The following is a 522,834-nucleotide window of genomic DNA, read 5'->3' on the forward strand; positions in this document are numbered from 1 at the left end:
ACAATTACCTTAACGCATCGACAATTATACGAATGGTTGGCTGCTGCTGCCACTTGGGCCCAGGTCTTTGGCTTTAGCTTGGAGCAGAGCAGAGCAATCCGGCCAAGAAAGAAAAACGATGAGGAGAGTGTGGAGCTGTTTAAGCCAACTGTTTTTGTACCAGCCCATCAGGTGCGATATGCGATACGCAAGTGACGCGTCGACGGTCGAGGCGATTGCGCCACAAAACGGTTTCGACTGGATGCCCCAGAAGATTGCCTGCCCCAATCTTGAACTACAACAAGAAGACTATGAAGAACCAACACCCTCCAAAAAAAAAAAATGAATATTAGAACGTCCCCAAAACCGCAATATATGATACATGTATACGCAAATTTGACTTCAGGTAAAATCATAGTAATCAAATAAAAATTTAAAGGTTTAAACAGTAAATAAACAATATGATATGATATGCTTAACTATGAGATATACAAAAATATACACCAAGCACATAAATATTTTATAATTTCAAATTAATGTATTGTCTCATTTCGAATTAAGTTACATATAAGAATTGCCTTTATTATGTCTTCGAAAAAAAGGAGAAAACTTTATTGCCGTTTGTCCATTTTATTTCTGCGGGTACAGTGGAAAAAAAAATACCGCGGTTGCCATGGGCAATTCTCAACCACTGTGCGGCTTCCTCAAAACAACACTGATTAAATTGAGCCAGTCACTTGGGGCAATCCAAAAATGATTTCAGACAAGGAGTCGGAGTATACATATACATTTGTACCTTTATATATGTGTGCAGGATTAGAATAAATTGTATTGAAAACTTTTGCGCGTCCTCAACCGAAAAATATGCTTCATCTGATTACTTGGCAGTTACAGTTTTTAGAGAGAAGGGATGCAGGCAGGCTGTATTTACTTTTTAATTGGCAAAATTAATGCAATGCAATGAAACGAAGCATGCCGCGATGATATATGTACCATATATAGAATAAGTCTGTGGAAAAAAGGGATATGGTGATATAAGGTATATATGTCTGTGCATATGTATATTGAGACCTAAGGCAGTCAGATCGGAAATAAGATGATGGTGAGATGGTATCGTAACGTTTCGTATGAAACATATTCGACGGGGGATTTCGATTCGGATTGGGGTTGATTCGGTTTGGTTTGGGCGGGAAGCGAGATGCCAACGGCACTTTGTTGCTCTGTTGCTGTTTTGTAATTCTAAGAAATTCAATTTTCAACTTAAAAACCCCAACACACTTGCCGTCTCGCTCTCAACAAGTGATTAAATGAAAACCAACAACAAGAACAATAACCAAAACCAAAAGCAAAAGAACAAGACCAAACCGAGCGCATGCAAAAACAAAAACACCAACAGATATGCTATAAAAAAAAAAAGAAAGGAAAACAAAAGTAAATATTCCCGCAGAAGTTCGAAATTGCAAATACTCTTGTACATAAATATATCATTAATTAAAAAAAAAAACTTAACATGTTTTTAAATGAAAACACTAAATAGCTAATTTTTAAAAAGATTTAACAAAACGTTAATCTTGTTTTTTGGATTTGCACCCGAAAAGTTCTGGAAGTTTAATTATTTGGTTTTAAAAAAACCTTTAAACTCCTATTTTGGGAAATATAAAAATGTATATGCAAGATTTGATATTATTAATTGAAATATTCCTTACACATTATAAATAATAAATGGGCATTTTTAATTTTTTTCCAGAAAAATCCAAGCTTTTGATAAAATTCAAATTACCCTTTGTGAGATTCAGAAATAGCAAACAAAAAAAAAAAAGCAAAGACTCTGAAATGTTGTTGGCGGCGTCGCGGTTTTGATCCACTCACATAATAATAATGAAGATCATGACGATCTGGGACGACGTTTTGGCATTGGCATTGCCCTGCGATCTCCATCAGTCTGTCCCTCAGTCAGTTTGTCTGTCTGGCAGTCAGTCATTCAAGCAAGTCAGTCACACATATTGAAATAATTATTATCTGCATTTTGAGATCGGCACAGCGCGACTCCGGAGCATCGGCATCGACTTATATACTTCGACTCGGAAAGTTCGGAATTTGGCCCCACAGCCACGGCAAATTGGAGGCCATAAAAAATCAACGCATATTGCATACTGTCAATCCAACATCTCTGGCATATATACTGAGAAAAAAAAAGGAATGGGTTGGAAAAATAGCTATTATGGCGTAATTGAATTATTTTTTACAGGACCTTTTGCAGAATTAATCATTATCCTTTTAAATCCTAACTGTTTTTTCCTGACCAAACAATTGTATAAAAAAGTTGGAATATAAGTTGGATTTATTAATTTTAAATATTGAGCCTTTTTGTAAATATTTTTTGAAGTGTTTGTGGTAAAGAAAGTTGACTACGGACACAGGCCATTAGCCCCCTAGTAAGGAAACCACTCTCTACTTTTTTCGCTCCTTTCAAATATACCCCAAAAGGAAGTGATAATCCTTTGACAAAAGCAGTCGCTCTCCATCCCCATCGCTGTTCCCTTTCTTCTTCTTAAACCTGAGAGATTTCGCGCATTTCGAACGGCGCGTGAAGTGAACAAGAAAATGCGTGCAAAAATAAGGCGAGGCAACCCCTTGGCCCGTTCGGATATTCCCCAAAGAACCAAAAGAACTAAAGAACCAAAACCAAATGACAATACTCCCCCTTGTAATTCGACGTGTTTGCCTCAATTCGAGCATATGAAAATGGTTTATTTTGCTCGATTAAGTTGCTTTTTGGAATACCATTGAAGGTGAGTTATCCCAGGAAGTTGGAACAGCACGTCAGGAAGCAATAAAAAATTGAGCTATAGGAAATGGCAAGCCCAAGATATTGGCACAAAAGCTATCGAAAATGCTAATAAATGTTAAAGTGGGCATGACAGGATGCTAAAATAAACTTTTGCTGCGTAGGCATATCTCTTCGTATCTCTTATAAATCCTGAGATCTCAGACAAAGACGGACGGGCAGATGTAGGGACATATGGACATGACTTAATCGACTTGGCTATTGATCCTGGTCAAAAATATAAACCTTATAGGGCGGGAAATGCTCCTTTCTACCTGTTACATACTTTTTAACGAATACAATATACCCTTTTTCTCTACGAGTAACGGGTAATACAGCAATCAAATTTTTAATTTTTTTATTTTGTGAGTTTGGTGAGTGTAGCGAAACCTTTAAAGAGATTAGATAACATCTTGGGGCAATAAAGCCCAATCGCTACCGTAGGGGCTTCCTAGTAGTACCGATTGGGTGTATTTATGTATTTATGTTGCTAGGATAGTTACGAGCGTAACAAGCCATAAAACTTTCACCGATAGACCGATTAACATCAATGGCTTGTCCATTTCCCTCAATGGACAACAGGGTCAACAGGTAGCCAGCCCATCGCTTTACGATCGCCATAAACCGATCCCAAAAAGGCAGTTAGAAAGAAAGGTTTTAATTACGCAAGTGCAAATAATACTTTCGATCTTCGAGCGGGGCTAGCCCTATACCCAAAAATACAACCGATCTTCAAACAGTAACAGCGGTTCCATAAAAATATTTTCTTTTGGAAACTAGGATCATAAATTAAAAGAACATTTTCGAGAGCGTGTAATATTTTACGACTGCCTTAGATGTCATGGGAAGTATGGTGATGGGAAAGGATAAAACGACAAGAAAAAAATTGAGAAGTTGGCGAAAAATATGGGATAGTGCTTCTGCGGATATGGAAATGGAAAAACTTAGTACTATATGAAATGATATCAAACATAAACCAATCTTTTGTCATAGATAAAAAAATATATTAACAGGAACTGGTTTTATAACATGACATTATCATGATAACATCTAAAACCAACTTATTGATTGAATATCGAATGCATTTTAATGAATACTTTGATTTAAAAATTGGACTCAGTTGCGACAATAATACATAATACCCTTCAGGCAATTATCCTTTCCCCTTTGACAACTCCTACCCCTCATCGATTTCACTTTTTGTTGTAAAGAAATATATATATTTTTTTTTACTACGCCCACACGAGGACCCCCGTATATTTTTGAATTTTGCAAAAACTTCGGACCGAAATCGCAAAAGAGGCAACAATAAGGCGGCGATGACGCCCCTCTAGGGACAATATTTATAACTTTTCTGGCGCGTCTCAATTCATTTGGGTCCCTCTGAGACCACCTCGGTCCCCCTCACTCACTTCATGATAATCTGCTTCTTTCTCCGATTTTTGCCAGAGTGTCTGCCACCTACGTAAGCGTATAATTCGTTTAGCGTCAAAAGGCAGCCCTGGCTGCTCAAAAAAAAAAAGAAGAAAACAAAAAGCCACCAAACACAAACTTAATCAGTCACTTTAACACCCAGCAGCCGCCACTTATACACCGTCAGAAGAGTTGGCATTATAGGGATTATATGGAGAGACATAAAAGTGTGTGAGCGTCGCAGAACGAGACGGAGCATTTTTATACGAGTATGTGTGCATCCAGAAGACTAGAGGATCGAAAGACAAAAAAGACGCGGAGAGTCTGCGACTACGACTGTCATGGTCTATATTGCGTTGACACCAAATTTGCATTAAAATGCAATTGTGAACGCAGATCTTGCGACGAGTCTCTCGTCTCGTCACCCATTTGGATCGGATCGGTTTGGTTTATTTTTTTTTTTTGCTACACTGCAACAAATTGTGTTAGCCATCGATAAATTATTAATTTAAGAAATATTATTTACCGCTAAAATACTTTTTAGGTGTATACATGTGGAGCTGGACATAAGAAATTTTCTTAATTTTTCTTGTTTGATCAATTATTTGCACTATATCTATTTAGCACTTCGAATTTCTCATACTGTACTACCTTGGGTAGTGGGTAATGCATCTTTAGTGTCTATTGAGCAGGACATTAGTCACGAGGCTGATCGTGGGCTGAGAGGTGTGGTGTGGGGCCTTTGGCAAAATGCGACAGTCACAAAGCCGCGAAATATCAATTAAATTTCAGAAAATAGAAAGTGAATTCTTTTCAGTCAGACAACAGCCCCGCTTTGATCTTGTCTAGTTTATTATCTTCAGCGATCGGTTCGGAATCCGGATATGAGCCGGAAAGGTGTCGTTTCCATCTCCACTTTGACTGACTTGCAACACCAATTAAAAATAGTTTTGACACATCGCAAAGTCGCGCCATCGGGGCAATAAATTAATTACAAAATTGCCAGAAGAGAGGAGATGGACAAGAAAGCCCTGGAAAAGAACTGAATTGCATTTGGAGATTTGCAGATTTAATGGCTCTACGCGAGATGCAAAAAAGGTGGGCGAGTGTATTACACATACACACATACTCAATCCAAAAACTCTGAAAAATTAAAAAAAACCTGCCAACTCGTGTGTGTGGGCGTATCACAGTCTTTCCCCACAAACTTCCCAATCTCCAAAAATCTTCTCTTCCCTTTACTTAGGTCCTTAACACAGCTCAAGAATTCAATTCTTGCACAAAAAACAAATGTAAAAAAATAAGATACTTATTTTTCTATTTGAAATGCTATTACTTTTTCTTCAAAATATATTCTTTATATATAAGACTATTTTTATAATCCTCATATGCTTGTTTGCTTGCTAAAAATTTATATAAAAAAACATAATTTTTCCATTGTATTACCTAGCCATTATTTTTTTCCTGCCCAGACATTGGTCTAATATTAAAAAAAAAAAACAGGGTGCAGTTTAGGCTTTCTTCCCCCTCATTTCCCCTGTTAAATCATCTTTTCGCTGATGATCTTGCAGCCTCTTGAGGGTTTTTATGGAGTGTTTGCTAGCTTGTTGTTGGCAGACAACTCAGCCACTAGGCTTAAAACTTAAGGCAGCAGCTCAAGTCGGAAAAGCTCGTGCTTCCTCTTCGCCGGAGTTACCTTACCCCCTTTTACCGCATAAAGCCCACGGACCATTCAACATGCTGCCGCTTTCAATTATTCACACATCATCAATGAGCCAGGCAAATATATACATATATGTAACGTATATATATATATATGAACACGAAGAGCTGACTTGGAAGAAACGCTTCTTGGCCACATTTCATTGTCTGCCATCTGCCAAGCGACCTTAACCCTCTTCAGTCTCCCTTCTATTTAACCCATACGAACCATGAAACCAACCGAACGTGTCTGCATATTGTTTCGTTCATGTCAAATTATTGACCCGCGCCAGGGATTTTGAAATGTTTATGCGTTTTCATGACTGAGATGTGCAATTGATAAATCCCCAACTGGAAATTATGAATATGCAACGTGCCGGAGTGAATCTTTCGCAGTGTCAAGCTCCCAGCTTCTAACTTTTTTTTGGATCCCTGTTTCCAAGTCTCAGAGGATCTTGTGGAACCACCCGCTGACTTTTATAGCTGGTCCGGTAGCCCATCACTAGACATGAATTACGTTTATGCCGTGGGGTGAATTTGGAAAATTGGAGTTTAAGTTATGACTTTTTAAGACCTATTTAATATTACAAATTTTGAAATCGATCAAAATGAACTGAAAAAGAATTCAGACTATCAAATGACAATAGTATTTGATTATAATAATAATTTAACATATTGATAAATATTTCATAAATTCCAGCCGAACTGCAAATAAATAGTGCATAAACCTATTCGTTAACCACCATCAGCTCATCATCATAAAGCAAACAGTGAGCACAACAAACTAAATGTCGCGTGGTGTGTCAAACCTTTGCATCTGCAACTTTGGATCTCTCTAAGCCCCCCTGGTCATTTGTTTGTTATCAGGAATAAGCAATCAATACAGCAGCAATCAATATGGTCAATAAAGTTCAGCAGGCGCGACTTAGGCGAGGGGGTTACTGATAAATGTAGTGTTTCGGTTGTTTTAGCTTGCGGAGCCCCAGAGAGAAGTTTTTGTCCTCCTGGAGCTTCCAATGGCAAACAAGGCGACGTGATGTACAGCGCTGAAACCCAAGAAGCCTGGCTCGCAGATCACACTGTGTGTTGCATATGGAAATGGTTAAGATTCCGGATACTCCAGGGGATAGGGAGAGCTAGGGATGTGTTAAGCGTTGGGTAAGGGAAGACAGCGGGGCACTGCAACATTGGGCGTCCCGTCACCGGCTCTTGTTGTCACTGTTGTTGTCGCTTGATCGCAAATTTGCCTTGGCAAGCTTGACAACTTGCAACGAGCCAGCCAAAATACACTGAGAAAATCATTTTTACACTCTACACATTCAGCCAAACATTATATTGGAGAATATTATTTCAACTTCATTTACGAAATAGCTTAATTTACTTACTACTTGATTACTACATTATATATTTTTTTCAAAATTCTTATAATTTTTATTGCAAAGATATTTCTTTGGTATTCATCGCAATGCCCCTCAGTTAAATGAAAATATCAGCTATGAAAATATCACCATATTTCTGTGTGAATATTTGAGTGCAGTTTTCTAGTTTTCGGGGAACGAAATTTATAAACTAGAAATGAGTTTTTCTCAGTGCCACTAGCCGGCAATCTAGCTTTCTGCTTGCCAGCAGCGAATCAAAAAAGCAAGGTAGCAAATGCAGTCGCTAAGCCGGCACCTTAAAATAATGTTACAAAACTTTTTTGGCATGTAGCTAAGTACGGCCCTGTAACCAATTCGAAGCCACGCCATGCCAGACCCAAAAGCGCGATCCCGATCTGCGATCCTGGATCCCCCTATCCCCTCGATCGTCAGATCCCCCGATCCACCCTACCTGCAACAACAAATTGAAGATCACGGTTTTCTTGTACTACATGCAAATTCATTGCTACTGTTGCTCCCTGCGATCGCAGTTGCCCGAAACTTCTGGTACTTCGAGACTCTGGAGCTCTGGGGCTACTGTATCCATAACCATAAAACCATTCCAGTAGAGGCCGGAAAAGCAGCGAGTTAAATAAACAATTCCGAAACAACCAACTTGCTGGAGGACTTGCAAAAGTCATTCACAAAGGAAGCTGGCTTGCATGGGTAATAATTCGCAACGCACTCGGTTTTCGGGTATGCTTTGCTCACCTTTAATATGTATAAGTGTTACATAATTTATTAAAATTTTAAGATTTTTAAGTTTAAATTAACGCAATAGCTTGATTTGTAATCTTCTTTAAACGAACCAAAAATATAAATACTTTAATATACACTTAATATGAAGTCTTAAAGGCAAGGAAATATAAAAAACATTTAACTATTCAAAAATTTTTAGTAAATTCTTTGTTGGTATGGATCGATATACCCTTCAAAATCATGCGAAGTTCATTTTACATTATGCAAAATAGTAAATCTGTTTGATCGGCCTGTTCAACTAACTATCGGGTATTTGTCGCCTTTTTTTTTGGGAAAAACAATTGCCAGGGACAGGATATCGAAGCCGCCTTCTGCAACCTATTATCGTTACCCTTTTCTCTCTCCAAAAGAAGTTGAAAAAAAAACAAGTAAAAAAGCACGTGGCGTCTGACAATGGACAGATCAGGAGAACTATGGGGGATCTTGTTGCAGGACCAGAAACCAGAACCAAAACCAGAAACCAGGAGTAGGAGCCTTTAAAACCCTAGACAGAAACGAGTGTGTGTCATTTGTGGCGCCATCGTATAGATGGCATTTCTAACACTCCAACTTTCTAGAATCGTGGAACAGAGACCAAATTGAACACTTGGTACTGGATTGCCCTGGCGACAGACTTCGCTGGAATTTTTTTTTGCACTAGGAGTCTAAGATCGTATCGGATTTCGCAGACACGTCTATCAGGCACCCACCGGGATTTGCTTTTGGAGCACTTTTAATGTAAACACTTGTGCACTCTGGTTACTTATTCAATATTTAAAAATGGGACACTTGTTGTTCTAGTTGAATCCAATCAGCGACTGATGAAAGCTTACAGCTGTTAGATATTTAAATGAGTTTAATGGCCTTAAAAACAAATCGACTTACGATCGACCACTATCGATATTGTTATCATTCAAACGCCAGGGCTGGGAGAATAAAAAGCGGGAAAAGAGCTTTGAACTTGTTGCAAAAATAATTTAATATTTGATTTCAAAACGTTGATTGAGGATTAGAAAAGTGTCCATTACGACCCACTTCCAGCACTTCATAGCATGCCAAAAATAAAAGTCCAATTTTTTTTTTAATTCAACTTACCGACTGATACGTGGTCAAAGTGTAATTTGAACGACATATTATTATAATAATGACAATAATAGCATTATTGTGAGTTTTGAAAATTTTTCTGATGATATCAGGTGTTTCAAACTTAATATTTAATAATATTTAATAATTTAAGCACGTATGTCCTAAATTGTGAATTATATTAATGCCAGGCGATCAATTACCCTTTACTTAACGAATAATTTCTTAGCGAAATTCTCGGAATTATGCCAATTTGTCGGGGCGCTTACTCTTTAGATCACATTAAAAAGCATTAATCAAACCCTTTCCCAGTTATTTGCCACGTTGCCAACACTCTCCGGAAACGCAAACCAAGAAATTTGTAACATCAAAAATCAACAGAAAACAATCCAAACATTTCCTGTGGTCTTGTCGTCTCAGGTAGCTCTCATGAGATCGGCCTTAAAAATTATTTGTATATACATTTTTTTTTTTTTAGAAAATCAAACAATTAACCTCGAACTTGCTCTGTTGCCGTCGCTCTGCCACTCTGCGCTTACATGTTTGAGACATAAAAATTTCCAATTAATTTTTTCACCGGCTTGTTTCGGTTTTTTTCATTTGGTTTTTGTTTTAGTGGCCAAGCAACTTCCACGGAATGGGATGAACGGAAAAAAATTGTCACAGCCGCCGTTTACAAATAATTTTTGTGGCTGCTCGTTTTTTCGGCTCTTTGGGGTTTTCAATGGAAACGAAACACATAAAACATGGCCAAACAAGACCGGACAAACGGAGGAGCGGACAGACGAAAAAAACTGACGGAATGACAATCGGGGCGACCGGAATGTCGTAAAAAATAAAATATAATAAAAAGTCAAACACTCCAACGGAGAGCAATTAAAAATTTGCTAGGATTGACCCATTTTTACCCCCCAATAAAATGGATAATCATATTATAATTACTAAAAAGCATATTTCGAAAAATCGAAGAAAGGTTGTATATAAGTTAACAAAACAAAAAATTTTATGACCACAGCAAAACTTCCAAATTACTGCTTTCTACATTTTTCTATTAAGTTTAATCATTAAGTCTGATTAAAGCCACCCGCAAAAATATTTCTAATTCATTTTTATTAATCCACTATTAAAACTCCCCTCATAACGAATTAATCCACATGTTGCAATGTGTGTTGGCGATGACAAAAGTTCATTAGCGTCGCCTCAGTGGGTTAAGCAGTGGACACTGTACTCCAGCGGAAGGCCCACATCCGGTGCGGGGGTTGTTCATGATTTTCTGGACGCCTGCTGGGCTTTATTGCGAATAAATATTGGACCACAAATTCATAATTAATATTATGCTTTGGTAATACACATGTGTGTCTCGGCAAGCCAAGAAAAATGCAGTCATGTAAACCCCTTTTCGACAGAGAGACAAGGCCAAAATGTGAAAATGTAATTTAAGCAAATATTTTAATGGTTTTCGGTCCTCAAGCATTTTCATTGTTATTGCCGTAGAGATGGTACCTGAATCTAAGCACATGTGACGGCGACTTTTCAGGTGTCTTGGCAATGAGCATGTTAAAATTTTATCGCTTGAAAATTTTTCAATTTCCAAATGAAACGACGATATGCAAATAAGGAATTTTAATGCAGACTTCTTCTGGTAGAACAAAAAAAAAAAACAGGAACAAAATAATTTGAGGGAGTGACGCAGTGGAATCAAAAGTCCACCCACCCACAGATGATGCCTCTTATTATGGCTAACAACCCGCAACAAAACGGGTATGTCGAAGTCCTCACTCTTGAAAGGTCCTCTCTTTTCTCCTGGGTTGTAAAAAAAAGGACATGTTCCACTTGAAAATAACAATTTCATTCAATTTTTGATCATTTGCTACCAGAAATGGCAAATCAAAAAGCCATAAAACCCGACAAACGACCAAAACCAAAAAAAAAAAAAAGAAACCCAAAAACCAAAAACGGACCAGGCAAGTTTCCCGTTTGGTTGTCCTGCCGTGTGTCGAAGTCCTTGCTCCTTAAGTGATTTCAAAGGACGGATTTTCGTTACGGTTTTCTGCATACCCTTACGAAAAAGGTTAGTCCTTTGAAGAAAAGGTTGCGGTAAATATTATATTTAATAATATTAAAATTTTTATTTTGGATTTTTGTGATTTTTTAAAATAATTTAATAAGCATTTCATTTTTTTTAAATTTTTTTTCACTAAATTAATTAATAGCGCATATATATTAAATTAGTTATTTTCTTTGAATTTGTAGGAAGTTATTTATGCGTTTGAGTTTTTTTAGTATATTTGCAAGGGCAACTTTCTTTTAGTAATTTTTTTTTCTTATGCTTCTTATGCTTTCTTTTCCTTGGCTATTTTGTGGATTCAATGGGTGGATATGGGCGGGGGTCAGGGTCGCTGGGTCGTCGCCCGTTTGGTTTTAAAATTGAAATGATACACACATATCACACACCCGCAGCAGCCGGTCCACTTGCACTTCTGATTGAGTTTTCCGCCCCGCACATTTCCAACTCCATCCCTTGATTTTTTCGGGCGATGGCCAGGCAAATCCTGCACGCAAAATTTATGTTGCATAACATTTTTCAATGAATTTTATACCAGGAATTTGACTTGGCTTCTTTCCGTTGGCTGTCTTCTTAAATTTTAAAACGACTTTTGTACGCTGCACGTGGCATATGGAGCGTAAAGCATTCGGATTGGGTTTTTTTTTTCTATTTCTGTGTTCCACCCCCCAAAGGATTGGTCCATATCCTGGGAAAAGAAACAAATTCCACCACCAGAAAATGCCAAGCACATTTTTATGGTATAAAAACGGGGGGAACTATGGACGAGGTCAGTTGGCGATGAATGTAAAAGGTCTGAGGTCTGTCACCTATTAAATGATTTTTCTTCCTCGATTTCTTGTGGCTATCATGTAACAAAATTAATGCTTACAAAATGCAAAAACATAGTCAGGTGGAAAAGAACAGTCGCAAAATAAGTAAAGACACTGAGAAAAATAAGGACATTGTTAATCGTTGTTGATTGTTGTAAATCAAATTATTTTACTCTCTGATAACGATTCGTTTTATTAAAAGATATGAAGGTAAGAATGGAACATACTCTAGTTACATCAGAAATCTTATCATCATAATGAATTTAATTTTAAATTTTTTAGTGCACCCGTGGGTGCAGCCAAAACGTTGCTATGTCGCTCCTACAATTATTGCATTTTGCTGTTAAACAATGTCGATACAAGTGGCCATCCTTGAAAACTTATCCAAGCCTTCCTTCAGATAGATCCTCGCCCTTCCTCTCTTGTCTATTTGCTAGTCATTTGGCTGTTTTGGTCGTTAACCAAAAGGTGTGAACACTAAGAACAACAACAAAAATAAAAAAACCAGCGTTCTAAATTTAAAGCCTTCAATGTAGGCAAAGAAAAGTTGTGGATGCACCTCTATAAATACAAATTTGTTGCTGCCAAAAACCACAACAAAAAAAAGGGACCACCAGCGTTAGATAAAGAAGTGTGACCACAAATCGGGGTCGGTGCTTAGGTAGCCCAAAACCCAGATCGATTTCTGTACTCGTTACTCATTTGTTGATCTAAAAACAAGGCAATTTGAAGGGCGAACAAATCTTAAAGAGCTGTACATCGATACCGAATCAATTTGCCTGAAATTTCCCAATAAATTATATGGTTGTACACTTGAAAAAAGTCCCTGTATCATAGCGATCGTCTTTTCCAAACCATTAACAGATTTAGTTATTTGATTTTCTAATACCTAACATTTTCTTTAAGTATACCTTTTCTTTTCTAGTGCACCGATGCACAGGTAAAGGATGTTCATTAGAAAGGAGAAATGGGAAAAGTGAATCTGTCGCTCATAAGAGAAGGCTTGGGCCATCAATAACAGTGAACAGAGTTTCTCCTTCTAAGATCGGCTATGAAGGGGAAAATAAGGAGAAGAACAACCCAAAGTTGCAACACATTTTGACTTATTACGGGTGATTTTTCAGTTTGTCAGCATCGGGCATGGACTATCTTCAACCATCTTTGGTGCATCTATACGAAATTCTATGAAACCAAACAGTATTCTCCTAATAAGTATCAGTTGCAGACGTGATTCCTTTGGAACATGACCATAATAGCCCCTCCCCCCATTAATACCCACCACGAATATAGAAACAAATAAATATCTGGGACTGATCTTTTAGTATTGGTTTCTACTACACATGTGCATTTGAAATAAATCGTTTATCTTCCGTAATACGATTTCAGCCAGAGAACTGGATTCGGTTCGTGATCACCGCAATAAAGTGATCGTGAACAAGCAATTAGCTTGGTAATCTCCATAAATCAATCAGAAATCTGCAATCTACACATATCGTCGATTGGTTGTTTGGCAAACTTTTCTCTGTGGTGTAAGGTCATCAGTGGGGATTGATGATTTTGCCAATATGATTTTGAAGGTTATGATCTTACATTATAAGTTGTGTAATTTAATTGGGAAATGGATTTTCCGTAAATAAGATCTGACTAATCAAGTAATTCGATTTTGTAACTATTATTTAATATTATTTACTGATTTTTATTTATTTAAGTTGCTTATTATAAAGTTCGTTTCTGCAGTCTTTTAATTTATGCAATTTTTTATGCAAGCATTTCAGCCAATATCTGATCTTATGTTTTTACTGAAATGATAACGACCACAATGATTATCCGCATATGTCCCAATTTTTAACGATCCCCCACCCCCTTTCACCGTATCTCCCTTTGACTGTTGCTTTCTCCTGCCGCTTACTCATTTTATTGCCCTGGCCAAATAAACAAATTACTTGTTTGATTTCTTTTGAACGAGCCCCGAATATTTACCACAGCCTCAATAAATTCTGCAGCAAAGCGCCCAAAAAAAGACACAAAAAAGACAAGAAAAAATGAAAGACGGACGAAGGCTGGCATCGTTTATTGAATCGTTGCGACCGCTCGCGACTTGTTTAGACAACAATTTCCATTGTTGACTTTACTTGTTATGTTAATAAGAGTCGAAACGTCGGTCGGATCGTTTGTTGGAAAAATGAGCGGCGGAGGCGCGCAACAAGGAAAGAGGGGTCAGGGGGCGGCCGTCGTTTAAGGGGGCGGGGTCGCTGAAGACTGCGATGTCTGATATGAACTGCAACTGACGCGTGGCCATAGGCCTGTTGACATTCCGTTTGACATTATTGACACACGAGTCAAGCCAAGTGGCTGTAAGTGTGGGCAGCCAGAAAAATATGAATTACAACAAATGATATGGTTAATGTCTGATTAAAGAATGAAAAATAAATCCACATATAATCAATATATGGGTATTTTATGATCCGAAAGTCTGTTAAGTTTAAGCCTAGACCCTAATTTTTCACCAGTAATAGACTTCAAAGGAAATCAGTGTAGCTAAGTTTCAAAAACAAATCGGTCAGCTCTTGTTTCACTACCAATTAGAGGTATCAGCTAATTCATAATCATACGAAAGCGAATGCGAAGAGCGATCAGCATATCAAGTTATTCAATAAGTTTATGACGCCGAACAAAGTGAAACATCAAAATATAATTATAAAAAAGGCCTGGCCGCAAGCCTGATAAATAACTGGTCTTTTGTTGGGGCCATTGGACTTATCTGCAATTTGGTGATCGTAACAGTTTTGACAAATCACAAGATACCTATGCGGCCACTGTCAAAAGATGACTGCCTCAAATAAAAATGAAAGGGTAGTCCTCGGAATCAGTGATTCCAAAAGATGCCATGGTGGAGAGAACTCTATATCACTTGTCGGCTGGCTCTTTGAGCTTTGCTTGATTTCAATCTAAAACACACAAATCGTTCATTCTGCTTGTCGCTTCTTCGGCAATCTTCAGCTCTTTGGCACAGTGGATCGAATCGCAGATTTCTCCGCTTTAACTGAGCTTCGTTTAGGCCACAATCGGGTACAGGCCCCTCTTAGGAATGACATTTTTATGATGCTGACGCGCGTTTCTCAACACGAGACGACGACTCCTGGCTGAGTCCGTGATTTGCATGCTTAAACAGCCGACTGAACCAAGATGGTTATGCTCCTTAAGGGGTGGGGTTTTTTAGGTTTCACTTAGGAGGGGGAGTCTCAATATGTGAAGATAAGGGGATCAAGGAGTGGCCCAAGAAGGTTCTTAACCGAACCAATTTGGTTGAAAGAATTTTTAAAGGTCTACTTTGTAACTATTTAGCAACAAATCGGTAAAGGCCCTTTACCAGTCAAAAATAAAATTATTTTACAATAAATATTTATAAAAAGTCATAAAATGTTGAAAATATTATTAATGATTATCTTAAAAAGTCATTGAACAGCATAACATAATTATTTAGTGAATATACAAAATTTAGATTGAAAACATACAATTCAAAATTGAATTAATTTATTAATTTAGAAAATAATTTTATTTAAACGGACTTTCGATTATTCCCAAAGCAAGCTGTCACCATCTTATAAATTTGGACCGTCCACCCGCGAAGTACGTGATTGAATGTCTCAGGAAAGACTCCAAAGGAGAAAAAAAAAAAAGATAAAAGAAGACGAGACGAGACTGCCCACAACGAATTTGATTTGGTGATGGAAAACTCTTGGACGACAAGTTGCTCTGGCTGTGTGAAAAAAAGAACTCAAATACGATTTGAAGGATGCCGGGGCTACGAGGTTTTGGGGCACCCACAATAAACAATTTGTAGCGCCTGAATGCACAAATCTGGCGTCGTTAAAAATTAAGTGCAGAGAACTCCTCCATGCCCCGTTCACCCGAATTGCTGTCCACCTCATTTGGCGGCATTGCATAATTTGCATTTCGATTCGATTGGAACGCTCGCTGGGCTTTTAGAGGCGCGTGTCCGCCGACACTCTTTCTTGATTTACCAGGCCGAAGACTTTGACTGTCGTTCGGTTCTAGGAAATCACAATAAAAAAATTAACGAAATTCGTTCTAGTAAACGGCTTCGACGGCATCTTGCCCAAAGTCTTATGAAGACCTAAACTGAAAGTTGGACTTGGAGATGTAGATGGAAAACTGGTAAAAGAACTCAGAACCAAAAAAAAAACAAAAACGCAAAACCGATGCCAACCCAATTCTACGTACGTGACTTGATCTCTGGGTACTGTCTGTTATATTTGCTTTGCCCGAACGATTTGATTTGCCCTAACCCCGAGCCAAATCACCAGATTTCATAATGGTTGGAACCTTTGATTGATTCGACTATGGAAAATGTTTCGCCAAGATCGCTGGGCCACGTCCAATTGTGATGACATATCAACCTGCCTGAGGCCGCCTGCGGTCGCAACGTGGGATCGGAACATTTTAAATCGCTTTGGACGGTTATCCAATCCTCAGCATTTCAATAAGTCATTAATATGAATAGATAGTTCGATTTGGGTCTGGACTTTGGGCATTATAAAAATCTCATACGACGATACGATAAAAATATGACTTAAATAAATAAAATCAAGTGAATTTAGTAGAACTTCAGACGTATGAAAATCAATAACCTTTGACTCTGTAACCCTTCTCAAATGATGCTTTTAATTTATTATGTTAACCGGAACGGAAGTAAAAGTGTCAAGGCGAAAACCTTTCGACCTGTTTTCCCCATCGGTCAATTAGTCGAAATGAATTGAGTTATCGGCTAATAGGGCAACAAGCCCATCAGACACATTGCCATCATTAATATCGCCCAAAGTGCTGGCAAGTAATTTCAATTCCAATTTCGATGTCGATGTCCCCCCACGATTTTCATCCATCCGGGGAATCTGACTGGGGAGTCCCACTCCGGCGTGGCCGATCACCGTGGACTGAACCGATCAATTACTCGCCGACTGCTTGGCTGCTTGCCCGATGCTTTTCTGCTCTTATGCGGCAATGCCAATGTTATTCCTTACTTCGGTGATGCACAGAGAGAAAAAAAGTGAAAGGTTGTAAGAAAACTCAAATTTTTAAGAAAAGTGAATAAATAACTCTATAAGCAAGGGTCTAATTATTTTAAATTTCAATGATGCATTTTAATGGCCGAATTTTTTTTTTAAAGTGTGGCGCATTACCAGGAATTAAAATTCGTTTTTCTTTTTTCGGATAAATCACGCAAGGCCCAAAGGCTGAAGCAGAAACATCGGTAGCACGCCAGCAATAATCTATCACCTGTCAGCACCTGTCATTCAAGCGTCGCAGCTGCGATTGGCAGACCCAATATGCACCTACTGAAAATCGGAAGGGGAATCGCCATGGATTGGAATATAAACTGGGGACCCGGGCACTGGGAACCCAGGACGTGGAAGGAAAAAGCAGAGAACCGAACTGCCTTAAGTGTCAGGTTGACATCATTAATCATGCGATTAGTTAAGTGGGTGTTCGCGCATACGATTTTGGCCGTGGACCATCGTTTTTGGTGCGATCTGCTGCCTGAAATCAGTTCCGAGCTGTTTAATTTGACGTTTGGACGCATGATTGCATTTTCAATTTGACAACGACAGCGACAACTTGGACGGAAGTTGATGGCTTCCTCTGACGCTACTGTCAAAATAATCACATGTACAATTAGCATAACGACATGCTCATCAATTTGTTTGGCTTATGGCCAGGTATTGGATTGATTGGTTTACCAAAGAAATTGGGCATAAATAATGAAACAAAAATCAGATAATGAAATAAAAAAAATATAAATATGGACTTATACATCATTAATATGTTTTGACATATTAGGTAAAGGAAAAAACAAACGTAAATTTGTTATTAACCTAAAGAAATCTGTATCTTATTTTTTCTATTTGTTGCACTTTTAGACCAAGGTTAAGAACAACTTTAAAAAAGCTTGTGAAATATTTCCTCCTTTTAGATAATTAACCCTCAGTTTGACCCCCATCAATCAGCACCTCAATTCCATTGCGAAAGGTAAATGAAAGCTACACTCTGGTGACCACAACTCCTTGTCCAAAAATCAGCCAAAGAAACCACCACAAACTGACAGCATTCAGTGGCCGAGTGCCCATCAATTTTGCGCATCATCATCGGCATCAGCAAGCGCGTCTAACGTGTGGACCACCAGCCAAGCCCGTGTAACACCTACAACGACACCTCATAGACCATCAAAGCATTGCGGCATCGCAGCATCGAAGCAACGCTGCAGCAAGCACCAAAGCAGAAAAGCATTGAAGCACAGCGGCACACTGGGAATTAAAAATTCATTTAAATGTACTGAAATTTATAGAACATATTTTCACTTTTAAAAAAAAAAAAAACTTGAGTATTATTAAACATGTAGCTCACTCTTTTTTGCATCTACATATTTATTTTGTATATTTTTTACTACCTATAACTATAATTATTTTACTTCCAGTGCAAGGCAAAATCGAAGCCAGCGACCTGAGCGAGTATCAAGTGTGTAATTAATGTTTTATTAATACAAGCGACAAGAGATCGCTGCCAGCTTCGACTTGGACATCATTGGCCCTCCGCTAGGAGACAGCAAGGGGCATGAGTCTTGTCCACATCCTCCTCCATCTCCGCTATAATCCACCCGATCTCACCAAACCAAATAATCCTCCCCAAACCACTCTCCGCACTTGTTGCTCATCCGGCAAAGATGAACAGCAGTCGAATTGCAATCGATGCGGTAAGGCAGCCGCAACCGGCCAAGAGATTCATATGCACAAAGCCATAAAATATGTTCACCGTACGGCTCCGACTGCGATTCCGATTCCTCTGACTACTCCTCCTCGTTTGCATGCCAAACCGACACTGGACTTGGTCTCAACTGAACAGAACTGAACTGAACTGACTAGCTTGGATAGCGGCTCAGTTTCCTGCGCTTAAATGAATTACCAGATTAATGGACGGCATAAATCACATTATCGCTTCGCTTGTGGACCAACTGGTTGCGGTCGCATTTGGAAGCTGCTCATCATGCGGCCGGGCGGCCTTTGTGGGCGGCCCACTGTCCCTGTCCGTTTTTCCATTTGTCCGTGTCCGTTTGTGTCCGTGCTTGTGTCCGCGGACGGTTAATGATGCTGCCAAGTGCGTTGGGAGCGAGGAGAATTTATTGAACCTTTGCCTAAAAAGTCCATTCAGCCGACACCAGCAAAAAGGCAGAACCAAAGTTACACAGAAAAAAAATATAAATCCATTTTACCAGATGTGATTCTCAAAAATGTATGTTTTAAATTTAATTTAAATAAATAAATATTTGTTAGTGAACCAAATCAATAAAAAATGCAAACTAAAAAACGTCTAAAATTAAAGATAAGATAAATCGAAAATAAGAATTAAATGCAATTCAGATATTTTTATTATCAAAAGTGATATATTTAAAATGTTCTTAAAATTATTTCGTTACTATCAACCTCAATTATTCCATTAAAGAGTAATTATTATCGAAATTGTATAGGAAGTCAACTAATTTTCTTTGTACATTAAACTGCCTCTTGATGCATGATTCACTCAATAAAAAATAAATGCCAACATCGAGAGGAAACGAAACGGCAGAAAAAGAGCGAGCAAGGCTGCGATCGGTACAAAGACAAATCACACCTTCTGCATTTGTTGAACAAAATAAATCTCGTAATGAGTTACGATAAGACGACGATTTCGACAGCTAAACAAATCACCTGCAATTGATCTTGTGTATGTAAATCGCAGTGCGAGGAACCCTGGCGAGAGGAATGCCTGCGATTTCGAATACTGGAGCACCAACTCTTTCAAAGGGAAGACCTGGTCTTGGTGACTTTTGGCTGGCATAGTGTGGTGTGGACAATCAACAACACAAACATGACATTTATTGACTGCTTGGTTGGAAGGTATAAATTACATATGAGTGGCCCAGGAAGAGACCCAACCATGCAGCAGGTCACAAAGTTGCCTAAGGGCAGACGAAGTATAGAATCCGTTTGGTTCGATACGAATCGAATCGAACCCAATTTAAAACCGTAGCGACAGTATCACACAGCAGGATATTGGCCCAGTAGACGCGCCGAGGGCATAACTCACTTTCGCCTCAACAATTCATCCATAGAGAGAGAGAGGAATTCTGATTCCGATTCTTGGGACCAACCACAGCGATCTGGGCGAGATGAGCTGGGATTACAACAGCAGCAGTAACAACTCTCAACTTGGACTGTGCGTGCCGTTTCTTGGTAGGGGAATTATATATTGCGATAATGATCATGACAGCCTATACAGTCGCTCGAATGCTGCCAAATGATATTTGTCTCGTCTCGCGCCCACACACACACACTCACTCCTATTTTCGCAGACCTCTCGCTGTGTTTTTATGCCTGGCAAAATCAAAACCAGTGGCTAAATTGCAATAATAAGCAACCTTTATAAATCGACCACCACGCTCCTCTCGACCAAGCTCTATTTGTTTATTGCCCAATCCACGGGAAGAGCGGTGGGAGTGTTAGCTGTGCTGTGCTGGTGGTGAGATGCATCTGTGGGTGGGGATCCATCGGATTGGGGCTCGTATTCGGATTCCAAAACGGACTCGCATTCGGTTATGCTATGCTAGGAACGCCCTCAGTAGGTGGGCGACTACTGATGGCCACTCTCTGATCGGGACGGACAAATATGGAAAGGAGCGGTAGAAGAAATACCTGGCATACCCAAAGTGAACCTTAAATATTCTTAACAAAGCTTCAAAGGTTTTTAATAACAATAATCTGATTTATCTAGATGTCTATCATTCATGATATCACATATTATTTTTTGTAATATTAAATAATAAAAATCCATATTGAATATCTACCAGCTTTATTGCTCTTAAAATAAATAAATTCCTAAAATATATTTTTTATAGTTTCTGCTGTTTAGCAAATGTATATACATATAGTATATAATATTTGTACTATCTTTTACTTAAACCTTCAGCTACTAAAACCGCTCCTGTTTCCTGACTTCAGCTTTGGTTGGCAGACAGTCAGCTCGAACTATAAATTTTTGACAGTTTGAAAAAATTGCCATTCATTGTGACCCCTATTGTGTAGTCGCGATCCAGCGATCGCTGATCATAGACCTGGAACTTGGAACCTTGGAGCCAGCAGTTGTAACACGAGCCAGAAGATTCTTAGCCTGTAGGATGAATCGCGCTTAACAAAAACTCTTGGTGGGCCAACGACAACGACGGCGACTATGGGGCATCGTTTCTGTTGTTGTTCAATAGAATTGTTTGCCAGGAATTATGCTTTATTGATGATGATAATGATGTCCTTGGTGGCTCCTTGGCGGCTCACACCAAGCGATGCTATACCAGTATAAGCTTGAAAAATTCCAGGAATGCCCATGCCAGCTTAATAACAAAAATACAAAGAGGGCTACTGGTAATAATATCATAAGTCAATATCATACAGAGGAAAACAGATGAGCAAAAAGAGCTGGCCACGGGTCTTTTGCTTAATGAGTGCCAAGATGCCCATTGTCTTTGGGGTCAAGTTGTACCATTGCAGCTGCTAAACAGTGAAAGAAAATACTTTAGGTGAAAAAACTACTACTATACAAAATGCCCTTTTTATTGAAGTTTTCTAACAAAAAGAGACTTTCCTATTTAAATGTTAAGTTAATAATTTATTTAATACTTTTTCTGAGATCGATTGATTTTCTCAGTGTAATCAAAATGATTATATACCGACACTTCATTAATCATTAATTAATGCAAAGATCTGCTGCGCAAGGGGCGAGGTTGAAAAGGCGCAGTGATCGACGCATAAATTATGTTTGCTTAGCAGTTAGTTTTAATTGAATGTGACATTTCAATAAATTGGTAAGCCGCCAAGTGCAGTCTGTAAGTGGGAATATTAATATGAGTATCTCATCTTCTCGCCGATCATTAATGCCAATGATGATCATTCCACTCCGCCTAGTGTTAATTTGATCAACGGCAGCACATCAACATATCAGTTTTTTTTTTTGTTTCTCCACGAGATGATATTTTTCAGTTTTTTATCTTTTTCTTTTTTTTTTTTGCCCTCTTGTTAATGCGATCGTTGGATCGCCTATCTTGTGGCAAAAGGGCGTGTGAATGCTTCAATTCAATAGTATAGAGAAATGTAACTTAATTGAAAATGTTTCTTGTTTCATTTATTGTTTTTTGTTATAATCCTCTTCAGAGGCATATATAACATTTTAAGTGAGCACTTGATGACTTTAAATATATGTATATGGATGCGGATGCTGTACATTTGATTATGCCATGAGGATCAATTAGTGTGGCGGAAAGACAACCGCAATGATCTTTGGTTAATTGGATTTACAAGTTTTGATAGTGGCTTAGCTATAAATTTTATAATATATTTTCTACTTTAAGAAATTATTAATTAAAATGAAGATCCCTAAAATATTTCTGAACATTAGAATATAAAAATGTCAGAATTCAATTTTATTACCTAGACAATTTATGAATAAAAAGTTCAGATCAGGTAAGGTCGTACCATAATAAATAAATATTATTAATTAACACATAAAACTAAGTTGGATGACTTTTTAAAAGATTAGCAATAATTTGATAAGTTTATTAATATGCTCAAATATTACAGATCTATTTAGGAGCGACAAGAGTTCAACGACTAATCATAAAATAGAATCAACAACACTCCCAAACGGAAGTTGATCAACCAGCAAGATCCATTTGTTTCATGACCAAAATAATTTATCCCCAGTAAGTTCAAACCAAGTGAGGTCAGGCAAAATATAATATCATTAGATTGTGATAGGTTTATTGGTTCGCTAATAAAGACCTTTGGCATGGCGTTTAACAAAACCAAACGCCCCAAACTCCTCAGTAATCCAAAAGTTTCGATGGTTTTTATGGATGCTATGGGTTATGCTGGGTTGAGAATGGGACGGCCACCAAGGTGGTCCAAGAGGCTGCCACCAGCGCCACCGGGTGGTGCAACGCGGTCGTGTCGGCTGCAATTTTTTATGATTGTTGTTGGTTTTCTTTTTCGTTTTTATGTTTATTTGTTGCCATGCTTAGTTTTAGTTCAGATTGAGAAGGGATATGGGATATGGTTATCGCACCTTCTCTTTCGCACTCTCTACCGGGTGTGCTCATCATTAACCCATTAAACTTCCGATTTGCCGACAGCGATAAAAGCCGCCCGACATTACTTCTATGTATGTGTAAGTGTGTATAGATAGAATATATATATATATCAATATATATATATTTCTCTAGTGTGTGTGTGTGTGTGTTTTTTTAATGACATATCGTAAAGATTTGTTAAAAGCCGACAAATAGATCTTCGAAATACGTTGCGCTTCCTGCATTTCATGGGTTCAATTTTAGTTCATCCGTGAAAACGTATTGAGAGTTGGAGATCTCTGAAGAAAGGCAAAAATGCCACCCGTGAGTTAAGCGCCATCAAAATTGATCAAATTTTCGCTATAAATTATGGCCAACAAATCCATAAAGAAAAACCTCAAAATATTGAAACGTGATCGAAACGGTTTAGCCTCCCCTAGCCATTTACAGTGCGCGCCATACCATTTATAGATATTTTAAATTCTAGATGGTAATATACTAAATTTTGAATTAATTAATTCAAGATATATAATCCATATTGAATATTTTTTTCTCCTCATATTTAATAATATTATACTTGACAGTGATATATTATTATTGTTAGTCTTTATATGTACGGGATAATCAAAGATGAGAAACAACCTTACAACACCGATCCAAACTGTATCTTAAGACAGGGTTGCTGTAACCGCAATGCTACAAAGTCATTAATTTCGGTTTTGTTTTGTTTTTTTTCCAACATTTTTTGTTTGTTCTGGCCACGACTTGATTGAAAATTGCAAATAAATTGTATAAGCGGTGCCAAGCGAAATGCAAATATTTGTGCTCGCATTTGCGGTGGTCCAGTGGTGGTTTGGTTGAAGCTTAATGTTTCTTCAGTTGGCCGTTTTCAGTGGTCAAGCCAGGCAATTGTGCAATTTGCAAACGCACACACATAATTGTGGCACGTTCGCCTTTAATGGGTAAAGGTGGAGTCGTGGATTTGTGGAACTGAAGATCTGTAGATCCGTGTATATCCACACAAAAGGGATCATGAGACCACAGCCGACTCATTTCGGAAGCCGCATTCGAGAAACAGCTGATCACAACGTGAGTGCCCAACATTCCACCATATCGGTACAATATTATCCAAATGCTCATGTTTATATTATTTACTAAATTGTCTACGTTTACCAGCGATTTGCAGTTCTGTTCTTATTCATTTTCTCTGTTGGTCACGTGTTGGATCGCTTAGCATAGCTTTGTAATGACTGCCACCGGTCTTGGCAGGTTTCTTGAGGTTTGGTAAGTTCTAAGATCAGTATTATTTCTAAAGTTCAACCAATGGTCTCGAAAATCGAAAATGTACTTTTTAATTAGAAGTCTTACTTTATATATGGTCATATAAGCGAAAACTTGTCGGAATAAACCTCTCTTGAAGACCAATCCCAGGAACCAATCTTCTATTCTATATTCTTTCAAGTCTAAAAATCTTCCCAACTACTTTGCCTATCATTAAACAATCTATACTGCCCCTATAAACTCTGCAGACCCTAAAAGGCGCCATAGAGTGCAGGTTTTATGTGATTTTTTACACATCCGAGTTGATAGTGATCGAAAATTGCGAATTGCGAACTGTGGCCCGCAACCCAAAAACAAATGAAATGCAAACGAAAATTAAATTAACAAGCTTCTGCAAAATGGTGGTGGTAGTGGAAATGGAAATTGGTTGCCGCGGAAAAAGGTATGCGAAAACAAAAGAGGACAATGCTAACGACGATGATGACGACGTTGAACGATCATCAGTGTCAAATAGCCTGCGCAATACAAAAACCCATACATATATACTGATATAGGCACTGAAAAATATTTAATATATTTGAGATTTTATATATTTTTAATTTTCATACACTATAAGATTACAAATATTGGGAATATTATTAACTTTCATACACCTCAATATTATTTTTTTTAAATTTTATTTATTTTTCTAAAAAATATTTTTAGTGTAATCCTTAAACTGGAGCACAAGTGTAACAAAGTCTTTTTGCAGAGCTACAGTAGGTTCCCGCTGATCGCGCTTACCCCAACTCCCCCTTCTACATCAACCTTTTTATCCCCTGCCAGCCATGTCCCCCCATCTACAATGGCTTAACCCACGGCACAGACACCCTCCCTCTTTTGGATGATAACTCGTATGTAACAGGAGACATGCTCTACTGAACATGAGGTTCGATTAAATGTTAATGTTGGTTAACTTTGGGGTTTTTCTTTGACTTGTTTTTATTGTTGTACGTTCATTCGTCTAACTGACGGAATAGTATTGTTGTTGTTATTGTTAGTGCCTTTTGTGTGACTCGACGACTGTGCATTTGTGCATCTATTTAACTACCGAACTTGTCTACGTTCACACATAAAAATCGCATACATATCGGCCTCAGTTGCTTCTTTATTGTTGTCTATTTCTCTTTACAGTGTGTATTTCTTTTTCTTTTTCTGTTTTTTTTTTTTTTAATTATTTTCTTTTTGGGCTTACTGCTCGGTTGGCTGGCGCACTGAAACGTAATGGGCGACTTGATTTCTTGCGACGCCGTGGACTCAGAGGCGTAGCTCTCAATAGTCAGAAAGCCAAAAACGCATGAGAAACAAACTCGGTACACTAGGAAAAAAATGTACAAAAAGTTAAAATTACTGACAAAAAACAAAAAGCTGTAACTAGCATTTTCTTAGATTTAAAGGCACCTACTATCCAAGGGATCTCCGAAGAGAAATATAACTAAATGAAAATGAAAACAAAATAAATAAAATATAAAGATCATATTTAAAAAGTCATCTTAGGATAACGTTAAGCAATACTTTTATTACATTTTTCTTTCCATTATCTTTGAATTTTAATAATTAAAAATTTATTCATAATTTTTCTTTTGATAATTGTTGGCATTTCTCTTAGTGCACTTAACACCCTCCTCTTTAGAGTTACCACCCTTTTTTACCGCCCACACATGCGCAACCGCCTTCGACTGCGCTTTTGGCTTCGCGCCGTCGCAGGTGTTTCGATGTAGCTGTTGTGTCGGGAAATGTTGCTGGTGCTCTTTGGTTTTTATTCCTTCGCTTCTGTTTCTTCTGTTTATTTTTTTTTCTCTTTATTTTGAGTCTTATTTTGAACTAGGCAGCTATTGTTGTTTGTCTTTTGCACTTCACTTCAATTTTGCACCGCTTGGATGCTCCGCTCAGTTCAGTTCAACTTGGCTCAAAGTTCGGTTCAAGTTCTTCTTTTCGTTTGTATTTCTTTTTTGGTTTTAGCTTTTTGTTTTTATAAGTCTGCAGGTCGTAAATTTCCGTAGGCCTCATCTTGCTGTTGCCTATTAAAGTGCGATTTGTTTAATGATTTTCTACAACTCGCTGTATAAATTTCCCATTTGAAGTTACATACGGAGATGTTTTGGGGTTTTCTATTACTTTAGTTTGGCTGCTTTTTTTTCGTGGAAATGGCTCATGGAAATAAATTGTTTTGTTATGCAAAAATCAGTCGGCCAATGCGCTGATTACGCTGCTTATAGACCCCTTTGGCCCCGCATTATCACCATTTTTATTTGTACCCACTGGTTAACTAAGTCACGGCTTTGGCTTTTGTGTTTTTCTGAACTTTTTCTAAAGTCTGTCTTTTAACTTCCATTTTGGGCTTCAGTTCAGTTTGCTTTGGTTTGGTTTAGTTTGTAATATTTAGTGGTTTTAATTAATAGAGTAGTTGCTGACTGCTCTTCATTTCCGTCTCACAGTTGGGCAATAAGGAGATTTGCATTGAGTTCGCCAAGAGAAACTGGCATTGCGTAGTAACAGGGCTTACAATTGTATAACTCACTGCTACCACGCCGAATTGAAAATAGCTGCGTCTCGAAATTGTAAAGCGAATGTGCAAATAAACTTCAACAGGAAGAACATTATGCCCATTTTATAGTTAAATAAATATTACTCCGACTTTAGCTCCTACTGAAATATGTTGATATATATATATATTTCACATGTTTTTGTATAGATATTACATTTTTTTCATAATTCTTGCAATCTCATGAAAATAAGTTTATTCAGTCAATGCCCTAGAAATCACTGCACCTAATATACCACCACTTTTCTCCTAGTTTTATCTAATATTTCCACTCAGGTGAGGAGTTGTGCCCATACTTGCTATTTTACCACACATATATATCTGCTTAGCTGGAAGAAGTTGCCGATCAAGAAACGGAAGCAAACAAGAATAAACGCCATTGTCCAATGCTAATAATTCAAAATGCTGCACATGCGACGCCAAAATGAAAGGGGGGTTTTGGGTAGTAGGGGGTGTTGTATAAGAAAGTATGGTAGCAACTTCTGATTTTTGCTTAAAGGGCCCATACCGACTGAAAGCAATAGAGTATGCATTACATGAGCCACAAAGAACTGAACAGAAAACAGAAAAGTACAGAAAAAAGTTCGAACCCCATGTTTCTTATAGGCCATACATCAAGTTGGGACCTCCATATCATACCATAACATAACATCCCATACACATACACAAATATACCATCCATCCTACCATACAGGTCCAATCCCAACCAAGAACCGATTCGCGTGATAGAACAATGTAAAAATTATGAACGTGTAAAATATGAGTAAAAGTTGCCGTAGCCCATAAATATGCATGGGATTTATAGGAAGCTTTTTTGTTGAGAGTGAAGTGGATCGGAATGGAGTCGAATCTTTTACGGCGATGAGACTTCAACGAAAATAATTGATAAGCCCGCAAAGGAGAACGAAAAAAGAAAGATATATTACACTGGAATATATTTGCACATTATAGTAGTATATTGAAAAATTGTGATATATTGTTAATCTACTCATTAAATAAAACATGTTTTTCGATAATTCTGAAATATGGTTAATATAGGCTTTTCCAAGTTTGAAGGCAGACCGCCAGGCAATTGAATTATGAAGTAAGCCCATAAAATTTTCAAATGTATGTGAAAAATTTTGAAATATATGTTTTTTCCAGGTAAGAATGCAAATTGATTTGATTTCGCATTGTTTTGATATAAAAATAAATATTTAAATCTACCCAAAATGATTCAAGCTAAAAAAGACTCTTTCTTCAAAACCTAGACCCATTTTGACAGTGTATTAATAGCTCCAGCTGCAGCTATAGCTATATAGATTCCCTTATGATTCAACTTAATAAGCTGCACGCCCGGGTGTTGATGTGGTTGAGTGGTTTGATTTAATGGTCCCCGCATAGGGCGCAAAAATAGTCCAACGAGTCCAGAGACTCAAGCCACATATAACTTAGTTACTGAAAGCTGAAAAACACTGAAAACTAAAGCCACGGCATCGTCTCGCAGCTCCGGAAAGCGGACGAGTCATGCTGATGGATTGAAAATCAAGACTGCAGCCCGCGGATTCGTATTCAGTGGTAAAACTGTGGGAAGAACGCTGGGAAAGAGGTTTTTCCACACACACACACACAACACATCGGTGGCCATTGCCACTACCATAATATAATGTTGGCAGGCAATTGTAGAAACGCTGCCGGAACCTTGAGAGTTACGACTTAAGGAAAGCTTAGGCTCCAACTGAATTTAGTTGATATGAAATCCGATGGCGGGGATTATGTACATGGTCGTATCTTCAATGGAAACTAGCAGGCGATCTCTTTGGAATTGCATTCCTAAATGAACCTATTAGTTACTTTTAATTATGAAATGAAATTTTCTTAATAGTGCAAGCGAGAAGCATTTTTTTCTTTATAGGAATCCAAATTTACACTAGTACAAAAAATGCTATATACTATTTTTTCAAGTCAAAAGAGAATTTAAAAATGGTTACCAAATTAAACATTGCCTACAACTCGTCGTAAAATCTTAAAACTCCAACTGATTGTACTTATTTATATTTTCATACTGGCAATGTATTTTTTTCATTTTAATATTATAAGAATCACATCCATAAACATAAATTTCATGTGTTACCATCTTAAAGCCATTTCCTGTCGTATTACAAATTCCCGCATTTCTTTTTAGCTCTAGAAATCGGACTAAGCCGACTTTCGAACCTCTGAATTTCTAGAACAATGGCCCATAGATCATATTTTAATGGCTACTCGACTTTAACTCTATGTCGCTATTCTTTCGTACAATGAACTTTCGATACACAAATTTGCATTAACAAAACAAAAGCTCGAGCATTTTCTCACCCATTTTGTAATGCGTTACCCATTTTTATATACGTCTTGAAATTCTATTTCTAACCATCCATATATATATTATAACCTTATATATATATATATATATATATATATATATATGTGATAGCGATCTGTAACCTACCCGTCCTTATCGCACTATTTTTTTTTTTTTAATAATAATTTTGCTTTTGTCCCTGTTACTGATGTTCTTTATTTGTTTTTTATGGCCCACAACGATGGCGGCATCGTCGTCGACGGCGCGTCTTTTGATTGGTTCAAGTTGAGCGTTTTTAACGAGCTCCGATTTCTGCTGCCACCGAAAGATAGAGATAGAGGCTGGAAACAGAGGCTAAAAACCCGAATCCGGAGGCCTGAGACTTGGAACTGGGCGGTTAATCGCCAGCTAGCGATCAGCGGCAGTTGGAACCGAAGTTCTCTAAGTATATATAAAATATATAAGAAGTCATACTTCTACGTAATATTTCACCTATATTAGGTTTATACCTGGGACGCACACTTGGATTTAAAAATTGTTTAATACAAAAAAACATAACCAAAACACTTAAAAAAAAAACTAAGTGTTTATTTTTTATAAATTTACAAGTTTTTAAATATTTTCGGTTCGATATCTTTTGGTTGGTTACTTTTATTTAATTTCCTGTTCCTCTTTTTATTTTCCGTGTATATTCATAGAAGAAAGAGAGAAAGACTGCGTGGATGGGTTTTAGTCACGTGACTTCGATTCGTTAACCAAGATTAGCGGAAACTAGCAGGGATTGGCCAAGAAATACATCTAAATGCGGCCAGATGAATGTGGATAGATCTTGGCCGAAGGACAAGAGTTGCTGGATGCATCTGAACAGCTGATTGACAAAGCTAGATAACCAGGCAGTCGGCCATAATTAAGATCTCCGCCTGGCTGGACCTTATAGGCGGCCTGGGAAAGTTTCTATCTTTTTTGCAGATCATGAGTCCACTTAGCCGGGTCATGACTGGCCCACAAAATATAGAAATAAAAACCCAACCTAAAATATGAAATACAGAAGCAGCTGCCGAATGACTTTATTGCGCCGATCCGATACGATCCGACCCACATTTGAATGGCATCGTTCGATCGATCAAGTGATCCCCCGATCGATAGGTAATGCCAAGGAAGTTCCTAATTACATGACACGACCGCAGGTCCGGTTACCCGGTGTCCGTTCGCACCTGTAGCTCAGCAACTCATGGGAAGGAGTGGAAGAAAAACAGTCAGCACACGACCCCAAGTGGCATTTTAATTGAAATGGTTTTACTGTCTCTAGTTTTTTTTTATTTTCCTCTGTCTACACGTTCAAGGGTATATTGTTTTTGTGGTGATCTTACAAAACCGTTTTTAGAATTAAATATTATTTAATATTCTAGCTCTAGGAACTAGTCTATATATTTATGAAATTTTAAAATGTATTATATTTTAGAAAGTTTATAAAGCCTTAAAAACCGAACTATAAAGAAACTCCAAAACATAAAAATGATAAAAGAAATTACAGACCCGTTGCTACTTAAAAGTCTGAATTCTAGTTTTCTACCAAAATATAGAGTTTTAAGATACTCTTAAATTTTCGATCATTCACAATTTGCTAAATATTTTTGAAGGGTGTTTTTTAGTCGAATCAGTTTGAAGTTTCCTTTTTTGTTGGTTGTTTTTATTTTTTTGGTCGCGCTTGATTGATTTAGAGATCGGCACTGACCCGCAGCAACAGGACATTCATCCCGCTAAAAAGGAAGAAAACCACCACCACTGACACACCTTACTAGATCTATCACCACCATCTAGTTTGATCGGGGTTCCTGCGTTTTGCTGTCTTAGTAATTCTGTAGTTTTATGTATTATTGTATATATGATGCACCTGCTTGCCCTCTGGCCAAGAAGTCTTTGGTACTTTGGTACGGGCCATCAACTTGGCAAGTCACATAATGGAATTCCGAGCGGCATGCGATCGACACTCACCTCACCCTCTCGCTTGATTCCCCCTAGTGGAAACCCATGGAGAACTCCACCTCCCTGTATATACATATTATTTACCCTCAACCGGCTGCACAGTACGATCTTGTCCGTTGATCTTTTTGGTGCATTGGCTAAGTTAATTGGTTGTAAAACAATTTTTCGAATTAACATAAAAATGTTTCATTGGAAAAAAATTTTTAGATGTATATAGAGTTGGTCTCCTTCCACGAGTACAATTAACATTGGGTCTGTGGCTGGAATAGCTTCTTTTCGCCGTTCCGATCGAGCCCGCATATTAGAAGAACACAAACGGAACTTTATACAGAGGGTCTCTTACGGATAGTGGGAGTTTTACTTTTTTCAGTTCGTTCTGGGTTAGTCAGAAATGTTGATTAATGCGTAATGTAATTTGTGAGATGAGTGCAAGAGACAGCACTTATAATGTACGTTTAACTAAAAACTTATTTCAAATTTCCAACTGTATTTATTATTATAAAATAATAAATAATACTAGGTTTGCATCAGTAATTATTTACATGAAAAAATAGCAATTGTGTCTTCTGATCTAAATTTGAATGCAGATCTATTCATTATTCAGGGCAGAATTAGTACAACAGGAGTCGCTCATTCATTCATTTTACAAAAGTTCGTCATCGTCATCGAAACTGCAATCGTCATTCATTGTCATTGGCAGCGCTAATGTGGGATGTGTGATATGCAATGTACCGCAACTGACGAACTGGCGAATGGAACAAGAAAGCCAACACCGTATGCCCAACCAGCCAGACAATTGAATTGTTTCGGCGGCTCTTCGGTTCACTCTTTTTCTCGTACACCCCTTCTAAAAGTCGCTTTCTGAAATTACCCCTCCATGTAACGCTTCTCTTATTCCCCTCACCCACCAGCAGCACCCGCAAGACCATTGAACCATGAGCTGGCCACAAATGCAAATTGAATGAAATGGGAAATGAAAATACAAGTGTGAGTTTGCGCAGCGGTGCACTCAGAAAAATGTGTTTTTAATTGAAAAAATGTAAAAATTAATACAACTTTTTATTAAAATATGTAGTTTTTTTATAGGCATTGGGAACTTAAATACTTTGGCACAATTATTAAAATATATATTTAAGACTTCTATAATTTAATATAACTTTTTCGATTTCTTTAAAATCTTTTCCAGTGCGCACGAGTGCAGGCCGCCCAGAGACCCGCGCAAATAAAGACAATGGTAAAACGACTTTTATTGGTTCCATTCGATGATTACAGCGCGGCTTCAAAGGCCGTCAGTTGTGGCGTACTTAGTGACACCATTAACGCCGGCTATACTACACTGATCTCCTGCCTTCCCCCTCGCATTTTTTGTAGCGGTAGCTGCTGGGCTACCAACACATCCACATCCGGAGTGCGCGCATGCGCAGGCCGTCTGTTTGATTGATTTGGTTCCAATGCAAGGGTTGCCGCTTTTCTGGCCTTTCTCTCCGCTCGACTTGGAGTTTTATTCGTTTTATTGTTGGACCGCCAGAAATGTTGAATGTTTATTACAATTGGTGTGAAATTTCACACCGCAATGCTTAAATGATTCCCGGACGCAAGTCGCTTCCTCTTCTTTTTTCTTTTCTCTTTGGTCCGCTATCGGTATCACAAACAAGGCGCAAAGAGGCTCAAGCTACGAAAGGTGGGCTCAAGAGAAAGGGGAGGAGAATTTGCAAGGGAATATACAAAAATTAAGACCACAAATCCTTTGTAGGTAAAATTTAAGGACAGACAAAACTGTTATATTTTCAATGTTTGAAAACTTTATAATACAGTTCCTTCCTATGCAATTTAAATATGGATTTTTGTTATTGGTTTAATTCTTTAAAAATCTGTATTTCAATGTTTTGTGTTTTTTAATCTTACAAGACTTACACAAAACTGTAATTGATCAACATCAATTTTGTATAATCCGATTTTAAATAAATGTTTATAAATTCTCTAAAAATTTGAATCAAAAAATTATTTGGAATTTTTGATTTTTAGAAGTCTTAGTACTCAAAGAGCTAATATGGTTAAGGTAAAAGCTGAAGATAAAATTTTTGATTCCCTGAGTCAGAATTATCCACATAAATACATTTTTTTCAACTTTCTCAAGAACTCTAACTATAAAACAGTCCAGCAACAAGTGTGTGTGTGTCTGTCTGCCTCTGCTCTTCCGCTCGTCTAAGTTGTCCATTCGATAATTTCCTGGGTTCACTGTAATTGCCGGCCCTTGAAGTGCTGGATCCCCCCATTTTTTCCACTACTCCCGGCGCCCATGGAAATGCAACTGAAACTGCAACAATTGGCGTCACGCTTCGCTGTCCGTTTGCATACGACCAGAATGCAGAGAAAATACAGGACAGAGCACTGAGAACCAAGAACTGGGAACTCTGGATATATATATAAATATATACGATGTTATAGGGCTGATTGAAAGATTATTTTGCACTGATAACGCTAAAAACGCATGGATGGCTGACCCAACCGCAAAGTTCCAACATCAACCACCAGGCATCGAGCACCACCAAACAAGCAAGCAAACAAACAAACAAAACAACAAAAGTCAAATAGAGCGAGGCAAAGAGCGGCACCAAAATTGCTTTTCGAAAATTGTTGAGCTTTGGGTTTGCGTGTTTACAATTTTTGTATTCATTGTCCGCTACTTTGCTGACTGCGGTGGTCGTTGTCGTCATCAATTCGCAATGCATTTCCCACATTTTTCTGGCCCAGGCCCAGACCAGCGCGCATCATCATTAATAATATTGAAAAGCCCTAATTACGGTTAAGTGGCCCAAACGAGAGAAAAAAAATAACATCCAGAGACGGAAACCCAAAAGAGGGGACTTCCATATCGAACTTTGCAAAGGGTTCGGCGGTTCAGTTTTGGGTTTTCTTCTCCCCTCGACGTTACTGAAGCAGATCATCATCATCATCAGAACTGTGTGGCTCGCTCATTGCGTAAATCATTTTTCCCACCCCTAAACTAAAATAAAAGCAATGAGGGCTAGTCACCTGCCCAAGGTGCACTAAAAATTGCAGGTGCATCAACCTTCATTCCTGACCTACGACGACCCTCGTGTTCTTTAGGTTCTCAGCTCGTCTTAATGAAATCATTTATAATTTTCCTTTCTCCCCTGTGTCGTCTTGCGGTTGGGTTCGATGGTTTTCTTCCTTCTACACAGCTACATCTCTTCCCCATTGAGTTTTATGTTTTCCCTTTGGACGCTTGATTGCCCATTTCGAAACTATTGATAGGGGATAGTTTTAGTTTTAGCACGTGGCTACTGGTAGGTCACCTGCTCAGCGGCCTCAGCTGCCAAGGGTCAATTCTAATGATTATTACAAAAAAAAAAAAAAATATACATACTAAAAGAAACACTCAGCAGGCATAGAATTATCAAGCACATACACTAGGTAATATCATGTGATATATTTATTTTTCAAATACCTTTAGTAAACCTTGCTATACATCCAGTAAACGCAAAGATTTTCATTTTCAAAACAAACTTCAAAACCTAAAGACAGCGGATAGACAGAAAAATAAAAAATAAAATTCGAAAACAAAATTATAAAAAAGCACACACATACAACCAACATATTCATTTATAAAGCCATAGTGAACAAAAAACCAAAACTCTTTCGGCCCAAGTTTAAATTAATTGTTATCGTTATTATCACTCGAAGACCATATTCATCACCATATCTTAACATTGCCCGAAGGAATGCAGCAGAATATCTGGAGCTCACCACAGGTGGGTGGTTCTGGTGGTGCATTGAAGGCCTTGGCCAGGAATGTAGCCAATCATCTCAAGCTTAACCGGAGCAGTATGAAGCGAGTTGTGGCTCAGGTAGTCGCTGAGCACCACACCCTCGGAGAGGTAGCCGACTACAAGGGTCACATGTACTTTGCAAAGCCGGATCGCTTAAATTTCCACGAACTCATTGCCCAGTCCAAAGAGGCTTTCGATGATCTCCTCCTCCACGAACCGCAAACTGCGAAAAAACGTTTAGCAAGCAAACAACGTTTTAAGATTAAAACTAATTCGAAAGTAAATCTGCAAATGAAAGTGTCACCACCTCAATTACCAATCTCAGCGAAGAAGTTTTTAAACGTTAAAAAATCAAATAAACCTGCGGTACGTTCAATGCCTAAAACTCCTCGGCCGAAAAAGACCTCCAAAACCATTTTCCAGCTGGCGGATGCAGGTCGTCGTAGTTTAAATGGTGTCATTATCGATGAATCGCATTTGCCGCCCGTTGGTGAACAACAAGAGATCCTGTTGCATGTTCCTTCGGCGTTAGTTAAACGCTCACGAAAGCATATACGGCAATCCCAGACTAAGATTACATCGGAGAAAATTCAAACGCCGAAACCATCAAAAGATCAACTTCAGAAGAAAACGGAATCTAGGACTAAGCAGCAAAGGAATCTGAAGTCAAAGAACAAGCAGAAGTTTCAAAAGGTGGTGAAAAATCAACAAAGAATAGAGAGTTCTAAGGGAATTAAATTCCTAAAAGAACCAAAGAAAATGCCTCCCGAAGATGAAAAGGTAAATCAACAAGTCCAGAAAAATTGTCCGAAAATTCCGACACAAAGTCCATCTCAGTTCTCTTCTCGTGCCATGTCGGGGTCACCTTCAGCCCCTCCGATAAGGCGATCCATTTCACCAGCTCGATTAATTCAAAAAAAGTCATCTATTGGGAAAATAAACAAACCCCTTCGCACCAGAAAATCTCAAAGGAGAATCAATGCCAGGGGTCGCGCTTATTATCATCGCATTAAAGCTGGAGATACTGAAAATTTAACTCCCAAGCCACCAGTTCAAAAAATCAATACGAGTTCGAAGATAGGATCATTCAAAAAGAAGATGCCTTTGCCACGTAGGAGCTACGAAAAACCCTGGCTAGTAAAACGCTCTAAACGACAGCGTCTATCTGGCGGATCTCAAGTGGCCAAGCTTAGGAATAAGGAGATTACAAAAAAAATAAAAAGGCTGGATAAAACTAAAACGGATCCGAAGAAGTTGGAAAATGACGAAAAGAACGAGCACATCGCGAAGACCACCAAGATGTTGCAAAAGAAAAGCTCTACACAGCTAAAGACCAATTTATCGTCCCACATTGGCCGCCAAATGCGAAACGTGAATTTTCCGTGGTATACCCCATATCAATTTCAAGGGGCTGCCGGAGCAACTCAAATACCAAATGCTGTTGCCGGGGTACCACCTTACAAACTGCTGAAAGAAAAGTATCGCAAACTTAATCAAAGATTGTCGATGATCCAACCAATACCGCAAATAAAACGTGGTCCCAATTTAACCAGTCGCCAAATGCACCATCGTCGAATGCAGGAACGTCTGATGAGGGATTTGCAACGAGAAGAGGCTATCGATGAACCATTGAGCAATGGATCCGGAGTTTTTCGTCGATCCCGCGGCGGATGGCAACCACCTCGAAAGACTAAGGAGCAAACTGAGCAACCGATGAACAAAGCGGAGGAGGATAATCGTTCTGTGGAGCGCACGAGCTCGCGGGTCAAGCGTTTGGAAAATAATGGACGCTGTCGCCAAACCATCGCCACTAATGAACGGATCATAATCCCGCCACCAAAGACTAGAAATAATCGTAACAAAGGTATGGCCCCAAATCGTCCAGTTTCCAGTCCACGAATACGTCGAAAATTCCGTTCCGTTCCGGTGGGCAGTAGCCTGGGCAGCATCGCCTTAATGAGTCAGCCAGAGCAATCGAAGCAAGTTCTAACTCCAGCCAAACGTCATCTTACTATTGCATTTATGAACAAGAGATCAGAGCGAACCAATCAAACCATTCAGCCCTGGAAATAGAGATTCTTGATTTTGATCAGTTTGGCACTTACTTTTCTAAGGATGCTGAGGATTAGCTAACAATTCTGTTCTTCTTTTTTTGGAGATAAATAAATTTTCAAGTTAGAATGTCAATTAAGTGACATTATTACTATATTGAATATGCTTTATAGAATTCTTCCAATTTTGATTCAAGAATCTAAATCTATCGCCTATATAATATGCACGGGAATTTTATTAAAATACCATGTATAAAAGCATTTTTTTCATTTAATTCAAACAAATTGAATAAATTTCTTAAAGATACAAAAAGTAATTTGTGAAGACAACCAACACATGTTGCCATACAGGTGGCTTCTTGCCGATTAAATCGTTCCGAAAAGGGATTCAAATTTTCGCGACAAGGTCAGCAATGAAAAACTTTTAAACTCAGCGCTTAACCCCGTGTCAAATGTCTTTCACTCGAGGTCTTGCCAATAGAATCCTTCAAACCATATTTCCCCAAAAAAAAACAAACCCCACCCTTATTTAAATTTTGATAAAACGTTTTTTTTTTCATGCATGCAACGAGACAACAGGGTCAAATTCCATGGGGAGTAAAAAGTTAGCCCGTCAATGAGCTCAAAACAAAACTGACAACGAAACTGAATAATAATATGTATATATATTTATATATATGTGTTGGGGAAAAAGGAAATAATACAAGTGAAGACTGAGGAGAAACAACAAGGCCATAATTTAAGTCGCTAAAGTTTTGCGCCTTTTGTGCGCCCAGCACAAAAGTTATTGAAAATCGCGCAAGGGTTCAGTTTTCGTCGAAAAAAGGGTTCGAAATTGAAAAAGAAAGCGAATATCAGGTGGTTGGTTGAAGGCTTTTGGTTTGTGTGGGTAACATTGGTGTAGGTGATTTAGTGTTAAATAAAAACTTTTAAATTGCCATTTGATCGTTTGTTTAGCGACAATAATGCCGTCGTTGCCAGTCTTTTACGCTATTCACTTCAATTGAATGTGCCTAGGGTCCTGTGTCACGTTTAAAGGTCGCTTCTTAGCGACTGTGGATTTCGTATTCGTATTCCAATACATATTCCTTTACAACAACAACAACAACAACAAGAAAATGAAAGGGTGAGGAATCCTGGAAGAGGTGGAGGCCAAAAGGCAAAGGACCTCGGCGAGGGCGTCGTGACAATGACATTGTTTCGCTGACAGTCGTAGCAAATTTATTGAAAAGGTGTTCCCTAGCATTTGTTTCGTTTCGTTACGTTACTTTACATTTTTTTTTTCTCCTTTTTTGTATATTTTCCGTTTGCTGTGTCTTCGGGAATTGTCAAAAATTTATTGATATGTTGAAATTGCTTCTTGGCCTGCCATAAAAACCTTGACAGCTCCATTTTTTCGTGCACCATCGGTACGCTCATTGTAGTAAATTTGACAACAATTGTTTTGTTTGACAGTTTGTCGTCTCTGGCAAAATGATGATGTCAATATGCAAAGCAGTTTTGCGAGGGTGATGCCGGCAAAAAATAAAAAAGGAAAAGAAAAAACCCAATCGAGGGTTCTCAATTTGAATGGATGAAAGAATGGGTTATTGGTAAGTTGACAGCAGCCGTTGACAGCGTTCAGAATGTATGAACGTTAAAACAGATTTCATTCATCTTTAAATATAACTTTCAATAGCTTTTGGTGATTTTATAAGGTAAACTTAAAAAGAAATACACACATAATCACCGAAGAGGGAGAGATACATAATATTTTTTAGGGGACTGTTTCGTTTTTCGCTTAATCGCACTAGGATTTCTAAAAATTGTAGAATAAAGATGGTTGCAAAATATAAACAAAAAACGTGGAGAGCGTTCAACCTGAAAATATGCTTAAAGACAATTGGTTGTCGGCTGGTTTGGTTGTTCTGTTGTTTGGCTAAAGGCACAGCCCAGTCACCAACCTTTAGCTTGCCAGTATTCAGTTTTCCAGTCTTCTTCAATCCCCGCTGATTCGTTGGCCTGTAGACTCTTCTTTCAGCTCTTATTTTAAGTTTTCTTCGATGTTAAGCGAAGCGCGAATATTTTTAGAGAGTCATAAGGGGAAGGGCCCCAGAAGGGCAAAGGGTAGGCAGGAATTTATTAATAATTACCACACCGACTGAGAAGGAACGAGATAGATTGAAATAGTACATCATAGTTGAAAATTTATTTGTTATTTATCTTTTTGGCATTATGCATGAATGGCAATAAAAAAAAAATACACTCACACACATTGTTTTATTCTTGCTAGTGGGATAAATAGTTAACCAGAAAATACGGCAGCAGCATAAGAAAAAGAAGAAAAAAAATGGTATCATAAAAAATTATAACAATCCATTCGGTTGTTACCTCTCTGGTTCTCAGGTGCTTGTGTGTGTTTATTTGTGTTCATTCCTCTCTGGGAGTTCAGTCAATAGATTTGGATCACTTTGCAATGCCACGGGGAAAAAAACACAGCCCCGGTACAAAGAGTCATAAAAATAATGAGCTGGGCACGACGACGATGGCGACAATCAAGATGAAGATGATGAACAGCAAGAAGTTCTTACTGGCTTACTGCGTATGCGGCATTTCAATTTTTGGAATTCAGAAAGCTTACTCACCACGCCACTATCGAAATTTTTTATAATCATTAAACTATTAAAATAAAAACCCCTTTCTTAATCAACAACAAATATTTTAAATTTTCCTTCCCCAACCGCGCCTTACATGCAATCACAATTTGAGAACTTTTTAAGATATCTCTTTCCTCTAGTTTTGATTATGATGATGATGCTGTGACGGATGTTAATCTTATTGACTTATGTAACTGTACTAAAAACATGTCAGAATGTATAAAACAACATAACATCATTTTTTCGGATAAGCTTCCATTTATTTTTTAGCTAAGGAATTCCTTATCGCTGGACAAACAATGAAATAATTTCTATGATTATGAATGTAAAGTGCTATTATTATTAAAGCATTTGCTTTATTTTCTTGGGCAAAGCGGGATAACAACTTCCCTACAAGAAAAAGAAAACCGAAATCACAAATTATTCTTGGAAAATTGGACTCATGGCTTTAGCATGCTCTAGTTAGCTGATGAAACCTGAGCTGAAGCTGAAAATCTACAAATAAAAAAATACTACAAAAATAAAAAAAAAGTGTCCAGGAAACCATAAGAATGTTTTCGGTTTATTCTATATCTTATCACATGAACATGGAGACCAAATAAACCGAATACTGAACACCCCCGTATATGGTAAGTCCCAACACAAATGAATTTTAAGGTTTAACAGTATCAGAGACCCAAAAGTGTTTACCTACTACGATCCTCTACACACCTCCATCCCCAATTATTTTGTTTTCTTTTTTTTAAACTGGGTGTGTACTTTGTCAGTATTGTGTTCTGTGTGGAACTATTTGATATTTGCATAAGTTGATCAACAGGTGCCAGCGAAGCGGCAGCGTCAGTATCCCAATAAAAATTACGACGGTTGAGCAATGAGCATGAGGTAACACACTTTAAATTTTTAGAGTAATGTCATAAAATGAATATATATATATATAAATATATATAAAATTCTTAAAACTATAATCTCTTTTGAAACCTCAACTTTCTTAAATAAGATGTTATCTACTCTCTTATTGGGTATATCAGCATTAATTTACAATCCGCAACTTATCGCATCTAAAAAAAAACGAAATTCCCAATAGGCTAAATGAATTCCAATACTCAAACATTCACCAACCAACTTATGAACCCCTTGACAAATGCTATTTTCCCAAAAAAAATAAAAAACAAAATCTCTGACCGATTCCAGCAACATCGAAAAATCTCATCAAATACCAAAACAAAAAAAAAACTTCTCTCTCCTGAGACATCACACCATCTCCCCATGGGCCGTTGCATTCGAGAAATTTCAATAATTGCGGCTCATTAAAAGTGCCCGGATAATGGGAGCCCAAAGAAAATTTTCACAAAAAAAAAAAACACTACCAAACACTTCCGATTATGAAATTTTATTCGTTTAACAAAATGCCATAAGAGTGTAGGCACTCATCCAGTTGACGCTGGTAGTTGGAAGTTGAAAATTGTTCGAGAGACGACGGTAATCACAACATGAAAATATCTATAATGTAATTACGGCCAGATCGAGGTGACTGTCATTTGTTGTTAAAGAGAATCAACTAAAACTACAAAGCGATCACACAGAGAAAAAGGCAAAACCAGCGACAAGCAAGCGAAGACGACAACGGCAACGACTAAGACTCATTAAAACAATTTTAAAAAATAATACAAAATAATTACAATAAATTATGATTACGCTTGACAGTGACAGTGGTGGACCTGGACTCCATCGATGGTGGGTTTTTGGTGTCTCAGACACTACATATAAAGATATATGTATATATATATATATATATCACAGAATAGTGAGTTATGAGTACTTGATTACCTAGTACCGATTACCGCTACAGGTGCATTTGAAAGACGGCGTCACCGACTGGTGGCAACCGGCAACCAACGAAGATGAAGACCAGAAGACCAAAGACGATGACGACGACACCCAAGAATCACTCAACTGTGGTCAAAAAGTTCGTTGTTCATTTGCGCTCGATTCCCGTCTACATTGTGCTGGGTAAGCGGAATAGTTATGACTTCCTATATTCGACTGAACTTGGTTTTAGAAAATGAAATCTATTAAATAAAAACTTAAAATTAAAAAAAAATAACAAATTATATAAAACCACTTTTTAAATGTTTGATATTTTTGATAATATTATATTCCATTTAGTTTAATTTTAAAATAAATGTTTAAAAAAATAAACTAATTAATTTGAAAAAAAGTTTGAAAAGGACTAATTACTCATAAATTGAATAAATTAGGTTTCTTCATAAAAGAAAGAAAGGAGCAACTTTAAGTCGACTTCCCCTATCTTGAGACCCATTGGCTGCCCTGATGGTTTCTGCCATTGCTCTCCGTGTGCACTTCACCTCTTCGTTTTAATTCAATTCAATTTGGCCACAGAGATAATTACAATCTGTCCAGGTTAACGCGCATCGTGTGAGCGCTGCAAAGTGGTGCCGCCCATCGTTGATGACATGTACTACTCAGTCCAAGGGCAAGTACGCATATATCCAGGTTTTTCACATCTTTAAGGAGTTTTAGGTAAGGTGGGGAGGGTTTTATCAAAAGGCCATTAAAATCAAATTGAGGCGCAGACAAGCGACAAACAAGTCCAAAGAAATGAAGAGATGGAGATGTCGAATGTGATGGACCGATGGAATGATGGACATGGGTATTGGAGCAATACATCAGACGACTCGATTCTCTGTCAAATGCTCTTTTGGGGACATAAAAATCTCCTCGAATCGTTAAAAATGCATCATCATCAATTTTTGATGCATATATAATGTAACGCGAGGCTCGCGTATCTCTTTGTATCTTTCTTCGATGACATCCATGCACCGTGGAAAAATGCGATCACTTTGGTAATATATAAGTCAAGTTGATAAAATTTAAAATTTAAAAAAAAAAAACATCCACAAAGATGTTAATTTAATTTTACTTAAAGTTTTTATCCTTTTGTATTATTTTTAAAAAGAGAATTAAATTTTTTGGATATTAACATTTTTTTTTTTGTGTAGGTGTGTGTCTTCGCTTTAACTGCAGAGTGCGACATAAAAATTGATTTGCTCTCAACGCTGCGTCGGCAAACAAAAAGCAAGCAAAAGGCCAAATGACTACTATTTTGGGAACCATATCAAAGACATTATGGCTCAATTACAGGCGTAAAATCGCTGACCGATACGATTTTGTCCCCTCCATTCCCGGATATCCTGGGGAATCTAACAATCCTGCAATTCCACTTTGTCGGTACTTTAGTTTTTTGAATTTTATGTAAATAAGAACCTGTTTGTTTGGCAGGTCGGCGGCTAACCTCAAATTTGGTAATCTCTATTACAGAGCCTATTGAGTACACATTGCCCCTAAATGAACGCGAAATTTCACAGGTAAACACAAATATCCTCTTCCCGGAATCCTTAGATCCTTCAATATTTTATTATGCTGTCGGTGAAACTTGTAAGGAAACCTGTATCATATCAGAATAAAAATAGTAAGCATAATTCAATGGAAATCTATGATCTGCAGCATAAAACATTTGCCTGCGAAACACCTTGGTTCCTTTCTGGTGGTCTGTTCTATTAAAACACAAAAAAAGATCACCAGCAGTCTCAAAAACTCTGAAACTATCGTCAAGTCAGGCCAAGTTTCATAAATTAGTCATTGAACCCAACAAATGGGCAGCCACAATGGTGGCGTGAAAAACAAAAACAAAATTATATTCGTAATAAGCTTAAATGCGAGCATAACAACGAAGAGCAAAACTAATTTTTTTATAGTGGGAATCTAGCGCCAAAAGCCCTCTAAAACAATATATACATATATACTATATTATACACGTACCAAGAGCGGTGTCTACGCTTTACTAACTTTCGAATCTCTTGCGTCCACTACATGTTTTAAGTAGTTCATGCCGCTTAGATTAACTAAGCTTTAATATAAAGTCCTTATAATATTTTTTTTTATTGCTATTTATAATTTTTTGTGCGTTTCATAATTATTGTAATTTTTTCATAATTTATCAAATTTTGATTGTATAAATTCATAAAAAATCTGCTTCTTAAAAAATGTTTTTTTTTTATTTAATTTGTTGAGAAGTTTATCATTGTAATTCTGTAATATTTTATGTTTTTTGGCCTCTCATATTCCCAAATTTAACATCTCCTACATCTCCCATTAATGGCACCAGAATAATTATTACTCCACCATTACATATCTTTAGAATTAAGTCCAGAACTCTGCCAAAGATTTCACCCATAAACTAAGAGAACCCACACCCTCTATCTACATATATATTTCTAGACTTGCTTACATTATGTGCTACCATGCTCATTTCCTTACAAACTCTTGGGATTCCCGAAATGGTCTCGGCTTACCTTCCGAAATGCCCAGTCAACTGGGCCACAAAAGCCACCCACCGGGAAATGACCCAACCGAAAAATATTTAATTTATGCAAAAAAAAAAAAAAAAAAAAAAAATAAAAACGACTATAACCTAGATATGTATGTGAGTGTGGGTTAATGTGTGGTAAAGACGATACGTGTATTCAAGGGAAACTCACATTTCCATTTCCATTTCCCAGGCGCTACGCTAATTAGCCAAAAACAAAACCCCCAAAATAAAAAATACATAACTAACAATATGCATAAATTTAAAAAAAAATTTCATTTTTTTCATTTTCTATGATCTTTTTTTTGGTTCATATTATTATTTTGTATTTTTTGTTAACTCATATTAAAGGCATTCGTCCAGAAACAAAAATTCAAAAATGGCGCAGTCGAAAAAAAGAGCAGGTGGAATTTGAACAACCACCAATAAGACAAGTTGAATTAGGGAGACGCTTGGCTGACTGAATGACTAAATGACTAAGTTACTTAAAGCCAAACTGAATATCTGTCTGATTTCAGCTCATCCGCGACTGTACTCTGTATTATTTTACTTTTTCTTCTTGGCCTTTTCGGGCTTTTTTGGCTACCTCTATCGCCATTTTTCATGATTTGCAAAAATAAACAGAAACTTTCTTTCCACCTAGAGTCGGGTCAACGAGCCAAGAGATCGCTGGCAAATTAAAACAATGATCAAAGTTCATCTAAATAAACTGCTGGGCAGTGGAAAGCTTTAAGATACTGAATGAACAGCTTATGAGCCCTTTTGACCAATTAAAAAAAAATATTAAAGAATATGGAATGAATGAAAAATATTATAATAGTATAAAACATCTGAGAAAAAGTGTTATCACAATTAGATATGTAGTTGTTTTATAGTTATATCACGTTTCAAGCTTGAACGAGTTCCAAGTCCTAACCTCTCTGATAATTTTAAATTTTACCCAAATTTTGATAAAATATTTTATTTAATTTCCAAGAAGCTATCGTTAAGTTTGCCCCATTTGAAGAGAAATTCCATACAAATGACGTCAAACAATAAAACACTATTGTTTAATTTTATTTGATTGCTTGTCGTGCTGTTTAATTTTTGCTAAAATTTTTTTTTTTTTTTTTTTTTGGGCGCCACAAATGGAAAAGAGCGGATGCAAGTCACAGGATGTCTTCAATAAGCAAACGATTTGCATCAGCATATGTATAAATGTATCTGCATTTGTATATTAGACAGCACGAGAGCATTAGCCTATGGCACAGGCAGTGCAATGCATTTTTAGTGTAAGCAATAAAATTTACTTTTATTAAAGAGAAACGAACCAAATTCAAAAGAATTTTTCGCGACTTGTTTCGGTGTCGACGACAACAACGACAACGACGACCACATAAATTTAAAACCACCTACACATAAAATTTTGCTAGATACAAAAAATAAACTGCAATGATTACTATTGCAACAGCAACATCAACAGCAAAAGCAAAGCAAGTGCAACCGTCAACTATTAAATGACATTTAGCATGCCCACGAAAAGTCGCAGGGTAAAGATCTTGTGGGGCAAATGAGGGGGATGGTTTGAGGGTGGATGAGACAGGCCATCGCTTACCCACACCACCAACAAAAAAAAAAAAAAAAAAAAAAGGCGACATTAGTTTCTTAAAATATCATTTTAAATTTCAAAACAAGTCAACAACAGCACCGTTCCGTTTATTCAGCTTTCCCCTCCTTCTCCACTTGTCATATATATTATATATATCGTATGTGTGATTTAGATTCAGATTCAGTTTCAGATTTCTGAATTGTGGCAGCGCTTTTTTCATCAACCAGCCACTGTATGGATAATTTCAATTATAATTTATATGCGTTCATAAACCTATTTTTAGGCAAGTGACATCTCTGCTATTTCCTCAACGTTGCCGAACATCACATGGGAGGAAAAGCCGGGCTTCAATGATGGGTTGCGAAATTATCTGTCTACTAATCTAATTCGCTTTTCATTGAATATCAGAATATATAATCTTAAAAAAAAATATTTATGGACTTGTATTTTTTTTTAATATTTAATAGATTTAGCCCTAAGAAAAGTGCGGCTTTCCATTTCCTGAATGATTACAGTTAAGACAAAAGGAATTCCTCAAATTATAAAATATGTATGTTAATAGAAAGAAGGAAAAAAAGTTTGTAAAACTAATCAATTGGCTTCTCGGAAAGTAATTACTTTTACCGATCTTTGGACAAATAACTGAACCTTTTTAAAACTTTTTTTTTACCAAAACAAGCTTTTGATATGAAAGGCAAGGATTGACTAAGTGCAAAAGTTTTCATTTTGACTATGACACCAGGAATTATATTTTAAGGCCTTATTGCCCACAAAAGTAGTTGCTTGCTTGCCATATGGTAGGTATAGAACACGCCATAGGAGCATTACCACCCCATTTTGTCGCGAAACCAGGCACATTAATCATTATTTCGAACAACTTCATCAGCAACGAATGAAATTATGGGGGTAATTCTTTCATGAACTATTTTGCCACATATTTACATTTGATAAAAAATTAGAATTGCGTTTTCATAAAACTTGGAGTTTAGAAGTCGCCATTTGATTGATTTGAATGTTACGATGCCTGTGTGCACCTTTGCTCGGACTTGGATGTGTGACTGATGATTGATGGACTTGCCAGTACCGTGCACTAGTCTACCATCCAATATTCGATTACAAAACCCCATACGATCCGCCCAACAAAATTCGGAAAAAGCAAAAATAGATGAAATATTCTGTTACTTGCAGGCGTATGCCATTTTGACGACGCAAGAACGAACGTGTATTTTTAAAGGCATTTTATTTTTTCCATATCTATAACTAACACTTTCTATAACTAACTTTTTCTATAACTATAAAAGCTTTCTACCAATACCCGATGGCCTACAGAATGGTACACCGATAGTATGTCCTCAGGCCCTCTCTTCGCCATGCTAAAATTCTAAAAATGTATGGTTTGTATCCATTAAAAACATAATTTGGTCAGCCAATAGAACTGAACAATCCAATTTTGCAAATAATTTTCCATTTTAAATTCACACAATTCCCACATTTGACGACGACTCCTTTCGAAAGAGCCAAGTGAATGATAGTAAGCAATATTCTGAATAATGTCTTCAAGTGATAACTGGTCCACCTCCTTCTAGACGATTTCGGCCTGACCCAGTAAACTTTCTCAGGTTTTTTAGTAGCTCCAGCAAGCTTTCGTGTGTGTGGGAGCGAAAAACTCCAACTACAAGAGTCAAGCTGAAGACTTGGACTCTAAAGCCATCTCACCACTTCCCTCAGAAAAGTCTAGGGCCGGATGTGGTTGCGTAGAAATAGTGGTAGTGTTGTTGATACTGGTGACCCCCACCAAGCAACAAGTCAGCCTCTTGAGAGACACCGAAAAAAAAAAAAAGAAAAGAGAACCAGTCACTGAAAATGTCAGCGGCATGCAATGCGGACTTTCTGTTTGTTTAAAGCCGCTCCGGGTAACTAAAATAATAACAATAATAGTACATAATACTAAGTCAAAATGCCAACTTCCCAAAGACGAACTCCGTCATTACTCCATTTTTACCACAATTAAAAAGGTGGATGTTGTGTCTTGATGGTCTCGGTGAATGTCTTGCCTATCTCTCCCCACTCTATTTCATTTCATTTCGTTTTATTTATTTTTTAATTTCCATGTGTAGACCTTTCATCTTGCCACTCTCTGTTTGCCTTCTTGGTTGCTCTTTGTTTTATTTGGTTTCTTTTTTTTTTTTTCTCTGGCCATCATCACCCTGACTAATGTCAACTTCCGTGGAGTGAACCCAAAACAAAACAAAAAAAAAAAGTCGGTATCGTAAAGCTTATCAGAGTTAGGGGTAGATATCTGTATAGTTAGATAGTAAACAGATCTTTCCATTTAGCATTTTTAAAATTTTTAGATTTTAGATAGAAATTTAGACAATTCTGAAGACAAGAAAAAAAGAAAACCTTTAGAAGTAGAATTTTTAAATATCGAATAGATATTTATTGATAGACCCAAGAATTCCATAATTGTTGGGAAATAATAAAAATAGGGAAATACTCGCATCCATGGGATAGAGATACACCTTCTCTGTGGCTTTCCCATGGTAAATTATAAGCCACGATGGGAACCCCAGTCAATATATCCCAATCCCAGCCAATTCAATCCCAGTAACCAAGTATCATTCCAAGCCCTCAGTTCGTGCGTGTAAAGTTTTGCTTTTGTCGCGGCATTGTGTTTCGAAAGTCGCTTAACTGACAATTTAAGCTAAAGATAGATGGAAATGATATAAAACGCGATCCGTCGCACGCAACACAAAAATTAAAATTTAGCGGGATGGGCGAAGTCTGTGGAAAGTCTATTTAAAAAAAAAACAAAAAAAAAAAGGATTCAATAAAGAAAATTATGTTAGACCGCCTTACAAGGAATCGTTTGACAAAATGGTTTGAGTAACAAGAATGCCAAATGAATTACGATAAGCAGCAGGCGGCCACCCACCGAAAAAGAAACAACAACAAGGTTCAACAAGAAAAAGGCCTGTGGGCGGGGGCGTGGTGAAAGGATTTCCAGGGGGTCGCCAGCGAAAGGGGCGAAAAATTGCACCAAAATTAATAAAGGGTCGGGACAAAAAAATAAAAGAAATTTCGACTTAGGTAACAAAATCTTCATTGGAAAGTTGAGTAAGAGATTTCAGCTTTTTGAATAAACAATAATGAGCTTAAAAAATCGGTATAATAAAAAATATATTAATATATATATAAAACCAATATTATATATACATGAGATAATCAAATTTAGTTGCTATATTTATAATTGTCATAACAGAAAAATACGAAATAAAATGATATCAAAACCAAACATAAATATTAAATTATTTATTAAACTCTATTTATCCTTTTCAGGTTAATATACCCCACTCTTTCGATTACAGCGCACTCCAGCCAATGGGCATAGTAAAAAATTATTGAAAGTTTATGAAAATAACAAGAGAAGCCAAAAAAAAAATGAAGAATGGAAAAACCAAGCCGAAAAAAAGAGTAGAAATAACCCAAACACAGCACAACAATTTCTTGCCGGTGTTGTGGCTTTCTTTGTTTTTTTTTTTTTTTTTTTAACTACAGCAACAGACGGTGTCAATGGGGTTTGGGGTTTGCCGATAGAGGGTTAAGACGGCGTCAACATTGCTGGGCGGCATATTGCAGCCCTTGATTCCTTTTCATTTACTTTTCCACGATTTTTTTCCCACTGGTCTTAGTAAAAGGATACAACGTGAAAAAATCTGGGGGAAAGAAACTTTATTGTTACACCAGAAAAATAACAACAAACCATGAGAGGGGGTTAAGCGACTGCAGGCCGTCGCATTTTGACTACGTTTCCGTTTCCGTCAAAGACGAAGTCAAAAGTCCAAAAACCCGAAGTCGAAGTTAAGAAATATCGAAGGCGATTTACTACGAGAACCAAAAAAAAATGTTAACAGTAAAAACCTGGGGCTATAATATATATATATATATATATATACATAAAACAAGGAAATTATAATAACTTTTTTCTGTTTTTCGTTTAACTTTTTCTTTCTTGCTGGTCAACTGGCAGTGAAGAGGAGGGTAAGCAAAGCTCGGTGGGTGAAAGGCGGCAGATTGTTAGTCTTTCCTAAGAGACGCTGTTTACATTTTTAATAATGCAAAAGTACAGACTGAAAGCAAAAATCGAAATGCACAAAAAAAATTCCAATTATAAACTGAGCAACGTCAAGAAAAATTTCTATAAAAAACACAAGTTCGACCTTTTAAGAGTATTAATATAACGATTTGTTTCATAACTAAATAATGAGTTAAAAAGTAATATATTCAATATAATTAAAAGCAAGATTTATTTTTAATAGGCAATTACCTTAAAAGAAAAACTATAAAATAATCTAGAAGTTGCAGCGATCGCAACACAGATAAATTTCATTTTAAGTTATAAATTTAAAAAAAAAATAAAAATCGAATGAGTTCAGCTACGTAACCCTGCAGAACAAATGCCAACCCTCTCCCAATCCTTCGAGTAATGATTGAAGCCTAGTGGTCTTCTGACCACCCATCTTTTTGCTACAATTTACAATTTTTGACTACCCAATTTCTGCGAGCCAAATTAAAAATTAATTATGTACAACCAAAAGGGAAGCTAACATAAAAAAAAAATATAAAGGAAAAAAATATAAAAGGGAAAAGGAACATAAATTCAGAAAAATCAAGTTCAGAAATCTTTTTGATTTCTTGACGTCGTTCTGTGCTTTTTTTTTTTCTTTTTCTTCGGTATTTTTGTTGTTGCTCAAAATAATTCAATTAAATGACGCTACACGATGATTGCCCGAAAAAGGGGCGGGGCAAAGTCGATGGGTAAATAACGACGGGGGATTGATGGTTATGGTGAGCTGCCAGTTAAGACGCCCGACGCAATTAAAAACTTCCTGATTAAAGTCCCGAACGAAGGCAACAAAATAATGAGACATTATCGCCAGAAAAACAAGAGTAATAATAAAAAGTGAACAGAAAACGAATCTGAATCTAATTGAAATCTTTATATGAATAACCAGAATACGAATCTGAATCTGAATCGACTACTAAAAACCAAATAAGATCGCCAGGCATACACAAAAAGATATTAATTAAGTGGCCATCACACGGTGAGTAAGTGAATGTGAATTTCGAGTTCGTTTGATCTGAAATTTATGATGAAACAGAACTGACAAACCCAAATCCCGCATATCGAGCTTCAGTAGCAGCTACTTAAATAATCCAGAAACTGAATTTAATTAAAGGAAGTTAAGCGACGACTGAAATAATAAATATGTCATTTATTTTTGTATAGAGAGAGAGATAGACATGTCCATACGCTCTAACCATACATTAAACTACAAAAAAATATTTCCTTTTATTTTTAATAATTATAAATGATGAAATTAAATCTTAAATTCATTTTTTTTTAATATTTTAGGACAAAAAACAAAAAACATTTTGTGTAAAAAGAATATACATGGTAGTGATCATGTTGAACTATATTTATAAACTTTAATAGTAAATTCTTATTTAAAAATATTGTCACAAAATATAAAAATGTAATATCCCAAGATGATTTTCCTAAATTTCCCCATGAAAATAATTTCCAAAAAAACATCACATATACGTTTGTTTGTTAAAAACTGAAGCAACAATTTCGAATTAATCATTTAGCAGGTAAATGCAATTATAAAATATTATTATTAACAACCAGTTTGCCCGGCGGCTATTATTATTATTACAATTGGAATTGCTGGTTTTTTTTTTTATTACTTTTTATTTCTGACTGTCAGGCAAAACGTACAGTCTAACCCAAAAGTAGCCTTGATTTCGATGGGCAAAGGCTTTGGGTCTTTTGGTCAGTTATCTTTTGCCATTCAGTGTACGGGGCTGAGTCATGACAATAATGCATAGAGTGGAAAAAAGTCACCAGTTTATGACAGCAATTAAGTAATTTTTTTTAACACTCTCCGCACTTGGCCAACATCAGTAACTGCCACAAAAAAAAAAGCCACAAAAAAAATACACAAACCTCCCAAGTAAAACATATATAAATCTCGAATCTGGTTATAAAATTTTGTCTTTTGTGTGAGTGTCTTACTTAAGCAACATAAGCAACAACAATTGTCATAAAACTGCCAAAAATATACGTTAATTACCTTTTAAAGGTTTTTCAAATTAAACTCGTTAAAATATGATGATTCTCCCGTCTTTACTTCCATCTCTTTCTATGTGCGAAAGGGACGGCAAGGAAGCACTGTTCAAAATATAAAAGATCGGAAAGGGGAATTCGGCAGAGACATTGCATATATAACGTGTGAAGTTAGTTAAACCAGTGTACAAGTTTATTACAAAATATGATTTTAGTTCACACACATCAAGAAAAAAAAAACCTTTAAGAGTGTGTGAGAGCGATAGATGGAGTGGTAGAAAGAGATAAACAGCTTTAGTCAAAGTTTTTTTAATATAGCGCACAATATGGCGGTTTTATTTTTTCGGATTTCTTGTTTTTTTGTACAATTTGATTATTACCGGAATTATGGAGAATGTTACCCTCCAGAAATTGTGTGGGAAAATTTCTTTGGTGAAAGAAAAGAAAGCCTATTATCAAGTTTGAGAGGTAAAGGAGGTCAAAAAATGGGTCATTTCATGGAAACTATTGGAAAAAATATTATATAGAAATAGAAAATCATTTGTAAAGTATAAAAAATTATGTGGATTCAGCAGGCAACACATTTACTGATATATAATATATCAGTTATATAAATAAATGAATTGCTTGTTAACAATAAATGTTAAGAACGGTGGCCAAAATAGAGCAATATGGGAATTAAAAGCAGATGAAATCCCGTGAAAATGAAAAAGTATACATATATATATATATACATGGATATATATATACACGGAATCCAAATATTCCGTTCAGTTTACAGTTTCGGGTATCAGGTTAAAGCCACCGGCAAAACAACAACCGCGAATAGTTGGTAATAATAATGAATGAGGCAAAATGAAACGAATGAAACACTTGCCTTTTCGCTCTTTACTCTCTGACGCTCTATCCCCTTTTTCGTCAACGGGGAAACACACGAAAAAAAAATGTAGATTAATATCTCCCTCGAGTCCCTTTAATCAAGTTTATACCTATATATTTGGGTCTATATAAATAGGAGTATGCATATAATGTGTGCTTAGGTTGCTTTGCATATGAATTGTATTTGCTTCACATGTTCGAAAGTGGGCGAAAAGCGAAGTCTCGTAGCTCTACAAAGCTCTACTATAGTTTATTTACCATAAGACTATAAGTTAAGTAAGTTAGTTTTATACAATCAATATGTTATACATCGATATTAGGAATTTAGTTGTTAATATTAACTTTAATCAGTTCTAGTTACTTAGTAAACTAAAAAAAATAATTTATGTTTATCTTTTCTAGTACCATTTGATTTTCTTAATAATCTATATAAAATATGAATCACCCCAGTGTGCTCTGTCGCAGCCAAATTTCGGACTTCTTAAACAAAAGCTATCGTATGAGTTCTCACATGCAACGTGTATGAGTTGGCCACATCGACTTTCGTCATATATTGGCTTTATATGCAAATACAAAATACCCAATGCAAATATACACACAGAATGTATATATATATATATATATGCGATATATCCATATATATATAGAAACACAACTATTATCGCGAACAGAGGTGGCGAAAACATGTCACCAGAAGGGTCAGAAACCTTTGGTACTTAATTCTATTTAACTTAAGCCCTTCCAAAAACTACGCCACTGTTCCAAAAACAAATTAAAGTCCCTCAATTCCGTCGTTAACTTCGTATTCGCTTTAAATGAAAATTAATTTATACAAATCGATAAGCCGTTGGCTGGCCGTTAGTTAAAGAAAAATAACGAGGAGCTTGAAGGGAGTTGCGAAAAAACCGCTTTCAAAACCCCTCTTAGATGACCGAAAGGAATCCCCATGATCATTTGGTTCGAACTACATTTCATTTCATTACATTTCAGTACCTTTCAACCCTTCAACCTCTTGTACGAGGTGCGTGTCCTGCCAAGGGGAATGTTTTATATTTTTTTTGTTATTGTTGTACCACCTCCCTTAAACTAACCATTTTTTGGTTAGTCACTGGTCAGTCGTATGGTTAATTGAAGTCATTTTTCTAGCCCTCGTTTTGGACTTACTAAGTTGACTTCTCGACTGTTAGCCACCAATTGGTCATGTGCATTTTATTACTGAAAGGTGATAACAAACCTTTTTTGTAGGGCACGAAACAGAGGACATTCGGGGGTGTTAAATGGGGTTAAGTTCCCGGCAGTTTGAAACGCATGTCTAGGCATACCAGGCGATATTAATTTGTGGTATCTCACCTTTTGAGCTTAGAGTGGCCTAGCCCTTCTTTTCAACTTAAATGTAGCCAAAGTAATCAATCTTGTCAATTAAAACGTTACTGATAGATTTTTGTTGGAGAATTTCGTATTATAAATATTAATATTTATTTTATTGTGTTGAAAAAAAAACTTTTTTAAACCAATTTATTCTTTTCGAAAGAAAAGAAAAAAATAAGTCCAACCTAAGTATGTATTTCTTCTAATTTCGTAGCTGATTTCCCCAAAGACCTTATCGCGATTTAACACGTTGATCGTAAAAATCGTTAACCCTAAAAAATCAATAGTTTTAATCCAAAAAAAAGAAAGTAAAAAGGGAGCCTAAAGAATACCGACACGTGCTCCTCTCGAACTTAAAAGCTCCAAACTTGAAGAATTCTTTGTAAAGATCCCCATCATATATACATGATCACGATGATGATGAACCGTACCAATGCATCGTACGCATAAGTCATAAGAGATGTGAAATAAAGTTGGGGATGGGGTCGTGATAAAAATTATTACACCTTTATGGGTGATCACGTACACAGAGCTAACAAAAAAAAAAATTTCCAGCTGGAAGAAGGAAATTAAGTTGACGATGAAGTCAGATGGCAGATAAGAAGAATCTCTAGTGAAGTGAAGAAGAACAAGCATCTAGAGTCTTAACTATTGGCCTTAATTTCACAGAAGAAAACTGCTGCCTCTCCAAAAAGCTTGTAATATATAAAACTAATATATTTAGTATACCATTTTTCTTTAAATACTAAAGTTTAGTTTATTGGGGCCACGAAAATTGAAAGGTATTGGGTTACGTAATGAAATTCCTCCCCGACGACATATGTTAAACCAGAAATAACGTAATAAATATTCAAATTACAGTATTCCACTAAAGCAGCCATTTTCCTTTTCTTTCTTAAACCATTTCTCGCCTATTTTGCCCATTTCGAATTTCAATTTTTCCACCTGGCCACCGGGCAAATAGCCAAACGTGCCCTTAAGCAACCATATATATATATATAAGTACATACATACCTTCATATATACAAACACATATATATAAAAATATATACATATATATATATACTAAAAGGTCGCGGTAAAAAAGTTAGCTATGCCACATTTATAGTTGCATTATGCTAATTAAATGACACCCAATGGTGGCATATCGAGTCCCCGAGCTGGTCTTTTATACTGACCCCTGGGTTTTCGATACACTCCGGTCTGTATTTTTCTATATAAATATATATACATATATATGTAATGGGGGTTGGTTGGTCGCATTTATTTTGACATTTAAGTTAATAGATCGGTTTTAGCCATAAATTAGCATTTTATATAGGCAAAGGTGTGTAAAGTTCGTTATGTACGAATACATTATAATATATATATACGAATATATATACCACCTTTATAGGTTCGTGTGAGTGGTCAAGTGTAGCGGGCCAAATGGGTTTGTACCCTGGTGGCGGTTTTTTTTTTTAATTCTATCGAAAAAAAAAAAATACTTATTAAACAAAATTATCGTGACTTGGGGAGTTATTAGCTTTGCTGTGGATATACGATAATTACACAAAAATCAAAAGGCAACAGGACTAAATCCATACTATGGGACTAAATATCAAGTAAGTGAAGATGCTACTAGATTTGATATCATTTTAAATATAATATATCTATAAATCATATACCATCAAAAACTATAGAAAAATATTTCTTTACATTTTTGACCAAGGTATGAACTCTTCTAGTAATGTATTTTGGGTTACCTTACAGAGAATTTGCAGAAAATTATTTTAATCCTCCAAATCGGTCACACCATTAAGACAAAGTCTAAAATCAATTTTTTTGATTATGCACTGGAAGGAACCTGAAAATTCACACAAGTTTTATCTCGTTGTGTGACCATTAGGTGACATTGAGACTACCTTTTCACTATTATGCTTATAAAAAAACCAGCTGCCATCTGGAATTTACATATGAAACAAGCTGACGAAATGCCAATGAAATTCCGAGGGGAAAAGGACGGAAGGAAGGAAGGAAGCCATGGATTAATCAATAAGAGTTTCGTTTATGTAAATGATCAGGAAGAACCAAGAATACCACCAAAGGCATATATATTCATTTTAATTTCCATCTGAAGATCCAAAAGTCTGAAATATAAACATATATCGACACCGACTCAGAAAATGGTCCTGCATTTATAATTATGAGAAAATCAGGCTGGCCGAAAGGCAACGATCGGGCAGACATCTGCACCCATTAGAAAAAATTAAGAGTGCCTGGCGAAATTCAAAATAAGAAACACACCAAATAATGGAAATAAATAATATCCGCCGGCATTGATATGCAAATGATTTGCATCGGAAGTGTATTGAAATCGGAATCAGTGGAAAAAAGATCGTCAAGATTCAGATCAACCCTTACCTTCAAACTCGCCTCAAGATTATGATTATGCAAATCTGTCGTAACAACTGCCGCATTATTTAGGGGGTTGAAATTCTTAAGATCTATAATATATATACCTCTCTGCTTTAAAAATAAACCCGATTTGGCAAATTTGCCAAAATCAAATTGATTGTTTGCATTGTATACGATTTGCGACAATTTCGAGTGGCATTTTGTGGTAATTGATATGAGTCCGAAAATCATTATGTTACCCGAACCCAAACCCTTTCTGTGCGAAAAATTTGCCACCTCATTGAATGGAAAGTTGGCAAAATAGTGCAAAACATATGGCGAAAGGGGTGAAAGTGATTGAGACCCTTTTCACCATAATAATAATAGCCAATGTATCATGTAATGAGATCAACTTGACATCATTTACAGGCTTTTTCGGGTGCTGTTTGGAAAATTATACGTGAGTTCTCAAAATGCCAAACAATAGATCCCGCTGGGATTGGTGTCGTTTTTGCGAGTTAATCTGCATTTATGCCAAATGACTTCTGAGTTGACAGATTAAATCAAGAAGTATATGTAGAGTATTAAACTATTAACATTTTGTAGTTTCATATATAGACAAAGAGCACATGTTATCTACCAAAAATATTTATTAATGGTGAATAATTATATATAGTAACTCCATTAAATCTCACCCTATTTTAAAGATAATGTCTCAGATATTTCGGACCTTATCTGCTGAGCTTTCATCTTTATATGCCCGGTAAAAATTTTTTTATGACCGTTCTAGATGCATCTATAACATATCTCTGGTTTGAAGATCATCTGTCGATAGAGAACTCTCAAGAAGAAATTGTGTGTGAACTTCTTTTTTGCAGCAGCTCAGTTTTTATTGAGTGATTCAACTAGTGTGTGAATGTGTGTGTGTGTGTGTGTGTGTGTAGGGGTCATAATACCCCTCTTCCTCCCAACGACCCTTTTAAAATCAGAAGCTCACGTTAGCTTCTGTGGTCGCAACTGTTTGTCTATTGTTCTAGACAACTCCGACTGTTGCACGAAAATAATTTTCCAACGGAAAGTGGATTGGTTCTGGGGTTTTGTTGCGAGGGGTAGCCAAAGAGGGGGGCTTTTAAGAGGTTTACAGGGGGTGGTATTGCCGGAGGAGGCACTATTGCAGATTTACCAAGCACTGATAAAAACCAGACGCTAAGGCTTGAAAAGGTCGTCGCTTGCGGCTGTTATTGCTGCTGTGTGTGTTGCATGTTGCTATAAGGCATGTAGAGTTGTTGTAACTACTACTTCTACTACTATTGTTGCTTTTGTTGCAAAGTTTTTCGCGGGCCGCATAGCAAAGTGCACCGTTATACGAACGGCGAACGGCGAACGGCGAACAGCGAACGGCGAATTGCGAACCATGTGCCCTACGTATCTATGAGATACAAATGGGCAAAAAAGGTAAGTTTACATATGCCGCACCTCAACTGCCACAGCTGCTACTGCTCTCTACTGCCACGCCCACCATTTTCGCCAATGTTATTTAGTAGTTAATAATGAGCATGTTGCCGCTGTCGTTGTTTGTTTTTCGTCCATGCTTTCCTATTTCTTTTTGATATTAGGCAGGGTATCATTGGGTTAGCCCAATTTTAAAAGGCTTTCCATAGGGTTTTCCTATTTTTAAAATATATTTTATATATATATTTACGTGTATGTTTTGTACTTATATTTTTTTTCCTACTCTTTTAAATTTAATATTGTTGCTTTCACATTCTTTAAATTTTCTGTTATAGAGGATATTTTGTGGTTGCAACCCCGCATGGAAAACCGTCAGCACGCACTTGTTGCCATGCTAAGCATATCGATGCGTGCATCTAGTGCACTTCCTCCAACCATAAAATCCTGCTCTAAATTCGCAGGGTGAATCCTACCAGCCGGCTATCCTGCCTGTCCTGGCATAATGTGTTATAGGTTGTTGTTTTCCGTGTGTTTGAGTGTGTTTTGCGAAGAACTCAAGGACATGCCGTTTCTCACGGACTTAAAAAATGCTCACTCCTGGAAAAGGTTATGCAAATTTGGAGCATCAGATATATTCGGAAATACATTTGTATAGAAACATATAATGCATTGTACGATAGAATTCTCACAGAACAAAAATAATGTAAATTGGGTTTTATGTGGGTTACAGAAAAAGGAAGCCCCATTGATTGACTCACGCACTTGTGTTTCGAAACCATTAATCAATAGTCAAAAACGAGATGATGTCGGTTTCTTGAATTACCGAAAAATAGGGCAGAGTAAGGAAGGAAAAGAGACTTTTTGCTAAATACCAGAGTATGCCAATAAATCACATATGAGAGAGAGGCAGTTGCGGTTTTTCTCCACTTCGCTTCACTTGTCAGAAGCATCATTAATAATCCTTTACTTGCTTTATAGCCTACTTAACTGGCGGGAAAAGTGGAGAAATCTTTGTAACGAAAAACGGTGGGGAGTGGTGGATGGGTGAGGGGGGACATTTCAACAGAGAAAGGTAAATGATGCAAATAAACAAATGTCATATGCGCGTTGCGCATCTGCAGTGAAAAACCCTTTTTGTGAATTCTCCTCCTGTCAACCTCAAAAATGTCATTAGGCACAGGACGGACGTGCTCTCTCTATCCACGCTTAACTTTCTCCAAGAATCCTTTGCCGACTGTCACACATATGCTCAATTCGTGTAATTCGATTCAAGAAGGACTCGCATTTCTTGATTCGGAATTAATGCAAATTAATGATGCCCAAAAACTGTTTGCTTTTTTGCATGAGACTGTTGCAAATAGTTTTTTAATGACTGTTTCTTTTTAAATTCCCCTTTTTCCCATCACATACATTTTTCCTCAAATATTTTTTTTAAAGCCTAATTTAGTTGTAAAAAATGGTAAAGAAAACTTTGCTTAATCTACTATTCCCATAAAAACTACTCAATCCAATCTATGTTGAAACAGCTAATTAAAAAAACTCCACACATGCCTCGATATGTTTTTACTTAAAAATTAATAATCCACATGGAAACAAGAAATAAATATCTCGAGACAAGTACAATCGAAGCCAATGGCCACTTCACAAACCGAACAATGAAATCTGAGTTATTATGCAAGCCTTAAATAGGAATTAACAGAAGCCTAACATTTTTAAGTTAATACTAGAAATAAAAATTAACAAAAAAAAAAAACTGAAATGTGCGAATGTATCAAAGTCTGAGTGGTTTGAGTTATAGTTTTGAAGCTGACAATCAAGTTGGGCAAAGGGAAAAATGTCTGGGTTTTTTTTTTTGTAAGCTGAAACAATTTTAAGAAGCCCCATTAACCTCAATTAGTGACTTCGGCCACGAAAGAGATGCAAAACAATAGCAAACGCAAAACAAACCCAAAATTAACAATAAACAAAAAACTCCAACTAAAACTGCTAATTAAAATAATGTCAATAAAATTGTTGGTCATTATATGCCAGCCGAAAATTGCATCCGAATGCCGGTGACTTGGATTGCCAAACGCTGAGAGGGCCAAAAGTCGAACGAGAAAATAAAAAAAAAACACATAAACAGATATATAGTAGCAAAAAAAAAAAATAATTCAACACAATACACACAATACAGAAAAATAATCACAAGTTGGCCATAAAAGTCAAACTCAAAGTACAAAGCAAGCCATAAGCGAAAAATGAAAGATGAAAACAATAAGTCAAGGAGTCAACTTATTTATTCACACGCCAGGCCCAGCACAGTGAGTGCCATAAATGTAAGGTTTAGCACGGAAAGAACAACCATTTAAGTTCAAATAAGAAAAAATCAATCAAAGATGTTACAAAAACACCAATTTAAAACCAAGTTTAATTAATGAAAATCCAAAAATATAATATTCCTAACCACCTGAAACGCACTGTAAAAGTTCACCACATAAACTGAACAATCGAACGGGAAAATATTCCCACAAATTTCCTAAGTCTCGCTGTCTGCAAATGTGGCTGCTGCTACTGGCAAAGCTAATTATTAGTTAACTTGTATCTTTAAAGTACTAAGACTTTACTCGCAGTATTGCTTAATAGACCAGAACTCCCCTGCGTATTTTTTTGTTTCTTTAGTTTTGGTTTTTTCTTACATGCCCAGTAGTTAATAGTAATCTAAAGAAGTCCGTATACCTCTGAGATTCCCGCCAAAAGTCTGATGGCTCCATTGTCATAGCACATTTCCGTGAAGTTCGTCGCTTATAGTTATTTTGTATTGTCTCATGGATGCACAACCAAGACCATCGAATAATACAATTCATTGGCTTTCCCAGCCCTGTCAAATGCATGATTTTTCTCATGTATCTATTAGATACGTTTGGATTTCTGAATTTGTTCCCTTTTTTTTTGCGCACTGAGCGTGTCAATGCGTAGCAAACGACACAGTTTACTCTTCCATCGGCCACGCCCAACAAGTACTAAATTATATAGTGCATGTACTATATAGATATAACTATACATGCAGATAGTAAGTAATTTTCCAAGAAAGATTCTCCAACTGTGGGAAAGGAAATATAAAAGAGATACAGGTAGCTCTAAAGTTATGAAGGTGGGCTCTATAAAAATCTAACAGCTTGCAGAAAATTAAACACGAAATAAATTGGTGGGCGATCATCGCTTGAAATTCGAAAATTTGCATATTTTAAATTGATAGCAAGGACGTAGATACTTTTCTTTGCACAGTGGTGCAGGGGTTTTATAAAATGGGGTACAAAAACGATTAAGGAAATTTTAAGTCAAAATTATAATATATTGGCTTCATCTTCCTTATACCACGAGAAAAAAATATTTTTATATTATTTAACGGTGTAAAAACTCGTTCCTTATTTCAATGTCGGTTCTGAAAACAACAACAGCCTTTAAAACGCCTATTTTAGCCCACTGTTTAAAAGAAAAATCTTCGGGGGTTGCGACTGTTGTGCACACTCATAAAAAGGTCAGAAGTGGGTTGTAAAAATTAAACATTTGTGCAGTTGATGTTCCTGCAAAAACCGCCAATATCCATAATACGTTAGTCTATCAGCGATTGGTTTATATATATATATATATATAATTTAATGTTTCCAGTTTGTGTGGCATATGGAAGTCATAAATCTGCTTCGAAATGCTGATGATGAGCTATGCGTTTTCCATGCAAATCGCGAAACGAGGGGGGAAATGAGCAAGGCAACTCAGTTTAATTGAAATGCAAATGCTGGAGATTGCCAACTGGCGACTGGCCACCATTGTGCCCAGAAGATCACGCTTTCAAAAACAATTTGAAAAACCGAAACAAATCCAAAACACGATCAAATGCAAACGAAATCCGAGATCGCTGACGTCGGTTCTATGCACTATGTATCTATGTATATCTGCATCTTTTGTCCGCTAGCCAAGTTATCCAATAACTCAGCAATCCCAGCAACTATACAATTCACAAGTCCAAGTATCGGTGTCCATTGGACGTAATTAGAACGAAAAACTAAAAAAAAAAAGAAAAAAAAAATCCAACGGAAATTTGGTGTGCGACTGTGAAATGAATCTGACGGATTCTAATTCCAATTAAAGAAGCGCTCACCCAGGCGTTGAAGGATGTTAACCAACGCGTAATACGATCTCATCTATCAAAGACACTTGCGAAAAATAAATGTGCTGCATTTTATAACGATTATCAGTATAAATAATAAAAACATATAGATTTATATATACATTTTTATCATTTTTGGCTTAGTTATGACTAAATTACTGTCCTATTGCGGTAAAATGTTGGCAAAGAATGGTTTCACATTTCAATGCAGATCGATAGGCAATTGCACTGCAAGCTGAAAAACCATATAATTACAGATTTTTAACATTTACAATTTTATGCAGTGCAGCAGCCGCGTGATCATTTCAATCGAGAGCAACGTTGCCAATTTTCACGGCAATCGAAACTTGAGGCAGCTGGCAAACTCCTCATGGGCACTCTGACACCCTAGACTCTAAACGCGCCACCCTCCCCCCGTTTGATTATAATAATTTAAACCGAATAAGAAGAAACCAAACCGTACCGTAGAAAGCGTCTTTAACAAAGGACAAGAAAAAGAAAAATTGCTGCCTAGGAAGTGGAAATGGGATGGTTTTGAGAGCTCCGAACTGCGCCTGCAATATGCAAATTAGCACGAGTTGAATCGAAATCCTACAATACATGTGTATTGTAAAAATACACCCGGCTCTCCGGTGGGCACCCTTTCGAATTTTATATAATTTTTTTTTTAAGCGGACAAACCCTCGGATCGAAGGTGAGTCCAAAGTTCCGAGATTCAAGTGAGGCGAGTAATGAGTAAAGGTGTTTAATTGTCGACTGTCAGGATGAGGGCATTTTTTCTATATATTTTTCACAAAACAGTTCGAGAGAGAAAAACAGTTGCTTTATCAGAATTGAAGAAATAGTCCGGTAATGGCAGGATTTTGCATCAAAGGGGTCAATTGGTAAGGTAACAATTGGCAGCTTAACTGTTGTTGATAAATTACAAAAATAAATTAAATTACAAATAATACAAAAATCCCAACTTTCCTACGCACTTCAAGAGCATTTAAAAAATATAACTTTCTCTATTACACATAATCAACTTCTACATTAACTCATGCATTTCAATTTCACTCCACTGCTTGTTTTTTGGCCTGCGGCCGTGTAAACAACAATTGGCGAATTATTTATCTATTACGCAATTACGACGGCGCAACAATTACCGCCTGTTGCTCCTTTTTACCCCCTTTGGTGAAATTACCCAACCCTTTGGCATCCTTTTATGCTGGAAATTCGCACTGCTAAATTTGGTGTAATTTTTTTTTTGTTGCAGCTTTTCTGCTTTTGAAAACCACCAACAACAATGCAGGAGCAACAATGGTACTCACTGCTATTACCCCCTCGTCTTCAAGTCTAACCCCTCATCCAAGCCCTTTATTTTCAGGTTCACCCTTCTATTAACCACTTCTTTAACCCCCTTGCAATTGCAACACCTTTTCGTGTTCGCCACCCCCTCAAATTCATTGCCATTTCATTTTCACCATTCTCTCCTTTCAACTTATGTGTGCAATTATAGCTCATTTATCGCGAAACAATGCAAAATACAAAGACAGGTTATATAAACTTTTACTCACTAGTTAGTTAGTTAGTTTTCTAAAATAAAATATATAAAATATTTGCCTAGGTTTAGTTTTCACTTTAATATAACTATATCCTTAGTATTTAATTTTCAAAATATAAAGTACTTAATGAAATAAATTTACTAGTGACTTAAAAACTTACATCCCAAAACTTAAAATAAATATGTAATATACTTAACAGTTTATAAAGTATATTCTATAAAGAATGTGCTATATTTAATAAATATCTTAAGAATTGATGATATATTCGTATTTCTTTTAAAAATGTCTTTTAAGATAATTTTATTTTTCTCCTTCTGTATTTGTGTGTTATGCAATTTGCCATTCTATTATATTTTTTCGGTCAACAGGCAGCCGACGTCCTGCGGCGCTGCTAACGCCAGTAAAGGTTCTCTTGTAATTGCTGTCAATCTGCAGCATGGTTGTCGTTGCTGTTGCTTTGTTTTTTTTTTTTGGCAGCGAAAGGGAAAGCCACATTTTTTGGTTTTTTGTGAGATTTTTTATGTTTACGTCTAATTTACAGTAATTAACGCATTAAATCGGCGTGTGTGTGGGATTTTTTTTGGAGTATGTAGGTGTGTGTGCGAGTGACAGTATTTTGCATGCCCTTAAATCATTATAGACATGTTACGAATGAATATCACAAGTTAAAGTACATTAATCGAATAAAATATTTGTTGATCAAAAAGCTTACTTGATTATGTTATTAATCAAAAACATCTTAAATATTATTTTATAGTTTGATTTTTAAAATATTTTCAAAATTAATAATTTAAAATGGCCTAAGGGTAATAAAAAGTAAGAACGTATAAATGAATTTCATTTTTCTTAGGTAAGAAACACGCAAAAACTTGAAACAAATCAAATTTGCGACGCACAAACACATGCAACACATGTCGAATCAACCAACCAAAAACAACGCTAATATGACACTTTAACAGTTAGGCCAACACACACACACACACGCACACACAAAAACAGTCACACACAAGCACAACTAATAATAAAAAATCATAATTTCAATCAACGACAACAACAAAAATAACAATGAATGTGTTCCAAACGTATGTGAGAGATAGAGAGCCAAAGCATCATCGGCACCTGCATATCGCTCACTCCCTTGCACTCGTGCAATCGCATCGACGAAGTTGGCAGCGCAGTCGACGCAAAAGTAAGATTAAAACAAAATAATAAAAGTAAAGCAACAAAAACAACAAACAACAAAAAAATATCACTCAAAATTGTTTAAACCCAGAGAGAGCGCATGCGCGCATCGAAAAAGAGTGAGTGAGTGCCAAACTGAGTGCAAGAGCGAGGAGAATGAGTTTCTAGAGCGAGCGCGAATGTAAGGGTGTGAGTGCGTGCGAGCGAGAGCTAAAAAAGTAAACTTGAAGAAAAATCAAAGCCAAAAGCTGTTCGAAAAAAAGTAGGAAAAAAAAATTTAGAGACATTCAATGGCGTTTGGTGTAAGCGAGATAGAGCGATACTGTTGTTGATTCTCTCTTCCTTTCCAACTTTTGTCTTTCTTTGATATTTAACTATCGGAATTAACATTATTTTTACCTTAAAATAAAGTTATTACTAACTTAAAAATGATCAGAAATATTTATTTAATATATACCATTTTTCGTTTATTTTTTGTATTTATTTATTTTAACTATATATTTTAAAACAATTGGATTACTTCTAAGCTTTGGTTTAGTATAGTTCAACTATCCGCATTTTGTTTAATTGATTTGCTAAACCTATCTTAATACTCATATTATTTAAGATTTAGTCTACATATCTGATTTTGTTCCTTAGTTTTACTCCTTACAGGCATAAAATAGTTTACGGTTTTTTTAACTTAAAGTACAACATGCTTACTTATATCGTTTGACGTGTTGTTTCTATTTTGAAATAAAATTTTATAACTTAAACATTCATACATAATCTTAGTAAATTTTATTATCGACTTTTAATCCACAAATATTGAATTAAATCTCTTAAGATTGAACCTCCAATAATTGGCTTTATATTTAATTTATAGATGTTTTTTTTTCTGATTTTTAAAATCTTAAATTCAATAATACATATTTTATAGCAACTTCAATGTATACAAATTTCTAAAAATATTGTTATAAAAAAATGTAATAGAAGAAAGTGATCATAAATTTGATGAGTTACATGTATTAGTTTACTTTCCGCCATGAAGTGACATTTTCCTTGAAGATTTTGTCATTGATGTTCACTGTTTTCACTTTAACTGCACTTTTTAAATTTTAAACTTCACAAAAAAATATTAAATTTTAACTGATCACTGAATCATATTTAACTTTAAACTTTTATAAAACAATGATACTAAAATATCTTTATTTAAATGCACTTGGTTTCTTTTAAATTCCAAAACTCTTGTTGTTGTTTTTTATTTTTAAGACTTTTGTGAGAGTAACAGATTTCGGATGCTTTTCTGACGCTTTGCAGGTAGCAGCGACGTCAGCAGAGGCCAAACACATATAAAGACCCGACATGTGTGTGAGTTGTGTGTTGTCCATTGACGTTGTCGTCGTCTGCCTTTCTTTTTGCTCGCCAATCAAATGGGGCGGGGCTTAAAGCGTTTGCTTCGCTTTTTTCCTTCTTCGTTTTTTTGTATGTCTTTTGCCCTCTACCGGCCCCGTCGCGGTCTCGGTCGGCGTCTCTGTCGCTGAGACTGCTTCTCCGACTTTTTATGTGACACTTGTCTGGCTGTGTGTGGGTACATGTAAGTGTGTGCGATTTGGTTTTTATTATGCGAATTATCGAAAATTGAGAGCGACTGTCATTTGAGTGTTTTTTATTTTGGATCTGTTTGAATGAGTTTCCTGCGTTTGCAAGTTCGGCAGCGATAACGAGTTGGTTACCTTAAAAAATTATTTACAATTAAAAAATATATATATATATATATAAATATTTTTAGATTTTGTAGGACACAACGATAATATTTTAATTCAAATTTATGATTTTGTTTAATTAATTCGCTTTAAATATGTAAATAGTCATATTATTTTAGAATTACTTCAGATTTAAGGTTTTACTACTAAGTTTTACTTTTTACATGTACTATTATTTAAAGTTCACGATTTTTTAATTTGTATCTTTTTTTTTTAATTTTAAAGTTCATCACGCTTATATCGTTTGACAGGATTTTTTGATTTTGAAATACAATTTTAAAATTTAAATTACTCTTTGTAAGCGTTTATAGTTTTTTTTAGATTTATTGAATTTAATTATTTATGTTTTTGCTTAATTTAATAATTGCTAGATTTTTCAGAAGATAGTGATTTTTAGAAAATTCTACGACAATCTCAATTGATAATATATAATAAGCGTACTGATCACATTTGATTATAGAATGCTGTATTTGAACGATTGAAATAAATCGATTTTGAATTAAATTCTATCAAATTTTAATTTCTACAAAGTAAATAAACAAAAAAAGGTGTTAAATACTGAAATGCACTTACAAGAAACAATCGGAAGATTAGGAACATTATTTTTAGTCAATTGAAAATCCTTCATACGAACAAAATTTACTCAACCAGTTCGAAACTTTTCGAAAACGAGTTCGAACCCCTTGCATTCAGTGAGTGAACTTTTTGAGTTTTTTCTTCGCCTAGATTGTTAGTTGGAATTTCTTTGATTTTAATCTACTTGGAATTTTGCGAGTTGACGAAGACACTTGTTTTTGTAGGGATTTCATAAAGTTTATGGTTTACAATGTTTTTTTTTATTATATTTTTATAAATTTATTTATTTTAAATATTTTAAAAGAAATTTACTATCTTAATTCCTTTTTGTAACCATACATTATTAAGTTATTTATATAAAGTTTATAAATATAGTTTATAAAATTTATATATATTTTCTAAAATAAAAACGATTTGCTTTTGTAAGCAAATATTAAATTTTTTACAATCATATTTTTTGAACATATTGTTATTTATATAAATATAAGAATATTGTCACATTTTTTAAGATTTTTAACTAAAAATGTTTTTTTTTAAGTTTAAATTAATAATAATAATAAATTAATTTTTACCTATAATATATATACCTTTACTTATATAATATCTACTGCTATTTTAAAATACAAATACAAACTTTAATATACATTTTTAAAAAATATAAATATTTTAAAAATATCTGAAAAAAAAATTACCTCTGAAAAAAAAGAAAAAAAAAAAAAATATAAGCAAGATGAGATGAGTTCATTTTCGACGCCGACGGGGGAACCGAGCCTCGTCTCCGTGTAGGTGGCGATGCCCTTTCTCTCGGATCTCCCGGTTTACTCGGTATTTGCCAGCCGACGACTACGTCCCCGAGCATATTCAAACCCAACCAGATCCCCCCCACCCCACAACACAATTTAAACCATTTCCCCAACTATTTTCCTCTCAGACTGCTGCAACGCATCTGCGACTGCGACTTGAGTTCAGAGTCTCAGTTTAGGTGTAAGCCATAACCCCTTCGAAAATCCCAAGGCCCCTTTCAGCCACCCCGCTGCCATTTGGAAATCATGAGATAAAGGAGGAAAAATTAGGGGCGAAGAAAAGCAAAGGGGTGTGGCAAGGAGGTAGGCGCTTGCTATTGCATTTGGCGCTTCGATACAATTTAGAATTTTCTTTATGCGAAAATCCCGAAACGGGAAACTTAAATTCCAGGGGTGTAGGAAAAAATATAAATGTACAAAATATTTAAGGACTTAAGAGACCCACACATTTTTTATATTTACTGGAGCTTTTTGAAAAGCTAAAGAAAGGATATTTTCGGACTTAGAATAGCAACTTAAAGGACTTTATAATGGTAGACATGTATAAAGATACTCTTATCAAGGATAAATAGATTTAGCTTACTTATCCTGCTCAATAATAACTATTGGAATACAATTTTATGCACCTGTATATTATTAAAAATAAATAATTACAGGATTTGTCAAAGATTAAAGGCTTTTTCTTTGCCATTTGCTACTTGAAAAAATAAAATTATATATTTTTAATTTTTTTTTTAATTTTAGAAGTCCATATAACCGAACTAAATATTAAGTTTAGGTAAAAACCACCTTAAAAATTTAAAAAATCCCAACAGAAATCCCTCTGCTAGCGTCGCCGTTGCACTCAATTCCGCGCTCAATAAACAGCAACAACAAATACAATAAGGAACTAAAAGAGAGAGCCCTAGCTCTTTCCTTTTCCAATAAGAACGTCAATGTGTAAGTGAGAAGGCGCTACACCGAAAGTGCCTGTGAATGAATGAATTTCAATACATGCAACTGACATGCGGCGGCGCAGAAAAATGCTCAAAATAAAACAAATAAAAGTAAAAAAAAAAAAATTAAAGAAAAAAATGTAGTCTAGTGGAGGGGAGGAAAAAAGTGAGAAAATCAAAAAGCTATTGAAAGAAATCAAAAGCAAAGCAGGAAAATTGAGTGAGATATTCGTGGACAGAGAGTAAGCGAAAAAGAGAGAGGGCGCCAAAGAGAGATAGACAGAGTGATATGAGAGAAAGCGTTGAGTTAGTTCGTGAGTTTTTGTTTCGGGTTTTTTTTTTTGTCATTCTTGTTGCCTCTGCTGCGGCCGACGTCGCCGCCGGCGCTCGCCGCGGCAGAGGGTTGTCGGCGCTTCGTTAATGTTCGATTTGTTCAGTCATCAACAGCATTCGTGACTGGCAACGTCGTTTCGTTCGTCCGTCGCCGAAAGAAATATCGAGATTTTGGGATTTGAAAATTTGGATTCTGAAACTAACTACTGTCTCGTCCAAAAACAAAACAAACACAAATTTAAAAAAAAAAAAAACAAAACAAAGCAACGGCAGTTCTGTTAATGCATTCTTCTACTGCATTCTTCTTATTCTTCTTAATTGCCGCCGCGGCGCGTTTGTGTGTGCGTGTGTGTGCCCCCTCTCTTTCTATATTACTGTGTGTGTGTGTGTTTGCCAGCGTGTGTGTGTGCTGAAGAATCTAAACCCCCACCCCACCCACTCAATAATAATAAATACAAATTACAAGTAACAAAAATGTAACCAGAGCTCTTCCCTATAAACAAAACACACAGCAATCAAAGGACTAAGCGGACGCTTAAATACAACAGTTTATTATTTTTTTCAAGTGCATTTTTGTTTGCTAAAATATGTGCGCGTGTATAAGTGTCAAGTGTAAACAACAACAAAATCAAGAGCAACAACGACGACAGCAAACATGTGCAAAATAAGCCAAAGCCAAAAAGCTACAACAGCAACAGCAACAACATAATAATAATGGCTTGAAGAAGAAAAAAAAATCACACACACAACAGCAACAACAACAAACGAAAGGCAACAACAACTAATACGACAACTACAACAACATCAATTCTCCTTCTCAATAACAATACAACGCCTGACACAACAAAACAAAAAAAAATTAAAATTATTTTCGGAACTAAAAAATAAAAACGTAACCCAAATAATAATAATAATATTAGTATTGGCTTATTTATGAATTTTTTTGAGCACGTAACATAAAAAATATAACTTAAGGTGTTCTTGTGATGACTAAAAGAAATTAAACAAAATAATTAACTACAAAAAGGAACAGAGAACGATATTAAAAAATAATAATAATAATGCCAGGCCTTAAAAGCCACAAATTGGTACAATCCAAAAACTGAGAAATAACAATAACAAAATACTTTAAAGAACTACTGAGAATTAATTAAATTAACCCAAGAAAGCCCACGAATGCAGCCAACATTGCCACAAGCCGCTGGGACAGCCGATATGGATCTGACGGCTGTTCAATCAATCAACGATTGGTTTTTCAAAAAGGAGCAAATTTATTTATTGGCACAGTTTTGGCAACAGGTAAGAACAACTCTAGCAACACAGTGCTTCTAAAATCATTGTTTTGGTTTGTAACACATTTGTATCAACAGAATCAAGTTCTTTAAAGGCTGAAATTACACCTGCTTATTGTGGTTTCAAATTGTATTCTCTTGCCTTTTAAAATGTATTTGAATGAAGTAAATTTGATTCATAAAAATGTGTTTAAAATTAATAAAGCAAAATTGTTCGAATATTATTTTTGAAAAATAATAAATTTATATAATTATAAAGTTCAAAGTGGAATAAAGTTCATTCTCCAGGCAAGTTTCATGCAAATAGCATTTAAATGTACTGTCACAGTTCAGTGATATTTTGTTGCATTTTCTGGAAACTGACAACGATATAACCCTTGAGCGCCTATCAGCCCACTTTAACCCCCTACAGACCCCAAATATTATTTTTCCCTGCCAAACTGCTTAACTTAACTTAAGTTAACTAATTGAGTTTGCGTGTCTATGGCAAATGTGTGTCTATTGTGGCTGCCCCTTTATTGTTGCCTAATTTCTTGTTGTAAATTGATTTATTTATTTCTGATATTATTGATTTCTGAAAAAAAAAAAAATTTACACAAAACAAAGGGAAAAATGCAAAGTGCAACAAGCAGATAATGAGTTAGCAATTTATTGCTTGAATTACTTTTGTTATCTTAGTTATTTTCCTTTTCGTCGATTTGCCTCAGTGAACTAAAAATTTAAAGCCAGACAAGATCGGCCAGACAGGAGTTAGTGCAAGAAGGGGGCGTGGAAAATCGATGGGCGGAGACCAGACGGTACTGGGAATTTTCTTCTATTTTTTTCCTGGCCAAATGCCAGACTCCACAGAAAAAGGCGGCAAAATAACATTAGAAGGGGGGAAAAGACCTACAACTAGACCAGACATGGAAATTTAAACTCATATATTTTTTTTTTGAATATTTCTATATATAAAAATACTCTTTATATGGTTTGGCAAGTTAATTAGGTTGCGTCGACAGCCGGGTACATTTTTTAATTGGAGTTTCTTCTTCTATTGATCCTGAAAAGCAAAACGGAAAACTAACTAAACAGAAAAGAAGGAACAGCTCCCGGAAAATCAAGACATTTGCCGTCGGTGAATGGCGTTTTTTCCTCACCACACTTTACAAATATTTTTTCTCTATACGATATGGCGATGCAAACTGCGATCCCCAAAGCTATCCTATCAACTTTTTCTCAAGAACCAGAAGAAGTTAGGAAAAAAAAAACAGAAGACGCAAAACTCGTTGGGTTTATTATTAAAAGTGGTTTGTCAGGGGTTTGCAACGGATTTTATCAATGGAAAAAGGTTTCTTTATCATATTAAAATATTTTTTTACGTATTTTCGAGAATGAACAGATTTAAGTACTTACCTGCTGTTGGAATAGTTTTCTAACGATCTTCTGATGGCTTTTGAAAGCTTGGAGAACTCCCATTTCATGATCGATTGTAATCAATGAATCAATATTTGAAAGGTTTCATTAGATGTGTGAGCTCAAAACAAAATTAGAACTCAATCCAGCAATACCATTTACCTACGACGAAACAAAAGAAAACAAAAAAAGGTTATTCAACATATTTTAATTTGCTAACCAAAAATAGAAGTTTATTAAGTAAATTAAACAAACCCCAGACAGGCGTTTACAGCTGTCCAAATGAGTTGATGAAATACTTTTTCTTTCTTTTTTTTTTATAGTATTCCTCTTATTTATTTATTTACATTTCAAGAACAGAGAGCGCGCGAAAAAATTGACACAAATCGAAATTGAAAAGGCAACAATAAAAATGTGCTTGATTAACACAAAGTTTTGTCATTAAATATATAGAACGGTGCCACCGAAAGAAACGATTAATAAAAAATACACAAAAAAATAAGAAATAAGAAGAAAAAGCTGAACCCAAGAAGAACCAAAAGTTAAAAAAAAAAAAAAAAGCAAAATGAATTTCCGTAATGCAATCTATAAACTTGACCCATTAACATCGAACAGATTACTTTTTGTATATCTTCTACAATGTCCGTAAAACCCAACAAAAAAAAACTAGACGAAAGATGAGGTTCTTTGTCATTGATTTGTGCTGATCTAAACTATAACAAAAAATAAAAACAACAACGACAATACCAAACTAATTGCCAAATGCATTTGCTGACTTAAAAAAAAAAAGCAGAAATTAAAATGAAAAGATGAGAGAAAAGCGAGTTTGGGTTCCGTTTTAATCGAATTGAAAACCGGTTTATAGGGTAGTCACCACCACCACCATTGCCACCAAAACAGCACCATCACAGATGCAGATATGGATAATAATATAAAATATAAAAAAAAAACAAGCCCAGGGACAAGCATTGATAGTTTATAAAGTTTAATTTTCAATGATGGCGTTCTCTATCTATTCCCATTCGTAAAAGTCATTTGCATATGCCAAAAATGAGCAGCCAAGGGTTGTCCTTTAAGCCCTTTCAGAACAGAAATATATTCTGTTTCTTTTCCGAAAAGAGAACCATATTACCAGATAGAGTATACAAATAGATAGAGATCTGAGCGGCGTGTGTCGTATAATTTTTAGCTTTTTAAGTGCAATTTACTCGCTCTCCAGAAAAGAAGCTAGCTAATGAGACAAACAAAAAGTATATGTACATACATACATATATATATATATATATAAAAAAGGGGTTATATCAAGAATCACAGAATCAACCACCCACACACAAAAGAGATATATATACACATTCGGAAATATTTTTGTCGTTCAATCGTTCGATCGCTGGAAAGATATGTTAATATAATTAAATTAATTTGTCAGCACGGAAATTAAAACAGAAGCAGACCGAAATATACATTCGACATTCATACATCGTATCTATAAAAAAAAAAAAAAAAAAACCAACGAACGAATCGAAACGAATCGAAACGAAAACCGAACAATTAAAAGCTTGTGGGAGATGTTTGATCTAAACCCGAGGAACTCGAACTCGATCTCGATCGAAACTACCACGCAACTAATAATGAGAAATAAAAAATCATTTGGAAATTAATATTAAAAATTGAGTTCATGAACTATGTGTGTCTGTCTGCCTGTATTAATGTGTGTGCTTGATCAATTTTTATTATGAATATTTGCTGTTTCCCTCTCTTTCCGGTTTATGTCATTAATTATGAATAGCCATTAAAGCTAATTGAAGCCGATCGCATGGAGTGTCCTCAAGTAACTTGGGAACTAACCATCAAACGTACTATAATTAGCTGATTTTCAATCATTAAGGCATCCATCTAAAGCATTGACCTCAACTAACTACGCTCGAAGCCGTCTGAAATCAACAGAATTTTCTTTAGAAACTATGTGGGCAATATGAGTTGTTGTAGAATTTATTCATTTCACTAATTTTACAAGTCTTTAGTGCAGACGAAAAATTATTGCTTTTATTGTCCCTCGTATTGGTCTTTCAACCAGAAGAAGATGTAAACTCAGTTTGCTGCAATCAAATAAAGATGAAACTTAACACTAGCTATAAAGGTCGAAGGAAGTATCTACAGGTAAATAGCCATGCAGGCAAACAGCGACACTAATTGAACATAAATATCATAATTGCTAAATGCGCTTTGCGTGGTGTGCATCAATTGTCATTGCATCATTAATTCCGCATCTAGACAAACTGAACCAAACCAAAACGAACCAACCGAAGTCTTACAAAAGCTGCTGATGCCAAAAATGAAGAAGCGACTGGAATTGAAAAGATTCGACGTCTTTTGTGTACAACTTAATAACAACTAATTGTCTTTTTATATGCATGTATATTATATACATATAAACATCACAACAGAGGGATATAGGAGAGAAAAGCAAAACCAAAAACGATTGTGGCGCGGAAAAAACGGGGAAAGGATGGTAAACCTGTGTTGAAAATTTTTGTCTTTGTTTTCTTTGATTTTTTTTTCTTTCGTTTTTTTTAGAGATCTTGCTCTGATGCTTCTTTCATCTTTCAGTTGTCAGTAATTTGTGCAGCTCAATATATCAGTCGATATCTTATGAGTTTTTAATTTCAGGTTTCTCATGTGTGTGTCTCTCCATCAATTTGATTTCCTCCGACGGCGAGTTTTTCTTTTTCTCGCTTGAAAAGGATAAATCGTTAAAAACGAAAGAGGCAAAAAAAAAAATTACAAAAAAAAAATCCTCTGATGTTGAGGATATTGAATAAAATATCATTTTGTGCACGCCCCCCATTTTTTTTTTTTGGAAAAGAAAACGAAGAGGATGAGAATATATATGCAACAGAACCAAACCTAACAAACTGATGATGATGAGTTTTGTTTTTGAGCTTCGCCTCTCGAGATTTCCTTGGTATTGGCAACATTTTTTGTGATCGATACGATGAATGCAAAAAAAAAAAACCATATGTGAAAGAAAAAATAAAATAAAGTCCCGTCAAGTCGCACAGAATCGTCTTCTGAAATGTTGGTTTCTTGAGTAATGACCAACGCCCGAGGAGTGCACATTAAAAAGGAATCATCATTATTGGCAGGGAGATCAAGGATTTTATTGGCGAAACTCACTCCATTAAAGAAAAAAAAAATTCCTTAATCTTTAGTCTTACATTTTTTTTGTTCTTATTTTTGAACAGAATTTTTGCTAACATTATTACAGAGTTGTCCTCGTGGCGCTTTTCATATGTTTATACAATTTTTTTATTGATGCTTTAATTAAGTTGTTGGTTTTTCCGCGCCTAACACGCCCACGCCAGACATAGATCCCTTGCTTCCCGGCGCCCCATATGTATATATAAGTGTATGCATTTTGCCGTCTGCCTCGCTCTCTATTGGTTTTTTTTTTTTTTTTTGTATTATTTTTGGCACGACATGAAAATTAGTTTAGATTTTAATTCGCTTTGACTTTTGAGTGCTTGTTACGATTTGCAATCCATTGCTCCCCTGCTGACACACCCCCTTTTTGTTGCCAACGCCACTGTTTTCTATATGCACAAGGCAGTTTTTATGTTTAATTTGATGTTATTGAAATATTTGATGTGGCATAACTCTTTGGCTGGTTAGTTTAGGGCCCCCATCTTTTAAAATTTGGAATGTAGAATCAAGTATATTTATTTTTCATCGGAATCGCCAAACGCTCGATAGAGCTTTATAGTTGCACAAATAACGGCAGCTTGGCGAATTGTTTATATAATTAATTATGTGAAATTTTCCCCACAAGATCCATATCGTTTTGCGGTTTTTGCACTGCGGTGTGTGCTTGTATATGTGTTTGTATGATTTGCTGATTGTTTTCATAGGGAATAAGCCTTGAAATATAGTTATGTAGAGTCAGAACTCATTGGAATTTTCGGGTAATTTTTATTTGCGATAAGATTCAGGGTTATTTCTAAGTAAAAACTTACTTAAAACACAAGGTTTTCACATTTAAAATAATCATGTGCTCGTTGAGCAATCTTCTTGCGAAGTTAGGAATAAAAATTAAATGACGTAAAACTGTACCATGTACACCCAACTTACAAAGACTTTTTGTAATTTAAATAGATCTTTTGCTAAGATTTTATATGAAAATTTCATAATTTTATGGTATTTCAAGGTAATAAGGAAACGGAAGTAATCAGGAAAGTAATCAAATGATCTTTTAAAGATTGTACTTTTTCAATGGTTAACCTAATTAAATTAATTTTCTTTGACTGTACTTGATCATTCAGCCGGCTTTGTGTTTTTTTTTTTTTTCATAGATATTTCGTGTGATTTGCGTGATACAATCCCTTAGCTTGCCAGGACATAATCCCACGAGAAGAACTCGTTTGTAGTTTGGATCTTGTCATCGTTCGATTAATTCTCTTTCCGTTGAGAACTGTCTTTGGAGGGTTTCCTCATCTGCTGTTTGACCCTTTCACATGGGTGGTTGCTCTTTTACTCCGTAAGAAGGGTTGATGATGGTCCTGGGGTTGGATTGGCTTCGGTTTTGTCGACCTGGGCCTGGGCCAGTTTGTCAATTGTCGGGCCTGTTTTGCTATAATTTATCAGTTGGTATGCAAATGAGTTTGATTTATTCAATGAGCCGAGCAGAATTCCAATTTTTAAACTCGAGAGAAAAAATATCAAACGAAATTATATATTCCATTCTCTGTTTTTTTTATGGACAGCTGTGTTTAAATTATCTTTTTTTTTAGATATTTTTCCAATTTTTTTATATTTGCAATTTTACTAGCTATGCCTGCAGCATTTCACAGAGTTGTGCCTTATTGCAGGGCAACAGACGTAAAAAAAAAGAGGGATAGAGGGGAGAATATATATATATATATATATATCAGTGGCACATACAGCATATGAATATTGAGGGTTTGTAAAGAGGGGGGGTCCTGAGGGGATCAGATCCAAATTCCGATCCCGATCCCCGAGTAAAATAAAAACACATTTATGAATTTTATCCGGGAGCCTGTGCCCCACTCAATCATAAACCATTGGCAGGCGTAAATCAAATCAAGTAGCAACGGTTGCAGTTGCACATGGAAATGGAAGTGGAGTTCCTGCTGCTGCATGTTGCACGCACACCAGCAACAGAAAGACAATGATTAAGTAGGCAAAATACTCTTTATTTCCCTCTTCTTCGTTTTTTTTTTTTCGTCAGATCTTCAGTCCTCCAGTCTTTAGTTTTTTTCGAGCTACCCTTTGCCGGTTTTCCTTTTTTTTATGTTTTTAATTATTGCTGTACGGTGGCCGACAAAAGTCTGCGGCCAAACAGTGACAAACAATGCGCACATGTTGGCTTTCCTTTTCTAAATTTAGATTCCCCTACTTTGTTTGGTTCCATATTAAATGGATTTCCCTATTGATCTATGGTTTTTTTCTTACTGTGTGATACAGCTAACCATATCGTTTTCATCTTTCGCTTGAAAGGCAACTTCAACGATTAACAGAACTCAAGAACTTTGGTGGCCATAACTCGAATAACTCAAGAGTTCGATTTACAGATCTCTGGATTTCGATATGCTGGTGGTTACACATCGTATATGTACATACGCCTACATGCAAGTCGAAGAAAATTCTCATCTAGCTAACGATTTTTCACACACAACTATGTTAAGTAATGTGTGTATTTCAAAGCTTCTACTGCATTCAATTTGAAAAAAAAAACGACCCCTCATCATCCACAGATAGATTCCTACTTCTGCTGACGCGGCTTTTTCAAGTTCTAGCTCTTTGTATGGATCATCTTCTGTTGTTGTGCCCAAATAATGCTTAAATATATAAATTATTATATAGATCAGCTGCAAATGTACAGCAGCAAAGATTCGAGAAGACACTGGGAGAAAAATGTTGTATTTAATATTTTTTAGTAAACTATGAAAAATCTTGTATTAAAATTTAACTATAATGTAAATTATGTCCTAAGATTTGATACAAGTTTTCTAAATCATTTTCCAAAGTTTTGTCTTTTTCATTTCAAAATAATAAGCCAACTGAGTGATATTTTTTCTCAGAGACAGCTACTTGAGATATTTATTGGTGCTTGTATTTTACTAAATACTTTGGCTGTTTAGATATACAGACACACACAACTGGCAGTCAGCGATCAATGAGATCAATCGTGCTTCAATTTTTTTTCTTTTGAAAGAGATTTGGTTTTGCTGCTGCTTTTTTTTTTGTCAGCGGAAATCTTTTGTGGTACTCTATACTCCTATATACTGAGATGTAGCCTCAAGTGCCTGCTTGTTGTTGTATTATTAGCTATTTCTGTTTTTTTTTTTTTTTTTTTTTTTTTTTTTGCTTGGTGGAAATGGGGGTGTCAGTCTCCAACAAGTGGCAGTTGAACGGTCGCTAAGTAGCTCAGATAATGGCATATCGTAATGCCCTACACAAACAAGAAGAAGCAAAAAACATATAGACAACACCCTCGCCCTCGTATAATTGAGTGTCAATTATAAACACACACACACACACACATGAGCCATGGGGCTCTTCAGTTTTTGGTGTTACTCGATGTCAGCTGTTGAAAATATTAGAAAAAATTATGGACGTAAACATTATGCATTTCATTGATGGTTTCCTTTCTTTTTTTTCTTTTTTTTTTGAGAAAATATGTGAGGGCGTGGAAATACAGTTTTTTAATGTGCGGGAACAAAAATAAAAGAAAAACATCATCATTTATTAATTTATGGGTCTGCGCTAGCCTAGGAAAGTATATGTGGTGTTGTGCTTGTGAAAATTCTATGGCAAAATGTATCAAGTCTACAAAAGGACTGCTTCTACTTTTTAGCAAATTGATGATCTCAGTCAAGTTTTCATCTGCATCTGCAGCAACTCAACTCCTATGGATCTCAAAAATAGGGGGGAAAAAGAAAGAAATTCTCGAAAGAACAAGGAAACACAATTTCTATACATTTATAGACATGCATAAAATCAAATTGCACTTTTTGGCAGGCATCGTCACTGGGGAAGAGGCTAATAAAAAATTTTCGCTGCTGCCATATCGAACGACATAAAAACTGATCGACAACGACAAATATAACTCGGTGCGTTTTCGTTTTTGTTTTGAAGTACCCGTTAATACGCGGGGTGTATTGTTTTGGTAGAGTTATTTGTAACGCTACTGTGATCTTAAGATTTTTAAAAGGTAAGTTTAAGAAATTGGTATCTTTTAAGTTAATGTATTATTATTATAAGCCCGTATACCAAAATTCATAAACATCGATCGATTTATAAGCAAGTTGAATTTATTTATTTAGTTAGATGACACCTTAGTGGTATGCAACATATCACCCAAGTACAAGGTATTTCTTGGTCACTATATTCTACTATACTGCGCTTTTTTTTTTGGGTGGCATGAAAAAATAATGCCCAGAGAACCAATGCCGTTGGTTGTCTTTTCTGGGATCGAAATCAGAATCGGGACTGGGAACTGTGACTACTGGGGCCTGGTCTCTGCTGTTGTTGTAAATTTTAATGATCTGTCATTTCGATTTATTTTATTTTCAACCGAAAACCCCGAAAGAGAGAGAAACAGATACAGATACGTCGAATGGCTAACAGAGAGACAAAAGCGAACTGTCTGACTGATCGGACGGCGTTCGCAGAGCGCACGTCAGCTGCATATTAAATTAAAAGGTAATATATTGTACTAAATTTATATATATATATATACATATATATATATATATCTCGTGCGCGCTCTTCCTCTTTGTTGTTCATGTGACATGACGAAGTGATCTGCTCCGGTCTCGACTCGACTTCGATAAAAATATCCACACATCGATAGAATTTGAATTTGACTTTTCTATGTTCAGTTCAGTTGAGTTTGGGTTTCAGTTCTTGTTTTTTTTTTTCAGGGCCCCCTTCATCACCCTTCCCACAATTTGGCATAGTTTTCGTGGCCCATTGTTGGGGATCTAATTCTTGCCGCCGTATATTTGATTCGATGGGAACTAGAGCGCATTGCATGCTTTGTTCTGGTGTCTCTTCTAGTTCACATGTCGCTACATTATGATTTTTTTTTTTTGGTTTTTTTTTTGTATATTTTCCTTTAATTTATTTGTTTTCTTGTTTCACAATATTTCGATCGGGCCAGGCAAATAAATTTTCAACTAGAATATACGAATAATTTTACTAGACTTTAGAAAAAAGACAACCCGACAATTTATTGAAAATCCAAGAGCCAGACAAAAAAACAAAATAAAACAAAGTTTGCCATTAAATTTTATAACTTTTCCTGCCGCTACTCATATATATATATATATAGATATATATGTATATATAGGTAATTATATAGATATAGAGAAATATATATAGATATATATATAGATACTACCTATATGCTATAGTCTAGAATATCAGTTGTGACAATTTATGGTGATTGCCAATACTTTGCATGTGTGGGCGGTGGCCCATTGTTATGTTTTGGGGATTAGTTTGCCACTGTTAATTTGTTAAAATTTATTTCAAATGGTTTCTATTTCTTGTTTCGTTTTCTTACCCCACCACTTACCACCACCGCTGATTTGTATGGTGCTGGGCTTTATGGTGTGTGCCCATGATAGTTTTGCTCATTTGGCTGGGCTTATTTGGTATCAGGGCATCATAAATATTTAAGAGGTCATAAAAGCGAGGGCAGGACCGTGTCCCCGTCCTTATAATTGGCAAGAACTGATAAGCACACATATTTATATTCCCTTTAATTATGATATTATATTATGGGCCAAAAGTTTTCCCATCGCTTAATTGCCAAACATTTTTGGCATCCGTCGGCTGGAGGGATTTCTGTTAAATTTCTATTGAATACTCTAGTGTTGAGTGTGTTGTTTTTCTTTTATTTATTTTTTTTTTTCGGTAGTTCAAGTAAACCGTTTATGAAGTCATAATTTCTGGCGTATCATGCTCTTGGCCCAGATCGGTGGCTTATGATAAGCCCTGCTTCCATAAAATCAACGAAAACAACGAGGGTCAAACTGATGAATCTTAAGTGGCCTGTGTCGAAGGGTCTCGAGTGTTTAATTTGATTTCGTTTGAATCTATGTCGGCAGCAATGTTTGCTTTGGTTTAGTTTTTTTTAAGTATGGCCAAAGTTGCAACCAATGCTAACTTTAATGACAGTGTGGCCAGGCGTCAGTATCATTAATCTACAATTGTATTCACAAGCACACACACACACAACTATAGGGTGTTAGAGAGTATTAACTGCTTTGGCTTGTGCTTCGGTGACAGCCAAAACTATGCCAAAAACTTTCAAGGACACATGCAATGCACGCAGCAGCAACAACAAAACATTGTGTGGTGGGTGTGTGACCGGAGGCGGAGGAATCATGCGTTTGCGGCATTTTCCTAGACGCGCACATGCAGTCATACCACCCATCTTACTCCCACTCACAAACTCTCCGTCTGTCTGTGTCTCTCTCTGTCGCCACCGCAAAACGTGCGTAATTAAAAGTGTTAGAGTGTGCGTTAGTGAGATGTGTGTGTGTGTGCTTTCAGCAAAAATTTTGAATTAACAAGTCTTTTAGCAAACAGTCGCAATACTATAAGTTGCATTAACTTAACCAAATTCTAAATAATTCGTTTTTTTTTATATTTTAGTCTGAGGCTTTTCAAAATTACGCGTGACCAGCTTTTTGGGATAATCAAAGTTTTCAGTCCCCTAAAGTTAAAGTTTGAAAAAATCTATAAATTTTTAAATATAAAGTAGTATGAAGTGCAAAATCTTATGTTAAATGTCTAAATGCTATCTATCTCTGTGTATCCATTTCTTCAGTCTTAAGCTGTTGCTTGCTTTAAAGTCGTCTCGCCTGTTTAGGCATAGGCTCAACAACTCTCTAACACACACATAGCTCTATATATATACATATACATATACTATGTATAAATGAATATATGAAGCTCAAGGACGTGGTCTAAGTTTAAGACAGCACAAAAAAATATATTTACAAACAAACAACAGCACTAATACTAAGCCAAAAGTGCCTTGTCTTTCTCTGGCTTTGAAACCCCCTTAAATACACACACACACACTACTTCACTTCTTCCTGTTTTCTACCCCCTTTTTTGACGTCTTCATCTTTTTGCTCGGATCTTTTGCTACTAATTTTGCTACTTTGCCTGCCAGCAGAATAAAAGGAAGGGGCTAGTCGGAGTGAAAGAGAGAGGACTTGGCGTTTAATTTACTTCAGAGCGCCTTACACTAGGCAAGGTTTCCTATTTTTTTTTCAGAATGAGGGTGTTTCTAGTAGTAGTAGTAGTCTTGGTAGTAGTAGGGACTATACCGGGGTTTTCCTTTAAATTTAATTTATTTTGCTAGTTTTTCGCCGAGCCAGCTGACGACGTCGTTGTCGGCTTGCTTAGAATTTTCGGTATTGTTTTGTTGTCTGAGGTTAGTTTTCACTGCCGACGTAGTCGTCGCAGTCGTCGTCGTCGTCATCGTCATCATCGTCATCATCATCATCATCATCGCCATCGTCCTCATCATCATCGTTGCCTCTTGGCACATTTTCCGTCTTTTCCCGTCTGCTATATCTATGTATATATGTGTGTTTGTGCTAGCGAGTGTTTGTGCCATTTACTGTTGGATTTAATTAGAACTTTTCACTCTTTTTTGGGGTGGCAACAGTTGGGCGGCTTTAAGCCAATAACTCCAGCTCAAGGCCCAATTAAATCGCATTGAAATTAAAACCAAAGTCGCGACAGACATGACACAAAAAAAAAACAATATAAGACACAAAAATACTCTTCCCTTCAAATTAGTAATATTAGGTCCCCGACATTCTAACCCAATTTATTCGTTTAAGATTACACATTTTTATAAACAGCCCCTTTTATTTTATTTTATTTTTTTTTCAGGTATGTGTACATTGACGAATCATTTGACTTTATACTAAAAAAATTTTTAAGTAAGTACAAATATTTCATGAAATTAACAGCAGGAAATGAATCAGAGATAAAGAAATTACTGATTAAATGTTAGTTATCCAAAGAATGTCGTTTTATAAATAAAATACATTTTTAATGAGAAATATCAAGAAACGGAAACTGACTATGAGTTGTAGGTATTTTTTTTGTTGGCAAAGATAAACTTACTAGAAAAACATTGCTAAAATAATTTCCCCAAAAAGCCGACATTGTTTATGACACTCCAGGAATATCCTTAAGTTATTGGTTGCACTTATCGCACATCTGTTTGACATAACACTTCTTAGCTCCTTTGGTTCCCATCTATCCCATCATATATATTCTTCCCCTCCGTGATCCCGAGCGCATCTCATTGAATTCGTCGCACATCCCGAACACATATACTTTATATGGACAGGTCGAAGAAACACACCTTTTTACGGCTAGCGGGAAGACCCCGAAAAATGGGAGCTGTAATTCCTTGTGGAAGCCAAAAATAGAAACAGCCAAGCGCAGCCTTTAATTGGGAGGAAGTCATTGAATCACATATTTCATTGTTGAAGAAACATAAGTCTGCATTTTGATTTATATGCACGCCCACGCATTTAATGCTCATCTTATTCTTATTATTATTTTTTTTTTTTTACTCTTATGAGTTCATGTTCGATTGCCTCGAGTTCATCTGAATGAAGGTTCAGTTCTGTGCTTATGCAAATCCCAACTAAAACCGAAACCGAACTGTTGAGAAATCAAATTAAAGGCGGGCGAAACGCATCATTGTCAGATGCATACACTCCACTCCTCCTCCTCCTTCATTCAATTTTAATTTGAATTTCCGTTGAGCATAAAAACTTGGGATCTCACTGTGTTGGAAAACGGAGAGGGTCTGGGCCTTTGCCGACTAATAAATCTATAAAGTGGCAAACGCAAGTACTACACGCATTATTACTTTGATTTTTTATGATGAACACAGGAAGCAGCCTACACACACATTCACACACACACACACACACACACACTCCATGATATGAGATGTGTTGTGGATATGGAGTAGAACAATAAAATGTTTGCCCCGCTTCTGTTTCGACTTTTGTTTCACTGCTGATTGCCTTTGATTTTCGGGCTATTTATGCTTGCTGCTCTCAGAGCTCAGCTTGGATTTGCTTTTGCTTTGCTTTGCTTTGCTTTCAATTTATTTTGGAGCGACTTCCGTTTGTTCTACATTGACATGCCAAAGTCGGACCCGCTTAGTGGTAGTCCAGTCCATATCCATCCCATTCCATCCAGTCGTCAAATCGAATTCAATTAAGTGTCTTTCCGCCGCCAACGTCCGGCGGTGGATCTCATATCTCAGATACGGACTCTCAGTCCGGTAGTCGAACTGATTTACCAGTTAAACGCAACACTTTTTCTACTCGCTGCCCGGGCAATTGATCATACTAATGATTATTATCTGGCTGCCGGACGAGACAATGCCAATCCCATTCCATCATTTAAAAAAGAAAAAAAAAAGAAACCAAACCGAAACCAAACCGAAACCGAACCAAAACTGAGTCTGATAATTGAAGTCAACATAGCCGAACTTAGGCTCATTGTAAGATTGTTTAACTACCGGATGTTTTAAGCTGCGCGATCGCCATAAATGTAGCTTCGCTTCTGTTGTTTACTTTTTTGTTGGTTTTTGTTTTTTGGCATGTCTGGATTTCTTTGATTTTTATACATGTTCAGTTTTCCAATCAAAGTTTGATAATTATTGCCCAAACAGAAGTCAAATTATTTGATTGAGGGGGGAATTATTATCATTATTTGATTTCCGAGTCGAAATATGTTGATGGCTATTGTTTTTGCTTTTAAATAAATAAGGTCGAATTAATGAGCTGATTATTAACATTTTGCATGCTGGCATATGTTTAATTCGATTAAATAATTATAAATTTTATTTTGGCAATATTGATTTGTAGAAACTTTACAAAAGCTAAATTGTACCAAACTTCTTATTTTTCGAACGAATAGCAATAAAATCATTAGCAGCTATAAAATAGTAAGATCCAAATAGTAAGTTTCAACTGCCTCAATTCTTAAGCTGTCTGAACTTGAAATACTAAGTTATTATTGATGGACCAAGCTGGGGCTTAAGCCTAAGTCAAGTCCAGCTTCATAGCCACTGAAGTAACCGAATTACGTGAGGTTACTCCACACGGGAGAGAAAAAATAGAGGGCCAGGAAGGAAGTGATGAAGAGGTGAAGATATGGAGCAAAAAAAAACATCAAATAACGCTGGTAGAGGGCAATTTATTGCCATGTACACGACCAAAGCTATTCAGAAAAGTGCTCCAGCTATTCTAGATTGTATATAGCCATGCACACAAATATCTATAGCCATATATATATACATATATATATATATATATACATAGCTATGTATGGGTTGCTGGCCATGTATATATATATATATATATAGAAAATGGCAAAAATCCTGCGCGCGCTCGAAAAGAAATAAATTCCCTTATTTTCTTGTTCCTATTTTTTTCTCTCATATGCCGCGATTGCTTTTTCTTCTTCGCCAACTTCGTTTTTCTTTCATTTTTCCACTTTTTTTTGTATTTTTTTTATATATCTTTCTCCCGATTTTCATTTCTGCTAACGCGCGCAATCAAGAACAGGAGCCACACACACAGAAACACACGCTCACTCTAAGAGTGAGAAAGAGAGCGAGTCGAACTCCTAGGACCTCCTAAAGACCCATAGCCCCAACCCAATTTTCTCCCATTTTTCCTGTCTTTTCTTTGCTTCGAGTTTCTCTTTATTTTATTTCATTTCATTTTTTTTCTGCTGCCCTGCTTCCCCAAGCTCTCGTTGCTCTTCTTTTTCCACATATCGGGAAATATCCTTGAATCAGAATGTACGGCTCCTCCTCCAGTCAACCCCCTATATAACCACCCCCATCACCCCCCAAAAAAAAAGCTGGCAATCATCCCTACCGAACAAAAATCTATACACGTCAGAAAGAAAGAAAGAAAACGAAACCCGAAAGTGAAGATGAAATGAAATAAAGCAGCAGCAGCCGAAAGAGGGGGTGGTATGTGGGGTGGTTTAGCTGCTAGGGGTTTGGTGGTTCAGTTTGGAGGTGGTTATAAAAACGACACAAAAAAAAGATGTAGGGAGCGCATAAAAATTGGCAGCAGTTTGGGGCAGACAGCATCGCAGACAAGTAAACTTTTTTATGCCACCACCACCCCATCACACACACACACAGGCACAGTTAGTCAGTCCCTCCGCACACAGAAGGCAGCATACTAATACACAGGGAAAGAGACAGCAGCGAACTGTGGGATAAGGCTGAAGCCATCGTCTCGGCCAAAACGACAAATGTGAAAGGACATTGTCGTCGTCGTCGTCATCATCATCATCGTTTGTGTAGTCCTCGGCGGTACCCAGTGCTTCCTCTTCTTTCCATCGCCTCCTGCTGCTCTTGCTCCAGTTCGTCCACCTTCTACTTCTTCCTTTTTCCAACTCGTTATTACGACGAGTACGAAGGACGACGCTGCACTGCTGGGTATCCCCTTCTCTCTTTTCCGACTGTCCATGTCTGTTCTGTTCAGTTCTGAGTGCGTCGACACTGACTCCCCAAAAGACCCTACTCCAAAATTGAAACTCCCATTCCTTCTGCTCTTTATCCTCCTTCCTCCTAAAGGACCTTGCGGGTATCCCTCTGCAGTCTGGGGATGAGTCTCTCAGTACAACGTCTTCTTTTTATATTGGCAGACTTCGTTTATGACCATGGGGATAAAAAGAGGGAATTGTCTCTCGTGTGTGTTTGGGTAAAGGGAACTCTTGGGCAATCGGAAACCAATCGGAATCGGTAATCGGAAAGCTTGGAGGGGAACAAAAATCTTTTGGAAACTGCACCTAAACAAGTGAAAGAAAATACATAAAATGAGACAAAGTTGAAGCATTTATATATAGAAGATACACTACTTAAAAGACATTTGGAAGGTAATTATTCACTGCAGGATCCTAGCTTCAATACAGGTAATATTGAGACAAAAGAAGAACCCAGACGATTGAAATTTCTGAAAGCTTTACTTATGGTAATATAACTTCTCTCTTAGTTCAAATGGATTCCTATACAAGTCAGTTTAATACCCACTACTAGGGAACTTTCAGCTGATACAAAAAACACTTTAATGGGTCCTTCAACTGAAGAAGTTGAGTATATTTTCTATAACAACAACAGCAATTAATCGACACCCAACTAACATCAACAAGAAGAGGTTACTATACATATAAGAACCTATATGTGTTCATATGTTTATATAGTCAACTATGAACCACAAACGAAGCGAGTCCTTTCTCATTTTTTACTTGTCGTCCAAAGTGCTTGTGCTGGGAGGGATTTATTTTAGTGGCCAGCCCCTTTATTACCCCTATACAGACCCCACTACTGACTTGCCATTTTCATATGTAACGTTGCGATTCGTTTTACTCGGTATTTATCGACCAATTATATTGGAAATATGTCAGATATGCGCACAAGAAGCCGGTATTTGCTGCGCTTGGACCTCATGATTTTTGTGAACTAAAGTGGGTTTTTAGTTAGAAACAATGATTAAATAGTACTGAGTAGTAACAAAAGGGATGTATAGTTTAAATGGGTTATATTTATGAATGCATAAAGTTTCATAAAAACTAGATGCTTTAGTGTGACTGCATTTAAATAAAGTGTGGCTGCACTATGGTTTTTTCGTTACTTATTCATCTGCCTATATAAGCATCCCTCTAACAGCAGCTGTCCTATACGCTTTTTATTTTCTTTGTGTGCCGTTTTGATTGGAAAATCGTTCACAATTCGAAATTTTTGCCATTGGCCAAGAGTTCAATACTCACACGAACATACACCTATAGGTTCATGGGAGCGCAGGCAGCACAGCCTCTGTCAACGTCGCAGCCAGGGGTTGGATATTATGGAAAATCAATCAGTAAAAAAAAGAAATATACAAAAAAGTCTCGAGAGCGAGTAAGAGATGGCAAATGAAATAGAGAGGACGAAGAGAGCTCTCTCTGATTCTCTGAATTGCAGCCAAGAAACTGCAGGCAGCAAATATTTATTTTGTTTTATTTTTGTGCTTGATTTTTTTCAAGAGACTGTGAGTGAGAGAGAACACTCAAAATAAGGCTCAATAAGCAGTGAATCATTGAGTGAAAATGCTAGTAAGAGAGACGGGGAGAGAGCGCCTGCTCGCACGAGAAAGGGAGAAGGTGATACCAGGAGAGAGTGAGGGGTAGTCAGAGAGAGAGAGAGAGCGAGAGCAGTTGCAGCTGATAAGACACACACAAACGCACTGGCACTCAGTTCAATGTGTGTTCGATAACCCAGAGCAAATGAACGAAAGAGCAGAAGCAGTGGCGGTCGGCAGTGAATGACAAGGGGTAGGGGACTGACGCCTGCAGTTGAGTCCGTTTCTCGCTCTCTCTCTCTCTTTTTATACACTCTCTTTCTTTCTCATACACGTGTGTGAGTGTGCGGACATCGACTGCGTCGCCGTCATCATGAACATCATATATAGATAGATTTTTAACAAACCTGATTGGACGTTATTGACTGGCGCACACACACACAAGCGCAAGGCCGATGATTCGTTCGCTTTGCCTGACTGGTTTCAAAATTCACACACACACACACATTTGTGTTGTGTCAGCGCTATCGACAGTCGAACCGAATAACCGAGAAAAGGTGGAGGGGCCAATAGACGAGCAGAGTTCGATTCACATACGATATAATATCTCATTCCCTTACCCATATGGTTTTTAAACCGATTGTACATTCGATTGCGATTGCGATTGCGATTGCGATTGCGATTACGATTCACTTCCATGGCTATCTTCTGATTCACGATCTATAACTGGTTTATTCCCAATTTAAGAACTTATAAAATGAATCATAAATTTTGGTAATTTTAAAAATTATTCATTTATATTACTTCACACGAACCGAAGTTCTTTGGGGCTTAAAATACGTAGCTCTTTTGGTTTTCGGATAACAGGCGATCTCAATTCCTCAACTTTAACAATGGTTATTCCCTTGCTTTTTTTTTTTTAAATAAATTATAGTATAATATTCTTTTGAGAATTTAGAAACATTGGTTGCCAAATGATAAAATAATAATAAATAAAATATAAACCTGCCACATGTTAAATTATTTCGGTCATATTTCGTCTGACTAAGGCTATAAGATTATGAAATCATTTTTTATTTGAATATTTGAGCTATTAGTATGTTTCGCAGATAAATAATTTATGAATTTATTTTTTATTTTGGACTTGTTTTACTAAATTCGAGTTCAAATCATACAGATCCTAGGATCAAACCAAAACAGAGATACGTGATTACTTTTTAATCTTGATAATATTTAATTGACAAATTAAGTTTCCAACTTAATTAGAAATTCACTTCGTTGGCTTATAATGTGAACTAAACCCGTTGATTTCGCCAATCAATTGGAGCAATTCTGTGCTCTATTCTTATCAAATCGAAGTGGGTCAAGTAAGGCAATGCCAAAGCTTTATCTGGTTAGCTCAAGTAGAAATCGAGTTACTTGGGGTCAACTAATGTGGGATATATATATCAGCTACCCGGCCACCCTATATACTTGGTACCACATCGTATACGTGTGTGTATGCTCTTGTGCCTGTGCGGTGAAAACCAATCACAAGTGGGGACCGAAAGGCGTTGCCGATATGTATTGAAAGCAATCCATATACAGACTGTGGGTATCTCTCTCATATATGTTCGTGTGTCTGTGTTTATGTGCGAAAGGTTAACAGCTTTTCGTTGTCGCTGACTGCGCTGCCAACTGCGCTGCCCTTTTTCCATTCTTTCTTTCGCTCCCTACACACACACACACACACAAGTCCAGCCGTGCGTTTCTGGATTCGTCCAATCGAATTCAATTGACGCACAAATTTTTATGTGCGGAAAAAAGGAAAAGCGAAGGAGACAACAAAAAAAAAGAAGAAAAAAGGAGAGGAAAATATTGTGCTCCTTCTCAGTCACCCAAGTACACCCAGTACACCCTCCCCTAGATGCCAATACACGACATCCATCCAATCACCCAAAAACCAACCCCCCTGAAAAAATTCCACACCCACTTTCCCCCTTAAACCGAACCGAACCGAAACTGAAACCAATCCAATTTGGTATTGCCCGTATGGGTTTCTTTTTTTTTTCGTTTCGTTCGCCCCACACCTTCTTCTGGCTTTTGGTAAAGGTCCTCTCTGGCTTAACACTCGCTATCCCTTTCTATCTTGGCACCCGAACACGAAAAACGAAGCATTAGCGTCAAAAAAGAAAATAATATAACAAGAACAGAAAAATGAGTGGAAAAAAGCAACACACAAAAAAAAAAAAACAATGAAAATGGTGCGGGGGAGAGAAGGGACTCACTACCAGACAGCCATAAAGTAGAAGGAAAAAGCAGCAATAGAGGAATAAAAAAATTTACAAGGCGCCACTTTCACTCGACTCAATGCCGAACATCGGTGAAGCCTTAAAGCTGCCCAAGGAATATTGTCAACCAAGACCCCCCCAAAAAAAAATAAAATACGAGAGTACTAGAGCCATGAAGAGAGAGCGAACGAGTGAAATTTCTATTTTAGGGTGGTTTGGAAAAAAAAAAAAAAAAAAAAAAGGAATCCGAAACGTAACCGAGAAAAAGGAGCGAAATACATACGAACATCGATTTCGATTGGGAAGCCATCAACAGCTAAGACCCTGAAAATGGGAGGCTGCCACCCAGCATTTTCCTACCCAGCACCGTCTACCCCCTACGGAAGCACGGCTTTCGAAAGAAGCTTCGTACACTTCGGTTTTTGGGTTCGTGTTCGTTTTCCTGTCGATGGCGATGTCGCTCTCTCTCAGCGCCCTTAAATCGCCTTTTTCATCTTCTTTTTTTAAATTTGTTTTCTCATCCAACCCCCTACGAACACCCTACTATCGGAGGGGTTTCTTTTTTTTCGTGCGTTTTGGGGCATTGAATTGGGGTGGAGATTGGGAACTGGGTGGTTTGGGTTGACAAGTTACCAAGTTCCAAAAGCACCCAACCAGCGTTGAGGGGGATTTAACGTCAATATATATTATATACATGTGTAGGGAGCCAAAGGAAGAAAAAACAAGGACCAAAGGGGGATAAAGACGAGAAAAATGAGGAGAGAAGGAGCAGAAATGTAATCAAGTGCACACACAGATACAGCATAGAACTTGTGTATGTGTGTGTGTGTGACGGTGTTGGTGGAACCTTTGTTGTTGTCGAGTGGCGAGTGAAAAAAATAGTAGCATGCTTTTAGGTGCTAAGCAGCGCACTCAACGAGCGGTTAAGGAAGAAAAGCAGGTGTAAAGATGTTGGCAGTTGTATGTGTGTGTGTGTGTGTGTTATATTTATGTCATTATTGAATATGCGTTCGAGGCGCAACCAACACAAATCCCGCCCGGTTAGAAACGTGTAGGGAGCATATCTTATGGATACAGCATCGGCTTATGTACACACAGACTAACACACATACATCCATATCCTTACGGCATGCGTTTTTATGCTTATTCGATTTTATTCGAGTGCTGGCAACTACAGATACATCTACAGATAGAGATACATATACACACATGTATACAGAGACAGAGACAGATACAAATACAGATACATTTTTAGAGCATCAGGATTTGCTGGATACTGAGGCTTTCCCTTCCACCTCCATTTTTCCAAACCCCTCCCCACCCCGACTTCCATTTCCATTCGCATTTCCACTGCCATTCGAGCTTCAGCTGGCTCCGATTTCACTTGGCAGATTTTTCTTCTTTCGCTTTCCCATTTTCGTTTCCTTCATTTCTTTTCGTTTCGATATTTTTTTCCTTATTTTTTTTTTTTTATTTATTACTTTTTGCAACACTTGTGCTCCGCCCCGTTTTATTGTAGGGATTTTGTCTGATACATATAAATATATAGATAGGCAAACACAAACGTTCATACATATACATATTAGTATGTTCGTTTATATATTTTCCCTGATTGTGTGTACATGTAGATGCGGTATGATTTTTTTTTTTTTTTTTATGTTATTCCTTGACTGAATTTCATTGCATGTCATTCTGGTTTTGCTATTTCATTTTGGTTTTCTATCGATTCGATAGTATACGCGTATTCTTAATAACAAGAATGGCTTAAAAAATACTCAAAATCAGATGATATGATACACAAATTAATATCGTTTAAATTGTAGCTGTTTCGTTTTACTTTAAAAAACAAAAACCAACGGACGTCAAGAGCAAATACTCCAAGTAGCTCAAGGTTTCCAGTTTTCACACTTAACTAACCAACTGACGCCATTGCCTATTTAGAGTGCCACATAGTCACCTTGCATAATACATATATGCATATATCTGTGCGTATATCTGGCCGATTTCTTACAAATCACTTTATGATGGCCGTATAGCCCTACTATAAATCTTTCAACATGTTTAGCCTACAACTAAACAATTTATGACGATTGTCTCCGCCATGCGGTTGAAACTTTTTGTAAGATTTCTATGTGTATGTGTGCTAAACTATATAGCCCACCGATTAACTGATATCACGGCTATATCTATGGCTGTATCTCGTGCTTGTCAGCCAGATATGACTGCCACTTTTTGAATTGCCTTTAGGGGGCTTATCTGGCTGGCACCCTCGTCTTATTCTCTCATTTTTGTTGTAATTTGTTTTTATTTATACACCTATTTGTTTGTCCACTAAGCAGACAATATATACGCTTAATATATATGTATGTAGACGTGCGTGTTTTATACAGGCATATATATCAGGGGCAGATAGGACGTAGGCCTTATCTGTAAAATGGGGCGGTACAGTATCGTACCTTTTAACCAATAGACGACTCTCCACTTGACTGACTTGATTACGTCTCTATATAAATATGGCAGCTATATGTCAAGATATCTTAAGCAAACATTCGACTCTAACTTTATCTGAGCTATATATATATGTATATATATGTATATACATATGTCTGAATCTTGGTATCTTTAGCAATACTTAAACATTGCTACACAAAATGTATGGCCTTTATAACACTTGATCCCCTACTCCGTTGCTTGGGCGCAAATAAAATTGATAAAAAAAAGGCAACAGGAATTTAATTTTATAATTATGATGATGATGATGTATTTGTTTAGATGTTGTTGCTCTTCTTAAGCTTTATCCAACTAATGCCACATACACACAAATAAAAGCAGCTACTGAAGCTGCCTTGTGATTATTTTATATCATTTGGTTTTTTTTCCCATTTTTTTTTTTTGGAGCTTTAGATTTGATTTTATTTCGTCGTTTATCACAAAACGCTGCGGCCATTGCGTGTGTGGAAAAAATACACACAGTCACAATATACATGTATATATATATAGTCTTGAGCTATATATATATTTAAATATATATATATATACACATATATGGGTGGGTATTTGTTTGTATGTGTCGGTGGGCTCAAGTTTTTTCGTGATCAGAATTATCTACATCAGTTGTTAATTGCTATTTGACGCGTTATATCGGCTACCGACGTATTCTTACCGATTTCGCTCCAGTTCCGAAATATTTTCCACTGATTTTGTGGTTTTAACAATTAAATTATAAATTTAGCTATATATATTTCAAGCTCTTGAGTTCGATTTCCGTATTAATGATTACTGATTGATTAGTGAGTTCGGATTTTTAAGATATTAAAATTTTTTTCTGTTCGGTTTCTGTGACGATTTAAACATATATTTTTTAATCAAAACAAAAAAAAATTTGCTTAATTCGAGCAAATATGTATGAATCGAGTGCTTTATCTTAAAGCGGAAATTCCAAATGATTCATTTGTTATAAATCTTTGCTAAAAAGTAGCAGATATCTTTGTAGATTTTATAAAATACTATTATCTAACCTTGATCAATGGTTGATTCAAGGCATATATATCGTATGATGTATGTTAGTGAAGTGAGTGTTAAAGTGATTCACCATTAGCAAAGCAAATGATCTAACCTAAGACTTTATTACCTAAAGGAAAGTAATTAACTTTGAATTGAATAAATTACGTGCTAGCTTTGGTAATAATTTTGGTAATGTACTAATAATATATTTATTTCTTTTGATTGCAGGTAATATTCCTACTTCATTGCTCTCATAAGAACTTGTAAGTTTGTGACTGTATTTTTTTGGCCAGACTCCCTGAATTACTTAAGTTGGTAAGCTAACTAATGATGTGTGTCGCGACTTATATCATAATTATACACTCATACATGCTATTGGGGGTTCTGTTTTCAGATTTCTCTTTCTCTCTCTCTCCTTGATTTCCACTTTTTTTCCTGCGTATTTTGTTTTTTCACTTTTTATGTTGTTGCACCTTTTTCTGCCCTTTTTCTTTGAATGTGTGTGATTGTTGCCTTCGAGCCGCATTTCATTCATTTGCATTTCATTCATGTCGTTGTTGTTGCTTTCCTCCTGCAACAAAATATGTCAAAACTTGTCTCGTCTGTCTGCCATTAGCAGCAGCAGCAACAGCAACAGCAACAACAACAGCATCAGCACAGCAACAACATCAGCAGACACAACCAGCAACATCTCACCCACACAAAATGAGCGCAACGGCAGCATCATCATGCTCATTACGGGATGATCATCAATTTGAGGACCAGTTTTTGGGCTTTAAGGTTTATATTTCTTTTCTTATTTTCAAGGTAAAATTGAGGGCGGGGCAATGGGAGGGGGTTACTTCGCCTTAAATGTAATTTATGTTGCCAGTTTATAATAGCCTGATCCTGGGACCAAAAGAGTTGATTGCAGCTACTGTGCATAAAATGCTTCATTCATAAAGAACAGTATAAAAAAAAAAAAAAAAAATCATGAAAAACCTCCAGGTCCCCGAAGATACCCCTTTTATTGAACGCCCCCAGTGTGTCTCCTTCATTATATGCAAATTTCAATTATTTGCACAAATCAGACGCTCAAGATCTGCCAGCCAAGAGACCAGGCATTATTATCAAACCCCCGCAAAAATGCTAAATGCTAAAAATATTGTTCAATTTTGTTCTTCGGTTTTTTTTTTCATATTTTTTTTTTTATCGGTGGAAACAGGAAGAGCTATAATATAATTTATTGTATTAATGCTGTCCCGCATAACGTCAACATCATCATCAGCATCAACATCATTATCGCCATCAGAGCTGGTTTCAATAGGCAGCATTTCATTGATACCCTTCCTATATGTATATGTAGATATATATGCCCTGGTCTCTTGTATTGTTATTTATTTAAACATAAACATGGATTTCCTGTTTGCCCTTGTCGATATGCAAAAAAAAAAAAAAAAAAAATTACTTCAACTCTTGAGCGATTCTTTCTTGGGCTTTTTTTTTTTTTTTTTTTTTTTTTCGAATACAAAATGCTTTCGATCGAATTTCACAATTTGTCTGCAGGAAATTAAATTAAGCATTTGCCTCATTTCGTTTCAGTTTTTGTCGTATTCTTTTTTTCACTTTTATTTTTTGCTTTGTTAGGAAGATCATCATTAAGCATTCATCCATTGAATGCGTGGGAGCATTCGATTTTAGTTTTGATTTCGCATTGAAGGCCATGCCACTCGTTGCCAGCTCAAGACGTTGAGGAATTGATAAAAAAAAAATTGTATAATGAAAAAACTGGGGTGATGTTTTTTACTTTAAAAAGCTAAAAGCATTGTGATTAAAAGAGGAGTAAAATTATCTTTTAGGATATTTTAGAACTCTCAAACAGATAATAAACTTAAAATGATTAACCTTATTAACTTTGGTTTGTCATTGAAAAGTCGTAGGCTTTTTGGGGGCTCCCCAAAAAAGCAACGAACACGGAAATTGTACGTCTCTTAACCCCACCTCACCAACCACCCCCCCCTTCCCAACCTAATTGTGAAATTCGCGCAACCTGCGCATGTTGTTGACATTGTGCTTTGTATGGGTATGGGCTATATGTGTGTGGAAAGCGGGTGGCTGGGCTGACATCTCCCAGTGGCCACTGCAATTGACACAATTTTGCAGGGAGACAAGGCCGGCAAGTCAGTTGGCAGTCGGCTGGCATTGACCAAAAGGCACTCGCAATCGCAGTCCAGCACAGCACGTGGCCAGTTTGTCACTGTATGGGTTTATATTCCTGTGTGTGTTGTGCAAATGATACACTCACACACATACGCACAGTCACCGCAGCAGCATACACATGCAATTGATTTGTACTTTGGGGTCAGAAGCATACCAAACATGCCAACGCAGAATGCCGAGCAACAGTTTGTCTCTCTGCCTACCCCTGAATTTTACTCGCTTTAAAATCCCCAACCCAAACAAAACCCCCGCCCACCAATGTTGTGCGTTAAAACCGCAACATTTGCAGACTTTGAAACCACCAACCTATAAATCCATTTTCCCGATTTTGTCTGGCCGGTGCTATATGTTTTTTTTTCTTTGTTTGTTCGCGAATTTTTTCAAGGGCTTTTTTTCTTTTTGTCAAGACTTAACTCATTTTAACAGTCTGCAAATCAGGTCAAATCTAAGCTACGGATTAGAAAGATTAAAAATGATATTGAGAATAAGTATTATTTATAATATTATTAGCATATTATTTAAAAACAAGCCATAAGCGAGTGTTCATCAACTTGATCGAAGCGATGGTTTTGGTTTACCATTCTCCCATCAAAGATATTATCATACCATACAAAATCCAATTTTCCTCGCTTTATTCAGTTCTGTCTGGTCTTGCTCTTCTTGTCAATTAGTGAAAATCGAATTAATATTGTAATACTTTAATGAAATAATGCATGCATCATGCCAGACAGAGCTGGCGAAAAGATAGAGGGAAGGCGACAGTTATTTATGCGGAACGACAAGATGAATCTGAATATGCGAAATATCTCTCCATCTTTTTCTCATCACATCTCCCCATCTCTCTTGTTCTGTCTGTTTGCAAAAAAGCCCAAAAACTAAAGTTGATAAAAATAAACGAGTGCCACACATCACAGACGTGAAAATGCAGACGATGAAACAGCAGTTGAGAAGTTGAAGTAGAAAGAAGGATAGGGACATTAGGGAGGGGAGTTCGAGTTCTTTATCTCTTTCGCACCTCATCTGTCCGTCTCTTTCGACAAAGCCTTTGTGTGCAACTTTGTCAATTGTGAGGGCGGTGACACTTGAGTTTTGCGGGGGTTTGAAGAGTGAGGGTAACTGAATAAATTGCAAGGTGTGGAATGTGTATATGACAAGAATTGATATAAAATATTCTAGTTGCCTTTTCGAGATAGAATAACTATGGAATTATATATGAAATCAAAGGATATCTGGTTGTTTATAAAACGGTAGAATGGTTTTAGCAAGCTTTATTCTTTATCATAATATTACACCTAAATAATAATATAGCTATGATAATTACGAACTCTAAACTCAATTGCACTTTATTATGCATTATCCATTAGGCTAATTAAATAAAAAAAAATGTTAAATGCATAATTAACATTCCATTGACTTCATTAATTGGTTAACCCTCTAAATCATTATCTTAGTTGAGAATACCTAAACCCATTGAACTGCACATTGTCTGGCATTAACTCATCATATAAACTGAATGGCATATCTCTACAAATACTTGACTTCAATCCTATTTATCCAATTAAAATTGCCCATTAAAATAGCAATGTTAAACTCTCTTTCTCTATCCCTTACTTGTTTTTTATTTTGCAACAATGTTGCACTGTGTGTTTTTGTTTTGTTTCTTGTTGTTGTTTTTTTTTTTTAATTGTTGTCTACACAAAAACATAGAAAACAATTGCAATGTCTTTTAGGAGACACAAGTTATGTGAATTATTGGCAAAAATGCATAACGGCAAACAATTGAAAATGCAATCAAGTGTTGGCCAAAATGCCTCATCAGTCTGCTAATGCAGCTATCTCTTTTCTTGTCTCTCGGTCTTTCTGACTCTTTTACTCACATTTTGCCAACGATGGCGGCAACATTTGCATACCACAACGGCAACAACTACAACACCAACTGCAGCAACATCAACAACAACAACGTTGCCAATTAATCAAGAAATTCTTAAATAATTATTTGCCTATTTTTATAGAAGAGCCGAGGGATATGAAGACACAAATGCACATATGTATATATATATCTCAACCGATATGAGGAATATGTGACGATGACGGAGGGGGCGGGGCTGCATTATAGACAGCCGCTTTGGCTGACTGAGTGGCTGGCACGACGACATCGTCTGTTGGAGTACAAATTTGTTTTGTTGCCCCCTCGGCTCTCGGCTACAAAGTATATAGTATTTTGATATACATTTACAGATGCAGATATAGGATGCACATGAAAAAATGTAGATAGTTCATGAAATATCATGAACTAACTACTGATGATAATTATATCGTTGAAAAGCTTTATAAAAGATTTGGAACAATATACTACTTATTATGTTAATCTTCATAATAATAAATCTGTTACCTAGTTATTTCTGTATCTGTACGATATTATACATACATATATGTCTGTTCATTTGCCTTATATTATATGGATGAAGCATGCACTTTTCGTTTTTTTTTTATTTCTGCGATTTGTGCTTGCTCTCCCTCTCGCTCACTCGTTCTCTGGTTCATTGTTGTTGTAAAAATAAGTTTCCCGGCAGCCAGACCCCCCGTTAACCCCCTATTGCCGCCCTCAGTACCACCCCTAACCCCATAATGCTCCCTTTTCCGATACGTTCCTCCGGCCATACAAAATAAATTTCTATGAAGCATTGCAGTTAGATGAGCCGTTTAGTGACAGTCAAGTCGTTGAAGGGGGTAAAAAAAAACAAGAAATAAAAAATAAAATACTGGGGCTGTGTGGTGTTAAGGAGGAGGGGGTTCAGCCAGTGCGAATCAGTGGCATTCATTCGCATGCAGATATATAAACATATCTGTATATGTATATATATACATATATGCAAACATATATCGAATGTTGGCTGGCCGAGTGCATTGCCATCGTCATTTGCGGGTCGACTAATAATAATAAATATTTTTACAGAAATTAATTAACAGCACCAACAGCAACAACAGTAGCCAACAAAGTTGTAATAGAAGTTCAAGTTTTATGTTATCGGTTTTATTATTGTCAATGTATACAGAATTGATATTATTTCAAAAATAATCGATTCAAACATATTTAAAGCAGATACTTCATTGTCTTTCTTCTGCGAACCTAAGAAAATCAAAACTTTAAATGTAACCCAAATAAACCCACCCGAAAATCGAGGAAAACAAAGGTTTTGCTCTTCGAATTTCTCTAGCTTGGGCAATTACTCAAATTCAAATTAAGTGGCAGGACCCCCACAAATACACATACATACATATATGTGTATTATTTTGCAGCCCTCAAAATGGGCACCCTACCCAAAACAAATATTCCCTACTTCCTTCCCCCTTTCTTGAAAATTCCGAAATGCCGCAACTTGTCTCGTTTTGTAAATAGCAAATCAGGCATTTATAAATGATGTGAGCATAAAATTTTGGCGCCACTACCACCAAATGTTCACCCTTAACACCCAAAAATTTCTCAACCTCCCTCCTACACCAACAACCACCCATCGAAATTTAACCCACTAAGCTACGCTGGCAGCACTTGAAACAAAAGCAACTCTTTGGCAGCTGACACGCGCTGTTGTTTCATTTTGCCAGCAACAAAACTGTCGCCCTATCCAACAATTTTCCCTTCTTGATTTTCCCCCCTCTGATTTTCCAAAGGACAACGTCTTGGTTCGTCGTCCTTGTCGGCATTTTCGTCGTCGTCTCCTTCATACGTCTCTAATAAGACATGATTGTAATTAATTAAATTAATTCGTTTCGGTTTTAATACACGAAATGTTTTTCGATTTTGCCAGGACAGCAGAAGAAACCCCATCCCATTCTACTCCACTCGTTTTCCTCAGTCACAAAAGGATTGCCAAATTAAAGCGAAAGATTTCTGATTTACGTTCTCAAATATTTGTTTGTAACACACTCTTCAGCCTAAGCCGGCGAAAAAGGTGAGTTTGAGATCTAACTCTACTCTATAGAGAAAGGACCCCCCCCATTCACCCACAAACAAACTATAAAATGTTGTCGATTTTGATTAGGCAAAACTTGACAGGCAACTTTTGGGTTTCGCTCCAACGTCGTCGTCGTGGCTTTTCATTAAAAATGCCAAACTGAGTTTTGTCTTCGGGGTTGCTTTAGTAGCAGAATTTTAACCAACCAACCCCACAACCTTCATCCTTGGTTGCCTTGGTGTTTCGAGATGGAACAACTTGGCATAATGAATTGACATTGATTGGAAATTTTGATTGAAAAAGGGTCTCGTCCTTTTTAGGCGGTAAAACAGAAGCAAAAAAAAAAAAGTTGTTGTCTATAAAGAGCATATAATAAATTGCTTCATTTTCGGTTTAATTAAGAGATTTCTCAGTAGAGCCAGTATCAGCACCCATAAGAATTATTGATCTGTAGGAAAGGTATTAAGCATTCATTTATATTAATGCTATGGCCTGATTAAAGCTGAAAAAGGATTCACATAATATTTAAATGGGCATTCACATTCACATGCTTTGTTCGCAACTGTACCACACACACAAAATAAACTGAAATCATTAATTTCGTTTATATTTTAAAATGTCAAATTTTAGGTAATGGACAACCCTTTAGCTTTCCTTTTTTTTCTTGTTGTTGTTGTTGTTATCCCCACTGAAAGCATTTTGAGGCCCGCATAAAAATGTCAAAAATTACAAAGGTTTGGAGAGCGGGGTTTTCTAATCATTATTTGTATGGCCTGACCGAACATCCACACACACACACACATGAGCCCCCGCCCCCAACCACCTTCCCAGCTTAACCCACACAATGCCCACATATGAGTTATATTTATTTGTATTTGTCTGGGCCCGTTTTCTGCCTTGACTTGACCATCCCCAAACCCCTAACTTTGTGCTATTTGGTCAGTGTAATGCTTAATTATTTACTTAGCAAAAGAACAGAAAAAATAAAATACATACAACAAAATTGTTGGGCAAAAAAGGCCTACCGAAAAATTGAGTGGCATGAGTTTATAAGGAACAATGGGTTCACCCACCCACCCACCGAATCACAAAAAAAGGGTCATCTAATACACACACATACACATACACATCATGTGTTGAGTCCAGCGTTCATTTTTGATGTACGATTGGTCCTTTTTTATGGAATGGGGAGTTTTGGGCCACACAAAAAAAAAAAAAAAAAAAAGGCATGCATACGTTATGTAATAATAAGGATAAGCCAAAAAATTATTATTACTTTTGGTCACTCAATGCTGGGGTTTAGGCTAGGTGGTAATTCAAAAGGGTTGCTTAGAGAAAACAGAGGGAATTTGTAAAGCCTCTCGTTAATCACTAAAATGCCAGTAGAGTTTTGCCCGTTTGTATAATTTTAGGCAAAAGAATTAACATTTTACGCCTTATCAAGGTTGCTCCAATAAGCTAATTTTTGTTTAATTCAAATCATCTTTAATCCACTAAATTATGGAATTCCATATTATTATTATAAGGCATTTCTTAAATCTCAAAGACTAAAGATAATTGGATTATAAATATATTTTAAGCCTATTGATCACACAAAAAGACTATTTGTATTCTCCCTCTTCCTTCTAACTCTATTTATAACCCCTTCCTGTACTTCTATGGCAATTAGAAATCCTCTAATTTGATGCCCACTCACACACACTCTCAGATATTTTGGGGTATTATAAATACTGTAACTGTATCTTTTCAAGGGGGGGGTACTCACACACACATACTGACACTTTTCACTCGCAGGAACTTGAGTTCCTCCAAACTCTTTTTACTCTGACATGTGACGCATTAAAAATTGGAAAAAACCCCAAACCCATCGAAAATTGTTCGCCAAGACTCGTCTTCTTCTTGTTTCGACGCACGCATTAATCCTTTTTCCGAACATCTTTTCACTCACAAAAAACAGACACATATGCAGGGCACGCGTGTATATAATCCTTTTTTACAGGGTCCCCAACCCCATATATCATGAAAACACCACCTCCACCTCCCTGTCTTTTCTCATCTTCGTCAGCAGCTTTGCATATCAAAGCTAATTTATATTTTGTATAGCATACATTTGGGCGTATACGCAGTTTTCAGTTACGAACTGGAAAAACATCCAGTCCCAAGCTCCCAGCCCCTTCTTAACAAAAAAAAAAAAATTAACTAAATAAAAACAGCAACCCCTTCTTCTTCTCAATGCCTTTTGCCTGATTTTTGATAAGTAAATAGAAAATTTTATAAATTTACATATGTGTGGGGGAGGTTTGTCTCTGTTTATGTGTGTCTGTGAATGTGTATAAAGGCAATAAAAAAGAAACAGAATTTTAAATTAGAAAATATTAGTTAGCCAAAATGAAGAGGATGAGCAAAAAAATCTCCAACGGTATCTCAACGAGTGTACAGTTATGTATTTGCATGCTCTCTCTCTCTTTTCGTTTTCTTCTATTCCTCCTTGCTTTTGTGCATTAGTGTGTGTGTGTGTGTTCTATATGTGTGGAGACAGGATCCCCATATCATTGCCCATCTCTTTCAACATCAATACATCATTTTTGTCTTTTCTCTGCCTTTATGTGTGTGTGTGTGTGTGTGTGGTTATTTCTATGTCTGCCTGTGTATGTGATTTTATGCCACTCTTCTCACTTTGTTTTTCCTTTTTTGGTTTTTGTTGCAGTTTAATTTTTTTTTCTCCCCCTGTGGTGGGGTTTGAACTCGTTCCTTCTTTGTATGTGTCTGTGTTTTGGGTATTTTTTGTTTAATATTTAAATAAATAATTAGTAAAAGGGATATGCACATGTGTGTATATTTCGCACACCCTCCAAAAAGAACCAGCTCTGTGTGCGTTGCTAATGATGTTTGAAATTGTAAAGCAAATGCAAAGGCATGCCCCGAATCTGAAGAATATATATTTTTTTGGGGGGCCAAAAAAGAAGAGGTGAGGGCTTTTAAGCTTGGAGTTCCTGGGGTATTTAGTAGAAAAGCAGACCGAGCAATTAATGGATAACAGTTGAGCTGCTTAACTGTATATATATATATATATAAATATATATATAATTATTTAATAATACAGTTAGAGTATTTAAAATGTACCAAGCCCAGCGTGGTCACACGGGGAAAAATATTTAAATTTTCGGTTAATATATAATCTATTAAATATTAGGGTTACTATGGCTAGTTTTATTATTTTTTAAATTTTTTATATCCGATATTTGTATGTTTTTATTGTATGCTTGTGGGTATGTTGTACTTTATTTTTATGGAATATATATCTCTAATTAAGCATTCGCCGTCCATTTGTTCTCTTTCCTTGCGCCTAATGTCAGTCTACAATAATTTTTCTTTCTCATTACACTGAAACATACACGCCCCCATATATATATGTATATACCTAAACCCTTGAAGCCATCTTTTACTTTTCCTAAAGCTTTATCTTTGGCTTGTGCTGTTTAATGTGTATATAATTGTGAAAAACGCTTTGGGTTCGTCGTCATCTCTTTTTAATGGGGATTGGGGGCAAAGGATTTCTCCATGACAGCCTGTCATGCCGTGTAGGCGGTTACGTGGGAATCATGGGTTAAGGGAGGGACTTTTGAAGAGTCCTTCGAATGTTTCACCGCTAACTAGAAAGTTGAAAATATGCTGGGCTTCATAGAAGTAAAGGCGTGTGCCACCTTAACCAACTAAAAGTCCCCTTTCAATTCCACGTGTTTTTCGCTTGTTGCATTGATTTTCTTTGATTTATTGTCTAAAAACCGCACACAATGCAGCCTCGCGTGTTAACCCTTTCCAATCGAATGATGTAGCTACCCTTTTTCGGGCAACACGGGGTTGAATATGATCCCCTGACCCCCTGCCGCAGCAGCAAAAACCAGAAGAAGATGAAGGCACTCGAGCTTAAGTTGAAGCACACAATTCATAACATTGCCTTCGTACTAATTACAAAAAGTGCTCTCTCGCCTAACCAACCTCCCCCTGGACAACAAAAAATAAAAAAAAAAAGTGCGGAAATCGTGAAAAGCAGAAATCCAGAAGCTCAGAAATCCCGAGGTCCCGAAGTCCTGACAGCAGCTGCTTCTTGCTCCTTACTCCTTGCCCAAATGAGTAAGAGAAGAATTCCCCCGGTCTTGAGGCAAACTCACTTCAGACAAACAGCTTGAGACAATGCTGCATGCTGCAACTTTCAGAGGGTGTGGCAAACAGGGGGTTTTTTGGCGAATGAGTTGACATGTGCCAAGCACACGACAATTGCCAGCAAACAACTCAAACACACACTCACACACACACACGACTACGGGCAGCAGGAAAAAAAATGGGAATAAAATAAAAATAAAAATCAGAATCCGTATCAGAAACAGGCGCTCAAAATTGTATAAGGACTTTCAAGTTAGGCTTGCCAATAGTTGATACAATTGCAGCCAAAGAACAAAACAAATGAGCGCTATAGAAAAGGGAGTTGAGTGTGAGGAAGAAGTATATTTCTAATGACCACCACATATTTATAGGAACATAATAAATAATATGTATGACTTAAATGTAATTCATTTAACCTACTATATATATTTCAACAAACCAGTCATAACCATTTCAATCTCCATTCAACTTTAGTATGACTGGAATTTTAACAGGCCCTTAGACAAGGGTCTAACATTTCACTTAACATTTTTGATTCGCGCGCAAGAGTTTTAACGTTACCCGTTTTAAATATATTTATATATATATATAAAAAAAAAAAATTTTTTTGGAAAAAGTTCCTTTGAAGTGGCAACCGGCAAAATATTAAATGAAACCCAAAAAATAAAAAGTGGAGCCGGGGCAAGCTAAAAGGGTGCTCAATACGTAAAGCCTTGCCTTGCCATAAGCTGACCACACACACAAGCCAAAAAGGACGAGAACGAGAGTACCATTGAAGTGGGCAGAACCCCAAAATAAAAAGAGCCCATCTTGCTGAACAAGAAAAAATAATTTTTTTTTTTTTTAAATAAAAAAAAAACCAGCACAGCCACCCGCATTTTAGTTAATTAACTTATTCGGTTTGGCAACTGGCTGCTAAACCAAATGCTCGAAGTGGCCAAAGAATCGTTGGACTTTGGCTGGGATTAATTGATTTGCCCAGCCTTTACGAAAGACTATAAGAAACTATTTTTTTGAGGTGGAAAAAGTAGACACCAACAAGCGTTGCCATTCCCACGGGGATTGCCTTTCAGTTTGATCGATTTCGGTGGTCGTTTTTGGTCCAGCACAAAGTCAGCGAAAGAAATGGAAATGGAAACCGGGTATCAAAGTGCAAATGAAAATACGGAAAAGTATCCAACTCTAGCCTCTCCCTCTCTCTCTCTCTCAATGTCTCTTGGCCATTATGAAAACAATTTTCAAGCTTAAGCAGCTCACGGGAAACGGGCCAAAAACCGGCAACAGCAACAAGAAGACAGAAGTGGCATCAGCAGCCGCCAACCGAGGTCTTAAAACAGAGCAACCACTGAATCACCAAGAGCGAGAGCCACCCAAAGCCGCCCAACTCAGACCCACGAGCAACCAACACCACCCGCTTTCCAGCTGTCTGCCTGTATGTCTGGCATTTGAAAGGACGTCGGCCGAAGGACAAAACTGCACCCAACCACTTGTCTGTTGTTTGTACTTAAGAGCTTTTAAATATCATAAATATATATATATATATATCTATATATATATATGTTCAGTTCCCTTTCCTTTCGATTACATCGTAATGAGGATGATGATGTTGACAAATATGCCTGGCAGGGCAAGAAAAATGATTTGCTTTTCCATTCGGTTTTCCCAGGGATATTTGTCATTAAGCGAACTCAAAATCATCGATTGCTGAACGATTTTTGGGGTTTGAGTTTAAGCCATTAGGGAAAGTTCTACAAGGGAAGTTTTCAAGTTTTAAAAGATATATTATTTCTAAAACCAAGCAATATATTTTCAGTAATCGATTTGGGACTACAATTAATTTCTATAAATAATCCTAGAATAATTATATAAATATGAAATCCACAGTCTCGAAACACAACAATCTAGCTCCTTCCCATTTTTACACACTTTATAACGATTTCCTCCTTAAATTTATTGGGAAAATCTAAAGGAAGATATGAAGTAGAAACTTGGCCAAGAACCAAAGGCAAAAAGCTTAAAACTCATACCAAAATAGTGGTTTTTTTTGCAGCACTAGCCTATCGACTAATTTCCAAAGTTCTTCATTGCCTGCAACGCCCACTGAGGTCCGGGTTTTTTGGAAGCTTCCGGTATTTATACAAATAAAATTGCACAAAAACCTAACAAACCGAACAAATCAACGGTAAATCGAAGCAAAAGGCATTGCCATTTGCTTGGGCTTAGGCAAAATGAATATGGAAGCCTTAAAACTTGGGGGGATATCCTGATTCAGGTCTGAGCTTCCAGACTAATTTGCCAAAAAAGTTTGCACCGCATATTTTTGTAACGTTCTTTGGGAGTTCTCTCTCTCTCTCTATATATATTTTTTTTTTGTATTTTATTTTGTCCTGCCCAATGGTTCCTGTTGTGTTGTTTTAATTTCTCATTTGGCATTTGAATCCCAGAGAAAAACAAAACTTGTAAGGCAAAAACCATCGAAGGTCAGGTCACTAATAGCAAGGAACTTTTCAAGTTGGGCTTATCGATACCGACGATAAACTATAAATTTGTTGGCCCTGTTTCTACATCCTTGTTGTTGTTTTTGGTTGCTAATGCAGACGAAAATACCCCGGCATGTTTTTTAAGCCTTCCGTCTGACTCCTTTTTGGCCTATTTGGTATTTTCTAGTGTGAATGTTTGTTTGTATGCTTTTTTGGGAGTTTTTGGTTCTGCTATTTTCAATAGAAAGGGAAGGAACGACCAAAAGTTTTTGCAACGTATTAATTTGGCTAAATTTAACCCGTAATGACTTTAAAAGTAAAATTAATGAGGGTCGATAGTTGGCGAAGGCTGTATAAGTTGGGGTTTTTCAAACTTTTTGTTTTTTGTTCGTCGTGCCGAAAATAACATATGTGCCTGGCATTAGGTTTAGCAAGAAGTAATGGTTCTTCACGTCTCATACAAAAAAAATATAATGAAATTACTTATATACATATTGAAATATATAAAAGATACATTTTTAAAATATTCTAATAATTGTTGTTTAATTTTCTATCTTACAGCGGGCTACCCTGGCCGAGAAGGAAGTGAACACACTCAAAGAGCAGCTATCCACCGGCAATCCCGACAGCAATCTCAACAGCGACAACAGCGATACAGCAGCAGTTGAAGCAGTTGTTGCAGCAGCAACAGCAACCAACGGTATCGAAGAGGAGCAAAAGCAACAACAGCAACAGGAAAACGACAGCGAAAAGCTGCTGACCAGCTCCATTGTTGCGGCCATAACGCTGCAGCAGCAGAACGGCAGCAATCTGCTGGCAAATACAAATACACCGTCGCCATCGCCGCCGTTGCTCAGTGCCGAGCAGCAGCAACAGTTGCAGAGCAGTTTGCAACAGAGCGGCGGCGGTGTTGACGGTGCCTGCCTCAATCCGAAGCTCTTCTTCAATCACGCCCAGCAGATGATGATGATGGAAGCGGCAGCTGCGGCAGCAGCGGCGGCTTTGCAACAGCAGCAGCAACAGCAATCGCCATTGCATTCTCCGGCGACTGAAGTCGCACTTCCCACAGAACAGCCAGCAGCAACGGTAAGTGGTGCAGCAACAGCAGCAGCATCAGCGTCTGCGACAGCAGCAACTTCCATTGCTAGTGGCATCATCAGGAGCGGTAGTAACATCAATCACACCAATAATAGCCACCAGGACGAAGAGGAGGTGGATGAAGAAGAAGAGGACGACGAAGAGGATGAGGACGATGATGATGAGGAGGAGAATGTCTCGATGCAATCGAATGCTGATGATATGGAACTGGATGCACAGCAAGAAACCAGAACTGAGCCGAGTGCAACACAACAACAGCAGCACGATGAGGATCTTAAGGAGAACAAGGATGCGGCGGAGGCTAGTTTAAATGTTAGCAATAATCATACAACCGATAGCAATAATAGCTGTAGTCGAAATAATAACAATGGCGGCAATGAAAGTGAGCAACATGTGGCCAATTCTGCGGAGGACGATGATTGCGCCAACAACAATACAAATACCAGCAATAACAACAATACTACCAACACCGCTACCAGCAACACCAACAACAACAACAACAACAGTAACAACAGCAGCAGCGGCAATAGCGAAAAACGCAAGAAGAAGAACAACAACGGCCAGCCTGCTGTTCTATTAGCTGCCAAAGATAAAGAGGTAAGTTTCATTTAACCGAAGGTTAAGTCTGAAGTTAAACAGTTGACAGGAGGTTAGAGAAGTCAATGTTACTCCTGCCAAAGCTGTTGGGAATAAAATATCTGTTAAAATCGGTTTTAAGAAAAGGGTATAAAATTTAAAGTTAAAGTATAATATTCAGTTCCCCAGCAGTTTGCTCAAGTACTAGAAATTAAACACAACCTCAACGAACATCAAACTTCTGTTCTCTGCCCAACTTTAAGTGACTTTTTAATTTAATAAACTGTAGCGGACCTGGTCGAATATCCTTAAAAAGTCAACAGCCAAAACCCCCCAACCACAGTCAGACAATTACCCAACGCAATGAAATGTAAAACCGTTAAGATTAGACAAACGCCGCCGCCGCCCACACCGGAATTTCAGAATGTGCTAGTGTGTTTTTCGTAAGGGGAAAAAAAGGATGCCATGGGCTTCCAAAAAGAGTGAAGGAAGCGTAAAGAAAAAACAAGTTAACCAGAGAACCCAAGGAGAGGAATTTCAACCGCAGACGACGACGCACGACTGACCGACCGCCGTTGCCTCAAACCAGTACGCACAATTGAGAAAACACTTGCACAAATAAACAAAACCCTCTCGCTTTTCCACCCACTCGGCCACTTTTCTTGTAATTTTCTAGCCAAAATGAAAAAAATGTTGCCCGAGTAGAACGAAACCGAAACCGGGAAAAATAGAAATCAGCCACACAAAAAAAATATATACACAAGGCAAACAAATGAGCGGCGGGACTTTTGACTTCTTTACACGCCCAAGAAAATGAAGAAGCAGCAGGAAAAAAGGGACAAGCTGGTTATAAAAAAAATAAAAACCTACACCCAGTGATTTGAACCTTTTTCCCTGGGACAGCACAAAATCAACCCAACATGAAGCCAAGGGAAAAAGTTAGAAGGAAACTTTTGCGGCAGGCAAATAAGACTGGGTCTTCCAAGGACGAGGACTAAAAACAGAGGGGTGTAAAGTGATATCATTAAAATATTGACAAGACAATTTTTACGCCTACAAATTTGTTGAATGCCTTTATTTGCACAGTAAGAGAGAAGAATATAGCATCGAGGAAAGAGAGCAAGTTGGGTTAAAGGATTTTATATGTGATATATCTTAAGCTTAGGACTTGGAACCCACTTCTGATTTGAATATATACTTAAATACGATACTCTCTTAAATTTCCGAGAAATCTATCCGTTTCCCTAATGCAAAAATAAGAAAGAATGAACCCACTTTCCAATGTAATTCTTTCTTTTTTGAACGAACGCCGCATTGAATGATTGCTTATCCAAAGTACAACCACCCGTGAAAAGCTTTGGCTTGAAGTGTTTCGTGTGGCTTTTTGTGCTGATTTGAAGACGTGCACACGGGAGTGGTGCATTGCATTTTAGCATCAATCATTATCATTTCCCATTAAGTGCAACAGCAGCAACAGCTTCTTTTCCATTAGCAACCCCTAGGTGTTTGCTCAAAAGAAAAGGGAGCTGGAAACATAAAGAAGAAGCGAATTTCTTTAATGTTTTATCACTTCACTTGGCCAGACACCTAACCACCCACACAGTGGCTTTGGTATATTCCTAACAAGGGGTTTTCTGAACTCTCAATTGGTGTTCGTAGTAAAATACAATAATCGGATAAGCAAGAATTTGTATTAAATTCTTAAAACATATTTATAAATAGTTGGTGTCTATAACACCCCCCTTGTCTTAGCATATTTGGATTTAGCCTACGTTGTCGTGGCGTTTTGTGCGCTGTTTTTTTTTTTTTATTTGAAATCCATTAAAAGCTATTTTTGCCGGCTGCTGGTGGGCCCAAGCTCATTAGTTTGATTACTGGCGAACAGGCGACACCTCTTTGAACCCCCCTCTGAAAAGAGAAAACCTCTTTCGATGCACCACAACCACCCCCAAGTAGACACCCCACTTACCCCCTGCAACCACCGGCCATGCACAGCTGTGATAAATGCACTCGTCTGACAACTAAATCACTTATAAATGCTGCTTCTGTGTGCGTAGATTCAGATTTATCTGTTACACATGTTCATAAATATGCGACAATATTTTTTTTGTCCTCGAAGGCGGCAGCCAAAGATGATCGACAGGAATATGAACGCGAAAAGGGGCCCTGGGATAGATCTACAGTTGTGGCAAAAATAATAGTAGTACTACAAAATATTCCGAACTAAAATATCAAATTTACTTTAATCACTCATTTCTAGAACTAAATGGCATTGACCTTTTGTTTGAAATTATTAAAAACATATATCCACTACTATTATCTTAACACAGCTGTGTTGGGTCGCTAAATTTTTGCCCAGAAATCGTGTTAAATGGAATTGCAACAGTTGTTTGTTGTTAGAGTCGGAGTGCAGCGGCGGCTCCTCACTTGCTGTGCGTTTGTTTGGCTAAGAGGCATGTGTTTATTTTTTCGCAGAAGTGCATTTTTATAGACAAAGTGCTTTGGTCCGCGTCTGGCTTCCAAAAATAAAAAGCAAAGGAAAAAAATACAAATAGAAAATAAAAAAACGTATGAAAACCCCAAAATAAGAAAACTAAAAGAAAAATTAAACGCCTCTTGACAGCGCAAACAAATGAACAACAAATTAGCAGCCAGCACAGCTTCCGTTTCGATTTTGTTGTTTATTGCCAATACTAACTAAGCGTATATTAATTTCAAACAAAAAACGACACGTACAGTGATACTTGTTATACTTTCTTTTTATCACACACGCTCAAACCAAAAACGATTGACATATGCGGAAAAAACCAGTGGAAAAAAAATGTATTTATTAAATAACATTCTCAATTTCATTTTTTTTGTTTTTGTTTTTATCTGGTTGCCCCTACAAAAATGTGTATAGTGTGTATACATATTTTTAGAATTTCTTTATCGACATATTTCAACATATTTATTTTAAGCACAACAAAAACAACAACGCGACAAAAAAAAAGGCAAAACCCAAACCCGAAATCAATTTTTTTTTATTAATTTTGTTTTGCGGCTAGATTTAGTTGTTTATCCTAACACCAGGCCACTGAAAAATACAAAATAAAAAAAAAATGGAACAATAACATATCTGATTAGCAGTAGGGAAAACCACAAATATTTATGGAGTTAACCCAATTTTAATGGTTACTTATGGATAAGTGTTTTTTTTCGGTTTTAATGCTTTCAGCAAGTGATTAGGTATAAATTAATTTTTATAAAAATTAATTCCAATGAAAAATATTTTTAGAACCTTTACCAAAAAAAAAAAAAAAAAAAAAACACAAAAAATGTGTGCCTGATAAGGAAACCGATTATTGAGCACTGGGCATTTTTCTGTCCCGCATCTCGTCAACACATCCATTCATTGACCAGCATTAACCGAAACTCGGAGGCATGATAGATAATCGGTTTAGAAATAGAAATAATCATAATTTTTCATGCACAAAATTCGATTTGTGCTTATCATCGCGTGACTGCGATACCCACACAGTTAATTCGATCCCACGACGGGCGTTCAAAAATAAATATAATTCTAATTCTCGCATTGACGGATGGGTTTCTCGGCTAATTGGAATTGAAGTATGTTTTGGAGTCAAATATTAAATATATATATTATATATATTTATATGTATATATTTGTTTGCTCAGCTCGTCTACGTCAGAGGCAAAACCCCAAAGGGTTGGCTCGATCATATAGTATATGTCACAAATTTGGTTGACAGACCCAAATATTTAGATACACGCTCCAGCCAAAAAAAAAACAATGCCGGTGTGTTATTTTTAAATGCAAATCGAGGGGAAAATCCATCAAATGTCTAACGCAAATAATCTAAAATTAAACTTAGCCGACAAGACGGCAGAAAACCAGATCAACTGTTTAAACAACTCATCGATCCGCCTGAGAAATTTTTTGTTAAACTCTCGTTTCAACAATTTTTTCTCTCTTTTTCTAATCAAAAGAAGAAAAAAAAACAAATGAACAAATAAATTCAAAATCGTAATCTTTGATTTCAAGGCAAGAGCTCAATTACTTTAGATTCTTTATTAATTTCATTCTCATTAGGTGTATTTGTTGCTGGTTTTTTGCACTTGTCAAATGTCCAAAAATTGGAACGTAGCAAACCAAATATTATTGGCGATTATTCGAATTTAGTATGAGTTATTATGCCAATCGAAGCAAATGTTTGACAATTACAAAATATATTCGGCGGTGTGATCCTCATAAAAAAAAAACAAAAAATAATAACAAAAAGAAAACATGAAACGGGTGAGGGTTACATATAATATAGAATTCACGTATTGGATTAGTGGTTTAGTTATTGAAATTGGTCTCTCTATACCCCCAACATGATATTAGTCTCAATTCGAACACAAAAAACGAACTGAAATGTACAAAAAGAAAACAAGTCAGTCATACGAATAATATCAATAACAATAATAATAATAATAATAATGCAAATACAGATACAAATTCAAGTCGCACAATTGCAATTATTCAATTCAAATCAATCAGCACACGAATACCATAGCACATGGATTTACTGGAGACATTGAGCTTAGTTTAGGACAACTACTACTGCCTGCAATGATTGCTGCTGTATATTGCTGTTGCTGTTGTGCTTATCGTGGCTGTTGTTGCTATTTGTATTTGCTGATTAAAGTGAAAAACAGTCATTATCGTGTTCAGTGGCGTAGCCCAAAGGGGTTGTTCAATGGGATCTCTCTAGGTAGTCGATTGGCTGGCTTTAATTTAATTATATAAATAATTTAAAGATTTCACTTCAATTTCTTGAAAAACTTTAAAAACAAAATAATAATATTTTAAAAAATTATAAGTTCCAGAGGATCCCCTTTTTTTTATGACGCTCCTGATCAAACCACATCCAAACACACATATCTGAAGCCTAGGCACAGCACAGTAACCCTCTGGCTTTTTCGACCAATTGTGGATAAATTCAATTTATTTATCGCATATGGATTCTGATCGGCGAGTGTCTGAGCAGTCCGGTCATATATAGAATGTCTCTCTATCTGACCGGCCAGCCTCCTCTCTTTCGCACTGATTGACTGATTGCCAGTTGTAGTTGTAGTTGTTGTTGTGTACTTTAGTACTTAGTATAGTTTTGTGGCGGGTAAATGTGTGATTTTGATTTTTTTAAATTGATTATTTCCTTATTTTCGTTCGTGGGGCTTTTGTTGTTGCGTGAGCTAGTTCAGTTCAATTTGGAATTTAAAAAAATTATTGTTGATGCGACCGGAGGCGGCGACTGATGTTGCATCAGCGCTTTATTTGTTGGATTTTCAACTTTCCCGCGCTCCCTCATTAAAGGGAAAATCTCTCTAATATGACGATTTTTTTTTTTTTTTTTTTGCCACTTCATAAATATAGAAACATGCACACGGCTTTTTCTAATTGGAGGCCATTAAAATGGTGACAAGTCGAAAATGCAATTAGCCAAAAAGAAAAACCGAATTGCTCGTGATTTATGGCCAACAAATAATCAAATGAAAAAAGTTGGTGTTTTTGGGGTGGGTGCACAAATGAAAAATCTGCCAAGTCTTGGCCCAAAGTCTTGTAGCCATTAATTTGTCCCCTTTAAAATTCATACACACACACACACACACACATACACACTCTTAGAAAATATCTGTAGCAATCTCTTTGGCAATTTCTCTGGCAATCTGCAAAATTGTCAATTTCGATTCCACATCGCACCTCTGGGCCTCCAAGTCAATTACAGGCATGAACGGAAATTTAGCATTTCAATTAGCACAAGATGACGACGAGGATACTCCACCTTCTTCATTTCATGTTGCCTGTCGATAAATCAAATTCCATTTCTTTTTATTAATTTACCATTAAATTGAATTTGCAAGCAGAGGAAAGTCAGCAGCAACGTGTTGCTTTTTTTTTTAGCTTGGTTCTTTTTTTTTTTTGCTGATCACACGGCAAATGGCAAACTTGGCAATTAATTAAGTTTGCATTTGAATTTATTATCTTGATGATAGTGACAAAGAAAAAAGCGTATACGAGTAGTATACAGATATTCTCGGAGTCATGGTTAAAGTTGCTGCTACTGCTGCTGCTGCTGCTGTTGATGTGTTTGATTAGCCTCCATTGGCGTTTTTGTTTGCCAACCTTCGGTGACTGTGTGTACGTGTGACAGTCCAAAACGTTTATTATTATGATAGATAGCCAGGTAGAGAACAAAAAAAAAGACAAAGAATTTCTGCAATTGCCATGATGCGGTAGTAAGGTAGCAAGCGATTAAAAATATAGCACACTGACAAAAAATATATAAATAAATGTATATTTTACGAGCAACTAAGAACTTAGACGAAGCTGGGCAATTAACTAGGAAATTGATTTTAAATTAAGTGGAAAAAAGAAGTCACCCTGGTGAAAATACCATAAAACGTGAAATATATCATTATACCCGCCTAACATTCTGCGTTTAAGTTTATTTTCTTCTTTTTTTTCTGGAGGGTCTGGCTGAGGCCATCAATCGCAGGTCTAAAAAAAAAAAAAACCAATGAAATTCGAACAATTAAAAAAGGCTAAGCATAAAAATCATTCAATTTGGGGCGGTAAATGCCTGGCCTTTAATTAGTTTGCTATGCTGTCGCTTCAATTTTGATGCAAGTTAACCGCGACATCGCCGCCATCCCCATCTTCAATCCCAAATCTTCATCGCCATAGCTATAGCCTCATCTCATCTGAACTCATCTCATCACATCACATCTCTCCGCATCCGAGAAATCTCCAACTCAACGCAAATTAAGCGTCGTCAAAATAATTGCCGTGGCTCGGTCAAAATGCGACCGCAGACCCAGACGCACAGTGGGCGTTGTGGGGGTTAATTTAAAATTAGTAACACTTGGTTTATTTCTTCTGTATTTTGAATTCCATGAAAAAAAAAAATGAAGATTTGTCGGTATTTAAGAAAAGGAAAGTATAATTTTAGTTAGCAAGTTTGTCAAATTAAATATCATAAAATTACGATTCATTCAATTTCTTAAAGAAATTTTATATTTTCTATTTTTTGTAAGTTAACCCACCGTTTACTTAACCAAAAACTCCACCAATTTCTTTACCATTTCCTTAACTCCAAACCTCCGGCCACCAAAAACAAGACGGGCAATTAAAATAAGCTGGCCATATCTATTTTTCCCGACTTCTTTTTATGCATTTCCAGTGGCATTTAACCACCCACTGCCCCGCTGCCATCTTTCGACCCATGGTCCGACCGACTAATAGGAATGAAATTGTCATCAAACGAAGATTGAGTTTAGAAGGAGACGCAGGCGAGTTAATCGATGCACAGACAGCGATGAGGGGCTGAAATTCAATTAGAACTTGACGCTGATGTTCAAATCAAATTAGTGTCGCGTCATAGAGCCGCCCGCGCTGCCACTCCTCCAAAAGTCTAACGAAAAAAAAGAGAGCCTCTTTCTTTGAATCGAAATAAAATTCGTATTTGCTTAGCGGTTTTTTTTTTAGATGTCATCGATATTTGCATTTGTCCGATCGCCTTTATTTGCCAAACTTGCAGCTGTCGGCTGAATGACTTTAACCCTTAGATAAACTTCAGCCTCATTCCCTTTAACACCTTAAGTAGCTTTGTATGTTGCAGTTGCAGACACCTGCTTAACCCTCTATTTTTCACAACAACAAAAAAACTCTAACTGGAAACACACAGAAAAGCTGGCAAAAAGGACAACTGCAAGCGGAAGGAAGTTGAAACCATTAGAAACTGACAAACCCCCACATTTCGAATTTCATACCCATCCGTTTTCATATTTTCATATACATCCATTGAGGACTAACACAAAAAAAATAACCGAAAAAAAAAGTGAAAAAGGCACACACACACACACACACACATACAGAAAACAATGACAATGACGGGGACCAGGAACAGCAGGATCATCAGACAGGATGGAGAGGACTTTCGGTTCGAGCCTTACGACTGTTTGCTCGAGAGATGTTGATTGGCATTCGAGGGTTAAGCGTAAGTGGGGGGCACTTTCCTCCTCAATGCGGGCAAAGGACCAAAAACAGAACCAAAAAAGCGACAACCCAGAGATGAGCAATGTGCCGTGCTCATAAATTATTGTCTAGACTATGATTTTAACGTTTTTTGATTATGAAAGACCACTCAAGCCCCACACCTAAAATAACACAAGCCAAAACAAAAAAAAATGTTATATAAAATAAAATTTTGCTGGCAACAACCTTTTTTCCAATTTTTTTTTTCTGCTTTCCGTTTGCAGATATTATATCAATAAGCAAAAGGATTAGACATGTGACTGGGCTCCGAATAACCCATGTGCCTCCCATCTCACTTCGAGTGCTTATCGACAAAAAATATATAAAAAACTGATTCTTCTTCCCCATATTTTTGGCAATATGAATAAAAGTCAAGGGCTTCTGTGTTCTGTGCCAGCCAGACAATTATTAAGTAAAAGTTTAACGAATTAGAAACAAAAGTGAGCGATGAGTGTGGGTCTATAAAAGGTGGGCAACTTTGATTAAAAATATACATATGAATGGGGGGGTTAAAGCAAGCAGCACGACCCACTGAAGGGTTAAATATAGGCTGGCTGGAGTAATGAAGGGAAACCTTGTTTTCCCCCTTCTCGCACGCACAAAAATGGCAGACAATAAAATCGAAACATAAATCGAAAATTGTAAAATTCTAATAAGAAAATGCGCGGCAAAGAAGATTTGTGTGCCTCCACCGCCACTCACTCTCCTTTGTATTTTCTGAATGTAATTGGGGAGGCGGGGGTCCTGGGAATTGTAAAGCTGTCAAATTTTAATTACAAAACTTTATAATCCAAAAAATACAACAACAGCAACAACAAAATCAAACGGAGTGGAGGGGGGGTGGTTAGAGAGGAATAAGAAAGGCGAAAGACGAACGAGTTGCGAATTGCGTGCCCCCAAGGGGGTACCACAAACCCCCACCATATCGTCGTCAGAAACCCCCTTCAAATCAATTCAATAACTCCTGCCACTGTGTGCGTGTGTGCGTAAATAAGCGAATGAACGAATGACTGACTGACTGACTGAATGACTATTTGACTGACTAACTGACAAAACCCCCAACCGAAAACCCACGTTTTCGTGCCAACTTCAACTTGCAAAATGTTTGATTTATGCCTTTGAATTGTTGTAAATTGCCAGGGCCCTTTTTAAGCCCCCCCTCGAACACCCCTTGTATTTTCCTAAAATCCAGCACACCCCAGGCAATTGACAAATAATGCAAAAATTCTGGGGAAATTACCTGCGATTTGAGGTCTTTAAGTTGATGAATTGTCTGTCAGTGGGAATGAATGAATAAGTGAATGAATTATTCGATCGAATGACTGAATAAGGGCATCAAAATATTCAATTGAACTGCTAATTTGGCTTTATTATTATAAAGTTAAATATTTTTGGTAAAATATTTACAGTCCTTGTAGAAGTCTTTAGATATTCCCAAAAATGTCTTTGTAATATTTCTTTCTGACGAAAATAACTTATGAAAGTAACCTCATAAATATCTTAAATTTGGATATTATCAGATAAATCATTATCGATAGAGTAAAAGTTTTTGACGAAGTCTTGGTTTTTTTTGGGGGGACTTTCGATGTAACTACAGCAGGAACTACTCCTCCATATGTGACCTCTTTCGAGGTCTTTGTTTCAGCTTTGTATTTCTGTTTGCTTTTCTCCGCTTTTATTTTGTTTTGTTTTCACTCTTTTCTTTTATTATTTTTTTTTTCCTTCATTTCTGTTTGCGCTCTCGCTAGTCATATTCTTTGTTATCTTTTGTTGCAAATTGCCAACTTGGGCATTGCCAGTTGCAAAAATGCAACATCCACAGCGATACAAACAAACAAAAGCCTTGGCGTCAAAGCTCTGGGGTGCACTTGGCAGACTTTAAAGCTGCCTCCCTCTCTGCAAATGCCCCTTTTCTTTTTTTTTTTTTTTTATCACTCGAATGCCTCCCCACAAAACCCCCTCGAATATATCGCGAGCCAACAATACTCCTATGCCAACACTTGAAACAATCAAAAATCAATGACAAGCTGTACGGCAAGAGCGAACACTGAAAAAAATCAAGTTTAGAGCAATTTCAATTTTAATTTGAATTTAATTAGATCATAGCTAAGAATTTAATCTAGTGCAGATGATAAAATCCAAGTAGAACAATATAACTGTAAATAAATATATATTTTTTATTGCAACAAATATTTCTCTCTGTATGGCACATTAAATTCAGCAAGGAGCTGTAGAAAAAAAAACCAGCTGACGACATTGAGACGTAGCTTCTTCCCCGGCTGTTGCCTTTTACTCATTTGTCTTTTGGCTTTTTGGAAATTAACAACAGAGTCATCCCCCAGCCAGCCTCCCAAAGCGAGCAAACCCCCCTCGTACCACCCACCTGATGTTGATGTTGCTTCTGGCAAAAGTTACCCCTTTTTTATATGCGCTATCTCTATCCATCACTACAGCCAGTCAAACGTGTAGATATATATATATATATATATACATATATATTTTAAAATTTTTATGCCCGAATGAATTTTAATTCCTTTGACGGTTTTTGCCTCTACCATTGGCAGCTGACGGCCTAAAAGTCTAAACAGAAAAAGTAAAACACAGAAGAGAATTATTTTATAAGCAAGCCCTGAAGAGCTTCGTCCTGTTTGTGTGTGTCTTTGATTGCTTATTGTTAATTTGTATTTGTAGATTGGTGTATGTGTGTGTGGGTGTGTGTGTGAGATGCTGCTGCTCGCTGATTAAACCCTTTTTTTACACCCCCACCACCACCCACTCGCAATGTTGAAAGCCCTTGCCTCATGTGGAATATATATATGTGTATAGAGACAGACTGAAGCATAACCTTAATTCCTTTTGGCATTTTATGCTTCCTTCTTTTGCACAGAAAGAAATTATGCTTAAATTGCATTTTCAAAAAGTAAAATGTGTTCATGAAATAATCATGCTAGACTATTCCACGGTTTTTATAAAAATTGAGATTTTTTTTATTTATAAAATCTTTACCAACACAATAAATTTTTCTTTGTGCAAACGAAACTCCTGCTGCCAATTGCGCGACGTTTCTCGTCTTTTGCCTTCGAGTGTTTGTTATTGTTGGTTCAGATACCAACCTCCTTCTCCAAAAACACGCCAGTTCCCGGTCCCCCATCTACAAAAAAAACCACCATACATGCATATTGACTGTTTCGTCAATTGTTATGCAAAGGGTAAAACGAAATGCAGAGCATGGGGGGGTATGAGTACTTTTTGGCTGCTTGGCAATTTTGTTAATTACAAATCGTTTGCTTTTCGCTCGCTGCTAATGTTCCGCATTCCCATTCTATCAATATTCAAGGCAAAAATTATTACCCAGACTAAGGAAAATCCAACTGGATACAACTCTCCTGTCCAGTCTTTTGTCCAGCTTTTCTGTTGGTTTTCATTTGTGTAAGTGTGAGTTGGGAAAAATGTAAATTTTCATAATTTTCACAGTCAATACAGGAGGCGAAAACCAACACAAAAGTCCTCAAAAATAAACCCCCCCTAACCTCCCATCAAAGTATTTGTTATAGTTTGTTTGATTGCTGTTAGATGTTATATATACATACATATATATATATAAATATATATATATATATATAATAACCCCACCAGTTTTGAAGCCTCATCAACCACAGAAGAGTTGCAGAAAGTTTGTGCTCAAGGGTTGAAAATGATTTCTGCTGTCTGTGTGCTGTGAAATCCAAAAAGTTGATTTATCGTTTTAATATTTCTTTCGTTAGGGCGTTTTTTGAAAATTTTTGTGGAAATACAAGAATTGAAATGACAATTTCGACCCCTTCAAAATGTTTCGTCCTTTCAATTTGCATACATACTCGGCATTGTTGCCAAACTTCATTTTTCATTTATGTTTACTAATTAAGGTTCTCGGATAAATTACCTTAAAGATTGACACATTGAATTGAGATTCTGTGGTACAGTTGCCACATGTGATACTACTTATCCGTGTGTGTGTGCCCATTTAAAAGTAAGGTGAAGCAAAAATCCATTTCCCGCTACTTTCGCTAATTAGGTTTATTTAAGAAAGCTGAAAAATTTTCGAAAATAAAAAGGGAAAGAGAAGATGTGGAAGTTGAGTTGTCTACCAAGCAGTTGGCAATTAGAAGAGCCACCCCTTTTGAGGACCTCAAAACCTCCTGGCTTACCGCACCCATACGATTTTTATGCAATTAATTTGAGTCGTTTGTCGTCTTGTCATGTCTCTCGAAAAAGGGTGGTTCGTTTAGTAAGTCTGTGTGTATTCCATAGTCTCTGTGTGTCCCGTATGCTAATGAAAAATCGAACACGCATGCCAACATTTTTCTACTACCCCCTGCCATTTGGAAAAGCAAGGAAACTCCCATTCCAAATCCCCAACCCAAACCCTTTCCCATGTCCTGGATCCTTTGATTGATAATAGAATTAACCGGCTGGCGGCTGTTTTGCATTTTTTGGCATGCCACATGGCAATACACGCATGTTGTTGATGCTTTTTTAATGCCAATTATGTGCTATTGGTTTCTGGGCCCATTGTTTATGGCCAATAATCATCAGTGTTCGTTTTGGCCCATCCACAAATATTGATAAAATAGACACGTGAAGTTGAGCCTATATATATATGGTGTTCCCATGTTGATGAAATTTTTGTTTATGCCCATGTTTAACACAAATCACGCAATGACACGCAAATTCGTAGTTAGAATTATGTTGATTCCACCAACTTATTTATTTGCATATGGGTTAAAGTTTTACTCATACTCCTTCATAGTTTTTCGTCTTACTTTTGGTTGACATTATAAAGAAAATTATATGATTGATCGGCAAACCAATTTTGGTTGTTAATCAACAATTAAACTGTTTCTTTTTTTTATTATTATTATTGGTAGGTTATGTTGGGCTTTTGGTTCCCTGACAGGTGCGTCAATTAAAAACCGCGCCATAAAATTAATTTTAATCACATAACAACAAATACACAAAGGCACACACATATGAAGGATTGTGGGACACTGGGAGGAACACGCCCACCTGTCATTAAATTTTCGCTGCATACCACACGGCGCTGCCGAAAAACTTTATCTTGTCAACTTTTGCCAAGAACGAAAATCGTGAAAAAGGGGCCGGGGGTTCTCTTAAATGTGAGGGGTTGCAAGAAAATTAAGAAGAGATGTATGCATATATGTGTGTGTGTGTGTGTGTGTCGTCGACGCACTTAAGAAAAATTCCCTTGTCAAATTTGCCAATTATCATATTTTCATCAAACAAACAAAGTTCCCAAACAAAGCCCACATCAGCAACGCTGGAGCTGGAGGCTGGGGGCTGGGGCTTCACTGTACCTGGCGGCATTTGGCGGTTGGGTGGTTTGTGCCATCACCACCACCACCACCACCAGCGTCAGCATCAGCATCAGTCCCTGACAATCACCGCCGAGCGACATTGACGTCGTTATTAATTTTATTAAAAATTATTTTATAACTCTCCAGGACTTTTTACACACACGCACGTCTACACACACATGTAAGAAAATGTGAATTTTCCCAGAAGGCAAATGGGGAAAACTTGAGAGAAGAGCAATCGATAGGATATGGCAATAACATTTAGATAAGGTTGCCTATGATTTCGAGAGCTGCAGAAACTATAATTGATTAGCCATTTCTGAAGGATATATTATTTTTAATATTATTATTAATATTAATATTGAAATTTAAGACATAGTTATATAAAATTCTATTAACTCAATTATAACATGCTCTTCATTCTAGATTAAAGCACTTCTGGACGAACTGCAACGCTTAAGGGCCCTGGAGCAAACGCACCTTGTTCAGATTCAGCGACTAGAGGAGCATCTGGAAGTTAAGCGTCAGCACATTATGCGATTGGAGGTCCGTCTCGATAAACAGCAAATCAACGAAGCACTAGCCGAGGCAACTGCTTTGGCTGCTGCTGCTGCTAGCAACAACAATAACAATAGCCAAAGCAGTGACAACAATAAGAAGTTAAATACCACTGGAGTTACACCATTGGATGCATCATCGTCTATTGGCGATCTACCCGAAATGGCAAAAGGTCCAGTACCCACGGAAGATGAGGATGATGGCGAGGATCAGGCTATGCTGGTAGACTCTGAGGAAGCAGAGGACAAACCAGAGGTACCTCATCACCACGACGAGGTCGATGACGAGGAGGAGGACGAGACCGAGGATCGGGAGGCGGTCAATGCCACCACAACCGATAGCAACGAGCTCAAAATCAAAAAGGAACAGCAGTAAGAATATTTAAAATTATAGGAAATTGGAAATAATACAATTTTCTTATTTATTAATATTTATATCGATAACTTCTATAAAATAGATATTTGTTGTCCCTTTTCAGCAGTCCATTGCTCAGTCCACAATCGGCAATCGCCGCTGCGGCTGCGGCCGCCGCTGCCGCCGCCTGCGCCAATGACCCCAACAAATTCCAGGCGCTTCTCATCGAGCGGACCAAAGCCTTGGCCGCCGAGGCGCTAAAGAACGGCGCCAGCGATACCATTAGCGAAGGTGAGTCCCAAGTTCGCGTTGCACTTATCACCTGGGATATGATTTTTTTAGTAGGGTCTATCGATTTATAAGGTTTTCAAAATCATAATCAATATCGAATCTAACCAATGGTTTCGCATTTCGGATATTTTAAAAAATATTTTATAAAATATTCTAAACAATTTTTGATATATTCTAAAACTTGTAATAAATCGATTCACCCTAATGTACGATACTGTACTTCCGGTTTGTCTTGCTGCTGTTTGCCTCTTCTTCCTTCCTCCATCCTGCTTCCTCCGCCTGTCCGATATTTCTTGGTTTTATAAATTGCTTTGATTTGAAACCGACGACGACTACGCTGTATTTCTTGTTGTTATTTTTTTTTTTGTTTTATGGTTTATTTGACCGCTTATCGCCGGCGGAGGATAAACCATCCGATGAAGAAGAACAATTATATATGAGGTTAAGAGGGGGAGGGGGTGGACGATGGTAAGGGGGGTTTCAATAAAGGCAGACGGCGCCAGATTTTATGGGCCAAAAAGGCAAACAGCTCCTCTTCTTTTTTCCCATTTTTCATTTTTTTTTTTCTTACTTGGTTTTTATTTCCACCTCTGACAAAATATTTGCATCAAGCTAATGTGAGCGTTCGATGGTTATTGTTACTCTTGTTGTTTTGTTGATATCAATGTTATCGTTGTTGTTGCTGTTAATCATGATGTTCATGTTGTTGCTGTGTTCTGCATGTTTATCGATAGCAGAAAGACACACTCCAACTCTCTTTATCGCTATTTTCAATCATAAATCGTTTTTATAAGCCATCGTTATACATATCTATCTTTATACATATATTTATATATACATATATACTCCAACACAGCAGAGATTCTTTGTTATTTTGTTGCACTAAATTGGCGTACAAAAAAAAAAAAAAAAAAATTGAAAAATCAAATTGATAATTTAAAAATTTCATTAAGAAAAAACAAAGAACCGGCTAAAGACAAATTTTGATTAATTTTTGGCGTTTTGTTCCATGGATGTATGTTGTTGACCAAAAATAAAACAAAACAAAATATACAATCAAATTATGATCTTGCTTTAAAAAGCAGCAACAACAAATAGCCCAATTTGTTTGTTGTTATCCCCAGAAATCAACCGAAATGATGAAGAAGATAAAGAAGAAGAAGTGTCGCCAGCAGCAACTGCAGAACTTTCAACACTTGCCCCATCTGCAACATTAGCAGCAACATCAAGTGAAATGGAAGCTAAAGCTAGCAATGAAATGGCGCCCAAACAGGAAGTCGAAGATGTGGACGATGATGACAACGATCCGATGATCCTGCCAGAGCAACTGGTCAACGACTATTGGCGACGGGGGTTTGAATCGGGCCAAAATACAAACACAACCAGCATAGCAGCAATTCCAAGGAGCAAAACGCCAACAAATTATCAAAATCTTAGGGCCGAGCAACAGGCACAATTGCTGCCGCCACCACCGCCCCCGCAACAGCAACAGCAACATCTACACTTTCCACAGCAACAACATCAACAACAACAGCAACATGGACCATCGTCCACAGCCTTGCTTAGTCAACTGGTTAACTCAACATTTTCCAACTCTTCTTCTCGCATAGATGCCCACCATCAACAGCAGCAACACCACCAACAACAGCAACACCACCAGCAAAATCACCACCAGCAGCAACAACACCTCCATCAGCAACATCACCATCACCTGCAACAGCAGCAAAATAGCGGTAGTAACAGCAATCCAGCGACCAATGATAGTTTGAACCATCATCATGGACACCATTTGCATAGCCATGCCTTATTGCATCCATCGGCGGCGCATCATTTGCATCATCAACAGAATGAATCCAGTTCGAATTCGAGTACACCGACAGCTGTTGGAATTATGAGTAATAATAACGTTGGCAACAATAGCACTGGCAACACGAATGCCACCAGTAACGCCACCGTTCAATTGGCCGCCAGTTTGGCCAGTTCACTGAATGGCAACAAATCGTTGTTAAAAGAGGATAGCAATGGTTTGGCCGCTGCCGCAATGGCTGCTCATGCCCAACATGCGGCCGCATTGGGTCCTGGATTTCTGCCCGGCCTGCCAGCTTTTCAATTTGCCGCCGCCCAAGTGGCCGCCAGTGGTGATGGCCGGGGTCATTATCGTTTCGCAGACTCGGAATTACAATTACCACCGGGTGCATCGATGGCTGGTCGTCTTGGTGAATCCCTTATACCCAAAGGTGATCCCATGGAGGCCAAGTTGCAAGAGATGCTACGTTACAATATGGACAAATATGCCAATCAGGCATTGGACACCCTGCATATATCGCGACGTGTCCGGGAACTTCTATCGGTTCACAATATTGGCCAGCGACTGTTTGCCAAATACATTTTGGGTTTGTCGCAGGGCACCGTTTCCGAGCTGTTGAGCAAACCAAAACCGTGGGACAAGTTGACGGAGAAAGGACGTGATAGTTACCGCAAAATGCACGCCTGGGCCTGTGACGATAATGCCGTCATGCTGCTCAAATCGCTGATACCCAAGAAAGGTGAGTGGATTAGTCAGTAAACGTGATATATATGTATATAATAGGCGGGGGGCTTAATAAGTTGGACATGTGAGCCGTACGAAAAAGTTGCCAAGTTGTCTAACAAATGAGTGAAAAGGATGTGAAGGATTTTTTCAGAAAAACAAATTATTTAACATATTTAAAAGATTTTTATGAAAGTCAGGAAGGTAAATCGTGAAACTTAGTTAATTAAACCTTGAAAAGTATACAACTAATTAATTATATCTATTTATAAAAATATTTTTAAAGAACTTGAAATGGGTTTTTTAAACTTCCCCAATCCTTTATAGTTCATTGTACTAGTTTTTGAAAGCCGATTCAAACCTTTAGGCTATAACCGATTGAAGAAAATCCTTCAACTCGAACTTCAAACGATGTCCTCTCTTTCTCTCTTTCATACATTCTTTTTCTCTCCTATTTTATTATTTTGTGTTGTTTTTTTTGCGGCTTTTGGCGTTTTTCATTTCATTTGGCCGGCGGCCAAAACATTAAATTGTGAAATTTTAATTATTTTTGATTTTTGCGTATAATCAACGTGCCAACAGCAGCCACACAGCAGCAGCGACAAACTTGACGACGCCATTTTCTGAGGAAGAGGGGGTTGAGTGGGGTATACAAGGGAGGTGGGGTGGTGGAAAGTGGACCAAAGAGAGACATTTGCGGTGCAGTTGGAGCGGCCATTTGCCTGTCGCCATAAATTTCGGCAAACTCGCACATTAGGCGTGAAAATGAACAGGAATTCGTTTCATTTTGTCTCGCTTTTAGATTTTTTTTTTTCTGTGCTTAGGTTAGTTTTTGTTTTTCAGTTACTGTAGATCTTGAAAACTGCATTCTAAAGCTTCCATATCTACATTTAGACGAACATCTACCCATTTATTTATATGGTGAATTCAACCGCAATTCGATTCCTTTAGTTTAACTTATTTAATTAGTTTTACTATTTAAAGTGACTTTTAAAGTACGCCCATGTCTGCTCTTGTTATCTAGTTGTCTTGGTTTCCCGCTCCCTTATTGATTAGTCATCAATTTTATGGCCGGCAAACTTTCTGGCACCGGGAAAAGCGAAAATATGTCAATGCAAAAGTATGTTTAAAGTGCCAGCACGCATTCTAGACCGAGCCCCTTTTAGGCCCCTCTGAATCCTGTTTTTTTTTTTTTTGCCTAGGCACCTAACTCACCTGCCACAAAAGTTAATCAAATGTGTGTGACTGTGCGTGTATGTGTGTTGGTCTAAGTGCATGCAAATGTTGACAATTAATTTATGGCGATTACTCATGGCAGCTAAACTAACTGTGACTGTTTATAGAGAGAAGTCGCTGGATGTCAGAGATGGGGTTAAAGTTACCCAGCAGAGGGTTATGAGCGTAGGATAGGGGTGTAGACCAAAGGCTAAAGTGCAACAGAGGTTATCCTTTACTTTTTTATTAGCTACTATTGCTAATTATGGGTAAATATAAATATAATTTGAATTTTAAAATTGAAAAGAAATCTGTAGAAAGTCAGAAGAAGAAAAAATGTTCAATAAAATCATCTTGATCTATGATCGTACACTTTTTTTCAAGTGAACTTTCCCTATCCTATTCTAAATTCCCTCGACGCCACCATTCAGCAGCTATTCGCCCCTGTCAACTCTGTTGGTTAACAATACTTTGAAGTCATTGTGGCAAAAGTTAACCCAGGATGCGCGTCAATGAATTTTGAATTGTAATTGTTTAAAGCGCGTTATGAGCGAAACGGTTAAAATGGGTGGTCATAAAGTGGGTTGCTGGGTGGGTGGTTCGGTGAAAAGTAGAGAAAGGTGGCGAAAATTAAAAGAGGGCGGGGTGAGTGGTAGGGGATTCGACGCGACGACTGCCGTGACAATTCGTCTGTGAAAGGCTTGAAACAAAATACAACAGAAAAAAATCATAAAAAAACAAAAAAAAATTATAAAAACAAAAACAAAATAAGCATACATACATATAGCGAAACAACGTGAAGTTGAATTAAATGTAAACAACAACCAGCGATGACGACAACGGCAACAAGAATCATAACAGCAACTGCAACAGCAAGAACAACAACAGCAGCAGGAACAGGAAAAATAACAGCAACAACAAATACGAACTGCAACTGACTTCAACGAGGCATGCAAAACGTTGACATGCCGAGCGTTTGAAGTCGTCTTTGTGGCTGGCCAAGTGTATGTAGGTGGTTCAGGGTGGTCGGCCTGGTATGGTAGTATGGTAGTGGGTGGGTGGTTAGTAGTATACCCACTGTGGGGTAAGGACAGCACCACTAGCTTGACGCAAAAGTTTTTGCGTTTTCGGTTTGTTTTCCCTATTTCTTTGCCTGCCTTCTATTTGTTTTTTCTTTCTCTTTTTTTTTGTTGCAACATTTGACGACAATTGTTGCATATTAAACTGCACCCGAAGGGTTAAGGTTTTAAAAGGGTGAGACACGGGGGTACGAGGTCAAAGCAGGGCATTTATCGATAAAAAGAATAGGGGAATATAGAATATCAGTTTACATTTTCCATTTAAAGGCTTTCGCCTGTAGAATATTACCTATAAACTGTCATTACTAGGTGGTAATATTTTCTGAATACATATTTTGATTTTATATATGACTATCAGGGACCTTTGACTTTCCTTTTATATGCTCTCCCACCCCTTCCTCTTGGTTAAAGTTTACCCAAACCACAAACGCACAAAAAACTGTTGACAGGACTTTTACAAAATGCTAGAAAAATAGGAAAGACTGGGGGGCGAGTTAAGTGCTCAATTGAAACTCGTTTAGCATGGCGCTCAAAGCCAAGGCAAATACAGCAAAAGAAACAAAAAATTACGCAGCGTATACGTAATGACAAAAGCGTAGAATGAAGAATGGAGTTATTTTTTCCCCTGGGGTAAGAGTCTGAAGAAGAGGAGTTGGAAAGAATATAAAGAGGGAGGCAAACGGAGCCATTATAGCAGCTAATAATACTAGCATATTAACACATAATTTTCAGCAGACACTGTCGTTCTCATTTATTTGCTTTTAGCCAGGCCAACTCGGGCCAGGCCAAAAAAAAAAAAAAAAAAAAAAAAAAGAGTGCGAGTGCGAGTGCCCAAGAATAGAACCAAAAACACAACGCATACGGGATTCGACAAAACAAAAGCATTCCAAACGCCAGAAGATGCGGCTGAATAAAAAGCCAAAAAAAATAAGAAAAAACGAAAAAGCAAGGCAGACTGCCACACATTTATTTGCGGCCGCTTCACAAATTATTTGTCACAAGCCATAAAGCGGACTAAAAGTATGTGTGTTGGTTGATGCCACACGAAGAAAATAAAAGAAATACTGGGAAATATTGCTCTGACTAAGTGACCAACGGGGCGTATCAATTCCTTCGCTTTTACGCGATACTTGGCTTCTCTTGATTGTATTTCATTTTATTTGATTTTATTTATAAACACATTAAAGACACGGTACCGTCTTAGGGATGTGCATATATCGGTTGTGAGGTCAATAATTATATCGAAAAGAATATACAAAATTTTATGAAATCATTCATATTCTATAAAAAAAAAAAAAAAAATAACATAATATAGCATAGCATAGCATAGCATAATAGCATAGCAGAGCATAATACTTCAAATATCCTTAATTGCAGGCTATCGTAATGTCATATTATCCAAAAAAAAAAAAAATCTATCGATCTTTTAGAATCATCCCTAAAATCCAACTCTTGTCATGCAGCCATTAAAATATTCTTCATTGAGTGGCATCGCATAAGTGTGGCGACTCATTGCGGTAACAAAACAGACAGATGAGGTGATTTTTTTGGGGGAGAAAGAAGGTGGAGGTTTGGCTGCGTGGGCTGCCCAAACAATACGCATAAATTAACATAAAGCTCGCTCAACAATTTTCATAAATCTGACGATCGCTAGCAACAAGAACAAAAAGATCAACCCAGCCGAGTAGCGTAGCTAAAATTTATTTTATTTTGAATTTCTTTGATATCTTCTGTGATGAACGAAATGAGGCAATCAGGAATGAAAGAGCCCCGGCCTAAGAGTAATGGCCTCCGATCAGGGAGTGCTAATAATTTGATGAGGACTAACCGAAAAATAATATAATAAAAAAAATTAATAAAATAAAACAAACAACCCAGAGCAAACGAAAAAAATAAATAACCAGACAAAATGGGAAACTTTTGAGCTCCATCGGCACCGCCACACAGACACACACACACACACACACATACAATAAATTTAATGTTGCACATGTCGTGTTCGTGCTTGATTTTTGTGCTTTTTATTTTGCATATAAGGCAGCTAATTACTTTGTAATGAACTTTGACAACAGTAGCAGTAGCCGAGGAAGGAAATAAAAAGAAGAGTGGCTTGAAAGGTGAAAGAACAAAGCGAAATCATGACGAAAACAAATTAAAATGCAAGACAAAGTTGCTGCACGTTTCCCATTCCATGCAACAAATTCCTGGCTGCTGGCTCTGTCTCCCTCTCACTGTCTCATCTCTTTCACACCCTTGTTGGTCGTCTCTTACTCCTATATTTTCTGCTTAATTGCAAGACAAACAATGAGTGCGAAGAAGCAATTGGAATGGGCTTAAATGGCAATGAACGTTTGTATTTCTTTTTTTTTTTTTTTTTTTTTTGATAACAGGTGACGACTCTGTACACTGCAGTGCAGAAGAAACCCACATTCGTTGAAACCTTAACCTCCCCCTTTATGTTTTCGTCTTGTCGAAACTCTTCAATTCGCTATGCTACGTTTGCTTTCTGCTCAACTAGAACAAGAAGCCTCCGATTTCATTCCCAATTCCATTTGAAGGCACTTCTATATAGCCACCCTACCAACTCACAAGGTTGTCTTCATGTTTTTTTTTTTTTTGTTTTTAATTGACACTTTTGCTAATACACAGGAACAACAACGAATGGATAGCTGACAAAATGGGAGATGGCAAAAAAAAGGGGGTCCAAAGGAGTCACTGAGTCGGGGGAAAAAAGGAAAAACAAATGACTGGCATTTTAATTAGAAAATTTTTCTTGCAATTAATGCAAATTGCGTGCGTGTGCCAATTTCAATGTGCCGCTCAATTCCGTCCTCCCATTATTTTTATTTTTTTTTTTTGTTGTCGCATATTTTTATACATATATATATATATGTATATAAAAATATATAACCCTTTCAGATCGACGCGACATGTTGAAGTATGATTACATATTTGTGTGCTGGCAAATATTTATTGTATTAGAATAAAAAACAAACGAATCAACCCCAAGGCCCCAAGACCTTCTAGAGCCAAAGCAGCCCACTTCACTCCACTGTCTGGGCGGAATACCCTACTCCTTGGTTCTTCGTCCTCTGATTTGTTATAAAAGGCAAATATTCATCAAGCAAATTGCCAAAAAGAGAAGCAGGGGGGGTTGAGCTTACAAAGATGAGATAGATTGTCATATAAAAATATACGATATATACATATGTATATATTTTGGTATGTGCTAGACAAATATGATATCTCATATCTGGTGCGCATATTTCCTCTGTCCGATTGCCGGGTCCGAAATCCCTTTGAATGACAATTTGGTCAACATGTTCCTCTCTAATAAATTACAAAACAAAAAATTCAAAGCAGCATCTGAATGGTGTGGGTTACACAACACACAACGGAAAAAATAATGTAAATCGCAGACAAAAAAGTGGCCAACGGTAACGACAAATATATATATATATATATCCATATCTGCTGCCTCAACCAAATAACCTCGCCATATATATATATAAATATATATAGTAAAAAGTTGAATGATGGCCATAAAGGATGGCAGCGAAAGTTGGGCCAAAAAACTGCGGGCACTTTGAGGGGAGTCCTTCGGAAAATAGGAGGGATTTGGAGGGTCGAGAGCTTTGTCTGCTCAACAAATGAAATGCGCCACGTGAGACTCTTAAATTTGTTGCCCAAAATATTTGAAATAATGTCTACAAATAAATTAGAAACTTGTAACAACAAATAGGACTTTAAATTGTACATTATTAGTTCGATCAGCTCTTAAACTCGAAACATAAGTTCAGGTATATCTATAACCAATGACTCAGTTTTAAAGCTCTCTACTCTTGGCCATTCAACAATCCAGGCCCCTAACCAACTCAATCCAATCCAAACCCATCCCTCCCATCCACAATCATCCACTAAGACCGCTTAAGCTGTCTGTGTCTGACCAACACCATACCATCGCTTTGTTCGATCCCATCTCTGGTCTGGGTCATTCCAGGTGTCATCAATGTCATCTTCGACTTTATAACACAAAAACACTTTGTAATCCCCAAATGAAGCGACGACAAGGAGCCCACATAAGGACGACAAAAAAAAAAAAAAAAAAAATTGCTCACACAAAATGATTTTTCCAATTTTTATGCTATGGCAACCAAAGCTAAACCAAAATGGGAAATGGAAAAGGAGGAGGATCTATTGTAGTTGGCCATTTTATCGCCTTTATCCATCTACTCGTATCTGGGTGGAGTCCACAGTCTCAGCTCTCCACTTGTTGTGGCCCCCATAGATTCCACCTATTTTTCAAATCTCTCGCTTCAATGGCTGTCAGCTAGGATGTTGAATGGAGGAAAGAGGAAACGTTACCCGGTGCCTGGACATTTGTCATTCATGTGTTGATTTCCGTTTCCGCTAGCGTCCAATTCTTGCAGTTTTATTTGCGGGCAAGTGTTTGCTCCTTTGGGCATCGATTATGCTTGGCAATTGTAAAGCGATTTTCGGTTATTTCATTTCGCTAACCATTCCTACGCTCCCGCCTCCCACCTCCACAAAAACACTCCGCATTGCGTTCCATTCCGCTGAACGTGTGTGGCTGATTGATGTTTTTGCTGTGGCAGCCACAAAAACATGCCGCAGGACATCACACAGGAAATTCAATGGTGCGCTGCCCGCCGCCATGCCATGCCATGCCATCGTATGGGCATATTCATACTCCTAGTTTGTATGTGGGTGGCTCGAACCACTTGTGTGATTATTTTGCAATTTACCACTCGATTCTCTGTCACGAGAGAAGCAAAAAGCCAAAAAGCAAAACGCTTCTCCATTTTCAATTGAATTTCAGCAAAACAATTTTCAGTTTTCATTTTTTTTTTTTTTACCCCTACCACTCAATTTTATTTCTTTATTTTTTGCATTTCCTCTGACCGCTCTTTCAATTGCAATTGAATTCATTCATTTATTCATTTCGTTTCGTTTCGTTTCGTTTATTCAACTCCTGGACGCTCGCTTCGATGGGCATTTCCTTGGGTTTGAGGCTTGGCGCGTGCCAAATTAGCGCAAAGCTTTTGCATCGAACAACTATTTGAGGTCCAGCGCAACAATAAATAAAAAATAATATTTTTTGTATACCATTCATGTCCACCGTTTATGCTGGCTGGCTATTAATTGAGCAGCCCCTTCCTGCCCATTTTCGGGGGCATTCGCAAATTTTCTGTCAGTGCATTGGATGGGCGATTAAAGGGAAGAAGAGGCGTGGCATTTGGTGGACACTTGGCGGAACCCTTTCAACTGCATCACCGCTTTATGGCCGCAAATTCGCTTTGGCTTTTTTGAACGCTTTATGGCTTAATTGGTTTCGGTCTGGTTTGAGTTTCATGTCCACGTTTTTAGGTCCCCAAGGTTCATGTCCATTTCCATTTCCATGTCCTGCCAATCGAGCAAGCATACCTCATATAAATGAGCGCTGGGCTTGGCATAAATTTTTACAGCATTTAATGGGCTTTACGATCATCAACCTCCTACTAATATCTGGAATATATATATTTTTTTTTTGTAGATTCTGGCCTGCCGCAGTATGCAGGTCGTGGGGCCGGCGGCGATGATTCCATATCCGAGGATCGGATTGCTCATATCCTCAGCGAGGCCTCCTCTCTGATGAAACAGAGCAATGTGGCCCAGCATCGGGAGCAGGAGCGTCGCAGTCACGGCGGCGAGGATTCGCATAGCAACGAGGATAGTAAATCGCCACCGCAAAGCTGCACATCTCCGTTCTTTAAGGTGGAACAGCAACTGAAGCAGCACCAGCATCTCACTCCCGATCAGGCTGCTGCCGCTCAGCATCGGGAAAGGGAACGCGAACAGCGGGAAAGGGAGCAACAGCAGCGACTGCGGCATGAGGATTTGGCCCAGGACAAGATGGCTCGTCTCTACCAAGAGCTGATTGCACGCACTCCCAGGGAAACTGCTTTTCCAAGGTGGGTTTCATTTTGAAAAGTATAGATGACTTCTCATCTCCAAACCTATTTCAATCATTATTTAATTTATTTTTGTTATCGTTTATCCCACAGCTTCCTTTTCTCTCCATCTCTTTTCGGAGGAGCTGCTGGCATGCCAGGAGCAGCTAGTAATGCCTTTCCCGCCATGGCCGATGAGAATATGCGCCATATGCTCGAACGCGAATTTGCCAAGCTTCAGCAGCACCAGCAGCAACAACAGGCTGCACAAGCGCAGGCTCAGTTCCCCAATTTCTCAAGCCTGATGGCTCTGCAACAGCAGGTCCTCAATGGAGCACAAGATCTTTCGTTGGCCGCCGCTGCTGCCAAAGATATCAAGCTAAATGGTCAGCGATCTTCTTTGGAGCACAGTGCCGGCAGTAGCAGTTGCTCAAAGGATGGCGAGCGGGATGATGCATACCCAAGCTCGCTACATTGCCGCAAATCTGAGGGTAGCGGTACACCAGCACCACCTGTCCCGCCATCTGGCCAAGCTGGAGCCGGAGCACCACCTACAGTAGTACCACAAACTGGAGGCGCAAGCAGCAATTCGGCAGCGCCCAGTCCGCTAAGCAATTCAATCCTTCCACCAGCATTGAGTAGCCAAGGTGAGGAGTTTGCCGCAACAGCAAGTCCTCTACAGCGAATGGCATCGATTACCAACTCATTGATCACCCAACCACCGGTTACGCCTCACCATAGTACACCACAGCGACCCACGAAAGCTGTGTTGCCACCGATAACTCAGCAACAGTTCGATATGTTCAACAACCTAAACACTGAAGATATTGTGAGAAGGGTGAAAGAGGCTCTCTCCCAGTATTCCATCTCACAGCGATTGTTTGGCGAATCCGTATTGGGTTTGTCGCAGGGTTCCGTTTCTGATTTACTGGCCAGACCTAAACCTTGGCACATGCTTACCCAAAAGGGTCGTGAGCCCTTTATCCGCATGAAGATGTTCCTGGAGGATGAGAATGCGGTACACAAACTGGTGGCCAGCCAATATAAGATTGCTCCTGAAAAGCTAATGCGAACGGGCAGTTACAGTGGAAGTCCACAAATGCCACAGGGATTGGCCAGCAAAATGCAAGCAGCCTCACTACCAATGCAGAAAATGATGAGCGAACTGAAGTTGCAGGAGCCGGCACAGGCTCAGCACTTAATGCAGCAAATGCAGGCGGCCGCCATGTCGGCAGCAATGCAACAGCAGCAACAAGTAGCACAGGCGCAACAGCAGGCACAGCAAGCGCAGCAGGCCCAACAGCATTTGCAGCAGCAGGCGCAGCAGCATCTGCAACAGCAGCAACATCTAGCCCAGCAACAACATCCACATCAGCAGCATCATCAAGCGGCCGCAGCAGCTGCCGCATTGCATCATCAGAGCATGCTTTTGACCTCGCCTGGACTTCCGCCACAGCATGCTATTAGCTTGCCACCTTCGGCCGGTGGAGCTCAACCAGGTGGTCCTGGCAATCAAGGAAGCTCCACTCCTTCGAACAGCGAAAAGAAACCCATGCTGATGCCAGTTCATGGCACCAATGCAATGAGAAGTCTACATCAGCACATGTCACCCACCGTTTATGAAATGGCCGCTCTAACCCAAGATCTGGACACCCACGACATCACCACCAAAATCAAGGAGGCTTTGCTAGCCAATAATATTGGCCAGAAGATATTTGGTGAAGCCGTTTTGGGTCTATCTCAGGGATCAGTGTCTGAACTTCTGAGCAAACCGAAACCCTGGCATATGCTTTCCATCAAGGGCAGGGAACCCTTCATACGGATGCAATTGTGGCTCAGCGATGCCAACAATGTTGAGCGATTGCAGTTGCTGAAGAACGAGCGAAGGGAGGCCAGCAAGCGAAGGAGAAGCACGGGTCCAAATCAACAGGATAACAGTAGCGATACCTCCAGCAATGATACCAATGACTTCTATACCAGCAGTCCGGGTCCAGGATCTGTCGGCTCGGGAGTCGGTGGTGCACCGCCAAGCAAAAAGCAACGTGTTCTCTTTTCCGAAGAACAAAAGGAGGCTCTCCGCTTGGCTTTCGCTTTAGATCCGTATCCAAATGTCGGCACCATCGAGTTTCTGGCTAATGAATTGGGTCTGGCAACACGAACGATCACCAATTGGTTCCACAATCATCGCATGCGTTTGAAGCAACAGGTTCCCCATGGACCTGCCGGTCAGGATAATCCGATACCAAGTCGCGAGAGTACCAGTGCCACGCCCTTCGATCCCGTCCAGTTTCGCATCCTGCTGCAGCAGCGTCTGCTTGAGCTGCACAAGGAGCGAATGGGTATGAGTGGTGCACCCATTCCATATCCACCCTACTTTGCTGCCGCTGCTATTTTGGGCCGCAGTCTAGCGGGGATTCCCGGTGCGGCAGCGGCCGCTGGGGCAGCTGCAGCTGCTGCAGCAGTCGGAGCCTCTGGCGGTGATGAGTTACAGGCCCTGAATCAAGCCTTCAAGGAGCAGATGAGCGGATTAGATCTGTCGATGCCCACTTTGAAGCGGGAACGCAGCGATGACTATCAGGATGATTTGGAACTCGAGGGCGGTGGCCAGAATCTAAGTGACAATGAATCTCTGGAGGGTCAGGAGCCCGAGGACAAGACCACCGATTATGAGAAAGTGCTGCACAAATCAGCTTTAGCCGCCGCCGCAGCTTACATGTCTAACGCGGTACGAAGCTCTCGACGAAAACCCGCTGCACCGCAGTGGGTCAATCCCGCCGGAGCAGTAACCAATCCAAGTGCCGTTGTTGCAGCGGTTGCAGCAGCAGCTGCTGCAGCGGCAGACAATGAGCGTATAATCAATGGCGTATGCGTGATGCAATCCTCCGAATACGGACGTGATGATGCTGATAGCAACAAGCCAACGGATGGTGGTAACGATTCCGATCATGAGCATGCCCAGCTGGAAATTGATCAGCGTTTCATGGAACCTGAGGTGCATATTAAACAGGAGGAGGACGACGATGAAGAGCAATCGGGATCGGGTAATCATCTAGATAACGAGGACAATACCAGCGATCAAAAACTGAAGGTGGTCAACGAAGAAAAGCTCCGAATGGTGCGAGTTCGACGATTGAGCAGCACTGGCGCTGCTTCCTCCGAGGAGATGCCCGCCCCATTGGCACCGCCACCCCCAGCAACAGCAACAGCATCAACTTCTTCCAGTGGTGACAGCACTTCGAGCATTAACAGCAGCAGTGGCACCACCACCACCAGCACCACACCGGCAGTAACCACCGGTGGAGCAACCAATGCAACCGGTTGGAATTACTAGAGAGTAACTAAATATAAACTCAGTGCAATGTTGAGAGAAGCGCGTTTACTTGTGATTAAGTTTGAATGTTTAAACGATGTTAGGACCCAGGAGACATACATAAATACATACATAAAAGCATACATACATATATATATAGCTCTTAGGCCGAATCAATAGAAAACTCTTTTTTTTTTTTGTTTTTTTTTTATTATTATACATTAACTACTAAATATAGGCGTTAGTTGTAGACTATAAGATAGCCTTAGGTTGAGGCGTTGTAATAGTTGTAGCTAAAAGTTTAGAGACGCTATGCGATGATGATGATGAGATAAAGCAGCGCAAAAGTATTAATGAGAAAAAGGAAATATAAAAACCTATATATGAACCCCGACTTGCCGAAGAACTTTAACCAAAACGTCAAGATCCAATTGATAGTAAGATTTGATCTTACAAATGATTTTCGATTTGTTTCTACTTGAAGACTGTAAGTAAAGGCGGTAGGATTGATAACTACACACGTAATTCTATTCTATATATATATATATATATCCCTATTCATTTTTTTTTTTTTTTTTTTGAGAATCTATTATATGATTATTAGCAGTTTAGCTGGTAAATTGTAAATAAATAAATAAATAAATAAATAATTAATAAATAAATAAATGATGATAGATGACGGTGTACATAGATTTCTCGCGAGGCATGTTCTGATGTCGTTCTTCCTAAAAATCCTACCTTTTATCACCCTCAGCAACCAACTTGTTTAACTATCTTTTGATCTCAAGCATAAAAACAAAACAAAAAAACAAAAACGAAACGATACAGATATTAAAAAAAAGGGAACTGTGGAAGGCGTGGAGTGAAAATCCAAAGTAAAAGATAGTTTAAGGAAAAACAGAAATGCAGCGAGCAGAAATTTCCCCCTTATTTTGTTGCCCCAAAGAAAGGAAAAAATTGAGAAATGGAAAGGCAAATCCGAGATATAAAAAATTTTATAACAATAATATTTGTAAATTCTGAATTTACATAAAAATCACACACACACACATATATACAAAACAAGAAACCACACACGCACACACACACACACACACACAAAAATTGATTAATTCATAATTATAGCAAATATAAAAATGCAAAATGCACTAAATTATTTATAATCCAATTATTCTATAAATAATTATATATATATATATATACATATATAAAATTGAAAAGTGAAAAATTTATCAACTTAGCCGAACGGTAATTTAAATTTGCATTAAACCCTAGCATAAATAACAATTTTTTTCTGTGAATCTTAAATATTAAATGATGAAAATATAAACACAAAACCCACAAACCGCATATCGTACTAAAAACAAAAAACAAAAAAAAAACAAAAATACATAAAAGAAAAACTGAAAGAAAAGATAATAAAAACAAAAATTGTAATCTAAGAAAGCCAATTTTTTTTTTGCCTAGATCCTAAGTTTACAACGTAATCGTAATATTAAACAAATTACAAAATAAACAGCAAAAAACGAAAAACAAAACAAAAAGTAATCTGTTTTCCTATATGTGAACAAGAGACAGCAAACACTGAATACCAAGATGAGCAAAAAACAAATTTTAAGAAATACTAAACTTTTTTTTTCTTAGGCTAAATGTTTAAGCTAAACGTAAAACAGATTTTCCAAAATAAAAACAAAAAAAAAAATAAAACTAAATAAATTTAAACTACACAAAAACAATTTTTGCATAGGCCCAAAATTTGCCGCGCTATTATTATTATTATTATTATTAATTATTATTATTATTATTACATACATATTATATATGAGATGAGAAATAAAGAGAAACAAAAATTTACCAACATATACCAAACACATTTCAAAAACCTAAAATATACAATTTGCATCTTTAAGCAAAATTTATACAAGAAACAAAACAAAACAAAACAAAAAAATCCAACTTAAAAAAATATTTTTTAAAAATATGAAAAACATTTTTTGCCTACTGTCAGCGAAATTTGTTACGATCTTTTTTATAGTTATAATTTTTTTATATTTTCCTCCTGTTTGCGTTTAAGTTAACAAGTTAAATACTTTGCATTTTCATACGCTTTAGCTAAAGAAAAAATTAAATCTATATGAATATATGAGATAAACAACAAAAAAATAATAATAAATAAATATATATAAAATATATACAAAATATGGATAAAGTTGAGAAAGCTGAGACAAAAGCCGACACGACACGTTGAAATGGTTCGCAACTTTTAGTTTTAATTATTTCTTAAATACAATTTTTTTGTCTGCGTATTTTTATTATTATAATTGTAATTATAATATAAATATTATATGAAATATATATATATATATATATATTAAAAAGAAAAGGAAAGAAAGCGACAACATACCAATAATACATAAACATGAACGAAACTTTATCAAATAAAAATGTTTTCTTAAACGAAAAAAAAAACCCATCGATATCCTTTTTTTATTTTCCTACAACTACAACAAACCACCAAAAATTACAAAAAAAAATGCCGCTGAGGAACAAAAGTCCTCGCAATCTCTTGTAATCCCAATACAGCAATACACCCCCCTCCCACGTTTGCAAAAAAAAATCACACACACACACACTGAAACAATCTAAAATTGTATAGCATACTTTTGGGAGGCACAAGAAGTCAGAAGTCCTCCCTCTTCATCAAGCCGATATAAGCCTATATATATTATATATAAATATATATATATATTATAATATACATAATATATATATATACATTATATAATAATAATATATCAGCATTTTTATACATATTAAAACTAGTTATATATTTATTAACAATATGTGGTGCTAACCAAGTAAGACGTACAGATATTATCGAAGGAGAAGCGCCTACCCAGATTACATATAGATATATATATAATACAAATATATATATATATATTATATATATTTATAGACGAAATATGATATTAACGTAGGCAGTGGAAATTTTTTGCATAGATCCGTACTGCTCCAAAAATAAATACGTAATTAATTTTAATGAAAGCAATTTAAACAAAAGACGGTTATTAATTTAAATCAAATGAGTTGAGCTGTAAATACGATAAATTATGAAATTATCCTTCCAATTCACACATCAATACACAAACACGCACTTTTTTATACCAAGATTATTTTTTTTTTTAACTAATAGACACAAATATTTATAAATATAAATATGAATGAATTTAAGACAGTGGTGATATGCGCACACAGACTCCACACACACACACACACACAAAAACTCTCTGTAGTATTTGAGACTTTGCCAATTGTCCTACCTTCCCTTCTTTATCACCCATTAAATATTATCTGTAAATAAGGAAAAAAGCCCAAAGAAAGACCCAATCTTAGCGAAAAACTTCAAAAATTCAAAGGGTAAATAATTCAGACATTGCAAAGTAATAAAAGAAAAAAAAAGAAGACAAGAGAAAATAAAAACCAGACCATATCAATATTATGTTTAAAGCATAAGGATTAACAAGTCGAAGGGAGATATTTTAGCAGATCCAAAAACAAGAAACATAAGAACCGACTTGAAATAACCATATAGTGTTAACCAGCAGATTTATATATCTCTTTATAACATAAAAAAGTATTTAAAAATACAAGCATTCAGAACTGTTGAATGATAATGATGATGATGATGATGATGATAAAGAACCGTAGTTAACACATAAAACCAGATATATTGAACCGATACCAAACCGAATTCCCAAGTTTTCAACCGACAAAGATCTTGATAAGAAAAGCCAGCTCCGTTTTTCAGTTTTAAATCCGCCCAAAAATGCAATGAGAAACAAACAAAACAAAACAAAACAAAACAAAAAAAAAGGAAACAGAACAAAACAAATGCAAAGTGAAAACGAAGCGAGTGGAATAACAAATATGAAAAAGATTCTTAAGTATATTAGCAAAATGTGCCCAAAAAAAAAAAAATGGAAAACCACTTAAAAGCAGCAAAAATATCAAAAATATACATATAAACGAAAGTATATAGAAAACCAAAAAACAATCCATATATAGGTTTATATATATATATACATATATATATATATTATACATAGATATTAAACTTAGGCACATACACTTTTTGGCAACCTCGAAATCATTTTTTAAGACCTACGCAAAACATGAAATTTACCGAAATAAAATTTAACGCAACAAACAACAAAAAAAAAACCAAAAGAAAACATTTTTTTGTCGCATTTCTTGTATAAATGCACGAGCATAAAATTAACAACAATTAAAATTAATGAATATTTTTTTTAAATAAGCTAAACTGTAATTGTGTTTTTGATTTCACACACACATTGATAAAACGTATGTATTTCCAGAAAACAAAAAGCGAATGAAAAGAAATCAAATGAAAAAACAAGCAAACAGCCACAAAAACAATTATCAAAATAAACGTGAAATATGAGAAATGGTGCGAGACATTTTGAAATGTCACCGAACAAGAAACACGAAATAATGCGAATATAAATAATAATAATATGATTAATAAACTAGTTTATATAGCATGTAAAACTGAACAGAAAAATCAAATTCAATAAAGACGAATCTACTGTATTCCAATACGAAGGTTATATTTCATTTTTAAACGGTTTTGGATGAAAATATTATGAAAATATTAAAAATCAAACATTTTTAATAGTTTAATTTTAGTTTCCATCCTAATCAACGGCTTATATTTAAACTCAACATGTAGTTAAATGCTATAAAAGTCGCTTAAGCCGTGTAGAGGGCGTCTTTGTCAAAATAATTATCCTCTAGGTGTCGTCTTTAAATACAGCCTTAGTAAAGAAAATATAACTTCCCACATGTATTTTACAATACTCTACATTTTAATTCAAAATGAAGCTCATTGTTGTAAAACTTCCTTGTAGAGGGCGCATTGAACTAGCTAATCTTAAATCCCGGGTTTCATTCCAATTCAATAGAAGCTAAATGCTATAAAACTAGTGACAACTTTGTAGAGGGCGTAATTAACATTCTACATGTCAACACACAATTGACTCGTTGTTGCGTATAACATTTTGGGCGTGACTTACATTAACGACATGGACTACTGAAAGTAAAGTAGACCACCAACGGACAGCTTAACGAACCGGGAACGGTTAAAAGATGGCCGCCATTCTGTTTTTCCTTTCATTCGTTTTAACTACACTATGCAATCTGTAAACCATTTAAAATTTCATATTTCAAAAATAATAAATTGAATTTGCGAAAATATTGACATCATTGACATAATTTTTCCAATAACATTTTCAATGCAATTTAAAACTTTTCTAGCCAAAATGAAATACCTACTTATATATATGTACCGTTTCAGTCATTTTAAGCTGCTGCGCGCGTAACTTACTCTCCCGAAATGGATAACGGAGAAGAAGAGGGACCACCTAGGGAGTCCTTAGCGAATGGGGAAAGGTTCAAAGATGGCCGCCATGCTATTTGCTCCTTCCCATTTCCTAATTCGTTTTAACTACACTGTGCAACGTGAAAACCATTTACAATTTCATATTTCAAAAATTTCAAATTTAATTTTGCGAAAAATGAATTTTGAAAGTTTTTATGCTGCTGTTAATTTCGCTTAAGTTCACATAGATGTCGCAAAAAAAGGAATATAGAAACGACGCTTATATTTACGCTTAAAAGCGTTTGCCACTTGTTACTTGTTAATAAAGAAGTGTAACTCACCAGAAAGATATAGAAATTAATTATTTCGCAACGAAATCTTAAACGGGAATCATTTTTCACTATTCACTATGTACTATCACTATTTTAACAAATTTATAATGCAATTTACAACTTTTCAGAGCCAAAATTCTTTATATGAACTATTTCAGCCTTTTAAGTCGATGCGCGCGTGACTTACTCTCACGAAATCGACAACTGAAATGAAGAGAGGCAAAAGTTGGAGACCTGTGCGAATGGGGAACGGTTCAAAGATGGCCGCCATTCTGTTTTCTCCTTTTACGTTTCCTAATTCGTTTTAACTACACTGTGCAACTTGAAAACCATTTACAATTTGATAATTCAAAAATTTAAATTTCAGTTTGGCGAGAAATGAATTTAAAAAGTGTGCATAATACGCGCATAAATATTTCGATTAATAAAACTGTAATATTTAATTTTTTTTATTTCCCCAATAACTTTGAAATCATTTTTTCAATAACATTTCTAATGCACAGTACTGTGTAGAGTGTAGTGTATGTAGTTTACAGTTTCAGTCATTTTAAGCTGCTGCGTGCGTAACTTACTCTCCCGAAATGGCTAACGGAGAAGAAAAGAGACCACCTAGGGAGTCCTTAGCGAATGGGGAACGGTTCAAAGATGGCCGCCATGCTATTTGCTCCTTCCCATTTCCTAATTCGTTTTAACTACACTGTGCAACGTGAAAACCATTTACAATTTAATATTTCAAAAATTTCAAATTTAATTTTGCGAATAATGAATTTTTAAAGTTTTTATGCTGCTGTTAATTTTGCATAAGTTCACATAGATGTCGCAAAAAAAGGAATATAGAAACGACGCTTATATTTACGCTTAAAAGCGTTTGCCACTTGTTACTTGTTAATAAAGAAGTGTAACTCACCAGAAAGATATAGAAATTAATTATTTCGCAACGAAATCTTAAACGGGAATCATTTTTCACTATTCACTATGTACTATCACTATTTTAAGAAATTTATAATGCAATTTACAACTTTTCAGAGCCAAAATTACATATGAACTATTCCAACTTTTTAAGTCGATGCGCGCGTGACTTACTCTCACGAAATCGACCACTGAAATGAAGAGAGGCAAAAGTTGGAGACCTGGGCGAATGGGGAACGGTTCAAAGATGGCCGCCATTCTGTTTTCTCCTTTCACGTTTCCTAATTCGTTTTAACTACACTGTGCAACTTGAAAACCATTTACAATTTGATATTTTAATAACTTAAATTTCAGTTTGGCGAGAAATGAATTTTAAAATTATTCATGCTATTACGCGCATAAATATTTCGATTAATAAAACTGTAATATTTGATTTTTTTATTTCCCCAATAGATTATAAAATATTCCCCATAACTTTGACATAATTTGTTCTATAACATTTCTAATGCATAGTACAGTGTAGAGTGTAGTGCACGGTTTCAGTCATTTTAAGCTGCTGCGCGCGTAACTTACTCTCCCGAAATGGATAACGGAGAAGAAGAGAGACCACCTAGGGAGTCCTTAGCGAATGGGGAAAGGTTCAAAGATGGCCGCCATGCTATTTGCTCCTTCCCATTTCCTAATTCGTTTTGACTACACTGTGCAACGTGAAAACCATTTTCAATTTCATATTTCAAAAATTTCAAATTTAATTTTGCGAAAAATGAATTTTTAAAGTTTTTATGCTGCTGTTAATTTCGCATAAGTTCACATAGATGTCGCCAAAAAAGGAATATAGAAACAACGCTTATATTTACGCTTAAAAGCGTTTGCCACTTGTTAATAAAGAAGTGTAACTCACCAGAAAAATATAGAAATTAATTATTTCACAACGAAATCTTAAACGGGAATCACTTTTCACTATTCACTATGTACTATCACTATTTTAACAAATTTATAATGCAATTTACAACTTTTCAGAGCCAAAAATCTTTATATGAACTATTCCAGCTTTTTAAGTCGATGCGCGCGTGACTTACTCTCACGAAATCGACAACTGAAATGAAGAGAGGCAAAAGTTGGAGACCTGTGCGAATGGGGAACGGTTCAAAGATGGCCGCCATTCTGTTTTCTCCTTTCACGTTTCCTAATTCGTTTTAACTACACTGTGCAACTTGAAAACCATTTACAATTTGATATTTCAAAAACTTAAATTTCAGTTTGGCGAGAAATGAATTTTAAAAGTATTCATGCTATTAACGCATAAATATTTCGATTATTAAAACTGTAATATTTAAATTTTTATTTTCCGCAATATATGATTATAAAATATTCCCCATAACTTTGACATCATTTTTTCAATAACATTTATAATGCAATTTAAAACATTTTAAGCCTAAATGAAATGCAAACATACATATATGGATGTACAGTTTCAGTCATTTTAAGCTGCTGCGCGCGTAGCTTACTCTCCCGAAATGGATAACTGAGAAGAAGAGAGACCACCTAGGGAGTCCTTAGCGAATGGGGAACGGTTTAAAGATGGCCGCCATGCTATTTGCTCCTTCCCATTTCCTAATTCGTTTTAACTACACTGTGCAACGGAAAAACCATTTACACTTTCATATTTCAAAAGTGTTAATCTTAATTTTGCGAAAAATGAATTTTGAAAGTTTTTATGCTGCTGTTAATTTCGCATAAGTTCACATAGATGTCGCCAAAAAAGGAATATAGAAACGACGCTTATATTTACGCTTAAAAGCGTTTGCCACTTGTTAATAAAGAAGTGTAACTCACCAGAAAGATATAGAAATTATATATTTCACAACGAAATCTTAAACGGGAATCACTTTTCACTATTCACTATGTACTATCACTATTTTAACCAATTTATAATGCAATTTACAACTTTTCAGAGCCAAAATTATATATGAACTATTCCAGCTTTTTAAGTCGATGCGCGCGTGACTTACTCTCACAAAATCGACAACTGAAATGAAGAGAGGCAAAAGTTGGAGACCTGTGCGAATGGGGAACGGTTCAAAGATGGCCGCCATTCTGTTTTCTCCTTTCACGTTTCCTAATTCGTTTTAACTACACTGTGCAACTTGAAAACCATTTACAATTTGATATTTCAAAAACTTAAATTTGAGTTTGGCGAGAAATGAATTTTAAAAGTATTCATGCTATTACGCATAAATATTTCGATTATTAAACCTGTAATATTTAAATTTTTATTTTCCGCAATATATGATTATAAAATATTCCCCATAACTTTGACATCATTTTTTCAATAACATTTCTAAGGCACAGTACTGTGTAGAGTGTAGTGTGTGTATTGTACAGTTTCAGTCATTTTAAGCTGCTGCGCGCGTAACTTACTCTCCCGAAATGGATAATTGAGAAGAAGAGAGACCACCTAGGGAGTCCTTAGCAAATGGGGAACAGTTCAAAAATGGCTGCCAAGCTATTTGCTCCTTCCCATTTCTTAATTTGTTTTTGTGCAACCTAAAAACCACTAACAATTTTATATTTAAAAAACTTTAATTTAAATATTGCGTCAAATAAAGAATTTTCAAAGTTTTTATGCTGTTCGTAATTTTGCATAAATATTTAGATTTTTAAAACTGAAATATTTGATTTTTTATACTCCATAATTATAAAATAAATCCCATAACCTTAACATAATTTTTACGTGGGTAAATTTGTACTCAATAAAATTCACTTAGATGTCGGGAAATAAGGACGATGGAAACGACGCTTATATTTACGCTTAAAAATGTTTGCCAATTGTTAATAGAAAAGGTAACTCACCTTAAAAATATTTTAATTAACCAATTCACAAGAAAATCTTAAAAAAAAAAAATTATTTTAAATCACTTTTCACTATTTACTATAAACTGATTTAGTAAATTTTAAACAACTGAATCATCACTAAAAAAAAATTAAAAAAAAACACTTTTCACTGTTTAATATACCCTTTTCTCTGGTTTAATTTATTTTTAACAACAAAATATTCACTAAAAAAAAATATAAAAAAAACCTTTTCCTCTTTCTCTATGCCTTTTCACTAATTTGATAATTTTTTAACAACAAAATCTTCACTACAAAATCACTTTTCACTATTAACTTTCACTGATTTAATAAATTCTTAACAACACTATCAATTTTCTTTATTTACTATATACTTTCACTGATTTATGTAATAGGTAACACCAAAATCTTCACTAAAAAAAATACAAAAAAAAACACTTCTCACTATTACCCTTTCACTAATTTAATAAATTTTTAACAAAATCTTCACTAAAGAAATCACTTTTCACTATTCACTATTAACTTTCACTGATTTCATAAATTCTTAACAACACTTCATTTTTCTTTATTCACTATAAACTTTCACTGATTTATAAAATTTGTAACACAAAAATCTTCACTAAAAAAAAATAAAAAAAATCACTTCTCACTATTACCCTTTTAATAATTTAATCAATTTTTAACAAAATCTTCACTAAAGAAATCACTTTTCACTATGAACAATTAATAAACTTTCACTGATTTATACACTTTTAACAACACAATCACTTTTCACTATTCACTATAAGCTTTCACTAATTTGGTAAATTTTTAACACCAAAATCTTCACTAAAAAAAAAATATAAAAAAAAAACACTTTTCACTATACATTTCCTTTAATTTAATAAATTTAAAAAAAATCTTCACTAATCAAAATCACTTTTCACTATTCACTATTAACTTTCACTGATTTATACATTTTTAACACTATCACATTTCACTATTCGCTATAAACATTCACAGATTTAGTAAATTTTTCACAATAAAATCTTCACTAAAAAAAAATTAAAAAAAAAAATTTCTTTAATTTATTAAACTTTTAAAAATATCTTCACTCAACAAAATCCCTTTTCACTATTCACTTTCACTGATTTATACATTTTTAACAACACTATCACTTTTCACTATTCACTATTCACTATACACTTTCAATAATTTTATAAATTTTTAACAACAAAATCTTCACTAAAAAATCACTTTTTACTATTCACTTTATTAAGCTGATGCGTGCGTCACTTACACTCGCGACATTTACAACTGAAAGGATGAGAGACAACTGAGAAAGATTTTAGCGAATGGCAAGCGGTAAAAAGAAGTCCACCATTCTCTCTGTTCCTTATACAACTTAGAATAGAAGTCAAGACAAAAGGAAGACGCAAGCGACGCACACACACACGATAAAGCACACATACAACCAAAATGTACGGTTACAGCTTAAAACAATTTGCCACTTGCTAATAATGAAGTGAAACTGAGAAAGAAAAGGAATATGTAGGTACAGTTTCGACTATGCTGATGCGTGCGCAGCTTACACTCATACATGGGCAACTGCTAGAAGGAGAGACAAATTTGAAATATAAAGCTAAAGGGGAATGCTAAAAATTTAACGGAAGCAGCTAAAAGGAAGAGAGACTACTTTGAAAGTTCGTTAAAAAGATGTTCACTTTTTGTAAAATATTAAATCCTATTTATAATATCAAGACTTTAAATAAAAATATTATTTTTATTCTGTAATAACATTTAAACTTTACGAGATCCTCGATAATTGGTTAAAATATTCATCATAACTTTGACATCTATTTCCAAATTGTTTAATGGCGTTCAAAATGAAATTCGCATAGAAGTCAAGACAAAAGGAAGATGCAAACGACGCACACAGACAAGACAAAGCACACATACAACCAAAACTTACGGTTACAGCTTAAAAAAATTTGCCACTTGCTAATAAAGAAGTGAAACGGACAAAGAAAAGAGGAAGAAATAGGTACAGTTTCGTTTATGCTGTTGCTTGCGCTGCTTACACTCATACATAAGCAACTGCAGGAAAGGGAGACAAATTTGAAAGATTTAGCGAAAGGGGAACGCTAAAATTTAAAAAAAAATGCTAAAAGAAACCCAATTTAAGAATATATGTATTTAATAAATTAAAGACCATTTTGCTTGATACCAACAGATGGGTGGAGAGTAATTTATTAATTGTATGTCATACACAATTCGCTTATACACAAAGATACAGGCCCAAAGATCAGTGCCAAATATGTTTCGCACTTAGTTTGTTTGTCTTGTTCCGTGATTTTCTATAAATTAGCAACAAAATAAAATAAAAAAGAATTTTACCTTTTCATATGCATACATACATCAGTTTAACATTCGTTTCTTGTTTTGTTTTTTTTTTTGTATTTGTTGTCTTCGAGTTTTACACATCGTCCAAAAAGTAGAAAAATGTTATGTCTAAAAAAATACAGGGTAACATATTTCTCCTAAAAATTTGTTCTTTGTCTTTGCTTTTCATACATTGGTATGTATATATATATAAATATAATTTATGTTTGATTTGCTTGGTATTTCTTAAGTGTTATACAAGTATATCTTAATTAATTTACTTGCTTTTGTATATATATTTTATATTTATTTTAATTAATTTCTTTTTTTTTTTTTTTTTGGTACAGAGGTTTTTAAAGACATAAAAACAGGCGCTAGTTGAAACCTTGGAGGGACAACAGATTGATCATCCTATTCATTATAGAGATATAATATGTATGTACATATGATTTTTGTGGGCAAATACATATATGTATCTCAAATCCCTTCGGTTTTTGTTTTTATCGAGATGTTTTGAATACCCTGTAGTCTGTACATTGTGTGTTTAGGTGAGTGTCTTATTTATTTTGTTTAGAGGCTAAAGCAAGGCGGGTCTTAAGGATCGAGTAGTTCCTCTAGCTTTAAGCTAACATTTTAACAAACAAATCTATGAAAATTGGCAACAGTGCTTTATTTAATCCAAGCTCTACTCTGGTTTTTAGTCCAGGGTTTTCATATTTCATCATTATCATCAAAGGAGAAGTCAGGCACTTACTATAGTTCAACAGAATCCGATCTCTCTATATAAACTCTATATTAATTTATGTACAACTATAAGCTATATACACATTGTGGTTAAACAATAATTATAAATTAAAAATTTTTATTAATTTTTTACTATAAACAAAACCCACAGAATAATAATCAGATATAATTAGCAGATATTACTGCAACTAAATTAAATAAAACGCATATAAAGGAAACAAAATATTTCACATTTTGATTGGTGTGTATTTGGTAAGCAAAAAAAGTTTTATAATCAATTATATATATGTATATATATATATATAATATATATCATTTATATATATAAGATAATAATTATAATAATAATAATAATGCGATATAATAATTAAAATAGAAGAAAAAACACGTTAACAAAACTGGTTAGCTTATTGGTTGTTTTTCTGGGTATATATGGGGATATAGGAGTTGTGGGATCGGGAAGATAGTTTAGTTCTTTCCACCTTCTCTTGGCTAAAGCTTAAGGTTGTTGTATAACAATATTTGTCGTATATGTACTTTGCTATTGCTGTGTGTAATTTATATATATATATATATATTTTAATATTATATAGCTACATAGAATTTGTTTAAACTTAAGCGACAACGACAACAACACAGGTGGCGATTGTCTTTCACTGTGTCGTGCGAGGGAGGTTTTTTTTTTCATATGAAAAGGGTATATTTTTGTTCTTAGGATCTTAAGTTAAAGCTAGGTATAAAGTTATTTTGTTGCTTTCGCTTCTAATATATATTTTAGTCACATTCCTTCCCCACGAATATGCTTTTTAATGCAATATTCTTATGTTATTAAACTAGAAAACAAAAAAAAAAAGAAACCATAATCATAAGTTTATCATTTTTTTTTTTTTGAGGAAACAAAATATTTTTAATATTGTTTTTTTTTTTTGTTTGTTTGTAACAACTAGCAAATTGGTTTTCTCTTTGACATCAACATAGTTTAGTTTAGTTTCGTAATTGGTAATTTAAATACATATTTATGTATATAATTTTTAATGCGATCTTTGCTTTTGCGTATTTGCTTTTTGCTAAAAAGGTACATGAAGTGTATACACTTAGGGCGTCGTTCTCTTTGTCAAGTTAATCATCAATTTTCTTATTTAAATGTTAAGTATTCCTTGGTTTCCACAAATATGCCTATGTAAATATGTGCAGCATTCTAATTTCAACAGCTTTTTCCATATACAATTGTTGGAGTTTTCATTTAACTAAAATCGGCTAGCTTACAGTTTTGATTCTCGTTAACAAATGTTTATCATTTCAACTACGTAACCATCTAATGAAGCTTATAATTAAGATTTTATATTTTACTGCCCTCGCTTATCAACTAAATATCTTTGATTTAACAGTTGCTTGAGTGTCGTGTATGTGGGAAGGCTAAAATAGGGAGGGTTCTTAGTTATATATATCAATATCTATATTTTCAATATATATAGATATATATATATATAGCTAAGATTGCATATATATATATATATATATATGTATTCATGTATTCGTATAACAAAGCAGTTCAAACAATTCAACAGATCTATCTTTTGTTTTTAGCTAAGGACTCAATATATAAGGCGCTAAATGTGTGTTCCCTTGCGGGTGGTTTCTTGCTTGGCCTATCTTAACTTTCTCTATATCTCTTTTTTATATCTCTATATATATATGTATATATATTTATATTTCTTATATCGATTTTGTTTTTAGATCATTTAAGTAGTTTTTTGTTTTTTTAGATCTTATATGTGTAGGAAAAACATTTTCTTGCGGCACAAAATCGAAATAAAAAAGAATTTTAATCTTAATTCTGGTTGCTCTTTGTACAAACGTTGCGTTTGTTTTCTAGCTTTTTTTCCTTTTTTTTCTCTTGCGCTTTTTACAATTTTTTTTTTTTGTTTGTTTGTTATTTTGTTTCACATTTTCTTTGATTTTTTGTTTTCGTTCTTAGCTCAATTTGTTGGTGTTTACTTTTTGTTTGTTTAACTTTCTTTTGATATAAACCTTGTCACTGATACGCTGGAAAGTTTTCTTTGTTTGTGTCCCTCATTTCGCAAGTTAAAACGAATAAACTAAATTTTTTGTATGTTTTACTAAAAGCTAACAACAAATTTAAGAACCAGAAACTTTTCCATTTCATCTGGTTACCATTAAAACTATTTTCTTTTCTTTTTTCTTTGCGTTTGGTTTGTAAAATATTTGCACAATTTAAAATTAAAAGCTAAAAAAAATCAGAATTGCACTTAACAGCTAGGCATTATAAGAAATTGCAGCTAGGATGGCTAGTAAATCATATATATAATAATAGTTAATCAATTATTATTTAAATGGCCAACAATCAATTGCGGGGCAAAAGGTTAAAGTTAAATTTAAAAAAAAAAAAACAATTAAGCTTAAATTTAAAATAATAAAAAATAAGATAGTCAAGGATTTGTATAACAAACACGGGGAAAGGGTAAAAAACACACAAAAAAACAAAAATTGTAAATTATAGAGCAAAAACATATGCATGTAAGTTTGGATTTAAGATTAGAAAAATTAAGTCTAAATGCTCTGTGATTTTAACAATTTTTTTTTTGCTTTAGAAAGAGACAACAACAACAGGTCGCAGGGGGTAGGGCGAGATGGCGCTAGGGAGTTTAGGGCAGTAATTGGGGGCGCGGTAAGTAGGCGCTTTTATCGTTGGCTGTATTAGGTCCATTTGCCGCCAGCCTGTCGCCATATTCACCGCATCCAAGCCGACTTTCGCTTGATCTTAGTGCGTAATCCTCGCAATGGTTTTACTTTATTTTTACTTGCCGCCGCCACCATTGCAGCACTCAAATGCTGTGGTAACATCCCACCTCCCACACCGACCGAAACCACACCGCCTACACCGGGCATGCAATGATTGTTCACACCACTCAGATAAATACTGGTATTTTGACCGGCCGACGAGGTGTATAAATCCTGATGAATCTGCTGCTGCTGTTGCTGTTGTTGCTGTTGATGGGCCAGTGCCACATTGGCAGCTGCACTGCTCAATAAGGCCATTTTACTGCCACTGCCATTGGTGTAGACTGCCTGATTGCTGCCAAATTGATGCTGGAGGTGCTGCTGATGTGGATGCTGATTCTGCTGTTGCTGTTGCTGCTGTTGAAGATGGTGGTGCAGATGCTCCTCTTCTAAACTGTGACTTGAGGCTCGCTTGTGCGGGGATCCATGACTGCTGCCACTGCCACTGCCGTTACTGTAATAGTGGGTGGTGGCCACCGAACCGCATTCTACGATCGAAGAGCGGGATAGCGAGAGCAGGGCGTCGACACCATCCCTATGTCTCTGCCGATCGGCCATTTCCTCGGGTGTGATGTCGTGACTAATGGGACACAAAAAACCAAAAATTATAAGTCAGGTATTTTTTCAAAGTTTCTATCACATAAAACTGCAAATCTGATTCTAAACTCACTTCTCCTCACTGCTATCGTAGGCAGCATCCGAACTGGCGCCATTGCTATCGGATCCAGCTTCACCTTGGTTATTTTGAGCTTGAACCACAGCCTGCACCACGCTGGCCAAGACATTGCCATTGGCCAGCGGAGTGGAGGAACCACTGTCCGCATTGCTGTTACCGCCCGCCGAATAAGTATGATCCTCACTTGGAGAGCTCGTAATCACCGGGGCACTTCTGCAAAATAAAAGTATAAATTAAGATTGGCATTTGATTATATTATAGTTGCTCATAGAAATTACCCATTCTGGAAGGGCTCACTAAAGGCTTTTGATCCGTGTTTAAGGAAGAGCATCGCCGCTGCAGCATGTACATCGTCCATACTGTCCGCTCCGCAATCGCGAGCCAGTCGCTCGAAATTAATGCCATCGGAAGCTCCGTTTGTGGTGGAGCCAACACCAGCACTACCGCTGCTAGCTCCAGTTCCATTCAAACCCACATAGTTGTACTTGCTGCCATTATTATTATTATTGTTGTTGTTGTTGTTGTGATAGTCCCCGGACAAATCATCATCGAGAACATCTTGCAGAAGTTGCTGTCCGGCTGAGTCTTCGCGTATATTCCCAAAAGCTCTGGACAGATTGGGGAATAGTTTAGGATCAAAGCGGGCATGACTTCCACTGCCACCGCCATTGGGACTATGCGGTCTGGCTGCATTTGTGGCCTGACTAGCACCATTGGCCACCACCAAACCATTGCTTTTCGTGGGCGTGGACATAGCAACGGCAGCAGCTGGAACTCCAGCTCCCGTAGGCACTGATTGAACCGAGGACACAGCACCACTGCCGCCATCGAGACTATCATAAGTTGATCCACCACTGGGACTCTTGAGCGAAGGACTAATCTTATCCACTGCCGAGTTGGGAAAGAAAGGCGATCGATTCAAAGCCTGGATGAGATTCTGGCGCTGCTGTGGCTCCACACGCCACAACGATCCCTTGCCCATATTTGGCGCTTTTTCAACCTTAACAAAACTCTTGTTCAGCGAGAGATTGTGACGTACACTATTCTTCCAACCATTGGGCGCCGTCTTAAAGTATGGAAAGTGTTGGACAATCCACGCATAGATCTCTTTCACAGGCAGTGCCTTCTCATTTGAACCCTCAATGGCCATGAAGATCAAGGAACTGCAAAAGGTACAAAAAAATTTTAAAATATGAATACAAGGAATATATTTAATCCTATAATTACCTAAAGCTATATGGCGGCTTGCTATCGGTATGCACTTGCGGATCGTATGGCACGTTATTGGGATGCTTTTGTTTTTGTGGCGTAATGGAACCAGCTCCTCCACCATTTACGTTGCTATTGCCATTGCCATAACCATTGGCACCGTTTTTAGATACCGAATATTGGGGGGTGCTTGTATGTATCCGTGAACTGGCCATCAGATCGAATTCTTTCAGTGAATCTTCGTTGTCGTAGCTAGTGTAACTATTAGGACTTCGCAGGTTAACTCCACCTCCTCCACCGGACCCTGCAGTACCACCGCCTCCTGCTCCTCCCCCCACTGATCCATTGTGCAGTTGACTCGTTGATGTCAGATTTTGTGGCGGCGGCGGGGAAACGGATAACTGCAGACTACGTGGCTGTAAAGTCGTTGTGGTTGTACCCGCTGCAGTGGTGCTAGTGGTATAATATGTTCCAGGCAACAATGCTGCTCCAGGTGGTGTCTCCGGTGAGGCCACATTGGCTGGTGTGGAACTAGAAAAGTTTAAGATTAAGCGTTAGTTACTAGTTTTTTTTTTTTAAATAATTCTAGGATAAACTTACATGACATGCGGCGTACTGGCTACGTGATTAACAAAGCTATAACCAGGAGGCAGGGATCCGGCACTAATCAAAGTCGTTGTGGTAACCACAGCCGGTTGATCCTGGCCATGGATTATCGTTTGGCTGCTTGGTGTGCTATTGCTGCTACTGTTACTGCCGGCTGTCGATGTGGCATAGTTGACCGCCTCGAAGACAGTGCTAAAACTGCTGGCCTTGGGCACTGGGCTATTACCACCATTTACAGCCGCTGTCGAGGATCCGGAACCTGATACAGATCCTGAATTGGAACTGCTTATCGAGGAATTGTTCGAGGAAGCCGGCGAACTGACCACCGTAACCGTTGAAGCCACATGACTACTATGATCCATCTGAACGTGCATCTTTTCGCGAAGATATTTTTTGTGCGGATGGTGGGTGGTGGTGTTGCTACTGCTACTGCTGCTGGTACTTGGTGAGCATAGAGCCTGGCTGGTTGCCTTGAAAATGGCTCCACCACTGACGACTGTGGTTCCTCCGCCTGCGGTTGTACTCCCATTGCTGGTCACATAAATCTGTTGCTGTAGCTGCTGTTTGGCGGGTGAGAGTAAAGGTTGATTGGCGGCACTGCTAACCACCACCGGCATATAGCTATGACCGACCATTGTGGTTCTTGTCGGAGTTGGCAAATAGGTCGTCTGCTGTTGCTGCTGTTGATTGGCTTTGCTGGCTTTGTACTCCACCACGGTGGTGGTGCCACTGGCTCCTTTGTGCACTGTGGTGGTGCTGTACACAGCTGACCCATTGACTGATCCACCGCCTGCCTCCTGTTCACTGGTTTCACTAAGATTTGTGGGTAGCTCTTCTATCAAATCACTGACTATACACAGATTACCATTGGTAGCAACTGATCCTGATACTGCTTCACCATCCGTTGTCTTAATGGCCACAGCTGGTCTACGTTTTCCAGCCTGTCCGGCTGTCGTAGTCACAATGCCCTTAATTAGATCTCTATCGTTTAGCCAGGACAACGGTCGCAATTCTCCATCATCTTCAGAGGTTCGTACATTAACCAAAGCTTCACCGGTTCCAATTTCTAGTGGCTCGGTAGCAAGGAGCACTATATTGCCGCCACCTGTGGAACCAACGCCTCCGGTGGCCGTCGTACTTGCAGCAGATCCATCGTATGCCGTAAAGCCACCATTGTGATTGTGTTGCAGAAATACATATTTTGAGGCACTTGCCGGCATGTTGATATTGCTTGTGGATATAACTGGTGTTATTACAGGTGGCGTTGCTGCTGCTGCTGATGATGATGATGATGATGTTGCTGTGGTGCCGGTGGTGCTACTGCTGCTGCTACTGCTATTGTTGGCAGATGTTGGTGGCGGTGGTGCAATAGTGCGATATCCATGGGCGGCAGCAACTGTCGGCGCTGCCACCACAGATGTGGTCGTGGAGGCCACCGCTACGCCGGATTGCAAATGGCCACGTAGTTGGCTCAAATCGCGGGTGGTCAGCAACTGTGTGGGATTATCTGTGGACATGCTGTAATGGAAAAAGGATATGAATAAGGTTACTACAGTTAAAAAAACAATACTTAAAGCATAGACTATAAATGTATTAATTTCATTTCAATGATTTATCAAACGAAAACTGTTTAATTATTACATCATCAGGTTAAGATTTCAGCAAAGAGGCTTGCTAAACTTTAGCTTAACCAATCGAAAAGACTTAGTCTTATAACCATAGTCATAATCTTATATCACTCAATCAGATATGATTTATAATATATATATATCGATTGTGATATTGAGATCATGAGGTTTGAAATCAATTGCTTCCGGACATTTCATTTAGGACTGCGATCATCGAACATTATTATGAATTATTAAACATTTTGCTTATTGCCTCATCATTAGGTGACATAAAGAATTCCTGCTAAATAACTTTTGGTTGTCATGCTATTTTTAAGCCAATTTTGTATTTTTAGCCAAGCCCGATGATGATCTAATAATAAACTGATGAAATGATCAATTTGCTGCACTTTGTACGGTCATCAAATTGGTTTTTCGTGATGGTTTTGTGACTGAAGTGAAAAACCGCATTATTATTTAGCAGTTCATGTTTATTGTTGTTGAACGTCCTTCGCCACTTTTATTGCATACTTTAACGGGGTATTTGTACCCCCTTGGTACACCCTCGCTATATTGTTTTTCATTTTACGCAATCGAAGACTTCATTTTTTTTTTTTTTTTTTTTTTTTTTGCGTTTTTCTGTTGATGTTTCTAATTTACGCGTGTTTGGTTTTTGTGGCATTTTTATGACACTAACAACGTTGGCACTTCACCTATCTCTTTCAGTTCTGTTAGTCCCATCTCTTTCTACTTGTGAGGATTATCTTATCAGTATTTCTGTGTGCGAATGTTATACTTTCCCATTATAGTTTCCCACCATTTGGACTTGTTTTCTTCAACTAACTTTAGGTTATACAGTCCTCAAAGATTCTACTTAAATTAAATATGAGTCCAAAGATCGTTGATCGATAACCAATTCCATAACAAGTAATTATTCGATTACAATTGCCATTCTTCTCAATCAGTGTAAACGTTACTTGATTAACGAGCACATAAAAGATTTCTAAAGTTTATATTTTAACTAAGTAAGAATGGAAATAAAAACTCAAATATCAACGATCGATAATAATCACTATTCGATATAAAAACAATCATATAAAATTCAAAGGTTGATGATCGATCGATAGCAAAATTAAATGTGTAATCATTCAGTCATCACATGCCAATACATCAATGGCAATTAACTTAAATATTCCTTTTTGCCCGAGGGGCAGCATATATTTGCCGCTGGGCTTGCAAATCGAAAGAGTGAAAGAGACGTCTAAGCGTCAGGGCGTTCGAGCGGTAAAAGGGGTGGGGCAGCCAACAAAGTGTATTATTATTTATTGATTTTCATTTGAGGCAGGCACAATAAGAATAACTACGGAAACTAACAAAAAGTCAACAATAGAAATGTCGAAGAGGCAAATTTACTTTTACAACCCACAGTGACACTGCAGTAAATGAGATGCAATGCATCTGGATACAGTTGTCGCTAGATAGATAATTATTAGATTGACTGCGGGATTCTTTCGATATTTGTAACTGAAGCATGTGGAGTTTTAGAATCTAATTAAAATATCGATTATTTTGATAAATGCCAATATTAACATTCTTCCAAAAAAGACATGACTGTATTTCCTTTTTCTTTTTCTTCTTTTGATAACCTACCTGATTTTAGCCATTGTTTTGCATGTGCAAAGATTGGGAATGGCAAGGGAATAAAGGGAAAGAACGAGAACGAAAAGAGGTAGAAAAAAGCGCGCCACAACAAAACCGTAACCGTAAATGCGAAAAACACAACAAACGCGACGAGAACGAAACGAACGAGCAACAAAAAACAAAAAAAAAAAGCTCCGCTGACCTCCAACGCCGGCAGCGCTGCCTTCGCTAACGTCATTACACTGGCCGACCAAACAAATAGTACAGCTTGGAATTCATTTATTGTTATGAACAATAAAAACCTAATCCTATCCACAAATCATTTTTTATTTTAAATTTTTTAATACAAATTTGTCTTTGCTTTAAATTAATATGTGACGTAAAAAGACTTCTTAATATCCAATCTGCTTTTATTTTTCAGCAATGTCTGGAATTCGTTTATTGTAGCAACAACGACGCAATTTTTGTTTTCTTTTTTTCGAAAGTCTACTCGTTGTCTTGGCAACTTTTTACTGTGCTTTTTATATATGTACATATGTATATATATACATATATTTTTTTTCGTATTTTCTCGACAACAACAAAATAATAACAAGACGCTTACGAATATTTTATTTTGCAGCGTCGCAAGAGCGGCAAAAACTGCGAGAGAGAGAGAACGAACCAAAACAACGTGTTTGAGATAAGAAGAGGAATGATGGGGGCAGGGGTTTTGTGGGGTTTGGGGTGTTGCGTTGCCTTTGACATAATTAATTAGCAAATATGGCCGCATGACGACAACAACAATAGCTACCAAGTACAACAATAAGAATCGAAAAAGCAACAGCAATTTTTGGACAATGTAACAGTGGAAAAACTCTCCATCGAAAAATGCCGATACATATGCTCAGTATATATCGCTCTTTCAATCCAGTGAAAGGCTCTCTTCTTTTTCAGTCGCTCTCATTTTGAATTTGTTTATCTCTGCTTTTGTTGTTTTTCGAAGAGAGCCAGAAAGAGAGAGTGAGTGAGAGACGACCACGCATTTGTTTTTGAGTCGCTTTTTCAGTTTGTTATTACAGTAGAACTTGACTATCTCAAACTAAAGTAATTTCACAAATTGTTGCATTTCTTGCAACCAAATAATAGAAATGAAAATCTTAAAAGTTATTTTATGGCATATTAAAAAAATAAAAGTAAAAAAAATTAACTTTAAAACGTAATAAGACATTAATATCTGATGGCTGACGCATATGAAAAATGTATTCGGCCTTAAGAGCGTGCACTGTAGTAACGTTTTAAGATTAGTTTTGTGTTCTAGAAACGTCAACGTCACCGTCAAATTTGCTCTCTGGTTTAGCTTTTTGGCTATGACCTGGGGACCTTTCTCCTGCATGGAGCTGCTTTAAATGTCAACTGAAAGCCCCCCAAAAACCCACATTTTAGCCAGAAAAGTCACAAGGAAGAAAGAGAGCAAGAGAGTGCAGGTCTTGCATTACGGAGTCTTTTCTTCTACGGGCCATTAACAGGCAAAAACAAAAAAGAATATAAAAAACCAGTGGTAACTGTACCTTGGCAAACTGCTTGCTAAAAAACAAAAGCCAAAATTAAAAAAAAGTAACAGAAAAAGTAGAAAAGCAGCAGCAGCCACGCTAATGAAAAGCCATGAAACTACTGAAGAGAACATCATAATGATGATGGTAGTGTTAGAGAATGAATCATACAGATATATGATATATATACTAAGTGTGCACAAAACGCAACACTTGGATGCTTATGAGACCATCTAAAAAAATAATCGTAAGGGAGCACCTTTAGCAGTAAATAAAAATAACGACTAACAAGTGAAGTTAAGCTGGGGTAAATGATAGTCAAAACAAGTTGATACCCTTTAAATGTCAAATAGAAGTACGAAAGTATATCAGTAAATGCAATTATATTTAACAAAAACGTATTTATTTAAGTTTATGATTTAATTATATTAAATTCTATTAATTAAATTTATAAAAAATTAGACTGTTTTTCCTTCAAGCCCCTTTTGAGCGTTCAGTTACCTTAGCTTTCCCTCAAAAACTAACTAATCATGTGTAAGTATTAACCCTTTTTCCGCTTAATTTTCCTGACCCACTTCGTATTTGTATTACTTTATCATGTTTGTTCATTAAGAATACCACCCATAAATGCCCTCGAAATGCAAAGGCAAAAATGAAACCTCATAGAGTAGAGTAATCAGCGTGAGACTGGTTCAATAATAATAATACACAGAAACAGACGAACATACAAATAATTGACAGCCAGCATGTTTTGTTTTTTTTTTCGTCTTGCTGTTGTTGTTGTGAAAATTGTCTCGCAATTGAAATGCCAGTGGGGAAAATGTGGAAAAATCTATGAAATGTTAAATGAGTTGTTTCCTCTTTTAATAAAAGTAATACAAAACAAACAAAAAAAACAGACCGTGAGCTGGAAATAATTTATGTATGCACGTATATAGAATATTAAAATTACAATAATTTCCAAAGGGTAGCCGGCTTTTTTCTTCTTCATTCAAAGTTATTATTAAATAAAAGGTAATTGCAATTGCCTTTCATAATTACAACGCTTTGTTTTTTTGTTTGTTTGTTTGGGGCAAAATAAAATATACAATAAACAATAGGTAAAAAGCAAAAATATTGCAACAGCTTTTAAAAACATTTCACGTAACAAAGAGAGAGAAAGAGAAAAACTTTTGCATACTTCCGGCCATCAACAAGATAACATAGAAGGCAAAAGCAAAAACCAAAAACAAAACAGTAATAAAAGCAAATTGCGGAAAAAGGAAAAGCAGTAGCAGTATAATTTAAGAGAACTTTTCACCCCTTTCTCTTTCTTTTGCCCATTTCATGAAATATAAACAAAAATGTCTGAAACTCATTTAAATTACAGAGAACAAAGGGTAATCAAAAATTGTTTTTTGAGGAATTACATTTTCGAAGAAGTTTTATTATTTAGTTTTAAAATTTAAACTAAGATAAAAAATTGTAGTATTCGTTTTCGTTTTATGGTTTACTATAGTTATTTTCTTTCAATTTTATAATTTCGCTTTTAAAACCTTTTCAAATTTTTACTCCAAATTATAATAAAATCATACAAATTACTATATTTTACTATGATCGACTAAATAAAAATCTATGTTTCAGAATTTTCTCGATATAAGTTGGAAATAACAAAAAAAGCAAGAAAAAACAAAGAAATGATCGAAAGAAAATAAGAAATGCGATGGCGACAACCACGCGGCGTATACGTAATGCCTGACGTTGTGGCCGCCATGTCTGTGTTTCTGCACCAGTGTGCGTCAGTGTATGCCAGTCTGAGGGTGTATGTGCGTTGGTGTCTGTGTGTCGGTTCTCTTTCTCGCGCTTTGCCTTGCACATTACGTATACGCCTGGGTCAAATCATCGAAAAGAATAATAAAACACCAACCAACAGGGCGTTTAAGTTATGAAAAACAAAGAAATCAACAAGAAAATTCTATGAAAAACCAGTAAAATAAACAACTAAATAAAATATATAGATAAGATGAAAACTATATGTCTAATAATATATAATTTATATAAATTCATCAAAAAATTGGTTTTAAGTTAAAAGCACAATTCTTACAAAAATTAAAAAAAATGCAAGGAACCCCTTTATTTATTTATAATTATGAACAAAGAAACAATACTGATTGAACTTTTTACCAAAAACTCTTCTTGAAAACAAAGTATAAAAAAAATCAAATGCTTGAAAAATATAAATAAATTTCTATACAAGTTTGGTTAAGTTTTCTATATAGACGCTTTAGTTTTATTTCTATCTTTTCTTTTTTTTTTTGTATACACTGAAAAACGCAACAAGGCCGCTAGAAAAACGCTTTTGGCGTTTATAATTGCTGTTGATCGCTTTTGTTGTTTTCCATTTATTGTTAGTTTTATTGTTAGCTCTTTCGCGTCGTTTTCGAAAAAAAAAAAAACAAAAAACAAATGTCATTGCACGTGTGTGTGCGAAAACTGTAGAAGAGAAATAGAGTGAGAGAGGTAAAGAGAGTAATTTCTTGTTAGTGTGTCATCTTTTTAATGTTTCTCTTCGGAAGAAAAAAAATAAAGCTCTATAACTAATTACTCATGAATTTCATTTGTATTATCATATCTAGAAGTACAGTAAGTATTTTCCATACTTAAAAAACAACAATTTCCAATTCATTGCGAAAGAGCGTTTATTGTATAGAAAAGCAGTTAGAACTGCTTTGAACGCCAAAGAGAAACGACAAAGAGTGGGCCAAAGAGATAGGGAATCAAGAAAAGAAAAAGAGAAATAAACCAAAAATTTCAACGTGGTTTTCTTGGCATTTTTTTCTTAGTTGTTATTTTTATACACATTTAGTGGCTAAGTTTAAGGCATGATTATGAAATAGGAGAATGTATAGAAAATCGGGCATTACGCAAAAAATAAAACCTAAAGCAAATTGAAAAGAAATGGTGAAAAGATGACAAAATGCCAAGTTGTATATTTGATTGGGAAAAAAAAACACAATTTAAAATTCAAATTGTAATCTGCGATACTCTGTCTCTCTCTTACACAGTTGCTCTTTTTCTCTCTCACTCTCTCTTTGTTTGCCATTTGTATTTCTTATTATTATTTTTGTTTTACTCACACACAAACACACACAGTTTTTTTTTTTATTTTTATGGTCCGTTTTAAATTATTTTGCTTTTTAAATATATTTTGTATTTATCTTTATTTTGTATTGATTCAGATTCCATACAAGGCGTTCCCGCAGTTTTATTATCGCACGCAAAAAAAAATGTATTTATATATTTTTAAAATCGTTTTAAAGCATATTAATATAAGTTTTGGTATTTATTTTTAAATTTATTGTAAAATGTAGTGAAATATATATAAGTTTTTAAAGTTTTTTACAAGATTTTTCTTGTTAATCTCGAACCGTAAAGCACGCGAGCAGGCAAACGAATGAAGCAAAGCGGCGGCAACAGCAATTGAAAAACCGACCCCACCAACACACACACCACCTTACGCCCAACAACAACAATACTCCTTCCCTTCCTTCACTCTCTTTCTCACTGTGGCGAAAATCACACAAAGCTTCCATTGTATGCGAGATCGAGAGAGCTAGAGAGAGAGCCGGCAAAGCGAAAAAAAAGCCAAAGCAAAGTCAAAGCGTCGTAAACAAGCTTGTTCTCACAAGGTACAGTAAACATTTAAAAGAAGAACGTAAATTATATTTATTAGAGTCATATTCATTATTGAATTGTCAAAAGGTTTTTCCGATTTTTACTATGGCTCCTAAAATACATATATTATATTTTATTACGAATTTAGTTGGTATAAAGACTATTACGTTTTGTAATCTATCTTTCAGAGTCACTACCGTACCAAATATCTATGTACATATATTTGTACATATGTATGAGTATTGTGCGTCCGCGCATGACATTGCCATTTATTGAAGTGAACAGAAACAAATACAAATACAAGCAAATAAAAGAAAAATGCGAAATAAAAGTATAGTTTGACAACAAAAACATATACTTAAATTTGTGGAGGCCAGAGCTAGCTACCTGTCCCTTTCTCTTTGCATCCCTTTTCGCTTTCTCCTTCAACAGCACCCTTCCCAACCAGCCATCTCTCTTGTTTTTCCTTAATATAAACAACTTTTGACAAGGATCTCAGTGTAACAACAAAGGATAAAGGCAAAAACAAAAAATAGGCACAACAAACAGCTGTTTGGGCTAGGCTTAAAAAGCAACTCTTTAAAGCTCTTAATTCAACACCACTCTCTTTCATTCTACTCTTTGGCTATATCTTATAAGAGCCAAAGTGACTCACAAGTCAGTATTTGTATTACAAACCTCTAAATATTTATAAATAAATAAAATGGTAACAGAAATTAATGCTTAACAAAATACGTCATTGCTTTTGCTATAAAAACAAATGAGAATCCAAAGTTTAAACAAAATTCGTTGATTTAACGACCAGAAAGATCGCAAGTTTAAAGGCTAAAAAAAAAAAAGAAAACAAAAACAGATGTCTTTATTTATTATATTTAAAATAAACTAGTAATTAATCAACTAATTGCTAATTAAATTAAAAGAATGTGTTTCCCAAATGCCGATAATTAAAACTACACGTCATAATTAAAAGCCTTAAATAAATGTAAATTAAGACGTTTGTTTATTTTGCTAGCCAACAAAACTGTGATTGTTGATTAAATGCATAATTAAATTAATTAAAATAACGCCAACATTTTTCTGCCAAAAAACAAAAACAAAAAATCATATCCGACACGTGCGACAAAAAATTATACGCAAGGGAGGGAGTGGTGGAGGAGTGGCAGAGAGAACCAAAGGAGAGCAGTGATAGAGCAGGAAATACAAGAAGCCAAAATACAAACGTATACACATTAAAAACAATAAAGCGAATGCAAAGATTCCAATAGAAACAACAAACAAAAATGCAGCAAGGCACTGAAAAAATTTTAACTCAATAAATTTGTAACCAATTAATATTTATATAATAATCAACAAACTTTCGTAGTTTTATGTTTGATATAATTTTGATTTTGAATTAATATTTTTAAACTATTCTTCAAGTTTTCAATTTATTAAGTACGCTATTGTAATTTCTCGATGTGCACTCATTTTGTTTGAGAATTGAGGTGTTGCTTTTGTTGTTTTTAGGTGTTGCTGCTTAAACATATTTAATTTTAGCAATAGCAGCGGAAAATTTAACAACGACTGCCGCTTATGTATCATCCTATATTTGTTGAATATATAAATAAATTTATACAACTTTTCCCCCATTCCAAGACGCACGCACAACAACAAAATTGAAAATAAAAACGCCACGAAAAGAAAAAATATAATGAAAGAGAGAAAATCACAGAGAGAACTCAAAGCTCAAAGAGCAGAGCACAAAACGCAAGCAAAAAAAAAAAAAAAACAGCATAAATAAAAACGAAGTTTGCCGGCTTTTTGGGCACCAAACCAAAGAAATGAGAAGAAGAAGAAGAAGAAGACGTAGGAAACTGCAGTAGGAGAGACAACAAAAGAAATAACTAAAAATATACATAAATGTATGCATGTAAAATACAAGTATTTCTATGTAGACAAATATATACTTATACCCACTTGCGGTTGAAAAAGTAGCTGCTACTCTGTATTATATCACCAACGATAAAGGATACTTAAGTTATGACTAAATAATATGTATGACCTCATTCGGAGTATACTATGATTCGAAATACCTATTAAATATTTCGATGTACTATAACCAAGAATTTAAGTAAAAATTGTAATTAAAATATAAACCACAGTATAAAAAAATCCTACAAAAATGGAATATTTATAACTAAGGTACTATTATTTTTATAAATTTCGAAATATAAACATTTTCAGCACCCACAGTACCTATGGATGTACATATACTTATGCAGTCGTGTTGCTAGTACATTTTGTTTGCTGTTTTTGTCGCTTTGGCATTTAAGTCTTTTTCGCTGTTGCCAGGCCAACAAACTTACAGTCCCCGATAATCCTCACCAAAAAAAAAAGAAAAATAAATAAATAAATAAAATACAACAACAAAAATACACCTAGATCATCTGACGACGGACTTTACCTTTCCAACTGACAATTTTTGGTTTTATTCTACTTGATTTTCTTTTTTTGGTCGCCTGAAAATTTCAATTTCAATTGATTTCGTCGTCGTTCAGCCAAAATAAAACCATCATGTGTTCTTTTTGGCTTTTCCTCCTCGTGCACATCTGCATTTCACTATCTGGTGTGTTTAGTTCAGTTTATTTTTGCTCTTATTTTTTAGTTTACTTTTTTTTGTTTTTTTTTTTGTATTCGCTCTAAGCAATTACACAAGGCATCGCCTGTGCAAGAACAACAAATTGGGTCAACCGCAATTAATACAACTAAATATAGACAAAGCGTACATATTCCCCGCAAAAAATAATAATAATAAAAAAGAGGAAAAACAATATGTGTGCCTGTATATATATATAAAAAAAAAGGGGGAAAAATAATAATAATGAATAATTAGTTTGTTAAGCGTTGATAGAGCAAAAGTGGTTTACCAAAAAATTAAACAGAAAAACCAGAAATTGCTGATAACAGTGAAAACTATCTGCATCGGTGGCGTATACGTGATGTGTATGTGTGATAAATAATGGACAAGGAATGTATAGCCTAAAGAAATGCATAATTGCATTTCATACGCATTCCTTCAAAGTATCACAACAATCAGATGGAAATTGATTAGAAAACACATTTTTAAATATCTCAGAAAACAGTGGGGATATAGGATAAAGCTAAATACTAATGTTAAGATCTAGCTAAGGCTGAGATTATACTTTGTCGATAGAAAGGATATTTAACATTTGGGTACTTGCAACAATAAACTGATATTTAGATCGATCAATTTCTCACATATGTCAATTAACATTTCGGCATTTTTAATGTTAAACCCACTTTACATTATGTATAAAATTTAGTTTCTTATGAGTGGTCACTGTAGCCGAACAGTGCGTGCTGGCAGATGGTTAGCATTAGGATGAAAACTTTCGACAAACACTGTGCCCAATTGCCGACGTTCGACTTATTTTTCATTTTGTTTGTTCGGCACACTCGTACAGTGGGCATCAGGCACAGTGGGTTGCCCTTCAATCAACCAACTAAAACCAATTGACACAGACTTGTACGTTAAACGTTTCCGACTAATTAGCACATTCGTATATGCTATGAGCAGGGAAATACAATAATAAAAAAAAAAAACTATAATATGAAGAACTAAGCCACGTTATTTTTTCGTTAAACATTTAGTTAAATAGATGAATTGATAATTGAAGAAAATAAGAGCACATCGAATGGAATTACGTATTCGTACTGTTAACTAAAAAAAAAAAAAGTGATATTTTGTTGATTTTTTATTTGAAATAATTTGCATATTGCATTCGCATTCAGCATTGAATGTAAAACGAACATGTGAACATGTGCTAACAGCTGGGAAAACATTCCATATTATTCTGAATGAAAGAGAGTGGAAAACAAATGAAAAATGTTTATGCTCCCTTGAATTGAAAATTGGTATATAATATAATATGTATATATCGTACATATCACCGTAAAGTGAATTCGGATCCTACAATTGTTTATGAGTCTACACACTTTATAAAGCATAATCTCCAGTTATTCATCTCAAAACAATGCTAACGAAACTCATTTCGGTATTAGTAATAGGTTTTTTATTTTTAAAAGCGGAATTTCAGACTTTTGTGAAAATTTTAATTAATTATATAATTGACCTTAGTCAATATCTGATAGTTTTTATAGTTGAGTACTATAGTCAATCAAATGAATGAATTCAGGGAATATCCTCTTTCCTTCCTTTTTAAAAATAATTTTAAACATTCCATTAAACAAACTTCATCTTCACACAATACCATTGACAAGGAAACCAAATTAACTCTAAAATAAAATTTTATATATTTCAATTTTCCTATATATCACCCTGATACTTATAAACTAACACATTGTTAACTTGCTTTTGACCTGCTATTTCTGTTGATTCTATTTTAAATCCAATTGTAATTGCAATTCGAATTCCAATTCTAATTTTGATACAGATTCAGATGCGTTGCTCTATTTTCTCCGCCTTTGCTGTTGTATAACAACCAACAAAGTTGTCGTCTCTGTTGCTACTTTTAAGTTTTTGTTGTCGTTTTTTATTTTTTCATTTTGTTTGCATTTTGCGCACTATTGCCGCCGTTTACTTGTTGTTTTAATAGTCGCTATATCTTATCGCGCTAACAACTTGGTCGTGAGTGTGTTGGCACAGCTCTCATTGCACGTGTGTGCGTTTTTAGTTGAACACTAATACACCAACACAGTCACTCACACATACCATCTGTACACACATAATTATTTTCATTTTTTATGTAATCAACAAACAAAAAAAGCAACGCCTCAGCCTCAGTTTGCCTTCAATACTGAGGTTCTCAAAAAAAAAAAAAAAGCAGCACACATATGCCTCTAAAGCCCAAGTCAGGTGAAGATTTCTCTAAAGGAACTAAAACAAAATATATATTAAAAGATTTCGAAAAGTGGAAAGTTATTGTAAGTCTTTGGAGAATTGTTGAAACCACCACAGGAGTTCCAATTAATTTATCAATTCCACTTAGACCTTGAACGTTGCACGTGATTGTAGTATTACCAAACTAATGTGCCTAATATTTTCAATATTTGAAAAATGTTTTTAAATTTTTATTCGAGTTTTATTAAAACTAAACCATTTTTATTATAAATCATGAGAAGAAAACGAAAAAAAGAACAGTAGATCATTGTTATTTGTGGATTTAAAAATGCATATTTTATGTTTCTTATTTTAAAAGTATTTTCGAAATCATGTACACCGATCATGCTCTTAAGTTCTTACTACAAAGTGGTTTTAAGTTAACTGACAAAAAAAAACACGAGGCACTGAGAGAAGCAACTTTGGCAGCACGGGTTTTGGGTTTCTGTGTTGCTTTTGCTCGGTGTCCGTTTTGCGTGCCGTTCGACAACCACCCAAGCGACTACCACACCCGCCCACAAAACCACCCACTTGCCGCCCCCGAAAAGTCGGAAATGTTACGGCCGATATTCGATTAGTTTTTAATCCCGCCCAGCGTCAAGGAATTTCAATTTCAAATTGGTTTTTAAGTCGGAAATTGCCGCCACACGCACACACGCAACCAGATAAAAACGACAACAAAAAATAGTGGCACAAAAAAAAAAAAAAAAAAAAAACAACAACAACAAAATGAAGACGATGAAAAACAATAAACAATACACACAACACCAAGAGCTTTTAAAGTTTCAAGTATTTATTGGATTTTCTTGAATACTACATACACAGTTGCATAATCGCCCTGCTAATTGCACAATGCTTTTTGAACCTTAAACACAAACTTTAAGTTGGTTTCGTTTCGAAATGATCTTTAAATCTGCTAATAGATACATTTATATATTTTTAGATTTTTGACATTTATTTTTATTTGAACAACAGAATTTACAAACTATAGACGAAAGTTAACTAACAGAGGGAGGGGGAAAATAACAAAAAGCAATGGCGAGGTCGCTTTATCAAGACACGACGCTATATGCTATATAGCACCACTAACAACAACAAATTAGCGTCTCGGTCAGATAGAGAAAGGGAACGACAGCAAATGACAGAGACAGAGAGTTTGGAGAGAAAAGAGAGCGAAAAGTAGCCACAAATCACACGATCGCAAACTCACACATGAAATATGCAAGAGCAATAACAACAACGACGCCAAAAGTAAAACCAATAACAATTGTATATGAAATATAATATACCCTATAAATCGTACAGATTTGTGTAATTATTTTTTTGTATTTCAATTTGTACTCAGAACGGATTATGAAATTTTATAAAAATACTAACCAAAAACATTTACCTAAAATTTTCGCATTCCATTTAGCTGATACATTTGTAAGGCCTAAAATACCCTAAACGAACACAAATAACGGGGTATAATCAACGACAAAGCGTTGTCGATATTCTGCGCCCCGTTTTTCAGCCAGAACATTTTCTTGCTGACGCAGCGGCGACGCACACCCCCTCCCTTACTCATCACAACCAAACCCCATGCACACACACTCATACATACACATCTATACACACATTCGAATGTGTGTGAATTTAAGTGTGCATGTAAGAGTAACAGGCCAACGCGAAACCGAGAAAAAGCGACAACAGTGAACTACAGTGAAAAGTCTACAAAACGTAAACGGTTTACTAGATCCTCATTAACATCTTATAAAAAAAAAATTATTTTATTTATGCAAAGAAAAATTATTATTAAAATTATTTAGGTATAATTTAAGATGTCAAAAATAAAACTTAAGTACGTTTCCTATACTGAAGCGGTACTGCATAAAGTCATTTGTAAACCAATCGAAACTTTGATATGATCTTTAATTGAGGACTTGACAATGGTATTTAACAAAGGAAAACAGGTATAAAATTTCAAGTCAATTAAAATGAAACTTTAACAGATACTTAAAACGTCTATTTATAATAAGATTTCGTAAATGGAATTTGAAATTCTTTATAGTTAGGTCATACAGTAGGTGTAAATTGTAAAACGCAAAAACACATTCACTTTTTCGGGTTAGAATAGGCTTGGGTAAAAGGGTGTCAAACATTCGGCATGAGATTTGCATTAGAATCGAATTCGAAGAGGGGAAATTACCCCAGATTTTGATTGATATGCCTTGGTATGTATGTGTGTACATGAGTGCTTATATAAAAAGGCCAACAGGTGGCGACAATTTAATTTCCAATTGATTGATCGACGGGATCCTAAAGCTTCAATATTTTTTGTTTTAAAAAATAATTTCTCTGCCATTTTCAAAAGCTTCATTTATTTATATATATGGTCTTAAAATAATTTTCCGTCTAATATTGTTTTCTTTCTGTGTGTGCCGAGTATTTTAAAATGATCTGTTTAACTAGCAATTGTGGTTTTGATTATTGTAATTTTTATGCGGGCGCCCCGCCCCTTGTTTTCGTTTTCCATATTTCAAACGCCCCTATCCTTTTTCTCTCTTCTTTCAGGAATCATTGATAATTTCGCTTGCTTTCAATTCCCAATTTTCCCGTTTTCCAAGCGGGGGGCGTGTGTAAAGAAATGGATATAACAGAAACAACAACAACAAACAACTACAAAATTGGGGGACACACGCACATTTGGTGACACACAAATACACAGACACACGCACACAAACGATACGCAGCACAACATTTTTTCATATTTGTTGTTGTTGTTTCACCACGTTGTTTGAGCTTTTTACTTTTGTAGTTGTTATTTTTGTTTGGTTTTTGCCATGTTTTATTTGTATTGTTGCTGCTTTCCCTGTTATTTATTTGGCACTCACTGCTTTTTTTTTGTTGATGCACGCTCTCTCTTTTTTGCGACTCTCTCAATGTTTTTCTCTGTTTCTTTTTTGTTTTTGCGGGCGGCACTTGCAAAAACCTTTTTTTCGTCTGTTGTATTAATTATCACACGTATTAATTAAACACATACACTTATAAAAAAATAAAAGTTAGGCATACCTACTCAATTATTTGTGGTACATCAACGGCAATGTTTTGTTTATTTTGCTTTTTGTGGTTTTTGTTTGTGAATCACTCTTTTAAATTTTGCTGATGTTTACTTATTGCAGTTTAATGTATAAGGGTTTTTCTTCTTTTCTCCTTTTTGCTGGTTAATGTTACGTCTGTTGAACTGAAAGGCAAAAAATTGAATGCGGCAAATGCGAGAACGCCAACCAGACAAGCAGCGCTGCCAGCGTTGTCGTGAGCAGCGTCGCCAGCTGAGGCAGAACACAACACAATGAGAAGCGTACAAAAAAAAACAAATAAAACAAAAACACACACAGTGCGGTTCCATGATTACTTTTCATTTAAATAGTATTGAAAAACAAAAATGTGGCATTTATGATATTCGAGTAGCCAAATTAATATTAGTTCAATCAACTAATTGAATGAAATGGCTGCGATTTGTTGTTTTTTATTTGTTTTAGGCATACAGCAAAAAACACATGGCATCGAAGAGAGCGTTGCTCTCTCTCTCTTTCTCTCTCGATTTAGCGGGAGAGAGCAAAAGAGCGTAATAAGCGCGTGGCAAACACATGGTTTTTGTTGTTGCCAAAACGTTGAAGTAGCAGATGAAGAAGAAAAAGCGCTTACAGTTACCTCGCGTTGGTGTTCTTGCACAGTGGAACAAGATAGAATCCTTGTAGGCTTATCGATAAAATAAGAACGTTAATTTGTAGAAATTTTTGCTCTATAAGGTGAACATAAATATTTACTAAATGCTTGAATCAGATTCGATTCGTCTTTCTAATATCAATGTTTTATGCATATTATGATAGAAAATATTTTAGAATATAAGTAAAATGTATTAATTAGATTGTTTCAATTTTAAAAAATAATTCATACTAGGGATCTTAAGATTAGGCCTTGACGTTAACTAAATTCCTTATTGTGTTAGGTAATCAAAACAAGATCAGGTTCCTTTAACCCACTGTGCTTTGGTGTTTATAATCGGCAAAAGGTATTCACACATTTACATAAACGCTACACACTGTATTAAAGTGCTTCTGTGTGGGTGAACATGTGTCACACGCAGCGGCAAAAAAGTCAATCACATCCATACACTCACAGTTTGCTCTCTGGCTCTCAATGACTTTGTTGTTATTATTATTGTTTTTTTTTTTTTTTTTTTGGTACCGCAACACCCGCGCGCAAATAACAAATATAAAATGTATCGGCATTTATTAGGAGAGACTGGGAGAGCCCGATGCCGTTATTGTTTTTACGCTGCGTGCGTATTTGTATTAGTATATTAATATCACTCTAGTTTTGGTAACGATCTTTTTCTTCATAGTTTTTTTTTTGTATATTCTATTAATGAAACGAAATTGTATTGCAAACGTGTTAATTAGAGAATGAAAAACGACGGAGCGAGAGCAAGAAGAAACAAACAAAGCAAGCAAAAGAAAGTCAGAAAGACGATAAGCAGGAAAAATAAAAAGAAGCAAGTTCTTATCGTTTGTCACTCAATTATACAAAAATTTTATGACTGCCACAGAAATAACACAAGCACACAGAAATAAAGAGAGAGAAAGACACTCACGTAATTCCAATAGGAATTGTTTTCCCACTTTTCCGGCCGGTTTTTCATACGATTTTTCCAACAACGTGGCTTTGGCCAAAAATACGCGAAAGAGCGAGAAATTAACGAAAACGAAAAACGTGTGTGTTGGAAAATAGAACACACACACAGAAAAGCAAAGCAGAATCTCGTGTAAAAGCAGCTGAAAATTAGGGTTGTCATTCAATCATCTTATCATTAAACTAATAGAATATTTGTTTACATATTAGATTTAAAATTAAAACATAAAAATAAATATGCATATACAATGTTTACATATGCGTGCAAATTTACAATTTTTAATTCTTATTGTTAAATTAATTACGCCGTGCCTTTATGATTCGTTGAATTGTATGAGTAAGTCCAATTGGACGTACATTATATGTATATGTATTTATTATATATTAATATCATAGATAGTGTATGTACACATGTTATTTTTATGACATCTGACAACCCTGCAGAAAAACCAACAAACAAAAATTATGTGGGACAAACGGCGCATAAACAAACTCTCTCACAAAGATGGTAAACGAGAGGGGGGGTGGGTTGAGATAAAGAGCGGCCCCAATTGTTTACACACAACTTTTTTACGCGACGCCACGGTGTTTGTGTCGCTCTCTTTTGCTCTCCCATTCGTTTTGCCATGCGGTTATCGTTGTTTAACAGTGGAAACTCCTGATTTTGAAAACATTTGATATGCCCTAGGTTTTTTAAAGTTTAATTTAGAAACAAATACGGTAATATTTATTATAATAGTAGAATACAATTAATTTTTCCAGGTAGGTAATTAAATGATTAAAAAAAGTAAATTCGTAAAGAGAAGTTCTGCGCCTCAGAGTTGCAGCTTTGTAGATTCCACTGTAGTTGTTGTCGCTTTGTCACATACATACATACATACACGATCTCACATAAATAGTTATACAACTCGCTCTGGGGGCCAAATACCAATGAACAAGTGAAATTGCAGTGCGAAGGAATTTCGAAAAACCAGTTAGAACCATGGCAACGTTGAAAAGGGGGCTTACAGTCTCAAGCCCGATCCCCTCACACCCACAAAATCACGCTTAAAACGGTGAAAAAGCAAAAACAGATAAACAGGTGCAAAAGCACAACAAAACGGAGTCAAAGAGCAGAGAGCAGGAAAGCTTGGAAAGAGCACGCTGCAGTGTGACCAAAGTATCTGAATGGGACAGACCGAGCAACAACACGTGATGATACCACTTAAGTCGCATCAAACTTACTTTTGCCATCAAATAAAATTTAATTTATAATGCGAATTAAATTTAATTTTAAATTTGTTTCAAGCGATTTAGATTTTTATTAGAGAGAAATGTTCTATAACCATTGAGTGGTGATAAGTATTATAAATGGATGGAAATTTGGTATTCTTAATACATACATGCAGATAACAAAAGAACGAAGGTAAACTTTGGCGTCATTATGTTGTTGCTGTGCAGAGCAAATGACGATGACAGCGACAAATGTGAAGATCTACAGATCAGTCACTCAAAAACCGAAACTAAAAAGTAACCAAATAGAAAACAAAAAATAAAACAAAAAGACATTTTCCACTGAACAACAACACACATACACACGCCGCAGGTATAAATGTATCTCTATCTGTGTGTGGGGTATGTTCGTATAATCATGTGATACCAAAATAAAGAAAAATGTGAAAATCAAATAGCAGCGACAGCGGCCAGGGCACTAAAAAGTCACAAGCAAAAGTGGAGCAATAAAGCAAACAAACCCGACAAATTTTCTGTTGCCATGTACAACCCCAGACCACAACAGCACTATCCCCATACCTACTCCCGCATAACTAACCAAAACCGAAACATCTAACCATCTTCATCACATCACTATCACCATCACAAACTATATACAGTGTCGTAGTTTTTTTTTTCGGATCAGTCAATAAAATATGCAAAAACCCTGCAGAGCAACAAAATTGAATGCAATTAAAAGGCACGCACAATATCACAAGCAGTTGCTACATATCTGGGAATCGGTCAAAGAATAGATATCAGATTTACTGAGAATGTATGTATGTATGTATTAGTGAAAAGAAAACCCATTTAATGGAGGGGATGGTTGTGTGTGAAGTGCTTGTAACCGCGTATCTTAATCTTAAAAAGATAAAAAGATTACAAAACTTCCATGATAGATATACATACGTATGTATTGTATGTATTATCCTTATTAAATATGCCATGTTAAAATGTGTTTCCTGACCTTGAGCATCAGCTATCAATCTGAAAACATATTTTATATAATAATGAAAAGCCTTAGATGTAATAGTAAGCTATACGTGGATTTTAGCAGAGAACATTTGCACACTGACTTACTAACTTACCATATATGTATGTATGTAGATCCTTTTCCTATACTTTTTAATAATATCTTGAACGGTATATCTTTTCACGTTCTTACCTATTAAATAACCTCAATATCAATAGTTTTGATTGTTTTTACCTCAATGCTCCGATCTCGTGAATGGTGCCGGCTGACGTATTAAATTTCAATGAACTGAAAACAAAACGATAATCAAAAGCGGCGCTGCTGAGAGGAAAATAAGTAAATACACAGAAAAGCGAAATTCTTTTTAGCAGCTTTGAGGTGTAGAGATGCGAATCGGAATCGGAGGCTATATAGACCAAAAAAAAAAAAAAAATTGTTGATGGGATGAGATAGCTTATGCGGTTCACAGTGGCTTGAGGTTACAACATTTTGAGCATAACATTGAAAAATGTAACTTAAATGATATGTAATTGGTTTATAAATATAACATAAAGTTTATACTGTGAACTTTTTTTTTAGAGCCTTGGAGTTTCTATTAATAGGTCTGCAATTTTTTATTTTGTGTGCCTTGTTAGGCGATTTTTAAAGGCTATTTGACAATTAGAATTACAAATCTGTGGACACTTTTTTCAATCAAATATCGACTGTATCTATGATTGATCGGTAAGCATATGCACATCTGAAATTTTCTTATCATCCCATTTCCCATTTGCGTTCCACGGTGCCTATTCATTCGTCTTCCTCTTTTTCTACAACTTCTCTTCCTTCTGTTTGCATTATTGTCTAGGTGAGGTCGTTGAAAAAAGAAAGAAGAATGGGAAAAGGAGGGAAGATGGAAAAGAGGCGTCGGTGAACTAACGGGGCGGGACAGTGGGTGGCGGGCGGTTGGACGCATTTAGCCATGTTTAATTTTGTTTGCATTGAGCGCGTTCGCTCTTTTTCTTTTTCTTTATCTTACTCTTATTTGCCTGCCCTCTCATAAAGAGCGTGTATAAATAGGCGGAAAATTGCATAGAAGTCAACGATTGTCCCTTTCCACACTCTTTTGTTAATCTTTGTTTATTTTTATTGCATTTTCTTATACCGTTTTTGGTAATTTTCTTCTTATTGTTTAGTTTTACTTAACTTACTGTTTTTGTTTTAAATTTGGTTTGTTATTTTGTTGTGGTTTTTCTTTATTTATCTGTGGTTTGTTATTTATAGTTGATTATTGTAATTTTTTGTATTTATCGTTGTTTTCTTTTATTTATCTGTGGTTCGATTTGGTAAGTTTAATATTGGTTCTTAAGAATGTCACTCATCAAATGCCTTTTGCCCTCTCGCTACCCCTCCCTATCTCTTTACTATTAGATGTTATATTTTCTTGTTATTGTAGCTCTTGATAAATGTCAAACAAATAGCAGCGTCTGTCCTCTCTTGTTATTCTCTTTTTTTTTTTTTTTTGAATTTTGTTTTTCTTCGAACCCTCTCTTTTTATTGTTGAAGAAATACGCAGTAAAAAATTCTTGTCAAAAAAAATTAAAAACGTAAACACAAAACTATTTGATTTTTCAATAATTCTACTTGATCTTATTATTTTCTTTTGTTTACGTGCTGCCACAATTAGCAAATTTCGACAGGCAAAAGAACTAAATAAATAAATAACGATGTATGTATGTATTTATATACATATGTATTTATGAAAATATGTATGTACATACACATACATATACATATACAAAAAATCACAACGAACGCTATCTGGAAAATTTTCTCATACATATGTATGAGCAAATAAAGCGCGTTCCTCTTTTAATATAATCAGCATTTTGAACTCATTTACAAGCATGACTTTAATACAACAAAAACTTAAAAAAAAAACAAGAAAACGTGTAGTGGAATGAAGACAACAAAAGCAGAACAAATACGAACTACAAAAATATGTACGAATTAGAGGAAAAAATAAAATGCGAGCACTCGCAGTCACAATCACATGATAATTTGCCGAAGGCTCTTTGTGGTAAATGCAAGACTTTTTTTTTTTTTTGTATGCGTGCTTTAAGTTAATCTGATTTAATTTGTTTGCTTAGTTTGACTTTTGATTGGCTGTTAATTGTTTTGAGCAACAAATGCAAATCTATGAAAATATTTCGAAATACCCGCGCAATGAGTGCTGCCCATTACGTAAGTGTGCCGACTGTCAGCAGTCACTACAATCTAGCTATAAATTGGCAGCACTGTTAGACTTTGCTCTGTTTTATTTGAAACCATAGATGGCGCCACTAGTAACGGTTTTCAATTCAAATTGAAAAATTCAAATTATAACTATAATAGTTATTATTATTATAATATATAAATTTTAATATTAAATAAGTAATTTTGTAACTTTTAAAAGTATATTCACAAAATTGGTTGACTTATTAAAAAATTGCCTAAAACATATTTTCAAATCCTAAAATTTACTTAAAGAAACTTGCGGATTATCTTAAGTAATAACCCCTTACCATTTTCGGGTGTTCTTCCTTACGTTTTAAATAAACAAATATATCAATTAGGGGAAAAGCTTTAAGCTGTCAACACGCCCAAGTACTTTTTGTCCCCTTGGGATAAGCTGCATTCATTGTTTGTCGTACAACACCCAACCCTCAACCAAGGAATTTTCAACGCTACTTCTTCGGTTTTCCATATAAATTGTTGTTATTATCTTTCTTTTTATTTGGCTGCCAGTTAGCCCGACTTGTCATTGGTAAAAGTTGTTGTTGTTTCTTGTTGCCGCAAGCTGAGCTTATTGCCGCTATAATGTTTAAGAAACTCATACCGAAACAACCCCATCGTCTTGAGTGGAAACCGCTGCCAATTGTCGACTGTTGCATGAATTATGAGCGTCTGCCAAGATTTATGAATTCGAGAGGATAACAAAAGTACGCAAGTATTCATGACAGGACCCTCTTCTAAGCCCCTCCTCTGGGGCAGCAAAAAAGGGAAAAATCTGTCAGCTGTTAAGTTGAGTTATAAATTTCCTGCAATTAGGTTGAATTTCAATTCTGCCGCTATCTCCTTTTGCTACTTACTTTGATTACACAATGATGATAATCAGAATGATGATGATGACACTTATTTTTTCGTTACACCCCACTTTCCTTTCTGTGATGCAAAATTTTTATCGACCACTTTTGGTGAGACTGTACTTCTCTTTTTTTTTTATTTTGATTTTTTCATTTTGTACAACAGCTTTGATTGGCTTTCAGTGCATTGGCTTTTTCTGCCTCAATGTGCAGAAATTTGCAAACTCATGGAAATCCATACGTTTGATAACAATGGTAGGGTAAAAAAAAAAGAGCAAGAAGCGTCATAAATAAAAACGGAAACGGAAACGAGCCTGGTGAACGCACAAGTCGCCACGCCCCCATCGTTTCACACTGCATGTGTTCATTAAGCAACCGGGTAGCAAACAAAATCAATGAATGGTGTAAAAATTAATATCCTGTGGGGCTCAAATAAAAATGAAAATAAAAACAAAAAAACAAGGAATGCAAGAGAATTGCAAAATACTGTGGTGGAGATTGCGGGGGCGTTGTCATCGTCATCATCCGCCAGCAGCCGGCAGCAGTTTTAATTTACACAAAGCGTAGTCAGGCGTATAATGCTTTGTGGCGGTGTGGTGAAGGTCCTTTTTTTTTTTATTATTTGGCACCCAACGTTGGTGGGCCCGTTCGCGAGACGACATTTAAAGAATGCCTTGAGGCAGCAACAACAACAAGTAAGATGAACCAACCAACGCGACGACGACGGCGTCAAATGATTTATGAAATTACTTTTACCGCTACAGGATGAGAAACCAGGAACTTTTCCTTAAATACCAGGAAACCAGTTTTGCATCACAGCTGTCACGTTTGATGGGTAAATCATTCTAAGAATACATCAATCTAAAATATCTAACTTACCTTAAGCTATTGAAATATCAACCAGTCCCGATTAAATAATAAAAACACTAAACTAATTGGCACATTTAACTTTATTCATAAAATTGTAATTTGTAATCTCAATCGATTTGTGTGATGGAGGCTTCGTCATTGCTGGAACAACGACTACTTTCGCCATCTGTCCGATATTTGATAGAGTCAATGATCTCCACATCGATGTCACAATTGCCCTGACCACCGCTAGTGTTCTCTAAGGCAGCTCCCGTATCGCTGGAATTGCGACCCAATGAATCGTCATCACAGAGATCGGGTGCCGAGAGTGAGGCACTAACCGATGCTGATTCCGATTTGGCATCAGTATCCTGATTTTGAACCTGTGCCTGATGGGCAGCAAACTGACTATAGAGTCGTGGCAGATGTTGCAACATATAACTGGCTCCCGATTTCGATAGATTCGCAGCTGCAGCAGCGGCGGCAGCGGCTGCTGAAAGATTAGCAGCTGTACTAGATGGTTGATTCTCCTTAGTCTCACCCAGATCATAATACTTGGCATAATGTTCGAGTTTGCTACCCAATGTGGTGGTCACTCCACCACCGACCGTTGCACCACCTGCAGCATTGGCGCATAGATTAATGGCATCATTTTGTGCTGCCTTGGGAATTGGCACCGTAAAAGCGGAACCATGACGTTGTTTACTTAGCAAATTACTAGCCAAACCAGATCCTGATGTTACACCTGAACTAGAACACGATCCCGGTGAACCTTCCTCGGCAATTGCATTGTTGCTACTCGACAAGGGTGAGACGTTCTCTTTCTTTCGATCGTATATATGTCCCGAAACTCGTAGATCGATGAAAAAGTGCAATGGATCGATGCCGTAGGGTGCATAGAGCGGTGGATACCAAACGGGTGGTGGCGGTGGCAAGACCAAATCTTGTGGCGGCAAACTTGCCGCTGGCGGTGTATTATCCTGTAGATTAGTATCAATTGCACCACCCAGACCACTTTTATTGCTGCTATCTGTTGGTGGTGCTACCGTTGACGTTGTTATTGGTGGTTTGGTTTCCATTTTGGCATAGCCATAGGGCGTTATTGCTTTATTGGTGAGCTCCAGTGGTTTTTCCGGTGTCATTTGCTGCTGAAGTTGCTGGTGCTGATGTTGCTGATGGTGTAGATGTTGCTGATTATTTTGTTTCTCCTCGGCATCACGTCGCTCTCGTAATTGCTCATAGTAAGGACGATGTGACCAGGATCGTTTTCTTGGCCGTCTTACCAATGCCGCTTGATGTTGCTGTTGCTGCTGCTGTTGTTGCTGTTGCTGTTGCTGCTGCTGCTGCTGTGCCTGCTGTTGCTGTTGTTGTTGCAGCTGCAATACACGCGCCGTCTCATTATTTCGCGCTTGAACTAAGGAACGCAGCATATCGCTAAAAAAGAAATTATTTGGTCCCACGGGTGCGGAATATAAATATGGTGGAGTCGCTGCCATTAGACGACTGACGTAATCCTGATTTCTTAGCTCATGGATATTGCTTTTGCTGCGCTGTTGTGGATTTTGCTGTGCTGCTGATAGGTCTGCAGCAGATGCTGCTGCTGCTGCTGCTGCTGCTGTTGTGGGCGTACTTGGAGCACTGGGTGTGGCATTGCTGGTGGTTACCCCAGACGTTGTTATTGCTCCTCCGGCGGAGCATGGCATCCCTGCTGTGTTGCTCGTCGAGATGTTGCTGCTGTCCTTCATTGCGTTACTGCTGCTGTTGGAGAGAAGAAAAAGGGAAAAACACACAAAAGACGTTTGGCTAAGTTCTGTGGCTGAAGTCAGTTGAGATTTATATATTTGTATACGAATAGTAGTAGTATATATATTAGCATTGTCTTGGACTGGCGTTCCCCCGCCTTTTCCATGCTACCGCATTTCCATTACCCATGGGACAATTAAATCTGAATTTTCTGTTTACTCAAAGTGAATCTGTCTTAGAGAGTGTGTTTTCTAGGTAAGGAAAGCTAAGGAGTGGTTGAAGAAGCATTTCGTGTTCGATTTAAAAGCGTCTTAAAAGTGTATGAAATGAATGAATGAAAAGTCCAGTAAAAGTAAATGCAAACGAAGAAGAAAATAATAAATATATATTACCAATAGTTTAACAGGACCTGAGAATAAGCGGAATCCTGTAGTCATATAATCATAATAGCATAACTTCCATGTGCATCAAATCCATTGTTACCACAGCTGCTGTCTGCTAAGCTACCTTTATTATAACTTTATTAAGCCAACATCTGTCCCCAGTCCCTCAGAAAAACAGTTCAAAATTTGCATAGAAAAACAGGCGATAAAATCCTCACCCTCTGCACTAAATTTTCCACATTTCTTTTTTTTTTTTTTTTTTAAACGAACTCCCTGCTGATCCCCCAAGCTGTTAATAAGCTTACACACATCGCGCCAAATTCCAGTAAATTAAATGTTTCAACAGCAGTGACACACCCACCCTATTCCCGTTCCCATTACCGCGAACATTCGTGGACAAACTCAATTGTTGTGTTGCCAAACTGTTGAGGCACTTGACGCCATGTCCTGGCTGCTTGTATCCTGTGCCTGTGAGCCTGTCAATTCTAACCAGGAACAGTATACCACTCATTGAAGCCACCAAAGCTCCATACCCCCAAACTCCATATCTCCAGTGCCTTGTTGCTCTTTCATTTTCGCATTTAAAAAAGTTTTTAACAAGCCACAGCCGACGCCTGTAACTGAATACCCTATAAATAATCCTAGTAGGTATACACGAATAGTCTAAAAAAGCATTTTATAACCAGAACTTTGATTACTGACAGCAGTTTATAAAGAAATCTTTTGAAAAGCAAAGAAAATTTAAATTCTTTAACTAGTTGGGCATAGAAGAAAAATATATTTCGAGGTATTTTTATCTTTTATACGATTTTTTTGCATTCCTTTTGTTTTTTTTCTGTTTTTCTATGTTGGATTTGTGGAATCCATTCGTATTTTTATTGTTTTTTCATTTCGTTGTAAAAATATATAAAGTTTTCAACTGTCGCAAAAGGAATATACGATTGGGGGAGGAGTTTACCAGAAGGATGGGTCTTGATTTGCATTTTTTGGCAGCCGTTGTTCGGATGAAGTAAAAAAAAAAAAAAATTAGTGGGGGAGCTTTTGCGACAAAGTTGAAATTAGATTATGCTAATTAAGGCGTGATGGTTGGAGGCGTGGAGGCATGGATAGGCGTAGCCATTCTGTCATCTGGCCGTCGGTGAGAATTCCGTTGATTTTCCCGTCACTGATTGATGCTGGGCAGCGCTTTAATTGCCAGTTTCTCATAATTTTAATGGGAGGATGGCTAGAGAGTTACTGGCAGCATTTTAATATTCAATCAGCAGCTGTCGGACAACTTTCTTTTTATGGCCCATGCCCAAGTTTTTGCACAACTTTTGCAGCTGAGTATAAGTCCAAGAAGTATGGTAAAAATGGAGCTGAGATTAATGCGCAAAGTGCATACCGACTTGGTCCGACTTTTGTTTGTCTTTCGTCTGGGGATAAGCTAAGAACTAACTTTTACATAATTCTTTGCAATATTCTTTTCTTTTTTTTTCTTTTTTTTAGCTACCCAAACAGCGTGGCAATTAAAATCAGAGTAGAGAGTAATCTCCGCATCGTTTTGTCCCTTGGGTGGTGAACCACCATCAACCCACTCAAGGCTACTACCCAGCTGATTGATGTCGCATTATTGATGTTGAATTCAAGTCAACCCCCGGCTAAAATATGAAAATCCCAACTGCGATTGTGGGCAACCCTTGCAAAAGCATACACTTAACTGGCACTTGGGCTGGGCAACCTTATAACATAATTATAGCATATCAAACAACGATAAGTTGTCCATGCCACTCCACTCTGGAAATCCTTTTGGAGTTCATCTAAAGCCCTCCGCCCCCCCATGGTGTTGGTGGTAAGCAACCCTCTCTCGGGTTCACCTGGTGTGCAACCCTAAACGTAGTCAAAGTTTGTTAAATAGTAAAAATCAGGACTGGCCATGATCTGGCTAGAGATGTATCAAGTTCTTCGACCCTGCGAAACAAGCTAAAGCTGATCTACAAAGATTTTGTAAATCAAAATCATTCTGATCTATAATATATCGTTGCTTTTAGTTATGACTTAATTATGAAATCAAAAATATAATTAATCAAATCCCCGTTTTTTGGCATCCTTACCCGTTGAGGACCCTGATCCTGCCCTGTATTTAACCCACCCCGTTTAAATATACGCACATATGCAGACAAATGAACTTGTTGGTTCGGTTGGTGACATGTCGTTGTGGTGTTAACGTTACAGCGTTTGACTGCGAATTAAAATAATGTGCCACTTGTGGCTCTCCTGTCCATGTTTGTCGACTGCGTCAGACAGAGACCCTTTGCCCCGCATCCGGAACTCTGTCTGTTGTACGTTGAACGTTGTCCGCTGTATCTGTTATCCATGTCATCATGTTCATGTGAGTCGCCCCAAAAAATTTGACCAAAAATTTCATTTGCAACTTTGCCCAGAGAATCAAAACCAAATAACCAACACATCGTTGCCCAAATCGAATTTGATTTGAACCCTTTATGACAGGTTCTCTCCATGTGAATTGATCTGAACGTGGAGAGAGTGAAATGCAACCCTTGGTTGCGTATGAGTTATGGCTAAATAATTTCACCAACGGTAGTTGGAAGTTTTTAAATTTCTTGGGTGGATGTAGATTGGATTTGTTTTTTTCAGAGAGCAGATCATTTTGAATTTGGGAAATTATAAAGTTATTCGAATTATAATATGGTATCCAATGACATCCTCTGATTGAAGTTTTAAGTGTTTAAATTCTAAATTTGTGAAACTTTGCATTCTTTAGAAACAAAGATATATTAAAAAATCTATATAATAAACTATTTCTTTTTGAAAACTCAGGATCATCTTTATAACATTTTAACTTTTTATAGATTTTGATACAGATGAAATCTTCGTCAAGATATTTAAACCTGCTGTACCAAAAATATCTCATATAATATTTTACTTCACACTATTTTTTAATTTCTTTTAACACCATTTAATTGTGATCTTTGCAAAAGGGATTTTCTTTTCTCACCTTTTATGTTTTTTTAGAAAATATATTTGATCAAATTTTTTAATAGAGCTCACGTTCACTTAAAAAAAAAGATATGCAAATATTATAAACACAGCATTGAAAACGCGTTGTCTGAACTGCCGTCGATGACAGTTAAAAATCAAATGAAATGAGTGCCAGCAGCGGTAGCACCAGCAGCAGTAGCAGTAGCAGCAGTACCAGTAGCAGTAGCAGTAGCAGCAGCAGCAGCAGGAAAGCAGAGCAGCATCCAACGAGTCCCTGAGGCCGAGACAGAAACAGAAAAACAGAGACCGAGAACCAGAACGAGGCGAGTTCGGTGCGATTTTAAAATTATGAATTGTTGTAAATGAAACGAGGCGTAAGCAGAGCGCCAGCAGAGCAAAAGCGGCAGTTTGCTAGATTGGTGGGTGGGTGGGTGGTGCGCCCCAGTCGCTGTGGCATTGGTGGTGCGCATCAGCAGCAACATTGGCAGTAGCGAATGTGCAAAAGTGTTAATGGAAACCACCCTCGAAGAAAAGGTAAAAACTTTTTCAAAAATAGAACCAAAAATAGAGCGAGACGGAAACTTATTGGTCCATGGGTTGATCGCTTCCGGTTGTTGGCAGGGTTGCCACATTTCAAGCGGTTAAGATCAGATTTAAATTTGGACAACACGAGAATGTACAATTGAAAACTATTTTGTGATTTTGATTGGATTTGATTTCAAATATCAGGAAATATTAAAACCTAGAAGATTAAAAACTCTTTTTATATTACATTATGTTGGTTAATTTTTGCATATTCAAGAGCAACGTTGCCCGTTTTCAATTACCATTCTCTGGCGGATGTTGCCATTGGAACAATAGATGCAATCCTTGGCTATGGGCAACGTGTTGCTAAAACGACAGCTTAACTGAGTGGGTGTGGGTGGGGATGGGCGGCTGGTTTGGAAGAGGATAAGCTTATAATTTCTATTACAATGAAGGCATGCGGATGCGGTTGGATATGTAGAGCGTTGCGTTGCGTTGCGTTGCTTTCTTTTGCTTACTTTTTTTTTTTTTATTCCTGCCACCGACTGTTTGCGACTTCATTAGCGACACCTCCCCGCAAGCTGTTGCCAAGCAATTGCATGGCATGTCTGTGTGGGGGAAAGATCACTGAAAGAAAGATATGTAAATCTACTACAAGAACGACAGATTGCTGTCATATAAAAAATCAAAATATAATTTCTAAATGTTTATTAAAGATATCTGAAGCTAAATAATTGATCTTCTCAAAATAATTATCATAATTAGTAGTTTTTCTTCTGTGTATCATTGCGAATTGCCATCGGCCATGGAATATGAATCCGTATTCCTTTTTTCGAGTTGAGTTTTCTTTTTTATGCAGTTTTCTGTGCTGAACTTGTTTGAAATAAATACCGAATTCTTTGGTTCGTTTTTTTTTTTTTTTTTTTTTTTGCCGTATTTGTTAGCTGTTGGCACACGTTGGTTGCGTGTTGGCCACCCACTCGCAGTATTTTTCAAAATAAAAAAAAAAATATATATAAAGCTTCCATGGCTGCACATCAAACGTCAGCACGGAAGGAAGCTGTTGCTGTCCAGGGTGTATGTTTGGGTGCGGCTGTGGTTTTTGGGGATGGGGCATACATCATTGTCTAGGATAGCCGTCGTAACCACCCAAAAAAAAAAAAAAAAAACAAAATTTTTCCCTCGCCAAACGAAGGCTGTGAATGTTTACACTTTGGATTTGGTTCTGGTCGTCGCATTTCCCTGCCACCTTTTTTTCCCCCAACCATTTTTGGTTGGACTCTGCTCGAGATCTCGGTAAACGGTTGTTATGGCAATCCATTCGGTAAAAAGACTTGGTTTTACATCATGTAACAGCGGCTGTTGCACTGTTCTGTAAGTTCTCATTTCAGGTGACCAAAACCCGAATAGGATGAATTTCGAAACGGCAAAATCCAGGACAGAGAAGGACAATTGTAGAAAAAAAACGATCAAAAATGTTAGTCAGAAGCGGGACATAGTTTTCTAAATAACGAATAGGCAGTTTAAGTTTAAATTTATGTTTTTATTTAAAGAAACTATACGAGTATATAATTTTCTCTTTTATGGCTGCGTGCAACGTCTCACACATGCCACACAATTTGTGCCACTTTTGTGATGCGCATCCATTTCCGCTTGGGCGGCGGTACCACTTCCTCTGCATCACCCATCCGCCAAACCACTCCGCTTGCCATATTATCCTTGCTTTTATTACGATTTTTTTTTTTTCTTTCCACATTTCACTCGAGCGTTGATTGAAATGTTGAACGAACATACAGTTGTACATATAGATACATATATACAGACAGTCAGACAGAAGGTTTGAAGTGGTTTGGGTGGCAAAAGCAAACAAAGCGGTGCGAAAGGGAATACTGTACATTGGGTGGGTGGTGGGTGGTGGGTGTTGGGTGGTTTTTCTGGGCTGGCTGGGCTTATTTGTTTGTTTGCATGTAAATTGCAATGTGCCACCGTTCTTAGAGAGACTAACACCCACCCCCCTCCCCCCCCCCTCTTCATCCCACCTCTCTATCCATTTTTTAGATTTTAAACTTTGTTTCTTGTCTTTTTGTTAAATGTTTGCCTCTCTCCGCTGATTGTCATTTGCTTTTAGCGCCGCACCCACCATCCACCGTTCTCCATTATGAGTGATTCCTGCGGTTGGTGGAACGTCCATCATCCATCCATTTTATCCATCCATCAAGGACAATCAAGGCAGACGCTCGTAAGCTTTTCGTGAGTTTGATTTTGGGCTCAGGTCCAAAAAGGTTTTTCTTTTTTTTTTGTTTTCCTGCAAAAGAAAAAAATTGCGGTTTCTGGGCTGCGGCTAATGAGTTAGTGGGCGGGATATTTGAAACTTTTTTGGTGGACTTTTTGCATTAATTAAATTAAAATTGTATTTCCTGTTTGGGCGAGGCTAATATTTTATTAAATGAGAATTGATTTCAATGTGTTAGATATCTCTCATAAAAATGTTTATTTTGTATATCTCAAATCTTTAGAAAATAAAGTGAAAAGTTAAAAAACTTCATTAATATTTATCCACTGCATTTTCCCTTTTACTTCTTCGAAATTCAATCTTTTATTCCTGACAATGTGAACAATCTTGAGCAGCTTAAGTGCCGCTGGCGTCGGATTTGCCAAATATCCGTCAGATACCACAGAGTGTATCACAAAAGATATCCATGGTATGTGGAATTCCATGGGCAGGATCCATTTCCACACATTTCCATTTCCATGTCCCTGCACTCACGCAGACTGTAATCGCTTTACGTGCGCTTTGTTGACAATTGTCAAGTGGCATTCAGAAATGGGTGGGAAAAACTGTGGGGAAAATCTAAGGAAAAGTCGTGGAAAAGCATGAGGGGAATGTTAGAGGAACATCATTGACGCCACATGTTGCCGGCGACAGATGCGTTGGATTGCAAATTGTCCCAGGTAGAGTGGTGTTCTTCGTACTGCTTTTATTTCGCTTTTAACTTTATTGAGACAGTTCGGATTGTCAGTCAATTGGAGGCTTGAGATTTACATTTGATAATTCTGAGGGGAAACATTACTTCCTACTGTCAAAGCAAACAAATAAATAAACAAACAACCTTTCGAGAGACAATTTTGATGTATTCAAATGAAGCATATGAGAAACTTTGCAAAAGCAATTTAATAGCTAAATCACTAGATAAACTTGACGTTATACTTCTCAAAATATTAGTCTTATTCTGGTTAATTTGATCCCACCCCATAAGAACCCTCTCATTCCATTGCCTCCAAATCCCCGCCCACTAAATAGGGAGACCAATGACAGCCAAGCGCTTAGGAAAGTTTTCGGCGCTTTCCTCGTTGTTCGGTTCCTTTCGTTAGTTTTACTCCACCCACCCAGCTATGCATAAAATAAAAATAGGAAAAGTGGGTCCAATAAGATGAGAGGTCCTCAAAAAGAGATGGGGTTATAATCTAAACGGAAAACAATGTATTAACTACTCGCCAAGATGTTTAATAAGCATTTTATTGTATATTTAACGATTACAATTTAACTATTTTATTGCTTGTTGGATTTTATATTTTCAGGAAATTGTACAATTTGTGCATGCGATAAGCTTTTTTACATAGGGAAAGCCTTTTTGGATATACCAAATTTGCCAAATTTCGAATATTGTAAATATTATAATTTTTCAAAATTAAAAATACTCTTCCTAAATGTTTGATAAGTTTTTGTTTTATAATTTCCCACTAACTTCCCTTAGTTTCATTTTTTCCTAAATTTCAAAATTTCCCGCTCTTGGCAATGTGACCCATAGCGATATTTTAGTTAACAATTCATCTCAATATCGATAGGTGAAAATTCTCTTAACCATATAGCTTATCAACTAATCGATAGACCATTCATTCTGTTTATATCATATCGGGCATTTAGTTTATTAGTTGAAATTTAATTTTATTTGTATTTAAAAGACAATTATTATAAGTAAATCGTAAATGCGGCTCCTCAAGCCGGCTTGGGTGCATCACGATGGTAAGTTTGATAAATCTGGGATAACCGGGTTGATGGTTTTTAGGGAATTATATTAACCCCATGTTTTTTGCCGGCAGACAAACAGATATTCTCGGTGGATATCCATCAGGATTGCACGAAATTTGCGACTGGTGGTCAGGGCAGCGATTGTGGACGCGTTGTCATATGGAATCTGTTGCCGGTCCTCTCCGATAAAGCAGAATGCGATGCGGACATACCGAAGATGTTGTGCCAAATGGATCAGCACTTGGCTTGTGTCAACTGCGTACGATGGTCGCAAAATGGCCAAAATCTGGCCTCCGGTTCTGATGACAAGCTTATCATGATCTGGCGGAAATGTGCCGGATCAAGTGGAGTTTTCGGTTCTGGCGGCATGCAAAAGAATCACGAATCCTGGAAATGTTTTCACACACTGCGTGGGCATAATGGTGATGTCCTCGATTTGGCCTGGTCACCTAATGATGTCTATTTGGCCAGCTGTAGCATTGATAATACGGTGATGATCTGGGATGCCCAGGCATTTCCACATTCCGTAGCCACTCTAAAAGGTCACACAGGGCTGGTGAAAGGAGTGTCCTGGGATCCGATGGGTCGCTTCCTGGCTTCGCAATCGGATGACAAAAGTATTAAGATCTGGAATACGATGGATTGGAACCTTTCACACACCATCACCGAACCGTTTGAAGAGTGTGGCGGGACAACGCACATTTTAAGGCTTTCTTGGTCACCGGACGGTCAGTATCTGGTCTCTGCACATGCCATGAATGGCGGTGGACCTACCGCTCAGATCATTGAACGTGAGGGCTGGAAGTGTGACAAGGATTTCGTTGGTCATCGCAAGGCGGTGACATGTGTAAGATTTCACAATTCTATATTAAGGCGTCAGGACAACGATGGCAGTCCGAGTAAACCCTTGCAATATTGTTGCCTTGCTGTTGGGTCTCGTGATCGCTCATTATCCGTTTGGATGACAGCCCTGCAGCGACCAATGGTTGTTATCCATGAACTGTTTAACGATAGCATCCTTGATTTATCCTGGGGTCCAAAGGAGTGCCTGCTAATGGCCTGCAGTGGCGATGGCAGTATAGCCTGTTTAAAGTTCACAGAAGATGAACTGGGCAAGGCCATTTCCGAGGACGAAAAGAATGCCATTATACGGAAAATGTACGGTCAAAACTATGCCAATGGTTTGGGCAAGCACACTGCCCTCATGGAGCATCCACAGAGATTATTGCTACCTCACGGAGATAAGCCCACGAAATTCCCACTAAATAACAATAACGAGGGCACCCAGCGACCCATTAGTAAGCAAACGGAAACAAGAACCAAGGATGGCAAACGTAGAATCACACCCATGTTTATACCTCTCCATGAAGATGGACCCACATCAATAAGTACACATATAGTGTCCAGCAGTGGATCGGCGACAACAGCTTTAACTTCTTGCTCTGCGGCAGCCGCAGCAGTCTCGTCTGCTGTTCCAACGGAAAGCGCTGCAACTCCCCTGATGCCGCTAGAACCTTTGGTTAGCAAAGCGGATTTGGGTCGACTGGATTCTAGATTAAAAACTCAACCCGCTAGCCAGCGTCGGCAATCAGTGCCCTTTGATCCTGGCCAAAACAGCGAATTGCCACGATCTCCGCGAATTGAAGAGCACCAAAGTAGTACCAATGGTCCCATCAATCTCAATGTCACAGCCACTGGAAAGAGTGAGTTTGTTAAGGCCGCTTTGGACTATCGTGTCCATGTTCAGAATGGTTACTTAAAGACAAATCACGGGATGCTCGCAAAGGTCACTGCCTCGGATTCAAAGGAAATGCTTTGGGAATTCTATGTTGGATCTCCGCTGGTAAATCTCAATCTGTGTGGAAAATACGCCATGCTGTGCTCTCTGGATGGGAGTATGCGACTGATTTCCATGGAGACGGGCTGTCCAGTCTTTCCTGCCATCTCGCTAACTAGTTCAGCAGTACATTGCGCCTTTGTGAGTTCTAATAACTTAAAATAGTTCTTTTTTGTATAAATTTAACTTGTTTTTCCTTTATAATGATCCTAAAATTTTAAAAATATGAAAATCCTGTCTCAAGAATGGATACCCAAGTTGTATTTACCAATCGTCTGTAATTCCAGAGTCCGGACAACAGCTTAGTGGGTGTGCTGACCGAGTGCGGATTGCTGCGGATATGGGATATCGCCAAAAAGGTAATTAGCTTGGCGGCCGGATGCTTGGAGCTGTTAAACAAACACGGAACAGCAGTTCAGTTCTCGGTCACTGATCAGGGTATGCCATTGATTGGTTTCCCTAGCGGGAACTCATACTCCTATTCGACTAGTCTGCAATCGTGGCTGGTGCTGGCCACCAAGGATGCAATCATGTACCACGGCATCCGCGGTACTCTCCCTAGGGACATGGACCAAATGCAGCAGAAATTTCCGCTCCTCAGCATGCAGGCCAGTAGTCAGAATTACTTTTGTTTCACTGGCGGCATGGAGCTGTAAGTGTTAACCTTGCTTTTATAATATACATAATATACACGATATATTTTAGGAGACATTCGGAGAGCTGGCAGCAAAGTGCCAAAATCCGCTTTATCGAGAATCAGATCAAGTTGTGCGAGGCTCTTCAATCGCTGGACGAATTGCAGCACTGGCACAAAATGCTCACCTTCCAGCTGGCCACCCATGGCTCCGAAAAGAGGATGCGTGTGTTCCTGGACGATTTGCTTAGCATTCCGGAGCCAGGACTATCACAGGTTGGCCTACCATAAAAGTTTATCATAAATAGATCTTGAAGTTTATACCAAATATCTCTATCCCCCTCTAGTTCGTGCCAAAGTTGGAGTTAATGCAGTGCTGTCTTGATACTTTGAAACCACATTCCGAATGGCAGCGCCTGTACTCCGAGTACGTGGAACTGCTAAAGGAGTGCAAATCTGAAAGGCAAAAGGATATCTTTGCCACACCCGCCCCACCACAGCCGAAAGCTGCTTCGTCAGCTGGATCATCTCCAAGCGGAGGGCCAGTTGGAGATGAAGAAACCACAGAGCCTCAGAAAAAAACAACAATACCAGGAGTAGTAGGAGTAGTAGGAAAGGGAGGCGAAGAGGGATCACCAACGGCTGTGACAAGCACAAGCAATACCACAACCACCACCGCCAGCAGCTCAATTTCCTCTTCCGCTACGTCTTCATCCGGCTCTGGTTCGTCCTCATCATCATCATCATCCTCTTCATCGCTGTCTGTGCCACAGCTTGCTCCTAGTCTCTCGCCAGACATACAAATCTTAGACTCACCTATCGTCTGCATCGATGATGAGCTGTTGTCGGCCTCATCATCTCCACCTCCGTTGGATACATCTCCCGTGGAGGTTTCGCCAACGTCCATTTCCGTGGGAGCTGCCTCAACATCTCCAGTCGCAGCTTCAGTAGCGGAAGCTGCTCCAGTTTCCAGTTCCACAGCCGCTGAAACGGATCAGACATGAGACGAAAGACTCCTATCCCTAATAAAACTCTTTAATGATGTTTATTTCTCTAAGCTATAAGCGTTAAGTGTAAAACCTTTTCTACCGAATATTATTAGGAACTTTTTATTCCTCCTGCCTCAAAACAAAAAAAAAAAGAGACATCAGTTATTATAAATCATTAAAGCTCAGTGAAAGGTGTACTGATTGAAGCATATATATATATGTACGTACTTCTGGTTTCATTCTATTATAGCACAGGCTATTATTAGTACCACAGACTCGGAAGCTTATAGTACAGCATCTGAGCATCTTAGCTCAGAACCATAAATAAAAAACATCACCTTAGATTTGTACTCTATATTGTGTACTAGAATCGATCGTTACACTAGCGTAACAGTAATATATAATATATATATAATAGCCAGCGACAACAAATTGGTTGCCCGCCAACAAAGCCATACATTTGTAAATATGTAAACTATATCCGATTACTCGGTCGCTTAGTCTAAACAAGAATTATGATTTGCGTATGCATGCTAAATAGGGATTGTGATCCCACCGGCTGCTCAGAAGTAAGAAAGCGTCCATATAAATGGCCACCAATCATCATCATCATCGTCGTTAGCCACAATCATCCGACGACAGTCGCTGGTGTTGCGACTGCCGGCGCCTCTAGCTATTGGGCATTATAGTGAGGACCCGGCGTTGGCACACTCTTTAGCGGCGAATCGAATTCCATGGGCGGCGCCTCAATAACCGGTGTCTCCGCCGCTCCAGTTCCAATCCTCTCTTGAAGCGTTTCGTACAGCTTATGGATGTGCTCATTGTGGGCCGTCGTCGGTTGCATGGCCTTCATCAAAGTGGCTAAACGACCGGCGGGTAACTTATTGTGCACATACCACAGCAATTTTAGCATGTGACGGGAAGTCACATTCTCTCGTGTCAGTCCGGCAAAGATGAACTCGTCGAAAAGCGTGGTGCAGAAGTCCTCCGTGGCGAACTCCTCGCTCATTGGGATAAGCAGAGCAATCTGTATAAGTAATTCCATGATTTAGATAAAGTTTCTTGATTGAGATTACAAATAATTACCAAAGAGTGCAGGAAAGGATCCTCGTACGCTCGATCGTCCTTACAGGCGGATAGAATGGCAAGGACACGTAGTACGCCCACGCGATCCTTCAGACGCGCCGTGTGCAGTGTATAGTACATGGCTAGTATGCTAGCCACGGAGCTCTCTTGAATGTACGACTCCACAGCATCCGGAGCGGGTCCTGAATGCTCAATGGTGGTTAACGCCGACTCACGTTCATCTGGTGGCAGTTTGGCATGCAAACTGCGGCACTGATCGTCTACCATTAGCGACATGAGGGCGGGAAGAAACTTGGTGACCACTTGACAGTCCAGTTTCGGTTCCTTAAAGTCCTGCGAATCGATCATCACCCAGGCACTTAAACCAAGGGCCAACATCCTCAACAACAGGATAAGTATTTGATTGTCACGGGGCATGCCCTCGTTGTTGATCAAGTGATGCAATATCTTAATGGCAGAAGTAGCCAGGAAGTTGATGGCATACGGATCGCACAAAGTCATGGAGAGATCGCCCAGAACTTGCTCTTGGCCGCGCTTGATGTTGTCTAGGAAACCTTGCAATTCCCGTGAACGCTTAATGTCCACATTTTTCTCTCTTATGCAGGCATCCAGGCACCATGTGAACTTATGGCAGGGATCTATCGATATGATCTCCTGCACTTCGAGATCATGTAAGGCCATTAGTAGTTCCGCACGCAACGTGCAATAGTGTACATTGCGGGTGCGCAGGAACAAAGTGCGCAAAAATTGCAACACCATGTCATACAGTTTTACACTAGTTCCAATCATATTGGCCAATTTTTGGACCACTTCGCCCTGTCGTCGTACCTTGGGCGTTGGTTGGAAGAACAGATTATTCAGGTTTGTGTGATCAAACAGGATGTGCTCCTTCTCGCGAATATATTGCGATAGAAGTGGCGACACTTCGTCACCAAACAGTGATTGATTGTCTCGCCATATTTGCCGCTTAACTTCCGTATCTGTATCGGCATAAAGTTCACGATCTCTAACCAGAATTTTGAGATACTTATCGTCGATGTGCTGGGTGTTCCTTAGAATAGCCATAACCACGGGACGTAGCGATTTAACTCTAACTACGGGGAAACTCTTGACGAGCAGCTCCTTAAGCTTCTTGTCACGCTCCCGAGGTTCTTTTTGGCCCATCTCGTTGATATGAGCTATTAACTTGTCCCGGAGCTCCTCCATTAGAGACGTATGGAAGTCTAGACGGCGCACTCCATGCAAATCGAGTAAAGGCAACATTGGTCGCAATGAAGGCAAAAGTACACCATTTTCAAGCTAAATACAGACGAAATAATGATAAATAAGCGAACAGAACTTTTCGCGCCCATTTTTAGTGCAACGTAAACAAACCTGAAAACTCTCGATGGCCTTCAAAGGATCCGTGCAGGAGGTCAGGGCTTCGCGCAGGTACGCCTGACCCGGTATATTTACGTCCTCCAGTCCAGTTCCATTGTTATTTTTCGCCGGTGTGCTCATTGTCATACACAATTCGTCAGCAAATCGAATTTAAGACAAGACGAGAAATTACAAGACTGTTGTTTTTTATTTGTTGGTGAGGAGAGAAAAAATAAGCTCAGACTTGCATTTGGTATTTATCGATATTTGTTTTCGATTGAGCGCTGAGCAACACTGCTAGCAATCGTGATTTCTTTTATTTTATATTTAATATTGTTTTATATTACATTTCTAATATAAATATTTTTATATATTTATATCATAAGCTTGTATTGTTTTGAATTTTTATTTGAGTCTTACAAATAAAAATTGCGTTCTTAATTCAGTGACTTGTGACCGTTAAAACCCGTGACTGGGAAAATAAACGCCAATTCGTCGATGTGTCATCTCTAGCGCGAAATAAGCAAAAAAGCCAAAGCAAAGCAAGAGCATCAAGTGCAGACTAAAACCGCACAATTTGAGGTAATCTCCGAGGACGAAGTCTCGTTTCTGGAGGAGATTCAGTCGCCAAAAGAGACACTGCAAGAAGATCCTTCGTTGGATGCTAGCTATCCTTGGCATCAAGTGTACGAGAGTGTGTGCGTGCGTGTTCCTACACCAATATAAGTGTGCGCTTGGTGCGTGTGTGTGTGCGTCAATCTTGACGAGAACGAAAGTCGCTCCCTTCCAGAGTAAACAAAAACAAAGCACTTGGATGTGAGCTCCAGGATCGGGCTCAGTGCAAGGATCGAGACCTAGATCAGGATCAGGAAAGAGCAACAGTAAAGTCCACCAGCAGAAGCAACATGTCCTCGTCGACATCAGAGCGCAAGCGCTACCACAAGGACAACGCGCCCACGGATGACATCCTTACGTTAATCAATCTGGTCCGCCAGAATCCGGCACTCTACAACTACAAACTGCAGCCGAACCAACGACGCCGTTCTGATGTTCTAAATGGATGGCAGGAAGTGGCCCAGCAGATAGGAAGTGAGTGCACAATCCAGGCGGGAAAATCTGACCTTGATCCCTGATCACTTCAGTAGTTACAAATGTCAAAAATCAGTTTAACTTTAGGTAGAAAACGTTGAAAGTTACCTTGATATGCCCTCCTAAAAGTAAATTCCATGGGGACTATCATGGTTCCTAAATCTCTATTAGAGCTTGTTAGGTATTAGACATAAATCTTAACTAAAATTTCAACTTCATTATTTATAAACACTCTTTACAGTTTGAGCTTAAGTAAACACCTTTTTGTTATCCAATTTCGGTCTTTTTTTATTTATAGACAGTTTATAATTATTACAAACCTTCACAAAGAGTCTTATTACGAATCCATTACCTATAAAAACTTATCGAATATAAATTTGTTAAAACAGTCCACATAATCTACTTATATCATATTCCAGATAAGTACACTGTTCAGGAGGTGCGTCGCAAGTGGAAGAACCTGCGGGACACGTTCCACCAGTATCGCCTGCGCACGCCCAAGTATATTGAAGGCCGACTGTCCAAATGGCGCTACGCGAAGGAATTGGAGTTCTTGTCGACGGTGTACCAGCCAAAGTTGAAATCACATCGTAACACGCAGAGCGGCTATGAGACAAGTGGAGGAGGAGGCGGCGGAGGTGTTGGTGGCGCTAATAGCACCACTTTGCCCATTGGAGCGATGCTGCATTTGAAACAGCATGTGGACGATGATGATGACGAGGTTGTTGACGATGACGGGCAATCAGATCATGATACTGCCACGTTGTCATCGCATCATGGCGCCTCGCAGATCACCTTGGTTAGTGATGAGGCGGAGACCTTTATTTTGACCGCCTACGAGGAGGGCGTATCGGATGACACAGTATCGCAGCATCATCATCACCATCATCATGGCCACCACCAGCAGCAGCAACATCATCACCACCAGCCGCACCACCATCACCATCATCATCATCAGTCGCAGCACGATGGCAGTATCTCTAGCATTGAGCTTTCCCAGATTGCCCACGATGACGATGTGGTCGATGATGTCGATGACGACGACGATGTGGTGGATCACGATGGCCAAATGGATATTGTGAAACATGAACTGGACGAAGATGGAGCCACTGGAGCCGAGGTGGATTATGAGGAAGTGTGCCTGTACGAGGAGGCCAGCGGTGCCCATGTGGATTGCGAAATGGGCGTTGGAGATGCCGTAGACGGCGGTAGTGACGTTACCCATAGCAAGGGCTTCCACTATATCGATGCCCATGAATTTTGCATATCGGACATTGAACCGCAATCAGTACGCTCCAGCCAGCATCAGTTCTCGAGCAGCGGGGGATCGGGCAATACGTCGAATAGTGTTCTTGCCGGTGGCACCGTGGTAGCCGATGGCAAGCTCAAGAATCTCACGCTGGTAACCACAACTTCTGCAACGCCGGCCGGTGGATCATCAAATCGTCATGATTCCTCGGTGTCCACACAGCAGATTTCTCTTGTGGATGTGACCGAGGCTACAAGTACCAGTGTAACGATTTCCAGCACGCCGGCCATATCACTAAATGCCGCAACAGTAACAACCACGCCGGCAGCGGCGCTGTGCAACACCACATCCTTCACATCCACGCCGACAGCCACAATCCTTCAACTGCCACCCCTGAGCTGTGGATCTGGGCAGCCATTGGCCGTTAGTGCAGCGGCCAGCAGCTCCAACAATCTCATCAAAGAGGAGGAGCTGAATCAGCAACAACAGGTTGCCCAGGCGTTGGCCAAGCGAGATGAGCTGGATCTGTTTTTCGACTTTCTCAAGAAGAAGTTGCAGTGTTTCAGCAAGACACAGATCACGCACATTCAGATGGAGTTCCTCAATTGCGTAAGTCGGCAGGAGGCGGCCGAGCAGGATAGCAAAGATTAGGGACGTTTTTGTTTCTGTTTTACCCCCACTACCCCTGAGTAGTTGCTTAGTTTTTTCCATGTATAGGATTAGGAATCGTACCGTTTACCAGTTTGCTAGTTCGCGGCTTCCGTGTTCTTCAGTTAGCTTTACCCTTTTATCCACAAAGACCTTAAAACCCTGAGTCCTTCACTCATCCCTTTGCACCAACCAATAGCGTTATACATATATATAAAACCCGGCGTTATAAACAATTGTAATTGAATATAATTGTCAAATAAAACGATTCTCGAAAATAATACAAAATCTGCGTAGTTTACGGCAAGATAGTATAAAATTCGGAATGTTCTAAGGTGGAAAATTCGGTTGCAGTCATACAACTAGCTCTAAATCTTTGATTCTCCCAGTTAACCTTTTTTAAACCCCAAACTTAAAGTTGTATACATTTAAAAAAAAAGATAATAAAAATTGGCATATAATAGAATAACATAAGAAGTTTTAAAATGAATTAGATTATAAAAAATAAAAATTATGCAAATATAATTTTAAACAGGAAAATTAGAATAAGTACTGGCTTTTACAAAAAAAAATTAACTACTTTACAAAATCACGAATTATTTGAAAATAAATATATGAAGAAACTCCATACCGATGGATTATGTTACTTGATTAATGATATTTTATGGGATTTAAGTAGGTCAGAGCTTTTATTTTAACTGCAACTAAGGCCAATCCAGGTTCTCCATTAAAAATTCAATTTACTTATGTAATTATTCTCTTTCCGCGTGGGATTTATTTGACGCGGCAGTCGTCCGAGGTCCGATGGCGGATGAAACAAACTTAAACGCAACACTTAGGCTAGTTAGGCTGAAGGTTAGCTAGTTAAATATACACATATGCATTCTCACGAAGATCACGCTACCGGCGCAGTGATCCCCGATAGATCCGCTCCGCTGTGCAGCTGGGCAATATGCTCAGAGTTGAAGTAGATGACGGTGATGGTGATGTCGTCCCGATACTGACGCACAACATCCTTGGGCAGCGTCAAATAGTACGAGATCTTGGAGTGCTCAATCCCATAATCTGTGGCTCCCAAAGCATGCCGGATGAGATGTGTGGCCGCATTTTGATCCACCGGCTTACGGGTGAGACCAGCTCTGTAAGTTAAATCATTATCAATAAATATCAATCTACATAAATTGCATAAGAATACTGACTTCCGTTCGGCTAGCTGATTGGAGATTTGCTGCAGCGTTATATCGCCTTCCGGCAGGCGCATTGGTTCGAGGATCTTTTTTGAGTTGATGTGTTCTCCCACCAAGCTAACTACCTCGCTGGGCGAAAGGAAATCCCACAGGCCGTCGCTGGCTATGACTAGAAACTTGTCGTTGGGCCCCAATTCATGCTGCTGGACATCGGGACGGGCGGTTAGGTACGGTGGCGTATAGTAATTCGGCGACATGGCATGCTTGCCGAACAACGGCAGCACCTTTTGCTGCATTATCTCTAGGGACCACTTGTATCGGAAGTCCCCGAAGGCACGTAACGGTGCCAGCTGGCTGAGCAACCTGCCATTTCTGATCACCGTCTCATGTTCTTCTTTTGGATGCTCGGACAGGATACGTCGCACTTCTGACATATTGTCCGCATTGTGCTCGATATTGAGCTTCTTTGGTTGCCACTGCTGGGTTTTTGGATCGAGGACGCCCAATACTGCACCGCAATCACCTGTGCTGGCCACATGCAGCTGCAAGCCTTCTATGTGCACCAAACAGGCAACGGCTCCTAGAAAATAAATACATAAAATAAGTGTCGCGACCAACAAAAGTACTAATGACCGTTGAGAATTACTACTACTATTTTGTGTATAACAATGAAGTTAAAGTTAGGTAAGTATATAGTAATAGTAATTAAACTCATATTAACTAAGAAATGTACAACTGTTTGTAAACGATGCAGTTGCTGTTATGCGAAGTATTTGCATTGTGTATCGTTAACAACAAGCGTAAGTTTAGTAGTACTTGGATACACCACCCACCGGAGAGTGCCACGCTCATGGTTCGCATATCGTTGCTGTCTAGAGCCTCCTCGGATAGACCCTGGTCTAGTTCAAGAAAGGCCTCCACCAGTTCACTGGATACATCTCGCTGCGGTGTCTCCGTTAATTTTTTAATGTACTTGAGGAAACTGGCCTCGTAGATGGGCTTGATCTCGCTGACAAAGTCCACGTTGTCATTGTGACATTTGAGGAACGATTGGCTGCCTGCACCCTGCTTCATTTGTTCCCGGAGCACCTGACGCGGCAAGGTGGCTGCTGAAACATAGCGTAGCAGTCTCTTGGACACCACTTGGCCACAGGCTGCTCCAGCATGGCCGTCGAAAATACCGCAGATGAAGCCGTTGCGGTGTAGCAAACTCGCCTCGGTGCGGGAATCCTCGCAGGGCGAATTGGATCCCAGCTGATTCGTTTCATAGCTACGGATGACTCCGTCCACGGGAAAGTTGTAAACGAACTCGTTCTCCCTTAGAACTATGTTAATCTGTAATAATAGTTGAAATTAGTACAGAATTTATATGTTTATGGTTTTTCTCTTGATTCTGTTTTATTATTTAGGCACATCCCTTAGTTGATGGTTAGTTCTATAGATACTACACTGGTAATATAACACATAAGAGATCATACTAACAGTATTTTTTATGGATTAACAGACTTAATTAAGGAAGTTATTGGGTATTATTAATACAGGGTATTACCAATTCATGATCTTACATCGTATGGACTCAATTGTGGCAATTGCGGCAACCAGCGCACTGCATTCAGGCTGAACTCCCGCACATTCGAACGCACGTAGTTGGCGGCGTCGTTCAGTATGAACTTGAACATCTATATGGCCGATTTCTATATATTCTCGCCCCGCTGTGGGCTATAATTAACGGAAATATTATTGGTTCCGTAACCGAATCGGGGGTAGAAGGCGGAGATGAGATAGAAGGAGAACGATGTGGATTCCGTATCGCAGTGGTTACCGGCTGTTGACAAAAAGCTCTTGATTTCCGTTACTTCCGAGTGACCGGCGGATTGTTTGTACATTTGTGTGCTGTGCGAAAAACAAAACGGACAATTTCCACTGAAAACAAGCGTAAAAAGAAAATACAGTGCGTACTAGTGATGGATTTTTTTTCCGCACGACACATAACTCGTCACGAACATAAAAATTATTAACACGCACTACTAACACACAAGTCTGAAATTATTTTAAAAAGCTCCACCTTGTGCGATGTCAGTTAAGTCTTTTTCTTATTCAATCGGCATATATAAATATTATATTTCTATTTATTTAAATGAATGGTTCTTGACCATCCCTAGAGAGATATATTTACAATCGAACAGCTGTCAGAGTGACAGTTAAATGGTGTTGCCAGATCAATATTGTTGCTGCTGCTAGAGATTAACTAGCTACAAGCTAAAACTACAAATAAATTGTTTTTAAACTAAGAATTCAATTGAGAATTTAAAATATGTATTATTAATAAAAAATATGTTGTATTATTATTGTCTTCGGTTTTGAGCAATTTCTAGCTATTAATAACCATGTTTCGTTTTGGCTATTTTGGCACTATCGATAATTGTCAACAGTCCGGCAATGCTGACATTATCATACACACGGGCTCACACTAATACAGACTCGAGCTTGCATGTGAGAAAAAAACACAAAACAAAACAAAATTAAGAGGCAGCTGAATTCGAATTCTCGAATATTTATAATTTGAAAACCACCAGAGACGGCCAGAATTCAAGTCTCGCAAAGCCAGAAATCGAGTGGACAACACAAATATACGATTTGCCGACAACAATCAGGACATACCAAGCTGTAACAGCGAAATAGCGGATTTGCGTCTCAAACTTTGCAAAAGAAAGATTGTATTTTGTGTTTGCGGATTTAAAACCGCTATATAAATCCGTGAATTTTGTTTTCGAAATGGTGGAACCCATTTTCGAGTATCAATTTCGACTGATTTTAATCGGCGACAGCACCGTGGGCAAAAGTTCGTTGCTCAAATTCTTCACAGACGGCAAATTTGCTGAGGTTCGTATTTCCAGCAATTGACAATCGTATCCCGTATGTATGGACCTGTAGACCCGCTGTTTAATCTCCGGGTAATGCAGTTAAGGCGTGTATTACATAATTAAGTGACTGCACTTAGCAAAAGACAACAAAAAATAGACAAAGGGAGTGGATTTTTAAAAAGATGCTGTCTTAGTCACCTTGTCAGTGTGTGTGTTTGTGTGCGTTGGTGTATGTGTCCTTGTGTTTGCTCGCCTGATAATGCAGGCAGCAACACACAGGCAAAAAAGGACCAGGGATGCATAAAAATCTAAGGCGGGCAGTTCAAAATTCATAGTTATCACAGCCAATTTGATATTTTATTATTTTTTCATTTAAAAGGAAAATATCCACATAATAATTATATTTACTTCCTACTTGTAGTTATCGGATCCCACAGTTGGCGTCGACTTCTTTGCCCGCCTCATCGAAATGAAGGACGGTACACAGATTAAGCTCCAGCTATGGGACACCGCTGGCCAGGAGCGCTTCCGCTCGATTACCAAGTCCTACTATAGAAACTCGGTGGGTGTGCTGTTGGTCTATGACATATCAAATCATGCCAGCTTCGAGCACATACCGCTGTGGATGATGGAGGCACAGCGTCACATTGAGCCCCACCACCCTGTTTTCGCTTTGGTCGGCTGCAAACTGGATCTCATTAACGCCGGCGGGCATCGTGAGGTGACTACGGAGGAAGCGCAAAAGTTTGCCAAACAACATGGTTTGCATTTCGTTGAGACATCGGCACGATCCGGGGCCAATGTGGAGGAGGCCTTTCGAATGGTCACCCAGGAGGTGTACGCCCGCATCCGATCCGGTGAATACAAGGCGGAGGATGGATGGGATGGCATTAAATCCGGGTTTTCGCGACCTAATAGTCTGGACTTTAATCTTGTCGTGGCTGAGCCGGAAAAGTCTTCTTGTTGTTGATTATCCCCTGTTTATTATTTTCAATACTGTTTTGCGTACATTGATTTGTATTGTATGTCCTACCCACCACCGCCACAACCCTTTCCTCCCAAAAAAATCTTTGTTGACTCTATAATCTTGTTTAATCGCCTAGTTTAGCTGAAAAACCAAAACAGTTACGTATATTTGTACAATGAGTTTTTTTTTCTAATTACTTTTAGTTTTGCTCTTAAGTTAAATTTTAATTAGGTGACTCACGGTAATTAGTGAATATTGAGTTTGTCCCCCCTTTATAAAATAAGTTTAATTCGATTCTGTTATTGGTAAACGAGTCACATCAGAAATACGTAGACGAGTTTCTGTGCTCCTAACTCATACAACACATTACTCCACATACACACTTACGAACGGAAAAGCTATACATATACTTGAAACTTGAAATATAAACGTTTTTAATAATACGAATGACATCGGCATTGGTTAATCAAGGAGGGTTAAAATGGGCTTTTAAACCATTGTTCTTTGTAACTCAGGAGTATTGAAATCAGTGTCAAACAAGCAAATCGTTTGATAAATACTGTCGTGTTCATAGACGTGCAAGTAAATCATTTTTTTTTTAACTTCTGAATTGAATTAAAATCTTTATACTCTTCCGATTTTCGAACGGCATATAATAGTCATACTTTTTTTTTTTACAACTGTAGCTTATATTTTTATAAAAGGTTTCAATCCCTTACTCTTGAAATAATTGTTAGAAGCACAATAACAGTGATACACTTATTTCTTTTGCACTTTTGCATTCGTTATCAAATAATTTTATTAAATCACAAAAAATATTTGAATTTGCCAAAGGGTGGCAACGACAATTTAATTCTTAGGCAATTTTTTTGCAACGCATCTGGTCATTTGGTTCTTTTGCTTATCGATATAGAGAGACGATAGCCACCTTCTGATTTAGCCCCTATCGTTCTTCGATTGCCCGAGACGAGACATAACACCCTCTCGCCGATAAATCCGATATAGAAACGTGTTGGGCTTTTAAATTATATAGATTACATCGGGATTTTTGTAATGGGTAACGTGCTAGCGGCTTCCTCTGGCGCCAGTGGCGGTGGCGCCTCAAATCTTGGCCTCGGTCTCCCGGAACCGGCACCATTGCCCACAGATTCCGGATCGCCGTCCGGATCTTCTTCGTCCGCCGCAGGCTCGAACTCGTTTGCCGCTTCCAAAGATGCCCCATTGGAGAATCCGGGCACCGTTGAGGAGCTCCACAAAAAGTGCAAAGGTATGTGTACTTCAGTCAGAAAACCTCAGTCAGTCCGGCTGAAAAACCCCGCAAAAAGCCCTCTGCAACTCTGATGACATAACCTACAACATGCGAGAGCGAGACGGCGCATATAGATGGTGGGGCATTTAGGGGGGTATTATTATATATTATGCATTATCACAGCGCACATTTTATACCTCCCACAGATATCCAGGCCACCACTTTCGAGGGCGCCAAGATTATGCTGAACAAAGGTCTGAGCAACCACTTCCAGGTGTCGCACACCATCAATATGAGCAATGTGGTACCAAGTGGATATCGTTTTGGAGCCACCTATGTTGGCACCAAGCAATATAGCCCCACGGAGGCATTCCCTGTGCTACTGGGCGACATCGATCCGTCGGGTAACCTCAACGCCAACGTCATTCATCAATTCTCCGCCCGGCTGCGTTGCAAGTTTGCCTCGCAGGTAAGTTCTGGTGGTGATTGGGATCAGGAAAAGATACTAGAAGGATAGGAAAACTATAGAAAGATATCCCGCGGCAGATAGAGCTTACAATTAAACCAGAATTGGTGGGAAAACCCAAAGTTGTCCAAAGTTGTCCATACTTATAACGTATCTTTTATTAGCTTTTTACTATAGGTTAAACATTTATAAGCCCCTAAGGTTACTTAGCGTCCAAAGAACAGAAAAAAAAGCCATTTAGTAGACTACGACATAATATCAGGGTATTATGTATATTTGCCTTATCTCGTGGACTTATAATATACATTATTATTTATATTAATGACCTCTTTTGATAACCATCAGATCCAGGACTCTAAGATGGTGGCCTCGCAACTGACGACCGATTATCGCGGCAGTGATTACACTGCTTCGCTGACGGTGGCCAATCCCAGTATATTCACCAACTCCGGCGTGGTCGTTGGCCAATATCTGCAGTCAGTCACTCCAGCCATCGCCCTGGGTGCCGAATTGGCCTACCAATTCGGTCCGAATGTTCCCGGCCGTCAGATAGCTCTTGTATCTGCCGTTGGCCGCTACACGGCTGGAAATTCGGTTTGGTCGGGGACCCTGGGTCAGAGCGGTCTGCATGTGTGCTACTACCAGAAGGCCAGCGAACAGCTGCAGATTGGTGTGGAGGTGGAGACCAGCTTGCGCATGCAGGAGTCTGTGGCCACTATAGCCTATCAGATTGATTTGCCCAAGGCAGATCTGGTCTTCAGAGGTAAGGGTATAATGCGTTTAGCCCATCGTTGAGGGCTCGCAGCCTTCAGCCTTGTTAACTTTCTTAAAACATTACTGATAAACTTACCTTTTTTCAGGCGGAATTGATTCCAACTGGCACATCTCCGGAGTTTTGGAAAAGCGTCTGAATCCATTGCCATTTACGCTAGCCCTAAGCGGACGCATGAACCACGTCAAGAACAACTTTAGACTGGGTTGCGGGCTGATGATCGGTTAAGCCGGTTATTTTGGGCAAACGCCAATCCTTTCTTCAGCCTCAGACCCCAAGCACACACACACATACATTCATTGTAACTTTTCACATCATCCGCTAACAACAAGAACAACAACAACAAACAAAGAGATTTATAAATCGGCTAACAAACGTTTTTTATGATGATCTGTCGTTTGTGAGTATAAAAACATAATAATCTGCATTGATAAAAGAAAAAAAGCGACCAGAAGTGATCTGGGATCCTATCCTATGGTATAGCTTTTATTCTTTAATCCAATATGTTACCAGTGTGCCACTGTTCCTCGTCCGTTGTTAATTCCCCCCTATTTTCCCCACTGACAGAGTCATAAACGCGGAGTTCAAAATACGAGAAAGAAAAATATTCCACAATTATTGTACATTTTTTTCCCTCAAAACACACAAACCAACATACAACACACACACACATCTTAAACTACAAACAGAAACTGTCCTTGTACATTTTAAGTTGCTTCCTAAACGTACGCATTTATTTAGAACAACCATTCAATTTTCCGAAAACAAACATAAAAAACAATTTAATAAATATATAAAATTAACAAGCAGAGACAAATAATAAATGCGTATGAAATGTATGTTACAAGCTATCAAATTGGTAACAAACTGCTTTAAGTTTATAATTTATAAATTTACAATTAGTTCTAATAACAAATACGTTGTTAAACCAACCTTTAACCTTTATGGCGTGAATGAATTATGCAAAATTCAAACCGAAAGAGAGATGGCGCCGAAATGTTGTGAGGGGAAATAAAACCAAACAAATATAACTCCTAAAAAACACTTTTATAAAACCCAAACAATATGTTAAACATGTGAAATAATTAACATACATTGTAATTTACCTGTTCCCAAGCCGAGAACCTTAAAAATCACAAAAACAAAAAACAGATTATAAATAGGTTTTAGAAAAAAAATAAACAATTTAAATAAATGTGTGCGCAAGTTTTGTTTTCTTTTACGGTTTTTTTGTAATATATATTCTAGATTTTTCTATATATGTCAAAGTTTTCATATTTTTTTACGTCATGTTTTGCTGATGTTGTCCGATTAGATAAAAAGACACACTTGAAAGTGTTGCTAATTTTTTTTTATTATCACTTAATGGGTTAATTAGATTTCAATAGATAAGTTAATATAATGTTTGTATGTTTATAAATATAAATATATATCAAAGGTTCAATTTTAAAATGAAAATGAAGTGGGCTTGTGTTGGTTTGAGTGAATTTAAATGTACTTATATGAAAATGTTGCGAAATTTGTAGAATCAAATACTTTACTTCTTAAAATTTCGAATATATATCACTGAGAGGGAATATATATTAAATTCCCCTTAAAGTTTATCAATAATTTGAGTGACCATTTTAGGTTTTCCTGTAAAACTTGACCAGCATTTCGCGTTGTATCACAGTCATTTTGGTAGCACATGATGTTGACAAAAGCAAAGAGTAACAAGTGCATTGTGTTGTCATTTTCTCATTTACAGCGCAAAAGTCAAAAACTTGCTGAAAAACAATCTAAAAGTGCAGATAAGCATAAGGACATTTTGTTACCTAGGAATTTGTTTCTCTACTAAGAAAGTATTAAAAAGTTTGGGGAATATTAAGGGAATTTTATGATACATAAATTTGATTAATTTTGATTAATGCGAAGTTGGTTAAATGGGCTTAGTTTGAAGGTTTTGAAAATTTGATTTCTCTTATGTAGTTTTGGTCATGCCAATACTACTCTTTAATACCCTATTTTTTATGACAACAACATACAAACTTTGTTCAATCAGCCATAGAAGCGATTCAGTTGTTGTCGCCGCTTTGCATGTGCAGTAGTCGCAATATTGTTTAGATAAGAAAATGTTGCCACACTAACACACACACACATACACAAACACACACATAGACACATGTGGTTCTTTCCCACTGTCTATCAAAATGGTTTTTACTATGTACATTTTCTTTTCGACCCGTCGTCTCCTTCCTTTTTGCCAAATGCAATTTCAACTTTTGCAAAAAGCGGCCGCTTTAGCAGAGTTTTCCCTGTACCCCCATTCTAACCTTCTCCTACTTCCCTTTTTAGGGAGCCCCTTCACTTTTCCTGGTCATGCCATTTGTACGATAAGCAGGACAGCGACTTTCATATTTTGTGAAATTTTCAGCGTTTCCTTTTCCCTCAAGAGAAGCTTCTGTGTTAGTTTGTGCACATGAAGAAATCCTAGTGGGTTTATTCTTTGAAGAAGAGTGGTAGCAATAGGGTTTTAAAAAATATTTTATAAAATAACATATAGCCTTAGTTTTGAGTTTTTATAGTATTTTATATTGAAATTCGTATTCGTAATTCGTTAATGTTTATAAATAATTATCCATTAAATATGGCAAAATTTAAATTTTTTCGTGTGCTTGCATTATGTAAGCCGCGAAAGCTGTTTTCCAATTCAATTGTGCCAAACCACAGACTCCACTCATGGCCAAGACAAAGGAAATTTGTGTCGAAAGAAGTGCGGACTGTGGCCCAAAAGTGTGGCCACGCTAAAAACTCATTAACATATAAAGTAGCTGAGCGAATTGTGCAGACAAAAATCTGGTAACTAATTAGGCAACAGACGTCCCAGATAGCCAGCCACACAGTCCTGATCCCGACATGGCTCATAAGGCAGGACCTCGAGTGGCGGACTTAAGCCAAGTGCTGGCCAAAACTGGACTGGTGAAGTGTTTATTCTTCTTTTCGCTAGCTGCTCAAAAGAGGAGCTTAGCGAGTAATTAGCAGCTCATCTCAATTTTTTGCCAGCTTAAGATTGCTTCGTGGGGTGATTTTACATTTTAAATTAAGATATTATTACTCATTTTGAACTAAAAATCGAAGATTTATTTAAATGTACAAAACAAACAATTATTATTTTGACTAAACTATTTTAGAATAAGCTTTTAAAATTGAGTTAAAAAAATTTTTTGTTTTTGCTATACTCAATTATCATTGCATACTTTTGTGCGTTTACTACGTAACCAAAAGTCTATGATGAGAATTTAACCCCAGTTTCAAGAGCCTGCAGCATTCTCGTCAGTTGTTTGCTTAAAACAAATTACAACCAGAGTGAGAGAAATTAATGAACTTTAAGCCATGGCCAACAACAAGTAAGTGCGTGAGCAATTGTCTTTTGCCAGTAACTCAACTTCATTCGAGTGGGTGTGTTGTATGCTCGGCATATTTACGCCAACTTTAGTTATTTGAATTACGTGACTTCAGCCACAGTTCCACGACTGACTCAAACCCTCCGAACCGCTTCTTTTACTCCTTCTCCGTCCATGCACACGTGCACACAAAAAGCTTAAACTTTGTGCAATTTTTTAAGCACACACATACACAGGGAGCCAGCGGATGCGTACTACCTACTTTACCCATCCAAACTATCTACGTCTGTTGATTACAGATGCATGTTTCAGAATTAAAAAAAAAAATTATAAATAAATATTCGACTTTCAAAGGGTTTCGTGTGTTTGGGGTATGTTTATAATATCATATCAATTTATATTCTTAAATTTAAGCAGAGTTATTATTATAAATGGTTAAACATTATAGAGTTAGTCTCTGAATCTTTAGAGTCTTTATATCATTATTAGGCGTTAATAGGCATTGACATTAATCTATCGAATTCCGGTTTTATAATTGGTAAATTAGGATCTTGGCATTTACTTTTTGCAAGTATTTGATCTGCAGAAACATAATTTATTATCTGATATATGGAAATTCAAAACTCTTAGGTGATTTGGGTTAATGAAATCTGTATTACATAGTGTATTTAGGTTCCTGGCTTTTACTCTTTTAAGTTTTTCACCTCAAGACCTTTTCCTTCTGGCTGCATTGTGTTGTTATTGCTATTTTTGGCTTAGAGTTTTTGCCTTAAGCCAAATAAGTGTTTTAGCCGTCATGCAGAAGATAGAAGGCAGAACATGGGTGGTGTATTTAGAGGGTGAGGTAGCTTGAGACATGGACTTTGGCGTCGACGTAAACGTTGTTGCAAAAGCAGCAGTACTAGTGGTAGTAGAAGAAGAAGAAGAAGAAGAGGAACCGGATGTTGCCCCGACAGCTGCAGGAAACTCTAACTCACTTACACAAACAGCCAAAGCGCGCACCTTTCAAGTATGTGTGTGTGTGTGTGTGTGGGTGTTTTTTTTTTTTTTTTGGGTGTGTGCGTATGTGTGCTGAGTGTGTGTGCCTGCCTGGCCACGTTTGTGTCTGTGAATTGTTGAAAGTTAGCAATAGATTTTTAACGGAAGTTGCACATGTGCGCACGTGTTCTTCCAAAAATTTCTTGGCCCCTTCAGGACCACGCCTCCTTATATCTTCTGACTTTTCCGCAACCGTTTAACCCTCTATCACCACCCTTTTCTTTTTGGCCACACCACAGCAATTCATTCGTCTCTTCTGCCCAAAAAACCAAAAAATATTTGGCTTAACTCTTGGCACGTTGTAATTAAGGCTTTGTCAGTGTATATATGTGTGTGTGTGTGTGAGTGAGTGTGATCGTGTGTGTGTGTGTGTGCAGCCAGCGGAAGGCGTTGGGCGTGGCACATCATCATCATTCAAGCGCAGCAAGATTAGACCAACCGATTATTGCCTACTACACAGAAATCAATTTTATATACGAACGTTGATAGGATAAATCAAAGTTTTTTTTTTAAATTGAAATTATTTCTGTGATTTAAAGACTCCCTTGTCGTCGTAATTAACGAAAATCTAAAATATTTTAAATCATTTAAATACTTATTATAATCTTTTTTTTTCTGTGTTACTATACCCATTCCCCTTGAACACATCTTCATCTTCTTTACTTGGATTCTACGCGAAGTGATTCTTCTACTTTTGGGCAGCGATTGCGTGTGCGCGTCTACTTAACGAAAATTTATGTCTTTACTGCCGCTGACATATTTACCACTTTAACACTGCTACTTTCACGGTATTCTTCTCTTTTCCTGCGGTTAAGCCAATTATGAGGTTTCGCAATCTTTAACCCATGGAACACCCATGAAACACCCATGAAAACAACGAAAAAAAAAAAACGGGAACGTAAAGGGATGCCCCCTTTCTTTTTGGCGAATTTCCATTTCCCATTAAGATTCTTGAATTTGAAATGGGGGACTTCTGGTAGTGTCAGAGAAGCCAGTTTCGGTGTAATTTAATGGAAAAATCGCTGATTATCCGGCGTTTCGGTTAAGCAGCTTGTAATGTATAATGAATGCGAACCGATGCCATCGCAGTGGCAACAGCAGTCGCATTGCTCATACGCCTATTTGTCACTCGTTAAGAGGGCGGTAAACAGAAGAGGGTGGGGATGGAGGATAGGGAGAGAGGAGTGACTGCGTGTCTGTCTGCCTGCTGTTTGTGAAATGTGCGACAGCGTGAACAGACAGTCTTGGTACTCAAGTTGGTCGCCATTTGTGCCTCAATTAGTTCATAAGCCTGACAGTGACAGGCGACACCTGGCGGCAGTCAGTAGAAATTTAGCAGCATCTTCTGCTGGCCTCATTAAGATGTTTGGGTGTTTGTATTTATTAGTTTATCATGATTATTAATATTATTAGCTATTAATATGTATGGTTAAATATATGTCTAGGCATACCAGATAAAGTCTAGAAAAAAGGTCTAGCAAGTAGTTTGGAAAAATACTGCAAAATTGTCTAACAAAAAGTCTTACAAAAAACTGTTAAAATGCCTACAAAAATACTTAGCAAAAGTATGGCAAAAAGCTTGGCCAAAGGTCTATCCATAAATCATCAAAATTCAATAGCAATAGCTTCAAACTTTACTAATTTGTTTTAAGTTTTTTTACAATAATTTCCTTATATTTTATTATCCTTTTCAATAACAAAATTTTATTTTAATTTAAATCAAAATTCGTACTAAATAAATCATATTCCTCTTTACCATTGGAAAAAAATGATTCTGTGACCCATTCGAAGGTAACACAGTTCAGGTAAATGCATTGGAATGCCTGGCATTGTTTAACCAAAGGATTTATTATTAGCTTGCATGTTTCTCGGCTTAAGAACTGCATTCGCAAATGCAAGTGCAGCAGTCAGGTAATAAAACACAGTATGCCAGGCTTTTGTGGATTGTCAAAATGTTGGGGATAAGGGAGTTTCCTAGAATCTGTGAACAGCAGCCAGTTCATAAATAAATGCCTATTGTGCAAATTTGATTCATGGATTAGGTCAGCAGATAGCTTAATTTAAGGCAGCAGATTGTGAAGTACTTACGGATAACCCATTGGTTGTCAATGGTGATTTGTTACTCAAATTTATAAGTAAATAAAAATAGGAAAAATATGCTAAAAATATATGTTTATTTCGTTTTTTTTAATGATTTTCTAATAAACGAATTAATATAAAATAAAGTAAAAACTTAAATAATCTCTCAATTGGACTAGTTCAATGGCATTCCATTTATATATCCGATTTCGTAATTTTCTAACGCTTCATTGATTTTTTTTTCTACCAGAAACAAAACAAAATAATAATTAAATATCCACCAAAAAGGAATTGTTGGACAAAAGCACCATTCAGACGATGTAGAGAAAAACTGAAATAAAAAATTGCTGCATCATAAATAAATTTTTATTGTTTTCAAATATTTATTCAGTAGATGGTGGTCGTAATGGATTCGATGTCTGCATATCCATTGGAAGCCATCGCCTTCTCATCTCATAGATAGAGATGGGCGGTGCGGTGGGGAATTAAGATTCAATTGTCTGCATTCAAAGTTGTCAATGTTCATTATCAATGGAACAAACGTATCAGGCGTAGACGTGGATATTGATGAGTCCTTCTTCCTTAGTCCTTTGCCGTTTGTAAGTCTGTGTGTGTGTTGGATTTTTGGGTGGCTGATGTGTGTTTATGTGTGTGTGTGTGTGTGTGCTTATTAGGGGAAACAGTGATTTCTGGCTATAAATGAAATATACTTGGTCATTCGAATCCATAAGCTAAATAAAAGTCTTTTTGGATTTTTGTATTTAAGAGAAACTTTCTTCTTTCTTTAAGGAAAACTTTTTTTCAATATATATATTTATATAATTAAAAGATTATTATAAATATATTACATTAAACTTTGAAGAAAGATTCCTATAATTGTGGTTAGCATTTCGTATTTATACATTTTAAGGACTCTTTACTGTACCTTTGAGTTGATTAAGATAATTTGGGTTGCCCAACCCAACTGGCCATTCCAGACCTTTGCTTTTGCCGTTTTGGAATCCCTTCGATGTCCGAACTTCGGCTGAGTAACGATGCAACTGGCGGGCGAAGGACCAAGGATGTGGTCCTTCCTGCCAGCAATTGTTGTGCCGCTGCACATTTGTGCGCTTAATGGACTTCGTATGTCATTTTCAAATTGCAATAGACTTTGAACTGTGTGTTCGAAGCAGCAAAAAATGTCAACGACAGACGGACGAACGATTTTGGGGGGTGGAGGGGTGGTGGTCGACGACAACGATGAAAAGGAGAAGGAAGGAAAACGATGCTCTATCCAGCAAAGCACCCAACATTTATCTGTCCGTCCATCTCGTTCACACCCCCTTCGACTTTTGCAAGGATAACTGTCAACAGCCTGCGTATGTCTGTATGTGTGTGTATGTATGAGTATCTGTGTGTGAGAGCTTCGAATAGCGCTAAATGACCGCAAAGTGTTTTCATTATTTGTGGCTGCCAACAATTTATATCGTTCATTTAGGAATTTCTCTTTTTACACTCTCCATTTCGCCACTCCGCAGCTGTGCAAGTGTGTGTGTGTGTCGCAAAAAAGGGATGCCAGTTAGTACACTGACAAAAAAAAGGAGGATACGAAGAGATTTAACATTAATTACTTAACGTTACTGGTCTTATTGATCTTATAAAATCCGGAAATTCTTTAAACTATCTTATTTTTTTGGCAAATACAAATTATTTTTGTTTAAAGTTCTAGTTTTTCTCTCTGTGGTATGAAATAGCGGCAAAAAGGAGTAAAAACGATGCTATGGATGAAGGAGGAATGGTGAACATGCTGAGAGGTCCGGCAAGTGGTGGACATTGGTCCTGTGGCCGTGACTGTGGCCATGGTTTTGTCTTCTTAACCCTCCTTCTCCACTATATTTCTATTCTGCTGCCTTCGAGTTTGGACCGCATGTGCATGGCTTCATTATCGTTTATCGGTAGGAGCAGCAAAACCCATCCCCAAACTCCTTCCCAATCCCATCATCATCATCAGCATTATCGTCTTCACTTACAGTCGCATTGAAATGGTCGTTAGGGCAACAACAAAAATGCCATCTCAACTTTTATTCGATTTGCGCGATTCGCTTCACAAGCGATTTATTGCAAAGAACTAGTTCAGCGAAAAGAGTATTCAGATTTTTGTAGTTAGGATTAAAGTGTTTATTTAATGATTTTTATGATTACTAATTGTATTCAGTTTAGAATTTTATAATAGATCAGATTTTCAAAAGGAGATACTAGATGATGATTAGAATATATTCATGTTTGCAAAATTATCCATAATTTTTTTCTAGTTTCCTTTCGATTTAATTTTTTCACTGCATCAGAAACGTTTTAATAATTATTATTGATGGGAGGAACTAGTTCTCCTGTCCAGACATCCAAATCCCCTCCTTTTCTGTCCAAAAACTAAAGAAAAAAAAAAAAACGGAGTAAGCCCAGACATGGGAAATCGAAGCAACAGTCCAAACAACTGCAAAGTTTCCACGGGCAACTGCACGGGACAGTTGGACAGTGTTTTGTGTGTGCAGTTTATAAATGTCGATGACGATGCGGTAAGAGGACATGGGTGCCGACGGGGGGTTTCTGAGAGAGAGGTGCTGTTTTTTTTTTTTCGAAGGGAGTGGGTAAAAAGTTAGTTGGTTGGTAAATGGCAACGGAGGCTGAGGTTGCCGATAATGGCCATGGCGTTGACTGTGGCGGTGACTTTCTATAGCTCCATTGGAGTGCCTTTTTTTTTTGCTACCTTCCCTGAAAACCCCCTATCCCTTTCCATTCCCTCAACACTTTCGAGGAGCAAACACACACACACACACAGGAATATATATATATATATATGTAGACCAGCTTACGTTGCTGAGTATTGGTACGTCCTGTGCGTCGATGCAAGGAATTTTAGTTGATAACGACAACATCAGCCATAGCTGTTGTTGTTGTTGCAGTTGATGATGGTGTCGTTCGGGCATCATACACTGAAAAAGAAACATTTCTAAGTCTTAGATATGTCTATTGCTTTAAATAATACAGAAAGCTAGATAGATACAAAAAGAAGATACATTTTTTTCGAAGTGCAAGTGTCGCTGCTTTTTGCAATTGTCGTTGTTGCAGCAGTTAGTAGTATTAGTGTTGGTGTCGCTGGCATTGCTGCAATTGAGTGTTTGGGTTTGAATCGCAAGTGTCAATTTGGAAAATGTTTATTTTATGCGACACTTGGGGGCGTTGTTGCCACGCCCTATGATAGGGGCACCAGGGATGATGGCAGGAGGGGCTCTTAACCCCTCGGCTCCCACCTACGGTTTGTTATTTTTGTTTGCTTCTGCTGTTCAATGTGGCGCATTTAATGCGAACTTCTGATAAGCCGACCGAACCAGGCAATCGCCATTGCAATCGGAATGCAATTGCAATTGTCAGCAATTCAATTGTGACTTTATTGAGCCGTTTGTCTTCTGTGCACAAGTCCACAGTCTTTCAAAGGCATTTCTTCTCAGGCATTTTCATTTCAGTTCTTTTTTTTTTTGTGCCCAGCAAGCCCAACGATCAAGTGCTTGACTCCTTACGCGGACAGTCATAAATTTCTAGTGACTAGAAAATCGGCATCTAGAAGTTTATTCCACTCAATTGAATTGCAATTTTAGTTATTTTGGAGAGCGAATGCATCTTGTCGAATATACTTATGAAAAATGTCCTTTGAGGGCATATTTTTAAAGGCTTTCCAAGTACATTCTTTAAAGGTTTTATTTATTTTGGAAATTTTTAAATGCTTGTATCTTATACTTAAGAAATGCTTTAATATAGGCTAGTAATTATGTAACTTAAAATTTTCTTTTTGGCATTTTCATTAATTATTTCTCTGGTTTTTCCCACAAACAACTTAAGTAGGCAGCATCTTAAAAATCTTCTATTTTATTTTCATTACGCTCTTGCCCCCTTTTTTTTAATGGCGAATCATTAAGCCAACCCCCCTTCTATTTTCACAGTCTAATCAGATAATTACATTAGTCGCGCTCAAAAGTGTGCTACATAAAATGTTGCCTAGGCTCATTAACGCGGCTTTTTCCACTCATTGCTCGTATAAACAAATCTCAACCGACAAAATATACAGGCGAAAAAAAAAGAAAAACAAAAATAAGGAACATTAAATCCTTATGCAAGGGGGGGGTATTTAAGCCATGTTTCGCCAGCTTATTGATGAAGCCATTTAAACGCACGAAGGCAATTTATTATGCCATATAACGGATGCAGAGAAGCACTTGGGTGGATGAGGATGAGTTCTGGCATCCGTATCCGTATCTAGTGCAGTCACAATAATTGCTGGCAGCAAGTAAATCCAGGAGCTTCATTAGTATCGATTATGCGTTTTACGACCCATCGAAATGGTGGTGGTGGTGGCTGCTGCACATAATGATTGTCGCCATAAATGTCAAAATATCGAGAGAGCTTTCAACATTTATTAAATAAGTTTATTGATTTATACGATTTCTTCATGATATCTCCTGAACTATATATATAAATATACTTCTGCCGACTTCTAAATGTGTATTTATGCCAGACAGTGTGTGTGTGTGTGTCTGCATGCAATTTGCAAAACTTTTAGCAAATGCTAGCAATAAAACAAATGGTATTTTACAAAAGAAACTTTTTGCCAGTTTCCCCGTTCGTCGTCTTGCTCCACATTTGGTAGCTATATATATATTTTTTTTTTCAGCTTTTCTATACCTTTTTTTTACCAGCTAGTTTCCATAATCAAACTTTACACATTTACAGCAAGTGCAAATGGTTTCGAGAGCAGTCCAAAACGACGCATTCAATTTTATTTAAATAGAAGAAGTTGACAGACAAAAAAGGCTATTAATTGAGATATATATTTAAGGATTCAAAGTTATATTAAGTTAACATTTAAGATATATTTTTTTTTTTTGCAAACTATATTGGGCCATTAAAGTTATTGATTTTATCTGAGAGGGGGCTATCAAAAACTTTGTATATCATAAACCAGTTGAGCCCACATCAAGGACTTTAACGAATGTAAAACCATCTGCTGGAGAGGATTGCCCTCCACTTTCGAGCAGCTTGTCTGGCACTCTACTCGGTCATCCCTGACAGAATGGTTTTTCATAAATTTTTAAGTGAAATTTCATTTGCGAGCAGAGCAAGTTGTTGGCCTAAAGCCCGTGACCAGGCCCAAAGCCAAGGACTCAACTAAATCAGACTTACGCATACACAGAGAAAAAAACAAACTTTTTATAACTAAAAAGGTTTATCTATTATTTTGTAGGGAAAATAAATCAATGGATTTACCTCTTTGAAGGGTTTCTATTAATTTATCTAATTAAAATTAGTGAAGATCTTTAACATACCTCTTTTGCTCTGTGTATCTGTGTGGGCAAAGTTTTTGGGCAGCTAAACTTTGGAAAACGTACGAGTATCAGTGGCAGCAGCAACTTGCAATTTGAAGTGGCTCAAAGCGACTCCAGAAATTTGTTCTGAAGTCGTCCTGGTATTTTAGGTCTTTTCCTTGGTTGGGACTCCTGGCAACTAGTTGCAATTTGTTTGCTAAAGTTTTAACACCATTTAGTCGGTTTCACATGAAGACAATTAGGCGAACGATTAAATTTATATTATCAAGGGATAAACTTGGCCAGAGTATCCGGTAAATGGCTCTATCTCTCTCTCTCTCTCAGTCTGTCTGGATTTATCTTAATATCTCTTCGTTGGTTCAACTTGTTGGCCTTGTAAACATGGTATAAAAAAAAGAGAGTCATCTGTAAGCGTAAAAGAAACCAATATCATATTCATATTCGCATTTCAGTTTGCATTATTTTTTCAAGGCCCCCGCTAACGGCCCTGGCCCCAAGCTCATTAAATACACATTAAAGTTTAATTATAAACATTTTGCTCTTGCACTTGGCAGCAAAATGGCCCAAAGGGAGAAATGGCTGAGAGGCAGCGCCGGCAGAGGTTACGCCAAAAAGTGGCGAAAAGCGCAAGCGAAAGTCAAAGCAATTTAACCTCTTTGCACGCTTTTATCCAGAGTCAAAGGCATATTGACTGGATTTGTGGGATCGAAAATATATCGAAATCATGATATATACTTCTTTGAAAAAACAAAAATAATATATCAAGCTGATATCCCATCATAGCTTAAACATATTCCCAGATTTTCATTTAAGATCCTTCAAGGTCTCCGTGATGCCCTGCAGTTTGTAGGGCACAAAATTCGTAATGGCCGCACTTTGCATGCACCTCACCATTCCCCCCACCGCCCTCACCAATTGCGTCCACTCCAAATGACTTTTATAAATGCCATGAATATATATATATTTTTCCGTGTTGTTGTTTTCATAAGAGAGGGCGACTGTAGGGGGGGAGTCAAACATAATTTTTAACGCAGCATTTCCTCTGAGCTGGTGAAGTTTTACCAAAGTGGGTGTGAAGGTCCTTTTGCTACATTTCGCTAGCCCTCTCTGTTGGCCATTTAACATTTTCACATTTCGCACTTTGCACTCGTGCAGCTAATATGGCCTTAGTCCCCTCTTTTCGCTTCTCCATTAAGAATTTTTACACTGAACCATATTCGGGTGTATGTAAACTTACTTCTAACTTCTTGGAATATCTTACGAAAGTATCACTGATTTTTGTCTGTGCACTTTTCATTTTTCCAACGTTTATTTGGTGCAGGGAAATCCTTAAAGTGCTTGCTCTTGGGACGCCAAACAAAGTGCTAATAAGCTTTAAACAAAGACAAAACGAATGCAAGGAAATCGAAATGAAATTTCCTTCTACTCGAGGACAAAGCCGATGCTTATCGGCATTAAATGCGGTGGCTTTTCCTTACCAGTTTGCCTCAGCCTCCCCCCTACCTCCTTTTGATTTTAGCCCGGGAAAGGGATACACATTCAATATCGTTTTACTTATCGTTTGGCCATAAAAATTGCCAGCCAGAAAATTGTTTAGTCCTTTTGGCATGTCTGGCACTTTGAGAGATTGGCCGGCTTGAAGGGAGGAAATAGAGATATGGGTTTAGTGGATTGGTTAGCTAGCGAAGCCAACCGCTATCTGTTTGTCCTTATCGCAAGGAAAAAGAATGTAGGGGGAGGGGTTGGGAGGGCCTAAGGATATTTGGTGGGTGCTTGAGAATGAGATGGACCCGCTTATTTTGGGGCTTGTCTAGTTTTATGGCGGCCGGGCAAATGTTTCGATTTATTTGCGGCCAAATCTGCACATCGTCGTCGCTTGTCCCAATGATCATGATGATGGTTGTGGGGTGGGGTGGCTATATTCCAATTGAAGGGGGTAAAGCAGCAGAATTAAGGAAGAGATGAACTAAACTTGCAGACCTTGGCTACTTTTTTGCAATTTTAGTTTATTGCCAGGCATTTGCAGCCATTGAAAGTCTCGACATTGAACTTGATGGGTGCCAAAAAGGAGTCAAGTAGAAAAAGCTTAGAAATTAAAGTCAGTTCTTAAATCTTTTAAATTTCTTTTCTGATTTTCTAGAAAATGTTTTAAAATGATTTTGTTATTTGTAGAAAATTTGTCTTTTCTTTCCTGTTAAAATAATAAACAGTTCTAAACTTGATAAATGCCAAGGAGCTTTCGTTGGAAATTGCATTGAGCACCTTGATGGGAATATGCAGTAACTTCCGTTTCCGTTCACCCGATTTCCATTCCCATTTTATTTTTGTTTCTGTTTCTGTTGCGGTTGTCACTGCCAGGCGGTTGGCTGGCAATTAAAAACTTTTGCAAATTTCGTTGCCTTTGGCCTGTTTGTTTTTTCCCCTTGATTTTTGGTAATATTTTCACATGGAAGAGTTTCTAGTTTCACATGGCAAAAAAAAAAAAAAAAAAAAAAATCCCCCCCCACTCCCTTTCCAGGGAAATTTCGAATTTTGCGGGTCATTTCAATCAGCGTCGCTGTAATTCGCTTGCAAATTGCAAAACTTAAATTAAATGTCACCAAATAATAAAACAAGCAAAACAACAGAAAACAAATATAAAACATAAAGGCTGGGCGTGGATTAGGGTGGTTAGGACGAGAAGCTGCCCGGCAGGCAGCTTTTGTCAGCCAGCATAATGAAATAATTAATTGCTCGCAGGCAACGGACAACGACGGACATCCTCGCTTTCGCTCCAGCGGCAAGCCAATTAAATGGGCTGCACTTGATTATTAAGTGATTTATGCTGAGCACCTGGCTTAGCCTGAATCCGCCCCATTCTCATACCACGTTGCCACACCTCCTTCAGGATATGCCCTTTGGTCCGGCACTTTGTCCTCTGCCTTGCAGCTCAATTTGTAATTTGTGCTAATGAGTGCGTTAATTTAACGCCTGATTAACGTTGCGGTCAGTTCGATGGTGTCGAAGGCGGGGCAGAGTACAAAAGTACACTAAGAAAAATAATTCATTCCAGAGTAATTTCTGATCATATTTTCACAAAATACATTAACAACACAGCATGCTATTCTTTTAAATACTCATCTCAATAAGTTTAATAATGCTTCCAAAACCACATTTAACAAGATTTTTCTCTTTGTGCCTAATAGACCTCCCCTTTAAGTCAAAAGTCAGTAGGTCAGTTAGCTAAAGGCGCTCGATGGATAAGGATTTTCCACTTATAAGGCGCTTTACGTCAGCTTATACCTCAATTTTCCCACCCACAAAGGCACCCAAATCTCCGTTCCATCCAGTAAATTTTGTATCATTTGGGGGCTTTAATTATGATTAATTGTTATTATGTGGCCGGTGTTTACTTTTCAATGACTTGTTCAATGGGCTGGACGTAATTCGTGGTAAATCGAAACGAGGCGTCGTAATCAAATGAATCAGAGTATTCCGGGAGGGAAGGGAAACCGGATCTGAGATTAATGGATAATGTTATGGTTAAAGTTGTGGGATTTCTAGGTGATTGCATAATTAAAAGGAGAAATATATATATATTAAAATATATTACTTAATATTTTAGATAATAAATGAATATCAATCGGTGTTTTTAGGAAAGACTTTACCTTAAGATAATCAATAAGAAAATCAGAATTTCTTGAGTATTTCAATCTATTTTATGCCATCTCTAACCATATCAAAAGTGCACTCAAATAGATACATTAGTCGTCACTTCATAATCACATTGATAGCCACGTTAGCACACACGCACAGAAGAGAAAAGCGAATGGGAAATGCCCTAACACACTCACACACACACACACAATCACACGTGGAAAAGTTTGTCAGCTTTGGATGGCCTTCCTCTACTTACCCATTTCCAATTCTTTTCAGAAACTTTGGCTAGTTACTTTTACAGTTATTATTGAAAGCTGCAAAAACTTTGGCTTATTTCATTACGCCAAAACTTTTCATTACGCAGGAGAGCAAACGGGGGAGAAAAACCAGGGGTAGAGTGAAAAGTGCGTGGGAATGCTGGAAAGGCAATACAGATCCATTCCAGTTCTTTCATGCACTGAGACGAAAAAATGAGACAACATTAAGATAACTTTAATCAAAAATATTCTCAATAATATATTCCAACTTTTTGTAATATTAAAACTTAAAATTTTAATGCATTTAACTTTTAACAAGGTTAATTATTTATTTTTAATATACATTTTCTATGTGTACCCACTGTGCTCGCTTATCAATGCCAAAGTTTTGCTAAGCCAACACACAAAGTAACCGGGAAACAAAAGCTACATAGATGGACCTAAAGTAAAACTTGATCCGAACTAGACGACATATCATGTGAACCTTCAAACAAAAAGTGCCACAGCCAAAGTCAAAGCCATTTAGAACGTCAAATTGAATTGGGTTTTTGGGGGTAAGATAGATAGATGGTTTTGGTAGTTAGGGCCCAGTTCCAGTTGCCTTTTAAGAGTCGTCGGCCCAGTAGTAAATAGCCTCTAATAATTGTCATTCGGTTATGGTTTTCTTTTTCCTTTTCCCCCCTCATCAGAAATCGAATTGCCTGTGACGTGTGAGTGAGTGAGTGAGTGAGTGAGGCTTTTAAGGTTTTTTATTACATTTATGAAAAGCAAAAATATCATTTTTCGTTCAGTAGGATATCCCTTGAGGGCTATCTGATATGAAAATTGATTTGTATTTGATTAATGTCCATTGTCGCCGGACATGTAAGCAAGGTCTTATTAATTGCCCCCTAATTGCCCATGGTCACGCAATGGGAAAACTCGCTCGTGCTAGCGCTAATTGAAAAAGTCGCCGTATAAAAGTTGTATTTATACAAACATTCAGAGATGCTTTGCTATATATATTGTGTACTGTATATATATATATATATACTTATATAGCTGGAGTAAAAATGCAAATTAATTTGCACCACAAACTTCATCAAAATGCGGGCAAAACAAAACAAAACAAAAAAAAAAAGGAAAAAAATGGTAGAAAGATGGAGAAAACAAACATTTTCACACCATAACCAAATTAAAAGTTCTGCCAACTAAAAAACAATTTGTAAGCCAAAGTTGCAGCAGTCAGCAACTGAAAGAGTGAGATGGTTGCCAGCACCCGCAGGGCTTTTTAATATATATATATATTCTTTTTTTTTTTATTCAACTATATTTTGTTTTGTTGTTGCTTATCTAATCAGCGCAGTTGGTTCCACACTTCAAAGCTCTGCGGGCCAAATGCAGTTTCTCCTTCACTTTCTACTCACTCTCTTCTATACGATTTTGTATATATTTTAGCATTTTTTTGTAAACATTTTCCCGTTGGGAAGCAAATGAAATCAGTGAGAAAGCCAATTGCATTTTCATATGGCAATTTATAGGCAGCAGCCGTCAAAAGGCCAAAGAGAAGGAATCAAATTTGATTGGCAGCAAATGGCGTTGTGAGCTAAAATAGAAGCCCAAGGGGAAAATTTAAGTTCAGTCTTGAAGTATATAACTTCTAAATATATATATTTTTAATTTTTGATTTGTGTTATAATAATACTAAGTTTTCGGAGCAGCAGTTTAAAAGCTTAGTCAGCCCAAGGTTAAGATCCACTCTCGCTTACTTATCTCTTATATTCTTCTAGTTTTGTTAGCTAAGCCGAGCGATCGAAATGCCGTCGGCTTTTGCGTGGCTTTTTGTTTGGTTATGTCAGTGCAGCTCCGGTTAATAACTTAGGCAAAAAAGGCCCGAAAAAAGAATGTCATATCTCGTACCTTATCGAAAATGCAAAATTCTGCTTCTCCCATTTTTCTCTGAAGAACAAAAATTTCTGTCAAAAACTTAGCCAATAATGGCCCTAATAAGAAATGCCAAAGCTCGCTTTAATCGCTATTAAATTTCCATAAAAATTGCATTCCCAGCTAAAAATTTTAATTCTTGATAATTTGTAGAAAAATTTAATAATGTTACCCCTTATGGAAAATCCAAAATTCGGTTTCTCCCATTTTTCTTCCAAAAACAAAAGTATTTTGTCAATAGCTTAGCCAATAATGGCCCTAGTAAAGAATGCCTTACCTCGTTGTAATCATTATTAAAATACCTTAAAATCTTTTTATAAAAATAATATGATGTTACCTCTCAAAAACAGTAGTATTTTGCTCATAATTAAGCAAGTTGTTAGGGTCAGCAGTAATAAAAACTATAAATTTAAATGCCTTTGGCTATTGTAACTTTTAATGAAACTTTCTAAGCAAATTCGTTGTCTTCCAAAACTCGAAGTCTTATAAGTATACATTAAAGACAAAACCCAAAAAAAACTGCACCTTTTCAAGTGCTTGGCTTAGTTTGCCTTTAAAAAAAAAATCCCTTTTCCACTTTTCTTAGAGTTAAATAATCAAGCGATTACACAATCCATTTAAATCCATAAAACCCCTAATAATTGTCTTTGACATCATGTTTATGCTTATTGCTGTGCTTTTCCCCTACTAATTGTTCAATGATAAGAAAGTCAAAAGCAAAAAGGACACAATGGTGGCAGGGATAATGCTTAAAGCTTAAACCCTTTTGCGGGTTTTAACCATTTCCGGCACCCGTTTAACGTCGTTTACATGACACTTGAGGCTTAACCCCCCAAAGAAAAGCCAGGGAAAATGTGTTAAACCATTAAATGAAATTGAAATTCTTGCCGAGTTTGCTTGATTATACTGTCAACCAATAATTAAATGTCGCAACAAGTTGCCAAAGACCCCTTTTTTGGGGAAAACGCAAAAAGGGGTTCCCAAGTTCCCAAGGACAAAGGACGAAGGAGAAAGCCAACTGGTATCGCTTTAAACTCTGCTCTGCCCGAGTCGCTGGCGCGAGATAAATTGTACTCATTAAAATATTTTAATTTACTTGCCAAAGCGCCACCCGCAAAATGTCGTGACGGCCCTGAACAAAAAACCGGGGTAAATGGGGGGTGGGGGATACCCCCCCGCTTAAATGTGACATTAAATTAATGCTGAAAACATTTTTGGCAGACGGTGGAGGTGTGAAAAAAGTTGGGGCTGTGTTTTGTTTTCAAAATAATTGGTTGGGCTCATTTACACTTATTCAATTTCGCCTGCTCTTTGTTATTGTTATTGTTATTGTTTTTTGGCGTTAGGCAAGTAAGGCGGACTTCCTTGGTAAGATAATTAGCAATTAACATGGCTAATGTATAAAATTAAATTTTATAGTTTGTTCAATAAAAAAGCTTTTAAGAATTAGAATAATAAAATGTAATTGTAAAATCGCAACTCCCTAATAGACCGCTTATGGTAAGAATAAGAATAAAAAAAAAATCCATGGCCTCGGGGTTTGCTTTAAAAAAAACTCCAAAACAAAAAAAAACGACTCCTTGGGCAAACGGATAAACCGAATTGTGTAAATTACCCGAAAATGTCATCAAGTCAATTTGCAAAATGAGAAAAGTAATCAGTAAGAGAAACATAGAATGATGGAAGAGAGACTTCTCGAGGGGTGGCAACAGAACACAAATGCAAAAAGTACTTAAAATTTAAATCACTTCACAGCAAATCCTCTTCGCTGTTTCTATCTTTCTCTTACCCACACACACACACACATATCCAGCCACAATATAAATTATATTTTGAGGGTAAATAAAACACTTAACGCCCTTTTAGCGGTTAACACCCTGGCCCCCATTTTAGCCAAAAATCCCTAACCAAAAGCAAAGCCACGACATGCTCTGTTAGCGACTCGTCCTCGCGAAGGACGTTCCACCATTTACCAGTCCACCATTCTACAGTTCACCCAATCCACACATCCACTGAAATTTCCACTCCACGCTTTTCCAGACAAAACAAACACATTGTCGCGCAGCGGGCGTCCTTTAAGCCATCATTACCAAAATGGCATGCGGGCTAAGGGTACGAAAAAGTGGGCTGTTGGGCGCGAAAAGCGACTAAGACTAAACAAATTTGCCCCGCTGATGTCTTCGTCAGCTTTACTTTTTCTCATAACTGTCAGTTGACAGCTTCAGAGTCGCTTTTCCAGCCAGCCGGAGTTTTCCTCCTCGTCCTCTGCCATTGACGAGAAAAAAACTTTGGCGTTTTGTTTTTTCTTTTATTTTTTTTGTTTTTGTCGTCATTTTCTTCACTTATCACCCGCCACCCTTTTTGGTTTTGCTTTGCATACCCTGTACAAAAATGGATTTTTTGATTTAAACAGCTATTAAGTTAACTAATTAAATTCTTTAATTATTTTCGAAGAATTAAATCTATTAGTTTTTTTTTATAAATTAATAATGTTAATTGATTATTTAAATATATATAAAAAGTTAGCATATTCATATGGTATTTAGCATTATTTTGTCTTCTATTGTTTAAACATTAATTAATTAATTTAATTTTTAATTGATTTTCCCTGAGTATTTAGAGTTTCGGTTATTTAGATTCAGTTTTCCCCTTCTAGTGTTTTTCCTTAGTTGTTTTTCCTGTTGGTTTTTCGGTTTTGGCTGGCCGATTTGACATTAACCTGTCAGCGCCGTGCCTCCGACTGCCGCCTGCCGTCTTGCATTTTATTTATGTCTGACACTGTCTGACTTCACCACACACACACACACACACACATACACCCATACAATGAAAGTCTGACTGATGAACTGACAGACTGAGTAACTGAAAGTTTTCATGGAGTTGTTTTTTATTCGGCGGCGGTGATAGACTGCGATAATCCTGCCGAGGTGGCAAGAGGTAAGGTAAAGTTTAGCCATCGGCAAGTGTTATCGATTGTGCTAGGCTATCGTTGAAATTGCTAAGATAAATAAATATAGGGAATAGGGAGCATATTGTTTTATAAATTTAAATCAAGAATGTAAAAATAATGTTCATCCTTTACCTTAATAGATAGGAAAACAAAATCTATCGTTTAATAATCCCTAAGAACGAAACCGAACTCTTTGTGGTCCCTTGAGTGTCGTGGTGCGCTTAAAAGTATTCTATGATTTTTTGCATTCAATTTACAAGCCCATGAATCAAGTGGCAAACTCACCCTCACGCACACACCCACACGCACACATTTAGGGATCTGCGGACAACCGCATACAGACAAGGTGCTCAAGGACATTTCGTCCACCACAACATACGCACACACACACACACACACACAGAGAGTAAGAGAGGTAAAGGACTAACACCCAACTACCCAACCATACACACACACACACATTCACATTCTGGCAATGTAATTAGTTGCTCGAGGTGCTTTAATTAAAATGTATATCCTTATTGTCCTGCTCGCTGTCTCGGCTCGTAATTGTTCGTGTTACAATTAATTATGTCAAATGGACCTTAGTACCTTAGCCAACGCCATCGCCATCGAACAGCATCCAATAAATAAAACTTCCAAGGGGAATGTGTTGTTAACTAGAGTGTTTTTGTCAATCAATTTGCATATCGATGACCTAACCTTCGATTGGGGACCAAGTTGCGTTTTCAATAAATAAATTCAATAACCGTAAAACGGCTCGCGGTTATAAAGTCGTTGCAATTGCAACTGCAATTGCAGAACTAAACGAAATTGAAATGTGAAACCAGAAAGCTTGTAAATGGCCAACCACAATGGAGTTGAGTATTCAGTTCGAAATACCAATTCAAGTTGTGTTAATAAATAATCGAGCCAAGTAAAGTTCGTTCGTTTAACGATTGAAATTAATGTAAATGTAGAACCGAGGACCATCAAATTAGCAAGAACAAGGTATGCTGAAATCAAATTATTGTTTGATTATAAATTATATTTAAGGGTATTTTAATAATTGGAACATAGAGTTCCCAAGAGAGAACCCAATTTTACGTATCGAATATGGTATTTATATCTTATAGTTAAACCAATTAAGTAATCAAGTTAGGTTTCCTAATCAAGTACGTAAATATGTTTTCTTCTTGTTTACTTTTTAGAGAATCTGTAATCATATTAAGTATTTTTGAAAACATTTTTATCATACTTAAAAATTTCTCAATAAAAAACTATAAAAAATGTTTAAAACTAAAATTTCGTATATTTTATTACATATTTTGAGCTCTGTTCGGCTTTGAAAGGGAACGTGACTGGCCGCTTTGAATGTCAGCCAGCGACTGTTGGGAATCGCACAAAGGCAATCGGCTTTTAAGCAGCAACTTGCCATATAAGACTGAATAATACTGGGAACAGTTTTGGGCGTTTCAGTAACATGAATTCATTACTTATTGTATTTTCTATTGAGTGATAATATTGGATAAAAAAGAGGTTTCTGCATAAAATAAATAAGTTAAAAAATATATAAGTAAGTAATAAAATATATAAACTGTAATAAAAAAGGGTTTCTTATGCTTCCAAGATGCCTAAATTTGTCTATAATTGAAAGAAGAAATATTAATAAACATTTTTCATATTTTGGGTATATTTAATAAAAATTTCTTATTTGTTTATTGTAAGTTTTTAGTTTTCTTTTACAACTACACATACTTTCCTTAGTTTACTAACAGATCGGTATTAAATCTAAGTATAATTTGATTTACGATATCCCTTTAAATTGAAATCACATATCTGCTTCTTGGGCTCTGGCCTCGTTCTCTCAATATTTGTAAAGCATTTTTAATTTCGCCTCACTTTCGGCGCAGCCAAAATGCACAAGAAGCCGGCTTCTTTCTTTGTCTTTTGTATTTTTGTTTTTTAAAAAGAAATTCTTGTTTTCTTATTTTTTTTTTGCGGCTGGTGGCTTTGGCGCTTTATTTGAGTTACGTGACCCTGCGCCATTGAGAGCTGGGAAATTTCTTGCGACATGAACATGGCACACACGATGGGCGTACATATGTGCCCCTAAAGCAACATGCAACATACGTACTTACCAGCCAAATACCACCCAAAAACCATCTGAAGCCACCCATTTTACCATCCTCTGTTTAACTTGTTCGTTTGTCTGTCTGTCTGTGACTGTGGGTGTATGCTGGAGTGTGTTTGTATGTGTGTGGGTGTGCGGGTGTGTGTGTGGAGGCGGCGGGTGGGATTCCTGTGTCCAACTGTAGACCTTCTGCCCCGCGTCCTTCGTCCTTCGGTCCGTCGTTGTGCGAGCTTGTTAAGTTCATTAAGGTTGAATAATAACAACAGTAACTACATTTTAAAGGAGTTGTCAGTTGTCAGGAGCGTGGCCCCGTGCCCTTTTAGTACAGTGAAATCTTTATAAATGATTCTGAAATGGCTGTAGTCTGTTACATAATATGTTTGTTTTCTATTTATTTGTCTTATTTTTATATACAAAGATTTATCTTCATTAAATCTTATTAAATTTAGCAACTAAAACCCTTTCTTTAACATTTTTTAGTTGATGCGTTTTTTTGCACTTTTTCATTTTTTCGACAATATTTTGTACACTATTGGATTTAATTTAACTTAGATTTTATTGCATTCTGCAGTTTAAAATTTGTATAGTTCATGTTCTCAATTTAATTTACGCTTTTATCTTTTTACTCTTTTGTTGTACAATTCGTTGGCATATAAATTGTGTTCAAAAATATCGTTTCAAACGATTAATTACCATAAAAGTGAGATTAATTGTGTTTAATTAATGACTAGGTTTTTCACCAGATGTCTCCACTGTAGCCACGTTCGTGCCGTGACGTTCAGGTGTCTTGGCTTTCTGCCCGCTGTGCGCTTGCCTTGACTTCACTCATGTTGTTAACTGCTCTTATTACAACTTATTCTACTTATGCGCTCCTTGTTTGTCAACAACAACGGCAGCAACAAATATAAGGATAAACAAAAGGGAACACAACCTGTAACCGAGTCGTCCTTGTTGTCCCCCCTCGTTTCGAGTTAAAGGTGCATTTACATCGGGGCGAAACTCTTTATTTTTAACTTTTGGCCACAAACGTACACACTCATACGTTCATCTTTTTCTATATTTTTTTTTTTTGGTTGGGTGGTTGTTTGGTTGGTGTAGAGTGGTGGTAGCTAATCCCAGTCTGCTCCTTTCCTGTTTGTCTGCCGCGGGCCCAGCATCCAAAACATCTTCCGAGTGGGAGCAACACGGGCCGGCGATTCCTCAACATGTGTGCTAGAAAAAAAAAAAAAAAAGAAAAAAAAGGGAAAAAAAGCGAGATGAAAATAATCAAGTTTCCGACAAACATCAACATGACGCCAAGATAAAAAGCTTCCAGGATGCGCTGGCATCGCTCAGCCACTGCAGGACAAGATAAGACACATCATCAGGAGCCGCAGCGAGTGCTGCACTGAGATAAATTGCCGGCCTTCTATTGCTGAAATACATTTTCAAAGTAAGTACATACATATTTGTAAATTAGAAAACCTTAGCTTTGAGTATTTTTATCCGACCATTACTTAATTAAGTAATAAGGTTATAAGGCCTTCCATGCGCGGTGACGTCACGAATCTGACTTTGATTTCTCTTTCAGATGTTTTTAATAAGAACTATTACTTCAAATGATTTACATTCATGTAAATGCTTTAAATAGAAAGAGTGGTTACTTCACTGACTTTGCTTTCTCTTTAAGTTTTTTTTTAAAAATTATCTCTTACTTCATATAATTTACATTCTTGTAAATGCGTTGAATAAGAAGAGAGGTCATTTTACTGACATCACTTTCTCTCTTACTTAAAATGATTTGCATTCATAGTTATGCGTTGAATATGAAGAGAGGATAGATAAGATAAGAGTGGACATGCAAAGCTAAGATCTGTGATCGCTCTCCTCTCCATCGCTTCATCGACGCAAAATGTTCTCTTCCCTTAATCAGTTCAGAAGTTTTCTTTCTTGAGGCCGCACGCACCGCGATCGCACGGATAAATTGTGGGTGATTTAGCAAGTGTTAAAAATGTTAAATGTTAGAATTTAATATAAAAAGTGATCGCAGATCCGTGTTTTTGTTCAATATATATTGATTTAATGCCAAATTACAAATTGTGCTCCGTGTGAAAAGTGATAAAGAAGAACACAAAAAAGAAATTGAGAAGCAGCAAAGCGCCGTTATTTTCTCATTCCACCTTGCCCATTACCTGTACTATTGTCATTCATAAACCGCTGCACTCCGCGGCAACGCAAAAATTGGTTTTGGTTTTTAAAAGTGTTAAAAGTATATAAAATTATACATGAAAAGTGATCGCAGGACCGTGATTTAAATATTGTTAATTAGATATTGTGTTAATAGTAAATTTGACAATTTTGTTTGCCCAAAATGCAAATTGTGCTACGCCGGTCAAGTGTAAAAGAAGAAGCGAAAAATAAAAGAGATAAGCAGCGAAGCGCCGTTATCTCCTCTTTCCCTCAGCCCCTTACCTGTACAATTGTCATTCATAAACCGCTGCACTCCGAAACGGTTCGCTAAAATTGGCTTGGCTTTAAAAAGTGTTAATAATATATAAAATAATACATAAAAAGTGATTGCAGAACTATATTTTCTTAAATATTTATTGTTTTAATAGTGAATTTAACTATTTGTTATGCCAAATTAAAAATAGTGCTCCGCTGTATATGATTTTTTTTTGGTGTTCGCCAAAGATATTTCCTTCATTGATATTTTCTTTCTTTCTTTCTTACATGCCGAAATAAATGAATTAAATACTGCGGTGAAGAGGAGATGAAACAGTGCAAGAGGTAAAGCTTTACGAAGATCCGTTAGCCTATCGTTTCGTCTGCGACTTAAAATTGTTTTTGCTGGTATGTAGAGCTTTTTAGCTTTGTAGTTTTGCATTTTGTTGTTGTCATTCTTAACGACTGGCAATCCAAATTAGTTGTACATACAAAGTGATCGCAGGTCAGTGCTTTGATTTCTATTCAATATTAAAAATACTAATAAAAACTTTTGTTCTTTTTGCTTCGCGGGACATATACATATATGGAAATATGGAGAAAAAGACCGACTTAACTGGAATGAGACGTTTTAATCGGAAAGTTCAACAAATAATAAGGAGGATTAAGGTAAGTCAACTTTTATGTTTTCTTTTTTATATATAAGTACCTTAGACAATTATCGAACTCAGTTTTCGATTTAAGGCCACTGATAAGCTGATTACTCATTTTTCACTTTAAATCAAAAACAATGCTAGAGCATTTGCTGCGTTATTTTGAATTTTGAAAGCAAAGAAAATCGATTTCGTATATTTTATAACTACCATTTTTGCCCAGTGCCGCTGTAAGTTGGTCCATTTCCAGGACTTGGCTTGAAATTGGCTGGCTGTTGGGATGGTGTTGGTTAGGAGGGTAGCGTGAGTAGCTTGGTGGGTGCTTACGTGGGTGGTATTTTCCGGGCTGTGGGTTCAAGTGTCAGCCCTTGCCATCTTCTTCTTTGGGCCTTGTGGCAGCATCAAGTTGTGTTCGTGTTTGCTTTGAAAAGTATATTGGATTGCCCTAGCCACAAATACCCATATGTCTGCGTATGTCTGCTCATTTATCCATCTATATCTATATGTATATAAATATATAACTATCTGATATATCAGTCGGCTAACCAAAGGCCGTCTGCTGCTGATGCTGAAATTTTTCCACTTCTGTCGGAAGATTTTTTTTGGGTTTCTTTTTTGCATTGGCCCCATTTTGCTTTGTTTTTAATTTCGTATCTATACAAATATTTTCAATCGTTTGCGGTGGGGAAATTTTTGGGTTTTTTGTTTTTGGGAAAGTTTACAAGCTAAGCCACTTTAAATGTTAAACAAAATTATAACCGAATTCATAGGAGGCAAGTGGAAAAAAGGTTAGTTTGCCCACACATGTCGAACATACAAGAAAAGCGTTGCAATGGGTTAACGAAGGGGTTAGGGAAGGCATAGAGAAGGTGGGTGGAAAAAGTGAAGGAGGTGATTCGAATAGATTGTGGCGCTGTTTGAATTTCTGCTGAAGTTAACATTTTTATAATTCCATTAAGCGGACGGTCGTGTCTCTGTCTCCCTTACTCTCTCTATCGTCGGCCCAAATTCTCTGCCACCTTCTTTTTCACATGTGTAACATGAGGATTTTCACACACACACACACACACATACACACTCCCACACTGACTGGTACAATGGCAAAACGGCCATACAAAGTTGGTCCGAAAAGTTTTTGCATTCATAAATCATTTCCCTCTTTTTCCAGCCTCACCTTCATTCCACTTTTAAAGGTGGAAAATACTTTTCGCTGAATTTGTAGAATTTCTCAGGGGCGGGATGGTGCTCATGTTTCATATGCCATAAAAGGGGTTTTTCAAAAGGAAGGAGCGTAAGGGTGGTCTACGGCAAGATGTGGGCAACGTTAAGTTGCAACTTGTTGCCCGCTCGGTTACATGATGCCAAACCTCCCACTCGTCGTGGCATATCCTTGTCATTTTTAATTTATGCACAGACCAAGCTTGAACTTTTACAAAACTTAAGAAGAAACTTGTGGGTGGGGCTGTGGCAAAAAAGGGGTCAAACTGTTTTGTTTTTGCCCTTGGCTAGTAATTTAATTGGTTCCATGATCGGGTTATTTCTACGTAAATAAAATGATAAGATTGATAAATAATTTAAGAAGAATACATAAGAGCTAAAAAGGGTAAATCCAAATACAAGAAAACAATTTTCTTGGCCTTATTATAATCTAATTAGTTAATCAAAAATTCTCAATCATTGTAAATAACACTAAAGCAATATTTTAGTCTACGTTTTCGGTCCTTGGAAAAAATGTTCCTGCGGAAATGTAGCCCGAAAATGTGGAATAAGTGCTAACAAGCGTCATAATTACAGTTCACAAAACATGCCTCACATACATATATATATATGTATAGATATATATATATATATGCAGCTTTGCACTGCAAAAACCTCTTGCCCATTTCCCATCTTTCCACAACCACTTCAACACACTTCTTCCCCAGTGACTTTTGCATACTTTTTGGGAAACTTTTAATTTTCGAACTTTTGTCGTTTTGCCTGGCATATGTTCCATGCTCTTTCGCCGCGCTGTGCTCCTTACTCTTTCGCCTCAACTTTCTACACTTTCTCCTCGATTGGCCCAATCTGATGACGTCTTATTAGGCAAATGAAAAGCTGCAAAGTTTTTCCTCAAGAGTCACTCGAGTCATGGGACTTTCCTGAAGGACTTTACTCTCTCTCTCTCTCTCTCGGTTGGATTTCCTTAAATATCGTTTTGAATCCCATATCCTTCTCCATTTTAACCCTCGATTCTTTATCGCTTTGTTTATGAAAGTCGCCCACTAATTGCAAACAAAGGTTGTGTTAAAAGGGGTGTGATAGGTGAGGGGCAAATGGAAGGCTGGAGAAGATAAGCGAGCGGGAAATGCATATGAAAAAGTTGCTAGGATCTCAAAGGCACTGTGCAAAATTTATGTCAGTTGAGAATTTAATGACTAAAAAAGTTAATGTTAAAGAAAATTAATACTCAAAGAGTTATATTTGTGGAAATGCTTGAAAATCTAAAAAATATATGGATTTTCTTAAAGAAAATATGTTAAAAGCAAAACACATACTTATTGTCATAGTGTAAAGTGTGCATTCATGCGTACATCTGCTGCTGCTGCTACTGCTGCTGCTGCGGTGGGGCGTGGCAGCGGCGTTGAGTGGGCGTTTCGGACATATCGCTTCGTTTTTACCCGGGCAACAGTACCGCATTTGCATTTATATGCACATCCTTTGTGCCCAAAGGATATTACATTTTTCCACTTCAAGCATTTTTGTGAATTTAATGAAATTTTTAATTTTTATGCGCGCCAGATGGGCGTGAAGTGGGCAGAAGTGGGGCATGGAGGCTTGGCAGCGTCTCCTTTCGCTTGGACTAACAAGCCGCAGAGATATGTATGCTGCATTTGCTGCTTGCATTCTCAGTGGATCCAGTGGGGTAACTCTCCAACTCTCCCTCTACAAAGATAAATACAGAAAAAAAAGAACTCCTAGAGTCCTAGGCAGGGGAATACCCTTTATCCTTATCCTTTGCTCAACCCTACACTTGTGGTTGCGAGAAAAAAAATACAAGTTGAATTGGCTTTTCGTTTGCACTTGCATTGCGTTTTACACTGCTCTCGGGATTGCGGCCACTCTTGTGATGATTGCTGCTTGATTGCCAGGCATTCCCTGTTTTTCTGCTGTGAGGAATAATCGTATAAACTGTAGAAATTCTGAAAATTATATAGAAAAAAAAGGATATTTTAATAACTTGGTATATTTTCTATAAGTTTTTCCTAACAAGTAAACTTTTATGGGGTCTTTTGATAAATTTAACTTTATTAAAAGTGACTCTTAAAGAAATTGGAATATTTTAATTACTCATGCTAGATCAACATTAAGCTAATTGAATTCACTGAAAGGATGGGATTAGATCTAGGTCGAAAAATTGCTAACTAATGAAAAATGGCTTATCGGAGATTTAGTTGTCTGAAAGTTTACCATTAGGGAAATTAGCCAGCGCATTTGCTTGTGAACCTGCAACAACTGCAACTGCTTTTCGAAATGTTTAAATATTTGTGGCTGTTAATAGGACTACGGTCCCTAGTAATGGGTGCACTTAATCCGCCAGAACCGGAAGTTATAGCACCATTAGTGGTAGCTGCTCTAGAAATTCTGGACGAACAGGTTAGCCCATCGCAGAGCACGTTGTCAGTAATGGAGCTGTCGGAAAAGGATGATCAAATGGATCATCATCAAGGGGATCTAATGACCAGGATGATCAAAGAGGTGGGCATATCGATTGCATTGAGAACATTCCAGAAACCACCCAGTGAAGTTCCGGCTAACTATGTTGTGTTTTTGGTTAACTCTGCTCAGGCCTTCAATACGCTGAGTTTCAACTTTACGGAAATGCATACAACGCGGGAATATAACTTTCTGATCCTGTTCACACGTCGGATGTCCTCGCGATCGGAAAGACTTCAGGTGCTCCGAGATATATCCAGTACTTGTGTGGCCTTTCACACTTTAAATGTTATATTGCTAACCCAAAAGAAGAACGGAATGGTACTTGTTTACACATATCGTATGTTTAATAAGAACTGTGACCTAAGCATTAATCTGAAATTGATAGATCGCTATGAGAATGGGTCGTTTTTGCATGGTCACAAAGCTAGGTCATTTGATCGAGCTTTAAATAGCCTTTCTGGTTGTCCACTCACAGTCAGTTGGTATCCATTGGCACCTTTTGTATCGTTCAAGGGCAATGCCAGTGATCCGGATGAAAGGACAGAAATTTGGCGTTTAACTGGAATCGACGGAGAGCTTATCAAAATGCTGGCGGATATCTTTCATTTTCGAATCCAACTTGAAGAACCATGTGATAAATGTCTGTCGGCGGATATAAATGATAGTTGCAGTGGCTGTTTCGATCAGGTGATCTATAATAACTCATCCATATTGATTGGTGCTATGAGTGGTTCACATCAACATCGATCGCATTTCTCCTTCACGTGCTCGTATCATCAGAGCTCATTGGTTTTTATCATGCATATGAGTTCCCAGTTTGGAGCTGTGGCCCAGTTGGCGGTGCCATTTTGTGCAACTGTATGGATGGCCCTGGTGGTTTCCGGTGTCTTTGTGGCTTTGTTTGTCTGGTTACGAACGAGAATTGTATATGGAATCTCGGATTTAGCTAACCATGGACTACAAGTACTTACCACTCTAATGGGAAATCCTTTGGAGGCATGGAACATTCCCAGAAATAGCTGGATTCGTATATATTATGCAGGCTGGTTACTTATGGTCTTGGTACTGCGAGTTGTTTACCAGGGAAAGCTATTTGATTCTTTTCGATTACCCTATAATAAACCAGTGCCCAGAGATATATCGGAATTAATAAACGCTAATTATACATTGCTTACCCAAGAATATTTGGACTTTTATCCACGCGACTTGACTGTTCTGACTAGGAATGGATCCAAGGATCGTTTTGATTATATTCAAGGATCAGGTGAGGAGGCCAAACTTACAACCACTTCGCTGATTGCCACCATGACGTACTACAATCAAATGCACTGGAGCACAAGTCGATTGACCCACATCAAGGAGCATATCTTTCTCTATCAAATGGTCATCTATTTGCGTCGCCATTCATTGTTGAAAATAGCATTTGATCGAAAGATTAAACAGCTTCTATCGGCGGGAATTATTGGTTATTTGGTGCGGGAATTCGATACCAGTCAGTATGCAACACCCTACGAGGAATACTATGAGGTCTCACCGATTCCTTTGGATGCCTTCTGCGGTCTTTACTATGTTTCTGCGATTTTGCTCTCCGCCGCTGTAGTTGCTTTTATTCTAGAGCTGCTTAGTCAAAGGATTTATTGGTTAAGGAGATTTTTCGAGTAGTGGTTGCGATTTATATTATCTTCTTTAATAAAAATATATGTTAGTTTTGTAGGGCTTTTTTTTAACCTAAACTTAAACCTAAACTTTGGACTACTTACCTTATCCTGCTAGTCTAAAATTTCCATTCGCCAATCTGTGTCCTCGAATGGAGTGGAATGGAATATGGATAGCAAGTTGTGGCACTGCCGCTGGCATTTTGGGCTGTGGCATCAGAAGACAATGCGGAACGTCCTCGTTAGTCGGCACATAAAGAGCAACAGCAACAGCAACAGCAACAGCAACAATAACAGCAAGGCAACCAAATCAGTAGGAGTATGTGGGTGGAACGAAAAAAAATAAAAGGACAAAAACAAGACACGTCCGACATAGAACGAACTCATTAGCCTACATGGCCGCATTTTCTGCCTACACATGTGGCAGCATAAAATGGGGGTACATACACCACCAGTACAAATATTAGCACTAAAAATGTGAAATTTTAAAATTTTGATTATCTATCTTTAAATTTATAAAAAAGAATTATGAAAATCTAAGAAAAATGGAGTTAAAATCATTGGATAATTCATGAAGTTTATAAAAGTTCTACATCAGAAATATTCGAATGAAGTTTATTCATAAATAAATTTAAAAAAAAAAAGGAATTTGTGTTTGAAATATTAAAAATGAGCAACAAAATAAATTCAGAAATGAACTAATAATGAAAGTAATGAGAGGACTAAATAATATTTTGGAAAAGTTAGTTAGTAGTTCCAAGTCATATTTACTTGACCGACTGTCTTTATATGAAAGGGGGTGTAAAAAGCAGGGGTGATGTGGTTGTGTGGAGGGCTGTAGGGCTGAAGGGCAATCGGGGTTCCCAAATGGAACACAAATGCGCTCTGGCTTGTTGCAGCCGTGTGCTTTCCTTGTTGCTACATATTTCGTTTGCTTAAATGCCGGAAGTGTTGCAGGCCACATCAGAAGTGGGCTTGGACGCCACCCACCTTAACCCCTTTAGACCCTAAAAGTGCCTGCAAGCAACAAATGTTGTCAGCATGTAGCATTCAATGTTTGACATATAAGGTCATAAGCCACTAACCCATAGAAATAACAAGAGAAAAGGTTAACAAATTTTGGAAACTTTACAAAATTCCCAACAAATTGAAATACAAATTGTATTTAAGTGGAATATCTCAAAGGATAGATAAACTTCTCAAATAAATGTAATATTTTGGAAATTGTTAAGTTTAGATTTGATTTTTGAAAGGACATTCCATATTCGTTATTTGGAAATAGGATTTCCGGTTTTGTTGTTCGACATTTACCGGTTAGCAGTTATCACAGTCTGTTGTTGCAACTGCAATACTAACTTTTAATTATGCCTTTTAAGACTTAGCAGATTTTGTAGTCTTGTCATTCGAAAAGTTAAAAGTTTTTGTTGTTTTCAATGAAGAGATTTTTGCCTTACCCTGTATTAATTGCATTTAATTGCAGTCTAAAAAATTGGGTAAGGGGTTATACCATATATGTATATATATATATAAACACCTGCTTTGGTTTTATGAAGGAATTTAGCCAGCCAATGGGCGGGCACTTCACACCCAATGGATTTCAGTGAGACTCTTGTGTGATAAGAGCTGATAACAAAGGTAAACAAAGCCGTCGCCAGATGGATGCCCTGATGCCCTCCATCGGCTACTTTGGCGGGAAACGCTGTAATTCGTCAGATAGTCTGATACACAAAGCGCATGCGTTTGAAAATCCGACATTAGACGGTCGTTGAGGCATCGTTTTTTGTTCCCACATTGAAAGTATAAGAGCCAGAAAAACCAGTATCCAATGGTTGACACAGAAATATCGGGAAATTTATGCAAGATAACGAACCAAAAGCAAAGGTTTGGCCCGCCACTGAAGATCAGGATCAGCATAAAATTATGTCTAATGAGGAGCCAAAAAATTCATTTCAGCACAAGGTCTTGCAGATTATGATTGAATATGGAAAAGTGCACTTTAAACTATTTTTTGTATACATAAAGAAATAATATTTATATAACTCAATAATTTATGGCATGGCAAAAAACTATAGTTAATGGAAATCCAATCGAAAGTTCTGAATAATTATTAGTTATGCAAGAAATGTAAATTCTAAAAAATATTTTTCCAAGTGCACTTTTTGGCCTTGCTATTTTTCCATAAAAGACAACTGCTCTTTGGCCATCAGCACAGTTGAAGCCCTCGAGTAGTACAAAACTAAGATGCTGAAACAATCTATAATCCTGATTCTGATCCTGTTGATTGCTCTCTGCTGTTTGTCAGCGGAATTGCCTGGAAATGCTTACTTGCCACCACTAAGGAAAAATCATAGAAGTTCCGATGATGAAACCACACTAGTTGACAATGGATTTCATTTTGATATTGATCAGGATTCCTTTGAAAGGTATGCCCCCATCTTTGTGGATTATCCGGGGATTCATCAACTGCTAAGACAGCAACAGGAATACGCGTTGGATTTGCCATTTGAGGGAAAGCCACATGAACGGAAAATTCCAGAGATTGAAAATGATTTTGTAGTCAACAAACATTGGTAAATTTGTGTAAAGAACAAATTTGAAACTAAATAAAGGCAACGATTATTAAACATACAAAGGATTAAATATGTTTAAAAACAACCTTAAACTTTGGCTAAGACAAACAGTTTATTTGTTAATGGTTAACAGATAGAGAATGGATTAAATTTCATGGAAACTCAAGAACTTTCATTCAAAACTTCTTCGAATTAATTTGCTTTTAATAAATTTGATTTTACAATTATTCTTTTGAATACCCTAACTTCTGTACACTTACTTGAGTGACCTTAATTTTTGGATGAGTGTTGAATGAAATGTGTGCAACTTTGACTTTCCTTCAGTGGAGTGCATAACCGCAACTTAATCCCCGACCTGTCCTTAGCCGTATCAGAAACTTTTAGACCGATCCTGGTTTTTGGCTTGGCTTGGCTTGGCTTGGACTGGACCAAACTCCACGGTCCCCTTCACTATGCCTCTAGCTGTGTGTGCGGTTTTAATCAAGTTTCGCCACTTAAGTTTGTGCTCAGGTGGAAAACACTCAAAAGCCGCCTGACCGAACCGAACTTCACTGAGCTGAAGCCCCCTTTTTCCAAACGCCCCTGCCAAAAGTTTCAAGAGCTTTGCGACGCGTTGTGGGTGAGTTTCGTTTTTTGTTTTTAATTTTTGTGTTTGTGTTTTGTGGGTATTTTCCCTTTTCCCCTTTTTTTTTTTTGTTTCTCTTGGTTGGTGGATTTCTACTTGGCATAGAGTGGTCGGTTTTTGGCCGAGTGGGTCAACCTGTTACACATCTGTTTCGCTGCAGGACCGTTTGCCATTGTGTTGGATACCAACTATGTAGCTCCACTTCTGTTGGAACTATAAAATCAATTAAATTGAGTGCCAGCATGATTGGGCAAAATGATTGTGGAAAATGTCTTGTGGGTGCTATTAACTAAAATCATTCAAGTTATTTATCAAACAGGAAAGCCTTAGGGGAGAGAGAGAGATCCCTACATAGGGTTTCTTTTCATAAATATTGGTAGAAAATTAAAATACTTTGGAAATTGAAGTTAAAATAATAGCTATTATCGCTGGATTGGTTAATAAAAAAGTTAAGAAAACTTGATAAGTTGGGAGTATATCTACTTTTAAGAGTCCCTCAAACCACAAAATCCAAATAATCGGTCTCAAGAATGAGGCTTGAACTCGCATCCGGCCACATGAGTGTGTGTTAGTGAGCCAAAGTCAATTGTCAAATTGACACACACACATACACATACAGAGCGACATATGGTGGCAAGTGCATGTGTGTGTGTGTGTGTGTGTGTGTGTGTGTAGCTGTTTTGTTGTTAGCTTCATTATTTGCCAAGTAAAAGTAATGAGACTTTTGTTGCCTTGTTGGGTTGCACATGAGTGCGCCTTCTATGAATTCTGTGTTTGCACACACACATACACGGACACACTCATATATACACTGGGACACACACACAGATGCAAACACAATGCGTTTTCAGAAAATAAGGTTTCACACACATACATAAGCGTCCGCTTAGTATCTGTATGAGAGTATGTGAACGCTGGCCTTTTGTGTATTGGGCAAACAAAAGCGCAAACCGTTGACAGACAGGGGGTAGCACAGTGGGTTGGCAGCCAAAAAGTGTTAATTAAATATTTTCAAACTAAATCGTTATATATAATTCAAAAGTCAGAAGCGTTGAAAGAACAAACATTTTGTAATATCTTTGAAAATATTAATGATATAAAGCATTATGAAGAGATCTGAATAGTATGCTATGGTTTTTGTCGAAAACAATAACTCAAAAAAGTTAACTTAAGTCAGCTAGTGATTTCTTTGATTACCCAAGTATTTTACTAATTGTAAGCACTTAAAGCTCAATTCAAAAATTTTCGTCAGTGCAGCTTAGGAACAAAAATTGCAGGGAAGTAAACAAAGTAAAAGCATTTGGAAATGCAGGAAAGCAGTGGGTTTTGGGCTGCAATTTCAGTGGATAAGTGGTTGGGGGCGCAAATGGGTCCTTTGGTGGGGCGAAATAGAAGCTCTCCTGGCTGCTGGCTAGTTTGCGATAAGAACCACCTTCAGGTTCGTCCATTGGCTGCCTGCCTGCCCCCCCTTTTTCTCTCTCTCCCTCTCTCCCTCATCGCCATCACAAAAGTAGCTGCTATTTTGGGCTACAGCCTCATATTTCCAATACAAAATAAATTAATTTTCATAATAATTGGCTTACTGTTACTCCGCTTAACCCCTTTTATCGCCCAGCAACCAATTCACTGCATTGCCCCGGGCTTCTGTTTCCATTCGAATTCTACACCCCCCGTTAGCCCCAGTTTTGGCAAAACCCTTTTTTGCGGAACTGGGCGCCAATAATAATAACATTGTTAACACAACGTGCGCATGTAATAAAATCGTTTATTGAATTGGCCATAAATTTTCGCAGCTACAACGGCCGCAAAAGGCGCACAAAGTCAAAAAGTTGTTGCAGTCAGTCGTCCGCAGGGGGCAGTAGGGGGTTAAGGAGATATATATATATATATATATATCCATTGATGGCTTGCCTTTTGTGCAAAAGTTTAGAGAGAGAGAAAGAGAGAGTGGTAGAGGAGGCGGGATGGAATTTAGGAGGCAAGCAAAAGGGATAACCGTTGCAGGAAATATAGGTAAGGGGAAAACTCGAGGGGTTAAGTCTTGCTTTGTGGGTTAAGCCATTGGTGCTTGGGTGTTTATCTCGTTGCCTGTGTGTGTGTGTGTGTGTTTTATCGTTCACCTGTAAGTTGCAACTAACTCAACTTCTAAAATGCTTCAAGCGCAGTCGAATTTGAGGGTAATGAGCCTTAATGAGCTTAAGTAATTAAATTAGCAGTCTGCAGCGCTTTGAAATGGGTAAAGTGATCTTAGGAAAGTTTAGCTTACTTTTTTGTATTATTTAAAAAACATTTTTAAATGGTTCTTTTATTACACATCCCGCTACTCGAATACATTTAATGTTTTCATTTTCCTCTCATTAATTTAATTTTCGTAGTAAGTCTGTACTTCAACTTGATCCCATCGCATTCTTTTCATTTGTAATTAGACACATCTTTATCCCTTGAAGGATATTTTCTTTGTTCTGATGTGTGCGAATCCTTGGTGGACATTGCACATTACGTCCATTAATTTGCGCCAGCGTTTTAACTACCGACATAAATTGCATGTAGCGTCATTAATAAGCATAAAAGCGTCTTCGAAGTAATGGGGGGATGGGGTATGGGAAAATCGGTTGGAAAAGCGACTCCTTGGTGGCCACTTCGGCGTGCAAAGGATGCGCTTAAAATGTTTTCGATGCTGTTCAATAATTTCCCCGCCAAAGAACCGAACAGAGAATGAAAATGAGGACGAGAACGAAGATGCGACAGCGACTAATGAGCTTGATAAACGAGCCGAGACGATAAGATCCTGTTTCTCCGTCACTTGTTTGCTTAAAAAATTGCGCGCTCAATGAAGTGATGTGTAAATAACGGTATTATATTTCAAAAGGCTCTCATCTCGTTTAAGCTTAACTTTAACCCCCTTTAAATCACCCCACCCGCCCCCCGTTGTTTACAAACAAAATCCCAGTCTTCTCTCTTATAATTATTGGTTGGATATGCAACAGGAAGTGCAGAATGTGAATTGGACTTGGATGGAATGGTGGCTTATCTCACCAAATAGTACAAAGGACATTCCGTACGAGGACTTGCCAATCGTGAATAATGAATGGGATCATGTTGGCAACAATAGACGGGTTGCCACTTCCCTGTACCTCAACTTAATGCACATTTTTCTACTCTCTTTCTCCGGCTCATTGTGGGATTTTTTTCTTTTCCCAAGTAGCCTATGATGCACTAAGAAAAATGAAGAAAATCCTTTAATTTTTGAAAAAATTTACTAGACTATTTAAGGATTTTGTGTTCCATTTAGATATTTCTGCCAGTGTACGCACTTCACTTTACTTTTAATATGTTAAACTGCGAGAGTTGACGACGCACAAAAGTGCGGCATGCCAAGCATGTGGACCATTACCCCCCAACCCTTAGCCTTTCAATTTACCCCCTCCCCACCTCCCCAACTAATGTGGAGTTCATAAAAAAAAATGTAAAGAAACGAGAACAGAGGCGCGGAGGCTATGTGGAATGTGGAAGGGGGTTGGAGGAGGGGTGCAGATAGGACACAAAGCCAATGCACAAACTGTAAAACTGTAGCCAAGCACTTTTTGATTTATGGAGAGCCAAGCGGGACTAGGTTAGACAGAATGTGGGCACAAAAACGGGAGGGGCTTTTCTATGAGAGAGCGCAGTTTGGTCGGAAGTGTAGACAATTTGTTAGAATTTATACAAAAAAATGCAGGCCGCTTTGCCCGAGTTAAAAATGGGGGGAGGGGATACTGAAGTGTTTCGCATATACATATATATATATATATATATATATATATATATATTATATTTAGTGGGACAGGACAGCAGGTCCTTTTTGGCCTTTATAAAACATGAGAGGCATTTCATTTTAAAGCAGCTCAAACAAAACAAATGCCTCGGCTTTTGTGTGGACTTGAAACTAATGATTTTCACTTACCACAGCGACAGAGGAAGAGCTGGGGAAAGTGGAGAATAGCTGGTCGACGGGGGATCCATCCATTCCACCCACACACACACACACACACACGGAATCTCAGCACAGATTTACATGACATTATGTCATTGTTGTTGCTTCTGCTTCTGCTGCTGCTGCTGTCTGTTTTTATGACGTCAATTATGTTTATGAGTGTCTAAACAAAAAGTCTTATAAAGCCGTCAGCATTCCCGTTGTCCTCGCATATGAGTGGGTGGCATTTTGGGTGGGCTACATCCTTGGACGTAGTTTGAGTTTAAGTGAATTTATTACCATGAGCAAAATTTATTTAAGCAGTCAAATGCACGTGAAGTGCATCTCAAGAAAGCTGTCACACAGTCTGCCCCTCGCCACCACTTTTCTCCTTCCCCCCCTCTCTCCACCCTCTTCTTTTTACATCTTGCTCTGACGTCAAAGGGACCAAAAAGGATGAAAATGGCAAGGAATTGGGGGAAAAACCAGGGCCAGGCTGCAGACAAATGCATGTGTAGCAAGATGCTGCTTTTTTCAGGGTCTTCTTCTTGTATATTAACATTAGGGTTAGCCAGGCTCGTAAAACTATATAAATTAAACAATACTTGGTAGATTTTGATAATGCAATAGATAAAGAGAGACATAAACGAATTTCTAGCTTTTGTTAAATAAGATTTATGCGAGATGCCTACTTGATGTCTCTAATAATCGCGTTTGATTGATTAAATATGGCAACTTGCTATAGCTCTTACAATTTTAATCCAGATCCTTTTAATGAGAAACTTTCTTTGCCTTTTCTGCGAAATTTTTGCAAAAATAATTTTCTCCGTTTGTTGACTCACCTTCGTGTGATGCACTTGTGCCAATGAGTGACATTTCTCGCACACACAGACACTTACGTAGACACAGGACACACTAGCAGGACACCCGAACACATACTTGCTTATACTTATACACGAGGCTGGGGGCAATGCAAATTCAACTTTGCCGCTGCTTGAAGCAGTTGTCAGTAATTTCAAGCGAATGGCAGGCCAGGACATTTCACAGAGCATCATCAGAAGGACATGCAGGGGCAGGAGCAGGAGCAGGAGCAGAAGCAAGAGGAGATCAGAAGCAAAAGCAGGAGAGCAGTGGCAAGAGCATGAGCTGGAGGTTGCAGTGCCAACATTGACGAGGACAACTCCTGCTGCAGTTGCAGTTCCTGGTTGCCTGAAATCAAATCAAATTCCCGACAAACATCAACAACAACCAGGACATGTCAGTGCAGTAAGTGTCTATGTGTGTGTGTGTGTGTGAGTGTGCGAGTGCCAGGATAATCAGCGTGATGGAGGGAAATTGAACAACAAGTTCCCGATTGCATGTCTTGGCCAGAAATCACAATTTTTAATGCCAAATAATTCGGACTGGCTGACAGGCATTGCCAAGCCCCCATTTCCCCCCTCCCTAAAAAGCCCTCTGTTAACCTTTTTCACAAAATTTTTTGGAAAAACTTGCTAGAGAGGACAATTTCCGGCTTTCTGTTTTTCCAATCAGATTTTTCTATAGCAAAGCTTTTGCGTGGGGAAATTAAGTTTAATGTCTTTCACATTTTCGTTAAAGGAAGTCGGACATAGTGAAATTTTTATTAATTAACGTTTGATATCATTTTTATTATATTTTAATATATATTTTTACACTTAAGCTTTGATTAATTTCTTTGACATTCCTTATAGTTCACATTCTTGAGTTCAACTTTCTTTGGTTTGATTTTGGAATACTTTCAATTATGTCGTGACCATTTTTGTGGCCAACTTTGAATTCATTTTATTTATGCACGATTTGGTGGCCTTGAAGGACACGATAGGCGGTGAGCGGTGGGCGTGACCGCACCTACAATTTCCGCATGTCAACTGCACTTTGCATGAGTGCTCAGCGAAGGCTTAACAATGGGGCGGGGTTTTTATATTTTTTGTATGGGACAGGGGGCCTGGCGCGCCCACACTTGTGCCACATCAGCTCTTCAACTCTTGACTCCTCGACTTGGTTGTGCTTTTCCACTGGATCATCGTCGTCGTCGTCGTCATCATCATCATCGTCGGTGTGGTTCGCTTTCCCCAGTTTTCCTGCCTGATTTTCCCGCTTTCTACGTACTCGATGCTTTGTTTTTTTTTCTGTGTGGCATTTCCACTTGATTTACAAAACTCAACGCAACAACGAGGATAAGGGGCAAGTGGGGCAACAACAAAACCACATTTGACTGACTGACGACTGACTGCCATGCCCCCACCATAGGCCCCTGTACCCACTATATACACCGACCCCCCTGTCTGAGTATAGTTGTCTGTGTGTCTGTGTGTGTGTGCCTGTTACAGAGTTGATTTATATGCACGTCGATTCGACGTAATTGAAGACGTGATCGAAATTCAAATTTTTGATTTTTAGAACCCGTGACTGGATTGGCATTTGTACAGGGACCTTCCGCTAGTTCCATTCACTACTGTCCGCCCCACAACCCCTTTTTGGCCACCCATATTTTCCCCGCTTCTTTTTTTTTTTTGTTGGCCTAATGTGATTTTGGTTTTTCATTCTCTTCGCCTTGTATTTGCCATGAAATAATTTTCTTTTTTTTTTGCTTTTTCTTTCTATTCTTTCTTTCGCAACAAGTAGGTTCTGAAAGGAACTATTTTTATCAATGAACTTGCATTTTATTGGAAAGAAAGAACTTGAAGAACTTTAAATAATATTTTTATATAAATTATTTACTAAAAAGAGATAAAGGGATTCAAGCAGTACTTAAATATTTGCTTATTTTGGAAACCCAAGAACTTATTTATTAATATTTAAATTAATATTTAAATTAAATTATCATTAAATCTATCATTTTTTGTTTCCATTTCACTAGATATTTCTTGTATCCATAATGAATTTCATGAACTTTTGTATTGTAAATGAGTAACAATATAATCCGCAGAGTATTTTCGACTATACCTTTTGCAGATTAAGTCCCTTAACTTGTTTGTCGGTTCTCCGCTGGGATGAGTTCCATGCCATCCCATGCCCATCCCGATCTGTTTGCCATTCCCAATCCGGAGCTCAATTCCCGGATTCAACTTCAGACTCTGTCAGGCATTTTCCATCCCAAGCTTCAATACGGTTAAATCAGCCATGAAAACGGATTGTCGTCTGTGCATTTTTGCATTTCTTTTGCTCATTTCATTGACTGGCTGGCTGGCTGGCTGGCGGAATGAATGAATGAATGAATGAGTGAATGAGGAACTGTCTGAATGACTGAGTGGCATGGCCTGACAAAACGTGACCTGCTGTCATGTCTAACAGTTTTCAATAATAATGGTTACCATCCAACCATAACCACCCATGATTTTCCACCTTTTCTGCATTTTCCGACCCCCCATTTGCTTATTAACACCGCCTTAATCTTGGGGATTATGTCTCTTTCACTCACTCACACACACACACACGCGCATACTTTAATTCGACTGACATTAACTTCAACACCTGGTGGGGGTGGAATTGGGAAGGGAAAATGGCTGGAAAAGACAGCAGAGGAAGATGGGGCGGGACACCTCGCACTCATCCAGATGCTAATGGTTGTGTTGTCGACACTCCAGACATTTTCTGGCTTTATGTGTCACCCGTTTGTTGCTTCTGCTTTTCCACCTACCTGACCCCCTGCCCCCTGCCATCTATCCAACTTTTCCACCTTGATCCTGTTGTTCTGCCTTTGAAAGTTTCTAGGCTCAGTGATGAGGCCTATCTGTGATTTTCTTCGCTTAAATCACTTTAAATAAAAAATAAGATGATTTCTTTTTCGAATTAAAAACTAGTTTAAAAAGAGAAAAATAATACATATTAAGATTATTTTCTAATTTATTATAATTTTCCAGAAGAAGTCACAATATTTTTTACCTTAAGACATAGGGATGTTAGTGACTGAGTGTGAGGATGTTTGGCTTTGCTTGTGTGCTCCGTAGAGTTTGCCTAGGCTGTTGTGCTTTTGTCTTATGTTTCGTTTGTGTTAATATTTACATAATTGTGGTTAAAAGTAGCTTTTAAGATGTTTTTAACTGGCATATGGAGAGATGGAGCCTCCTCCTTCTTTCCCAACATTTTCGTTGCCATTTTGTCAGGTTTGGCTTTTGTTTCTGCATTTAATGGCCCCCAGAAACAACAACTGACAAATGTTAGAATCCGTTTTATTGCTGAAATCTCCGACCCCTTTTTGGCCAACAACTCCTCCCTCCCCCGCCTCCACCATCATCACTTCTAATGGCTTGACATTTTAATAAAGAGGAGTTTTAAGAAAGGTTGGTGGGAAGGGGTGGCAGGAAAACTACTGCCAACAACTTTTGGATACGAGTATTTCGGTTTGTTTTGGCCAACAAAAGCAGCAATTTTTCACTATTTACACACAGAAATGCTGAAAATATTTTTGGCAAACCTCAAACATTCCTTTTTTTATATTTTTTGCTTTCGATTTTTTTTTCGTAACTCATCTCGGCTTTTTTGTGCCTGGATTTCGAGATGAATTTGTTGGTAAAATTGTTTGGGTTTTAAAATATTGAAGAGGAGAGAGAGGAGTGGTTGTGGGTGGTGGTGGTAGAACTATCCACATATCCGTTTGTGTTTAGTTAGTTGAATGGTGAGCGAGAGGGGAGGGCGGTGGGCTTGGTTTACCCACTATCCCCCCCAAAAAATGTTTGTTGGTTTCTCTCAGAATCTGAATTTCCACCAACCCCCGTTCTGTTTTCCCCATAGTTTTCCCTTCAAGCTTGTTAGCAAACGTTTACGCAAGTGGGCGGTAGGACTATGTGTGGGCGCGGCACTTGATGGTCTGCAACTTTTGTTGTTGGCAGGCAGCTAGAGAGGAGAAACTTTAACTTTTTGGCAACTTGTTTCAACGCTTCCAACCATCGGCTGGCGGAGATTCGAAGGCTTGGGTTGGGTGTTATCAAGGGGTTAAAGGTGGTCAGCCGCATAAGGCAAAATTGTGGCTGGAAAGCTCAAAAGTGCCGCAAAGCGAAGAACAAGTGATAATGGCTAAGTCTAAGCTATAATGGATTATCACAAAGTTTTCCAAGATTTTCTTTAGATTCAGGTGTTATTTATATCTCAGCTTAGGTCTTATTAATGTATTTTATATGCCATTTAAAACTTAACAAATGTTTTTTTTTAAATATCAAATTCAAGATTTCTATTGATCCAGCAGGCTAGGCTTTTTCCTTTCGGGAGTTTCAAAGCGATTTAAGTCTATATTTTCCAGTGCAATACGTTCTCTCTCTGTGAAGTAACAAAAAAAAAACATATTCGAATATATATTTTAGTAAAATTTAAAAAGAAAACAATATATTGATAAATATATATTTTGAAAATAAAGAGAATGGCTTTTGGACTGCCAATTTGGACGCCAGTGTTCATATTCTTCTTGCTCTTTTTGTCCATAGTGTGGGGTAAGCCTTCTCGTAAGCAAATATATCCTTAAAGGATATAGTTCTTGTTGAAATTAAAAGATTAATATTCCAATAGTGGTAGTGAATCGCGAGGGACTATTGGATATGTACCGCCGTCAGGTTCATGAACCAGATTCTCATAAAGGAGGAGTGGAATGTCCACAAATGGGTTTCAAGCGTAAAAGCTTCGATCGTTCATTGAATCGTGAGTTGGTTTTAGTTTTATTGGGTTTTTTTTTTATTAGTAATGACAGATTTGTTTAGCTTTTGAAGCTTTTCTTGCGTGGCCTCGAAGAACTCAAGAAATTGACGAAGTGGACAAGGGTGAGCCATTTCAAGGCAATTGGTGTCAGCATGGACATATAGCCCAGGATAATGGCGAGGATCTTGAACCCAAGTTGGGAATGATGGAATATGACGATTCAGATCATATCAATCAGAGTCCAGATCTAGATACGATTGATAATTTTCAATGTAAGCCAAAACCAAAGTGTTGCCTCATCCAAAAAACCCATATAATCGTACAAATTTTAGCCATCAATTCTGGGTTGGTAAATAATCCCATGATGGATTATAAACGAGAATTTGCCAGCGATGAGGCCAATCCCTATGTGGAGAGCCTTGAACAGCGTTTTGAGCCCTTGCCGAAACCCTATTCAGAATAGCCCATGTTTCTTATGAAAATCTTTAAATTTTTAAGAGTTTAATCGATTTTATCTATCAAATAAAGCATCTTTCTGTTGTACTTCTTAAAGTCATTTTTTTCTATTTGCAATTCTTAAGACCTTTTATTTTGCTGATGTAACTTAACCATTAATTTCATTCAAGTTGAGACAAGTTGAAAGTGAATTTAGTTTTTGACAAAACAATACTTAATTATCCTGTGTGTGAAGGGAGCGGCTGTCCAATTTCAACTGTCAGTGTGGAAAAAATGAGAAAAATGGGGGGAATGGAAAAATGGAAAAGTTTACTTGATCGGTGATTTGCGTGGCGCCCTCTGATGCCCAATTTGGGAGGGCAATTACCGAGCGATTAAAGAGCGCGAAGTTTCCATGCGAAAACTCGGTGGAAAAACTGATGAAAGTTTTTCGGACCGAACAGCTGGCGCGCAATAAACGTAATCAAATTTAATTTCAACAAATTGCTTTTGAATTACGCGACCTTCGTTGGCGCCGCTCAAGCGCAAAAGAGTTGGAAAATATTTAAAATAATAATAACTTTTCCAACCCACCCAACTGCCTTCTTCTTCTGCCACTCCTTTCATTCGATGTGTTTGTGCCGCAGAACAATTGCCACAATAACAACAGCAATTTGCGCTTGAAATAATGGAATGAGTGGCCGCCCACGCGGCGTAAACGTAATCATAAAAATTATGATTCATTTGCCATCAGGCAGACAGACAGACCGATAGATAGATATGGCGGAAAAAATCGGACATGGGTTTGAGTTACGAAGAGTTCCGAAAGCTCGGTTCCTAATAAACAAATTAATTTGATTGAAGCCCGAATGCCAAAACTTTTCATTACAAGTTGCAAAAGCAAATTTCATGTTTTTTTTTTTCGTCTTCAGGGTGGCAAATCCATTTGGTAGAATTAGCTGGGAACTGGAAAAGTTTCTGCTTTAAAATTGCTACAGAAAATGTTTTCAAATCTGAAATTATTGAAGTTTTACAAGTCAATTCTGGGAGCTGTGAAAAAAGGTGGCTTTTTAATGTAGGATTTTCATTAGACATAATTATGTATTTTGTGTGAGCCACCTTGAAGGTGGAATAGGGCTTAGTAAATGTTTGGTTAAAGTCATGATTGCGTTTTAAAAACTTTTGATAAAATGCCAAAGGAATCGACTGAAGTTGTTCTTTGAAAATTCTGCAATCGTTTCACATTATTTTAGCCACAAATCGCAGAGGACTAGTGGCTAGTGGAAAGCGGCTAATTAAGGCTTTCACAATGGACCACGTTGTACACCGTTTGCTCTCTTTTTTCCTAGGTAAATTACATGTAAACAATCGTCCAATCCTGTTTGTTTGCTCTTGTTTTCCCTTCCAGTTTTTTTCCAGTTTAAGCCATCATCAACTGACAATTTTGTGGCTCTGCGATGTCCTTCTGGCCGCCGCTCATTGCACATTTACATTTTGGCCAAAAGGGGGGGGAAAGGGTCGAAAAGTCAAACTAATCTAACAACTGCTAACAATAAGAACCAGCCTTCTAACGCCACGGGCAGCCAACGGGTTTTCGCCTCTTTTTCACTACCATTTCCTCCCCCCCCGGGCATTTTCCCGGCTTTGTGCATGTTGTTTTAACAAAGCATTTTGTAGTTGGCAAATATATCTGTGCTTCTGTATCTGTTCGTATATTTGTATATTTGTATATACATATATATGTATGTGTATATTTGTAGGTTGACAATTTTGCGTTGTCAGTTGTTGTTTTAATTAGAAAACTTTTTTACCAAACAACAGCAGTAGTAGAAGCGGCAGTCACAGCGTCAGGCAGTAGCAAAAAAAGGAATCCGAGGCAATGGCAAAACTCAAAAAACGATTTTGAACGCCACAGTACTTTCATCACATCACCGCCCCCTTTTTATACCCGTTACTCGTAGAGTAAAAGGGTATACTAGATTCGTTGAAAAGTATGTAACAGATAGAAGGAAGCTTTTGCGACCCTATAAAGTATATATATTCTTGATCAGGATCAATAACGAAGTCGATTGAGCCATGTCCGTCTGTCCGTCCGTCCGTCCGTCCGTCCGTCCGTCCGTCCGTCCGTCCGTATGAACGCTGAGATCTCAGGAACTATAGCAGATACAAATCTGAGATTAAGCATGAAGATTCTTGAGGTCCCGGGACAGCGCAAGTTTATTACAGCATCCTGCCACGCCCACTCTAACGCCCACAAATCGCAAAAAACTAAAATTGCTGAAATCTCAGGAACTATTGTAGATGGAAAGTTGAAATTCAGAAAGTATAATCTTTAGATGACAGCGCATCTTATAGTGCTACTACTATCCGGCCACACCCACCCATACGCCCACAAGGCTCGAAAGACGGTTTTCGGATTTTCTAGAAAATCTGATATCTCGGTAACTATAAGAGATAGAAAGTTCGGATCAAGCATGTATGTTTCTATGATGCTCCCAATGCGAATTGTTTTTTTCCGATCACGCCACGCCCACTCTAACGCCCACAAAACCCGAAAAACCAAAAATGCAAAAATCTCGAAAACTATAAAAGCTACACAATTTTGCTTAGGAACACGTATTTAAGAGATGCGTCTGCAACTTGTCACGAAGTTGCATCCGGCCACGCCCACTCTAACGCCCACAAACCGCGGAAAACTGTGGAGTCTATAATATTATTATGAATGCCTTTGTTTGACCTTGTGTAACTTTTTTCTGTTAATATCTATCGAGTTACAAAAGATTTTTCAAATCGGAACATTATTTCGCTATTTATGAAGAAATTAAGGTTATAAGGCTCCACATGGGCAGTGACGTCACTATAAGCATACTCAACATACTTCCTCTGACAATAGGTGGCGCCTTTTGAATTTCCACTAGCAAAATTAATATTTTAAAATTGTGTAAAACAGTAACGGGTATCTTATAGTCGCGGCACTCGACTATAGCGTTTCCTCTTGTTAGTATTTGCATTTTCTATTTTATTTTCATGCCTGCCAAATGAATAATGAATTTCCTCTTCATTTTCACATTTTCGGATTTCTGTTTCTGTTTTCCATCTGCTGTGCTAGTGTATGGGTTTGAATTACTTATCGCAAAATTCATGGGCTCACAATAAAAGCATACCATTTTCAATCAGATCTAGAGAAGTGATATCCGACTATCCATCTAGACCAAGAAAATATAGTTTCCCTCATTGCATTTTCTTATTCCGTCATACCATCTCCCTTCTTTATTCGATTTTCATTTCTTTTTTTCTGTTTATTTTGCAAAATTAAATCCAACGTTTTAGTTTTATGAGGCAAAACTTGCTTTGTTTGCTAAATGATAAAGGCAAAGAAGAAGGGGATGCGGCCAACCGCAAAGCCAACGGCCTAAGAAGGCACCAATTCGAATGACGAATACTCTTATTTAAATATTGTTTAAATTTTAATGTTTATATTTGTTTACTTGATTACAGAGCAGTTCTTAAGGATATTTTTAATTTATAGTAAAAATATTTTTATAACCTTTATTAACAAAACATTTTTTCTCTAAAATGCTAAGTAGCCTCATCAATTCCTAGGGTATATCTTTGATCTTCGCGAGAATAGAAATAAAAACGCTGCATCTGATGATGCACAAACACAGAAACTCACATGGACAGAGTCACATGTATTAGAGTGCGGTTTGTTGTCAATCTCGTTAGAAACGAATCCTTTCGTAATCCTTGTGCTTCAGCTGTAGCTTTTTTTTTTGCGCTTTGCTTTATTTTTGTTACTAGGACGTTGACGTCACTGGGCGATTCATGCGTTTTTGCTCCTTAATCCTGCTCTGCTGCTGCCACCATCAAGATGAGCTTCATGGTAGTAGTTTTAGGAGGGGACTAAAGTCGGGTTAGGAATGGGTGGCACTACCACTATTACCATCGCTATCAGCAGCTCAGCATCTAACCATCTTACCGCCCACATCCAACAACATGCAGCGTTTCCAATTTCACGACGAGCCCTGCAAATCCCACATAAGAAATTGTTTTCCCCAGTTATCTTTCATTTTCTGCAGCCGCTTTTCTTTTGCTTTTATCGGGGAAATGGGGGAGCTGAAAAAAAGGCCTTGTAATTATTTTTGGGCTAGTTAAAAATGTTAAATGCCGTGGCTGGCTGTACGACAACTACAAATGGGCCATCATTATTTATTTTTGGTATATTCTTGGCATTCACTTCGCTAAATATGATTGATGGCCCTTGTCGCGTTACGTAATCGCGCTGTCATAAACGAATGTGTGTGTTAGAATGTGTTTTGGGGTGTGCGGTTGTCTAGGTGTGAGTTCGGCGAACTTAAGCCATAAAAAGACATAATTTTTTGCAGGTGTGCCGTCAAGGGTCTTAACACTTTGTTGCCGCTTTTCAGTCACTGACATGCAGCCGTCACAAAGTTGTTTACGTGATTTCCAGATAATTATCAACATATTGTGTACACTGCGAAAAATAAGTAAAGCAAATAAGGGGATTGAAAAATATACATTAAATTTAAATGATTTAAGCCTTTTTGTGCAAACTTTAGTTGAGCTATTTTACAGAGGCAGAAAGCATTACTTAGAATCAAACTAAGAACCTAGATTTTCTGTTATAACTTCCGGCAGAAAAAAATATATATATTTCCGGTATAACAAGTATTTAAATTCTTTTAGCTGCCGGCTTTAAAAGTGTCCTTATTCGATTCAATTCAATTCGATTGAGCTCAAAAGCAGCTGAGTCAAGGACAGACAACAAACAGGAAACTGGGGGTAATGGAACGCATATTTACGCATTAATCAATGGGGCAAACACGGCTAGAAGGAAATAAAAATGAATGAAGGAATGGCCGAAGATGGTGAACAGGTATCCCCTCCATTTTTCCGCCAACCTCCCAGACGCTTTTCCTTTCCCCTCTTCAATGTCCTCCGCTCATTTCCATTTTGATCCTAAGCTTGGCCTAGCCTGTTCATGTGGAAATCGAGTGCGGTTTGTGCGTCTTGGTAGACGTAACAAGAAATAGAAATAAATATTTATGTATCGACTTTGTGATACCTGTTAATGTAAGGTTTTAAAAGATCCTCAGATCTTAACTTTAAAGGATATGGTAAAATATACTTAAGTTCTATAAACTCTCTATATCTTTCATAGATCCTAAGATTGATCTAAAAACTTTCCGAAAATCCTTAACTCTTATAAACTTTCTCACGATTACGATATACCCTTTGATCCAATGGTTCAAAGGATATATAAACGGAAAACGGAGGAGCAAATATTCGAGTGGCAGGGTGGCAAGTGGGTGGTTGAATGGCGCGTGGCGCCTCAGGATATGGGCGCCATAATGATATGAGTCACTGACTCAACAACGACAACCGACGTCTTCCAATAAGAGGGGGTGCATAATAATCGGAAGAGCAAAAAAAAAAAGAACTAGAAGAGAAAAAAAAACTGGATAAGTCTAGCGTTGACGTTCCATAAAGCAAATCAATTCGTTGTTGTCGTAACAGTTTTGTTTCTTTCTGCTTATTTCAGCAAATTGTGTGAGGGCCCCGCGGGGCAGAAATGTGGTGTGTGTGTGTGTGTTCGGTGTACTTATAGCATGTATATATTGGCAGGGCATATAAATAAATTATTAGCAAAATAAATGTTTAGCTAAGGGCGTGAGAATGCCATACCCCAAACCAAAAGTATTTGGCCTTCCGATGGGGCGTTGTGGCGATGGGGCGATGGGGGGTTATAAAGATTAGATGAATGATAAATACAATATTTTTATCTGTATCTGATATGCAAATATTATGAAAAGCAAGCGATAATTCTAGGAAGAAATGGTAATGTCCTTAATTTTTAAAAAGTAAATCAACTTTAAGTTTCTTAGAAAGTTACCAAAAATACAAACTTTTGAATGAAATTTAAGTTTCAAATATTATTTAGGAATCCTACAGATAAAAATTAATTTTGCCCATTCTGAGACTTCAAAAATCTTTGATAGACCAAAGTTAATTAACCCTTTATTGTTTTAATAATTCCCCTACATTACCCGCAAATTGGAAAACTCGTTTCGATTTAATTTTGTCTTAAGAAAATTGTTGCATACTTTTGTGGTATAATTTTTAATTGCAATTGGCCTTTCGAGCATTTCAAGCATGTTAATTGGCAAAACAAACTGCTGCTGGCATTTAAACGATGCCATGACCACTAACTTTCCAGATCTCTGCAAAGAAGTGGGCGTGGCACTCGCAGTTTTTTGACAAACTGATGCATATCCCATGAAGATGGAGATGGATTCTCTATGGCTTCGCTTTCTAGATTTGCTGGATTTCTGGATCAATTTGCATGCGCCGCAGAACAAAGCGACGATGAGTTGCCAACATCAGCATCAGAATTAAGCCAAGTTTATGCCAGTATAACTGACAGGGGGTACTCCGTTTTGCAAGCAAACTTGACGACAAAAGTTTTTAACCGAATTAGCATCTTGCCAGACAGTTTCCGGCCAGCACACATATACACGCAGATAGACTTATAGACTCTCTCGGCATTGGTATTGGTTGGAAAACAGGGTAACTGGGAATCCCCCGACTTTGATTTCCATATGTATTGTTATCCCGGCTGCCCATTTGTTTGTTGTTTTAATTAGAAAACTTGCCAAACAGTCGTCGACGGACGGAATTAATGAATTTCCCATGCCAATGCTGATACCCATGCCAAGCCACCCACACATTCTCCCCACTTTTGGACTATAAAAAATCGCCCAACCGGCAAATTGGCAATGCCCAGGGCTTACAACACTATGCAGTGTGAAAAATGTTTTGTCAACTTTAAATATATTTTTAGATTTTGAAAATATTAAAATATTATTGTTAATTTTTAACAATTATATGGATTTTATGGTCTTGAAACTTTTTAATTATTTGAAATTTAGGAGTTTTTCTTTTTTTTTTCGATGTGTATAAACAGATTGGCATTCATTTTTTTTTAGGGATTTATATTGCTTATTGAGTGTGGCGCGTGCCAAATTTATTTTCTTTTTATTTTCTCGTATTATCTGACAATGTTTTACGACCTCCATATGGAGCTAACAATGCCTGCAATTTATGTTGATTTGCGTGTCGTGACACTCGCAGCATTTAATTGCAGGCTTCGAGTGGTCTGTCGCCTTTTTCCACATCTTCAGGGGCATAATTAATGAGGTCATCATAAATCTGTTTTTCGAAAGGGGAAGTGCCCAGTAGTGGATGTTCTTTTCGTTGGTCCTTCTTCTCTGAAGATTTTCCCCAAGTATTTTACTTTCATTTGGGCCAAAAAGGGAACTTATAATTCCTTCATTTTTTTTGTTTTTTTTTTTTGTTTTTTTCGCACTGCCCACTTGAGGGCGTCAAACACTTTCGCTTTTAATTACCGCGCGCGGCGCTGGCGAAATTAATGTTTGCTGTCATGTTTGCCCAGCAAATAAAAAATGAACGGCCAAGAGTACTTAGCGCAAATGACAAATGCTCCCGGGCGTCCCAAAAAGGTGGTGGAGTGAGGGACAGTTTATTAAGTTTAGCAGCCTTTCGGTTGTTTTTCCAAACCCAAAAAAAAAAATAACAAATGTATAAGCAAAGGATGCAGAAGCGTAGGAGAACTTAATGTTATTAGTAACTTATTTATATTTTTACATTTTATTTCACTTAATAAGAGACAATGCTTAAAAGTTATTCAGTAGCTAGCCTTCTTCTCAGCCCACCAAAAAAAAAATCCCCATTTTCGTACGCCACTGAACGGATGTCCTTTGACCCTGTGAGCCACTTTATTAAAATCAAACATAATGCCAGGGCAAATTAATTTTCTTGGGCCTGGCAAACATTTAATCTTTTGGCCGTAATAGTTTTAGACCCTCTGGACACTGGACAGCTGTCAGTGCGGTGGGGGAAAAGCGAATGGAAAAGGAGTGTGAAAACAGAGAGAGAGAGAGAATGGAAAAGAATTTTCCCTTTTGCCAGTCGCCCTTCTTTTCTCCAATACCGAAGTATTATTTTAATAAAGCAAAAATGTGAGTGTGACATTTCACCTTTTTGTTGTTTTGTCTCCAAATGGAATTTCCATCTTGCCCTCGACTTGATGAGGGTCATTCATTCCATCTTAAAGCTGAACCTGGCAAAATTGGCGAAGGAAAATGGTAAATGGTAAAAAAAATGAAATCCAAGTAGAAGGAAAACTGAAACCAAAACCGAAAAACCGAATCCGCTCTGTGAATGTGACTGTGACTGTGACTGTGGCTGTGGCGAAAGCATTTCATTAAAAACTTCCAGGCTATTAAGCAAAACTTTGTGCAGCATTTTGCCAAAACTGTGTGATAAGTATCTGAACAAAATGCAAAGCTGCCAAAGGACGCAGGACACAGGACGTTGGCTATGGCGATGACGATGACGATGACGGCGATGAAGACGACAGCTGATGAAAATCGCGAGCGCGAGCGCAAGCCCGAGTGCGAGTTTTCCTCAACAAATCACAATTTTCGCCGCAAATTGCTGTTGGGGAAAAGAAGTTCAAACATTTGTCCAAGGATCCAAGGATCCAGGAAAAAGGACCGAAGTCAGTGGATGGGGCCAAGGCGTTGTTGAACAACAATTGAATTGCAGTTGCTGGCCGTGCCTGGCGTGACAAGAGTGCAAGAAGTGCCGCGGAAAATGTGAAAAAGTGGGATCGGGGTGGTGTGGGCGTGGCTGGCGCCGTTTGAAATGCGTGATTCAAAGCGCCGACAACAACAGGAAACACACACACACACACCAACAAAAATGCTGGGAAAATAATAATTGGAAAAAAATCGCGTTTCGAATACTCTTTAGGTGGAGTAGGTCTTCATTTCTTGTTGAGAATTTGAACATTAAGGCAAGGCTTGGTCTGTTATAAAAGGAATAATAACTTTTTACTGTAAATATATTTTTGTTTTTAAATTTATTGAAAAGTTCTTTCCGTTTCGTTTGTAATCTTGAAAATGTCCGAAAATGGTCGATTTTTACAATATTTTTCTGTTTCTTTTTTTTTTTTAAGAAACTTTCCTACATTTATGCTACCTTTTTTAAATTATTTTTACATAAGAATAGCTTCACTTCGCTGTAATTTACCTCGCTTTCTTAGTCAGCAGGGTTGCTGCGTCAATGAACTTAATTTCCGCTGGGTGTTTGGTGTTTCTGTAGATCCTGTGCGGGTCCTTTGACTCCTTCCGCTGTTCCTGTTGTTTGTGTTTGTTCTATAAATTTTCTGGCAATTTGCAGAAGCGACAAGAGTCGTTGTCGATGCTTGGCTAATGTAGCACATGATTTATAATATTTCAAATGACAGTGGCTTTTAGCCAGGGGAGAATTGTGAAAAGGATTTCTTGGCCAAAAAGTTTTGTGCCGTGTTTTTGGATTTTGGTCGGTCCTTGGCTTGGTCCTTTACCTTCAGTTTTGCCAGTAAATATATGCTAAATAGGCTTTTTGACATTCTAGCTGTCTGCCGGAATTTTATTCACATCCTGTGAGTGGGACAAGGGAACATCCTGCAGGAGTCTGGCCAGCTGTAGGCCAGCTCCTGGCATATCCAGTTACATTTCATTAAATTTTATTTTCACGTGCCGTCTGCTTTCGCTCTTTTCCCCCTTTTTTTTTCTGTCTTGTGGCATTTTCGGGCCATTGTGTGCGTGGCCTTAAGCGGAAACTTCGACAGGAAGCACCTGATTCGTAAAATATTGAAAAAGTTTTCTTTTTTCCTGTTCTCGATTTCTTTTTTTTTTTTTTTTTATTTGGCTTCTTGACGTAGGGTCTTGCGGGAGGCTGCTGGCTGTCTGTTGCCCTTTATTTATTTTGGAGTTTGATAATCTGTGGTTAAAAAATATAACAAAAATGTAAAGTTAATGTGGTCTTCGAGGCTTATTTCGATCAGCTATTAATTTTTGAGCCCTGAAACTTGAATAATTATTTATTATTTAAAAATAAAGTTAATAAAGTTTTTTAAAAATTTCCAATATTGTATTGTATTGCTTAGAAATTCTCAATCTACTCTATCTTTTCCTGCCTAAAAGGCATATGAGATTATTTTACATGCGAAGTTTCAGTATTTTTTGTTGCTTGTGTTTGTTGTTGATGTTGATGTTGATATAAAATTATTGCAAAATAAATGCAAATTGAATTTCTCATGCATAATTTGCTTAGAAGTTAAGGAAAAGTTATAGCCTGGACTTTGATGTGTTTTGTGAGTGTTTGGAGTCATCCTTCCTTTCGGTTTATATAAATGTGTTTTGAATTTTAATGTGCGCCATGTAGCGTGCATAATCGAAATGGAAATGCCCATAGACGGACCATTAGAGTTTACATATCAGATCACTAATTGTTAGCTTTATCTCTTGATTAATTCTGAAATGTTTTAAATTGTAATCGATTTCTTAATATTGACTGAATAAAACTTTTGAATATAAAAAAATGTTGTCCAAAAATTGATGTTACCGCTTATCGAAAACCAAATTTTTCTCCCAAACATAAAAGTATTTTGTCAATAACTTAGCCAATGATGGCCCGAATACGGAATGCCATGCCTCGTTGTAATCGTTATTAAATTTTCATAAAAACTGCATTCACAGATAAAAATCGTAATTTTTTGGAATTTTTAGCAACATTTTTTATATAAAAATGCGAAATTTGGACTCGTTCAATTTTCTCCCAAGAACAATAGCATTTCGGCCAAAAATAAACCATCAATGGTCCAAATATGGATTACCACGTTCAGCTTGTTTTCTTAATAGATCTGCAGTCAAAGTTAAAAACGTACTTATTTTCCCCCCAAAATGACAGTATTTTGGCAATAACTAAGTCAATAATGCTAATTCAATATGACCCAAATATGGAATCAGTTTGTCATTAAATTCCCTTTCTATCGGAATTGAAAGCCAGATAATTAAATTTTGGGATATTTTCCACAAAAATGACTTATACTTACTTTAACATTGATGTTCAGTGTGTGCTTACTTAGTGTGTTCTGCCAAAAGGATCTCATTAGGCGACGAACTCAACAGTTTCAACCGATTTCAAGAACTGGACATCACACTCACGTGTGAGCTCTCGTATTTCAGCACGTTTCTCATATTTATTTTGATTAATGTCCACTTATCCACTTGCCACCAGCAATTTCAATCGTCTCCAACATCTCGCCGGCTAACTGCACGTGCTGCCAGAAAGCGAGGTCGAAGGGAATTGTCTATATTGGCCAGATAGCTAGCTAGATAGCCAGTTAGCCAGTTGGCAGCGACAGCAATTGATGTTCCACCCACTTTTCAGGACCTTTTGCACCTGGCCAAAGGCCCACGTAGACAGGTCCACATCTTGGTTATCATCCCATGGCCATCTTGGCCACCCCGGTATCCGGTTTTTGGCCGCGTCTCAAAAGATCCTGGCATCAGTTGCACTGGCCTCTGTACGTGTTCGCACTTCGGAGCGCACGTGACTACTAAACTCGAATTTATTGAATATTTGCCATTGGCCATTTGATTTCTTATTAGGCAAAGGCTTATCATATTATTTGGTATATTCTCGTATACCATCCGAAATTGACGCTTTAAGCCAGCTAACCATATATGTAAATATGCTAATTTAAAGTCAGGCAACTAACTAACTAACTAACACACGTAGCCGTGAAGGCTACTTATATAATTAAATGTGACCCACAGCTGCCAGATTTGTTCACCGGAATTCGCCAGAGCATTTGGCATTTATCTCTCATAATACACAGACGACCTTTGCCATACAGGTCGAAAAAGTACACACAACTTTTTCACAATCATAAAAAAGTTATGTCGGACAATGAAAGCCTTGGAATGCCCTTTTTAAGATCAAATTTTAAGTTTAGGAAAATAGAATTCTTAGCGTTTAATTTATTACCAAACAAAGTTTAAGTTGCATTTAGCAAAATATATTTTAAAATATAAAGAAACATTTTGTTTTTTAGAACTAAAATGCCACACATTTCGTGTCATGAAGGGCATAGAAAAACACTCGCTGGCACATACTTACAACTGCAACAACAACAACTGTATAGTTAAAGTACATTCCTCTATGCGTATGTATATGCATACTTTCATGATTTTTCATGTTTTTATGCGGCATACCAGAAATGTGGCAGTTTTTTTTTTTTTTTTTTTTTAAATGTTTTCCCATGGAAATGGTAAACTCAGAACTGCACTGGTAGACGACGACGACGACGACGACGACAACGACGATGTTCAGGATGACACTTCCGTGTTATCTGCTCTTGTGGAACTGGTAACTGGGTTAATGTGGCAAACTGACAGTGCCAAGAACTGGAAAACTTTCTGGCCGAGAATTTCGCCACTAATGTCCTTTAGAGTTTGAGATTGGGTGAAATGGTTGTGTTGTAAGGTCCTGTTTTTGGGCGGCCAACTAGTGTGGCATTTGATGTGTTAATCATGCGTGAAATTAATTCGTTCCACAATGTCTCATTAGTCTGCATTAACTGAAGCGACCAAGCGGTCAGGCCAACAAGGATACACAGCAGCAGTAGCAGGACAATGGGGACAGCAAGGACGGCCAGAAGGACATGGCCACTCGCACACATGGCTCATATATTATTAAGTTAATCCCAAACCATCGTCTCACCATCGTCGCTTGGTGCGCTCAAGTGCTTAAAATTAAATAATTAATTAAACTTCAGCCAGGGAGCGATGGGGGGGACTCAAAGGAGCGGGGTGTGTGAGTGTAGTACTCGATGTGGCATGGTGCTCAGTATCTGTAATGGTATCGTATCTCTATTTAACTGTATTTGTACACCAAAAGAAATATTTAAATGGCAAGAACTGACTGTTATTAATTGGGAATAAATCATATTCAAATATTATTAGAGCTACCAAAAATTTTGGAATTTTAAATTTAACTAATTAAATATTAACTGTAAGCCCTTTTTTTTGCCAGTGCTTTTGTGGTATTTTGGTAGAGTGGAGACTGTATCACAATGCGAGTCACATCTGCGCTTAGCAGCTCATGAATATCGTATTAACTTTTACTTTTCGTGCCCTCAGTGGGGCTACGTGTTTGGTTTTTGGCTTCTTGGTGTTTTTAGCCAAAAATCAGTGGGGCGGGAAGGGAAACAGGTGGATTAGTGGGTGGCTTAAATGAGACTGCCATGACGGCAAGATGACAGGTTGAACAGTTAAAGGCAAATCTCGATTCAATCTCAGTTGGAAAAAATGTACGAAAATGCAGAATTGAATATTTTGTTTTGTTTTTTAACAAAAACAAACAGCCTTAAAGCTGATTTGATAAGTTGAATTAAAAGTATGGAAAATGCATGACGAAAGCGGGCGGTTGGCTGGTGGGCGGTTACTTTGCTGAGGGGGTGTGGCGTCAGGTGTCTTCTCAATTTTATGACCAGTCGCTGCTGTTTGTCCATCGTTGGAAGTGAAAACAAAAGAAGCAGATGATTTATGCGCTCGCTAAAAACTTTGCGGTTTTTACTTTTCACCGCATTTTTGGTTCGTTTCCTATTTTTTTTCTGTTAGACTGTGGTATTTTTGCCGAGGGCGTGGTCAGGTAAAAGGAGGCGTGAGCTATAAAGTTAAAAAACTCCGAACCAAACATTCAATGCTAGAACTGCACTCGTGTAAAAGAGCTATACATGGAAATGTAATAAATGTAAAATAAATATATTTATTTTATTGCCATAAATATGAAAATATTGAATATTGGAAACATTTATAAAATAATATAATAAATATTATATTTATAATATTTAATTCATAGATTTTTTTTTTTAGCATTTTCACGCTGCTGTCTCTATTTCACACTTACTATACTTCTTTTAGTTATGGCACCATACAACATCCCAATTATGATGTTGCAACGCCTTGCGTGTGGGCTGTTACAGAGGGCGGCTCTTCCAGAAGTGAGGTTTTGGGTTTCAAGGGTGGTGAGTGGCAGGAAGAGTGGGTGGAAGTTTCTGCAAATGCTGCCTGCAGGTCACGTAGCGCAAATAATGAACTTGGTTCGACTGGCGACTGCAGCCGTTGGTCCGTTGGATGGCGCAGTTTGTTTTGGACATAAGATGAAGTCCTCTCTTCTGGGGGGTCAGAGGTCCCAGACCCCTTCCACAACCAATGACTAAACGCCCGTTTTAATGCCAAGAACGATGGACCATTCGAAATGATTACGGGTTACTGATTACTGTACTCTTCTGGGGGCAACTGGGGCGACCATAGAACAAGGGGGTAATGGGACGGGCCATTCTTGGAGCTGGCCAACAATCGACTGGATTGTAGATAAATCCATGAAACATTTATCTGGAGATTGGACAGGAGAAGCCAGAGAAGACGGGAGGCGAATGGCATCCGGGAATAAGAAGTTAAGCCAGACAAAACAATTAGCTTTGGTTCGCCGAACATGTTTCCTAGCCAATCAGTTTAGGTTTTTTTTTCTCAATCAGAATCAAAATTGTTTTCTCTCAGTAGCCACATATTCCAATCCCTTTATTTTGCTAATTTTTTTGATATATTTTTGAAAAATTAACCAATCTGAAAAGTAATATTGTGAAGAAGTTGGTTGGCATATTCTTATGAGACCGGCTTTGTTTTTATTTTCTTCCGAATTTTTAGGTTTGTAATTTTTTCACTTCTTGGCATTTATGACCCCTTCGAGACTTTTTCTTTGAATGCTTATTAAAGTGCATCAATTTGGCTGTCAGGTTCTTCAATATATCGAATATCATAAGGATATTTCACAATTACGCCGGGGTGGTGATGGTAGGCGCGTCCTTGAATCACAAATATTATGGGCATTACGGGCAATCAAAGTCGGCAACTGTCATTAGTGCCGACAGGCAAGTGAATAGCCGAATGTCCGATATTCAATTTGCTGCCATATTGATTGACTAATTGAGCAATCTTGATAATTCGACTGACTTTACCCTATATATATATATTCCACTTCTCGTTCCTCTTTCGAAATTATATACGCCCCGCTATATGTAGATTTCAATCAACAAATTAACCCCTAGAATTGACCGCATTATTTGTTTAGAATATATACATACGTAGATTCGTAGTTTTGGAGTACGACATTGTGTTACCACTGGGCAATGGTCGAAATCCAAATGCTTAATTAATAGATTAAAACTGAATTATGTTGGCCAACTCTCCACATCTGTCCATCAATCATTCAATTGAAACGTAAATAGTAAGTTGGGATGTGGAAACAACTGGTTGGCATTGGTTGCCAGCTGCAATTCAAATCAAATGCGAGAGTGAATATGAATATAATTACTGGCGATTGTGTTGCAACTTAAATTGAGTTGGCACAGTGGGCACGACATGTATTTATAATTCAATAATCCTCTATAATTTTTATCACATTTCAACCACGACAATTTGGTTGACAGGCTAAAATTGAAATATTAATAATTACAATTTAAAAGAATTTAAAATGTTAAAGTTGGTGTAATGAATAGAAAGACAGGGTTATGATTTTTTGTTCATATTTGTTAACTTTCAGTTGTCCCGATTTCTTGTCAACGTTTGTATATCTTTCTCTGCATGGAAATCTGTTCAAATGTGATTTTAATGACTTTGCAGATATGTGTGCATATTAGTCAATGATAACTATCATCAACTAGGCATTTATTTATTGTCTGGATAATTACCGAGAGTATGTGATAGGACATGGCAGTAGTGGGATAATATTATTCAATCTTTTGTGCCTAACTTTGCACAATATTACAAGCTAATAAATGTTTATTCTGTCATGACAATCAGCCGGTGTTTTGCCGACTCGAAGGACATGGAGAGCCGTTTTTGGAAATGGTCTTCCCTTAAATAGCTAGCTGGCTGAATGTCCTCGGGTTATGCGAAACTACACAATCACGCCAATAAATATGCAACATGCTTGGCACAAATAAAGTACATGTTTTTCTATATGTATTTGTATATACGTGAACCCCAAATGCAATGCGTTTGTGTGCGGCAATTTTGCATTCCTAATGCGACAAGCCAGAAAAAAAAAAGAAAAAATAGTATTCATAACAAATTTACAAAAATACATAACAAACATAAATAAAATACCCAAAGCAGCCCCTCCCATTCAACATACAAATATGTGCCAGTACACTGCAGGAAAAAGGTACATGTTACTTGGGTCTTAGATATTTTTCGAAATTATAAGTTTATTTTTTTTAAAGTTCTTAAGAAGTTTTTTAATTATTTTTAAAGGAAAAGTTTTTAATGATTATCTATGAGTTATAAGTTATCTCTTGTTGAAGTTTTCAGTGGATATATGTATATATATACATATAAAGATATACATATAAATGTATTCAGGAAGATAAACAACGCGCGTTGCGGCTGTCCAAGTTATGGATGAGCAGAAAAAGAGGCAGAGGTGGTGGGGTCTTGGCCCGCAGCACAAATCAATTGGATTAGAAAATTGTCAACGAAAATGTCGAAGGGGGAGGTCCTTTTTCTGTCTGTCTGTGGATGTGTTTGTGTTTGTGTCTGTATGTTTAGTGGCATGGTATTTGGGTGGCAAGGACGCCGGCAAGACGACGCTGGAAATGTTGCAGCTTACATTGATAAATTATGGATAAAGGCGACAACAACGATAACAAATCGAATAAATATTTATGAAACTAATGAAATGACATCAGCGGGATTTGTTCTGTCTGTATGCTATATAGATATATATATATATATATATATATATATATATATATGTATCTAAATCTATATGTGTGAGAATCCTGTATCCGTTTCGGTATGTTAATCTGTGTGAAGGACGCACCTTAAGGAGCGCGAGGCAACAGAATGATAATGACTCTGCCACGGGGATGATATTTTGATGGGGCTTATGATGATGATGATGATGGTGATGTCGGCCCCGTATAGACTAGAAAAACCTTTTAGAATGTTAATGACTTATGAGACTTTCTTGCCCCCCCCACCAACCCCCTTTCTGCTATGATGTAATGTCTTTGCTCGTCTGAAGGAATATTTTTATTGCTCTTGTTCCATTTGACTCAAGGCGAGTCGTTAAAAACACAGGCCATGACAAGGCACGAAAAAGTTTGTTTTTTGGTAAGGGGGTGTATATCCTTATATATATATATATAAAAAAAAAAAGTAAAGGATTAAAGCCAGCTAGTTTTTATTGGCATAATTAAAATACAGCCTGGCACGCTTTGGCGTTACATTTCTATTATTTACTTATCATAATTGAATATATACATACATATATATATATTTTTTTGTCGCTTTCGCTGTGCATTGCAAATTGCATTCTTTGCTTGTATCCCCGAACAATTAAATGTCCTTTGTTTCCTAATTGAAATTTATTGAATTTTTCGGTGCCGAACAGTCTGTACGTGTGCGTTTGGGTGTATGTATGTATGTATGTATTGTATGTTTTCGCTTTGCTCGAAGCGCTTTAATTAATTAATTTGGCTGCGTTTTAATGTTAACTAAACACGCAAAATCGTTTCCCAACATCAAAATGCTATCAAGTCAAGGAAAAGTATGGCAAAAATCAAAGCCAAAATGCCAATGAAAAAATCAATCGAAATCCTTTTTCTATTGGTGCTAATATGGGGAAAATTTTTACTTATTTTTGGATAATTAAAGTTTGGTTTTCATTTCAATCCATTTAAAAGGATATTATATGGAGAACCTTTTCTAAATAGTAAACCCCTTTTGTTTTTGGCTAAGGATATGCCTTCTCACGTGCTTCGTTTTGAAATTGATGAGCCAGTCTGATGTGGCTTCACCAACGTTTTTGTAGTAAACATTTAACGGCGTCAACATGACAAAGGATAACGTGGCACCACTGACCGCAAAAAGTGTGGAATCCTGGAATCCGGGAGTCAAGGAGTCCGTAGTCCGTAGTCCGGAGTCAATGAGCCGTGACGGGCCAATCGATTTGCTCGAGTGCAAGACCGCAAAACGAATTTAAGACCCAAAAGCTAATGTGGTCTAAGTTGAGGTTTATGTTCAGTTTGAGTTTGAGTATCGGGAAATTATTGGTGGGGCAAGAGGATGGGATAAATGTGTATGTCCATGTTCATGTTGCAAATCAATTTCGGAGGACGACGACGCCTGACAGTTTGCCACATTCCTTGGGATTGGGAAATCCGGATTCCTAGAACGTGGGATATCAACTTGCATCAAGTCAAGTCGACCATCCATCAAAAGCATTCGGCGCCCGAAGCGTTAATCGTTGTCAAAACCTGATAAAGACTGATTGAGTGCTTAATGGCATCGCTGGGCGCCAAAATCGAACGGCGGCCGCACGGACGTTGTATGATAATCAAGTTGATGTCCTCTCTAGCAAATAGAAAGTAAATCTCATCGGGGTCGCTGTTCCGCGTGGAGTATGGTAGAAGGAGAAGGCAGTAGAATCTAAATCGGAAGACGAGGGTATCGCGGTTCTAGGTGTGTTGGCCAACTGCCCTGACAGCCCTGATGAAGATTGAGCAGGCCAAGTTCCTCTTGCTGCTGATTCACTTTGAGTCCCTAAGACCGCCTTTTGCTTAAAGCCAAATATTTACAGCTTATGAAGGCAAAACAGTTTGTCCAACTGCAGAGATTCTGCAGAGAAACGTCAAAAAAAGATAAACAGCGCAAATTTCAAGTTTTTAAATTACTTACATTTTGGGAAAAGAAAAAAAAGGGCGAGTTCATGGTTGTTATAAATATTTATAGATATTTTTTAATAATAATTACAGATGCATTTCCTAAACCTAACTGATACTTGGCTTTCTGATTTCATAGATTAAAAAATTATCCGATGGCTAAATGTTTTTTTGCAGTGTTCAAGTAAAGACCCTTCCGTTGGGATTGCCAACAGAGTAGAGCTTATTTGGTCTATATCTCTAACTGATGCTCCAACGCCTCTGCCCCTTGACCCCCAGATTCCATATTTTCCATATCCCGGATTCTAAATCCCTTTCCCTAGATAATTCAGCCGGCGGAGCTTGTTTTTGTTTTTCGAGCGTTCTCGTTCATTTTTTTTTCATTTTTTTTTGGCTTTTTGCAATTGCAGTGGGAAAAGTATTTGCATATGGCGTTGTATAGACTGCATTAGAAAATGGCTGTGTTGGCTCCTCATTGGTATTGGTGCGTATCTGTGTGTGTGTGTGTAGTTTTTGCAGTGTATAAACATATGTGTGGGTCTGTGTGTGTTTTGGCCGCCTTAAGCGGCTGTTGGTGAAAAGCGGCAGCACTTGGCACTTGGCTCATGGCAGATGCGGAATTTTCCCTGCTGTTTACAGTGCAGCAAAAGATGGAAAAATGTGTGAGCGTAAATAAAAACGAGCTACAAACACACACACAGCCAGTTACACGAGCAAACGTTGCCAAACAAACGCACACAAACATGGAGTTTGTTTTTTTTTAAACAACTTGGCGAAAATTTATTTTTACAAAATAAGAAGCATAAGTTTTGGAAAATGTTGCCAGAAGTGCTAGATGGATTTCGACCTTACTATTTTACTTACAAGAACACAAATTTCCAAACTACATTTATTTTTATGAATTATTTTTATATAAAAAGGAAACTATTTTACAAAAGACTTTGATGTTTATAAGGCATAAGCCTGCTATTCCAACTTAACCTTTGGGAAACTATGAAGACCACTCCGCTTCCACAGCATTCCCCCCAATCAATTTATGGTAATTAATTTCAATAAACAATAAACAATCAATATGTCATGTGCAATGTGCATTCCATTCAATGGATGAATGGAATGGCCCTAACAGGCAGAATCGTTCTTATGGCTTTTTAAAGTCCTGCTGCTCCTGTTTGGCTTGCTCCTGCCTCTGTGACTCATCCTTTTACTCATCCTTATGCTTATCCTCCTTATCCTGATACTTCGCCTATTTCCCGCTGCTTCTGCATTCGCTGCAGGCTTCAAAATGTTCCATTTTCCACTTAAATGGCATGCAGCAAGTCAGAAATTTATGCATGTCCACTTGCTCTTAACGCTGCCACGCCCACAAACGCCCTACTCCCCCACCTACACTCACACTCACACTCCTATCTATCTTTGTTCATGTGTTTGTGTGTGTGTGTGTGTGTGTGCAGTTATAGCTGCAATCATAGATTTCAAGCTGAACAATTCACGTCAACTGCAGTTGGATTTTGAAGAGCTGTGGAATGGGATGAGATGGTCTGGTTTCGGGTTTCAAATTGAACGTGAAGGGTGGCGAGGTGGAGGCGGAAGGTGCTTCCAGTGTACTGAGGTTGGTCAGGAGGAACTGGCCCCGGCAAGGTGTTGGCATTTTGCACGCTTGCAATCAAAGCGAATAAACACTTAAAGAAATTTTAGGCCTATACATTTTTATAAATCTTAATATTTATTAACAAAAAATATATATTATAGAAATATATTCTATTTCGATTGCTGAAAACCATTGGTAAAATAATTTATATAAGTATTTTTCCAATACCTAAACTTGCCCCATTCGATATTCCCAGTGCAACCCCTCGCCCATTTTGCGACCACTCTGACCTGGCTGCCGTTCCGAATGGAACTTTGACCGATGCACTGGTGTCCTACTCCTCCTCCTCCTCCACCTCCTCTTCCTTCTTCTCCTGGAGAAGTCTCGAATGGACTCTGCCGTCGATTTTGGCATTGTTCATCGTGGGTTAGAATCGCAGGCGCAGAGCTCAGTTTAGTTGGCCTAGGTAAATACATCATTAAACATGTAAGGCAAATGCATTGTCAACAGCAACTGCAGCACTAATCGAGTTGTGCTGTTCTTGTTGTTGTTATTGGAGGTGGTGGTCCTGAAGGGGACAGAGGCCAGTGCCAAGGACTTGGCTTTCTGGCTGACTTCTCTCACCCGAAATCCGTTCGCATTGCTCGACGTGCTCAAGTGTGTGCCATTATGTACCTGTGTCAAGGGGAGATTTCCAACAGAAAAGGTCAGAAAAATAGAGATGCCAAAAAAAAAAAGGAAATAATTTAAATTTTAAAATCTTTTTCGACATATTGTATCTGCATACTGAAAGTAATTTTAGAAATTCTTAAAGAATATGTTTTAGTACAAGAAAAGAATCTTTGATATTGACACCTACTTTTTTGCGTTGACCGCAACTGTGCGAGGACGAGGACTTGGTGTGCTTGAGAGTGATTTGGAGTGCGGGTATGTCCTGGCATTGACGTGCCAAACAGCGGGCGGTTGTCCAGGCTCCAAGACAAACGCACATTTTGGGTAACTTGCATTTGCATTTGCATTTCGAGAATTTGCAATCATCCGGTGCAATGCAGCTCCAACTCCTTGATCGCCCCACGTCCCATGCTCCTTTCGAATATAAACATATAAGGGGAAGAGCATTCAATTGTTGCGTCCAGGACCCTTAATGGCAATTTTGGTTTTTGCGCCTGGCTACCGTGTTTGCATTGGGCTTTGTGTTTGTTGTTATACCCCTTTTCCCGCTTACGCCCGGGCAAGTGGTTTTCATTTAAAGCGGAAATTAAAAAATGTCCAAGCGTGCAATGCAAACAACAGAGAGGGAAAGAGGGGAAGTGATTGTCCAGTCAAAGAAAAAAAATAAAGGAAAAAAAATGAAAGAAAATAATGAACAACCAGGGATTAACAAGCTGCTGTCCCCCTGCTGCCCCTTTCTCCAATTTCTCGGCACTTTTTGCTGTTGCTGCTGCTGTTGTTGTTGTTGTTGTTTATTATTGGCCAAACGCCAGCGAAAGTGTTATCAACACCAATCCACCAAAGGGGGCAGAATGAGATGGTGCCAGGTCGGCGAGAACGAGACGAGGGAATCCCCCATTCCAGCGAACGAGTATTGGAGATGCAAAAATTGCTTTCGTTTATTTATTTGACACGTTTATTGTTTGGTGCACTGTTTTTTTTCTTTCTTTTTTTATTTACCACACTCAAGCATTCCCGATTTTTCCCTCGCCTCTTAATATTTATTTTCAATTTCATATATTTTTTTCTCCATACAATGTTGCCGTTCTATCGCGTAAAAAGGTGGTGTCACCTTTCTGTGGATTTTCCTTGCTTTTTTCTAGCTGTCTATTAATATTAGGTATTGTTACAGGATATGCACAGAGTGTCGATTGGAGAGTGTTACAGACGTTTTTTTTAAAGGAATGAAAGATATTCTTTTTAAAGAGTAAAATTTGAGCCTCTACTGGTTTGGTTTTCTAGAATTTAAGGCAAGATTTTAGTTGGTATTAAAACTAGTTTACAAATTCTACACTCGCATTTTAAGTAATCAAAATCAAAACATGTTCTACTGAATGTATTTTCTGGTATCCAATGTATTTGCCTTCCTCTTGTTTGGTAGCATTGAGCATATTAAGCAGCAGGTGGCGGTCATGCCATTCGACATGTACCTGAGCATATGAACGCGAAATATGAAAATGAATATAATGATGTGCATGTACTCACATGTCACAGAATAAATATCCTTGCACATATTGGGCTTCGATTGCAGGGGAACGGAAGTTGTGGCCTGTCAGTGTGTGATTGTGAGTGTGTGCCTCACGTCCCCCCCTTTGCCATACCATATAAGGGCTCACAAGGTAATGGGGGCAGCCGCTTAACCCCGCCATCATCGTCATCATCATCATAGTCAGCCCACCAGCACATTTGTCTCCAAAGATGTATTTATGGCAGCGCACTTCATCATCGTAGGTATATCATCATCACCATCATCATCGCCTCCATCGTTTTCATTGTCGTTGTTAGCTTTGGTTGTCATTATTGTCCTCCTGCCGTTGTCGTTGTCGTTGTCGTTTCCAGCATTGACACCTCATTGATGGAAGGCCGAGAACCGAGGTTCTGAGTTCCGAGGACACTGAAAAAAATAGTTATATTAGAAACTGTGCCTGCTGTTTAAAAATATTGAAGATTTTAAGTCAAGGATAACATAAGTTGGATTTTAAACATTCTAAAATATCTAAAAAAAAATTCTAACATCAATTATATTCATGATGTCAGCCATGAATTTCGATCTTCATATATGAATTTACGATTTTTTCGCCCTATGCAGACTCTGTGCCTGGCTATGGGTTATTGCATTTGGCTCGCACAGCTCACCTCTCCCCTTCTCCTTCGCTCGAGCAGCTATCTCTCTTACACACTCCCTCGCACACACACGAAGACAGTTGCAGTGCCTGTCTGAGCTTTACAACTTCAATCAAATTCAATTGAGTTCAATTCAATTGTAACGTATTGTATTTTTATTGAGGCATAAAAAAAGGGAAGCTGTCGTGCCACACATGTGTGGGTGGGTGTATATGATGATGATGATGGTGTGTGTGTGTGTGTGTTTGTGTGCGTGTGGGCACACTCTCGGATTTAACAAGTGCGACATAATGGCGCTGACAAGCAGCAAACTGGAACGAGATATATATACATTGATGTATATATGTATGAGTATAGGTGTGTGTGTGTGTGTGAGTGTCGGGGGAAGGAACAACGCAATCACTGACACGCAGCATAAGGCTCAGACCCTTCGACCTTCGTCCTTGCACCTTCACTTCTTTTTTGGCGACGACTTTTATGACTTCAATTCAATTTGTTTACGAGCCAAGGGCTTGCAAAGTGTGAAACCGTCAGCAGCCTCCGCCCAGCCTTGTGCTATTTTCAAAGAGTCGCGCACAAATGTATGCTACGCTAAATAAGTAACTCAGCGGCAGCAACAACAAGGTCACATCACAGGCGGTCGGTGGGTGGGCTTTCTGGCAAACTGGCAAATGGGTGGTGCGGAACAGCGGCAGGTGATGAGCGTAAAATTTATGCAGCCACATGTAAGGCAGACACCATGAAAGTTGCCCAAAGGGGCAAGCAGTGCTCGTGAAAGTTGCACTGGAAAAAAAAATGTCTATCGTTTCGATTGAAATCACCAAAGTTTTTTAATATTACATGTTAATATAACATTTTTGGTATTATTTCATACTTTTTAAAATACAAAATGACAGTGGAAAATTTTCCTTACATATATCTAAAGATATATATTTAATATTGTACTTCCTTATTTATTTATTTTTTTGTTCTGTACTGGGGAAAAGTGTAAAGTACTTGAAATTTTGGGGGAATGGAAGTGAAGTGGGCTTCCCCGCATTAGGTTGACAGATTTTTCGGTATTATTGTCACGTCACGTCTGGCGGCGGATTTACCGCCAGCACACGACAGCTTAAAGAGGCAGTGAGGTAAGAAAAAGGGGAAAATCCTTGAAAAGGAGCCAAATTTTAAAGCGGGTACTAAAGCCAGGGTACTAATTAAGCAAGCTCAAGTGGCCATCGCCAGGTTGCATTTTGGCTTGCTACTCCTTGTATTTCTTTGTGCCGCATATCCAAGTGCAGCCAATTAAATTTCGTGGATAAACACTAGGGATGATGGTATCGGGGGGGCACACCCCTCCTGGCTGGTGTTGGTGACTTTGGATTTGAGGAGGGACCGGGGGGGACTCGCTGCCTCTGGCATTTTCAAGTTTGGCTCCAAATTGAATTTTCAACAATTTTTGCCGAGTTGGCGTTATGAAGGTTTTGCCCACAAAAGTGTTGGAATAAAAAAAAAGAAAAATCGAAAATAAAAAAGGGGTGAGCATGGGAAGAAAGTAAGCAACAACAATGGGCTAGGAAAATACAAAGTGCGCCAGGACAATGGGCATCAAAGGGTTAACCGTTTTATGAGGGGGAATCACCGCCCTATTTGAGAATCACTTTGAGAATGAGTGTCACCACTTTTAGGGTGACAAAGCTTTAAACTGTAATCCAGCTTTCTCAACGGGCCTAAAACAGTCTGCTCCATTTTTTGAGATTTTCATTTAAGAATTAACCGATTAAAAAATGTAATCAACTTGAAAATGATTGGTTTTTTAACATTAAATCTCTGTAAGACCAAGAAACCTTTTTTTCAAACTATTTTTCTTAATATTTAAAAATGTGGCATTTGTTTTTGTTTTAACTTTAAAAACAGATTAAATGTTTTGTTAATTCTGATAACAAAACTCTTAATAATTTTGGATTTCTGATTTCTTTTTAAGTTAAAATACCCCTTAACCTTGCCCTACCGGATTTTGCCCATCGTGCTTAATTTGTTAGTGTCCAGGACATTACAGGGGCGGTGTGAATGCAGGGGGTTTCAAACGGGGGAACGAGTTAATCGGAATTGGGGGGAAAGAGATGAGAAAGGGGATTTAGTGGGATCTCCGCAGCAAGAAACCAGAAACAAAAACCAGTTAACAGCATTTTAAAATTACAAACAAACAAAAAATAAAAATACAAAAAAAAAAGAGAAGTTAGGAAGGGAAAACCTAAATCAACTCGAGGATGACGTCGTCGGCTGCCTTAACTCCACTTCAATTCTTTTCGCAACCCCCTCATTTTCCTTAACCCTCTTATGCCCATCCTTTCAATGCTCTTAAGCGGCGGCAATCGCGTTTTTGCACAACTTTTTCAGACGTAATAAAAACGTTCAACTTTTGCCTAGTGCCTTGCATTCTGAACGTTTCTTTTCCACTTTTTACTTTTTTTTTTTTATATTTTTTTGTTCAGTTTTTTTTTTTTTTTTTTTGATTTTTTTTTCTGCTGGTGTTGCTTTGGCCATTTTCATTTGCCGCCACTGCAGTTTTCCTCTAGTTGGCGCAATTTTCCGCGTTTTCATCGTTTTAATCGATGTTGGTCAAAGTTGACGGCGGCGCACAGGGGCGGTGGAGGGTGTTTTGGTCTACCAGACAGACACTTGCAGATGAAAAGGGGTAAAGAGAGTTGGGAAGCTCGTTGGGGAAAGGAGGAATAGCAGCCATCGACAAGGACTGAAAATCTTTGTAACCATAATTAAAAGTTGTGCTGCCGCCTGGTCGATCCACACCTCCCCTTTTTGGCATTTAAAAAAAAAAAAAAAAAAAAAAAAAAAACGACCGCCCATGGCACTTGTGGTGCAAACAATAATTAATTTAAATTGAAACATTTTAGCGCGTTAGCGGGGAGAAAACGAAAGAGATAGGAAATATCAGGATGGATTGAGGAAAAAGATATGGCAATCTAAAGAAATAAATACTTAATATGAGTCTTCATGGCAGAAGGCATGGGTTAAAGGCTTAGCGAAATTGATGATGATTAGCAGCTATAATCGGGTTTAATTCTTTTCATATCTCTTTGTAAATATGAAAGGAATAATGTAGGAATATTTTACTAGAACTTTCTTAAAACACTTTTACTTAAAACCCTTAATAACCTTAATTAATTTTCTATACAAACATACTAGTTGATTGGGATACGTAAGCTTGGTTAGCTGACAAACTTTGAACTAAATTTGATATGCATTACTAAATATATATACTATCAAAACTAACCAACATTGAGTCGAGGCATAAGTTGCATTTAAGCAGAATTCAAACGCAAATATTTCGATGGAACTCGGAATCGAACTCTACTATTGAATATTTATTGAATATTTGTCTAAAGCGTTATCAACCACTTTTGCCACTGGGCCTTAGCTAAAAATAGAAAATGTATTCATTTTTTTTTTGTAGGTGCTTCTTTCTGTTCAAAATACGTGCACTGCGCATACGGGCAGGCATTTATTTATTTATTGTTGCAAAATGTTGAAAATGTCGAAGCATTCAGCTGAAAAATGTTCATCTTATTTTTGTTTTGTTGCCTTTGCACTTATTGTTATTGTTACTGCCTTTTTGATATTGTTATTGTTATTGTTATTTTGCTCTTGCCAAATTTATCTGCTGTTCTTGTTTGTGTTTACTGGCTAATTGTGATTGCATGTAACTGAGGCATTTTTAAGGGGGAATTATCTTTGCTTAATTGAATGACATGGCAATTAATTCAGCTACATTGGAAAAAAAGGGGTTAGGAGGAAAATGGGCAACGAAAAAAAAGAAAAACATGGTTTTTCCTTTGTAGTTATTGATTGCCTGAATTATTGATTTTAATGTTCTTCTAAGTCGTTTGTTTCTATTAAAAAAAAACAAGGATCTTGAATTTATAAGTGCAACTTGCACTTAAGGCATGGAAATTATGGAAAGTTTCTTTAACTTTTATATTATCTTTCTTTTTGTTAAATATATGAAAAATATGCCACTGCTGTGTTTATTTTTCCCTCTTTAATTTGGGTGTCTACATCTCCTTTCTAATTTCATCAAGCCCTTTATCGAGAGAATCGCACCAATAATTCAGGGCAGGTCACCGAAATCACCTGTCAAGATGGAAACATTGTAGCCTACTTTTCAGGGTGTCCGTCACATGGCAATTTGCATTATAGCCGCGAATTGCAGTAGCACAGTTGCACTTGCAACTCTGCTCTGTGGCACCAAAAAAGAACAAAATCGGAGAGAAAATAAAGAAAAATGAGACGGAAATGCCGCTGAATGGATGCGGCTGTCAAATGCCGTGCAATTTGCCATGCAGCCACGCCCACTCAGATGCCAAACTCAACTCAATCTCAGCTGTGGCTAAAGAGGGGGGGAGTGTTTCAATGGAACTAAAAAGGGGAAGGTGCGGGGGTATTGCAAGTGCGTGGCTTGCACTACCAACGAAATGGGGCCATCTGGCAATCTATCTCCGACGCTTGCCATGAATTCATACCACCCATACCAACCCCAAAAAATGAGGGAGGAGGGAGGGTGTGGTGTTTGGAAAACCCGGGGAGCATGTGTGATGTATTGCTTTGTGTGATTCTGACAGAATTAGCAGCTGCTGCTGCCGAAAATTGCACAACAATTGCCGACTTGTCGGCCAAATAAAGTTTCCCATCTTCGATCAACGAGTGGCCAGTAAAAAAATATTCTTTTCCATATTCAAAGTGAACTGTTTTTGTTCAGAGAAACAAAAATATATATATTAGTAAGAGCACCTACCCTTAAGAAAGCCAAGGAAGTCGTCGGTTTTAATGTACTTTCAGTCTCCAAGGATATATTAATTTGGTTTTTATGTAGCCGGCGCTTTTAGGCGAACGGCATATTTTTATATTTATTAGCCATTAGGCTGACCACAAAGTAACCAGTAACAACAGACAACAAAATGGTAAATGGGAAACGGCCAACTTTACCAATTAAAAGTTGATGCGAGTCGGATTAAAGGTTGCCAAAAATCAAACGAAAACTTTTGCTTTTACTTCGGTTGTTATATAGAATAAGGGTAAAAGGTGTTTTATCAGAAGATACTTTTTGCTCTTGGTTAGCTTCACATTTGTATATTGATTAATCTGTTAGGTTTTCTTCAGAGAAACCTTTCTTTATTAACTGAAAAGTTAATTAGTTATCTTCGAATTTATTCATAGTAATTAGATATTTTATCGATAACCAATCAAGCATAGTTAAACCAAAGTTTAAAACGACTTATTTTCGATTGCATTAAAGTCTCACAATTACTTGGAAAATCTGCAATATTTACTGCTCACAACAATTGCATACAGGCAGACAATAAAATAACTTTTAATTACGCACAACTAAGGGCTGCTTTGCATATGTCTGAGATATATATATATGTGTGTATATTCTGCGTGAGTGTGTGTGTGTGTGGGTAGCAGTCCCGTAAAATGTAATTAGAGTTTTGTGTAGTGAAGTTGTCAGCTTTTGGATAACCGAAAACGAGCGTTTTAACAAGTTTAATTGGTGCAAAGTTGCGCACAAGTTCATCGAGTGCCCACCACCAGCCACCACCAGCCACAACTTTTCCTAGAAATATCAAATTATATATATGTATATCCATAAATGTATGAGTCTGCATATGTGTGGACATTTACATTCAACAATAACTTGAAAGATTGAGCAACCGCCAACTAAAGATTGTTGCACAGAAAAGGAAATCGTTGAAATATTTGGTGGATTCCTAAAATCTGTATTAAAACTACTACGACTATTTTAGCTAAGGAATCTAAAATTGTTGTTAAAGTAATAAATAAATTTACTACTTTAAGAAATCCCTAAAAAGCCATTTAAATTCCCGTTGGCTTAAAGTGTTTTCCTGCAAAGTGGGTTAAAGGCATGGAATTAACACTTTGTGGTCTGCCGGTGACAGGAATACCCCCTTTAATTCCCTTAGTTCAAGGATATAAAAAGCCAAGCCAAGAGCTACAAACTTTCGCCAGACAACTTTTGTCATCTCATTCTTGAGTTCAGAATTCTTTCTGTGATTTTTTTTTTTTTTAGTTTTCCTTTGTTTTTTTTTTGTTTTTTAAGTTCATCTTCCTGTTGTTCTTTTTGTAGTGCTTAGCGGGAAATTTTCATATTTACTAACTTATGCAGAAAGTGGCAGCCGCTGTTGTTGGCTAATGAAATGCACTCTTCTTCTGTCTGAAAATAAGAAAAAAAAAATATATATATGTAATAAAAAAAAAAAGGCAAAGTGTCGGCGGCAACTTTTGCCAGCTGCCAAAACTGGAGACAGTTGATGGCCACCAAAAAAAAAAAAAAAAAAGAAAAGAAAAAGAAAATTAAGGGGGGAAACGGTTGGAGAAATGCAAACTTGTCCCTAAGTAAATGCTGCCAGTGCAGTGCACACATTCATACCTTTCCGCTAGGGTTTTCTCATACACCCATCCCCAGTTTATATCGCAACCACCTCTCACTTTTCACCTGGTGCAAGATTTTCTTCTGCTGTGCTTTCCTCTGTTCTCTTGGCTGGCAAATTGCCCAGTAAGAAAAACAGCCCCAATTTGCCACTGCTTAACAAATTGAATTGCCAGTGACTCTGTCACTATCTTTGGTCTTTGAACAGTGGTAAAAAAACATGAATTAAATATATCTATTCAAGAAATTATTACAAATTACAACATTAAGAAAAATATGGCCCTTTTTATCACTTACTTTATTTCCTCATTATTATATATTATCTGCTGGGCAAATAAAAGTAAACAAAATATAATTATTTAAGTCCCAATCTTATTATTAATGTACCTATTTCCTTCTACTTTTATTATTGTTAAATTTATTAAAATCCAAGCTAGATATCTTCATTGCTTAGTGCATTATCATGTCATTTCTAATTCCCGATTAGCGAAAGAATTTCCTTCGCCTTTCGTTGCCAGCTAAAAGCCTGTTGCAATTGCGGTAAATGAGTAACTGTTAATTAAATGTTTTTTAAATCGCACAATTTTCCCAGCTGCCCTGAAACCTTTTGCAGACTCCCCCTTTTTTTTTTTTATTTTTTGCTTTGTTTTTTGTATGAGCCCCGGAGGACTATTTAAATGGAAAACATTGACAAACAGATACCAGTGCCTGTCGAGAGCAGAACCAATTGACAGGCGAGTTGGTGGGGTTGACCTCAAACCTCAGTTTCCAACACCTACATACTACATACTACCATCGCCTAACCACCTAGCCACCCAATTCAATCCGATCCGATCCGGACCAATTCTCAGTTCCCCGGGGGGGGGATTGGTGGAGCACCCATTGTGAAAACAAAAGTTTGACTGACTGAGTGAGCGGCTGTGAGAAAGGCCAAGAGCAACGGCACCCCCTCAGGTCTCCCATTCCCCCCAGTTTTGCCCCACTACCCAGTTTCCCGTACTCAGTTTTTCTCCAACACCAGTTTTCCCGTCTGTCAGTCTGTCTGGGTCCAGTTTTCACATTGATTTACTTGGGGAAAGGGGAGAAAACAGAGGGGCCAGCCACTTAATGCTGCACACACGCTTCCTTGGGTGTTTTTTTTTTGTTTGTTGGTGTTTTTTCCTTGTTTTTTTTATTCTTTCTTTTTTTTTTTTCATAACTGTCTGCTGCCTCACATTTTATGGAGTTTATTAATTTGAGTGCTTTCCAACCCTCCGGTTGACACGGTTCCTCATGGACTCGAACAACGAATGTGCGATACTTGTTTTATTGAATGACCCAGACCCAGACCCAGACCCAGACCCAGATCGACTCTCAAACCCAAAACGCTACTCCAACGCATGTGTCGCAAAAACTGTCAATGGAAGTAAACGGATTGGCTTTCAAATATGGCTCTTGACCCGCCAGCAACAGCAACATCTGTCAGCTGTCTGGCCAATTGATTTTCAACTTTGTCTGCCACGTAGTTTAAAAATATTTTACAAAATATTGACACAACCAACCAACCAGATATTAACTAGCCAAGTAGCCAAGTGTAAGAACGAAAAAAAAAAAAAAAAAAAAAAGTGGTACAAATAAATCACGTATACGCCATGTTGCTGCTAGTGCGTGAGTGCAGCAATTAGCATGCAATTAGTGGCTGAAAAGCAGCCAAAAGACGAAGTAGTACAGTAGAAGGCCATGAGTGAGGGAAAACTTTTTGATTTGTGTCATTGTCTTTTCCCCAAGCCAACTGTTGTTGTTTCTGTTGTTTGCGCTTGAGAACGTGCCACAAGTTGAGTTTTCCAGCCATCAAAATGTTCATCTTGAGGCAGCCGCCAAAAATTTTCTGGGGCGCCAACTTTTTAATTGTTTTTACCCAAGCAAGAAAAAGAGAAAACAAAAAAGAGATGGATATGTAGATATATGAGAAGAGTAATGAAAAGACAGCTCTTTAAGCAGATTTGAACTTTAAAAAGGGGCTTGGCAAAGAGCCTTTCCATTTGATTTTCCCTGGACAATGCTGTTGCCACAAATTGCCAGACAAGCCAAAACATAAAACAATTTGCCGGCTAAATAACAAACTGCCAGCAAGATGCGACAATGAAGCTGGTGGAATAATGATGATGATGATGAGGGTGGGGATGGAGGATGTAGGATGGGAATGGGGATGGTGTTGATGATGATGACAACATCGCCAGACGGCAAACCCCAACAAAGTGCAACTTTATGCCACAATAAATGTGGCCAGTACAGCACTGTCCCTCTTTTCCTTAAATACTTTCTCGCTCTCAACTAAAAATGAAGAAAAAACTAAGCAAAATTTTGCACTTAAAGCCTTACATTGCGATAGAGTTTCGAGACCAAACTAGCAAGAAAATGTTATTTTCTTCATATATTATCCATTTATATCAGTTTCTCATCCTTTTTTGGCCCACTTGTGAAACGTTTGACGAGCCGAAACCAAATGAAATGAAACGAGACGAGACGAGACGACACCTTGAAAGGCCGCTCAACCTTAACCCACAACAGACCATAAATAAAACGTCTTCTTGTCTGGCCACTTCAAGTGGCTGGCTATATAGGTGGAGATCAAAGATTGTAGATGGAGGGTGTTTAGATCCAGTAGATTCCAAGGGGAGGAGGAGGAGGAGTTTTTGGGCAGGCCCGTCGCCGCAATTTTAGTCTCCATAAACTGTCAGGCATCAGTAACTTATCGACCCTTAGCTTTTAAGTGGATGATTTCAGGCTTCAGATTTCCGCACACAAAGAGGCACACACACACACCAAACATATACTCACACACACACAGACACACACAGAGGAGTGTAGAAGGACACCTGGCCAGGTGGTGAAGTGGTGGGGAGTTGGGCAAAAGTGGATGTGGATGTTCAGGTGAAGTGGCCAGAAGGAGCCGTCCTTGTCTCGGTATTTTGTTTTATTTCACTTTCTATGCGGGCTCTCTTTGTTTCCATTTTCTATTTTCCATCTATATTCTTTTCCCAGCAAAGAGCACAGGAAAAATATGAAATATAAGATAAAGTTTTTAGCATTATATTATTATTATGTTAAAGAGTTTTATATAACTTATTCGTAACTATTACTATTGACACGGTGATATTTTTTAAACCATATATAAAACGAAATTCAAACCTTTTGAAAAGATGTATTACATTTTCTATAAGAAAATACATTTTTGTTTTTTTTTAATATTTCAAAACTTAACTTTATTTTTAACCGTGCAGCTTCCTTTCCAATTCTCTTACCGTATCATCATCATCTGTATCATCGTTGTCGTCATTTTATTTTATAAACTCCAGCACTTCTGGTCAACTTGACTGACTTTTAGTTGGCTTTAACGGAAGGGGGCGTGGTTTTCCTTGAAGTGACAGTCGGGGAGGTGGATAAAAAAGGTGGTCGAGGCGCAAGGACATGGCCATTTGGACTTGGGGTAAGGTGTGCCAGCTGTTGTTGTTGTGGTTGTTGTTGTTGTTGTTGTTACTGTTGGTTGTGCACACGTCAAGTATCCTTAAAGGGATTAAGGGTGAATGATAGAGGCTTATGTCTTAGGTGTGTCTACTGTCCTTTTGTAAAATAACTAATGCCCTTGCCTTTAGCCCGGTTTTGCCACTGCTATTGTTATTGTTATATTGCCGTGATTGGTGGTGTTTGTGATGATGATGTTGCGGTTAGTTAACTTAAGGCAAGTGCTTAGGAAATATTAAAGTCTATAGTTTTGTTTTTTTAGTTTATAATTATTATGGAAGTTTAGTAATAAGATATTAAAGAGTTGTAATATTACTGCTTAAGGAGGAGGTATCTTTAATACACCCACACCACTGATTACTGAACTGTCCAAATTCATTGAGGCATCGATTTGGTTTCGAAGTTGCAAAAACTCTGATCGTAACTCTTAACATAAAACTGTTAGTTGGCAAAGTTAATCCATTTTGGGATTGTAGGAGGCTTTTTGGGGTTGCACTTAATTAACACCAAACAATATAATTTTCACAAACATTCCCCATGTCCAAACAAAACTTTTGTCATTTGCACATTGGCTTGCCCCCAATTTTATCCCCCTCTTATCATTTCCATTTCCATTTCACTACTCATTAGGAAAGCTCATTATTGTCAATAGTTGGTAGATAATTTCAGACCTTTTGCCACTCGTTTTCCCATTGTTTTATTTCCATACCCTTCTGCTACGTTTTCTTTGCCATTTGTTGTGCTGGTTGTTTGTTGTTGTTGTTTTTTTTTTTTTTTTTATTTTCAAAGTCATTACGAAAGTTTGCCGCATCGATAAATGGATACCCAAAACAGGATGCCAGAATGCTTGGGAGGCTGGGATGTCGGGATGCCGGGAACAGCATCCTTCCGGGGGCCAACTTTGTGTTGTCATTGTGGCCCAATCATCCACACCCAAAACCCAGCCCCACACCCATTGGTCAACAGTTTTCCTACCTGTTCCTGTCTGCCGAGAATTTCCAATTGACTGCGGTGCTCCACAACTAATTGGCAACAAATGAGCACGAAGTTCGATCGGTTAGTTGGTTGGACGTTGGTGGTGGTGGTAGTAATGGTGCATTGTCTGGCTGGCTGGCTGTTTAACTTGGAACTTGGACCCAAGGACCCAAGCAAATCAATTAGGCAATGCAGCGCGTTGTTAAACATTTGTAAAAGCAAAAAAAAAAAGTAAGCTCTCTTGTTTGAGTCAAGGAAAAAAACATAGAAATAGAAAGTTGTTAATTGAAAACGGCGAATGTTCCTTCCTCTATTTTCCTTGGCCTTTCCTTTTCAAATTTCCTTAAGCTTTCGAAGCACTCAGCCGAGCCAAGGAGTCAACTGACCCCTGACACGACAAAACCAACTGAATTAACACATTAAAATTACATTTTATTACAAGTCAAGTCGAGGGTATATACACTCAAACTCATAAGAGCAAACAAAAGGCTTGTCATTAGATGGTAGCCAACGTTGAGTAATAAAAGCGAAGGCAGTCGGCCAGTACGAAGGTGGAAAACCCACTGGGAAAGTCACTCACTTTCACCCACCAAAAAAAAAAAAAAAACCAAAAACACACACACAAGACAAGGAGTCAGGTGTTGCGTGTCTGTGAAATGTTTTTTCGCCATGTGCGTGACCGAAAGAAGAAAGGCACTTCAAGCTTTTGAGCCACCCAGCGAACCATCTAAGCCACCCAACCACCCACTCCCCAATGGCCACTCCACTTACAGACACTCACACACACACACACACATACACACATAAAGCCTGGCCCTAATCTGACTAAAGACTGTGGACTCCAAATCAGTAGCTACTAATGTCCGGAGTTTTGATTTGTGCGCCCGAGCTTTTGCTGAGGGGAATAGTCAAAGATATCCATGGGGATAATGATTTATGGACGGTATGTGGAAATTCGAGTGGCTATCAAGGGTTAAATATGGCCTTAGAGGAATAACTAACAGAATTAATATGATATTTGTGTGGGCCAATAATTGGGGTTGATAGCAAATGTTAAGGTTTTCAGATGAAAGATAAGTTGCTTTGTTTTTTTTTTCTATTTTTCGAAATTCTTTCTTTTAGTGGATCTATTTATATGTATATTCAGGGTACAGGTGTAAGACTTATATATGGTATCTCCATAATTTTTTATAATTCAACTACCATTTGATGTAATGCTGGTGACATTTTTGTTCTAATATGTGAGATTACTTTAAAAACCAGTTGTTAAAACCAATTTCTCTATGATAAACAGAAATTCGCCTTGATTATATCCTTGAGCCGTGTAAAACCAATCTACTCATATTTCATTAGACTAAAGTTGCAACCCAAATTCGATAAGGAAAAATTGGCAAATGAAAGCGATGCCGTGGAAAGCTCGACAAACTCAGAAAATTGCCAGGTTGTGCCAGCGAATTTGTTTGCGTCACCATCAAATTAGATGAAGCAGAAGGAGTCCAGGGAAATAGAGAGCCGAGAAAGAGAGAGAAGGAGAGGTTTTTAGGTGAAAGGTGAACCCAAGACGACGACGACGACGACGACGACGGAGGAACCGCAAAAATTCAATTGAAGAAATGCAACAAACGAATTCGATTTCCCAGACAGGTGGGGTCGAACAAGGGGGGCTGGGATGTATGAGGTAAGGTCAGGTTAGCAGTAGCGTCAATTCAATATTCAAAATGTAATTTAGCGTAATGCACACAAACAGTACTAGAACGAGAGAGAGAGCAACAGTCAAGTGCTGGAAGATGAGACGCAATTGCAACGATAAAGTTGCTCTCCTATTGCCCAGACCACAAAGATAGGATATGGCTGGTTTTCCACCAAACACCAACACCAACACCATTTTCTTACCACCCACAACCCGAAGAACAGAATTTTCCCCAGCATCGGCAATAAATTTCTGTTTGGAGCGTGAAAATGCAGATAATGTTTACACCTGAAGGCCACACACACACACACACACACACACACACGCGACACAACAACAACAGCAAGCAAAATCGATCAGATTGTGTTGCACTTCGGGGAATAAAATGGAAAACGGATATGGCGCTTTAAACTAAAACGGAAATATTTGTGTAAACCGAATTAAAAGGGAAGCAGCAGGTGGACAGGATATGCTAGGACATCTAAGGAGAACTGCAGTACATCGTTGTCAGTTGATAGCGGAAAAGGTTGTTCACTCGACTGGCTTTTCATCTAGCATAAATATAAATGCCAAGAAATGTGTTGGATCGTCTCAGCGGAATGCATAAATAAATAAATAACAATTTCGATGCTTTATATTGAATATGTTTGAAATGAAAGTTGAGTCGACATCATCAGTTAACTCTTGAGCTTAGACTAACTAACTAAGACTAACTATATTTACCCTATATATCAATTTTCAACAAGTCAACCTTTCTGTAGGTATTTAAAGTAGCTGTTTTCCCAGCTAGTAACACCTTAAGTGTTGCTAATAAGCCATCTGCATCCCTTAGGGTCAATCAAACACTAAATGAATTGCCAGCGCCTGGTATTGAAGTTCCAATTTAATTTGCGGTTCATTCGAGAGCAACGCTGTCCACTTTCCGATTGCACTGACTGACCGCCCAAGGGTTAAAGCTGGGCTTTATCCGTCAGGAGGTATGTTTGTGTGTGACCGCACTCACACTAGTACATCTCCACTTCCGCATGGAGCGGCAACGTCAAAGGCAAAAACCAACTAAACGCACCGCCGGCAATGAAACGGAACGGAATGGAACGGATCCGCTGGCGGAATAAAAACGGAAGAAGGGCGTGTTAACGGAAAAGTGCTGCTTTTCCGCGAAAAGAAAAACTACACACAAACAAACAAGTAAATATATATATATATATATATATATATATCTGGAAAATAACGAAGCAGCGCAGAGTGGAAATCAATAAAAAAAATATATATATATAGAGAGAGAGAGGGACAGAAAAATGGGAAGCCCATGATAGAGCGATTGAATGCGGCGCCGTAAAACCTTTTAGTTATATTAATTTCAAATCACACCCCACTTGCGAAAGGCGTGAACCGAAAATGCCGTAAAAGTTTTATGAGAGCTTTCCTTATTCTCATTATTAGTTTCCTATTTTTGCCAGATGAGAAATTTACAACAATTGCAGACCTTGAACCTGCTATCCGGAATTCACATTCAATTCAATGGCCAAATTGATCTTGTCGCATAATTCTCAGCAAATTGCCACAGCGATTTGTCTTGTTGCCAATTAGCCGCCGTTTCCTGTCGTAGAGGGGAGTCGAGGAAAGAGGAGAAATGAGGTGGAAAACGGTGGGTGGCTGGATAGTTTGTACAAAATGGGATGGGGGAAAACGTAGGGACACGGAAATGCCATGGCAATGGTGATGCTGCTGCTCTTGGGTCGCAGGCCAATGGCAATTGCCGTTGGCGTTTTTAATTAGAAAATGCGCAATGTCTGTGCCAGCCCACCCACTGAACCCATCCACCCATTCAACCCACCCTTTATCACCACCATAACCCCCATTCAACCCACGCTCATTCAATTCGCTATGTCTGTCTGTCTCTCATTCGGTTTGGCAAGGTGTAAAAACTAATTACATTAAAACTGCCACGAATTCAATTGCATTGCCTGCAATTGCAATGTGCAATGTGCAATGTGAAAGTGTAAATGTGAATGTGAATGTGAATCTGAAAGTGCATGTCCTTGTATGTGTAAGTGTTTGTTAGCGGTGTATGTGTGACTGAGCAAGCGGCAAACTGCGTTGCATACTTTTTTGGGGCTGGCCTTAATCAATTCCGAATATGTCTGCCAATTACATGAGCAACAGCATCCCAAATACAATGTGATCCGATCATCATGATAATTTCCCTCTCAAATACTTATTATTTCTGCTTTTAAAAAATTGTTTAATAATCTTTATACATAACATTTTGAGGACATAAATAACTCAAATTTAATTTATTAAATCAATAATAATAATTGTAGAGCTACACTGATATTATTTTAAGCTAGATGTACATATATCTAACAAATTATAATATAATAGATTATTATTATTTTTGTTATAATTAAATTGGTAGAAATTTGACAGGGTATTATCAAAATCGGATTGAAAGCAATTACGTTTTTTTTTATTCGCTATTGTTATTGTTAGTTGGCGCCATTGCTTTTGTTGGGCTGCCTTCGCATTCAATTGCAATGTCAAGTGATTGGCTTCCAGTGCGTTGACGAACAGACAAGAGGAAAGTGCAGCAGAGGGTAGATGGTGTGAATTGTGGGGTTAAGACTGCCAGCCAACTGCCTGCCACCGATGTTCCGACTTTGCCACTTTTGCTGATTGCTGACTGACTTTGATTGAAATGCTGTTAATAATGCAGCGAGACATTTGAATTGAATTAGCGGTGAAAGCGATTTTATGGATTAGCCAACAAAAAACTTTAAATCGATGGGAATGCGTAAAATTGACTGTTAAAATGAAAACTGTGTAACGCCTGGTTTGTCAGCATTAATATGTTATCGCAATGCACATAAATCTACAAAGGCCTCATCAACTAAATATATATTGAAATCTATATATATATATTTTATTCCACTAATTTATGCATGCTTGTGTTGAAAAGGTTGATTCGCCATTCATGGATTCGCTTTCATTTGTATGCAAATGAGGTGGAAATCTAATTACCGCAAAACAAAGGACCGAATCCGTTGTCTGTCGCGAAGTGAAGAAAAACTGTTTATGTCTTGTGTTATGTAAGGAGATTACATTATGTGCAAGGACTTTCCCACACACACACACACACTCACACTCAGACAGACACTAACACATACATCTCCTGGCAAGACGGCAATTTGTAATGCGCCAATAAGAATTTATATCAACGCCGGCTGCCAAGCAGAAACCAGAACCCAGCCCGACAATATCCGAGGACTCCTCGTGGTCGAAGGCTCCATATCTCTTCGCCCCGCTCTCAGCTCCTTCCCCCTTGCCACTGATAAGAAACCCGTCCTGGAACTGCACAAAAACATAAAAAAAAACAGGCAACGCACGTAACGTTTCGCTGATTGCCAGCAGCAAGGACTGCAAAAAAGGAAAAAAAAAATTAAGAAAAAAAGGACGAAACCATAACACAGGACAATCGCAAGAGCAACAATAACAGCAACAACAAATGAAGAGCCTTGCACGTGGCTGGCAAGCGTTGTAATTCGCTGGATCCGCGGGATTCGTCGCCCAAAAGTCGCGCAGGCGTCGGCAGCGACGCAAGGACCTCGTGTCCTGCAACGAAGTTAGACCATCAATTCGGAATTTAGAAGAGTTTCTCGTATAAGAGTTAGAAGGCTTAGTGGGAAGAGATGTTCTTTATGTGAGACCAGCACAGAAAGAGCTTATCCTTGTAAAATTCTTTTTAACTTGACAACTTTATATTCTTGCGAAAAACTCTAAAGAAAAATGACTTTCCAAGCTTGAACACAGATAGACTAGGAATAAGAAAACAAGCTCAACAAGGTATTACATTCCATATTTGGACAATTAGTACGATTAAATAATAAATCAAATCAAATTTCGCATTTTCGATAAGGGGTAACATCATTAAATTTCGCTAAAAATGCCCAAAAAATTAAAATTTTTCACTGGGAATGCAGATTTTATGGAAATTTAATAACGATTACAACGAGGTATGACATTTCTTTTTCGGGCTATTATTGGCTAAGTTATTAACAAAATACTTTTGTGTTTGGGAGAAAAATGGGAGAAACCAAATTTTGCATTTCAAAAATTAAGATTTTTATCTGTGAATGCAGTTTTTATAGAAATTTAATAACGATTACAAAGAGGTATTACATTCCATATTTGTACCATTAACGGCTTAGTTATCGAAAAAATATTTTTGTTTTTGGGAGATAAATGAGATAAAACGAATTTCATATTTTCAATCAAATTTTCATTAAATTTAGCTGAAAATGCCCAAAAATAAAGATTTTTAATTGTGAATAAAGTTTGCATTGAAATTTAATAACGATTGATGATTAATTTTTTTAAAATAATTTAGTATTGAATGTCATTTATTTTTGCGAAAAAGTTATAAATCAAAAGATATTTTAAAATGATGTGCTATCTAAATTGCTAACTTTCGATAGATACGTAAACTAACTGCTGTTCCCATTTTCCTTTAAGGCCTTTCAATTTCCCAAAGTTTATAAGAAGAAATCGCTGCCTTTCGTTCCCAGTGTTTTGAATAACATTACTTTGTGTGGCGGGCAGTCGTTTGTCCTTCGTTTTTTTTCTCGTCTCCTTTCGACGTGGCACGAACATCCTTTCGGCATTGCTTCTGTGGGTAGTGTTGCTGTCGTCGTTGCTGCTTCTGCCGTTGCTGCTGCTGATTTCGCTGTTCTGTTGCTGCTGCTGCTGCGCGCCTGCCGAGAAGCCCGTTGCATATCCTTTGGCGCTGATGCCACCGTTCAGTTTCGATTCGCATTCAGAGACAGACGGACGCGCGTCTTTTCGCCTCTTAAAATTTCAGTTGTTTTGAATAAGCGCGAAGACTATAAAATTTTCAAAAACACTCTCTGCCTTATATTCAAAAGGCAACCTACAAAACAGCTATTTTTTTCGAGTGTTCAGTGTAAAAAGAGAATCGGTAAAAAAGAAAAAGAATTGCGAAAAGCGAGAAAAAACAGAAGACGGAAATGAAGCTAGCAAGTTGTGTGCATATCGGAGAAAGTAACGGAAATTAAAATTTACATATATGCAAAAGGCGGCAGTGGGCGGCGGTGGCGGTGGGCGGGGCTTGGCTTTTCTTTCTTCTCTCCTTTTTTTGAGCAATGAAGATGGAAATTAAGATGAAAGTGAACACCAAAGTTACCGAAACAAGACTCAAGTGTCAGATCTAACTGCAGACCCGTGCGCAATCCAACCCACCAGCCGACTCAACTCCAAACGGGGTGAACAAAAAAAAAAAAGAAACGGAGAAACTCCCAGGAGCAGTAGTCCAGTTCCAGATAGGCCAATCCAATCGAATCCAAAACGCATAGTAGCCCAGCCACATACAGTCACATTGAAAATGCCGTCGCCAGGACACCACACATCATTCTGTTGCTCCACGGCAGGATTTATCGCTTGCTCAGCAATCGTTCTGCTCTGCAGTTCCGGTAAGTGAAATATGCCCAACACAAAAGGATTCTGGATTCAGGACTCACTATTCCCTGTATCCCTCTATCCAGAATCGAGAATCTAAAAGGGTGGCAGGGAATAAGAACACTTCACTCACTGCCTCGATTTCTTTTCTGTTGACCAACAAATTTGATTTTGCCTGCTTCTGGTTTATTGTTGACGTTGCATCTTCTGCAATGGAAACGTCATCGAATGTAAAATGTTTTGCGAGGCAAGTTTAAAAGGATTTTGGCAGTGCCACATGCACACACAGCACAACATCTACAGATCCAGTGACTCCTAGACGAATCCTTCCACTAACAAAAACGCACCGACACTTGCCACAAACATTGAAAGAATAAAAGGGCGAGAGAGTTCTGGACACAGGCACAAAAGGATGGCGGGGATAACATAGTCAAGGTCTGGACAAATGGACATAGGGACATCAAGACCTAAGGACACAAGGTGCCTGTTATGTGTGTGTGTGTGTGGCAACTCCTGACAACTTCAGTTGAGTTAATGCATTTTGTTGCACAAAAATTCCAAAAAAAAAAAATAAGCCGAAAAGGGAAACATAAATATATTTGCACAGAAATGTGCTGAAAACAGCTTGGAGTGATCCCTTCAACGCCACCCACATGTTGCAAGTTCAAAGTTGCAGCTAAGAAACAAATTAACGCCCAAGTAGCTTTCCCTCGACCAAAATGTGGACTTTCCTTTGTGCTAATCTAATGCCCAGACATGTTTTAGTCTTCAGCATGTCAGTGGGAAAGTTTTCAAAAGAAACCTAAAAGCATCCAAGAACTTTTTACAAAACGAAATGCTATTTCTGTACTCAAGAATGCAATTTAATGTAAATGGAATTTAGAAGCAAAAAAAAAGGTAGTAAATATTTGTTAATTTCTTCCAAAAACATGTTAAAATTTGATCGCAAAAGAGGTTAGTTTTAAGCTTTTTCTTTTAAACTTATTTCTATAATTTAATTTTTAAGAAAATAGTAAAGTAATTTACATAAGAATAAGTCTAGAAGATCTCAAGTCCTTGCAAATTAAGTTCACTTGTATTTTTCCTATAATTCCCACACCAAATAGTTCCAAATTCTTAAAATAACTCAAAGAACATTCCTCAAAACTTCTTCATATTTCTGGAAAATCGAAAACAATTGGCAATTCAAGTGGAACAAACGAAAATAAAAGAAAAATTAAATATAAAAACCAAGCACAGACCGAGTTCATCAAGCTGATTTAATTCCATGAATTTTGCAACACAATTTTTTCCTGCAATGGCCTACAGAATTTGATTGTCGTTTTGCACTGCAGCTTTGCAGTTGATGGGTACAATATATATTTATATTTAAATTTTATATTCATAATGTTTTTACACATTGAACAGCGCATTAGTGATAAAAACCGCAGACAGATCGGTTTTTGGTACAGAGGCAATGAGTTTTTATTTTGGTTGTCAGGTGGCCAGGGAACATACAGTACTCGCAGGACATACAGGACACACACTGGCGTTTGTTATAAAAATTGCAGCATAAACAAGTGCAAATAAAAATAAGCGAAACACAAACAACAACAGTGGCAGTGCGGTCAGACAACAACAAAAACAAAACACCAACTGAAATTGCATAAACTGCAAAGTGCAAAACTGAAAAACGAGTCCAGCGAAATATTAAGGGGTGTGAAAAGCGGGGGACACTGGCGACAAAACATTGCCAGTCATAAATATGAAAATATTAAAACAGTATCAATCCACAAAACGAAAAAAACAAAAAGAAAACGAACCTCAAATGCCCTGTTTTTCATTGTGAAAATATAATATCGAGTGTATAAAGTAAAATTGATATAGGAAAGTTCAGTTAAGAACTCTAAGTGTTGTATTTCTTGAGTGCCTTAAATTTAGAGAACATTTAACTAATATCAAAAAACTAACTAATTCTTTTTATACCCAAAATTTAAACGATGAGCTAGCCAAAAAAATGCTTTTACTAAATCAGGTCAGTTTAAATCTAAAAGCCGACTAATCATATGAATATGGCCAAAACACTCTTGATAATAATCGAAAGACCTTTCCATAGAAGGCAGGCCATAAAAAATATAAAAGTCAGGGAAAAAGTCCAGGAAAAGCGGGAAAAAGGCACAAACGGAAAACATTTTGTGGGGCGTAACAAAGGCGAGCTATATGGTAGAAATGCATGCAGGACAATCAACTCACTCACACACACACATACACACACTTTCTCACTAGCAGTACTCAATATACAGTGTATATGTATTTCTGTGTGTGCGTGTTTTATGATACCATTTAGCCGGAGGGTTGTTTTGACAAATTGTGCAAATTATTGTGTTAAATTTGCCCTTGAGGTAAACAATCACTTTGACATGGCCAGCCAAAAGGCAGCGTTTTGTTTTACTGTTTTTTTTTTTTCTTTTTTTTGGTTGCGTATTCCAGCAGCTTTCGTACTTTTCCGCTTGTCCAAGAAGTGCTTAGCTGATTGTGCTTTTGTCTGTCGTATTATAGACGCCAATACATATTTCAGCCGGCGGGCAATACGCCTCGTTTGACCACTGATCCAGTTTAAGTGGCTGCCCCAATCTGCTGCAAGTGCTCTAAAATACACAGCAACGGTCAAGAAATAGTACTGTTCTGGTATTGTTTTAAAAAAAAGTTGTTTATTATATTTTAATATAGTTTAACGACTAAAAATAAATAAGTTTATTGTGTCAATCTCTCTCGGCATACAAATATAAATAGGTTTATATTTATTTTTAAATTTGCTTTCATTAAACAGTGCTAACTTTTTGACCTGAACTATATTAGCAGGGATATGGAGGACTTTTGGTGCTTTTAAAGGCCAATGCCGCTAATTGAGACAGCGCAGATATTCGTGGATGAAGTTGCCAAGCTGGAAAAGTTTTCAAAAAACGATTTCACATGCAGCGTTGACGTGACTGGCATTAGCCACCGAAAACTGCACACGTATGTGTGTCTGTGTGTGTGTGTGTGTGTACTACTACCCCCTGTTACCCCTGTGACCGCTCACCTGTGACCTCAAACTCCAGCCATTCACTTTTTTTTGCCTGCTGCACAGGAAAATGCACTGTTGCTTATTATCGAAATGGTATATGCCAAGCAGCAGCAGCAGTAGCAGCGGCAACGGCGGCCACAACAACTTCCTCTTGAGCCTTCTTCTTCTTTGGTTTTCTTTTAGCCACTTCTTCCAGGTGGCTTTTCCACGTACCCCCTTACTACTATTACTCTCTATGGGAATTGGGGGGAAAAATTCGGCGGCGGTGCAGTGGTTGGTAAAAGTTTGTTGGCACCAACAAATTAAGATAGTTGGTTAGTTTCGAGCGGCAAATGTCTAGACGGTTTTTAGCCAAATTATGGTTTTCAAGCGTTGTATTTGCTCGCCCTGGAAAATACCCAACCAACTCCCCGATTCTTTCTGAACATGAGCTTTGGCTTACTATGTTGCCAATTACCCCTATTCACTCAGGAAGAAAGCCTTAGAGTTTAATACACTACCTCTGCTGTAGGACCTACAATTTGGGTGATTTTGAAAAAGTAACAAACTTAAAGATAAATTAAAAATATATTTAGGTAAGCCAGAAGATTTGTTTATGAAATATCAACTAAGAAATAATATAAAAAAAATATTTTAAGTTCTAAAAAAGAAGTTTCTTAAACAACTTCCCTGTTTTTGTTTTCAATCAAAGAGCAGTCACGCTTTTTTAAATTCTTTTCAGGGTTTGGGTACCATTTCGGTTATATTTTTTTTGTATTTTTTGAGCAGATCTTTATCCGAATGAAATTGCTTTTCAATCAACGTTTTCGGTAGCATTTAAACACATTTCCACAGCATGCGAAAAAATAACAAATCAAGCAGCACAAACATCAACTTTTGCTGTTAACTCATCGCGTGAGTTGAACGTTTATTTCTCTTCACTTTGTTCATCAGCATTCCCTCGTCTTTATTTTATTTTATTTTTTTTTTTTTTTGGTTTTTTCCTTTTGCTATTTTTCTGACCCATTTTTTAATTTACCCCAGAAGATGAAATGGGGAATTTTATTTTTGGCGCCAAGAACCAACAAAAGTATTTCATTGCAAATACAAAATGAAAAAAATGTGGAAATTTCAAAAAGGAATGAGGTGCGGAATTCCTACAATGTTTCTTTTTTTGCGTTGTGAGGGAATGGAAAAAGTTTTCCCAACTATTTAGAAAAAGAATCATGTAATGGCATGGAAATTGTTTTTGTCCTAATTGCTGGTTAATTTGCTAAGCGAGTGGTGGGCGGAAATTTTTCAAAAACTTTTCAAAATTCTTCAAATAATGTGGTAATTATTTCCGAAATCATTGACTAAATAAAATGTAAATTCCTTTAAAACTTTAACTTTAATTTTAAAGCTTTTAGAATAATTAGCTGGCAAACAAAATGTTCCACCAAAATAAAAAGCACATTTTGGAAAACCTTTGTTAAATTATGCTAGTTTACAGTTCGCCTAGCCGAGTTGCTAATACATTAAAAGCCCCCCAGTTTTTGTGCCCTCTGCTACCTGTAGTTGAACTATTTTCCCTGTTTTCCGACCATACATTATGCAGCTAATCAGTTTTAATGCGCTTTCCATCGAAATCCAGTGTGAGCTTTCAATTCGAGCGCGCAAAACAAATTAAAAATTTAAGTGAAAAATGCGCATACAGAAAAAAAAGAAAAACAAACTGCAGAAAATCTGATCGAATGTTTGCGAGCAAATTAACTCGCTGAAAGGCTTTATGAAGGGGGTGAAATAAATGTGTTTTTTGAGAGGTTTGGGGCTTAAAAGAAGCCCAAGAGTTATATGCTCGTCAATTATTTTGAAGGGGGCTGCCAAGGCGACAGTTTGATAAACGGGAGCAGCGCTTCGGATACTAATCGAACGATTCGCGTTGTTCGCTTAACAGGAAGCAATAAATCCTGCCAGGACATGCCAGGATATATATATGGAGGAGAGATATACATATATACCGCGCCCTTGTCTAGAAATTTTAATTAAAAGCGATGACACAGCGAGTAATTCAATATCAAAATGTCGCCTATTAATTTTAAGGACATTTCCTTTATTGATTCACTGTCAATATTATATTGAACCCATAATTTACACATAAAAGGGCTATGGCAAATCACCCGCCGCCTCCGACCCCCCTCCAAAAAAAACCCCCTCCTTATCCTTTTGCCTTAAGCAGCTTGCCTTTGTTTGTTGGCTTGCTTAATTCATTTAGACATTTGAAATGTGGCCGGGGGTGTGTTTTGGTCCCTTTTTTGATGGCAACCACGCACGAGATATGGTGTGCGTGACTATATAAGCTATATAGACTGCGACCGGAACGAAAGTCGAGGACATTTCCCTGCTCTTTGATAGCCAAACATTCCATCTTTACGCCATTTTCATGCTCACGCCAGGCCAGGCCAGGCCAGGCAAACCAAAACCAAACAAATAACAAGCACACCCGCCTTCCTCTTTCCTCAATTTATCCACTTGATTCCGATTTAACGCCCAGCGTATAGTAGTGATTACAACAAAACAAACAACCGAAATGGAAATCCCAGTTAATTTAGTCATCTAAACGCGCTTGTTATTGATAAGGAAGTGACTCACTTTTCGTCACGGAAAAACATGGCAATTAATATTGCCTTACTGATAGAGTAATAAAGGTTGGAAAGAGTTAAACAACAAAGAAAAATAACAATCAGTTTATAAGGTGGAATAAAGAATGAAAATTATCTGAAAATATTCATGTTTTGAAGACATTTTTTTTTATGAATTTAGCAGACAAGCAACGATTTTCTGACATGGAAATAAAGAGGATTAGGAAGGGAAAGACTAAAAGCTTTAGCTTCGTTTTAATACATATTTCTATTTTTAAATCAAGAAACGATTTTTTATTGTAAATTTAATATTTAATATTCAAGTTCTCTTATGAATATGAATGATAAAATTAACTAGAATGTCTTAAAATGAAAAATATCTAAGAAATCATTAAATAATACTGTCACCCTAAACCATATTTACCACACTGAATTGAGGCTAGTCCAGACATCTAATCGCCAAACCCATGAACTGTTTATACATCCACCAAATATATATCAATATACATATATATATATATACGTATATCGAATTCTGGACGCTGGAATTGATAAACAGCATCAGATACGAATTAAAGCAGCTGGAACTAGCACAAAGGTAGAAATGCTCTAAATGCCAGAGAGGCCAAATAGATAGTTATAAATATAGACAGTTGGAGATGGGAATATATATACAAATACATATATATCTAAACGTTTTAGAGGGGTGAGAGGGGAACGATAGAGACAATAACCCGAAAGCCAGATTCCATTTGAATGGCCAACAGGAACCCATAAACCATTGGCCAAAAGCGCACACACTCGCAAATATACACACAATTGTGGCGACAGACTGACTGTCTTCGGCAAAACGTCTCCTCATAAAACCCAACACCCTTTTCTACACCAACAAAAAAAGAAAAGAATCTCACATCTAGTTAGGTAAATCTGAAAGGAATTGTCTTCTAGAATGCTTTTAGTGTTTGTTAATCTTTTTCTTATAAATTTCTTAAAATTGTCTTTCAAGTTTTTTTAACTAAATCATCTAAATGAATCCTAAAATTTTTTGCAGTGTACCCAAATTTTGTGGGTCGATGAAATAAAACTGTTATAACAATAAATTAAGTTGCTGTTGCAGCATAAAAACGAATTTACCAAATGACTGAATTGTATTTGAAGGGAACTGAATGATTTTGGGTGCCATGCACCCATTCGGTTGATGAATCGCATTAGATGAGGGTACTAAAGAATTTTGGTCAACTAGTTGGGCCAATGTCTTCATTTATTTTTTGCACCCATTTGACTTGCCGTTTAGGGGCCAATTTAATAGCATACTTTACAGCGCTAAGCAGACAATAATAACAACGAAAATAAGAGAGAGAGAGAAAAAAAATAGGCAAGAACAAAAACAAAAGCCAAAAACGAGAAAGAAATCGCCGACAAGCGACAAACAAACAAACAAAATGAAGTGACGTCGCCGAGTCGCGACTCACAAAAACGGACGTTCATTGTTATGCCAAGAAAAGCAACACGACGCCACGAAAAGGAATTCAACTGAAGCAAACAGAGACAAAGGTCCTGGGATGTCCAAGGATCAAATGACAAATTGGAGATACACTATAATAGTTTTGCAGCTTCTTTATTTGAGTTACTATGACTTATTTTTTATAAAAACAATAACAATCTTCATTTTTATATAATCATTAATTTATTTATGAAAATATTTTTTAGCTTTAGTTCTTTATCTACAATTTATTAAGGCTACAAGTTGTCTTTTCTTTTAATTAAAACATATTATACTTAAATTATCTTCTGTTAGTGATTTTTAAATATTATATTATTAAACTACGATCAGTCACTCGAAAGAAAATATCGAATGAAGTGAATGACCCAGGGAATACCCAAATAAGTGCACTCTTCTTTCGGCCAAAAGTTATAGTGCTCGGTGATATTCCCAGGGTATTGCCAGTGATGGCATGGAACAGGAAGCGGGTAACGGTTCCAGCGACTCCCTTTTGAACTTCCGCTTTGGCTTGCAGCAATTTCTTTGGGCTTTATTGCCGACTCCCGTCCCGCTGCCACCACCTCCTGCCACCCTGCCCTTTTTGGCAAAATCTCCCTGCCGAAGAGCTCTGTTACGACGCATACAGCATAAATTTTGAATACGCTCAAACTGCTCAAAAGGGTATAGGTTGCGGGGGTTCTAGCACAAAAAAAAAAAAAAAAAGAAAAACTAAAGAAAAAAAAGTGGTACGAAAAAAATAGCGAAAATTGTCTGTCGCTTGATAAAGCGGAAGCAGAACTTGCCCATAAACGAAATGTGGCAACTGAGTGTAAACTTTATTGGCGCCAGACTGCCTGGCGACATCGCTGTTGTCATGCTCATCCCTTAGCCCCAAATCCAGTTGCCACCAGCATCCACTAGTATCCTTGCATCCTGGGATGCTGGCTTTTTGTATATTCTGGCCCAGTTGGACGTTGACTCATGCGACACGCAGGATAAGCCGGACCCCAAAAGTACGACCAAGACCACGACCACGACCACGACCAGATCCGATGGCGTCTCGATGGCTGGGAACCAAAGTCATCGTCGTTTACCCCCCAGAAAGCAGAAAGCCGGCGCTGTGTTTGTTTTGTCTGACTACGCCGGTGACTCTTAGTCTGTGAAAAATATTGGGGGGAAGTCCTACATTAGTTGATTTCATGCGCTGTTTACATTGGCAGCGAATTATGCGCATTGAAAAACTGAGATTTGGCTGCCAGCGGGTAGCATCCGTATCCACAGCCAAAAATCCTGGATTCTTGCATATGCAAAAGGGAACTATGGGGACCTATGGGGAACTGGGACTCGATAGCCTCACTGTTGACTGCTCCTTAGAGTAAAATTCTGGCTGGCATTTGCTACTTGTCTAGACTTTAAGCTGCTCCTTGGCACCTTGACTGTTTACCTTTCCGCTTTAAGATTCTTCATTTGATTGGTCTTTTTAAACATTTTTTCTTTTTGGTTTTTCTTTACTTTCAGAGGTCCTGTCCAGTTGGGAAGAGTGGTGGACATACGATGGCATATCCGGTAAGTGGTTTAAAAGTAACTTTAAGAGCTTATTTTAAGATTACTCAGTGGTCTTGTATGTCTTGAAAGTCTCGAAACATTTTTCAATGCCAATTATTATTTATTCTTAATTATGTAAAATATTCAAACATTTAGCTAACCCCCTTCTTGATTGGCCACCCTTACAATTTCCATGTGAATGGCCGAACGTTTAAATCTTTATATGTATAAATTGGTAAAACTTTCCTATAACCATTTCGGATGCTGTGGCTGATTTAATTACATTTCAAATAGTTTGGCAACAAAAACCCAGACAGAGCAAACAAATAAACTAACAAACAACGTGTGTGTGTGTACCAGTATGTGTGATGATGTTGTTGTTGCTTTTGTAATTGTTGCTTGTCACTGTCTGCATTTTTCTATATAACCTCTGATGCACTTTTTTGCGAAAAAAAGAAGGGAGAAACAAGCAACATGCAACTGCAACAGTAGCAACAAATGAATGCAAAACACAAAATGAACAGCGGCCACAAAAGCGACAATTGCGGGGTGGTGAAGTGGGCGAAGTATGTGGCTGATAGGTGGGCGGTTATTGGGCAGTGGACAATGGGCAGGTCAGCTGCATCACCACGGAGCAGTTTTTAAACTTTGGCATTTATTGCCGTCGCGTTTCATCAAAGCACCCACACGAATGCTGGGAAAAACACATTCTCACACCCAAACACACCCATCGAAACCAAATTGTAGAAAACGGAATTCACATCCTGGAAATCGTGAGAGGCATTTCTGTTCTATCAACTAATGGAAACTAAAGGGAAGAATTAAATATGTTGAATAAAAATTATTAAGCCTTACTACAAAAAAAAAGATATCAAATATGTTAATTGAATAACAAGAAGGGAATATAATATGTTCTCATCGATATCCACCTTATCTAATCCTTCTTAATTGCCTTTATTTATTTGTACTTCAGCAAGCATGAAGAAAAATGTTAAATTTTTCAAACGGCACAAAGGCCTTAATTCCCATGGGTTCTATATTTATTTGTATTTTTTTTAGAGACCACATTTGCCGCTTTTAACCGCATACCCCTTTAGATCGCCAATATACATGTGTAGCATTGTTTTGAAAACTTTCGACCGTTTTCGGCCCGTCACAACGGAGTTTGAAAGCGAGGCCGAAAACCCCCAAAAAAACACACCCCGCCTACCTTTGGATGCATTTAATTGGCATTTAAAAGGGGGTCGTAGGGAAGCCAGTTGGGTTGGGCTTATGAAATTTCATTTGGCATTTGGAATTGTCATCGATGTTCCTGGTGCAGTTTCTGTTTCTGTTTGCATTGGGTGAAGAGGTGAAGACACGTTTTCCATTTGCTCGATTGACTGAAAACTACGTTCATATAGATGGGTAGAGCAACTGAAATGGTAACCAGAAATGGGGTACAGCCAACTGAAGGGGGGGCCAATAACCCACGTATATAGCCATGGTCAAAAGTGGAATACACTTTTTAATCTTTTGGGTTGCCAAGAACATATCTAGGTATTTGTTGTAAAGTGTAACTTTAAGTTAGATTATATGCTTATATTATTTTATATTTAACCTTACTTGATCCGAAAAAAAACAATATATATAAATTTAACCTTAAATACTAAAACAAAGCTTCCCGAATTAAGGGTGTTGGTCCATTCTATATGAAAAGAAAACATTGTACATCATTGTTTGGCTCACTTTTTGCGGATATGTCCGTTTTTATTTTTGGTAGGACCAAGCTTCTGGGGCCTTATCAATCCGCAGTGGAATATGTGCAACAAAGGACGCCGCCAATCGCCCATCGATGTGGTGCCCGACAAGCTGCTCTTTGATCCTTATTTGCGACCTCTGCATATCGACAAGCACAAGGTGCGTATACGTAATATGCTTAATACCTTAATATATCCATTTGAGGCCTTTCACTCAAGCCTGTCTCACACTTATAAATATATTTTTATATGGTATATATATATATATATACATTGTAGGTTTCCGGGACCCTTCACAACACCGGCCAGTCACTTGTCTTTCGAGTGGACAAGGACACCAAGCAGCATGTAAACATTTCCGGTGGTCCTTTGGCCTACCGCTATCAGTTCGAGGAGATCTACATACACTACGGTACAGAGAACGTCCGCGGATCCGAGCACTTTATTCAGGGCTACAGCTTTCCCGGAGAGGTAAGATCAACTGGCTTATGTCTACCCTTATTTTATTTACAATTTCCTTATTTCAGATTCAAATCTACGGATTTAATAAGGAGCTGTACCACAACATGTCCGAGGCGCAGCACAAGTCCCAGGGAATAGTTGGCCTCTCTCTGATGGTCCAAATTGGTGAGACACCCAATCCGGAGCTGCGGATCATCACGAGCACCTTCAACAAGGTGTTGTATAGAGGTTAGTGCAATAAGTAACTCCTATTTAAAGTCACCAGTAAATACCATCAGCACAGTGAAAGCCCAGTATTCATAAACCAACCTACTGACCACCTTCATTTCCGTCTACGCAAAATGCTACCGGATATGTTGCAATGTTAATACCGTTGCAAGTTGCATTTCGTTTTGGCTGCCCCGTTTTTTATGATGTCATTGCAAAAGCAACAGCAACAACAGCAACAACAAGAACAACAAAAGCAACAACAACTTCAGTGGGCCATAATTATGTCCAGGTGGGCCATAAAAAATATCGAAGGGTCAGGTGGCTGGTGGGGCGTGCCAAATTGAGACTGGCCAGCACAAAGTGACGAAAATGAAACCTCGAATTACACTAAACCGACACTTAATAATTCCCCCCCTTCCCATACCATCCCTTGCGTTCTTCTTTCCAGCTTGGAAAACTCATTGCACGTCTCGTTGGCATTTTCTTGGCCAGTTTAATAGCCTTTTTACAGGTCGTACAACTTTATGGGAGCCCAGCCCCAGCCTTAATTTGTAAAATGCCTGGACGAACTGAACGCCAGAAACCGAGAACCAAGAAATATGCCAGGCCACTTGCCAGTAACAGCAAGAACAACCATAATAACTACAGGATAGGGCAACTACTATATGAAAAGCTTAAAGTACTCACAATCTAGATACTCTTTTAAAACTGAAAGTGTAGTTTTTTTTTTTATTAATTCACAATTTAGAAGTCAATTTCATAAGGGGTAAAAGTTAGTAATCGATTGAGTTTATATTATATATTTATTGAGTTTTCAACGGAAGTTCAAGACAGACATTTCTCCTTTGACTAACTTACACATTCATTTCCTGTTAACCCATGATATACTCTCCTTCCAATCAGCTGATTGATGTGAGAGTATTATCCCCGCAGAAAGTAAAAACTAACACTTGCGCTAGGGAAAAACTCTGGCGAAAAAAGGTAAAAAGCTATGCAAAAGAAAAAAAAACCTTCTCCTTCTCCGGATTCCATTTGACTTGGTCTACGGGCCGCGAGTTGCTTCATTTCCGGCTGGCAAAATGATTTGTATGAATAAAGTCGAGCGCTGACGTTGAAGTGGTCAGGAGGTTGGCCACTGAGAACTGGATACTTGGAACTAAGAACTGAGTCTGAATTATTCATTACACATTCACCCGGCAGACGTGTTTTCATATATATATTTTCTTTTCTTTTTTTTGGGAATATGGACATAAATAGCCGAGGCCACCCACCTTGAACTTTAAGCATTATAAAGTGTTTTATGTAACCATATTCGTCATCCGCAGGCTTCTCCACGCCCATACGACATATATCGGTGAGGTCGTTGCTGCCAAATACGGATCACTACATCACCTACGAGGGCTCCACAACGCATCCGGGCTGCTGGGAGAGCACTGTCTGGATCATAGTTAATAAGCCCATCTATATCACCAAACAGGAGGTGAGTGTGTGTGTGTGTGTGTGTGTGTGCCAGTTTGCCTTCTTCAATTTGCCAACCACAAATAATTAAATGCATTTCGTGTGTTTTTCAATTGCAATTAGAGCGGCTTGTACTTTTCTGGTTTATTTATGTTCGATTCGATTTTCCCTATCTATTATTACATTTTTTTTTTTAACATCTCCTACCTTTTTTATTGGTCGCTGATTGGAAGTACAATGAAATCGCATAAATGCAATTATAAAATTGCTCATCAATTTGGGCATTGGTCAGATCGCGGTAGAAATGCGGTCAATATTCCGCTCTGTGCATAATTAAAAAACAATATTTGGTTAGTTTAATCAATTTGCATAAATGCATATGAAACATGTGTAATGGCCATGCCGTTGGGGTCAAAGAGTCCGGCGAAAAAATACTCAAAGTAAATGAGTAAACAATAAAATAGGACTGGCAAAAAGTTTGGCCAAAATGCATTAAGTGGTATGTAAACAAGTCAACGAAATGACAAGTGTGATTTTCATGAACCTTTTATTGAGATTAATCGGAATGTTTGTATGGGGAACACAGATGGAATTATATTTGAAATAATTAAGGTTATTAAATAACAAATTTTTTAATTTTTATTTGTTTTTAGTAAAAGTTTTTAAAAGAAAAATATTAAAAATATTTTAATAAATATTTACTAAATTTTAGATTTTACTTTTGAAGTTAAATATTTTTATTTTATTTTATTTCTTTACAAAAATGAAAATATTTCAGTTTTACTCTCATAAAATTTCCAATCCATAAACTCAACTCCGTATAATAATTGGCGTGCATATCAATTAAGCACTTGACAAATTGCACAGGGCATTTGGCATTTAATGTACCATCAATTAGTGGGTAGTTAAACCAGATATTTATTTATATGTCTATATATATATATTCATATTTCAGTTGTACCAACTCCGACGACTGATGCAAGGCTCCGAGAGTACCCCAAAAGCTCCACTAGGTAATAATGCGCGACCAGTGCAAAGTTTACATCATAGAACCGTAAGAACGAACATAGATTTTAAGCGCAACAAGGTGAGTGTAATATCGCTTTAATTAACCCATTATGGCCACACAGTTGCCAGGTGGACACAGTTTTTATGTTCAGTCACATCATTATAGTATTTACCCCTCCATTATTATTTTTTTTTTTTTTTTTTTTGTCCATTTATTTTTAATGTTTAATACGTTTTGGGCGGGCTGATTACATTTTTATAGTATTTACATGGGCAGTAATATATTTTCTTCATTTATTTTTAATGAAAGGAAAAATCATTGTCGCAATTTGAGATTACCTGCATGAAAGGATTTTTATTATTGATAATTTTAACAATTCAGAAATTTTACTAGATGTAACTCTTTCATATTGACAAGTTGGAGTCTATAAAGTTTAAGTAAATATGAAAAAGTTTTATGTAGTAAAATTTCTTAATTATTAAAAATAATAAAGATATTTTTATTCTAAAAATTAATAAGTTTATTTCTTACTTATTTGATGCTGAAAGTTTCTTATTTTTTTATGATTTCCGAATTTCTTCGAACATATCTATTGCCAAAAATACTTACAAGCTCAAAATGTTTGCTTTGAATTTTTTCCATCTTCCAAAAAAAAAAAAAACATATATGAAATAGAATCAATATGCGTGCCCCTCGATGTACAAGGATATGTATTATCGGGCGAATCGATGGTCACCCGATACGGGACTTTTGATACGTTGACAACTGGGCTGGGATCGCTGCGAAAAGCAATTATTATTATGGCTATTATTATTATGTGTGGTAAATAATGTTACAGCAATTACAACTATAATGACAACAACTGGTTACAAAATAAACCAAACAACAAAAAGAAAAAACACAACAAAAACATCAACAACTGAGGCTGGCAACGAAGCATTTTGCATTTTTTATGTCGCATTCAATTTTTATATTCATGTTTACAACACGAACTCAGGATTCGTTTGGCTTGCAATTGCAATTGCAATATTCCTACAGCAGCAACATGGCAATTTGTATTATTTATTTCATTATTATTAATAATACAACAACAGGACAAATTTAGGTAACAATTGCATGCGAAAAGCGGAAAAATTAATGCTTATAGAACGGAGAATAACAATAACAAACAAAAAAGCTGACACACAGATACTAGCAAGAGCAGAAAAAAAAAACCAAAACAAATCTATATATAAAAATATCAAATAGTAGCTGAAAATTTGCGTAAAAATTTCATTGGATATTTTTCATGGAAGCGAGAGAATTAAATACAATTCGTTTTTGTCTTGGATTTTTGTATGCAGAATACGCGGAAAAAGCACGAGTCTATCATACTTTTTATGCAAGGCTTACATATTTTTTTTTGGAAAATTAAAGCTTGATAATTTAATAAACAAGGTCCCATTCCGTTGCATTGTCGAAACAGGAAATCTGGTCGATTTAAAGCTTAGATTTAATCCGGGCTCATTTAAATATTTCCAATTCAATGCATCCAGTAGATAGATTTATAATTATTTGTGATTTCGATCCTTTGTGTTATATGCCGATACCGAAAAAACAAAAAACAGTTTAGCAAAAAAGTGAAATAATGTTAAAAATAAGAGAATTTCCGTAAACTGGATGGGTGGACAATAACTAACAAACAAAACGAAACGAAACGAAACGAAAGATAGATGAAATGAGTCACAGAGACAAAATATAAACAAATGGCAACAGAAAATTAACAAGAAACTAAATATTCATATAAATATACAATAAAAGTAAATATAAAACCATATATATACAAACATATATATACACCACACTCTCATCAGGGGAACTCACAGATTTCTTAGGGGATCTTTAGTATATTTGGTAAAATATTGAAAACCAAACGCATTTCAAACTTGTTGACATGTTCTTAAGATATTTTCAATCCCCTAAAGATTTCCGTGGCACCCCTGTATATATACATACTATATATATATAGATATAAAACTGCAGTAACTAAAATAAAACCAAACTACTATGCAATGCAGCCAGGAAGTTGAACAAGAGATCGGTAAACTAATAAATATAATTGCTATATGTAAACCTCTCATAAACACACACCAAACACACCTACAAAACCTACAATAAACGTCTAAAAAATTGGCTTGGAAAATAAAGATGATCCCATCTTCAGTTCTAATATAAAATCTAGTCACCAGTCATGGAGTATACAAGCTAGCTAAATGAATTGGGCCACAAAAACATAAACTAAATCTAGAAGGCAAGCATTAGAGTTAAACTAAATAACAGATTGATTGATTAACTAGCCATGTTGCTAACAGAAATGAAAAACCAAGAAAATCAAATTCGAATTAATGAGTAAACAATCTATATATATATATATAAATGTAAACGACATTTTTTTTTTTGAAGAGAAAACAGTGTTGTAAAGTGCTGTAAAGACAAGTATTATGGCTAATGTAGAACTTAAGTTACTGAATAGCATTTAGCACTTAGCACCACCTGAGTTTGTATAATATACACGAATATATAGTATACCAAAACATATATACACATATATATATATATCAGATCCGTTCAATTCCCACATTCGCAGCTGTCGAGCGACACTTTGTGCAATTATTTCTTTGGGCCAACTAACCAACCAACCAAAAACAACCAACTAACTAAGAAACATACTAACTAGCCGACCAGTTAGGCCCCCCGATTATGTGTAGAGCATTAACTATTTGTATAAAAAGCTAAAAACGGAATCGAAACGAATTCCTCAACTCGGTAACACTTTGCTACGACTGTAAGTTACTATTGTGTTGCCATATATAAAAAAAAATTTAAAAAATGAGCAGAAACTATATATAAACATTTATATATATATATATATATATATATATATATATAATTATACAAATTCTATATATATGTAACAAAAAATGAAAGAATTACTAAGCATAGAATGGGCTAGCAGCAATGACAAAGAAAAAAGAAAAGGTATTGTTTCCCAAGAAAAACAAAATTGGAGAATGCAAAACTAATAAATGAAAAGCGAAAGTATTATATGAAAAAACCAAAAAAAACCTCTTTATATATAAAGCTATAGCAAAGCTATTTTGGTTTTTTGCTGGGAAATCTTTTCAGCTGCCAATATCCGGAACTCGAAATATAAATGGAATTTTAAAACATCATCACAAATTCGATTTGGAGTGAGAGTTGCGGTAAGGACTTACAAGAAGGGACGACTCCAAGGCAAATTCCTAATAATCCAAACTTCCTGTTAACTGATGACTTTTTGGAAACTCTCAGAAAGTAATTGGAAGGTTCCTTTGATATAATTGCGGTCACAAGGGCTTACCCTTAATTGCACTCTTAAGCTAAAGAAGTTACCAGTTTATATTATTTTTCTTTAAAAACTTGTTTGCTAAGTCTAAGGATTACCGATATTTATGTTTAAAGCGTTATGTTTATTTGTTGAAAATATTAGTAAAATATGTTGTTCTCAGTGTAATCCCGTTTGGAATGTCCTTGGACGGCAAAACAATAATAATTATAGAAGCGAATGCGTAACGCAGTCAAGTGCTTAGAAATGGTCTAGCTACAAAAACACACTTTATTTCCGCTTCCTACCACAATGATGGCGACACACACACACACACACACACACATATATATATATATATATGCACTCACCCATACACACATACACTTACTGCGATGGACACAGTGGGAATGGCCTGTTTAAATATGCAATTTCAATTTCCGAAAAACACAAAACGCGTGCAACACGCAGAGGATTCACAGCTCAGGATTTCACTGGATGGAAATGGAAATGTGATGTGAATAGAGGAGGAAGATTGAAAAGGGATGGGAAAGAGAAAGAGCGAAAAAGCGGAAAACCGGTGGCGATTGGGAGGATGTAAAATTTGATGTTAAATGTTACCAGGCAATAGGAAATGGCGGATTTGAGCGGTGGTTGGGCGATGGCCGCATGTTTAATTGGACGCAATTGAAACTAAACTAGCGTAAAATAGAAATAAAAACACAAATAGAATTTGCTGCTTGCGGCCATATGGCCAGCTTTCTCCCTTACCCTATCCCCTCCATACAAATTCATTCGTTTCGTTTCGCATAAAAATTAATTACAAATTAATTTACCATAAATTGCAATAGCCAAGTGCACTGAGCGTGGTTGGTCAGTCGAGTGGCCCGAAGTTGCCCCCAAAATCATTTGGGCCATGGCCCAAAACCCCATTTCAAGTGCGATTTTGAGGGGGCCTCTTTCTCTCTATATATATATATATATTATATGTATATATAACGACTGTTCATTAGCGCCCCTCAAAATTGGGGCACAGTGGTCACTCGTTTTAAAAGGGAATTAATTCAAGCAATCAGTGGCGAGCTTTCTGATATCCGTTGATTTTAGACAACGAATTGCTAGTCGTAGATACATTTTGGGGGAAATGGAAAATATGCTTTAAAAGTAGAGAATTGGCTGAATTTTAAAGGGATTTAGTTTCCCTAAAATAATACATTGACTAATTTAGGAAATTTAATTAAAAAGTTTCGACAGCTTTACAGAAGGCTAACTGCAGGCAATTATTAGGCCTAAATAATATTTGACTGATTTGTATCCATTATAGGGAAACATTAAACCGTCGAAAGCCATAATTTTTTACTACGCCTCATATTGTGCATTGTTTATGCTGATGCAGCATCCTTGGGCGGGAATATAGGAATAGGAATATAGGAGGGCGGGTCATTGAGGCATCAACCGCATTTCGTAAAATGCGGTCAAAAGGACTAATTATGCTAAACGCCAAAACCGCAACAACCAGTTAGCCATGGCCAAAAACCCGTCCGTTTTTCCTTTTTTTTTTTTGGTGCTTTGCAGTTGTTACTCGATGTTGTGTTTTTGCATTTTTCTTTTTGTTTTTGTGTGTTCCCTCTGATGCGATAAACCAAAAATTGTGCACGATATTTCAATTAAATTGGTATGCCGATGGCCATGCATATGTAATGCATTATGATTTTTGGCCACAGTTTAGCTGCATTTTCAGTGTCCAGTGCCACGCCCATACGGCAAACAGGGCCCTCAACCCCTTGGCGAAAGTTTTTGCATTTGGCAAAAAGCGATGGGAGGAAACATGTAAATAACAGCAAAAGTTTTAATTAAATTTTAAATACAAGTTAATTTTTGTGTATTTCGCACACTCACACATCAGCACACACACACACACACACAAACACTTTAGGCAAATCCGTTTTGTTTAACTTTGTCTATTATTTATCTTTGTGTGTGTGGTGTGTCTATGAGAAAATGAGTTATAAATATTTAGTTGTAATTCATGTTTAGTTTGCATTGTTTGCGGCCTTAAAATCGAAATTAATATTCATGAACCGCCGCGGCGGCGCGATCGTTTCAAATTTTAATTAGAAATAAATAATTCCTGCACTTGTTGCATTTGCCAATGTAGTTCTCTTCTACATATGAATTCCCCCATTCATAATCCGCACTGCATTCAGGTGATTTGCAAGTAATCATGTTGTACATTTCCCAGCCACACAACGCATATATATATTGATGGCATATTTCGATTCCGATTCCGATCCTGATTCCAATTCCTGCTCCTTTTCCAGTAATAAACGTGCGTAATCAAGCCATGGCCAGCTATATCTGTCTGAATGTCGGTGGCACACAACAAAAGCCAACATCAGTGCATACATGGTACACTGAAAACAAAAGTATGCCCATCAATTATTGGTCTTATGTTGAGGTAATTTCTTAATATTATTTCAAAAGCATACTTAAGGAATAAGCTTAATTTGATTGGTTTTCCAAGCAATGATTTCTCAAGTACTCCATAATTTTCCCATTTAAACTAAAATATGACTTGTTTATGAAAGAATTTGAGAAATATTTGTTATCCCCTTTATTGGAAATTTTCCCACAGTGAATGTGCAAGCACCTGCCCTCCCATTTTTGCCGGGTGTAATATTTGATTTTGATTGAAGTGCAGTCAGGCATGTGCGACCAAGGAAAAATCGCACGAGACCTTCTGCCTGTTGCCTATTCAGGACCTGTCAGTCCGAAGTCGGTAGTCCCCTTACCCCATAGCCTCCAGTTCTCGATTCCCGAGTCCGGAGCTCAAGACGAACGCATAATGAGTGTCAGGCAAAGCCGGAGAGACGGCTTCCACACACACACACACACACACAAGAAGAATAAGAAAAAAGTGCATTATAATGCCGCCTGCCAACCGACATGAACATGAACGAACGCCTCTGGTTCTCGGCCCCGCATTCTCCTAGGACTCCATTTAAGCTACGTGACTAACTAGTCAGGACTGCAGGCAAAGATTCCAGGAAACTAGTTCAATGTCTTCCCAGAAATGCAAATCGAAAAAGGGCTTTCTTTTATTTTATAGATTTATTACTAATCCTTGCGTAGTTTTCCAATTAATAAGGCAGATTTATTTATCACAATTTGTAATTTTTAGCTTCTTTGATAACCATAAATATATATATATATATATTATCTAAAATATAACGGCGAACTAGTTCCGTTTGGCGGATACGCAACAGGATTAGAGAAGCCCTTTTGCCAACTCACCTCGATGCGAACTGACAGGCATCCAGCGCTGGCCCCCAAAACACGTTGAGCTCCTTTCAGCCGAGGCTAAGCCATTTTCAGACTTGGATTCGGACTGTGAGTGAGACCCTGAGAATGCCGAAAATATCGCCCCATCGCCCCTCCTATTCCCAATCCGATTCCCATTCCCATTTTTAATGGCTGCTGCACTTCTTCAGCTTCGACTTTCTCCACTTTTTCACGCCAGGCCATTTTATGGGCTGCATAAATCAGAGATGCCCTCCAAACAACCCATACACCAAGTCGTCGGTAGGCGTGGCAGGCAATTTATACATGACGACGTTATTATTTGGAACTATATACATGTATATATATATGTACGTTTGTAAATATATAGTTTACGCCTTGGTAATTGCCGACACTCGCTTCGCATGAAAATTTAAAACGCAACAAATGAAAGAAAATGTTTCGGTTTTTTTCAAGTTCTCTTCTCCTTTTATTTTTTTTTTTTTTTTTGCACCCTACACATTTCCAAGTGGCTTTCTGGTTTTGACTGCGAATTAAGGCTGGTGGAAAAGGAAGGACGAGGCCAGCTCTCTGGGCCACAATTTGTTTTGGCCCGCTTTTATTTGCCTGTCTGAAGCTGGCGAAGAAACACAACAGAAAAAAAAAAACATTTAGGCAACTTGGCCCTTTGAAGGCTCGTGGTCATAAATTCCGTTCTCACCACATTTTCCCTGCCGCCTTTTCCTGCGAGTCCTGCGTTTTTCATTTATTCGTTTTCCCTGCCGCTTTTTTGTTTGCCAGTTTGGCAAGAAGGGGCCGGCACAAACATTCTCGTCTGCCAAGGTGCAAAAAACTGTAGCAGCATCAAGAGTCAGCCTAGGCAGCTAAAAATTAAATTCCTCGTCATGAAAAAGTCGAGCATTAAATGCTCTGCAATACTTAAGGAAAAGTTTATGGGGAAAAATCACAAAAAAAAAGGTAAATTTAAGACTTTTTCATTCAAAAAACATTGTTTTGTATAAATGTATATAGAAACCCATGATTTGAGATGTAAATGAAATATCTTACAAATTTTTATTTATTTTAAGAATGACTTTTAAAAAATCAAGATACTTTTTTACATATTCATTGTGTGATTTTTAAAAATTCAAAACAATAGATTTTCTTAGACCAAGCATTATCTTGTTTCTGATATAATAACAGATTGGAAACTTATTAAATCAAAACCCATTTTGAATTGGCCTGACCTGGCAGAGAAAAGCCAAACAAAGCATATTTCTGGCCATGCCATCTGAGTTGACTTCGTTTTCATTCGTCCTTTGGTTTGGGTCTCTGTTTCTGGCTGCTTATTTTATTTGAGTTTTTTTTTTTTTTTTTTTTTTGTCGGAAAGAAAGAGACGATAGAGGAAAATAAGGAATCTAAAATGATAATAAAATATTCATATTAATCTGCTTGGCTCATAAAATATTCAGCTGCGTAATTGTTGGCATTACGTTCGAGTCGAGATCCTGGGCAGCCGACTATGACGACAGTCGTGCCGGGAGTGCCATCATCATCATCATCCTCTGCCCGCCCCGAAAAGGAAATGCCAAGGAAAATCTTACAAGTTTTGTAATTTACACCTGGCTGCCCATCTCACATTTTTCCTTCTTCCCTTCTCTCGCTACCAAAAAAAAAAGAAAAGATACATTTGAAAAAAAAAACAGCTTTAAGGGAAATACCAGTGGTGAAAATTTGTCAATGTGGAAAGTAATGTAAACAAAAGAAAATAAGTTAATAGAATATTTTTAAAAACTAAGAATGAAGAGTCCCATTTTTCACAATACATACAAATACAAATCTAATTAATAAAATTCGCATTCATTTCAGGATATCAAAAGTACATGCTTATTATTTAAAGTTAATATGTGAAACAGCTTTAAGGTTGAGCTCAAAGGAATTGAATAAACAAAAGGAAAATGTGGGTAAGTGAAAGCAATGCCAGTCATTGGCAATCCCATTAAGCTATTCATAATTGCTCATAATTTTGGTTGATTTCATTAGCATATGTAACATTTTAATTTGATGTGAGAAGCCGTCACTTGCCTGCCCCGCCCCCCCCTTTTCACCTGTACCGCCCTCGTACCCATACACACACACACACACACATTCATACATTACGCACCCGCAAAACTCATATGCATAATCAATGGAGCCTCATTAACCTGTCGCTGTCTGGTGTGTTATTGTTGTTGCCCGTTAATTACGCAACCCATAAAATATATATATATATATATATATATGTATATGTATGTATGAGTGTACCCACATATATTGTTTCTCATCGCGCTTTACATCAGAATGACGTCGATTAACACCTCATAAATGCGTGTGTCTGTGTGTGTAAAACCTGTTAATTGGTTTAACGTTATAAAATTGAAACCGCCGACGTTGTTGTCGGAAGTCGGAAGCCCATGCGGCGTATGCGTAATATATTTTTGAACCGCCGGAAAACGAGACCTCCCCCACTCAAACGCCATGACAACCATCTGTGTTCCCAGCCCTGAAATCGTTTTAAATACACAAAATATTTTATTTACTGCGAGTTTATTTAATACGGTTTTAGTAGTGAATTTTCCTTATATTTTATTAGTTTTAAAAATTAAAATAGATTATAATTAGAATTTTAAAAATTATCCAAAAATAACAGCTAGATTTTTCAAATCAATTTAAGTCCAATAAATTTCACATCTACTTGCCTGTCTGTTTACCAGAATTTCCATTGTCCGTATCATTTCTTTTAAAGGGATTTTATTAAGTGTAACACAGTTGACCATTAATATTAATGTGTTACCAATAAAAGCAACAGGAAAAAAAACAGACATTACGAAGAGAACCGCACACATGCATTTAGTGGCTTGTGTTAATTATGACATTTACCCTGCAATTTTGCTATTCCCGTCCTTAGAACACACACACATACACATAATATATATTCATATCATTTTTGAAACGGATACAGTTGTGGCTTTAATTTGATCTGATTGCAATAATAATTCATAATTGACTTTATAATGGACTCAATATTAATGTTAATTAAGCCCGAACGCTGGGCAATTAGTTTCTGGGCCCAGAAACTAGCAGCTTTGCAAGTTGAGGCCAAGACAAAGCACTCATGCAAATGCATGACGTTGTTCAGTATTTCCGCTACACACACACACACAGACAGATGAACAAAAATTGAAACATGAAATTGTTGAGCCTGAGACTTCAGCAAGATGTGCGAGGGTCGCCATGAAACTATGATATTTTTTGGTACAAATTTTACCTTTTTTAATGATAATATTATTGTAAAATGGGTAAAAATTAATTTATTTCCTCAGGAAAGGTCATTTAGAAAATTTTGAGTTTTTAATTGAGTTTTTATTTTTTAGCTATTATAAAAATGTAAACCATTTCAATTTGTTACTAGCATAAGAAAAGTTACAGCAGTCTTAACTCAAAAAAATGAGGTTACTTTTTATTTATGCTTCTTATTAAAACACCTAAAACAGCACAGCATTTTCTCGTATACTCAGTATTAGGCCCTCGATTTTCACTGACCATCTGACTCTGTCAACTGCCCCGCCCACCATCGCTGCTTCCTTTATCCCAGTCATCGCATCTTTATGAAGCTGAAGACAAAATTGTGTTGCATCGTTAGTCTAATTGCATTTTGCCAGGCGACAGTAACAACAGATTCGTGTTCTGCTCAACAGTTGCCCAGACACACTGAAGACCTGCCATATATATATATATATAAATATATATGGAACATGTATATCCCAGAATATATACATATATATATATCTGCATCTATGCAGGCATGCGTGAATGTTGGAGGAATCAAGGCAGGCTGGTAACAGGACACGTAGTCCTCGCCCTGCAAAGGCTGACGGCTGATGGCATTTTTTGGTTATTAAGACGATACGACTTGGTCCCACTGCTATGTCATCGTCACACACAAACACTTACACACAGTCATGAAAACACCCAAAAGCCACACACACACACATACAGCCATGTAATAACTAGTAATTTTGCAACGTTTATGGAAGATGGAGGTGGTCCAACTTTTAACTCTTGATTTCTCTGGCCCAAATGAACCTGACCAACTCGCAATAGCAACAACCTAGAATAACTGGCATTTCGGAAATCGATTGGAGATTTGAGAATAGACGTTAAGATACCCTGTGAGAGTGATATAAAGTTTATATTCATAACATATTGGAAAACTAAAAAGGATTTCACATAAGCAATCTTAAAATTAAGATTGAATAAATTGAAAATACGGGTCTATATTAATCAAATTATATTATATACATATATATCTTACATATGTTATATATTAATATAACATTTTCGAAATATTTGTTTTGCTTATGTGTATCAGAAATAACGTAGCAAATGATTACGATATCCAGAGTCTGCCTTTCAGATCCTCTGACATTTGAACTTTGACTTGTTTTCAAAGGCTTCGAGTTCGAAATGCTACCCTCTGCTCATCGTAGTGCGGCCCGCAAATGTGTCGCATTCAAATGAACCAAAACTGAATTGTGTCTGAGTTTTCGCCCCTCTCTCTCTCTTACCAACCTGATCCACCGCCCCCAACCACCCTTGCCGCACGCCACTGGCCACTGAAAATCCTGTTGGAACATTTCGTTGTAGATTTTTGATATTTTCATTACGTGCATCTGCCAGTTACGCCTCATTGTGTGGGTGTATATCCGTATATATATATATATATATATATATATATGTGGATGGTATACAAACATACATATATGGGTCGGGGGTTAAGGAGTACATAGAATGTCGTACATGTGTCCTGGCCTTGGTTAGTTCCATTCTGCCCGGATTTCTGTCGCTTAATCTCTGCTGACATTTGGTGAAACAGCAAAAGCACCAGAAGAAGCATCAACATTGGTGAAAAGAGACAGATAAAGAGCGCTCCTGCTGCTTTACAAGCTTATGAATGCGAAAACAACAAGAGGTTGTTGCGAATCTACAACACAGCTAAAGGGTAGGAGAGACGAGTTCTATTCTACTGTAAAGCATTGCATCCTCATCAGCCAACTGAGCCCTTTACATGGACGCAATGTAGGCTTTAACAATTGCAGTTAGTGTAAGCTGTCTTTGTTCCTAATCACATGTTTCTTTAATATTACAACTCCACCTAAACCACTATTCCCATAAATTACTAATGTATGCAAGTTAAAGTGTATTTTACTTCCAGCATTTATAATGTTATGTCCATCAATGGGCAATAAATTTTCTCCCTACACTTTATCGAAAGTTGATTTATCAACAACAACATGATTAACCAAAGATCGCCTTTATGCTCTCCATTCTTCTGTCTGCCTGTTTCCTTTTTTATCTCGTCCACACTTCTAGTTATCTGCTCTAAAATCTTTGTTTTTATTCTATTCTCGGTTGCTTAACTTGACTTTGAAAAGTTATTTCTTTTTGATCATTATTCTTTCCTCTTTCCTTCATTCGCCGAACTTTGCAACTCGCCGTACTTTGTGTTCTTCTCACTCTTCACTCTCTCTCCACACTCTATTTTCGCAACAATATCTTCTCTACAATTCCATTCTCTACTTTTGCACATTCTCTTCCGATCCTACCCCTTTTGGAACACTAACCCACTCTTGGCAGGTGCCCATCCGCATGGCGCAGCAATTGGATCCTAGGAACAGTGCGCCAAAAGAGAAGGGCTCCCCGATTGTGTCCACCTCGAGCATAAAGATCGGTAAGGCAGTCGGCCCAGTGGTTATAGAGAGGCATATTTGGTGGCTCACAGGCGGAAAGTGGTGCTCCAGTTCCAGCCATGCAAGCGGATGTCACTTCCAAGGGATAAGCTAACATGCTAGCCATCATTTGGATAATAACGGCATTGTAATGCTGCTGGGTACGACTCATGGGCAGAAGACGATGGCACAGGTGGCTAATTAAGCTAGTGCAGCCCAATACGCTTAATTCGCCCACTAGGCGAGGCACAATTCCGGCAAACAGTCCAGCATATCCCTCCTGCTTTACCAGAGTCGTCAGGCTACCAAAGATTCCCACATAGACCTTCTCTCGACCCACAAACTGAGCTACCTGACGCACCATGATCACATAAAATGGTTGCGATAGAGCCACAGCGGTGGCCAAGCGGATGCTGTTCCTCATTAGATTCCAGCAAAACTCCTTCAGGCTCAGCTTTTCCTTGGGTCGCCTTTTATAGGGAGCAAAGTGCAGGATAGCCAGCACAAGATCCCCCAACAAAAAGTCCACTGTACTGGCTGCCAGGCGAGCGGGTAATCCACGATACAATCCCCAAAAACCATCCACCCGCCGAATGTGCTGCACATACTGATGGACACCGGGAAGGAAAACACGTGGTCGCAGATGGAGCAGCGGCAGATGGAAAGATTTTGCAGGGAGCGGCTCATGACCGAGTTGGATCAGTACTTTTGCCATCTCGTACGGAAAAAGGAGAGCGTTGTAGCCCAGGCGCAGGCAAAAGCGAACCATTTGATTGGGTCTCACATGATCTTGACTTTTGCATGTCGCTGAACAAACTATTTCCAATTCCTGGCCATTTACCCTTGTGTTGGCCACCTGATCCTGCTCAGATTGCAGCTGATTGGTAGACCTCATCAAACGATTTGGCTCCACCATCATTGCTTCAGTCCGCTGAAGTTGCATCGGTGGTGCTGTGGTGCGTTGAATCAATGCACTGTTATCCGCATCGCCACCGCCCAATCCCGATCCTGCTGTCTGGTTATCGCGACGAGTGAGCTCCACGTGAGCCATTGTTGATTCCTTTCCTCTGTCACTCAATTGCTTCGCCAAAAACAAAAACAAAAAACTCGAATTTAGTCAAACGAATGGATACTGCCGAATTCTCTTTTTTTTTTTACAAAAAATGCTTATCGATGGGCAAACATTTGACATAGACTTTGACTTTTGACATTTAATCTGAGGTATGCTGGGGTTTGGTCACAGCAATTGATTGGGCCTTAAAAGATTTAGACATTTGAGTTTTTACGTGTTCTATTTATACCCACCCAGTGGTGAAAGCCAAAGTTGTTTTAAAGCCAAGTAATTTACAAAGATTTATTAAAAATTCAAACATCAATAATGAATACTTGTTTTTTAAAGTTAATCAAAAACAAAAACTTCAAAAATCGGCTTTTTTGTATAATATTTAAAGAATTCGAAATGAACTTATTGAATTTGCCGGCGACATTTTATTGGGTTCATCGTTTTGTGCCCCTCAACTTGTGATTTTCTTCTTCACTTGATTACAAATCCCGGAAAATGGCATCAGTACCAACTTACCTCCTCACCCTCTTTGAATCCTCCACAGCCGACGGCTCTCACTTACTTTGCAACATGAAATTTCAATTAGGCTGACCCCGCAGCCCTTTTTCTGTTTTTCTGGTCAATTAAATGCAACCATATTGGCTACAGCTTCTCCACGCCATGGCTTCATCTCCGCCCGTTTTGCCATAACCTTTCCACTTCTCAACGAACTTTATTTTTTTTTATATATATATATTCTGAAGCCCTTAAAACCTAGTACCCAATTCGGGCAAAGCAAAAGCCACAGGAAAGTGCACAGGAGGCTTAAAATTCAATGCAGAAAAACAAGAAATATGAATAACTGGGTAACTAATAAATAAATGCCTGGCATGTATTGCATTCAGAAATGTGTAACATCAATTAGTCAGAATTACCTCTTTCAAATATTGAAAGGACATAATAATTATGAAAAACTTCATAAAATCTTCGGTTAGAATTGCAAATTTTGCGAAATCTTTTTGATTTTTACATTATAAATGACTTTGAACTTGGCCAAGAGAAATTTTTCCATTACCATGTCATTATTTGATGACCCACAATTTTTCATTTACTAAGATAGTTCCTGGGGTTCTATTAAGTCAGTTGAGTTCGTCCTCTGGAGCATGGAAACCAATCACACAACCTAGTGCCCTATGGCACCCCCGAATTTAACCCTTTTTTCCCCGTCTCCCCCTTAAAACCCAGTTTTAACCTCCCGAATGGCAATCGCATGCAATCCATTCCGACCAAGCGACCGAAAGCAAATGCAACTTATACGACACGCACAGTTGATAAACAATGTCGCAATTTTTGAACCGAACCAACGACGAAATCTCACCCACGGCTAAAGTACACACAGAAAAACCACTCATTAATTTCCAATTTATAATATGAAAACCATTTTAACATAAACAAGAAATGTTGGCAGTTTTATAACTTTTCAACTTATAAATTTACCTTCGATTGATCAGTAGCCATCTTTTACGATTCAAGTCTGACCCAGTTTAGTTTTATTCAAAATCAATAATTTCACTTCAATCTATTGTAAGTAAAAACGTGTTTTCAGTGTATTTACCACCCACTGAACCAATAAACCACCCATCGCCCTTCTCCACACGCACTGGCACGATTATTGCACATCACTAATTAGTGATGTGTGCGACGCATCGCGCCTAAAATTTCTGACCATCAAAGTGGGAGGTGGGCTTAAAAGGGATGGGTGGCCATCCAATGTGGGTGGCCGGTCGTGCCTGGGGGTTGGGAAAGGGGAAGGGGAAGGGGTGTAGCAGCCGTTGGCAGAGCGAGACCTGACGTTGACATTCCACTAACAGTGAAATTGTTTTCCAAATCCTAAGCTTGCATGTTAGCCACAAGCAACAACAGCAAGCATCATCCCGAAGGAGGGTTAGTGGGTGGTGGTGCAGTGGGCTGACTAGTGGGTGGTGGGTCTAACCACGAACGGCAGCAGCGAATGAATGGCAATGAATGCGACACTGGACGGGCGAACCAACTGGACAGGAGACAGAAGGCAGGAGCATTTTCAGCGCCATGGCCATGGCCATGCATCACTAGATGGCCGGCCACCACCAATAGAGCACCACCACCACCAACCTCAGTACCAGCACCACCCACTTACCAACACCACCACGCTGCAGCGGATCCCACGTTGCGTGTGTGGTAAATAGTGAACTGTTCGCATTTTCCCTGACTCCCCCCGCTGTTGGTTGTTGAAGTTCTCTATAAAATGGGGTTCTATCGGCTACACTATTTTGTTTTACATATTTTAAAAACTTTGTAATACGTTCGAATGTTTGTAAATATTTTTTAATCAACTTTATTAAAGATAAAAACGGTTTAGGAGCACTATACCTTTCTGATTTTCAAGACCATTAAAATAATTTCAGACAATCTATAAGTCTACTTGGTCTTCAATAATATCTCAACTTCTTGGTGCATTTGCACTGAAACCTTTTTTTTTCCTGCTTGGAAGAGTACCGATGGTGGTGGTGGCACTGAGGAGTACTGAGAGTTAGTGGACAACGCTGCTGTCTGGGGATTAAAACTGCCGGATGCAGTGCGGAAATCAAAATGCTATGGCGGCCAGCCATCGGACACAACTGACGAGCGGATGGAGTCCGCTACCGAGGCCCATTTCCAAAAAAAAAGAATGAAAGAAAACACCCGGAAAAAAACCCCAAACGATTCGGAAACAAAATTGGACAGGGAATGGGAATCGGACGAGAATTTGGGGGCGGTACAGCAGTTTAAATGGCAACTAATCGCAAAAGACTGTCTCTTGTACAGAGAGACCAATTTATTATCACGAAAAAGCTAGTTTCAAAATTGTTCGAAGCCCATAGTTTGCATGGTATTTTTTCTTAAGCTAGGTACGTCAAGTTTTGTTCAAGGTGCTATGATTAGATAATGCTTTCTTAAAATTAAATCATATTAAACAAATATTTTCTAGTCATGTTAAGAACATGAAAATTGCTTATAGATACTCTAATTAATTTATAACATTCTTTTAGATTATATGGCTAGGCTTTATTCGATCTTTGTTCTTATAACGCATACGATTCTTTCTCTTTGTGTAGAAGAGCGCATCGGACATGGCCACGTTTAGATAGCCATGTGGAGGTGTTTGCATAATGAATGAGCCCCAACCAGCGGCAACAACAGCCGCTGACCATCAACTGCGGCTCCCGAATTGGAAAAGCGAGGGCGGTGGAAAATGGGCTGAGAGGACAGGGGCGACTTGGTATCACGCACAAGACAATGAAATCAAACGACAAACGCAAATGTGATCAATTACAGTTTGTGAATTTTAACGGCAAATGGCCAGAAAGCCATTGTTGTGCATTTGCGGTGGAAATGGATGGATGGACGGATGGCTGGCAAGAGTTGCCATTTCTATCTTTACAGCAAGTTGGGCAGACTGGTAAGTCTGGTATGCATGGAAATGTGACCGAAATTCCGGACAACCCAGTAAAGGGCAAGGCAACAAGTCATTATTGTAATTATGTTAATAGTCACCCAAACCGCCCACACAGCCACACACCCACACAGGACATCCCGCATATAAAGAAAGGGATGGAGAGTACGTGCCCCGAGAAAATGAAACTGTGACATCCAAGAGACTGGATTCTAAACTGCTTGATGGCCTGGTCATAAGGCCGGAAGTCTGTCAATTTGCGTATAATTTGTTTATGAGCTTCGCACACACCCGACGCACACACGCATCTACAAAAACGCCTCCAGAACGGATACGGAAGCTGGAAATCAGAGCAAGGAAACGTTTTGATTTCATTCAGCTATCACCGTCTCTCGTACTCTCTAGGTACAATGTAAGTCAAAATAATAGTATTTGCCATTTGGTTTAATTAGATTAGATATATAATTATTTTTAAATTTATGGAAATACAAATCCCTTACCTTAAATAATAACAAATTTTAACTTAATATTACCAATCAAATACCCACATAGTGCTATTATATTTTCCACAATTGTCTCACTGTGAGCTTATGACACACTCCTTAGTTAGAACTTTTAAATACTTGAGTGGGCATGGAGTCTATCTGGTGTGGTGCTGTTATGTGGCAAAGTGTATTAAAAATGAAAACATCAATTTAAACATTTAAATCAAAACAAATGCATTCAAAACTGAAATGCTTTAATAAAAGTCTAGGGGCATTTAAGAGGAACAAAAACTCCTTTGAATATTTCCTTAAATGGAATTTGCTAAATTGCAAAAGCTGTTTTGTTTGCATAAAGTGAATCAATTTTGTGTGAAATTTGGTAAGACAAAAATAAAATCGATATGAAATCTATTGGTACATACAAATGGTTAAATTCTTAGAAAAATATTTTCCAAAAAGAATAAAACTGTTAACATGATTTTAAAAAAGGAACTTCATAATAAAATATAATTTATGATATTGCTAACTGGAAAAATATATATACTCTTTGAAAAAATGATCAAATTCTTAAGAAAATTGTATTTAAGAACAGAAAGTGCTATGATTTCCTTGTTTGAAATTTTTAAAATATCGATTTTTTTTGTTTCACACAGCAGTCAAATCTAGTAGAAGCAGTACCTTAAATTCTTATTATGTTCAGGTTTTGATTTTGGAGTACTGTAAATAATCGCGACCAAAATTCTTAATAGACAAGCAGGCAATGGCACGTTACCTAGCACAGATCATAATTTTGGGCACCAAAATGGTTGGGCGAGCGTTGATGAAGACGATTCGCCAGGAAGTTCAAGCATTCGAGGATGCGGCCCGTATACAGGAGACGTTGAAGGCCAATGAGCCTACCAACAGGAGTGTGTTGGCCAAAGGGATGAGCCTGGTGGAAGCGCAGCTGATTCTCAATGTGAAGGATCTTAATGACCGCGCGTTGATCGACACACATTACCAGCATCTGTTCCAGGCCAATGAAAAACCCTCCGGCGGTACCTTTTATATCCAGTCGAAGGTCTTTCGGGCCAAAGAGCGGATCGACAAGGAACTGGCCAGGCTGGATGCCTTGGCTAAATTAATCGACCCCTTACCTCCATCCCCATCAGGTTTCGCTTCCGGAACACATCCCCAATCAGAGTCCCAGGCCAAAGAGCCCGACCACAAAAGCCGTTAATCAGTCCCGGCTAGATTTCCAGCCTGACTTTTTGGTGGCGTGCATTCATTCAAGCTGTCCTGTAATATTATCTACAAAATCGTCCTCAAACTTCGTGTACACACAAACATATATATTTAAATCGTCTAATAAATATCATGTTTTTGTAAAAAAGAAGTTCAAAATTCAACTATAAATTTAATGATTTTAAAAGAAAAGTAATTATTGTTATTGTCTAAAAAAGCAAAAATGCATTTAAAAAATCATAACTGTCGACTTTTATAGTTACCCGTACTTTAAATATATATTAAAATACTAATTTTTGTTATTGGCAACGCGTATGAAAATGAAAAGAGCAACAATTTACATTCAAATGGCGTTTAATATCTGTTCGGGACATGTCATTGATCTCTATAATGAGGCACGTTTTACTAAAGCAAAAGTTCGACCATTCACACACATGCATATTGTATTATGGCAATTTTCAATTTGTGTGTGCATTTAAAATGCAATTTTCCATGGCAAAGCGAACTGCCGAGGCTCAATAAAATACAAGTGATTTATTTATACGCATTGTTGGATGTTGGACCGACTGGAAATTGGCGGTATAGCGAAGGGTGGGGTGACCGTTGGCTCTGGCCGAACTCTTAATAAAAACAATTAAACCAAATTGGCCACAATTGTAGGCAAAAATGATATAAAAAGCAAAATAAATTGAAACCGAAAACGGAAAACGGAAAACAGTTGACACACGTTGATCAAGATAGCGGAAAATGAGTGGTGCGAATGAAAAAGTGTGTGATATTGCACAAAAAAAAATGCGAGCACTTAAGTGGAAATGCAGTCGAGTGTCATCATCATCATCAAGGGAGCATCGCAGCAAACCCGCACACAAGTGCACAAAATCGAGAATGGTGTAAAATTTACTGGCAGAAAAAATATCGGCAGTTTATGAAAAAATGTTTTCAAATATAAATGATAAATATAAATATTTATATCCATTTCGCAAACATTACTTATTAAGAATAATCGTCTATTATTACTATTTTGACAACCATGCAAGTACATATTATTTCCAAAATCTTACGACCTTTAGCCAATCAAACATCTTAAATGAAATGACTAAACTATGTTTTTTTTTTCAGTGTACTTTCAGATATTGGCAGAAGTGCAGCAACAAATGATGAGCAGCAAAGTCGACAATGCGATTTGCGTTCGTTGCTTTCTTAGCCGTTCTTTCGTTTTTTTTTTTTTGTATTTTATGCGCTCTTTTCAACTTCTTAGTATGAAAAAACTATTCAAGTCTAATGGCACGAAAGAAAATAATGACGCACAATACACTTCGACAGTTTAAGCGGATTCACATGATTACAACCCAGTGGAGAAAGAAGAGAGTACAAAGAAGAGTGGCGAAACAGTGCAATAGAGAAAACTGAGAACGAAGAACTGAGAAAGAAGAAGGAACAAGCAGTAAGTAATAAGATCTGTCAATGTTTGAAGAAATTTGTTAAACGTATCAAAGCGACAAACAATGCGGCAATATCAATATGTGCTTCGTAAATTATAAAGTAGTATAAAATTCTTATACAAAGGTATAAGCTGATTGTCAGCTGCATAAAAATCAATCTTTTAGATGTGCTTATTGCTTTGACAAAGCTATGAAACGGCAACAAAACTGTGCTCTCTGCTGCCAAAAGACGTATACTTGATGTTGGGCACAAAAAAACAGTTTTTAGGCCATAGCACAGCTAAAAATGGTCCAAATGAGGAATGTAATACCTCGTAGGGCTCGTAACTTGATTGCCATGATTCCCAATTGATTAGCATTCAAATCTGGAAAACTTCATTTCTGGCCATTTTTTGAAAATTTTGATGATGGTACCCCTTATCAAAAATGCGAAATTTGGGCCCAAATTGATTTTCCCAAAATCGAAAAACGAGGGATAGGGGAGCTAAGTGTTGGTCGTTAGCAGCATAAAACAGTCGGTTTTTTGGCTGTGCGTCTTGTTTTGACCGAGCTAGAGCGAAAAACCCGGAAATAATATTGCAAATTTCTGTCAGAGCTAGGTTTTTTAATTTTTTAGCCATAAATCAGCACTCGCACCAAAAGAATCAGAACCATAATAGTAAAAGTAGGTATAGGGGTTTAAAGTGTTGGTTGTAAGCTGCATAAAACTGTCACTGGTTTAGCCGTGCGGCTTGTTTGGACAAAGTTAGAGCTAAGAAACGGCAACAAAACCGGGATCTCTTCCATCAGAAAAAGGTTTTTTGATTTTTTAGCCATAAATCAGCACTCGCACCAAAAGAATCAGAACCATAATGGTAAAAGCAGGTATAGGGGTTTAAAGTGTTGGTTGTTAGATGCATAAAACTGTCACTGGTTTAGCCGTGCGGCTTGTTTTGACAAAGTTAGAGCTAAGAAACGGCAACAAAACCGGGATCTCTTCCGTCAGAAAAAGGTTTTTTGATTTTTTAGCCATAAATCAGCACTCGCACCAAAAAAATCAGAACCATAATGGTAAAAACAGGTATAGGGGCTTAAAGTTTTGGTTGTTAGCTGCATAAAACTGTCACTGATTTAGTCATGCGGCTTGTTTGGACAAAGTTAGAGCTAAGAAACGGCAACAAAACCGGAATCTCTTCCGTCAGAAAAAGGTTTTTTGATTTTTTAGCCATAAATCAGCACTCGCACCAAAAGAATCAGAACCATAATAGTAAAAGTAGGTATAGGGGTTTAAAGTGTTGGTTGTAAGCTGCATAAAACTGTCACTGATTTAGCCATGTTTTCAGCATAAATCAGCACTCGCACCAAAAGAATCAGAACCATAATGGTAAAAGCAGGTATAGGGGTTTAAAGTGTTGGTTGTTAGATGCAAAAAACTGTCACTGGTTTAGCCGTGCGGCTTGTTTGGACAAAGTTAGAGCTAAGAAACGGCAACAAAACCGGAATCTCTTCTGTCAGAAATAGGTTTTTTGATTTTTTAGCCATAAATCAGCACGAGCACCAAAAAAATCAGAACCATAATGGTAAAAACAGGTATAGGGGCTTAAAGTTTTGGTTGTTAGCTGCATAAAACTGTCACTGGTTTAGCCGTGCGGCTTGTTTGGACAAAGTTAGAGCTAAGAAACGGCAACAAAACCGGAATCTCTTCCGTCAGAAAAAGGTTTTTTGATTTTTTAGCCATAAATCAGCACTCGCACCAAAAGAATCAGAACCATAATAGTAAAAGAAGGTATAGGGGTTTAAAGTTTTGGTTGTAAGCTGCATAAAACTGTCACTGGTTTAGCCGTGCGGCTTGTTTGGACAAAGTTAGAGCTAAGAAACGGCAACAAAACTGTGCTCTCTGCTGCCAACAGACGTATTCTTGATTTTGGGCACAAAAAAACAGTTTTTAGGCCATAGCACAGCCAAACATGGTCCAAATGAGGAATGTAATACCTCGTAGGGCTCGTAACTTGATTGCCATGATTCCCAATTGATTAGCATTCAAATCTGGAAAACTTCATTTCTGGCCATTTTTTGAAAATTTTGATGATGGTACCCCTTATCAAAAATGCGAAATTTGGGCCCAAATTGATTTTCCCAAAATCGAAAAACGAGGGATAGGGGAGGTAAGTGTTGGTCGTTAGCAGCATAAAACAGTCGTTATTTTGGCTGTGCGTCTTGTTTTGACCGAGTTAGAGCGAAAAACCCGGAAATAATATTGCAAATTTTTGTCAGAAATAGGTTTTTTGATTTTTTAGCCATAAATCAGCACTCGCACCAAAAGAATCAGAACCATAATGGTAAAAGCAGGTATAGCCGTGCGGCTTGTTTTGACAAAGTTAGAGCTAAGAAACGGCAACAAAACCGGGATCTCTTCCGTCAGAAAAAGGTTTTTTGATTTTTTAGCCATAAATCAGCACTCGCACCAAAAGAATCAGAACCATAATGGTAAAAGTAGGTATAGGGGTTTAAAGTGTTGGTTGTTAGCTGCATAAAACTGTCACTGGTTTAGCCGTGCGGCTTGTTTGGACAAAGTTAGAGCTAAGAAACGGCAACAAAACTGTGCTCTCTGCTGCCAACAGACGTATACTTGATTTTGGGCACACAAAAAAAAACAGTTTTTAGGCCATAGCACAGCCAAAAATGGTCCAAATGAGGAATGTAATACCTCGTAGGGCTCGTAACTTGATTGCCATGATTCCCAATTGATTAGCATTCAAATCTGGAAAACTTCATTTCTGGCCATTTTTTGAAAATTTTGATGATGGTACCCCTTATCAAAAATGCGAAATTTGGGCCCAAATTGATTTTCCCAAAATCGAAAAACGAGGGATAGGGGAGGTAAGTGTTGGTCGTTAGCAGCACAAAACAGTCTTTCTTTTGGCTGTGCGTCTTGTTTTGACCGAGCTAGAGCTAAAAACCCGGAAATAATATTGCAAATTTCTGTCAGAAATAGGTTTTTTGATTTTTTAGCCATAAATCAGCACTCGCACCAAAAGAATCAGAACCATAATGGCAAAAGCAGGTATAGGGGTTTAAAGTGTTGGTTGTTAGCTGCATAAAACTGTCACTGGTTTAGCCGTGCGGCTTGTTTTGACAAAGTTAGAGCTAAGAAACGGCAACAAAACCGGGATCTCTTCCGTCAGAAAAAGGTTTTTTGATTTTTTAGCCATAAATCAGCACTCGCACCAAAAGAATCAGAACCATAATGGCAAAAGCAGGTATAGGGGTTTAAAGTGTTGGTTGTTAGCTGCATAAAACTGTCACTGGTTTAGCCGTGCGGCTTGTTTTGACAAAGTTAGAGCTAAGAAACGGCAACAAAACCGGGATCTCTTCCGTCAGAAAAAGGTTTTTTGATTTTTTAGCCATAAATCAGCACTCGCACCAAAAGAATCAGAACCATAATGGTAAAAGCAGGTATAGGGGTTTAAAGTGTTGGTTGTTAGCTGCATAAAACTGTCACTGGTTTAGCCGTGCGGCTTGTTTTGACAAAGTTAGAGCTAAGAAACGGCAACAAAACCGGGATCTCTTCCGTCAGAAAAAGGTTTTTTGATTTTTTAGCCATAAATCAGCACTCGCACCAAAAGAATCAGAACCATAATAGTAAAAGTAGGTATAGGGGTTTAAAGTGTTGGTTGTTAGCTGCATAAAACTGTCACTGGTTTAGCCGTGCGGCTTGTTTGGACAAAGTTAGAGCTAAGAAACGGCAACAAAACTGTGCTCTCTGCTGCCAAAAGACGTATACTTGATTTTGGGCACAAAAAAACAGTTTTTAGGCAATAGCACAGCCAAAAATGGTCCAAATGGGGAATGTAATACCTCGTAGGGCTCGTAACTTGATTGCCATGATTCCCAATTGATTAGCATTCAAATCTGGAAAACTTCATTTCTGGCCATTTTTTGAAAATTTTGATGATGGTACCCCTTATCAAAAATGCGAAATTTGGGCCCAAATTGATTTTCCCAAAATCGAAAAACGAGGGATAGGGGAGGTAAGTGTTGGTCGTTAGCAGCACAAAACAGTCTTTCTTTTGGCTGTGCGTCTTGTTTTGACCGAGCTAGAGCTAAAAACCCGGAAATAATATTGCAAATTTCTGTCAGAAATAGGTTTTTTGATTTTTTAGCCATAAATCAGCACTCGCACCAAAAGAATCAGAACCATAATGGTAAAAGCAGGTATAGGGGTTTAAAGTGTTGGTTGTTAGCTGCATAAAACTGTCACTGGTTTAGCCGTGCGGCTTGTTTTGACAAAGTTAGAGCTAAGAAACGGCAACAAAACCGGGATCTCTTCCGTCAGAAAAAGGTTTTTTGATTTTTTAGCCATAAATCAGCACTCGCACCAAAAGAATCAGAACCATAATGGTAAAAGCAGGTATAGGGGTTTAAAGTGTTGGTTGTTAGCTGCATAAAACTGTCACTGGTTTAGCCGTGCGGCTTGTTTTGACAAAGTTAGAGCTAAGAAACCGGCAACAAAACCGCAAATCTCTTCCGTCAGAAAAAGGTTTTTTGATTTTTTAGCCATAAATCAGCACTCGCACCAAAAGAATCAGAACCATAATAGTAAAAGTAGGTATAGGGGTTTAAAGTGTTGGTTGTTAGCTGCATAAAACTGTCACTGGTTTAGCCGTGCGGCTTGTTTGGACAAAGTTAGAGCTAAGAAACGGCAACATAACTGTGCTCTCTGCTGCCAAAAGACGTATACTTGATGTTGGGCACAAAAAAACAGTTTTTAGGCAATAGCACAGCCAAAAATGGTCCAAATGGGGAATGTAATACCTCGTAGGGCTCGTAACTTGATTGCCATGATTCCCAATTGATTAGCATTCAAATCTGGAAAACTTCATTTCTGGCCATTTTTTGAAAATTTTGATGATGGTACCCCTTATCAAAAATGCGAAATTTGGGCCCAAATTGATTTTCCCAAAATCGAAAAACGAGGGATAGGGGAGCTAAGTGTTGGTCGTTAGCAGCATAAAACAGTCGTTATTTTGGCTGTGCGTCTTGTTTTGACCGAGCTAGAGCTAAAAACCCGGAAATAATATTGCAAATTTCTGTCAGAACTAGGTTTTTTGATTTTTTAGCCATAAATCAGCACTCGCACCAAAAGAATCAGAACCATAATGGTAAAAGCAGGTATAGGGGTTTAAAGTGTTGGTTGTTAGCTGCATAAAACTGTCACTGGTTTAGCCGTGCGGCTTGTTTTGACAAAGTTAGAGCTAAGAAACGGCAACAAAACCGGGATCTCTTCCGTCAGAAAAAGGTTTTTTGATTTTTTAGCCATAAATCAGCACTCGCACCAAAAGAATCAGAACCATAATGGTAAAAGCAGGTATAGGGGTTTAAAGTGTTGGTTGTTAGCTGCATAAAACTGTCACTGGTTTAGCCGTGCGGCTTGTTTTGACAAAGTTAGAGCTAAGAAACGGCAACAAAACCGGAATCTCTTCTGTCAGAAATAGGTTTTTGTGATTTTTAGCCATAAATCAGCACTCGCACCAAAAGAATCAGAACCATAATGGTAAAAGTAGGTATAGGGGTTTAAAGTGTTGGTTGTTAGCTGCATAAAACTGTCACTGGTTTAGCCGTGCGGCTTGTTTTGACAAAGTTAGAGCTAAGAAACGGCAACATAACTGTGCTCTCTGCTGCCAAAAGACGTATACTTGATTTTGGGCACAAAAAAACAGTTTTTAGGCCATAGCACAGCCAAAAATGGTCCAAATGAGGAATGTAATACCTCGTAGGGCTCGTAACTTGATTGCCATGATTCCCAATTGATTAGCATTCAAATCTGGAAAACTTCATTTCTGGCCATTTTTTGAAAATTTTGATGATGGTACCCCTTATCAAAAATGCGAAATTTGGGCCCAAATTGATTTTCCCAAAATCGAAAAACGAGGGATAGGGGAGGTAAGTGTTGGTCGTTAGCAGCACAAAACAGTCGTTCTTTTGGCTGTGCGTCTTGTTTTGACCGAGCTAGAGCTAAAAACCCGGAAATAATATTGCAAATTTCTGTCAGAAATAGGTTTTTTGATTTTTTAGCCATAAATCAGCACTCGCACCAAAAGAATCAGAACCATAATGGTAAAAGCAGGTATAGGGGTTTAAAGTGTTGGTTGTTAGCTGCATAAAACTGTCACTGGTTTAGCCGTGCGGCTTGTTTTGACAAAGTTAGAGCTAAGAAACGGCAACAAAACTGTGCTCTCTGCTGCCAAAAGACGTATACTTGATTTTGGGCACAAAAAAACAGTTTTTAGGCCATAGCACAGCCAAAAATGGTCCAAATGAGGAATGTAATACCTCGTAGGGCTCGTAACTTGATTGCCATGATTCCCAATTGATTAGCATTCAAATCTGGAAAACTTCATTTCTGGCCATTTTTTGAAAATTTTGATGATGGTACCCCTTATCAAAAATGCGAAATTTGGGCCCAAATTGATTTTCCCAAAATCGAAAAACGAGGGATAGGGGTTTAAAGTGTTGGTCGTTAGCAGCATAAAACAGTCTTCGTTTTGGCTGTGCGTCTTGTTTTGACCGAGCTAGAGCTAAGAAACCCGGAAATAATATTGCAAATTTCTGTCAGAAATAGGTTTTTTGATTTTTTTAGCCATAAATCAGCACTCGCACCAAAAGAATCAGAACCATAATGGTAAAAGCAGGTATAGGGGTTTAAAGTGTTGGTTGTTAGCTGCATAAAACTGTCACTGGTTTAGCCGTGCGGCTTGTTTTGACAAAGTTAGAGCTAAGAAACGGCAACAAAACTGTGCTCTCTGCTGCCAAAAGACGTATACTTGATTTTGGGCACAAAAAAACAGTTTTTAGGCCATAGCACAGCCAAAAATGGTCCAAATGTGGAATGTAATACCTCGTAGGGCTCGTAACTTGATTGCCATGATTCCCAATTGATTAGCATTCAAATCTGGAAAACTTCATTTCTGGCCATTTTTTGAAAATTTTGATGATGGTACCCCTTATCAAAAATGCGAAATTTGGGCCCAAATTGATTTTCCCAAAATCGAAAAACGAGGGATAGGGGAGGTAAGTGTTGGTCGTTAGCAGCACAAAACAGTCTTCCTTTTGGCTGTGCGTCTTGTTTTGATCGAGCTAGAGCTAATAACCCGGAAATAATATTGCAAATTTCTGTCAGAAATAGGTTTTTTGATTTTTAGCCATAAATCAGCACTCGCACTAAAAGAATCAGAACCATAATGGCAAAAGTAGGTATAGGGGTTTAAAGTGTTGGTTGTTAGCTGCATAAAACTGTCACTGGTTTAGCCGTGCGGCTTGTTTTGACAAAGTTAGAGCTAAGAAACGGCAACAAAACCGGGATCTCTTCCGTCAGAAAAAGGTTTTTTGATTTTTTAGCCATAAATCAGCACTCGCACCAAAAGAATCAGAACCATAATGGTAAAAGCAGGTATAGGGGTTTAAAGTGTTGGTTGTTAGCTGCATAAAACTGTCACTGGTTTAGCCGTGCGGCTTGTTTTGACAAAGTTAGAGCTAAGAAACGGCAACAAAACTGTGCTCTCTGCTGCCAAAAGACGTATACTTGATTTTGGGCACAAAAAAACAGTTTTTAGGCCATAGCACAGCCAAAAATGGTCCAAATGAGGAATGTAATACCTCGTAGGGCTCGTAACTTGATTGCCATGATTCCCAATTGATTAGCATTCAAATCTGGAAAACTTCATTTCTGGCCATTTTTTGAAAATTTTGATGATGGTACCCCTTATCAAAAATGCGAAATTTGGGCCCAAATTGATTTTCCCAAAATCGAAAAACGAGGGATAGGGGAGGTAAGTGTTGGTCGTTAGCAGCACAAAACAGTTTTCTTTTTGGCTGTGCGTCTTGTTTTGACCGAGCTAGAGCTAAAAACCCGGAAATAATATTGCAAATTTCTGTCAGAAATAGGTTTTTTGATTTTTTAGCCATAAATCAGCACTCGCACCAAAAGAATCAGAACCATAATGGTAAAAGCAGGTATAGGGGTTTAAAGTGTTGGTTGTTAGCTGCATAAAACTGTCACTGGTTTAGCCGTGCGGCTTGTTTTGACAAAGTTAGAGCTAAGAAACGGCAACAAAACTGTGCTCTCTGCTGCCAAAAGACGTATACTTGATTTTGGGCACAAAAAAACAGTTTTTAGGCCATAGCACAGCCAAAAATGGTCCAAATGAGGAATGTAATACCTCGTAGGGCTCGTAACTTGATTGCCATGATTCCCAATTGATTAGCATTCAAATCTGGAAAACTTCATTTCTGGCCATTTTTTGAAAATTTTGATGATGGTACCCCTTATCAAAAATGCGAAATTTGGGCCCAAATTGATTTTCCCAAAATCGAAAAACGAGGGATAGGGGAGGTAAGTGTTGGTCGTTAGCAGCACAAAACAGTCTTTTTTTGGCTGTGCGTCTTGTTTTGACCGAGCTAGAGCTAAAAACCCGGAAATAATATTGCAAATTTCTGTCAGAAATAGGTTTTTTGATTTTTTAGCCATAAATCAGCACTCGCACCAAAAGAATCAGAACCATAATGGTAAAAGCAGGTATAGGGGTTTAAAGTGTTGGTTGTTAGCTGCATAAAACTGTCACTGGTTTAGCCGTGCGGCTTGTTTTGACAAAGTTAGAGCTAAGAAACGGCAACAAAACCGGAATCTCTTCTGTCAGAAAAAGGTTTTTTGATTTTTTAGCCATAAATCAGCACTCGCACCAAAAGAATCAGAACCATAATGGCAAAAGCAGGTATAGGGGTTTAAAGTGTTGGTTGTTAGCTGCATAAAACTGTCACTGGTTTAGCCGTGCGGCTTGTTTTGACAAAGTTAGAGCTAAGAAACGGCAACAAAACCGGAATCTCTTCTGTCAGAAATAGGTTTTTTGATTTTTTAGCCATAAATCAGCACTCGCACCAAAAGAATCAGAACCATAATGGTAAAAGCAGGTATAGGGGTTTAAAGTGTTGGTTGTTAGCTGCATAAAACTGTCACTGGTTTAGCCGTGCGGCTTGTTTTGACAAAGTTAGAGCTAAGAAACGGCAACAAAACTGTGCTCTCTGCTGCCAAAAGACGTATACTTGATTTTGGGCACAAAAAAACAGTTTTTAGGCCATAGCACAGCCAAAAATGGTCCAAATGAGGAATGTAATACCTCGTAGGGCTCGTAACTTGATTGCCATGATTCCCAATTGATTAGCATTCAAATCTGGAAAACTTCATTTCTGGCCATTTTTTGAAAATTTTGATGATGGTACCCCTTATCAAAAATGCGAAATTTGGGCCCAAATTGATTTTCCCAAAATCGAAAAACGAGGGATAGGGGAGGTAAGTGTTGGTCGTTAGCAGCACAAAACAGTCTTCCTTTTGGCTGTGCGTCTTGTTTTGATCGAGCTAGAGCTAATAACCCGGAAATAATATTGCAAATTTCTGTCAGAAATAGGTTTTTTGATTTTTTAGCCATAAATCAGCACTCGCACCAAAAGAATCAGAACCATAATGGTAAAAGCAGGTATAGGGGTTTAAAGTGTTGGTTGTTAGCTGCATAAAACTGTCACTGGTTTAGCCGTGCGGCTTGTTTTGACAAAGTTAGAGCTAAGAAACGGCAACAAAACTGTGCTCTCTGCTGCCAAAAGACGTATACTTGATTTTGGGCACAAAAAAACAGTTTTTAGGCCATAGCACAGCCAAAAATGGTCCAAATGAGGAATGTAATACCTCGTAGGGCTCGTAACTTGATTGCCATGATTCCCAATTGATTAGCATTCAAATCTGGAAAACTTCATTTCTGGCCATTTTTTGAAAATTTTGATGATGGTACCCCTTATCAAAAATGCGAAATTTGGGCCCAAATTGATTTTCCCAAAATCGAAAAACGAGGGATAGGGGAGGTAAGTGTTGGTCGTTAGCAGCACAAAACAGTTTTCTTTTGGCTGTGCGTCTTGTTTTGACCGAGCTAGAGCTAAAAACCCGGAAATAATATTGCAAATTTCTGTCAGAAATAGGTTTTTTGATTTTTTAGCCATAAATCAGCACTCGCACCAAAAGAATCAGAACCATAATGGTAAAAGCAGGGATAGGGATTTAAAGTGTTGGTTGTTAGCTGCATAAAACTGTCACTGGTTTAGCCGTGCGGCTTGTTTTGACAAAGTTAGAGCTAAGAAACGGCAACAAAACTGTGCTCTCTGCTGCCAAAAGACGTATACTTGATTTTGGGCACAAAAAAACAGTTTTTAGGCCATAGCACAGCCAAAAATGGTCCAAATGAGGAATGTAATACCTCGTAGGGCTCGTAACTTGATTGCCATGATTCCCAATTGATTAGCATTCAAATCTGGAAAACTTCATTTCTGGCCATTTTTTGAAAATTTTGATGATGGTACCCCTTATCAAAAATGCGAAATTTGGGCCCAAATTGATTTTCCCAAAATCGAAAAACGAGGGATAGGGGAGGTAAGTGTTGGTCGTTAGCAGCACAAAACAGTTTTCTTTTTGGCTGTGCGTCTTGTTTTGACCGAGCTAGAGCTAAAAACCCGGAAATAATATTGCAAATTTCTGTCAGAAATAGGTTTTTTGATTTTTTAGCCATAAATCAGCACTCGCACCAAAAGAATCAGAACCATAATGGTAAAAGCAGGGATAGGGATTTAAAGTGTTGGTTGTTAGCTGCATAAATCTGTCACTGGTTTAGCCGTGCGGCTTGTTTTGACAAAGTTAGAGCTAAGAAACGGCAACAAAACTGTGCTCTCTGCTGCCAAAAGACGTATACTTGATTTTGGGCACAAAAAAACAGTTTTTAGGCCATAGCACAGCCAAAAATGGTCCAAATGAGGAATGTAATACCTCGTAGGGCTCGTAACTTGATTGCCATGATTCCCAATTGATTAGCATTCAAATCTGGAAAACTTCATTTCTGGCCATTTTTTGAAAATTTTGATGATGGTACCCCTTATCAAAAATGCGAAATTTGGGCCCAAATTGATTTTCCCAAAATCGAAAAACGAGGGATAGGGGAGGTAAGTGTTGGTCGTTAGCAGCACAAAACAGTCTTTCTTTTGGCTGTGCGTCTTGTTTTGACCGAGCTAGAGCTAAAAACCCGGAAATAATATTGCAAATTTCTGTCAGAAATAGGTTTTTTGATTTTTTAGCCATAAATCAGCACTCGCACCAAAAGAATCAGAACCATAATGGTAAAAGCAGGGATAGGGATTTAAAGTGTTGGTTGTTAGCTGCATAAATCTGTCACTGGTATAGCCGTGCGGCTTGTTTTGACAAAGTTAGAGCTAAGAAACGGCAACAAAACTGTGCTCTCTGCTGCCAAAAGACGTATACTTGATTTTGGGCAAAAAAAACAGTTTTTAGGCCATAGCACAGCCAAAAATGGTCCAAATGAGGAATGTAATACCTCGTAGGGCTCGTAACTTGATTGCCATGATTCCCAATTGATTAGCATTCAAATCTGGAAAACTTCATTTCTGGCCATTTTTTGAAAATTTTGATGATGGTACCCCTTATCAAAAATGCGAAATTTGGGCCCAAATTGATTTTCCCAAAATCGAAAAACGAGGGATAGGGGAGGTAAGTGTTGGTCGTTAGCAGCACAAAACAGTCTTCCTTTTGGCTGTGCGTCTTGTTTTGACCGAGCTAGAGCTAAAAACCCGGAAATAATATTGCAAATTTCTGTCAGAAATAGGTTTTTTGATTTTTTAGCCATAAATCAGCACTCGCACCAAAAGAATCAGAACCATAATGGTAAAAGCAGGGATAGGGATTTAAAGTGTTGGTTGTTAGCTGCATAAATCTGTCACTGGTATAGCCGTGCGGCTTGTTTTGACAAAGTTAGAGCTAAGAAACGGCAACAAAACTGTGCTCTCTGCTGCCAAAAGACGTATACTTGATTTTGGGCACAAAAAAACAGTTTTTAGGCCATAGCACAGCCAAAAATGGTCCAAATGAGGAATGTAATACCTCGTAGGGCTCGTAACTTGATTGCCATGATTCCCAATTGATTAGCATTCAAATCTGGAAAACTTCATTTCTGGCCATTTTTTGAAAATTTTGATGATGGTACCCCTTATCAAAAATGCGAAATTTGGGCCCAAATTGATTTTCCCAAAATCGAAAAACGAGGGATAGGGGAGGTAAGTGTTGGTCGTTAGCAGCACAAAACAGTCTTCCTTTTGGCTGTGCGTCTTGTTTTGATCGAGCTAGAGCTAATAACCCGGAAATAATATTGCAAATTTCTGTCAGAAATAGGTTTTTTGATTTTTTAGCCATAAATCAGCACTCGCACCAAAAGAATCAGAACCATAATGGTAAAAGCAGGGATAGGGATTTAAAGTGTTGGTTGTTAGCTGCATAAATCTGTCACTGGTTTAGCCGTGCGGCTTGTTTTGACAAAGTTAGAGCTAAGAAACGGCAACAAAACTGTGCTCTCTGCTGCCAAAAGACGTATACTTAATTTTGGGCACAAAAAAAACAGTTTTAGGCCATAGCACAGCCAAAAATGGTCAAAAACTTGATTGCCATGATTCCCAATTGATTAGCATTCAATCTGGAAAACTTATTTCTGGCCATTTTTTGAAAATTTTGATGATGGTACCCTTATCAAAAATGCGAAATTTGGGCCCAAATTGATTTTCCCAAAATCGAAAAACGAGGGATAGGGGAGGTAAGTGTTGGTCGTTAGCAGCACAAAACAGTTTTCTTTTTGGCTGTGCGTCTTGTTTTGACCGAGCTAGAGCTAAAAACCCGGAAATAATATTGCAAATTTCTGTCAGAAATAGGTTTCTTTAGCCATAAATCAGCACTCGCACCAAAAGAATCAGAACCATAATGGTAAAAGCAGGGATAGGGATTTAAAGTGTTGGTTGTTAGCTGCATAAATCTGTCACTGGTTTAGCTGTGCAGTTTGTTTTGACAAAGTTAGAGCTAAGAAACGGCAACAAAACTGTGCTCTCTGCTGCCAAAAGACGTATACTTGATTTTGGGCACAAAAAAACAGTTTTTAGGCCATAGCACAGCCAAAAATGGTCCAAATGAGGAATGTAATACCTCGTAGGGCTCGAAACTTGATTGCCATGATTCCCAATTGATTAGCATTCAAATCTGGAAAACTTAATTTTTGGCCATATTTTGAAAATTTTGATGATGGTACCCCTTATCAAAAATGCGAAATTTGGGCCCAAATTGATTTTCCCAAAATCGAAAAACGAGGGATAGGGGAGGTAAGTGTTGGTCGTTAGCAGCACAAAACAGTTTTCTTTTTGGCTGTGCGTCTTGTTTTGACCGAGCTAGAGCTAAAAACCCGGAAATAATATTGCAAATTTCTGTCAGAAATAGGTTTTTTGATTTTTTAGCCATAAATCAGCACTCGCACCAAAAGAATCAGAACCATAATGGTAAAAGCAGGTATAGGGATTTAAAGTTTTGGTTGTTAGCTGCATAAAACTGTCACTGGTTTAGCTGTGAAGCTTGTTTTGACAAAGTTACAGCTAAGAAACGGCAACAAAACTGTGCTCTCTGCTGCCAAAAGACGTATACTTGATTTTGGCAAAAACAGTTTTATAACCCAAAATCGAAAAAACGTAGGGCTCGAAATTGTTGCCATGATTATTGTTAGATTAGAGGTAAGTGTTGGTCGTTAGCAGCACAAAACAGTTTTCTTTTGGCTGTGCGTCTTGTTTTGACCGAGCTAGAGCTAAAAACCCGGAAATAATATTGCAAATTTCTGTCAGAAATAGGTTTTTTGATTTTTTAGCCATAAATCAGCACTCGCACCAAAAGAATCAGAACCATAATGGTAAAAGCAGGGATAGGGATTTAAAGTGTTGGTTGTTAGCTGCATAAATCTGTCACTGGTATAGCCGTGCGGCTTGTTTTGACAAAGTTAGAGCTAAGAAACGGCAACAAAACTGTGCTCTCTGCTGCCAAAAGACGTATACTTGATTTTGGGCACAAAAAAACAGTTTTTAGGCAATAGCACAGCCAAAAATGGTCCAAATGAGGAATGTAATACCTCGTAGGGCTCGAAACTTGATTGCCATGATTCCCAATTGATTAGCATTCAAATCTGGAAAACTTAATTTTTGGCCATATTTTGAAAATTTTGATGATGGTACCCCTTATCAAAAATGCGAAATTTGGGCCCAAATTGATTTTCCCAAAATCGAAAAACGAGGGATAGGGGAGGTAAGTGTTGGTCGTTAGCAGCACAAAACAGTTTTCTTTTTGGCTGTGCGTCTTGTTTTGACCGAGCTAGAGCTAAAAACCCGGAAATAATATTGCAAATTTCTGTCAGAAATAGGTTTTTTGATTTTTTAGCCATAAATCAGCACTCGCACCAAAAGAATCAGAACCATAATGGTAAAAGCAGGGATAGGGATTTAAAGTGTTGGTTGTTAGCTGCATAAATCTGTCACTGGTTTAGCTGGGCAGTTTGTTTTGACAAAGTTACAGCTAAGAAACGGCAACAAAACTGTGCTCTCTGCTGCCAAAAGACGTATACTTGATTTAGGGCAAAAAAAACAGTTTTTAGGCAATAGCACAGCCAAAAATGGTCCAAATGAGGAATGTAATACCTCGTAGGGCTCGAAACTTGATTGCCATGATTCCCAATTGATTAGCATTCAAATCTGGAAAACTTAATTTTTGGCCATATTTTGAAAATTTTGATGATGGTACCCCTTATCAAAAATGCGAAATTTGGGCCCAAATTGATTTTCCCAAAATCGAAAAACGAGGGATAGGGGAGGTAAGTGTTGGTCGTTAGCAGCACAAAACAGTCTTCCTTTTGGCTGTGCGTCTTGTTTTGACCGAGCTAGAGCTAATAACCCGGAAATAGTATTGCAAATTTCTGTCAGGAATAGGTTTTTTGATTTTTTAGCCATAAATCAGCACTCGCACCAAAAGAATCAGAACCATAATGGTAAAAGCAGGGATAGGGATTTAAAGTGTTGGTTGTTAGCTGCATAAAACTGTCACTGGTTTAGCTGTGAAGCTTGTTTTGACAAAGTTACAGCTAAGAAACGGCAACAAAACTGTGCTCTCTGCTGCCAAAAGACGTATACTTGATTTTGGGCACAAAAAAACAGTTTTTAGGCCATAGCACAGCCAAAAATGGTCCAAATGTGGAATGTAATACCTCGTAGGGCTCGTAACTTGATTGCCATGATTCCCAATTGATTAGCATTCAAATCTGGAAAACTTCATTTCTGGCCATTTTTTGAAAATTTTGATGATGGTACCCCTTATCAAAAATGCGAAATTTGGGCCCAAATTGATTTTCCCAAAATCGAAAAACGAGGGATAGGGGAGGTAAGTGTTGGTCGTTAGCAGCACAAAACAGTCTTCCTTTTGGCTGTGCGTCTTGTTTTGACCGAGCTAGAGCTAATAACCCGGAAATAATATTGCAAATTTCTGTCAGAAATAGGTTTTTTGATTTTTTAGCCATAAATCAGCACTCGCACCAAAAGAATCAGAACCATAATGGTAAAAGCAGGGATAGGGGTTTAAAGTGTTGGTTGTTAGCTGCATAAAACTGTCACTGGTTTAGCTGTGCGGCTTGTTTTGACAAAGTTAGAGCTAAGAAACGGCAACAAAACTGTGCTCTCTGCTGCCAAAAGACGTATACTTGATTTTGGGCACAAAAAAAACAGTTTTTAGGCCATAGCACAGCCAAAAATGGTCCAAATGAGGAATGTAATACCTCGTAGGGCTCGTAACTTGATTGCCATGATTCCCAATTGATTAGCATTCAAATCTGGAAAACTTCATTTCTGGCCATTTTTTGAAAATTTTGATGATGGTACCCCTTATCAAAAATGCGAAATTTGGGCCCAAATTGATTTTCCCAAAATCGAAAAACAAGGGATAGGGGAGGTAAGTGTTGGTCGTTAGCAGCACAAAACAGTTTTCTTTTTGGCTGTGCGTCTTGTTTTGACCGAGCTAGAGCTAAAAACCCGGAAATAATATTGCAAATTTCTGTCAGAAATAGGTTTTTTGATTTTTTAGCCATAAATCAGCACTCGCACCAAAAGAATCAGAACCATAATGGTAAAAGCAGGGATAGGGATTTAAAGTGTTGGTTGTTAGCTGCATAAATCTGTCACTGGTTTAGCTGGGCAGTTTGTTTTGACAAAGTTACAGCTAAGAAACGGCAACAAAACTGTGCTCTCTGCTGCCAAAAGACGTATACTTGATTTAGGGCACAAAAAAACAGTTTTTAGGCCATAGCACAGCCAAAAATGGTCCAAATGAGGAATGTAATACCTCGTAGGGCTCGTAACTTGATTGCCATGATTCCCAATTGATTATCAAAAATGCGAAATTTGGGCCCAAATTGATTTTCCCAAAATCGAAAAACGAGGGATAGGGGAGGTAAGTGTTGGTCGTTAGCAGCACAAAACAGTCTTCCTTTTGGCTGTGCGTCTTGTTTTGATCGAGCTAGAGCTAATAACCCGGAAATAGTATTGCAAATTTCTGTCAGAAATAGGTTTTTTGATTTTTTAGCCATAAATCAGCACTCGCACCAAAAGAATCAGAACCATAATGGTAAAAGCAGGTATAGGGATTTAAAGTTTTGGTTGTTAGCTGCATAAAACTGTCACTGGTTTAGCTGTGCGGCTTGTTTTGACAAAGTTACAGCTAAGAAACGGCAACAAAACTTTGCTCTCTGCTGCCAAAAGACGTATACTTGATTTTGGGCACAAAAAAACAGTTTTTAGGCCATAGCACAGCCAAAAATGGTCCAAATGTGGAATGTAATACCTCGTAGGGCTCGTAACTTGATTGCCATGATTCCCAATTGATTAGCATTCAAATCTGGAAAACTTCATTTCTGGCCATTTTTTGAAAATTTTGATGATGGTACCCCTTATCAAAAATGCGAAATTTGGGCCCAAATTGATTTTCCCAAAATCGAAAAACGAGGGATAGGGGAGGTAAGTGTTGGTCGTTAGCAGCACAGAACAGTCTTCCTTTTCGCTGTGCGTCTTGTTTTGACCGAGCTAGAGCTAATAACCCGGAAATAGTATTGCAAATTTCTGTCAGAAATAGGTTTTTTGATTTTTTAGCCATAAATCAGCACTCGCACCAAAAGAATCAGAACCATAATGGTAAAAGCAGGTATAGGGATTTAAAGTTTTGGTTGTTAGCTGCATAAAACTGTCACTGGTTTAGCTGTGCGGCTTGTTTTGACAAAGTTAGAGCTAAGAAACGGCAACAAAACTGTGCTCTCTGCTGCCAAAAGACGTATACTTGATTTTGGGCACAAAAAAACAGTTTTTAGGCCATAGCACAGCCAAAAATGGTCCAAATGAGGAATGTAATACCTCGTAGGGCTCGTAACTTGATTGCCATGATTCCCAATTGATTAGCATTCAAATCTGGAAAACTTCATTTCTGGCCATTTTTTGAAAATTTTGATGATGGTACCCCTTATCAAAAATGCGAAATTTGGGCCCAAATTGATTTTCCCAAAATCGGAAAACAAGGGATAGGGGAGGTAAGTGTTGGTCGTTAGCAGCACAAAACAGTTTTCTTTTTGGCTGTGCGTCTTGTTTTGACCGAGCTAGAGCTAAAAACCCGGAAATAATATTGCAAATTTCTGTCAGAAATAGGTTTATTGATTTTTTAGCCATAAATCAGAACTCGCACCAAAAGAATCAGAACCATAATGGTAAAAGCAGGTATAGGGATTTAAAGTTTTGGTTGTTAGCTGCATAAAACTGTAACTGGTTTAGCTGTGCAGCTTGTTTTGACAAAGTTACAGCTAAGAAACGGCAACAAAACTGTGCTCTCTGCTGCCAAAAGACGTATACTTGATTTTCCCAAAATCGAAAAACGAGGGATAGGGGAGGTAAGTGTTGGTCGTTAGCAGCACAAAACAGTTTTCTTTTTGGCTGTGCGTCTTGTTTTGACCGAGCTAGAGCTAAAAACCCGGAAATAATATTGCAAATTTCTGTCAGAAATAGGTTTTTTGATTTTTTAGCCATAAATCAGCACTCGCACCAAAAGAATCAGAACCATAATGGTAAAAGCAGGTATAGGGATTTAAAGTGTTGGTTGTTAGCTGCATAAATCTGTCACTGGTTTAGCCGTGCAGTTTGTTTTGACAAAGTTAGAGCTAAGAAACGGCAACAAAACTGTGCTCTCTGCTGCCATCAGACGTATTCTTGATTTTGGGCAGAAAAAACAGTTTTTAGGCAATAGCACAGCCAAAAATGGTCCAAATGAGGAATGTAATACCTCGTAGGGCTCGTAACTTGATTGCCATGATTCCCAATTGATTAGCATTCAAATCTGGAAAACTTCATTTCTGGCCATTTTTTGAAAATTTTGATGATGGTACCCCTTATCAAAAATGCGAAATTTGGGCCCAAATTGATTTTCCCAAAATCGAAAAACGAGGGATAGGGGAGGTAAGTGTTGGTCGTTAGCAGCACAGAACAGTCTTCCTTTTGGCTGTGCGTCTTGTTTTGACCGAGCTAGAGCTAATAACCCGGAAATAGTATTGCAAATTTCTGTCAGAAATAGGTTTTTTGATTTTTTAGCCATAAATCAGCACTCGCACCAAAAGAATCAGAACCATAATGGCAAAAGCAGGTATAGGGATTTAAAGTTTTGGTTGTTAGCTGCATAAAACTGTCACTGGTTTAGCCGTGCAGTTTGTTTTGACAAAGTTAGAGCTAAGAAATGGCAACAAAACTGTGCTCTCTGCTGCCATCAGACGTATTCTTGATTTTAGGCACAAAAAAACAGTTTTTAGGCCATAGCACAGCCAAAAATGGTCCAAATGAGGAATGTTATACCTCGTAGAGCTCGTAACTTGATTGCCATGATTCCCAATTGATTAGCATTCAAATCGGGAAAACTTAATTTTTGGCCATATTTTAAAAATTTTGATGATGGTACCCCTTATCAAAAATGCGAAATTTGGGCCCAAATTGATTTTCCCAAAATCGAAAAACGAGGGATAGGGGAGGTAAGTGTTGGTCGTTAGCAGCACAGAACAGTCTTCCTTTTGGCTGTGCGTCTTGTTTTGACCGAGCTAGAGCTAAAAACCCGGAAATAATATTGCAAATTTCTGTCAGAAATAGGTTTATTGATTTTTTAGCCATAAATCAGAACTCGCACCAAAAGAATCAGAACCATAATGGTAAAAGCAGGTATAGGGATTTAAAGTTTTGGTTGTTAGCTGCATAAAACTGTAACTGGTTTAGCTGTGCAGCTTGTTTTGACAAAGTTACAGCTAAGAAACGGCAACAAAACTGTGCTCTCTGCTGCCAAAAGACGTATACTTGATTTTCCCAAAATCGAAAAACGAGGGATAGGGGAGGTAAGTGTTGGTCGTTAGCAGCACAAAACAGTTTTCTTTTTGGCTGTGCGTCTTGTTTTGACCGAGCTAGAGCTAAAAACCCGGAAATAATATTGCAAATTTCTGTCAGAAATAGGTTTTTTGATTTTTTAGCCATAAATCAGCACTCGCACCAAAAGAATCAGAACCATAATGGTAAAAGCAGGTATAGGGATTTAAAGTGTTGGTTGTTAGCTGCATAAATCTGTCACTGGTTTAGCCGTGCAGTTTGTTTTGACAAAGTTAGAGCTAAGAAACGGCAACAAAACTGTGCTCTCTGCTGCCATCAGACGTATTCTTGATTTTGGGCAGAAAAAACAGTTTTTAGGCAATAGCACAGCCAAAAATGGTCCAAATGAGGAATGTAATACCTCGTAGGGCTCGTAACTTGATTGCCATGATTCCCAATTGATTAGCATTCAAATCTGGAAAACTTCATTTCTGGCCATTTTTTGAAAATTTTGATGATGGTACCCCTTATCAAAAATGCGAAATTTGGGCCCAAATTGATTTTCCCAAAATCGAAAAACGAGGGATAGGGGAGGTAAGTGTTGGTCGTTAGCAGCACAGAACAGTCTTCCTTTTGGCTGTGCGTCTTGTTTTTACCGAGCTAGAGCTAATAGCCCGGAAATAGTATTGCAAATTTCTGTCAGAAATAGGTTTTTTGATTTTTTAGCCATAAATCAGCACTCGCACCAAAAGAATCAGAACCATAATGGTAAAAGCAGGTATAGGGATTTAAAGTGTTGGTTGTTAGCTGCATAAATCTGTCACTGGTTTAGCCGTGCGGCTTGTTTTGACAAAGTTAGAGCTAAGAAACGGCAACAAAACTGTGCTCTCTGCTGCCAAAGGACGTATACTTGATTTTAGGCACAAAAAAACAGTGTTTAGGCCATAGCATAGCCAAAAATGGCCCAAATGGGGAATGTAATACCTCGTAGGGCTCGTAACTTGATTGCCATGATTCCCAATTGATTAGCATTCAAATCTGGAAAACTTCATTTCTGGCCATTTTTTGAAAATTTTGATGATGGTACCCCTTATCAAAAATGCGAAATTTGGGCCCAAATTGATTTTCCCAAAATCGAAAAACGAGGGATAGGGGAGGTAAGTGTTGGTCGTTAGCAGCACAGAACAGTCTTCCTTTTGGCTGTGCGTCTTGTTTTGACCGAGCTAGAGCTAATAACCCGGAAATAGTATTGCAAATTTCTGTCAGAAATAGGTTTTTTGAATTTTTAGCCATAAATCAGCACTCGCACCAAAAGAATCAGAACCATAATGGTAAAAGTAGGTATAGGGGCTTAAAGTTCTTGTTGTTAGCTGCATAAACCATAATGGTAAAAGCAGGTATAGGGATTTAAAGTTTTGGTTGTTAGCTGCATAAAACTGTCACTGGTTTAGCTGTGCGGCTTGTTTTGACAAAGTTAGAGCTAAGAAACTGCAACAAAATCGGGATCTCTTCTGTCAGAAATAGTTTTTTTTTATTTTTTAGCCATAAATCAGCTCTCGCACCAAAAGAATCAGAACCATAATGGTACAAGCAGGTATAGGGATTTAAAGTTTTGGTTGTTAGCTGCATAAAACTGTCACTGGTTTAGCTGTGCAGCTTGTTTTGGCAAAGTTAGAGCTAAGAAACGGCAACAAAACCGGGATCTCTTCTGTCAGAAAAAGGTTATTAAAAATGCGAAATTTGGGCCAAAATTGAATTTCCCAAAATCGGATTGAAGTTTTCCAGATTTGAATGCAAATTGATTGGGAATCAAAGCAATGAAATTACGAGCCCAACGAGGTATTGCTTTGCCCAATTGGACCATTTTTGGCGTGCTATTACAAAAACACTGATTTTTTTGTGCTTAAAATCTAGTAAAGGTGTTTTGACTGCAGAGAGCAGTTTCTAAGCTCTAAATTTGTTAAAACAAGCCACTTGGATAATTAACTAACTTTACTAACGAAACTTAAAAGCCCTATACTAATTTTTATTGTTTTGGTATTTTGCGGCGAGTGCTAATTTAATTTAATGGCTAAAAAATGTAAAAATACAATTTTTTGCAGATATTTGCAATTTTATTTGCGGGTTTCTAGATATAACTTTCTGAAATCAAGACGTACGAACGACTGTTTTGTGCAGCTTTTGAATAAAACTTATTATTCGATGCATTTTGACGAATAATTGGCAAAACTTTACATTTTTGTAGCTAATCCAATTTAAAATGTTTTTTAGGCAACCAAGTGATGGTGATGACTAGGACTTTAAGCGGAGCTTTTATGCGGACATTTATAACCAATGAAATCAGCTATAAAATACTTAAAGGGACCCCGCCTGCTCAACGGAGAAGGACCCTTGTCACGCAGATCGATACATTTTTGTTTGTAAAATTAAATTTAAATGTGAAAACGTTTCAATAAAATTAAAAATTAAATAATTTTGATTTTATATGGTATTACGTTAAGAAAGAAGAGGTAAATTACCAAAACATTTTGACGAAAATTCGCCCTAAGTTTTGACGAAAATATTTATTAAAAAATTGGGTAATCATTTTACATAATCGGCAAAAGTTTCGACAAAAATATACTTTTAAATTTTTGCGAATATTGGTCAATGTGTGCCTAAAAGTATGCAAAAATTTTTCCTGGACAGTCGTATATGCCTAAAGGTATGCTAGCATTTTTCGACAGTCATATATGCCCACAGGTGTGCTACGTTAGTGGAATACCTTAAAGTATGCTACAACTTCTCGCCTGAAAGATTTTTGCCAATGAAGTCGTACGTGCCTAAAAGTATGCCTCATTAGCGGAATGCCTTAGAGTATTCTAAAATGGTTCACCTATACAGTTACATACACCTAAAAGTATGCACATATTTTTCGCCACGACAGTCGTACATGCATAAAGGTATGCTACAATCCCCGAACCTCTTCAAGAAAGCTTTGCATATTCGTTTTTTTCGTTCATTTTATTTAATCGTTCATATTATAATATTATACATAAAATAAATGTTCACGACGAGAGCGTATTCCAGTGTCGGTCGTCAAATGACATTCCATTGCTCCATTCTCAATTCGATTCATAGCAGCCCTCAAGCTCGGAGGAGGTTGCTGTTGCAGTTTATTACCTTTAACCCCCCCTATACCTACTTTTACCATTATGGTTCTGATTCTTTTGGTTCGAGTGCTGATTTATGGCTAAAAAATAAAAAAACCTATTTCTGACAGAAATTTGCAATACTATTTCCGGGTTATTAGCTCTAGCTCGGTCAAAACAAGACGCACAGCCAAAAGGAAGACTGTTCTGTGCTGCTAACGACCAACACTTACCTCCCCTATCCCTCGTTTTTCGATTTTGGGAAAATCAATTTGGGCCCAAATTTCGCATTTTTGATAAGGGGTACCATCATCAAAATTTTCAAAAAATGGCCAGAAATGAAGTTTTCCAGATTTGAATGCTAATCAATTGGGAATCATGGCAATCAAGTTACGAGCCCTACGAGGTATTACATTCCCCATTTGGGCCATTTTTGGCTATGCTATGGCCTAAACACTGTTTTTTTTGTGCCCAAAATCAAGTATACGTCTTTTGGCAGCAGAGAGCACAGATTTGTTGCCGTTTCTTAGCTCTAACTTTGTCAAAACAAGCCGCACGGCTAAACCAGTGACAGTTTTATGCAGCTAACAACAAGAACTTTAAACCCCTATACCTACTTTTACCATTATGGTTCTGATTCTTTTAGTGCGAGTGCTGATTTATGGCTAAAAATTCAAAAAACCTATTTCTGACAGTAAAAATCCCGATTTTGTTGCCGTTTCTTAGCTCTAACTTTGTCAAAACAAGCCGCACGGCTAAACCAGTGACAGTTTTATGCAGCTAACAACAAGAACTTTAAACCCCTATACTTACTTTTGCCATTATGGTTCTGATTCTTTTGATGCGAGTGCTGATTTATGGCTAAAAATTCAAAAAACCTATTTCTGACAGAAATTTGCAATATTATCTCCGGGTTTTTAGCTCTAGCTCGGTCAAAACAAGACGCAGAGCCAAAAGAAAGACTGTTTTGTGCTGCTAACGACCAACACTTACCTCCCCTATCCCTCGTTTTTCGATTTTGGGAAAATCAATTTGGGCCCAAATTTCGCATTTTTGATAAGGGGTACCATCATCAAAATTTTCAAAAAATGGCCAGAAATGAAGTTTTCCAGATTTGAATGCTAATCAATTGGGAATCATGGCAATCAAGTTACGAGCCCTACGAGGTATTACATTCCTCATTTGGGCCATTTTTGGCTGTGCTATTGCCTAAAAACTGTTTTTATTGTGCCCAAAATCAAATGTACGTCTTGTTTCGTCAGTTTTGTTGCCGTTTCTTAGCTCTAACTTTGTCAAAACAAGCCGCACAGCTAAACCATTGAAAGTTTTATGCAGCTAACAACCAGAACTTTAAACCCCTATACCTACTTTTGCCATTATGGTTCTTATTCTTTTGGTGCGAGTGCTGATTTATGGCTAAAAAATCAAAAAAACTATTTCTGACAGAAGAGATCCCGATTTTGTTGCAGTTTCTTAGCTCTAACTTTGTCAAAACAAGCCGCAGTGACAGTTTTAAGCAGCTAACAACCAGAACTTTAAACCCCTATACCTACTTTTACCATTATGGCTCTGATTCTTTTGGTGCGAGTGCTGATTTATGGCTAAAAAATCAAAAAACCTATTTCTGACAGAAATTTGCAATATTATCTCCGGGTTTTTAGCTCTAGCTCGGTCAAAACAAGACGCACAGCCAAAATAACGACTGTTTTGTGCTGCTAACGACCAATACTTACCTCCCCTATCCCTCGTTTTTCGATTTTGGGAAAATCAATTTGGGCCCAAATTTCGCATTTTTGATACCATCATCAAAATTTTCAAAAAATTGCCAGAAATGAAGTTTTCCAGATTTGAATGCTAATCAATTGGGAATCATGGCAATCAAGTTACGAGCCCTACGAGGTATTACATTCCCCATTTGGGCCATTTTTGGCTATGCTATGGCCTAAAAACTGTTTTTATTGTGCCCAAAATCAAATGTACGTCTTGTTTCGTCAGTTTTGTTGCCGTTTCTTAGCTCTAACTTTGTCAAAACAAGCCGCACAGCTAAACCATTGAAAGTTTTATGCAGCTAACAACCAGAACTTTAAACCCCTATACCTACTTTTGCCATTATGGTTCTTATTCTTTTGGTGCGAGTGCTGATTTATGGCTAAAAAATCAAAAAAACTATTTCTGACAGAAGAGATCCCGATTTTGTTGCAGTTTCTTAGCTCTAACTTTGTCAAAACAAGCCGCAGTGACAGTTTTAAGCAGCTAACAACCAGAACTTTAAACCCCTATACCTACTTTTACCATTATGGCTCTGATTCTTTTGGTGCGAGTGCTGATTTATGGCTAAAAAATCAAAAAAACCTATTTCTGACAGAAATTTGCAATATTATCTCCGGGTTTTTAGCTCTAGCTCGGTCAAAACAAGACGCACAGCCAAAATAACGACTGTTTTGTGCTGCTAACGACCAATACTTACCTCCCCTATCCCTCGTTTTTCGATTTTGGGAAAATCAATTTGGGCCCAAATTTCGCATTTTTGATAAGGGGTACCATCATCAAAATTTTCAAAAAATGGCCAGAAATGAAGTTTTCCAGATTTGAATGCTAATCAATTGGGAATCATGGCAATCAAGTTACGAGCCCTACGAGGTATTACATTCCTCATTTGGACCATTTTTGGCTGTGCTATTGCCCAAAAACTGTTTTTTCTGCCCAAAATCAAGAATACGTCTGTTGGCAGCAGAGAGCACAGTTTTGTTGCCGTTTCTTAGCTCTAACTTTGTCAAAACAAACTGCACGGCTAAACCAGTGACACTTTTATGCAGCTATCAACCAAAACTTTAAATCCCTATACCTGCTTTTACCATTATGGTTCTGATTCTTTTAGTGCGAGTGCTGATTTATGGCTAAAAATTCAAAAAACCTATTTCTGACAGAAATTTGCAATACTATTTCCGGGTTATTAGCTCTAGCTCGGTCAAAACAAGACGCACAGCCAAAAGGAAGACTGTTCTGTGCTGCTAACGACCAACACTTACCTCCCCTATCCCTCGTTTTTCGATTTTGGGAAAATCAATTTGGGCCCAAATTTCGCATTTTTGATAAGGGGTACCATCATCAAAATTTTCAAAAAATGGCCAGAAATGAAGTTTTCCAGATTTGAATGCTAATCAATTGGGAATCATGGCAATCAAGTTACGAGCTCTACGAGGTATAACATTCCTCATTTGGACCATTTTTGGCTGTGCTATGGCCTAAAAACTGTTTTTTTTTGTGCCCAAAATCAAGTATACGTCTTTTGGCAGCAGAGAGCACAGATTTGTTGCCGTTTCTTAGCTCTAACTTTGTCAAAACAAGCCACACGGCTAAACCAGTGACAGTTTTATGCAGCTAACAACAAGAACTTTAAACCCCTATACCTACTTTTGCCATTATGGTTCTGATTCTTTTAGTGCGAGTGCTGATTTATGGCTAAAAATTAAAAAAACCTATTTCTGACAGTAAAAATCCCGATTTTGTTGCCGTTTCTTAGCTCTAACTTTGTCAAAACAAGCCGCACGGCTAAACCAGTGACAGTTTTATGCAGCTAACAACAAGAACTTTAAGCCCCTATACCTACTTTTACCATTATGGTTCTGATTCTTTTGGTGCGAGTGCTGATTTATGGCTAAAAAATAAAAAAACCTATTTCTGACAGAAATTTGCAATACTATTTCCGGGTTATTAGCTCTAGCTCGGTCAAAACAAGACGCACAGCCAAAAGGAAGACTGTTCTGTGCTGCTAACGACCAACACTTACCTCCCCTATCCCTCGTTTTTCGATTTTGGGAAAATCAATTTGGGCCCAAATTTCGCATTTTTGATAAGGGGTACCATCATCAACATTTTCAAAATATGGCCAAAAATTAAGTTTTCCCGATTTGAATGCTAATCAATTGGGAATCATGGCAATCAAGTTACGAGCTCTACGAGGTATAACATTCCTCATTTGGACCATTTTTGGCTGTGCTATGGCCTAAAAACTGTTTTTTTTTGTGCCCAAAATCAAGTATACGTCTTTTGGCAGCAGAGAGCACAGATTTGTTGCCGTTTCTTAGCTCTAACTTTGTCAAAACAAGCCGCACGGCTAAACCAGTGACAGTTTTATGCAGCTAACAACAAGAACTTTAAACCCCTATACTTACTTTTGCCATTATGGTTCTGATTCTTTTAGTGCGAGTGCTGATTTATGGCTAAAAATTCAAAAAACCTATTTCTGACAGAAATTTGCAATACTATTTCCGGGTTATTAGCTCTAGCTCGGTCAAAACAAGACGCACAGCCAAAAGGAAGACTGTTCTGTGCTGCTAACGACCAACACTTACCTCCCCTATCCCTCGTTTTTCGATTTTGGGAAAATCAATTTGGGCCCAAATTTCGCATTTTTGATAAGGGGTACCATCATCAAAATTTTCAAAAAATGGCCAGAAATGAAGTTTTCCAGATTTGAATGCTAATCAATTGGGAATCATGGCAATCAAGTTACGAGCCCTACGAGGTATTACATTCCTCATTTGGGCCATTTTTGGCTATGCTATGGCCTAAAAACTGTTTTTTTTGAGCCCAAAATCAAGTATACGTCTTTTGGCGGCAGAGAGCACAGTTTTGTTGCCGTTTCTTAGCTCTAACTTTGTCAAAACAAACTGCACGGCTAAACCAGTGACACTTTTATGCAGCTATCAACCAAAACTTTAAATCCCTATACCTGCTTTTACCATTATGGTTCTGATTCTTTTAGTGCGAGTGCTGATTTATGGCTAAAAATTCAAAAAACCTATTTCTGACAGAAATTTGCAATACTATTTCCGGGTTATTAGCTCTAGCTCGGTCAAAACAAGACGCACAGCCAAAAGGAAGACTGTTCTGTGCTGCTAACGACCAACACTTACCTCCCCTATCCCTCGTTTTTCGATTTTGGGAAAATCAATTTGGGCCCAAATTTCGCATTTTTGATAAGGGGTACCATCATCAAAATTTTCAAAAAATGGCCAGAAATGAAGTTTTCCAGATTTGAATGCTAATCAATTGGGAATCATGGCAATCAAGTTACGAGCCCTACGAGGTATTACATTCCTCATTTGGGCCATTTTTGGCTATGCTATGGCCTAAAAACTGTTTTTTTTGTGCCCAAAATCAAGTATACGTCTTTTGGCAGCAGAGAGCACAGTTTTGTTGCCGTTTCTTAGCTCTAACTTTGTCAAAACAAACCGCACGGATAAACCAGTGACCGTTTTATGCAGCTAACAACCAGAACTTTAAACCCCTGTACTTACTTTTACCATTATGGTTTTGATTCTTTTGGTGCAAGTGCTGATTTATGGCTAAAAAATCAAAAAACCTATTTCTGACAGAAGAGATCCCGATTTTGTTGCCGTTTCTTAGCTCTAACTTTGTCAAAACAAGCCGCACAGCTAAACCAGTGACAGTTTTATGCAGCTAACAACAAGAACTTTAAACCCCTATACCTACTTTTGCCATTATGGTTCTGATTCTTTTAGTGCGAGTGCTGATTTATGGCTAAAAATTCAAAAAACCTATTTCTGACAGAAATTTGCAATATTATATCCGGGTTTTTAGCTCTAGCTCGGTCAAAACAAGACGCACAGCCAAAAGAAAGACTGTTTTGTGCTGCTAACGACCAACACTTACCTCCCCTATCCCTCGTTTTTCGATTTTGGGAAAATCAATTTGGGCCCAAATTTCATCAAAATTTTCAAAAAATGGCCAGAAATGAAGTTTTCCAGATTTGAATGCTAATCAATTGGGAATCATGGCAATCAAGTTACGAGCCCTACGAGGTATTACTTTCCTCATTTGGACCATTTTTGGCTATGCTATGGCCTAAAAACTGTTTTTTTTGAGCCCAAAATCAAGTATACGTCTTTTGGCGGCAGAGAGCACAGTTTTGTTGCCGTTTCTTAGCTCTAACTTTGTCAAAACAAGCCGCACAGCTAAACCATTGAAAGTTTTATGCAGCTTACTACAAAAACTTCAAACCCCTATACCTACTTTTACTATTACGGTTCTGATTCTTTTGGTGCGAGTGCTGATTTATGGCTAAAAAATTAAAAAACCTATTTCTGACAGTAGAGATCCCGATTTTGTTGCCGTTTCTTAGCTCTAACTTTGTCAAAACAAGCCGCACGGCTAAACCAGTGACAGTTTTATGCAGCTAACAACAAGAACTTTAAACCCCTATACCTACTTTTGCCATTATGGTTCTTATTCTTTTGGTGCGAGTGCTGATTTATGGCTAAAAAATCAAAAAAACTATTTCTGACAGAAGAAATCACGATTTTGTTGCAGTTTCTTAGCTCTAACTTTGTCAAAACAAGCCGCAGTGACAGTTTTATGCAGCTAACAACAAGAACTTTAAACCCCTATACCTACTTTTGCCATTATGGTTCTGATTCTTTTAGTGCGAGTGCTGATTTATGGCTAAAAATTCAAAAAACCTATTTCTGACAGAAATTTGCAATATTATCTCCGGGTTTTTAGCTCTAGCTCGGTCAAAACAAGACGCACAGCCAAAGAATGACTGTTTTGTGCTGCTAACGACCAACACTTACCTCCCCTATCCCTCGTTTTTCGATTTTGGGAAAATCAATTTGGGCCCAAATTTCGCATTTTTGATAAGGGGTACCATCATCAAAATTTTCAAAAAATGGCCAGAAATGAAGTTTTCCAGATTTGAATGCTAATCAATTGGTAATCATGGCAATCAAGTTACGAGCCCTACGAGGTATTACATTCCTCATTTGGGCCATTTTTGGCTATGCTATGGCCTAAAAACTGTTTTTTTTGTGCCCAAAATCAAGTATACGTCTTTTGGCGGCAGAGAGCACAGTTTTGTTGCCGTTTCTTAGCTCTAACTTTGTCAAAACAAGCCGCACGGATAAACCAGTGACCGTTTTATGCAGCTAACAACCAGAACTTTAATCCCCTGTACCTACTTTTACCATTATGGTTTTGATTCTTTTGGTGCAAGTGCTGATTTATGGCTAAAAAATCAAAAAACCTATTTCTGACAGAAATTTGCAATACTATTTCCGGGTTATTAGCTCTAGCTCGGTCAAAACAAGACGCACAGCCAAAAGGAAGACTGTTCTGTGCTGCTAACGACCAACACTTACCTCCCCTATCCCTCGTTTTTCGATTTTGGGAAAATCTATTTGGGCCCAAATTTCGCATTTTTGATAAGGGGTACCATCATCAAAATTTTCAAAAAATGGCCAGAAATGAAGTTTTCCAGATTTGAATGCTAATCAATTGGTAATCATGGCAATCAAGTTACGAGCCCTACGAGGTATTACATTCCTCATTTGGGCCATTTTTGGCTATGCTATGGCCTAAAAACTGTTTTTTTTGTGCCCAAAATCAAGTATACGTCTTTTGGCGGCAGAGAGCACAGTTTTGTTGCCGTTTCTTAGCTCTAACTTTGTCAAAACAAGCCGCACGGATAAACCAGTGACCGTTTTATGCAGCTAACAACCAGAACTTTAAACCCCTGTACCTACTTTTACCATTATGGTTTTGATTCTTTTGGTGCAAGTGCTGATTTATGGCTAAAAAATCAAAAAACCTATTTCTGACAGAAGAGATCCCGATTTTGTTGCCGTTTCTTAGCTCTAACTTTGTCAAAACAAGCCGCACAGCTAAACCAGTGACAGTTTTATGCAGCTAACAACCAAAACTTTAAACCCCTATACCTACTTTTACCATTATGTTTCTGATTCTTTTGGTGCGAGAGCTGATTTATGGCTTAAAAATCAAAAAACCTATTTCTGACAGAAGAAATCCCGATTTTGTTGCCGTTTCTTAGCTCTAACTTTCTAACTTTCTAATCAATTGGGAATCATGGCAATCAAGTTACGAGCTCTACGAGGTATTACATTCCTCATTTGGACCATTTTTGGCTGTGCTATGGCCTAAAAACTGTCAATCAAGTTACGAGCCCTACGAGGTATTACATTCCTCATTTGGACCATTTTTGGCTTAATTATGAAGTAAATCTTTTTTTTGTCATTCAAGTTTATTATTCGATTGTTAAATATATATCTGGATCAGATAAGACTGCAATATATTTTTTAAATTCAGAGTAAAAATGCCAGGCATGTACAGTATATGTCTCTGTGTATTCCTAATTCAATTATTATTCAAATCATATAACTTCATCTTTCACGACACGCGCTGACTGCGGTGTCGCTAGCATCCCTGGCAGCATGTAATATATGTAATAATCATATTACGTATATGACCGCAGGACCGCGCGCAAATAAAACTGCATGGCAAATGACAAATTTCTGGAGTGTGGGCCAAATCCAATTTCCCGCCGAGCGAATGAAAATTGCCAGCTTTATTCCTTTATTAAATGCCATTTCTTTCCGACGCTTTGTCTCCGGCTTATCCTTCATTTGTCATGCATTTATTTTCCTTTGCATATTAATATTGTTAAAAGCGAGCCGCCCGTTGCGCTCCACAAAATTAGCCCGCCATTCATTGCCACATTCCGCTCATGCCATCTTGCGTGTGTGCGTGTGTCTGGATGGGCAGCACATGTTGGTTGTTGTGCGGGTGGCTCAGATCCGAAGGTTGGCGGCGGAGGCCATATCAATTTACCCACCGGAAGGCACGCAGCAGCAACATCAGTAGCAACAAAAGAATGCGACCCGATTCAGTTTGATTCGCTCCGTCTCAACGGGAGTTCAAAAATCGTAAACATATCCCACTGTGGGTGTGGATTTCATACAGGAAAGATTACATCAACGTAGTGACTCTTGTAAAATAAGCAATCAAAATGTTAAAATATTAAAAGCAATAAAAGTTCTTAAATCTTAACTTAAACTATGAAACATATTGATATTATTATATATAAATTATTTCGAACTTTACAAAAACTGAATAGAAAGTTATTAATATTAAAGAAATATATTTTTATCATTTTTGAATTGAATATCATATTTATTTAATTTTAATTTACCAAACACTTTTCATTGTAATTGTATTATATGAGTACGCCTGTCTGTTTGTATAAACTTATTAATGCGTATTCATTGTCACATCCGGCGTGAGGAAATTATATTCCTCAGTGGACAGCCGATCCTGCTGCCCCCTTACCACCCTTTTTCCACCAACTTTACCACCGCTTTTTTCAACACCCTCTCCCATAATCTCCCAACTCATTTGGCGGACTCGCCTTGCTTTGCGGAGAACAGACGCTTTTCTTTTGTCGATTTAATTGAAATAATTGCAAAAATGCAAATTGAATGGACAACAGTTGACACAGGATATTAACCATGGACGGCGGCCAGCAACAGGAGACGGTGCTGGAACCGGCGAAAGGACATGCTCCCGCCGCGCAAGGAGCCTTAATGAGCTAACGAATGTACGGCGGATAATTGAGTGGAGACCACATGTGCAGCTGGACAGTGACCAGGTCGGGATCAATGAACTCCCACGTGGATCGCGGATGGAATGTTAAGGATCTAGGTCATAATATCTACAAAAAATATGATGCTAATTCGATAATAAATGATTTCGTATATATAACATTATTAACTGTATTTATATTTATGTGAATAGTTTATTTGAATTTAAATTATTTTTTTAAGTGTCCATGATCTGTTGCATTTAAAACTCAGCTAGAGATTCCAGTTGGCACATCGGGAATCTGTAATGAGTGGCCAACATTTGCCACATTGTGCGGCAGTTGTTCCCGATGCCCGTGGGCGGTGTTCGAAAGAGGGGCGCGGCCGGATGTGGCGGCTGTGCAACGAACTTCGTCCTAAGCCACGTCCTCATCGAATGTTGTCGTTGTCGATGATGGTGATGTCGATGTTGCTGCTGTGTCTGGCCAACTTCCGTTGCAGTACCAATCCCTAAATGTGTGTGCGAGTCCCTTTATCCTGTTAGTGTATATGTACGTGTTGTGTCTTTGTCCTGTATGTGTGCGTTGCTGGGTACGTGTGTGTGTGTGGGTGAGGTCGCAGGTTGCACCATAATTGTGTTGATTAGCTAATTAGATGTAATTTCGCGGCCGGAAATTTGCAGTTGCTGCAGTAGTCGAGCAACCATTTGGAGGACTATTTCTCATCCTACGTCCATGAAATTTTTAAGTGCAAGAGAAGGGCTTGGAAGGGCGTCCATAATCTCGTCATGAATATGTTTGTTTAGCGCAGTGCCATGTCTCGCCTTAAAGGGTTCCGCTCCATCAGATTCAGACTTTGAGACGAGGTTGCACCCAGCACCCTACACCCGCTGTCCTGGCCCTTGGTTGATGCTGACGTAAAAGTCGCGCCATAAAAATTCATTGCCAAAGCAGCCAAAGTATTGCAGCCGCTGTAGATGGGGATGGGTGTGTGGCAGTGGATAAGGCACTGGATGTGGCATTGGCAATTGCCGAGAGTAACCGAGACTGAGCAGCAAAAAGCTGGGTAACGGATCTGAAAGTTGAGCTGAACCTTAAGTCGCGGAATTGGGCGGAACACTCAGCTCGAAATCATTTATTTGGGCTAACATGGCGTATGATTGATGTTAGCTAATGGCAAGATCTGGCACTTTGAAATCTTTTTAGATTAATAATAATAAATTGGATTGGATTAATATACACATTATAACACTTCTTATAATAGTAATTTTTATAAAGAGTTTCTTACATTTATGTTTAAAATAACCAATTTGTCGTATTTTTTTTTTTTAATTAGTATTTTAATTATTTTGATTTTATTACTTTTTAGCCATATAAAGGGGCAGTACGTTTCTTAAAACTCTCTTTGTATTACATAACAAAACGGCTGTGAATGATTCATAAAAACCAAAAATGGGAAACATTTTATAAAGGGAATTGCATAAAGTTTTCCTCCTTTTTGCTTGCTTTTCTCCTAAACAGCGGAGCGTATTAAAGAGGCATCGGGAGTGGGGAGTGTTGTGGAAAATGGTTTGGGCAATGAAGAAAATGGAAATGGGTTTGGTAGATGGTGGATGGGTTGTATCGTTTCAGACGCTGCCTCCGACTGCTTCGAAAACGACATCGCAGGCAATGAGCTTAAGTTCAATACATTTACTTGAATTTTCAGCGAACGACAAGGACGAAGACGATGTCGTTGACTAGTTGGCTTCCAAGGATGAGTCGGAAAATTGAGGGGCGCAGAATTGGGTTTGGGTGGATGGGAGAATCCAGAGAAAACGGGGGAAATCTACGGAAAACTATGGTTTAGATTTTTTGATCATTTTTCTTATGTTAAATATTGGTAAGTTTTAATATAAAACAAAAAATTAAAAAATTAGATGAGATCAAATATATATTAAAAATTCAAATATAATTTAAAAATCCCTTAGAAACTTACCAACCAATACATTGTTTTGGGAGAGAAATATTTATGATTGCCAATTTGTTCAATGCTAACATCAAGTAAATAAAATTTTTCAAGTGTAGAGTGCCGAAGCCGGGCTTCGTTGTGCCCATTACAGACAGTTTTTGTGGCGAGAAATTTCAAAAAGCTCAAATGTGCGAGGCGATAAGCAAAGCAGCAAGAGATTGGCAAGGATGAGGGCTCGGGAAAGAGTCGGGTAAGGGTTCAGGGGGCAATGGCAGCACTTACATGTAACCAGTCGATGGCGACAACGGCAGCCACAAATGTTGCAAGGATTGCCGGCAAGGAGCACACACAAAATTGATGTCTATGTGTGCGGTAAGAGGATGGTTTGGGTATACCCAAAAAGGGGGTGGTGCACTTTCTGGGGGGTTTTTTTGGGTGTCTGAAGGACAACTATTCGTACGGACGTTGTGGCAGATCGGAGGGGGTTGATTTCGCTGGCGCAAGTTTTGGTTTTCAAAATTTATAGCTTTTAGATAAAACGTTTTGCGTTTTTACGATACGAGCAGCGAACACTTTGGCCAACTATCCTAGAAGCCATCCTCACAGCTGGAGGGGTTGTCCTTTGTTGTGGAAAGAGGCGGAACAGAAATGGGAGCGGATCCCGCCGACTCTGTGGATTATGAAGTAATTTAATTAAAACGCCTGGCCCGCAAATAAATCCGGCATTATTTATGCTTTCTTGCTGGAAAAACGTGACATTTCCGAACCGGGTAATCAGTATCATTCTCTCGGTCTGCTCGGTGAAATATATAATTATTAAGAATTTATTTAGGTCACTTTGCGCAATACTTTACAAAGCAGTTCTAATTTTTTAAGCACTACAATTTCAATACATTTTTTTAATTTTAATTTTTAGTTAGTTTTAAATTTTTGTCTTTCTTAATTTGTATCTGAATTAAAATGTTGTTTAACCTCCTTCTAAGTTGAATTTTAGATAGTATTACTTCCAGGGCAAAGATCACCAAAGCTCCTAGATTCGCCCAAAGGATGAGCCAAAAGAGAGCGGCCAGTTCTTGCATGGAGAGCACATTTTGTCGAATGGTAGCCACCAGCTGCTCTTCCACCTCCGGCAGCTTAGGGTCGCCATCGATCCCATCCAGGGTACTATACGAAGTCGAGGCAATCCTGGCCACACTCTCATCAGTCTCATCCACGGCACTCACATATTGACGCGTCCAGTGCTCCAGGAATCCATGGGCATGGGCATGTTGGATCTGTTTGTTGAGCACGCCAACCAAATGGGAATGACGTCTCACATAGAAGGCTAATTGTTGGGTGTAGATGCGTTCCCTCACCAAATGCAATCTCCTGCTCATCGGATGGACTTTCCTAAAGTATCCGAAGTACTCATACGGAGTAAGAATGGCCATCCGGGCAGATGAGCCACTTTGCTGGGCCAAAGCTGGAAAGGATTGCAGCTCACTGCCTTCCAGGTGAACCAATTGTTCTGGCCGCAATTCCGGCAAACTGGCCATAATCCTAGCCTCATTGACCTCCGCTAAAAGTATGGTGTAATGCTGTGCCAGCACTTCGGAAATCGTTTGTGGTGGATTTCTTTGGGTATCCTGCCGCAGCAGCTGGTACATTCCCGACTGATACGCGCTTCTCAGCACTAAAGTAGCAAACAGCCAGGTGAGCAGCACCAATTGCCCGGAAATCTTACGTGGTAAATATCGGTCCTGCAGATTGCCACCCATTGTCAGAACCAACAGCTCGTAATACGAATTTCTTGGCAATTTATGACCACGCAACCAACGAGACACCACCATCAAGAGCAGACATGCCAGGAACAAGACCAAACCAATAGCTCTCCACAAGACCGGGCCAAAGGGAAAGGCCAGCTTCTCGTAGGCGGAATAGGCACTCTGCAGATTGGTCACCAACATGATGTGGCTCATGAAGTAGTAAGTGGACTGGGAGTAGGGAATCTCACTGCCAGCACTTGGTTTGAAATGGAATCCACCCAGGGAAAAATCAGCATGACGGCCAAAAATCTGATAAATTACAAAGATTTTATTACAATTTCTTAAGATTTACTCTTAAACTCACCTCGTCGAAAATTTTACCTGATTCATCAAATGTGGCCAGCACTTCGTCCTTGTTCATCCAATACAGACCGACACTAAAGTTCAAATTGTCTGCCATAAACTGGAGGAGAGCACCCTCGATGCCCACAAAGGATTCGCTGCCATCGCGGCGCCATACCAAATATGGCATATCCTCCCAAGTGGCGCAGGTCAATAGACAGCCATAAAAATTTTTCAACTTGGGTTGGAAATAGTCTTGGCTAACCCACCGTCCGTTAGCCACTTGGTAACGATTCACCACATTAGCCGAGATGACTTGACAGCCATGGTGCGCACTGAATGGAAAGTAACTTACCATAAGAAGCTGACCACCAGGAGGACGCAGTACCACGACCACATTTAGCACACTAAGACGCCACAGAAGTTGAAGAGCCATTTGAATCTCCTCAGAATATGCGTCCGTTGGCAGAGACATGTATATTAGAGTATATGATAAGTCTTGGGTGGCTCGGATAAGTCCGTAAATCGCTGAGAGTGCCGGAAGATCATCTACCAAAACCAAGACAGCATGAACATATGGTTTATACTCCATGGGTTGCTGAAGAAACAGTCTATGTGCTTGCAAAGCAGTAGGTAGAGATCCTAGGACCTGGTCAAGCAGCTCCTCTAAATGCCCACCAGTGGATTGGGAACTTATGTGCGTGTAAATATACAAGGTCTTCAAACGACCCATCTCCGAGTTAACAATAACTTGAGCCAGAGATTCCGCCAAATACTTATCCGATCCGGATGTCATTATTTTGCTCACCAAAGAGCACCAAGAAACCATATATAACAAGAACTTCATGGCAAAAGAGTTACCAGTGAAATGTGGAAATATAAGGACATTCGGCAAGAATTTTCTTATCTCTAGGGAAATTTTCGAAATGGCTCTGTCCAATCGAACTAATCATGTTACAGTACGGCCGAATTCGTTAGGGAATCGTATTGCTTACATAGTAATTATGGAGATTAACCAACCTAACGGACCCTTGTTTTTACATTAATAATATTTAATATTTATTTTATCGGCATTATAATAATAGTCTAATCATCAACATCATCATCATCAAAATTGAAGTAATCGATATCGTTGTCATCTTGGTCTTTTCTATTGCTTATATTTCTGGATTCACTACTCTCCTTGCGCTCCTCAATTTCGCGGTCGTTATCGTCATCCGGTTCTGGTTCTGGCTCTTTCTCTAGGGAATCGTTGTCCTCATCCTCGAATAGACTGCGCTCAGCGGCTCCTAGTTCAAAGACAGGTTCATCCTTCTCATCCTCCACCCTGGACTTAACATTAGGTTTACTAATTTTGCCCAGAACTGGAGGCTGTACCTCAACCCGGGTTAGATTCGTATGGTGATTCAGCATGCCCTTGTAGAGATGTGGGAACCTACGTTGAAAATCCATTTTGATACGAAGAAGTCTTTCCAACATTCCGGGTGTCAGAATACCATGCTGCGACTCTTGACCCATGATGTGCGTATCCCTCCGATGACGACCATCCTTCAAATAGGCATCATAGCTGCCACCGCCCGTGTAGAGAGCGTAATGCGGATCGTATGCCTTTCGATTCCAGGGATCATCGGGTCTGGCCACAGGCAATAGACCCATGAATGGATGCAACAATCCCTCGTCGTAGGTGAAAATGGAACCCACTTGGGGGTCAGATGATGGTGCGTTAACTATTTCGATATCAGATGGTGCTGGTGATGGACTGACGATATGGGCGAAGGATATGCAAATGAAAAATGGACATGAAATGGTTTTCAATGATTAGTGAATATGCATTATACATTATCTAGAATATGAATATTAGAGTTAGTTAGGATTTTTTGATTAGTTTAATGGATTGAGATCTTGTGCTCCAGGTTGGATGGGGTTCTAATGGTGGTAGCAATGGGCTTGTGTTGCCTTCGACGCAACCTTTTACGCTTGATGACTTTGATGGGTTTAATGGACTTGGGGATTTTCGAAAGATTATTGCTCTGGGCTCTCAGAAGACTGGACTTTTTCTCCTTTTGAATTTGCAGGCGTAATAGATCCTTGAGCACATCAACCAAACTATCTAATTTAGTGCTGCTCACGCTGGCCTGTGTGGTGACCTGCTTACTGATCGTTTTGACCCCGGGCATTGACTTTTTGTTTCGCTGGGGCATTTTAACTTGTCGCGTGGACCGCACCCAACCGGCGTCACTTTCCTTCCTGATCCTAGGACTGGGTGTTCTTCTCGCCCTGCTTCTTCTACTTATAAACTTTCCCCTCATGGCATAAGGAGTGGGTGTGGTGGCGGGATCACTTGAATCACTTCCACTATCATTTAAGGCCGCATTAAGTAGCTGGGCCTGTTGTTTCACACTTAGGGCCCTTTTCGTCTTGCCCTCCGTATCGGAACTGGGCTCATCCGCATGGAACTCCGGATAGGGGGAGTACTCCTGGCTTCCGTTATCATAGTTGCACGTCGTTGGAATCTCAATATTTTGACCCTCGGAAATCTGACGATCATGGCTTTTAGTTAGATAATCCGTATTATAGCCACGATTGGCCAAAATGCGTTGCCAATTTGTATCGTCTTCGTAGTCCAGTTTATTGGATGGACCATGTTGCTCATCGACTTTAGATTTAAGTTCAGAATTTGGTGAGCAACCACTAATTGGTGGTGGAGTCTCTGTGGTCGTGGTAGAGGTACTGGTGCTTTCATCGTCCTCTTCCTGTTCTTCCTCCTGTTCTACTGTGGTTTGCTCCTCTGCAGTCTTTGTTTCCTTCACCTTGGGTTGATTCTCCTGTTTGGATGGCTCCTCCACCTTGGGTGGTTCTTTTTCAGTGACTGCATCTTCTTTAACAATATTGTTTGAAATAATCGAGTTACATCTTAGGTGCAGCTTAATGATTTCATATTTAAGCTCATCTACAATATTGTGCAGCTGATGGATCTCCGCCTCCTGCTTGGAAATCGACTTCGTTACGTGGGAGCTTTCAGCCTCCGAGTCTTGCTGCATCTCGAAATCCTCATGTTTTGGATTTTCTGTAGTTGTGTCAGTCGTTCCGGTTACTGGCTTGGCTGGCTGCTCTGAAGTGGCGTCACTGCCTCTTGGAATCGTGGCTTCTGTGCTTGTGCTTATGCTTGGCGCTGCTGTGGAAGTGGTTAAGCGCACAAAGTCCTGATGATTGTACTGTTGCTGTGTGTTGGGATCATTTTGCAGTTGCTCTTCTTCAATGGGCTCCTGTTGCCCACCCTCTTCATATTGATCACCACCAATTTCGAGCGGTTCCATACTGGCCCTCTCGAGAGCTTCGCGAATAGAGGCTGCATTATAGCGCATCAGTGCCTCGGCGGGATCTTCATCCGGACTCAAGGTTATCTCTTTCAACCCCAATTTGTATTCTCGGCGAAGTTCATTGAGAGAACCCTCATCTATGGTCTCCAGGGTTCCATACTCAACACTTCGCTTACTCCGACGATTTGTTTTACACTGGCAGGTTCCCGAACCTCTGTGCTTGGCTACACCCGATCCTGATTTTCCGCACTGACAACTCCTACCACACAGACAATCCAACCTTCCACATCCGCAACCCTTGGATGTAGTATTCTCATCTCTTGTCCCATGCGCAGACCTATGGAAAATTGCTAACCTTTTATGGACTCGATGCTGTTGCAGTTGCTCTTGTGGAGCTGGTGTTGTCGTCTTTGGAAGATTAGAGCTGCTCTGCTGCCTCTCCGATCCACCGACGTGGCCTGGTTGTTTGGGATTTATTGTCTGAAATGCGTCGCCTGTTTAATGCCATGAGAAAAAGGCGAATGAATCGTATGAAATGGATCAAATGGAGGGAGGCAACAGTTTACGTGTTCCATGTGTGTGTGTGAGGTGGTGCTCAATGTGGTGTTTCAGTGGTTCTTGGTGGTTCGATTGGTTCTACATAAAACTTAACTTACCCTTGCCATCGTTTGATGTTGGCGCAGCATTTCATCTACCTCATCATTTCCCACGGCTGCCCGATAGCCTTGACTTTGATAGGAATTTACGGGATTTGCTACACCATAGGCATTCGATCCATAGCCACCGCCGCCATATGTAGTTCCATAACTACTTCCGTAACTTTGGGCCGCCGGACGCTGAGGTGCTGAATAGTAATAGTTGATCACCGTGGGTGTTGCCGACTTGGACTTGGACTTCTTGCGCTTGTTACCGCCAACGCCCAAAGGATCGACTGTGGAAAAGACAGATGGCACTGAGTCAGGATTGCGTAAGACTCCAAAGAGATTACCTTTGTGCCTGGCATTTCCTTCGTTTTCCGGCATCTGGGGACCCGCTTCGCCCACCATTTCATCTTGTGAATCACCAGCTCGTTGTTCTTGCATCATAGGTAACTGCTGATTCGTCTCAGCAGCCCATTGACGGTTCTCTGATTCGCGTGGCTGTTGCTGCATTTGTCGTTCCTGCATCATCATGGGAGGCTGCTGAATCATTACAGGCATTTCTTGCGGGATGGACTGTGGATTTTCTTGTGCCCATTGGCGCAGCTTCATCATAGTAGGATCTTGTGGCGTTATTTGCTGGTTCTCCATCATCTGTCTTTGCTGTTGGATATTGGCAAGATCCTCTGCCCACTGTCTGTTTTGCATTTGTTGAACAGTTTGTGGCTCCTCAGACCATTTTCTTTGCTGCATCATTTGTGGATTCTCCGCCATCTGAATCTGCTGCTGCATTATCGGATTCAGTTGGGGCATTTGTTGCTGTTGTTGGATCATCTGATTTTCTGCCCACTGCCGTTGCTGCATCTGTTGAACCATTTGTGGATCCTCGATCCATTGTCTTTGTTGCATCTGCTGCATCATAATGGGATTCTGTTGGGCCATTTGTGTGCGCTGCATCATTTGGATCGCTTGTGGATCCGGCATCATTTGCCTCTGTTGCATAATCATGGGATTTTGTTGGGCCATCTGTTGCTCATGCTGGATCTTAGCCTGATCATCTGTCCACTGTCTTTGTTGCATCGTTTGGATAATTTGTGGATTCTGTGACATTTGCCTCTCCTGTTGAATGATGGGATTCTGATGGATCTGTTGTTGATTTTGCTGGATCGGGGCTTGATTCTCAGACCGCTCTTTCTCGCCTTGTCCGGTTATTTTCTGACTCTCCTCGTTGGCCAAACGACAGGCATGAGACATAAGCTTAACAACGTCCTGCGTGGGATTCTGCTGTTCAATTTCTGACCTCTGTTTCACGCCTTGTCCGGCTGTCTTCTCGTTGATCATGCGACAGGCATAAGCCATAATCTGGACGATGTCTTCCTTTGACATAGTCTGTTCCTGGGCCTTAGCCTGACGTTTCAAGCCATTTATCTTCTGGCTATTGATACCAGTAGTTCTGGCCTTACGTTGCGCCTCCTTGTTAACCAATCGCCGGACATAATCATCACGAAGGGCTTGCTGGATGTCAGCCCGTGTGATCTTGTGCACGGGTGTTCGGCTCAGTGGATAACTGATCGTGTAAGGAGAAGCACCATTTTGCGCGGCAGCACTGGACCTCATCTGTTTGGCCATCAATTCAATCTTCTGAAGCATTTTTAGTTCGGCTATCACTTGACGCTCAAAGGCCTGTAGCTTGGCTTCCACGCGAAGATCCTCCAGTGTCTTATCCTCCGTCAAATACTGGCCGTGAGTGGTGGGTATCCGGAACCAGAGAAGCGGCACTTGCTCTAGGTCTTTGTCCTGTTCTCGCTGATTTTCTTGCTCTTTTTCCAGGGCCGACTTGATTTTCATCTGGGCCATCTGAGCTTCTTGCGAGTAGGGCATCTCCGGACGAACTCTCACCTCGGAAATGTCTGATGCTTGAGCACTCAAGCCAGCTGGAGCTGGCTGTTGTTGAAGCGCAGGGAAGAATTGCCTTTGCATTTGTCCCAGGATATCAAAATTGGGTGGAGGAATCGTAGGTAAAGCCTGGCCTAGTAGAGTGGAGGGATCAAGGTTAGCAGGAGTCAAGAAGGGGAAGGGTGGAAGTGGCATTTGTGATAATTGTTGAGGTGCCGGAGCTGCTACTGGAATATCTGCATCTGTAACCGGTGGCGGAGGTACAGGAGCGGCAGCAGGTGGTGGAACTGGAGCAGGCGCACCCAGAAGGCCAGGCATTTGCGAGAACGGAGCCAAAAATGAACCTACTTGCGGTCCCAGGTCAACGGTGGGAATTTGGAAGTCCGTGGGCAGAGCAGGCCAGTTCATTAGCTGACTTAGAGGATTGGGCGCGGAATTCTGGCGGGTAACTCGGGTCTTGGCCGTGGCATCATCGGCCAGAACGAGCACCACCTTAGAGGCCGCTGCCGAAGGCTGCAGATTATCGGGAATAGCGCCTAAGATCGAGTAGGCCGGAAAGAGGCTGCCCCATCGGAGAAGGCTACCCAAAGCTGGGAACATCATGTAGAAAGCGTCCATCTGGGGATTGCCAGTGCGAATGGGAGTAATGGAAGGCATTTGGCCAAGGATCTGGACGGTGATTAAAGGAAAGTATTGTAATTTTTTTTTACACTTCTAGGGAATCTAAACTTCAAACTCACCTCCTCCTGGGTGGGAGCCCTTGGTCTGGTGTCCGTGGTATTGCTTGTTGATTTCTCGGTATCTGTGGCAGGATCGCCAGAGGTAACCGGACTTTGACCGGCAACCTGGACGACAAGAAGTGCCAGGAGCGGCAGCAGGCTGTGCAATCTCATCCTGTTGATTGGGCAAAACTCGAAACACGGAAGATCGATCTGTGTACGCCGGAGCTCTTTCGCCGACTGACTACAGATTGCCGCAAGTCGGTGGCCCAAATAGTTTTTTTGCCACCGCGTCGGCGGTACAAAAGTGCAGACGTCGTCGAAATCGTGACCCGGACCCGGGTCCATCACACGCACTAGAGAACGGGCTATGTTTCCGTGTGTGTGCTCCCAATCGCAAAACCAGACCGCAGCAGCCGACGCAGCTGCAAGTGCTGCAAAAACCTTGCCCAACTATTCCGCTCGACAGCTTTTTCCACGAAATCAGCGCAAATGATGCACACTAAACAGAACGAAAAATAGTCAGGTCTGGAATCACACGGAAGGCGCCACAAAATGAAGTAATTTTGTGATAGTAAGATATATTTTTACTTTACTATAGATTTTCTTAAAGTTTTTCGTAATAGAAATCGACCTATTGCTTTAGATTAAGAAGTAAACTTTTATCTTAACTAATTAAATATAAAATTATATATTTTAAATATTTGTATATTATTAGATTAAGTATACAGACAACTGCTGTTAAAATAATAATTAAAAATTGTATAAATACAAATTATTTTTAACAAAATCCGCCCCTGCTTTTTGTTGGGGGCCGTGGTGGGGCTGCCCTTCAAGTGTCGATCCATGAAATTCTTGCGATCGTCTTATCGTTTGTGTGTCACCAGAACTCCAAAAATTACCGACAGCACCACAACCACCATCACCAACACCACCACCACCACCACCATGGTTTGCTGAGGTCAGCGGTGGTGCAGCTTGTAGCGACACGAAAAACAAAAGTTTCTGTCATCGCAGCGGGTGGTTTTGCCGAGTTCAGCGAAAAGTGCGAAAAGAAAGAGCCAGTCCATTTCTTCAACGCAGTACAACAACCTTTGGTTGGGTCAGATTCAGACACAGTTTTATATTAACCAAATTTTGAACATTCTCAAAATTACTCATAGCTCTTGCTAACTACATTTAATCACGATTTTTACATTTAAGGTGCGTAAGCTGTCCGAATAAGAATTCATTGAATAAAAACGCAAATACTATTTAAAAATATAAAAGATCGAATATTAATTATCTTTCTAATATAATGTTTGTTTTACTTTTATTTTGTTGTCGTCAATCTCTTTGAAAATAAATTTCTGACTTGGCAAATAAACGCAATGCTAAGGTGTAAACAAATTGGTTTAGATGTTATTGATAACTTGAAAATAACTACAAAGTAGGTAACTTGCCCTTTTTGTATTTACACAAAATGGGAAAACAATAAACAGCGGATGCGCATATAGAATTTAAATAATATTATATACATTTAATGTTAATTTATTGTGCATTTGCATTTACAGATCCCGCTGATATAGCTTTCAGCACGCAATGTCACCTGCCAGTTAAGTGATTCCTGTAAGTAACGAGCTGGAACACTGCAAAAATAACCATACTGTATGACATATATATATATATATATATTATTTGTTCCATACTTGGAAAATATTTTGTAAAATTACTATGAAGTTTACTGTAAGACAAATTTTATAAGCAACTTTTATGACAAATGATCTATATTAAAATATTAAATATTTATAGCAAAACTTTTGCAACATTTTCACCAATTCATATTTCCAGTGTAACAACTCATAATGCAATGATAATGGTTGGCAAATTGCAGGACCTTAGTTGGCTAATAGCCACTGGTGGATCAGGATGTTACCCAGCAGTGTCCACAATGTGAGCCTGGTTTATGCCCTGGTCTGGGCCATTGATAACTATTATGGTACGTCCACCAGCACTCCACTGACGATAGTGCAGTTCGCCACCAGTCGCGAGAGTCGAGCACACCACAATGACCTGATCGATGCCACTCTGGTAAGATCCTCAGGTACGGGAAGAATTCAATTTCTGCTGGAGAATGATCGCGTGGAGATGGTAAATCCCAATACTGAATTACCACCTCCAAGTGGTTTGACTGGCAGACCAACGGCCATTTGGTTTCTCGACAGCCTGCGATCCTACTTCCGACTGGAAATGTACCTAAATCAGTATGGTAGCCCATATAAGCGAAATGGATACTTTGTGGTGGTCTATACCGGGCTGGAGGATCAGCCTATGGAATCCGTGAAGATCATGTTTCGGCGATTGTTAAATATGTATGTGGTGAATGTAAATGTGTTCCTGCAAAGAGAGGGAACGGTCCAGTTGTACACCTATTACCCTTACGGTCCTCATCGCTGTCAGTCGTCGATGCCTGTTTACTATACCGCCTTTCAGGATTTACCAGCACCGGCGACCGGATATGGTCTCACCAAGCCACTATTTCCCAGCAAACTAGCAAACATGCATGGCTGTCAACTGGTGGTTGTTACCTTTGAGCACCGGCCATATGTGATCATTGACGATGATCCCAGTACTCCAGGGGGTAGGTTATTGCGTGGAATTGAGGGTATGATATTTCGAGCCCTGGCTGAGCGACTGAACTTCACTATTAAAATGGTTGAGCGGCAAGATAGGGACCGTGGCGAAATTTTACCCGATGGAAATTTTACCGGCATTCTGAAAATGGTATGAAAAGTATATTTAAAGTGTAAAAATGGTATATGTATGATTTACGTATACGTAATTTGTATTAAGTATACGTAATCCTTTGCAGATGGTCGATGGCGAGGCAAACATGACATTTGTGTGCTTCATGTACAGCAAAGCACGTTCGGACCTGATGCTGCCCAGTGTTTCCTATACCAGTTTTCCGATCGTCCTTATAATCCCGAGCGGTGGATCTATGACACCCATGCAACGATTAACCCGACCCTTCCGTTACATCATATGGTCCTGCATTTTGGTTAGCGTGCTCCTCGGGTTCCTGCTGATTGGCTTTCTCAGGATTGTTGCTGTGCCGGGATTGAGAAATCTAGTGCTGGGCAGGCAGAACAGTCGCCCGTGTTTGGGCATGTGGGGTAGTCTGCTGGGCGGTCTGGCGCTGTATAATCCGCAAAGGAATTTTGCCAGATTTCTCCTGCTGATGTGGCTTCTGCAAACACTAATTCTTCGAGCAGCATACACGGGTCAATTATATCTCCTTCTGCAGGATGTGGAGGTAAGATCTCCACTCAAGACACTCGCCGAGGTACTGGCCAAGGGCTATGAGTTCCACATGCTGCCCGCACTGCAGACTGTTTTCAGGGACTCGCTGCCCAGCACCCGTGTTCAAGTGGTGAACAATCAAGAGGCATCACTGTATCGCCTTCGGGACGAGGACGATCCGGGTATAGCGGTGCCACTACTACAGCCAACTGTCTATCAGTTTGACTATCGATCGGGCCCAAATATGAGGCATCTTACCGCCCTGCCCGTGCCCTTAATGACTGCTCCCCTAACCCTCTATATGCGACCGCATTCCTATTTTAAGCGACGCATCGATCGGTTGCTTATGGCCATGATGTCATCGGGCATTATCTACCGATATCGCAGGATGTATTTAGACCGAATCGAACGGCTGGCCAAGAAGCGTAATATGGAGCCAAGACCTCTAACCATTTGGCGGTTGGGTGGGGTCTTCGTCTGCTGTGCAGGATTACAAATGCTGTCTGTCCTGATCTTTATTCTGGAACTTTTTGCCAGAAAGCATCCACGATTACGGATGGCTTTGAATACAATCAATCGATACACTGGTTAAGTATTATAATTAAAGTTTTAACCATAACAATTTAATAAAAGAGATTTGCCCATAAAAAATTTGATAATTAAGGTTGAAACTGGAATATCATACTTTATATTCTTAAACATTATATAATTTGCCTTTCCATAAGCCAGGTTAGTCCTAGCCAGCGCCAGCGTCGTTGACTTAACAACTCCAGGCCAAAAACACCAATGGAAATCCAAAGGGCTGCCATCCAACAATTTAGGGCCGCTAGAACGAAACCCATGGACTCAGCAAATCCTGTCGCTGCACTCTCATGAATTGAGGATTTACTTGGGGCATCCGTAGTGGTCGGCATGCTCTTCCAAGCCAGAATCTGTGAATGGTGCTGAAAAATGCCAAAACTACGCATATTGAAAAGCAAATTATTAATCTCCCAGGCAAAATAGGAGCCAAATGGAAAGTAAATGCACAGCATATTGTCAACGATTGGTTCCGCCAAAATCACGAGCTTATTGCGATGGTTCCTATGTTTCACCAAATGATGAGCCAAAAAGGCGCGACTAGTAAAGGCCCCCGTTTTCGGTGGAGCCTTCAAAAGAGCATCAAAAACATCCACCGGTTGTCCTGCCGAAATCGAAGTTCTATTCGTAAAAGCCGGTATTTTCAAGGTCATCCGGAAGGTGGCATGATCGGTGATAAAATGATAGCCACTATGCAAGGTTTGCTCCAAGGTGCGTGGTGATGGCTTCACCGGTGAGTTGTGTATAAAGTTAAAAATGGAGGCCTCATAGCTGGCTCGTATAACAAAGATCCAGAGCATCCAACCAGCCAAGACGGGAGATGGCATTCGCCACCATCTCCCTAGAATCCAATAAAGGCAAAGGATTACACCGAGAAGCAACCAGGTATATATTTCAAAGGGAAACATCATTACCTCATAGATACTATATCCACCTTTGGCTCGCATCACAATTATGTACGACATCTGGCTGTAAGGACTTGTGGCAGACAAATAAGTAGATCTTTCTGGTGTACAGGCAGCACATCCAATAGTCATATTTGCCTTTCTCTCCCGCAGCATTTTATAGGCACCCGTGAGAGTGCCATTTACAAAACTGGAACCACCTAGAAGTCCATTCGGTTCATTTGGTATCAATTTCAGTGTAAAGTTCATCTTTGTTGCTACAATCCGGAGAAGCCTTCCGTCCAAACCTTCTAACATGGTCATTGGATCACTCCTCTTCCAATATATCTTCATATACGGCGGTATATCCCAAACGATCACACTCAATGGACAGCCATGTAGATTCTTTAACCGAGCCGGAAAGACATCCCAAATATCACCGTCCTTCACGTCGACTTCCATGGGTTCCGTGCTCATGCAATTGGTGGAGGTATACGGCAGGACATTAAAAGCACTGACTTTCTGTAAACTAGGCACCAGGATCAGTACGTTGATGTTATACCGATCTTTCAGAAAATATTCAAAAATCCTGGACATAATGGGGCTTATCTTCGAATCTGGCAAGGATGTTAGCAGTACAATAACGCACAGATTGTTGTGCCTCACGTCATCAGCGATGGTTCTAAAAAATAAATTTGTAAATCAATAATTAGATAAATAAAAAATAATTCTTGTAAAAGATATTGCAACTTACATAACCTGTTCAGCATTCTGGGCAAAAAGCAACTGGGTGATGACATGGGGGGCCATTTCCACATCCAATTGGGATGCCAAGACAATGGGCACTGGGGAATCCGATCTATAAAAACTTTGATAGAAAACTCGATTCACCAGGATCACTTTATCTCGATCCATTTGTTCGTAGGCGGTGCTAATAAAGACATTTAGATTATGAACCGCGAACCCATTGTTAAAAATCTTTTGTAGGATTTCGGAGATCTTCGTTGCCAGTTGATCTTCTAAAGCATATTGGTCTGGCCATGAAATGGCCCGCACTCCAAAGAGACCCAAAAGCACCGTCACAACACAACGGAGTTCCATGACGAAAGTGAACCATTTTCCAACTCTTGTGCGAATTTATGGATTGCATTTTCGCCATTTAAGAGGTTTTTTTTTTTGTTTTGCCCAGGGACTTTGTGGTTAAATCGAAACGCTATTAATTTTTAAAAATCTGCAATGCATACAGTCGGTCTCATAAATGTAGGATTTAGAAGTATATTCCTTCTTTACAATTATTATTCAAAATATACATTCTATACAGATTACATTAGTTAATATTTTCTATTACTTTTTAACTTCTATTTACCTTTTCCCTTGCTTTATACCAATGAAACGTAATATTACTTGAACTTCATTAAAACTCTATCCCAAGCGATTCATATTAATTCTAGGACCCGGGCCTGTAAAGGTAATGCATTACCAAATCTATGTTCATCACTTAAACTAATTGCTGTGTATAGGCGAGCACTCCTGGTCACCACCCAGCAAGGCCGCCACCAAAGCACCCAACCACCACCCTGGCCCGTTCCGGAGGCATGTGCGTGACAGGTTTCGGTGTCAGTATTATGCATGAGGCGCATAACCATAAATTAACACCATCAGCGACACAGACCAACACACCTGTGGGTGGAAGAGAGGAGTGGAGTGGTAAGTGGCCACGAGTGGGTCAGGAGGTGGTTGTTCAGTGGGTGGATTTCGGATTTGCAGGGAATACCCCGTCAGTGTCAGGTTCATGCAAGCCCCATGTCGCCCGTAAGAGATTTACAAATAGCTGGATAATGTCCTGGCCTCCAACCAAACCACACGTACTGCTAAAGTCATTCACACTTGGAACAAAAATCTATCTTTTTTTTTAGTAAGCAAAAAATGAAATCATAAGCTAATAATATCCAAATTATTAAACTAAACCACTTTAGATCATAAGTTAGTGGATATAATTAACTACTTGGTAGTTTTATGTATTAGGTTTTGTTAACTTTTTAATCTTTTTAGGCCATGTATATTATAACAATAAAATTTATGTGAATAATTTATTATTAAGTACTTAAATATTTTTCCAAGTGCAATGCTATGAAAAAAGTTTTCTTAAATAAAGTGAACGTAGTGATGCAAGTTCCAGAATAAAAACTATCAGACCAACAAAGAGGCCCACAGTTACCATTAAAAATATGGCATATAACTCCATAATGCCAAGGATCTGGAAGCTCTGCTCGTTGCGCAGATAGGTCTCGACCAGTTCCCACCTAGCCCAAACGGCCAGCAGGCCCACTGACCTCATCCACATGATCTCCTCGTTCAGTTGATCGATAAGGAAGGAGTGCTTTGCCAGATACATGGTCAACTGCATACTAATTATGTCCTCTGGAACAATCTCGAAGTGTGCTCCTGTTCCCTGCTCGCCCCTCTTATGGACTTTTTCCGCACTTAGTCGATTAAAGTGTATAAAGATATCCAGGGCAGAGGCAGTGACGTGTTGTCGAAGTTGATGATTTGCCTCTAGAAAGTACAGAGGATCTAACTCAGAGGTAGCCTCTAGCAGCCGGAATCTCATGTGCTGCACACTGGGAATCTCGTCTACCACTTCCTGGACAATTGGTGTCAGCACCACAGTATAGTTCTTCTGCACCAGCGATTCAATTGTCTGTGGCCATCGATTAAGCTGATGGGTTCTTATAAGATGATATAGTAATCCTTGATAGATTGTTCTTATGATCAAGGTATACATCATCAGCAATAAACAATAAAGACGAGCAGTATGCGCTTTGGGAGTCTCCAGCAGCGGCATACCCACAAAGATTAGCTCTAGATTTAGCCATGTACGGGATCTTATTCGTTCCGTTAACATCCTGTCTACGGCCAACTGAAGGAGAGCGGACAAGACTACCACGCCGAGGATTGCCATCCAGATCTGTAGGCGGTACGGATAGAAGAGGATGTCGAAGGAACTCAATTCATAGCTGGATGACAGGACACCAAAGACCTCGCGAGTCTGATGGTAATTGTTCGTCGAAGTGGCCATCATACTTCTGCCCACCGTCTGACGGATCCCACCCAGAGTTAGATCCGCCTCGCCATGTTGCAGCTAGAAAGTGATAAATTTAGTATTATTATTTTTTACTTAATTAGATTTCTTCTATGAAAGAACTCACCATCTCCAAAGCCTCATCCCTTACATTTCCGTGCACTTTTCGCACTGCGATGGTAAAGTTCATCTTCTCGGCTAGCGCTAAAAGTAGACGCCCTTCGTAGCCACCGCTTACAAACAGGATGGCCTCTTCATCTTCACTCAACCTTAGAAAAGGCGGGACATTCCAAAGGGCACATTTTAAGGGACAACCAAAAAAGTTCCTTAACTTCCGAGGGAATAACTCAGGTTCCACTAACGTACTACCATTATAGCGATTGATCAACTGCGGTTCCGAGTTTGCACAACCATTTTCCCCGAAGGGATAATAACTATAGAACAGGATGTCCCCATTGGACTTTTGCACCTGGATGCTGCAGTGAATCAATTGGTAGCGCCAGCAATAGTCAAAAATCAATCGCATCTCGCCCTGTAACAGACGATCCCTGGCCTGCAGGAATATGAAGTAGTGCTCATTGTAGTTATACTCCCGGGCATAGTACTCCATCCGGATTTCCTCAAACGCGGCGAAGGAGTCGGTGAATATGACGTTGTAGTGCCGACGACCTGGAACCGGACGCCATGGCACCCCACGCTCCACATTCACAATCTGCAGCGGTGCCAATCCCCATTGCCTGAACAATGTGTTCATCATTTCGTTGTAAAAATTGCAAGTGTGATTACTTCGACAGCAAAGGGTTAAGACCAGTGATGGCGTCACACTTAGTATATAGTGATGTACCACGTAGAGCAAAGACCGGGCCACGAACTCGTTAATGTGGTTCATCTGCTCCCCGGACAAGTCATAATAAGAGTTGAGCAGTGCGCTGATGTTCATTCCGGCGGGACTTCGAGCCGCTCAATAAAGAACTTAGATATCCTGACCAGGTTATTAAGTCTGAATCATTATTAAATTGAATGAAACTTATACGTTAACTACCCGGAAAAGTTTTGTGATTAATTGTTGTCACTAAATAGTTTTTGTAACCCGAAATATAGGTCAATACCGTGTAAGAAAAGTAATCAATAAAAATGTTAGTTACTTAATAATGTTACATTATATTGTAACAAAGATTACGAAGACATTATAAAAAATTAAAAGAAAATGAATTTAAAGTATTTATTTAACAATCCAGTTCCTTCTCCAAAACACGAGCTCTCCGACAAACACTACACCGGCCAGCAGGTACATCGCCGCCACGACCATGTAAATTCCCGAAAGCTTGGCATTGTTGATGTACCGCCGGCTGGTCATCTGCACCTCATCCCGTCTTAGGACTGATGCAAAGGACGCCCTTCGCCAGGCGAGGATAAATCCTGCTGCATCAAGTCGCCGGATTGCATCATCCACCTTCTCGTAGAGTAACGAATGCTTAGGCATGTACATTCCGGCATATTCGACATTCACGGGCTGTTTGACCACGTGATAGGCATTTGGATAGCTGGAGGAGTGCATAAAGGATAGGGCTACATCCCGATTAGCGACGGCGAATATTTTACGATTCCTATATTGCTGGAGGGCATTCAAAACGTCCCAATCGAATGGCGTGTCCAGAGAATGAAAACTATCCGGGTTCCGAGCTACTTGTGGCATCTCGAGTAGCAATCGGTGGGTATTCGCCGTGCATATACCCTGGAAACCATCCGCCATCAGTTGCTCCAGGGAAAATGATGGTGTACTGTACAGTTGCAGGCGGATCAGGTGAAAGAGCAGGGATTGATAGGATACTCGCAGGGGTATACTGGCCCACAGCCAATGGGCGGCAATCAAACGGTGCCTCCAGGGGCGTGGTAGGCGTGCTACGGCTGCCCCCAAAAGCAAGGCCATCACCTGAAGTCCACCACCACTCTCTCCATGGTTAGTTCTCCTTCCTGGCAGATAGATCACAAGGTGGATGAGCAGTGACAGGAGCAGTAGCAACCAAACGGATAGTTTAAAGGGAAACACCAGCAAGGAAAGAGAACTTAGGCGATAGCGTTCTGTCCGCAAAACAGCCACCAAATTGGCGGAGTAGTATGACATGGGCGTGGTCAGCAGTTGATTCCGGCGAGCCGTCTTCCGGAAGTACCCCATGCTTATGTTAGCACTACGCTGCAGGAGCTATAAATATAACAAATGGATTATTGGCTATTTATGGATACAGTTAAGTTTCAAGATATTTCATTTTTGAAAGCGGTTACAAAAAACCTGATATTAAAAATCTTAAGAAAACATTTTGAACTCACCTTTTCGATGGGTCCATCGTTGGCACCTTCCGCCAGACGATAGGCATTCGGTCGCAGCAGGGCAATATCGATCACCTCCAGGCTAAAGTTCATTTGACGTGCAAGGTGCTTTACCAGCTGAAACTCAAAGCCACTTGCTCCGCTGCGATTGTTCTTTGGATCCCAAAACAGCTCAACGAAGGGTGGCTGGTGCCAGGTGAGTACAGTTAGTGGACATCCGTGCATCTGGCTGACTTTATCTGGAAACATCTTGAAATTCCGCTTCCATTTGCGACCATCAAACGTGTTTACTAGCACGGGATGTGCCTCCTGGCAACTGTCCGCCGTATATGGAAAGTAGGTATAAATAAACACCTCCACTTGAGCGGTTTGGACCATTACATTGCAGTGCAGCCAAAAGTGGGCCAAACAGTGTTCCAGGATCAACTGCAGCTGCTTGGGGACCAGGTGATCCCGTGCCTGCAAGAAAATAAAGTAATAGTCCGGGTCATCAAAGTCCGCATTGTTGGCCGTAATGTTGGTGTCCCTGAAAAGGTAGATTATTATAGTTAAATATTACATTTTATTATTTTGATAAACTCACAACAATCCTACATATGAGTCTACCATTAACAGGTTAACTCGTTTCCTCCCGGGCACCAGATTAGCCACCAAATCAGGACGAATCCGGAAAAGTTGCACAGCCACCATTCGCCATGAATCCATCAGGTTGTTCAACATGTACTCGAACCAATGGGCGGTGCCCAGGTGTCGAGTGGAGATGGTCACCACCAGAGTAGTGCTTATTTGGGCTAACACATTTTCGATTACTAACCGCAGTGCCCTGACCACGAAGGCATTGGCTTCGTCCCCCTGCATGTCGATCCGCGAATGCTCCAGGTAACTCCTATAGATGGAAAGACCGTATCCGGAACTCAAGCTAGAATTCGGATTGTTCATGGCAAAGTTGAATGCTCGACTGTAAGGAAAGCACATTCAAATGGACTGGGTTATTGGGCTTTCCGGTTTATCATAGCCAGATCTTAACAGAGATTGCACTAATTAAAATCAAATACTAAAACAGTCTAATTACGATATGAAAATATTAGGGCTTGTGATTAGAAGTTGTAGGAGCTGTAAATGTTTTTAATAAATTAATACATTCCTAAGAACTGATTTAATTTATTAATCAATTTATTTAAATATTATCTTTGAAACTTTTTTATTTATTTTAACTATATACTCAGAGTTGAGTGTACACTTACATTAATCAAAGAAAAAATACCCACCACCTATAAATAGAACAGACCTGCACATTTCCAAAAATTTCCGATTGTCGACACCTGGTAAGGTACAACCATAACCACCACCTTATAGACCATATAAAGTTAGATAATAACGAGCGGCCAACTATCGAAAATAAATCCCTGGCTAATTGTCCAACTTGGTGCGTGACCTACAATAGTTTTGTTTGACTTAAGTTGATGAGATGCAAACAGAGACGGCATGGGCCAGGAATTCGCCTCGGCCACTTAATAAATCCGGCTGTATTCTTTCAGGATTCGGAGAGACAGACGGACATGAACGTGACTAGTCTGCTGAATTTTGAGTCGATGAAGTACATCGGCGCTCAGACGCAGGCGGCGTCCATAAATCATCACGTGGCCCAGGCTCTTCGGGTCTTCATTGAGGATTTTTACCAGCGAATCGCCCCCGCCTTCATTGTGGTCCTCTCCTGTCGGCGACCCAGTCCGATGAATTTCTACCGCAATATCATGCAGCTGCTCTACGAGAGCGTGGATACAATGATCATCCAGTTGGTCCTGATCGAGCTTAATCGTCCTCGACGAATCGAGGGACCAAGAACCCACAATCTGCTGCTAGTGGACTCTCTGGATGCGCTGCTGTAAGACGTGCCATTATTGGCTAAGTTATTGAAAAAATCCTTTTTTTTTTGGGAGAAATCAAATTTCAAATTTTTCGATAAGGGGTAACATCATTAAATTTTGCTAAAAATGGCAAACTTTTAACATATTCAACTGTGAACGCAGATCTGTTATTCTGTGAAAGTAAAAATTTCTGTTTTTTGTTGCTAACATCAGGATTTTTAAGGAAAATCTTTTTTAGGGACATTGAAATCCACACATACACTGCGGAGTCAGACGGCAGCGAGTACTACTTCATTTTCCTACAACAGAGGGACGCACTGATTCCACATGATATGCAGGGCGTGTTTGCGTACTGCTGGCGCCACCAGTTGATTAACTGCAACGTCATGACACAGAGTTCCGGTGGTCAGGTGCTCCTCCACACCTATTTCCCTTATGCGCCCGGCCATTGCAACGACTCGCATCCTACTCAGATCAATCAGTTCCTGGGTAAATCCTGGCAACATCAAGATTACTTTCCCTCCAAGTTACACAATCTCAATGGGTGTCCTTTGCTGGTTTTAGCAAGGAGACTAGCTCCGTTTTTCGAAATGGATGAAAGTCATCGGGAACTCCGAGGACTGGAAGGGCGCTTGTTGCAGGAATTATCCCACAGGATGAACTTTAGCATTCAGTTTACGGGATTGCAGGATCAGCGAAAGAATCGCACAATATGGTCCGAAAAGCAACTGCTCCAGAAGTTGGTAAGTTAACATTATCGTAATCGAAAAATCGATTAATACTACCATTGGCAGGTCCACGGACGTATTGCCCACCTAGCGATTGGTTATGTGAGGAAGCGCATCCAGTACTCGTCGAACCTAACTCCTGTATTTCCCCACTACTCGAACCGGCTGGTGGGTTGTCTCCTACTTAACGCACACAATCTGACCAGCATGGAGATATGGTCGTTTCCCTTCCAGGCACTCACTTGGATTTGCCTGTTTTCCAGTTTTTTTAGTATATCCTGCCTGTTGCTGCTCCATGGACGCGGGGTTGGGGATCGTGTGGCTCTAGTCATGGCGGTATATGCCGCTGCCCTCGGTTTGCCGATCGAACCTCCGGAGCGTCCATCACTGCAGTTGATCTTCGCAAGTTGGCTATTTTTTGGTCTGATCGTTAGGTCCATGTATTCGGCTTTGCTGTTCCTTATCCTGCGCTATCATCTACATCAGCGATTACCCGAAAGCCTACAAGATCTGACCAATGGTGGCTATGCGGCAGTGATGAGTCGGGCCACATTGCAAGATTTGAGGGAAGTGCCTAGTCTACACGAGATTCTGGAAATAAAAACCATGATTGTTAGCTCGGAAAGAGAGGATGAAGTTCTCCGCCAGTTGGACCGATGTTCCCTGCGAGATGGAGCTGGCTCACATCCTTTATTCTTTGGACTACTGTCCGAGAATGCATTGCTTTATTTAACCCAACGAGGCCATCGAGCAGGAGCGTATCACATTATACCCCAACACGTTTTAGAGCAACAGCTTGCCATTTATCTACAGAAGCACTCGCATCTGGTGGGTCATCTGGACCGCCTAGTCATGTCCATTCGATCTGTGGGCCTGCTGCATCACTGGGCTGGTCAGATGGCCAGCGAGCGGTATTTCCGTAGCCGATTTCTCTACCGGGAGAAGCACATCCAGTTGCCTGATCTTTGGGCAATATATCTACTAGCCGCAGGACTATATTTTCTTTCGTTGGTCGTCTTTATCTGTGAACTGCTGGCCGCCAGACTTGCTGGAAATACCGGAGTCTAAATTATAATAACTATTCAAAATATTTTAAAAATAAATTCCACTAAAATACAATTGAAAAGAACAATCGAAAATGTTTACTTATTTAAGGGAAATTAACAAACGGGTTTTATAAAACTTATAATAAAACACAACTACAGAAACTTAGGGACTTGCAGTTTTTGGTTAAAAAAAAAAAGTAAAAGTAAACGGCTTAATTACAGATTATTTTCAATCGCAATCTAATCATGAATATGAAAATGCATTTTTAAAGACAGAAAAAATAAAACTCGAACTGAGTGTTTTTTTTCTTTTAATTCTTTATTTTAATTTTATTTTGTATGCATTTAATGAATTTATTTAATTAAGATTTCAAATTTTACCGCAATAAAACCTAGTCTCTATTTAATTAATCAATGGTTCATAATTTTATTATGCAAATCACAAGATTTCGATAAATGCAGCTAAGCGCAAAAAAAGACACTTAACAATTATAAAAAAAACATAGAGCTTTTAACGATCACTGCGTTAGATCCATATTAAATGCAATTCTGGTTGAGAGTAGGGTTTCCAGGTGGCTTTACAACTTCTCTAAAAGAATGGAGGAGGCTCCACCACCGCCATTGCAAATTGAGGCACAGCCCAATTCGCCCTTTTTAAGGCTATGCGAAAGATGGGCCACCAGACGAGCTCCAGACATTCCAATCGGATGTCCAATGGATACAGCTCCACCATGGACATTGACCTTGGTGGGGTCCACATCCAGTTTTTTGATATTGGCCAACACCACCAGGGAGAAGGCCTCGTTGACCTCCCACATGGCAACGTCCTCCTTACGAACGCCGGCACGTTTTAGTAGTTTGGGAATTGCCAAAGCTGGAGCAATGGGAAAATCAATGGGATCGGTTTCCGCATCCTGGAAGGCCACAATTCTGGCCAAAGGCTTAATTCCCGCCTTCTGAGCGGCCTCAGCACTCATTAAAACCACCGCGGCACCACCATCATTCAATGTTGAGGCATTTCCAGCGGTCACAGTACCATTTTCCCTCTGGAAAACAGTGGCCAACTGTCCAAATTTATCAAAGTTCACGCGTTTGTATTCCTCATCCTCGGAGATTACAATCTCTGGCTTCCTTTTTTGCTGGATCTTCACGGGAGCAATCTCTTCCTGGAACACCTTATTAGCCCAAGCTGCAGCTGATCTCTTGTACGACTCAATGGCGAAGTCATCCTGTTGCTGTCGCGTGATCTCCAGTTTCTTGGCCGTATTTTCAGCACAATTGCCCATATGGAACTTGTTATAGACATCCCAAAGTCCATCAAAAACGATGCCATCAGTGAGATTTACGCCACCATAGGGAGTCGCGCCTCTCTTCAGGTAGTAGGGCACATTTGACATCGACTCCATGCCACCGGCAACGACCACATCCGCATAACCGAGCATTAAAGATTGAGCGCCCAACATCACAGATTTCATGCCCGAAGAGCAGACTTTGTTCACCGTGGTGCAACACACGTTGGTAGGGAGTCCAGCGAAAATGGCAGCTTGCCGGGCGGGAGCTTGTCCCAAACCAGCTGAAACCACGTTGCCCATTATAACTTCCTGGACATCGGTCTTTGCAATCCCTGCCTTTTCAATAGCGGCCTCAATGGCCCGAGCTCCCAGTTGGGTGGCCGTCAGTGGGGCTAATTGACTCTGGAAGCTGCCAATTGGTGTACGGGCAGCCGAAACTACCACAACCTCAGCTATTTTTGAGCTGTAAGTGCGCTGGGCGCTCCAGCGACGCGTGACCTGAAGTAGTCGGGCGGACATCTTGGAATTTAGTTAAATGTATAAACTAGCGCAGCAATCACACTTGGAAATAACAAAAATCCAATCAGAAGTCACACCAGAACCTGTTGCTTGCGTAACAAACCGGTCTATCGATAGGCAACAGCTGACACGGCACAGGGCTGGCAAATGTCAAACCGAAAAATAGGTAAAATCATCTTATGTTTATATTTTTGTTGTAGTTTTTAAATTAATATTTCAAAATTGATTTGTATGTCAATTATATAATCTTGCCAATATCAGACATACATTTAAAGCTGCATTCGATTAAAAATTATATAATTAAGTTTACTTTATACATTACACAGCACTGAAACTGCGTAAATTAAATTTAACGGAAATTGTTAAAGCAATTTCAGCCGTATACATATAAAAAGAAAGCGTTAAACATATACTTAATAAGCATAGTTTGAATAATTTTATTAAATGCCAAAAAAAAATGCTTAAATATACTTGTTTATTTAAACTAATGAAAATTGCACAATGAATGGCAGCGAAAAAAAGTAAAATCTTACTGCTAATAATACGCTTGCAAAATATGGCAATAAAAAAAATTGATGTTAAAAAAAAATCATATGTATATTACGGAACTTATTCCACATCACAACCTCTTAGTTTCCATGGTTTCCATGGCTCCAGAACTCTACAATGCCTCGCACCAGTCTGCTTAGATCACCATCTGATCGCGCGTTGATAGCTTCTGATGGCCGCTGGGCACCACCAATGATCGCCGCATGCGATTTCGCTGGAGTGAAGAGTTCCTCTCCCTCACTGATTGTCGGAGATGCTGGCGACGTGCTCCTCCTGGCCCGGTACCGCCGGCTGGTCCACTGCCTGCCTCCCTCTCCGCCGCATTCATGGCCGCCAGCAGTTCAAAGGCTTGTTTCTTTTGCTCTTTGGTCCAGAGATTGGCAACCGGAGGAACTGCCGCCGGCTGTTCTTGAGTGACTTGTGCCTTAAGAGCCAAAGGAGGTCGCTGTACGCGCACTGAAGCGGCTTGTGGACCCTGATTCACCGTTGGAAGGGATTTGGAGGACGCCTTAGAACCACGACTCAGGCCAAAAAGAGAGAGTATAGACTTCCTGCGGGTGGAGGAGGCTTGACTATCCCCGGAATCATTACTAGACACGCTTATCTGCATGGGAACGGAGGCAGGTGGAGGATTAATTGTCGGATTAACAACCGGAGGAGGAATATTCTCGATCCCGTAAGTGACAAATTTCTGAGGCGACTGAAAGGTAACCTTTCGCAAATTATTCAAGGATTTGGGAGCCGGCATGGTTGCCAAATTGAGTTTTGCAACTGTGGGAGACGTCTCATTTAGTTCGATAGTGCAGTAGGTGTCATCATGCTGGGACTTTACTGGCTTCCTGGGAGGAATGGGCGGTGCTAGTGATTGTCTACAACTGCAGGTATTCTTCTCCTGCTGAAGAAGTTTTTCTTGGAGCTGCCGCTCCAGCGATTGGACGCGCTGCTCAGCCAACTGTATCTCCTTTTCTCGGGCCTGTAGCTCCTCTAACTTCTGCTGTAAAAGCGATTCCTGAGCACGGATAGCATGAAGACGGGTCTTTAACACTTCATCAAAAATGTTTTGGGTGATGGCTCGAGGACTGTCAGCGGCCTCCTTTAGTGGTTGATTACTTAGGATTTCCTGGTGCTTTTGCTTGTCTCGATAATTCTTGAGTCGTCGCTCCTCCTCTAGTTCCACCTGCCTTTCCTCTGCTTGCTCTTCTCTCCTTATACTTTCATATAGGGCTGGATCCGAAAGCTGAAGTTTCTTTGAAGGAAAGATTTTTCGCTTAGCAGAGTAGAAGAGTTCACTTCTCAAATCTGGAGTGAAAACGCCAGTCACACTGAGTCTTCTTTGTCCATAACCTTCATTGAAGCTGTATTGTTCCGTAAACAAAGTACTGGAAAGTTCCGGCGCCACATCCAACTCATCTTCGTCTTCGAAGAGTTTACCTCCGATGGGAAACTTGTAAAAATCGTCTCCTGCTTCAATTAAATTCGGAAACTTGCCATCCAGGTCACTGATATTCCGCACCACTAGTGGATGCCTAATGATGACCTCGATGCCTGGACGCTGTTCATGATCAACAGCCAGCATGAAGGCAATGATCTCCTGCAGGTCGGCACTGTAGACTGTGGGAATGCGGCTGAACTCACCTTGGGCAATCTTTTCGGATAACTGATCAAAGGCTCTTCCCCGAAACGGCGGTCGCAAGGCACACATCTCGTAGACCAAACAGCCTACGGCCCAGACATCGCTTTTCCGGTCATATTTCCTGCCCCTCACCAATTCCGGACTCATATAATGTGGCGTGCCTACAAAAGAAGCTGCGAAGCTTTGATCCCTTCGCAGCATCCTGGCCAGGCCAAAATCTCCCAGTTTGGCATTTCCGGCAGCATCCAGGAAAATATTAGCTGGTTTGATATCACGATGCAGTATTGTGCCGTTAGGAATTTTATTGTGGCACACCTGAAGAGCTCGGCACAGTTGGAAGAGCACCTTCCATATATAGGGCTCCTCGAAACGTTGCCTTTGGGATCTTGCTAGCTGGACGATCTGGGCGAGATCGCCGCCGGCACAGCACTCCATTACTATATATATGGATTTGGCCTCTCGATTCACCAAATGATGGTAGTACTGCACTATATTTGGATGCTGGAGCTGCCGCAGAACACTGATCTCGGAGACCAAAGCCTCGCATTTGGCCTCATCCAATTCATCGTAGTTCATTCCTTTCCATGCAAACAGCTCCCCGGTGTTCTTATCACGCACTTTGTAGCAGGTGCCGAAGGATCCATTTCCCATCACGGCCAAGACCTCGTAGTCCTGCAGGGTTTTTCGCGAAAAGTCCATGCCTGCAGATTCCACTTCACTCATTTTTGATAAAACCTTTTAATTCTATTTTAGTATTCGCGCCACCTATTTCTTTCGATCCGCTCACTTTAAGATCCCAAAATGAATTAAGACTGGTTTTTGGGATGCAGGATTTTTGGGCTCTCTGGGTTTCTGGAATTCTCATTTTCGGGTACCTGAAAGAAATAGAGAGAAGAACAACAAGTGGACGAAGGAGAGAGCTGAGCACTTGGCGATGGCCCGCTAAAACTGGATATACAAGATAACTGTGCTGAAGATAACACAAACAAGGTAGATGTTGAAATAGCTTAATTGCCTCGTGATTTAGTATGAGGAAAAAGGAAGGGATAAAATAGTTATTATGTTACACTGGCTTACCTGCACATACATATGTATATGTAACTATATTTTCATATACAATTGTACTACAAATCTTAAAACAGCTTCTATTAAAATGTCCTAAAATATACAAGGCAATTATCTGTTTTATCTATTTTATCAGAATAATTAGAAGGCAAGCTAACCTGACCTTCATTACTATAACCATGAGCCTATGCAATGTACAATTTCATGTCTAGGTTAGCTATTTCTCCGCTAGACCCAGCAGCACTGTCATGTTTTTGTTCCACGTACATCTCTCGTTTACTTCCAGGAATGAAGATCACACTACTGCTCTCTCGATCGCAACTAGCAGTATAGGTAGGCACTTGCAAATATGCTAAATCTCTTTCTCTCGCTCATTCTCTCCCCCGCTGTGCCAGTGCACTTGTGAGTCAAAAATCTGGAAAATCCCACTCCCATTCCATTCGATCCCACTGCGCTTGTGTACAATCTGCTGACCATCGAAGACAATGGGCTAGAAAGAGGCAGCACGCACAAAATACAATTCCAACGATTCATCACGCTCAATTCTGAACTTGAACCCAAGAATACGAAACCCCTAACTGTTGGCCATAAAAATAAATTAGTTTTGCTGCATTGGCATTTCAATTTGCTGCCTTGTTTGGAAAAGTGGAAATGTCCTTATCGGATTTCATATTTCATATTTAGAAGAGATCGGTTCTCCACTTATCGCCAGTTCTGTCTAAGGGATTGACGGGATGCACTTGAAAACTTTAGCAGAGCCGCGCTAAGTAGAATATTGAGGTCATCTTTTGTACAAATAATAATCATAAAATCATTTATATTTTGTATCAATGGATAAGCAAACAAATAATTCATTGAGATATTCATAAACTAAACTTGAGATATTACTACCTAAGCCCCTAATCCGAACTAAAAAGAACTTAACTATCGAGTCTCTCTTTCTCTACCGCCGTAATGCCCAGGTAGAATCCATCAGAAACGAGTTGTCTCCTTAGATTTTCTTTGTTTTCGTCTTATCGTTAGACGTGTGTTGATGTTTTTATGGTTTTCCTCGGTAATACAAACAATGCCATGCAATCCTTCACAAATAAATCACGTTTCTAACCACAGATCTGTTTTTCACTGCAGGTAAACGACGAGTCTTTTTCACATTTCTCCGGTTTATTGGTTAACAGTGAGTGGGAAAAAATAATATATATGTATGACTACTGCCAGGATTACCAGGATGGTTCCTTATCCCCGCTGCCACCGGAGCGACCGTACAGTGCGCTCTTGTCCCGGAACATGGTCATGCGTTCCGTTTCTTTTTTGTCCAGGAAGTGTCCGATGGCAAATCCGAGTAGTGGCAGGGCGCCCCACAGTGCACGCTTATCCAGTCCTAAGACCATGATATTATCGCCTATGTGTTTCTTCTATCGCTGATCCTTTAGCTGGGCGCTGTATGCCAACTGAAGCTGTTGGCGTTTCCACTCGCGGGTGTGCGACCAATCTGCGTAAATCGATCCGACTGCAACAGTGGGAAAGAATATCACTGCGCCGTACTTTCGAGCCAATTGCACCAAAATCCCACTGCCCATAGGTCTGCAAGACAAGCACACGAGATGCGGATTTATGAGACACAAATGTGATGTGTGTGCGATTTGTTATGTTATGGAGGAGACTTTTGCCGGATTACGTAATGAAAATGACTGATATCTCCCAAGCGACGAGTTATTTCTATTAGTTTGTCCAGCCCATGCTTACACCGCGCCTGGATCAAGCCTTAAACAGCGTTTTTAGTGACTTTTTTCTTGGTTTTAAACACCAAATTGATAAATTAGTTTTGTTTTTAACTTACTTATAGCATCGATAGCACCAGGGCTGTCGACTCGTTTTTAGTTCAGTGAATTTTATGGTGGTAGGCTATCGATTATCCATGGTGGGGATGCCACCTAAGGAAAAATCTTTCAATCAGCTATAAGCTGGCCATTTTGTAATTTGAGTGAATTAGGCAAAACAAATCTTTAAATGAGAAAGACATGGATCTTTATATGACAAAAATACATTAAGAAAATGTACGGACCGACTTTCGATAATTAATACTTAGAAAGTCTTCTACAAATATTTCAAATTAAGTCGCTTATCGATAAATGGGCTTGGACTTATCGAATTTTAGTCATCTCTAAGCCGCCCGTCAATTGTTTTCATGAATTGACGTGTCTTGTCAAATGCGAAAAAATCCAAAATAAACCGTAAACACACTCGCATGGAGTTCCTGAAGAGTGGCATAAAGACGGTGCTGGGCAGCACGGAACCTGGCCAGCAACCAAGTGCTGCCGAGACAGTGGAGAAGCTGGTGGACCGCGTCTACTCCTCAACGCTCCTGGAGGATCGACGGGATGCTTGTCGGGCACTGAAAGCACTGTCTCGCAAATACCGTATCGAGGTGGGTGCCCAAGGCATGCCACCGTTGGTACAGGTGCTTCAGAACGATGGACAGGATGCAGAGATCATTAGCTATGCCTTGGACACACTGTGCAACGTGGTAACCAGCGAGGAGTTCGACGAAGAAGCGGACAATCCCACGGTTACGGTGAATGTGGGCGAGCAGTTCACGGAGATGTTCATCAAAACGCCGGAGCATGTTACCCTGGTCATGAGCTACTTGGATGAGTATGATTTTCGAGTTCGCCGTGCCGCCATTCAACTGATTACGTCCCTCATCTCAAACAAGACACGGGAACTGCAGGATCTGGTCCTCGTCAGCCCAATGGGCGTGTCAAAGCTGATGGATCTACTGACGGACAGCCGCGAGGTAATCCGCAACGATGTATTGCTGCTGCTAATCGAACTGACCAAGGGCAACTCGAATATTCAGAAGATTGTGGCCTTTGAAAACGCTTTCGACCGCCTGTTCGAGATCGTGCGGGAAGAGGGCTGTTCCGATGGCGGTATCGTAGTGGAGGACTGTCTCATACTGCTATTGAATCTCCTCAAGAACAACTCTAGTAATCAGCAATTCTTCAAGGAGGGGAGCTACATCCAGCGATTGGCACCAATGTTTGAGCTTTCGCAGGATTCGGAGGAGGCCGGATGGTCACCACAGAAGATCTCGAACTTCCACTGCTTACTGCAGGTAGTTCGAGCACTTGTCACTCCCAGTAATCAACAACAAGTGGTAGCCGCTTGCCAGCGTGTCATGCAAAAGTCCCGTCTGCTCCATGCTCTCTGTGAGATTCTAATGAGTAGCGGTGTACCGGCAGATATACTTACGGAGACTATAAATGCGGTGGCAGAGGTGGTGCGTGGCGATCGGGACAACCAAGATGAACTGGGAAGGGTTATGGCCCCGAGTAGTCCTCCCAGACCGGCAATTGTAGTCCTCTTAATGTCTATGATCAATGAGAAACAACTGCTGGCTCTGCGATGCGCCGTTCTCTACTGCTTTGAGTGCTTCCTTTATCGCAATTCCGATGGTCAGCGGGCGGTGGTTCAGACCCTTCTGCCCTCCAGTACCTCCGATGTCAGTGCCCTGTCAACGGGACAACTCCTTTGCACCGGACTTTTCTCCACAGATGCCCTAGCCAACTGGTTCTCCGCTGTGGCCCTGATGCACTCTCTTGTGGAGAATGTAGCCCTTAAAGAGGAATTACTGCGCGTTCTGCTGGCAACTCCCGGTGGTCAAAGGCCCATTACGTTGCTTGAGCAGTGCACTAATCTCATGCAGCAGGAACGTTATCGGTTACAGAGCAAGGTGGGTCTGCTAATGCTTCTCAGTTTATGGCTAGCACATTGCCCTGGAGCGGTAAAGGCTATGCTAGAGACGCAGGGCACCATGGCCTATCTGACCGCCCAACTCTGCTCTAACGAGCACGACGAACGTGAGTTTTTGGTCCAGGGCATGTGTGCCTTCCTCATGGGCCTGTGCATTCAGTTCAATGATAACTCGTTGCCCGGACAAAAGCGCGAGGACATCAGCCAATTGATTATCAAGCGAATCGGCCAGGAGAGCTTCTGCAACAAACTAGCGGAGGTGTCGAGGCACGAGGCCTACAGTCGGGCTTGTAAGCAGGCGCAAATACGGGCAAAATCGGCCGGAGAACTTCTGCTCGACTACGAGTATTGCAAGCTGTACAAGGGATTAGAGGCACTGATTGCCAAACTGGTCAGTGGATTCGATGTGGATGGCATAGAACTGACCGAACTCACTCTGAGTTCTGAAGCTTCTGCTTTGGTCTCACAGTACAAAGGGATAATCCGTGGCATGGATGCCCAGATTCAAGGGCTTCAACAATCCACTAAAGACCTTGAGCAGGAAAATGCAGAGCTGAAGGAAAAGCTCGGCGAAGAGCAGTCGCTAAATTCCCAGCTTTCAGATCAAAACACATTGCTTAAAGCGCAGCTGGGGGCTTCAGCGGGTCAAGTAAAATCCGCTCAAGGAGCAGAAACCACGACTGCCAACGTGGAGGAGCTAAATGCCGCACGCTACCAGGCTAACATGTACTTCGCTGAAAATATAAGGCTGACCAAGGACCTGGAGACGCTACGTCAACAGTTGACGGCCGAGAAACAGCGTGCAGATACGGCACTAGAATCACTGGCAGCTACGCAAAAGGATCAGGAGGATTTGCTCGAACTGCTGGCCGACCAGGAGTCCAAACTGACGAGATATGAGGAGGCGGCCACGACTATTCCCTTCTCAACTTCTAATCAAGCTCCTAGTGGGCCAGTAACTGAGGAAGAGAGTCCAATTCCAAGTGGCACTGCCAGCAGATAAGGATCGTTGCTGACCACGTATTAATACTGGAATTCCCTCGACTGCCCTTAAAACACTTCTAACTATTTTATATACACACATTCTACTTTATTTTTATTTATATATATTTTACTCACGTACAGAATATACGTCTATAGATCGAAATTTAAACAAAATCTAAGATGTGTTTTTGGCGGGAACTACAGCAAATCGCAAAAGATAGATAGATATTTAAATACGCGCACATTTTCCTATTTTCATCTCTTTCCAATTCGTTTCTTTCCTTTTTGCTTTTTTGGTTTTCTAAAGGCCAAATATTAAATACCCTTTAATGAAAAATTTGATTTCTTATTTGTCATAAGCGTCTTTAAAAAGTTGAATTTATGCTCTCTTACTTATGTACTCTTTTTGAACTTTTCCCGACCAGTTAATTACAATTTATTTATATTTGAATATTCCGTTTAAAGAAATGAAATATATATTAATCAGCTAATAATGCCAAAACATATTAAACATGAAATATTGTCAGAACTGTTGCATTTACCTGACGGAAAAATAAAATAAATAAAAGTTAATATATTAACATTCAAACGCATTATTTTGCCTCTTTCTTAGGGGCACATCTTACAGGTAAATCAAAAGACAACACCTTCACTGGAAAACAAATTCAACACTACACAACGCATTGTATACCATTTTTTCACATTTATTTAACATAAATGGTTACAAAGTTTCTTTTTTCCTCTCGTAGATCATTCAGATCTGATCTACGTTCAGTTTCTGCTTAAATGAAGAATGTGGGTTCCGTGTCTGCGGCATTTACTTCTTGTCGCTCGAGATGGAGCTCTTGGACTCGCGGATAGAGGCGGAACGGCGACGCTTGGCCTCCTCACGCTTAGCCTTAGATTCCTTCTTGCGCTGGACCAACAGCTTAGCGTAGTCGGCGGCAGCCTCCTTGGAAGCCGTCTGGCGCTTCTTCTTCAGCGCAATACGACGGTGCTTGCGCTGCAGCACAACAGGGGTGATCAGACGCTGGATCTTGGGGGCCTTGGAGGTGGCCTTCTTGTTGTCCTTGGCGGGCAGAGGGCGACGCACAACGAAGCGACGCACATCATCTTCCTTGCTCAAGTTGTAGAGCTTGCGGATCTTGCTGGCACGCTTGGGTCCCAGACGACGGGGGATGGTCGTGTCGGTAAGGCCGGGGATGTCTTGCTCGCCCTTCTTCAGCACAACCAGAGCCAGCACAGACATGTTGGCGTCCACGATGCATCCGCGCACAGACTTGCGCTTACGCTCACCAGTACGGCGTGGACGGTAGCACGAGTGTCCCTTCTTCAGGAGCAGGCGAACACGACCTAGTTAAAGGTATATTTGTTAATTCATTCTTTTTTAATTATGATGTTTGGATATTGCCAGGGATTGGAAGGTAACTAGATAAATTATCATTCCGACATTGAAAATTAAATATACTCTGTTTTACCAAAATCCAAACATTTCTATCTAAAATTGTTTACTTTTTCTAAACAGATAACCAATTCCTAGGTTATGTCCAAAAAAAATGTGGTACGGTTGATTGGATTAGTTTTGAAGAAATTAAAGCATATTCACTATTTTCCCAATGACCAAACATCGTTTTATAACCTTATTATGATGTCCTAACTAACATTCTAAGATATATTTCTTATATGGCATACTGTAAATTACTATGAAGGAAATAAACAAATATTTTAAAACCGCAAACGTAAGTTTTGTTAGAAAACAGTATTTTTAAAAAGGGAGATAGATAAATCTTTAGATCAAATGCAGGTATTTGCCATAATTGGAATTTTGCATAAATAATTTTTGAGCTTTTTCCTAACAAAATTATATATAATTCCATGAGGATTGAGTACAATATAGAAACTATAAAAAGTAATAGGAACCAACTAAGGTTGTATAGACTCTTTTACGAATTTGGCAACTAAGGCAGCTACAAACAGTTAAACCCTCTAGATCCCTCCAATCACTACATATCTTATAAAAATTGCAATTTTAAACTCACCGTGGGTCAGGACACCCTGCTTCATGGGGAATCCCTGCTTGTCGTTGCCACCGGCAATGCGCAGCTGGTAGCCCTTCCATTCGTCACCGAGGATATCGGCCTCCACAATCTGTCCCATACGCTTCTCGTAGAAGACACGCAGCTTGTGCTCATCGACAACCTCGAACAGCTTTTGGCATCCCGTAGCGGGATAGGAAACGTTGAGCTGCAACACACAACAAAAAAAAACAAGTCACACACAATGTAGATGTTGTCCACAAAAAATATACAATATAAGAATTGGATAAAATATCATCTACGGATTTAAACGCAATCACTGGTTATTTTCGCTCGCAATTCTATCTGTTCACAACGCCAGTACTTGCGCTTTAGCATTTTGGCAATATTTCTTAATGTACACTGGGCTTATCAATTTAAATTCACAAATTTTCAGCACACCTTCATATTGTCGGTCTGTTTGCACGCAACGCAGAAAAAAAAAGAATCGGCCGAGGTCTGTTGGCTGCCAGCGCAGGGTTGGAAAAGACCGATAGGAGGAAGTAGAGATGGGTCGTCGATTGTTTGCCGGCATATATCGATAGATGTCGGTCACGGCGATATTTGTTTACTATTTTATTAATATGGATATTAGCCGGATTTTGGTTGAGTATTAATTTATACATACCGGTCCACTATTAAATAGATTTTTGTAAGCTTTCTTCTGTCTTCTATTTACATTTTATAAGATATGTTATGAAGTAGGAAAATGTACTTTATAATAGTTTTTCTTTGTTAATTATTTTAAAATTGTCTATAAGTAAGTATAATTTCAAAATCATTTTACTTTCCTAATATTAATATTTTAAAGATTGAAATAAAAAACAACAAAACATTATTACAATTTTAAAATCTTCGTCTAAGGTCAACGTAAGCTTTAAAAATTATATACGTGTGTCTGAAATCTCTTATTTATAAAATGTATACAACTAAAAAGAAATCGAAAGTAACTTATTTTTCCTATATTTATATATTATGGGTTTCATAAAAATCTTTTTTATAAAGTGACTTCACATATTTGTAATTGTCATTTCAAAGTATATAAGCCTATCGAAAGCCAGCACTTTCATAAGGTTGCCAGACTTACAAAAAATGTGTTTTGTTTTTTGAATTGCTGACTAGCTGGCAGCTCTACTAATTTGTTGCAACACGTGTAGTGATTACCTTTTTTTTGCATTATTATATCGTTTGAATTTTAAGAATATCAGGGCAAAATGGGCAAGCCGAAAAAGGCCAATGTTGCGACGATCAAGAATGTAAACCTGGAGAAGCAGATCACGGAGGGAAAAGTTGCCAAAAACAAGACCAAGGATAAGGTCAAGCTGCGGGCCGAGGAATCGTCGGTAAGATATGCGGTTTTCACATTGTGTTGATTTAATAATGTTAAAACCTTTCCCTAGAACATAGATGCCAGGAGCAGCCAGAAGATCCTAGCCGCTGCCAAGCTGCAGCAGTTAGAACTAGACGAAGAGAATTTTCCCAGCTTGGTGTCCGTTAGGAAAGTCAACTTCAGTTTAAGTAAGTGCACAAAATAACCACTTCTCATAATAGCTTAGGGATTTCAATTTGATTATAATAATTATTTAGTTCTGAACCCGATTCATCTCAATTTGACCACGATTAACTAAGTGTATAACTTTCCTTTCTCCGTAGACGACGGCAATGCTAAAGAAGATGAAGAAGTTAATGAGACGGACTTTATGGCCGATCTGGACATGGATGACGACGATGTGGCTGCCTTTGAGCGCTTTCAGCAACCAGCGCAGGAGGGCAAGCGCACGTTGCATCTCTCCAAGATGATCATGCAAAAGATCCAAGAAAAGGAGGCCGACATACACACCAAGATCTCTGACGAAGGTTCGCTGAAGATCGAAGAGATCGACCCAAAGGTGAAGGAGATGTACGAGGGTGTACGAGATGTGTTAAAACGCTATCGCAGTGGGAAGATCCCCAAAGCTTTCAAGATCATACCAAAGCTACGAAACTGGGAGCAGATTCTTTTCATCACCGAACCTCATAATTGGAGCGCTGCTGCCATGTTCCAGGGAACCCGAATCTTCTGCTCGGTACTGTCCCAAGCGATGGCCCAGAGATTCTATAATCTAGTGCTACTTCCACGTGTTCGTGACGATCTCTGCGAATATAAGAAGCTGAATATGCATCTGTACAATGCACTGAAGAGGGCTCTCTTTAAGCCGGCTGCCTTTATGAAAGGCATCATCCTCCCGCTGCTGGAGGGCGGCGATTGTACGCTGCGCGAGGCCATAATCTTTGGCAGCGTGGTTGCCCGAAGCTCTATTCCCGTCTTGCACTCTTCCGCCTGCCTGCTAAAAATATGCGAAATGGCTTACTCAGGCGCCAATTCCATTTTTATACGCTACTTCCTCGATAAACGGTATGCTCTGCCCTATCGCGTCGTGGATGCCGCCGTCTTTCACTTTTTGAGGTGAGTTCACTGTGTGATCATTAAAATGAAATGATAAAATGCCAAGATTATTTTACCTTTTTGAATAACTTTTTTTTTTTCAGATTTGAGAACGATAAGCGAGAATTACCAGTACTATGGCATCAGAGCCTGCTCACCTTTGCCCAGCGCTACAAGAACGATATATCATCCGAGCAGAGGGATGCACTGCTCCAGCTCCTGAAGTATGTAAATTGAAACATATTAATAACTTGACCACTCATTGCTACAACTAATGATTTAAAATTGCAGGAAAAAGAGCCATTTTAAGATCACACCCGATGTAAGGAGGGAACTACAGGCGGCAAGCTGTCGTGATGTGGAGATGATGGAGACAGATAATGGTTTGGCTGGGCAACCAGCCAAGATGTATACAGATGCCGATGTAGAATACGAGGGCTGAGAAAGGATTGGCGTAGATTACATTTAAGATAAAATTGTTTTACTATTTAATAACTCGATAGTCTATATATAAATGTATGTAAATATACCTACATATGCAGTTAAAATCTAATTCAGAGGTTTGTCTTGTGGGGAAATAAAAAGCACCATTTTTGTTTTGAATGTTTTAATAGAAAAAACAAATGTGTGTGTGTGTGTGTGATTTTATACAATTTTGCATTAATTTTTAGTTACTTTTTGGTTTTTGTTTGTTTGACAATGACGGTATCTTTCGGGTCCGTCGCAGTCGCTTCGGTTATTGACCAAGGGACGCCCCCGATTTACATTATGTATGTAGTTTTATATTCTCAATTTTTAAATGTAGTAATTATTAAATATAATTCTGTAACCAAAATCTTTCTAAAAGTTTCGTTTTGTCACTTTCTTTAGTCTCTAAGTATTGTTTCGTTATCTCACTCCAACATTTGTTTTGTTTTTTTTTTTTATATCATTTGTGTTATTTTAAGGGCATACTCCAAAGATTCAGACCAAGGACCGTTTTTGGGTCGGGATCAATTTGAATACTTTACAATAACTACACTGGACCATTTGAAATTAGTTTACCCAAGTACTTAGGCCTCGAGCCATATAAATATTTTTGTTTCATATTTGTTTTTTTTTTCTTTTTTTTGTGAGTATTTCAAGCTGAGCTTTGATTTCAAAATACAATTTGTAAAGGGAGTATATATAACCGACCTTTAAAAGCAATATGAATTTGAAAAGCCGTCTGTGAGAAGGGATTTCAAAAGTTTTATTTTATAGTTTTTTTGGGATTTTATATAGGCGGTGATCGTTTGAAGCTAAAGCTTAAGACAATATATGCTCGAATTTAGATGGGGTACCGTGGGCATTGGCGATATGAACACCAAAGGATTACTCCTCACCAAATCGAAAAATGAAATTGGAAAGCATTCAAATTACTTCTTGTTCTTGATTGTGATTTATTAAATTTAATTTAATTCCTTTTCCTTAGCGTTTTTTAAGTTTTGGCTTTGGGACCGTTTTGCATTTAAACAATCAAGTATTTACCCATTGGTCCGAGTTGTGTTGTATTTTCGAATCCAAAAAGATACAAATATACAATTAATTTCATCTGCCTCAAATGGTCATTGGTTCCGCAACCGAATTAACAACAATTAAACGATATGTATCCATTTTTAATGGCACAGTTATGTTAACATTAAACATTTGTCTTTTTGTCTACATTTTAGGTTTCAATAAATCATGGATCAACTTAGTTAAAAAAATAAGAAATTTCTAATCAAGCTCACACATTCATAACATTTGTAATTATTTAATAAGTTTATCAACTTTTCTCTAACATATTTTTTTGGCTTTTAAAACTCTTCAGTTATTGATGGATTTAAATATTGAAAAGTCTGAGGCAAGGAAAAAGTACTTTGAATCAAGGATGAAGCTACGAATTCGATCGGTATTGATTATTATTACGATTAGAATGATCCCAACTGATATGCTGTTTGATTTCAAGAAGCTACAACCATTTTTTTCATTCACAAGGCCTTGGATCGGAGGTGTATACTGTATGTATGAGATACACAGCTACTCACACGAGCTTAACGGGATTCTTGAGACGACCTTTGGAAGGCGATTCGAGCGAGAAACAATTATGCTTGGACTCTCAGATCTTACAAATCTAGATATTTCCATAATGACGTGGAGGTAACAAAGAGCTAAATGTGAATACGTTAGATGCAATAATGTATATGTATATAGGATCAATATGTTTAGCCAACATAAACACGGCCGTTTTGGTAGTACAATTCGATTCGATTATGATAATAATGTTATGTTCTAGCGCTAAAAATGAATTTCTCATCTATATTTCGCGTACGCCCTTACTATTACGAGTTTTTTTTCACTTAGTTTTCGTTTTTTTTCTGTTTAGATCTTCGATTTCCGGTTTTTTTAAATACACTTTACTTAAGCTTAGTATTTCGGTTTATGCTATGTATCATATGTTAAACAACCCATGATTAGAGTAAAAGTAGAAAATGCAATCCTGGACAAGATTCTTTTGGTGTATGCATTTCCCGTGTTGCAATCTGAGATCTAAGATCTCTGGATTCCGCCGCGTCGTCATCGCCCCAATTCCCAACCACGTCCCATACCCAATCTCCGTCCTAATCCGGATATGGAAATGGAACCAGAGATGTACACGTACACTAGAAATAACACAACCATTGTGGAGGCGTTGGCTTTTTGGCGGCATCCATTCGCATGCTGCATGGCGGCGGGCTCCTCACCTAGAATTTTAATTTATGCATTTTTCGAGATTCTCTACAAAATTCTACTAGAGATCATCCACTTACCGTTCAAAACATGGACCATCACCGTCTCCGTAATCTCATTGCCCAGCATGCATGTGTAGTTGCCAGTGTCCTGGCGATTTGCATTGGCGATGTACAGGCGGCTCAGTGCTCGTCCTGGCAGCATGTCCGTCTTGACACTACAAATTCTCAAAAATATATATATATTTAGGAAATTGAAATAAATGAATGACAACGGATATTTTAATTTCGCATAATGTTTAATATATGTTATATATATGATTTATAAACCATCATAATATGAGAAATCAATCAATAATAGAATAGTAGAATAGAATTGCCATTAAAAAACAATAACTTTTTGTGAAAACATATCCAATAAACAGCCACTATAATATATTCTTAAAAGAATAATCTTCTGATATATGAATAGGAACTATATGGATATAATTTTCTTTACATCTTTGAAAGTACTTAGGATACCTACCTGATTCCACCGCGGCTGGTGTCATAGTTAAGAAGACGCGGCCCGTGCCGCCAGGTGATATAGGAGGAGGGATGCGGAATCTTGGAAATGACGCACTGCAGCTCGATTGTGCTGCCAGCCTTGTAGTACTTTTCCGGCGTGGCCGAGCCCCGTTCGTCGAGGATCTCCACGTGAGGAACTGCATTAAGAGGACAAATTGAATTAGAATTATTACTAATTAACTTCATTCCTGGGAATCTACTCACCAATTATCGTTAGGTAGACGAGCAGGACAAGTGGCGGATGTGAGGACACCTGGCACTCATAGGGACCCTCGTCTCGCTCATTGGCGAACTGGATGAGCAGCTTCCAATCGTTGGGCTCCTCGAACTCCAGCGAATATCTTGAGTCTCCGCTATATGTGTGCGTGCCAAAGGTAATCAAAGTGAGATCATCCCCACGTCGCCGCATCCAGGACACCGTCTTGCCCTGAAGATCATTGACCCTGCAATGCAGATAAACGCTGGACGAGAGCTGGGTGCTAATGTTCAGAGTGGTATATGGATCGGCAAAGAAGGGGAACGGTTCGTGGGTAGTCGTATCGGTGACCTCCAGTTCCTCATCCTCGGGCGTGTCGGTGAACGGCGATGAGAACTCCTGCCAAAAGTTCTTTGGAAACGTGTCGAAGGGATCGCCAGCTCGCGGCCGTTTTACTGTTTTGAAAAAATATTTAAAAATTTTTGAATAAAATATTTTAAAATCCTAATACCTAAAGAAAATTATCGACAAAGAATGTACAAATTAAGTATTTTTTAATATTCAATATATATCAATATATTCTTCTGGTTATAACTATATTTTATTATCAGATCAAATTATTGCAATATTTATTTTCCAAATATTTTTTGGATATGGATTGGAAAACAAAAAATTTAGGCTTAGGTAAAAATTGCCAAAGTTTAGTTGGGTAAAAGTTTGCGATGTGCTTAGGAAAGGCAGAAGAAGCATAAGCAGACTTACATGTGGTCGACGTCGAGCCCGAGCCGATGTGATGGAGTGAGGAGTATATAATCGCCAGTATCCAGAACAGCCTCGATCTCATCACTGCGACGGAGTATCTTCATATGCTGAGATACGGGATACAGATACAGGATTCGGGATGATGCATTAACTGGCGCCACTCACATATGGACGCGCCTGTAATCTATTCTATATCGATCCAACTCCAACTGCATCAGCGTCCCACTGCATCGCCAGCAGGATTCCACGAATTTCAATTTGCTGCTTATCGATTTCGCTCCGCCAATATATTATTTAACATAGCGTATTTAACATCTTCAGGAGTCAGGAGTCCCAAGAGTAATTTACGTGTATTTTTGTTTGACACTTTTGCAGCGCGCTGGAGGGGAAGGAAAGACGGAATTGGAAAATCGGAAAAGCGTTTATTAACCAGCTCGTGTTGCGTGTGTATTTATCCTTTTGCAACTGCTGCTTGGATAGCCAATAAGCGGGAATGTAGGTCAGGGCATGCTCTGCGCATGGCCAGCATCCGCATCCCTATTATCCTGTCAGTAGAAACCGAAACGAAACCCCCTTTCCCGAGCCCCAAAATAAATAAGAGACACCACTCACCTCTTAAGCGCAATCAATTACAAAGTGCGGTGTTTTCTAACAAAAAGAAATGATTTTTGGGAAAATGAATTTCGCATGCACTTAGTCAAAAAAGCTCTTTTTAAATCGGCGGATTTTTTAGATATATACATATGTATATATCAAGATACATCTAGACGCGTTTGCCGGCCCGTACGGTGTTGTTCCCTCACCCACAATTGCTGCGGCACTGAATCCGCTCCGAAATGCCATCATTTCTCTCGGCATCTTCGGATTCTAGAGATTTCCGCCAACTGATTGGGATCCTTAGAATCGGTTACAATATATCAAAAGTAAGAAGTTCTAAAAGAAAAAGTAAACTAAATTAGATAATTTTTAAAACATAAAGATTGTAAATATAGATAATTTACCTTTCGTTCATAATATAAATAAGCTTCAATTCAAAAACCGATAGATATCGATAGGCGAAGGATTAACGTGTTACATACTAATCTTGGTTGCTATATGGACTTGTCATAAATCAACCGTTAATGTAGCAGGCCCACTCAGAAAACGAATTTAAACTACTTTTATTGTCTTTGTTATTAAATGCATGCATATGCTGTTAAAATTTAATTGTTTATCGCACTTATTATTGAACTTCCTGCGCATGTGCAGTAAAACTAAATCTAAATCGGTGGTTGCCCTGGTTTTGTGTGTATTGGTTAGAGCATAAAACGTACACTGGCGACGTAAAAATATGTTATTTGTTTCTTTTTCTGACAAATAATAAATCTAAATCATTATAAAAATGTATGAAAAATATTTTCAGTAGCTTTAACAATTTTTTTTTTGTTGAGATTATGTTTTGTAGAGCTTTTAAGTTTTTATTTTCTTTAAAATCAAAAACGCATTCAGAACCCCTTAAAACATAACAGTTCTTAGGTAAATTAACTTTAGCTGGCACTGTTTTACAGCCGCCCTTATCGTTAATTTTTGGTGGTGTGCGTGTCCGTAAATGACATAAGTGGCACACACACACACATGCACAAACACCACCCTGATGGGGGCCCACGGATACGGGAAAAGAACCGTTCATTCGCTTTTGTGCCGTTGACAATTGTCATTCAATCGCTTTTTCCATTTCTTTTTTGTTTTCTCATTCCGCCTTATGTTTCGCCTTTCGAAGAAAACGCATATTGAATATAAATCAGCCAAGAACAAGTACGAAAACGAAAATCAAGAAATCGAAAATCAGTGCTGATTTTGAAGGGTGTGTGTGGAATTACTACGAAACGAAACACAACTACAATACGAAAAGGCAGCGCTGTTGGCAGAGACGAAAAAGCAGCGTCGTTAGCATTTCCATTTCGGCATTGCAGCTCAAAAAATCGGCGAATCAGAAACTAATCAGCCGGCAGAGGCTATAGCAGTGGTCCGATCCCGATCACGCTATATACACACCACGTTTAATAGAATCGGAATATACTACCCAGTAAATCAATGGAGGAGAACAATTCCCGAGTCCTAAGCCTCCTTGGCGGTCTAGCCATAGGAATCGTAGGCTTCCAGGTCTTTCGAAAGGTCCTGCCCTGGATTTATGCCAATGTTGTGGGTCCCAAGGTCTTTGGTTCCTCTGTCGATCTCTCAAAAATGGGCGAATGGGCAGGTGAGTCGGTTGCTAGAGAGAGAGAAAACACATCAGAAAGGAGTGGTAAATGGGGCCGTTCAAGTACACAGTGAAAAAAGCGTACAGCTAGAAAAAGTCCACATATTATTCATAAATTCTGATAAAAAAAAGAAGTGTTGTGGTATTTTAATAAGTCGGAATGTACATATGTATACTTTGACAATATTTTAATTGAAGAAACCGAGGTATTATAAAATTTGATTTAGTTTTTTTTAAAATACCTTCTTTTGAAATACACCTTCAATAATTTTAAGTGAAACATTGATACTTTATACTTTTTCACTGTGATCGATCAGAACATTCCCCACGCACCATTAATATACTGATAACCCATAGAACTCTTGGCTAACTTGTATACGTTTCAGTTGTTACCGGGTCGACCGATGGAATTGGAAAGGCTTACGCCAAGGAGGTATGTAAACAACGCCTATATGGTGACCCAATCTTGGCCAGCAATCAAAGTCCATACAAGCACAAGTAATGACTATTGCAAACGGGAAGCGGGTCAAACAAAAAAATTAATGAGTAATTAGTACTTACTGTTTTCCGAATCGTGTGTCGCCCACGATGACTTGGACATTGATATTGCGGTAGCCAATGCATTAGCCAAGTGAATCTGCACTTTGAAATCGATCTCCAGTCCCTAGGTCACTCGCAAAAATTCCCTAATGGTGTTTGCTTAACTGAAAATTTGCAGTCTTAGCACTTGTACTTTTTGTTTTTATTTATTTTTATAAAGTGCAGTCTCGGGTGTTTTTTTGTTACTTTTTTTTTTTTTAACAGGCGGTTCCCGGTCTTATTTTGTAATACCCACTTGAAATCGCAGCTAGAAGCTATAGAGAACACGTGTCGCCCGAGAAGCTATTCCTATAACTATATACATATGTATATATACATTGGTTGGAGTACATGGCTCCGCCCGGAGCTTCTGTTAATTTGACATTCTAGGTGCGTCGAACGCACAGAAAATAGTTCAACGTTCACTACAAATTTATTTTTTTTACAAGTATAGTACACTGAAAACACTTCCTGTTCTTCACATTATTTTGATTTCTACGTTTCAAACCAAAACCATGGCATATTGATCTCTTATAATAGGTATATTATTTTAAAGTCGTACAAGTAAAATCCAAGGCACTCGGCTTTTTTTTATCTTTGATCCAGAAATTAGGTAACCAAAAGTCGATAAATATAAGCAGGCTTCATTTACGATTGACAACAAAATATGAATAAATGTTAAAATTTTTCCTTAGTTGGCTCGCAGAGGACTGAAACTAGTGCTAATCAGTAGATCCCTGGAAAAGCTAAATGTGGTGGCCAAGGAAATAGGCAAGTCAACTCATCAGATACATTTAACAGCTCTAACTTTAATCGCTGTTTTTGGCATACTTTTAGGTGATAAATACGGCGTGGAGGTGCGCGTGATCGATGTGGACTTTACCGGTGGCGTCGAGATCTACGACAAGATCCACGACAAGACCATTGGCCTGAATATTGGTGTGCTCGTCAACAATGTGGGCATTAGCTATAGCCATCCCGAATACTTCCTGGACTGCTACAATGCCGATCCGAACTTCCTAAGGAATATTGTGGCTGCTAACATTCATTCGGTGACGCATATGACCGCCCTTTTCCTGCCCGGCATGATTTCTCAGCGTCGTGGAGTGATCATTAATCTGTCGTCCACCGCTGGAGTCATTCCCAATCCCCTGTTGAGCGTGTATAGTTCCACTAAGGTCAGAGTTTTACTGCTTTAAATTTTTTCAAACCATCTCTTTCTAAATCCAAAAAATTTTCAGGCATTTGTAAACAAATTCAGTGACGATCTACAGACAGAGTACAAGGAGCATGGAATCCTTATTCAGAGCGTTCAGCCTGGTTTTGTAGCAACCAACATGTCGAAGATCCGCAAGGCTAGCGTGTTTGCTCCATCACCGGAAACATATGTTCGCTCAGCGCTGTCCACCTTAGGCATTTCCACTCAGACCGCTGGCTATCTACCCCACGCTCTGCTCCAGTTGGTCATCCACTTTACGGAGGCTGTCTTCGGCGAGCAGTTCGCTCGCAGCGTGGTCTTAAAGAATATCCTAGGCACCCGAAAACGTGCCCTTCGTCGCCTGGCCAAGGAGCAGTAAAGAGTTCCACATAAGATACAGCGGAGAGGGCGTGAAGGCATTTATTCGGAGTTGGTTGTGGTGGAGAGTCAGTTGGGTTGTGGGGAAGATCCGGCTAGTCATATATGTAGCTTATGAAGTCACAGCGTGTCATACGAATCAGCAAACAGAAAGCTTAAAAATACCAAAAATGTTTCCCAAATAAACTAAGTCTAGTTAGTTTTTGTCATTGAATAACATTGAAGATTCCCAACCAGTCATGTCATGTAAACAATAATAAAATTTGTGCAAGCGCAAAGTCACTGGATATACATATGTACATATTTATGTATGTATATATGCATATATGTGATTTCTAATGACAAACAATGGTTTTTATTTACAGGCCTTAGAGATTAAGTATTTAAAGGCAGATCAGTAGTTTTCCTTTTTTATTTAACAGAAACTAAAATTTTTCAAAATAGTTAAAATCCATATCTAATTCTTATTAATTTTATATTATACTTTTCCCATAACATATTTTACTCGGTAATGCTTTTTTTGATTTCCTGTTTTTTGATATATAAATGAAATTTGAATTTCAACTGAAATTTGAATGCGTACCGATAGCGGTAGTTTCGATGACGACCTAAACTATCGATGGATCATCGATGGGCGAGCCCTTCGGTCTATCGCCGAGATGATAGATACAATATTTCGCGCAGGGCGAAGCAACGGCAAAAATCATAAACATAACAGTAAAGATAGTGGATAGCCGGGCGTGAAAGCGGACTTATGACGTGTTATCACGGGCTAGGCCGATAAGCCCTAGGGGAGAGCACAACTGCGCAGCAGCAGCGCCAAAAACAACAACAACCAGAATCAAAGGAGTGTGTAATCAGTAATCAGAGTGTCGCTTGTTTTGATTGCCTCGGAAACGAAACAAAACGAAATGAAACTCCGCTCCGGATAAAGCTGACCAATTCAATCAACTTGTTGCGGATCCGTAGCGTCGCCCAGTATTGATTTAGCACACATAGCTTACAGTTGTGATTCCGATTTCGATTCCCAGCCAACCAGCTGTCTTTGGTTTCGCCTGTGCCTGGTGTCTCTGCTCTACCCATATATTCTATATGCGACGCTTCTCCAAAAAAAAACCGATACAGTACGATACTATACCATATTTGTGTTCGTTTTTCATTCGTAGAGCGTAGAAGAGGCGGCGAAGGTAGTAGTAGTAGAGGAGGAGGAGGAGTAGGAGGTGGACACCATACCAAAGCGGAATTGACGCAATTGAGAACTATTTTTAATGGTCAGCGGGTCGAAAATGTATGAAACTCATCAAATATTCAGAAGACAAGCAGCCAATAAGGCGAAGAGGCAGTGAATCGGAAGTCCGGAAACGGGAGTCAATTGACCGATGGAATCAGAGGAGTACACAGTGGGCGCGATGGAGACTCGTCGTTTGCCTCTGTTTCCCATTGAACCGGAGCCATCCGTAACGACTACGCAGCGCTTAACGCTTCTGGCTACCAGGTAAATCTAAAAAATAATTTACTACCATTCAAATAAACTAACTCAAAAATCTTTTACAGACTACTACGTGTTTTGCAATTAAACTGGAGGATTATTGTCTCGGGCATCACACTTACACTGTTGGCCGTCATCTGGTATTATCCCACCTTCTTTCTGTTCTTCGCCTTCGTAGTCTATTCTCTAGTCTTGGTCTTTGCGGGTAAGTCTTCCGCTTCCATTCCAGGGCATTGAAAATTAAAAGATTGGGAATGAGTCACCTTATCAGACAATCAGTTCCGAACGAGCGTCCAATTAAAATTGCCAAATATCTAATTGCCCTAATCTCGCCGACAGCTGTGGCCGGCACTGTCTATATCCATTATATATTCACCACCAACGATCCGACGCCACCAAGTCGCGTGCCCTCGCGACTGCTCTACAATGCCACCAAGTAAGTTTCGGACTTTGTTCTATACATATTTACATACATACATATATTTTATATCTCTATATCCTTGGCCCAACAGAAGCAACATCTTTGATCTGCCCAAACCCATCAAGAATCCATCGAATCTACCCTTGATATTTGGAAAAACAGTCGATCTGCAACTTCAGCAGATCATTGAGTATGTGCTTCGAGATTTTATGCTGCCCTGGTTAGGGTAAGTCCATCTTTTGACACCGTAGAAACCGACAAGTAATCGTTGACTCATATTTCAGCTACGTAGTCACCAAGCCCAAATTAATCAACGATGTGGTGCGCGAGGATTTGTGGAATGCTATACAGAAGATCCATGAACGGGCCACCAGAATGGACGCCGCAAAGATCATAGCTGTGGACATGGTCAACCGGGTGACTGTACATCTGGAGAAGATCCGCATTGCGGAAGCCAGAGCGTGAGTCTTTTTATTTAAAATATTTATTATTTTACGGACTGACGGTAACCTTAACAAATGTCAACCATTTTTAAAAATTTTAATTTGAAATAATTTGAATACAAAGATTTTCCATAAAATTTGAAGATTTATCTTAATAACATTTTTTTTAATCATGCTTCAAACAAAGAAGTTAGAATTCCGATAAGATATTGGCATTTTTCCGTTTTATATGGGAATTTAATAACGAACCAACGAATGACTATTTTCGGCTATGGGTAAAATACTATTATTGGGGGGACTAACCAAATTTTGCATTTTTGATAAGGGGCAAAAAGTCAAGATAAGCAAAAGGTTACATTAAAGTTAATTTGCCTATTTATTTGAAATCATGGAAGAATGCTGCGCACTGCATATTAAATTAAATATAATTTATATGCGTCAGACAATAGCCATCAATTACTAAGCATCAATTCAATAATCGGAAAGGCCGTACCTGGGATTACTCTATTGCTTTCGATTGTTAAGGTTTTATGCAGCATAATAAAAAATTAATTATTAATGAATATTTTAAAAAGCAACCTTTTTAATTACTAATGCTCCCTACCTAAATTAAATAATTGTTATCCTTTTTCTAGAGCTGAAACCAACACTCCGCCCGTTTTTAGTACCAACTCGTACCTCGCTGATGAGGAGAAAGAGATGGAGTTCCTGCGCAAGCTATGCGAGATTATGGTGATCCTATTGCTGCCCCGCGGCTACTCCCTACCCCCATTGAAGGTTCTACTCAGCGAAATTCTCTCTTACAAAAGTTAGTAATGGTTCGGAACACGAGTATATTCAATTTATATTGATAAATCCTATACGCTTAGTATTTTTTCCGATGATCAAAATGCTAACAGCACCAGATTACATCAACCAGAAGGTAGTGCAGAACATAGAGACTCGTTTGGCGGCGGCAGCGATGAGCAAACGGAGCTACGAGTATGCGGCAAGTTTTGAGGATTTTCTCAAGATTATTAACAACTCGGGCAACCTCGAGGAGCTCTCGCTCATACGCAAGAGCATTGTCAACGACCTCATGCATGCCACCACCATGCAGAACTTACAGCGTGCCAAAGGCCTCGATCCGGATCACGAGGACCATTCACTCTCCAAATCGGAACTGACGGCTGCCGTCAGGCTGAAGCGATACGTTCGGCAGCTCACGATGGCTAAGGGCGAGTGCGAGAAGAACCTGGCCAAGTTCGGCTGGAATGGCAATTATTCCAGCGATATTGTATGTGATCACTAATGCTTTCCATTTCTAAAGTACTGATTATTATAATTTTTTGTTCAGGACCTAACGCTTGTTGAGATCCTGAACACTGCGGTTGGTCGGCGCTACTTCACCCTGTTCCTGGAGCCACTTAAAGCGAGCGCATTGATTGGCTTCTATCTGGCCGTAGAAGAGATAAAGCACGCGCACAAGTCGGCCAGTCATCAGCTAGGTACCGAAATCTTTTACACTTATATCCGGGTGCCCAAGTCAGAAATCCAGATCGACAAGCACGAGCGCAAGTTGATAGAGACGTTTTTGCTAGGGGATGCCGAACCAGATATTTTCTACGACATCCAGCGCAACATACTGCGGACGTTGGAGGAAAAGTATTATCCGCCATTCGTGCTGAGCGATCAGTATCGTCAGCTTAAAGAGGCACTGGATTCAAATGAAATCGCAGATCCTACTCTACTAATATGCCACAACATTGGTGATACCGCGGAGCCTCTGACAGATGAGCAACCGGGAGTATCGGATGGATTAAATGGCGGAGCCGGTGGAGCCATCGATGTAGCCGCCCATACGTCGTATGCACGACGAAAATTGGAGCAAATACAGGAACGCATTGACAAAAAGAACCAGGCGCTGGACGCCCTAAAGTACTCGGTGAAACCAGAGTCCAAGGTGCTATCTATTCTCGAAAAGGAGATGGAGTGGCTGAAGAGCGAGAAGCGTCAGACGGAAGCGCATTTGCGACGCACTGACGCCTGGACTGAGCACTTGGGCAAGTGGAAGGCCACTATCCAGAGCGTAGAGGTAAATGCCTATTATCTGAACAACATAAAATAATGATTTATAAATTCTATGCTGTCTCCAGGTATCCGATGAGAAGGAATCGTTGCAGTTTATGATCCTTGTTCATGTGGATGAAGATATTAATGCCCCAGTTCAACCGACATTATCCAAAAATGGCGACAGCGGCCATGCTAATTTACGAAAACGACCCTCAGGCATCTCCAGTGGCTGGGTTGTGATGCGCTCCCTTAATCAAGTGCACGTGTGTATTTCCTTTAAATTAATATGATAAAAGTTCTTTGAAATGACTTAAATTTTAAATAATTTTGTAGGAGCTGCAGCGAAAGCTGAGGCACGTCAGCTCAAATCTGAAAGCCATCGACCTGCCTACGAATTTCAAGTTCTTCTTTCTGAAAACAGATCGACATGGACAGGAAAAGGCCAAGGCACAAATTCAAAAGTTCTTGAACGTAAGTTACTGTTTTAACCATAGCATATAAAGTTTTACTTATCTTCCAACTTAGTTCATCCTGGAGGATGACCATCTGAATGGCAGCGAGGCGATCTACACATTTCTTAGCCCCAGCTCGGATCACCTGAAGCAATCGCTACCCTCGCCAAAAAAGTCTAAGTTCTCGTTGGCTACACTATTTCGCAGCGATGCTGGAAAGGCTCACGAGGCCAACAAAGCTACCGATCCTTTTTGGGGGCTTCAGCGCGACGACGAAGACATATCCACTTATCTAGATGGTGAGTCCGGCGTTGAGGCTAAAATGCTAGCTTCGGATTTGGACAGCAAGGATTCAATAGCAGAACCGATGTACGCCTTGATGGGCGAGATCTTCGATATGGGCGGGGTCTTTAAGTGGCTGCGTAAGAGCCTCATCTCTTTTGTGCAGATCACATACGGTCGAACGATTAACCGACAGATCCGGGAATCGGTAGCCTATCTTTTTGAGGAGTCTATGCTGCACAACTACTTTTCGGCCATCCTCAAGTCTTTTTGGCCGGGTGGCGTCTTGGCCTCGGCATATCCGACGCGATCGGACGATATGCGCGAGATGACTACAACGGCTGCTAAGGCACTGCTAACCGACCACATCCCAGAGGTGCTGTGCAACCTGGTCGGCGCACAAGCAGCCAAACGAGGTGTCCTAAAGGTGTTCGAGGCCCTGCAGAATCCCGCCTACAACAAGCAGTTATTCTACGTAAGTTGTGGGGTTTCCACTTGCAAAATAAATAGCTTACTTGTATTCATTGCATACTGACGTAATTAATATATGTTTTTATCTTTAGGAACTGCTCGAGATACTCATGATTGAGTTCTTTCCCGAAATTCGCCAACTTCGGGTCAACAATATAAATGGAACCAAATTAAATACGGCCACAGCTGGAGCGGCCGCTGCCTCCGCTGCAGCTGCATTGGTGGCGGCCACAGCTTCCGCTAACCTCTCCTCTTTAAATCACAGCGGAGGAAGTTCATCTGCGGTGGGGCACCAGAACCATCAGGGGTCGTCAACGACGAGTGGATCCTCAGTAGGAGGAAGTGGCTCCATCGGTGGTAGTGTAGCGCTGCACCATCAATCCCACTACCATCATGCATCCCACCACCACCAACAGCAGCAGCACCACCACTCACAGACGGGCAGCTCCAAGTAGGGACAAGGTCCCACTTTTACTCTAATTTAACTTAAACTTTTTTTAAATTATGTTTTTCCTTTGATTTTATGTTTGATGTTTAGTGCTTTCTCTTTCTCAGCGGTGTATATTCATAAATTGGCCGGAGAAAGGAATTACAAAGAATAGTTATGTAGAAAAGAACACAACTCAGTAGTTATCAGTATCATTCCCTGTACAAATGCAGATTTCAGTCCTTGTTGATTCGTTTGTCCAACACTTCCTGTAGCCAGATTTGTTTGTTATGTGTATATGTCTGTACATAGGTCAGTATTAAGCGTTGTACCAAATTGTTGTTTATATACTCGTATAGTGAAATATGACACTCAGCTTGTATTGATTATATTATTGTTTATTGATCCCAAAGTTGACAGACAGGAGATATTAAATCGAGGCGTATTAAAGGTGCGTCCCATGGCCATAAGGCACGTGAAGAGGTCACAACTTTCGTAACTTTTGCAGATTTTCTAAATCATCTAAACTTTTTTTGGGGTTTAACGAGGTTTAATCATATTTTTATCATCTGGTGATTCCTTAATAGCAGGATTTTATTTGTATGTTTTTAGTTCTTTAATGATTTCGAATTTGTATTTAATTAATTATTTGTTAAACACTAGTATTCTTTAATTAAAACTCTTTTTTGTAATTTTCCCAACTGACCAAAAATACTATTTTAAATTTTAATAGACATAATTGTTAAGAGCTTTGGTGTTAAATAACCTTTATAACTAAGCGTTGGTTAAAGCTGTCTCAAATACAGTGCGTTTGATAACAATAAAACAGTTGTAAGTCAGGACTTCAAAGAAGCGTTAATCCTAAAGCATTTTGGGTAATCCAATTGCATTTTGATACCAAGATTAAATACACGGATTTAAATTAGTTGATTAAATGATGGCCGAAAACTGTTTTATGGACCTAATACGCCCCTATAGCCAAACACCACCCAACCAGCCCACTCTAGCACTGGGCAAAATTGCACTACGACGATTCATCCCAGTGAGCCAAACGTATCCCACTTAAGACCCCACATCCAGGCAGAGTTTCTAGGCGCTTTCAATCTATTTATGTATTGCAGTTGTACACTTTTATGTGAAAATGCGAAATAAAGATCGCTATTTATGTAGATTTTGGTGCCTTTTTATTGGATTACATCTAGAAAACGGTTATCTTTTCGACAAGCTTCTCCAAACGAATGGATTTCATATCGACGACCACAACCATGATATTCTTGCGCATTCCGGTGGGCTTTTTTACGAGCAATCTTACCTCAAAATATTTCAGCAGGAAACGCCATTTCAGTTCGCTTTTGTCACGCTCGGCCAGTTGCTCAAAATCGTCCGCACGGAGGCCAAGAATCCGTTCAGCCGGATTGCCAGCTAACCGGGTCTCAACAAGTGTGCCCGTCTGGTCGGAAAACTGAATATTAATGTTAAAGTAGCTCGTATATTTAGGACGATCATTGTTAAGCAAAAAATCCATTTGACAGGTTTCGGAAGCGCAATCCTTCAGGTTGTGAAGTATGAGACGTTGGCAGGCGGTGCTGAAATGACACAAAGTTTTAGTAATAGTTTATTAATTTATTTTATGAGAAGGCTTTCCATACGAATTTAACCAAAGGACTTGCCATTTTCTGTTGATGTGGGAGGATAGTCCGTCCAAATCGAATTTGGTGATCATACCATACAGCACAGCTGTAAATTGATTTGTTGAGACATTCTGCAGTTCACCCTCGGCGCGGGAGTATATCTGTCTGACCGTCATTTGGTTCTGGATGCTAGCAGCTAAAGGGTATTTATTAAAATAACCTCAATTAATAAACATTACTCACCTGCAGGCAGGTTATCCAACTCCATCTGGGCGCAGGTATCGAAAGTCTTGAGTTCCACTGTGGTGGCAAAAGACAGCAACAGGCTACAATCCTCACCAACCACCATGGGATTTTCGCAGATAAGCGTACAATTTGAATGGGAGAGCACGGGGCAACAATGGAAGTCCGAGTAGGACACCCGCACATCGACCAAATGCAGGATAGTACGACGGGGTTGCCATTGCTGGGCACGTCGTATCCAATCCGATTGCCAAATGGAAAGCAGCATGCCGTCCGGATAACTGACATCGATCACAATAACCTCAAGGCAGTTCAACAATTCCTGGGACTTGTTGTGTGCCACCTGCAGCTTTCGTTTGATCTGTCGTACTGGACGTACACAAGCTACTGCCACCAGTAAATTTACATGGGAGGTGATTATCTTATCGGATGATCCTAACCTAGAACACACATCTTTCAGCTTAAGGGTTGCGCCAAGTGGCTTTATTGGACACTGGAGAAGCTGCTGGAGGATTAGTATATTGCCAGAGTCGTCTTGGTCGTGTCGCACCACATATCCGGAGCCTTCGTTGACAACCAGGGCGCAAGAGAGCGTTGCTTGTGGCTGATAACGCTGATCAACGGCCGGAATACACATCACCTTGGCGCCCACAATATCTACCACATGACCAATCTGCAACATGGAGGAGTACTCATCCACACAGGCACGCTGTCCCCAGCATTTGCAATTGGTAAGGTGATTAGGGGAATCTCGGATCGTTAAGTTAATTACACCTCGTTCGGTGCCACTCATTTTGTCAAAGAATATATTAGGTGAGGATTTGGATACAATCAAGGCTATGGTGGAGAAGTACGTCATTGTGGGCTGCATCTCAGCCAGACGCTGGAATTTATCTCGTTTTGCCATTTAATTATTAAAGATATTTCGACAATATAGCTTGCAATAGAAAAAAAACCGCTATATTTAAAACGGTCGATAAGTTTTATCGATGTTTCCATGGATAACAGCATAGAAGCGAATCAGTGTAAAATTTAATCTATTACCAACACTAGGCACATATTAATTTATTTATCTTTTAGAGAAATTGCGACATTAAACACTTCCTATTTGTAACAAATATATTTGATGATCTGTATATTTAAAGTATATATACTTAAATTACAAAACAAAAATGGCACTTAAATTGGGTAGTATAAAAAGTAATTCTTAATCTGTTAGCTTCCGTATTTTCGAAAATCGAGAAAAATTGCTTCTGTATTTTCTTATATTTGCTTAAATTACAGAACAAAAATGGAACTTAAATTAGGTAGTATATTTACAACTTAGGATTGCGCCAAAAAGTAATTCTTAATCTGTTAGCTTCTGTATTTTCAAGAATCGATAGAAATTGCTTCTGTGTGCCATCGCTGGTGCCCTGTCGTACCATCCCCAAAAGCTGACACACATATGTGCACATACACACACAAACAGGAAGTGTTCCCAGATTTAATGCGTTAAACAAACTCACTTGTCGGACTTTCCACGGTTGCCAGCGCCCAGAAACTTAAACCCTTCCGCCAGAGGAACTAAGGATAAATCAGGACAAGCGTCTAGTAGAAAGATAACATTCGAGAAGAAGCATTCCGCTTGAGAAATAACCAGCAACTCGCGACCCGCAAATCTACACAGCCCCATTAAAAATGGTCAAGCTGTTCGCTCTGAGCATCTTCCACAAGGGCGCCAGCGAGGCGCGTCTCTTAAAGACTGCAGCCGATCTACAGTCCTTCTCATTTTTCCAACGTGGCACTGTCAACGAATTCATGACGTGAGTATGCAAGTGGATGTCACACAAGGGCGCAGGCTCGAACACTCATCAACCACAACCACCCCTTCCTCTTGCAGCTTCGCTTCCAAGACAATTGTGGAGCGCACACAGCCGGCCCTGCGGCAATCTGTCAAACAGGACGCCTACATGTGTCATGTCTATGTGCGGGCGGACAGTCTGGCCGGTGTCCTGATCGCCGATCATGAGTATCCGCACCGCGTGGCGCACACACTCATCACAAAGATCTTGGACGACTTTACGGCTAAGGTGTCGGCGGATCAATGGCCAAATGGCACGGAGGCCACCATATCGTTTGATCTGCTGCCAGCGTTTCTAGCACGCTATCAAAATCCTGTCGAAGCGGACCCTTTAACGAAAATGCAAAACGACCTGGACGAGACAAAGATCATTCTGAAGAATACCATCGAGGCGGTGCTGGAGCGAGGCGAGAAACTGGACGACATGGTCAGCAAGTCGGAGAAGTTGTCACTGCAGAGCAAGGCGTTCTATAAGACGGCGAAAAAGACTAACTCGTGCTGCAGCTTCACATAGGCGCACCACCCACCGTCATTCTCTCACTACACTGTAATCCTCTCAAGCAACAACAACAGGAAACACCAGATAACGGAAATAAAAGACAACACGAAGGATAACACGATAACACCAACAAACAAAATAAAACCAAACAAAGTGCTAGGGAGCTGCGTGGCTTGGAGTTTGATAATTGCTTTTTATAAATGAATTAGTTAATTTTATATACTATATATACTATACTGTATGATTAGGAGGGCCAGTTGCCAGTTATGTAAGCCCACTAACCCAATGTTTACTCGTCTGTGGATCATCAGATCCTGTTTGTATATGTCTACGCTTTTGGAAATCTGGATGTTAAATAACATTACAAATTACGATCTAAACCCATGTACTGTTCTCGTATCTGTTCCGGAGATCTTAACTTGTCTCTTAGCTACCTATTGATGTTGTGGGCTTTGTTATCGCCTCTCCGGCGGAGACAATTATGTCGGTAGGCAGCACTTATACAAGCGCCGTCGCACATTCGATCTGGGCAACTGGAGATCAAATTGTGTGGGCGTTTCAATAAAAAAGTATTATGGAAAAGTGATTTGAATCTAGTGCGTTTTTACTACTTCTCTAGTTCTCAACGTATACTATTCTGATCTGATCTTCCGTTTTATTCGACTTAAATCTAGTTCCCAAAACCCCAAACAAATCCGAGAAAAAATATTTAAATTTAAAAGTGATTTTTGTTGGCGTTTATTTATTATATAGAAGATATCTATTTCGCTTCTTGTAAAGATTTCCGTTACATATTTCATAAATTTGCGTTTTTTTACGTTTTCGTGTTTAACATTTTGGGATTTAGGACGATGGGAAATTTGGGTTGTCCAATTACTAAATGAGGACGGGGTTGTGTTTATGGGATCGTATAACTTAGTATAAGATAGGTAAATTGATTAAAATTTAATTATCTCCGTTAGTTTTCGGCCTTCTTCCGTATCGGTTTTCTTGTGTTTTGCGACGAAAAAAAAAGGGGAAGGCGGTGCATTATAAATATGTATATGCATTATAATGCATACCTATATCGTTCAGTAATAATTAATATAATATTGTGTGTGCTAACTTAGCTTAAGCTGCAAACATTCAATCAAACGCGTTTGCTTTGCTTTTCGTTTATTAATTTGCATAAACTTTGTATGCATATATGAATATATACATATGCATCGATATATATCAACTAATTCTTCAGTTGCAATTTGTGTTAGTGATCTATAGTAATATTTAGAATTTATTCAAATGGTTTGCTTTGAATATATGCAAGTGTAAATATTATTTGATGTAATGTTCTAAATGCACGCTCCTTCAAAATGGCTTAGAATTTGCATTTATGTATGTTTTCTGGTGTTTTGTTTTTGCTAAAATTTGCATTGATCATCACAACAAATGAAAATCAAGAAAAGTTCTCCTCCTTTTCAAATCAATAAAATAAGTGTATGTGCGGCTAGGTGAGTTTTGTATTCGTTTAAAAACTAGTTTGGATAAATTGTTGGCTTGCTTGCTTTTGATTGAATTTTGTATTATTTAGGACTCATTGGGTGTCCCGTTTTATCGAAATACAAGTAAGGTTCTAACGTGTTTCGTTTACGCAGCTGTTATCACAATGGGTTTTGGTTTAAACTTCTTTTTATTATTTTTAAGTTAGTTCCGTCTGCCGAAGGCAAAATTTAGCTTATAACATATGATCTGGCTGATGCTGAATGATATTGCCCAACAAATCTGGTGTTTTATAGTTTCTTTTTATAACCCTCAAAAACAGCTAACTTTGGCGCTTAAAAGTATGCTTGTTTTTCTGTAGGTCTTGTATGTACAGTAAACAATATAGGATTTTTGTATTAGGTCCTTTTGCTTTTTTCCCACTGCAATACATATGTAAAAAGTTCGTTTTGTGTTTGTATCCTCTATAAAAAAAATTTTGTTTGGGTGAATTCGATGTGTCTCTGTGTGTGTATGTTTATTTATGTGTGAGTGAGTGGGTGTGTGCGGGAATTTTTTCTGCATTATTGGCACTTGTGCGGGACGCACCGTAGCGGTAAATGCATTCACTTTATCGACTTTATCGATATTGACACATGTATGTCCATACATACACATATATATTTTGGTTTACCAACGAAAAGCTTAAAACGAAACAAATAAAAAAGTTAAACAAGTGCAAAAACAAAAACTAAAGCAAAACGCCTTTGTGTTAGGTGTGTTTGTGTTTGAAACGATTTTAGTTCTCTAAGTAAACGAAACAAAAAAAATAATAAAATAAAAAAACTATACAAACTATCGAAATAACGGCACTTCGTTTCGTTTCTCCGTTATTCGCTTGTTCTTGCTTCAAACAATTGAATTCATTTTGTTTTTGGCTTTAGTCTTTCGTCTTTATTTTTGGTTACATTTTTTCAAAAGTTGCAATTCTATACTTTCAAAAATATATGTATTTGCGAATTTCTATCGTTTTAAATCTATCGTTTTAAGAAGAAACTGCGAGCGAGAAATATATCGTATAAGGGGTGGGGCGGAGGCTGAGAGAGATAGAGCGATCGATCAGGACTTAAACGAAGGGCTTTCCTCCAAAGTGAAAAGGGGAAAAAGAATTGTTCACTTTTCCCTTCTTTTTTTTCGAAGTTTTCGGTTTCAGTTACTCTTAAATTTTATCAGTTTCAACTTCTTTTGCTCTTTTTTTCTCTCTTTTTGTTTTGATTTTGTGTTTCCGTATTTTTTGCTTTTTTTTTTAGTTTGTTGATTGGTTTGTATGTTTTTCGCAGTGTGTACACAACAACTTATAGATAAATACAATACAAATATCGCGCTCTGTAGTTTTATTTCTTCAAAAAAGAATGTATGCCTCAAGTCATCCATAATACATTATATTTTAGACATCAGACATTGTCTATAAGCGACAACGACAACGACAATAATACAAATACATAACATATATTCATATTCCTCTTCTGATTCAGATACTGATTTCGATTCAGATACAGCTTCATTTTTGGCTGTCTCTGCTTCAGTTTCAGTGTTTTTTGGCCTGGCCTTTTTGGGGGCACTGCGTTTACTTCATTTAAATTGGTTATTAATTAGTATTTTTGTATTTTCGTTTTGTTTATATAAGTCTATCACATCATCACAATTCGGTTGCATCAAAATCATAATTAAAAAGTAGAAAATTATAAAAAAAAAGAAATTAAAACGTTATTTCACTTGGTAAATTTGCGTATATATACGCCTAGAGTAGGTACAAAAAATAATATTATTTATTTGTAGTTTCCATTTCCAATAATGTTTAATATATATCAAAAAACAAAACTAAAGACCCCGGAAAAAACTTACATAATTGAAATGAAAATAAAAAATGAACTTCCTTCTCTATGAATTATATATGTAGATCTATATAAAAAAGTTTTCGAGTTTTCCCCCTTTTGCTTTAAAAAGAGATCCTTGTGTTGACGATGTACACTATATAAATAGTCCCTTTTTTTTCCCAGATTTGTATTTACTAAAAAGAAACCGTACACGTAGAAAACTAATAAAAAAAAAATAATGAAATTACTAAAATGTTTCTTTCACTCTCCCCAAACGGCTAACAAATATATATATGTATATATATATATATAATATAATCTACATGACTTTCATCTATTTGCTTGTGTATTCTTTTTTTCACACAATTTGCTGTGTAGAATATTCCCTTGTGTCCGTTACGTCTTCCAAACTTCTTCGGTTTTTTGTACTTTCCCGTGGCGAAGGACAACGCACTGCTTGCAACAACTTGGACAACTGCTTGGACAGACGATATTTGGATATATTACTGCTAACTATATAACTGGAGCTGCCAATAAATGTTACTACTATCTATTCACTTGTACTGAACTCTGACCAAAAGTATTTGGAAGAGGGCGCAATTGACAGAAAATTAAAAAAAAAAATGAATATACGAATGGGGAAAACGGAAAAGAGCTTTTTGGAATAGTCAGAAGTATGCATTATGTTTGCTGTATTATTATTATCATTATTTTCGTGTGGCATTGCTTGGCATTATTCGATCTTCTAACCAGGTTTAGTGTTCCACATGCTATTCCTCCTGTTTCATGTTCGCTTTACTTGTCTTTATGGATGAATGTGGCGTCTTTTCTTTTTTTCGCTTTCTTTTCATTTTCAACTGCTTCTGTTCTTTTGTCTTGGAATAATTGAAAAATTTAATTGTAATTTTAATTTTTTTTTTCAAGTATTTGCATAGAACTTTTGAAAAAACCTCGTTAATTTATGCGAATGTTGTGTTAAGGGGGGTTATTTATAGAATTCTATAACGTGTCTTAAACAAAATGAGTTTTTATTTTAATCTTCATTAAAAATCAAGCTCGAATATACATATGTATACATATATTTAGTATACACATATATGTATAAAAATGGGAAATTAAATGGTAACTGTAAATTTGCCTGTCCTTGTGGTGTTATGTGTGTGTGTGTGTGTTTGTCGATTTGGGTGTGTGCTTGTGTGGGGTGGTTGTGTAAATGTTCTCCCATTGCATCAATTGCATTATTATTATCGATTGATTAAATATTATTTCTTTTTTGTTAGTCTTCCTTTAACATACTTCCTACCAAAGCAGCGCTGCCCATCCCTTTTTTTGCTCCTATTTTGGATTTGGCCAAAATATAGGTGTATATTTGTATATCTCAACCGTTAGCTGCGTTTTTTTAAATGGAATTTGTGTAGAATTTCTTCAGTTTTCCCTTTGTTGTAATTGTTTGTTGCAAATTTTGCTTGGCTATATGTATATAAAATAATTAAACATGTTTTTAAATGTGTGTTATTATAAGCAAACCGTTCATTTCTTACCAACCAAGTTAGTAAAAAGGGTTTTTTTCGATCCCTTCTTTTTTTTTTCTTGACAATTTTCGAATTCATTTTTTTTTTGGTTTCGTGCTAGTGAGTTTTGTTTTTAGCTTCGTGTACAGATGAATATATATATATATATAACATAATTAGTAACAGTGTCTGTTTGTTTCTAGTTTTAATTTTGCTTGTGTTTGCCTGGCGGAAAAGAAATAATAATAGCCCTACTTAATTCTTTTTAAACATTCGAGAAACATGCAACTGTCAGTGTGTGTGTGTGTTGATGCCGAAAAGCCTAAGAACTACAATAATTTTTTCACTTTCGAGGTGTTCTTGTTTCGTGTTACCTTGTTTTTGGAAAACTTAAAAGGATATTTACGAGGTCGATGATCCGTGTGATGTCTGTGTGGATAAGAAAAGTCTATTATAAATGAATAACTAAAATACGACGGAAACTTACCCCTGGTTATTGATGTTTTAGGTTGTTTGTCCAAAGAACAGTGACGAATGAAAAGTCGAGTGGAGAGTTAAGGGGATTGGGTAGGAAAGGGGGGTTGTAGGTCAAATTTTATCGCAAACACAAACTGCAAATGCTTCAATGAGCGAAAGAGAACACAATAAATACTAATATTAGTAGTAGGGAGAAAACAAAGTCAATTTTTTCGCTTTAAATTTAAAGAGCAACTCCGCTCTTATATGTTTGTAAATTATATCCTTTTTTCATTTCTGATCGTGTGCATTGGGATTTCATGACTGTGGGTAATGGTTAATTGTTTGTTGTCCATGCCGTTGGTGAAGTTGCTGTTGTTTTTTAAAGTTATTGATAAATCTGCTGTTGTAGCTCTCCACTATCCACTTTTATTCTTTCCGAGCGCATGCATTTTTATTGGTGTCCTGCCTGCTCTATGGTCTGTCCAGGTCCTGGCCCGGGTCCTGCCACGGCTGGTGCAAATTGGTGATGTTGAGCGGCATAATAAGTGGCCGGCATGCTAAACTGATTGGCATAAGGATTGGTGCCCGGTGCTGCAGCTGTCGTCAGCACACCGGCAGCATCGTACATGTAGGCAGCTCCGGGAGCCGGAGCCACAGCTGCGGCACGTCCGGCTGCTGCTGCAGCTGCAGCAGCTACAGCCGCAATCGGTGGCGAATTGGCTGGCGTGTAATGAACCAGCGAAGTGGTAACAGCAGCCGGTGGCGGCGGTGGAGCGTATTTGTTACTATCATCCTTGGGCGGTTTGGGCTGCTGACCTCCCTGTTGCACCTGCTGTTGTTGCTGTTGATGCTGCACAGCCTGTTGGCCATAGTGGGGCACTCCCTGCTGTTGGTATTCTCGCTTTGGATACTGCTGGAATCGTGGTGGCATTCCACCGGCTCCGGCCCCCTGCGGCACAAATTGTCCACGGCTACGGTACGCCTGTGGGATGTACTGACCTCCATGCTGGGCCGTCATGTGTCCCTGGGGGCCACCGCCAACACCAGCCGCTCCACCCACACCGCCTGCTCCACCACCGCCGCCTTGGTGGCCCATTATGGCACGTGGTCCTCCATTGTTGAACGGAGTTCTTGGACGATAGGTGTTGCCATTTCGTTGCTGTTGACCGCCGGCGCCATCCTGTCCGATTTGGTTCATGCGGTTCCAATTTCCACCGCCACCACCACCATTCTGCTGATAGTTATTGCCGCCAGCGGCATACTGCTGGTAGCCAGTTGGTGGGCCTCCGCGGTTATTGTTATAGCTGTTGCCCGCCTGGTAATTCAACGGGTTATTGTTGCGTTGCTGATAAACGCCATTGTGACCGCCAGTATTGCGATCTCCGCCGCCATTGTTGTTCCAACGCTTGTTGCCGCGATATCCTCCCGAGCTGGGCATCGAACGTGCCAAATCCAAAAGAGCTTGAGACGGCGTCTGGCCAGCCTCTTCGAGTACAGAAATAAGCTCACGAGCCTGCTTGGCATTGTCGGGTGTGAAGAAAGTGTAGGCAGTACCCAGTTGCTGGCACCGTCCAGTGCGTCCGATACGGTGCACATAGTTCTCAGAGGAATTGGGGTAATCATAGTTAATAACGTACTGCAGGTCCTCCACATCAAGACCTCGTGAGGCCACATCGGTCGCAATTAGAATATTAGACTTGCCATTACGGAAATCCTTCAACACAGAATCACGTTCATTTTGTGTCTTGTCGCCGTGAATTGAGGTGGCAGTGTACCCCTCGGTACGAATGATTTGTAAGATGTCTTCCACCTAGATGAGGGCAAGGAAATAGATGGGAATTAATAGGGAACTTAAGAAGTTAGTAACTTAAAAAATTCCTGCTGTTTACAAGTATCGATTTTTTATTAGTCACAAACATTTTACTGCCGCGGGCTAGCAGCCATTTAAGTATTGAAACAAGTCAGGAAATATTCGATATTTACAAAGGAATTCTGTACGATATATGATATTGTAATCAAAAATTTAAACTGAATTATACTAAGAATGTGCGTGTCTTGTGGAATAATTTTCAAGTAAATCAAGAATTCCCTTTTCTATTCCTTTTAAAAACAATTTTATTAACTCACCTTGATCTTGGTCTCGACAAAGATAATGATCTTGTTGCCATTGTTAGCTGAATTGTTGCTCGGGGTAATCTCCTTAAGCAGGCGCACCATGCGCTGAGGTTTTTCCATCTCGGTGCAGATTTCAACGATCTGGCGAATGTTGTGGTTGGCCGACAGGCTCATCGAGCCAATATTAATTTGGATATAATCGTTCAAAAAGTCGCCTGCAAGGGCCTGCACTTCCTTTGGCCAGGTGGCGGACCACATGACGACTTGACGATCGGGACGAATCTGTTCAATAATCTTTCTGATTTGGGGTTCGAAACCCATGTCCAGCATGCGATCGGCTTCGTCCAGCACTAGATAGGTGCATCTTTGTAAGTTTGTATTGCGATTTTCAAGGAAGTCAATCAGTCGCCCTGGAGTGGCTATTATGACTTCCACGCCGCGGTCAAGATCTCGTGCTTGCGGCACCTTTGACGACCCGCCAAAAATACAAGTGTGACGGATCTCAGGCTTGCAAAGATGTCCATAATCGCGCACGACCGATTGGATTTGTTGGGCCAACTCCCGAGTAGGGGCCAGCACCAGAGCAATGGGACCCTCGCCGCGCAATATGGGCGGCTGATTGCCAATGTGCACAATGGCCGGCAGCATGTAGGCCAGCGTCTTGCCGGAACCGGTTTGGGCAATGCCCACCAAATCACGGCCACTTAAGGCTATGGGCCATCCCTGCGACTGGATGGCAGTGGGCTTCGTAAATCCCTGGCGCTTCATCTCCTCAATGACATGGGTCGGAAGCGAGCTCTCCTCAAAACTAACCACCGGATGGGGCAACTCGTTCCCCGACACAGTAATTTCTAGTTCGCGTCGTATATCGGCTACCTGCTGCTCTGATTTGGCCAGCGTATTGGGATGAATGTTGTAGAAATCCTTGTGGAACGGCTCTAGGTTCTCCCACTTTGGCTTAACTAGATTTCGGCCGGGGTTCTTGGCCTTTTCGCGTTGGATCTCGGCGCGCTCTTCCTTGGATAGCATGCCCAAGGCCGCAGCATTGTAGTTATTGCTCTGATAGCCACCACCTCCTCCGCCGCCGTTGTGCGGTTTCTGGTAGCGTTGTGCGTAATTGGGATTCTTGCCACGGGGTCCACCATAGCCACCAGCACCGCCAGATCCAGCTCCCCCACCACCACCTCCTCCAAGGCCATTTCCAGCGAAAGCCACACCATTTTGTTGACGATACGGATTACCGCCACCGGCACCGGCTGCTCCCATTCCCAAACCGTTTTGGATGCCATAGGTCATCACGCCGTACGGCTGGCCAAAGTGCATGCTACCTGCGGCTCCGGCTGTTCCATTGATAGTCGCTCCACCGGCAGCGCCGGCGAAATTACTGCGTGGATAAAAGGGACGTTCGTGACGTGGGGCACCATTACCTCCGCCACCAGCGCCTGCGGCGGCACCATTGCCATAGTAACCGCCGCCCGTGTGTTGTTGAACGCCGCCAGCGTTGGGTGCATATGCTCCGGCATACATCGTGTGTTGAATCCTGTCGAGAAATGAACAAAAGATCAGCAAAATTTCACGGGAATACCGCGCCACTACAGAAACAAACACACACTACTATACTACCACAAACACTAAGACTTTGCACTTTTGTATCTCTTCGCTCTCACTATGTTGCCGCTATGGAGTGTAAATATAAATAAAGAAACGCTTTTGACTTTTAGGGCAAAGGGTTGCTTTGATGGTGGAAGAAGAGGTGTTTTTTTTTATTTTTGAGTTTGACAGGCATAGGGCGGGGATCGGTTTTACCACCCACCCACTAACCACCACCGAAAAATCAATACAGCATCGCCAAATGCACAAAAGACGTGCAGAGAGAAAGAGAGTTAGAACGATAGTGAGAGAGCGAAAGCACGCGCAAGAGAGGGACAGGCAGAGTGCACCGACCACAGACCGAGAGAGAGCACAATGCGAACTCGTACATACGCCAACTTACAAAAAATCACTCTAAAAAGTGCACTGCATTTTCACGCCTCACAAACACGCACTCACCTTATTCCTGTTGCGACAAACTGCTGCCTGTATGTGTGTGTGTAATTTTGTATGAGCCTGACTTGTGCGGGGGGCTTTAAATTAATGTATTTATGCGCCGCAATTTGACATTTGTTCCCCGGCCAGTTGGGTTGTGGGTTTTGGTTGTCAAAGCCTCTTAGATTTTTCCCTGCTCTAGTCTGAGTTTCGATCCGTTTCTCCTGTCCCGTTTAATTCAATATTCTATTCTCTCACTGTCGCTCTCTTCGTCACGCTCACACGCCTCTTGCAAACTTCTCTTTTTTGCTTTGCTCGACTTTTGCCGAGAGGTAATTGTAATTAATTGCTATTACTTTGCTACTGTCGCCGCCTTCGCCACGGGAAACTGACCGTAAAGCTAACTAAAGGTGTACTTCGTTAAACACTAGGAGCGATTTATCTAATTCTAATTCTTGTATTTTAGATTTGTACAACAAAAAAAAACGCGTTTGCAGTAAAATTGCAGTGTGACCGCGTCGATATCTATGAAAAATACAGTCCGATACGCCTAAAAATAAATACCACTATATACCAGATCAGCTTTTGTAAATACCAGCTAAGTACCAATTATATTATATGCATGGCTTTTTAAATAAATTCATTGATTATTAAAAAAAAAAATTGGGCTATCTTAAGTACTGATGAAACAAAATCATTATTTTTACGATACTACCGATATTCCTAGTAGTTTGGCAACACCGATTACTAAAAAGTTTTCAAATTCAATTCAAAAATGGGTATGCCAAAACTCTTAGCATCACTATTAGTTGAAGTACAAATCAGACTAAAAATATTAAAACATATTTATTTTTCTTTATTTTTGTAATTTACTGATCGAAAGAAAGGCCAACTCGTTATGTTACGTATTTTAAAACTAAAAATTACATATATTCTAGGTAAGCGTACATTTCGGCCATAAATCAGTTTAACGTCTTGCAGAAGTGCATTAAAGTGACAAAACTCCAACGGAACAAAATATTTAACAAATGTAAAAATCTAAGGAGACAGGCCATTGCAGCTGCACGTACATAAATGTATGGTATTTACACGAATTTATTCTCCACTCATATCACATACATCGACATTCAGAAATCGGAGGGAGTTAAGGGCGTTAATTGGAAGCCAGTCGGACAAGTAGTTTCCGTCGGTCCGCGTCGATGGTGGCCAGAAATTTTTGCACCCTCTCACTGTAGAAATCGGTAGTCTTGGCCAATTGTACGCTCTGCATCCTTTCTGCTCGCCGGAAGTCCTCTAGCTGCCATCGGTCACGTTGGTATGCCAGAATACTGGCAAGGAAGTGCCAGAACGTTATCTGCGGCCATAGGACGTTGCTGAAGTAAAGCACGGAGGTGCTTAGCTGGAAATGATAAACAGGCATTAAGTAAAATAATTTTCATTATTTGAAGAATAATATTTCAATAAATATTTAAAGCAATAATATGTTCTTCAACTTGTTCTTTGTCCCTGTAATTAACAACGCTATTATGGTTCTAAGTACCTATGTAAATTCAGTATTCTTTGAATGTCAGAATGCATTTGATGGTGATCAAAGAACAAAGAGAGTAACTTCTAATGACTGTAGTGCTATCTGCTCCTGGTAGTATCTTTTAGACCCACCTGCCACATCATAAAGTCGCTCAACCTGGTCTCGCCGGAGGTGCGAAACACCAGATCCGGTGGCGGCGAATGTCGCGTGTAAAGGCACTCCTCTAGCAACCTTTCGCTGATGTCGTCGGCGCTAAGATCCTGGCTACCGTGCCGCAGGACAGTTTCCACCGCCTGCGTGATCTCGTCCCGCGACGTGTAGGCAAAGGCTACGTTTAGGAAGAGCTTATCATTGCGCTCTGTACTCAACATGGCAGAGGCCACCAGTTTCTGTAGATCCAGTGGCAATAGTTCGATGTTCCCAATCACCCGAATGCGAATGCCATGTTCGTCCAGTCGGGCAGTCTCCTCCAGCAGGCGAGCAAACTTCTTCCTGGCCAAATTAAATAGTCCCTCCACTTCCTCGCTGGAACGCTTAAAGTTCTCGATGCTGAAAGCAAAAGTGGTCACTTCGCGAACTCCCACATCCAAGCACCAGCGAAGGCAATCCGCCAACTTTTCAAATCCCCGTGAATGACCCTCAATCTTATCTATCTGTTGCGAGCGGGCGAAACGCCGATTGCCATCCATCACAAAGGCTACGTGGTGCGGAATGTGGCCACAGGCGCGCAGCGTCCGCATCGCAAACCGCTCCGTCCACGTGTACTTGTAATCGGAGACCCACGACATGGCCTTTGGGTTGTCTTTGGGTATTCAGATTCGATCGGAAATTTAATATTTTTATTTTGGCCTCTTGCTGTCTTGTGATTAGAGTTCTAATAAATCAGTGTGACAGTTTTAACACGTCAAGAAATCCAGAATGAAACCAGGATATCAAGAGATAAACACAACCGAGGCACAAACCACCAACATACCATAGTGACAGTAATATAAGTACTCTAATATCCCAGACTCAAACCATACGAAATAAATAATGTGACCATCGATCAATTTCTTGTCCTCGTTTTTAGTAAAGACTTAAACCATCGGCGTTTTAAAATCCATCCTAGGATTGAAACCCCACTTATCTTATCGATTAACTATCGCCATATATTTGGAACTATACAACCCTGTTATTTTGACATCTACGACAGCCTTCTTTTTTGATATCCGGTTCACGCAAGTGGTTCGTCATAAATTTTTGTTCCTGCATTTTTGTTAAAAAAACCCTACTTTGAGCTCTTTTAAGACTTTTAAAATGTGATCCCTTAAGAGTGTTCAAAGGGTAAAATGAAAACAATTGGAAAAACTGCCCTGCAACTGTTTTTTTTTACATTTTTGTTTTGTTTGTGCGCACGCATTTGTTTTTGTTTGTGAAGTGCCAGTATGGCTAAAATGTGCATTCCCTTGCTATTCCCGCAGCTGCTGATCGACAAATAACCAGAATGGCTCCCAGGAAGGCTAAAGTTCAGAAGGAGGAGGTGCAAGTCCAGCTGGGACCCCAAGTTCGCGATGGCGAGATCGTTTTCGGTGTGGCTCACATATACGCCAGCTTCAACGACACTTTCGTGCACGTTACTGATCTGTCCGGCCGTGAGACCATCGCCCGTGTCACCGGAGGCATGAAGGTGAAGGCTGATCGTGATGAGGCTTCGCCTTACGCCGCTATGTTGGCTGCCCAGGTTAGTTAGCAGTCAATCTAGTACAGTGAGAACATAGCTAATGGTTTTAATATCCTTCAGGATGTGGCTGAGAAGTGCAAGACGCTGGGAATCACCGCTTTGCACATTAAGCTGCGTGCCACCGGTGGAAACAAGACCAAGACCCCCGGACCCGGTGCCCAGTCCGCTCTGCGTGCTCTGGCCCGTTCGTCCATGAAGATTGGCCGTATTGAGGATGTTACCCCCATCCCTTCGGACTCCACCCGCAGGAAGGGCGGTCGCCGTGGTCGTCGTCTGTAAATTGTGAAATCTGGAGAGCAGGAACCCAGGTTTTTGGTCGAAATTTACTGCATTTGTGTATGCGATAAGAAAGTTCTTCTGTTTGTGTGCATAGATGCACTGTAATAAACCAGGAAATATTATGTAAATGATTCCATGGCATTTTTAAATGTAAACGTGTCTGTTTTGGGATGTAAAAGCTGTTTAAAGTAATTTTAAAAGACTTAGCGTAATAGTTATCAATATAGTCAGTTTTAAGTTGCAGAGTTGCAACATTGGTTTTGTAGCTAAAAGTTCACTGGACAAGAGGTTTGGGTGTTTACCAGCAAATCTCCGCAGGCAGCCAAAGAAAGAAAGCATTTAATAGTAAATAAATATTTAACGTCAAGATGAGCTCGTGAAAGATTATTTTCTATATATATATTATTGCGGCACAATTAGCCTTAATCAAAACGCATAACTACCTAACGAATGTTTCTGTTTTTAAATTGAGACAACTTAAGCGGTTTCAGTTCGCTCGCAGCACGATATTCACGACAGCAAAACGGGGCGAACGCAGCCACATTAATTTTCTGCTCACCTCTGGCAACTCTTCTTCATTCCTTTTCTTTTCGTTGCGTTTCCGGAGAGGTCGTAATTAGGCAATTTTGTGTTTTAACTCTAGACACGTGCCTGATTTTTTTAAATTTTGCCATTTTTTTAGAGGTTTGTAAGTTAGCAAATTTGTATTTTAATCGGGAAAGTAAAATATTTTAAAGGAGGCAGTTGAAATTCACCGAATAAATTCGGTTGTGATTTTGTGCCCCCACCCATAATTTTATGATTTCACTGCCATTTGCAAATTGAGCGGCAAAAACAATGCGATTCCGAAGCTGGTGAAAATTACTACCTATGGAACGATTAGTCTTAGATCTAACACGGTGTGGGTGTATCTAAAATAAATTGTTTGCTTTCTGCTTTTTTTTATTTATTTTTTTTATTTGTTTTTTTTTTTTATCGACTTGAGCCGGCAATTAAAAATTGAGTGTTTTCTGTTCTTTCAGTTGCTGATCGACGACCGGACTTATCAGAATGGCACCTAGAAAGGCTAAAGTTCAGAAGGAGGAGGTGCAAGTCCAGTTGGGACCCCAAGTTCGAGATGGCGAGATCGTTTTCGGAGTCGCCCACATATACGCCAGCTTCAACGATACCTTCGTTCATGTTACAGATCTCTCCGGCCGTGAAACAATTGCTCGTGTCACCGGGGGCATGAAGGTGAAGGCCGATCGTGATGAGGCTTCGCCCTACGCCGCTATGTTGGCCGCCCAGGTGAGCAGTTTGAGTTATCCTTAATAAGCTATTTAATAAATATGTGTAATCTCTTCCAGGACGTGGCTGAGAAATGCAAGTTGCTGGGAATCACCGCTCTGAACATCAAGCTCCGTGCCACTGGTGGCAACAAGACCAAAACCCCCGGACCCGGTGCCCAGTCTGCTCTGCGTGCTCTGGCACGTTCGTCCATGAAGATTGGCCGTATTGAAGATGTTACCCCCATCCCATCGGATTCTACCCGAAGGAAGGGAGGTCGCCGTGGTCGTCGTCTGTAAAAATATGGGCTAATATTTTCTGACGCTGCGTTTTTTTTTATACTATGAAATATTAATGTAGAAATAAAAAAATGTAAATGCAGTGGAAATGGCTTGTTTTGGGCTCAGGTGTTCTTTACTTGACCAGTGGCAACGTATTAGCGGTTGTTATCGATAGATGGTAGTCTTCCTCGACCATTTTAGTATATTTAAATCAGTAACAAAGCGGTCACACTGGATGAAATTCATATACACATACACGCGAACGACGACCGTGTGCGGATTCGTGGATCAAATCGAAATTGGCAGGATTAAAAGCATACGCGAACTCAAATGCAGCGGCTAAAAGGCTGCCCACGCACCAAAGAAACAAACTAGTTGGATAAGAGAAAAACTAATCTGCGGTTAATATGTAAAAATCAGTGAAATTGGCAAGTTCAATGCACGACTAATATATTTGGCCACATATGCCAGTGTGCGTAAGTGCTAGTGTGTGGGTGTATGGTGTCGTTTCCGTGTGTGTGTGCGTCTGCGAAGAAGTATGTGTGCGTATATTCGTATATTTGCAAGACTCGCGGATGAAACAGCGTGAAAAGTGAGCGAAATATCGGGGAAAAGGTACGGAACGGTACGGGAAAAGCGTAGCCAAATAACACCTTGATCCGGACAAGGATAATGGGGATATAGGATCCCTATAGCCACCGCACCACAGTGGGTCGGTAGGGCAACGTCAAGCGAGAGCAGCACTCGAAAGTATAAAAATTAAAAATCAAAAGCAGGAACGGAGCTGAGATGTCCAAGCGGCTGCACTGAGTCAAGTGTTTGGTGTTGTGAAATTTTCCGTCTCCATCTCACCGTTCTCCTACCCCTACGACATCCTTAAACGTTATCCCATCATCTATCAAAATTTTCAATTATACGCAAAAAAGTCAAATTCGGCTACTAGCCAAACAAAAAAAAAATAATCACGCAGTAAAGAAGAAGCAGCAGCAATAGCAGCAGCCGCAGCCGAAAAAAGACGAAAAGAAAACTTGTTTGAAAAAGACCGAACCGAAAGAAAAAGAACAGCAGAGCGTCAGCAGCAGCAGAGTTCGGAATTCAAGAATTCCAGCGTGCTAGGAACGAGCACCGCACTGGACCGGACCGACGACGTCACCAAATATATACGCATCACCATGGACGAGGATGACAACCTGTCCAATGCCGATATCAGCATCGAGGACGAGGACGAATCCTCCCTCGTGGATCTCTCATCGGTGTATGTCCTGCCGCCCATAGTCTCGCCACCAGCGCCAACTGATGTTCGCATTAGTACCAGTGGAGCTGGAGGAACCACAACAACGGCAGCCACCGACAATTCGCATTCCCCCTTTCACGACTGGGATTCCAGTGTGGCGGCCGCTGCTCCACCGCCGCCGCTACCTAGGGGAGCCACTGCAGCGGGCTCTGGATCGGTATCTGGTACTGCAGCTGGTGCAGGGGCGGGAGGAGCATCCTCCGGCGATGCTGGTGCCAAGCCGAGCTTCTTCTTTGGCGCCTCGTCCTTCAGTTTGCGCAGCCGCAAAGAAGTGGCCGCCCTGATCAACACGGAATGCTGCCGTGGCGGCCCAACACCCGATCTTGACTCCATAATGGACACCCTGTTCAATCCGGGCACGCCCATTGATAATCTGGACAACATCGAGTGGATACGATGGCTCATAGCCGGCGGACGAACGCCGCACGAGTTTGTTATAATTGGTACGTCCAGAAAGCGCCTATCGATAAATGTGTTGCATTTTCTATCGTAAAACAGCTGATCGTAAGTCCGTTGCCCCTGAAACTCTCTCTGTGTGTGTGAGTTACCTGTGTGATATATATATATATATATATTTGTATATGTGTATATGTGTGTGTAATAGTTTTAGGGCCCGCGAGGAAGAAGGAGAGGAGATAAGAAAGCAAGGTGCAAGGTAGCGTGAAGAGTGCGAGTGCACCACCATGGCAACAGCAATCAAGCGCACTCACTCGCACATCCAACATACAGACACATATGCACTGATTAGGGGAGTCAACTTTAGCCCAATTTAATCTCAACTGCTCATCAATTTACAATGCTTTATTTGTGCATACTTTTTATGATTAGTTATTTTTTGTGCCAGGCCGCGTATGTCGCCAAAGTTGCTTTTATCATTTATGGTGGCTTGTCTTGTTCCACTTGTCAACTTTCACACACACACACAAACCCACACGCACAGTGGAGTGCAACTTGCACCTTGTATCTGTATGTCAGCTGTTTGGTTCGCCTTGCGTAATAAATGTTTCCGCAGCATCCGTCCCAAAAACACACGCACACTAGTATACTTATGAGCTGGCACCTTTTGTCACCGCTAAGTGCTCCTCTTGTTGTTTTTTGTTTGTTACTCTGTTGCAACAAAGTGTTGAGCAGAACAATTGCAAAATTGCACTGGTGCGGCAAAAGTTGATTGACCGTCATTGTTGTTGATTTGACAAAAACACGCATAGTGTGTGCAGGGGGCGGTAGGAAAGTGCATGATGCGGCCCACTGTAAGCTGTCATCGGCAATTGACCGAAAGACCGTTATGCTATGGAGCTGTGGGGGTGCGGTTGAGGGAATGCACCTTCTTTCCGTTCCCATGTCACCGTCATGTCACTTCTTCCCCTCTCTCTCTTTCTTTCTTTTCCACGGTGGACTTCATCGAAAATGTTCTCAGTTAGAAGGAGATAGATGGATAATAAAAAAGAGAGCGAGAAAGTTGCCAACTAGTCTGTCGATCGATCGTCGTTTACAAAATTGTAAATCAACTTTTTCGCTGCACTGTCGTTATTGGCCAATCCAATTGATTTCCTTCCGCATGCGGCTGCCGACAACGTTGACCTTTTCAGCTAACAAGGTCCAAATGCAAAATACAAAATGCTCGTACATACACATATGCCCATTAAACGCAGCCCGATGACAAAAAAATCAAAGAGTCACGCAAGAAACAGAAAGAAATTAACTAACCAATGAGTGCATCATTTTATTTTTGGAACACAATCGAATCAATAGCGAGGCAAGGTGGCCAAAACAAAACAGCTGGCCTCGACAGGTTTCTTGATTTCACCTCATCGCGAAATATTGCCAGCGATAAGTTATCGTATGATGTTTAGAGGTGGCACAAATATTTCTTATCGATCGATTTTTTCGATTATTTTGATTCTTAGAAAATCAATAAAAAAAAAAGGTTTAGATTTGTATGTTTAAAATTAATATTTTTACAATATTAAACTTTTGATTCACCACGTTAGATAAATTAAAACCACTGCCTTTTTTTATGTAAAATATTGAGTTTTATATTTTACTTACACTCAAATTATTTGCAAGTGTACTTAAATTCTTCATAATTAAATAACCAAAAAGCCTATCTAGTAAAAATATATTAAAATATTATCTTGAAAAATGTACCAGTTAATCCGTGCATTAAACAAAAACTTGATAAAAAATATGGTATGTTTTGTTATCAATGCTACTTTTTATAATATACAATTTTAAATTTGGAGTCCTCAAATTAAAAAATGATGTTTGTATAGCTCGAAAAATAAATACACTGTTTTAAATTTTTAAGTGCTTGTGAATGTATTTCTTTCTTTCTAATTATGAAATTTCATCTTGCAGTGCGCAGTTATGACAACCACGCCAAATGCGGACTAGTGTGGGTGCCCCATGTGGTGGCTTACAGGTGTCGCACCTGCGGTATCTCGCCATGCATGTCCATATGCCGGGATTGCTTCAAGAAGGGCAACCACACGAACCACGATTTCAATATGTTCCTTTCGCAGGCGGGTGGTGCCTGCGATTGTGGTGACACCTCGGTGATGAAGGCAGAAGGATTCTGCAGCGATCATGGCATTAATAACCGTGTCAATCGCGATCCGGTGCCAAACAATCTGTTGGCGGTGGCTGAGGCCATTATGCCGAAGCTGCTGTTTCGCTTGCTGCAACACTTCCGCGAGCACAGCGACACTACACTGCAGGTGCATGCGATGACCTCGTACTCGTGCGAGGAGTTCGCCAACATGCTGATCGACCTGAACAACATGGGTGAGATAATGCGCAAGGTGATGACGCGTACGCTGATCAATCCTGAGGTATACGCCTATTTTATGGAGGCACCGTGCCAAGATACGCGGAACGGTCGTTTCCTGAAAGCGAACCGGGAGAAGTACGAGGATGCGGTTAACAGATTCCCAAATCCAGAGCCACCCGATGAGTACAGGGACTTGCCGGCACTCGGTGACAAACTGGTTCACACCACGCTGCTCGAGGAGTTCATCTTCTGGACATTCAAGTTCGAGTTCCCACAGACGCTAGTCTGTTTCCTGCTCAACATGCTTCCCGATCAGGATTACAAGGTGAGTCCTGATAGAATAATATAAGTTACACATACTTATAATAATATGAACTAATTTCCCATTAAAAGGAACACCTCACCCGCACTTTTGTAATGCACTACAGTCGCATACCGTCCGTGCTGGAAATGTCTCGTGATCCCGACACGCTCAGCAACCGAGTGGTCCATATGAGCGTCCAGCTCTTCTCCAACGAAAGTCTGGCCCTCAAGATGGTCAATGAGCTGTCACTGTTGCACGTGATGATTATCAGTCTAAAGTTGATGATGTCCAAGATACTCATACAGAATACCTTGCATGGTGAGATTTAGTTTTAATTCCGTACTGCTACCTCTTTAATGAGTTATATGATGTCCCTACAGATCCTAGCAAGAATTTCCACTTTGTTATCGATTGCACGCGGCAAGTGATGAAGGACCACTGTTACTGGCCGCTAGTCTCCGACTTTAACAACGTCCTGTCCCACGAATCGGTGGCCCTAGTCTTTCTGCGGGACGATAACCTCATCGACATGTGGTTCCAGTTTCTCCAGATGCTCCAGGGCATGAATGTTAATGTGCGGGAGACAGCTTCTCATGTCGAATTCGAGCCGAACAGCTACTATGCGGCGTTCTCCTGCGAACTGGAGGCGAGTGCCTATCCCATGTGGTCGATTATTTCGCATCTGCAGGATGGCACGCACGCCCACCTCGCTAAAAAGATCATTAACTACTGTGTGACGACGCTGCATGAGTGGCTAGATTCTATTTACTTTATGGAGGCGCGTCTATCCATGGTAGGTGTTTTTTAAATTAAAATTTTTGCGGTCGAAGAGCTGAATTTGAGCTATAAAATTTAATTCAATGAATTCATTCATCAAACGTTTTTTTTCTATATTTATCTGTATTTGAACTAATTGATTTAATATTGCAGGAGGAGATGATGCAGGCTTCGTTCCACTTTCCACTGCATCGGTATTTGGCCGCCTTTGTATGCCAAGCGGTAACCAAAATGGGAATTAGTCTGAACGACGTGTTGCCCTCGCGCCCATATCTCCTGCCCCTCCTGATGATCCATCCGCTCCGTGTTCAGGTGAGTCTTCCTTTATTTACCTTATAATCAATTAAAAAGGACAATAAGCTTTTCGATTCTCAGCGTTCTCAGATTCAAATTCTCTTTATTTTTGTTTGTTATGGCTAAATTCCAATAGTTATATTCTTGTCTTTCCCAATTCTGCGTCTCCTCCGCTTCGTTTTCCTCTGATTTCACTTAGATTACGCGACAGTAATAGCAAGTGTGTATTGATAGGTAGTGTAAAACTAAGAAAGCTATGACATATGTGCGGGATGGAACAGCACCGCCTCTCTGACCTTTTGTCACTTTAGAACTTGTTCTTTGGTACCTGAACGTGGGGCGTAAAGTCGTAGGTTATGATCTTGGGGCCCAAGAAGCCGCCATAGCCATTTCGACCCTTGTAGTAGATACCAATGCCGGATAATGGTACTGGTGGATTTGATATGACGTCCTGAATGTCAATAAAGGGCACAGTGCTTTGGGCGGCATCCTTGTCCAGTCCTGTGTTGGTAAAGTCGATGCACTGATTGTGGCGTGACAGAGGTATCGAGTGAGTTATCGTCCGCGTGGACACGTCGGCATTATTTAGACGCAGTTTCTCCCTGAAAGAAAAAGGTTTGTGTTTAGTACTTCTAGATTCGTAAAGAGAAAATCCTTAATCAGATGCTTGCTTACCTACGTGTCCCGCTGACATCGGTATTATCATTGGACTTCCAATAGCTTCTGGCTTCCGGCTGGAGTAGCTGGCCCGTTTTAAAGTCAAACTCGCTGAAGTAGGCCTCCAAATTCAAATGGGCGCCCACCACTCGAAATCTGACGCCGGTGATCACAAAGCTGTTGTCGTCTGTATCAACATCGTCCAGATCGATGGTTCGACTTTCGTAGCTCATCATGTGATAGTCTACCCCCTTTTTAACATCACGATCAAAGAAGTTGTAATTCTCTACGGGCTTCCACTCAAGGGTGCTCTGGTTGACAGAACCGCGTGGCAGGAGTTCACCTTCTTGGATTTGAATGTGGAAAATTCTATTTTTTTTCACAAAACGCAAGCCAGTTACGATCCTGAAATGATGTCATATTATTATTTTATATTATTCCTGACAAGGGATCTAACAGTAACTCACCTGTTGCGCTTCACGTCGGCGATTGTATCCCGCAGGTTGAAGAATCGATCTGACTTAAGACCCTGCTCATCGCACAGGCAAAAGCAGTAGCTACAGTGCCAGAAGAGGTAACGCCACCAGCTCTCTACCTTGGTTGTGCCTCTAGTGCATTTACCCCGCTGTCCAAGAACGCGTCCGTTCTCGTACTCGATGAACTCGTAGCGCCTGACACTGTTCTGTGGCGATGGACATACCCACATGTCGGAGTCGACAAACTGACAGTTGTACAGACGACCGGAACATTTCGGCTGGCGTGAACAGTAGAGATCCTTGAAACAGCCCTCGCTGCGTGTGGACTGGTAAAAGTCGCAAGTCTCTCGGCAGGTTTCCTCGTTATTTAAATCCACTTCGTTTTCAATATAACCCTGCAGGAGCCTGGTTACCTCATCGTAGGTAACACCCTGTACATGTTTTGACGGATCGCATCGATAAACAATACGATCCGCTCGCAACATCACATCTTTAAGCACTTTCAGTGTTCGTTCTGTCCTCTTCTCGTAGTCCAATCGCATAAGTTCCGCCTCTTGAGTGTAGTTGCCCCTGCCGTAAACCCGCAGCATCATCCATGAGAATTCCATCATCGTGTAGGCTTTCAGTTCAGTCAGAGCTATGTCTGCATATAGCGAGTAAATAAACTGTTGGGGCGATTGCATTGTGTTGCATATCTGATTGTTGGACACCTGTAAGCAAGAAATTTGTCATATTATTGGGAATGTCATTAATATGTTTAATACCCAGCTGCTTCACCGTTACCATTATGGCATTCTTTACTAGGTACACATGTAACGCGACTCTTGTTTTTAGCTCTAATTAGCCGTCACATCTGGCTGTTAAAATCTTTGGCATACCCTCAATAATTATAGCACGGTTATTTACGAATCGCGTGGGTGTTTAAAATTAGCTTTTGCCGAGTGGTCCTTTACAATTTTTAACTGTAGGATTTTGTTACTTTACAAATAAATTACTAATTGCGAATTATTTTCTGATGTTTTTTCTATAACAAAGGGTCAAGGATGCCTTTGTAAGGAACAACATATATATAAATATCAAACTGATCTATAGTCTTATTTAGTGGGGGAACTAACTATCATGGCACGGTAGTAAAGGGTCTGTGAAACCATCACTCGTTCGATTTCCTGCAGGATGCGTGGCATCGATATGGTTTTGTCGTTACGTAGGATTGCACCGGCCAGATTTACAATGGCAAGTTCATCAAGTTGGGCGCTGTTGCTTTGCTTAATAAAGTTGTCCTATATGAAGAATGGAAGAGTTGAGAGTTATTATTATCTGTCCAGAATTGTTTGTGCTCAGTATAAGGAAGAATACCTTATAGGCATCATATAGCTTGCTAATATAGATGAGATCCTTTTCCAGCAGTGACCATTCATAGTGATTGAGGATTTCGTAGCGATTCGCCTCGAAGGTGCGGCTCATTACGGGTTTCGTATCGAAATCCCTATGTGAATCATATACTTTCCTGATCTGAGTTTCCTTATTGTTCTGGCTATTTGCCGTTTTATCAAGATAATCCCACAAGGCACGTTCCAGGGCGATATACTCTGTACGCAAGGCATCAACTTCCAGTTGAGGGGTGCGTGGGTGCATCCATCCCTCGGCCGATGCTGATTTCGTACTTCCAGAAATCACAAATGTAACAACAACAAAAAGAGCCACTAACTTTGCGATAGGCGCCGCCATATTTACTCGCCCGATAAGTTATATCCGCACAGCGAATATAAAATAAGGGGTTTCCTTGTGTTAAAATATTTCCAAATTGTTTAGCCTTGAGCTCTGGTCTTCTTCTTCTACTAGTTTTATGTTTTCATTTCTAGCCTTAATGGGCAAGGCAAGAAGAAGAGCAGCAGCATGTACTGTTGGATTTTGATCTGAATGAACTTCCTTTAACTGGAAACAAAGTATCCAAAGTCGTATTAACAATTAACGGAGATTCCACGGATTTTTGATTATTTGCGACTTACTTCAAATCGCGCTCGCCTCTTGCCATATAATTTCAGCTGGGTCTTGTTGTTCTGAGTGCTGTTCGGCTACTGTAATTTTTCAGTTTCTGTTTTAAAGCGCTCCACGCTCAGCGAGTGTTGGTTTGCTTGTGTCTGTTCGTTGGTGTGTGCTCGTTGGAAATACAACAAAAAATTGCTGACTGAAGCTCTTTTTCATGCATTGTTGTTGTTCTTTTGACGATGTGAGAAGCGTAAACACACACACACACATCCATTTTTACGTGTGGTTGAATGCGAGAAGCTAATATTACGAATTGAGCAAATTTTTGTTTGTTTCTTCGGTTGTATACACTGAAATAATGCCCTACACTTTTGTTTTTTTTTTAGCTCTGATTAATAAAAATCGGAGACGATCATTTTGCCCCTTGCTAACCGTGAAATCGATAACTGGAAAGTTTTACCGATGCAGTGTTTTTGTTTCAGCAGGCATCTAATTGGTATGACAATCAGCTGTGTTGTGAGTGCGTAGAGCTCTCTCTCTCTGTGTCTTTCCCTCATTCCTTTTGACGCAATGCAATAACAAAGAGATGTGCTCTCTTTTGCCACCTCTCTCCGTTGTTTCTTTTTGAATTTCGCAGCATGGGGGCAGCGTTGCTGCATTGCCGTCTGACGTTTGTTTGTGGACTTATTTTTTTTTGTTTTGTTTGCTGTTGCTCGCAGTCTTTTGTTGACACAAGACCTTTGACCTCACGCAAACATTTACTTATATTCATACACATACATACATACATACCTGCAAAAAAAAAGGGGGAGAATTGTCTGCCTCTGTTTCAGAGAGTGCGTGTGTAGGCATTGGCTTTAGCCGTTATTTGTGACAAAAGAAGAGGTGACTAATACACTTAAAGACTTTCTTTCACCGAAAAAAAGACACAAGTAAGAGCGATTTAAATGACGCGGCAACCGGAAAGTCGAGTTTACAGCGCTTAAAACCCTGTGTCTAGACCTACAAATACCCGGCGAACATCATTCATGAATCATCCGATTAACAGGCATGCAGGAAGCAATTCGCAAATTGACACCCCATTCACGATCCGTATTATAACAGTGGAACGTGTTTAAACCACCCTACAATTTAATCAAACCAAACAATATAAAGCTCGACTATTTGCTAACTTTCTATTAGGGTTTTTAAGTTGGATTTTTGAAAACAAAGCGAATTTTTGTCCTCTGTATAAAAGCAATAAAATATTGTCAAAAGCAACCATTCTAAAAGACGTCTACAAAATCGTCCTATAAAGAAGGTAGATAACAAAAATGTACAAAATATTACCTCGTAGGCGGTGGCCAGTTGTTGGAGCAGGTTGGTGGACGTTACATTAGAAGATCTATCCTCGTTGCCAAGTAGTGTGATATGCAGTCTATCCATCAAATGGTGAACTGAATGGGCGTTCGGAGAAACTGTCCATTCAGCAAACGTTATAAGCGTAGACATTTCCAATTTGTCCTTGTAAGCCTCGTATTTTTGCATCTGTTGATATCGCGATGAGATCCTATTGATCGTATCTGAGATATCGTTCATCTTAGCCATAATTGGAGCATTGTTGTGCATGAAACTCGTCACCGATTCAATGGCCAAGGCAACATACTGAGCGTGCTGAAGTGGGTTTTTTTGGGATATTAATCATACTATAGCAGTTTGCGATACAGTTAAAAATATTTGATGATATTGTCAAATCAATTAATAGATAACTAAAATTTGAGTTTAAACAAAAAACACTAGCATATCTCAAAAAATCGTTCTATAAACAAATAACCAATGTGGTTTTGCTCACTGCAAAAATGTAAAAAAGAGTTAGAAAGCTAGTTTAACTCGCAGATGACTCACCTGATCTTCGGTTTGATCTATTTGCTTGCTAACTTCTTTTAAGCGCTGCAAGACCTTCTTCTGTTTTTCCCGCATCAAGGGGAAGTCAATATTTGCCGCCAAAGGCGATGATTGTACAATGTCCCAGGCTTTAAGAACACCGGAGGTGACCTCTTTGACCACATGGATGATGTCCAGAACATCTTCGATCACTCCTTCCGTTTGTGTGGGTTGTTGAAAGGCCACCAAAGTGGCTAACAGTAGGGGAAGTCCCCATTTCATAAATTCCATTCTACAGCCGACTGTGTGTGTGTGTTATTTGAGTTGTATAAATATATTTATTTATTTTTTTTGTTTTTTGAGGACCCGATGATCATTGGGGATGTTATGATGATGATAGGGGTTGCTTTTTAAATATTGTGATTAAATGCTTACACGCACACAATACCAACACACACATTGGCTGGCACGCAACTGCGCCCGCTGAAAATCAAAACGCAAATGCGACAGCCACGAAAACAGAGAGTTGAGTTTTGTCCCGAGCGTCGAGTTTTGACTACTGGGATTGGATTTAATCGGCTGCGCTGCTCTCGCTGCTCCGAGATTGATTAACAGACGTACAGATGTGGGTTTTACTTGTATTTTTCTCTTTTCTTTTCTTTTTTTCTTTTTGTCGCTTGCAGACACCCTGTATCACACAAACACATAGACACATGCGAAGAGAGACGGGCTCCGATTCTTTGTTTTTCGAGGTTCATTTTTAGTAAGAGGGGGAGGGCAGAGCAACAACATAGGTCACAGCATAAGTGGGAGCGAGCCAGCAAGCCCAGAGTTGACTTTTTCGAAACGAGCTATCGACAACTCTTTTTGCGTGTCATCGATGAGTCATGGTTATCGTACACTTACTGGTGTACCGTAAGTTAATTTTTGAATTTCATTAGGTATAATACTGGTAAACATTTAATTCTTAAATTTATTAAATATTCACTTCTTAATATTATTTTCTTTTTGTCTCAGCATTTATTTCGGGTTTTAAATTTATTTCTTGTTTTAAATTTATTTCTTGTTTCATTTTGCCCTTACTTCATATATTTTTTAAAGAAATTTAAATAAGTTAATAAAAATCATTTATTTTTGGTTCTTTTCAGAGTTTCTTTTATGAGATCCTGGCTGGAAAATGGGTGCGCAACGGGCTTCAGATAAAGGGCCAGGCAATGACCTACATCCAGGCGAACTTCTGCAATTCTATGGCGGATATGGACCTGTTTTTCCTGCAGATCTGTGCCACAAACCTACCGCAGTACTTCTTTCTGCAGAACACCATTGAGCTGTTCGACGTGGGTCAGTGGTTGGAGACAGCTCCATTAAAACAGCCCCAAAAGGCGGAGCAATCATCAATGCTGGAGGGTTTTCTGACCTTTCTAGCTACTCTGGTCACAAGTCGCACCAATCTGGGAAACGATGAGGCCACCCAGTGCATTATAGAGATCAGTGCCCTCTTGGCCACTGAGAACAAGACACATTCGCAGCTCCTTGAACTGATGCCTGAGAGGTCGGGAAATGTGCACACTAAGAACTTTGAGACCTTCCTAAAGAAGCTATCCGTTTATAAAGCACCGTCGAGTGGAAGCGAGAATCTGGAGCAGGGTCTCTTTACGCCCATTGACGAGGTGTGGGAGAAACACTACGACCCGCTGCATGTTCTTTTGCGAGCAGTTCATCGCCGAGATTTTCAATCCTCGTTGGATCGGTTTACGAATTATGTAAAAAGCAAAGAGAAGATGCCAGCAAGTGGGAATCTTTGGCCACCATTTAGATTGCCGCAGGCTTTGCCCGCAACTAGCTCCTTTAGTGATCCTTGCAAGATTCTAAACTCTCGCGTCTTTCACTCCACCATCCTTTCAATATTTTTTCGTGCAGTGCATACACGTGACGTGTCCGAACATCTTCTGGCCCTGGCTGTGTTTCTCTTGGAGATCGCTGTGGAAACGAGTGATGATGTTGGCAGTGGTCCTGGAGATCGTGCTCCACCTGCATTGGCAGCCATGGTGGAGTCCTCGGGTGGTCCGGGTTATCATGGTTATGGTACGGGGCGGCAGGAGCCGCCAAAGTTGTTCCAGTGCTATGCTACAGACAATCTCAGCTGCAATCTTCGTCACGTGGTCAAAAAGGTTTCTCTGAAGTCCCGCGATCCGCAGGTGATAACCTCCAGCTATCGCTCAAATCCATTTTACTCGGACCTGGACTTTGAGGTTGAAGCGGATCCGGAGCAATCGTTGCGCATGATTGGTCATGTAGATTCCGAAGGGGATGAGGCAACGGGTGGAGCTGGCCTAGGATCAGTTGGTGTGGGCCCTGGAGCCCTTAGTAGAAGGAATGTCTCGCAGGCGTTAGTGCCTATGAGAGTGCCTGGTATGGAGGTTGCCCTGCCACCTGATCTGTCGGTGGTCGCCGAAACGGGTGTGGTCATCCGGCAGGACAGCAATGAAGATGAGCTATTGGAGGTGAACGATCATGCAATGGATATGAGTCCAGCGGCTGCTCTCGATTTTCATTTCCCGCTGCAGCAGATCACATTGCCTGAGAGCGGCATGGAGGTGGCCATCCGACGGGATCTTCTGCTGGCCGAGACAAATAATATGGGGGCTGTTGGTGCCGCCAATCCATCGGCCACACCCCCTGCTGTGGCTTCCAATGAGATGTTTTCGCCAACCACACCCACAGGCAGTGGCATGCTCCTGCCCTTTCAGAGAGTTCAGCCCGTAGCCGTTCCCAGCAGCGTAAACATGGATATTGTCCCATCAAATTCCCTGGGCGCTAGCGGAAGCTTTACCTCTGGCGTAAGTGGCAGCGGCACTGGACGTAGAATGAACTACGAGTCGGGTGGAGCACGAAAACGATCCGTAGATATTGCCATCGGTGGCAGCAACAAGGATGAACTGCACTTAGACGAAAGCATCTTGTCGTTGCTGCTTAAGCTTCATTCACAGCTATCGGGCACGCTGGATAGCTTTTCGTTGAGCGATGGCGAAGAGCAATCTTCTGAAGACGATTCCGCCATGGATGTGGACTGTAACGAGGCCAGCACGTCCATGGCAGCAGCGGAAAGCACTGCTCTGGCCGAAAGGGGCCGCTGCAGGCGCAATTACAAGAATATCCATGTATCCTCATCCCGTATCGGCGATGGTCCATTCTTTATTGGCAATCTGTTGCGGAAAATTGCCAAGCAGGATGAGCAATGCGCCCTCAGCATCGACGACATCCGAACTAGACTCTGGCCCAATCAGCGCGAGAAGCAGGCGGAGGCAAAAGCTCGTGAAACCAAGGAAAAGGAGGAGCGCCGCAAAAAGGCGCGTGAGCGTCAACAGAAGATGATGCAAGACTTTGCTAACAAGCAAAAGCAGTTCATGCAATCTGCGGCAGCGGCAGCTAGCAGCATGGACTACGGAGCGGAGGATGAGGACGACGAGGAGCTATACGAGGAGCAGCCGCGCGAGAAGGAGTACGACTGCATTATCTGCAATTGCACTACACCCAGCACGGAATCAAATCCTATTGGTCTGGTGGTTCTAGTCGAATCCAGTGGCATTGTTGGTCATCGGCGGCGCATCGCTGAACGACTGCCGCTCCCTCTAAACGAGGACGATGAGTCTCGATTAAAGCACTCCACTCGACTGGCCGCTGAATTTAGCAGGCGTACGGAACTGCTTAGTCTCAAATTCGGCGATGAGTCTTGGTATCTGTCCAACAACATGGCCTATGACAATGGTGTACACGTGCAATCGTGTGGCCATCACGTTCATCTCAGTTGCCTTGAGGCGTATCTCAAGACGCTTTATACTACCCAAAGGCAACCGGTTCAGGATCGTGGCGAGTTCTACTGTCCAGTGTGCCGGCAGCTATCCAATTCGGTGCTGCCGCTGAGTCCACAGCTGGATAGACCCACGCACCTCGTCCGCTCGGGTAACCAGCCCTTTGAGCGTCTCGTCGCCGATCTCACCGATCTGATAAAGGAGAACGAGACGATACCGGTAGGAATACTAACTATTTAGGGTAAAAATTTTAAAGGGTTTTGCCTAAATGTTTCCTTTTTACTTCTAGCAGCCCACAAAACTAACTGAGGCAATGGGTCATGCCATGGAGGTGATGACAAACATTGCCCAGCGGAAGGTAAAATGCGCATCAATCACGTTCCGCAAGCTGTTCATCTTCGTTACCTCGATTGCGCGTACTAACTTGGAGGCGGAAATCATCCAGCGAGGCGGATCGCTCTGCTCAGCAAATTCTACGCGGTACAAGCCAAAACGCGACTGCATTGTACCGTTATTACACGTGTTATCGGTCCATGTGCGTGTCCTGGTCGAGTGGCCGCTGTGGAGCAGCTGGGCGTCGTTAGCCGGCTTACCTGTGAGCGATTCAGAACCGCTTCCGGCGCATTGCCTCGAGTTGATTCCTAGCCTTTTGGCGGATCCCATTGCGCTGTTACTCAAGTTCATCCTGCTGGCTCCGCTGCATCTAGATCAGGGTAAGTAGTTTTGCCTTATATATTAAAAGAGCAATATTAACGATATCTTTCTGCTCCTCAGATTACTTCACCTGTATGGTAAAAGTTATGTACAACCTGCTGTACTACCAGATTGTGGTACAGCTCTGCGTTACCCTCACAGACTTCGAATGCGATCACATTCTCAAAGTTTATGGTAGCAGCAGCACTCCTGCTGCCGATGCCCAACCGGAATCTGCAACGAGCAGCTCATACAATCGTCGCCGTGCCGGTCACCAGCAGCAAAGCTCCTCGCAACTGGGCAAAGCCATGGCTCTGGTGTTGAGTCAGACAAATGAGTTAGCTCACTTACGACGGGATTGTATACCTAGTACAAGTAGTTCGGCGGCAGCGGCGGCGGCTGGTTCCTCCTCAGCAACCGCCTCGGGATCCGGCGTTGCTACAGTCTCCACCTCATCGTCAACCTCTCCGCACGAGGTCAACCTTAAGTCCATGGAGCTACAACTACAATCTCTTTGTTTGCCCTTCCTTCGAGTGGCTGCCCTGCTGCGGCAGCATCTTTATCGCCACGAGATGCCGGAGATCTCGGCCCCGGGACTGGAGTTTGTGCGTCTTGTCTATTATTTGGAACTGGTCACCGATTCAATGGACTGGGATTGTTTTAATGCCAGCAAGGGCCTGTGCTTTATACCCGGCACTGAGCAAACGCTGCCAAAGTTCTGGTGCCAGCAGCTAATGGAAGTACGTCCTCCAGCAGATACCGTTAGAGAATTGGTGCTCATCAATCAGCACTCGCTGTGGCAACAGCCTCGACTACTCGAACTGCCGCGCGAGTACGAACGTTTGTTTACCGTGAGTATTATTGACCCGTATGTACTGCGTCAATATGTAATGATTCACTCTATATCCCTACAGTACTATCACGAGCGACCGTGCCTCAACTGCTACAAAGTGCCCAAGGAGAGCTCGATCTGCCTGCTGTGCGGGACGATTGTGTGTCTCAAGCAGAACTGCTGTGCAGAGAACGACTGTTGCGAGGCTGTTAGGGTGAGTTTTATTGGAAAACACCCTTTAGATCGTAAACTTTAATTTAATGAATGTTTGTATTTAACCTAAACAGCATACGCTTTCCTGTGGCGGTGGCATCGGCATCTTTTTGGTGGTCACGTCTACGTACATCATCGTTATCCGCGGACGACGCGCCTGTCTTTGGGGTTCATTGTATCTAGACGACTTCGATGAAGAGGATCGCGATCTGAAGTAAGTGTTTGACATACATATAATCATTTAAGAAATAATTTTAAACCTATTAAATAATTTGCAGGCGAGGCAAGCCTTTGTATTTGAGTCAAGATCGATTCAATCTACTGGAGTCGCAGTGGTTATCCCATAAGTTTGCTCACACAAAACACACTTGGGTGTTCCATCGGGATCTCTTGTGAAATATGGAAGATCTATTGCGTAGCATCCAGGAGTTGGTTGGCCAGATCTGAGATGGGGTTAGGTGCGTCAGTCAGCTGCCCGTCCGCTCGTCGCCTAGTCGAACCAGTCAAGCACCAGCCTCCCTTTATATCCCTTGTCCTTATCGCCTGTCCAAAACTTCCCTTAATTTTGTCCCATATGTTTAAGCAAGTTTCGCTGTTGTTTCGGAGCTTTGTAAGCGAATGAGGAGTAGGACACCCGGTCACGTTTTGTCTGCTATCCGTATCCGTATCTGCATCCGTATTTGTTTACGGTCATCGCCCCACTACACTCCCACATCTCCTAACGCACCTAGGAACAACATCGGCAATTTGCAATTAATTGATATTACACATTTTTATATATAACAATAATTATAAATATGGATGCAAACATTACGAAAAAACTACAGCTATATGATTGTTTGTTGTCAACTGTTCAACTGAGAGAAGCATAATATATACATCATATATAGAAATCCGCCAATTCTCGCGATCAACAAGAATATTTAACTACAAATTTAGTGCGACTTATAAATATATAAATATGCTACTCACCCATTTGCTGGGCGTAGATGAAGATGAAATGAAACGGAAATTTATGCTCCGCGCTATTCTCTCTAGTTGCGTTCTACCTAAACTAAGTTTAAAGTCTTTAAATTCATAGGTTTTTTTTATGGAAACAAGGCAAGAAAGCAAATAACAAGTGACGAATAACACGATATTCAATTTTACAATTGTCTACTTTGGCCTCATGAGTTTGTGCATGTAAAAAATGAAAAAAGATTATATAGTTAATATATATATATATATAAATACAATATACAAGTACACTAAAGTTAATGCAACAAAAACAAAAAAAATGCGAAAAAAAAAAAAACAATAAACGAAAAGCGAATTGTGAAATCCGTAGAAATTAGTTTGCAAATACCCCATTATACATAAATATTATGTAATTAAGAGTGGTAACAAGAGGGGAAAAATGATTAATTGAGAGGGTAATATTGGAAATGCTAGGATCAGAGATGAATTTGTTATTAGTTTTTACAAATTGTGTGTTTTGTGAACGGCGCTGCAATGGAAATTCGATGTTGTTTCAACCTAAAAAACATGAGCATACCCAAAATGTTCATTTTGAACGATCAAATTGACCCACTGCAAAGATTAGCTAATATTTCAAGAATTGGTATACATACATAAATATAAGCTTTTTCAAAAAAAAAAAATATCTCAAGTTGAAGTAATTTCTTTATAAAAAACCTGGTTGTCTAAAATTTGGTATAAATTTCCATCGAGTTATAGAACAATTGCATGTGAGTTACGCAAAAAGACATGGGAATATATGCTAGAAACTGTAAATACACTCAAAACGAAGCTGCATCTTGTATAATTATGTATTTAATATATATCACATTTTACCTTCTTTTTTTTTTGCTAGTTATACAAATCTAGATGTTTCGGTTGACTCCTAGACTAACTAAATACTACTCTGCAAAACAAAAAGGAAAAGAAAACACGATTTAAGAGATTAAATGGCACAGCACAGCAAAACACACTCCTAATACACACCATATATACAAACACCCACACACACACACACACACACATATTTAGTACACCCAAAAGACATTATGTAAACATATTATGAGTGACCGAACCGAAAAACCCTGAATAAAATTGAAAAATGATTACAAAAAGAAATATATATAATTGAAATAAATATATATACAAAACAATCCCTTTAATGGAACTTGCCGCATTCGCAACATGTTTTGCGCAAAGCGCCTTTACGGTCATTTTCCATTTTCTTAACATGATCGTTCATATGGTTGGCGGTCTGCCGACGTATCTTGACCCTTTCCTCGAGGATCTGACGTAGCTGATCCATGGCACGATTGTAATTGATATCGGGCAGTGGCTCAGCGGTGGGCAATAACTCTAGCTCGGCATCACCTAAATCGACCGCAGCATTGGCAATTAGATCAATGTCGCTATCAATTGAAAAAGCATTGAGGTATATCTTCTTCTTTGCTCCTTGGCCACATGCAGATGCAAATGGTACAGTATCTACATCATCTTGTGATCCCGCTTCATTTTCGGTTTTTGCAATATCTGATGATGACACATCTTCTATTTCAGATTTATGTTCTTTCTCTTCTTTTATTTTATCGTCTTCGACTTCATATATTTTTCTTTCAATTTCTGCTTCGGCTTTTTCTTCTTCTATTTCCGATTTAATTGAGGACATCTCATCTTCGGTCTGAGTATCTTTTGAATCTGCAGATTCGATCCCCTCCCGCTGGACTTCTATTTCAGTTGATTCACTGCGTGCTAACTTTACAAAGCATCCTTCAGTACAGGCGTGCGAGTAGCTGGTAACGCTATAAGCACCCTTTGGGGTTTCCGGATCATCCGTCTCCAGTAAAATGAAGCCCCGTCCGGGTTTTGGGTAAAAATCCATTGTTGGGAGAGGTATCGCTTCTAAGGCCTTGATATGTTTGCATGTCCAATTTTCGGCCTCGATTTGGATTTCCTTAATTAAATCCACGGCCTGCTCTCCGCTGGAGAACTTACCGACTAAAAGTGGTGGAGTAATAGCTTTATTATGTTGTGGCAGTGGTGTACTGGAATTGCGAATAGTTTCCTTAAACCAGTACTCCGGAAGGCTACCTGGTTTATAGATACAGCATGCAACAAATCCCTTGGGCAGGAAGCGTTTGGGTAGAAAGATTGGACGCTTGGTTTTATCACTTGCAGGAAAAAAATTTCCGGGTAACTCAAATTCTGGACATTCCTCGTCGCCCATGGTGGCAAACGCAACCTGTGGCACATGCGGATGAAGTACCGTGGAGAGCATGGCTACCGTAAGGTTACACTGGCGTGGCATCACCACCAGGACATTGGACAGATCCGGGGTGTACATGTTGCACTGGACCGGAACAGTACAAACTGGACAGATAGACTCTGCTTTTTGCTCTCGTGTGAGAACCTTTGATAAGGTATAGTTATTACGAACCATTTGCATTTCCAGGACGTTCGCCTCGTGATTTAAGTCTTTCGTGCATGTTGGCATTTGGGTAATACCAATTGTCACCATGGGCTTTGCCGGAGCAAGGGGAACTGAATTAAAAAATTTCTGTACCTCCGGCGGAATATGAACTTCATCACTACGTCGCCCCACAAACAAGGGCGGAGTTTGACCGCGGTGATTCGGCGGTAGCAAACCGAGGGGATAACACCGCCGGGAAATGACTCCGGGCCCAAAAACTCCGCCGGCATCAAAGCCGGTTGGTAGCAATAGCTTGGGCAAAAAAGTAATCTTTTCCAGTGGAGCACGATTGGGAAAGAGGGTGCGCGGCACAATCAAGCATGGTACCTCGGCGCCATCAAAAAGTGCAGCAGCATTTGGATCGTGCTTATGGACTTCGGCGAAAAGCCGGGCCGCAGCAACACGGTTATTGTGATCACAGAATACATTTGGCATAAGCACGTTACGAAGATCAGGCAAGTACTTGGGTTTATTGATTACCGCCATCTTCTTCGATGAATCTACACAATCCACCTTTTGCACTTCCAACACACCTTTCCCTGCCTTAGCTGGAATGATAGGATGGAGAGGATTAATCTTGTGCTTCAATAAAATCATTTTAGCTTTTATATAAAATATTAATATTTGGCCGAAAAAAAAAAAAATTAAAAGAGGGCGTACCTCGGGGATTCCCACGTCTTTTCATGGTTCGTTCCTTTCGAAAAGTACAGTACAAGATAAGCACAGCAACGGTAAGGATTGGAAGAACGAAATATAAAAGACCGATTTTGCGATATATAAATCTAAATTGAAAAAATAATTTTGTCGATTGAAGGTTGCAGGAGAAACGTCTGTATACATGAAAATTCTCGTGAATACTGAAAGTGGGGTTCGTAGTCGATTGAAATTAAAATGACAGGATATAACAGTAAAAACAAAAGCCTACTGGGACCCCACTATTCAGACTATTCTAAATTCTAATCTGGCCACCTTAGCTTTTACAAAAAAAAATTGTTAAAGAAATTAAAAAATAAACTCAATGCAAAAATGGAAGGGGCAACACTTTGGCGTCTTCAGCTGGCGCATCAGCGCCAATATAAGGAGTGGGACAGGATCGGCAGACGTTTAAAGCGGCTAACGGGCAAGAAGTCCAGTGATTTGCTTCTCCACGATCCGCTCCTGCAGCCGTCATTCGTCGCCATTAATGGCCAGCGGATGTGGGTACGGATGAGTGGAGGCCAGCAAGTACCAATACCTATCGAAAAGAATCGAGCAACGCAAAAACACCGAAATGAACAGAATAAGTCGGGTATTAAAATTATACCACCCAAGAATCCTTTAGACCTTGTCATCGTGGGCCAACAGCTGCATATGCATCAGCCACCCGGCCGACGGCATGTGCGGCTCGAGAATCCATCATCTAGGACTCACCTGCAAATGGAGGAGTATGTTCATTTTCATTCTTTCCGCAACTACTATAAGTTTGACCACTGGGGTCCTTATAGTCAGGAAGAATCTTATGCCGTGATAGATGCACGATTTATGATGGAGCTATTTAACGAACTGCTCATGGATGTTTCCAGTCCCACACATACGAATTCGTTTTGATTTTGTACTTTCAATTGTTTTAATTTATTCTGCTTGCATTTACAAATCAAATCGGACCATTAAACAAACAATTTGCTTACCTAAAATAATAAAAGAGAGACTACACAAGTGTGCGGCAAATATGGGGCGGGATTTTTTGGGGGCTCATTGCAAAAGAGTCTCAGTTTCGTGGCTACAATCAATATCGGTTGCTTCAGTAAAAATATATAACTATATGTATATACAAAGTTTGTGGACTCGTTGTGCCTCCATTACAATGTTTGGTGAGGTGATTGAGGATTGCATGCGGAGTTCATATGCTAAGCTAAGCCTAAGTCATTGTTGCTTTAAAACCTAGAGGTTAACAAATTTCCTTGTCATTGCTATTTAGTTTTGTTTCGTTGGAGATTGGATGATTGAGTAGTTGTAGTTGTTGGTTTGTTGGTGAAGTGGGGTTGCCTGATTGGGCGTCTGGCAAGCGGAAGGCACCTCGTCCTTGGTTTTTTGCTGCTGCTTTTTCTTGAGTAGACATCCCCGCCTTGATTGGTTTTGCCTATATAGCTAGTTTTTGGTTTCATTATTCGCGTTGCTCCTATTCTCCTTGTCTTCATCCTTGTCTCTCAGCTGCCCTGTCCTTACTCGGCCATCCTGCTCCTGCGGCTGCTCCTGCTCGGATACTGTGGCTTGATCAGCAACATTGGCTACGTCGGCAGTCACATCCGTCTGCTTTCCACCCCTATTCCAATCGCGATCCCGTTTATCTTCTATATGTCTAGCCTCTTCCTTGGCGCGCTCACCCATCCTGTTGGTCGTCGGCGGCGTTGACTGTGTGGACTTGTCTATTTTGCGGTCTAGCTTCAGGTCTAGCTCAACATCCGAATCCATTTCTGTCTCGGAGAAGGACAATGAATTGCCAGCACGCGGAACTTGGATGCGCCGTCGATCCTGTGTAAAAGTATATTAATAGAAAATTCCAATTATGATGAGCCCATTGCCGTTGATATTCCAAATTGGAGGCCACCTACCGTATTTAGTGTTGTTGGCTCCGAGATGTAGCCATCACAGTCTTCGTCCTCACTGAAGAGTTCCGCCGTGTTTACAGCGTACGTCTCCGGCAGCCGGCACACGATCTGCGCCAGATCGATGAACGTGTATTCATTCAGCGAGGCGTGGTTGACCCTCTTGGGTGGTTCCTTATTAAACCACTGGTTAAACCTTCCCAGCCGACCAGCCTTGGCCATGTTTTCAAAGTAGTTCTTTCCAAACACATAGCCCACATCACGAATCTCGTCAAAGCTGCCGAAGGCCAATGTCTTGTACTTATCAATCGGCGGTCGGATATACTCGCAGTAGTCGGAATTTTTAACCTCCTGATAAAATATGTGTGAATGCGGTCAGTTGTTAAACAAAAATTCGAGTTCTTAACTTTGTCAAGTACATGTACATATGTATATCTTACCTCGAGCTGACGGACACAGGAGACGTATGCGAGTCGAGACTGGATATCCGGTAGATCGGGCACCTTTACGGGCGACGTAAAGGGATTCCATTTTTTGTAAAGTAGCCACCAACCACTGAGGTCATCACCGTAGTTGGTGAGGTCGGTGTCATCCTGGGATCCCACATCGATGGCGATTATGTGAGCAGCCCCAAGATTGTGCATCACGTCGGCTAAACGGCGATCAAGGAAATGAAGTGGCGAGCATGCGTGTGGTGTTGTTTTTTTTTTTTTACCAGTGGGCGATATGGATGCAAATGTTCAGTTAGTTGTTGTCATTAAGATTTTTGAAAATCAATTCCTAAAACTGTGTTTATTCTGCGATTGAAAATTTTATACAAATATTTTTGTACTTTTACAATTATTTATTTTTAAAGAAGATTATTAATAATGGAAATCGCAATCATAAACACATTTTAAGTAGTATTCTTTTTCCCACAGCATTTTAATTCTACTTTCAAGTTCTTTTCAATTTTTTAGCGAATTATTAATTTTTATATTGCAAAATCTGAGAATTTTGATAGGAGATTTGGAAATGAAGAACTTAAATGCTGGGGGATTCCCAAAACTGGAGCGGACGCAGGGCCGACGCAGAGTGTTGGAACGGATAATCTATTGCTGTGGATGTTGAGGCGTGGATCTTGAAACGCCGAGGTGGATGCTGTATTTTTTTTTACCTGGAACGTTATTCGTGTAGCAACCATCGAGCAACAAGTGGCCGTCGCGATAATCACAAAACGGCGGGAAGACGCCGGCAATCGACATGCTGGCGCGGCAGTACCGCCACAGGTGTCCTGTTTTTTTTTTCACCGTTAGCAAATCACAGGTAAGACAGAACAACAACAGCACAGGGTTGTGGATTATATTGTTTGCGGATGACACGGACACGTGAATTTGTGTTGGTTTTTCAATTGTTGTGGTGTGTGTGTGAGAGAGAGGTCATGTGTTTTAAAGATAAGAGAGAGAGAAAAAGAGAAAGACACACTTTTATCCACGAAATAACGGTTTATTTTAGTGCTACAACTACAAATGATATCGGGTTTTACATGTATGTACATATGTACGCATTACAACAGAATGACCAGAAACAACAATTGTGGATAAAACAAACTAAAAGCAAACTCAAAAATACCATCAAAAACTAAAATAATTACGGGAAAAACCAAAGAAATTTTGTGCACTCAGTCGTAGGAGTATGTGTAGCATTGTAAATGTGTGTGTTGTCGTGTGTGGTTATGTGAGTGGGAATGAGACAGAGGGCATAAACAAAATGCACTTTTACCGTTTGAAATGCAGGCCACACAAACTATCGATAGGCAGCAAACAGCATTGCTTTAGCCCCGGAAAATTCTTAAACTTTTATACATACATCTTTAAAAACAAGAACAACATATATAACAGCATTTCAAGGATTTTTTTTGTATGGAAACGGGGTCGAGAAACGGAGCGGAACGGAATGGGACTAGGAGCATGTGGAACTTGGAACGCAGGCAAGCATGATCGAACAAGAGGAATTTCCAACACTCTGCGCGCTCTGTGTGCCGTAACAAACTCAGCTCTAGATTGGAAATTGAAAGTGAGATTTTGGATTAACGCCCGGGGTTAAGTATTTGTTTTATTTTTTGTTAAATTGTATTTGCTAGTTGCTAAGTGCTAATTGCTAAATGCTAATTACCTGGCAGATTATTCACATAGCCGCCATCCAGCAAGAGGTGTCCATCTTTAGGATCGCACAACGGCGGCATGTAACCACTGAGCGACATGGAGGAGCGTACGTAACGCCACAGATATCCTAGTGTTATATATATATCAACGACAGACACATGCCAGTTATGATAAGTCGGTGGGGTGTGTGTTATTAGGTGTTTTTTTTTTATTGTTGTGTGTTTTTTGGGGAGGAGAAGAGAAAAAATAAGAAAGAGATTGAGAGAAAATAGCGCTTAGCAATTTTTTCTTTTTTATTTTTTTTTTTGGGCGAGGATAATGGGGAATGGAATGGAAAATATTGGGATGAGGAGCACCAATGGAATGGATTCAAAGCAACAATGGATATTATTTAAGGGGAGCAACAAGTTTAGCCTCTAGCAAAAAGCACACGAGCCGTAATTTTTGGCACAAGCTTTCCAAACGACAACAACAACAGCAACAACAATTAGATTTGTATCTTGATTTGTTAAATTTCAAATTGAAACATAACGGCACATTCGATTGGCAGCGCAACGCCGCCAACAAGTCGATTTGACGGCAGAAAAGAACATTTAGAAACGTGGAAATGCCTCTAATAAATTGCGGGCCATATGTGGAATGGGGCTGTGTATGTTTGTTTGTGTATGGGTGGGCGCGTGCTTGTGTGGGTGTCTCATTGTCGAGGGTTATATTTCTGAAGTACACTAAATTCTAAGGCTATTAAATCAAAAGGATCTGAAACCACAGAACGGATACAAAAGCAAATCGGAAACAAAAAGTAACTAACTGAGCATTAATTATGGGAATCCCAGGATCATTATCAACTAAAAACATATCTAATCACAAAAAGCAAACAAAGTGGAAATATTAAAAAAAAAAAAGTCGAGTTAAGTGCAGTTGATGTCGAAGCCATTAAAGCCATGTTTACAATTTGTAATTATTAAAACTACTTAGTCGAATTTAAGTGTTCGAGTAAATAAGCAATAATGAATAGTCGCACCGAATTTAAAGTTAAGTTAAATCAAAGTTTCTTTAAATTAAGCTTTAAGACACCAAAAGCAAGAATTTTTAAAATATATAGTTACTGCTTGAATATAAAATAAAATCTTAATATTTACCAAATACCAAATTAAATTGCAAATAAAGCTAGATCTCTGAAAAAAGATTCCAATAATTTAAAGCCCTATTAACCGATTAACCACTTCACTAAAAACGGATTAGAAAGAGACAGATAAGGACAGAGACAGACACATACAAAGCGAAAGAGAGAGAAGGCAAATGCGGAGATCGGTTGACTCACCATTGGTATGAATGCGATGGCAACTGGCGGTGATATCGGTGGTGAGAGTGAAGTAGGGTATCCACAAGTCCTCGATGCTCACGTCCCCAAAAGTGTCGTGGATCGTCTTGTTGAACTCCCGTCCGGAGAACATCGATGTGATCGGGTAAGTAAGGTCCAGTAGTTGTAGGAACCATTTTGTCATTTTCTAAACGGAAATATTAAGTTATTTATTTTTCCACTTATTTTTTTTTTTTAATCTCAAAACTAACCTTTGACCACTCACGCGCCTTTTGTGTAACAGTTGTAATATTACGCTCTGAGCACCAGAGAGCTCCCATCAAAGCGCCTATGCTGACACCACCAACCATGTCGATGGGTATGCCTGCCTCCTGAATAGCCTTCAACATTCCAATGTGGGCTGCACCGCGCGCCCCACCGCCACCCAACACAAGGCCAATCGAGTTGCCCGTAAGCCAGCGGGCAAGACGCGAGAAGTCGGAATGCATGTTCGGCTCGGACAGCAGGACGCGACTGTAGAGATCATTCTGTAAAAAAAAAATACACCAAAAAGTAAGTTAAATTTTTGTTTTAGCTGACATACCGATTTACATTTAATTACGGTTACCCTATCTAAAAAATTGATTTGTGCATGAAATCGTTCATTATGTCAATGATAGATTTCCAAGTATAGATAAAAAAAAATTTGATAATGGGCTCCTTGTGCACGAAATCAGATTGTGTAATCTTTATTATGCGCAGTGTCACGGAAGTTAAATTGAATGTAGTGGCCATCGTTAAACGATAAACTATTGTATTAACACAATTGCTTCGATTATCTTAACATGGCAATAAATCGAGAAATCAAAAACATGTTTGGGCTTTATCGTTATATGGAGTATTTTTCGAAGTTGTATATGAATTAATTATGGACCTATCATACTTACAATGCGGTATTGACTTTTGCGCGTGAAGATGCGCTTGACACAGAGCACATGATGGTGCTTGGTCACCCAGGGACGGGCATTCAACCAGCTAAGGGTATTGGCCGGCTTGGCATTGGTGGTCTCCGGATATAATAGGACCAGCTCCTTTTGCGTTCGCATCGCCAAACGGTCGATCTCACGTTCAAATTTCCCGACCAGATGAGAGCGATCGCCGAGGCCTACGATCAGGATAACGTCCGCCTGCCGCATGCAGCGCTGTGTCCAGGCGCTCAACGAACTGTCGCACTGATACAGGGTGATGATGTTACGGTCCTCCTGCTGTGCCAGCCACGAGGTCAGCCGGTATTCATTGGCAGCCTCGAAGATGTTTGGACCCAACTGCTTGCGCACCACATCTGAGGTCAAACGGAGTACGGGTCCTAAGTCAAGAAACAGAAGAGACACATTAATATGGGCTGATATTTTGGAGCTATAGCGCAGCAATGTGAAACGTTACCGGACTTATCCATCGTGTTCTGAATAAATCTTAGCGGAAAAAAATATAAAATGTTCTATAAGCTGAAATCTGGTTGAACTCTGGTCTTGAACTCTATACCTGCCATTACCTTTTCCTATTCCCATCAACTTTCTCATTACTAAGTTCATTATCGCTAAAAAATAAAATATAACACGTTGGTGCTATTCCAAAACATAATTTATAATATTAAATGTGTTTGATGGCAAATTAATCTGCTCAGAAATCAGATTTTAAACTGTTAGGATATGAATCAAATCATAAAACGTAAAGATGAGTTCAAAATACGATTTCTCCTTTAGTTGTTAATGCCCATTTGAAAAATGTTGCTAGCTACACCCATAATTCAGCTGTTTTTAAAAAAAATTATCAATAACAAACTATAAACAATAATTATTGACAAATCGACTGAACGGTTCACCGGGCTTATACGAACCTATGGCACAGAGCGAATGGTAGAGCTCGTAGGTGAAGGGCGTCAGCGGCACCTCGTCGGTGATGGGCACCAGGGCCACCGTGGAGTACTTGTGCGTGACGGGATTAGCCTCAACGGGCGCGCCCGGCGCCCCGCTGCCCGAGCGCGTCTGCATCGAGCCGAGGAAGCGGTGGCTAAGGAAGCTAATCAGCTTGGTCACCACGATGGGGTAGCGCAGCTTGATGGCATTGAACAGGCCCTCGGGCAGCTTGGCCAGCTCCGAGTCGCGCACAGCCATCACCGTCGTGGTGCGCGACGTTTCTGTAATCATTTCGACGATGCCCACGAGATCCCCCTTGCCATATTCGCCAACAATTTCCTTTTTGCCACCAGGATGCGTGATTACGGAACGCATTCGCCCGCTGAGAACAATATAAGTGCTGTCGCTGCTCTCGTCTTGCCGATAGACAGCTCTACCCGACTCCAGGAAGATCCAATCTAAAGCGTAGTCACACTGCCTCACCAGTGGCGATAGGCGGCGTACTACTCCGTTGCCCAGATCTAAAACTATGCGGGGTCGTTGTCGCATAATCCTAACATGAAAGAAAAGCAAACATGTAGTATTTAGATAACATATTTTTTTGTCAAAACTTACTGGTAAATGGCTGCACGTCTTATGAAGGCTATCCGGCAGTTATTTCTTGAACGAATTGTATACGCACTGGCCTCTCCCGTCAACATGGCTAGTCCGCCAACGATTTCCCCGGGATGTACAAAGTGGATGAGCATGTCGCTTTTATCCTGCTTAGCGCGAGTGGCATCCTGATTACTCTGGTAGACAGCCAAAGTGCCGGTCATCACAAACCACACACAAACATCGTCTGCATTGCCCTCGGTAATGAGAGTGACATTTGGCTCCAGCTCTCGTACCTCCACAAAAGGTTCAATAATGTGGGCATCCTCTTCCGGTAGGCCCAGCTCCTTTCGCAGACTGTCTACAGCAGAGGACTGCACTAGGCGCACATCTATCGAGGTCGCCACTCCTGGACCGGCAGGGACGGTCACTGAACCCTCGGTCGTCATTTGAGTGATTGAACTGCGACGCGTTGAAAGATTACCCACCGAGTGTTGCTGTTGGTGAAATAGATCTGCATTCGGTGCATCGCCATGCACCTCCGTGAATACACTGCTAGTCCCTTGGACACTGACATCCGGATTAGGATTCGGATCGGATAGTGTGTGCTCCTCACGCGAGTGCCGAGATGGTGACTGTGGCGGCCGGGTTACAGTCACCGAGACACCCGGTCCCGTTTGCGAAACAGCGGACTGAATCAGATTTATCTGTGAGACCACCGTGGCCGGACCATTGGGCGCATGTCTTGAGGATTGCGAGGACTGTGAGTTGATCGGTCCACCCATCGTGGACACGCTCTTGTAGCGCATATGATTCTGCACCAGTTCGGCATTTAAACCGAGGTAGTTGCGCAGGGCGGTGAAGAGTACACGTTGCAGCCGGATCATAATCACCTGGATGACGCGAATCATCACATCTGGATTATCCTGGAACACTTCTTCGAAGGCCTGCAAGTGAATAAAACAAAAATAGTGAGTAAAAAACGTTGTTGAAGCTTAAAAATCAAAGACTCACCTGCATGGGCAGACGAATGACTACTGACTTCTCGATGGCTTTGGCGGTGACCGTCTTGTAGTAGCTGGGATTCCCCGACAGGACATCTATAAAGCTTAGCAGCGAGGTCACAGACTCGCCTTTTCGCACCGTCTTCAAGGATAGAGTGCTGCCATCGGCATTGGAGATGTACACATTGATCATGCCCGACTGGACGATGTAGACACTATCATCCGGATCGGTGATCTTGAAAAGATAATCGCCGGCCATCAATTCCAGCAGTTGGGTATGCTTGCAGAGGCGTAGGAAGACGGGCTTCTCGAAGTGCCCAAAGATGCGTATGCTCTGGAGCATATAGAGGGCATCGGGTGGCACTCTATCACTGCCCTCAATGGTCTCCTCGAGATATTCAGCTGGCGGTTCTACGGTACGCATCTCTAGCGGCATATTATCCCGCCGCAGCTGAAGTATCCGCCTGGCGAATCTCATCACAGCCCGACGTTTGTAGCCCTTCCCGCTGCTATACATCTGACCACTGACGTTCTTTACTTTGCGCAACATTCGTCGCCCGTAGAACAGCATCTTGTCCCGCTTGCGAAATCGCAAGCCACGTAGATCTCCGCCAGAAGACATAGCGCTGAGGGAACGGGCAATCTCATCGTGCAGTCGCAGCCGCGCCAATCGCTTGAAGTACATGAACCAGGCGAGAAACAGGATGCCCAGCAAGCCCAAAGCGCAATACACGTACATCTGCAAATTAATTAAATACAAATTAAACAGGATTAGTATATAAACTATTTTAAAAGCTCTCATTTTGACTGTTTATTATAAAAACTTAAGGCACAAATGACAATGCCTTTTTGCTGTCAGATTTTGTTTGCGGCTCAATTCAAATTGTTGGCATATCGAACTGGTTCCGATTTAATTACCTAGAAAATATCTGATATTTTGCCAATTCTTTAAAATAAAAAGAAACCTCATTTTCTTTCGCCTTTATTTTTTAAATGGGTTTCGAATTCTTGAGAATGGTTTAAATGATATGGTTCTCGTATTAAGAATAAAAAAGAATCCAAAGCTATTGATTTCATATGGCTACCTAACAAGCTCTGCCTTTTTCACCAAATCAATTATGCACCATGAGCACCTGTATTTTCCCAAACGCTGATTCCCAACAAGACTTCACACTTCCATTATTGTAATTACTTATCAGAACATAACTTTTACTAAAAACTTTCTAAATGATTTCCTTGGTTTTATATTATGTATATGATATGATCGCGAATTACCTAGGTATTCCTTCCTTATTAAACTTTATAAAATTGGTTTTCTACGATTTTCTTGAATCAGTTTTCTTTAGTTTAAGATTAAAAATACCTACGATTTATTACATATAAAAAAAAGACTTTTGTAGTTTGTGTCCATTATAATTTTCTTATGAATTTGCTGTTCTTTTTACAATGAGTGCACTATTAAAACGACGCCCAGACAATTTATGAATTATTCAGCACGAAAACACTTGTAATTTCCCAAAAGCTGATTTCCAGCAAGTGTCACGCCCGTATAATCAAGCGCATCAGCTGTGGTTTGTTGTTGTTTTTCCGTATTCTTATTGTTTTTATTTTTGTTTTGCATAGTTTTGTTGCTTTAAAGCTTTTGTTGTTGTTGCTATCGCAATTGTTATTGCATTCAGCACTTTGACATTGAAATGACGACGCAACGTCGCTGCACTTGTTCTTTTTTTTTTTTTGCTTTGAGTTGTTCTTGTTGTTGTTTGTTTCTCTGACGATTTATTGTTGCGCCCCCATTTGTTATTGTCTGCAGTTTCCGCATTGTACTCTCGTATTTGATACTACACAGAGGAAAAATAAAACACAACAGCTAGATATTTACATTTTTCCAAATTATATTAATAGGAAGAAATCTAAATTTATTCAAATAAGAGCAAAATATTTGTAGAAATATATTATAGAATAAATGATAGTTTTTTTTTTAAATAAATTAGTCATTTGCACAATTTTCTTGCTGTGCACCTACTGTTACTTTTATATTTACCACAAGCAATTATTGTTTGTTTACAGTTTATTTTTACAACAGGTTTGCGAAATGTACAAAAGAAATATCATAAAATCCAATTGACTCAGTCTGTCTAATTGGAAGCCAAAGCCACGCCACGCATGCATTTATCCAATTGGATTTGCTTGGATCTGATCAGACAGCCGCACACGCAAGCATTTGGGTACACGATAACGATAAAATTTGAACAGTCACAAGGCGGCTAAATTGATGTGGCCCCAAGGGGTTAATTGAATTATTGAAAACTGATTTCGTACGCACCCCCTCGCCAACAATTGCACGTGCTTCTGATTAGCAATCAGTTATAGTTATCAGCTTTAGTAGTTTAGTTTTTTTCCCTCCTGTTCGGAGCTGCCATTATCAATATTATTGGCCGTGTGGTGTTATCATGTGGCTACTGTAGTCAGTGGTTTTTGTAGTTTTGTTTTCTTTAGTTTAATGTAAGGCCACAAAACAATTCCGAATTGAAGGCGACAAATCAGAACACGGAAGTTCCCCAAGTTTCCTGTCTTTATCATTTGTCTGGTACTTAAACCAACTGAATAGAATCTTACATCCTACATACCTCTCTTTTTGACCTAGGCTGGTATACAAGCTTATGATAAAGGGCCAGAACAGCTTAAAACTTCAAAATGAAAGTATACTGTAAAGTAAATTCCCATTAAGATAATGATACTCAAAAATATAAAAAATAGTAGACTGAAGAAAACTGACACAGGTGTTCACCCTCAACACTTCAATGGGTTTCACAAAAAGTTTGTTTACCTTATTTCGGCTAATAAAACTTGCTTTATCGCTCGCTCAGTGATTTTTATCAGGGACCTTAATCTTTATACTTAGATGTTGCCACAAAAGAAACCCGTTTTCATTTTGAAAATTTAAATTATATAAATTGGATGAATTCGCAGTATTTTTAATATATATTTTCATTTTTTAAAATGTTCTATAAAACTTATGCTTTTGAATATATTTTCAATTTGCATCTTTATCTTAGATAAGAACCTCTCACAGCTGTTATCCTGCACACTAGGGGGGGTGCAGTTTACAATTTTCTTTACCGCTCTTTTTATGTGTGGACCCAAAACAGCTGTAATATCGTTCTCCCTGCTACCTACCACCCTGCGCCAAATTTTACCAATCTTTCCAGCTGCCTTTCCTTTCTGAAGTCTTGCTCTTCACTCTCTTTAAATTGAAATGAAATTGACTCACTCTTTCTGCCAAAATCAAAACGAATGACAAAAAGACAAAGAAAGGGTAAAGTGCACTTACCGCTGCTGTGATCTCCTTGGAAACGTACTGGCACCATGCGTCTGAAAAGAGAGTATTGTAGCCACCGTTGGTGCTGGCGCGCAGCATTTCCAGGATATCCATTGTGCTCTCTTAGGCTACCAGTTTTCCAACGAATCCGTTCACACAGTCTCTCTTTCCTCTCTCCCACAAAACTATTCGATTATTTATTTAACTTTTTTTGTTGTTCTAGCTGTTATGACTTATGTATGTTCCGTTTATTTGGTAAATACGCAAGTGTCAAGACGGGGCGGGGGAGAGGGTGGGGGCCCAAATAAAATCACAGCCCTTTGTTGTTGCCGTACTGCCTCTATCGTTCTCTCTTTATATGTCGCGCTCTGTCGCACTTACACTTTCAGACACCCCCGCCCCTCGTTTGTCTTGGTTTTTGTGCAATTATTGTAATGCACGCACCGCGCGCACACACACACGCTCACACACTTGAATACCACTTCTTTTTTAATTTGAATTTATTCTCTTGTTGTTTTTGCCGTTACGAGAATCACCAAAGTAATTGTTGTTTTTGTTGCTGGTTCCTTGCGGAAATATTTCGTTTTCTTTATGTGTTGTTGTTGCCGTGTATCCCTCTCGCTCTTTTTGGTTCTATCTCTCTATCTTTCTGCCAGAGGCCAGGGGTGGTCGGCTGTTTAGGTGGGGGCGTGGCAACGCACAACGACAATTTACTTAATTCAATAAGCCGAAATATACGAGCATTTTGCTATGTAACTACAAACTAATAAACTGAAATGCACTCATTTTTGTTGTTCTAATAACTAGAGATGGGAAACTGTCGACCGTAATATCGATGACCTTTTTTAAAGGCTTAAAAATCATCGATATACCGGATGTCGATGACTTAACAGCTGTGTGTCAAGAAGCCAGTATGGCCAGGTGCCGTTCGTTATTAAACGGTTATTTCAAAATTAATGAATTTGGTTTTGGTTTTAGCAATTTGTTAGCAAAATATTATAATTTCCAATAGTATTTTGGGCAAATAATTTCACTGCATGTGACATTGGAATTAGTTCAAAGAATTTGTTATTAGAAAGTTGACCTAACGTTAGTCTGAGCTGAGGTTTAGAAATTATTTACTATTGATTATTATTACCCTTAATATGTTGAAATGATAAATTTAAATAAAGATTATTGGGGATTTAAAAAGAACTTTAATTTGAAATTAGAGTTTAATGACTATGAACAGCTGTGATCAGGGTTAAAGAGAATTAATTCACCATAATTTATAAATTAAATAAACTATGAAATAGACCAAAATCAACATTTTAATCCAGAACAATACAGAAGAAATCTAGAAAGTTCAATGGTGCTCTGAAATATGTAAATGATTTATCTTTATAATTTCAATGAAAATAAAGGTTGTTGACATGACAACCTATGTGTTTAATGCGATAAGTATAAAATCAGTGCTATGGAAACGACAAACTTTGCTGGCAGCGCGCTGTAAGTTTAAATTATAATAAAAACATACATAGTTGAATGAAAAACGACTTGGTATGCAGTTAAACATTAATTTGCGGGCATAATTAACTCCGCTTAAGATTTCTGGTACCCAAGGAGCCGTGAAGAGCAGAGACGGCCGACGTTAATATTCAGTGATTAACAACTGTAAAGTCTAAAATTAGTATAAATATTCATGTGTGTTGATTTAAAGGATTTTGGTGAAATCCGGGCCCAAATCGGAACGGAGGTCCGAAACTAACGTGCAGCATTCAATAAAAGCAAGTGCAGCGCAGGTTATTAGAGCATAAAACACCTGGGGCTTAGACTCAATCTGAATCCGAATCTCGACTAAAGTCTCGGTCGCCAGCCAAGCAAAACGACTGAGACGCGTCTTTCGGGTGGCCAGCTGCAGTTTCGGATGCAGTTTCGGCTGCAGTTGCAATTAAATATGCAATGCGCTTAAGTTATGCACATTTCCTTTGCTCAGGCACCGTTACGATTTCGGATTTTAAATCCCGCGCGAAAGTTAACACCACTGTTAGCAAGCAGACGTTGTTTACTGTTACTGTAAGGCAACAGAGACCGTTGGCTGTCTCTTATTTTGTCTGTGCTGAGGCTATATATTTTACATCACATATAAAAAGGTTTACCGAAATGTTAACTTGCTTCTTTTTTATTTATTTAAAAATTAGTTTACACATAATTTAACTTATTTTTATTATTTAAATTATATTCTTCAGGTGTTTTTGAAGTTCTAAAAGTTTAGCTAGAAAGATAGCCAATCCCGCCTTTTCAGCGGGAAATCGCAACAAACACAACAGCGGCATCTCTGGCGGGCGATACAAATAGTGCGGCCTCACTCGCAACGGGTTTCATTCCCACTCGAGTGCAATTCGTGAACGGTCGTTCTCTCCTCTCTATCTGTCTCGAAGCAAAGGCAATAGCAGAAATCAAACTTAACTTTTGTGCGCGCATGCGTCTCGTCTCAGAAAAACCTGCAATCAGAAATCTCGAATCGTGAAAATCCTTTCCTGCCATACCAAAAAAGAGCCGGACAAAGCAAAGCGTTCGATTGCCTTCTGCCGATTTGAGCAGGGTAACGTACAAAGTAAAGAAAAATACAAATTAATTACCGCCCTGACCGTGATTTGTTTACGTTTTTTTCTTCAACTTTTTTTTTTTGCATTGTGTGAAGTGTGAGAAGTAAAATTTCTGGCCAAAATATTCCCAGATATATATATTCGAATTTCGAATTGGCGAAGTGAAGGGTGTGACGACAGACACGCACACAAACGCACACGAACGCACTGAAAAAACACCGGCTAAAAGGTAGACAAAAAGGAGACGAGAGAGCGAGTGCTAAATAGAAAACGAAAAGAAAAACAGGATAATAACCAACAACCTAATACTTTAAAACAAGCGACTAAGTGACATCTCGATCTCGCCGAGAAACAACAACAACAACTGTAAAACCACAACAACAAAAGCACCATAAACAACACCGAAGGCAGAGCAGCAGCAAAGAGCGAAGAGCCAAAAAGAAGGAGCAGCAAAAGCAAAGAAAGTAAGTGGAATTCCTTGCCCAAAGATGGCTCTCCTTTGCTCTCTCATCCAGTCTAGTGGTGGCCCATTATCTTGCTTTGATTCGTGTCGCGAAACAATATGTTTTATAAACATATTTAAGAAATTCTTAATATTTGATTTTGGTCCTTAGGTTAATTTTATTTGCATACGTCTTCTTTGCAATTTTAAAAAGTTAATTTATTTTCTATTGCCGTGCACTTTACGAAACAAATTATGTTTGGGCAAATTTTATGCCCCAGAATTCAAGATAATAAAGTTAAAAAACAAAGAATTTCGAATTATCATGTCACATTACCATCTCTATATCCAGACGTCTTGTGCAAATTAGACAGAGCCGTCTGCTGCTCCATTTCCAGGTGTAAAAGCCAATGGCCACGGTTTTTACTCTGGGCCTCTTGCAAGTCATAAAATCTATGGCAGTTGTCAGTTCGCTTTGCTGCCTATTTTTTTCTTCTGTTTTTTCCGCCTCTCCACTTATTTTCGCTTTAGCATTTTTCACTTTAGCATTTCATTTTGAGCTCTCCTTCGGCTACTCCACCTTGTGGCATTGTTTTCCAGTTCAGACCGCTGATTTTTCCAACCGGCTTTCGGCTGGCTAATTGCCTTGACATTGGCATTCCTCTCTTCTCTACTTCTTCTTTTGCAATCCTCTCTTTTCTGACTCGTTTCAATCATTCAAGTTCAACTATAAACAGACATAAACACGCAGTCCAGGTGCCACCACCCCTTTCTAACTGTTATTTCTCTATGTCTTATTTCTCTTTGTGTTTAGTTTTGCCTTGTTTATGTTTTCTCCTGCTCCTTTCTTTTGGCTGCACAGAGTTTACTTTTTGTTCCTTTGTTTCCATGCTCGAAAATGCATCCAATCCGAATCGTATTTGTATTCGTATTTCTGTGTATGTATCCGTGTCTGCTCTTCCGCTCCTGTCCGTCCATAAGTTCCGTTTGTCCTGTCGTCCGTCTACACCGGGAAAAATATAAATGCGCAATATTAAATCCGATTTCACGTAAAATTATATTTTCTCATTGTTCAAAATTACTTCCATGAACTTATATATCTCTTGAATATTAAGAAGATTAAAAAAGGTGTTCGCTTACTCCTTAAATAATTTACTTTATCACATACATTTTTCTTTATGTACTTCATGTTCACGTTGGGCGTTTTCCTTATTGCGCTTAAATCACTTTAAAAAGTGAAAATTACCGTACAGTATTAAAAAAAATGTATGATTTCACTTCGACAAAACAATTAGGAATTAGTTAACAATTTGTTTCCTCTTAAAGTTGTTTAAAAATCGAAAAAAAACAAATAAATTTTCGTTCCTTTCACAAAAATTCAGCCAACCACCATTGTGGCAGAGGGATGTATTATGTTTTTTCAGTCGAAGTTTTGCATTCAATTGGAAAATTGCAATTTGGCTTTGACAAACATTTTTTGGACCCATGGTGGGCGACCAACGACGACACGTCATAAATATTTCTTTTGTTTTCGCAGTGCGTTTCTGCCTCATTTTGCACAATCACCCCTCGGGCACCCCCGAAAACCCCTACCAACCTCTGGGCACTCCCCCATCGGTGTTGTATCCTGCCCTATCCCAGTAAAATGGCAAATCAATAATTTTCAATGAGGATTTTGCATTTTAGCCGGCTTTTTCGTTTTGGGTTCTCGGTATCAATTAGTATGCCAGGAGCGAAATTCCCCTGAAAATGGATGGAAGGTAGACTTGTAGCACATAAAACCCCTCCTGTCACTGACTCACGTTTTGTTTGTGTGATTTTGCTTGTACTATTGGCAACGTCTCCCATATCATCATATATATAAATATATATATATAAAGATACGTATATAAAGTCTTCCCGGCTGCTTATGTGGAATGGCAATCGAATGCTTCCGTTGCGCGCCGGAAATCAGGTACATCGACAATGACAACCCCCACCCACACCACCTTTATTCAAGTCGATGCCCCCAGCCCTCTCAAATTGCCCACCCATCGAGCTGCTTCCTCACTTTTTCATTTCTTAAAGTTTTTGTCCGCAGAAGCCATTGTCGCAAAAGTCTGCTTAAGACTAAGTACATACAAAACAGCTATGGACAAAACACTAGTTGTTTTTTCATGAAAATATAATATTATATTCTATATATTAAGTCTTTCAGATACAACACCAAGAGTTCTTTATAGATTCCTTAACTATACTTTTAACCACTTTTAAAATACTTCCTAAAATCGTGTCCGCATCTGTATGTATGCGCCTATTTATGGGAGTGTGCCTATGTACTTGTTTTTGGATTTCGGCTGCATATGCTGGCATTACACCCCCGTCTTGTGTCGTCTCCACCTTACCCATACACCCTCGTATCTGTCATCAATTGCAGCTGTCGCCCGTCCTTGAACGCACTTTACGCACTCATTGTCACTGGGGATAGGGACGTTTCGATGGTTAAGGGGGGTGAGAGGATGAGTTGTGAGGAGATTTGGGTGTGTCTAGGGTTGAACGGAATGCAAGCCACTGGATAAGCTATTTATGTATATCTCCCAGATGAACCCTTCTTTCATTTAACTCAAATTTCTTTGTTCGATTTTGCATTTATTTTTTCGTTATTTTTAAATTATATATTTTTGTGATTAACGCATATATTCATTTTTTATTCGAAGAAGAAAATCACTTTACAGATTACGAATTTTATATATACCACAGAGCTTATATACAATTTATATTTCCTTCTTGGAATCTCAATACGATTGAATCATTAATTTCTTTTGACTTGTAGAAATTTTTGTGCTGTTTATAGGATAATAATTAATCAGGGCTGCTAATTATAAATCAACCGCAAGCAAGAACATTTTCTTCCCATTTTATTTACTCAATTTCCATTTACTAATCCCTGCGGGCTAAAAAAGGGTTTCAGTTTCGTTTGATAGCGATTCCCTTCCGATTGTTTGTTAGTTTCTTAGGCAATACAGCACTGCCCCTTTGTTGTGTATACGAGCATTTTGTACTCCCGTATATCTGTTGCTGCTGTTGAGTCATGTCCCCTAACATTGTTGTATTCCTGTTCCTTACTCCTTTTTTTTGTTGTATATATTTTTCTTGTTGACTGGTTTCGCTTTCAACGGCACGCCCTAACCCCTTCCCGAGTATACAACCAAGTTCCCAACGTCCCGACTACTTGTGATTCAAGCTGCCTCTTGTGTTTTGCCTTTCCTGCCAACTTAAAAAACTCACTTAAGGCCCATATATCAATGGCCCGCGTTGACTCCCCGACTTGTGGGCATTATCAATGCAAATGGGCATGGTATTTTGAAATCTTCGAAGGGAAGGGGTTCCAAAGGCGCCCGCCTGTCGTTGTCGTCGCCGTTGCTGCACTTGGCCGTTGCTGCACTTCCACATCCCAATACCCCATCCCCAATACCCATCTGAATCCCTTTCATTGCCGCGATTGCAGTACAAATAATTGATATGCTCTCGGGTCTTTGCCGTCAGCCTTTTCAGATTTTTCTTCCGGCGATATTTTGTTGGGTTCATTGGCCCTTTAGTATCGCAGGCCCAAACATTAAAACGCTTCCGTTTGATAATGCTAAATGCATAAATATAAAACGGAATTATCAACAAAAATTGATTGAATTCACAAAAGAACTCTACTAAGGCCGATAATAACAATTGAAAGGGTGTGAAAAACGTTAAAGGGGTATACATTTTTTATTGTTTGCTGCCCAAAACAGTCGTTTATTTGATTGTGGGATTTGATTTGATGACAAAGATACAACAAAATATGACCAATGATTGTTGACTAGTGACCTTAAAAGTAGTAATCCTGATTTTTTGCCAAACAAGAACTTATTTTGTTTATAACTAAGCCAAGACGATGGTACCCACAGAATGGTACAAAGTTTGAGCTTAACTATTGCTGACACTTTATCTTTATTATTTTGTGTCAAAAGTAGTAATATTTCAAAAATAATATTTCATAAAGTCATGTGTCTTTTGTTCTTTATGTGTTATTTGTTCCAAATGTAAAAATATTTGAAAACAATTTGATTTCTTTATGTGATAGTTGTTAAACCTTGTTATCTTCATATTCGTATATGCATTTTTTTCTCAGCTCAGTAAAACAATATAGTTTTTTTGCATCTTTGAGAGATTTATGCTAATTTCGTCAGCGACGGGTGGTAAATGGCGATGGGATTTTTACCCGAAGGTGTCGCCAAAAATTCATTTTGTGAGGCGGCTGGCAGACTATAGGGGCGTGGCAATTGGCGCATGCCACACAAGTGCAAGTTGCAGTTGCAGTTTTTTGCCGCTGATAAACTTGTTGCGATGATGAAGAAAAAAAAAGGTAGAAAAAACCGCAACCAGATGCCAAAGATGCTTTTGGGTGAAGTGCAGTGACTGGAGGCCATTGCAACTCCGAATCCGAATGCGAATGCGAATCCCACTGCAACTGGTTCAGCTGGTTGTCAAGTGAGACATAAATGCCATGCCATTTGGCTTTGGCTCCAGGTTCAGTTTAAGGTTAACCAAAATTAAAAGACATTTTGCATTTTTAAGGCAATTTAACTAACAAAATGTTGGAATTGTTTTAATTTAACACACCATTTTCTAAGGCATTTGCCGTATTTATTCCAAAACTACATTAAATCTTGATGGTTGCTTAAAATATGCAATAATAAATAATAAATGAACTCCTTTGAAAACACTCTGAATAAATCTTAGCAGATTTGAGTTTTCTATAAAACTAAATGTAGTCCAAAACTAGCACTAGCTCTGCGAATAATTCATAGCAATAATAATAATAATAAATTCGAATTGAATGGCTTCAAACAGCCAGCCCCTTAATTCGATTGAATCCATTTGCCCGGAATTCTTTGTGAAAGATGGTGAAAAAAAATATTGATCCAGGGTAAGCAAAAAAAATGCATTTTTTCATGTCTGCCAGAGGCATCTGCTCTATGCAATTTGCTCGACTCCGTGATATTTATGCGCATTGTTATTATGTATTGAAAATGCGAACAAATTATTAATGTGGCAAGGGGAGGGGGATTAAATATGGTAGACGGTGGGTCGAACGCTTCGAAGATTTTCCAAGCGACTTTCCCGCGCTCTCTGCTGTCGGCGTTCATATACATATAATTGGTGCATAAATCATTTTACCTGCTTCGCCGAGAGCACAGCGGTAATTTCAGTGTTGCCACAACAACACAACAAAATCGAATGGACGAATCGAAACGAAACGATGAAGAAGACCGTTAACTGTTTTGTATCTTATGCCACAGATGTTTTCAAACACATACACAGATGCGTCCAATAAACCAAAACTCAACTTAATTGCAGACCATCCCCCATCTATTTTGATCCCTCCTTCATATTTTCCCCCCTTATTCACTTTAATCTTTCGAAGAAAGAAACGAGTCGAAGTTAGAAAGAGAGCGATAGACAAAGAAAAAAAACCCGAGCCCAAAACCGTTTCGTCTTGTTTGGTCTGCCTTCTTTTTTGTGGCTTTCATTGATTTCTCTATTTGAAATCACTCCATTTCATTATTGATTTTGATTTTTTGATTGTCGTCCATCCATCCAACCGATCGTCTCGTTTCAACTGTAAATTGCATTGGATCGAATCGGTTTAGACGAAATACACAGAGAATAATAATTTGCTAGTTAATAACAATCGGCAATATCAAGCTGTATACGAAATATTATTGAACCCATCTTTAAAACAAAAGAGGGAAGCCAATAAAATTTGGGATCAAACGCGGTTTAATCGGGAATGTAAACGGTAAAATCGATCGTAAACAAAATATATATAAATCTCTAAACATATTTCCTAATCTCTTTCATTTTTTCTCGCTGTGCACATCGTTAAAACCACGTTCAGTTTGTTATTTTTAGGTAGCGCCGTTGGGGATGCCGTTTGTCACTATCATCATCTTTGAGGCCAAAAATTTGTATAACAATGGCCTTAAAGTTTAAAGCCAACTTCGATTGCGACACCAGCGCTGTTCTAACGGTTTTTGGCAAACCGCCGAAAATCAAAATATACAAATTCGTTAATCTTTTGTCGTCGTTGGTGACTTTTACTTTTTAAAGCCGTCGATCATTTGCCTCGTAATAATTGATTGCTGCACTTGTTTTGGCGCTTTCTAAAATGCAAAAACCGCAAAACATAACAAAAATATAGTGGTAACTGAAGTAAAGATGATGAAGAAGAAAATAAGAAAACAAAAAAACAAAAAGAAAAGCTTTGCGGTGGGTAATTATAAAACAATTGGAAAGGTGACCTGCTGAGTGGTCGAGTTGAGTTGATTTTAGTTGAGTGGTTGCCGTGACAAACGATCGCCGATTATAGACGACCGATCGGCTATTGAATTCGTTGTTAATTGAATTGTGTCGTCGATGTTGTGTGCTTGTGCTTGTGGCTCTTGTAAGGCTTCATTATGGATATGTAACAGCAGCGGGCTGTTTGTGTGCCATCACAACATGTCCGCAATTATCGTAACTGATCATGGCCATATAATGGCTTTCATATATCGCTTTATATCAATTCAATTCAATACTCATTTCGCCTGCACAAGACTGCAGATATTCGCTTTGCTTCTTCTGTTTGGCGAAATTTCATCTGCAAGATCATCATGTAAATTCTCCGCCAAACACGAAGAAAGTTGTTTTCTTTTGTTTTCATCGGCTTTGGCGCTGGGGAAAAACAATAAACAACCGCAAAATGTTTTATAAATAACAGGCCCAAGGCAACACATCAAGTTCAAGAGTGTTTGCGCGGTGTAAACGCTTTTGCATCTCACTATTCACATTTCAAGTATCTTCGCTCAAGACGCTGCCATCCATATCCATGGTACCCTGACTCACCTGGGTATATTACAATATTTTCAGGAATTTAGTATGAAAAGTTGTTATATAAATAAGATACATATTTTGTCTTTTAAAATATATAATATTTGACTATTTAATTAAAGACATTCTCTATTAAATCATTAAATTGTTAGATGATTATGGTGAATCATAAATTTCTAGATTTAGATGTAAAAAATAAACGAAAATTTGTGGATTTTTCTAAAGGCCATCAACCGAAGATTTGGACAGACATTGAAAGGGTATTTAGATTTTCGGTTTCCCTTATTACTTGCCGATTCCTTGAGTCTGCTGCGACGCATTCTTGACAGCCATAAAAGCTGCAACACGAACACGATCACAATGCAATGCTGCAACGCTTGAGAGCGCGTGCGCGCGTGCGTCAGATGAGAGTGGGAAAGGGAGGGCGCTACCTTGCCACTTCTTACTACTTGATTTAAAGAAGAAAGTGCAACAGAGACAGGTGGTGTAAGTTGAGGAGACTCGTTAACTGTAGCAGCCTGCTTCACTTCTATACATGCTACATGCTTATGCCTCTTCAATGTTTCCATTTCTTTGACCAGAAGAGAGTCTTTAGAGCCGAGAACCGGAGAATTCGAAGCTCCAATGCTTCCGCACACACACACACACACACCCCCCTCTTAATGTCTTGTTAGGCGTAGATGATCTTTGGTTGTGTTTGTATTTTTAGAACGCCAATGTTGCTCCACTTGCTGTTGCATTACAGTAAAATATACCGTATGCTGCAACATATTTCTTCTCCCACCAACCCCCCATCTGACTCATTTCGCCGTCTCATTTAAGGCTGTTTATAAAATGTTATAAAAGAGCCAACAAGCCAGCCAGCTTAAGAAAGAAAGAAAATATACAATCGCACAATCGATGTCTGGGTCTTTTGTCACTGATTTATTGCGCTTATGAGAAAAATTACCGAATGCCATGTCAGGTCTTTAATTCGGGGCAAAAAAAAGAAATAATGCATGGAAATTCGCCAACCACAGTGGAAGTTCGTTAATGAAAAGCTCATTAGCTATTATGCAACACATTTGTGATGGTCTTAAGTTTACGACAATAAAATAAATAGTGCACGTGAGAGCTCATGTCAAGCTTATTATATTTTAGTAGGTTTCGATGGCAAGGGTATTTATATAATTTACGTACATCCAGAAAAGGATCTATGTAAAAATCCAAACTATCAAAAGACTAGTGAAGGTCGTTTTATAGCATTTCACTTCCTCTAGAATTTTACACTCATATGTAAATAAAAAGAAAGATTTTTGTATTAGAAATGAGGATTATTGCAAATATGTTTACTGTATTGGTTTAGATTTTGAGTGTTTACTGTGTTCCTCGCATGCGAAGAAGAATAAGAAGAAGAGCTAGAGACTAAGATGAAGATGAAGTGGCAACAGCTGCACTGGAAAGTCTGACTATGAGGCGCTCGGATTCTCAAGATCTCGGATCTGTTCGCATTGTTTAAATGCGACTGCGTTTATCAGCTAGCTAGCTTTACCGTTATCATTAACCAGCCAATACAGAAGCAGCGACGCCGACAGCAAAGCAAGCAGAGCACGCATGAGAGCGAAACACACGCAAAATGTAAGCAGGTTAGGCGGTAAAAAAAAAAAGTAGGGGATAGGAGGAACGGACAGAGAAGAAAGCAAGAGGAGGTGGAGAGCCAGGCAGAGCAACACGTCAATTGGTGAAAGGTGCGCTGGATGCGATAAAGCTTCCATCATATTTTACATTTTCGTAATTTGCTAAAAGCACACATCACATACAAAAAAAAAAAAACAGAGCACAAATATACACTCCATCATAGTGTGCGTGTGCAATTTCATTTAATTAGATTGCGTTTTAATAACTCCACAAACACACACATACACATCAAGGGAAAGATAAAAGGTACAGATACAGATACTTTTGCAGCTGAAATTCGCACAGACAAACACACACTCGCACATGGGAAACATTCAATCGCCGATATTGATAGTGTAATTTAATTGATTTGCCAGCAGAGCAGAGCAACAAGAAGAAAAAGTGGAAGCAGCAACAGAATAATAATCAGCAGTCAAAAAGGAGAAGAAGAAGAAGCTTGTCGACGAATAACAAACGTCGTAATACCCTGTGAAAACCCTTGGTTTCTTTTTTTAAATTTTATACTCTCCTGCAATTATTATAGCCTAGAACTGGCTTAGCCATCATACCAAAATCAGCTTCATTATCTGAAAAAAGAAAATAGATATTTATTTAAGAAATACAAAACTTGGCTTGAAATTTGTTGCGGATTAAATGCAGAGCTTGAATATATCGTTTTCTTACATACTTAAAGAATATTAATTTCTGTTTATTTTATTCATTTTTAAAATAAACCCACAGCATATTTTCCTCGCTCCACGTTAATAGATTCTCTTTGAAAAACAGCGTAGTTAAAAGCAGACAAAGGCCGTATCAGAGCCACTTGGCAACAGCTTCTGGGCCTTTTGCCATCGAGAGATGGACACGAACATGGATATGGATGTTTGGGTAGATGATGGCATGAATGTGTATGTGGATGTGGAGGCAGTGTGGCTGCATTTGTTCCGCTTGGCGATGCCCGGCACTCCATTTGCAGTAATTGGCGCTGCTTGTGCCTCCAAGGCCTTCCGATAATGATGATAATGGTAATGATGATGAGGATGGTGTTGCAGTTGATGATGTTGCTATTGCAAGTTGGCTGCTGCTGCAACGGTTGTGCCTAACTGTTTGTGTTTGCCCGTCCAACATTGCTTTGTCTAATTGCTTGAGGACGTCTCTGTGTATCTTTGCCGGGAAATCTTCAGTCTTCTGACCTCTGTATAAGAGACTGACCAAAAAGCCAAAGCATGAAAAAAGAAAAACCCCCCGACTCGTTTGCATATTTAATTATGATTTGCACTGCTCAAGTGTGTGGAAATCGTCTTGCAAATGGCAATAATTAATTTTCCAGCGAAATTGTTCAAACATTTTCGCCTATCGAATTGCATTTAACCTGAAAATAAATGTCGAAAGACGTTAAGAAGCAGTTGGCCAAAACAGCGGGGAAAGGTGAGAGGTGTACAATTTGAAGAGCTTTAAGCTGACGAGGCATCCATATAGCGAGCGTTGACTTCAGCAAAAAGTTGGAAAAAAAAACCCAGAGATAGCCAAAACTTGCGAATTGCACACGCAGAAAACTATTAACCATATTTTTGAACAAAGAAATAATTGTGATTATGATTAGATAATTATTAAATATCTCCTTTAAAAACCTATTAAAGCAGAATAAATAATTATAATATCATTTCAACTATTGCAATAAAATCTTAAAAACTTCGCCTAATGAGAATCTAAATGATTCTAATTACTTTTATTATTTATAATTATTTAAGCCTAATGACAGTTTTTCATGACTAATGTTTTATGGTTGTTGGCTCTTAGTTTCAAGATGATCTTATTTTTTCCTTCCCAATTGTCGTTTTTGGCCATTCGTTTTTCGTTTTTATTTGTATTTTCATTTTCGTTTGCATTTCATTTGATGATAATCTTCCATCTGCGATTTGCTTTTAAGCCAACGCCCAGGCCATCGTCCTCTAGGCAATTTTTTGTTTTCCATTTTTTTTTTCTCTGTCCAGGAGCCAACGCCTAGAAAAATGTAAAAATAACAAAAGAAAAACAGGGAAATGTAGGAGTCGCTGTCACGCTTTTGTCTTCAACTCCTTTTTATCGCCCCTTTGTGTTTGCCTTTTTGAGAAATTAGAATGCAAAATCCAACTGCCCCCCCCCATCCCCCTCGTTTTTTCCTTCTCCTCATTTCCACCAACACACACCTTTTGTGGCATCAACTGTTTCTGTTGCTGTTTCAGTTCCCCTGCTTATTTATTATGATTATTGTTGTGTGTGCCCCCTTGACTGTTTTTCTTTGCCACTCTTTTTTTTTATTGTCTGTGCCTCGTCATATTTTTTTTATTTATTTTATTCTTTTTTTTTATAGTTTTTTCTTGATGTTCTTAATTTATGTTTAGCGTTACTGGCTGTGGCTTTTTTTTATTGTCGGCCGTGTGGAGTTGTTGACTCATCCGGGAACGGCGATTCATAAGCTCTGATTAGCAGGCACGCGTCACGCTAATGAGTTGTTCTTGTTCTTGATTCTGTGTTTATGTTTATGACTCGCGGCTTATTTATCTTTTGCCACAGCCGTTTTTTCTTTGTTGTTGCAGCAATTGCTAATGGCCTTAATGTGGCTGCAGCTGGTAAATACTTGAAACACTTGGTTATCAGTGGCTAACGGTGGCAGAAACGGTTTTCAGAAAAGTTTTTATTACGTTTAAATAATTCAATTGGAAAGGAACCAATTTCTTACAAAGATAAAAAGTGCTAAAATATTTACAAAATCATTGAATATGTGAATTCGATATCTCCCGCTACAAAAAGTTCTTTCAAGTCGAAAAAATAAATCTTGATACCGCTTTCTTTCATTTTTAATCATGTCAAGGAGATACTGCCCATATAAATATCATATCATTGATGAAATTTCATCGTAAACGAGTATCATTTCTTATCATATTTTTTTATCAGTGCAATGAAAATGTGAATATTTGTAGTACTTTCAATCGATCTTGAAACATCTTAATGGGTGCCAAAAACAGTCAATTTTTCAACCTTTTCACTGTATCTTTCAGCTGGTGTTTTGTTCATTAAAAGCTGATTAATTCGAACCGGTAATTGATTGCTTAGGATTAGTCTCTCTGCTCTAGATTTATTAATTGGATTCTTCGCGTGTGCTGCCTGCTATTCCCAGTAGGTGTGTGTGCATACCAGTTTTCGAGTGTGCCAAACACACACCTGCTAGGACGACGACGAATCAAATGTAATTTTATCGATGGCACGATAGAAGTGTCATCGAAGCTGTGACAGCTGACTGCTGCCTGTTGAGTTTGAATTTATTGGAACTGACTTGAATAAGGAAAAGTCGAAAAGAGAAAAACATATTGCAGGGTAAGAAGTTGAAGTTGTGGATCAGCGACATGTGTCGCCATGTAATGCAAATGTTATCTGCATTTCCTGTTGAGATGAGAATGGCAATGCCAGGCAGTCGAATCGAGATGCCTCAGTCTGAAGAACTCCACATCTCCTCTACCCCGTCCCAGAACCCCCTGCTATTCAGCATGCATGCAGCACACATGGCAGACAGTGAAGACAGTGGAGACCCTGTTTGACAGCCCAGTTGTGGTGGTAGTCGTAGACCCGACGAGACGACCCATAAATCTTGCACCCAGTCGCCCATCTCTCTGCACGCCCCTCGACAAAGTGTTCATCAATCAAGCGGATAGTTTTACATAATTAAAGGAATAATCAATGTTTTCACCCAGGGGCGTTACAAGAGGGGCATGTCTTGCAAAATCGTTATCAATAATAAGTTAACAAGGGTACATTTTAGTATATCAGTTCAATTCTATATAAAAAATTAAATTAATTATAAAAAAACAAATTTTTTCAAATTCAAATCAATAAATTTGCCATAAATATTTCGCTTATAAGAGGCCATCTCATATTGTTCACTTTATTGTTTAAGACTTTATTCAGATTATGCTTATACTGTAAACTACGCTCCTGTAATCATCCGCAACTCATCGTCTTTTTTCACTCTTCCTTTGCAGCCATAAAATTGTTCTTTCTCTGAAACGAAGCCGGAATCCGGAAACAGCCCCAAGATTGCTCCCATCAGCACCATGAACGGCCAAGGCTGCGAGCTGGGCCACAGCAACGGCGACATCATCTCACAGAACCAACAGAAGGGATGGTGGACCATCGGCCTGATCAATGGCCAGCACAAGTACATGACCGCCGAGACCTTCGGGTTCAAGCTCAATGCCAATGGCGCCAGTCTGAAGAAGAAGCAGCTGTGGACACTGGAACCCTCGAACACCGGTGAAAGTGAGTATACATAATAGTAAATAGGATTTTTTTTACTGCAAAATGTATATTTTTGACCCTTGTTATTTTGCTAACCACATCTGTGACTTTCCACACGGTTTTCTGGCTAATCGATGGCGCACCTTAACATTTAAATGGCAAACAATATCCATGTGCCCGTTATCTGCAGATACCGATAAGCATGTTAATCCAACGACTGCAAGTGATTTTTTTTTTGTTTTATTCATTTTGGGGAGCGGTTAATATTTGGAACCAGTTAGCAGCCCCCCAACTCTGGGCCTTAAGTGGCAGAGTCGAAACCATTTGCCAACCGTAATCACTATCATCTTGGCCAGTTAGTTGTGCTTTCTTCTTCTTCTTCTTCTTCTCTTATTTACAACATAAATCATTTGGGGAGACCAAGTTGCGCACTAATTTGACGTACTGGAGAGTAGAAAACAAAGCGCCTCACGAATTTGGCATCATTTATCAAGCTGCGGCTGCATCGGAATTGGAATTGGAATTGGAGCTGGGGCTGGGGCTGGGGCTTTGGAGTCTGACTTGCACTTGGACTTGCAGTCCGTTGTGTCCGTGGCCAGCAATTACAATTAAAGCCAAGCAACTGGTTTTTTCGTATTTTGTTGTTTTTATTATTATTTTTTTTTTTTTTATTCACCGCCTCTCCGGTCGTTGCCACTGGCAATTAATAAACATTTTCTATAATACCAAAGCCATAAGTCAGCCGGCATTCGTTGTGGCCATTAAAATAGCTCATCCAAATTGAAAATTTCTTGCTTCGCCTGGCCTGGCCTGGCCTTGCTGCCCAGCTCCTGGATTGGCTTGCTCCATGCTCCCATGCTTTATTATTACTGGTCATGGTGGATAAATGGATGGATTGAGCAAATGGCTTAATAGATGATAGCATTCAAAATGTTTGGAAAGCGAGCCAAATCGAAATGGCCTGCTATCGATAGCCCAAATGGCATCGACGACAGTGCGCGCTGGTCTAGTCAGCAGGTGGTATTTCTAGTCTTTGTTTAGACGTTTTTGAGCTTAGATAGTCTTCTTCATTTGAATATATCTCTTTAATTACAAAATATTTTATAATTTCATTTAATTTATATTTAATTAAATCTGCAATTTGCAATGGTCTCATTCAAAAATTCTACTTTTAAAAAGCTTTAATCTAATCCGTTTCATCGCCCAACTCGTTCCAGGTATTATCTACTTACGATCTCATCTGAACAAGTACCTTTCGGTCGATCAGTTTGGCAACGTGCTGTGCGAGAGCGAGGAGCGGGATGCGGGCAGCCGCTTCCAGATCAGCATCAGTGAGGACGGCAGCGGTCGTTGGGCGCTGAAGAACGAGTCGCGCGGCTACTTCCTTGGCGGGACTCCGGACAAACTGGTCTGCACAGCCAAGACGCCCGGCGCTAGTGAGTTCTGGACTGTCCATTTGGCTGCCCGGCCGCAGGTGAATCTGCGTTCGATTGGGCGCAAGCGTTTTGCCCATCTATCGGAGTCGCAGGATGAGATCCACGTCGACGCCAACATTCCGTGGGGCGAGGATACGCTCTTTACGTTGGAGTTCCGTGCCGAAGAAGGCGGTCGTTATGCCCTGCACACGTGCAACAACAAGTAAGTTGTAAAAGTAATTCCATAGATGGTTGTTCATTTGTGCAGCATAAGTATGCTGCTGTATCGCTTACAACCATTTATTTTTCTTCAAGTACAATCGATCTAACATATTTTCTTTGTCCAACACAGATATCTGAACGCCAATGGAAAACTGCAGGTTGTTTGCAATGAGGATTGCCTGTTTAGCGCCGAATATCATGGCGGTCATCTGGCACTACGCGATCGTCAGGGTCAATACTTGTCGCCCATTGGCTCCAAGGCGGTACTTAAGTCCCGTTCGTCGTCGGTTACGCGTGATGAGCTTTTCTCCCTGGAGGACTCACTGCCGCAGGCTTCTTTTATTGCCGGACTTAATTTGCGATATGTGAGCGTTAAGCAGGGCGTCGATGTAACGGCCAACCAGGATGAGGTCGGCGAGAATGAGACGTTCCAGCTGGAGTACGACTGGTCGGCACACCGCTGGGCTCTGCGCACCACCCAAGATCGCTACTGGTGCCTGTCGGGGGGCGGTGGCATCCAGGCCACCGGGAATCGGCGCTGTGCTGATGCCCTCTTCGAGCTTATTTGGCACGGTGACGGCTCGCTCTCGTTCCGGGCTAACAACGGAAAGTTTTTGGCTACTAAGCGGTCTGGGCATCTTTTCGCCACCTCGGAGTCCATCGAGGAGATAGCTAAGTTCTATTTCTACTTAATAAATAGGTAAGGCATTCGGTTATGGTACTCAATATTATTTGTATTGATTGGATAATTATTTTTTTGTAGACCAATTCTTGTACTGAAGTGCGAGCAGGGATTCGTGGGCTATCGCACGCCCGGCAACCTAAAGCTGGAGTGCAACAAGGCCACCTATGAGACCATCCTGGTGGAGCGTGCCCAGAAGGGTCTGGTGCATTTAAAGGCGCACAGTGGCAAGTACTGGCGCATAGAGGGCGAAAGCATTTCGGTGGACGCCGATGCGCCCAGCGATGGATTCTTCCTAGAGCTTCGTGAGCCGACCAGGATCTGCATAAGGTTGGACTCACGTTTGGTGATTTAATCGGAATAACAGCAAATGGAAGTTTATTTATAATTAGGGCTCTTGTATAAATGTTTTATAAATGTTAGTCAGAGAGATGCTACTTAGAATTCATGTTGTTGCAAAGTTCCTGTTTTTCTTTGATTTGATTCAGGCTTTTTAAACATTTTCAAAATATAAAGTTATGAAACTTCTGAGCTTTTATTCCGAATACCGTTGCCTGTCATTTTTCATAACAATTGATAACTAATGCTGATTTTATATATTTCAGATCGCAGCAGGGCAAGTATCTGGGCGCTACCAAGAACGGGGCTTTCAAGCTGCTGGACGATGGCACCGATTCGGCCACCCAGTGGGAGTTTTAGGGCGGGCTGCTGCACGCGTCATCAGTATCACAATCACACACTTCCCATCCAAGCGGGGATCCACTAATTATCGATCCGCGCAGCTGAAGCGCTGATAAAAGTCGCACAAGAATTTGATATCCTAAACAGCAATTGCAAAATGAACGAAGAAAAGAGAAAACGAAGGTAAAAACGTTGATAGACCCAAGGAGATGAGAGTGAATGAAAAATGAAGAAAAAAATTATATATTTATATATAAAGATCTACGTATACATAGAAAGAGAGATTTTTTTTAAAACAACCTATTTAGCTTTTTATACGTTTTATACGATGAGAATATCTACAAAACATGAACAACACATTTTTTAGAGTAGACAACAACAAGACGAAACTTCTGTCGCGAGTCCTTCCGTTTTATCAAATATATATATATCAGCAACTAGGCCAGCAAAAATGATGAAAGACATAATGGTTATACAAGCACATCATATATACACCTATATATACATATTCGATTCGTAAAGCTTAAAAAAAAAAAAGAAAAAAAGGGAAATAAGAGCAAGAAAAAACATAAATGAATGAAAAAAATAAAAATAAATCAACACATATTCCTATAAATTTATTTATATATTTATATATACATATTGATATGAACGATAACACATGGACACACACAAACATATACACACGGTCTTACACGCTCACACAAACACACACACACACACATTTACCCATACACGCAACACACACTCAAGCAAGCAATTTTAATATGCAAAACAAAAAGAAAATGTAGTCTCTAAGCAAACCTTAAAAAATTAATCTGTAATAAAAACGAAAAAAACAAAGTCAAAAATTAAACATCAAATCTCTCCGTACGGCGATTTTGCAATGGACTTAACTCCACTATATCTAAAATATGCATATATTGAATTAGTTTTTTGTTATTTATTTGCGTCAATTTCTTAATTAATTAATTAGTGATCTTTTTTTTTTAATTTGTGCACTTCAAATCGAAACAAAAAACTCAACCCAATTTAGTTGCTAAATCTTAAAATGGAAATTTTGTATGATACATATGAAATATATACATATATACAAGACTCTTTTGCATTTTCATGAATTTTATGTGTTGTTAGGCGGGAAGAGGGGTGTAAAGTTTTCAAAATAATTTAAAAACTCCTATAAGAAGCTAATTTTAAATGCTGTATTTGGCTTAACCCACTACATTTTGAATTTGTTGTTTAAGTTACATATGTACATCTGGCAACTCTGCGTCCCAATGCAACTCTGCTATAGACCGCTATTCTTCTAAATACCGTTAGACCTTTGAATGAAGATTTAGTTCAGAGGGAATCTGTAAATATCTTTAAATGAAATTTAAATTTAACGAATTTCTTAAGCTTTCTTATTTCGTATTTAATATTCAATAGCCAATCAATTTGGCCAACAGGAAATGAACAACGCCGCGTAATGCAATAAGTTTGAGGACCGCCAGTTTCTGATTGACTGGCTGACAAATGGTCGGTGGTCCCTCCTTTACAACTCTGCTACGCCCTGGGCCACACGGACGGGCCACCTGCAATGTGTGCGGAAATTGGTGCCAACTGTCATAACAAGATGGAGTACACATATATGCACTCGGTGGCATCCGGGAACAATAGGGCGTGGCAGGTGAGCTGGTGGGTCTGACACTTAGTTGGCGTCCAACTGCCTCCGTCAGGCAATAATAATTCGCCAGTCATTGACAATGTCGGTGCCATAATGGCTCTCCACTGGCTTCGGTACCACCCATATTCTGCATGGCATGGATTGTTGTGTGTGTGTGTGGGGAGAGGGGCCTGCTATCTTTGGGCCCATCCCCAAACCATTATCCAGACTCGTCCTCCTCCTTCTACACTTCTTCGTCCTTCGTTGGAGGACTGCGTCGACGACGTTGACAAAAACGAAATGACAGAGGGCGCGCACCCGACACCTACAATTGTCAGCGTCGTCTAAATGAATGAATTAAGTCAGCCATGTGACATAACTGCAATGGCTGGACCCGGCCCAGATCCTCCCTGAGTCCTGGAATTGGGAAGGGTGAAGGTAGGAGCGACTGCCACGACAGCAAAAGTAGGCAACACCATCACCATCACCATCACCATCGCCACCACTGCCACCAAAAGCCAACCCTGCACATTTGCCACACTGTTTCGTTGGTGTCATTTTTGATGTCACTGCACTGTGGCTCGAGCACTCAATTTCATTATTTTTAAAGGATATCATTATAAACTTATTGTTATGTTTATAAGTGAATTCATAAACCTTATGTTTGGTATTATATTATGTGGTAAGATCCTCCATTTAACTATTAATTTATCCAATCATTTACTAATATTTGTCATTGTTAATTTTAGTTCAAAGTCGAAATCTTTGGCATAACATAATTCCAATCCTTAAGATCTGGTCGCCTGGACACCACTGTCCATCGGTGCTGCTGTTGTGATTACGTACTGCACTTGGTGCACAATGGACAACTACGATGACAATGACGTTGGCCAAGTTATATGGCACACACGTAGAGCAACACCAGCACACGCCCACTCCACACCACACCGGCATCTCGACCTACTCCTTCTCCGCCCACCAGTCCACCCAATTGAGCACAGTCCACCACCCAGTGAACCTTATCCCTTTCCATCCAATCCAGCCCGGCCAAACGACTTGGCGCAGGACAATGGCGGAATGCAAATGGCACACGGACGTGGGATAGATGAACACGGCGCGAAAATTTATATATGCAACTTTGGCCATCGGACTTGTGCAATCAGGCGCAGCTACGGAGCAGGAGCAGTAGCGGGAACATGAGTAGGGCACAGGATCGACCGGATCCGGGGCAGCACGTAGCCAACTTGCCCGGCAATTTGTGGCAGTGCAGACGGTACTCTCGGCCGGCCGCCAATTAAGCAACAAAAGGGCGGCGACTCCGGGTACGGGTCGCCATTAAAACGAAGCGACGTTGCGAAATGTTTGTGACGAAACGAAACGAAACGTACTGCCCCCAGGACTCAATCCGGGTCTGCAACTTTCTCCTTGGGATTTTTTCCTCACTTACTTGCTGCACATTTCGCAACAAAGTTGCCAGCAGCAAAGTAGCAACAGCGTTTCTACACAGTGGGAAAAGTGCACATACTACATGCCATTAATCAGAATAGAAATACTACTTAAAGTCTTAATCACATACGACTTAAACACCTTTTTCTCTAAATATATTTTTAGATTGACACAATTTATTACAAACAATACAATCACAATAATACATTTGCATGAGAAAATCTAGAAGTTTTCTCCATGTAGGAGCCGGAAAATGGTTTGCCAAAGTCACAAACTTTATGGCTCCATTGCTACATCTCGGGGCTTTCAATTTCCTTTTTGCATTTTTATTGTTTAGCGAAATGTGCGCGGACAACGGCGGAAAACGTCTGCAACGGACCAGGACCAAAGGCGGGACTAAGTCCTGCGCCCAACAAGTGGATGGCCGACCCCTGACTCCGCCAAAAGTCGCTCGTTAGCAGAAAAAAGAAAAAGAAATGAAATGGGCACTGCCATGTGGTCTAATTTGCTAAATTGCCGCCTGAGACCTCTAACCGAAAAACTTCACACAATTTTCACTTAATTAAAAAATATACGATTCTTCAGGTTATAAACAATTAAGTAGATGATTCAATTCATTAGTTGACTTCTTTGCAATCATATTGTTTCCTGTTTAACAGAGTCTTCTTTTAAGTTAAGTGAGCTTCTCTAACAATCATCAGCAAATTAATATTGATTACATTTCCTCAAACTGTGAAAGACAATAGTCATCAACTAATTACATGTGAAGTTCAAAGGACACATTTTGAACATATGTTCCAATCGAATTTTTCCGGGGCATAGATGAGTAACGGAAAGCAGAAGTTGAAGTTTTAAACTTACCTCAGATATGTATTAAAGTTCAAAATTTAAACTTATACTTGTCTTATCCTCTTTGCGGAAATACGTTTACAACATATTTGTATATATGTACATGTGTTGGCGTAAAGTTTCAAAGGAAGTTCAACCGAAGTTAAGTTTTCTTTCTTTTTGTGTCCGAGCTTATGTCCCTTCACAGGAGGTTACAACTTCTTTTGGCACTTCATTTGTCGGTAGATATGTACGAGTTTGTACCACTAAGCAAAACTTGACTTCAACTTTAAAGTGGACTTGTTAATATCGTTATTTTTTTTGGATCCTGTTTTATTCACACACGTCTACACGTGTCCTTAACTTTAAGGATTGTCTCTTGTAAAATTAACTTTAACTTAGTTTTATCCATTCTTGTTGCAGGTATAGCCCCTGCTCAGGATCAGGATGATGAAAACCAACCGGTAGCGATCTCGATCCCTGCAAAAATGCTGTCACAGTGTGCCCAGCTTCCCGTTGACTTTTCGTTATCGTTATCGTGCGCAGCCCAGTGGAGTGTTCAAAGCCAAACACGACGCAATATATCGCCGGTTCCATCTTGCGTTGCAAACTGCCAATCCAATTAGTTTGGACAGTGTAAACAAGAAGCTTGGGCTCCATTCGCATGTGGCCACTGGGCAATAAAAATGGAAGCAGCACAAACAACAAAAACAGCAACAATAAATCAACAACAACAACAACAACAAAAATAGCCAAGGGAGCATAGCGATGGTCAGTGTTGTCCGTATTCCAGTTGGAAAACAAATAAATTCAACAAAATTTAAGAAATACATTTTTTTTAGATATTTTTAGATTCTGTTTTTTATATTTAGCGGCGTCAAATAATAAATTTTGTATTTCTAGGAAAGTGACAATAGTCTGGTTAATCTACCCACAACGGTAGCAGGAAAAGCCAGCAATCCCAGACTCAAACAGGGGACACATACATGTTGTCGCACGCACACCGGAGCAGGGAAGGATGGAGGTGGAGCAGTAAGGTGGGTGTACTTTGGACATAGACGCCTCCAGGCCTCAGGATGTGGGACTAGGAATAACATTTTTATTTTTTCAGTATTCTCTCTGACTCTTAACTATTTATGAGGTCGAGTTGTTTGTGCAGTTTGATTATTTTGCTGGCAGCAGCAGTAGGGCAAACCTGGTAGCCTGTGTGACTTTTCATAATTCAGCATTTTGGCAGCAAAAGAAAAGGACAGCAAGTAGCCGGTGTATGGGAGATCACATTGGGAATTGTTGTCGAGTGAGTGTGTGGGAGGAGATCAGCTATGGATGTGTGGGAATATTTATTCGAACATATGTTGTGCGTTTTCCTTTTTTTCTTTTTATTATTATTTTCAATTAAAAATTGCTTACTGCAGCTGCATAACCATAAAAAGTAAAAGGGGGTAGAATGCACCCAGCCATAAATGAAATTGATTTTATTTGTATAAATTGAAATTGGTTTCAACACAGTCGGCCGGCCAGATTCTTATCTTATGAGCTTATGAATAAAATGCAAAAATCCCAATAACAATAACCAACTGGACGAATACAGTGGGTATTGAATAAAAAGGTGTTCATTTTTTCCTGCAATTTTGGCATTGAATATTTTCCGGATAAAGTCTTTTCCATTTCAACCATAGATGCCGAAGTAATCAATGTATTTTTGTTGTAGTAAAGCTTTGAAAATCAAACCAGAAAACCTAAAACTGATAAATTTTTTAACCACCTCTTATAGAATTTGATTTTTATATAACCAACTTCCACTGTTAATAATCGAGATGAAAACCGCAAAGAGGGGTTTTGTGGTTGTTGCTGCTGCAAAAGCATTTTATTGTGGCCATCGAGGAAGCTGTTGTTAACTGTTGCCCGATGAGATGACGACTACGATGATGATGATGATGATGATAATGGAGAAGGAGCTTATTGCACAAGAACATCGCCACCACCGCCACTACCACCCACACTTCGTACCTTGCCAGCTTTAATTAAAAAGTTACCTGGGCAAAAATGTTTTAGCTATTTGCCTGGCAGCGGTGGCAACCTGACCCTCTCGCCGCTGAATCCTCTGAATCCTATGAATCCAGTGAACCTCTGAGCCCTCTGAACCGAGCTAACCGAACTGCCAGTCAACGGCTCTTTTGCTGCCTGCTGCTGCTGTTGCTGTTCCTGTGGTGCAGGTGAAACTTTCTATTGGATTCAGGATTCTAGATTCCAGTTCCTGTGTGCCCCATGGCCCCATTCCCATTACAAGCCATACCATACCACTACTTACCAATTGATTCTCGGGAAGTAGGTATCGATATCCCGTGTAAACTTCGATTGACAGCCTGCAGCCAGAATTGGTATAGCAGCGGAGAGGTAACGAGCGTTCGATTGGATTGGATTGGGGTCGAATTGGATTGGTTTCTGTTTCTGTTTCGATTTCTGCAATGAAGTTTATGCGGGATTCTGTGCAAAAATAGCTATTGCACTTTGGCCATTTGTTTTTTTGTATTTTACAAAATTTGTATATATTTAAAATTAAATATATTAAGTAATATATATAGAATTGTGCACATATACAAAATGCGAAATTTCGTTAGTCTCTATTTCTCACCAAAGAGATAATATTTTGCTCATAACTAAGCTAATAATGGTCCAAATATGACATGTAATACCTCGTTGAGCTTGTTTTCTAATTGTTAGCAAATCTGCATTCACAGTTTGAAATGTCAAATTTGTACCATTTTTCGAAAATTTTGATGATGGTACCCCTTATCAAAAATGCGAAATTTGGGCCCAAATTGATTTTCCCAAAATCGAAAAACGAGTGATAGGGGTGGTTAGTATTGGTCGTTAGCAGCACAAAACAGTCGTTCTTTTGGCTGTACGTCTTGATTTGGCCGAGCTAGAGCTACAAATCCGAAAATAATATTGCACATTTCTGTTAATAGGTTTTTTGATTTTTTAGCCGTAAATCAGCTCTCGCACCAAAAGAATCAGAACCATAATAGTAAAAGTAAGTAAAGCGGCTTAAAGTGTTGGTTGTTAGCTTCATAAAACAGTCGTTGTTTTAGCCGTGTTTAGCTTGTTTTAACAAAGTTAGAGCTAGGAAACGGCAAGAAGGCGAGGCTCTCTGCTGTCAACCGAAGTATACGTGATTTTGGGCGGAAAAAAATCAGTATTTTGGCCATAGCACAGCCAAAAACGGTCCAAATGAGGAATGTAATACCTCGTAGAGCTCGTAACTTGATTGCCATGATTCCCAATTGGTTTGCATTCAAATCTGGGAAACTTCATTTTTGGCCCATTTTTGAAAATTTTGATGATGGTACCCCTTATAAAAAATGCGAAATTTGGGCCAAAATTGATTTTCCCAAAATCGAAAAACGAGTGATAGGGGTTGTTAGTATTGGTCGTTAGCAGCACAAAACAGTCATTCTTTTGGCTGTGCGTGTTGTTTTGACCGAGCTAGAGCTAAAAATCCGAAAATAATATTGCGAATTTTTGTTAATAATAGTTTTTTGATCAGAGCTCGCACCGAAAAATCAGAGCAATAATGATAAAAGCAAGGGGTTTCAAGTTTTAGTAGTTAGCTAAATTAAACAATCACTGTTTTAGCAGTGCGTCTTGTTTTGACAAAGTTACAGCTAAAAAACTGCAACTAAACCTTATCAAAAATGTGAAATTTCTCCAAACTCAAAAAGTTGTTGCTAATAACTTGGCCAATATTGGCCCGAATATCGAATATAATACCTTGTTGAGCTTGTTTTCTAATTCTTAACAAATTTGCTTTCAAAGATAAAAATGAAAAAATGTTTCCATTTTTCCTTCTTCCAAAAAGGAAGAAATCGTAAAATTCTAGATCATTAACGCAGAATTTTCGTTAGAATGTAACATACCACATACATACTTATATATATATATATATATATATATCTATGTATTCCACAACCCGCAACCAGATATTGCATTTGCATGAAGTTCCCATGACTCTCGCGGGAATGGAATGAAAGTGGGCGCCATTTTGGGACGGATGATGATGGAGGCCTCTAGGGTGCGATTTTCCCGGTTTAGTAAAAAAAGTAAATTAAAAAAGGAAAATAAAGGTCCTGAGAATAACACCGAGTCGAGCTACTCAAGGCGGTGGAGAATTTTTTAATGATGTTACTTTCAGGAGAGCTCTCAAATCGTTTGAATACAAATTGTTCGCTGACTCCTCGATGTCCTCCCCAGTCTCTGGATATATATACATATATATATATATATGGTATATGGTATGTGTATATCTGCCTCCTGCATTTCTCGGGATGTATTCATGAATTCTTTATCTATATCTGCTTGCTTTGCCAGTTGGCAAGTTGTGAAAGTGAAATGCGAGACATGTTCCCCGAAAATCCTTGAGGCTGCAAGGAATGCGGGGGCTTCTGATGGGTGGTGGCAACCATTGTCAATGAACCCAAAAGTTATCCCAGTCATGCAAAATATACGCAAACTGCACAGCTATGCACACTTGCCAAAGAGTATCGCATATCATTTTAGTTTGTTCTTTTTTAAACATTCCTTTGTTCATTTATTTGTTGAACAAATACTTTTCATAATATTTTATGAACGTGCAGATAATTATGAACTGCTAAAATATCATTATATTATTTTTATAAAATATATTTATTTTATATTTCCCAGTGCACACATATGGACCAACCCAATTTAAGGCATCGAAGGAATGTCGGAGTCTGTCAGGACCCTTCCCTTCCTTTTATTCCCGAGCCCCAGCCAGGTGACACACACAACGTTCGCCGGATGGACGGAATGCAGCCGGATCCGGGAAAGTGCGGCAGGTGCGGAGTGTTTGTTGCGTGAAGCCGCGAGATGCGATGCCAACCAGCCATCCAGCCAGCCAGCCAGCCCAGATCCATCTCAATTACCTTATCTTACCAACTCGCCTCACATGGGAAACCAACTGGGAAGCAGTTCAAGTTAGAGCTGTTCAGGTTGAGGTCGCTTATGAAACTACCAACTTAGCCAGAACTTGGCATCGAATTTGGCCCGTATGTGTATAGCCCCCAACTGTAAGTTCAAGTTTGAGTCGTTCATCTTTGAAGGAGACTTCGATTCAAGTTCCCAATTTTCAGGGGATCAGAGGTGAAAAGTTGAAGCAATTACAAGTAAGATTGTAAACTATAACTGAGTGGATTGAGTTGAGAAAGTAAGTAAATAGCATCATATAAACTGTTCAATTATAATTAATATATTAAATTTTAATTTCTATTTCCTATTTAAAAATCATTATCAAGAAAGGATTGTGACTAAGTTTATATTGTTTTTAATCAAAACAAATTTACTTACTATTCCCAAATCAGTTCTGAACACCAGAAAGTATCTCTTAATTTGTCCCTCTTATATTTAATCGTAAATAAATAAATGCATCCCGGATTGTTATGGTGACACTTGAATACCGGAGTACTCGGATGCAATAAAGGGCAGGCAAAAAGCGAGTAACCACAGGACCAGGAGTAAACCACTACATGCACACATATGTACATATATATATATATATATATATGCAGATGTCCCAGTATGTCGTTTATATTTGCCATTAATCAGGCATATCCACTTACACGTGATGAACTTTATCCCTTAACCTGTTTACATGTAAATTACTTGCTGCTCATTTTATGTTGCTGTTGCTCAGAGAACTCGCAAACAAACAGATGCACAGCAGGCAAACACACAAGTACAGTAAAACTATTGCATCATGAACTGCCATTTTGAATGTTAACTATTTGAATGGTTTCTGTGAGTTATTGGGTCAACGGAATCCAGTTCGGAATAGAATCTACTACAAATATAGTATATAAAATAGATATTTATTAGTATTAAGGTTTCTAAATTACTATTGTAAATTAAATCCACTTGAATGCATTTTTGTAAAAGAATCGAATAAGACCTGTACATATGTTGAATTAATAATTGAGATTCTGACAATGCCTGCGTTGCAATGCATTTTTGATATTTACTTTCGCATGGCGTCGAAAAGAGATGGCACACTTACGGGTTAAATAATATCAAGCATATGCAGTTGCCATTACATCCTTGTAATTGCCAAAATAATGGGAATTATGCGTATGAGAAAGTCAACATGGTGGCAAAAACGGACGGAGATGGACGATCTGCCGGACGGGATAGTTAATTGAGCTGTTGGCTGGCTTACAATTCAAATTGTGGCCTTTGTTATTGCTGTTGTTGTTGGCGTCATTAATGCGAGTGTTGGCACTTTCGCACGCACCTTTCGGTCCCTATCCTGTCTACTCTCTCTTTTCCGCGCCAAAGTTTGCTGGTAAACACATTCATAAAGCAAATATGCAAACATTCACAGACAGCAGAGGCTAAACAACTAGTAAAAGTGCCTAATTTGATAAAAGAAAAACTATATCTGGAGGTAAAAGAAATCAGTTTGTTTATCTTAAATTCTTACAGCCAAAGCTAACTAAATAAATTCTTTAGCATAATAGTAATAGGAAATGTTAATAAGATTCTTTACGATATAAGTCTCTTATACGAGAATAATGTAAATTAATATTTAATGGATATATAGCTGCGTTTTTTGCGTATGTGTTAAGGTAGCCACTTATGCTATATTATCCTGAGCGCTATTGTGCATCCGCGCACACACACACGTTTGTCAGTGATGCCCATGTCGATGGCAGCAGACATATGCTAAACGAGCCGAAGCCGCCCCCCTCTGCCCTCTGCTTATTCACTATCCAATCCTTCCACTCTCACTCTCTCCCCATTCACTCGCAACTCTGCCACCCACTCGCAAGAGCCGAAATTGGAGCCGAAGAACGACGAATAACTCGGCTCGCTGGGAGCGTATAAAAGCCGCTGTTGGCTGTGTTTTCTGCTGCATTCTGCGTTCGGCTGGCGTAGGACGCGCTCTCGAAACTCTCCTTATCTCTATTGCACGGTGGATCCAACGCGATTTTATCTGGCGAAACGAAAGTTTAGAAGCGCGCCAAAAAAAAGCGCGCGCAAAAACAAAAAAGCCAACACTAACGGTACAAAAGTCGCGCGCGACTCGTAAGCTTGTTTACTTTGCCATTATAAATCCGGCGGGCGCTTTGTTTGTGTTTGTGTTGATGTTGGTAATTCCTTGTGCTCCCCCATTCTATATACAGTTTTTTTTTTGCGTTGTTGTTGCTGTTGCTGCGTTTCTCTGTGCGCTTTACATTATTTTCTTGTTTTTTTTTACTGTGTTGTTGTCGTTGTTTTCGTCGTTGTTCAAACAGTGGCCAAGAAATAACAGGAACAAAAGCTAGTAAAACAAACGGGAATTTGCAAAACGGAAGCGTAAAAGAAAAGTGTTGCATTTCCGTCGCTAAGTCGAGTTAGCGTTGTTGGTGCTGCTGCTGACATTGCCGTTTGCCGTTAGTCTCTCCATTACCGTTAGCATCTTGGCCTGAGCAAAATAGCCGCAGGTGTTGGCCACAATAAAAAATATTTTACGGGCTAACCTACCTAAGTGGAATATTTATTTATGTATTTAAAGTCTAAAAAGCAGTTCAGGAAAAAGGTTACTTAGGTCCGTTAGTAAGGCGTAGGGCAAAAGATAATTTAGAGTTTACCCCTTTACATTAAATATAACCTTTATTTTGGAATTAATCTATGTTGGTCGTATTACTAGATAAGCGATAAAATGTACTTAGAACGTTACACAATTTATTTGGATAGTTTGAAAGCTTAAGAAATAAAAGTTAAGTCGTAAACATTCAAAGGATAATATTTTGTATAAAAGTTGTAGTTAACATTCCAATAGTAAGCTCCTGTTCGTTATTGGCAATTTCAACCGTAGAAGGAAAGGCACAAAAAACAGATTCGACAGGAAATAAATGGAGGCAGGGCAAGAGATATAGAGCAGAAGCCACAGTCGAAATTGCCTGAAGGGGGAAATTCCCAAAATGGCATCATAAAATCATTTAATTGATGATTTAGTGCAGTTCGTGATAACAATATAAAATTCACCATTATCAGCCATGTTGAACCCCGTCCACCTAACGAAAAAAGAAAATTTTTCTCATGCTCTCTTTACAAGCATATTTCAAACAACTGGACGGTGGGGGCAAAAAACACCTGCGTTAAACATTTATGTTTTTAGCACTTTCTGATGTCAATTTGACACTCCTGCTCTTAACAATGCAAAGTGGGGAAACTCGTAAAATGTCTGAAACTCCAGCGATGCAAATGAAAATTAAAAGCACGTCTGGATCTTTATACGATGGCACATTTCTTTAAAATATATATTATATTTTATATATATCTTTTTTTTGACGTGGTAAATTTTTAAACAACTTTTTACGCTGGAAACACTTTTGTTATAAAACTCTTTTCAAGACTTAAAAGTTGTTTTGCTGAAAAGTTGGAATATTCCATGGGAAAACTAAAACTAATATCGGATAATCTGATCAAAACTATGATCACTTTAAGCTTTAAAGTTTATTTTTGAAATCCCTTTGCATAGTTTGGCTCTTTTCCTTTTGATAAATCAATCAAAATGGAAATTGCATTCTCTAGTGCTAGAATGCAATGAAAACGATAATAAACAAACCTGGGAATATGCTCGTAAAGAACTTTTCAAGTTTTGCTATAAAAAAAAACAAAAAAAATGAAAATAGAAAAGAGGAATTTAAGTACTTTGGCAAAGTATTTCGGTGTGTGGCGCGCGTTGCTGGGAAAAAGCTGGCTAAAACTTTTGGCACAAAGCGTTTGAAATTTCATTTTAATTCGTTTTCAATTTGGTCTAACCAACCGCAGGGCAGACTTAATGCTTCGAGGATTGCTTAACTCATGCCCGACTTGACAGCAAATACGCAGATCCCCCGCAAGGCGATTAAACTTGGCACGGTTTTTGGGTTTTCGGAATTTTTGGTCTGGGTAGCTCAGCTCCTTGGCTATTCATTGGCCAAAGTTCATTCACATAAGCTAATTTCGCGTATTTGTCAGCTTCAATGCTTTTAACCATATAAATAAGATACGATTCAATGTTAGTAAAAGCAATGATTAGAATGTTAAATTACAAATTTCAATTCTGTTGTCATACAAATTCATAAAAACTTCAGATATGCATAAGTTCTGATTTTAAATTAAATACAAGAAATGCTAATTACCCTTGCTATTTGCGCATCATAAATTTGTGCATACATAAGTATAATATGGTTTTTCAATAGTATAAATCAAGCCAATTAAATTGTCTCTGGCAATTCTTCTTGTCTGAAATATTATGGAAACAATTTAATTTCACAGAGAATACTCGTACATAATACGTCCGCACATAAATCATTAAAGTGTAAAATTTATGTTTGCTTCAAATAAGCCAGTGCCTTGTGATATGTAATTCGTATTACTCATATTTTTCATAACATGATTTGCACTGTGTCATTCGGTTCAGTTCAGTTGCTAGTGAAATCCTCTTATTTCTTTGGAAACTCCCTTAAGCAGAACACGTTGTATGATTTTCTCTAAGTTCGGTTTTATCGACAGACATTTAATTGAAAATTGCTAACAAGGTGCAGTAACAAAAAAAAAAAATAAAAACACAAGGCGTTAGAAATTCTTTTGTGGAATTTAATCCTCAAGAAATAGCAAGCTGTTGAAATTGAAACTATTTCCTGGGAATTCTCCTACAAAATGCAATTCGAATAACGAAAGTTTAGTTGAAGTTTTTATTCTTTTTTACTCATGGGATAAAGTGCTTTATAAGATTCATTCTTCTTAGGAATTTTCATACTACATAGCTGTGGTTTCGTTGCTAAGTTCCCTTAAATATAAAAATACAAAGAGGTTACAGTTGAAAAATATTAATACTTGACTGAAAATAGTTATAAATATTTCAAAATATACAATCTCCGAGTATCTATTCAAATTACTTTAAAACTATAACCTTGTTTGAAACGAATTCCTTTGGAAAAGCTTGCAGAGTTCGATATGCAACTTCGCTAAACGATAAAGTTACACTTTGACACTTTTACTTTCCGACCAAGAAGTTGGATGACTTGGGAAAGTAAACCGCAAACTGATTAATGCCATTTATGCCTCGACAAATCCGGCGTTATATACCCAGATTTCAAAAAGGGGTTGGTGGTAGGGGAATAAAAGCGGGTGCTTGAAAGTGAGTTACACGTCACCGCTGTGATGCTGGCACGTTGAAAACTTTTCCGAAATAAGTTGAAGGATGTACGCGGAGTGTGGCAAAGTCATAAAAATGGAGGAAAAGTACGTCGCCGCGAAAACTCAAAAATTGTTAATGCAGGCTGGCCCATGAAATTCTCCCAGCCGCCATCAAGCAGCGCCATCCTATTAACCACCCACATTTCTCCAAAGCAAACCACATTTTGTTTTGCCATAAACCTCCCAACCACTCAATGACTTCTCCACAATATAATACACCCAAACCATCGCGTCGATGGTGCCAGATAAATTTGTCATGTAAATACAATACAATGAACGTGTAAACATTTATTATGTGCTTACAATTTTGTTGTTGTCAATGCTCAAATCTGTCAATTGTCTGATTTAAATTGTACACGGATTTGTTTTATTACACCCAGCGCTTTAAATCGAAAGTGGGTATGTTGAAACGAACAGTTGGAAGGGTAAATCTAGTTAAAAGGTTGTAGATATTTACAAGTTAGTATGGCTTTTATTTTAAAAATTGTTGATAGGAAAATGTTTAAAGATAAATTTGTGGATTAATAGTAAGTTCTGTTTAAAAAAATTTAGACAGGGCATCATAAAGTTTCAACGTTCTACCACATTCAAGTCCCTGTTTGTATTATTTTCGATTTCGTTTGGAGTGCGATTTCATGTGAACACGTCACCAATTTGATTTCCGATTAAATGGGTTTCCCCTATCAATGATTTTGCATTATCAACATTTGCAGCAACTCCAATAAGCAGGGAATTTTGAGGAGCGATTAGCTATTAGCGATAAACGATAATCTGGGAAACAATAATCAAGGACCGATCAGCAGGACAAGCAATCTGCTTAAAATGCTGAAAATGCCGCTGCAGTTGAACAGTCAAGATGGCATTTGGCCATCCCGATTTCGGCGACCCCTTCACCTCCGTCAGCAACGAAAGCAACAGCTACAACAACTGGCTTATCATCATCGGGAGCAGCAGCTGAAACAAAAACAAGTGCTTCAAGGACGTTCGCCAGCATTGCTGCCAGTGATGCTCCTCCTACTGATGTGCACGCTCCTCACGCGCCCATTAGGCGCCTTCTCTAACCGTAAGTACAACCGAAAGTAACTATATAACACTATGAATAAATATCATTATAATGACAGTTTATGAACATTCTCTATTCGTAATATGTCTTCTTAAAAAGTGTTAGAGATCTTACTTAAAAATAATGTTGTCGTTAATTTATCGATCATTAATTTCCGTTGATTTATTGCCGATCTAAGATGGGCATTAAGCGGGACTCAAAACACGCTACCATCTCCAATATGCAAATGCATAGGCGGCATGGCATTCCGGCAAGGCGAGTTCAGTTGCTTGTTTGCCTGCTTGTTTATAAAGCTGTCCGTCCGGACGGATGGCTGTCCGTACGTCCTTACGTCTATCTATCTGTCTGTCTGCGTGAGTGTCAGACCGTGTGTACGGGTAATTGTGTATGTGTGACTCTCGCCGAGAAGCACAGAACGCCAGTGTGTGAGTCAATGTGGATGTGAATGTGGATGGGGATGTATATGTGGATGGCGATGTGTGGATGTGGAAGCATGCGTGGGGCATTAAGTTATCAAGTGGAGCGATGGCAACGGCATCGCCAAAGAAGATGGCGGATTTGCGGCCAGTTCTCTCGACTGTGACATGTTTGTTTGTTTCTCAGGCTACAAGCATTAAAATTCGCACCCACCCGCAGAATCGTAAGGAAAAGCCAGAGTGGGTAAAATTGAGACGTACAGGCAGGACGTAGAAAAACGAAGGACACGGGAGTCTGGGCCTGAGTAGATGACTTCCTCGTAAAGTTCATGGCTTGGTGGCTTGTTCCGAGCACCGAGTACAACAACCACTACGACTACGACGACGCCTTGGCTGGCAGAGCAGAAAGCGGGCATTAAAAATCAATATAAGTTACAAATGTATCCTTCCATTGGGAAAAAGGGGCAAAACATTTATGGCGCCATTTGTGCGCTGACAGCCTGGCTGACTGACTGGCTGGCTAACTGACTGGCTGGCTGACTGGGCTGCCGTCTGCCTCGATGCTTCGCTGCCCACGACCTCAACGGTGGACAACTGCAAGGGTTTAAGGTGTGTTCTGGGGTAAGAAATATGGACCATGCAGGTGCGCCAACGTCACCAGGCGACGGATTTCGCAGATCCCCAGCCGCAAAATTCGTTGCAATGGGCTACAATTTGTCCGCCTGACGCGGCAACGATATAGAAACATAGCAAATAATTGATAGGTGATCGATTGCCGGCCATCGAGATGATTGAATATCGATTAGGGTCGTTTTTACCACATTACACTGTTTACGATGTGGTCTCAAAGTCATTAATATTGTTTTAGGATAATAAAAGGAATCAGATTAAAGTATAATAAGAAGCTAGTAAACTGTTAAATCGATAAATAATCGATCTATACTTTTATTCAGACATCATTTAAGTATATGCAGTATATTGAGTTAATTGATCTCTTGTTGATTAAGCATCTAATTGAACTTCAATCAATAGTGTATACACCTTCAATTGGATTTCCTTTGCATTAAGAACGTTTCTATACGTTAAAGTAAATCCATTTACTCGATACTCTTGAAGCGATGTTAAGTAAACTCTCAGAATGCCCAAACATCGAAGGCAACAAGTCCAAATTGATGCTCAAGTTACGCCGGCCATTTGATGACAGTTCATTGGTCCGTTGGCAGCAACAAAGAGCATTCATGAATCATAAATGGGACAAACATTCTTAATGGCCATCCTAGCTGATGCTCCTTATATTTCACTGTAAAAAAATATTGCAAGATTGAAAATTAAAAGCCATTTAAAAGTAAGAAAAATAATTACAGTTCAAACGATTTTTATATACAAATGTATCATTGCTGTGTATATTTTTATTTTTCAAAATATTTTTGCTTTAAATCTTTACTTCTCCAGTGTAAGTGCTTGTATGTATGCAGATGAAACTTTATCTGTTCCTTCGTATTGGCTATTGAATGTCCATAAAACAAAATTTGAATGCGAACCGTAAATATCGGAATAAGCAAAATAATTTGTTATTTTTATGTCGCCCTTCTGTTATATCGCTGCTCAAATTACGTAGCCGACATGTGGGCGCTCCTTGTGCGTCCTTCCGATGGTCGTCGGATATCCCAAATCCGACATAAGTGTCTGATTAGTGCAATAGGGCTTCTCCACACTTATTTACCTTCGACGGGTGGGCCTCATAAATCCATAAGGAACTGACAAAACCGATGGCAAAAGAAACTCGAGTGAAATCTCTTTGCTTTTGGTTTCCATTTTGTGTGTGTGTTTTTTTTTTGTAGACATGTGTACCAATTGCCCGGCTTACGATGGCTTTGGATCAGCGGGGCGCCATTGCCCAGAGTTCTCTCTCTCTCTCCTTCCCTAGGAGCCGCCCGTATAAACCCGTAAAGTCTTGGCCATTTTCTATACGCCAGACACACGCACATATTCTCGGTTCCGCTCTTCTAGCTTCCTGCTTAATGGCCAGGGCCATGTTGTACCAAATAATTCAATCTATATAATCCAGTGGACGGACAGTGGGTGCCGCTGATGCTCCTGCTGCTCCACTTTATCCTCCTCCATTCCAGGTTAATGTGTCACCGACAGACATCCACAGAGGATGCGAATGTCACGTTAAACGTATCACGTAACCGGATGCGTGTTACATATTGCTTTGCTCCCTCTTCTTTTTTCCCACAAATATATTTTTGTATATTTTTTTATCTCGGTCCTTTGAGCATTCAAAGTTGCATTTGACTTGTGTAACCCCATTTATGAAAACGTAGATTTGATTGAATTTCGTTATACAAAACAACAGAAAAATAATTCAAGATTATTCACCATTTGAAATCGGGCAATTAAAGCTTTAATTGCTGTCACAAGAGACGTTCAATTTAATGCGTCAAAAAAACTAATTGCAAAATCAATTCAGCACGTTGCGAAAAAGATAATGCCTCGTTGTGTCAGGAAAAATATGAAAAATTCAATTACATATCCCAAGAGGGTCACTATGGTATATGCTATACTATGGCATTTATATATCTTTTAATTTATAAAGTTTATTATTATTAGAAACAACAATATTTTAAAACTATCTTCCCAAATTGCAGTTTTTATATAGATAGAAATTTAATCGATCAGCTCTTACCTTTCGTGGCTGAGAAAACTGCTTCTGGTCACAGTTGGTGTTTATTTAATTCGCGTAAATTTTTATTAATTTTAATTGAAAGCTTTACGAGCGTTTAGCTGTGCGCTTTGAGGCTTTTGCCCTCTTTCTCTCCTTTTTCTCATACTCTTTTATAGCCCCCTCATTTTTATCCTCCCTCCTCTGTTTTATAGCTTCTCCTTCGCTTCGCAAGTGGCGCCTTTGTTTGCGCTTAACTTTGTTGTTGTTTTCTATATACGTTTTTTTTTTATTTTTTCTTTGGCTGCATTGTTGTTTTTGTTTTATGTGCTCAGCTGCAGTTCTTGCGCGTTTTCTTCTTCACATTCGTCTATCGTTCCTCTGCGTTTCTCCATTTCTTTCTTCTGCTCTCGCCGCTTGACTTTCGTCTTTGCTGTTGTTGTTTTTTATATGCTCCGTTTTTAGCGTTGATTTAGTTGTTGTTATTGTTTGGAGACTTTTGTTGTACGCAAAGTGCTCGCGTTTACGTGGGTGTTATTTTTGTTGTTCTGGTTGTTGTTGTTGTTTTAGTTCTTATTGTTGCTTCGAGACTGCTTGGCACTAAGCTAACTGGACTTGACTGGAAAATTAAGAGACTGGAAGGTAAACGCGAGATTTGTATTCATCAAAATAAAACAAAAAAAAAGGAATTGGAGAATTTTCAATGTTGAACAATGGCAAAAGCAGATTTCTCCATAGCTGAGATTTTGAAAGCCGTACGAGACGAATAAAAATGAAAAAACTCTCCAAAGTCGAAATGCCCTACGATTTGATTTATGGGATATATAGCTTATGATTAAAATTAATTAATAATTTTACAAAGCTTTTTATATGACACGATAATGTATATTTTTGGAACAGTTAAATAGAAATTCCTCATTATACAGCATTTGGACGAAATAAATATTTGGGTCTATAAATTAAACAGGATTTGCCATTAAAGTTAAAGGTATAAAATTAAGAAATAAAACAAAAAAAACCTGCTATCGCAATTTCATTCGTTTTCGTCAGCGAAAATTCAGTGGAAGCTAAACTTGTCATTAATTTTAATCAAGAGCCGAAATGGCCAAACGAATGCCCGATAAAGTATGCTATGAAAATTTAATTAGTCTGACTGCCAAAGAATTATACAAACATGCATCGATTTTTTGGCAAATTCGAATTGGCTTGCATATAAAAGGATTAAGAAGTGAACATTGTTGGGCTTTTTGTTTTATCGTTTTTGTTTTTAAATTAGAAAATACACAAATAAACTAATATGGATATAAGATCAATGAACCGTGGCTGGAGTCGATTTATATTTAAATTTTCACTGATATAAGATAAAAAACACATTGTACAGATAATGTTTTAACTAACTGTCTGAATATGACTTCATTATTTATGGTAAAATATTTCATTTATCATTTACGCCAGATTGTGAATATTACAAAACAGTTATCTAATCTGTGCCCAAAAAAAAACGAAAATATAATGTCAAATGATTTACCCAAAAGCGAAACGACAACGCCACCCTTATTCTACCACCTGATTGTGCCGCTTTTAAGATGGCCTAAAGCGATTTTAAAAGTTATTACCTTTCTTATCGCCGGGTATCGTTTGTTACGACTACAACCCCTTACCCCTCAAATGGAATACCCTGACAGCAGGTGGCCTTATATCTTTATTTCTTTCGGTCAACTCATCCGGATTCGGAACCTTTTTTGGCCAACTCTTTGGTGCGACTGCAATCAGTTGACAATCGGGCAAATCATCCGCTAACTAACCGAGTAACCCAAACAGCTAATGAGATACTCCCTTATATAAATATATAATGTATATGTATATAATATACACGAGCATAAGCCCATATGAAGTCAATGTATTGGGATTCGGTGTCAGAGTGAAAACTTGGCTGAATAAATAATAAACTCGAACCAAAGCGGGCCAAAAACTTTGGCCAACATTTATTGGAGTGACTTGAGTTAGCTTCTTTGGCCAAAAAAGGGAAAACTTTTGGGCACCTCGTGTGTCGTGTGTCGCCTTTTGGTGGCAATCCTAATATGTCCGGGTGAGGAGTTCCAAATATATATATATATATATATTTATATATAGAAGAAGTACGTGTGGATATTGCAGGTCAGGGGGTCAGGAGAGGCCAATGATGGCCATTCTGCGACGTTTGCCAATTTCAGTTCGATTTATTTAGTGGAAACCAATAAATAACCAATGATGTATGTCCCGCTCACACACTTGCACAACTGTGTCCCTCGAGTGCACTGTGCACAGTGGTGAAAAGTTCAAAAAACTGGTTAAAATATTATTTAGCTTTCAAGTGAGTTTGTATACGTTTTTTGAGTTAATGAGATGATGATCCTACTCAAACCGATTTAAAATTAAAGAGTAGATTCTGAACTAACCTAGCTTTTTGGATAATGCAACCACTGTAACTTGGGGATTGCCTGCAGCTAGGACTGACATAAAACGGAAATTCCCCCGGATCTCTGTTGTCTTCCCGGCATTCTGTCATTCTTTGGCGAACACAATTTAACACTTTGTCGTTGCTCTCGGCGGGACAACTAGGATAACTGGACCAGGAGTGTATCCTGGAGCTGGAGGAGCATTTCAAGCAGCATTTCAATTGCGAAAACCAATCCCCCAATTCGTATCCCAAACAAATATGGCGTCATTCAACGCATTTCCGTTTACATTACACGCTCATTTCCGCTTCGCGTGGCTTTATTAAGCGTCGCTAGTTTTTCTCTGTTGCATTTTCCGTTCTCACTTTTCCGCTTACCCATTTCCCCACAATTTTTCCTGCAACACGTGTGTATTTGTGTGTGTGGTGAATGCTCGAGTGTGTGTGTGTTTGCCACTTGAAGTGCGCTCAAGCAAGCCAAAGCCGTTGAGGGAAATTTTCTTTGAATTTGCTCCAGTTAGTGAAGGAATCGAAATGTTTTGTTGGCCCCAGATCCCCCCACCCCTTTTCTCTTGCAGCAAAAAATAAAAAATCCAGGCTAAGAAAGTCTGTATGCATACGAATCTACAGTTGCGGTCAAAACAATATGTCAAATTTATTTTACACAAAATATATACCTATATATGAAGTATATTTGAAATAAAATTTGATCAAAATAAATAAATATCCTAATTTTCTGCATAATCAAAGGTTCTTATGAAGATTTTTTGCATTAAAAATATATTTCTACGTTGCATTCCATTTTCTCTGCTTACATTTCCTAAAATTATATATTTATGCAAATTTACTATTTAAGAGCAAAGACAACATCAGAATACAATTTGGGAGCGCAAAGAGAAAGAGAATTTTAGTGCCCAGAAGCCAAAGAGAGAGAGATTTCGGTTTAAGCAGCGCTATCAAGATCTTCGCTCTGCTCTCTCATTTTTCCTCTCTCTCAGCTCAACGTTTGCAGCTCTACAGTTGTCAGTCTTAAAGAGTTGCTTGCCCAGATCGTACGCACGTCTTGTTTTTGCCGTTAAAAATTACTAACGGTATATTAAATAAAAGATAAGAAATGATCGCAAAAGGTGATAATGCAAGTGACGTGGAATTGAGTGAAATATGTTTACATAAATTTATGCACTTGGGAAATTATAAGCAGAGAGATTGGAAAGCGATGTTTTGGATGGAAATATATTTTTTTAATTCAACAAATCCTGATAAGGACCATTGAGAATGCCGAAAATTAAGGTAAGTGACTCTAAAACTTATATTACCGTCCATTGCAAGTCGAATTGTTTAACTTTATCGTTTATTGTTGTTTTTTTTTTTGGTTATTTGTAAATAAATCGTAAGGAAATCAACTATATAGTTAGACAAGGTAGAAAATCTAATAATTTGTCAATGTAATGTCTTTTAAACATATATGGAAGACTAAAAATATTAAGACTAGTACTGATTTTTTGACCACAAGCGTAGTAACTTGTGTCAGCAATTCAAATTGGGCAAATCATTTGATGCAGCTTAATCCATATGTGTGCGTACGTGAGGATGTCGATGTTATTCTTAAGAGACCACGATTGGCTGACTTTGATGGTGGCTGGGAGAGTTTAATGCGATTTAAGATGACCAAGGGGATGAGATGGGTTTTGCTCGGATAGAAAGTGCCAACCCATTCGCGAGACCTTCACGGAATGCAATCCAAGTTTTCTACTACGCTCCAGGGCCAAATCCTACTTGATCTTATTTGTATACAAACCTTAAAAAGGAGGCAAGTTGGGTAGGAAAGAAGGCAAAATGGAGGGGATTCTAGCTTTATATATTATAAAAATGTATATATTTAAATGTTATTTCAAGGGATATATTTTTTGAGGATGGGCCCAGTGATTTTATCTGCTGTTTTTGGTCACTTTGAATTGGCTCATCATTGACTTGGAAAATTGTTTTTAAAAGAGCAGCAGTATAGATGAAAGTAAATATTAAGTCTTATATTTTCTATACAATCTTTACAAAATGTAATTTGTTAGCTTTAAAACTATTTAGTAGCCATATATATTGTTATTTTTGTTAGAGCTTTAATTAATAAGAATTACTTGACAGCAGCAGGTTGTAAATAAATAATCCCTAATACACAGAGTTCGCAGAAATGCTCCATTAAATATTAATACAAAAATTATTGATTTGCAAGTTCTGCTGTTCAGACTAAATACGTCTGCCAAATACAATTTTGCTAATATATTAAAAGTAACTCATTTAAATTTTCTCCTGTTTAAATTTACATATATGTAGTTATTGCTTCACAGCTACTAAAGTAATTCGTTTAGAAAATCGTAAATTTGATTTTCCAAGTGAAAGTTGATACATTTGACCTTAATATTTACCAGGTAACACGGATCGGTTAATGCGTCAACTTTATTTACTTGGAGTTTGTTCGTTAGGGACTTTCATTCTTTTCTGGGCATCGTTTCATAAGCAACATTTTATTTCGTTCCTTTTTTTTCATTCCAACTGCTGCATAAATATTTAGATTCAATTCAAATTGCTTTCCACTTGCAGAATTTCACTGTCCTTAGTCCTCAGTCCCAAGTCCTGAGTCCTTCGTCCTTTCGGCCCTTTCCCTTGGCCGTTTTGTTTGTTTATTTGCTTTGTTATTTCGCTTCGGCTTCTACTTTTGCTTGAGCTTTATGCGGACGATTGGCAACAAAAGCTGCCAATTTGTATTTCAATTAAATTTGAATGTATTTGTGGGCACTTGGCTGCTGCTTTTTCTTTACTTTCCCCGGCTTTTCCTCCCCATCACCCCTCATCTTGCTGGCCATGTCTTTTTCTTAGCCGCTCCTTCATCTTCTGCTTGCTATAAAACAAGGTATTTGGGGTATATTCATTTTGTACACTTGTGAATTTTGTACAATCTTAAAAAAATTTTAAAATTTTTATTTCCAGTACAACATTGCGTATGATTGATAAAATATTATGATGCATAAGAAATGGTATTATTTTTGAGATTTATGTAAGTGAATATAAAACTTAGCTTAAGTACATTCTAAAGCGTATGTTAGCTTTTATTTCGATAATTATGATTATTATGATTTATGAATTTAAAATTAACAACAATTTTTTGTTGCCCATAAATGTAGGCAAGGAATTGTACATTTTAAAAGGTACAAATATTACATGGTATTTTTTCGTTGAGAGAAAATTACTTTGTTTACAGTTTACGCTGCGAACTTAAATCCATCAGAAAATCGTGGGCGGAAAAGGGAGGCGTGGCACAGGAGAGGAGTGTTGGGATGAGGATAGGACTTGGCCCGGGTAAAAGGGGTTGAGGAGTGAGGATTGTGGAATTGCCGCCGCCAGCCAAGTGTCAAAATGGCGCTTCCAAGTAATTTACTTATGTCTAAACAACTTTTATTGTTGTTGCCGTTACGCTGCTTGTTAACGCGTTGTTTCTCCTGTTATTGTTGTTGTTATTTCTGGGGCGTTGAAAAGCGTTTAATTAACTAACTGCCGGCTATCCATATATAGCCGCGTTTAGTTTTGAGCAAATATTTGCTAATACCCAAGCCCCTTAAAAACCATTTTTGGCAGCGCCTCAATTAGCGTGGGGAAGTAAATCTATTTTAAATTGATTTTCGTTGCCTGATTAAATTGAGTTTGCCCGTCAAACCAGGCCCCTCTTCTGCTACACAACTGCCACTTCCCCGTTATCCTTTCTGGGCTTGTCCTTGCGGTATATAATTTCATTTTTGAATCTCCCTTAGACCCGCGCGCACTTTTAGCCAATTACAAAACGCTGCCGGGCTTCATTCCGTTCTCAAATGTTTCCATGTGGAACATTTCGCAACTCATTAAAGTCGAAGAAGAAGAGGAAGCGGTGCACTGTTAAAAAAAAGATTATTATTGCCAATTTATGCGTATTTTTTTAAAGATTTTGAGGCAGTTTCGAAGGTTTTATCTATATTTTTCTAGTTTTATTTGCAAATTATTCCTATAAAAAAAAAAGTTGTAAGTATTAGTTACAAGCTTTTTTCTCTCTGTAGCAGCATCAGCATTTGTGCGGATTTATTTTGGCTTCCAAATTTTCTATGCAAAATTGAAAATTCGTTTCAGTCTGTCAATTTTTGGGTGTGGGGGAGTTTGGTGGTCCTCACATCCCAGCAGGCCAAGCAGCCAAAGCACTTCTAGCAGATTTTAGGTCAACTATGGTATGTGGCGCACATTAAAAGGAAAACCATTTGGAAATCGGGAATCATCAACCGATCCATCCTGCATCCATATCCATCCTGCAATCCTGCCATCTAGCCATTATCGCATCGCCAGGCGTTCGAGTGCAATGCATCAAGTGCCAGTGTGCCGAAGTGCCCAAAAGGGACCTCCTTTTGGTCCGGCAGCGAAGAATGGCAAAAAAAAAAAAGAAAAAATGCAACCCAACTGGAGGGCGGTATGGCTAAGGAGGCGTGGCATCGAATATGAGGACGAGCGAGGGGTACTTTCATTGAGTACTTTCCATTTGAAACTCATTAGTGAGAGTTCAGCTGGTTCGAAAGTGGCGAGTTTTCCAAGTGGAGAATGTGAAGAATGTTGTGGAATGTGGGGGTGTGTGAGCCGTTGGGGGGGTGTGTCAATGTCTTCATTGCAGCCAAATTGAATCAAGCATATATGTGTGTATGTGTGTTAGCCATGTACAGCTGTGTGTGTGAGTGTTAGCCATTATTGAGTCACTGAAGCTCTCTATATATTGGTCAAGCCTCCAACGCCAGATCTTGGTAATTTTTCTTCTTTTGGCCTAGATTTCATTAACAGCAGCGCATTAATTAGTGACATTTTTTTTCCAAGAAGCAAAGTTTCCTATAATAATGAGATTTTAAATGAGAAACCGAAGCTTATATGTAGTAGTAGGTTTTCCTTTTATTAAAATGTAGGAAAGTAAATTAAATTAAATACTAATAGCACTTATTTTATACAAAGCTAAAATTAATTGCAAGCTTAAACATATACAAATCTAAATAAATTTTAGAATAAATAAGTATTATTTGTGAAATGATATATCCTAAGGAAGGTATCACCAGTGTATTTTTAAAACAAAAACCAAAAAACATAATACCAAAATGTTATGCAAATGAATTTATGCATATGGCTCAGTCGCCGGCATTTGTACATTTAATTCAATTCAGTTACATTCCATTTTGTTTGTCTATTTAAATTGTGTTCTTATTTTCTTTTTAATTTATATTTCATTTCCATTTCTTGCTGGCACATCCCAAGAGGGTAAATGTTGCAAGGATAAAAAGGACGGGGCAGATGTGAATGCGCATGCTGCATTAGCACAAAGGCAACAACATCGGCAGACAACAGTTGCTGCTAAAATAATTCAACCAGGGTTCGGACTTTCGAGGGTACGGTGATGGGGGTGAATGGGATGAGGGGCTGAGGGGGTGGTAAACCACTTTCATGTGCACAGACTAGCGGCAACATGAACAACACAAAATACAAACACATTAACACATGCACTTGGAAGATTATTTGACAAATATATCTTAAACATCAAAAAAAAACATAAAAAATATATTAAGAAATTTATAAATTTCCCATCTAGAGAGTACATATTCTTATGGAAACCCAAAAAATTAATGCAGATAATGCTATAATTTTTTCTATGTGTGTACATATGGCGGTAGGCCGACCGAAAACTTTATGTGTCAGTTGAAAAGTATCTTGGAGATACTTTCTTGCCTCCTTCTTAGCCAAGAATCTCCCATCCCCATCTACATTTACATCTACGTCTACATTTCCCTATCCCCCGTCGTTGTCCTTTGCGGCTTTTGGCGCAGCAACCGCCACAATGTCATTAACCAAATGAATGGCTGACACTGCAGATTCGAATGACTGGAACCGGCAAGAGAAAGATGGGTATACATAGCAAAAAGAGAGGGGGATAACAAGGCAAGGGCCAAGTTAAGACTGTGACGTCCTTTTCTTGTGATTAAGTCGGTTACCCACGAGTCGCCTCCCCTCATTCAAATCCCATTCCCATTCTCAAACACCCCCACCCCCCAAACCATTTGCCGTTTAGACGTAGATTACCTACTGGCTTGCTCTCCTGACCTTTCTCTTTTGGCCTGGCCTAAGCAAACCTAAAACAAAATGTTGAGTCTAAAATACAAAGTTGTCAGCGGAATAAATACCCTTTTTGTGAGAACTTTTAATAAATACCAAAGAATATATTTCGACTGAAGTTAACTATTCAACAGTTTAAAATAGAATTGAGAAACAAAGATACCTTTTTTATATTTTATATATTTCTACAAAAGCGACAGTTAAAGCTTTAGATAGATAGGAAATATATTATTTCCGGCTTCAATATCAAATATTAATCCCCTTAAAGCCAACCAAAATCGAAGGGTATAATTGACTGGAGGATATTCTGTTTTTGGTCAAGTGCCTTTGGTGATGGTCAAATGGGGCTCGCAGGAATGTTAGTGATGACAACAACTTAATGGAAATAGCTGCACATTTATAAGTGACAACTCTGTCGTTGTGTGTGTGTGTGTCTGTGTCTGTGTGCGTATCTGTAGCTGTGTGAGCCATGTTTGTGTTGGTATATTCAGGACCCTAAAGAACGTGTTATTTATGGTCAAGGCGTGGCAGACAAATAGCCGGCATATGCATGCTGAGATAGACACTCTGACTAACACACACACACACACAAATTCCGAGTAATAACTAACGGTAAATTAGTTTGCAAACAGAGTGCAAAAAAGGCAGCAAAATAGCAAAAGGAAAATTGCCCAAAGATGAAACCTAATTTACTCAGCACGCACACACCCACACTTACACACTCAGGCACATTGATAAGGTTTCTGCCTTACCACTATAACAACCCACTACCCTCCTTCTCCGCCCACTTGTCCTGCCACTCCCCCTTTTCTTTTCTTACTCTTCCTTATTTTTGGCACTTCTCTGATCCAAGTTTATGGGACAAGAGCCATGTAGCCATGTACATCAAGAGGACTTTTGGATACATCATAAAATCTGAACCAGTTGGGTGGACAGATTAACTCTCAAGAACTCTAGACTGGAGGCTAGGAATCTATGATAACAGCAGTTAGTTAATGGAAACTTCTATAATGAAAAAATATTAAGGTGCTTGCTGTAGATTTTGAATAATATTTGAATTACGCAGCTCGATTCTTACGGCTGAAGCTATAAAAGTCACCTGAGAAATGAAAGCATTGAACGAGTCCTGGTTATTGAATCCTTGACATATGGTAACTCAATATTTTGCCATCTTCAGTTCTTTCTTTTCTGCCATTTAGATTTGTGATCCTCTTTTGCCGTTATTTCCTTAGCCGATTTAGTCACTTTTGCTGGTGGCGTCAAATAACCAAATGAAAACATAGTCCTTCGTCCTTCTTCACTCGCTCTCACTCTCTCTCATGTACAGTACAGGACCATTCACTTTTTGCATCTTGTTTTTTGGACTGCACTCGTTTTGAACATCTCTTGTTATCCCCTTGGAGTGGGTATTTTTGACTATACAAATAGTTTGTTTTGTTTGCGGATAGAAAGTTTGCAACAGTGCAAACGTATTTACAAAAAAACACTTTTTCGTTTGCCTCAACAGCTAGGATAAAGTTTGCAAATTCATTATTACCATTATATCTGGAAAAGTTGATCGTTTTATTCAATTTGAACAAGTAGTTAGCTTTCATTTTCGAAAGATTAAAACATAATATTCTAGGTGTTCTGAAGAGGGAAATTTTATTTGTTTTTGATGATTTCAATACATTGAAAAAAGGATCTATAAATAAAATAATATATCTATAACTTCTTTAGCTACGACTTAGACCTTAAGACACTTATATGGATTTCGTAATAATGAAAGGGTATTTTCATTTTCGGTTATGGTCTTTATTTGGACTATTTTTTTTGGTTTCATCAATTTTGTTTAGGGCTGTGGCTTTGCAGCTTCCCTTTTGTACCGTTTTTTCCGCTTTGGGCCACGTTGTGTGGCCACGCGTTGGCGGTTTTTTGTCGGCCTTCCTGGATGTGGCCACACATGTGTGCCGTCGCCACCCCCTTACCCCATGCCCCGAACTACCCCTCAATCCCTAACTCGTGGTGCGTGGTCAGCTTTATTAGGTTCAAGTTGCATGGGAAACTTTGGGCTATTCCCGCTGTTTTGCGTGTGCCTTTTAATTTATTTATCAGAGGCCGCAGTTTTGGGTTTTCTCTCGGTTTTTTTTTTTTTTTTTGGTTTATGGGTTTTTTTTTCGTTTTGCTGGTGGTCAAAGCGTCATTTGGCCAGTACGTGGCCATGGCAATTTGGCGGCTTTGTTATTTATGCAACAGCCTGCGGCAGTTTACATTCACGTGCGTTTTGTCCACGTTTTCCCCCCTCCAACCCAAACTTATTCCAGCATATGCAGCTCCTGTTTTCCCGTTGTCCGCTTTCTAGCAAAATTTTGGATGCCAAATGTCGCCATTGGGGGCCGTCCAAATGTCATATACCAAAATGCGAAACTAAATTAACGCACAAAAAACATTGAAGAGTTGCCTTCTCCTTTTTATGATTAAAATTAAAATTTGCCGAAGGATTTGAGGGTTCCTTGAAAATGACAAAATAATCCAAAGCCATTTTCGGTTGGCTTATTTACAAACATACACTTAGCGAAAAATATACTACTACTTAGGAATATCTTATAGTTTTCTTTCAATTATTATGATTATAACAAACATAAAATGGATTAATGTAATATTTAATATCAATTGCCATACAAAAAAGAGTAATGTGGAAGGATTTTTACTATAAATAATTCTTATTTTCGGTGTACTTAGAAACTAAATTCCTTGGGAAAAATGGTTTTTGTTTGCTTTTTGAAAAGTTTGACAGTTGACCATTTAACTTTGGTTTGAAGTTAAGAAGAAAATGTTGTTCGGAAATTTGTTTTAATTCTTCTGGCATTTATGTGACCCTGCTGCCAGAAAAAGCCGAACTCCCCGGAGGAATTAACGATTCATAGGGCTTAGTGTTGGACATCCTAATGGATTATCGACTTGAGAGTGTCATTACTCAATGTGTCACGGCAGTTGTTGAACAGCCCCACTGCCCTCACTGCCAGATATAAATATATATATATATACATAGTATATATACAAGTATCCATTTTTCCCAAAGATCGTTTGTCATCATCATCACTATGCGAATCGTCATCATCGAAAGGTGGCGCAAAGTGGTTGCCATAAATAAGCTGTATGGTAAACTAAATGTGGGCTCATTTGTTCTAGACAAAGTGCGAAAATTTGGTGTGATTTAGTGAGGGAAGTGCTACAATTTTATTAACTATTATCTTATACCAAAAAAAAAATCAATGTGTGTATTAAACAAAATCATTGTAAGCTTAGATTTCTAACCAAATTTTCAAAACCCTCTGAAAATGTATTCCTAAATGTAGTTCTCCTGTTAAGATATTTCCCATCACTAGATTTTTGCGTGTGTAATTTTGGGTACGTGGGTGTGATAGGAAGTCCATCAAAATGCCAATATATATCTATATATACATATATATATATGTGAGCGTGTAAGGAGTGCACCCAATAAATCCTCAATAATTTATATAGAGCTCCGACCGCATTTCTCAAGCCTTCGTAAGGGGAATGGAATGTAGGTAAGTGTCTGAGCGAAAGCGAAATTTGTTCAAATATTTGTCTCAATCAAAGGGAAGGCGTGATAATGTCTCAAAGTTAAAGTTACCTAATACTTAGGAACTTAATATATGCGCTGGAAAGTAGGCAAACTTTTTTAAAAATGTAAAAAATGTATAAAAGAAAAAGTATAATAATTATATCAACTTGAATTTTTATTGAAATTAACAAAATATATATATATATCAAGTGCTTATGCCAAGCCATTTCATAACTCAAAGAGGCAACAAAAATGGGGAAAAAGAGCCACAAGGACGCAGTCAATTTATATTATGAGCCAATGTCCTGGACATGGCAATCGAAGTGGACAGATGAGAGCGCGGATAATGATAAGTGATAAGAGTAACAGGACATGGAAAGGCAACAACAACACAAGGAATCCAATAAAGTGTTAAGTGGGGCAGCCAAATAGAGGCGGAGAAAGTTGGTACAAAGCTGGCAGAGAAAGCACGAACATTTCATTCCCCAGATGCTTTTGCGTCACTTGAGCGGCAATTTGAATGAACGAATGGGAATCGGAATGCGAAATTGGAAGGGGAAATGTGGGAAATGCTGGAAATGCGACAAATGAGAGGGGCAGGAGGTCGGTGGTAGGTTGTCTAAAGCCAAGCTAAATCGTCCCCGGGCCAAACCAATTGACGATTTGTGCATATAACATTATTATAATGACATCATCCTCGAGCGCCTGTGGCAGCCCATCGTCCAAAAACAAAAATTACACTGTGAGAAATGGGTTTTTTTGATAATAATAAGTTTTTAAAAGTTTATGTAATTACTGCACAATTTATATTGGTAAAACCTTTATTAATCAGGCAATATTAGCCGTATTTTACCTCTTTTTAGATCTAAAAAATATGACAAACCAATTTAATAAGAAAAGAGTGTGACAATTGTAAGCCTTTTATGAAAAATATATGACAAACTTTTTCTTGCTGTGTAGCCTTGCGAAGCACTTTGGTATGTTCGATGTGCGGGCATTGGCGAGAATCGCAGTGACTGGCAGTGGGTGGCGAGAAATTGGACATGCCTTCAAGTGCCGTTCGTTCGCATCCAGTAAATAATAAGAAAATTCCTGTGCGCCTTGGCATTTCCGCGCGGAACATCCTCATCATTCCCGTCATCAGTCCGAAGACACAAAACTATGCGGCACATTCCCTCAAGGATCTCCCATAGTTTCCCCCATCCACTATCAAAATCGAAAAAAAAAGAAAATAAAGGAGAAGAAGTAGAGCATCAAAATGGCATTTCAAGTTCAAGTGGGGTTTAGAAGAAATCATAAGACTTTTCAATTGGATAAGAGGGCGAGAGCACAACCGAAAAGCAGTCAAGCAAATGCAATAAACTTCAAGTTTATTAAATTTTATCACACTTATACCTACAACCGACTTATAGACTGTATCCATGTGCGAGTATATGTGGCTCTTCAATTGTTTTGCCGGGAATCAAATTGCCAAAATACCGAAAGGAATGCCTAAATTCCAAGGATGCGAGAGCAGTTCAATAATCATGGCCAAATCAAATCAATTGGGCCAATTCCACGAACTGAATTTACAATGACCTACGAGTACTCATTCCAATCGCAAAAGAACATAAACGATACACATTGTATTACTTAGGTAGATATGGTTAAACTTACCCTTATCAGGATCCTATTAAGTTTAAGGGAATTCCTATGATATTCGGAGGAGAGAGTTCAAACACTCCATATTACTTTACTAAAAAACTGTAAGTAATCACATATAACACCAATGCCAAGTAATTAACGACGATCAACCAGCCAATTATGAGTTTTTCACTGGCTTAAAACTCCATTTCCCTCTTTCCCCCCTTCTGAAACAATTTCCAAAATGGCAAACGTTTGGGAGCGGAGTAACAAAACCGATTTGTTTCGTATTACCAAACTTTCGCCGACGAAGAAATGGAGTGGCGGTAGGAGGGGCTTGTTTGGTTTACGGTTTTCCAGTTCCGGTTCGTTGGGGTTCTCTGCGGTTGGGCTGTATGTGTGTGTCTATGTCTGTGTCCGTGCCCCTTGTAAAAGTGAAGTGAGACATATGTACAGTAACAAATCAATTTTAGTGGCAAACAGTCGCACACACACACGCACACACTGAAGCTTTTGGACTTGGTAAAGTGGGTGGTAATCGGGCGGTGCCGCGAGTGCAGCCCCAACTCACTTTTGGAGCATATTACTTCCGCCGAACTTGATTGAACTGCTCTGGTTTGGACAACCAGGGAGCGGAAAGCGAAATTCATCAACGCACCATTGCCCGGAATCCTATGGGTAACCAACCCTCTTTGATTCCCTTCCACCCGCACCCATGTCAAAATAAGCCAACGCCCACCCCGCTCCCCCACTAGGGCATTGTAAAAAAACCACGGACCGCTGTCACTTTTGATTGTAATCGAGTGTTTTTATTTTCGTTCTATCGCTCTCGCTTTTGCCTTTGCTTTTTGCTTTTGCACTGCCTTCTGTGTCTTCATCTAGCTGCACTGGAAAAAAAAAGAATACGAACTTGGTCATAAATGATTTTTATTCATTTCATTACTATGAGTATTTTCAATTAAACTTTAGTATTTGTTTGCAAGATTTTCTTTTATTTAAAAAATTAACATTATTACCATTGGTCTTTTAAAATATTGCTCACTGTTAAACAGTTTAATATACTTTACGAACTGCCCTGCAAAGCCACATCCACATTCACATTCACATCCACACCCGTATCCGTATCCACATCCACTCTCAGAGTTTCTGGCCATGGTCCTCGCTCTTGGCCTCATCTTCATCCTCTTCCTCAACGTCCTCGATCTCGGCGTGTGTTTGCCAATTGGATTTGACATTTTATTGGGGTTTCCTTCACTCTCGTTACTGCCGCTCCACTGGATACACGATTGCTGTTGTTGTTGATATTGTTGCCGTAATTGATGTGCCTGATGTGCTGCCGTTTCGACCAAGTCGCTGCCAACATAAATCCACGCTATCCCACCGTTGTCAAGTTGCCGTTATTCCATGAGTTTCTCTTCGGACTCCCTCAGTTTCCTAGGCATCCTGAGGGTTATGAGCTCGCGGGTAGTGGATACCGATGAATTGAAGTCGCGTGGCTTGCTTTTATTTGGGTAATTAGTACACAGGCAACTTGATTATATCACCATCTCCACACGGATGTACAGTTGCCGGGATTGGTAACCAAAGCAGAGGATCCGGCTTAATGGCCACCAATAACTTCGCCTGTCGGTGGCTGTGGATGTGAATGTGGACTGTCCAGGACAATGCAGGACAGAACAGTACAACCAACTGAGAGTAACAGGTCGGATAACACTGACAGCATCAGGTCCCGTGGGAAATTGACTTCGCAGCTGGGCCATCCAATGGTATACCAACCCATTGCCCCCATTCACTCTGAGCTGGGCTAATTAATAAATTAAACTAGCACATCGCCACAGGGTGTTGTCTTTAACAATCCGATGTCTTGAGCTATTCATTTGGTAGGAAGCTTAGGAATTATATCAATCTAAAGGTTAAATTATAGAAAAAATTAGATTGTAATATGAAAAAAATAATATACAAAAATAGTTTAATTTATATATTATCATATAACCCTGATCACTTTTCCAGGATTATCGGACACGAAGCTGCATGAGATCTACCTGGATGACAAGGAGATCAAGCTGAGCTGGATGGTGGACTGGTACAAGCAGGAGGTCCTATTCCATTTGCAGAATGCCTTCAACGAACAGCACCGCTGGTTCTATCTGGGATTTTCGAAGCGCGGCGAATTGGCAGATGCGGATATTTGCTTTTTTGAGAATCAGAATGGATTCTTTAATGCCGTAACCGATACGTACACCAGTCCGGATGGAAAATGGGTGAGGCGGGATTATCAACAGGATTGCGAGGTCTTCAAGATGGATGAGTTTACATTGGCCTTTAGGAGAAAGTTTGATACCTGTGATCCTTTAGATCTGCGACTTCATGTAAGTTAATCCCGGTGGTGGAGTTACTTTTTTCCCGGATTTATCAGTACTCTAATGTATTTGGCAGGAGGGCACAATGTATGTGGTTTGGGCACGCGGTGAAACCGAGCTGGCCTTGGAGGATCACCAGTTTGCTTTGCCCAATGTGACGGCACCGCATGAGGCGGGTGTTAAGATGCTCCAGCTGCTTCGAGCGGACAAGATACTTATACCGGAAACGTAAGTGTAGAAGAAACAAAATTTATTTAGGGATTGACTATGGTTATTTGATCCCCAGCGAGCTAGACCACATGGAGATCAAACTTCAAGATGCACAGATTCCCAATCAGGAGACTACTTACTGGTGCCATGTTCAGCGTCTAGATGGCGATCTCCGGCGACGGCATCACATTGTCCAATTCGAACCACTCATCCGTACACCTGGCATCGTACATCACATGGAGGTCTTCCATTGCGAGGCCGGCGAGCACGAAGAGATTCCCCTGTACAATGGCGACTGTGAAAAGATGCCGCCCAAGGCCAAGGTCTGCTCCAAGGTGATGGTGCTGTGGGCCATGGGTGCCAGCACCTTTACTTATCCTCCAGAGGCTGGTCTGCCCATCGGTGGACCCGGATTCAATCCCTACGTCCGGCTGGAGGTTCATTTCAATAATCCGGAGAAGCAGGCGGGTGAGTGGCTGGCGAAGTGGGTGGGTTGGCCAAAGAGGATTACCTTCCTTCAAAACCGATTTGGTTAAGTGATGAGCTGCATCGCCACACGTGGCTCCATCGAGGGATTCTGTTCAAGCTTTAAGCTTATTACATACTTTTCATATATATTTATTTTAATTGGAGAGTCAATTGAAAGCCATTTAGGATTTGTGATGAACACCTGTTCTTTATCAAACAAAGTAAACAAAAATGGTTTTTGAAAACAAGATTAAAATTAATATCCCGAAATAAATATTAATCATCCGCCCTATTGTTGACTGTTCAAATTCTGTCATTTAAGGTTTGGTGGACAATTCGGGCTTTCGCATCAAGATGTCCAAGACACTACGTCAATATGATGCCGCTGTAATGGAACTAGGCCTGGAATACACCGACAAGATGGCCATACCGCCGGGCCAGACCGCTTTCCCGCTAACCGGTTACTGTGTGGCCGATTGCACAAGGGCAGCTCTCCCGGCCACGGGCATCATCATATTCGGATCCCAGCTACATACTCATCTGCGTGGTGTGCGAGTCCTAACGCGGCACTTCCGCGGGGAACAGGAATTGCGGGAGGTTAACCGCGATGACTTCTACTCGAACCACTTCCAGGAGATGCGCACCCTGCACTACAAGCCACGTGTCCTGCCGGTGAGTGTATCCCCAGATGACAAGCTCCTTAAAAGAGAGGTCTTCTAAGTTAAATTTACTATTTAAAAACTCTTTTGATTTTGTGGTTGGTGTTTTTTTGGGCGTAAGTTAGAAGTCTTGACATCCTTGTTATCCGTTTGATCTAGCAATAGTTTTTCTTTTGGCTTTTTTAGGGCGACGCCTTAGTGACTACTTGCTACTACAACACCAAGGAGGACAAGACCGCTGCCCTCGGGGGATTCTCTATCAGCGACGAGATGTGCGTCAACTACATCCACTACTATCCGGCCACCAAACTGGAGGTCTGCAAGAGTTCAGTTTCCGAGGAGACGCTCGAGAATTACTTCATCTACATGAAGCGGTGAGAGTTATTAGCCAAATTTTGAATCATTTAAAAGCCATGAAACCCTCAATCTTAAAAGTGATTATATTTTGGGGAAGAAAAGAAAGAATTTTTAGAAAAGTAATAGTTTTAATAAGTAACTGTTATTAAAATATGTGTGGAGTCATTTCAAAGTTGATATATTCTCCACTGATTGATTAGATTAGATTTGACCGCCAAAAACCCTTTCGTTCTGGAAAAGTGCTGCAGGCGAATCTATGACTTTTGCTGACTCACTCTCTAGTTTTTAGTATCCTTTTTTTCTGTTTCTTTATTTTTTGTTCGCTGCCCTGCCCTTATTCAACAATTATAACGCCCATGCACATTCATGGCATTCTATCCATCCATCCCGCGGGCGTTTTGCGGCGCTAATGGAAGAAATATTTTTTAATCTACGCAGTAACGAACACCGACGACAGGCGACGTCACAAACCTAGAGGGGGGATCCTAGATGGGCATTCCAGGGGGCTGAAGGGTGATAAGCGGTGGGATTGTGGGTTTTCATTAGGGGGGTTCTTCCGCTTGGCTCCTTGTGCATCAAAGGGAAACTTTTTGGCATTCCCTTTCGAGGCTCGATTCCTTGGCGCATTCATAACGGCCCAAATGCTCTTTGTTCCCTTCCTGTGGCTACGCCCCGTACGCCTGTTCTACCCTCTCACATTCCGCCCCTCTTTTCGACCCCAAAAAAGGTGTTCGCTAATTGCCAACTTTAAGCAGTTGATGGCGAAGTTTACATTAGATTAGAGCCGAAACCACCATAATGGTGAAACTTGGAATGCGACCTTGGCTGAGCACTTTGTAGATCCACATCCACAAGCACATCCGCCAGGTGCGACTCGGAAATGGAAATGGCTGGGTTGGGTTAAAGCTATTGTTGCGGCTTACCCAAGCTTAAATCATTTTAATTCGTGTGTCATTAAGACCGTAATAGCTACATTTTAGAAGAAAATATCTACAGATCTTTAATATTTTGTCAGCTTAGATAATATTGAAATTGATTTATATATATTATTCTATTTCCTTTATCCATGCAGTACGGAGCACCAGCATGGCGTGCATCTGAATGGAGCCAGGTCATCAAACTACCGGAGCATCGAATGGAGTCAGCCGAGGATCGACCAGTTATACACCATGTACATGCAGGAGCCGCTGAGCATGCAGTGCAACAGGTCGGATGGGTCCCGATTCGAGGGCCGCGCCAGTTGGGAGGGTGTGGCAGCAACGCCAGTGCAAATTCGCATACCCATCCATCGGAAATTGTGCCCTAACTACAATCCACTGTGGCTGAAGCCACTGGAGAAGGGCGAATGCGATTTGCTTGGTGAGTGCATCTATTAGGCATTATGATGCATTAGGCATTAAGCGAACAGGGCATAAACGCATTGGCTGACATGGGGGCGTGGCAAAACACAGACACATTAAAACCACGACATTAGACGCCTGCAAACACACACACACACACACTCACTAGCACACTAAATGGATTTTAGGGGGTTTTTGATTTTAAGACTCTTTTTTTACTTTCGTTTTTTCTAGTACAAAGTAGAGACACTTTGATTAGGTTACGAAAAAGTTCTTAGGAGGCAAATGTCTTTTTTTGTTTAAAAATCTTAAGAATTTATTTTAATTTATTTATATTAATTTACTGATTTGCTGTATATATATTTTCGCGTTTATTACAACGCCATTAGCATTATTATCGTGATTTTGTGTGAGTGCGTTTGTATGGGCTGAAGTGAAAGCAATATAAGGGCAACAGGCCAAAACAAATGTTTTCACTCTTTAAATAACTAATGCATTTACCATCATTTTTATTCTTCTTGTTCTTGTTCTTCTTTTTGTTTTGTTTATTACCTCCTTTTATTTTTGCTTTTGCTTTTGTTTGGGCTCGTTTTCGTTTTCATTTTCATTTTCTTGTTTTCGTGCTTGTGTGCCCTTTGCCCTTGTTGTCTTGGCCAGCCTTTGAAATTTTGCCGACTGACAGCGCCGCCAGGCTAAAACGTTTAACACAAAACCAGCTTACAAGGCATGGCCCACACGAACACACAACATCACACACACTTGCACAAACGCACACAAACATGCCATCACATACTCGCACAAACGCACTGAACTTGGCTCAAACGAAATTGTAGCATACTTCTCAGCGCCAGCTGAAAAATTAAATGGCCAACTGACTGAATGGAACGGAACGGACTTAAATGGACAAAGTGGCCGGAACCAAGAAGGCCAAGAAAGTGGGATGCTGTTACTCACTGTTTATACAATATAAATGAGCAAACTTTTGATGCAACCCGACGTTGCCAAGTCTAATTACCAAGAAGCTTCGAGAAAAACAAAACGGAAAAAATGGCGAAAAAATGAAAGTCAAAGAAATTTTGTATGGAAAATGTATTGAAAAGTTGGAGAGCACAAGGCGGGATCATGGGACATTGTAGATAGGCTACCGACAGCCAGGAGCTTACCACATGCACCCATGAATTGTTTTATTTTGTTCTCAAGGGATACATCCATAATTTCTTCTCCTAATTTTTTCATAAAAATTACCCTTTAAAATGCACCCGAACAAACACATACAAACAAATACATACATTTGAGTAAACATGTAATGGATACGTTTAAGTGTAGCCAACATACATATGTAAGATGTGATAATTGTTCTATGGCTATAAAGAAAAATATATATACACATGAAATATATAAACTATGTAGATGAAATATTTATAAAAAAACAAAAACGAATCGAAAGCGAAACCAAAAAAAAAGTAAAACGTATAAATTATCTAATAAAAACTGACCACCATACCAGAAACGAGAGTTCTTTAATGAAATACTTGAAAGAAACTATATGAAAAAAGTAATATCATTAATTTACTGACTGAATCAAGATTTACTTATGGGCTTTAAAGTAAGAAGGTACTTTAAATACATAGCCATTTATTTATAAATTCATTACCCCTTTTTAAAGTCGTATTTTCTTGTTACATATGTCTTCTGCACATTTTTTTGGAATTGCGAAAAACCCTGAGTGTTTGATATTATTCAAGGACTTAAACCGCTCAACGATGGACTTTCATTTTTTATTGTCCCTATTGCAGATTTGATCCTTTAACGCGTTGACTGACGAACGGCCATTTTAATTGATTTTTCAGTTTTGTGGAAAATTTTTGTGTGACCAACGTAAAAGGGGCAAGGGCGTTGGACGGCTGATTGGATGGGTTGGTAGTCATGAGAGTATTAAAAACGCTGCAATCCAATTAAAAGTTTTTTAAACGAAAACAACAAATATTTTAATATTCATTGGCGTCGCTCGTACGCGCACACACCAAAAATTCAAGGAGCTATATAAAAAGAAGGACAAACTACATTATATACGAACAAAAAGGAAAAGAATAGAAAACGAGAAATTTGTATTTCTTGACATTTGGTTATGATTTTAAGTTAAAGAATGTAAGTGAGTGTCAAGAGTTGTCCCTTGAGGAATTTTTCCTGTAAATGGATTATTTTTGGAGACTTAGTATAACAGCTTTCAGTCCATTAGCATTATTTCATCAGACATGGAAGCCTTCAAGCAAATGACAGACTGTATACATACATATATATGTTATTTACATTCACATTCTTTTCCTCTGGAAAAGCTAGCAAAAATCGGATGTTAAACGAGAAAAAAGAAAACAGGGAAAAAGTCGGACAGAGTGAGCGATAAGAATGAACATCGAAAGAGGAAGGCAAATGGAATATTTGCTACACTTGAGCAATACTGAAATCCGGAGAATTATATAATTTTAGTCATTAAATAATATACAACTAAAATATTTTAATTATGAAAATATTTGCTTTTATTATTGAATTACTTTGGAATTATTTTTGGAAAAAAAACCGACAAAGTCAAAGCATTTAAGAAATACTCTTAATACTTGAAGGCATTTTTTATTTTGGAACAGTGTTGTTGAAGTCGAGTGAAGTCAGCGGCAGAATCCCGATTCGAGACTGCGAAAAGTCAAGTGGTCGCGGCATACGCGGCGTATGCGTAACATAACCTAACGTAATGGCATACGTGGAGGCATCGCCCCCAAAAATCTCTTCCACGTATGTGTGTGTATGTGTAATCGCCTTCTTCGGGTTGTTGTCATTGCATTTTCACGCTCGCACACACAGGGAGATATACATATAGCTGGAGCAGGAGCTGGAGCAGGACATTTAATCAACCCAACCTTCATCATGACCGCCTTGTTCTGGTTAGTGCCAAAACCTGTAAGCTACAGTCAAGCCTGCATAAGTCAAATGTTGCATTTTTTTTAAGCCTTGCGTAAAATCTAAAATAAAAAGTAATGTATATGTATAATATGATCATCTTATAAAAGTAATTCAATTTTGTTAAAAACTAAAAAGTTGGAATGCGTTACCAGTTTCTGTTGTTTGACTGTAAAAGTTGAGGTTACGGTTTAGGTACAAAGGCTTTTTTGGGTCTGGGTTCGAGGCTTACACCCGGTTACTCGCGCCCGCGTAGCATCATTACTGTCATCGGCATTGGTATACCCATTCCCAATTTCATTCTCATTCCAGTTACCAAATTCAACCGCAGACTCATTCTGCCAAAACATTTATCCTGCGTGTGGGAACGAGTTTTGTGAAATGGCACGAGGGTACGAAATTTAATGTCACAAACTTTTGATGTGTTCTAATTTATATACAAGGAGACAAAAAAAAGTAGAATGGCTTCCTTATGTTCGCCCTTTCCAAAGATATTTCTTGCATAGATTTCAAATGCTTATGATGAATAATATAATAATAATATTTTGTACATAAAATAGCATTGGTTAATACAAAATCTAATGAATGCAATATAAGATTACAATTATATAATTCTACAAGCGTAAATTGCAATTCATTTCACAGAACGGTAAAAAATGTACGGTTGCAATTAACTTAAGGTATGCAAACAGCCGCATAGTCACAGGAAATTTCTAAACACCCTCTGTAAAGAGTAGAGTAAATTTGTTTTCACGCTTCATGGCGAATTGTGCGACTGGCTTGATCTTTGCATCCAAGCCCCCCTGACTTCAGTCTCTACCCTGTTTTTTAGTTTGATTTTGCCACCTTTTCCAACAACTCATTTCAAATAACAAAAAAAAAAGCAACAAACACACAGCTTTTCCTTGCATTGGAAATTTTTTGAGCGAGCGGTGCTCTTGTTAATATTTTATATGTCATCGCAAGGAGCTCCGGGAACACCGCTTCACACCACATTATACATTTTTATATATGTATTTTATATATATATATATATATATATATATACTCATACTCAGCATTTCATCAACCAAAATATCCCTGTTAACGGCGACAACTCTTAAATCGCTTGCGTTTAAAAATTTGATTATGTGACATTTTCGTTCAGCTTTTTTGTGGCAGGATAAGAGGAAAAAAGGCGAAACAAAGAATGGAAAAATGGGAAAATTAAATTTGTCCACCGATTCACTTTTCTTTATTTTTTTTTTTTTTTTTTTTGTTGTTGTCATTTATTATTTTATTTTTCATTTTTGTTGGTGGCTGGCTGATTGTTGCCATTGTTGTTGGAGTTATAGGACTGAAGCATCTCGGTACGCAGGAGCCTGAGGTAATTTCATTCCCTTTTATAAAGGCTTTTCCGCATTTTTGGCATTAAGAAAATAAAACTGCTTATTGCGAGATGGTCGACTTTAAAATACCCAGTATGTTTTGGCGAAAATAACTCCTCAGTAATAATATCTTTGAAAATACTCGTTCGAAATATGAATTCAGTTTATTATTGAGTCTTTACGATACATTGCGTAAATATTAAATACTCCTGATAGTAATAGGAATTATTCATAATTTCAAAGCCAATTTTTAAAAAATAACTTTATTTAGTGTTCCTTTCTACTCTTTTAGTGTTTGTGCCCATTGATAAGTATATGCTTTGGTATCATGGTATCAAGCGACTGAAATCGGCTTAAATGCCCCGTGTGCTGCGATATGGGCAGGGCAGCGGGATGTGACTTTGGGGACCAATTGGACATTGTAAGCACTTATTTTCTTTTTTTTGTTTTATTATTTTCTGCTTTGTTTTATGCATAATTTATGCTAAACATTCAAGTACAAATTGACATTAATCAGTATGCTTTATTGACTCGCCCATCGGTACTGGTGGCACTGTTAGCAGAACCTTTGTCAGGATAAACCTAACGGACTCACACCCCTTTGGGGAAATAACGTCAGAGACGAGATAAAACGAGTGACATTTCTGGTGTATGCAGCTTTTTACCGACCCAACATTCCTATTACTTAATCAAGAAATTCCTTTTGCCTTTGACTTTGCTTTGTACCACCCACCCACAACCCAACGCCACCCCATAGCGTTAATGGCCTTTGTGGCCTTCACCACGTTTGTGTTTGTCGACCAAGGAGGGTATTTACGTAACCAAAGCCCCAACATTGTCACATTTAAAAATAATAATTAAAGATACAGTTTTCTTAACCCTCGTTTGATTGTTGGTTCAAATTTGTTTTTCCTTTAGTTAAATATCGTTTTTAAATATATATAAATATATATATATTATTGTAATAATATTGTAATAATCGTTCTGCCTTTATTGTGGCATACAAAAATTATATAAGATGAATTTTTATATTTTTTCTCGCAAAAATTCGCATTATATAAAATTTAATTATTAGATTTTAATGGGTATACTTTATTTGCAAGTGTATTTCAGATTTGGTACTAACCTATTTTGGTTCTTCTTTTGTATTATTTGATAATGAAAGTGGCTTTGACATTCCGTCCCCTTGTGGCTTCCACAAGGATTCGCTGACCCCGAGGACTACCTCCATTTAAAGAAAGAATCACTAGCAGGTATTTGCAATAAACGTTGCCACAAAACGGGCAGCGATTGGAGTAAGTCCCACCAGACTAGGTAGTTTTGGAGTAACATTTTCCGCATTTCGACAGGAATATATAAAGCGGCAAAAATAAAGTTTCCCAGATTTGAATGCAAACCAATTGGGAATCATGGTAATTAAGTTACGAGCCCTACGAGGTATTACATTCCTCATTTGGACCGTTTTTGGCTGTGCTATGGCTAAAAAACTGATT

At 38.7% G+C, this 522,834-nt stretch overlaps 46 protein-coding genes and 1 long non-coding RNA gene across 72 annotated transcripts; 25 read left to right on the forward strand and 22 right to left on the reverse strand.

The window, feature by feature from the left end:
• Window positions 1-33,749: 33,749 nt before the first annotated feature.
• LOC108104978 lies at window positions 33,750-37,380 on the forward strand. The gene has a single exon (XM_017211351.2). The coding sequence runs from the start codon at window positions 35,124-35,126 to the stop codon at window positions 37,242-37,244; it is 2,121 nt and encodes a 706-aa protein (XP_017066840.1). The 5' UTR covers window positions 33,750-35,123; the 3' UTR covers window positions 37,245-37,380.
• Window positions 37,381-69,390: 32,010 nt separating this feature from the next.
• LOC108104949 (homeobox protein cut) lies at window positions 69,391-137,926 on the forward strand. Of its 2 annotated transcripts, none has more exons than XM_017211315.2 (7): window positions 69,391-70,605; window positions 107,291-108,424; window positions 122,264-122,766; window positions 122,874-123,040; window positions 124,165-125,586; window positions 133,419-133,836; window positions 133,930-137,926. In XM_017211315.2, exons 1-7 carry the CDS (start codon window positions 70,483-70,485, stop codon window positions 137,144-137,146), a joined length of 6,984 nt encoding a protein of 2,327 aa, XP_017066804.1. In that variant the 5' UTR covers window positions 69,391-70,482; the 3' UTR covers window positions 137,147-137,926. The 2 variants fall into 2 exon arrangements, with proteins under 2 accessions (XP_017066804.1, XP_017066803.1); XM_017211314.2 differs by having other exon boundaries at window positions 124,651-125,586.
• A 10,887-nt stretch (window positions 137,927-148,813) lies between these two features.
• On the reverse strand, window positions 148,814-171,575 carry LOC108104964 (cell wall protein IFF6). Of its 4 annotated transcripts, none has more exons than XM_017211330.2 (6): window positions 171,408-171,575; window positions 155,013-156,536; window positions 154,431-154,943; window positions 153,482-154,366; window positions 153,198-153,416; window positions 148,814-153,107 (listed from the first exon to the last, which is right to left on the reverse strand). In XM_017211330.2, exons 2-6 carry the CDS (start codon window positions 156,533-156,535, stop codon window positions 152,477-152,479), a joined length of 3,771 nt encoding a protein of 1,256 aa, XP_017066819.1. In that variant the 5' UTR covers window position 156,536; window positions 171,408-171,575; the 3' UTR covers window positions 148,814-152,476. The 4 variants fall into 4 exon arrangements, with proteins under 4 accessions (XP_017066819.1, XP_017066818.1, XP_017066821.1 ...); XM_017211329.2 differs by having other exon boundaries at window positions 171,404-171,575; XM_017211332.2 differs by lacking the exon at window positions 171,408-171,575 and adding an exon at window positions 171,226-171,245.
• A 7,434-nt stretch (window positions 171,576-179,009) lies between these two features.
• LOC108104977 (RNA polymerase II degradation factor 1) lies at window positions 179,010-184,458 on the reverse strand. The gene is made up of 2 exons (XM_017211350.1): window positions 184,328-184,458; window positions 179,010-180,961 (listed from the first exon to the last, which is right to left on the reverse strand). The coding sequence occupies exon 2, from the start codon at window positions 180,946-180,948 to the stop codon at window positions 179,332-179,334; it is 1,617 nt and encodes a 538-aa protein (XP_017066839.1). The 5' UTR covers window positions 180,949-180,961; window positions 184,328-184,458; the 3' UTR covers window positions 179,010-179,331.
• A 4,291-nt stretch (window positions 184,459-188,749) lies between these two features.
• Window positions 188,750-192,537, forward strand: LOC108104973 (protein HIRA homolog). Its single transcript, XM_017211343.2, has 5 exons — window positions 188,750-188,860; window positions 188,938-190,844; window positions 190,991-191,355; window positions 191,409-191,613; window positions 191,685-192,537. The coding sequence occupies exons 1-5, from the start codon at window positions 188,824-188,826 to the stop codon at window positions 192,339-192,341; spliced, it is 3,171 nt and encodes a 1,056-aa protein (XP_017066832.1). The 5' UTR covers window positions 188,750-188,823; the 3' UTR covers window positions 192,342-192,537.
• A 128-nt stretch (window positions 192,538-192,665) lies between these two features.
• Window positions 192,666-194,979, reverse strand: LOC108104974 (negative elongation factor B). Its single transcript, XM_017211344.1, has 3 exons — window positions 194,787-194,979; window positions 193,413-194,711; window positions 192,666-193,353 (listed from the first exon to the last, which is right to left on the reverse strand). The coding sequence occupies exons 1-3, from the start codon at window positions 194,916-194,918 to the stop codon at window positions 193,000-193,002; spliced, it is 1,785 nt and encodes a 594-aa protein (XP_017066833.1). The 5' UTR covers window positions 194,919-194,979; the 3' UTR covers window positions 192,666-192,999.
• A 300-nt stretch (window positions 194,980-195,279) lies between these two features.
• On the forward strand, window positions 195,280-198,385 carry LOC108104975. The gene is made up of 2 exons (XM_017211345.1): window positions 195,280-195,860; window positions 196,280-198,385. Exons 1-2 carry the CDS (start codon window positions 195,677-195,679, stop codon window positions 197,758-197,760), a joined length of 1,665 nt encoding a protein of 554 aa, XP_017066834.1. The 5' UTR covers window positions 195,280-195,676; the 3' UTR covers window positions 197,761-198,385.
• A 116-nt stretch (window positions 198,386-198,501) lies between these two features.
• On the reverse strand, window positions 198,502-201,113 carry LOC108104976 (pyruvate dehydrogenase [acetyl-transferring]-phosphatase 1, mitochondrial). Of its 3 annotated transcripts, none has more exons than XM_017211349.1 (5): window positions 201,010-201,113; window positions 200,510-200,837; window positions 199,778-200,279; window positions 198,957-199,524; window positions 198,502-198,896 (listed from the first exon to the last, which is right to left on the reverse strand). In XM_017211349.1, exons 2-5 carry the CDS (start codon window positions 200,621-200,623, stop codon window positions 198,653-198,655), a joined length of 1,428 nt encoding a protein of 475 aa, XP_017066838.1. In that variant the 5' UTR covers window positions 200,624-200,837; window positions 201,010-201,113; the 3' UTR covers window positions 198,502-198,652. The 3 variants fall into 3 exon arrangements, with proteins under 3 accessions (XP_017066838.1, XP_017066837.1, XP_017066836.1); XM_017211348.1 differs by having other exon boundaries at window positions 200,510-200,867; window positions 201,010-201,111; XM_017211347.1 differs by having other exon boundaries at window positions 200,510-201,113.
• A 281-nt stretch (window positions 201,114-201,394) lies between these two features.
• LOC108104971 (ras-related protein Rab-39B) lies at window positions 201,395-203,222 on the forward strand. The gene is made up of 2 exons (XM_017211342.1): window positions 201,395-201,827; window positions 202,230-203,222. The coding sequence occupies exons 1-2, from the start codon at window positions 201,720-201,722 to the stop codon at window positions 202,776-202,778; spliced, it is 657 nt and encodes a 218-aa protein (XP_017066831.1). The 5' UTR covers window positions 201,395-201,719; the 3' UTR covers window positions 202,779-203,222.
• Window positions 203,223-203,707: 485 nt separating this feature from the next.
• LOC108104970 (mitochondrial import receptor subunit TOM40 homolog 1) lies at window positions 203,708-206,453 on the forward strand. Of its 2 annotated transcripts, XR_001772327.2 has the most exons (5): window positions 203,708-204,042; window positions 204,231-204,493; window positions 204,836-205,253; window positions 205,351-205,662; window positions 205,830-206,453. XR_001772327.2 is itself a non-coding variant. In XM_017211341.2 (4 exons), exons 1-4 carry the CDS (start codon window positions 203,829-203,831, stop codon window positions 205,488-205,490), a joined length of 1,035 nt encoding a protein of 344 aa, XP_017066830.1. In that variant the 5' UTR covers window positions 203,708-203,828; the 3' UTR covers window positions 205,491-206,453. The 2 variants fall into 2 exon arrangements, 1 of the variants encoding a protein (XP_017066830.1); XM_017211341.2 differs by having other exon boundaries at window positions 205,351-206,453.
• A 24,229-nt stretch (window positions 206,454-230,682) lies between these two features.
• Window positions 230,683-313,085, forward strand: LOC108104967 (carbonic anhydrase-related protein 10). 3 transcript variants are annotated; one of them, XM_017211337.2, is made up of 8 exons: window positions 230,683-231,091; window positions 299,481-299,528; window positions 301,270-301,406; window positions 301,526-301,717; window positions 301,774-301,936; window positions 303,244-303,398; window positions 304,332-304,463; window positions 305,061-307,999. In XM_017211337.2, exons 3-8 carry the CDS (start codon window positions 301,308-301,310, stop codon window positions 305,145-305,147), a joined length of 828 nt encoding a protein of 275 aa, XP_017066826.1. In that variant the 5' UTR covers window positions 230,683-231,091; window positions 299,481-299,528; window positions 301,270-301,307; the 3' UTR covers window positions 305,148-307,999. The 3 variants fall into 3 exon arrangements, with proteins under 3 accessions (XP_017066826.1, XP_017066825.1, XP_017066824.1); XM_017211336.2 differs by lacking the exons at window positions 230,683-231,091; window positions 305,061-307,999 and adding exons at window positions 290,156-290,847; window positions 312,878-313,085; XM_017211335.2 differs by lacking the exon at window positions 230,683-231,091 and adding an exon at window positions 290,156-290,847.
• Window positions 234,589-236,436, forward strand: LOC108104966. Its single transcript, XM_017211333.1, has one exon. The coding sequence runs from the start codon at window positions 234,589-234,591 to the stop codon at window positions 236,434-236,436; it is 1,848 nt and encodes a 615-aa protein (XP_017066822.1).
• Window positions 238,671-239,097, forward strand: LOC108104969. The gene has a single exon (XM_017211340.1). The coding sequence runs from the start codon at window positions 238,671-238,673 to the stop codon at window positions 239,001-239,003; it is 333 nt and encodes a 110-aa protein (XP_017066829.1). The 3' UTR covers window positions 239,004-239,097.
• LOC108104968 lies at window positions 248,857-249,829 on the forward strand. 2 transcript variants are annotated; one of them, XM_017211338.2, is made up of 4 exons: window positions 248,857-249,035; window positions 249,100-249,228; window positions 249,288-249,497; window positions 249,558-249,829. In XM_017211338.2, exons 1-4 carry the CDS (start codon window positions 248,954-248,956, stop codon window positions 249,686-249,688), a joined length of 552 nt encoding a protein of 183 aa, XP_017066827.1. In that variant the 5' UTR covers window positions 248,857-248,953; the 3' UTR covers window positions 249,689-249,829. The 2 variants fall into 2 exon arrangements, with proteins under 2 accessions (XP_017066827.1, XP_017066828.1); XM_017211339.2 differs by having other exon boundaries at window positions 248,857-249,023.
• Window positions 313,086-316,236: 3,151 nt separating the features above from the next.
• Window positions 316,237-317,958, reverse strand: LOC108104946 (mitochondrial carrier homolog 2). The gene has a single exon (XM_017211310.2). The coding sequence runs from the start codon at window positions 317,825-317,827 to the stop codon at window positions 316,667-316,669; it is 1,161 nt and encodes a 386-aa protein (XP_017066799.1). The 5' UTR covers window positions 317,828-317,958; the 3' UTR covers window positions 316,237-316,666.
• Window positions 317,959-321,294: 3,336 nt separating this feature from the next.
• Window positions 321,295-346,131, forward strand: LOC121529951. Its single transcript, XR_005993706.1, has 3 exons — window positions 321,295-321,702; window positions 324,119-324,443; window positions 346,015-346,131. It is a non-coding gene; the product is annotated as an uncharacterized LOC121529951 (long non-coding RNA).
• On the forward strand, window positions 322,404-323,141 carry LOC108104947 (mitochondrial import inner membrane translocase subunit Tim16). Its single transcript, XM_017211311.1, has one exon. It carries the CDS (start codon window positions 322,536-322,538, stop codon window positions 322,992-322,994), a length of 459 nt encoding a protein of 152 aa, XP_017066800.1. The 5' UTR covers window positions 322,404-322,535; the 3' UTR covers window positions 322,995-323,141.
• Window positions 346,132-356,280: 10,149 nt separating the features above from the next.
• On the reverse strand, window positions 356,281-361,156 carry LOC108117408. The gene is made up of 3 exons (XM_017229816.2): window positions 360,332-361,156; window positions 359,195-360,276; window positions 356,281-356,389 (listed from the first exon to the last, which is right to left on the reverse strand). Exons 1-3 carry the CDS (start codon window positions 361,154-361,156, stop codon window positions 356,281-356,283), a joined length of 2,016 nt encoding a protein of 671 aa, XP_017085305.2.
• Window positions 361,157-361,355: 199 nt separating this feature from the next.
• LOC108117439 (defective chorion-1 protein, FC125 isoform) lies at window positions 361,356-367,102 on the reverse strand. 4 transcript variants are annotated; one of them, XM_017229862.1, is made up of 6 exons: window positions 366,904-367,102; window positions 364,750-366,781; window positions 364,618-364,695; window positions 364,286-364,560; window positions 363,985-364,109; window positions 361,356-362,068 (listed from the first exon to the last, which is right to left on the reverse strand). In XM_017229862.1, exons 1-6 carry the CDS (start codon window positions 367,054-367,056, stop codon window positions 361,396-361,398), a joined length of 3,336 nt encoding a protein of 1,111 aa, XP_017085351.1. In that variant the 5' UTR covers window positions 367,057-367,102; the 3' UTR covers window positions 361,356-361,395. The 4 variants fall into 4 exon arrangements, with proteins under 4 accessions (XP_017085351.1, XP_017085349.1, XP_017085348.1 ...); XM_017229860.1 differs by having other exon boundaries at window positions 364,750-366,832; XM_017229859.1 differs by having other exon boundaries at window positions 364,618-366,832.
• A 1,688-nt stretch (window positions 367,103-368,790) lies between these two features.
• On the forward strand, window positions 368,791-370,756 carry LOC108117409. Its single transcript, XM_017229817.1, has 2 exons — window positions 368,791-369,645; window positions 369,734-370,756. Exons 1-2 carry the CDS (start codon window positions 368,791-368,793, stop codon window positions 370,754-370,756), a joined length of 1,878 nt encoding a protein of 625 aa, XP_017085306.1.
• Window positions 370,757-370,865: 109 nt separating this feature from the next.
• LOC108117410 lies at window positions 370,866-372,728 on the reverse strand. Its single transcript, XM_017229818.1, has 2 exons — window positions 372,382-372,728; window positions 370,866-372,309 (listed from the first exon to the last, which is right to left on the reverse strand). The coding sequence occupies exons 1-2, from the start codon at window positions 372,726-372,728 to the stop codon at window positions 370,866-370,868; spliced, it is 1,791 nt and encodes a 596-aa protein (XP_017085307.1).
• Window positions 372,729-373,755: 1,027 nt separating this feature from the next.
• On the reverse strand, window positions 373,756-375,649 carry LOC108117424. The gene is made up of 2 exons (XM_017229837.2): window positions 374,837-375,649; window positions 373,756-374,769 (listed from the first exon to the last, which is right to left on the reverse strand). Exons 1-2 carry the CDS (start codon window positions 375,647-375,649, stop codon window positions 373,756-373,758), a joined length of 1,827 nt encoding a protein of 608 aa, XP_017085326.1.
• Window positions 375,650-375,931: 282 nt separating this feature from the next.
• LOC108117411 lies at window positions 375,932-377,976 on the reverse strand. The gene is made up of 3 exons (XM_017229819.1): window positions 377,621-377,976; window positions 377,038-377,563; window positions 375,932-376,912 (listed from the first exon to the last, which is right to left on the reverse strand). Exons 1-3 carry the CDS (start codon window positions 377,974-377,976, stop codon window positions 375,932-375,934), a joined length of 1,863 nt encoding a protein of 620 aa, XP_017085308.1.
• A 620-nt stretch (window positions 377,977-378,596) lies between these two features.
• LOC108117437 lies at window positions 378,597-380,874 on the forward strand. The gene is made up of 4 exons (XM_017229857.2): window positions 378,597-378,922; window positions 379,144-379,648; window positions 379,700-379,887; window positions 380,026-380,874. Exons 1-4 carry the CDS (start codon window positions 378,597-378,599, stop codon window positions 380,699-380,701), a joined length of 1,695 nt encoding a protein of 564 aa, XP_017085346.1. The 3' UTR covers window positions 380,702-380,874.
• Window positions 380,875-381,081: 207 nt separating this feature from the next.
• LOC108117438 (acetyl-CoA acetyltransferase, mitochondrial) lies at window positions 381,082-382,606 on the reverse strand. Its single transcript, XM_017229858.1, has one exon. The coding sequence runs from the start codon at window positions 382,488-382,490 to the stop codon at window positions 381,258-381,260; it is 1,233 nt and encodes a 410-aa protein (XP_017085347.1). The 5' UTR covers window positions 382,491-382,606; the 3' UTR covers window positions 381,082-381,257.
• A 292-nt stretch (window positions 382,607-382,898) lies between these two features.
• LOC108117413 (serine/threonine-protein kinase Nek2) lies at window positions 382,899-385,624 on the reverse strand. The gene has a single exon (XM_017229821.2). The coding sequence runs from the start codon at window positions 385,393-385,395 to the stop codon at window positions 383,176-383,178; it is 2,220 nt and encodes a 739-aa protein (XP_017085310.1). The 5' UTR covers window positions 385,396-385,624; the 3' UTR covers window positions 382,899-383,175.
• Window positions 385,625-386,879: 1,255 nt separating this feature from the next.
• LOC108117430 (NADH dehydrogenase [ubiquinone] 1 beta subcomplex subunit 1) lies at window positions 386,880-387,125 on the reverse strand. Its single transcript, XM_017229843.2, has one exon. The coding sequence runs from the start codon at window positions 387,123-387,125 to the stop codon at window positions 386,955-386,957; it is 171 nt and encodes a 56-aa protein (XP_017085332.1). The 3' UTR covers window positions 386,880-386,954.
• Window positions 387,126-387,143: 18 nt separating this feature from the next.
• Window positions 387,144-387,674, reverse strand: LOC108117431. 2 transcript variants are annotated; one of them, XM_017229844.2, is made up of 2 exons: window positions 387,575-387,674; window positions 387,144-387,318 (listed from the first exon to the last, which is right to left on the reverse strand). In XM_017229844.2, exon 2 carries the CDS (start codon window positions 387,312-387,314, stop codon window positions 387,150-387,152), a length of 165 nt encoding a protein of 54 aa, XP_017085333.1. In that variant the 5' UTR covers window positions 387,315-387,318; window positions 387,575-387,674; the 3' UTR covers window positions 387,144-387,149. The 2 variants fall into 2 exon arrangements, with proteins under 2 accessions (XP_017085333.1, XP_017085334.1); XM_017229845.2 differs by having other exon boundaries at window positions 387,481-387,587.
• A 218-nt stretch (window positions 387,675-387,892) lies between these two features.
• Window positions 387,893-391,055, forward strand: LOC108117427 (general vesicular transport factor p115). Of its 2 annotated transcripts, XM_017229841.2 has the most exons (2): window positions 388,299-388,389; window positions 388,451-391,055. In XM_017229841.2, exon 2 carries the CDS (start codon window positions 388,487-388,489, stop codon window positions 390,491-390,493), a length of 2,007 nt encoding a protein of 668 aa, XP_017085330.1. In that variant the 5' UTR covers window positions 388,299-388,389; window positions 388,451-388,486; the 3' UTR covers window positions 390,494-391,055. The 2 variants fall into 2 exon arrangements, with proteins under 2 accessions (XP_017085329.1, XP_017085330.1); XM_017229840.2 differs by having other exon boundaries at window positions 387,893-391,055.
• A 107-nt stretch (window positions 391,056-391,162) lies between these two features.
• LOC108117428 (40S ribosomal protein S6) lies at window positions 391,163-393,063 on the reverse strand. Its single transcript, XM_017229842.1, has 3 exons — window positions 392,952-393,063; window positions 392,514-392,718; window positions 391,163-391,827 (listed from the first exon to the last, which is right to left on the reverse strand). The coding sequence occupies exons 1-3, from the start codon at window positions 392,955-392,957 to the stop codon at window positions 391,292-391,294; spliced, it is 747 nt and encodes a 248-aa protein (XP_017085331.1). The 5' UTR covers window positions 392,958-393,063; the 3' UTR covers window positions 391,163-391,291.
• Window positions 393,064-393,646: 583 nt separating this feature from the next.
• On the forward strand, window positions 393,647-395,527 carry LOC108117434 (bystin). The gene is made up of 5 exons (XM_017229849.1): window positions 393,647-393,892; window positions 393,950-394,067; window positions 394,203-394,995; window positions 395,079-395,198; window positions 395,266-395,527. The coding sequence occupies exons 1-5, from the start codon at window positions 393,764-393,766 to the stop codon at window positions 395,414-395,416; spliced, it is 1,311 nt and encodes a 436-aa protein (XP_017085338.1). The 5' UTR covers window positions 393,647-393,763; the 3' UTR covers window positions 395,417-395,527.
• An 83-nt stretch (window positions 395,528-395,610) lies between these two features.
• Window positions 395,611-400,575, reverse strand: LOC108117435 (fibroblast growth factor receptor 3). Of its 4 annotated transcripts, XM_017229852.2 has the most exons (8): window positions 400,230-400,575; window positions 399,841-400,161; window positions 399,394-399,607; window positions 399,229-399,335; window positions 398,475-398,921; window positions 398,230-398,407; window positions 397,785-397,930; window positions 395,611-397,718 (listed from the first exon to the last, which is right to left on the reverse strand). In XM_017229852.2, exons 4-8 carry the CDS (start codon window positions 399,308-399,310, stop codon window positions 397,552-397,554), a joined length of 1,020 nt encoding a protein of 339 aa, XP_017085341.1. In that variant the 5' UTR covers window positions 399,311-399,335; window positions 399,394-399,607; window positions 399,841-400,161; window positions 400,230-400,575; the 3' UTR covers window positions 395,611-397,551. The 4 variants fall into 4 exon arrangements, with proteins under 4 accessions (XP_017085341.1, XP_017085339.1, XP_017085342.1 ...); XM_017229850.2 differs by having other exon boundaries at window positions 399,229-399,607; window positions 400,230-400,574; XM_017229853.2 differs by having other exon boundaries at window positions 397,785-397,921; window positions 399,229-399,607; window positions 400,230-400,572.
• A 309-nt stretch (window positions 400,576-400,884) lies between these two features.
• Window positions 400,885-403,900, forward strand: LOC108117433 (very-long-chain 3-oxoacyl-CoA reductase-B). The gene is made up of 5 exons (XM_017229848.2): window positions 400,885-401,467; window positions 401,854-401,900; window positions 402,742-402,817; window positions 402,884-403,224; window positions 403,288-403,900. Exons 1-5 carry the CDS (start codon window positions 401,302-401,304, stop codon window positions 403,621-403,623), a joined length of 966 nt encoding a protein of 321 aa, XP_017085337.1. The 5' UTR covers window positions 400,885-401,301; the 3' UTR covers window positions 403,624-403,900.
• A 358-nt stretch (window positions 403,901-404,258) lies between these two features.
• LOC108117432 (sorting nexin-25) lies at window positions 404,259-410,828 on the forward strand. The gene is made up of 12 exons (XM_017229846.2): window positions 404,259-405,117; window positions 405,177-405,316; window positions 405,451-405,547; window positions 405,624-405,758; window positions 405,817-405,993; window positions 406,611-406,783; window positions 406,845-407,251; window positions 407,312-408,049; window positions 408,111-408,290; window positions 408,361-408,498; window positions 408,553-409,236; window positions 409,325-410,828. The coding sequence occupies exons 1-12, from the start codon at window positions 405,002-405,004 to the stop codon at window positions 409,685-409,687; spliced, it is 3,348 nt and encodes a 1,115-aa protein (XP_017085335.1). The 5' UTR covers window positions 404,259-405,001; the 3' UTR covers window positions 409,688-410,828.
• A 29-nt stretch (window positions 410,829-410,857) lies between these two features.
• Window positions 410,858-412,628, reverse strand: LOC108117412 (protein hold'em). Its single transcript, XM_017229820.1, has 3 exons — window positions 411,534-412,628; window positions 411,330-411,486; window positions 410,858-411,245 (listed from the first exon to the last, which is right to left on the reverse strand). Exons 1-3 carry the CDS (start codon window positions 412,438-412,440, stop codon window positions 410,858-410,860), a joined length of 1,452 nt encoding a protein of 483 aa, XP_017085309.1. The 5' UTR covers window positions 412,441-412,628.
• A 338-nt stretch (window positions 412,629-412,966) lies between these two features.
• LOC108117426 (synaptobrevin homolog YKT6) lies at window positions 412,967-414,461 on the forward strand. Its single transcript, XM_017229839.2, has 2 exons — window positions 412,967-413,338; window positions 413,416-414,461. Exons 1-2 carry the CDS (start codon window positions 413,214-413,216, stop codon window positions 413,888-413,890), a joined length of 600 nt encoding a protein of 199 aa, XP_017085328.1. The 5' UTR covers window positions 412,967-413,213; the 3' UTR covers window positions 413,891-414,461.
• A 128-nt stretch (window positions 414,462-414,589) lies between these two features.
• LOC108117425 (ATP-dependent RNA helicase dbp2) lies at window positions 414,590-423,851 on the reverse strand. The gene is made up of 4 exons (XM_017229838.2): window positions 423,342-423,851; window positions 421,305-422,832; window positions 419,206-420,987; window positions 414,590-419,147 (listed from the first exon to the last, which is right to left on the reverse strand). The coding sequence occupies exons 2-3, from the start codon at window positions 422,817-422,819 to the stop codon at window positions 419,629-419,631; spliced, it is 2,874 nt and encodes a 957-aa protein (XP_017085327.1). The 5' UTR covers window positions 422,820-422,832; window positions 423,342-423,851; the 3' UTR covers window positions 414,590-419,147; window positions 419,206-419,628.
• A 301-nt stretch (window positions 423,852-424,152) lies between these two features.
• On the reverse strand, window positions 424,153-425,800 carry LOC108117420 (dehydrodolichyl diphosphate synthase complex subunit DHDDS). The gene is made up of 2 exons (XM_017229831.2): window positions 424,977-425,800; window positions 424,153-424,716 (listed from the first exon to the last, which is right to left on the reverse strand). Exons 1-2 carry the CDS (start codon window positions 425,631-425,633, stop codon window positions 424,471-424,473), a joined length of 903 nt encoding a protein of 300 aa, XP_017085320.1. The 5' UTR covers window positions 425,634-425,800; the 3' UTR covers window positions 424,153-424,470.
• A 179-nt stretch (window positions 425,801-425,979) lies between these two features.
• Window positions 425,980-426,975, forward strand: LOC108117422 (40S ribosomal protein S14a). The gene is made up of 3 exons (XM_017229833.1): window positions 425,980-426,069; window positions 426,306-426,565; window positions 426,626-426,975. The coding sequence occupies exons 2-3, from the start codon at window positions 426,329-426,331 to the stop codon at window positions 426,842-426,844; spliced, it is 456 nt and encodes a 151-aa protein (XP_017085322.1). The 5' UTR covers window positions 425,980-426,069; window positions 426,306-426,328; the 3' UTR covers window positions 426,845-426,975.
• Window positions 426,976-427,396: 421 nt separating this feature from the next.
• On the forward strand, window positions 427,397-428,491 carry LOC108117423 (40S ribosomal protein S14a-like). Of its 2 annotated transcripts, none has more exons than XM_017229834.2 (3): window positions 427,397-427,528; window positions 427,867-428,131; window positions 428,191-428,491. In XM_017229834.2, exons 2-3 carry the CDS (start codon window positions 427,895-427,897, stop codon window positions 428,407-428,409), a joined length of 456 nt encoding a protein of 151 aa, XP_017085323.1. In that variant the 5' UTR covers window positions 427,397-427,528; window positions 427,867-427,894; the 3' UTR covers window positions 428,410-428,491. The 2 variants fall into 2 exon arrangements, with proteins under 2 accessions (XP_017085323.1, XP_017085325.1); XM_017229836.2 differs by having other exon boundaries at window positions 427,430-427,532.
• A 111-nt stretch (window positions 428,492-428,602) lies between these two features.
• LOC108117414 (E3 ubiquitin-protein ligase Ubr3) lies at window positions 428,603-446,480 on the forward strand. 2 transcript variants are annotated; one of them, XM_017229823.2, is made up of 11 exons: window positions 428,603-430,128; window positions 432,044-432,780; window positions 432,849-433,077; window positions 433,140-433,552; window positions 433,690-433,848; window positions 439,964-442,846; window positions 442,920-443,340; window positions 443,402-444,171; window positions 444,235-444,366; window positions 444,440-444,579; window positions 444,644-446,480. In XM_017229823.2, exons 1-11 carry the CDS (start codon window positions 429,564-429,566, stop codon window positions 444,759-444,761), a joined length of 6,567 nt encoding a protein of 2,188 aa, XP_017085312.1. In that variant the 5' UTR covers window positions 428,603-429,563; the 3' UTR covers window positions 444,762-446,480. The 2 variants fall into 2 exon arrangements, with proteins under 2 accessions (XP_017085312.1, XP_017085311.1); XM_017229822.2 differs by having other exon boundaries at window positions 428,610-430,128; window positions 442,917-443,340.
• Window positions 433,917-439,535, reverse strand: LOC108117417. 2 transcript variants are annotated; one of them, XM_017229828.2, is made up of 6 exons: window positions 436,973-437,236; window positions 436,320-436,898; window positions 436,079-436,243; window positions 434,955-435,673; window positions 434,506-434,892; window positions 433,917-434,432 (listed from the first exon to the last, which is right to left on the reverse strand). In XM_017229828.2, the coding sequence occupies exons 2-6, from the start codon at window positions 436,689-436,691 to the stop codon at window positions 434,138-434,140; spliced, it is 1,938 nt and encodes a 645-aa protein (XP_017085317.1). In that variant the 5' UTR covers window positions 436,692-436,898; window positions 436,973-437,236; the 3' UTR covers window positions 433,917-434,137. The 2 variants fall into 2 exon arrangements, with proteins under 2 accessions (XP_017085317.1, XP_017085315.1); XM_017229826.2 differs by lacking the exons at window positions 436,079-436,243; window positions 436,320-436,898; window positions 436,973-437,236 and adding exons at window positions 438,282-438,605; window positions 438,837-439,535.
• On the reverse strand, window positions 446,468-448,812 carry LOC108117418 (DM7 family protein GE17491). Its single transcript, XM_017229829.2, has 2 exons — window positions 448,489-448,812; window positions 446,468-448,376 (listed from the first exon to the last, which is right to left on the reverse strand). Exons 1-2 carry the CDS (start codon window positions 448,511-448,513, stop codon window positions 446,521-446,523), a joined length of 1,881 nt encoding a protein of 626 aa, XP_017085318.1. The 5' UTR covers window positions 448,514-448,812; the 3' UTR covers window positions 446,468-446,520.
• A 36-nt stretch (window positions 448,813-448,848) lies between these two features.
• Window positions 448,849-449,535, forward strand: LOC108117421. The gene has a single exon (XM_017229832.2). The coding sequence runs from the start codon at window positions 448,855-448,857 to the stop codon at window positions 449,413-449,415; it is 561 nt and encodes a 186-aa protein (XP_017085321.1). The 5' UTR covers window positions 448,849-448,854; the 3' UTR covers window positions 449,416-449,535.
• LOC108117416 (neuropathy target esterase sws) lies at window positions 449,416-461,507 on the reverse strand. Of its 2 annotated transcripts, none has more exons than XM_017229825.2 (11): window positions 460,703-461,507; window positions 457,382-458,110; window positions 456,389-457,314; window positions 455,755-456,326; window positions 454,805-455,223; window positions 454,130-454,405; window positions 453,879-454,065; window positions 451,570-451,686; window positions 450,854-451,065; window positions 450,420-450,764; window positions 449,416-450,339 (listed from the first exon to the last, which is right to left on the reverse strand). In XM_017229825.2, the coding sequence occupies exons 1-11, from the start codon at window positions 460,802-460,804 to the stop codon at window positions 449,956-449,958; spliced, it is 4,269 nt and encodes a 1,422-aa protein (XP_017085314.1). In that variant the 5' UTR covers window positions 460,805-461,507; the 3' UTR covers window positions 449,416-449,955. The 2 variants fall into 2 exon arrangements, with proteins under 2 accessions (XP_017085314.1, XP_017085313.1); XM_017229824.2 differs by lacking the exon at window positions 451,570-451,686 and adding an exon at window positions 452,568-452,684 and having other exon boundaries at window positions 460,703-461,506.
• A 1,542-nt stretch (window positions 461,508-463,049) lies between these two features.
• On the forward strand, window positions 463,050-480,634 carry LOC108117419 (protein singed). The gene is made up of 7 exons (XM_041818093.1): window positions 463,050-463,274; window positions 463,374-463,742; window positions 476,281-476,557; window positions 477,754-478,174; window positions 478,304-478,873; window positions 478,937-479,185; window positions 479,461-480,634. The coding sequence occupies exons 3-7, from the start codon at window positions 476,353-476,355 to the stop codon at window positions 479,552-479,554; spliced, it is 1,539 nt and encodes a 512-aa protein (XP_041674027.1). The 5' UTR covers window positions 463,050-463,274; window positions 463,374-463,742; window positions 476,281-476,352; the 3' UTR covers window positions 479,555-480,634.
• Window positions 480,635-490,407: 9,773 nt separating this feature from the next.
• Window positions 490,408-518,815, forward strand: LOC108117436 (tyramine beta-hydroxylase). Of its 4 annotated transcripts, none has more exons than XM_017229855.2 (8): window positions 490,408-490,534; window positions 494,414-494,763; window positions 513,639-513,997; window positions 514,065-514,216; window positions 514,275-514,666; window positions 514,989-515,338; window positions 515,512-515,699; window positions 516,755-518,815. In XM_017229855.2, exons 2-8 carry the CDS (start codon window positions 494,523-494,525, stop codon window positions 517,056-517,058), a joined length of 1,986 nt encoding a protein of 661 aa, XP_017085344.1. In that variant the 5' UTR covers window positions 490,408-490,534; window positions 494,414-494,522; the 3' UTR covers window positions 517,059-518,815. The 4 variants fall into 4 exon arrangements, with proteins under 4 accessions (XP_017085344.1, XP_017085343.1, XP_017085345.1 ...); XM_017229854.2 differs by lacking the exon at window positions 490,408-490,534 and adding an exon at window positions 490,581-490,621; XM_017229856.2 differs by lacking the exon at window positions 490,408-490,534 and adding an exon at window positions 490,595-490,617.
• Window positions 518,816-522,834: the final 4,019 nt, after the last annotated feature.

Source organism: Drosophila eugracilis, unplaced genomic scaffold (genome assembly GCF_018153835.1).
Source record: "Drosophila eugracilis isolate 14026-0451.02 unplaced genomic scaffold, ASM1815383v1 contig_2147, whole genome shotgun sequence".
NCBI classification, from domain to species: domain Eukaryota; kingdom Metazoa; phylum Arthropoda; class Insecta; order Diptera; family Drosophilidae; genus Drosophila; species Drosophila eugracilis.

Excerpts from the sequence above, each read along its gene's own strand:
- LOC108104966 (XM_017211333.1), top strand. The coding sequence starts at position 234,589 with ATGTTTAAATATTTGTGGCTGTTAATAGGACTACGGTCCCTAGTAATG.
- LOC108117410 (XM_017229818.1), bottom strand. The coding sequence starts at position 372,728 with ATGGAACTCCGTTGTGTTGTGACGGTGCTTTTGGGTCTCTTTGGAGTG. Across the intron at positions 372,310-372,381 it reads CAGAATGCTGAACAGGTTAT|AACCATCGCTGATGACGTGA; the intron begins GTAAGTTGCAAT and ends TTTATTTTTTAG.
- LOC108104974 (XM_017211344.1), bottom strand. The coding sequence starts at position 194,918 with ATGACAATGAGCACACCGGCGAAAAATAACAATGGAACTGGACTGGAG. Across the intron at positions 194,712-194,786 it reads AGGCCATCGAGAGTTTTCAG|CTTGAAAATGGTGTACTTTT; the intron begins GTTTGTTTACGT and ends GTCTGTATTTAG. Across the intron at positions 193,354-193,412 it reads ATCCTTTCCTGCACTCTTTG|ATTGCTCTGCTTATCCCAAT; the intron begins GTAATTATTTGT and ends TTACTTATACAG.
- LOC108117423 (XM_017229834.2), top strand. The coding sequence starts at position 427,895 with ATGGCACCTAGAAAGGCTAAAGTTCAGAAGGAGGAGGTGCAAGTCCAG. Across the intron at positions 428,132-428,190 it reads CCGCTATGTTGGCCGCCCAG|GACGTGGCTGAGAAATGCAA; the intron begins GTGAGCAGTTTG and ends AATCTCTTCCAG.
- LOC108117417 (XM_017229826.2), bottom strand. The coding sequence starts at position 439,106 with ATGGAATTTATGAAATGGGGACTTCCCCTACTGTTAGCCACTTTGGTG. Across the intron at positions 435,674-438,281 it reads AACTGGCCACCGCCTACGAG|GTGTCCAACAATCAGATATG; the intron begins GTAATATTTTGT and ends TCTTGCTTACAG. Across the intron at positions 434,893-434,954 it reads GCCGACGTGAAGCGCAACAG|GATCGTAACTGGCTTGCGTT; the intron begins GTGAGTTACTGT and ends ACATCATTTCAG.
- LOC108104976 (XM_017211349.1), bottom strand. The coding sequence starts at position 200,623 with ATGTTCAAGTTCATACTGAACGACGCCGCCAACTACGTGCGTTCGAAT. Across the intron at positions 200,280-200,509 it reads CACAATTGAGTCCATACGAT|ATTAACATAGTTCTAAGGGA; the intron begins GTAAGATCATGA and ends CTATTATTACAG. Across the intron at positions 199,525-199,777 it reads CATGAGCGTGGCACTCTCCG|GAGCCGTTGCCTGTTTGGTG; the intron begins GTGGGTGGTGTA and ends TTTATTTTCTAG.
- LOC108117437 (XM_017229857.2), top strand. The coding sequence starts at position 378,597 with ATGAACGTGACTAGTCTGCTGAATTTTGAGTCGATGAAGTACATCGGC. Across the intron at positions 379,649-379,699 it reads AGCAACTGCTCCAGAAGTTG|GTCCACGGACGTATTGCCCA; the intron begins GTAAGTTAACAT and ends TACCATTGGCAG. Across the intron at positions 379,888-380,025 it reads GCACTCACTTGGATTTGCCT|GTTGATCTTCGCAAGTTGGC; the intron begins GTTTTCCAGTTT and ends TCCATCACTGCA.
- LOC108104969 (XM_017211340.1), top strand. The coding sequence starts at position 238,671 with ATGCTGAAACAATCTATAATCCTGATTCTGATCCTGTTGATTGCTCTC.
- LOC108117420 (XM_017229831.2), bottom strand. The coding sequence starts at position 425,633 with ATGTCGTGGGTCTCCGATTACAAGTACACGTGGACGGAGCGGTTTGCG. Across the intron at positions 424,717-424,976 it reads GCGACTTTATGATGTGGCAG|CTAAGCACCTCCGTGCTTTA; the intron begins GTGGGTCTAAAA and ends TATCATTTCCAG.
- LOC108117412 (XM_017229820.1), bottom strand. The coding sequence starts at position 412,440 with ATGGCAAAACGAGATAAATTCCAGCGTCTGGCTGAGATGCAGCCCACA. Across the intron at positions 411,487-411,533 it reads GTTGGATAACCTGCCTGCAG|CTGCTAGCATCCAGAACCAA; the intron begins GTGAGTAATGTT and ends AATACCCTTTAG. Across the intron at positions 411,246-411,329 it reads TCCCACATCAACAGAAAATG|CACCGCCTGCCAACGTCTCA; the intron begins GCAAGTCCTTTG and ends GTGTCATTTCAG.
- LOC108104968 (XM_017211338.2), top strand. The coding sequence starts at position 248,954 with ATGGCTTTTGGACTGCCAATTTGGACGCCAGTGTTCATATTCTTCTTG. Across the intron at positions 249,229-249,287 it reads CTTCGATCGTTCATTGAATC|CTTTTGAAGCTTTTCTTGCG; the intron begins GTGAGTTGGTTT and ends AGATTTGTTTAG. Across the intron at positions 249,498-249,557 it reads TACGATTGATAATTTTCAAT|CCATCAATTCTGGGTTGGTA; the intron begins GTAAGCCAAAAC and ends TACAAATTTTAG.
- LOC108117435 (XM_017229852.2), bottom strand. The coding sequence starts at position 399,310 with ATGAGATCGAGGCTGTTCTGGATACTGGCGATTATATACTCCTCACTC. Across the intron at positions 398,408-398,474 it reads CGTCTACCTAACGATAATTG|TTCCTCACGTGGAGATCCTC; the intron begins GTGAGTAGATTC and ends CTCTTAATGCAG. Across the intron at positions 397,931-398,229 it reads ACCAGCCGCGGTGGAATCAG|AATTTGTAGTGTCAAGACGG; the intron begins GTAGGTATCCTA and ends TATATTTTTGAG.
- LOC108117411 (XM_017229819.1), bottom strand. The coding sequence starts at position 377,976 with ATGAACAATCCGAATTCTAGCTTGAGTTCCGGATACGGTCTTTCCATC. Across the intron at positions 377,564-377,620 it reads GACTCATATGTAGGATTGTT|GGACACCAACATTACGGCCA; the intron begins GTGAGTTTATCA and ends CTACCTTTTCAG. Across the intron at positions 376,913-377,037 it reads ACGATGGACCCATCGAAAAG|CTCCTGCAGCGTAGTGCTAA; the intron begins GTGAGTTCAAAA and ends TTATATTTATAG.
- LOC108104970 (XM_017211341.2), top strand. The coding sequence starts at position 203,829 with ATGGGTAACGTGCTAGCGGCTTCCTCTGGCGCCAGTGGCGGTGGCGCC. Across the intron at positions 204,494-204,835 it reads GTTGCAAGTTTGCCTCGCAG|ATCCAGGACTCTAAGATGGT; the intron begins GTAAGTTCTGGT and ends GATAACCATCAG. Across the intron at positions 205,254-205,350 it reads GGCAGATCTGGTCTTCAGAG|GCGGAATTGATTCCAACTGG; the intron begins GTAAGGGTATAA and ends ACCTTTTTTCAG.
- LOC108104967 (XM_017211335.2), top strand. The coding sequence starts at position 290,760 with ATGCCGTCGCCAGGACACCACACATCATTCTGTTGCTCCACGGCAGGA. Across the intron at positions 299,529-301,269 it reads GACATACGATGGCATATCCG|GACCAAGCTTCTGGGGCCTT; the intron begins GTAAGTGGTTTA and ends TATTTTTGGTAG. Across the intron at positions 301,718-301,773 it reads GCTACAGCTTTCCCGGAGAG|ATTCAAATCTACGGATTTAA; the intron begins GTAAGATCAACT and ends TCCTTATTTCAG.
- LOC108117438 (XM_017229858.1), bottom strand. The coding sequence starts at position 382,490 with ATGTCCGCCCGACTACTTCAGGTCACGCGTCGCTGGAGCGCCCAGCGC.
- LOC108104977 (XM_017211350.1), bottom strand. The coding sequence starts at position 180,948 with ATGAAGGACAGCAGCAACATCTCGACGAGCAACACAGCAGGGATGCCA.
- LOC108117431 (XM_017229844.2), bottom strand. The coding sequence starts at position 387,314 with ATGGGCAGTGGGATTTTGGTGCAATTGGCTCGAAAGTACGGCGCAGTG.
- LOC108117428 (XM_017229842.1), bottom strand. Across the intron at positions 391,828-392,513 it reads GCAGGGTGTCCTGACCCACG|GTCGTGTTCGCCTGCTCCTG; the intron begins GTGAGTTTAAAA and ends ACCTTTAACTAG.
- LOC108117416 (XM_017229825.2), bottom strand. The coding sequence starts at position 460,804 with ATGGATATCCTGGAAATGCTGCGCGCCAGCACCAACGGTGGCTACAAT. Across the intron at positions 458,111-460,702 it reads CCAAGGAGATCACAGCAGCG|ATGTACGTGTATTGCGCTTT; the intron begins GTAAGTGCACTT and ends ATTAATTTGCAG. Across the intron at positions 456,327-456,388 it reads AGACGTGCAGCCATTTACCA|GATTATGCGACAACGACCCC; the intron begins GTAAGTTTTGAC and ends CTTTCATGTTAG.
- LOC108104971 (XM_017211342.1), top strand. The coding sequence starts at position 201,720 with ATGGTGGAACCCATTTTCGAGTATCAATTTCGACTGATTTTAATCGGC. Across the intron at positions 201,828-202,229 it reads CAGACGGCAAATTTGCTGAG|TTATCGGATCCCACAGTTGG; the intron begins GTTCGTATTTCC and ends TCCTACTTGTAG.
- LOC108117432 (XM_017229846.2), top strand. The coding sequence starts at position 405,002 with ATGGAATCAGAGGAGTACACAGTGGGCGCGATGGAGACTCGTCGTTTG. Across the intron at positions 406,784-406,844 it reads CGAAATTCTCTCTTACAAAA|TATTTTTTCCGATGATCAAA; the intron begins GTTAGTAATGGT and ends CTATACGCTTAG. Across the intron at positions 409,237-409,324 it reads ACAACAAGCAGTTATTCTAC|GAACTGCTCGAGATACTCAT; the intron begins GTAAGTTGTGGG and ends TTTTATCTTTAG.
- LOC108117421 (XM_017229832.2), top strand. The coding sequence starts at position 448,855 with ATGGAAGGGGCAACACTTTGGCGTCTTCAGCTGGCGCATCAGCGCCAA.
- LOC108117418 (XM_017229829.2), bottom strand. The coding sequence starts at position 448,513 with ATGAAAAGACGTGGGAATCCCCGAG. Across the intron at positions 448,377-448,488 it reads AAGACGTGGGAATCCCCGAG|CTAAGGCAGGGAAAGGTGTG; the intron begins GTACGCCCTCTT and ends CTATCATTCCAG.
- LOC108117414 (XM_017229822.2), top strand. The coding sequence starts at position 429,564 with ATGGACGAGGATGACAACCTGTCCAATGCCGATATCAGCATCGAGGAC. Across the intron at positions 432,781-432,848 it reads TTCCCGATCAGGATTACAAG|GAACACCTCACCCGCACTTT; the intron begins GTGAGTCCTGAT and ends TCCCATTAAAAG. Across the intron at positions 433,849-439,963 it reads TCCATCCGCTCCGTGTTCAG|AGTTTCTTTTATGAGATCCT; the intron begins GTGAGTCTTCCT and ends GGTTCTTTTCAG.
- LOC108104949 (XM_017211315.2), top strand. The coding sequence starts at position 70,483 with ATGCAGCCAACATTGCCACAAGCCGCTGGGACAGCCGATATGGATCTG. Across the intron at positions 125,587-133,418 it reads ATCGCTGATACCCAAGAAAG|ATTCTGGCCTGCCGCAGTAT; the intron begins GTGAGTGGATTA and ends TTTTTTTTGTAG. Across the intron at positions 133,837-133,929 it reads AGGGAAACTGCTTTTCCAAG|CTTCCTTTTCTCTCCATCTC; the intron begins GTGGGTTTCATT and ends TTTATCCCACAG.
- LOC108104973 (XM_017211343.2), top strand. The coding sequence starts at position 188,824 with ATGCGGCTCCTCAAGCCGGCTTGGGTGCATCACGATG. Across the intron at positions 188,861-188,937 it reads GGCTTGGGTGCATCACGATG|ACAAACAGATATTCTCGGTG; the intron begins GTAAGTTTGATA and ends TTTTGCCGGCAG. Across the intron at positions 191,614-191,684 it reads CGGAGCCAGGACTATCACAG|TTCGTGCCAAAGTTGGAGTT; the intron begins GTTGGCCTACCA and ends ATCCCCCTCTAG.
- LOC108117434 (XM_017229849.1), top strand. The coding sequence starts at position 393,764 with ATGGGCAAGCCGAAAAAGGCCAATGTTGCGACGATCAAGAATGTAAAC. Across the intron at positions 393,893-393,949 it reads TGCGGGCCGAGGAATCGTCG|AACATAGATGCCAGGAGCAG; the intron begins GTAAGATATGCG and ends ACCTTTCCCTAG. Across the intron at positions 395,199-395,265 it reads GCACTGCTCCAGCTCCTGAA|GAAAAAGAGCCATTTTAAGA; the intron begins GTATGTAAATTG and ends TTAAAATTGCAG.
- LOC108104964 (XM_017211330.2), bottom strand. The coding sequence starts at position 156,535 with ATGTCCACAGATAATCCCACACAGTTGCTGACCACCCGCGATTTGAGC. Across the intron at positions 154,944-155,012 it reads GCCAGTACGCCGCATGTCAT|TTCCACACCAGCCAATGTGG; the intron begins GTAAGTTTATCC and ends AAACTTTTCTAG. Across the intron at positions 153,108-153,197 it reads TACGATAGCAGTGAGGAGAA|TCACGACATCACACCCGAGG; the intron begins GTGAGTTTAGAA and ends GTGTCCCATTAG.
- LOC108117426 (XM_017229839.2), top strand. The coding sequence starts at position 413,214 with ATGGTCAAGCTGTTCGCTCTGAGCATCTTCCACAAGGGCGCCAGCGAG. Across the intron at positions 413,339-413,415 it reads ACTGTCAACGAATTCATGAC|CTTCGCTTCCAAGACAATTG; the intron begins GTGAGTATGCAA and ends TTCCTCTTGCAG.
- LOC108104947 (XM_017211311.1), top strand. The coding sequence starts at position 322,536 with ATGGCACGTTACCTAGCACAGATCATAATTTTGGGCACCAAAATGGTT.
- LOC108117430 (XM_017229843.2), bottom strand. The coding sequence starts at position 387,125 with ATGGTCTTAGGACTGGATAAGCGTGCACTGTGGGGCGCCCTGCCACTA.
- LOC108117422 (XM_017229833.1), top strand. The coding sequence starts at position 426,329 with ATGGCTCCCAGGAAGGCTAAAGTTCAGAAGGAGGAGGTGCAAGTCCAG. Across the intron at positions 426,566-426,625 it reads CCGCTATGTTGGCTGCCCAG|GATGTGGCTGAGAAGTGCAA; the intron begins GTTAGTTAGCAG and ends AATATCCTTCAG.
- LOC108117439 (XM_017229859.1), bottom strand. The coding sequence starts at position 367,056 with ATGAGATTGCACAGCCTGCTGCCGCTCCTGGCACTTCTTGTCGTCCAG. Across the intron at positions 366,833-366,903 it reads GGGCTCCCACCCAGGAGGAG|ATCCTTGGCCAAATGCCTTC; the intron begins GTGAGTTTGAAG and ends ATCACCGTCCAG. Across the intron at positions 364,561-364,617 it reads AGGAAATGCCAGGCACAAAG|TCGATCCTTTGGGCGTTGGC; the intron begins GTAATCTCTTTG and ends TCTTTTCCACAG.
- LOC108117436 (XM_017229855.2), top strand. The coding sequence starts at position 494,523 with ATGCTGAAAATGCCGCTGCAGTTGAACAGTCAAGATGGCATTTGGCCA. Across the intron at positions 513,998-514,064 it reads CTTTAGATCTGCGACTTCAT|GAGGGCACAATGTATGTGGT; the intron begins GTAAGTTAATCC and ends TGTATTTGGCAG. Across the intron at positions 515,700-516,754 it reads TACTTCATCTACATGAAGCG|TACGGAGCACCAGCATGGCG; the intron begins GTGAGAGTTATT and ends TTATCCATGCAG.
- LOC108117433 (XM_017229848.2), top strand. The coding sequence starts at position 401,302 with ATGGAGGAGAACAATTCCCGAGTCCTAAGCCTCCTTGGCGGTCTAGCC. Across the intron at positions 401,901-402,741 it reads GAAAGGCTTACGCCAAGGAG|TTGGCTCGCAGAGGACTGAA; the intron begins GTATGTAAACAA and ends ATTTTTCCTTAG. Across the intron at positions 403,225-403,287 it reads GCGTGTATAGTTCCACTAAG|GCATTTGTAAACAAATTCAG; the intron begins GTCAGAGTTTTA and ends AAAAATTTTCAG.
- LOC108104946 (XM_017211310.2), bottom strand. The coding sequence starts at position 317,827 with ATGGCTCACGTGGAGCTCACTCGTCGCGATAACCAGACAGCAGGATCG.
- LOC108117413 (XM_017229821.2), bottom strand. The coding sequence starts at position 385,395 with ATGAGTGAAGTGGAATCTGCAGGCATGGACTTTTCGCGAAAAACCCTG.
- LOC108117425 (XM_017229838.2), bottom strand. The coding sequence starts at position 422,819 with ATGTATGCCGGAGCATATGCACCCAACGCTGGCGGCGTTCAACAACAC. Across the intron at positions 420,988-421,304 it reads TTGTCGAGACCAAGATCAAG|GTGGAAGACATCTTACAAAT; the intron begins GTGAGTTAATAA and ends GCCCTCATCTAG.
- LOC108117409 (XM_017229817.1), top strand. The coding sequence starts at position 368,791 with ATGTTACCCAGCAGTGTCCACAATGTGAGCCTGGTTTATGCCCTGGTC. Across the intron at positions 369,646-369,733 it reads TTACCGGCATTCTGAAAATG|ATGGTCGATGGCGAGGCAAA; the intron begins GTATGAAAAGTA and ends AATCCTTTGCAG.
- LOC108117408 (XM_017229816.2), bottom strand. The coding sequence starts at position 361,156 with ATGAAGTTCTTGTTATATATGGTTTCTTGGTGCTCTTTGGTGAGCAAA. Across the intron at positions 360,277-360,331 it reads CAGGTAAAATTTTCGACGAG|ATTTTTGGCCGTCATGCTGA; the intron begins GTGAGTTTAAGA and ends GTAATTTATCAG. Across the intron at positions 356,390-359,194 it reads AAAATTCAACTTAGAAGGAG|ATCCTTAACATTCCATCCGC; the intron begins GTTAAACAACAT and ends ATTATGACCTAG.
- LOC108117419 (XM_041818093.1), top strand. The coding sequence starts at position 476,353 with ATGAACGGCCAAGGCTGCGAGCTGGGCCACAGCAACGGCGACATCATC. Across the intron at positions 478,874-478,936 it reads TATTTCTACTTAATAAATAG|ACCAATTCTTGTACTGAAGT; the intron begins GTAAGGCATTCG and ends ATTTTTTTGTAG. Across the intron at positions 479,186-479,460 it reads CCGACCAGGATCTGCATAAG|ATCGCAGCAGGGCAAGTATC; the intron begins GTTGGACTCACG and ends TATATATTTCAG.
- LOC108104975 (XM_017211345.1), top strand. The coding sequence starts at position 195,677 with ATGTCCTCGTCGACATCAGAGCGCAAGCGCTACCACAAGGACAACGCG. Across the intron at positions 195,861-196,279 it reads AGTGGCCCAGCAGATAGGAA|ATAAGTACACTGTTCAGGAG; the intron begins GTGAGTGCACAA and ends ATCATATTCCAG.
- LOC108117424 (XM_017229837.2), bottom strand. The coding sequence starts at position 375,649 with ATGAACATCAGCGCACTGCTCAACTCTTATTATGACTTGTCCGGGGAG. Across the intron at positions 374,770-374,836 it reads GGGATGAGGCTTTGGAGATG|CTGCAACATGGCGAGGCGGA; the intron begins GTGAGTTCTTTC and ends ATCACTTTCTAG.
- LOC108117427 (XM_017229840.2), top strand. The coding sequence starts at position 387,983 with ATGGAGTTCCTGAAGAGTGGCATAAAGACGGTGCTGGGCAGCACGGAA.
- LOC108104978 (XM_017211351.2), top strand. The coding sequence starts at position 35,124 with ATGCAGCAGAATATCTGGAGCTCACCACAGGTGGGTGGTTCTGGTGGT.